A 576,716-nucleotide genomic window follows, 5' to 3' on the forward strand; every position below is an offset into this window, starting at 1 on the left:
ATCTGGAATTTGTAGCGATGGGCGTGTCCGTAAGAAAGGGATCATATCACATTGAAGTGAAGTGACATCTTAGTTTGGCTGGAAGATGGTCTTTCTGCTGCAGATGTTACTGTTGCTTTACCAACTACCCCACGGACGCAACCTTTTTTTCCCTTTCCAACACGCCTATTCCCCTTTCCACCAGCAGCAGGCCTTTTGCCACTCATTTTGGTGGTTAACTAATTGGCAACTCTGTAGTTGCACAAAAAATGATGGATGGAAACCGAGCAGAGCTGAGTGACCAAACTGGTACTAGCCCAAAAGGATTGGCTGGGTTAGATGCAGTATAACAATTTTATTAGATACACAGGCGGTGTAGCTTGCTTCACAGCTGGGCTACTCCAATGACTACGAGACATTGCTACTAGGTCCAATAGGATTTCCTGGGTTAGATGCAGTAAAAAATTAGAATTAGATACACAGGCGGTGAAGCTTCCTTCACAGGTGGGCTACTCCGCTGACTACGAGACACTGCTACTAATCCCAAAAAGATTTCCTGGGTTAGATGCAGTAAAAAATTAGAATTAGATACACAGGCGGTGTAGCTTCCTTCACAGGTGGGCTACTCCGCTGACTACCAGACACTGCTACTAGGCCCAAAAAGATTTCCTGGGTTAGATGCAGTAAAAAATTAGAATTAGATACACAGGCGGTGTAGTTTCCTTCAGAGGTGGGCTACTCCGCTGACTATGAGACACTGCTACTATGCCCAAAAGGATTTACTGGGTTAGATGCAGTAAAAAAATTGTTATTAGATACACAGGTGGTGTAGCTTGCTTCAGATGGGCTACTCCACTGACTGCCAGACACTGCTACAGGCCCAAAAGGATTGGCTGGCTTAGATGCAGTAAAAAATTGGTATTAGATACACAGGTGGTGTAGCTTGCAACACAGATAGGCTACTCCAATGACTAATAGACACTGCTACAGGCTCAAAAGGATTGGCTGAGCTACATTTCGCCAAATGCTGTGATAAACACTTGCACAGCACTGGCACAGACCTGCCTGGCAAAAAGTGCTATGAACTGCTGTAACCTAGCCCTCAAAAGGGTTGCAATTAAAACTAGTCCCTACTCCCTAAACCTATCCCTCTATATAACTGGAAATTCGCTCGCAATTCACGCAGTTATACTGTATAGCGCCCACAGCAGCAGCGGTGCCATCTAACACTCAGCTGCAGCAGTGAGACAATGGTGGCGATGGGGAAAATTGCTGGGTCTTATAGGGCAAGGGCATGTGACATACACAGCCAATGACACATGCCCTTGCTTGTGTGAAAAAAAGCACTTTGCTGCATGTGTTCGCTGCTGATAGGCTGACTGACTGCACCGCCCCACTGTAAATGCGGGAAAGAAAAAAAAATGGAGATCGGCATTATTTCTGCAGAGATCCATCCCCTGTCCCTCCCCCCGCCCACTCTACACTGAAACTGTCTATTAACATTGATTTACAGTATTACTGTGAAAAAATCCAGTTACTCTTTTGGTGCACGAACACTTATCGAACATAACCTCGAACAGTCAAATTTTTTGCAAATCGTTCGTGTTCACTGAACGGCTCGAACACCGCCCAAAACAGCTCGAATTTGAGATTGGCGAACAGTTCAAGTCGAACACCGGTCATCTCTAGTCACTTACAGCATCATGGGAAAGATGTCTTAGGCTATGTGCCCACGATGCAGAAATGCTCAGGATTATTTCCTGAGCGTTTCTGCATCTCCCTGGCAGAAAAAAACGCATGCGGATTGTACATGCATTTTCCTGCCAGGGACCAGCGGGTGTGAAGCGTTCTTCACTTGCATTTCTGCATGCGGGTTGACAAGCACTTTCCAAGCGATTTTAGCATCACTTGGAAAGTGCTTGTCAACTTGGTCACACTATATAAATCCATGCAACCGGCATGGATTTATATACTGTGACCAAAAGAATGTCAAAAAATAAAATAATAAATATATACTTACCCTCCGATGGCCCGCGCTGTCTTGCTTCACCGTCCCGGCTGCCGGCAGTGGTAGATTGAAGGACCTGCCAACGTCAGCGTCGCGTGACCCGTCACATGACTCTGACGTCAGCGCAGGTCCTTCATTCCATCATGAACTGCCAGCATGCGAGGAGGAGCGCACCGCGGGCCGCCAGAAGGTAAGTATATATTTATTTTTTATTTTATTCTTTTTTTTACAGTTTTCTATGGTACCCACGTCCGGAGGAGAGTCTCCTCTTCTCTAGACCTGGGTACCATCCGCACATTAGAACGCATGGAATGCGCATCTACATATACAGTGATGCGTAATCCATGCGTTCTAATGCAAGTTAATGTCGGCGAAAAGGCAGCACTTCCGCAAAATAATTGGTAGTGCTGCGTTTTTTTCCGCAATGATAATCCGCAGCGGAAATTTCCGCAGCATGTGCACAGCACAGGCGGATTATCATTGGGGAACATGGCAGGCCTTCTACCATGCATTTTTTAAGTGTTTCTGCAGCATTTTGGCCGCTGCCGAAACGCTTAAAAAGCGCATCGTGGGCACACAGCCTAAAATAGCATCCTGCATATCACAAAACTAGAGAATACTATTATTGTGCCATGATACCGACACAAACTTATTATGACCTAAAATAAAAATTGCTATAACAAATGTTCTTCTGTCCTATATCATATCAAGTGGCCTCAATACAACCTTACCAAGTGTAAGATATAAAAATCAACATACATCGATGCCTATATAAATCCGAACACATATCCAAATATAACATATGTAAATACATATCATTTACTTTAGAGAGTCCTAAAAAATTAATTCGGATTAGGACATCGATAGACAGGTAACAAGGTGTCCCAAATTTTTAAAAATATATTAAACACAGATGGTATAACTAGGTAGGCTTCTTTTAGTCTTTTCTGCCTTTATCCATAAATTCACTTCTTTTTTTGTGTTTCGTATTTTAACAGATGACTTATAAATATCCCTCACAACGTCACCTGCTGCGAGGCCCCATAGGGCGAGACAAGAGGAAGTCTCTAGAAGGGCAACAACAGAGGTAATATCACATAGGCATGGGGTACAGATACATAAACTATTAAAAACACATATTTACAATAAAATCAAAATACCATATAATCCCCTAAAAACAACACTAGACAAAGGGTTTGAAGCGCAAACTTTCATTCAGAACTCTTGGTGAAATAGTTTTGATGATAAAGATCCATTTACCTTCTCATTTAACCCTTTCGCAACCTTGGGATTTTTCGTTTTGCATTTTCGTTTTTTGCTCCCCTTGTTCCCAGAGCCATAGCGTTTTTATTTTTTGGTCAATATGGCCATGTGAGGGCTTATTTTTTGTGGGATGAGTTGTAGTTTTCAACCCCATTACTAGTTTTACCATATCATGTACAGGAAAACTTCCAAGTGCGGTGAAATTGCAAAAAAAGTGCAAAACTACAGTTGTTTTTTATTTATTTTTTTTACCACGTTCACTGAATGCTAAAAATGACCTGCCATTCTTATTCTCCAGGTCATTACGAGTTTGTAGACACCAAACATGTATAGGTTCTTTTTTATTTAAGTGGTGAAAAAAATATTCCAAAATTTGGTAAAAAAAAAAAAAAATAGCACCATTTTCTAAGACCCGTAGCGTTTCCATTTTTTGGGATCTGGGGCTGGGTGAGGGCTTATTTTTTGCGCGCCAGGCTGCCATATTTATTGATAACATTTTGGGGAAGATTCGATGTTTTGATCGCCCATTATTGCATTATATTGCAATTTTGCGGCGACCAAAAAACGTAATTCTGGCGTTTAGAATTTTTTTCTCGTTACGCCGTTTACCAATTGGATTAATTCTTTTTTTATATTGATAGATTGGGCAATTCTGAACGCGGCGATTCCAAACATGTCTATGTAGGTTTTTTTATTATTATTTTATTTTGAATGGGGCGAAAGGGGGGTGATTTACACTTTTATATTTTTTTAATTTTTTTTATATTTTTAAAAACTTCTTTTTTTGACTTTTTGCATGCTTCTATAGTCTCCATAGGAGACTAAAAGCAGCAACTGTCCGATCGCCTCTGCTACATACAGGGGATCAGCAGATCCTCTGTATGTAGCAGAAATGATCCTGTGTTATGAGCGCCGACCACTAGGTGGCACTCATAGTGACCAGCTCATGACAACCGCAGGCGTCTGCTGCAGACCCTGGGTTGTCATGCCCACCCATCGGTGACCCGCTATCACGTGACGGGGTTGCCGATGGGCGGGGCTTAGGACACGCTTCCTGGAAGCGCTCGTTAAATGCCACGGTCGGAGATTGACAGCGGCATATAACATGTTAACAGCCGCGGGTGGATCGCGATTCCACCCGCGGCTGTTGCGGGTACATGTCAGCGGTAATAATCAGCTAACATGCTCACCGCCGGAGCACTCACTGAACGGGGGGTTACAGCCTGTGCGTACTAAACGTCACAGGCTGTAAAGGGGAGTAGTTCCTTTTTATAATCGCCCCCTCTTACTCCAAGTTGGACCACATCAATACCTCTAGCTTTGAGACATTTTGGATTACTCTTGTGACACATCCTGTAGTGTCTAGGGATGGTTTTCAAGCAATCTATTTCCGTGACAGTAGCTGCATTTTTTATATCTCTGAGATGTTCCAATATCCTGACACGAAGTTGTCTTGTAGTCATGCCCACATAAATCAATGGGCATAAACAGCTCAAGTAGTAAACTACTATACAGTGGTGGCCAAAAATATTGGCACCCCTGCAATTCTGTCAGATAATACTCAGTTTCATCCTGAAAATGATTGCAGTCACAAATTCTTTAGTATTATTATCTTCATTTAATTTGTCTTCAATGAAAAAAACACAAAAAGAATTGTCCTAAAGCCAAATTGGATACAATTCCACACCAAACCTAAAAAAGGGGGTAGACAAAAGTATTGGCACTGTTTGAAAAATCATGTGATGCTTCTCTAATTCTTATAATTAACAGCACCTGTAACTTACCTGTGGCACCTAACAGGTGTTGGCAATAACTAAATCACACTTGCAGCCAGTTAACATGGATTAAAATTGACTCAACCTCTGTCCTGTGTCCTTGTGTGTACCACATTGAGCATGGAGAAAAGAAAGAAGACCAAAGAACTGTCTGAGGACTTGAGAAACCAAATTGTGAGGAAGCATGAGCAATCTCAAGGCTACAAGTCCATCTCCAAAGACCTGAATGTTCCTGTGTCTTCCGTGCGCATTGTCATCAAGAAGTTTAAAGCCCATGGCACTGTGGCTAACCTCCCTAGATGTGGACAGAAAAGAAAAATTGACGAGAGATTTCAATGCAAGATTGTGCAGATGGTGGATAAAGAACCTCGACTAACATCCAAACAAGTTCAAGCTGCCCTGCAGTCCAAGGGTACAACAGTGTCAACCCGTAGTATCTGTCTGCGTCTGAATGAAAAGGGACTGTATGGTAGGATACCGAGGAAGACCCCATTTCTTACCCTGAGACATAAAAAAGCCAGGCTGTAGTTTGCCAAACTTACCCAAGAAAGCCTAAAACGTTTTGGAAGAATGTTCTCTGGTCAGATGAGACAAAAGTAGAGCTTTTTGGCAAAAAGCATCAACATAGAGTGTACAGGAAAAAAAAGAGGCATTCAAAGAAAAGAACACGGTCCCTACAGTCAAACATGGCGGAGGTTCCCTCATGTTTTGGGGTTGCTTTGCTGCCTCTGGCACTGGACTGCTTGACCATGTGCATGGAATTATGAAGTCTGAAGACTACCAACAAATTTTGCAGCATAATGTAGGGCCCAGTGTGAGAAAGCTGGGTCTCCCTCAGAGGTCATGGGTCTTCCAGCAGGACAATGACCCAAAACACACTTCCAAAAGCACTATAAAATTGTTTGAGAGAAAGCACTGGAGACTTCTAAGGTGACCAGCAATGAGTCCAGACCTGAATCCCATAGAACACCTGTGGAGAGATCTCAAAATGGCAGTTTGGAGAAGGCACCCTTCAAATATCAGGGACCTGGAGCAGTTTGCCAAAGAAGAATGGTCTACAATTCCAGCAGAGCATTGTAAAACACTCATTGATGGTTACCGGAAGTGGTTGTTCGCAGTTATTTTGGCTAAAGGTTGTGCAACCAAGTATTAGGCTGAGGGTGCCAATACTTTTGTCTGGCTCATTTTTGGAGTTTTGTGTGAAATGATCAGTGTTTTGATTTTTGCTTCATTCTCTTTTGTGTTTTTTCCTTACAAGCAAATTAAATGAAGATAATAATACCAAAGAATTTGTGATTGCAATCTTTTTCAGGAAGAAACTGAGTATTATCTGACAGAATTGCAGGGGTGCCAATACTTTTGTCCAGCACTGTATCTGTTTTGCAATTAATATGATGCGTGATCGTATATGTTCGAGAACGATCACTGTTCATTAAGATGCTCGTATAGATATGCCTGATTCAGCATTACACCTATAGCTGTAATTTTATTGTTTTGCATTGTTGCACTTTAATCTGGGTTGTGTAATTCCATTAAACAGTTTTAAACATTTCTGGCTCTACACATGCATGTTGCTTTTTATCTATTTATATGTTATGTAATTAATATATTTCATGTATTTTGTGTGAGTGCCTTCTGTTCCACCACATTCCCATTGGTGTTGTTAATAAAGGTATTTTTATTTTAGTCAGATATATTTGGTACTTTTGACCTTATTTCGGTTTTCTTCTCCTATTGATGTCCTAGTTATTCTCCGAAAGGTCAGGGTCATTGTCCGCAGGCATATACAGTACAGATCAAAAGTTTGGACACACCTTATCATTTAAAGATTTTTCTGTATTTTCATAACTTTGAAAATTGTACATTGACACTGAAGGCATCAAAACTATGAATTAACACATGTGGAATTATAGACTTAACAAAAAAGTGTGAAACAACTGAAAATATGTCTTATATTCTCGGTTCTTCAAGCAGCCACCTTTTGCTTTGATGACTGCTTTGCACACTCTTGGCATTCTCTTGATGAGCTTCAAGAGGTAGTCACCAGAAATGGTCTTCCAACAATCTTGAAGGCGTTCCCAGAGATGCTTAGCACTTGTTGGCCCTTTTGCCTTCACTCTGCGGTCCAGATCACCCCAAACCATCTCGATTGGGTTCAGGTCTGGTGACTGTGGAGGCCAGGTCATCTGGCGTAGCCCCCCATCACTCTCCTTCTTGGTCAAATAGCCCTTACACAGCCTGGAGGTGTGTTTGGGGTCATTGTCCTGTTGAAAAATAAATGATGGTCCAACTAAACGCAAACCGGATGGAATAGCATGCCGCTGCAAGATTCTGTGGTAGCCATGCTAGTTCAGTATGCCTTTAATTTTGAATAAATTCCCAACAGTGTCACCAGCAAAGCACCCCTACACCATCACATCTCCTCCTCCATGCTTCATGGTGGGAACCAGGCATGTAGAGTCCATCCGTTCACCTTTTCTGCGTCGCAAAAAGATACGGTGGTTGGAACCAAAGATCTCACATTTGGACTCATCAGACCAAAGCACAGATTTCCACTGGTCCAATGTCCATTACTTGTGTTCTTTAGCCCAAACAAGTCTCTTCTGCTTGTTGCCTGTCCTTAGTAGTGGTTTCCTAGCAGCTATTTTACCATGAAGGCCGGCTGCATAAAGTCTCCTCTTAACAGTTATTGTAGAGATGTGTCTGCTGCTAGAAACCTGTGTGGCATTGACCTGGTTTCTAATCTGAGCTGCTGTTAACCTGCGATTTCTGAGGCTGGTGACTCGGATAAACTTATCCTCAGAAGCAGAGGTGACTCTTGGTCTTCCTTTCCTGGGGCGGTCCTCATGTGAGCCAGTTTCTTTGTAGCGCTTGATGGTTTTTGCAACTGCACTTGGGGACACTTTCAAAGTTTTCTAAATTTTTCGCACTGACTGACCTTCATTTCTTAACCACTTCGCGCCAGAGCCTGTTTTTGCCTTCGTGACCGGGCCAACTTTTTCAATTCTGACCACTGCCAGTTTATGAAGTAATTACTCTGGAACGCTTCAACGTATTCCCCTGATTCTGAGATTGTTTTTTCGTGACATATTGTACTTCATGATAGTGGTAAAATTTCTTCGATATCACTTGCGTTTATTTGTGAAAAAATCGGAAATTTGGCGAAAATTTTGAAAATTTTGCAATTTTCAAACTTTGAATTTTCATGCCCTTAAATCAGAGATATATGTCACACAAAATAGTTAATAAATAACATTTCCCACATGTCTACTTTACATCAGCACAATTTTGGAACCAAAATTTTTTTTTGTTAGGGAGCTATAAGGGTTAAAAGTTGACCAGCGATTTCTCATTTTTCCAACAAAATTTACAAAAACATTTTTTTAGGGACCACATCATATTTGAAGTCACTTTGAGGGGTCTTTATGACAGAAAATACCCAAAAGTGACACCATTCTAAAAACTGCACCCCTCAAGGTGCTCAAAACCACATTCAAGAACTTTATTAACCCTTCAGGTGCTTCACAGGAATTTTTGGAATGTGGAAGAAAAAAATTAACATTTAACTTTTTTCACAAAAATGTTACTTTAGACCCAATTTTTTTTATTTTCACAGGGGTAACATGAAAAAATGGACCCCAAATTTTTTTGTGCAATTTCTCTTGAGCGTGCTGATACCCCATATGTGAGGGAAAACCACTGTTTGGGCGCACGGCAGGGTTCGGAAGGGAAGGAGCGCCATTAGACTTTTTGAATGTAAAATTTGTCTGAATAATTAGCAGACGCTATGTTGCGTTTGGAGAGCTCCTGATGTGCCTAAACAGTGGAAACCCCCCACAAGTGACACCATTTTGGAAACTAGACCCCTTAGGGAACTTATCTAGATGTGTGGTGAGCACCTTGAACCCCAAGGTGCTTCACAGAAGTTTATAATATTGAGCTGTAAAAATAAAATTTTCACATTTTTCCCACAAAACCGTTTTTCATCCCTTAATTTTGCATTATCATAAGGGTAATAGGATAAATTGCACCATGAAGTTTGTTGTGCAATTTCTCCTGAACACGCTGATACCCCATATGTGGAGGCAAATTACTGTTTGGGCGCATGGCAGGGTTTGAAAGGGAAGGAGCGCCATTTGACTTTTTGAATGAAAAATTTGTTTGAATAATTAGCAGACGCCATGTCGCATTTGGGGAGCCCCTAATGTGCCTAAACAGTGGAAACCCTCCACAGTGCCACCATTTTGGAAACTAGACCCCTTAGGGAACTTATCTAGATGTGTGGTGAGCACCTCGCACCCCCAGCTGCTTCACAGAAGTTTATAATATTGAGCCGTAAAAATAAAATTTTCACATTTTTCCCACAAAAAATCTTTTTCATTCTCTAATTTTGTATTATCATAAGGGTAACAGGATAAATTGCACCATGAAGTTTGTTGTGCAATTTCTCCTGAACACGCCGATACCCCATATGTGAGGGAAAACCACTGTTTGGGCGCACGGCAGGGTTTGAAAGGGAAGGAGCGCCATTTGACTTTTTGAATGTAAAATTTGTTTGAATAATTAGCGGACGCCATGTCACATTTGTGGAGCCCCTAATGTGTCTAAACAGCGGAAACCCCCCACAAGTGCCACCATTTTGGAAACTAGACCCCTTAGGGAAATTATCTAGATGTGTGGTGAGCACCTTGCACCCCCAGCTGCTTCACAGAAGTTTATAATATTGAGCCGTGAAAATAAAATTTTCACATTTTTCCCATAAAAAATGTTTTTCATCCCCTAATTTTGCATTATCATAAGGATAACCGGAGAAATTGCACCATGAAATTTGTTGTACAATTTCTCCTAAGTACGCCGATACCCCATATGTGGGGGAAAACCACTGCTTTGGTGTACGGCAGGGTTCGGAAGAGAAAGGAGCGCTATGTTGGCTGGGATAGGCAGCAGACACCATGTCACATTTGAAGAGTCGCTGACATGCCAAAACAGCAGAAACCTCCACAAATGACCCCATTTTGTAAACTACACCTCTCAAGGAATTCATCTAGGGAAGTAGTGAGTATTTTTTAATTTTTAAATTTATACCATTGGGCAGTAAAAAAAGCATAATTATATTTTTACCACAAAAAATGTTTTACCCTCAGATTTTACATTTTCACACAGGGCAATGGGTAAAAATGGTGCCGAAATGTGTCACACAATTTCTTCTAAAAGTGTCAATACCCCATATGTGGCTGTATCGTACCGCTTAGCCATACGGTGAGATCTGGGGGGGACGGAGTGCTATTTGACAATTGGAGAACAAATTATTGTAGAATAGGCATTTGGATTTGGGAGCACAAAATTTTCTGAATTTCTTTTGGGGGGCAAGGGTCATTTTGCTTTTCCAGAGCCTTTCTGCTACCAGTACCTTGGAAGTCCCTTATATTTTTAACAGATGACGGACCTGAGTGGGGACTAGCTTTTTTTGAGGACTGAGTTGAAGCTTTTATTGGGAACATTTTACGTAACATTTATCTGGCGCTCTAGGCTGAGCACTTACATCGGGGTTTCCATCTAAATTTCCAAGTGATGTAATTCAGATGAAACCCCTGCAGGATCCATTCACTGTAATGAGGCAGCAGAGTTACTCTGGACACCGTCTGGCCTCTGTGTAGCAGTGTCCTTTTTTTCAGAAGTGCACAAAACTGTGGCCAACCGCACTTTTATGCACGCCTAAAACAAATGACACCGTGGGATCCCAGGCTAGACGGCGTCCACAGTGGCCTATATCTGTCTCATTACAGGGAATCTTCCGTCATGGGTTCCGGCTGAATCATGTATTTCAGAGATTTACACGGAAACTCTGGTGTAAGTGCTCAGCGCAGAGCACAGGATAAATGTGGGCAGAGCCTTACTGGGATCTTTGGGGACATAATAAACAAATCAGTAGCAGGTGAAGAATTGGTTTTATTTATTTTTTACGCCGTTCCTAGTGTGATATAACTGATTAGATTACTTTATTCTTCGGGTCGGTGTGATTACAGAGATACCAGATTTATATCGGGTTTTTATGACTGACAGCTGTCACACACTAAAAGACGCTTTTTTTGCAAAATCTAGTTTTTGCATCACCATATTTTGAGAGCTATAATTTTTCCATATTTTGGCCGACAGAGTCATGTGATGGCTTGTTTTTTGCGGGACGAGTTGACATTTTTATTGGTACCATTTTTGGGGACGTGACATTTTTTGATCGCTTTCTATTCCGTTTTTTGGGAGGTAAAATTAACAAAAACAAACAATTCAGGAATTGTTTTTTGAGTTTTTTTTTTATGCCGTTCTGCGTGTGGTAAAAGTGATCAGGCAGCGTTATTCTTCGGGTCACTACGTTTACAGCGATACTACACTTACTGTATTTTTTTATGTTTTGGCGCTTTTACACAATAAAACTATTTTATAGAAAAAAAAATTTTTTGCATTGCTTTATTCTGAGCGCTATAACTTTTTTATTTTTCGGCTGATGGAGCTGTATGGCGGCTTTTTTTTTGCGTAACAAGATGACGTTTTCAGTGGTACCATTTTTATTTCTATTTTGTTTTTTGATCGCATTTTTTTCCACTTTTTGTTTGGCAATATGATGAAAAAGCATATTTTTTTGCTCCGTTTTTTATTTATTTTTATTACGGTGTGCACAGAAGGAGTTAATTAGTGTGACAGTTTTATAGCTCGGGTTGTTTCGGACGCGGCGATACCAAATATGTGTACATTTTTTGGTTTTGTAAAAATATACGGATTTATTGGTTTAATATTTTATTTATTTATTTTTATTTATTTTGTGATTTTTTTATTAATAGTTTAAAAACTTTTTTTTTACTTTTTTTCACATTTTTTCTTAGTCCCTGTATGGGACATTAATTTTTATTTTTCTGATCTCTGATCTCATGTAATGTAATAGACATGTATTACATTACATTACATGAGATCTTCCCTGACTGTTTCAGAGTCTCCTGTCTGGCTACAGCTGCAGCTGAGCCAGACAGGACACCATATATGGCAGAGCTGGAGGCGGTCATGTGACCTCCAGCTGCCATAGCAACCCCAGGTCCTGGAAGGACTCGGAGGTCTTCGGAGAGGTAAGTTGACGACCCCCTCTCCTCCTGCTGTCTCCTATATGCCGCAATCACTATAGATTGCAGCATATAGAAGACAGCTAAGGGTTAACATCACTGGGACCTGATCTAATCAGGTCCCGATGATGTACCCTGTCAGAGCTAACGCTCTGCACCGGAATCGCAGCGCTTGCAGGACCCTGGGGGTCCTGAGCGCTGCGAGACCACCCACCGTTTTTAAACGTCGGCGCTGCACAGAGCCCAGCAAGCGCCGACGTTTATCTACAGTGGGCGGTCGGGAACCGGTTAAAGTAATGATGGCCACTAGTTTTTCTTTACTTAGCTGCTTTTTTCTTGCCATAATACAAATTCTAACAGTCTATTCAGTAGTACTATCAGCTGTGTATCCACCAGACTTCTGCACAACACAACTGATGGTCCCAACCTCATTTATAAGGCAAGAAATCCCACTTATTAAACCTGACAGGGCACGCCTGTGAAGTGAAAACCATTTCGGGTGACTACCTCTTGAAGCTCATCAAGAGAATGCCAAGAGTGTGCAAAGCAGTCATCAAGGCCAAAGGTGGCTACTTTGAAGAACCTTGAATATAAGACATATTTTCTGTTTTTTCACACTTTTTTGTTAAGTATATAATTCCACATGTGTTAATTCATAGTTTTGATGCCTTCAGTGTGAATGTACAATTATCATAGTCCTGAAAATACAGAAAAATCTTTAAATGAGAAGGCGTGTTCAAACTTTTGGTCTGTACTGTATATATTGATTTATTGTGATTCATCTACTGTATAGATCTAATTACAAATATTTATATGTTATATGCTGGTCCTTTATATCCATGATTTAAAAAATATACTGAAAAGTGTCGCTGCTGCATGTGCTAATTTTTGGAGCCCTAACACTGGCCCAGGTGGGGGAATACTGTATTTGCGTGGATCTCAGAGGGATCTCTGGGACAGTTGTATGGTTAACAGGCATTTACTTGACAAAAACTTTGCAGAGCAGGTAACGGATCTTATCCCTGTTTGGGACTCCCATAGTCTATGTCACATGCTGCAGGATTTGAAGGAACAAAAGAAGGAAGAGGTGAAGAAGTAAATAGACTTGGCACAGGCAGGTTGATGAGGAAGACAGTCAGAGTGAAAATGATGATGATTGCCATAACAACCAACTTTCGCAGCTGGGTGATGAAAATGAAACAAGATGGCTATGGATCATGCTGGTGGACAATGCATGTCAAGCTGTATGCTGCAATGCTTGTGGGAGGAGAGCTGTATTGTTAACATCAAGCAAAAAGATGAGTATTGGATATCCACATTTTTAGACCTTCACTACAAAGGGAAAATTGGGAACATTTTTACAGCTCCCGAAGCAATAGAAATGGTCTCACAGTTCAGCCCTGAACATATGCAAATTGCTGTTGCTTCTCAATCCGCTCTTGCATGTTGGTTAGTGTTGTTCCAGGCTAAATAATTAGTAGGATTACATCGTTGAGTCCACATGCGTCTCTATTTCGAAATGTTGAATCTTCAAAGAGTTTCAATAGGTCAACACACATCTTTTATTAGCTACCAATGTGAGCTCTTAACCTTTTCACGCCAGAGCCTGTTTTCGCCTTTGTGACCAGGCCAATTTTTTCAATTCTGACCACTGTCACTTTATGAGGTAATAGCTCTGGAACGCTTCAACGGATTCCCCTAATTCTGAGATTTTTTTTTGTGACATCTTGTACTTCATGATAGTGGTAAAATTTCTTTGATATCTCTTGCATTTATTTGTGAAAAAATAGGAAATTTGGTGAAAATTTTGAAAATTGTGCAATTTTCAAACTTTGAATTTACATGCCCTTAAATCAGAGAGATATGTCACACAAAATAGTTAATAAATAACATTTCCCACATGTCTACTTTACATCAGCACAATTTTGGAACCAATATTTTTTTTTGTTAGGAAGTTCTAAGGGTTAAAAGTTGACCAGCAATTTCTCATTTTTCCAACAAAATTTACAAAAACATTTTTTTGGGGACCACATCACATTTGAAGTGACTACTGTTTGGGCACACTGCTGGGTTCAGAAGGGAAGGAGCGCCATTAGACTTTTTGAATGTAAAATTTGTTTGAATAATTAGCAGACGCCATGTCGCATTTGGGGAGCCCTTGATGTGCCTAAACAGTGGAAACCCCCCACAAGTGACACCATTTTGGAAACTAGACCCCTTAGGGAACTTATCTAGATGTGTGGTGAGCACCTTGCACCCCCAGGTGCTTCACAGAAGTTTATAATATTGAGCCATAAAAATTAAATTTTCACATTTTTCCCACAAAAAATGTTTTTTCATCCCCTAATTTTGCATTATCATAAGGGTAACAGGAGAAATTTCACCATGAAATTTGTTGTGCAATTTCTCCTGATTACTCCGATACCCCATATGTGGGGGAAAACCACTGCTTTGGTTTACGGCAGGGTTCGAAAGAGAAAGGAGCGTTATGTTGGCTGGGATAGGTTGCAGACACCATGTCACATTTGAAGAGTCGCTGACATGCCGAAACAGCAGGAACCTCCACAAGTGACCCCATTTTGTAAACTACACCTCTCAAGGAATTCATCTAGGGAAGTAGTGAGTATTTTTTAATTTTTAAATGTATACCACTGGGCAGTGAAGAAAACATAATTATATTTTTACCACAAAAAATGTTTTACCCTCAGATTTTACATTTTCACACAGGGTAATGGGTAAAATGTTGCCGAAATGTGTCACACAATTTCTTCTAAACATGGCCATACCCCATATGTGGCTGTACCGTACCGCTTAGCCATACGGCGAGATCTGGGAGTGACGGAGCGCTATGTGACAATTGCAGAACAAATTATTGTAGAATAGTTTGTGGACTCCATATACACAGCCCCTAAGTGCTAGAAGAGCAGAGTCCCCCCTCAAGTGACCCCATTTTGGAAATTATACCCCATTGGGAATTTACCTACAGGTGTAGTGACGATTTTGACTCCATGGGTCTTTTCCAGAAACAAGCAGCAGTGGATGTTGCTGAGTGAAAATTTCAAACTGCCGCTGAAGTGACCAGTACGCTGTAGTGACCAGTACGTTGTGCCCAGCTTGTGCTTCTGGAGACATGCACCGGTAAATTAGGCAAGCTCTCATTGCTACAGGAATGCCAAACATGTGGACCCTAAATGTAGTTTAGGCACATTGTGGGGCTCTGAAGGGAGGGAGGCATTTGGATTTGGGAGCACAACATTTTCTGAACTTCTTTTGGGGGGCAAGGGCCATTTTGCTTTTGCAGAGCCTTTCTGCTACCAGTAACTTGGAAGTCCCTTATATTTTTAACAGATAATGGACCTGAATGGGGACTAGCTTTTTTGAGAACTGAGTTGAAGCTTTTATTGGGAACATTTTACATAACATTTATCAAGCGCTCTAGGCAGAGCACTTACATTGGGGTTTCCATCTAAATTTCCAAGTGATGTAATTCAGATGAAACCCCTGTGGGATTCATTCACTATAATGAGGCAGCAGAGTTATTCTGGACTCCGTCTGGCCTCTGTTTAGCGGTGTTCTTTTTTTCAGAAGTGCACAAAATTGTGGCCAACCGCACTTTCATGCACGCCTAAAAACAGAAACTCTGGTGTAAGTGCTCAGCGCAGAGCACAGGATAAATGTGAGCAGAGCCTTACTGCGATCTTTTTGAGACATAATAAACAAATCAGCAGCAGGTGAAGAATTGGTTTGATTTATTTTTTACGCTGTTCCTTGTGTGGTATAACTGATTAGATTACTTTATTCTTCGGGTTGGTGCGATTACAGCGATACCAGATTTATATCGGGTTTTTATGACTGACAGCTGTCACACACTATGCATCGCCATATTTTGAGAGCTATAATTTTTCCATATTTTGGCCGACAGAGTCATGTGAGGGCTTGGTTTTTGCGGGACAAGTTGACATTTTTATTGGTACCATTTTTGGGTACGTGATATTTTTTGATCGCTTTTTATTCCGTTTTTTGGGAGGTAAAATGAACAAAAACCAACAAATCAGGAATTGTTTTTTGAGGCTTTTTTTTATGCCATTCTGCTTGTGGTAAAAGTGATAAGGCAGCGTTATTCTTCGGGTCCGTACAGTTTCAGCGATACTACACTTACCGCATATTTTTTTTTTATGTTTTGGCGCTTTTACACAATAAAACAATTTTATAGAAAAAATATTTTTTTTACATCGCTTTATTCTGAGAGCGATAACTTTTTTATTTTTTGGCTGATGGAGCTGTATGGTGGCTTGTTTTTTGCGGAACAAGATGACGTTTTCAACGGTATCATTTTTATTTCCATTTTGCTTTTTGATCGCATTTTATTCCACTTTTTGTTTGGCGATATGATGAAAAAGCATAGTTTTTTGCCCTGGTTTTTTTTTTTTTTTTTTACGGTGTGCACAGAAGTTAATTAGTGTGACAGTTTTACAGATCGGGTTGTTTCGGATGCGGCGATACCAAATATGTGTACTTTTTTTGTTTTTGCATAAATATACAGATTTATTTGTTTAATATTTTATTTATTTATTTTTATTTATTTTGTGATTTTTTTTTAACAGTTTGAAAACATTTTTTAGACTTTTTTTAAAATTTTTACTTAGTCCCTGTATGGGACATTAATTTTTATTTTTCTAATCACTGTTCTCATGCAATGCAATAGACATGTAACTCCTGTCAGTGTCTCCTGCTAGACTTCAGCTGCAGGCTGAGTCTAGCAGGACACCATACATGGCAGACCCGGAGGCGGTCATGTGACCTCCGGCTGCCATGACAACGGCAGGTCCTCTCAGACATCAGGGGGCCATCGGAGAGGTAAGTGGACAACCCCCTCTCCTCTCACTATCTTCTAAATGCTGTGATCACTATAGATAGCGGCATCTAGAAGATAGCAAAGAGTTAACAACATTGGGACCTGATCCAATCAGGTCCCGATGATGTCCCCCGTCAGAGCTGTTGCTCTGCACTGCACCCGCAGTGCTTGCAGGACCCTGGGGGTCCTGATTGCTGCGGCACCACCGACCGTTTATAAACTTCGGCTCTGCACAGAGCCCAGGCAGCGCCGACGTTTATATACAGTGGGCAGTCGGGAAGGGGTTAAAGTAACTCATGCTCCAGTTTGACTTCTGCATGACAGTCAGTCTACGCTTAACTCTGCTGGTACAAATGTAATGCAGGTGCCAGAATGCAACGCACAGAGACCCAAGGCGAGAACAGTCAGAGATGTTTGTAAACAGTTTTATACAACAGGTATACTGAAACAAGGGATTAGCAACAAGGGTAATGAACAGTGGTTTGAAATATCAGAAAAATACAAAATTTCTCAAAGTAAGGCACAGTCTCTTAAAATAAGGCGCAGTCTCTTAAAGTAAGGTGATGCCCTCAAGCATGAGAGACACCACACAAGTTCTTTAACCGTGAATTTGGCCCTAGCGGGGGTCACCGGTTATTCCCGCTGGGCCGTGAGTCTCTTTCCGGATATAAATTAAATCATGTTGTGCTACTTTAGCCCCAACCGTTCCCCTCCCAACCTGAGTACTTAAACCCAATTGTCCCCGGTACCGTGGGTGAGCAGTGGAAGTGACGGCCCTGCTCACGTATGCAGCTCCTCTCTGCTTGGCCGTTGGAGGCAGTCTCTCGAGCCTTGGATAGGGGGGTCCAGGCCTCGTCTGTCGGCGGCCGATGTCGGGTTCCGCAAACTCACTCAGCACTGCGATCAGGTTCCTAGTATCCTCAGCAGGCACAGCACTCGGGTCACAACTGTGAGGGATCCGGAGCTCTTTTACCGGTGCCCGGCTAGAGCACCTCTCAGGCCTCTGGATTTGGCCTGTCACGCGGGGTTTCTCAGGACGCAGGGAGCACGTCTGCTCCTCTCTGCTGCTTGGCGCCAAAGACCCCTCAGGTTTGGCGTGCTGGCCTCTTATCTCTCTGAACTCCTTCCTGGAAGTCACCTGATTGGGTCCAGCGTCTGAATCTGCCCTCTCTGCAACTTCCCTTGTATATTTTGGTTCCGCTTGACTGTCTCTGGCCAGTAGATGGCAGTCTCGCTCCATCCTTGAAACATCATGTTGAAGTTCTTTTACAAGCTTTCTTGCTCGTTCTACACAAACACAACAGATTATATGCCATTCATGGAACATTAGTCACTTTTTCTGATTATAAGGCAGCCAGAATGTTCCGGGCATTTTTACAACAATTCCGAATTGTAGTTCACAGGGACTCAACCATCCACTCTTCTCCTCTATTGATTTTTCCCCCAAGGTTCTAAGGTGTAAAACTGCTTGGCAGCATTTTGCATTCCATGAGCAAAAGTAAAGTTGTTGGTGTGTGGAATCAAAGGTGTAATGTTGCTTGAAAAGGATCCAAAGGAGGTGTAGGAAGGAACAAACACCTGCTGTCTGGCAGTGGGAACTAATGTAGCTCTCAGTTGCGGAGGCTTCACCACCTGCTTCTGATGTGATCGTGCATCTCTGTGGCTGAAAACATTCATCCAGCGGGCAGTGAAACCCATGTATAGGCCCTGACCATAGTTACTTCTTCAGATGACGAAGGCAGCTGTGCCAAGATGCGCGTCGGGGTGTGTGCCATTGAGAAGTGAGCTATTATCCATAGTGGATGTAAGTAGTTGCTGTGCGTTATATACATCAATGTTTTGTCTGTCTGCTTGGCTTCCTTTTGATGCCTTTGATATAGAGGGACATACTGATTTGCCCTTAATATATAACAGTGAGCTATGTGCTCGATATACACTGTGTTCCAAATTATTATGCAAATAATATTTTCTCAGATTTTCCCAAATTACCTATATGAATTGCAGTCATTGTAATTTTCCAGTCAAATAACTATTAGAGTACAATTGAAAGGTTTTTGTACAAACTGCCTATGATAACAGTATATTTTTAAAAAAATAAAAAACTCAAACTGCACTCAAAATGCATGTTCCAAATTATTATGCACAGCAGAGTTTTCAACCTTTTCATTTTAATAAAGAACAAAAAAATGGTCATTTTTGAAATTATAAGCATTAGCAGGCTATTACAAACTGAAATCAAACAGTTTTCAACTCAAAACTTTATTCTAGGTGATGTTACATTTGCACATAGGACCCCTTGTTCGAAAGGAGCTTCTGAACTCTCTCGTCCATTGAATTTGTCAGGTTTTGGATGGTTTCTGATTCAATTGTTTTGCATGAGGACAGAATACCCTCACAGAGCTGTTGCTTAGATGTGAACTGCCTCCCGCCATCATAGACACTCCTTTTGATGATGCTCCAGAGGTTCTCAATGGGGTTGAGGTCAGGGGAGCATGGGTGCCACACCATAAGTTTGTCCCCTTTTATGCCCATAGCAGCCAGAGATGCAGATGTGTTATGTGCAGCATGAGACGGGGCATTATCATGCATGAAAATGATCTTGCTGCGGAATGCACGGTTCTTCTTTTTGAACCATGGCAGGAAGTGCTGTTTGAGAAACTCAACATACATTATGGAGTTCATCTTTACCCCTTCAGGGATCCTAAAAGGGCCGACACCTCATTCTACTTAATGTGCTTCTGATTAGGTGATCACCTGAACCAAATCTTATGTAACGAGGGAAAGTATAAAAAAACACTGCTGTGGTCTTCACAATCCTCTTGCAATAGGACAAGCTGGACAGCAAAACAAGTGCTAGGAATAGCCAAAAAGTAATTTGAATGAAAAAATAACTTTTAACCATGCCAAAGGAGTTGAAAAGAAAAGTCTTGAGTGAGGAAAAGAAGGGCTCAATTCTGGCTTTACTATCAGAGGGATACAGTGAGCGTCATGTTGCCTCCATCCTTAAAATTTCGAAGACGGCAGTCCATTACAACAAGGTCAAGCAGCAGATATTGGGGACAACAAAGCTACAGACCGGCAGAGGGCGAAAGCGACTCTCCACTGACTGGGATGACCGTCATCTTATTCGAATGTCACTCAGCAACTGCAGGATGACATCAAGTGACATACAAAAGGACTGGCAAATGGCAGCTGGGGTGAAGTGCACGACTTCTGCTCATTGCCCAACATTATTGGTGGCCCACCCAGTGCAAGGATGTTGCAGATTTTGTCGCAGCTTGTTCCTCCTGTGCCCGTAACAAGATACCTAGGCACCTTCCAGCTGGTCGTCTTCTTTCTCTCCCCGTGCTTTCTGCTCCTTGGCAACACATTGCTATGGACTTCATCACTGATCTTCTGATGTCTGCTGGTTCTACCGTCATATGAGTGGTCGCTGACCGCTTCTCCAAGATGGCTCACTTCATTCCTTTGCCCGGTCTTCCATCCGCACCTGTGCTGGCTAAGGACTTCATCGGTCACATTTTTCATCTCCACGGCTTACCCCTCCACATTGTCTTGGACAGAGGAGTTCAGTTCACTTCTCGTTTCTGGAGAGCCAGTGAATGTCACTTTGGACTTTTCTTCGGCCTATCATCCTCAATCCAATCACGTCTATTAATCAGATCCTTACCAGTTTTCTTCGGCACTTTGTCAACGCTCACCATAGCGATTGGGTAGAACTTCTGCCTTGGGCTGAGTTTTCTTATTACAACCATGTGAGCGAGTCCTCTGCTACGTCTCCGTTCTTTGTGGTTTACGGTCGATACCCCTGAATTCCGTTTCCCTTCTCTTCTTCAGTGGACAATCCTGCCGCGGAGTCTGTCGTCAGTGACTTTTCAGTGATTTGGGAAGACACTAGATCTGCGCTTCTTCAGTCCTCTGAGCGGATGAAGAAGAATGTTGATCAGAGATGTCTGGATCCGCTTCTATTTCATCTGGGAAACAAGGTCTGGCTTTCCTCCAAATATGTACATCTCAAGATAACATCATACAAGATGGGTCCGCGGTTCATCGGTCCTTTCGAGATTTTGGACCAAATAAATCCAGTGGCGTACAAGCTGAAACTCCCTGCTTCCTTACGGATTCCCAATTCCTTTCATGTATCTCTTCTCAAGCCTGTTGTCCTTAATCCTTTCTCTGACGATCCAGGTACCACTCCAGCTCCAGTCTCCGCTGAGGACGTCTTTGAGGTAAAGAATATTTTGGCCTTCAAGAGGGTAAGAGGAAAGACTTTCTTTCTTATGGATTGGAAGGGGTTTGGTCCCGAGGAGAGGTCTTGGGAGCCCAGGGAGAACATTCATGCTTTCTGGCGGGCCTAAAGAAGAGGGGAAGTAAAGAGGGGGGTACTGTAGCGTCAGCGTCTCTGCCTCCTGCCGGGCAGAGACGCCGAACACCTCACCGCTGCAGTCCCGGTCCGGCATCCTCCGGCTCCCCTCCTGCGCTTGCCCGCGGTGCGCGCACCGCACGCAGTTCCCCGGGCACTGCACTTAGGGCGCGCGCGCGTGCGCTCCCTCCCTCTTAAAGGGGCCACGTGCACCATCCTAAAGAGTCCCCGGCCAATAGCCGGAGGGCTGCCCTCATATAAAGCACCTCCTGCAATATGCCTGTGCAAGATTGTTGTTTGTATACTAACACTATCCTTAGTCCTCAGGTTCCAGTGCCCACCTGCCTGTCTATTACCTGTGCCCGCCAGCCTGTCTATCAGTCGTGCCGGCCAGCCTGTCTATAAGCTGTGCCAATCAGACTGTCTATCAGCCGTGCCCGCCTGCCTATCTATCTGCCGTGCCTGCCTGCTTGTCTACCCATATCACCTGCCTGTCTCCCAGCCGTGCTCATCTGCTGTGCCTGTCAGCCTCGGCCATCAGTCCCGTGGGAGTCGCCTGCTCTCACACAAGGTTGGTCCCAGAGTGGCACCTTGTTCGCATTCCCAGTCCCTCCTTGGTTCACGGAGTCGACTAAGCCGCCGTGTGGCCAGGGTCGGTCCCGGTAGGCACTTAGTTACGCCCCTCTGGTCCCTCCTTGTATCACAGCACAGAGGTTCCACCACCCTTCTCCGTAAAATAGTTTTACTCTACTCCAATTGGATAAGTCTGTGAATTTTTTTAGAACTGTTTATGTTGGAGATATTAATAAGTCATTTCTAAGCAGTGAATTTCTGATTTGTAGTATGCAGCAGCTGTCACTAAACAATGAGCGGAGCTCTGTTCAATGCTTACTTAGGGCGGCCAATGGAGCTAATAAGAGCTGATTGGTAGACGTGCTATGTGAAGAAACCCCAAGCAATCTGATATTGGTGATTATGACGTGCCCCCTGGGCTGTGGGGTACTCGGCAGCCGGGCCTCTGGTTGCTGGGGGATATCACGGTAGCTGGCCCGGTCCGTGACCCGGGGCGGTCAGTAAAAGGGGGAATATGTATAGGGGATTTGTCGTGACGCCACCTGTGGTGTCTGGTGAGGATCACCAGCACTGAAACAGTCCTCTGAGGCAGGTGGTAGGGCTGCTTGTGATTGGGGAAAGGTACTGGTGAAATGAAGGAGCGGAGGCAGTTCAGTGCAGTCATCCGAGTTTACTCACAGTTCCGTACAAGTTCCTCAGGTGTACAGTACTGGTGCAAGCCTCCCGAGTCGCACTGCGTTCACCGGGCAGGGGTTCGGTCCTTCCTCAGGCAGCTCGGGTGTACCTGGCAGAACCCCACTTTCAAATGTACCTTCCTAGACCGACTTCACGCTGGGTCTTTACTCCCTCCTGCCCTGCGCTTCTCACTGTGAATCCTATTCGGGTGCTGCGAGGTCCCCCCTGTCCGTCGGAGTTGCTCAGACCTGCTCGACCTTACTCTTGGATTGAAGTGAGAGGTTGGCTTCTGTTATAGAAGTCAGAAGCCTCCGGTATTTTCCAGCCGAGGCTTGAAGCTGCACGACTGGGCCAAGGGCCGATCCCCTACTTGCGGCCTAGATCCTCCTGACACCTGGCAGGTTCGGGGCGTACGGGTGCCACCTGCACTCGCTGTACCCCCTGGGATCCCTTCTTAAGATCGGAGCCTACTCCCTGCTCCCCTCCTGGGCCTCAGTCCTGGGCCCTTGTAGTGGAGCAGAGTCTCTAGAGAGACTCTGCTCCCTGACTGTACTCCAACTACTAGACTCTCTGTTCTGTCCACCCTAAGATGGCTTCCCTATTTTATATCTTTACTGTATGAGTGCTCCCATGAACTTCTTCCTCCACCCACACCCACTACTGGTTCCCCCTAACTTTGGGTTCCCCCCACCCCAGCCAGGGTTAGGGCTCAGCAGAAAACTACATTGCGTCTTGCCCCTCCTGCTGGCCTGGGGTAGTGTAGTGTTGGATGCAGGTGTTGGGGTTCCGTGCAGCACTCCCTCCTTACCTGAGTGAAGGGAGGCACCACACCTCTGGGTGAGGTGCAGTACCTCTGTGGCGACCGAACCCTCAGGGGCGCCACAATTACTTCTAAAGATAGGTCATCAATAACATTTGCTCAGAATACCCATTTAATTACCTTCTCTGGTTTAAGCAGCTTTGCCCCAGTAGTTGCAAACAAATGCTTTTTTATAATTTATTACTTCAGTTAGTTATAACTTTAGAAATGATGCTTATAGTCAAATAAACTCTTTCATAGCTTTCTTACTTTTATTAGTAGATTGTAAAATTATTCACTTTCAGTGAGAACCACTCGGCAACCAGCGGACATTTTGGTGTATTAAATTTCATGTTTGCTACACAAATTACAAAGGCAATATTTAAAATAGTAGGCAGGTCACTGAAAGCACAGTGACCTGTCAGAGGCCAGAGATAGGCATACATAATGAGAGCACCAGTTACAGCCCCTCCCTAAAGTCCCACCCCAAAGCATGAGCATATCATTATGACAGAATGAAAATAAAGATAATAAAAGAACCACTAGACGGATTTCATCAACAAAGATATCATTTTATTCAGTGTAATGTCGCCCACATGACAGTTTATGTGGTTTACTGAGCACAATCCTGCTGACAGGTGCGCTTTAAATCATCTCTTAATTCCTCTGCTACCGTTTTAATTGTAACTGTAAATGACTTCTTCTAGCAGTGATAACACATACATGATATCTGTTGTCCATAGTAATTTGCAGTTGAAGTATTTTCTATACAAACTTCTAGTTGGTATATGGTAGCACTGGTGAGTTGTCAGCTTGTCATGGCTGGGAACGTCTACTGCTGCAATCTTATTTCTTCTACTACCTTTTTCATTTAAACTGTAAATGACTTAGTGATCACACATACATGTTGTCTGTAGTTGGCAGTTGGAGTATTTTCTGTACAACATTCCGGCTCAACATTATTCATGTAAGTGAAACTTTGTGGGATAACTAGGAAAAAGCTCTAAGGGGTAACTTGTGACTTGTAGGATTGCTGCTTCCAATAGGTGGCGCTATAGAGTACAAGTCCTCTTTTTCTCTGAACAGGCAATTTGCATAGGAAAAAGCTGAAATTTCAGTCATAAATATTTCCAGGAATTACTGTTTTGCCAGTATCAGGTGGTCTGAAAATTAATCTTTTATTCATATGCAAATAAGCTGTGCAAGTAGACAGTTGGGTATATCAATGCCCTTGCAGTCCTCCACTTTACTTCTGGTGTGCCCCCGCTTATTGATTAACAGTGTAGACAAAAACTCTGCTGCGTAATGTCATCTCTGACGTATACAGTCAATTAATAAGTAGAGGGCAGCACAGGCAGAGAGAAGAGAAGAGACTGCAAGTCCATTAATATGCCCAACAATACATTTGCAAAGAAAATTTGCATATGAATTAAGGATGAATTCAGAACAAGGGAGCACTAGATAGCTGAGAAACAATTATTCCAGGAAATGCCTTATCCTTTAATACATCTGCTAGCCTAGAGTAGATGTTACTGACAGTTTCCTTTAGGTCCTAAAAACTGAATGTGTCAACAAATCTATCTATATACAGGGTGGTCCAAAAGTAGGTGGACAGAAAATAATAACATTTATTTTGATTTATATATAAAATTATATTTACTAACACAAGCATAACATTGACAATTAAATTTTATTCTGAACAATGATACAAAAGCCCTTACATTTTATCAACGCAGGTGCTCAAACTGTTTTCCATTACAATTTGCACAGCTTTGAAGTCTGCCTCTTACGCTTCAACAAATTTTTTTGCACAAGTCTCTTTGGGTATTAATTTCTTGAAATGCATCTCTTATGTAATTTTTCAAATCACTGACACTTTTTGTTTTTTGACTTTAAGTTTTGTCCTTGAGTACTCCCCAAAAGAAAAAATCCATTGGGGTCAAGTCTGGTGAACGTGCCGGCCAATCCATTTATTAGGAAATGTTTCATCAAGATACTCGCGGGCTGCTCTTGAATAATGTGGAGGGGCCCCATCTTGTTGGAAATAAAGGTCATTTGAATTAGGCTGTTGCTGTAACTGGGGAACAACTTGATTCATTAGAATTTCGAGATACTTATCTCCTGTGACTGTTCCATCAAAAAATATTGGTCCTAAAACACCAAAACTTGAAATACCACCCCAAACATTGACACCAGGCTCATTTAGTTGTTGCTCTAGTGTTAAATGCATGTTCTCATTATACCAGTACATACAATTGTGTTTGTTAATATGGCCGGATAATTTGAAAGAAGCTTTATCACTCCACATAATGTTATCTAAAATTACTGGATTTTCTTTAATTTCGTTAAGCATAATCTCACTAAATTGCAGCCGCCGGTCTGGATCATCCTCCAATAAACCATGAATTAGACGTGGACGATCAGCTTTCCACCCAATAGATTTCAGGATTCGCATGATAGAAGCTCGTGAATAGAGATGAGCGTTGTTGTACTCGAACTGTTCGCCAATCTCAAATTCGAGCTGGTTTGGGCGGTGTTCGAGCCGTTCGGCGAACACGAACAATTTGAGAAAAATTCGGCTGTTCGAGGTTATGTTCGATAAGTGTTCGTGCACCAAAATCATAACTGGATTTTTTCTCAGTAATGATGAAAATTAATGTTAATACGCAGTTTGAGTGTACAGCGGGGTGGGGGGAGGGGCAGGGGATGGATCTCTGCAGGAACAATGAAGATCTCCATTTTTTTTTTCTCTTTCCCGCATTTACAGTGGGGAGGTGCAATCTGTCAGCCTATCAGCAGCGCACACACGGAGCAAAGTGCTTTTTTTCACACAAGCAAGGCATGTGTCATTGGCAGTGTATGTCACATGTCCTTGCCCTATAAGACCAAGCCGTTTTCCCCGTCGCCACCATTTTCTCACTGCTGCAGCTGCGTGTTAGACGGCACCGCTGTTGCTGTGTGCGCTATACCTTGTTAATTTCAAGCCAATTTTCGCACAAATCTACAGATAGCTTGGGAGTAGGGATTAGTTGTGATTGCAGTCCTTTTAAGGACTAGGTTACAGCATTTCCTATGACTTTTATCAGGCAGGTCTGTGCTCTTAAATAGATAGGTTGTGGGAGTAAAGACTAATTGTAATTGGAGTCCTTTTCAGGACTAGGTTACATCAGTTCCTATCAGTTTTTGCCAGGCAGGTCTGTGCCAGTGCTGTGCAAGTTTTTTTCACAGCATTTGGCTGAATCTAGCAAAGCTAATCCTTTTTGGCCTATTGCAGAGTGTGTTAGTCAGTGGAGTAGCCTATCTGTGTTGCAAGATATACCACCTGTGTATAGAATACCAATTTTTTTACTGCACCTAGTGAAGTAAAATCTTTTGGGCATAGTATCATTCTATTAGTCCATCTATACTGACCTCCATCAGGTTGCAAACTGAATATAATTTTTTTCTGCATCTAGCTCTGAAAAAATATTGGGCTTCTAGCTGTGTGTGGGACTTGTTGTATTAGTCCATCTATACTGACCTCCATCAGGTTGCAAACTGAATATATTTTTTTCTGCATCTACCTCTGAAAAAATATTGGGCTTCTAGCTGTGTGTGGGACTTGTTCTATTAATCCATCTATACAGACCTCCATCAGGTTGCAAACTGAATATATTTTTTCTGCATCTACCTCTGAAAAAATATTGGGCTTCTAGCTGTGTGTGGGACTTGTTGTATTAGTCCATCTATACTGACCTCCATCAGGTTGCAAATTAAAAATAATTTTTATCTGCATCTACAGTACCTCTGAAAAAATATTTGGGCTTCTAGCTGTGTGTGGGACTTGTTCTATTAGTCCATCTATACTGACCTCCATCAGGTTGCAAATTGAATATAATTTTTATCTGCATCTAGCTCTGAAAAAATATTTGGCCTTCTAGCAGTGTGTGGGACTTTCTCTATTAGTCCATCTATACTGACCTCCATCAGGTTGCAAATTGAATATAATTTTTATCTGCATCTAGCTCTGAAAAAATATTTGGCCTTCTAGCAGTGTGTGGGACTTTCTCTATTAGTCCATCTATACTGACCTCCATCAGGTTGCAAATTAAAAATAATTTTTATCTGCATCTACCTCTGAAAAAATATTTGGGCTTCTAGCTGTGTGTGGGACTTGTTCTATTAATCCATCTATACAGACCTCCATCAGGTTGCAAACTGAATATATTTTTTTCTGCATCTACCTCTGAAAAAATATTGGGCTTCTAGCTGTGTGTGGGACTTGTTGTATTAGTCCATCTATACTGACCTCCATCAGGTTGCAAACTGAATATATTTTTTTCTGCATCTACCTCTGAAAAAATATTGGGCTTCTAGCTGTGTGTGGGACTTGTTCTATTAATCCATCTATACAGACCTCCATCAGGTTGCAAACTAAATATATTTTTTTCTGCATCTACCTCTGAAAAAATATTGGGCTTCTAGCTGTGTGTGGGACTTGTTCTATTAATCCATCTATACAGACCTACATCAGGTTGCAAACTGAATATATTTTTTTCTGCATCTACCTCTGACAAAATATTTGGCTTCTAGCGGTGTGTGGGACTTGTTGTATTAGTCCATCTATACTGACCTCCATCAGGTTGCAAACTGAATATATTTTTTTCTGCATCTACCTCTGAAAAAATATTGTGCCTTCTAGCAGTGTGTGGGACTTTCTCTATTAGTCCATCTACACTGACCTCCATCAGGTTGCAAATTCAAAATAATTTTTTGTCTGCATCTAGCTCTGAAAAAATATTGGGCTTCTAGCTGTGTGTGGGACTTGTTGTATTAGTCCATCTATACTGACCTCCATCAGGTTGCAAATTAAAAATAATTTTTATCTGCATCTACAGTACCTCTGAAAAAATATTTGGGCTTCTAGCTGTGTGTGGGACTTGTTCTATTAGTCCATCTATACTGACCTCCATCAGGTTGCAAACTGAATATATTTTTTTCTGCATCTACCTCTGAAAAAATATTGGGCTTCTAGCTGTGTGTGGGACTTGTTCTATTAATCCATCTATACAGACCTCCATCAGGTTGCAAACTGAATATATTTTTTTCTGCATCTACCTCTGAAAAAATATTGGGCTTCTAGCTGTGTGTGGGACTTGTTGTATTAGTCCATCTATACTGACCTCCATCAGGTTGCAAATTAAAAATAATTTTTATCTGCATCTACAGTACCTCTGAAAAAATATTTGGGCTTCTAGCTGTGTGTGGGACTTGTTCTATTAGTCCATCTATACTGACCTCCATCAGGTTGCAAATTGAATATAATTTTTATCTGCATCTAGCTCTAAAAAAATATTTGGCCTTCTAGCAGTGTGTGGGACTTTCTCTATTAGTCCATCTATACTGACCTCCATCAGGTTGCAAATTGAATATAATTTTTATCTGCATCTAGCTCTGAAAAAATATTAGGCCTTCTAGCAGTGTGTGGGACTTTCTCTATTAGTCCATCTATACTGACCTCCATCAGGTTGCAAATTAAAAATAATTTTTATCTGCATCTACCTCTGAAAAAATATTTGGGCTTCTAGCTGTGTGTGGGACTTGTTCTATTAATCCATCTATACAGACCTCCATCAGGTTGCAAACTGAATATATTTTTTTCTGCATCTACCTCTGAAAAAATATTGGGCTTCTAGCTTTGTGTGGGACTTGTTGTATTAGTCCATCTATACTGACCTCCATCAGGTTGCAAACTGAATATATTTTTTTCTGCATCTACCTCTGAAAAAATATTGGGCTTCTAGCTGTGTGTGGGACTTGTTCTATTAATCCATCTATACAGACCTCCATCAGGTTGCAAACTGAATATATTTTTTTCTGCATCTACCTCTGAAAAAATATTGGGCTTCTAGCTGTGTGTGGGACTTGTTCTATTAATCCATCTATACAGACCTCCATCAGGTTGCAAACTGAATATATTTTTTTCTGCATCTACCTCTGAAAAAATATTGGGCTTCTAGCTGTGTGTGGGACTTGTTGTATTAGTCCATCTATACTGACCTCCATCAGGTTGCAAACTGAATATATTTTTTTCTGCATCTACCTCTGAAAAAATATTGGGCCTTCTAGCAGTGTGTGGGACTTTCTCTATTAGTCCATCTACACTGACCTCCATCAGGTTGCAAATTCAAAATAATTTTTTGTCTGCATCTAGCTCTGAAAAAATATTGGGCTTCTAGCTGTGTGTGGGACTTGTTCTATTAATCCATCTATACAGACCTCCATCAGGTTGCAAACTGAATATATTTTTTTCTGCATCTACCTCTGAAAAAATATTGGGCTTCTAGCTGTGTGTGGGACTTGTTCTATTAATCCATCTATACAGACCTCCATCAGGTTGCAAACTGAATATATTTTTTTCTGCATCTACCTCTGAAAAAATATTGGGCTTCTAGCTGTGTGTGGGACTTGTTGTATTAGTCCATCTATACTGACCTCCATCAGGTTGCAAACTGAATATATTTTTTTCTGCATCTACCTCTGAAAAAATATTGGGCCTTCTAGCAGTGTGTGGGACTTTCTCTATTAGTCCATCTACACTGACCTCCATCAGGTTGCAAATTCAAAATAATTTTTTGTCTGCATCTAGCTCTGAAAAAATATTGGGCTTCTAGCTGTGTGTGGGACTTGTTGTATTAGTCCATCTATACTGACCTCCATCAGGTTGCAAATTAAAAATAATTTTTATCTGCATCTACAGTACCTCTGAAAAAATATTTGGGCTTCTAGCTGTGTGTGGGACTTGTTCTATTAGTCCATCTATACTGACCTCCATCAGGTTGCAAATTGAATATAATTTTTATCTGCATCTAGCTCTGAAAAAATATTTGGCCTTCTAGCAGTGTGTGGGACTTTCTCTATTAGTCCATCTATACTGACCTCCATCAGGTTGCAAATTGAATATAATTTTTATCTGCATCTAGCTCTGAAAAAATATTTGGCCTTCTAGCAGTGTGTGGGACTTTCTCTATTAGTCCATCTATACTGACCTCCATCAGGTTGCAAATTAAAAATAATTTTTATCTGCATCTACCTCTGAAAAAATATTTGGGCTTCTAGCAGTGTGTGGGACTCATTGTATTAGGCCATCTATACCAAGCTCCACCAGCTTTGAAATTAATAATAATTTTTAGCTGCATCTAGCCCTGAAAATAATTTTTCCCAATAGTGGTAGCAATAGAAATATGGGGCGCGCGCCTGGCTAACAAAAATATACGCTTCATAACACAAAACACCAGCCTAGCGCACTGCATTAATAAGATGGCATCATCGTCTCTCCCAGTGCTAGGCCTACTACGCAGGCTAGTATTCCTGTGCCTAAAACACAATGTATGGGTCCGCGCTAGCCACTATGCTGAGGGGTATAAAGCTGCTGCTAACGCTTTATAACAATTCAATTGGCAGATTTTCACAGAGCTCTTCCACAACGCCCACCCATCGGGCAACAGTTGCCCACCCTCCCTATGGGATCTAGTGGCAAATAGTTGATGCCATTAATCAGAGCGTCAGTTGCCCCGTCAACGTGGCAAGCATACGGTAAGGCATGGGAAGAGTGGACACGACTAGTAGCAGGCAGACGGGTTGACCAATGTGAACAAGCCAGATCACAAGTCACCATAGAATTTCTCCACCAGCTAATGATGAGGGGCATATCAGGGGCGTCAGCGCAGCGGTGTCTGACCGGAGTAGCATTTCACTTCCAACTACTGAATTGGGGAGATGTGACAAAGATTCATCATCAGACAATGCATAAAAGGGTGGAAAAGGGGTCAGCCAAGTCAGGAATGTAGACGTCCCGTCCCGTGTCACTAAAACTGATTTCTCACATCTTATCCCTAACACCATTAACATGACACTCACAATTTGAAGCAACACTGATGTCTACTGCATTTGTGATCGCCTTCTTCGGGGCGCTATGTATAAGCGAATTAGTCCCTCAATCCAAAATTACCACCAGTGGACGCTTATTACACCAGGAAGTAGTCATAGCCAATAATGCAATACGTGTACGCATACACCAATCGAAAACGGTTCCAGCGGGCAGGGGTACTTGGGTACTTCTACAACCCACAAACGGTACACTGAGTCGGGTAACAATAGTAAAAACATATCTAACCATCAGATCACAAAGTAATTTCTTCGTATCACACATTGATGGAACGCCATTATCAAGATACCTGTTCCAAGCTATATTTAATAAATGCATAACATCGGCAGGGAACCACCCCAAAGATTACGGGACACACTCATTCCGCATAGGTGCGGCCACGGAAGCAGCAAGAGCAGGACTGTCAGAAACGGAAGTTCAGAGGATAGGGAGATGGCGATCCACGTGTTTGGCGAGATACATAAGACCGGACTTGTTATCCTAACGTGGTTTGTTTCTTTTACAGGTGACGCTAAGCCAACAGTGTGAGTGATAGGCCACTCGTATATATATTGGGCACAAAAAAGGGCGAAAGTCCACCCAGGCGGGAGGAAATTAGAGTTTCATAACACATATTTCAACTGGAGAGGTATTAGAGGCCTTCTTTGGCCACAGGTACTAATGGAGGTAATCAAGGTAGGGAGAGAGGCAAGAGGTCCGGTCATCTTAGTTATACAGGCCGGGGGAAACAACCTAGGTCATCACAAGAGCGCATAACTAATGGCAATAATGAAACTAGACACTGAGCGCTTCAGAGAATTTTTCACAAAATTAGCTATAGTATGGTCAGAGATTGTGCCGATAGCGGTATGGCAAGGTGCGCGAGACATCACGGCCATCGAATGGACAAGGCGGGTAATAAATATTCGGATGGCAAAATTTAGAAGAGACAGGGGCGGTGTAGTGATACGACACCGACAACTGGAAGGAGATAAAGCAGGCCTCATACGGCCCGATGGTGTTCACTTAATAGATATTGGACTGGACATATTCCTGTCAGGACTCCAGGACAGAGTGGAACAAGCGTTAAGAGTGATGGGTGGGGGTCAGAGTCCTGCATACGAGTACGCTGGATCCTCCGTGGCCTGGAAATAGAAAGGACATGTTGGAGAGTTACACTTGTTGGCCAACTTGCCGGAGTGGGGACCCAGGGCATGCTGCAACAAGCTGAATTATTTTAGAAATAAAATGCCTTTCTAATGGAATGAGTATAAAGAGTTAATAAAGCTGTGACCGATCCTCACCCATCCAGTTGTAAGAGTTACATTATTGGGTTGTCCATGAAAGGGGGGCGGTAGGGGGGCTGAGCATCTGGGTTTGGTTGGGGGTCCCCACAGTCTGCCTAGGCTAGATTAATTTAAAAATTCTTATTAGATACACATGCGGTGCAGCTTGCTTCGCAGCTGGGCTACTACGCCCAAAGTATTGCCTAGGCTAGATGCAGTTAAAAATTCTACGCTGACTAGCAGACACTGAAGATTTGGAGCAGACCTCTGACTAAACAGCTCTTCAGACTCAACCATCTGTGTTACCCCAAGCCATAGTGTATGTAGTTTCTTACAGTTAAAAGGGGGGGGTGCGACCCAACCCACCTGGAATTGACGATGCCAACGTCACATAAGACACAGCAAGGGGACTCCCAAAATTGTGGCACAGACACCACTTAACCCTGGAACGCATACCTGTGGCCTTGCAGGCCCGCCCAGTTAATTGTTTTCTATTTTCTGCAAGATTGCTTTAGTTAGAATTTTGAAACTCTAGGTATTCTTCATGTATATAGTTGTTTGTCATTTGAGTTTGAGTTATTCCATGTTATTTGCACACGGGCCTAAAGGGCCCCAGGTATGTGAAAGTGTAGATTTTTATGGTCATGCGTTCTAGGGTTAAGTGGCATCAATTGCCCCACTGTTGCTTAAAACGGTTGGTGAGGTGATTTTACCAAATCCCCAAGCTTTTAGTCTCCCAAGGATGACACAGGGGTAGAAATGTCCTTGCGAATCCATGATTTGATCATCTTTATGAACGTGAGTCTGTCTACATTCTCAGTGGACAGCCGGGGGGCTTATCTGTCAGCACACCACCAGCAGCGCTGAACACACTTTCAGAGAGAACGCTGGCTGCTTGGCATGACAAGATCTCCAAGGCGTAAGTGGCGAGCTCCGGCGATTTTTCAAGATTGGAATACCAAAATGAGCAAGGGTCCAGTGACACAGTCATGGCTTCGATGTTCACTTGGAGATTCTCCTGTACCATCCTCTCTAGGCATTGACTATGTGTCAGACTTCTTGTCTCCTGTGGCCTTGCAAAGGATGGTCTAAAAAAGTGGTGAAACGATTCCACAAAATTGCTGTTACCAGCAGATACTGTGTTACTGTTACTGTTTGAGTAATGAAGACTCGACAGTCCCACCGTTGGCAAGTTAGAACTGTGAGATTCACTACGTGCACCACTGGTGTTTTGTGGAAAAGCACAAGTAAGATTCTGCAACAGATACTCCTGCATTCGTCAATACCTTTTTATGGCAGGAATTATTTCGGCAAATATACTTTTGTACCGGGGATCTAAGAGTGTGGCAACCCAGTAGTCGGGATTACTTCGAATTCTGACAATCCGGGGGTCATGTTGCAGGTAGTGCAGCAAGAAGGCACTCATGTGTCTTGCGCATCCAGAAGGACCAAGTCCTTGTTGTGTTGGTAGCGAGGTAAGAATCATGCTTCCTTCCTCTGCCCTCTCCCTCCAACCTTGCACAACAGAAATGTGATCAAGGTCTCCCTCATCTGATGAGTCTTCCATGCCCATTGCCAGTTCGTCTTCCACTTCTTCCTCGGCTCCTGCACCTTCCTCAACAGTTTGGCTGCTACCATGCGCCCTGGTTAATCCCTCTCCCCCACCCTCCCATGCCTGCCGCCTTGGTGCTGCCAACCGTCTGGACCTTGGAGATGTTATCCCTTCCGCATACGACTCCTCCTCTACTTCCTCCACCTCCTCTTGTCCCACCACCTGACTCCGAATTCTGTTTAACATGTGCTCCAGCATGTAAATCACCGTAATAGTCATGCTGATAATGGCATCGTCAGCACTAAACATCTTCGTCGCCATTTCAAGACTGTGCAGAAGGGTGCATAGGACCCTGATCTGAGACAACTCCTCCAGCGTGATTTGCCCCACCTCTGGATCTTGTTGGCCCAGGCTATACGTCAGAACGTATTGCACCAGGGCTTGTCGGTGCTGCCACAGTCGCTGCAACATGTGCAGAGTTGAATTCCACCGTGTCGGCACATCGCATTTCAGCCGGTGAACTGGCAGGCCCAACGACTTCTGTAGAGATGTAAGTCGTTGAACTGCGGGATGCGAACGGCGGAAGTGAGCACACAGCGACCGTGCCCTCTGCAGAAGGCCATCTAGTCTGGGATAGTGGGCTAAAAATTGCTGGACAACCAGGTTCAACACGTGAGCCATACAAGGCACGTGTGTGACATTGCCCCGGCGAAGTGCCGCACCCAGGTTTGCAGCATTGTCGCACATGGCCTTCCCTGGTTGCAGGTCCAGTGGAGACAACCTTTCATGAAACTGGGTCTCCAGAGCTGACCAAAACTCCTCAGCTGTGTGACTCACATTTTCCAGACATTTCAAAGTAAACACTGATGCGTTGAGCCCTGCTGCCAGCATAGTAAGGAGGTGTGCAGGATTCCTTCTGCGCAGTTAGAAAGCAGGTGGCATTACCAGACAGGCTTTGGGTGCAGGTGGAGGACCGAGAGGAGGTTGAGGAGGCAGAAGCAGTGGAGGAAGTTCGAGATAAAGAGGATTAACACACAACTCGTGGGGACGGTAAGACTTGGACAGCAGCCCCTTGTCCTGCTGTCACCATAGTTACCCAGTGCCCAGTCAGCGACATGTAACGCCCCTGTCCATGCCTTCTCGTCCAAGTGTCTGTGGTGAAGTGCACCCTGTCACACACAGAGTTTCTCAAAGAAGCGGTGATGTTGTGTGCGACATGCTAGTGGAGCGCAGGCACACCTTTCTTTGAGAAGTAGTGCCGACTGGGCATCTGGTACTGGGGCACTGTGATGGACATAAGGTCTTGAAAATCCTCTGTGACCTACAGGTGGAAAGGCAGCATTTCTGTAGCCAACAGCTTGCAGATGGTGAAATTCAACCTCTTTGCTTTCTCATGGCTAGGAGGAAATGGTCTTTTACTTTTCCACATCTGAGGGACCGAGGGCTGGCTGTTGTGCTTAGACGGTGTTGAGTAGGGTGTCCCCGGCAACTGCCGGTCTGTGAGGAAGATGCAGGCGGACATGTTAGGTTGCCTTGATCCAAAGGTGGTGCTCTCGATGTCGGAGAGCGCTCAACACTAGCAGGTGTTTCCACTTCCCAATGAACTGACGACCTGCCAATCACACTGGCTGTTGCGGGTAAAGAGGTGGCAGGTCTGCGTCCAAAAACATGTGTGACTGCTGTCCCCCCAGTCACAGAGGATGAAGAGGCTGCGGATGCACAAGATGGGGCAGACGGTGGTTGGCCCAGCCGGCTAGGCCGCATTGTAGCACAGTGAGCTTCCCACTGCAACTTATGCTTCATATCCATGTGACGGTACATGCATGAAGTACTCAAACTATGTATTTTTTGGCCTCTACTTAGCTTTTGCTGACAAATATTACAGATAACACGAGTTGGGTCATCCTTATCGATCTGAATAAATGCCCAGGCTATGCAAGGCTTAGAGCCCATGTGACCTGAAGAGCCACTACGACTTGTGGTCAGAGGCAGAGTTGTGGTTGAGGATGCAGTTGTTGACGTGCTTCCAGTACTCCGTCTCTGTTCAGGAAGGCGCAACCTAACCTCGTCGTCAATAGCATCTGTGATGCCCCGCTGCGCTTGGTATCACAGATCCTACAAGAGTGCATTGATGGAATCCTCCACAAGAGGCCCCCATAAACATTCACACATCTCCACCTTCCACCTCAGACCAGCAGAGGGAGCCTGTTAGGGATATAAATAGGGAAGGTGGAGCTAGGCAGTTCAGTTCCTCTGAAGAGTTCCTGCAGTAGAGAAGCCTAAGAGAGGTCAGTCTGCAGTGGAGCTCAGTCTAGTCTAGAGAACGCAGTTAATAGTTCAGCAGTGGAGCACGAGGCTCCTGCTTGCTAGATTCAGGGAGCCCAGATAGAGCTTAAGGTGTGCCGGTGCCGTAAGATCAGTGAAGCGTGGCAAGCTGCCGTTAGTGTGTATAGCCTAGTGAGGGCCCGAGTAGGCCGAAGGCGAGTGGCGAGTTAGTACATATGGGGCAGAGGAGCTTAACCAGCTCACCCCGAAGCATTTACCGGACACAGGATCCGAGCTTACCGGTATCTCTATGACCCAGTAAGGCATAACCGGAATCCCTGGAGAACTACAAGTCCCAGGATCGCTAAGGTGCTGATATGTAACAGAGCCAGGAGACGCTTAGGCCCCGCATACTGGGAGCGTGAACTCCAAGAGAAGGCCCTACCACAAGGTCAGCCAGCGCAGGACAGAGACAAAGTTAGGCCTAGCTCCAGGCAGGTCAGAAACTTACTACGCAGAGGCAAGAACAGGAGGCCCTACACCCGCTCATTGGGGAGGATCCTGATATGCACCCTTCACCCTACAGTGCTCCGGGATGTGCCTGAATTTCCACCAGTAAAAGGTACTGAAGTGACTACCGTGTCCATTCCCGTTCTTGCTCTGACCCAGCTGGGTCTCGCCTGTCCTGCATTCCCCCTGCATACGCTGCCCTGAGACCTAGCTCCACCTGTGGGGAGCTATACCATCGAGCTGCCTTATCACCGGCCTCAGTGGACTGCTGCAGCGCTGGTGGTTGTCACCAGATACCACAGGTGGCGTCATTAACTCTTATAAAATTAACAATTATCCACCCTTTTAAAGAGAGACCCCAGGGTACGGGCCAGGGAGCCGACCACCGCGACATCCCCAAGGCCAGGCAAATGCCCGGGTACCGAGTCATCCCCATCCCCAGGGCTAGTCACATCCTCCTCCACCTCCTCTGCTGACCTCATCGACTGTCTGACTGTGGGTTGACAGTAAGTGGGATCTCCAACCTCGTCATCATCACCCTGTGTGTTATCACACCCGTCGCCCTCAGAGCCAACCTCTTCCTGCCCTGACCGAAAAGTCAAGTTGTCGCTCCAATCAGGTATTTGAGTCTCATCATCGTCTTCATCATTGTCTCCACCAACAGGAGTTACAGTTTGGGAACAAGGGTCTACATTATGCTCAGAACCTTCTTCATCTGGTCCTGGATCCAACTTATAAAGATTCTGGGCATCGGATCAGATCATTTCCTCATCTGGATTAACAGAAGCTCTGGAGCAGACCTCCGTTTCCCAGGCTATAGTATGAGTAAACAGCTGGGCAGACTCAGCCATCTGTGTTACCCCATACTCAGACGGGCAGCTGGAGACTTGGGAGCTGTGAGGAAGCAAGTGCGATTGGGGTGACACCTCTGAGGACTGGAGTATTTGTGATGTTGAAATTGAGGTGATGAAGAGCCCACTTGAAGGAGCACTTGATATCCGTTGAAGCACCTGCTGTTTTTGTGCCTCATCTAGAATTTGTAGCGATGGGCGTGTCCGTAAGAATGGGATCGTATCACATTGTCCACGAAAAGAAGTCGACATCTTAGTTTGGATGGAAGATGGTCTTTCTTCTGCAGATGTTACTCCCCCCCCCCCACCGTGGGGGGCCTCGACCCACCGGCGGACAGGCACCAGTATTGGGATAGGGGGGCTGGCCGTCAGGGTCCACCGCGGCTCTGGCACAAACCCGGCGACACAGAGGTGGCACAGGCAGGAACGGACTGGCCGTGTCGGCTTCTCACTTTTTGGATTTTAGAAAGGTATAACATGCCTATATCTGTGGATTTAAAGTGTATTCATTCAAATTAGAGAGACAATTTAAATTAAAAAGCTTAGAGCTGCCTCCACCACAGGGGGGCTCGCTCGACCCACCAGCGGACAGGCACCAGTATTGGGAGAGGGGGGCTGGCCGTCAGGGTTCACCGCGGCTCTGGCACAAACCCGGCGACACGGAGGTGGCACGGGCAGGAGCGGACTGAACGTGTCGGCTTCTCACTTTTTGGATTTTAGAAGGGCATGACATGCCTATATCTGTGTCTCCCCCTCCTTTTACTCCTCCACCTCTTTTCTTTTCGCATGACTATATGTACTTGTCACTTTTCCATGTGTTAGTTGTGTCTTCTGAGCAGTTTGTCAGCTTTTGGACACCTTTGAAGGTGTTTTCTATGTGTTTCTATGTGTTTTTGTTTGCCTGCCATTGGTTTTAACGGTGTTCGAAGGTGTTCGACGAACCGAACCGAACTCGAACACTACGGGGGTGGCTCAACACTACTCGTGAAATTCTCAATTCCAAAGAGGCTCTTCTGGTGGACTTTTTTAGACTCTGAACAAATGTTTCAGCAACAAGTTGTTTATTATCTTCTGTACAGACTGTTTTGGGTCGACCAGTTTTTGGAGCATTAAGGATTAAGCCAGTGGCATTGAATTTGTCACGAATGTGGTAAATGGTTTGTCTCTTTGGTGCTTGAGTACCAAATGTTTCAACCCAATTTGCTCTAACGGTTTCAGCATTTTGAGATTTCAAATACTCTGTTAAAATCCATTTTCTTTGATCTGTATTTAAATTATTTGCCATTATGTGTTATCTGAATTATCTGAAAAGAAAACAGATTCGGGGGAGATCTATCTGTGAAAACTAGATCTGTGAAACTGGCTCAGTTGCCCTTAGCAACCAATCAGATTCCACCTTTCATTTTCCAAAGAGTCTGTGAGGAATGAAAAGTGGAATCTGATGGGTTGCTAAGGGCAACTGAGCCAGTTTCACTTTACACCATGTTTGATAAATTTCTCCCTTCATAACCTTATTACACTTTCTGTCCACCTACTTTTGGACCACCCTATATAATATGTACAGCCAATATGTAAGCAGGCACACAGCTGCTCAAAACTGAAATGATTCTAGGTCATACTCTGTTTGATAAAAATGTGACATAAAATGATAAAACAATACAGTCACTCCAGGCCATACACTTGTATGTATCAAGGCTGCGCCATCTAGCCGGCCTCGCCCATTGGACCATTGTGCCATTAGTCGGGGCATGGCCTTGATCAATGCAAATGTATGGAGCAAGGCCATGCCCACTGGACGGGCTCTGGTTGGGAGTATGTATACATTTTAAGCCAGAGATAGAAAAAATATTTTCAGCTCACCCAAGATGAATTCCTGGTGGATTCCATGGGACAAAGCACAAGATCACGTCTCGGCTGGACATAAAGGCACAGGGCTTTAGAAGGAGAAAGATCCAGCGTCAGTAATATAAAATTATAAAGTCTTTATTAGAACCATTAAAACTAAGGTAATTGTTAATACATGTTAATAAAAGATAGTTGGAGTATGAAAGGTACAAGAGGAAGAAACTGGACGCGTTTCGAACACTTAGTGTGTTCTTAGACGGGGATTGCCTGCCAGTCACTGTAATGCAGCAGCCATGTTGGTTGTGGCATTACAGTGATTGGCTGGCTGCATAGCGTTATCGGGTCTATATAAGACCTGGGACCCTATGCTTGTCACAGTCTACCGGTCTAGCAAGCAGAGTAGGGAGAGGTGCTGCTGAATGAGGGAGAGAATTGGCGGTTGTTTTAGTGAGGTATTCCACAGTTTTTCAAATCTACACTAACAGTCCTTCTAAGGACTTATTCTGATGCATGTCAATTGTGGTGATAGCAGGAGTTAATGCACAAAGGGAAATACGGCACTCCTAGTGTGTGTCAGGTGCACGGATAGGGTCCCAATCCTTACAATACAAAAAACGTGGAATCAGGCACTCTTATGATGCTAGATTTCAGTCGGGCTTTGCGACCAAGGTCGCCGCGCATTACACCCATATTTGGAGACAGGACAGATTGGGGAAGGACAGAAGGATTCATTTTTTGCCATAGCAGCTTGATCCCATTTCATATTATTCAACCTAGCCACATATGGGCTGTCTATCCGAATTCTGATCGGCTGGAATCTTTAGAATGCACGTGCCAGTGGCAAGAGTGTGCAAAGCAGTCATCAAAGCAAAAGATGGCTTCTTTGAAGAACCTAGAATATAAGACATATTTTCAGTTGTTTCACACTTTTTTGTTAAGTATATAATTCCACATGTGTTAATTCATAGTTTTGATGTCTTCAGTGTGAATGTACAATTTTCATAGTCATGAAAATATAGAAAAATCTTTAAATGAGAAGGTGTGTCCAAACTTTTGGTCTGTACTGTATGTATATAAAACATTAGTGTATAATCTGAGGAAGGTCTGTATGACCGAAACGTCATTTATTTTATCATACACTATACCTTACTTCTAAATAAAGCTATTCACGTTTTTTGATAGCAGGAGTTAGGCAGGCAGAGTTTGTGGAGAGCGTATACAACAGAATAGGGTCCATTGCACGTTCTTTCAGCAGATGTTCCTCATATCCATAGCCCTAGATATCAGGGCTATTAATCTTGTTGCTCTTAATCCTGATTATTTTGTTGAAAAACAATATTTTACACCATTTTTACTGATCCATTTGCTTGTTAGCAGCATACAGCCCGATTTGGTTGATTTCAATAGCATTCCTGCATTTTGGAAGCAGAGAAACTTGTCCATCATCAGATGTGATCCTATATTACTGCGGTAATAATCCTTACATTTTTGGCAACATGAGAAATATTTTACTCCATTTAAAGTCTGCCAGTTGTGTGTGTTTAAGCCTATTCACACTTGGTCGCTGACCAATATCATATCTATTAGGCCATTGCCTAAAACCGTGGTCATCAGACGTGATCCTATATTACTGCGGTAATAATCCTGACATTTTTGGGAACGTGACAAATATTCTACTCCATTTTAAGTCTGCCAGTTGTGTGTTTAAACCCATTCAAACTTGATCGCTGACCAATACCATATCTATTAGGCCACTGCGTAAAACTGTGGTCATCAGATGTGATCCTATATTACTGCGGTAATAATCCTGACATTTTTGGGAACATGACAAATATTCTACTCCATTTAAAGTCTGCCAGTTGTGTGTTTAAACCTATTCACACTTGATCGCTGAACAATACCATATCTATTAGGCCAGTGCCTAAAACTGTAGTCATCAGACATGATCCTATATTACTGTGGTAATAATCCTGACATTTTTGGTAACATGACAAATATTCTAATCCATTTAAAATGGGCAAGGCACGTGTCAAGGGACGGGAAAGTGGACGTGATGGTGATGGTGTACGCAGGGACCAAGGCCATGTGCAAGCTGAAATTATGCCTGCTGAGGGCACACAGTAAGCATCTACATCATGTCGCCCTACCTTCCTCACTTTCTAGGGGGCCGCGGACCATCACTCTTGAAGCCAGAGCAGTATGTTGGTTGGATAGCAGATAATGCTTCCAGTCAGTTTGAAACCACAACCACCCTGTCTTCCACACGGTCCAGTCTCAGTAGCCGTGAGTCTGGACCACATATTCCTCACCCTGATCCTCCTTCCTCCCACCATGCTGAGTGCTCGGAAACAAGTAATCCCACACTTGGACACTCTGAAGAACTGTTCACTTTTCCATTTATAAATTCAGGACTCTTTCCCAGCCCGCTTGAAGGGAGGCATGAGGAGATCACATGCAGCGATGCCAAATATTTGAGCAGCCGCGGTCACATGAAGGCGACGGTGGGAAAGTGCAGTTACAGTCGCAAGAGGTGGATGATGATGATGAGACATAATTGCCAGCAAGTCAGGAGGAGGCCCAGGGTGCATAAGTGGAAGATGAAGTGGTGGACGTCGAAAGTCACTGACCCAACCTGGCAAGGTGACATGCATAGCGAGGACAGCAGCGCAGAGGAGGAGAGAGACGTAGTACCACAACAGGCAGAAACAAGCAGTGGGGTGGCCACAGACACAAGGCGGGCAACTGTTTCCCTGAAAACCAGTCATACAGACTCTGGCTCTTTTTTAAAGACTGTCCAGTTAACCCCAAAAAGGCCATTTGCAACATTTGCCATGCAAGCAACAGCAGGGGCAGCAAAACTACCAGCGGGACCACCAACAGCATGCTCAGGCACATGACAGCAAAGCACCCGACTAGTTGAGCTGAATGCAAGGGTCCAGAAACAGTGTCTGTGGGTGACACCACTGCCTGCTCCGCTATTGTGCTTGCACGCCAATCCTTGTCCCAGCGCAGCGTTCAGTTGTCCCTGCCCCAGTCCTTTGAATGCAAGCGCAAATATGCAGCCAACCACCCACAGTCCACAATGCTAAACTGCCACATTTCTCAAATGCTTACACTGGAAATGTTTCCTTTTAGCCCCGTGGAGACGGAAGCTTTCTGCAACCTCATGTACTCAGTCCCCAGCTGCCACCATTTCTCCCGGTGTGCCGTCCCCGCCTTACAGAAGCATGTATCCCAGAACATTAGCCGTGCCCTCACCAATGCAGTTACTGGGAATGTCCACCTAACCATGAACACGTGGACAAGTGCTTGTGGACAGGGACGGTACATCTCACTGATGGCACACTGGATAAATATTGTGGAAGCCAGGACCCTGGAATGGAATATGTCCTCCCGACGCCAAGGATTGCGGGTCCTGGGTCAATCAGGGTTTCCCCCACATTCTAAAGCTCCTGCACCTCCTCCTCCTCTTCAGCATCCATCGACAAACTGCACACCTCTGCAGAGTTGTTGAATGCTGTAACAGAGCAGGCAGATCTGTGGTCGTCACAGCTGAGCTACAGCCAAGCATGGCCGTGTGTGACAATTGCCGGAACCTGGTGGCGGCTCAGAGGCTTGGCAACCTCGCACACGTACCATGTCTGGTTCATGTGCTCAAACTAGTGGTTCAGTAGTTTCTCAAAACCTATCCGGATCTTCCTGAGCTGCTTGTGAAAGTACACCGCATGTGTGCCCATTTCAGAAAGTCAGCTACAGCTTCTGCCGCTCTCGCCGTGCGTCAGCAGCGTTTTTTCAGCTTCCAGCTCACTGACTGGTGTGCGATATCGCCATGCATTGGAACTTAACATTGCCTATATTGGGAAGGATTTGTGAGCAGCAGTGGGCAGTTGTTGAGTGCTAGCTTCAACACGCCCGTCGGTATTCAGGTCAGCCTCTGCACCTAAGAGCTGATGAATTGGCATGGATGTCTGACATCTGTGCCATCCTTCAAAACTTTGAGGACTCCACCAAGATGGTGAGCGGCGATGGCACCATAATTAGCGTCACCATCCCTCCCTCTGTCTACTGAAACGCTCGCTGCTCACAATTAAAGAGGAGGCATTGCAGGCGGAGCAGGATGAGATGGAGTAAGGAACTATACAGGGTGATGCTTTACAAAAAAACAACATATGCCTCACCATGCATTTAATCCATCCTGCTGCTCATATTTTCTGGGCTCAGACCCACAATGCCATGACTCTCGGCCAGTATACATAAAGAGAAAGTGGGAAAAGTCTCCAATAAAAAATAATTCACACTTTATTTGTGCAAAATATATATTGCATCTCCACTATCATGGATTTTTATATATTTTAATATTTTGCACAAATAAAATGAGAATTATTTTTTATTGGAGACTTTTCCCACTTTCTCTTTATGTATACAGGGTGATGCTACACAGCCCAGCCTCCTCTCATCTCAATGCGGATTGGGTGATAATGAGGAGGAGGAGGAACAGGAGCTGTTGTTTGGGCAATAGAAATTACTGGTTGGTCACACTTCTAGACCCACGCTACAAGGAGAACTTTCTATCTCTCCTTCCCATGATGGAGAGGTCTAATAAAATGTAGCAGTACAAGAAGGCCCCTGTTGAAGAATTATTTTAAAAATTCCCATCTGAAAACACTGGTGGCAGAGGTCACAGTTTGTTTAACAACCAAGGAAACAGAGAGGGGTCGCTCACTGGTCTATTCGGGTGCTCTGAAGAAAAAAGTAATCTAAATTGCAAAAAGAACTTCGGCACTCCATACATGAATATATAAGAAATATTGTATCTAGACTAATGTCACTTTGAAAAATGAAGTTTTTTTGCGCATAATTTGGCCAATTTATGTGTGCCCATCAACCACGACAAGGTCACCTTCGTATGATGGGTAACTACGCTATGCTACCACTGGATATGCCACTCTTGGGCTCCTGGGACATTGCAGCAGGTACATGTTCACACTATTAGAAGTTTGACAGCCTTTTTTTCTGACCATGCGTCCCTCCTACTAATTCCTTCTATTCCTTCACAGGTGGTTTTAACTAGCTCTACCAGCCCATACATTGTAGGTTTAAAGCCCAAGCAGAGACATATTGTCCATACAGGCTTACAGCCCAAGAGTGGCATATCCAGTGGTAGCGTAGCGTAGTTACCCATCATACGAAGGTGACCTTGTTATGGTTGATGGGCACACATAAATTGGCCAAATTATGCGCAAAAAACCTTCATTTTTCAAAGTGACATTAGTCTAGATACAATATTTCTTATATATTCATGTATGGAGTGCCGAAGTTCTTTTTGCAATTTAACAACCAAGGAATACAGGTGAGGGAGACACAAAAACGATGCAGCAGAGGCAGGGGAACACTGTCAAAGTTCTGGGACAGTTTTCTCAGACCTCCCAGCGCCCAGGCCTTGATGCGCCAGGTACTCTGACAAGAAGGGAAACGCTTTGAAAGATGCTGAAGGAGTACATTGTCGACCGTACCAACGTGTTCCATGATTCCTCTGAGCCTTATAACTATTGGGTATCCAATCTAGACACGTGGCATGAACTGGCTCACTACACCTTGGAGGTCCTGGCTTGCCCTGCCACTAGCATTTTGTCAGAGCATGTTTTTAGTGCCACTGTGGGTATTATAACTGATAGGCGCATCCGCCTGTCCACTGAAAATGCTGACAGGCTGACTTATCAAAATGAGCTAGGGCTGGATTGGGCCAGACTTCTCGACACCACCGGATGATAGCAGCAGAACATAAAGTCAAATCCAGTTGTTTTTTTTGGGGGTCTATTCCCATTCACCTCTTCACACCCAGACATGGGTATTTGCTTCATGATTTTGTCTATTTTAATGTCACCCTCCTCCTTCTCCTCATCCTCCACCACAACCTTTTCGGAAGTGCATTGAGCTGTAGGGTGCATTGCTGGAAAAGGGGAAAAAAAACCTCTTTAAATCTCTTAGTTTGCGAGTGTGAACGAGCTGTGTGTCACCGGAGCGTAAGTGCGAACGAAAGTAAGTGTGTGACTTGTTTTTCAGTGAAGAGGTATTTGGGAATCCTGCAGCAAATACCTGTGTGAATTGTGGTGAGTTGCTGCATTGTGACCTGCTGAGTGCTTTTCTACCTGTTTAGTTTTATTGGGCTTTTTAAAACCTATTTTCTCACTACAGTTTTAAAGTTTCTTTTTAGTACTAAAATCCTGAGGTGTAGCTATACTCACAAGGGGTTAATTAAGGGGGAGGGGTCATAATTAAGGGTTTATAAGGGGCAGCTGGTTGGGCATCCAGTCCTTTGGAAGTGCATTGAGCTGTAGGGTGCATTGCTGGAAAAGGGAAAAAAAAAAAACTCTTTAAATCTCTTAGTTTGCGAGTGTGAACGAGCTGAGTGTGACCGAAGCGTAAGTGCGAACGAAAGTAAGTGTGTGACTTGTTTTTCAGTGACTTTGAATTCAGGGAGTTTGGAAGGGAGGACTTTGGACTTAATTGCTGTCTGTATTTTATTAATTCTTTACTTTTCTTTTTACTTAACATTCTGTCTATTGCAATCCCCATTAGGAAATGAGCTCCATTATTGACAATGCTATCCAGTGTACATCTTGCCACATGTATGCATTCCTTGAACAGCCGGTCGGGGTTGCTTACTGCTGTGCGAGATGTGTGCATGTTGTGCGTTTGGAAGCCCAGGTACTGGATCTAAATGAGTAGCTGGCAACACTGAGATCCATTGACAATATGGAAAGGAGTCTGCTGCTCACTGAGCAGCAGCTCACTGGGGTAGATGTGGGGGAGGGTGGTAGTCGGGAGCTGCAGGACAGTGAGGCCATTAGTTGGGTGACAGTTAGAAGGGGGGGTAGAGGGAAGAGTGCCAGGGAGGCTAGTCCTGATCTGGCACACCCCAATAAGTTTGCAAAGTTGGCAGATGAGGGGAGTGACGGTACAGGGGTAGCACTGCTGCAGCAAGGCTTGTCCTCTGAAAGCCGGAGGAGTGTCAGCTCCAGTAAAGAGGGAAATAGGAGAGCAGGGCAGGCCAGGCAGGTGCTGGTAGTGGGGGACTCAATTATTAGGGGAACAGATAAGGCAATCTGTCACACAGACAGGGATCGTCGAACAGTGTGCTGCCTACCTGGCGCTCGAGTCCGGCATATCGCTGATCGGGTTGACAGATTACTGGGAGGGGCTGGTGAGGACCCAGCGGTCATGGTGCACATTGGCACAAATGACAAATTTAGAGGTAAGTGGAAGGTCCTTAAAGATGATTTCAGGGAATTAGGCTGCAAGCTGAAAGCAAGGACCTCCAAGGTGGTATTCTCTGAAATACTACCGGTACCACGTGCCACGCCAGAGAGGCAACAGGAGATTAGGGAGATAAATAAGTGGCTCAAGTACTGGTGTAGGAAGGAGGGATTTGGGTTCCTGGAGAACTGGGCCGACTTCTCAGTTGGCTACAGACTCTACGCTAGGGACCGGCTGCACCTCAATGGGGAGGGTGCAGCTGTGCTGGGGAAGAAAATGGCTAGAAGGTTGGAGGAGTGTTTAAACTAGGGATTGGGGGGGGGGGTATTCATTTTATAGGTGGGAAGATAGTGCAGATAGTGACCTGGGCACAAATAAAGAAATTGGGGGTGGGGTTAGAACAGTCAATAAAGTAAGAAGGAATAGAGGTACAGAGAGATACATAAAATGCATGTACACTAATAACAGAAGCCTCACCAACAAAATGGAGGAATTAGAATTAATTTTGTTGGAAAATAATTATGACATGGTAGGGATATTTGAGACGTGGCTGGACGAGAGCCATGACTGGGCAGTTAATTTACAGGGCTATAGTCTGTTCAGAAATGACAGTACAAACAAGCGAGGGGGGGGGTGTGTGTTTATATGTAAAATCATCCTTAAAACCCGTCTTGCGGGAGGATATAGGTGAATCTAATGAAAATGTAGAGTCCTTGTGGGTGGAGATAAGGGGAGGGGGAAAAATAATAAATTACTGATAGGGGTTTGTTATAAGTATCCAAAAATAATGGAAGTAGTGGAGAATATCCTCGTAAAGCAAATAGATGAAGCAGTGACTCAAGGAGACGTCATTATTATGGGGGACTTCAACTACCCTGAAATACATTGGGGGACAGAAACATGTAGTTCAAGCAAAGGTAATAGGTTTTTGACAACTATGAGAGACAATTACCTTTCACAACTGGTTCAGGACCCAACAAGAAGGGGTGCACTGCTAGACCTAATATTAACCATTAGGCCAGACCGCATATCAAATATACGAGTTGGGGGTCACTTGGGTAATAGTGATCACAAAATAATACGTTTTCATGTAACTTTTAATAAGATGTGTAGTAGAGGGGTTACAAGGACACTAAACTTCAGGAAGGCAAATTTCCAACGGTTGAGAGATGATCTTAGTGCAATAAACTGGGACTATATCCTGAGACATAAAGCTACACAAATCAAATGGGAGACATTTATTAACATCCTGAATAGGACCTGTGCACAATATATACCCTTTGGGAATAAACATGCTAGAAATAGGAGGAAACCACTATGGCTAAATAGAGCTGTAAGGGGCGCAATAAGTGACAAAAAGAAAGCATTTAGAGAACTAAAGCAAGTAGGTAGTGATGAGGCATTAAATAAATATAGAAAATTAAATAAATTCTGTAAAAACCAAATCAAGGCAGCAAAGATTGAAGCAGATGTAGCACCCTGAGGATTCGGCTGCTACAGGGGTATTGCACCTCAACCCAGAGGTGTGATATTCCACTCCCGGGTAAGGATGGAGTGTGGAACTGAGCTAGTAGGCTGCATGCACTACACACATCCCATTTCCGGGGAACAGACGGATGGTACTCCCACTAGAGAAATGTGCAGGTACGACAGTGTCTGTTCCTGGCTGGAGTGGGAGGGGGGTGGAACATCCCAGTAGTGTAGGGGCAGATAGGGGGAGCAGCCTGGGTAAAGTTAGGAGCTCATTGGGTGCTGGTCACCTGAGCTCACACATAGAGGGAGTATTTAAGGTGGGCACCATCTTAGATCAGGGTCAGTCAGTCAGTCAGTTGTCAGTCTGTGAGACGTCAGTCTGTCAGAGTGTAACCTGAGAAGCAGAGCAGAGGAGAAGAGAGAGAGACCCAGAGGCGCAGAGGGGACCCCAAGAGCCCATAAGAGAGCTAATAGGGTGAAGGGTCGGCAACAGGGTACCGGATCCCAAGCTGGCAGAGGCTACAGCACACCTTAGCCAGGAACCGGAGGTCGTGGGCAGGATCTGCCACGATCACCCACTAAATCCACCCGGAAGGCAGACCAAGAATAGGGTCAGGGAGCCCAGAGGAGGCTTGACCAACAAGAGGCCCGAGGGAGCCGGACTTAGGTGGATCCCTGGTGGGAACGGCCAGAAGAAGGGAGAGACAGAAAGGAGCTCAGGACCACACTCCGGAGTTGCCTGGGAGTTGACCGAGTCCAGGACCTGGTGGACGCAGCACGGCTTGGGTGGTCACTGCTGTACACAGTGACCCGAGCAACACCAGTAAGTAAAACCCTGGAACTGCATTTTATGTCTCTGAGTCTCCTTGCTGCACCTTCACAACCACCATCCTCCACGGCTGACCCCCTGAGGCTATACCCCTCCCGTTGGGGGTTATACTACCTAAGCTGCACTCACATCATCAGCCTCAGTGAACTCTGCTGCAGCGGCGGCCGTATTGACCGCAAATCAACGGGTGGCGTAGTCGACACAAAAGAACATCTAATAACATCTGTAGGACTGCCACACACTGAGTTTGACACCCTGGGCACGGACCGGGTCACAGCCACTCGGAGACTACAACCCCCATCTGATCCGGCTCCGGGTATCCCTAACCTCACTGGCCCAGGGGGCGCGTCAACTTTGGCGTAGTCGGCAGGATAACGTGCCCGCAACAACCGGGTACTGCGTGCCTGAAGAAAAGTTCATCGTTACCTCAAAAAAGAAGTCTCCTGCCGGTTCCGGAGGGTCCCCGTCAACGGACCCCATCACAGGTCGTTTCCCGCCGGTTGTCCGCCATTTGCAGCTTTTTCCCGCCATCCATGGAGTTTCCCGCCACTGGGAGACGATTCCCGCCATTTCCAAAGATTTCCCGCCTTGGAAGAGCGGACGCCATTATGGGCGTGCCAGAGGGTGGTAAGAGGCCACCTCCCATCGTGGGCCAGGTCGAAGAATGGCGCCAAAAGCGGAAACCGCGCCCACCAACAGAGACTGTGATGCTGGAAGTGTCCATCAGCGTAAGAGAACTGCCCCTGGAACTGAAGTTGCCCCGGGACCACCCTCGATGTGGGCGGAGACAGAACAAGAGAACGAAGATGGGTGCAGCCTGGAGCAGTCTGGAGAGAGCGCACCCGGAGACAAGACGCCTGGAAGAGAGTCCAGAGAGAGCCTACCCGGAGATGGAGGGAGAGTCAGGCAGCACCGACCCAGTGGTCAGGAGCCTGTTGCAGGTCGCCACTCCAGAAGGCCTGCTGGAGATCCTAGCACAGCTCCCCCGAGACCGGGAGTGTGCACAGACCACGCTGGAGGGCCTCGCACGGAGGATGGCCCGGGTACAGCGAGAGACGTTGGCGGAGTGGAGCCGAGAGATGGCCCAGCAGACCGAAATCCGTCAGCGGAGCACGCCACCCGAGACGAGGAGACAGACCGCCTCTGAGGATGGCGCAGGAGGAATGAAGGCAGGAGACGGCGCCGAGAAGGGAGCTGAACGAATGGAGGCAGGTAAAGGGGACGTCTCTACCCCGAGCCGGGAAACCGCGTGCCTGCCCCAGCTCCCCGTCGCAGAGCCCGAAATTCCCCCTGCCGTGCCCGTCGCTGCATCGTCACCGCCGCAGACTAGGCCTCAACCGGAAACCGCGGCCGCGACCCCTGTGACGTCACACGCCTCGACCTCGAGCGTGGCCAAGCAGGAAATACCACCGGCCTGGTCGCAAGGCCTAGTACATCCGGGCGCCGCAATACCAACAGCGCCCCCTACCTCCGCGGAGCCACCGGCCTGGCCGCAGGGCCGAGTAACCACGGGCGCCGCCGTTCTTACGGTGCCCTTTTCCTTTAGCGTGCCCCAAGCCTGGTCGCAAGGCCTGGTCGACCCGGGCGCCACTACCATCAACGCGCCCTCAACATCTAGAGTGCCGCACCTGGGTGAAAATCTATTTGCCCAGCATACGTGCCCGGATGGGCAGCCCTTTATATGGCCACCGGAGTTTCACCATCCCCGACTCCGGAAAGAGAGACCCCTAGACGAGCCCCTGATTCCGGCTCCGAAGCCTGTAAAGAGGACCTCGCCCCCGCTGGAGGAGGCACAGTTCGAGTGGGACCCCACCGGAGAAGACCTCATGGGGTTCACTCAGGAGACTCGGGCGGCCGCAGCAGAGCGTGCAGAGTGCTGCCGGCAGCAGCTCGAGGTCTTCGAGAGGGAGCGGAGAGAGAGGCGGGTCCGGGAACAGCAAGCACAGATAAGAAGCGCGGAGCAGAAGAGCCGGACCAGGAGGAAACCCCGTGCAGCACATGGTCCCCCTTCCACCGGGACTGTGATAAAATTCAATATGCAGCACGGATGGGGCTTTATCAGAGACCATCAGACCCCCGGCGACGTCTTTGTAACCCGCAGAGACGTAGAAAGCCATCTGCCGGAGGGACACAGAGGTCGTGACCTGTACGTAGGGGACGAGGTCACCTTCACCCGGCACAAGTGTGCCAAAGGACCCTACGCCCTCCATGTGCATCGCCTGACGGAGGAGGAGCTGCGGTGTGAGGAGGAGCAAGAGGACCCGGACGGGTCTGAAGAATCTAAAGAAAGAGCAGGAGGACGCCGTCGTTGAAGTACGGTAGAGAGAGACTGTACATAGTTACCCGTCAGGGTATAAGAACTGTTCTAGTTAAAATATAGTCCCCGTTGGGACCAGCAAATTGAACTGAAACCCGTGTGTCCCTATTCCCACTGACCGAGGACTGAGAGCGGTCATTCCTTTCCTAATACCTGGCCGAGGACTGAGAGCGGCCATATCCCCTTGTATATAGTTGCGCTTCCTAAAGCGCCCCCTACCGGTTTTATAGGGAACTGTTTTATTCCAAAAGAGACTGTCGCACTTTACCCGGTCACAAGTTGCACAGTGACCGGAGGAACCAGAAACAAGAATGTTATTTATATGAAAAGTTTATGCTGCTGATAATGTTTATATGTTTTATATGTTTATGTTATGAAAAAAATTTGTATGTTTTGGATGTTTATATTTTACAGCCTGAGGACGTGCTGTGGTTTACCAGGGGGGAATGTAGCACCCTGAGGATTCGGCTGCTACAGGGGTATTGCACCTCAACCCAGAGGTGTGATATTCCACTCCCGGGTAAGGATGGAGTGTGGAACTGAGCTAGTAGGCTGCATGCACTACACACATCCCATTTCCGGGGAACAGACCGATGGTACTCCCACTAGAGAAATGTGCAGGTACGACAGTGTCTGTTCCTGGCTGGAGTGGGAGGGGGGTGGAACATCCCAGTAGTGTAGGGGCAGATAGGGGGAGCAGCCTGGGTAAAGTTAGGAGCTCATTGGGTGCTGGTCACCTGAGCTCACACATAGAGGGAGTATTTAAGGTGGGCACCATCTTAGATCAGGGTCAGTCAGTCAGTCAGTTGTCAGTCTGTGAGACGTCAGTCTGTCAGAGTGTAACCTGAGAAGCAGAGCAGAGGAGAAGAGAGAGAGACCCAGAGGCGCAGAGGGGACCCCAAGAGCCCATAAGAGAGCTAATAGGGTGAAGGGTCGGCAACAGGGTACCGGATCCCAAGCTGGCAGAGGCTACAGCACACCTTAGCCAGGAACCGGAGGTCGTGGGCAGGATCTGCCACGATCACCCACTAAATCCACCCGGAAGGCAGACCAAGAATAGGGTCAGGGAGCCCAGAGGAGGCTTGACCAAGAAGAGGCCCGAGGGAGCCGGACTTAGGTGGATCCCTGGTGGGAACGGCCAGAAGAAGGGAGAGACAGAAAGGAGCTCAGGACCACACTCCGGAGTTGCCTGGGAGTTGACCGAGTCCAGGACCTGGTGGACGCAGCACGGCTTGGGTGGTCACTGCTGTACACAGTGACCCGAGCAACACCAGTAAGTAAAACCCTGGAACTGCATTTTATGTCTCTGAGTCTCCTTGCTGCACCTTCACAACCACCATCCTCCACGGCTGACCCCCTGAGGCTATACCCCTCCCGTTGGGGGTTATACTACCTAAGCTGCACTCACATCATCAGCCTCAGTGGACTCTGCTGCAGCGGCGGCCGTATTGACCGCAAATCAACGGGTGGCGTAGTCGACACAAAAGAACATCTAATAACATCTGTAGGACTGCCACACACTGAGTTTGACACCCTGGGCACGGACCGGGTCACAGCCACTCGGAGACTACAACCCCCATCTGATCCGGCTCCGGGTATCCCTAACAGCACTGGCCCAGGGGGCGCGTCACAGAGAGAATCATTGCCATAGAAAGTAAAAATAATCCCAAAATATTCTTTAACTACATAAATAGTAAAAAAACAAAAAATGATAGTGTTGGCCCCCTTTAAAATAGTCTGGGTGAAATGGTGGATGAGGATGAGGAAAAAGCCAATATGCTAAATGATTTTTTTTCAACCATATTTACACAAGAAAATCGCATGACAGAAAACATGATTAGTGATTAGAGATGAGCCTTGTTCGACTCGAACTGTTCGCCAATCTCAAATTCGAGCTGTTTTGGGCGGTGTTCGAGCCGTTAGGCGAACACGAACAATTTGAGAAAAATTCGGCTGTTCGAGGTTATGTTCGATAACTGTTCGTGCACCAAAATCATAACTGGATTTTTTCTCAGTAATGATGAAAATTAATGTTAATACGCAGTTTGAGTGTACAGCGGGGCGGGGGGAAGGGCAGGGGATGGATCTCTGCAGGAATAATGAAGATCTCCATTTTTTTTTCTCTTTCCCGCATTTACAGTGGGGAGGTGCAATCTGTCAGCCTATCAGCAGAGCACACACGGAGCGCAGTGTATGTCACATGTCCTTGCCCTATAAGACCAAGCCATTTTCCCCGTCGCCACCATTTTCTCACTGCTGCAGCTGCGTGTTAGACGGCACCGCTGTTGCTGTGTGCGCTATACCTTGTTAATTTCAAGCCAATTTTCGCACAAATCTACAGATAGCTTGGGAGTAGGGAATAGTTGTGATTGCAGTCCTTTTAAGGACTAGGTTACAGCATTTCCTACGACTTTTATCAGGCAGGTCTATGCTCTTAAATAGATAGGTTGTGGGAGTAAAGAATAATTGTAATTGCAGTCCTTTTCAGGACTAGGTTACATCAGTTCCTATCAGTTATTGCCAGGCAGGTCTGTGCCAGTGCTGTGCAAGTTTTTTTCACAGCATTTGGCTGAATCTAGCAAAGCTAATCCTTTTTGGCCTATTGCAGAATGTGTTAGTCAGTGGAGTAGCCTATCTGTGTTGCAAGATATACCACCTGTGTAAAGAATACCAATTTTTTTACTGCACCTAGTGAAGTAAAATCTTTTGGGCATAGCATCATTCTATTAGTCCATCTATACTGACCTCCATCAGGTTGCAAATTGAATATAATTTTTTTCTGCATCTAGCTCTGAAAAAATATTTGGGCTTCTAGCAGTGTGTGGGACTTGTTCTATTAGTCCATCTATACTGACCTCCATCAGGTTGCAAACTGAATATCATTTTTTTCTGCATCTAGCTCTGAAAAAATATTTGGCCTTCTAGCAGTGTGTGGGACTTGTTCTATTAGTCCATCTATACTGACCTCCATCACGTTGCAAATTCAAAATAATTTTTTGTCTGCATCTAGCTCTGAAAAAATATTTGGCCTTCTAGCAGTGTGTGGGACTTTCTCTATTAGTCCATCTATACTGACCTCCATCAGGTTGCAAATTAAAAATCTTTTTTTGTCTGCATCTAGCTCTGAAAAAATATTTGGCCTTCTAGCAGTGTGTGGGACTTTCTCTATTAGTCCATCTATACTGACCTCCATCAGGTTGCAAACTGAATATATTTTTTTTCTGCATCTACCTTTGAAAAAATATTTGGGCTTCTAGCTGTGTGTGGGACTTGTTCTATTAGTCCATCTATACTGACCTCCATCAGGTTGCAAACTGAATATAATTTTTTTCTGCATCTAGCTCTGAAAAAATATTTGGCCTTCTAGCAGTGTGTGGGACTTTCTCTATTAGTCCATCTATACTGACCTCCATCAGGTTGCAAATTAAAAATAATTTTTATCTGCATCTAGCTCTGAAAAAATATTTGGCCTTCTAGCAGTGTGTGGGACTTTCTCTATTAGTCCATCTATACTGACCTCCATCAGGTTGCAAATTAAAAATAATTTTTATCTGCATCTAGCTCTGAAAAAATATTTGGCCTTCTAGCAGTGTGTGGGACTTTCTCTATTAGTCCATCTATACTGACCTCCATCAGGTTGCAAACTGAATATATTTTTTTTCTGCATCTACCTCTGAAAAAATATTTGGGCTTCTAGCTGTGTGTGGGACTTGTTCTATTAGTCCATCGATACTGACCTCCATCAGGTTGCAAACTGAATATAATTTTTTTCTGCATCTACCTCTGAAAAAATATTTGGGCTTCTAGCTGTGTGTGGGACTTGTTTTTTTAGTCCATCTATACTGACCTCCATCAGGTTGCAAACTGAATAGAATTTTTTTCTGCATCTAGCTCTGAAAAAATATTTGGCCTTCTAGCAGTGTGTGGGACTTGTTCTATTAGTCCACCTATACTGACCTCCATCAGGATGCAAATTCAAAATAATTTTTTGTCTGCATCTAGCTCTGAAAAAATATTTGGCCTTCTAGCAGTGTGTGGGACTTTCTCTATTAGTCCATCTATACTGACCTCCATCAGGTTGCAAACTGAATATAATTTTTTTCTGCATCTACCTCTGAAAAAATATTTGGGCTTCTAGCTGTGTGTGGGACTTGTTCTATTAGTCCATCTATACTGACCTCCATCAGGTTGCAAACTGAATATAATTTTTTTCTGCATCTAGCTCTGAAAAAATATTTAGTCTTCTAGCAGTGTGTGGGACTTTCTCTATTAGTCCATCTATACTGACCTCCATCAGGTTGCAAATTAAAAATAATTTTTTATCTGCATCTAGCTCTGAAAAAATATTTGGGCTTCTAGCAGTGTGTGTGACTTTCTCTATTAGTCCATCTATACTGACCTCCATCAGGTTGCAAATTAAAAATAATTTTTATCTGCATCTAGCTCTGAAAAAATATTTGGCCTTCTAGCAGTGTGTGGGACTTTCTCTATTAGTCCATCTATACTGACCTCCATCAGGTTGCAAATTAAAAATAATTTTTTGTCTGCATCTAGCTCTGAAAAAATATTTGGCCTTCTAGCAGTGTGCGGGACTTGATCTATTAGTCCATCTATACTGACCTCCATCAGGTTGCAAATTGAATATATTTTTTTTCTGCATCTAACCCAGCCAATAGTTTTGGCCTAATACCACAGTTTGGCCACTCAGCTCTGCTCGGTTCCCATCCATTGTTTTTTTGTGCAAACAACTCCAGAGTTGTGAATTAGTTAACCACCAAAATGAGTGGAAAAAGGCCTGCTGCTGGTGGAAAGTGGAATAGGCGTGTTGGGAAGGGGAAAAAAGGTTGTGTCCGTGGGGTAGGTGTTAAAGCAACAGTAACATCTGACATATACAGCAAAAAATGGCAGAATTAAAATATAACTTTTAATGGGATAATTAAAATCTAAAATAGTATCTAGATACACACAAACAAACATAAATAGGGATGTTATTCACCCAGTGGGGTGGACTAGTTCAGAAAATACAACAGGAGATATATGTTCCTTAATTTACTACAATCATGTTTACTCCTTAATAGTAGAGACTATCATATGCAAACAGTGGAAATTCATAAGTAGAAAGAAAAGGAACAATCTCACCGGTCCTGCAGCACGGATTTCTCCACAGAATAGCACAGGGTTAATCCAGCGGTAATCCACCTCTGACCCTATAATGCCCTGTTCTCATATGCTGTCCCTAGGACCCCAAAGCTCCCGCCCTAACAAGGGCAGTCCACAGCTGACCCTAAAGATCTGATCAGCCCTACATAGACCCTACAGAAGTTTCCCAACGCGTTTCCTCACCATCAAGTGATTCATCAGGGGAGTAACAGAAAAATTATTATCAATGGTCTAGGGTATGGTAACCCTCCATGCAGGTATATAGAAAAGGCAGTGGCAAAATGGCCACAGGTTGATTGCCTTAAGTATGTTCAGGTACAATTAATCCAAATAATTCCCATGTGTGTACCTTGAGACACATCTGGTCTCATTGGATAGCACCGTAAATAGCAGCGAACTTTAGCCAATTAAAGCTCGTATATGCAAATGCCCCCTGCAGGAGCTAAACCCACCCACACATACATGCCCCAGCGATCCACAAACGCCCCATAAAGGGCAGACAACGATCCCCTACCCCCCAAGGCAGGATCCCCCCGAGGAGACACATCTAAGACCCCCACAAAGAAAAATCCATTATAAGACCCCCTGAAAACGAGACAATCTAACACTTCCCATGCAGTATGCTCCATTCCCACTCCGTGGAACGCTGTTTGCGCTCCACCGATGTCACTTCCGGTCATGTGATCCACACCGCGGTTATATTTTAATTCTGCCATTTTTTGCTGTATATGTCCGATTCTTGCTGGCGGATTTTTTGTGGCCAGATGGCCTTTTTTTGAGATTTGTATGTATTTGCTGTTTATTGTATAGAATCTGATATTGGTATGGCAGGTTTTCTCTCCATGAATTTTGACACAGAACAGTGGCTAGTGGAGGCTAAGGAGGTCTTTTCAGAACAAGTGTTTACTCAAAAGAAATATACACCCACGTATAAGGCTGCATTCGGAGAGCTGACTAGGGCCTATAAGGATAAAATATCCTCTTGGTGGGAAGTACAGAGTTTGGATAACTATATCAAGGCAGGGATTGTACCAAGGGGACTTAGAATCACTCTTAATCCGGGCAATAGACACAGAAATACAGGGTTTATCTCTAGATGGGAACGGGAGGTGACTGCTAGCTCCCTACGTCTTATGACATTATTGTTGGAGGAGGAGAAACAAACCTTACTGACTCTCGATGATAAATTGAGGGAGCAAATAGAACTCACCAAAAAATTCTCACAGGAGACTGACTTTGGGACAAGGGAGGCTAAACTTCAAGCTGATATTGAAAGGTTCCAGTATCATATTAAAGAAAGGAAACACAAACAATTTCTGAGAGATTCACAGGACTTTAAAGAAAATAAGGCCTACCTTTTTCTGAATAATAAACCTGTATCGGTTGAACGAGAGACAGATATCTCCTCTACTGATACTGAATTCTCAGATACTGATAGTAGGAGTAAATCAGGTAGGGGGCGACAGAGGGTTGGGGGACGTGCTCGTGGTCCGGGCAGGGGGAGACAACAATATGTAGTACAAAATACTCATTTTTTAGATTCAACATACCCCCTGAGGAATCGGATCAATCAGGGAAGACCCTAACCTCTGAATCTGATACAAGAGTTATAAATCTCTCTTCGAGAACATTGAGATCCGTGGAATTAGCAGTACTTAATAAGGGTCTCTCATTTGTGCCCACCTCTGATTTTGATAACTTTGAATATATAAAGGACCTGCATCTCTTTGCGAGGAAATTGAGGTGGCGAAAATTCTTCGCAAGACAGGATAAAAAATCGTGTGAGGAGTTTGATATTCCTCTTGATATCTTGCCTGATGTACGCCTCCTCAGTAACCTAGAAATCCCCGAACCTAATTCTAGGGGACTGGGACCTTTCTCTACCCTTAAGAAGAAGAGTACTAGGATGCCACCTGTACAGAGAGACGTGTCTTAAATTGACACGTTTGTGAATATGGTTACTAGAGAACTGTTGGCACTTGATAGAACAAACACATTCTATAAGTATAACTGTAGTAGAGATGAAATAATGGCTATTAGACATCTTGAACAGGACCACCACATTGTTATCAAACCTTCAGATAAAGGGGGTAATGTGGTGGTCATGGATGTCGAAAAATACTGTAGGATATGTTTGGATTTGTTAAAGGACAGGCAGGGGTATGTGATCCTTTCTGAAAACCCAATGTCGGCCTTTCTGGGTGAATTAACAGAGTTATTGAAAAAAGGCCTGAGAGATAAACTGATTGACAAAAATGAATTTGATTTTATGCTGCCTCAACATCTGGTGATGGCGACATTCTATTGCCTACCTAAAATACACAAAGGAATTAATCCCCTTAGAGGTAGGCCGATAGTATCGGGGGTGGGTGGTCTTTGTCAGAACCTAGGCATATACCTCGATCAGTTGCTACGCCCTTTTGTTCTTGCATTACCATCTTACACCAGAGATACAGCAGACTTGCTTCGTAAGTTGGATGGGGTGACACTGGGACCCGAGGTCATTTTGGCAAGTGTGGATGTAGAGGCACTGTATTCCTCCATACCACATGATATGGGTCTGAAGGCAGTACAGTACTATCTATCCACAAGGAGTATGCAGTGTCGGGCCCATAATGGGTTTCTGCTGAAAGCGCTTGAATTTTGTTTGACTAAAAATTTCTTTACTTTTGACCATAAGTACTTCCACCAGCTCAGGGGCACTGCGATGGGTAGGCCTTGTGCGCCTACCTACGCTAATCTGCTCCTGGGCTGGTGGGAGGAAACAATGGTCTTTGGGGAGGGAGTCTGTTCAGGCGTAGAGAGGATTGAAATGTGGGCACGGTATTTAGATGACGTATTTGTCATATATAGGGGCTCCGTTCAGGAATTTCAGCTCCTCGTTGAGGGGCTTAATAAAAATCCGATTGGCCTGAGATTTACGTGTGAAGCAGACTCTACTTGTCTTCCTTTTCTTGACGTTTTGATTCGCAAGGGTAGAGGTGGTCTTGTGGAAACGAGTACATTTCGAAAACCTACAGCGACCAACTCGTTGCTTCGATGGGAAAGTCATCATCTTGTTCCCCTGAAGAGAGGTATCCCTACAGGCCAATATCTGCGAGTTCGCAGAAATTGTACCACCAATCTTGCTTTTGATGAGCAGGCTGCCGACCTCCACAATAGATTCCATGAAAGGGGTTACCCTAGAGATGTGGTACATCAAGCATACCTCAAGAGTAGGTCCAGAAGAAGGTCCAGCTTGTTGACTTCTAAACCTAAGGGTGATGATGGAGAAGTGGTTAGGTTTATTACAACCTTTAGAAACGGAGCTAGGGAGGCGAAGGAGATCCTTAACAAGTATTGGCCTATCTTGGAAATGGATGGAGATATATCTCCATACCTTGGGGGGTTCCCCCATGTTACATATAAAAAAGGCCGCTCTCTCCAGGACCGTTTGGTACATAGTCACTACTCTGCACCTAGACAGGATAATTGGCTTAACTCTTTGACTAAGGGATGCTATAAATGTGGAAAATGTGTGGTCTGCTCATCGATACAGTGTGGTAAAACATTCCGAGGCAATAACATTGACAGGGAATTTCGGGTGCTGGACTTTATTAACTGCCGTACACAATGGGTGGTTTATAAAGGTACCTGTAAATGCGGCCTTGAGTACGTTGGTAAAACAAAACGTGAATTGAGGCGGAGGATAGGCGAGCATCTGGGGGACATTGAACATCATAGGGAAACACCCATTGTGAGACACGTTAATGAGTTTCATGGAGGGGACAAGAAGGCCATTCTGTTCATGGGGATAGAAAAGGTCCCTAAACCCCATAGGGGAGGTAACTGGGATCGTGTAATCCTACAGAAGGAAACAAGGTGGATTTTCCGACTTAAAACTATGGCCCCTATGGGGCTGAATGAACAACTTACATTCAACTGCTTTATAGATGAGTAAACTCTTGTATTTTTCTCCTGATACTGCTGGCTTCCTTAGCCTTGGACTTTCTTTTACTCTTTGGAACTAGATATTGCATAACCTTCTTTTGAACCTGCTTGGACATCAATGTATAAATACACCTTTTCTTTTTCATATGTGTATGAGATAGAGTGAACAGAGATATGGCTCTGAATCACTATATGCAAATCTACTTATATATTCTCCCTGTGAGTTGAGCTTTTTTGCCCCCCTCCCGTTCCCTTCTTCTTTTCCCCCTCCCCCCCTCCTCTCCATCTCCCCCCCCTTTTCACCACTTATTCGTTTCTAATGTACTGATTATGCCCTCTTATCCTATGCTATCTAAGATCGTTTATAAACCCCTGTACATATCCTCACTCTTTGCATTTTTATCCTCCCACTGGAGGTTGTGTGGCTTTAAGCTTATGAGGTATATATATATATATATATAGGGGGTGTGTCTTATAGATCTTATGTATATGAGGCGTTTCCCCCCCCCCTTTTTTTGTCATTTGCACATTCCCTCTTTAGGGGCATTGTGCAGGCTTTATGACATAGTGGGGATGCTCTTTGTGGTCGGCCATTGTGCTGTTTGCTGAGACCACTGATTTTGGGTCTGTGGGATGGCTATGGGGCGGTGGAGCGCAGGCTTGCGTTCCACGAAACAGGATCGCTGTGGCATGTATGTTTGTGGATCGCTGGGGCATGTATGTGTGGGTGGGTTTAGCTCCTGCAGGGGGCATTTGCATATACGAGCTTTAATTGGCTAAAGTTCGCTGCTATTTACGGTGCTATCCAATGAGACCAGATGTGTCTCAAGGTACACACATGGGAATTATTTGGATTAATTGTACCTGAACATACAGTGCCTAGAAGTAGTATTCAACCCCCTGCAGATTTAGCTGGTTGACACATGCGGAATTAACTTGGCATTGTGACATTTGTACTGTAGATCAGCCTGGAAGTGGGAAATGCACTGCAGCAAATTTTGTTTTTGTTTTTTTTTTTGTTTTTTTTTAAAAACGTTAAAAGTTAATTCAGAGTGTCATTTATTATTCAACCCCTCAAACCACAAGAATTCTGTTTGGTCCCCCAAAAGTATTAAGAAGTAGTTTAGGCACCAAGAATAATGAGCTTCACATGTGTGGATTAAAGATCTCTTTTGCCAGCCTTTTCTGACTATTTAAGACCCTCCCCAAACTTGTGAACAGCACTCAGACATGGTCAACATGGGAAAGACAAAGGAGCATTCCAAGGCCATCAGAGACAAGATCGTGGAGGGTCACAAGGCTGGCAAGGGGTACAAAACCCTTTCCAAGGAGTTGGGCCTACCTGTCTCCACTGTTGGGAGCATCATCCGTAAGTGGAAGGCTTATGGAACTACTGTTAGCCTTCCACGGCCAGGACAGCCTTTGAAAGTGTCCTCCCGTGCCGAGGCCAGGCTTGTCCGAAGAGTCAAGGCTAACCCAAGGACAACAAGGAAGGAGCTCCGGGAAGATCTCATGGCAGTGGGGACATTGGTTTCAGTCAATACCATAAGTAACGTACTCCACCGCAATGGTCTCCGTTCCAGACGAGCCCGTAAGGTACCTTTACTTTCAAAGCGTCATGTCAAGGCTCGTCTACAGTTTGCTCATGATCACTTGGAGGACTCTGAGACAGACTGGTTCAAGGTTCTATGGTCTGATGAGACCAAGATCGAGATCTTTGGTGCCAACCACACACGTGACGTTTGGAGACTGGATGGCACTGCATACGACCCCAAGAATACCATCCCTACAGTCAAGCATGGTGGTGGCAGCATCATGCTGTGGGGCTGTTTCTCTGCCAAGGGGCCTGGCCATCTGGTCCGCATCCATGGGAAGATGGATAGCACGGCCTACCTGGAGATTTTGGCCAAGAACCTCCGCTCCTCCATCAAGGATCTTAAGATGGGTCGTAATTTCATCTTCCAACAAGACAACGACCCAAAGCACACAGCCAAGAAAACCAAGGCCTGGATCAAGAGGGAAAAAGTCAAGGTGTTGGAGTGGCCTAGTCAGTCTCCTGACCTTAACCCAATTGAAAACTTGTGGAAGGAGCTCAAGAATAAAGTCCACATGAGACACCCAAAGAACCTAGATAACTTGGAGAAGATCTGCATGGAGGAGTGGGCCAAGATAACTCCACAGACCTGTGCCGGCCTGATCAGGTCTTATAAAAGACGATTATTAGCTGTAATTGCAAACAAGGGTTATTCCACAAAATATTAACCATAGGGGTTGAATAATAATTGACCCACACTTTTATGTTTAAAATTTAATAAAATTCAACTGAGCAACATAACTTTTTGGTTTGTAAGATTTATGCTTCTGTTCATAAAACCTACTCTCATTTGCAGTTTGAAGGCTCTAACTTATTTGCATCTTATCAAACCAGCTAAATCTGCAGGGGGTTGAATACTACTTGTAGGCACTGTACTTAAGGCAATCAACCTGTGGCCATTTTGCCACTGCCTTTTCTATATACCTGCATGGAGGGTTACCATACCCTAGACCATTGATAATAATTTTTCTGTTACTCCCCTGATGAATCACTTGATGGTGAGGAAACGCGTTGGGAAACTTCTGTAGGGTCTATGTAGGGCTGATCAGATCTTTAGGGTCAGCTGTGGACTGCCCTTGTTAGGGCGGGAGCTTTGGGGTCCTAGGGACAGCATATGAGAACAGGGCATTATAGGGTCAGAGGTGGATTACCGCTGGATTAACCCTGTGCTATTCTGTGGAGAAATCCGTGCTGCAGGACCGGTGAGATTGTTCCTTTTCTTTCTACTTATGAATTTCCACTGTTTGCATATGATAGTCTCTCTCTACTATTAAGGAGTAAACATGATTGTAGTAAATTAAGGAACATATATCTCCTGTTGTATTTTCTGAACTAGTCCACCCCACTGGGTGAATAACATCCCTATTTATGTTTCTTTGTGTGTATCTAGATACTATTTTAGATTTCAATTATCCCATTAAAAGTTATATTTTAATTCTGCCATTTTTTGCTGTATATGTCCGATTCTTGTTGGTGGATTTTTTGTGGCCAGATGGCCTTTTTTTGAGATTTGTATGTATTTGCTGTTTATTGTTCAACAGTAACATCTGCAGAAGAAAGACCATCTTCCAGCCAAACTAAAATGTCTACTTCTTTTAGCGGACAATGTGATAAGATCCCTTTCTTACGGCCACGCCAATCGCTACAAATTCCAGATGAGGCACAAAAACAGTCGGTGCTTCAACGGATATCAAGTGTTCCTTTAAGTGGGTTCTCCTCCACATCAACTTCAACATCACAAATACTCCAGTCCTCAAAGGTGTCACCCCAATCGTACTTGCTTCCTCACAGCTCCCAAATCTCCAGCTGCCCGTCTGAGTATGAGGTAGAACAGATGGTTGAGTCTGCAGAGCTGTTTACTCATACTATAGCCTGGGAATCAGAGGTCGACTCCAGCGCTTCTGTGAATCCAGACGAGGAAATGATCAGCAATGATGCCCAGAATCTTTATGAGTCGGATCCAGGACCAGACGCAGAAGGTTCTGACCATAATGTAGACCCTCATTCCCAAACTGTAACTCCCGTTGGTGAAGACAATGAGGAAGACGATGATGAGACTCAAATACCTGATTGGAGCGACAACTTTAGTTTTTTGTCAGGGCAGGAACAGGTTGGCTCTGAGGACGACGGGTGTGATAACGCACAGGGTGATGATGATGAGGTTGGAGATCCCACTTACTGTCAACCCACAGTCAGCCAAGAGATGAGGTCAGCAGAGGAGGTGGAGGAGGATGCTAGTGACGACGAGGTCAGGTTGCGCCTTCCTGGACAGAGACGTAGTACTGGAAGCACGTCAACAACTGCATCCTCAAACACAACTCTGCCTCTCACCACAAGTCGTGGTGGCTCTTCAGGTCGCATGGGTGCTAAGCCTTGCATAGCCTGGGCATTTTTTCAGATCTATAAAGATGACCCAACTCGTGTTATCTGTAACATTTGTCAGCAAAAGCTAAGTAGAGGCCAAAAAATACATAGTTTGAGTACTTCATGCATGAACCGGCACATGGACATGAAGCATAAGTTGCAGTGGGAAGCTCACTGTGCAACAATGCGGCCTAGTCGGCCGGGCCAACCACCGTCTGCCATATCTTGTGCATCCGCGGCCTCTTCATCCTCTGTGACTAGGGGGACAGCAGTCACACCTGTTTTGGGACGCAGACCTGCCACCTCTTTACCCGCAACAACCAGCGTGATTGGCAGGTCATCATTTTCTTTGGAGGTGGTAACACCAGCTGGTGTTGAGCGCTGTCCGACATCGATAGCACCACCTTTGGATCAAGGCAACCTAACATGTCCGCCTGCATCTTCCTCACAGACCGGGGACACCCTTATCAACCCCGTCTAAGCACAATAGCCAGCCCTCGGTCCCTCAGATGTGGACAAGTAAAAGACCATTTCCTCCTAGCCATGAGAAAGCTAAGAGGTTGATTTTCACCATCTGCAAGCTCTTGGCTACAGAAATGCTGCCTTTCCGCCTGGTGGACACAGAGGATTTTCGAGACCTTATGTCCGTCGCAGTGCCCCAGTACGAGATGCCCAGTCGGCACTACTTCTCAAAGAAAGGTGTGCCTGCGCTCCACCAGCATGTCACACACAACATCACCGCTTCTTTGAGAAACTCTGTGTGTGACAGGGTGCATTTCACCCCAGACACTTGGACGAGTAGGCATGGACAGGAGCGTTACATGTCGCTGACTGGGCACTGGGTAACTATGGTGACAGCAGGACAAGGGGCTGCTGTCCAAGTCTTGCCGTCCCCACGAGTTGTGCGTCAATCCTCTTTATCTCAAAGTTTCTCCACTGCTTCTGCCTCCTCAACCTTCTCTCGGTCCTCCACCTGCACCCAAAGCCTGTCTGGTCATGCCACAAGCTTTCTAACTGCACAGAAGGGATCCTGCACACCTCCTTACTATGCTGGCAGTAGGGCTCAACGTCATCAGGCGGTTTTTACTTTGAAATGTCTGGTAACTGTGAGTCACACAGCTGAGGAGTTGTGGTCAGCTCTGGAGAACCAATTTCATGAATGGTTGTCTCCACTGAACCTGAAACCAGGGAAGGCCGTGTACAACAATGCTGCAAACCTGGGTGCGGCCCTTCGCCGGGGCAATGTCACACACGTGCCTTGTATGGCTCACGTGTTGAACCTGGTTGTCCAGCAATTTTTAGCCCACTATCCCGGACTAGATGGCCTTCTGCAGAGGGCACGGTCGCTGTGTGCTCACTTCCGCCGTTCGCATCCCACAGCTCAGCGACTTACATCTCTACAGAAGTCGTTGGGCCTGCCACTTCACCGGCTAAAATGCGATGTGCCTACCCGGTGGAATTCAACTCTGCACATGTTGCAGCGACTGTTGCAGCACCGACAATCCCTGGTGCAATACGTTCTGACGTATAGCCTGGGCCAACGAGATCCAGAGGTGGGGCAAATCACGCTGGAGGAGTGGTCTCAGATCAGGGACCTATGCACCCTTCTGCACAGTTTTGAAATGGCGACGAAGATGTTTAGTGCTGACGATGCCATTATCAGCATGACTATTCCGGTGATTTACATGCTGGAGCACATGTTAAACAGAATTCGGAGTCATGTGGTGGCACAAGAGGAGGTGGAGGAAGTAGAGGAGGAGGAGTTGTATGCGGAAGGGCTAACATCTGCAAGGTCCAGACGGTCGGCAGCACCAAGGCGGCAGGCATGTGAGGGTGGGGGAGATGGTTTTACCAGGGCGCATGGTAGCAGCCAAACTAGTGAGGAAGGTGCAGGAGCCCAGGAAGAAGTGGAGGACGAACTGATGGAAGACTCATCAGATGAGGGAGACCTTGATCACATTTCTGTTGTGCGAGGTTGGGGGGAGAGGACAGAGGAAGGAAGCATGATTGTTACCTCGCCACCAACACAACAGGGACTTGGTGCTCCTGGATGCGCAACACACATGAGTGCCTTCTAGCTGCACTACCTGCAACATGACCCTTGAATTGTGAGAATTAGAAACAATCCTGACTACTGGGTTTCCACACTGTTAGATCCCCGGTACAAAAGTAAATTTACAGAAATTATTCCTGCCATAGAAAGGGATGCACGCATGCAGGAGTATCAGCAGAGACTGTTGCAGAATCTTACATGTGCTTTTCCACAAAACACCAGTGGTGCACGTAGTGAATCTCATAGTTCCAACTTGCCAACCGAGGGACCATCGAGTGTTCAGCACTCAAACCGTAACAGAACCACAGTATCTGCTGGTAACATCAATTTTGCGGAATCATTTCACCACTTTTTTAGCCCATCCTTTGCAAAGCCACAGGAGACAAGAAGTCTGACACATAGTCAACGCATAGAGACGAAGGTACAGGAGTATCTCCAAGTAAACATTGAAGCCATGACTGTGTCACTGGACCCTTGCTCTTTTTGGGCTTCCAATCTGGATAAATGGCCGGAGCTAGCCACTTACGCCTTGGAGATCTTGTCATGCCCCGCAGCCAGCGTTCTGTCTGAACGTGTGTTCAGCGCTGCTGGTGGTGTGCTGACAGATAAGCGCACGCGGCTCTCCACTGATAATGTAGACAGACTCACGTTCATAAAGATGAACAAATCATGGATCCGAAATGACTTTTCTACCCCTGTGTCATCCTGGGGAGAGTAAAAGCTTGATGATTGGTTAAAATCACCTCACCAACCGTTTTAAGCTTTCAAATTACTAATCATGTTTATCTGTATCTTGGCTGGAAAATAATTTGGGCTTTGTAGCAGTGTGCAGCACTGATTCTATTAGGCCATCTATAATAAGCTCCACCAGATTTAAAATTACTAATCATGTTTATCTGTATCTTGGCTGGAAAATAATTTGGGCTTTGTAGCAGTGTGCAGTACTGATTCTATTAGACCATCTATACTAAGCTCCACCAGATTTAAAATTACTAATCATGTTTATCTGCACCTTGGCTGGAAAATAATTTGGGCTTTGTAGCAGTGTGCAGCACTGATTCTATTATGCCATCTATACTAAGCTCCACCAGATTTAAAATGAATAATAATTTTTAGCTGCATCTAGCCCGGAAAATAATTTTGGGGCTTCGAGATGCGCAAAACACATAACTGCCTTCTTGCTGCACTACCTGCAACATGACCCTCATATTGTCAGAATTCGAAGTAATCCTGACTACTGGGTTGCCACACTCTTAGATCCCCCAAACTTTTCGATCAACCTTTTCATTTTAATAAAGACCAAAAAAATGGTCATTTTTGAAATTATAAGCATTAGCAGGTTATTAGAAACTGAAATCAAACAGTTTTCAACTCAAAACTTTATTCTAGGTGATGTTACATTTTCACATAGGACCCCTTGTTCGAAAGGAGCTTCTGAACTCTCTCGTCCATAGAATTTGTCAGGTTTTGGATGGTTTCTGCTTCAATTGTTTTGCATGAGGACAGAATACCCTCCTAGAGCTGTTGCTTAGATGTGAACTGCCTCCCGCCATCATAGACACTCCTTTTGATGATGCTCCAGAGGTTCTGAATGGGGTAGAGGTCAGGGGAGCATGGGGGTCACACCATAAGTTTTTCCCCTTTTATGCCCATATCAGCCAGAGATGCAGATGTTTTATGTGCAGCATGAGATGGTGCATTATCATGCATAAAAATGATCTTGCTGTGGAATACACGGTTCTTCTTCTTGAACCATGGCAGGAAGTGCTGTTTGAGAAACTCCACATACATTATGGAGTTCATCTTTACCCCTTCAGGGATCCTAAAGGGGCCGACAATCTCTCTCCCCATGATTCCAGCCCAAAACATTACTCCACCTCCTCCTTGTTGGCGCTGTAGCCGTGTTTGCGTGGGGTGTCCATCAACCAGCCATCCTCCACTCCATCCATCTGGACCATCGAGCGTTGCATGGCACTCATCCGTGAACAAAACAGTTTTGAAATCAGTCTGCATGTAATGTTTGGCCCACTGGAGCCGTTTCTGCTTGTGTGAAGTGGATAGAGGAGGTCGACAGGATGGCGTATGCACAGCTGCAAACCTCTGAAGGACCCTGCATCTTGTTGTTCGGGGGACGTTGGAGGCACCAGCAGCTTCAAAAACTTGTCTGCTGCTATGACAAGGCTCTTTTGCCGCTGCTCTTTTAACCTGACGTAATTGCCTGTAGGAAAGAGTCCTCAATTTGCCCTTATCAGCACGCACACGTGTGTACTGTGAATCAGCTACATACTTCTTGATTGCCAAGACACTTCATCCTGATCATCGCACAATGTTGATTGTAGTCATGCCTTGACCTAAACACTCCACAATTTGTTGCTTCTCAGCAGCCGACACATCCTTTTTCTTTCCCATTTTGGCAGAAAATGTAGGCTGCTTAATAATGTGGAACAACCTTCTTAAGTAGTCTTGCCTTTCATTGGACACACCTGCCAAACTAATTAGCACAGGTGTCTGCAATTGCTTACAGTGATATAAAGAGCCCTGACACACATCACCATCAATGAGTTTAACTGACAAACAAATTCTTCCCTTATCACTCCTAAACACTTTTTGCATAATAATTTGGAACACAGTGTACATGTGCTTTTCCACAAAACACCAGTGGTTCACGTAGTGAATCTTACAGTTCTAACTTGCCAACCGTGGTCTGTATGGAGTTGTTCAATAAAGGGCCCAAAATTAAGATAACATAGATGGGAGAGGTCTCTATGAATAGGAATTCCTAAGTATTTGATACCCTGTGAGGGCCAGGCAAAGGGAAAGTTGGACTGGATGGAATACTGTATGGATTTGGGGAGGGAGACATCGAGGGCCTCAGACTTCGCTGCATTGATTTTAAAATTTGACCATGTAACAAAGTGATCTATTTCAGCCATAACAGCATGGATGGATATATGTGATTGAGTGATATATACTAGGACATCATCAGCAAATAGAGAGCACTTGTACTCGGTGCCTCCCACCTCAATCCACCTAATATTGGGGTTATGGCGAATTGATGAGAGCAGGTGCTCTGTCACTACGATGTATAAGAGAGTGGACAGAGGACATCCCTGCCTTATCCCATTGGTGATTGTGAAAGGTGATGAAAATGTTCTGATGCACCCCCTGGGAATTGGGACACCCGGAGCCGGACCCTTTTTGGTGGATGCTGGTGGTTGTAGTCTCTGTGGCGGCGACCCGGTTCCGTGGCTCAGGGCGGTCAAACCAGTGGCGGAACTATTTATGTGGTTTTGATGTTTAAATGTCCGACTACGCCACCCGTGGATTGCGGTCAGAGTGAACCGCCGCTGCAGGGCAGACCGCTGAGGCTGGTGTTGTGGGTGCAGCAGAGCGTAGCATAACTCCCCACGGGAGGAGTATAGCCTCAGGGCAGTGTAGGCGGAGGATGGGGGTGATGGTGCAGGGCAGCAGCAGTAACGACACGGAGTCAGTGATGCAGTCCAGGACCTTTACTCACAGTTCTTATTATCCAAACCACGTCTGCAGGTAATGGCTGCCCACGTCGTACTGTGCTCACCAGGTGAGGGGCTCAGACAACTCCCAGATAACTTTGGAGCGCTTCACAGGACCCCCTTTGTGTGTCCTTTGTCTGGCCTTTCTTACCAACCCTTCTGTCCGGCTGCCTCGGGCCTCCTCTTGGTAAACTTGGCGCCAGTTTCCCTGACCCTATGTGGTGCCTTCCTAGCAGGTGTAGCGAGGGGCTGTGCCACATAAAATGTCACAGCCTCCGGTTTCTAGCTGAGGGTCGTTTCCTGTCTCCACTAGTTTCGGGGACCGGTCTCCCCCTTTGGCCTGACCCCTCCACACAGGTGGATTCGGGCGTGCGGTGGCGACTCGCCCGTCCGCACCCCTGGGATCCCTTCATTCCTCGTTCCTGGAGCCTTCTCCGCTCCTCTTCCTTCCTTCTCCCTCTTCCAGGCCTGGGCCTCTGTTACTAGGCCCGCCTCCGGAGCAGAGCTCATGCAGAGCCCCTGCTCCCTGTCACTTCTGCTCAGACTTCTCTGCACTGAACTAAGATGGTGCCCACCTTTTATACTCCCTTCTCAATGCACCCAGGAACTGCTTCCTCCCTGCTCCTGCACTACAGGGTTCCCCTTCCTCAGTGTTCCCTCCCCCCACTCCAGCCAGGGACAGGGACTGTCGTGCCCATCTCAGGGGCATATTGGTCGCCCTGCCCCACGGCAATGTGGTGTAATGCATGCAGGTGTCGGGTCCTGATCCACACTCCATCCTTACCTAAGAGTGAGATATCACACCTCTGGGTGTGGTGCAATACCTCTGTAGCAACCGAGCCCTCAGGGTGCTACAGTTACATTTATCTTCAGCCTAGGTGACGTATTGCGATACAGGGCCGTGATTTTGGCTATAAAAGGGTCCCCTAGACCCCTACCCCAAGCTTTTTAAGAGAATCATATATGGCGTGCCAGGAGACTCTATGGAATGCTTTCTCAGCATCCAACGAGAGTATCTAATTACAAATTTTTAACTGCATCTAGCCCAGGAAATACTTTGTGCCTAGAAGCAGTGTCTGCTAGTCAGCGGATTATCCCGGCTGTTAAGCAAACTACACCACCTGTAGTTTGGACACTTAATTTTTTCAAAGGAAATGCTTCGGGACCACGGGATACTCAGTGAAGAGCATCAGGAGGCATCCCAAGGCATAGGGGCTGGGACTGGCAGTAGGATGCCTTGCGGTGGACAGCCGAGCTCGATCCTTATAAAAGCTTTTTAACTGCAGCAGCTTTAGTGGACGCTACTGGAGCTGGAATTACGCGGCTGCTGGCATGAGACTTGCCCTCCAATAGATCCTTGTAAATGGATTTAAAGTGTATTCATTCAAATTAGAGAGACAATTTAAATTAAAAAGCTTAGAGCTGCCTCCACCACAGGGGGGCTCGCTCGACCCACCAGCGGACAGGCACCAGTATTGGGAGAGGGGAGCTGGCCGTCAGGGTTCACCGCGGCTCTGGTACAAACCCGGCGACACGGAGGTGGCACGGGCAGGAGCGGACTGGCCGTGTCAGCTTCTCACTTTTTGGATTTTAGAAGGGCATGACATGCCTATATCTGTGTCTCCCCCTCCTTTTACTCCTCCACCTCTTTTCTTTTCGCATGACTATATGTACTTGTCACTTTTCCATGTGTTAGTTGTGTCTTCTGAGCAGTTTGTCAGCTTTTGGACACCTTTGAAGGTGTTTTCTATGTGTTTCTATTTGGTTTTGTTTGCCTGCCATTGGTTTTAACGGTGTTCGAAGGTGTTCGATGAACAGTTCGACGAACAGTTCGGCGAACACACGGGTGTTCGACGAACCGAATCGAACTCGAACACTACGGGGGTGGCTCAACACTATTAGTGATAACAAAAATTCTCCATTAAATGTCACTTGCTTAACCCAGCAGGAAGTATGGCGGCATCTAAAAACCACTAAAGTTGACAAATCCCCGGGCCCGGATGGGATACACCCGTGAGTACTGCAGGAATTAAGTAACGTCTTAGATAGACCATTATTTTTAATCTTTAAAGATTCCATAATAACAGGGTCTGTACCACACGACTGGCGTATAGCAACTGTGGTGCCAATTTTCAAAAAGGGGACAAAAACTGAACTTGGAAATTATAGGCCAGTAAGCTTAACCTCTACTGTAGGTAAAATCCTGGAGGGTTTCCTAAGAGATGCTATAATAGAGTATCTGAAGAAGAATAACCTCATGACTAGTGTTGAGCATTCCGATACTGAAATATCGGGTATCGACCGATATTCGCGGTATCGGAGTTCCGATACTGAGTTCCGATACTTTTAGAATATCGAATACCGGAATCGGAAGTTCCCATAATGCCTGCGCTCTGCAGTGTCTCTGAAGGATGAAAAGCTGGATGGCAGCGCTCAGCTTACTGTACTTGTCATTTAGTGTCATTTAGGTCTGGTCTCCACAGTCACCAGACCTGAACCCAATCGAGATGGTTTGGGGTGAGCTGGACCGCAGAGTGAAGGCAAAAGGGCCAACAAGTGCTAAGCATCTCTGGGAACTCCTTCAAGATTGTTGGAATACCATTTCCGGTGACTACCTTTTGAAGCTCATCAAGAGAATGCCAAGAGTGTGCAAAGCAGTCATCAAAGCAAAAGGTGGCTACTTTGAAGAACCTAGAATATAAGACATATTTTCAGTTGTTTCACACTTTTTTGTTAAGTATATAATTCCACATGTGTTAATTCATCGTTTTGATGCCTTCAGTGTGAATGTACAATTTTCATAGTCATGAAAATACAGAAAAATCTTTAAATGAGAAGGTGTGTCCAAACTCTTGGTCTGTACTGTACATTATGTTCATGTATACAGTATGTTCATGTATAGCCCCCAGGGGTAAATGTTTTCTAGCCCATGCACTTAGTTTTCACACTGACCAATGGGGCATTTTTAGACTTTTACTTCCTGTTGTGTCAGAAAATCCACCAATGTGTCACAATGAACAGACTCTGACTCTACCATTTTTATTGAAACGTCTAATGAGCATTTGCAAACCTCATTGTGAAGGGAGGGGGAGCAGGGTTAGCTAGGGTAGTGCTTATTGTGATTGGTCACCTGTATATAGACATTACCTTTCATTGTTATCCTGCCCCTGAGGATAAGGAGCCTGATGAAAACATTTACTGAAAGGACAGGAAGTATAAATCAAAAAAGCCCTAGTGGCCAGTGTGAAAATTGCAAGATTACTATTTTTTTAAAATAAAGACCATGATATGAAAAAAAATACATATACAACAAAAACCTTATTCAAAAAATAGGTATTTTTCTAGTACTTTACTTTAAGATCAATTTGGTTTTATCAGGTGTTGTAGTTGCATTGACCACTACAAACCACAGACCTCCACATCGTTAAAGCACCATTACAATGATTTTTTTTTATTTTTCACTTTCTTGGGGATTGTGTCTGTAAGTGCCATGGAGGTAGTAACATACTCACCTGTTGTTGTCTTCTGGTCTCAGGTCCATTCCTGTACCATGTGATTGCATTTATGACCTACCAAGTCACATAGTGGTTGCTGTGTGGAGTGGAGGTCACTTTATGAATTCTCTCAATGCAAGGCTGGAGCCTCCTTGTGTGTCTCATACACTTACATTGAGAGAGTAAAAGCTGTTCTACACAGTGATCCTCTGCCGGATCAAGGTGCAAGAGCAGACCGTAGTGCTGGTGACTGGTGACACCAGGAGAAGGCAGCAACCAATGAGTATGTTACTACCTTCATGACACTTATATACATGATATCCAACAAAGGGGCAATAAAATATCACTGGTGTGGTACTTTAAATATACTTGGAAATATTTGAACTAATAAGATGCAGAGAAAACACTCAACACCTAATATTGAATTTTGGAGGTGTTTAAAACAAATATGGAAAAATGTCCCTGCAGATTTATTTAAATGCAACTCTCTAAAAAAAAAAAAAAAAAAATTACATAGTGGACACACAAAATACTGAAAACATTAATAATATATTTGTAGCTGAAACTGAAATGTTAATTATAAATATGAACACAGTAAAACCTTTCAAATAGACATTTTTGAGAAAACTAGAAAAACCCCTTATCCAGACCAGATTTCCTTTGACAGATTTTAAGTAGTGATGAGTGAGCACTAAAATGGGTACTCGTTGCTTGGATCAAGCAAATTGCAATGCTCGAGTGCTCGGTCCGAGTAACGAGCCCAATGTAAGTCTATGGGAGACTCGAGCATTTTTCCGTCACCCCCCTCCCCCCCCCGGAGGTCTGCAGAGGGCCTGAAAATAATCGATGGGAACAGTGCTCAAATGGCATGGGAACAGCATGGGGAAGACCCCTAGAAGCATTTCTGACTCCCAGGTCACTGCTGTCAACAATGTTGTCAGAGGTATTGCGCCACTTTTACGGACTCACAATAAAACATACAAAAACGAAACCAAAATGGATTTTCCTGGGAAATATGTTAAGGAACATCCTTTCCAGGGTAATGACTTGTATATAAGGCAAAATAAATATACAAAAACAAAAATTCTCCTTCACACCTTGGGCTATGTTCACGCGTAGCGTTTTTGATGCGGTTTTGCACTTTTGCATTGCTTTCAACCAAGACAAATGCATTCACCGGGAAATGTTATTTTAACATTTTACAACCTTATCTGGCCATGTGGTGTGTGACATGGGAACAGCATGGGGAAGACCCCTGGAAGCATCTCTGACTCCCAGGGCACTGCCTAAAATCAGATGTAATCCAATATTACTGCGGTAATAATGCAGACATTTTTGTCAACGTGACAAATCTTAAACTCCTTTTAAAATGGGCAAGGTGTGTGTCAAGGGACGGGGAAGTGGATGTTATGGTGATGGTGTTAGTGCACGCAGAGGCCGTGCGCAACATGAAACTGTGCCTGCTTAGGGAGCACAACAAACACCCAAGTCATGTCGAACTACCTTCCTGTCCCAATTTCTAGGGGGTCGCGGAACACCACTATTGAAGCCAGAGCAGTGTGAAAAGGTTGCTGTTTGGATAGCAGATAAAGTTTCCAGTCAGTTTGCCACCACAACCACTCTGTGTTCCACATGGTCCAGTCTCAGTAGATGTGAGTCTGGATCACATTATTATACATTTATTCCATGTCACTTTACATGTGAAAAGGGGTATACATCGCAAAAACAATTACAATAATATTGAACAAAAATGTGACAGCGACTGGTACAGGGGAGGAGAGGACCCTGCCTACGAGGGCTCAGTCTACAAGGCATGGGTGAGGATACAGTAGGTGAGGATAGAGCTGGTCTTGCAGCGGTATGGTGGAGCGAGGGTTACTGCAGGTTGTACGCATGTCGCAAGAGGTGCGTCTCCAGCTTTCTTTTAAAGGTTTCGACAGTAGGCGAGAGTCAGAAATGGTGGGGTAGACAGTTCCAGAGAAGGGGGATGCACGGGAGAAATCTTGTATGCAATTGTGGGAAAAAGAGATAAGAGGGGAGTTGAGAAGGAGATCTTGTGAGGATCGCAGGTTGCCTGCAGGTAAGTACCGGGAGACTAGGTCACAGATGTATGGAGGAGACAGGTTGTGGATAGCTTTGCATTCCAAGGTTAGGGTTTTGAATTGGAGTGTCTTTGTAATGGGGAGCTGGTGAAGCGATTGACAGAGAGGAGAGGCCAGGGAATAGCGAGAAGACAGGTGGATTAGTCGGGCAACAGAGTTTAGGATAGACTGGAGGAATGAGAGAGTGTTAGAAGAGAGGTCACAGAGCATGAAGTTGCAGTCGTCGAGAAGGGAGATGATGAGTGCGTGCACTAGTGTTTTTTTAGATTCGTGATTGAGGAATGTGCGGATTTGGGAGATTTTTTTACTTGGAGTTGGCATCTTCTTCACCCTGATCCTCCTTCCTCCCACCATTCAGAGTGCCATGTGACAACTGATCCCCCACTTGGACACTTCAAAGAGCTGATTTGTTCATTTTTCCATTTATAGATTCTGGGCTGGCCTCTTGCTCAGTCCGCTCGGAAGTGGAAAGAGCTTGGATATGTGGTTTGAAGGAGAGATTAGAGTCCAGGGTTACCCCAAGAGCTGTTCACTTTTCCATCAATAAATTTGGGCCTCTCGACTGGCCAGCTTCGAGCAGGGCAACAGAAAATCACATGTAGCAATTTGAGGAGCTATGGTCACCTGAAGGTGACGGTGGGAAAGTGCAAATACTGTCGCAAGAGGTGGATAATGATGAGACACAATGGACAGAAAGTCAGGAGGAGGACCAGGGTGCAGAAGTGGAAAACAAAGTGGTGGACGATAAAGTCACTAACCCAACCTAGCAAGGGGACATGTAGAGCGAGGACAGCAGCACACAGGGGGAGGGAGGCATAGCACCACAACAGGCAGGAACAAGCAGTGTGATGGCCACAGACACAAGGTGGGAAACTGCTCTCCGGAACACCAACAGTACAACTGTTAGGTCTTCCCAAGTCTGGTTCTTTTTTAAAGACTTTTTAGATAACCCCAAAAAGGCCATTTGCAACATCTGCCAAGCCAGCATCAGCAAGAGCACCAAAACTACCAGACTGACCACAACCAGCATGCTCAGGCACATGACAGCAAAGCACCTGACTAGCTGGGCCAAACACCAAGATCCAGAAACAGTGTCTGCAGGTGACACCACTGCCTCTTCCACTGTTGTGTGTGCACGCCAATCCCCTGTCCATGGCGCATGCGAAGATGCCTTCCGTCCTGCACCTGTCATTGCAGACTTGCAACTATCACCGTCCACGTCCTTATCCCTTTGCAGCATTCAGTTGTCCCTACAACAGTCCTTGGAATGCAAGCGCAAGTATGCAGCCAGCCACCCACCCACAGGCCGCAAAACTAAACTGCCACATTTCTGTATTGCTTGCACTTGAAATGTTGCCTTTTAGGCTCGTGGAGGCGGAACCTTTCTACAACCTCATGGCGGCGGCGCCAGGGTGTCCATACTCGGTCTCAAGCCGCCACTATTCCTCCCGGTATCATTTACGCCTTCCACAAACGCAAGTCCAGAACATTAAACGTGACCTGTCCAGTGCACTTAAGTGGACAAACACGTGGACACGTGAATGTGGCCAGGGACGGTACATCCCACTGACGCATGTCACTGGGCTAATATTGTGCTCGGTCTCCTAGACAACGACCAAATTATTCATGAGGGTTGGATCATTCATCTCCTTAGCTTTGGGTTACTTGGAATGTAAGCGTAAGTATGCAGCCAACCAGCCACCCACCCACAGGCCGCAATATTAAACTACCACATTTCTAGACTGCTTGCTTGCACTTGAAATGTTGCCGTTTAGGCTCGTGAAGGCTGAAGCTTTTCACAACCTCATGCTGGCGGCAGCCGGGTGTCCACAGTCGGTCCCCAGCCGCCATTATTTTGTCTCCGCCTTCCACAAGCGCGAGTCCCAGAAAATTACCCGTGTTCTCCCCAGTGCACTTACTGGGAAGGACCGCCTAACCATAAACACGCGGACAGGTGAATGTGGCCAGGGACGGTACGGAGCTAGTCCACAGTAAAAAAAATAACAGCTATAGAGTGTCCGGGAACCTTCCCACACACTTTTCTTAGCCAGGGCTGCTTCTCGGCAGGGTTGAACGGTCCTCCGGTGGGCCCTGACTTCTCCATCAGGAGAGTTCAGGTGAGAGTGCTGAGGTGAGTTTGTGATGATGATAGAGGCCACCATCTCCTTAGCTTGCTGTTGGTACTTTTATGTGGGAATCAGCTTGGCTCCAACCAGCCTGGAATATTTCCAGTGGTTTGTTATTGGCACCCAGTACCAGTAGCGAAGCCATTCACAATTTCCTTCTCAGAAATTTTATTTGGTAGACTGAGTGGCTGCCCAAATACATTAGTTTCTCACAAAGGAGCTGAAGATACTGAGTGGCGGTAGATGAAAGTTTCTCTAGCATGTTAGATATCAGAGGTAGAACAGAGAGGGCAGCAAAGTAGCTCAGTGGTTAGCACTGAAGCCGTGCAGCGCTGGGGTCCTGGGTTCAAATCCCACCAAGGACAACATCTGCAAGGATTTTGTATGTTCTCCCCGTGCTTGCGTGGGTTTCCCCCTCAGTAAAAAAAGCAGCCATAGAGTGTCCAGAAACCTTCCCACACACTTTTCTTAGCCAGGGCTGCTTCTCGGCAGGGCTTTACGGGCCCACCAGAGAATTCTCGGGTGGGACCTGGCTTCTCCATCAGGAGAGTTCATGATAGCGCAAATTTTGCAGCTGTTATGGGGCTCTTGATCGGGGGAGCAGGGCCGGCTCCAGGTTTTCGTGGACTCTGGGCGAAAAAGTCTCAGTGGGCCCCTTTAACACATACCACAATTCATGATGCACAGATACCGCAGAGAAATATATATATATATAGTACAATGCCAAAGATTTCACTTCTTACATTACATGACCGATATCTATTGTAAATTCCACAATAGCTCAGAAACCGGTGAATCGCGCCACATAGAATACTGGCCCCCATATAACGCTACATACAGGATACTGGCCCCCATATAACGCTCCATGCAGGCTGTGCCCCCACATAAGGCTCCATTCAGGCTGTTCCCCCCATATAATGCCTCATGCAGGCTGTTCTCCCACATAATGCCCCATGCAGGCTGTTCTCCCACATAATGCCCCACGCAGGCTGTTCCCACATTATAATGCCCCATGCAGGCAGTTCCCCCTTATAATGCCCCATGCAGGATGTCACCCCCCCCTTATAATGCCCCATGCAGGATGTCAACCCCTTATAATGTCCCATGCAGGATGTCACCCGCCCTCCCTTATAATGCCCCATGCAGGATGTCACTCCCCCCCATATAATGCCCCATGCAGGATGTAACTCCCCCCCCTTTTAATGCCCCATGCAGGATGTCACACCCCCCTCCTCTATAATGCCCCATGCAGGATGTCACTCCCCCTATATAATGCCCCATGCAGTATGTCACCTCTCCCCCCATATAATTCCCCATGCAGGATATCACTCCCCCCCCTTTTAATGCCCCATGCAGGATGTCACCCCCCTCCCTTATAATGCCCCATGCAGGATGTCACTTTCCCCCTTTTAATACCCCATGCAGGATGTCACTTCCCCCCATATAATGCCCCATGCAGGATTTCACCCCCCCATATAATGCCCCATGCAGGATGTCACCCCCCCATATAATGCCCCATGCAGGATGTCACACCCCCCTCCCTTATAATGCCCCATGCCTCCATACATTAAAAAAAAAAAAATCAAATGCTCACCTCACTTCTCACCTGCTGCCACTGCTCTGGGCTCCAGCGTTTCTGGCGTCTTCCCACTCTGGGCTGTGACGGCTCAGGAGAGAGCACGGTGGAAAGACATCACCGTGCCCTCTGACGCGGAAGAGACCAGAGCTGCAGAGGAGGCACAGGAGGGGTAAGTATTGTGCCAGCTGCCGGGGCCCTGAGCAAGCGGGGGGGCGAGCACTGACACCGCTCTCCTCCACTCACGGGTCCCATAGCGTGGCAGGGTGCCCGAAGGCGAGTGGGCCCCCCGCCTGCTCAGGGCCCCGGAACTTGCCCAGGTGCGCCGGGTGCTGATTCCGGCCCTGGCCCTCGGAATCAAATCCTCTGGTGGGCCCAATGTTTTTCAGTCTGACACTGCTTCTCGGTGAGAGTTGCTTTTCACCACAGCCATATTCTTTAGCTCGGTGAAAGTGCTGACATAGAGGGAAATCGCAGCTACTCCAGCTGTCATTTCTCCGCCACCAAGTTCTGCCCATTGTTACACACGACCATGCCTGGCTGTATGTTCAACAGTGAGAGCCACAGATCAGGCTGCTGTGTTACAGCTTTCAACAACTCTGCATCGGTGGGCGGTTTGTCACCTAAGCATTAAGCATATTATCTTCAGTACTGCCTGTTGCTGCTTAGACAGTGCTGCAGTGCTTCCAGCTTGTGACTGATGTCATTTTGGAGATGGAGGTCGAACTGGAGGAGGAGGTGTAGGAGCTGAACAATGTGATTACATTGAGGTTACATTGGCAAGTCTGTTTTTTATACTAAAGAAAGATCCTACTGTGTTTTTATTTTTTATTTTACGTCTCTTCAAATGTGTATTGGAGTGCGTCCTAATTTTTGGCAGCCCTTAAAATTGTTGCATATGCAATAACAGTATAGGAGACACATTCCTTAATAATAGGAAGGACAATTCAAATAGATTCTATGTTCTAGAATATTAACTATCTTATCTGAAATTAAAGGTGAGGTATCGAAGTATGGATAGCGTATTACACCGATCCAGCCAGGTATGATTGCCTTATATTGCATGCTGCTGGTGCTGCCCAAATTTTTTTTAAATCTATTCTATTCCCTGTTGATAACGCTGTCAGATGCATTTACCAAAGGAACAGGTGCTGCTGCTAGGTAGTATCATCACCAGCATGAGTGTTCATTCTGGTCGCATAAATGTCTTCCACAGTCCATAACTTCTTTTTAATTTAATTGGCCTTATAAACAAGTAATTACCCTGGAAAAAATGTTTCTTAACATTTTTTCCATTTTAGCTTGTTTTTTGTATGTTTTTTATTGTCAGTCCGCAAAAGTGGCATAATACTCTGACAACATTGTTCACAGATATGCTATATGTCAGCAGCCAACTGAGATTAGGTTTGAACCCTCAACTGTAATACTTTAAATGGAGTGTAATATCTTACAAGCTCACAATAATTTCTGGATTATTAGGGCAGTCATATGGGATAACGTCTGATAGCCACGGTTTCAGGCAGTCGCCTAATAGTATGGTATTTGTCAGCGACCAAGTGTCAATTGGTTCAACAAAACACAGGTGGCTGACTTTAAAAGGAGTGGAATACTTGGCATGCACCACAAAATTTCTGTATTATTACTGCAGTCACATGGATCACGTGCGTCTGATCAATGAAAAAAGTTCCTCTGCTTCCACAATACAGTAATATGAATAAAACTAAAAAAATCTGTCTGTATTCTCCGAACAAGCAAATGGAGCTGTAAAATGGTGTACACTGACATGCTGCTACAATCTATAACTGGAGGACAATATTTTCCACGTTCACTACAAATGACTGGATTTGAACCGCAGTTATGTGTGATACGTCTGACAGAGAACCACGGTTTTAAATAGCAGGCCTGTAATTTACTAATACGATTCTTCACAGACACCTAGTGTGAATAACTTGACCGACACACTGCAACAGAATGGAAAAGGAGGCCAATATTTTCCACGTTCAGTTCAAATTTCTGAATTTTTATCGCTGAAATATGGAACAGATTTGGCTTTATTCTGCAGTGAGAACAAGCAAATTTAGCAGAAAAATGGTATACTCTGGATTTCTTTTTAAGCAAATAACCAGGATTAAGATAAAAAAAAATTTGCCCTGGCCCCTTATATCTGGGGCTATGTCTACAAATATCTGTAATTATTACAGCAGCAGCAGACAAGACATTCAATGGACCCTCTTGTGCAGTATCATACACTGCAGTCTGCCACATACACTGCCTGCCTGCCTAGCACTGATTATATGCAGCTGGGTTAGTCCTCAGAAGGACTGTCAGTTCAGATGGATATATATATATATGTTGTGGAATACCTATACTAACAGGACATTCAATGGACCCTCTTGCACTATATGCAATGCAGTCTGCCACATATACTGCCTGCCTGCCTAACTCCTGCTACCACCACTGAATATATGCAGCTGGATTAGTCCTCAGAAGGACTGTTAGTTCAGATGAATATATATATATATATATATATATATATATATATGTTGTGGAATACCTATATTAACTATGAAGAAGCAAATCTCTCCCTAACGCATCAGCACCTCTCCCTACTCTGCCTGATTCCGGGGTAGACTGTGACGAGCATAGTGGCGCCAGGTCTTATATAGACCTGATGACGCTTTGCGGCCCGCCAATCACTGTAATTCCCACAACCAACATGGCTACGGCATTACAGTGCATGGCAGGCAATCCCTGCATGTTCATTGGCTCTCTAAAGAGCGCCAAACATCCAGGGAGGGGACCCGAGTTCCCGCCCGAACAACCCAGAAATGCACCGAGCTTGTTTAGCGTAGTGATGCTTGTTCGAGTACCGAGCATTGGTGAGCACGTTCGCTCATCACTAATTTTAAGTTCTACCATACATTATGCATACTGGTTATGCTCCTTGAAGATTACTGTTCTGAAGATCAATATGATTTTATTAGTTAATAACCACAAGCCCACTGCTATGAAAGTCAATATGGATTTACAAAAAAAGCTGTTGTCCTTGGATTTAATATAGCTGAACCATAAGAAGTAGAAAACACACCCAATTGCTAAAACTGATCGATAAGGATGTTTATAGAAGCATGGAAAATATCCCTGCAGATTTCTTTGAAATGCTACTGGCTTATTACTATTCATCTAAGCTGACAACATAGCGGAAGCTGTGCACAGAGCACAGCGCGCAGGTGACAGGAGATAGCGCACAGGGAACAAAGCAGGGACTAGCCCCACACCTGAAATGAGCACCACTGATGACACTTCGTTTCACGGAGGGGGCAAAGGCTGTGACAGCGACCACTGTCTCTGCCCCCTGCTCTGATGACGCTTCGTTTGAGTATCACAAGATGCACTGGGGGCTCTCAAATAAATCGTCATCAGACAGGAAGTATAAAAAAATAGACAAACTGTTAGACAGTGTAGTTTGAGAACGGTAGTGAATTTTTAAAACAAGTACATTAAAAAATAGCTTAGATTATGTACAATGACAACCATGTATATTTGACTCTGAAATGCTGTGGCGATTCAGAGAACAACATACTTTTATTAGCTGCTGGGAGCCAAGCCACGCTGTGCACTAGTCATGCAGTTGGGTCCCCGGTGGCTTCTCCCCTCGCTCTGACAATGACTGCCCAGTCTCTGCCTATACGCACGTAGTGCATAGTGCACAGCATGGCTCGATCCCTGGCAGCGTTTCAAAGTCAAACATGCATGGCTTTGATCATACCGCCAGTGGCTAATACATGCTGCCCATGGTTTGGGCAGCATGTATCACCTGTCAGATTCTCTTTAAAAGGATTTGGTGTTTGAAATCATTGTCATGTTCTGTTAACTATTGTTACCTCCAAGGAAATATATTCAGTGATCAGCACTTTACATCAAAAGGGCTTTACAGGCAAGGACATTACTGCTTGTAAAATTGGCTCTAAATCAACTATTAGATCATCAATAAATCTAAAAAGATAAGTTAGGTTGCTGTAAAGAAGGCTTTAGGGCACAAAAAGACAGTCCAGCAAGTGCCAGGGCCATCTCCTAAAGAAGATTTAGCTATGGTATAATTTCCACCTAAGTGCAAAGCTTGCATCAGGAATGGCAGTAGTCAGGTGTCACTGCATCGGCGTGCACAATGAGATGAAGGCTAGTGGAGGTTTGACTTGTGTCAAGAAGGGTAGCAAAGAAGTCACTACTCTCCAAGAAAAACATCAAAAACAGACTGACATTTTGCAGGAAATACAGGTATTGGACTACAGAGGACTGGTGTAAAGATATCTTCTCTGATAAAACCCTGTTCAAATTGTTTGTGACCTCTGGAAGAGCTCTATATCATGCCAACAGTAAAGTATCCTGAGAACATTCATTATCCTAGTTGCTTTGCATCCAAGTGACACATATTTTAATTTATGGATATCTATGGTTTGATTTATTTGCCTGTGTGGATTGGATGGGTTGTTACTGACATCTGGTGAGACTTTCATGTCAATAGCACCTTTACAAATATATTTACTTAGAAAATTGGTTACGTTCAATACTTATTTCATCCACTGTATATTATACTGTATTACAAGCTGTGACATCATTCTAATTGTGTCACTTTGTATATTTGTAATCGTCTTGTCACTTTTGTGAAAGAATATAATTTATTCAACCATTAAATTCTGAAATCATTCCTAAAGGAGACATTCTTTGCATATCTACAAATGCCATACAAGTCTAAAAGACTCCTCTGCGCCCCTGACTCATCTGGAGAAAAGTGGACTGTTAGGTTAATTTGAGCAGATGAGGTAGCTGGATTTGATTGGAGAAGTGTCTTGCATTTGCTTAGCGCTCTCCATTCAAGCCCGTTTTTATGATTACCCTAGACTTGAATAGAGGCAGTAGCACAGATCCTTCTTGTCAAAAGGTACGAGAACTTCAACCTTTGAGTCACAGCATACTGTATTTGGGGAAATACCAAATTGTCTATAGTGGGAAAACCACTTAAATTAGAACTATAAGTTCACGTAATTTTTCAAAATCTGTCATATGTGTACATAAGTAATAACATTTTTCTGCATTTTCCCCAGTTTTCCCTTCTGTAAGCTCTATCTCATAATTTGAAATTGACTCAGAGCTAGTGGAAAGAAATTAGCTGCTACTGATATGATGTATCTCATACACAGTACAGAAGGTAGTGAGGTTTTCCTACTCTTTTCCTTTAGTAGCATACAGGTTGTAAGTGACGCGCCCCTGGGCCTGCGGTGTCGCGTAGCGTCTCGCGCACGGGGGCTTACCCGGAACCGGATCAGATGAGGGTTGTAGTCTCCGAGTGGCGGGGACCCGGTCCGTGCCCAGGGGGTCAGACTCAGTGTGTGGCAGTCTTGATAGATGTTATTTGAGTGTCGACTACGCCACCCGTTGATTTGCAGCTATGGAGCTGCCGCTGCAGGGCAGACCGCTGAGGCCGGTGTAGAATTGTGCAGCGTGATAGTATAACCCCCAACGGGAGGGGTATGGCCTCAGGGCAGCCGACGTGGAAGATGGGGGTAGCAGGAACCACTCAGAGACGGTGCGGTGTAATTCAGGGTCTTTACTGGTAACAACGATAGACCCTCCCGGAGTACTTGCTAGCGAACGGGGCCTGGTCAGTCCTTGAGCAGATGGGATCTCCCCTGGCCAGGCGGAGTTGTAGGCCTCCCAAACTGACTGTACTCTTCTGGCTACCTTGCTAGAAGCGGATATAAGTAGCCCACGTCCCTGAGTGTACCGTGTGGTGCTCACCCGTATGGCCGGTGACTCGGGGCCTTCTATTGGCTTCCGCTCCACGATGGCGGTGCTGGTCCCACACGTGTGACCGTGCCTTCGGGTTTCTGGGCCTGAGGACCTGAAATCCCCTGCCGGTCGGCTTCTGCTGCTGGGTAAGAGTTAGTCCCCACAGCCTCGGATGCCGGGTCCGGTAAGAAAGCTTCTCAGTCAGGGCGAGCTCTGCAGCTGCCAGCCCCTGACTCGTAGTAGTATTGCTCCCACTGAGCTCCAGCTGTTTCTTCCTATGACTGTTTCTTGTCTCTACTCTCCTTGACTCCTAACCCTGCTTCAGCCCCGGGTTTATATAGGGGAAGTTCTTCCCCTCCCAAGACTGGGCAGGAGGTGTGGCATGCACAGGATCCCTGACCAAAGGACCTCCCACCTGCTCTCAGACATAACATCTCTATCACTGTGGCAACCAGACCCCTGGGGTGTCACATTCCCCCCTAGTGAAATTTAGTACTCCGGGACTAAACATATTTTAGAAAAACATAACAAGATAAAAACAATAATAATACAATAAGAAAAACATATAAAGATGGTTACGGCATGTCCGTAACCGGGTGCAGTCTTTGAAGAAAAGCAAGGTGTCCATTTCACCAAAACAGGGAGACGTAACCAGGTAGGGGTTTGTCCTACCCCGAGTCCTTAACAGTCTTTAGTCCGTCCTGGGTTGCGCTCCAACTATGTACAAGGATTCCCGGTAAATCCACCAAGGACTCCTACAAATAACTAGAAACACAAAATTATACACAAGCAACAATACATAGGTAAACATAAATAAAACAATTTATACACTTCAAATCCTCCACCGTGCGGGTAACTGGCCTCTAGTGGCCCTAGTGGACCTACGGAGCTGACTGCCTAGCCCTGAACTACAGGGTGTAGGAGCTGTCAAGGGTAAACTGGGCAGCTGTCTACCGGCTCTTTGGCTCACTAGGGATATGGCAGGCTCACTGCAAGCAGAGGGTTGATTCTCCTGGTCTGCGGGTGTGGGGTCTTCTGCCTCCTGGACCGGCTGTTCTTCCAGCTCTACCTGTTGCTCCGTAGGTGCTTGGGATGCTGGTTGGAGGAAGGTGAGTACGGGTACCACAACTGCACCATTGACTTGAGTCCAAGACCGAGGGAAGTCCCCGAGCACAGTACTAACCATATCTTCCCTTTCCTCTACGGGTCGATGGTCTTCTTGTTCCTCTTCAGGGTTCCTCAGTTGTTCGGGACACTTCTTCAGGTGGTCCCGGGATACAATAGCTGTGGTTTCCCCTCCGTCTTTACTGATGGTACAAACCTTCGGGTTCTCTTGGCTTGAGGGCAGTACGGTGTACGGGTCCTTTTCCCACTGGTCGTCCAACTTGTGGAGCCGTCTCTTCCTCTTCAAGACCTGCTCTCCGGGTACCAGGGGAACAGCGGGAGCATACTGGTTGTAAGTTTTCTCTTGTCTTTCCCTAGCCTGACAGAGACTTCGCTCCACGCTCTCCTGTACTCTCCGGTACTGCTGCTGCCTCTCCGTGTCCCAGTCTGTTTCTGGTGAAGTGTCCTCGGGTGTCAGGACTCCCATTTCCAGGTCAACAGGTAACTTACCAGGTCTTGCCCTCATTAGGTAAGCCGGGGTACAGTTGGTGGAACCTACCGGGATGTGGTTGTATAGGTCCACCAGATCGGGCAACTTCTCAGGCCACAGACTGCGTTCTTCCAGGGGCAACGTTTTTAAAAGATCCATTACCACCTGGTTAATTTTCTCACAAAGTCCATTAGTTTGCGGATGGTAGGGTGTCGTCCTTATCTTCCGGCAGCCATACAGATTGCAGAATTCCTGGAAGACCTCCGCTTCAAAGGCAGGTCCCTGGTCCGTCAGCACTTGGTCCGGGTACCCGTGTGGACGGCAAAAGTGCTGCTGGAAGGCTCTAGCTGCTGTTTGAGCCGTTAAGTTCTTGACGGGGACGACAACCAAGAACCGGGAGTAATGATCCACGATGGTTAACGCGTAGACGTAGCCACTTCTGCTTGGGGTCAGTTTTACATGATCCAAGGCTACCAGTTCCAACGGTTGCCGGGTGACGATGGACTGCAGGGGAGTCTTCTGGCTGGCACGGTCCTTCCTTCTCAGGTTGCACGGGCCACAGTCTCTGCACCACTTCTCAATGGTTCCCCTCATGCCTACCCAGTGGAATCGCTCGCGCAGCAGGAACTCCAGCTTCTTCCACCCGAAGTGTCCAGCTCCGTCGTGGTATGCCTCCATCACCATGGCTGCGTCTCTTCGTGGCACCACTACTTGCCAGAGTAGTTCATGCGTCCGGGAGTTAACCATTCTGCGGCACAACTTCCCCTTGTAAAGGAACAGTCGACTCTTCTCTGCCCATAGTTGTTTGGCTTCCTCCGGAGCGTCTGGTTCAAGGCAAGCCTCCGGGCGAGTCAGCATCTCCTTCACCAGTCGGACGGCAGGGTCGCTGTCTTGCGTTTCCGCCCAGTTGTAGTGAGGTAAGGGGTTCAACGTAGCAGCCTGCTTACTCCTTACCCGGTGGGAATACTGGATAGTCCCATGACGGTGGAACGCAGGGAGTTCAACTTCTTCCAGTCCCTCCGGATCTTCTCCTTCGTCCGGCAGGTTGGGCATCCTGGACAGGGCATCCGCGTTGGTATTGGAGCGTCCGGCCCGGTATTTGATTGTGAACTCGTAGTTGGACAGACGGGCCATCCACCTCTGCTCCAGGGCACCGAGTCTTGCCGTGTCCAGGTGTGTCAACGGGTTGTTATCCGTGTACACGGTGAACCGGGAAGAAGCGAGGTAATGCTTAAAGCGCTCGGTGACTGCCCATACTATGGCCAGGAACTCTAGCTTAAATGAGCTGTAATTCTCGGGGTTCCTTTCGGTGGGTCGCAGTTTTCGGCTGGCGTAGGCGATTACTCGTTCCTTCCCCTGCTGGATCTGGGACAGTACGGCTCCTAGCCCGATGTTACTGGCGTCGGTGTAGAGGATAAAGGGCTGGCTATAATCCGGGTATGCCAGGATTTCGTCCCCCGTGAGGGCCATCTTCAGCTGGCGGAAGGACTCTTCTTCCAACTCCTCCCATTTGAAGGGCGGCTTCTGGTTCTTGGCCTTCCGGGACTGGCCTATCAGGAGGTCCTGCATAGGTGCTGCCTTTTTGATGAAACCGGGAATAAACCTTCGGTAGTAGCCTACCAACCCGAGGAACTGCCGCACTTCTTTTACGCTGGAGGGGCTTGGCCATTCCTTAATTGCGGTGATCTTATCAGGGTCGGGAGCCACTCCGTCAGCGCTCACCACGTGTCCCAGGTACTGCACCTTTGGTTTCAGGAGGTGACACTTGGAGGGTTTCACCTTTAGGCCGTAACTCGCCAGAGCTTCGAACACTTCCACCAGGTGTTTCAGGTGGTCCTCATACGTCTTGGAATATACGATGACATCGTCCAGGTACAACAAGACCGTCTCGAAGTTTCTGTGGCCCAGACAACACTCCATTAGTCGTTGGAAGGTTCCTGGTGCGTTGCAGAGTCCGAACGGCATGCAGGTGAACTCGCTAAGTCCCATCGGGGTGGTGAATGCGGTCTTCTCCCGGTCCGCCTCTGCTACAGGAACCTGCCAGTACCCGTTAGTGAGATCCAAGGTAGAGAAGAAGTTAGCAGATCTTAAAGCAGCCAATGACTCCTCTATCCTTGGTAAGGGGTACGCATACTTGTGTGTGATACGGTTGATTTTCCGGTAATCTACACACATCCTCATGGTGTTGTCTTTTTTTCTGACTAAGACTAGTGGAGCTGCCCAGGGGCTACAGCTATCCCTGATCACCCCAGCCTCCTTCATGTCTCTAAGCATCCCCTTGGCGTGTTGGTAGTGGGCAGGGGGTACGGGTCGATACCTCTCTTTTATAGGAGGATGGTCTCCCGTGGGGATGTGGTGTTCTACCCCCTTGACTCGCCCGAAGTCTAACGGGTGTTTACTGAACACTCTCTCGTACTCCTGAACCACCCGATAGACTCCTTGTTTCTGGTGTGAGGGAGTGGAGTCAGTACCCAGATGTAGTTGCTGACACCAGTCCTCCATGTTTTTCTTAGAGCCGTTACCTTCCTCCGGGTGAGATGGAGGCAAGGGTTCCACAGATTGTATAGAATTTTGGTTAATGGTATATAATTTGGCTAGCGTGGCATACCGGGGCAGGTACACTTCCCTCTCCCCGATATTTATTATGCGAATGGGCACCCTCCCATGGCGTACATCAACCACCCCCCGTGCTGTCAAAATGGTGGGCCTACTGTCTGAGTAAACTGGTTCTACCATTGCCTGGTAATCCCTACCTCTCAGACCAATAGCTGCCCGGCACCAAATCATCATTTCACTTTTTGGGGGCATGGCAATAGGAAAAGGGTCACACATTCTTACGCTACCAATCTCACCGCCGGAGAGTTCCACCTGTTGCCGTCGCATCAGTGCCCGGATCTCTTTCTGGAGCACCCGCTGCTCGCCGGAGCTGGCGTTCTTGGCAACCTGCTGTAAAAGGAAAATCACCTCTGCAAGACAATTTTCAATTACATTAGTTCCTAGAGTTATTTTTGGGTGACTCTCATGTTTGTCAATATCTACAATGATCAGTCCCTGTGCTGCCAGTTCGACTCTACCGATTTTGATGGTCACCTCTTTAAATCCGATCTGTGGCACGGGCTGGCCATTGCTGGCGATGATACTCAAGTCGTCGTCAGGGTAGCGGGTAATATCCGAGTCATTCCAGTACTGCTTAAAGAGCACGTACGGGATGGTGGTGACCTGCGACCCGGTGTCCAGTAGGGCACTCATGGGAATGCCATCCAGTACCACCGGCAAGACTGGACGTCCTCCCACATATCTGTCGCGCCAGTTCGATGGGCCTGGTGATCTTTTTCCTGGGGGTTGGCCCTCTACCCCAGGTTGTGCCCGTTTAAAGAACAGTACCTTGCCATATGTCCGGGTTGATTGCAGCGGCGGCAGATGGGTCATCCGTCCTCGCTGTATCGGTCCCTGGGTCTTCCTCTGGCCGGTGGGGTCCTCCTTGGTCGACGCCACGGGATGTCCTCCGGTCCGGATGCCAGCTGGATCTTCCCTGGGGTGGAAACCTGTAAAGACTGCACAGTTCGGGTTAGCGCAGCAACGCTCTTAGCTAGCTCTTGGACCTGATGGTGTAGGTCTGGAGCCGGGTCATTGTCCAAAGCCTGCGCATCAGCTCCCACAGGCCCTGCCGACAAGGGCGCCGCCTCCTGGTGGTAAGTAATAGCTGGGCGCCTGTGGGTCATAACGCCACCCGGTGCCGGTTCTCGGAGCACCCGGATGGCTCTGTCCTTGAACTGTGCAAAGCCCAGATGGGGATCCTGTAAGGCCATCGCCCGCAACTGGGTTCGGTGGGCATTACAATACAGTCCCTCTATAAATTGTTCAGTCAACAGCCTGTCCTCGTTTCCCACTCCATCAGGGTCGGTCTGCTTAATGGCCCTCAGGGCCTCTTGTAGGTTTAGTGCATAGTCCCTTATACTCTCATGCGCTCGCTGCTTGCACCCGTAGAATCTAAGCTTAATCTCGGCTGAGGTGCGGGTATCAAAGGTATCCTTCAGCCGGGTTAGTATCCCTGCGACAGTCTTCCTCCCAGATGGCCAGGATTTTACTTCCCTTTTAGCTGCCCCGGTTAGTTGGGCCACCAGGATGCTCACTTTTTGCTCTTCTGTGAGGGGGTACACCTGGAAGAGGCTATCCAGCTTTTCTCTAAAGTCATGCAGGGTATGTGACTCCCCTGAGTACTGGGGTAGCCAAGCTGCTCCCGGGATATAGGGCATGGTGAAGGGCATAACTGCAGCAGCGGTGGCGCTGGTGGGGGTTGAGGCAGTGAAGCTCTCCTCCGTATCCGACATCTTCCTCCCCCCTAGTGGACCGTGGCCTACCTTGCGATGATCCTGTTCCGTAGGCCGCGGCTCCGCAGTAGATCGTCAGGGTTGAGGACCTTCCGTCGCGCTCCAGTGACGTCGGCGTCTGCTGGGCTCCTTCCAGGACCTTACGCAACGTCCGGACGTGAGGCGGGGCTTCAGTTCTCGCGCGCTTTCGAAGTCCACGCCCCTCTTCTTCCCGCGCGGCGTCCTCAAGATGGCGTCCAATGGCGGGAAAACTCCACGGATGGCGGGAAGAAGGCCGAAGATGGCGCCGGATGGCGGGAAAACTTCGCGGATGGCGGGAAGAAGGCAGAAGATGGCGCCGGATGGCGGGAAACCTCACCACTGGTAAGTTTGAACAGTCTTTGCTTTTCAGGCACGCAGTACCCGGTGGTTGCGGGCACAATCCTGCCGACTACGCCAAAGTTGACGCGCCCCTGGGCCTGCTGTGTCGCGTAGCGTCTCGCGCACGGGGGCTTACCCGGAACCGGATCAGATGAGGGTTGTAGTCTCCGAGTGGCGGGGACCCGGTCCGTGCCCAGGGGGTCAGACTCAGTGTGTGGCAGTCTTGATAGATGTTATTTGAGTGTCGACTACGCCACCCGTTGATTTGCAGCTATGGAGCTGCCGCTGCAGGGCAGACCGCTGAGGCCGGTGTAGAATTGTGCAGCGTGATAGTATAACCCCCAACGGGAGGGGTATGGCCTCAGGGCAGCTGACGTGGAAGATGGGGGTAGCAGGAACCACTCAGAGACGGTGCGGTGTAATTCAGGGTCTTTACTGGTAACAACGATAGACCCTCCCGGAGTACTTGCTAGCGAACGGGGCCTGGTCAGTCCTTGAGCAGATGGGATCTCCCCTGGCCAGGCGGAGTTGTAGGCCTCCCAAACTGACTGTACTCTTCTGGCTACCTTGCTAGAAGCGGATATAAGTAGCCCACGTCCCTGAGTGTACCGTGTGGTGCTCACCCGTATGGCCGGTGACTCGGGGCCTTCTATTGGCTTCCGCTCCACGATGGCGGTGCTGGTCCCACACGTGTGACCGTGCCTTCGGGTTTCTGGGCCTGAGGACCTGAAATCCCCTGCCGGTCGGCTTCTGCTGCTGGGTAAGAGTTAGTCCCCACAGCCTCGGACGCCGGGTCCGGTAAGAAAGCTTCTCAGTCAGGGCGAGCTCTGCAGCTGCCAGCCCCTGACTCGTAGTAGTATTGCTCCCACTGAGCTCCAGCTGTTTCTTCCTATGACTGTTTCTTGTCTCTACTCTCCTTGACTCCTAACCCTGCTTCAGCCCCGGGTTTATATAGGGGAAGTTCTTCCCCTCCCAAGACTGGGCAGGAGGTGTGGCATGCACAGGATCCCTGACCAAAGGACCTCCCACCTGCTCTCAGACATAACATCTCTATCACTGTGGCAACCAGGCCCCTGGGGTGTCACATAAGCAGCAGAGACAGTGAGGAAATTGTACAGCAATACTGAGCTGTGTAGAAGTGAATCCAGCTCTGCAGTGAGGTGTATACTCATTAGAAAGCTCTGCACCATCTGACATCATGCTGTACTGATAACAAACTGTGCTGGCAGTACATTTTGTGCTGAGCAATATGGAATTGAGATGTTTCGACGGATGGAATAGTGAGTCCAGGAAGCAAGGTGTTGGAGTAAAAGTGGCTCATAAATGGAGAAAGAAATATAAAGATCAGAAAATGAAAATATCCAGTTAAAGAGTAAAATTAGACTGGATGGATTCAAGGGTAGCTTATTTCAATGTAGGTGTTAGTAGTTATATATTGACTTACCCCCTTCCCAGATCGCTTACCACCCTCAGGGTCAAATAGCCTTGGCATCAATATTACAGATGTTCATCCATTTATGGCCCTTTAGTGCTCAAGTAGTAATCCTCCAAATAAAATATACACCAAAAGTATATTTATTAGGCATATACAATTGCAATAAAACTCTATTTAATATGTCAGTCTTCATGTCATAAAAGTCCTTGTAAGACATTTTGGGGGTGGAATGGAGGTGGTATGGAGAATAAAGTAATTCCCCTTTCCCAAAAAGTACTGCAAGGCCTTTTTTTCTGTAATTTTATATGTTTAATACATTTACTTTTGAAGTATACTGCATTTAGATGATTACTGGTTTAGTAGCAGGAATCCATAATTGCACAAACTATTTCAACATGGATGCAAGACTATGTGATGGTAATGAGTGATCCAGGAAAAAGTAAGTCAATGTTTGTCTACTCACCCAACAGTGGAATAAGTGACACTTTAAACTACCCAGTTTTTGAAGCACTTTAGTCTTACTCTTTCTCTAAGTACTGGATATTTTCTTTTTCATATCTTTATGCTACTCATCCAAATCAAACACTTGTTAGAATTATACCAGCAATCTCCAGTTTGGATGTTTCTTGAACAGAGAGAGATTGTGTTAGATTGTTTGAAAGTCAATTTGGCTCCTTGGCATAATGATTGATGTCCAGTGACCAAGGATACCCTCCTTACACAAGGTAAGTCGAATGTTTTACTACTTTGAATTATAACTATCATGACTCTGGTATCTCAATATTTTCATTTTCAGTTGTTCATGTTATAAATGGAGAAGGAGGCAGATGTCTCTGATAAGATAAATTACAAATTTTCACATATTCGCCTGTACTATTGAGTTATACAAAGTTTGTTGAAAGTACAGTTCCCATTTAGGTAAATGAAAAAGGTGGTCTTTTATTTCACCTTACTGAATTTAACTCCTTTTTATCACAATAATTATAATAAAATGATTATTAAATATTATTATAAATATCCTAATCAAATAGAAAATGTGACCATATATATAATTTAAAATATTAAAGTATTTAAATAAAATGTAAAGCATTGGTAAATAATTGAGTACACAATGCTATGGCTCAAAAGTTCTCAGGCTCAATGTAAACATTTTCAGTCTGTTTTATATTTTATCTACATACATTTTATTTACAAGCATAATTGTGGAAATTAATATTTGCCTTCTTGAGGTCAAGAATGGACAGTGAGTTCTGATGTGAACAAATGAAGATGTCTTTTTGTTGTTCTTTTGGCAACAGGCTGATCAAAAAATTTGACTTCAATATTTCCATCACTGAAAGCTTCCCTCCTAGTATCTTCACTTGTGGTATTTTCTCTTACTTTTTGTTGGGTTAAGGTGATACCCGAATTTCCAGGTCTCCTTGAAGGAGAAGTTCGGTCTTTCATGAAACAAAAGCAAAAACATATAGCTGACAGGAAGTTTTTCTTAAAGTTTTCATTCATAAAAGCATATACAATAGGATTGCAAATTGAATTAAAAAATCCAATTGTTTGCACCACAGCAAATATTATCTTGATTGTGACATCATCATACTCATTTTCAATGTTGCCTAAAAAATAAAATGAGAAACACATAAAACACATAAAGGTAGAAGAAACAAAAAATAATATACAGTATTGTTGAAACCTGTATTGTGGCAGTTAGTATTTGGACAGGTTACAATTGATCAATAATGGTTTTGTTCTATATTGTATTTGTTTTGTGTTTATCAATTATGTTAATTAGCAATAATGGCAAAGCTGAAAAGATGTAATTACTATGGAAACATTTAAAAGCTATGCTTTATTGCATAGGCAATTACTCATAGGCATAGAAAGATGAAATGTGCTATTTTGTCACATTCATAGTAATGTCTGCATTTACTTAGAATATATGATGAAATGTGTATATATTTATAATTAAAGTCTATAAAAGGAGGCAATATCAGTATGTGGGTTAAAAAAGCCCTCCCATTAACATCTCTATCCTCTCAACATATTGAAGTCATCATATTACATGGCACTGTGTACTGTACAATTGCTCATTTTGCATTTCTACTCAGTTAATTCTTCTCTTTCCTTTAGGTCTATGACATTACCTGATAAAAATCTGACTAGCTGAATCCTTCTAAGCTCTATGTAGAAACAGGAGGTCAAATTTCCCAGCATGAGTCATGAGTCACTGCAAAAGTCCTTGGTAGGGGGAGAAGGGGAGGAGGGAGCAGCTTGGTCAGGACTTGAAGAGGGTAATGATTTATGCAGGGAAAAGAGACTTCCTGTGTCTACATAGAGCAGAGAAAAGAGAAGAATTAGAAGGGTAGAAAGGCAAAATGAGCAATTGTAAGTACATAGTGCTATATTAACTGATGATTGCAATGTAGTAAGAGGATAAAAACTTTTATGGGAGGAGGGCTTCTTTAAAGAAAAGACCTTATCTACATAACCACCAACTTTTTACTATGGATCTAAGAACATACAGACATGTAGTTGTTAATGACCTGCCATTTCTACCCAGCAATGATATCTCCTGTTTTAGGCAGTGACCCTTCTGCTACATTTCACCTCATGTCAACAGAGCATCTCTTTCTCTTCTGGTTTCCTCGTTTGCTGGAGCGTCCCTGCCGTTGTCATACTGATTGACAGCTGGCTCCTTGCTGACAGGGAGCAGGAGGACAGCTGTCAGTCAGGATGACATCGACAGTGACACTCCGTCAACAAAGCAGGGCAGAAAAGAAGAAGCTGCTCTGTCGATGTGATATCTTCGGAAGCAGAATTGCCAACAGGAGCGGCCCGTGATCGCTTTGAGCCGGCAGAGATCAAGCAGGTAGTTAGCAGTTACTTCCCTGTAAGTTTTAAGCCGCATAGCAAAAAGTACCAAAATCTCAGATAACCCCTTCAATACAGGTGAGATTTCTTACATGAATATAGATGGCAAGGGCAGGACACATCAGCTCAGTAGTGTGTCAAAATATTTGATCAGGAAAGCCGGGTGATATAATAAATCCCAGGCTTTAATTTGGTGATAACTGCAAAGGTTTGCTTTTTACCACTTACACTACATTACATTATAAAATACATTGTAATCTCTCCAACTAAAGAGACTCTTGGAACACAAATGATATCATTGTTTTCATGATATCACTATGAAATATATATGAAAATGTATTTTATCCTCTAACAGTTAAAAATTGACTGTTTCACAGAATACCATGTAGGAGCTCGATGCTAACTGTACAACTGATCATCAGGAACCATATACCAACAGAACAGACTTCCTGCTGTAGATAAAAATTATTATATACCACAGGACCATCAGGGACCTAGTACCAGGTACCACCAGGAAGAAACCTCTCATTTTGTCACCGGTTAAAAGCTAAACTACTGTCACTGGTCAGTCATTGGTGAGAGTATCAGAGGTGATTAGGACCTAAAGACTGATTGTAACCTCACAGAGTATGATTACTGCATCAGGGTAAAAATTATATCTAATAAGGAGTGCATCAGAACCATATGGGTACTACGGTATCACACTATTACATTGGGTATTTATTATGTAAAACTGTCAGAATAGATTAAAAAATGTGGTGACTCTTTTCAAAGTGTTTTAGACCAGTTTTATATCATAAACACTTTGATGTATTGGTCCCTTTATGTTTTATGACTTACTTCACAAAAAAAGTTTAAATTAAAAATAATTGTAAAAAGATAAAAAGAAAAGAGATGCGCTGCAAACTACTCATAAAATACCGAGAGAGTGATTCCTACCTGTCTTAGAGAAAATGGTAGTCCAAATGAAGATATAAGCGTGCAGCTCCCAGGGGTCCTTTGAAGAAGTCACAACATCAACTAGAGGTGATGGACAAGTGCCGGAGTCTGTAGAACAAGCCGTGAGTGTTGCAGAAAAAGGGTTCAAACAGCGTATTAACGCCGGAGATAGAGGGCTGCAGAGACTCTGGCTTTCAGGTACATGCAGCCGTTGCACTAGGTGGAAACAGGGATGAAGATCATGGGTGAGAAGAACTGCAGACAGCCTGATAGGTGTGCCGGCCGGTCACACCTGCAGGACCGCTGATAATCAAGGATGTGAGCTCTTAGTATCTGTGTGACGTCACACAGATACTATCTCCGGCATTAATACGCTGTTTGAACCCATTTTCTGCAACACTCACGGCTTGTTCTACAGACTCCGGCACTTGTCCATCACCTCTAGTTGCAGTTGTGACTTCTTCAAAGGACCTCTGGACTGGAAGCTGCACGCGTATATCTTCATTTGGACTACCATTCTCTCTAAGACAGGTAGGAATCACTCTCTTGGTATTTTATGAGTGGTTTGCAGCGCATCTCTATTCTTTTTATCTTTTTATAATTTCATTATTATTTGCACCAGGGCATACGGTGCTTTGAGATTGCGGCTCTTTGCCTATCTGATCTTGCTATAGCAACAGCGCTACTGCAGTTTTTTACATTTTAAAAATAATTGTGTTCAACAAAACTTTATTAATTTTTGTTCCACAAAGCACTTTAGCTTTTTAACTATTTTTGCATTGGAATATCTATTTTAATGCATTAACGTTTCTTAATGTAAAATGCACAGGAAGCTGTTATGGCATACCGCCTGAGGTATGCACTAACAGGGATTAATATGTGATCAGGGGTGGACGGGCCCCGGAGGTGGAGGGGGGGCTGTTTCAGATTGCTCCCATCATACGCAGCAGGCAGGGAGTGATCCCTGCAGCTCCGCTGTCTACAGGAGAAGATGACAGCGGACCTGCAGGGATCCATCCTCTGCTTCCTGCCCAGTGCTTTCTCAGTGACACAGGTGCACGTGACTTCATGACCTCAGCACAACGAGCGCCTGTGTCAGAGAGAAAGTTGCCGGCGACGATGATGCTGCAGGGGTATGGACTGAGAGGTAAGTGTGTTTTTTTTCTTTTTTTTTTTTAACCAAAACTCTGGGGAGAGGACACTGAGGGGTAGTGGGTGAGAGAAATGATGAGGGTGTTGGTGGAGAACAATGATGGGGGTGTTGGAGGAGAGCAATGATGGGGGTGATGGGGGAATAGCAATGATGAGGGTGGTCGGGGAGAACAAAGATGAGGGTAGTGGGGGAGAGCAATGATGGGGGTGGTGTGGAAGAACAATGTTGGTGGTGGGGGAGAACAATGATGGGGTGGTGGGGAAGAGAAATGATGGGTGGTGGTGGGGGAGAGCAATGATGTGGGTGGAGGGGGAGAGCAATGATGAGAGTAGTGGGGGAGAGCAATGAAAAGGGTGGTGTGGGAGAACAGTGATGGAGGTGATGGGGGAGAACAATGATGAGGGTGGTGAAATAGCAATGATGAGGGTGATGGGGGAAAGAAATTATGGGGGTAAGGTGCATATGACACTTTATAATTAGTGATGAGCGAGCACTAAATGCTCGGGTACTCGTTGCTCGGGTCGAGCACATTGGGATACTCGGGTGCTCGACCCGAGCAACGAGCCCAATGTAAGTCTATGGGAGACTCGAGCATTTTTCAGACGGCTCCCACCGGCAGTCCGCAGAGGGCCTAAAAATTGCCCAAATCGATGGGAACAGTGCTCAAATGGCATGGGAACAGCATGGGGAAGAGCCCTGGAAGCATATCTGACTCCCAGATCACTGCTGTCAACAACGTTGTCAGAGTATTATGCCACTTTTACGGACTCACAATAAAACATACAAAAACGAAACCAAAATGGATTTTCCTGGGAAATATGTTAAGGAACATCCTTTCCAGGGTAATGACTTGTATATAAAGCAAAATAAATAACCAAAGACAAAAATACTCCTCCACACCTTGGGCTATGTTCACACGTAGCGTTTTTGATGCGTTTTTGCACTTTTGCATTGTATTCAACCAAAACAAATGCATTCACCAGGAAATGTCATTTTAACATTTTACAACCTTATCTGGCCATGTGGTGTGTGACACATCATCAGACACATGCATACAGTGCTGAAAAGACATGGGAACAGCATGGGGAAGACCTCTGGAAGCATCTCTGACTCCCAGGTCACTGCCTAAAAATGTGCCCATCATAAGTAATCCTTGGCGCATGCGAAGATGTCTCCCGCCATGCACCTGTCATTGCAGACTAGCAACAATCACCGTCCACGTCCTTGTCCCAGTGCAGCGTTCAGCTGTCCCTACCCCATTCCTTGGAATGCAAGCGCAAGTATGCAGCCAGCCACCCACCAACCCACAGGCTGCAATACTATACTGCAAAATTTTTTACAGCTGCTTGCACTTGAAATGTGGCCTTTTAGGCTCGTGGAGGTGGAAGCTTTTCATAACCTCATGCCAGCGACGGGGTTTCCATACTCGGTCCCCAGCCGCCACTGTTTCTCCCGGTGTCGTCTCTGTCTTCCACAAGCACGGGTCCCACAACATTACCCATGCCCTCCCCAGTGCACTTACTGGGAAGGACCGCCTAACTACAAACACGTGGACAGGTGAATGTGGCCAGGGACACTACGGAGCCAGTCCACAGTTTTTTTTGCTGAGTTGTATTTCACCACAGCCATATTCTTTAGCTCGGTGAAAGGACTTGGGAAACCATATCTACCCAGCTGTCATTTCTCCCAGGAAGTCCTCTAAAGCTGTTTTCACTTGAAATGAGGGCTTTTAGGCTCGTGGAGGTGGAAGCTTTTCATAACCTCATGCCAGCGGCGGGGTTTCCATACTCGGTCCCCAGCCGCCACTGTTTCTCCCGGTGTTGTCTCCGCCTTTCACAAGCACGGGTCCCACAACATTACCCATGCCCTCCCCAGTGCACTTACTGGGAAGGAACGCCTAACCACAAACAGGTGGACAGGTGAATGTGGCCAGGGACGGTACGGAGCCAGTCCACAGCTTTTTTTGCTGAGTTGTATTTCACCACAGCCATATTCTTTAGCTCGGTGAAAGGACTTGGGAAACCATATCTACCCAGCTGTCATTTCTCCCAAGAAGTCCTCTAAAGCTGTTTTCACTTGAAATGAGGGCTTTTAGGCTCGTGGAGGTGGAAGCTTTTCATAACCTCATGCCAGCGGCGGGGTTTCCATACTCGGTCCCCAGCCGCCACTGTTTCTCCCGATGTCGTCTCCGCCTTTCACAAGCACGGGTCCCACAACATTACCCATGCCCTCCCCAGTGCACTTACTGGGAAGGAACGCCTAACCACAAACAGGTGGACAGGTGAATGTGGCCAGGGACGGTACGGAGCCAGTCCACAGCTTTTTTTGCTGAGTCGTATTTCACCACAGCCATATTCTTTAGCTCGATGAAAGGACTGGCATAGAGGGAAATCGTATCTGCTCTGGGTGTCATTTCTCCCAGGAGTGTCCTCTAATGCAGCTTTTGCAGAAGCAATGGCAGCCCGTCCAATATCAACTCGCATTTCTCGGTGGTGCTTTGACACACAAACATCTTTCTTTGCGCATTTAATTTCATGACTACAGAGTTGGGCAATGGCCTGATCTGCAAGCCGGTTTGAGAGATAACATGTATAATCACGTCCGATCCACATTAAAAAAACAGCCATAGAGTGTCCGGGAATCTTCCCCCATACTTTTCTTAGCCAGGGTTGCTTCTCAGAAGGGTTGGACGTACCCACCAGAAAACCGGAGACTCCTCCGGTGGGCCCTGGCTTCTCCTTCAGGAGAGTTCATAGTGCCGAGGTGAGGCCATGATGATGATAGAGGCCACCATCTGCTTAGTTTTCTGTTACTTGGAATGCAAGCACGAGTATGCAGCCAGCCACCCACCCACCCACAGGCTGCAATACTGAACTGCCAGATTTCTGGGCAGCTGCTTGCACTTGAAATGGGGCCTTTTAGGCTCATGGAGGCGGAAGATTTTCACAACCTCATGCCTCGTGTCCATACGCTGTCCCCAGCCCCCACTATTTCTCCGGGCGTTGTCTCTGCCTTCTACAAGCGCGGGTCCCAGAACATCACTGCTGGTAATTTTCTGTGGGAATCTGCTTGCCTCCTACCAGCCTGGAATATTTCCAGTAAACTATGGTTCGACGCCATGGTATTATCACTTCCCCCAGTACCAGTAGCGAAGCCTTCCCCAATTTCCTTCTCAGGAATTTTATTTGGTAGACTGAGTGGCTGCACAAATACATTAGTTTCTCACAAAGGAGCTGAAGATAGAGTGCCAGTAGGTGCAAGTTTCCCCAGCCTGTTAGATATCAGAGGGTGAACGGCAGCACATTGGATCAGTGGTTAGCACTGAAGCCTTTCAGCGCTGGGATCCTGGGTTCAAATCCTAGCAAGGACAACATCTGCAAGGATTTTGTACATTCTCCCCGTGTTTGCGTGGGTTTCCACCTCAGTAAAAAAGCAGCCATAGAGTGTCTGGGAACCTTCCCACACACTTTTCTTAGCCAGCACTGCTCCTCGGCAGGGTTGGACGGTCCCACCAGAGAATCCTCTGGTGTGCCCTGGCTTCTACATCAGGAGGGTTCATGATAGCGCTAACTTTGCAGCTGCTATGGGGCTCTTGAGCTGGGGAGAAAGGTGAGCCCTCAGAATCAAATCCACTGGTGGGCCCAATGTTTTTCAATCTGAAACAGCTTCTCAGTGGGAGTTATATTTCACCACAGCCATATTCTTTAGCTCGGTGAAAAGACTAGCATAGAGGGAAACTGTATCTACACCGGCTGTCATTTCTCCGTCACCAGGTTCCGCCCATTGTCACACATGACCAGGCCTGGCTGTATGTTCAGCGGTGAGAGCCACAGATCAAGCTGCTGTGTTACAGCTTTCAACAAATCTGCAGCGCTGGGCAGTTTGTCACCTAAGCATTAAGCATGTTATCTTCAGCACAGCCTGTTGCCGCTTGGCCAAGGCAGTGCTGCAGTGCTTTCAGCTTGTGACTGATGTGGTCATTTCGGAGATGGAGGAGGTGCAGCAGCTGAACAATGTGATTACATTGAGGTTACATTGGCGACTGTTATTTTACTAAAGATAGATCCTTAAGGCAAATGCATTCACCGGGAAATGTCATTTTAACATTTTACAACCTTATCTGGCAATGTGGTATGTGATACATCATCAGACACATCCTGTTTCATTGATGATGGAGGGACTCTGAAAGACACATAGGGCTGACCAAATTTAGGAAAAACCCCACTAAGGATTTAAAGACACATAGAGCAGGGCCACAGTAACAAGTACAACATGTTCCCATTAGAAAGGAGAGGGTCTGCTATACAGTTATAGGGTATGCAGTGAGTCCAACGACTGACCAAATTTAGGATAAACCCCACTAAGAAATTAAAGACACATAGAGCAGGGCCACAGTATTGACAAATTCACATTAGAAAGGAAAGACTCTGCTATACCGTTATAGGGTATGCAGTGAGTCCAACGACTGACCAAATTTAGGAAAAACCCCACTAAGAAATTAAAGACACATAGAGCAGGGCCACAGAAAAGACAAATTCCCATTAGAAAATAGAGAATCTGCTATACAGTTATAGGGTATGCAGTGAGTCCAACGGCTGACCAAATTTAGGAAAAACCCCACTAAGAAATTAAAGACACATAGAGCAGGGCCACAGTAACGACAAATTCCCATTAGAAAAGAGAGAGTCTGCTATACAGTTATAGGGTATGCATTGAGTCCAACGGCTGACCAAATTTAGGAAAAACCCCACTAAGAAATTAAAGTCTCATAGAGTAGGGCCACAGTAATGACAAATTCACATTAGAAAGGAGAGAGTCTGCTATACAGTTAATGGGTATGCAGTAAGTCCAACGGCTGACCATATTTAGGAAAAACCCCACTAAGAAATTAAAGACACTTATAGCAGGGCCACAGTAATGACAAATTCCCGTTAGAAAGGAGAGAGTCTGCTATACAGTTATAGGGTATGCAGTGAGTCTAACGGCTGACCAAATTTAGGAAAAACCCCACTAAGAATATAAAAACACATAGAACAGGGCCACAGAAACAAGTACGACATGTTCCCATTAGTGTTGAGCGAGCACTAAAATGCTCGGGTACTCAAAGCTCGGGCCGAGCTCACCATGATGCTCGGGTGCTCGACCCGAGCAACAAACCCAATGTTAGTCTATGGGAGACCCGAGCATTTTTGCGGCGGCACCCCCGGCAGTCTTTTAAAAGCCTAACAAGTGCCCAAATGACATGGGGACAGCATAGGGATCGCCCCAGGAAGCATTTCTGATCCCCTGGTCACTGCTGTCAACAACGTGGTCAGAGGTATTAAGCTACTTTTAAGGGCTCACAATTAAACGTTCAAAAACAAAATTGAAACTGCTTTCCTGTGAAATATGTTAAGGAAGATCCTTTCCAGGGTAAAGACTTGTGTATAAGGTAAAATAAATAACCCCAAAAAAAAAATACATCTCCACACCTTGGGCTATGTTCACAAGTACCATTTTTTATGCGTTTTTGCACTTTTGTATTGCTTTCAACCGTGACTAATGCATTCACCGGGAAATGTCATTTTAACATTTTACAATCTTATCTGGCCATGTGCTGTGTGACACATGCATACAGTGCTGAAAAGACATGGGAACAGCATAGGGAAGACCCCTGGAAGCATGTCTGACACCCAGGTCACTGCCTAAAAGTGTGCCCATCAGAAGTGATCCTTGCCGCATCAGAAGATGCAGACTTGCAACTATCCCCGTGCAAGTCCTTGTCCCAGGGCAGTGTTCAATTGTACCTCCCCCATTCCTTGCAATGCAAGCGCAAATATGCAGCCAACCACCCACCCACCCGCAGGCTGCAATACCATACTGCTAGCTTGCACTTGAAATGGGGCCTTTTAGTTTGGAGGAGGCCGAAGCTGGCCACTACCTCATGTCTGCCTCGGCAGCGAGGTATCCATACTCAGTCCCCAGCCGCCCGGCGGCCGGGTGTCCACGCTCGGTCCCCAGCCGCCAGGGGGCGGCCGGGTGTCCATAAACGGTCCCCAGCCGCCCCTATTTCTCCTGTTACCTTCCCACACTCTTTTCTTAGCCTGGCCTGCTTTAGGGCAGCATTGGACGAGCCCACCAGAGAACCAGACTCCTCCGGTGGGCCCTGGCTTCTCCATCAGGAGAGTTGAGAGTGCCAAGGTGAGGAGCATGATGATGATAGAAGTTTGCATCTGCTTTGTTTTCTTGGAATGCAAGCGCATTTATGTAGTAGTGGCTAGGCCTGAGGTGGTCAGCGTTTTGGCGCATATCCTACCTCCTCCGAGGATTGCTGGATGTTTTCCTGCTATTATCCCAGTTCTATGACTCCCGTTAAAACAAAGCTTCTGGTGATAAATGATGGATGAGGTGGTGGCAAAGGAGATAGAGCAGGAGGAACAGGGACCATTCACATCAATATCAGGCCAGTCAACCACACATGTCTTGTAGGATATGTTTCTGTACCAAAAGGAGCGGTTCGGCTACACAGTTATAGGGCAAACAGTGAGTGCAATGCCTACCAAAAATTTAGAGGCACTCCAATGCCCCTTGGAAGCGACATGGAGGTCAGAGGGCCTTAACTATACCATTTTTTCCATTTATAGCAACTGGGTCTCCTGTGCACTGTTGGCCTAAACAGTGAAGGGAAGGCCTTCCAAAAATTATGAGGAACTGCAATGCCCCTTGAAACAGACATGGATTACAGCGTACTAAAAACCTTCTACCCATTATTGGGGAGTGGGTCTCCCTTAGTTTTCGCCTATGCATTGAAAAGCAAAAGCTAACTAAAATTAGGAGGAAATGCAATGCCCGTTGGAAGAGTCATGGAGGTAGCAGTAGCTTAACAAGACGGCTTTAATGCCCCTGGGAAGAGACGTGTAGGTCGCAGTAGCTTGACAAGACGGTTTTAATGCCCCTTGGAAGAGACGTGGAGGTCGCAGTAGCTTAACAAGACGGTTTTAATGCCCCTTGGAAAAGTGGTGGAGTTTACAGTAGCTTAACAACATGGTTTTAATGCCCCTTACAACAGCCATACAGTACAGCATCTTAAAAACATTATTCCCATTATTGAGGAGTGGGTCTCCCATAGTCTTTGCTTATGCCTTCCAAGCAAAAGCTGCTAAAAATTAGGACGGAGGAACTTGCAATGCCCCTTACAAGAGCCATGCAGTACAGCATATTACAAACATTATTCCCATTATTGGGGAGTGGGTCTCCCATAGTCTTTGCTTATGCCTTCCAAGCAAAAGCTGCCAAAAATTAGGACGGAGGAACTTGCAATGCCCCTTACAAGAGCCATGCAGTACAGCATATTACAAACATTATTCCCATTATTGGGGAGTGGGTCTCCCATAGTCTTTGCCTATGCCTTCCAAGCAAAAACTGCCAAAAATTAGGACGGAGGAACTTGCAATGCCCCTTACAAGAGCCATGCAGTACAGCATATTACAAACATTATTCCCATTATTGGGGAGTGGGTCTCCCATAGTCTTTGCTTATGCCTTCCAAGCAAAAGCTGCCAAAAATTAGGACGGAGGAACTTGCAATGCCCCTTGCAAGAGCCATGCAGTACAGCATATTACAAACATTACTCCCATTATTGGGGAGTGGGTCTCCCATAGTCTTTGCCTATGCCTTCCAAGCAAAAGATGCCAAAAATTAGGACGGAGGAACTTGCAATGCCCCTTAAAAGAGCCATGCAGTACAGCATATTACAAACATTATTCCCATTATTGGGGAGTGGGTCTCACATAGACTTTGCCTATGCCTTCCAAGCAAAAGCTGACAAAAATTAGGAGGAAATGCAATGCCCGTTCGAAGAGTCTTGGAGGTTAGAGTTAATTAAAAACAACATTTCAATGCCTCTTGGAAGAGCTGTGGAGTTCAGAGTGGTTTAACAAGATGCTTTTAATTCCCCTTGGAAGAGACGTGGAGGTCCCAGTAGCTTAACAAGACGGTTTTAATGCCCCTCGGAAGAGACGTGGAGGTCGCAGTAGCTTAACAAGACGGTTTTAATTCCCCTTGGAAGAGACGTGGAGGTCGCAGTTGCTTGACAAGACGGTTTTAATGCCCCTTGGAAGAGACGTGGAAGTCGCAGTAGCTTAACAAGATGGTTTTAATGCCCCTTGGAAAAGTGGTGGAGTTTACAGTAGCTTAATAAGACGGTTTTAATGCCCCTTGGAAAAGTGGTGGAGGTCGCAGTAGCTTAACAAGACGGTTTTAATGCCCCTTACAAGATCCATGCAGTACAGCATATTACAAACATTATTCCCATTATTGGGGAGTGGGTCTCCCACAGTCTTTGCCTATGCCTTCCAAGCAAAAGCTGCCAAAAATTAGGATGGAGGATCTTGCAATGCCCCTTACAAGAGCCATGCAGTAAAGCTTATTACAAACATTATTCCCATTATTGGGGAGTGGGTCTCCCATAGTCTTTGCCTATGCCTTCCAGGCAAAAGCTGCCAAAAATTAGGACGGAGGAACTTGCAATGCCCCTTACAAGAGCCATGCAGTACAGCATATTACAAACATAATTCCCATTATTGGGGAGTGGGTCTCCCATAGTTTTCGCCTATGCCTTCCAAGCAAAAGCTGTCAAAAATTAGGACGGAGGAACTTGCAATGCCCCTTACAAGAGCCATGCAGTACAGCATATTACAAACATTATTCCCATTATTGGGGAGTGGGTCTCCCATAGTCTTTGCCTATGCCTTCCAAGCAAAAGCTGTCAAAAATTAGGACGGAGGAACATGCAATGCCCCTTAAAAGAGCCATGCAGTACAGCATATTACAAACATTATTCCCATTATTGGGGAGTGGGTCTCACATAGACTTTGCCTATGCCTTCCAAGCAAAAGCTGCCAAAAATTAGGAGGAAATGCAATGCCCGTTCGAAAAGTCTTGGAGGTTAGAGTTAATTAAAAACAACATTTCAATGCCTCTTGGAAGAGCTGTGGAGTTCAGAGTGGTTTAACAAGATGCTTTTAATTCCCCTTGGAAGAGTCGTGGAGGTCCCAGTAGCTTAACAAGACGGTTTCAATGCCCCTCAGAAGAGACGTGGAGGTCGCAAAAGCTTAACAAGACGGTTTTAATGCCCCTTGAAAAAGTGGTGGAGATCACAGTAGCTTAACAATACGGTTTTAATGCCCCTCGGAGGAGACGTGGAGGTCGCAGTAGCTTAACAAGACGGTTTTAATGCCCCTTGGAAAAGTGGTGGAGATCACAGTAGCTTAAAAAGATGGTTTTAATGCCCCTCGGAAGAGTCGTAGAGGTCAAAGTAGCTTAACAAGACGGTTTTAATGCCCCTTGGAAGAGACGTGGAGGTCGCAGTAGCTTGACAAAATGGTTTTAATGCCCCTTGGAAGAGACGTGGAGGTCGTAGTAGCTTAACAAGACGGTTTTAATGCCCCTTGGAAAAGTGGTGGAGTTTACAGTAGCTTAACAAGACGGTTTTAATGCCCCTTGGGAAAGTGGTGGAGGTCGCAGTAGCTTAACAAGACGGTTTTAATGCCCCTTAGAAGAGCCATAGAGTACAGCATCTTAAAAACATTATTCCCATTATTGGGGAGTGGGTCTCCCATAGTCTTTGCTTATGCCTTAAAAGCAAAAGCTGCCAAAAATTAGGACGGAGGAACTTGCAATGCCCCATACAAGAGCCATGCAGTACAGCATATTACAAACATTATTCCCATTTTTGGGGAGTGGGTCTCCTATAGTCTTTGCCTATGCCTTCCAAGCAAAAGCAGCCAAAAATTAGGACGGAAGAAGTTGCAATGCCCCTTACAAGAGCCATGCAGTACAGCATATTACAAACATTATTCCCATTATTGGGGAGTGGGTCTCCCATAATCTTTGCCTATGCCTTCCAAGCAAAAGCTGCCAAAAATTAGGACGGAGGAACTTGCAATGCCCCTTACAAGAGCCATGCAGTACAGCATATTACAAACATTATTCCCATTATTGGGGAGTGGGTCTCCGATAGTCTTTGCCTATGCCTTCCAAGCAAAAGCGGCCAAAAATTTGAAAAAAATTCGGCTGTTCGAGGTTATGTTCGATAACTGTTTGTGCACCAAAATCATAACTGGATTTTTTTCAGTAATGCTGAAAATTAATGTTAATACGCAGTTTGAGTGTACAGCGGGGCGGGGGGAGGGGCAGGGGATGGATCTCTGCAGAAATAATGAAGATCTCCATTTTTGTTCTCTTTCCCGCATTTACAGTGGGGAGGTGCAATCTGTCAGCCTATCAGCAGCGCACACACGGAGCGAACTGCTTTTTTTCACACAAACAAGGGCATGTGTCATTGGCAGTCTATGTCACATGTCGTTGCCCTATAAGGCCCAGCCATTTTCCCCATCGCCACCATTTTCTCACTGCTGCAGCTGCGTGTTAGACAGCACCCCTGTTGCTGTGTGCGCTATACTTTGTTAATTTCAAGCCAATTTTCGCACAAATCTACAGATAGCTTGGGAGTAGGGAATAGTTGTGATTGCAGTCCTGTTGAGGACTAGGTTACATCATTTCCTACGACTTTTATCAGGCAGGTCTGTGCTCTTAAATAAATAGGTTGGGAGTAAAGACTAATTGTAATTGCAGTCCTTTTCAGGGCTAGGTTACATCAGTTCCTATCACTTTTATCAGGCAGGTCTGTGCTCTTAAATAGATAGGTTGGGAGTAAAGACTAATTGTAATTGCAGTCCTTTTGAGGGCTAGGTTACATCAGTTCCTATCACTTTTTGCCAGGCAGGTCTGTTCCAGTGCTGTGCAAGTTTTTTTCAAAGCATTTGGCTAAATCTAGTAAAGCAAATCCTTTTTGTCCTCTTGCAGTGTGTGTTAGTCAGTGGAGAAGCCTATCTGTGTTGCAAGCTACACCACCTGTGTATAGAATACAATTTTTTTTACTGCACCTAGTGAAGTAAAACCTTTTGGGCATAGCATCATTCTATTAATCCATCTATACTAACCTCCACCAGGTTGCAAATTCAATATAATTTTTTTCTGCATCTAGCTCTGAAAAAATATTTCGGCTTGTAGCAGTGTGTGGGACTTGTTCTATTAGTCCATCTATACTAACCTCCACCAGGTTGCAAATTCAATATAATTTTTATCTGCATCTAGCTCTGAAAAAATATTTTGGCTTGTAGCAGTGTGTGGGACTTGTTCTATTAGTCCATCTATACTAACCTCCACCAGGTTGCAAATTCAATATAATTTTTATCTGCATTTAACCCAGCCAATACTTTTGGGCTAATACCACAGTTTGGCCACTCAGCTCTGCTCGGTTCCCATCCATTGTTTTTTGTGCAAACAATTCCAGAGTTGTGAACTAGTTAACCACCAAAATGAGTGGAAAAAGGCCTGCTGCTGGTGGAAAGGGGAATAGGCGTGTTGGGAAGGGAAAAAAAGGTTGTATCCGTGGGGTAGGTGTTAAAGCAACAGTAACATCTGCAGAAGAAAGACCATCTTCCAGCCAAACTAAGATGTCTACTTCTTTTAGCGTACAATGTGATAAGATCCGTTTCTTACGGCCACGCCAATCGCTACAAATTCCAGATGAGGCACAAAAACAGCAGGTGCTTCAATGGATATCAAGTGCTCCTTTAAATGGGCTCTCCTCCACCTCAACTTCAACATCACAAATGCTCCAGTCCTCAGAGGTGTCACCCCAATCGCACTTGCTTCCTCACAGCTCCCAAGTCTCCAGCTGCCCGTCTGAGTATGGAGTAGAACAGATGGTTGAGTCTTCAGAGCTGTTTACTCATACTATAGCCTGGGAATCAGAGGTCGGCTCCAGAGCTTCTGTGAATCCAGACGAGGAAATGATCTGCACTGATGCCCAGAATCTTTATGAGTCAGATCCAGGACCAGACGCATAAGGTTCTGACCATAATGTAGACCCTCGCTCCCAAACTGTAACTCCTGTTGGTGGAGACAATGAGGAAGACGATGATGAGACTCAAATACCTAATTGGAGCGACAACTTTAGTTTTTTGTCAGGGCAGGAAGAGGTTGGCTCTGAGGACAACGGGTGTGATAACACACAGGGTGATGATGACGAGGTTGGAGATCCCACTTACTGTCAACCCACAGTCAGCCAAGAGATGAGGTCAGCAGAGGAGGTGGAGGAGGATGCTAGTGACAACGAGGTCAGGTTGCGCCTTCCTGGACAGAGACGTAGTACTGGAAGCACGTCAACAACTGCATCCTCAAACACAACTCTGCCTCTGACCACAAGTCGTGGTGGCTCTTCAGGTCGCATGGGTGCTAAGCCTTGCATAGCCTGGGCATTTTTTCAGATCGATAAAGATGACCCAACTCGTGTTATCTGTAACATTTGTCAGCAAAAGCTAAGTAGAGGCCAAAAAATACATAGTTTGAGTACTTCATGCATGTACCGTCACATGGATATGAAGCATAAGTTGCAGTGGGAAGCTCACTGTGCTACAATGCGGCCTAGCCGGCCGGGCCAACCACCGTCTGCCACATCTGTGCATCCACGGCTTCTTCATCCTCTGTGACTGAGGGGACAGCAGTCACACCTGTTTTGGGACGCAGACCTGCCACCTCTTTACCCGCAACAGCCAGCGTGATTGGCAGGTCATCATTTTCTTTGAAGGTGGAAACACCAGCTGGTGTTCAGCGCTGTCTGACATCGATAGCACCACCTTTGGATCAAGGCAACCAAACATGTCCGCCTGCATCTTCCTCACAGACAGGCAGTTTGTCGGGGACACCCTTCTCAACCCCGTCTAAGCACAATAGCCAGCCCTCGGTCCCTCAGATGTGGACAAGTAAAAGACCATTTCCTCCTAGCCATGAGAAAGCTAAGAGGTTGAATTTCACAATCTACAAGCTCTTGGCTACAGAAATGCTGCCTTTCTGCCTGGTGGACACAGAGGATTTTCGAGACCTTATGTCCGTCGCAGTGCCCCAGTACCAGATGCCCAGTCGGCACTACTTCTCAAAGAAAGGTGTGCCTGCGCTCCACCAGCATGTCGCACACAACATCACCACTTCTTTGAGAAACTCTGTGTATGACAGGGTGCATTTCACCACAGACACTTGGATAAGTAGGCATGGACAGGGGCGTTACATGTCGCTGACTGGGCACTGGGTAACTATGGTGACAGCAGGACAAGGGGCTGCTGTCCAAGTCTTGCCGTCCCCACGAGTTGTGCGTCAATCCTCTTTATCTCGAAGTTCCTCCACTGCTTCTGCCTCCTCAACCTCCTCTCGGTCCTCCACCTGCACCCAAAGCCTGTCTGATCTTGCCACAAGCTTTCTAACTGCGCAGAAGGGATCCTGCACACCTCCTTACTATGCTGGCAGCAGGGCTCAACGTCATCAAGCGGTTTTTACTTTGAAATGCCTGGGAAATGTGAGTCACACAGCTGAGGAGTTGTGGTCAGCTCTGGAGAACCAGTTTCACGAATGGTTGTCTCCACTGGACCTGAAACCAGGGAAGGCCGTGTGCGACAATGCTGCAAAACTCGGTGCGGCCCTTCGCCGGGGCAATGTCACACATGTGCCTTGTATGGCTCACGTGTTGAACCTGGTTGTCCAGCAATTTTTAGCCCACTATCCCGGACTAGATGGCCTTCTGCAGAGGGCACGGTCGCTGTGTGCTCACTTCCGCCGTTCGCATCCCGCAGCTCAGCGACTTACATCTCTACAGAAGTCGTTGGGCCTGCCACTTCACCGGCTAAAATGCGATGTGCCTACCCGGTGGAATTCAACTCTGCACATGTTGCAGCGACTGTGGCAGCACCGACAAGCCCTGGTGCAATACGTTCTGACGTATAGCCTGGGCCAACGAGATCCAGAGGTGGGGCAAATCACGCTGGAGGAGTGGTCTCAGATCAGGGACCTATGCACCCTTCTGCACAGTTTTGAAATGGCGACGAAGATGTTTAGTGCTGACGATGCCATTATCAGCATGACTATTCCGGTGATTTACATGCTGGAGCACATGTTAAACAGAATTCGGAGTCAGGTGGTGGCACAAGAGGAGGTGGATGAAGTAGAGGAGGAGGAGTTGTATGCGGAAGGGCTAACATCTGCAAGGTCCAGACGGTCGGCAGCACCAAGGCGGCAGGCATGTGAGGGTGGGGGAGATGGTTTTACCAGGGCGCATGGTAGCAGCCAAACTAGTGAGGAAGGTGCAGGAGCCCACGAAGAAGTGGAGGACGAACTAATGGAAGACTCATCAGATGAGGGAGACCTTGATCACATTTATGTTGTGCGAGGTTGGTGGGAGAGGGCAGAGGAAGGAAGCAAGATTGTTACCTCGCCATCAACACAACAGGGACTTGGTGCTCCTGGATGTGCAAGACACATGAGTGCCTTCTTGCTGCACTTCCTGCAACATGACCCCCGAATTGTGAGAATTAGAAATAAACCTGACTAGTGGGTTGCCACACTGTTAGATCCCTGGTACAAAAGTAAATTTGCAGAAATTATTCCTGCCATAGAAAGAGATTCACGCATGCAGCAGTATCAGCAGAGACTATTTCAGAATCTTACATGTGCTTTTCCCCAAAACACTAGTGGTGCACGTAGTGAATCTCACAGTTCCAACTTGCCAACCGTGGGACTGTCGAGTGTTCAGCACTCAAAACGTAACAGAACCACAGTATCTGCTGGTAACATCAATTTTGCGGAATCATTTCACCACTTTTTTAGCCCATCCTTTGCAAGGCCACAGGAGACAAGAAGTCTGACACATAGTCAACGCCTAGAGACCATGGTACAGGAGTATCTCCAAGTAAACATTGAAGCCGTGACTGTGTCACTGGACCCTGGCTCTTTTTGGGCTTCCAATCTGGATAAATGGCCGGAGCTCGCCACTTATGCCTTGGAGATCTTGTCATGCCCCGCAGCCAGCGTTCTGTCTGAACGTGCGTTCAGCGCTGCTGGTGGTGTGCTGACAGATAAGCGCACGCGGCTCTCCAATGATAATGTAGACAGACTCACGTTCATAAAGATGAACAAATCATGGATCCGAAACGACTTTTCTACCCCTGTGTCATCCTGGGGAGAGTAAAAGCTTGATGATTTGTTAAAATCACCTCACCAACCGTTTTAAGCTTTCAAATTACTAATCATGTTTATCTGTATCTTGGCTGGAAAATTATTTGGGCCTTGTAGCAGTGTGCAGTACTGATTCTATTAGGCCATCTATACTAAACTCCACCAGATTTAAAATGACTAATCATGTTTATCTGTATCTTGGCTGGAAAATAATTTGGGCCTTGTAGCAGTGTGCAGTACTGATTCTATTAGGCCATCTATACTAAACTCCACCAGATTTAAAATTACTAATCATGTTTATCTGTATCTTGGCTGGAAAATAATTTGGGCTTTGTAGCAGTTTGCAGTACTGATTCTATTAGGCCATCTATACTAAGCTCCACCAGCTTTCAAATTAATAATAATTTTTAACAGCATCTAATTTTGGGGCTCCTAGATGCGCAAGACACATAAGTGCCTTCTTGCTGCACTACCTGCAACATGACCCTCAGATTGTCAGAATTCGAAATAATCCTGACTACTGGGTTGCCACACTCTTAGATCCCCAACTCTCTTCGATCAACCTTTTCATTTTAATAAAGAACAAAAAAATGGTCATTTTTTAAATTCTAAGCATTAGCAGGTTATTACAAACTGAAATCAAACAGTTTTCAACTCAAAACTTTATTCTAGGTGATGTTACATTTGCACATAGGACCCCTTGTTCGAAAGGAGCTTCTGAACTCTCTCGTCCATTGAATTTGTCAGGTTTTGGATGGTTTCTACTTCAATTGTTTTGCATGAGGACAGAATACCCTCCCAGAGCTGTTGCTTAGATGTGAACTGCCTCCCGCCATCATAGACACTCCTTTTGATGATGCTCCAGAGGTTCTCAATGGGGTTGAGGTCAGGGGAGCATGGGGGTCACACCATAAGTTTGTCCCCTTTTATGCTCATATCAGCCAGAGATGCAGATGTGTTATGTGCAGCATGAGACGGTGCATTATTATGCATGAAAATGATCTTGCTGCGGAATACACGGTTCTTCTTCTTGAACCTTTGCAGGAAGTGCTGTTTGAGAAACTCCACAAACATTATGGAGTTCATCTTTACCCCTTCAGGGATCCTAAAAGGGACGACAATCTCTCTCCCCATGATTCCAGCCCAAAACATTACTCCACCTCCTCCTTGTTGGCGCCGTAGCCGTGTTTGTGTGGGGTGTCCATCAACCAGCCATCCTCCACTCCATCCATCTGGACCATCGAGCGTTGCACGGCACTCATCGGTGAACAAAACAGTTTTGAAGTCAGTCTTCATGTATTGTTTGGCCCACGGGAGCCGTTTCTGCTTGTGTACAGTGGATAGAGGAGGTCGACAGGATGGCTTACGCACAGCTGCAAACCTCTGAAGGACCCTGCATCTTGTTGCTCGGGGGACGTTGGAGGCACCAGCAGCTTCAAAAACTTGTCAGCCGCTATGACAAGGCTTTTCTACCGCTGCCCTTTTAACCTGACGTAATTGCCTGTAGGAAAGAGTCCTCAATTTTCCCTTATCAGCACGCACACGTGTGTACTGTGAATCAGCTACATACTTCTTGATTGCCAAGACACTTCATCCTGATCATTGCACAATCCTCATGCAAAACTATTGAAGCAGAAACCATCCAAAACCTGACAAATTCAATGGACGAGAGAGTTCAGAAGCTCCTTTCGAACAAGGGGTCCTATGTGAAAATGTAACATCACCTAGAATAAAGTTTTGAGTTGAAAACTGTTTGATTTCAGTTTCTAACAACCTGCTAATGCTTATAATTTCAAAAATGACCATTTTTTTGGTCTTTATTAAAATGAAAAGGTTGATCGAAAAGTTTGGGGGATCTAAGAGTGTGGCAACCCAGTAGTCATGATTACTTCGAATTCTGACAATATGAGGGTCATGCTGCAGGTAGTGCAGCAAGAAGGCACTTATGTGTCTTGCGCATCTCGGAGCCCTAAAATTATTTTCCGGGCTAGATGCAGCTAAAAATTATTATTAATTTTAAATCTGGTGAAGCTTTAGTATAGATGGCCTAATAGGATCAGTGCTGCACACTGCTACAAAGCCCAAATTATTTTCCAGTCAAGATACAGATAAACATGATTAATAATTTTAAATCTGGTGAAGCTTATTATAGATGGCCTAATAGAATCAGTGCTGCACACTGCTACAAAGCCCAAATTATTTTCCAGCCAAGATACAGATAAACATGATTAGTAATTTGAAAGCTTAAAACGGCTGGTAGGGTGATTTTAACCAATCATCAAGCTTTTACTCTCCCCAGGATGACACAGGGGTAGAAAAGTCGTTTCGGATCCATGATTTGTTCATCTTTATGAACGTGAGTCTGTCTACATTATCAGTGGAGAGCCGCGTGCGCTTATCTGTCAGCACACCACCAGCAGCGCTGAACACACGTTCAGACAGAACGCTGGCTGCGGGGCATGACAAGATCTCCAAGGCGTAAGTGGCTAGCTCCGGCCATTTATCCAGATTGGAAGCCCAAAAAGAGCAAGGGTCCAGTGACACAGTCATGGCTTCAATGTTTACTTGGAGATACTCCTGTACCATCGTCTCTAGGCGTTGACTATGTGTCAGACTTCTTGTCTCCTGTGGCCTTACAAAGGATGGGCTAAAAAAGTGGTGAAATGATTCCGCAAAATTGATGTTACCAGCAGATACTGTGGTTCTGTTACGGTTTGAGTGCTGAACACTTGACGGTCCCACGGTTGGCAAGTTGGAACTGTGAGATTCACTACGTGCACCACTGGTATTTTGTGGAAAAGCACATGTAAGATTCTGCAACAGTCTCTGCTGATACTCCTGCATGCGTGCATCCCTTTCTATGGCAGGAATAATTTCTGCAAATTTACTTTTGTACCGGGGATCTAACAGTGTGGCAACCCAGTAGTCAGGATTATTTCTAATTCTCACAATTCGAGGGTCATGTTGCAGGTAGTGCAGCAAGAAGGCACTCATGTGTGTTGCACATCCAGGAGCACCAAGTCCCTGTTGTGTTGGTGGCGAGGTAACAATCATGCTTCCTTCCTCTGTCCTCTCCCCCCAACCTCGCACAACAGAAATGTGATCAAGGTCTCCCTCATCTGATGAGTCTTCCATCAGTTCGTCCTCCACTTCTTCCTGGGCTCCTGCACCTTCCTCACTAGTTTGGCTGCTACCATGCGCCCTGGTAAAACCATCTCCCCCACCCTCACATGCCTGCCGCCTTGGTGCTGCCGACCGTCTGGACCTTGCAGATGTTAGCCCTTCCGCATACAACTCCTCCTCCTCTACTTCCTCCACCTCCTCTTGTGCCACCACCTGACTCCGAATTCTGTTTAACATGTGCTCCAGCATGTAAATCACCGGAATAGTCATGCTGATAATGGCATCGTCAGCACTAAACATCTTCGTCGCCATTTCAAAACTGTGCAGAAGGGTGCATAGGTCCCTGATCTGAGACCACTCCTCCAGCGTGATTTGCCCCACCTCTGGATCTCGTTGGCCCAGGCTATACGTCAGAACGTATTGCACCAGGGCTTGTCGGTGCTGCCACAGTCGCTGCAACATGTGCAGAGTTGAATTCCACCGGGTAGGCACATCGCATTTTAGCCGGTGAAGTGGCAGGCCCAACGACTTCTGTAGAGATGTAAGTCGCTGAGCTGCGGGATGCGAACGGTGGAAGTGAGCACACAGCGACCGTGCCCTCTGCAGAAGGCCATCTAGTCTGGGATAGTGGGCTAAACATTGCTGGACAACCAGGTTCAACACGTGAGCCATACAAGGCACGTGTGTGACATTGCCCCGGCGAAGGGCCGCACCCAGGTTTGCAGCATTGTCGCACACGGCCTTCCCTGGTTTCAGGTCCAGTGGAGACAACCATTCATGAAATTGGTTCTCCAGAGCTGACCACAACTCCTCAGCTGTGTGACTCACATTTCCCAGACATTTCAATGTAAAAACCGCCTGATGACGTTGAGCCCTACTGCCAGCATAGTAAGGAGGTGTGCAGGATCCCTTCTGCGCAGTTAGAAAGCTTGTGGCATGACCAGACAGGCTTTGGGTGCAGGTGGAAGACCGAGAGGGGGTTGAGGAGGCAGAAGCAGTGGAGGAACTTTGACATAAAGAGGATTGACGCACAACTCGTGGGGACGGCAAGACTTGGACAGCAGCCCCTTGTCCTGCTGTCACCATAGTTACCCAGTGCCCAGTCAGCGACGTGTAACGCCCCTGTCCATGCCTACTCGTCCAAGTGTCTGTGGTGAAATGCACCCTGTCACACACAGAGTTTCTCAAAGAAGCGGTGATGTTGTGTGCGACATGCTGGTGGAGCGCAGGCACACCTTTCTTTGAGAAGTAGTGCTGACTGGGCATCTGGTACTGGGGCACTGTGACGGACATAAGGTCTCGAAAATCCTCTGTGTCCACCAGGCAGAAAGGCAGCATTTCTGTAGCCAAGAGCTTGCAGATGGTGAAATTCAACCTCTTAGCTTTCTCATGGCTAGGAGGAAATGGTCTTTTACTTGTCCACATCTGAGGGACAGAGGGCTGGCTATTGTGCTTAGACGGGGTTGATAAGGGTGTCCCCGGCAAACTGCCGATCTGTGAGGAAGATGCAGGCGGACATGTTAGGTTGCCTTGATCCAAAGGTGGTGCTATCGATGTCGGACAGCGCTCAACACCAGCTGGTGTTTCCACCTCCAAAGAAAATGATGACCTGCCAATCACGCTGGCTGTTGCGGGTAAAGAGGTGGCAGGTCTGCGCCCCAAAACAGGTGTGACTGCTGTCCCCCCAGTCACAGAGGATGAAGAGGCCGCGGATGCACAAGATATGGCAGACGGTGGTTGGCCCGGCCGGCTAGGCCGCATTGTAGCACACTGAGCTTCCCATTGCAACTTATGCTTCATGTCCATGTGCCGGTTCATGCATGAAGTACTCAAACTATGTATTTTTTGGCCTCTACTTAGCTTTTGCTGACAAATGTTACAGATAACACGAGTTGGGTCATCTTTATCGATCTGAAAAAATGCCCAGGCTATGCAAGGCTTAGCACCCATGCGACCTGAAGAGCCACCACGACTTGTGGTGAGAGGCAGAGTTGTGTTTGAGGATGCAGTTGTTGACGTGCTTCCAGTACTACGTCTCTGTCCAGGAAGGCGCAACCTGACCTCGTCGTCACTAGCATCTTCCTCCACCTCCTCTGCTGACCTCATCTCTTGGCTGACTGTGGGTTGACAGTAAGTGGGATCTCCAACCTCATCATCACCCTGTGCGTTATCACACCCGTCGTCCTCAGAGCCAACCTGTTCCTGCCCTGACAAAAAAATAAAGTTGTCGCTCCAATCAGGTATTTGAGTCTTATCATCGTCTTCCTCATTGTCTCCACCAACAGGAGTTACAGTTTGGGAATGAGGGTCTACATTATGGTCAGAACCTTCTGCGTCTGGTCCTGGATCCGACTCATAAAGATTCTGGGCATCAGTGCAGATCATTTCCTCGTCTGGATTCACAGAAGCGCTGGAGTCGACCTCTGATTCCCAGGCTATAGTATGAGTAATCAGCTCTGCAGACTCAACCATCTGTTCTACCTCATACTCAGACGGCAGCTGGAGATTTGGGAGCTGTGAGGAAGCAAGTGCGATTGGGGTGACACCTTTGAGGACTGGAGTATTTGTGATGTTGAAGTTGATGTGGAGGAGAGCCCACTTAAAGGAGCACTTGATATCCGTTGAAGCACCTGCTGTTTTTGTGCCTCATCTGGAATTTGTAGCGATTGGCGTGGCCGTAAGAAAGGGATCTTATCACATTGTCCGCTAAAAGAAGTAGACATTTTAGTTTGGCTGGAAGATGGTCTTTCTTCTGCAGATGTTACTGTTGCTTTAACACCTATCCCACGGACACAACCTTTTTTCCCCTTCCCAACACGCCTATTCCCCTTTCCACCAGCAGCAGGCCTTTTTCCACTCATTTTGGTGGTTAACTAATTCACAACTCTGGAGTTGTTTGCACAAAAAAACAATGGATGGGAACCGAGCAGAGCTGAGTGGCCAAACTGTGGTATTAGGCCAAAACTATTGGCTGGGTTAGATGCAGAAAAAAATTATATTCAATTTGCAACCTGATGGAGGTCAGTATAGATGGAGTAATAGAACAAGTCCCACACAGAGCTAGAAGCCCAAATATTTTTTCAGAGGTAGATGCAGAAATTTTTTTTATTCAGTTTGCAACCTGATGGAGGTCTGTATAGATGGATTAATAGAACAAGTCCCACACACAGCTACAAGCCCAATATTTTTTCAGAGGTAGATGCAGAAAAAAAATATATTCAGTTTGCAACCTGATGGAGGTCAGTATAGATGGACTAATAGAGAAAGTCCCACACACTGCTAGAAGGCCAAATATTTTTTCAGAGCTAGATGCAGACAAAAAATTATTTTGAATTTGCAACCTGATGGAGGTCAGTATAGGTGGACTAATAGAACAAGTCCCACACACTGCTAGAAGGCCAAATATTTTTTCAGAGCTAGATGCAGAAAAAAATTATATTCAGTTTGCAACCTGATGGAGGTCTGTATAGATGGATTAATAGAACAAGTCCCACACACAGCTAGAAGCCCAAATATTTTTTCAGAGGTAGATGCAGATAAAAATTATTTTTAATTTGCAACCTGATGGAGGTCAGTATAGATGGACTAATAGAGAAAGTCCCACACACTGCTAGAAGGCCAAATATTTTTTCAGAGCTAGATGCAGATAAAAATTATTTTTAATTTGCAACCTGATGGAGGTCAGCATAGATGGACTAATAGAGAAAGTCCCACACACTGCTAGAAGGCCAAATATTTTTTCAGAGCTAGATGCAGATAAAAATTATATTCAATTTGCAACCTGATGGAGGTCAGTATAGATGGACTAATAGAATGATGCTATGCCAAAAAGATTTTACTTCACTAGGTGCAGTAGAAAAATTGGTATTCTATACACAGGTGGTATATCTTGCAACACAGATAGGCTACTCCACTGACTAACACACTCTGCAATAGGCCAAAAAGGATTAGCTTTGCTAGATTCAGCCAAATGCTGTGAAAAAAACTTGCACAGCACTGGCACAGACCTGCCTGGCAAAAACTGATAGGAACTGATGTAACCTAGTCCTGAAAAGGACTCCAATTACAATTAGTCTTTACTCCCACAATCTATCTATTTAAGAGCACAGACCTGCCTGATAAAAGTCGTAGGAAATGCTGTAACCTAGTCCTTAAAAGGACTGCAATCACAACTATTCCCTACTCCCAAGCTATCTGTAGATTTGTGCGAAAATTGGCTTGAAATTAACAAGGTATAGCGCACACAGCAACAGCGGTGCCGTCTAACACGCAGCTGCAGCAGTGAGAAAATGGTGGCGGCGGGGAAAATGCCTTGGTCTTATAGGGCAAGGACATGTGACATACACTGCCAATGACACATGCCCTTGCTTGTGTGAAAAAAAGCACTTCGCTCCGTGTGTGCGCTGCTGATAGGCTGACAGATTGCACCTCCCCACTGTAAATGCGGGAAAGAGAAAAAAAAAATGGAGATCTTCATTGTTCCTGCAGAGATCCATCCCCTGCCCCTCCCCCCACCCCGCTGTACACTCAAACTGCGTATTAACATTAATTTTCAGCATTACTGAGAAAAAATCCAGTTATGATTTTGGTGCACAAACAGTTATCGAACATAACCTCGAACAGCCGAATTTTTCTCAAATTGTTCGTGTTCGCCGAACGGCTCGAACACCGCCCAAAACAGCTCGAATTTGAGATTGGCGAACAGTTCGAGTAGAACATCGCTCATCTCTAATCACCATCAATGAGTTTAACTGACAAACAAAAAAATTTTTACCTTATCACTCCTAAACACTTTTTGCATAATAATTTGGAACACAGTGTACATGTGCTTTTCCACAAAACACCAGTGGTTCACGTAGTGAATCTTACAGTTCTAACTTGGTCTGTAGGGAGTTGTTCAATAAAGGGCCCAAAATTAAGATAACATAGACGGGAGAGGTCTCTATGAATACGAATTCCTAAGTATTTGATACCCTGTGAGTGCCAGGCAAAGGGAAAGTTGGACTGGATGGAATCCTGTATGGATTTGGGGAGGGAGACATCGAGGGCCTCAGACTTCGCTGCATTGATTTTAAAATTTGACCATGTAACAAAGTGATCTATTTCAGCCATAACAGCAGGGATGGATATATGTGATTGAGTGATATATACTAGGACATCTTCAGCAAATGCAGAGCACTTGCAGTCGGTGCCTCCCACCTCAATCCACCTAATATTGGGGTTATGGCGAATTGATGAGAGCAGGTGCTCCGTCACTAGGATGTATAAGAGAGGGGACAGAGGACATCCCTGCCTTGTCCCATTGGTGATTATGAAAGGTGATGAAAATGTTTCATTTTTCTTCAGCCTAGGTGACGTATTGCGATACAGGGCCGTGATTTTGGCTATAAAAGGGTCCCCTAGATCCGGACCCCAAGCTTTTCAAGAGAATAATATATGGCGTGCCAGGAGACTCTATGGAATGCTTCTCAACATCCAACGAGAGTATCTAATTACAAATTTTTAACTGTATCTAGCCCAGGAAATACTTTGTGCCTAGTAGCAGTGTCTGCTAGTCAGCGGATTATCCCAGCTGTTAAGCAAGCTACACCACCTGTAGTTTGGACACTTAATTTTTTCAAAGGAAATACTTCGGGCCCCCGGGACATTCAGTGAAGAGCATCGGGAGGCACCCCAAGGCACAGGGGCTGGGACTGGCGGTAGGACGCCTTGCGGTGGACCGCCAAGCTCGATCCCTATAAAAGCTTTTTAACTGCAGCAGCTTTAGTGGACGCTACTGGAGCAGGAATTCCCGCAGCTGCTGGCATCAGACTTGCCCTCCAATAGATCCTTGAAAAGGATTTAAAGTGTACTCATTCAAATTAGAGAGACAAATTAAATTAAAAAGCTTAGACCTGCCTCCACCGCAGTGGGGCTCGCTCGACCCACCAGCGGACAGGCACCAGTATTGGGAGAGGGGGGCTGGCCGTCAGGCTCCACCGCAGCTCTGGCACAAACCCGGCGACACGGAGGTCGCACGGGCAGGAACGGACTGGCCGCGTCGGCTTCGCACTTTTTTGGTTTTAGAAGGGCATGACATGCCTATATCTGTGTCTCCCCCTCCTTTTACTCCTCCACCTCTTTTCTTTTCGCATGACTATATGTACTTGTCACTTTTCCATGTGTTAGTTGTGTCTTCTGAGCAGTTTGTCAGCTTTTGGACACCTTTGAAGGTGTTTTCTATGTGTTTCTATGTGTTTTTGTTTGCCTGCCATTGGTTTTAACGGTGTTCGAAGGTGTTCGACAAACAGTTCGATGAACAGTTCGGCGAACATACGGGTGTTCGACGAACAGAAACGAACTCGAACACTACGGGGGTGGCTCAACACTACTTGCAATGCTGTTAAAAGAGCCATGCAGTACAGCATATTACAAACATTATTCCCATTATTGGGGAGTGGGTCTCCCATAGTCTTTGCCTATGCCTTCCAAGCAAAAGCTAACAAAAATTAGGAGGAAATGCAATGCCCGTTCGAAGAGTCTTGGAGGTTAGAGTTAATTAAAAACAACATTTCAATGCCCCTTGGAAGAGCTGTGGAGTTCAGCGTGGTTTAACAAGACTCTTTTAATGCCCCTTGGAAGAGACGTGGAGGTTCCAGTAGCTTAACAAGACGGTTTTAATGCCCCTCGGAAGAGACGTGGAGGTCGCAGTAGCTTAACAAGACGGTTTTAATGCCCCTTGAAAAAGTGGTGGAGATCCCAGTAGCTTAGCAAGACGGTTTTAATGCCCCTCGGAAGAGGCGTGGAGGTCGCAGTAGCTTAACAAGATGGTTTTAATGCCCCTTGGAAAAGTGGTGGAGGTCGCAGTAGCTTAACAAGACGGTTTTAATGCCCTTTGGAAAAGTGGTGGAGGTCGCAGTAGTTTAACAAGACGGTTTTAATGCCCCTTACAAAAGCCATACAGTACAGCATCTTAAAAATATTATTCCCATTATTGGGGAGTGGGTCTCCCACAGTCTTTGCTTATGCCTTCCAAGCAAAAGCTGACAAAAATAAGGACGGAGGAACATTCAATAATGGCAACACGGACCATGGTCACCCTCGTGGCATAGTGGTGGTGGAGGCTGAGGATAAGGAGAAGAACATAAAACAGCCAAAATGAGGAAGCGTATACCCATGTGTGGGTGTGAAGCGGTGCATGGGAATACACCTCCAGAAATAGCACAGTGGATTTGACTTTATATTACTCTGCTGTCATTTGGTGGTGATGAGAAGTCAGGCCCAATCCAGCCCTTGTTCATTTTGATAAGGGTCAGCTTGTCAGCATTGTCAGTTGACAGGCGAGTGCGCTTATCAGTTATAATTCCCCCAGCGGCACTAAAAACACGCTCCGAAAACACGCTAGTGGCAGGGCAGGCCAGGACCTCCAAGGCGTACAGAGCGAGTTGATTCCAATTGTCCAGCTTGGATACCCAATAATTAAAAGGCACAGAGGAATCACGGAGGATGCTGGTACGGTCGGCAAGGTACTCCCTTACCATCTTTTGAAACTTTCCACTCCTTGTGAGAGTACCCCGCGCCTCAGGGTCTGTCCGAAGGGAGGGTATGAGAAAACTGTCCCAGAACGTTGACCGTGTTCCCCTGCCTCTGCTGGATTGGAGTTGCGTCTCACTCGCATGTACGCCTTGGTTGGGCAACAAATTGTGACCTCTGCCGCTAGCGTGTTCAGATGGGAATTTTTTTAACAGTTCTGCAGCAAGGGCCTTCTGGTACTACCACATTTTTGTTGAACTCTCCACCTCAGGAATAAGAGAGTGAAAGTTCTCCTTGTATCGGGGGTCTAAAAGTGTCACCATCCAGTTATGACTGTCACCCAACATTTTGACAACGCAAGGGTCAAGGTTAAGGCAGCGTAACATAAAGTCAGCCATGCGTGCCAGACTGGTAATGGGCAAGACTTCCGTGTCCTCACCAAGATGACGACTGACCATGCTCTCCTCCTCCTCCTCCCCCCTGTCCTCAGGCCACCCACGCTGAACCGACGGTATGACAGTTATACAGGTACTACTGTCTACAGTGCATGATACAAGCTCCTGTTCTTCCTCCTCCTCCTCCTCTCCCTCATTGTCCCCCAATGCACGTTGGGATGAGATGAGGCTGGGCTGTGTGTAATCGACCGCTACGGCTTCTTGATCCATCTCATCATACTCTGGCTGCAATGCCTCCTATTTAATTCTCTGCAGAGAGCGTTGCAAAAGACAGACAAGTGGAATGCTAACGCTAATGATGGCATCATCGCCACTCACCATCATGGTGGACTCCTCAAAGTTTGTCAAGATGGTACATATGTCAGACATCCAGGTTCACTACTGAGGTCCTCTGTGTGGAGTCTGACCTGAATATCGACGGCCTTTTTGCAGCTGGTACTCCACAACTGCTCTCTTCTGCTCACAAATCCTTTGCAACATGTGGAGGGTAGAGTTCTAACGTGTGGGGACATCACACACCAGTCGGTGTGACGGAAGCTGCAAATGCTGCTGCAACACAGCAAGGGCGGCGGAGGCTGTAGCCGACTTCCGAAAATGAGCTGACAGGCGGCGTACTTTGACGAGCAGATGTGGCAACTCGCGGTACGATTTAAGAAACCGCTGAACCACGAGGTTAAGCACATGAGCCAGGCATGGTACGTGTGTGATCTCGCCTCGCCTCAGAGCCGCCACCAGGTTACGGCCATTGTCACACACGACCATGCATAGATGTAGGTTCAGCGGTGTCAGCTACAGATCTGCCTGCTCTTTCACAGCTGTCCACAACTCACAAGCAGTGTGAGGTTTCTCACCTAAGCTTATGAGTTTCAGCACAGCCTGTTGCCGCTTGGCGGAGGCAGTACTGCAGTGCTTCCAGCTTGCAACTGATGTGGTGATATCTGAGATGGAGGCTGAACATGAGGAGGAGGATGATGCGCAGAAGCTGTACACTGTGGGGGCAACTCTGACTGACATAGGGCCCGCAATCCTCGGTTTGGGGAGGATGTGTTGCATCCCAAGGTCCGACTGGGTCCCGGCTTCCACTATGTTTACCCAGTGTGCCGTCAGGGAGATGTACCGTCCCTGGCCACAAGCACTTGTCCACGTGTCCGTTGTCATGTGGACTCACCCAGTAACTGCGTTGTTGAGGGCACGGCAGATGTTTTGGGACACGTGCATGTGTAGTGCGGGGATGGCACACCGGGCAAAATAATGTCAGCTGGGGACCGAGTACCGAGGGACGGCCACCGCCATAAGGTTGCGGAAGGATTCCGTCTCCACCAGCCTAAAAGGCAGCATTTCCAATGCAAGCAGTCCTGAAATGTGCAAATTTAGGACTGTGGCCTGTGGGGCGTTAGCTGCGAATTTCCGCTTTCGTTCAAAGGTCTGGGACAATTGAACGCAGCGGTGGGACGTGGACGTGGACGTTGATGCTGTTTCTTGAGAAACTGCCATAACAAGTGAAGACTGAAAGGAGGTGGCATCTTTGCATGCAGTATGGACAGGGGATTGCCTTGCACACACAACAAGGGGGTTCTGTTGCATGCAGAACAGCGGAAGAAGCAGAGGTGACACCCACTGACACTGGTCGTGGACCCTGGGGTTCGCCCCACAAAGTCGGGTGCTTTGCTGCCATGTGCCTGATCATGCTGGTGGTGGTCAGGCTGGTAGTTTTGTCACCCCTGCTGATGCTGGCATGGCAGGTGGTACAAATTGCCTTTTTGGGGTTATCAGCAGTGTCTTTAAAAAAATTCCAGACTCTGGAAGACCTACAGGTTGTACTGGCAACGTCCCTCGTGTTGGTGTTACGGGGAACTGTTGCCTGCCTTCTGTGTGCGGCCACCACACTGCTTCTTCCTGCCTGTTGGGGTACTCTGCCTCCCTCACCCTGTGTGCTGCTGGCCTTGCTCTGCATGTCCTCCTGCCACGCTGGGTCAGTTACTAGATCATCCACCATCTCCTCCTCTTCCACTTGCGCACCACGATCCTCCTCCTCACTTCCTGGCAATTGTGTCTCACCATCGTCCACCTCTTGTGACAAATTGCCAGCGTTGACTTCCTGTGGCCGTGGCTGTTCAAATATTTGTGCATCGCTACATGGGATCTCCTCTTCCACCACTTCAAGCGGAGTAGGCGAGGGGCACAAATCTGGAAATGGACCAGTGAACAGCTCTTCAGAGTGTCCAAGTGTCGGATAAGTTACTGTCTGACGACACTCGGCATGGTGGGAGGAAGGAGCATCAGGGTGAGGAGGAGTATGCGGTCGAGACTCATGGCTACAAAGATTTGACCGTGTGGAAGACTGACCGGAGGAGGTGGTGCCCAGGTAACTGGAAGTATTATCTGCTATCCAATTAATAACGTGTTCACACTGATCAGTTCGCAATACTGGTGTTGTTCTGTGCTTCCCTAGTAATTCGGTCAAGAAGTGGGAGCGAGAAGATGTGGCTGTTGGTTGTGGCACATTTTCACCTTGGCCACGGCCCCGTCCTCTGCACACACCATCACCAGAACGTCCAGTCCTACGTCCCTTGCCACGTGCCTTGCCTATTGTAAAGGAAGTAAAATAGCTTACACTCGCACTATCAATGGAAAAAAGGTAATAAAAAGTAGATTAGAACCGTGGAAGAGGAAAACCACAGTTCTATTTCTCTGGCCTACACCCGACTCTTTTAAACAATCTGAACAATCAGGGAGAAACTATTACTGTTTTTCTTTACGGAAAAATTACCAAAAGTTGAATAATAGAGATTTTTTACCGTGGAATGGCAAAACCACAGTTATTGTTTACTGGGGTATACCAGACAATTTTAAATAGATATATTTGCGGCTGAACAGTGAGCGACACACTCAAACTGGGTTTTTTTTAGGTAAAAATGGCCCAAAAGGGGATAATACAGAGGTTTGTACCGTGGTACTGCAAAACCACACTTCTATTTCTCTGGCCTTCACTAGACTATTTTCAACAGATATATTTGTGTCTGAACAATCAGGAGACACTATCACTGTTTTTCTTTACGGCAAAAAATGCCAAAAGCAGGATAATACAGAGATTTGACCCGTGGAACTGCAAAACCACAGTTCTATTTCTCGGGCCTACACCAGACTATTTTCAACAGATATATTTGTGTCTGAACAATCAGGAGACACTATTACTATTTTTCTTTACGGCAAAAAATGGCAAAAGCAGGATAATACAGAGATTTGACCCGTGGAACTGCAAAACCACACTTCTATTTCTCGGGCCTACACCAGACTATTTTCAACAGATATATTTGTGTCTGAACAATCAGGAGACACTATTACTGTTTTTCTTTATGGCAAAAAATGGCAAAAGCAGGATAATACAGAGATTTGACCCGTGGAACTGCAGAACCACACTTCTATTTCTCGGGCCTACACCAGACTATTTTCAACAGATATATTTGTGTCTGAACAATCAGGGAGACACTATTACAGTTTTTTTTTACGGCAAAAAATGCCAAAAGCAGGATAATAGAGATTTTTTACCGTGGAACGGCAAAACCACAGTTATAATTTACTGGTGTATAACAGACTCTTTTAAACAGATATATTGGTGTCTGAACATTCAGGAGACACTATTACTGTTTTTCTTTACGGAGAAAATACTAAAAGCTGGATAATAGAGATTTTTTACCGTGGGACGGCAAAACCACAGTTATAATTCACTGGTGTATACCAGACTCTTTTAAAAAGATATATTGGTGTCTGATCAATCAGGAGACACTATTACTGTTTTTCTTTACGGATAAAATACCAAAAGCTGGATAATAGAGATTTTTTACCGTGGAATGGCAAAACCACAGTTATAATTTTCTGGTGTATACCAGACTTTTTAAAATATATTTGTGGCTGAACAGTGAGCGACACACTCAAACTGATTTTTTAGGTACAAATGGCCGAAAAGTGGATACTACAGAGGTTTGAACCGTGGAACTGCAAAACCACACTTCTTTTTCTCTGTCCTACACCAGACTATTTTAAACAGATATATTAGTGTCTGAACTGTCACAGACACACTTTTTTCTTTTTTTCTTTTGGGGGGGGGACACCAAAAGGTTAATAAGATGGGTATTTGTACAGTGTGAAGGAGGAAAAAAAAAGAGGATTTAGATGAAAAAAAAGGATTTTTCCTGGCCCCCCAGGACCTGGAGCTAAGTCCAGAAATTTCAGCAACAGGAGCACACAGGACTGTAATGCAGCGTTTGCTGGTATAACCACTGCGTCTCCTATACAGCCTGGCTGCCTGATATTTGGGATGGATATTATTCCTGAGAAGGACTGTTTGTTTGATTTGGCAGCCTTTACAGACCCTACACTAACTATTTTCACAGTATAAATCTCTCCCTAGCTCAGCAGCGCTTTCCCTACACTAGCTAATCTGGAGCGACTGTGTCCAAGATGGCGGCTCCCGGTTTTAAATACTATAAATAATCAATGTAATGCCCACAACCAACATGGCTGTGGCATTACAGTGACTGGCTGGCAATCCCTGCATGTTCATTGGCTCTGTAAAGAGAGCCAAACATGCAGGGCGGAGACCCGAGCTCCCGCCCGAGTAACCCAGAAATCCTCGGTGCTCGCCAAACATCCCGAGTAGCATGATGCTCGGGTGAGTACCGAGCAGTGTCGAGCATGTTCGCTCAACACTAGTTCCCATTAGAAAGCAGAGGGTCTGCTATACTGTTTATAGGGTATGCAGTGAGTCTAACGGCTGACCAAATTTATGAAAAACCCCACTAACAATTTAAAGAGACATAGAACAGGGCCACAGTAATGACAAATTCCCATTAGAAAGGAGAGAGTCTTCCATAGTGTTGACCTATGCAGTGAATGCAAAGGCTGCCAAAAATTTGGAGGCACTTCAATGCCCCTTGGAAAAGACGTGGAGGAGGGCCTCATAAAAAAATGTTCCCATTAGAAAGGAGTGGGCCTCCTATACTTGTAATGGCCATGCACTAAGTGTATGGGCTGACAAACATTTACCCCTGGGGGGTATACATCAACATACTGAGTAAAAAATTTTTTTATGGGCCTCATAAACACCCTTTAAAAAAATTATGTGGGTGTTGCATCATGGACCACGGTCACCTTGGTGATTTGGTGGTGAAGAAGGAGGAGGACAAGAGCAAATAGCCAAAATAAGGAAGCGTATACCCATGTGTGGGTGTGAAAAGGTGCATGGGAATACACCTCCCAAGAAAAGACACTGGATTTGAGTTTATGTTACGCTGCTATAATTCAGTGGTGTTGAGAAGTCTTGCCCAATAGAGCCCTTGTTAATTTTTATAAGAGTCAGCCTGTCAGCATTTTCAGTTGACAGTCGGATGCGCTTATCAGTTATAATTCCACAAGCGGCACTAAAAACCCACTCTGATAAAACGCTGGCGGCAGGGCAGGCCAGGACACTCCTAGGCATAGAGAGCCAGTTCATTCCACGTATCTAGCTTGGATACCCAATAATTATAAGGCACAGCGGAATCACAGAGGACGCTGGTACGGTCGGCAAGGTACTCCCTCAGCATCTTCCCAAACTTTGCACTCCTTGTGAGAGTACCCCGCGCCTCAGGGCCCGTGCAATGGGAGGGTCTGAGAAAACTCTCCCAGAACTTTGACAGTGTTCCCCTGCCTCTGCTGGATTGAAGTTGTGTCTCTCTCGCCTGTACTCCTTGGTTGTCCAACGAAGTGTGCCCTCTGCCACCAGCGTTTTCAGACGGGAGTTTTTTGAATAGTTCCACAACAAGGGCCTTCTGGTACAGCCCCATTTTTGTAGACCTGTCCACCTCAGGAATAAGAGATATAAAGTTCTCCTTGTATCGTGGGTCTAGAAGTGTCACCAGTAATGACTGTCACCCAAAATTTTGAGAACGCGAGGGTCATGGGAAAGAGTTCCATGTCCTCACCAAGAGGATAACTGACCATGCTCTCCTCCTCCTCATCCTCCTCTCTGGCCATCTACGCTGAACAGACGGTATGACAGCTGTGCAGTTAGTACCATCTAGAGTGCATGAAACTAGCTCCTGTCCTTCCTCCTCCTCCTCTTCCTCATTGTCACCCAATCCACGTTGGGATGAGATGAGGCTTGGCTGTGTGTAATCACCCTGCATGGTTCCTTGCTCCATCTCATCGAGCTCCGCCTGCAATGCATCCTCTTTGATTGTGAGCAGAGAGCGTTTCAGAAGACAGAGAAGCAGGATGGTGACGCTAATTATGGGGTCATCGCCGCTCACCATCTTGGTGGAGTCCTCAAAGTTTTGGAGGATGGTACATATGTCTGACATCCATGTCCACTCCTGAGGTCTTATGTGTGGAGTCTGAACTGAATACCGATGGCCTTGTTGATGCTGGTACTCAACAACTGCCCTCTTCTGCTCACAAATCCTTACTAACATCTGCAGTATAGAGTTCCAACGCGTGGGGACATCACACACCAGTCTGTTAGCCGGAAGCTGCAAACGCTGCTGAAGCAAGGCAAGGGAGGCGAAAGCTGTAGCTGACTTTCTAAAATGGGCACACAGGCGGCGTACTTTCACAAGCAGATCCGGCAGCTCCGGGTAGGATTTGAGAAACCGCTGAACCACGAGGTTAAGCACATGGGCCAGGCATGGTACGTGTGTGAGCTCGCCTCGCCTCGCCTCAGAGCCACCACCAGGTTCCGGCCATTGTCACACACAACCATGCCTCGCTGTAGGTTCAGCGGTTTGAGCCACAGATCTGCCTGCTCTTTCAGAGCTGTCCACAGCTCTTCAGCATTGTGCGGTTTGTCACCTAAGCATATTAGCTTCAGCACAGCCTGTTGCCGCTTGGCCGAGGCAGTGCTGCAGTGCTTCCAGCTTGTGACTGATGTGGTCATTTCGGAGATGGAGGCTGAAGAGGAGGAGGAGGCTGAAGAGGATGAGGTGCAGGAGCTGTAGACCGTGGGGGCAACCCTGATTGACCTAGGGCCTGCAATCCTTGGCGTCGGGAGGACGTGTTCCGTCCCAAGGTCCGACCGGGTCCCGGCTTCCACTATGTTAACCCAGTGTGCAGTCAGCGAGATGTACCATCCCTGCCCACAAGCAATTGTCCACGTGTCGGTGGTTAGGTGGACTTTCCCGGTAACTGCGTTGTTGAAAGTACGGCTAATGTTTTGTGATACGTGCTTGTGTAATGCAGGGACTGCACACCAGTGAGAAATAGTGGTGGCTGGGGACCGAGTACCAAGGGACGGCCGCCGCCATCAGGTTGCGGAATGCGTCCATCTCCACGAGCCTAAAAGGCAACATTTCGAGGGCAAGCAGTCGTAAAATGTGAGAATTTAGTAGTGTGGCCTGTGGGGCGTTGGCTGCATATTTGCGCTTGCGTTCCAAGGACTGGGGTATGGACATCTGAACGCTGCGCTGGGACAAGGACATGGACGTGCTTCCTGATGCTGCTACTTGAGAGTGTGCAACGACAGGTGCAGGGCAGGAGGCATCTTCGCATGCACCATTGACAGGGGATTGGCTGCATGCACAACAGTGGAAGAAGCAATGGTGCCACGTGCAGACACTGTTCCTGGACCCTGAGGGTCGGCCCACAAAGTCAGGTGCTTTGCTGCCATGATCATGCTGGTGGTGGTCAGGCTGGTCGTTTTGCCACTTCTTCCTGCCTGTTGGGGTGCTCTGCCTCCCTCCCCCTGTGTGCTGCTGTCCTCGCTCTGCATGTCCTCCTGCCAGGTTGGGTCAATTACTATATCATCCACCTCGTCTTCCACTTCCGCACCCTGGTCCTCCTCCTGACTTTCTGGCAATTGTGTCTCATCATCGTCCACATCTTGTGACACTTTCCCACCGTCGCCTACGTGTGACCGTGGCTGCTCAAATATTTGGGCATCACTACACGCGATCTCCTCTTGCCCCGCTTCAAGTGGACCGGATGAGAGGCCCGAATCTATAAATGGAAAAGTGAACAGCTCTTCAGAGTGTCCAAGTGTGGGATCAGTTGTCTCTGGGCACTCGGCATGGTGGGAGGAAGGAGGATCAGGGTGAGGAATATGCAGTCCAGACTCACGGCTACTGAGACTTGACCATGTGGAAGACAGGGTGGTGGTGGTGGCTAAGTGACTGGAAGCATTATCCGCTATCCAACCAACAACCTTTTTACACTGCTCTGGGCTCAATAGTGGTGTGCTGTGGTCCCCTAGGAATTGGGACAGGAAGGTCAGGCGAGAAGATGTGGGTGTTTGTTGTGGCACACTTTCAGCTTGCCCACGGCCTTGTCCTCGGCCTCTGCATGCGTCATTACTATCAGGTCCAGTTCCCCATGCCTTGCCATGTGCCTTGCCCATTTTAAATGGAGGACAGTATCTTCCACGCTCAGTACAAATGACTGAGTTTTTATATGTGATCCGTGTGATGGAGAAAATAGAGTTTTAAATACCTGGCCTGTAGGTAAGTAGTTTGAACAGCAAACCGCTGTGAATTGTTTCACTGACACACTAAAGGAAATTTTTAATGGAGGCCAGAAATGGCAGTATTTTCTGACAACGTATATGTGATCCGTGTGATGGAGAAAACAGGGTTTTAAATTCCTGGCCTGTAGGTAAGTAGTTTGAACAGCAAACTGCTGTGAATTGTTTCACTGACACACTAAAGGAAATTTTTAATGGAGGCCAGAAATGGCAGTATTTTCTGACAACGTATATGTGATCCGTGTGACGGAGAAAACAGAGTTTTAAATACCTGGCCTGTAGGTAAGTAGTTTGAACAGCAAACTGCTGTGAATTGTTTCACTGACACACTAAAGGAAATTTTTAATGGAGGCCAGAAATGGCAGTATTTTCTGACAACGTATATGTGATCCGTGAGACGGAGAAAACAGAGTTTTAAATAGCTGGATTTCCAACGCTCTAATATGGAAAGGACCTGGCTGTATTCTGCTGTGCCAACAAGCAAATGGCGCAGAAAAAACGGTGTTCTCTGGATTGCTTTTTAAGCAAATAATGAGGATTAAGATCCAAAAAAAAGTATTCCTGGCCCCTGAGACCTGGGCCTTTGTATAGAAATATCTAACAGCAGCAGAAGGCGGAATTGGAATGGAGCCTCTTGTGCTATGTGCACTGCAGTCTGCTATATACCCTGCCTTCCTGCCTATATATGACGCGCCCCCTGGGCCGTGTGTGTAGGGGAATACCCGGAGCTGGGTCTCTGTGTAATGCTAGGAGTTGTAGTCTCCGTGGCGGCGACCCGGTCCTGTGGCTCAGGGTGGTCAAACCAGTGGCGGATCTGTTTCTTTGGTTTTGCAATGTTTAAATGTCCGACTACGCCACCCGTGGATTGGGGTCACTAAGAACCGCCGCTGCGGGCAGACCGCTGAGGCTGATGTTGTGTGCGCAGCAGGGGGTAGTATAACTCCCCACGGGAGGAGTATAGCCTCAGGGCAGTGAGTGCAGATGGTGGGGCTGATGGTGCGCGGGAGCAACAGTAATGACTCAGAGTCCAATGATGCAGTCCAGGGTCTTTACTCACAGTTTTACACTCCAAGCCACTTCTGCAGGAAATGGCTGTCCACGTCGTACTGTGCTCACCAGGTGAGGGGCTCGGCCAACTCCCAGGTACCTTTGCTCTGCCTCCCTCCCCCTGTGTGCTGCTGTCCTCGCTCTGCATGTCCTCCTGCCAGGCTGGGTCCTTTAGAGCAGGGATGTCAAACTCAAAACACACTGAGAGCGAAAATGAAAAACTTGGACAAAGTCACGGGCCAACCAGTATAATGGGCCCCACTAAGTCTTCCATACAATATAATGGGCCCCACATAATACTCCATACAGTATAATGGGTCCCACATAGTGCTCCATACAGTATAATAAGACCCACATAGTCCTCCATACAGTATAATGGGCCCCACATGGTCCTCCATACAGAATAATGGGCCCCACATAATCCTCCATATAGTATAATGGGCCCCACATAGTGCTTCATACAGAGTAATGGGCCCCACATAGTCCTCAATAAAGTATAATGGGCCCCACATAATGCTCCATACCGTATAATAAGACCCATATAGTGCTTCATTCAGAATAATGGCCCCACATAGTCCTCCATACCGTATAATGGGCCCCACACTGTCCTCCATACAGAATAATGGGCCCCACATAGTCCTCCATACAGAATAATGGTCCCCACATAGTCCTCTATACAGTATAATGGCCCCACATACTGTAGTCCTCCATACAGAATAATGGCCCCACGTCGTCCTTCATACCGAATAATGGGCCCCACATAGTCAACCATACAGTATAATGGCCCCACACAGCTTTCTATAAAGTATAATGGGCCCCACAAAGTCCTTCATACAGTATAATGGGCTCACAAAGTCTCCCATACAGAATAATGGCCCCACATAGGGGTGGTAGTTCTGGTGTCGCGGACCAAATATAATCACCAGATTTGGCTCACGGGTCAGAGTTTGACATGTGTGCTTTAGAGTTAGAAATTCTCTATGTAGCTGCTAACTGAGAATTCCTTACTAAGGTATGTGAACAGGTCTTTTTAAGGTGGATTTTGCCTGATTTCTGCCTGAAAAAGCACTTAAAAAATCCTAAAATTAATTAACATACAGTACAGACCTAAAGTTTGGACACACCTTCTCATTTAAAGATTTTTCTGTATTTTCATGACTATGAAAATTGTACATTCACACTGAAGGTGAACAGATGGACTCTACATGCCTTGTTCCCACCGTGAAGCATGGAGGAGGAGGTGTGATGATGTGGGGGTGCTTTGCTGGTGACACTGTTGGGGATCTATTCAAAATTGAAGGCATACTGAACCAGCATGGCTATCACAGAATCTTTCAGCGGCATGCTATTCCATCCGGTTTGCATTTAGTTGGACAATCATTTATTTGTCAACAGGACAATGACCCCAAACACACCTCCAGGCTGTGTAAGGGCTATTTAACCAAGAAGGAGAGTGATGGGGTGCTACGCCAGGTGACCTTGCTTCCACAGTCACCAGACAAGAACCCGAGATGGTTTGGGGTGAGCTGGACCGCAGAGTGAAGGAAAAAGGGCCAACAAATGCTAAGCATCTCTGGGAACTACTTCAAGATTGTTGGAAGACCATTTCCGGTGACTACCTCTTGAAGCTCATCAAGAGAATGCCAAGAGTGTGCAAAGCAGTCATCAAAGCAAAAGGTGGCTACTTTGAAGAACCTAGAATATAAGACATATTTTCAGTTGTTTCACACTTTTTTGTTAAGTATATAATTCCACATGTGCTAATTCATAATTTTGATGCCTTCAGTGTGAATGTACAATTTTCATAGTCATGAAAATACAGAAAAATCTTTAAATAGGAAGGTGTGTCCAAACTTTTGATCTGTACTGTATGTATTGCAATGTTAAAATGACTTGCTATGCATATGTTTTTTATCTTTTTTATCGTTTTGTATCCTTTTTAACTTCTTTTTATCGCTTCAGGGTCGAAAGCCGTAAAACGGAGAGAAAAAAGAAGACGTAACCAAACCATTCTTCAGGGGGCTTACATTTGGAAGCAATGCAGGTGCATCTCACAAAATTAGAATATCATCAAAAAGTTAATTAATTTCAGTTCTTCAATATAAAACGTGAAACTCATATACTGTATTATATGGAGTCATTACAAACAGGGTGATCTATTTCAAGTGTTTATTTCTGTTAATGTTGATGATTATGGCTTACAGCCAATGAAAACAAAAAAGTCATTATCTCAGTAAATTAGAATACTTTATAACAACAGCTTGAAAAATGATTTTAAAATCCAAAATGTTGGCCTACTGAAATGTATGTTCAGTAAATGCACTCAATACTTGGTCGGGGCTCCTTTTGCATCAATTACTGCATCAATGAGGAGTGGAATGGAGGCGATCAGCCTGTGTCACTGCTGAGGTGTTATGGAAGTCCAGGTTGCTTTGATAGCAGCCTTCAGCTCATCTGCATTGTTCGGTCTGGTGTGTCTCGTCTTCCTCTTGACAATACCCCTTAAATTCTCTAAGGGGTTAAGGTCAGGCGAGTTTGCTGGCCAATCAAGCACAGTAATACTGTTGTTTTTAAACCAGGTATTGGTACTTTTGGCAGTGTGGACAGGTGCCAAGTCCTGCTGGAGAAGGAAATTTCCATCTCCAAAAAGCTTGTCGGCAGAGGGAAGCATGAAGTGCTCTAAAATGTCCTGGTAGACAGCTGGGCTGACTTTGGTCTTGATAAAACACAGTTGACCTACACCAGCGGATGACATGGCTCCCAAAACCATCACCGATTGTGGAAACTTCACACTAGACCTCCAGTAGCTTGGATTGTGGCCTCTCCACTCTTCCTCCAAACTCTGGGACCTTGATTTCCAAATGAAAACTAGAACTCTGGGACCTTGTGGAGTGTGTCAATGACTGCCTTCTGGACATCTGTCAAGTCAGAAGTCTTCCCCATGATTGTGGAGCCTACTGAAACAGACTAAGGGACCTTTTAAATACTTAGAAAGATTTTGCAGGTGTTTTTTGTTAATTATTCTAGTTTACTGAGATAATGACTTTTGTGTTTTCATTGGCTGTAAGCCATAATCATCAACATTAACAGAAATAAACACTTGAAATAGATCACTCTGTTTGTAATGACTATATAATATATGAGTTTCACTTTTTGCATTGAAGAACTGAAATAAAATAACTTTTTGATGATATTCTAATTTTGTGAGATGCACCTGTATATACAGTAAAAAAAGACTGCAGTAGCAAAGACAGCACACAGACAACTGAAAAGACACCAAAGAAACAGCTTCAAGAAAAACACCACCAGCGTTTTCCTAAAGCATCTTCTGCTTGAAAAACTTAGTAGGATTGCTGGCATCCAATAGACGCAGTGTACACAACCATTAGGGTGTTTGAATGGGTTTATTAAACAAAACATTCCCTTTAATTAAATTGATTTCAAGAATAAGATTTCCATATATACAGAAGATATAAATCTGTGTTTGATATTGTATTACATTACAAAAGGACTAAGGAATCAAAATTTAATATCTATTAAATAGTAGTCATGGATGTCAAAACACTCTTTATCAACCAGTGACAGAGAACTGTTGATTAGGTAAGAAAATAATGAAATGCGTTAAACCATTATGAAGAGGAGAAAAAAAAGAAATGTGCAAAAACAAAAAATGTACTCGGCTGGATGGGGTTAAAAATTAGTTTTAGGAAGGGAAAACTTTTTCAGGGAGAGGCTTAATAATTATATACATAGCTATTAAATATTAATATATTGAAGTTATTCTTATACTTATGTATATAAATGTATCATTGGGGCATTCACAACATATCTTACAACCAATAAGACCTTTAACTTTTTTGCATGTTGTGATTTATTAAATAAACTTAAATATGATATATCTTGGAAAAGATGAGATCAGACATTTGTTTTAGATTGCAACCTTAAAATGTCCGATCGCATGTATTTTTCATATTACGGAGTAGATCAGTGGTGCTTAGCACTAAAAGAATGGGTAATTATGAATGGTGTGCTCCATGGTTATTTCTGGGCCAGCTATATTTTGGCAGAATGGGGTGAGTCCTGACTCTCCTAGCACAGAATGGAGTAGATGAAATGAAAAAGTGGACATGTATGAATGCTGCTTTATTCAGTGTATTTTTTTGGGAGAAGGCAAATGCTCGACAGTTTCAGCTCCTGGCTACAATGTAGAGAAGCATATCTCTTCCTTCCTGATATGTAGGAGCCCTATAAATAGAACCAGCACCTATTAGATAGTTATGGCACAGGTTCTATCACTTGTACAATACTAAGGAAATCCTGAAAAATGATCTATTGATGGCCGTGAGGACTGGAGTTTTGGAAACTCTGATCTAGAGCAACAATTAAAGGGACTGAGTCATTAGAAAATGATCTTTTGTTTTAATCCCTTCACTACATGTGCTGTATATATACGGCACATGTCGTGTCTCCCCCTTTGATACAGGCTGCGGCACTGAGCCCGCATCTTTCCTGGCACTTTCATGCTCTAAAACGTATATATTGCTGTGTTAATAGTTACAATAAGCAGATACTGTATGTAATATTACACTATTTTCAGAACAAGCTGGTATATTGTGTGCCCATGTGGAGTTATCATTCTATTCATATGTGTTCCAAGCTTTTGCCAGAACATTAAACACTTTTGAATCATATTCCCTGTGGATTATATTTCAATCTACATCCTCAAGACCTTGAATAAAGAAGAGTTTTGTTTAGATGGATATAAATGTAGACACATTGATGAATTTATTTTATGTTTGCTCATTTGGTTTTGCATAATTGTCACAATTGTTTTTTTTTCCTCGCATACAAATCATAACTGTTTGTGGAGTATGTAGTTTGCAATATTGGCAGATTGTGATTCCCACTAAATCATAGTTACTTACTGTATTCAATCATCATGTGCACAACGTGAAATGGCGCCCAGCAGACTGCAAAAAGGACAACCACTGTTATCATCATTATGATCGCTCGCTTCTTCTTCCTAAAGGAATGAAATTGCACTTAATCGAGATCACTGATTACATGTATCTACTATGGAGATTTCATTCTTTATGTACATGTAAGCATTTGTCAAACATTAAGATGAGCTTTTCTGTTATTCCATGCTAGTCATTATAGGAAAAAAATAAAATATGGTTCATCTTTGAAACTGATTTGACTATTACTCAAAGCAGAAAAAAACTGTTTGTATCTATTATGGCACATAAGCTATTATTCAAGAATAATGTAGTGGCTTTTGTGTATGCCTTGTATCTGTCTTATTTGATGTGCCATTTTTGTCTGTTTTTCATCATAATTAATTTTCCCCTCTGATATAGTTCTTTAATGCACATTATTTTTCACATAATGCATTTGGCTTTGCAAATTTGGCCAAGTCTCATCTCATTGCTCTTGATCCTATGTAGTCAGTAATAGATCAGTGACATGTTCCCAGATACATACTGCAGAGTCTCAGTGTATACAATATGAAGCGGTTTTAGCCTGTCTCACCTGATTTCTGCTTAAAACGCCATTCCAGTGTTTTTTTTATTGCATCGCTAGAGTGGTGCTTTAAATATAATTCCCCTGACCCCTGTCATACACTCACCTTCCGCCGCCTTCATCGGTTTCCCCGCCACTCGGTCCATCTCCTGTGAAACGTGACCTGCCGACGCGCTCCAGTGTATGTTGAGCGCGTCGGAGGTCACTTTTCAATACAAGTTTATGAGAGCTTAACTCTATTCTAGGCATCAGAAAGTATCTCATAAACTGACCTAGATATTTTAGACATTTCATTGCCATGGATAGTTTGTAGAACTGAGGCATCTCCAACGCGTTTCTTAATCCAGAGTTCGTAGCCAATTTTACTGTAGAGCAGAAGCATCAGCGTTAGTGGAAGGAGAAACAGGATCAAAAGAATAAAGGTTGTGTAGACTTGCTGGTGGACGTGGCTTTTCCATTTCTCCAGGCAGCATACATACTCTTTCTCATACAAAAAGTCATATTTAATCTGAAATATAACAATATAAACCAAGTTGATTAATCTAAAGAATGAATAAAATGATTTGAGCTTTTTAATTTAACATTGCAAATTTCAATAACAAATACCTTTCTTTCTATAGATTTTCTTTAGTGTGGCACAGTTTATGACCAAAAAGTAAAATCACTGACATTTTACTGTCAATTGGCTTCAGGTTTGCAATGCGATTTTAGCCTTGCGGTTTTTATTTCGTTAATATGTTTCACCTGTTAAAACAGCTGCATAACTAAAACCCACATTGCAAAACCTCTGCAATTCATGGTGAAATATTTACAGTTTTACTGCACAGAACATTACCTTATCTGTGTGTATCCAACTTTAACACTTGGTAATGAGTAAATAATTTTTTTTACATAATTATTGATTAGCCTTTGCAAATGTATTAATTTTTGTAATACATTCCATTACCTTTACCTTATGTTTCTTCCTTCTCTCCAAAAATCATCCTGAGAGTGCTGTTTTGACTGCATAGTTCATACTCTTTTATAAGCTGCTTTGAACTGCAACTCTAGCAATACTCAGTTGCAGCGATCAGCGCACGCGCCGCACCCTGGGAGTCCAATATTCATGTACATGCAAATATTATAGTACCCTCTTTCACAAATTTACTAATGCTTCTATGTAGTTGTAAGAGGGTGGACAAATAAATGGTCCTGTACCCCCCAGAAGATGTCGAGGCAAGATGCTAATGGTTATAGTTGTGTGAAATATGTTTCCTTGGGGTAATAAGTGTTAATTTCCCTGTGGGCTGAAGTACTAACTAATGACCACAAGATGTCGTCCATTTTACGCTTCTGCAGAACTGGATGAAAGGTTTAGTTTGCCCAGCAAGAGTGAAACAAAGACAGTTATGTCAGGGTTACCTTTAGGGATGGCCCATACTGGCAGGGCCGCCATCAGGGCATTACAATACTAGCTATTGAACCCGTAATACACTCGGGTGGTGAGCATTTTTATTGGTATATGGTCTCCCATGCTGGTAAGTGCTGCCCCCCTCCTGGTATTTGTGCTGCCCCCATTCTGTCCCCACCATCCTATCCTGGTATGCATGGCACCCCTCATCCCCATCCTGGTATGCATGGCACCCCTCATCCCAATCCTGGTATGCATGGTACCCCTCACCCCCAATCCTGGTATGCATGGCACCCCTCACCCTCAATCCTGGTATGCATGGCACCCCTCACCCCCAATCCTGTTATGCATGGCACCCCTCAACCCCAATCCTGGAAGGCATGGCACCCCTCTTCACCATTTCTGCTATGCATTGCAACCCTCACCCCCAATCCTGGTATGCATGGCACCCCTCATCCCCAATCCTGGTATGTGTGGTACTCCTCATCCCTATCCTGGTATGCATGGTACCACAATCGTCATCCGTATCCAGGTATGTATGGTATCCTTCATCCTGGTATTCATGGGCCCCTCACCCACATCCTTGTATGCATGGCACCCCTCACCCCCATCCTGGTATGCATTGCACCTCATCCCCAATCCTGGTATGCATGGCCCCTCATCCGAATCCTGGTATGCATGGCACGCCTCATCCTCAATCCCGGTATGCATGGCACCCCTCATCCCCAATCCCGGTATGTATGGTACCCCTCATCCGCAATCCTGATATGCATGGCACCCCTCATCCCCAATCCTGGTATGCATGGCACCCCTCATCCCCAATCCTGGTATGCATGGCTCCCTCATCCCCAATCCTGGTATGCATGGCACCCCTCATCCCCAATCCCGGTATGTATGGCACCCCTCATCCCCAATCCCGGTATGTATGGCACCCCTCATCCCCAATCCCAGTATGCATGGCACCCCTCATCCCTAATCCCGGTATGCATGGCACCACTCATCCCCAATCCTGGTATGCATGGCACCCCTCATCCCCAATCCTGGCATGCATGGCACCCCTCATCCCCAATCCTGGTATGCATGGCTCCCTCATCCCCAATCCTAGTATGCATGGCTCCCTCATCCCCAATCCTGGTATGCATGGCACCCCTCATCCCCAATCCTGGTATGCATGGCACGCCTCATTCCCAATCCTGGTATGCATGGCACCCCTCATCCCCAATCTTGATATACATGGCACCCCTCATCCCCAATCCTGGTATGCATGGTTCCCTCATTCCCAATCTTGGTATGCATGGCTCCCTCATCCCCAATCCTGGTATGCATGGCACCCCTCATCCCCAATCCTGGTATGCATGGCACGCCTCATCCCCAATCCTGGTATGCATGGCTCCCTCACCCCCAATCCTGGCATGCATGGCTCCCTCATCCCTATCCTGGTATGCATGGGCCCCTCATCCTCAATCCTGGTATGCATGGCACCCCTCATACCTATTATGGTATGTATGGTACCCCTCATCCTGGTATGCATGGCATCCCTCATCCCAATTCTGGTATGTATGGCCTCCTCATCCCAGAAACCTGATATTCATGGCACCCAATCCCTCATCCTTATCCTGCTATGCATGGTACCCCTCATCCCTATTCTGATATGCATGATACCCCGCATCCTGGTATGCATGGAACCCCGCATTCCTATCCTGGTATGTATGGTACCCCTCATCCCTATTCTGGTATGCATGGCACCGCTCACCCCCTAATCTTGGTATGCATGGTCCCCTCACCCCCAATCCTGGTATGCATGGTCCCCTCACCCCCCAATCCTGGTATGCAATGTCCCATCACCCCCCAATCCTGATATGCATGGTCCCCTAATCCTCCAATAATGGTATGTGTGGTACCCTTCATCCTGGTATGCATAGTCCCCTCACCCCCCAATCCTGGTATGTGTGGTACCCCTCACCCCCCAATCCTGGTATGCATGGTCCCCTCACCTCGCAATCCTCGTATGCATGGTCCCCTCACCCCACAATCCTGGTATGTGTGGTACCCCTCATCCTGGTATGCATGATTCCCTCATCCCACAATCCTGATATGTGTGGCCCCCTCATCCCTTTCACGCTGTACACACATACAAAAAAAATAAACAGTTATACTCACCTTTCCTCTCTGTGCTCCAGCGCTGCTGCGTCCTGTTCTGCCAGAGGCTGGGGGAGGAGTGTGGCGCTGAAGCACAGCGCTGTCCGGAGCCATTTTTCTGAAGACACACTGAAAATGTGTCTTCAGTAAAATGGCGCCGGATAGCGCTATGAGCATGCGCCGATCCGACGCCTCACTCATGCCCCGGTCTCCAGCGAAGAGAGGCACCGCGGCAACGCTCCTCCCGATCAGGTAAGTATGGTGCCAGAGATCGCGGTATGCGTTCAGTGTCTACACATACCGCGATCTCCGGCGCCATACACACTCCTCTTACCTGTAACGGCTGGATGCCTGCTTCTGTCTGGAGCCAGACTGTGCGTCGAGCATGCGCAGTCTGTCGAGGCTTCAGACAGAGACACGCATCCCCGGTTATATTATAGATGATCACAGTCTTACCAAGGCATTAAATACATCAAATATACTATCTAAGAGTACATACAGTTATATGCTGAATGTCACCACGGTGATTATATAGCAACAAGTCTCCAAATATATGAATAAATTAAATAGATATGAAAATATATTCATAGGTGGTATGCTTAAAAGAGGCCATTCTTTACCATAGCAAAAAAATCAATTACAGAGCATAGCAGCTACCAAAAAGGAAGGATTCATGAAATGTGTGTTGGGGCAGAGGGACTCCTGGCTGACTGAGTGTCTTTATATGCTGAAGACAGCCCCATACAGGTAGAAATATGGCTGTATACTTGTTTCTATTCCTTATTATATGATTCTCTCTTATTAGCATTTGCACTTTACATGACCACTTGCCGCTATTATGCATTGACATTATAATGGTAAGCTGCTACGCTCTGTAATTTATTTTTTTGCTATGGTAAAGAGTGGCATATTTTTAGCATACTACCTAGTAATATATTTTCATATCATTTTGATTTATTCATATATTTGGAGACTCATTGCTATATAGTCACCTTGGTGACATTCAGCATATAATTGTATGTACTCTTAGATAGTCTATTTGATGTATTTAAAGCCTTGGTAAGGCTGTGATAATATTGTATATATCTGTCAGTCGGTCAGGTCAGTTCCCTCACACGAGAGGCATCCATGTTTTAATCTGTATATGTTAGGTGTATTTGAATATATAATCAATAAAAATAACATTCTTTAATCTTTATTTTGAGTAGTCACTCTGCTTTTCTATCCTTTATGATTAAGGCTTGTAGAGGCATTCTTTTGATGTTCAATCTCTAAGAAATAAATATATTTTTGAGTAATTTCATTAAAGGGTTATTCTCAAAATATTGTTTTCAGGAGCATACTGTTCCCTTGCCTCCCAGCTTACTATGATATTATCTTGATATATAGAAATTTTGGCCCAGCAGTATTGTACCGCTCGCCGAACCGTTTCCACTTCGATGCAGCAAGCAGATACAGCTTTGCCCCTGCAACAATAAAGGAACTCAGTAGCACTGAAGAAGCCTGAATAAAATGATCCAGACAGCTACGGGGCAACATTTACAAGCTCTATAACAAAGTATGGCATGTAAGCTCAATGCTTATCAACTAAGAAACTGGCCACTGCTGATAAGACATCAATGGCCAGTAACTAGGCAATGAGCAGAAAATAATAGAACTATAAATGTCTTCATGCTTGAGAATGTACAGTAGATTTATTAACAAATATATTGCAAAGATGCTTCTTTTTAGAATCAGTTCATTCAATTATAACCATTTATCATCATGAGAATAATCCTTTTATAGGGAATCTGTCACCAACTTTTTGCTATGTAATTTGAGAGCAGCATGATATTGTGACAGAGACCTGCTCTCTGAATGCTGAGCCCTGTATAACCCTGCCCACACTACTGATTGGCAGCTTTCTGTATAACCAGTAAATGGACATAAAACTGCTAATCAGTGGGGTGGATTCAGGGTTACAGAGTGAAAGAGGACTACATGACACAAGACAACTATTCCTCTAGTGATAATTTCCTGCTGCTAAAACACTAGTTTTATTGAAACATCAACACACAGCCCAGTAAGTGACATATCGCTGGAATCAGGCTTTAAGCCCCTATATCATTCTGCTTTCAGATAATATAGAATAAAACTGCACACAGATTTCCTTTACCTAAAAAATAATAAAAAGTAATTCACACATACTGTGCCCCCAAAAGTCAAACGTACACAAGATTTTCCATAGGTCCATCCATTACAAACCTCTGAGAATGGGGAAGATGAACTCATGAAAATGTACCCAAATTCTAGCCAAATTTTCGCCAAAGAATTGGGTTTCATGCCAAATTTATTGTGTGGTTTAAATTATTTTTATGCTTCACAATACATTTTTTGAAAGGTATCTAAAAAAGAGAAAAATGATTCAGTAGAGTTGTAGAATATTTCTTGATGTAAAGAAGAGAAGAGAATCTAACATATCTAGGAAGATGTGCCAAATTATTGAAATAGGGAAGGCCGCTGTGAAAAATTTGGCAGCTTCTGCTTGTTTCTTCTAGTTTTATCCTGTTTAAATTTAGTGCAATATTAATAATTCTTCAGAGTGTGGTGAATGTCAGTGTGTGGGCACAAAATAGATGGGAAGGTATAGCATGAATCTTTTGGGATTAACACCTTGGTTTGAATGTTAGTTAATATAATGTGTAACATACCTGGTGGCGTCCTTGCATAGTGGTCCATCTCCCACTGTGCAAGAGCGCGCACTTGATCTCCAATACAGAATGTCTCTCTGGCTTCCCTCCATGCTGTCTGTTTGCCTCTGTGTCTGCTACTTCCTGCTTTTTGTACCTGCTGCAGGCACACCCCTTGTGCGTCCTCAGCCTATTGCTGTCTGTCACCTGGTATTTAAACCAGCTGCTCCAATTAACCCATGCCTGTGCATTGTGTTTCATTCAGTGTGGTCCTTCACTCTGAATGTGCCAGGTCCCCTTCTGTGTTCTCTTGTCTGCCTATCCTGGAGGCTGTATTTCCAGGTCTGTCTGAGCATGCTCATAGCCTGTTCCTCCTGCCTTCTAGGGGCTGCATTCCTAGACCCGCTCCTGTATCTAGTCTGTCCTGTCTAAACACGCTCCTAGCCTGTTCCTCCCGCCTTCTAGGGGCCGATTACCTAGACCCGCTCCTGTATCTTGTCTGTCCTGTCTGAACACGCTCCTGGCCTGTTCCTCCCGCCTTCTAGGGGCTGCATTCCTAGACCCGCTCCTGTATCTTGCTACTGTGTCTGTTCTTGTCTGTATACTCTTCTAGCCTGTTTTCCCGTGTTTCTCTATGTCCGTACCTTTCCTTTTTCTGCAGAGTCTGAACTTGTACCTAACTACTGCTCGTTGTCACTGTACTCCCGTTTGTGAGTTTGTGGTCCACTCGCTACTTCTCTGCAAGTACCCTGTGGGTATCTGGTTCTGCCTTTCCCTTCCTGTCTGTTCCGTGTGAACTGAGCCCTGTCCCCCCTGCTCTGCCTTTGCTCACCGCTCCGGCGGTTCTAGCCTGCTCTGCCTTTGCTCACCGCTCCGGCGGTTCTAGCCTGCTCTGCCTTTGCCCACCGCTCCGGCGGTTCTAGCCTGCTCTGCCTTTGCCCACCGCTCCGGCGGTTCTAGCCTGCTCTGCCTTTGCTCACCGCTCCGGCGGTTCTAGCCTGCTCTGCCTTTGCTCACCGCTCCGGCGGTTCTAGCCTGCTCTGCCTTTGCTCACCGCTCCGGTGGTTCTAGCCTGCTCTGCCTTTGCTCACCGCTCCGGCGGTTCTAGCCTGCTCTGCCTTTGCTCACCGCTCCGGCGGTTCTAGCCTGCTCTGCCTTTGCTCACCGCTCCGGCGGTTCTAGCCTGCTCTGCCTTTGCTCACCGCTTCGGCGGTTCTAGCCTGCTCTGCCTTTGCTCACCAATCCGGCGGTTCTAGCCTGCTCTGCCTTTGCTCACCGCTCCGGCGGTTCTAGCCTGCTCTGCCTTTGCTCACCGCTCCAGCGGTTCTAGCCTGCTCTGCCTTTGCTCACTGCTCCGGTGGTTCTAGCCTGCTTTACCCTTTGCTCACCGCTCCAGGCGGCCTTGTCCTGCTCTGCTCTTGCTCGCCGCTCTGGGCGGTCTTGTCCTGCTCTGCTCTTGCTCGCCGCTCCGGGCGGTCTTGTCCTGCTCTGCTCTTGCTCGCCGCTCCAGGCGGCCTTGTCCTGCTCTGCTCTTGCTCGCCGCTCCGGGCGGCCTTGTCCTGCTCTGCTCTTGCTCGCCGCTCCGGGCGGCCTTGTCCTGCTCTGCTCTCGCTCGCCACTCTGGGCGGCCTCGTCCTGCTCTGCTGCCTGCATACCAGTCGTGCCTGACTATACCCACCAGTCTGTGTGCCAGCCTAACCTGTCTGTTCCTGTATTCCCCTGTGTGGGTCAACAGCCGTGTCCGGGGTCTGTCCTGGAGTAGCACCTGGTCCCTCTGCTCGGTTCCTCCTTGGTGCACTGGCGTCGTATGCCGTCGTGCGACCCTGGTCGGATCGGGTGAATACCTAGTTACGCCCCTCCAGGCATTCACTCTCCGGCACGGTCCAGTGGAATCACACGCACATGCCGCTCAGCCCGGGCGTGTGCATTACATAATGCTATCATTATTATGTTTATGTGAACTAAAAAGATTCTTATGTCACGTGAATCATGAAAATGAATGTTATAGCACTTGTCTCTTGATACTTTATGGTAGTGTCGGACTGGCGTGCCAAGCGCCTACCAGTAACCAATTCCAGTTTCCCACTTTTCAGCTACATGCAAATGTGATATTATCTTCAATCACAAATTTATATAACAATGAACTGGGAAGATTGTTAAATGAATAAGATGCTGCCTCTGTCTGTACATAGTGATTCAAGTATATTGTGCCAAGTACTGCTCATATAAGAGAGTGGTTGCCTACTCCTGCACAGGGGCCACCGGAGGATTTTTCGGTTACAGAAGTTTCTTCCGCCACACTCATTTCCCGTGCTTCCTCAGATGGTCTTGGAGCTGCTGCTGTAAGTTCCTGTACTTCTCCTGAGTCGCTTGTTTCTGCACGGTCTGGTAATTCCACTCATCCTGAGTGTCGATCGGTCTCTTCAGGGGCTGGTGTTCGATCGTCAGATCTGAATTGGACTTCATCTGAACTCCTTGGTACGAACTCTGGAGCCTCAGGACTTAGTTCACTCTCCTGAATATGGTACATCCCTCTCCATGCCGGTCCGAGAAATACAACGGTGTGTTCTTCTCCATCAAAACTTTCAAGGTCACTATCCACCTCCGGAGCTTCAGTCTGTGGTGGTCCCTTAGTCGATCTCAGATGATTTCGGTCTACTTCTGGGAAGTCATGTTGTGGTGGGAGATAATCACAGGGTAGTAGTAAATTCCGATGGACTATTCTGGCTTTCTTGTCTCCAGTTTCCAATCGGATTTCATACACTGGGCTGTCATCAGCTTTCCTCCTTACGACCACATACACCTTGTCTTCCCAGTACGAACAAAGTTTTCCTGGACCGCCTTTCTCACGTACGTTCTTGATTAGCACCCGGCTTCCCGGTGCCAATTCTGCTCCATAACATTTTCGATCATAGTACTCCTTACTCTTGCTCTGTCCTTGCGTAACCAATTTGGACGCTATGTTGTATGCCTCAGCCATCCGTTCCTTCCATTTCCGAACGTACTCCGGATATGTTCTGTAAATCTCTGACACCGGAGTATTGAACATCATGTCGATTGGCAGTCTTGGCGATCGTCCATACAACAGGAAAAAGGGTGAGTAACCCGTTGCATTGCTCTTTGTACAGTTATAGACATGTATCACTTTTGACAGAGAACTCTTCCAGTCATTCTTCTCATCAGTTAATAAAGTGCGCAACACTGACAATAATGTTCGGTTAAAACATTCCACTTGTCCATTACCCTCTGGGTGATAGGGCGTTGTGTGGGATATCTGAATTCTACAGTACTTTCCTAGCTTGGCAAAGAGCTGGTTCTCAAATTCCCTTCATTGGTCGTGGTGTAACCTCGTAAGGAACCTAAACCTTAAAGCAAAATCATTGAAGATCTTCTCTGCCATTGTTCGACCCGATTTATTGGTGGTGGCATATGCTTGAGCAAATTGAGTGAAATGGTCCATCACCACCAAGATGTATTCGTAACGACTAGTGTTGAGCGAGCATGCTCGACACTGCTCGGTACTCGCCCGAGCATCTCACTACTCGGGATGTTCGGTGAGCACCGAGCATTTCCGGGTTACTCGGGCGGGAGCACAGGTCTCAGCCCTGCACGTTTGGCGATCTTTACAGAGCCAATGAACATGCAGGGATTGCCAGCCAGTCACTGTAATGCCGCAGCCATGTTGTTTGTGGGCATGACAGTGATTGGCTGGCCGCACAGAGTCACCTCGAGTATTTAAAACTGGGCGCCGCCATCTTGGACACAGTTACTCCGGATCAGACAGTGTAGGGTCAGTGCTGCAGAGCTAGGGAGAGATTTATACTGCGAAGTAGGGTCTCTAAAGCCTGCCAAATCAAACAAACAGTCCTTCTCAGGACTAATATCAATCCCAGATATCAGGCAGGCAGGCTGTATAGGAGACGCAAGGGTTATACCAACAAACACTGCATCACAGTCCTGTGTGCTCCTGCTGGTCACATTTCTAGACTTAGCCCCAGGTCTCAGGGGCAAGGAAAAATCCTTTTTTTTTTCAACTAAATCCTGTTTTTGTTTTTTTTCCTGTCAGACTGTACAAATACCCATCTTATTAACCTTTTGGTATTCCCCCCCCCCCCCCCCCAAAAAAAAAAAAATTGAGTGTGTCTGTGAATGTTCAGACACAAATATATCTGTTTAAAAGAGTCTGGTGTAGGCCAGAGAACTAGAACTGTGTTTTTCCTCTTCCACTGCTCAAATCTGGGTGTTATCAACCTGCTTGCCTTTTTTCCATAAAAAAAAACAGTTTGAGTGTTTCGATGACTTTTCAGACATAAATATATCTATTTTAACAAGTCTGGTATACACCAGGAAATTATAACTGTGGTTTTGCAGTTCCACAGTTCAAATCTCTGTGTTATCCACTTTTTTGTCTTTTTTGCATAAAAAAAAATCATATTCAGTGTCTCGCTGACTGTTCAGACACCAATATATCTGTTTAAAAGAGTCTGGTGTAGGCCAGAGTACTAGAACTGTGGTTTTCCTCTTTCACGGTTCAAATCTCCTTTTTATTACCCTTTTGCCATTGATAGTGCGAGTGTAAACTATTTTACTTCATTTACAATGGGCAAGGCGCGTGGCAAGGGACGTGGAACTGGACGTTCTGGTGATGGTGCGTTCAGAGGATGGGGACGTGGCCAAGGTGAAAATGTGCCACAACCAACAGCCACATATTCTCGCTCCCAATTCTTGACCGAATTACTAGGGAAGCACACAACAGCACCACTAATGCGAACTGATCAGTGTGAACAGGTTATTAAGTAGCAGATAATACTTCCAGTCACCTGGGCACCACAACCTCCGGTCTGTCTTCCACACAGTCAAGTGTTAGTAGCCGTGAGTCTCGACTGCATACTCCTCCTCACCCTGATGCTCCTTCCTCCCACCATGCCGAGTGTCATCAGACAGCAACTGATCACACACTCTGAAGAGCTGTTCACTGGTCCATTTCCATATTTGGGCCCCTCGCCTGCTCCGCTTGAAGTGGTGGAAGAGTAGATCCCATGTAGCGATGGCCAAATATTTGAACAGCCACGGCAACAGGAAGGCGACGCTGGCAATTTGTCACAAGAGGTGGACGATGAATAGACACAATTGCCACGAATTGAGGAGGAGGACCGTGCTGTGGAAGTGGAAGAGGAGGAGGTGGTGGATGATCTAGTAACTGACCAAATGTGGCAGAAGGACACGCAGAGCGAGGCCAGCAGCACACAGGGGAAGGGAGGCAGAGTACCCCAACAGGCAGGAAGAAGCAGTGTGGTGGCCGCACACAGAAGGCAGGCAACCGTTCCCCGTAACACCAACAAGAGGGACGTTGCCAGTACAACCGGTAGGTCTTCCAGAGTCTGAAATTTTTTTAAAGACTCTGCTGATAACCCCAAAAAGGCCATTTGTACCACCTTCCAGGCCAGCATCAGCAGGGGTGACAAAACTACCAGCCTGACCACCACCAACATGATCAGGTACATGGCAGCAAAGCACCCGACTTTGTGGGGCGAACCCCAGGGTCCACAACCAGTGTCAGCGGGTGTCACCACTGCTTCTTCCGCTGTTGTGCGTGTAAGAGAACCCCCTGTTGTGCGTGCAAGGCTATCCCCTGTCCATAGTGCATGAAAAGATGCCCCCTCCTCTCAGTCTTCACTTGTTAAGGCAGTTTCTCAAGAAACAGCATCAACGTCCACGTCCCACCGCAGCGTTCAATTGTCCATATCCCAGAGCTTTGAATGAAAGCGCAAATTCGCAGCCAACGCCCCACAGGCCACAGTCCTAAATTCGCACATTTCACAACTGCTTGTGTTGGAAATGCTGCCTTTTAGGCTGGTGGAGACGGAATCCTTCCGAATCCTTATGGCGGTGGCCGTCCCTCAGTACTCGGTCTCCAGCCGACACTATTTTGCCCGGTGTGCCATCCCCGCACTACACAAACACGTGTCCCAAAACATCTGCCGTGCCCTCAATAACACAGTTACTGGGAGAGTCCACCTGACAATGGACACGTGGACAAGTGCTTGTGGCCAGGGACAGTACATCTCACTGACGGCACACTGGGTAAACATAGTGGAAGCAGGGACCCAGTCGGACCTTGGGACGGAACACATCCTCCCCACACCGAGGATTGCGGGCCCTATGTCAGTCAGAGTTGCCCCCACAGTGTACAGCTCCTGCGCATCATCCTCCTCCTCCTCCTCCTCATGTTCAGCCTCCATCTCAGATATCACCACATCAGTTACAAGCTGGAAGCACTGCAGTACTGCCTCTGCCAAGCGGCAACAGGCTGTGCTGAAACTCATAAGCTTAGGTGAGAAACCTCACACTGCTTGTGAGTTGTGGACAGCGGTGAAATAGCAGACAGATCTGTGGCTGAGACCGCTGAACCTACATTCAGGCATGGTCGTGTGTGACAATGGCCGTAACCTGGTGGCGGCACTGAGGCAAGGCGAGATCACACACATACCATGCCTGCCTCATGTGCTTAACCTCATGGTTCAGCGGTTTCTTAAATCGTACCCCGAGTTGCCAGATCTGCTCGTCAAAGTACGCCGCCTGTCAGCTCATTTTCGGAAGTCGGCTACATTTTCCGCCGCCCTTGCTGTGCTGCAGCAGCGTTTGCAGCTTCTGACACACCGACTGGTGTGTGATGTCCCCACACGTTGGAACTCTACCCTCCACATGTTGCAAAGGATTTGTGAGCAGAAGAGAGCAGTTGTGGAGTACCAGCTGCAACAAGGCCGTCGATATTCAGGTCAGACTCCACACATAAGACCTCAGGAGTGGACCTGGATGTCTGACATATGTACCATCCTGACAAACTTTGAGGAGTTCACCAAGATGGTGAGTGGCGATGACGGCGTCATAAGCGTCAGCATCCCACTTGTCTGTCTTTTGCAACGCTCTCTGCAGAGAATTAAAGAGGAGGCATTGCAGCCAGAGTATGATGAGATGGATCAAGAAGCCATAGCGGGTGATTACACCCAGCCCAGCCTCACCTCATCCCAACGCGCATTGGGGGACAATGAGGGAGAGGAGGAGGAGGAAGAACAGGAGCTGGTAGCATGCGCTGTAGACGGTAGTACCTGTACAACTGTCATACTGTCGGTTCAGCGTGGGTGGCCTGAGGACAGGGGGGAGGAGGAGGAGAGAATGATCAGTCGTCATCTTGGTGAGGACACGGAAGTCTTGCCCGTTACCAGTCTGGCACGCATGGCTGACTTTATGTTACGCTGCTTTAACCGTGACCCTCGCGTTGTCAAAATGTTAGGTGACAGTCATTACTGGTTGGTGATACTTTTAGATCCCCACTACAAGGAGAACTTTCACTCTCTTATTCCTGAGGTGGAGAGGTCTACAAAAATGGGGCAGTACCAGAAGGCCCTTGCTGCAGAACTGTTCAAAAAATTCCCATCTGAACACGCTAGTGGCAGAGGTCACAGTTCGTTGACCAACCAAGACGTAAAGGCAAGAGAGACGCAACTTCAATCCAGCAGAGGCAGGGGAACACTGTCAACATTCTGGGACAGTTTTCTGAGACCCGCCCAGCTTACAGACCCTGAGTCGCAGGGTACTCTCACAAGGAGTGGAAAGTTCAAAAGATTGTGAGGGAGTACCTTGCCGACCGTACCAGCGTCCTCCGTGATTCCTCTGTGCCTTTTAATTATTGGGTATCAAAGCTGGATACTTGGAATGAACTCGCTCTGTACGCCTTGGAGGTCCTGGCCTGCCCTGCCGCTAGCTGTTATCGGAGTGTGTTTTTAGTGCCGCTGGGGGAATTCTAACTGATAAGCGCACTCGCCTGTCAACTGACAATGCTGACAAGCTGACCCTTATCAAAATGAACAAGGGCTGGATTGGGCCAGACTTCTCATCACCACCAAATGACAGCAGAGTAACATTAAGTCAAATCCACTGTGTTGTTTCGGGAGGTGTATTCCCATGCACCGCTTCACACCCACACATGGGTATACGCTTCCTCATTTCGGCTGTTTTTTGCTCTTCTCCTTATCCTCAGCCTCCACCACCACTATACCACCAGGGTGACCGTGGTCCGTGTTGCCAGCACTGCAAGTTCCTCTGTCCTAATTTTTTGACAGCTTTTGCTTGGAAGGCATAGGTAAAGACTATAGGAGACCCACTCCCCAATAATGGAAATAATGTTTTTAATATGCTGTACTGCATGGCTCATGTAAGGGGCATTAAAATCGTCTTTTTAAGCTACTGTGACCTGCACATCTATTCCACGGGGCATTGATATTGTCTTTTTATTCCACTGTAACCTCCACCACTCGTCGAAGGGGCATTAAAACCGTCTTGTTAAGCTACTGTGACCTCCACCACTCTTCCAAGGGGTATTGATATTGTCTTTTTATTCCACTGTGACCTCCACGTCTCTTCCAAGAGGCATTAAAACCGTCTTGTTAAGCTACTGTGACCTCCACGTCTCTTCCAAGAGGCATTAAAACCGTCTTGTTAAGCTACTGTGACCTCCACGTCTCTTCCACAGGGCATTGATATTGTCCTTTTATTCCACTGCGACCTCCACCACTCTTCCAAGGGGCATTAAAACTGTCTTGTTAAGCTACTGTGACCTCCACGTCTCTTCCACGGGGCATTGATATTGTCTTTTTATTCCACTGTTACCTCCACCACTCTTCCAAGGGGCATTGATTTTGTCTTTTTATTCCACTGCAACCTCCACCACTCTTCTAAGCGGCATTAAAACCGTCTTGTTAAGCTACTGTGACCTCCACGTCTCTTCCACGGGGCATTGATATTGTCTGTTTATTCCACTGCGACCTCCACCACTCTTCCAAGGGGCATTAAAACTGTCTTGTTAAGCTACTGTGACCTCCACGTCACTTCCACGGGGCATTGATATTGTCTTTTTATTCCACTGTAACCTCCACCACTCTTCCAAGGGGCAGTAAAACCGTCTTGTTAAGCTACTGCGACCACCACCACTCTTCCAAGGGGCATTGATATTGTCTTTTTATTCCACTTTGACCTCCACATCTCTTCCAAGGGGCATTAAAACCGTCTTGTTAAGCTACTGTGACCTCCACCACTCTTCCAAGGGGTATTGATATTGTCTTTTTATTCCACTGTGACCTCCACATCTCTTCCAAGGGGCATTAAAACCGTCTTGTTAAGCTACTGTGACCTCCACGTGTCTTCCAAGAGGCATTAAAACCGTCTTGTTAAGCTACTGAAACATCCACGTCTCTTCCAAGGGGCGTTAAAACCGTCTTGTTAAGCTACTGTGACCTCCACGTCTCTTCCAAGGGGCATTAAAACTGTCTTGTTAAGCTATTGTGACCTCCACGTCTCTTCCAAAGCGCATTAAAACCGTCTTGTTCAGCTACTGTGACCTCCACGTCTCTTCCACAGGGCATTGATATTGTCCTTTTATTCCACTGCGACCTCCACCACTCTTCCAAGGGGCATTAAAACTGTCTTGTTAAGCTACTGTGACCTCCACGTCTCTTCCACGGGGCATTGATATTGTCTTTTTATTCCACTGCGACCTCCACCACTCTTCCAAGGGGCATTAAAACTGTCTTGTTAAGCTACTGTGACCTCCACGTCTCTTCCACGGGGCATTGATATTGTCTTTTTATTCCACTGCGACCTCCACCACTCTTCCATGGGGCATTGATATTGTCTTTTTATTCCACTGTAACCTCCACCACTCTTCCAAGGGGCAGTAAAACCGACTTGTTAAGCTACTGCCACCTCCTCCACTCTTCCAAGGGGCATTGATATTGTCTTTTTATTCCACTTTGACCTTCACATCTCTTCCAACGGGCATTAAAACCGTCTTGTTAAGCTACTGTGACCTCCACGTCTCTTCCAAAGGGCATTAAAACCATCTTGTTAAGCTACTGCGACCTCCACCACTCTTCCAAGGGGAATTAAAACCGTCTTGTTAAGCTACTGTGACCGCCACGTCTCTTCTACGGGACATTGATATTGTCTTTTTATTCCACTGCGACCTCCACCACTCTTCCAATGGGCTTTTAAACCGTCTTGTTAAGCTACTGCGACCTCCACCACTCTTCCAAGGGGCATTGATATTGTCTTTCTATTCCACTCTGACCTCCACATCTCTTCCAAGGGGCATTAAAACCGTCTTGTTAAGCTACTGTGACCTCCACGTCTCTTCCAAAGGGCATTAAAACCGTCTTTTTAAGCTACTGCGACCTCCACCACTCTTCCAAGGGGCATTGATATTGTCTTTTTATTCCACTGTGACCTCCACGTCTCTTCCAAGGGGCATTAAAACCGTCTTGTTAAGCTGCTGTGATCTCCACGTCTCCTCCACGGGGCATTGATATTGTCTTTTTGTTCCACTGCGACCTCCACGTCTCTTCCAAGGGGCATTAAAACCGTCTTCTTAAGCTACAGCAACCTCCACCACTCTTCCAAGGGGCATTGATATTGTCTTTTTATTCTACTGCGACCTCCACCACTCTCCCAAGGGTCATTAAAACCTTCTAGTTAATGTACTGCGACCTCCTCCACTCTTCCAATGGGCATTGATATTGTCTTTTTATTCCAGTGTAACCTCCACCACTCTTCCAAGGGGCATTAAAACAGTCTTAATCTACTGTGACCTCCACGTCTCTTCCACAGAGCATTGATATTGTCTTTTCATTCCACTGTAACCTCCACCACTCTTCCAAGGGGCATTTAAACCGTCTTGTTAAGCTACTGCGACTTCCACCACTCTTCCAAGGGGCATTGATATTGTCTTTTTATTCCACTTTGACCTTCACATCTCTTCCAAGGGGCATTTAAACCGTCTTGTTAAGCTACTGCGACCTCCACCACTCTTCCAAGGGGCTTTAAAACCGTCTTGTTAAGCTACTGCGACCTCCACCACTCTTCCAAGGGGCATTGATATTGTCTTTTTATTCCACTGTGACCTCGACGTCTTTTCCAAGGGGCATTAAAACCGTCTTGTTAAGCTACTGTGATCTCCACGTCTCTTCCACGGGGCATTGATATTGTCTTTTTATTCCACTGCGACCTCCATATCTCTTCCAAGGGGCATTAAAACCGTCCTAAGCTACTGTGACCTCCACGACTCTTCCACGGGGCATTGATATTGTCTTTTTATTCCACTGTAACCTCCACCACTCTTACAAGGGGCTTTAAAACCATCTTGTTAAGCTACTGTGACCTCCACCACTCTTCCAAGGGGCATTGATATTGTCTTTTTATTCTACTGCGACCTCCACCACTCTCCCAACGGTCATTAAAACCGTCTTGTTAAGCTACTGCGACCTCCTCCACTTTTCCAATGGGCATTAATATTGTCTTTTTATTCCAGTGTAACCTTCACCACTCTTCCAAGGGGCATTAAAACTGTCTTAAGCTACTGTGACCTCCACGACTCTTCCAAGGGGCATTAAAACTGTCTTAAGCTACTGTGACCTCCACGACTCTTCCACGGGGCATTGATATTGTCTTTTTATTCCACTGCGACCTCCACCACTCTTCCAAGGGGCATTGATATTGTCTTTTTATTCCACTGCGACCTCCACCACTCTTCCAAGAGGCATTGAAATGTTGTTTTTAATTACCTCTAACCTCCACAACTCTTCCAACGGGCATTGCATTTCCTCCTAATTTTAGTCAGCTTTTGCTTTTCAATGCGTAGGCGAACACTAAGGGAGACCCACTCCCCAATAATGGGTAGAAGGTTTTTAATACGCTGTAATCCACGTCTGTTTCAAGGGGCATTACAGTTCCTCATAATTTTTGGAAAGCCTTCCATTCACTGCTTAGGCCAACAGTGTACAGGAGACCCAGTTGCTATAAATGGAAAAAACAGTTTAGTTAAGGCCCTCTGACCTCCATGTCACTTCCAAGGGGCATTGGGGTGCCTCGAAATTTTTGGTAGGCATTGCACTCACTGTATGCCCTATAACTGTGTAGCCGAACCGCTCCTTTTGGTTCAGAAACATATCCTACAAGACATGTGTGGTTGACTGGCCTGATATTGATGTGAATGGTCCCTGTTTCTCCTGCTCTTTCTCCTTTGCCACCACCTCATCCATCATTCATCACCTGAAGCTTTGTTTTAACGGGAGTCATAGAACTGGGATAGTAGCAGGAAAACATCCAGCAATCCTCGGAGGAGTTAGGATATGCGCCAAAACGCTGACCACCTCAGGCCTAGCCGCTACTACATACATGCGCTTGCATTCTAAGGAACAGAAAGCTAAGGAGATGGATGGCCTCATGATCGTGAATAATTTGCTCGTTGTGTAGGAGGCCGACCACTGCTGCTGTCTACCTTCTGAACTTTGTGTTGAAGCCTGATTGACCCAGGACCTGCAATCCTCTATGTCTGGAGGACGTGTTGCATCCCAGTGTCCAACTGTATCCCGGCTTCCACAATATTAACCCAGTGTGGAGGCATCAGTGAGATGGACCATCCCTGGCCACATTCACTTGTCCACGTGTTTGTGGTTAGGCTGTCCTTCAAATAGGGGTGGCTGGGGACCGTTTATGGACACCCGGCCGCCCCCAGGAGGCGGGGGACCGTGTGTGGGCACCCGGCTACGGGGCGGCTGGGGACCGCGTATGGACACCCGGCCGCCCCCTGGCGGCTGGGGACCAAGCGTGGACACCCGGCCACCGGGCAACTGGGGACTGAGTATGGATACCAGGCCGCCGACGCAGCCATGACGTGGTGGCCAGATTCCACTCCACATGCCTAAAAGGCCCAATTTCAAGTTCAAGCAAGCAGTATGGTATTGCATACTGGGGGTGGGTGGGTGGCAGGCTGCATACTTGCGCTTGCATTGCAAGGAATGGGGGAGGTACAATTGAACACTGCCCTGGGACAAGGACTTGCACGGGGATAGTTGCAAGTCTGCATCTTCTGATGCGGCAAGGATCACTTCTGATGAGCTCATTTTTAGGCAGTGACCTGGGTGTCAGAGATGCTTCCAGGGGTCTTCCCCATGCTCTTCCCATGTCTTTTCAGCACTGTATGCATGTGTCACACAGCACATGGCCAGATAAGGTTGTAAAATGTTAAAATGACATTTCCCGGTGAATGCATTTGTCACGGTTGAAAGCAATACAAAAGTGCAAAAACGCATAAAAAATGCTACTTGTGAACATAGCCCAAGGTGTGGAGGAGTATTTTTGTTTTTGGTTATTTATTTTACCTTATGCACAAGTCTTTACCCTGGAAAGGATGTTCCTTAACATATTTCATAGGAAAACCGTTTCAGTTTTGTTTTTGAACGTTTTATTGTGAGCCCGTAAAAGTGGCTTAATACCTCTGACCATGTTGTTGACAGCAGTGACCTGGGGGTCAAAAATGCTTCCTGGGGCGATCCCCATTCTGTCCCCATGTCATTTGAGCACTGTCACTATCGTTTTGGGCACTTTTTAGGCTTTCTACAGACTGCCGGGGGTGCCGCCGCAAAAATGCTTGGTTCTCCCATAGACTAACATTGGGCTCGTTGCTCGGGTCGAGCACTCAAGCATCACAGTGAGCTCGGCCCGAGCTTCGAGCACTCGAGCATTTTAGTGCTCGCTCAACACTAGTAACGACCCTTGCACGTCTCGAAATGTAGAAAGTCTATTGAGACCATCTCAAACGATACGTAGTTTGGATGTTGCCCATAGGTGCCCTGGTTGATGTGTTGGGACGTTTATCTTTCAGACATCCACACTCCCGGGTCACGTACCTCTCAATTTCTCTCTGCATGTACGGCCAGAAGAAATGTTCACGGATCAAATTTGTTGTCCTTTCCACTCCCAGGTGTCCCATATTTTCATGGAGTTCTTTGAAGACCAACCTATGGAATACTCTGGGTAGTACTGTTATGTTCTGCTACCAAAGCTAAGGAAAGAGAGGAGATCTGTCCCTACTATAGGACTCAGCAGAATCCCTACGATGTAACAGGGAACCTGATCCTGCGATCAGACCTGCTAAAGTCCTAATCTAGTCTGTACGGAGACCTATAGATGTGGGGAGGGAATCCCTACAAGTACTAAGGACTGGGAGGAATATGGGACACCTCCTAACAGAAATAGTAGCAGACAGACGAACAAACAAAATAGATAGAACATAGAGGTCCGTAGACCAAGCAAACTAACAGAGTTAGATACAGAGCACAGGCTAGCTAGAAAGTAGATATACAATGAAGTCCAGCAAAGCCAGAAGGGCGGAGCAGGATTAAATAGGCCAACAAGGTCATGTGACCAGCAAAGGAAAAAAAACCTAACAGCAAGGTTCTAACAGTACCCCCCCTTCTAAGAGGATCCTCCGGATCCTCTAGGACCAGGCTTATCAGGAAATCTCCTGTGAAACGCTCTGATAAGTCTGGACGCGGAAACATCATCTGACCTCACCCAAGAATTATCCTCGGGTCCGAAACCTTTCCAGGCCACAAGATACTGCAAACTACCTCTATACCGTCTAGAGTCAAGGATGCGAGAAATTTCATATTCCCCGTCCTCCACCACCGGAGGAACAGAGGCAGAGGCTTCACCATCCGACACAACAACTTTTTTTAACAGAGAGACATGAAAGACCGGATTAATTCTCCAGGAGGTAGGAACCTCCAACCTAACAGCAGATTGGTTGACAACCTGAAGCACCTTAAAGGGCCCTACAAACTTGGGACCCAATTTCTTAGAAGGAATCCTCAACCGCAGATTCCTAGAGGACAACCAAACCATGTCACCAACAGCGAACAAAACCTCCTGTCGTTTCCTATCAAAGTAGTCTTTAGATTTTCTGTTGGCCTCCTGAAGATTACCACGCACATCCGTCCAAACTCTTTCCAAATCACCGGAAAAATTCTCCTCCTCAGGCACGGCAGATCCCAACTTGGAGAACGACCCAAACGACGGATGTCTCCCAGAACAACAAAAAAAAGGCGAACAACCAGCAGAAGAAGATGTATGATTGTTCAGAGCAAATTCGGCAAGTGGCAGAAACTCAGACCACCCCTCTTGATTGTCTGCCACAAAACAACGCAAGAACTGCTCAACATCCTGGTTTTTCCTTTCTGTCTGGCCATTAGATTCAGGATGATATCCGGACGAAAACGACAAATGAATTCCCAACCTGTCACAAAAGGCACGCCAAAAACGAGCCACGAACTGAGGACCCCTATCAGAAACAATGTCAGTAGGAACGCCATGAAGTCTGACAATTTCCTTGACAAAGGCCTTAGCGAGAGTTTTAGCGCAGGGCAGTTTGACGAAGGGAACCAAGTGACACATCTTGCTAAAACGGTCCACGACCACCCAGATGACAGTAAAACCTTCAGAGGGGGGAAGGTCAGTTATAAAGTCCATAGCCAAATGTGTCCAAGGAGCACTGGGGACCTCCAAAGGACAAAGCAACCCCGCAGCAGGAGTATGTGAGGACTTAGATCTAGCACATATAGTACATTGGCTCACCCACTTAATGACTTCCTTCTGCCATCCAGGCCACCAAAAACTGCGACCCACCAGTCTCTTGGTCTCAGAGATTCCGGGATGACCTGCCAACCGAGATTCGTGACACTCAACAAACAAATCTCTCCTAAAGGTCCCAGGCACAAACAACCTCCCATGAGGAGTGTTAGATGGGGCATTCTCCTGAGCTTTAAGAATCTCATCTTCCAAAATGGAGTCTAAAGCAGCTATCACAACACCTTCTTGTAAAATGTTTTCCTCTTTCTCAGCACCGACTATGGGAGAAAAACTGCGAGACAAGGCATCCGCCTTAACATTCTTAGTACCAGGGATGTAAGTAACGGAGAAATTAAACCGCGAGAAAAACAGTGCCCACCTAGCCTGACGGGCATTCAAGATATATCAGATTTTTATGATCCGTAAGAACCTGAACGGGAAATTCCGCACCTTCCAAGAAGTGGCGCCAGTGTTCAAATGCGAGTTTAATAGCCAATAATTCCCGATTACCAATATCGTAATTCAGTTCAGTCTCCGAAATTTTTTTTGAAAAAAAGGCACAGGGATGTAATCCATCCCCGTTATCCTGAGACAATACTGCGCCAACCCCCACAGAGGAAGCATCAACCTCAACCAAAAACGGCCTAGTAACATCAGGCTGCATAAGGATGGGAGCAGAGGTGAACCTCTCCTTGAGATACACAAAAGCTTCAATGGCCTCAGAAGACCACTGAACCGCATCAGCACCTTTCCTGGTGAGATCAGTCAGAGGTTTGACAATACTAGAAAAAATTTTTATGAATTTTCTATAGTAATTGGCGAAACCCAAAAACCTCTGTATCGATTTCAAACCAATAGGCCTAGGCCATTCCTGCACAGCCTGAACCTTAACCGGATCCATCTCAAAACCTTTGCTGGAGATAATGTAGCCCAAAAAACTAATTCTCTGTACAGCGAACTCACATTTCTCCAGCTTAGCAAAAAGCGAATTGTCCATTAATAACTGTAATACCTCACGCACGCTCCGCCAATGAGACTCCAGATCTGGCGAATAAATCAAAATGTCATCCAAATACACAACCACATTTTTACCGATCAAAGGTCTAAGGATGTCATTAATCAGATTCTGAAAAAATGCAGGAGCATTAGTAAGACCAAAAGGCATAACCAGATTCTCAAAATGACCCACAGGAGTGTTAAAAGCAGTCTTCCATTCATCACCCTCCTTCATGCGCAACAGATTGTATGCCCCCTTAAGGTCAATTTTAGAGAACCACTTGGCCCCCAATAACTGGTTAAACAGATCAGGAATCAATGGCAGTGGGTAAGGATTGCGTACCGTAATTTTGTTAATCTCACGAAAATCCAGACAAGGACGTAAACCGCCGTCCTTTTTTTTACAAAAAAAAATCCAACCGCCACAGGAGACTTAGAGGGCCTAATGTGACCGGCGGCCAAACTTGTCTGTATGTATTCCTCCAAAGCCTTCCTCTCAGGAATAGTAAGGTTAAATAAACGACTCTTAGGAAGAGTCGCTCCAGGGACAAATTCAATAGAACAATCATAGTCTCTATGGGGAGGCAAAACCTGCGATTCCTTCTCAGAAAAAACTCTCCAAAACTCCTGAATAGGAACAGGCAATTCTCCCCTATCCAAAGCTGCAATACGCCCGTTACAACACTTGTCATAACATTTATGGCTCCAGGATTTAATTTCACTGGTAGACCAATCCAGTACAGGATTGTGAAATTTTAACCAGGGCAAACCCAATATTACTGGAGAAGGCAAGTTATTCAACACTACCAAATCCAATTTCTCATGGTGAACACCATTAATAGTGAGAGGAAATTCACTGACCTTGAGAGTAATATTCTTCAAAGGGGAACCATCCACAGAAACCACAGCAATGGGGGATGATAAAGGTTCAGGTTTTAAATTGAGTTTTTCCACGAATCCCCCATCAATTACATTCAGTGTAGACCCGCAATCAACAAACACCCGAAATTCCATCAATTTTTCCTGAGCAATCGTGGAAGCAGCTAAAAATATACCCTTGGAATTTAAACAGGCAATACGGGCGTGACTGACCATTTTTTTTTCTTTCTTCATACGAAGCTCACAGCCTTTAATCAAATGACCAGATTTTCCGCAATAGAAACACAAGCCTTCCGAAAAACGACGGTCTTTTTCTTGAGAGCGAGGTGCCACCGATCCAATCTCCATCGGTTCACCACTGTTAATACACACATTATCATAACCAGAAACTGACATAGCAGAGGATTTGCTCTCATTAACCCTAGCACGCAGTCTTCTATCCACCCGTATAGCTAATTGCATAGCCTGTTGCAAATCCTCAGGTGTAGGATAAGCAATTAGCAGGTCTTTAACCCTTTCACTGAGCCCAGCAAGAAATAGACTTTTCAGAGCAGAATCGTTCCACCCTGTTTGAGTGGACCAACGACGAAAATGTGTACAATATTTTTCCACATTACCCGATCCTTGTTTTAAACGTCTCAACTCAGTCTCAGCTGATGCGACACGGTCAGGATCATCATATAATAGTCCCAAAGCAGAAAAAAAACTATCCACTGATCTGAAGCATGAATCACTAGGTTGCAAAGAAAAGGCCCACTCCTGAGGCTCTTTGCGCAAAAGTGACATTATGAACCCTACGCGCTGGGATTCATCCCCAGAGGACTTAGGTTTCAAACGAAAATACAATAAGCAAGCATTTTTAAATGAAAAAAATTCTCGGTGTTCACCAAAAAATAAATCCGGCAAACATACCTTAGGCTCCAAGAAATGTGCTCCAGGACAGTTACTCACGTGCTGACGGAGCTCGGCCACCTCCAGAGAGAGTCCCTGCAGGCGATGAGCCAAATCCTGAACCGACACCATGATGGAACAGAAAAATCTTTCCTTAGAGAATTTGCTGGCTGGACTTACTGTTATGTTCTGCTACCAAAGCTAAGGAAAGAGAGGAGATCTGTCCCTACTATAGGACTCAGCAGAATCCCTACGATGTAACAGGGAACCTGATCCTGCGATCAGACCTGCTAAAGTCCTAATCTAGTCTGTACGGAGACCTATAGATGTGGGGAGGGAATCCCTACAAGTACTAAGGACTGGGAGGAATATGGGACACCTCCTAACAGAAATAGTAGCAGACAGACGAACAAACAAAATAGATAGAACATAGAGGTCCGTAGACCAAGCAAACTAACAGAGTTAGATACAGAGCACAGGCTAGCTAGAAAGTAGATATACAATGAAGTCCAGCAAAGCCAGAAGGGCGGAGCAGGATTAAATAGGCCAACAAGGTCATGTGACCAGCAAAGGAAAAAAAAACTAACAGCAAGGTTCTAACAAGTACCAACAGCAGGTTTTGTCCTCCTTTACGATACAGGATACCATCTTCACTGAAGTAGAGCTTCGTCCATTCTTTAATTTAACAGATACTGCTGGAGACTCATTGTCTCTCTCCCGTTTACTTGGAAACTGATTTTGGTCCACATAAAGTAGTATTCTACCAATTATCTGATCTTCCTGTTGTGCTCTATGGATTTTCCATTTTGGTAGTTGTTGAATAGACTGGGGGTGATCTTGTTCTCTCGCTTTTATGGTGGTTTCAACCATCAACGGACGGCACAATGGTGTGTCTTCCTCCTGATAAGCTTGTACTGCTTGGGTAGTGCTCTCAATTGCTTCCAGACTGACTTCCTCCAAGCATTCTTGCATGAACTCCTCAGGCCCTAGTGGCATTCTTGACAATCCGTTAGCATCCGCATTGCATTTTCCTGGCCTGTACTTGATGCTGAAATTGAAGTCAGCTAGTTCAGCGACCCATCTCTGACTGGCTGCATTGAGTTTGACTGTAGTAAGGACATAGGTCAAAGGGTTGTTGTCAGTGTATACCTCAAACTCTTTGCTGTAGTAGAGATAATCTCTAGATCATTCACAGATAGCCCATTTCAATGCCAGGATCTCCATTTTCCCTAGAAATTGGACTTGTCTTTTGAACAGTTCACACTTCTTTGGGGTCAACTTAACTCCGTGTTGTTGATACCGTTGTAATACGGTCCTCACGTGTTCAACATGCTCCCGGAAGGTTTTGCTGTGTACCACATTGTTATCCAAGTACGGCTGACAGATATCGTCCCTCAATCCTTCTGAACATGTCTCCATGCTCCTCTGGAATTCTGCTGGAGCTGAACTGAGCCCAAACGGTATGCGGATCCACTCATATAACCTCCACGGAGTGATGAATGCTGTCAAGGGTCTACTGGACTCTTCGACAAACCCTTGGTGGTATGCCTTACCCTGATTGAGGACAGAGAACCAGGTGCTTCCTGATAGGCTATCCAGCAAATCTTGGATCATTGGTATCGGTTGTCGATCAGGTACAGACTTTCGGTTTAGTTCCCGGTAATCACAACAGTCTCAACGTACCGTCCTTCTTGCTAACACAGACAATAGGAGAGGAATAAGACGACTTCGACTTTTAGACCCAACCTCTGTTGATGAGATCTTGTAAATATTCTTTCACTTCACGATGCAATGGTTTTGGCACAGACATGTAACTTCTGGTTAGTGGGGTCGTGTCTTTCAAATTGATATTCAAATGCAACGACGGGATACAGCCTATATCAGAGTCATCTTTGGAGAACGTATGACACTCTTCTCTCAGCATTTGTTTTGCTACCGCTAGAACTTCAGCACACAAGTGTTCCAGGGGTACTGGGGGATTCCAGTACCCCGAGGTGGGTTGTGCAATTTCCTCTCCTGGGCAACTCCTGTTCCTTGGTGGGGAGAACTGAATTCACTGTAGACCCCTGGGCTGGTCTCACACTGGCTGGATATACCGTTTTAATGGTTTTGATGTGACCTAACACAGTCTTTGGATCCAGTCGAGCAAACCCACCAGTAGGAATCTTAAGCACAGTCTCACCTTGAACTAGGCCTTCCGGAAGTTCTGAGGGGTCTTTTGGCACGAACAGTCTTTTCTGGACTTTTCTTCCCGGTTCTACCCGGACTCCACACCTCACCCCCACCATTTGGTTTGCAGGGATGATGGTTGGGCACAAGCTTACCTTGACTTCTTTTAGGTCCATTGTATTCTGTGCTTTCTTTACTCTATGAATCACGTTTTCCGCCACGGCATTGGGTATAGCGATTGCATCCACCACCAACGTCCCTGCCTTATGTTTCGTGATGACCTCACTGATTACATTATAGCCCAGGATAGGATCCTCTGCCACATTCTGATCACTGGTCACGAGAAAAGATACCAAAAGCTTGATGGTGTTGCTGTTCTTCGTGGCCCTGAGTTTTAAAGTCACTTCCACCCAGCCTATGAAAGGGATTTCGGTCTGGTTGATGGCTTTGCCGTGGAGTTCCACTGGTCTCAAGAGTTCTTTTAGTGACCGAAGGCAAGTGTGTGGCAGGTAGCACCTTCTCCATTCCTCACTTAAAAGGCTCGCTTGGGCTCCTGTGTCCCACAGTGCATTTACTAGGAGTCCATCTAGCTGGCACAGTATAAAGCACCTTTCACCGATTAGGCTGATGAGGCTATCTTTACTGACCAAGGAATCCTCCTCCCAAGAGTATATCGTTTGACCTCCGCACTGGGCATTAAGTAACTGGTGTCCTGTCTCCCTTGCAGCTGTTGTAGATGAGAACACACTTGGGGATAGTACTGATGCAGCCGTGTTACCTCATGCGCCATTCTGGGGTTTTTTGAGATTTGGATTTGCCTGGGGCCTCCTCCGTGTCGCAGTTACCAGTCGCCAAACACTGGTAACCTCCTATCTTTTAATCCAAATGACTGTGACCATTGGCATTCCTTGGCATAATGTCCTTCCTCACCACATCTTAGACAGTGGACACACACCGTACTCAGATTTGATGAACGGCACGCTTCACAAGCCGGGTATCTTCTGTTTTGGAACCCACTCCTGGGTCTGAGTGATACCGGTTGTGGCCGGAAACGAATCGACTTTTTCACCTCAATCAACTCGTCTCGCAGTTCTCCTATTACTTTCTCCCAGTCAGAGCTGGCGGTCCTCTCTTTTGTTGGTGATTTTAGGTTCTCGCTCGGAGGTGGCACTGGAGGGTCTCTATGATGATTGTCGGACTTGCCACTGGGGGTCTCCAACTTCAGCTGACTCATTTTGGTGATTTTTGGAGCAGAGCATTTCTTTAACTTCTGTTCGCTCTCTGACTCCAAACTAGCGGTCTTATTCACTTTTTCAATTAGGACTTCATCCAAAATACCAGGATCTTCTAGGTACTGTTTCAGCTGCAACTTGATATCTTTGCTGATTAATGCCATTCCCAATGATCTTAAGAACTTCTTCTGGACTCATCCAGCATCAAACTTCTCTTCTGCTTCTACATCTCTGGATGCAAACAACAGTCTATCCTTCAGTTCAATTGCTCTGAACAAGAAACTTTGGGGTGATTCATTATTTTTCAGTGAGAGGTTAATGAGTCGGTGGAACAATTCTGAAGTACTCTCTTTTTTATAGTGCCCTTTAAAATCATCTTCAACTGTTGCAAGGTCAACTGACTTTTCATTTCTAGCATACTATGGAGATTCAGTCCTGGTCTGATCGCTTTCACCACCCCCTCAACGATTTCATCTGGCTGGTAGCCTTTCTGTAAGCCTGCATCGATCTGGTGCAACAAGTTCCTATAAGACAGTTTCTCTTTCTGTTCACACTCTCCAATCTGTCCCAGGATCTTGAATTCTTTTCTTATGGTGATTTGTGGTGTTAGAGAGGACTATCTTCCTGATTTATCTAACCCGAGCAGGTTAAAGGTCCTGTCTGAGTCTATCACCCGTTCAAAGGTTTTGGTCGATTCCTGCAGGGCTGTTGTTAGGGCTTTGAATTGTTCTTTCAATTCCTGTAGTTCAGTCTGTGGACGGAAATTCCCGCTTTTGGTAATTGGTGCCGCCCCTCCATCCTCCAACTTCAACCTGGTGAGAAACTGTGTTAGTTCCTGGAGGAATGTCCCCATGACGTCTTCAGTTTCTTTCTCTCCCAGCTCATCCATTTTTGCTTTAATGGCAGCTAACAGTTGCCTGCAGTTGTGTGCTTTGGAAATCTGTTCTACTGACATCTTTATATGTTCTGCTACTGTTCTAAATTCTTCACAGGTCAACTGAAGAAGCAGCTCACTAATTCTGTCCATTTGTATTTCCACATCCATTGCTGCTAGTGAGTTTTTCTTTATGGCTGGTCTCCTTTAACTGGTGTAGCAGAGCTGAGTTGAGGTGCTGTGCTGCTGTGTTTTTCCAGACACTTTTCCTCTTATCCCTCTACACGCTAATTCCTTCTCAGGATTCCCTGTATGGGCCACCAATGTTACACGCACGCTGCCTAAGTTCAGATAGGAGCGAGACTGGTTACATGAATTTGTTGGAATCCTGGGGGAACCATTACTCAAGGCGACCATAGGCTGAAGCTTTTCTCAGGCACACGATAGATTCAGTCTTCATAAACAGTAGAACAGTAACATTTAATGAGGCACGGCCAGTACAATGCAAATGTCTCTTTGAGCAACAGGCTCCAGTAATAACAGTACAGTCACCTTGGCAGCACACAGTCTATTATCCGGTAGCACAGTACAGCACAGTTTTAATACATACACAACCACAGACTTTTCCTTCACAAGGACTCAATAGTACATAGCATTCGTTATCCTACATGGAGATGGAGGGGGGGAGAGTTTGATGAGGGAGATGATCCCTATGACAGGATATCTTTCCAGTCCTTATCTTCCTGGCTGATAATACTCCACACTGTTAGCTCTGGGAGTCTAACTGACCTTTGTTTAGCTTCCCTCCTGACCTGAATTCTGTACCCTTGACTTCTGTGAGATACAGATCATAAGCCACCTTTCTCTTCGGCTCCGGACACACAGTAAACAACTTCCCCACAATCCCCCTGGGGCTCTGCTAAAACACTCCCCTTCTCCTGTCGTTGTGTTAACCCCTCTAGTTGCTGGATGCTTCTGGAGCACAACACTTCCTGTCTCCTGTGCTTGTGTTACTTCTAATAGATGCTGAATGCTTTTAAAGCAACAGCACTACTTCTGCGTGTCACAGCTGCTGTCTTGGAAGACAAATTTCTTACTTTTTCTTATTACATTTTGCAATTTAAAGTTGCTCTGAATTAATTTTTTTCCACCTGGTTAATTCCTTTAGGTCACAATATTGAAATTAAAGATAATCTGTCACCAATTTTTGCTATGTAATCTGAGAGCAGCAAAATGTAGGAGCTGAGTGCCTGATTACAGGGATGTGTCATTTATTATGCTGTGTGTTGTAATTTCAATACAATCAGTGTTTTAATAGAAGGAGATTATCACTAGAGGACGTCTCATGTGCAGACTAGAGATGGGTCGTTCACAACCGATCCGACACAAAGAGCCGACTCCCTGCTGGGAACGATGGGAACCGGCACCACAGTGAGAGCCACTAAATTCTATGAATGGCTCCAAGTGGGTTTAAAATGATGGTGTTCAACGGCCGAAACCTCCCTTAGCCAAACCAAGTCCTGGCCATCCATCAATTTCACTGGCTGCCAACAAGTAGGCGGGGTTTCAGCCATAGATGGGCAAGTTTTGGCTGTGTTATTTTCAGCTTAAATGTGTGTTCATCTATGGCGAACACATAATTAATAGGGATCCATTTATTTACATCTTCATTAACAAACAGGGATTCTATGCAAACTGGACTGCACAGGCCAGTAAGTGATACACCGCTGGAATCAGAGTCTCTATCTCTACATTATGCTACTATCAGATTCAATAGTAAAAATGTGCTGAAGATTTTCTTTAAGTTAATTGTTAATGCTTCTTAGAATAGGGTTTGCAAATATTCAAAACATCACTGATCTTGCAGCAACATGCAGATAAAATAACATTCTCAGTAAACTGCTTGACATCCTTGTTTTATGCTCATAGACTTCCATCACTCTGTATACTGCGCTCAGAATTAGAGATGAGCGGTGTTCGACTAGAACTGTTCGCCAATCTCAAATTCGAGCTGTTTTGGGCGGTGTTCGAGTTGTTCGACGAACCCGAACGATTTGCAAAAAATTCGGCTGTTCGAGGTTATGTTCGATAACTGTTCGTGCACCAAAAGCTTGTCCTGCATGTCTGGCGCTATTTAGAGCACCAATCATGCAGGGATTGTCTGCCACTCACTGTAATGCCACAGCCATGGTGGTTGTGGCATTACAGTGATTGCCCAAATCGATGGGAAAAGTGCCAACAGTGAAACATGAAAAGCCGGTAATTCAGCAGCGGCATACACCGGTACCCGACAATTTAGAACCGAAAGAATAGAGCTTCACACATAGATTAGATAGATAGAAACATGTCAGTCAAATATATATGAAGTACAGTGACAGTGTTGATTACTGTACTTGTCATTTAGTATAAAGGATTTATCAAAAAAAATAATAGTGTTTTCATGCACCGTCTCTTTAAAAAAGCCGGCCGGAAATTCAGCAGCGGTACCCGACAATTTGGAATAGAAAAAATAGAGAATCACACATAGATTAGATAGATAGAAACATGTCAGTCACATATATATGAAGTACAGTGACAGTGTTGCTTACTGTACTTGTCATTTAGTGTAAAGGATTTATTAAAAAAAATAATAGTGTTTTCATGCACTGTCTCTTTAAAAAAGCCGGCCGGCATTTCAGCATCTGTACCCGACAATTTAGAATAGAAGGAATAGAGAATCATACATAGATTAGATAGATAGAAACATGTCAGTCACATATATATGAAGTACAGTGACAGTGTTGATTACTGTACTTGTCATTTAGTGTTAAAATAAAGGATTTATTTAAAAAAAAATTGGCGTGGGGGTCCCCGTAATTTTAGGCTCTAGCGGAGGTTAAGCAGACGGCTGGGGCAGATGTTTGAAGCCTGGGAAGGGGGTAATATCCACGGAGCTTCCCAGGCTACTAATATCAGCCCCCAGCGGAATACCTAGCCTTTACTAGCTATTAAAATGGGGGACCCCCCCAAAAAAATGACGTGGGGTCCCCCCTATTTTAATAGCTAGCAAAGGCTAGGCAGACAGCTGGGGGCTGATATTAATAGCCCAGGAAGGGTGCCATGAATATTGGCCCCCTCCCAGGCTAGAAACACCAGCCGTCAGCCGCCCCAGAAATGGCGCATCCATAGGATGCGCCAATTCTGGCACTTAGCCTCGCTCTTCCCACTGCCCTGTAGCGGTGGCAGTGGGGTAATAGGGTTGGGGTTGATGTCAGCTTATAATGCCAGCTGACATCAAGCCCAGGTTAGTAATGGAGAGGCGTCTATAAGACACCCCCATTACTAACCCCATAGTCAAAGTTAAAAGAAAACACAAACACCCAGAATAAAGTCCTTTAATTGAAATAAAGACACAATCCTTTATTGTTCTAAATTAAACCATACTTACCGTCACGCCCATTCCAGCTGAAGCCAACGATCTCCTGCAATAAAAGTAAAGTAATAAAGCAACCTCATCCTTACCTTTCCATGGTTCCCACGACAGCTTCAGCTCTGCTACATCGAGATGACAGGCTGGAGCGCAGCAGAACACTGCCATCCAGCCTGTCATCCCGCGGACACTGAGAAGCGCAGGCATGCTTGCGCTCCTCAGTGTCTCGCTGTGACGGCATCCAGATGAGCCGACAATGAACTCGGCTCACCTCATGCACGTCACTGACAGCGTGGGAGAATTCTCCTGCACTCAGCGCTTCAGCGTGAGAATTTTCACACGCTGTCACTGACGTGCATGAGGTGAGCCGAGTTCATTGGACATGAATGAGCTCACCTCATGCACGTCACTGACAGCGTGGGAAAATTCTCACGCTGAAGCGCTGAGTGCAGGAGAATTTTCCCACACTGTCAGTGACGTGCATGAGGTGAGCTCATTCATGTCCATTGAACTCAGCTGACCTCATGTACGTCACTGACAGCGTGGGAGAATTCTCACGCTGAAGCGCTGAGTGCAGGAGAATTCTTCCACGCTGTCAGTGACGTACATGAGGTGAGCTGAGTTCATTGGACATGACCTCGGCTCATCTGGATGCCGTCACAGCCAGACACTGAGGAGCGCAAGCAAGCCTGCGCTTCTCAGTGTCTGCGGGATGACAGGCTGGATGGCAGCGTTCTTCTGCGCTCCAGCCTGTCATCTCGATGTAGCAGAGCTGAAGCTGTCGTGGGAACCATGGAAAGGTAAGGATGAGGTTGCTTTATTATTTTACTTTTATTGCAGGAGATCGTTGGCTTCAGCTGGAATGGGCGTGATTGTAAGTATGGTTTAATTTAGAACAATAAAGAATTGTGTTTATTTCAATTAAAGGACTTTTTTCTGGGTGCTGTGTTTTTTTTAAATACTTTACTAGAAATTCATAGTGATCATGTCTAATATTGGCGTGACCCCATGAATTTCGGGCTTAGGGCCAGCTGATAATGCCAAGCTGGCCCTAACCCCTTTATTACCCAGTGAGCCACCGCACCAGGGCCCTGGATGAGTTGGGTACAGCGCCAGAAGATGGCGCTTCTATGAACGCGCCATTTTCCGGGGTGGCTGCGGACTGCAATTTGCAGCGGGTGGGGCCCAGAAAGCTTGGGCCTCCCTGCGCTGCAGATTCCAGCCCCCAGCTGCCTAGTTGTACCTGGCTGGACACAAAAATAGGGCGAAGCCCCACGTATTTTTTTTTTTAATTATTTCATGAAATTCATGAAATAATTAAGGAAAAAAGGGCTTCCCTATATTGTTGTGTCCGGCCAGGTACAAATAGGCAGCTCGTGGTTGGGCGCAGCCCGTTCCTGCCTGCTGTACCTGGCTGGACACAAATATAGTGCGAAGCCCCACGTCAATTTTTTTTTAAATTATTTCATGAAACTAGATGGTGGCCCGATTCTAACGCATCGGGTATTCTAGAATATGTATGCAGCAGACCCGGCGCAATCAGCAGAGCGGTGTTTAAATTTGGCGCCAAAATCGCTGACTGGTCGCGGCCAGCAACCGCGACCAATCAGCAAAGCGGTGTTGAAATTTGGCGACTATATCACTGATTGGTCACGGCCGGCGGTCGCGACTAATCAGCAGAGCGGGGTTTAAATTTTGCGCCAATAATGCTGATAGGTTGTGGTCGCGACCAATCAGCAAAGCGGTGTTTAAATTTGGCGCCAATAATGGTGATTGGTCACGACCTCGACCATTCAGCAGAGCGGTGTTTAAATTTGGCGTCAAAATCGCTGATTGGTCGCGGAAGGCAACTGTGACCAATCAGCCGAGCAGGGTTTAAATTTGGCGCCAATACTACTGATTGGTCACGGACGGCGACCGCGATCAATCAGCAGAGCGGTGTTTAAATTTGGCGCCAATAATGCTGATTAGTCACGGCCGGCATCCGCGACCAATTAGCAGAGCGGGGTTTAGATTTGGCGCCAATCTCGCTGATTGGTCGCGGCTGGAGTCCGCGACCAATCAGCAGAGCGTTGTTTAAATTTGGCGCCAATCTCACTGATTGGACGCGTCTGGCGTCCGCGACCAATCAGCAGAGCGTTGTTTAAATTTGGCGCCAAGCTCGCTGATTGGTCGCGGCCGCTATTTAAATGTGGCGCCCAAATCGGTGATTGGTCGCGGGCAGCGTCCGCGACCAATCAGCAGAGCGGTGTTTAACTTTAGCGCCAAGATCACTGATTGGTCGCGTGCGGAGAGCGCGACCAATCAGCTAATCGTATTGGTGAGGACCGGGGAGCGCCGCTGCCTGGTCGGATACTTCCGTTGCGAGAAGCCGGTAGATGAGCGACTGCTCGCAGCAGAAGTATCCCGACACGCAGCGCCGCTCCCCGGTCCTCCCTTGACACCCTAGCCGCTGATGTCCCCACAGTATCCGCATGGTGTTACAAAGATCCGGACATTTGTGTTAAAAATCGCTGATTGGTCGCTGGCGCTGCCCGCGACCAATCACCGATTTGGGCGCCAAATTTAAATATCGGCCGCAACCAATCACCAATCTTGGCTCCACATTTAAACACCGCTGTGCTGATTGGTCGCCGACGCTGGGCGCGACCAATCACCGATTTTGGCGCCACATTTAAATAGCGTCCGCGACCAATCAGTACAGCGGTGTTTAAATATGGAGCCAAGATGGGTGATTGGTCGCGGAGGATATTTAAATTTGGCGCCCAAATCGGTGATTGGTCGCGGCTGATATTTAAATTTGGCGCCCAAATCGGTGATTGGTCGCGGGCAGCGCCAGCGACCAATCAGCGATTTTTAACACAAATGTCCGGACCTTTGTAACACCATGCGGATACTGTGGGGACATCAGCGGCTAGGGTGCGAAGGGAGAACCGGGGAGCGGCGCTGCGGGTCGGGATACTTCTGCTGCGAGCGCCCGCTCATGTCCCGGGTTCTCGCAGCGTAAGTATCCGCACAGGCAGCGCCGCTGACATCCATGCGGCTAGGGTGTGAAGGGAGGACTGGGGAGCGGCGCTGACATCCAATTGGTCGCGGCCGCTATTTAAATGTGCCGCACAAATCGCTGATTGATCGCCGTCTTGACTGCGACCAATCACTGATCTTGCCGCCAAAGTTAAACACTACTGTGCTGATTGGTCGCGGACGCTGCCCGCGACCAATCACAGATTTGTGCGACAAATTTAAATATCGGCCGCGACCAATCACCGATCTTGGATCCACATTTAAACAACGCTGTGCTGATTGGTCGCGGCCGATATTTAAATGTGGCGCCCAAATCGGTGATTGGTCGCGGTCTTGGCGTGCGACCAATCACTGATCTTGCCGCCAAAGTTAAACACTACCGTGCTGATTGGTCGCGGACGCTGCCCGCGACCAATCACCGATTTGTGCGCCAAATTTAAATATCAGCCTCATGCACATCACTGACAGCGTGGGAAAATTCTCCTGCACTCAGCGCTTCAGCGTGAGAATTCTCCCACGCTGTCAGTGACGTGCATGAGGTGAGCCGAGTTCATTGTCGGCTCATCTGGATGCCGTCACAGAGAGACACTGAGGAGCGCAAGCATGCCTGCGCTTCTCAGTGTCCGCGGGATGACAGGCTGGATGGCAGCGTTCTGCTGCGGTCCAGCCTGTCATCTCGATGTAGCAGAGCTGGAGACGTCCTGGGAACCATGGAAAGGTAAGGATGAGGTTGCTTTATTATTTTTCTTTTATTGCAGGAGATCGTTGGCTTCAGCTGGAATGGGCGTGGTGGTAAGTATGGTTTAATTTAGAACAATAAAGAATTGTGTGTTTATTTCAATTAAAGGACTTTATTCTGGGTGTTTGTGTTTTTTTTTAACTTTGACTATGGGGTTAGTAATGGGGGTGTCTTATAGACGCCTCTCCATTACTAACCTGGGCTTGATGTCAGCTGGCATTATAAGCTGACATCAACCCCAACCCTATTACCCCACTGCCACCGCTACAGGGCAGTGGGAAGAGCGAGTCTAAGTGCCAGAATTGGCGCATCCTATGGATGCGCCATTTCTGGGGCGGCTGACGTCTGGTGTTTCTAGCCTGGGAGGGGGCCAATATTCATGGCACCCTTCCTGGGCTATTAATATCAGCCCCCAGCTGTCTGCCTAGCCTTTGCTAGCTATTAAAATAGGGGGGACCCCACGTCATTTTTTTGAGGGGGTCCCCCATTTTAATAGCTAGTAAAGGCTAGGTATTCAGCTGGGGGCTCATATTAGTAGCCTGGGAAGCTCCGTGGGTATTACCCCCTTCCCAGGCTTCAAACATCTGCCCCAGCCGTCTGCTTAACCTCCGCTAGAGCCTAAAATTACGGGGACCCCCACGCCAATGTTTTTTTAATAAATCCTTTATTTTAACACTAAATGACAAGTACAGTAATCAACACTGTCACTGTACTTCATATATATGTGACTGACATGTTTCTATCTATCTAATCTATGTGTGATGCTCTATCTTTCTGTTATAAATTGTCGGGTACAGATGCTGAATTGCCGGCCGGCTTTTTTAAAGAGACAGTGCATGAAAACACTATTATTTTTTTTAATAAATCCTTTACACTAAATGACAAGTACAGTAAGCAACACTGTGACTGTACTTCATATATATGTGACTGACATGTTTCTATCTATCTAATCTATGTGTGATTCTTTATTCTTTCTATTCTAAATTGTCGGGTACCGCTGCTGAATTGCCGGCCGGCTTTTTTAAAGAGACGGTGCATGAAAACACTATTATTTTTTTAAATAAATCCTTTACACTAAATGACAAGTACAGTAACCAACACTATCACTGTACTTATTATATATGTGATTGGCATGTTTATATCTATCTATGTGTGAAGCTCTATTCTTTCTGTTATAAATTGTCGGGTACCGCTGCTGAATTGCCGGCCGGCTTTTTTAAAGAGACGGTGCACGAAAACACTATTATTTTTTTAAATAAATCCTTTACACTAAATGACAAGTACAGTAAGCAACACTGTCACTGTACTTCTTATATGTGTGCCTGACATGTTTCTATCTATCTAATCTATGTGTGATGCTCTATTCCTTCTTGTCTAAATTGTCGGGTACCGGTGTATGCCGCTGCTGAATTGCCGGCCGGCTTTTTTAAAGAGAGCGTCTTCTGAGCAGTTTGTCAGCTTTTGGACACCTTTGAAGGTGTTTTCTATGTGTTTCTATGTGTTTTTGTTTGCCTGCCATTGGTTTTAACGGTGTTCGACGGTGTTCTAAGGTGTTCGACGAACAGTTCGACGAACAGTTCCTCGAACATCCCGGTGTTCGACGAACCGAACCGAACCCGAACACTACGGGGGTGGCTCAACACTACTCAGAATACAGTTTTATGAAAGGAATAGAAATGCAAATGTGACAAACTGATTTTTGTACAAGAGTTCGAGCAGGTGTCGCAGCGGCAGAGGACAGCATGGATGAAAATTGCTGGGTGATTGTGGAACAAAATCATTTCACAACTGGACATTGCATTTCGTGGAGTTTTGTTCACTTGTGGTCCATGGCACCATCTGGCCATTCCCTAATAGAATACATTTATTACCAAAAATAGGATATATTGACCCATTTCAAATATAGCTCAAGATAAATCTTGGAGGTACCAGAGATGTACCATATCCTTACTATTATCACCAAGTAAAACAATAAGTAATGTATATCACATTTAAATTTAATCTTTATTATGAAACAAACAAGCACATCAACAGAAAAAATCCCATAAAAAAACTTTAAACCCAGTTAAAAGGCAAAAAACTGGAACAGTGTGGTTACAGATTAGTACAACACGTTAGTGTGGTTTATAAATAAATACCGCACATTAGTGTCCAATATATCACAAAAGAATATGTTATAGCACAGATAGTCCTTATACGTAGTCTCTAAGCAGAAGTGAGACATAAATGTTTACACTTACATGCCTTTTCTCCATCCGGAGCAGAACGGGGCAATTGTTATACAGACTTTCAAGCATAAAACTAGTGCTTACACTAGTCAATCAGACAAGGCTTATTGATAGAAGGAACCCCCTATAAGTCAAAAGCATCTAGTTAAAAATAAGGATCAGTCGATACAAACCAGTACCCCTACGCGTGTTTCGGCGCTGTGCCTCCATTCCAATTTTGGCTTTTAACTGGGTTTTTAAGGCTTTTTATGGGATTTTTTCTGTTGTGTTTGTTTATTTCATAGTAAAGATTAAATTTATATGTGATTTAAATGTGATATACAATACGTATTGTTTTACTTGGTGGTAATAGTAAGGACCTAATAGAATACATGCCTGCAGAAACAACCCTATTCACATGGCAGATTCCTAATAACTGATATTTCTACAACAAATCTGCCACATGCAAACATATAATTGTGAAATATTATATAGAATATTACCTCCAGTTTTTGTACATGCCATAGGGGAAAGCCCACAAGTACTGCTGTTAGCCACACAATACCTGAAAAACAGATATATAAGAAAATCTTACATAGTTTACATGAATGCCCATAGTCTCCAATCTGACTTCTATCGGCAACACCACCATTTTTTATCTTTTTTTACTTAAAAATATGTTGCATTTATAGTGCTATTCCCTGAACAGGCAGCTGATAATCCACTTGTTAGAGCTTAGACAGATAAACAAGACAAAACTAAAAAATTCACTCATCTCCAACTTTTTTGACAAACAAGGCTTTAACCAATAGCCACAAAATAATTTAATAATAGATTAGATAAATATATTAAATTGCTTACCTAGCATTGTAAACGCTCTTCTGTTGGTGTACTGCCATTTCATTTTTAGAGGATGTATAATTCCTTGATGTCTTTCTACGGCAATGCATGTCATTGTAAGAATCTCTGTAACGATGGCTGTAGACTGGACAAATGGGACCATTTTGCATGCAAAGGCACCTGTAAAATTATCAAGAAAGGGCGAATTGAAGTATGCTATCATAGCACAACATCATGAAAGCATTCTGCTCCATAGTTTTCAAATCAAAGTGTAAAGCAAAGTATATATAGCTAAATTAATAAATTGATCCTTTGTTCCGGTGAATATATTGAAGTGATCTTGACCGTGAATAGGCCCAAGCTACAGTTTCTACTATTATGCTAAGGCTACACGGCGGCATGTGTTGCGTGAGAGCAATTCTCAGACAAGTCACGTGACCAAAACATTTGTGTCTGCAACTTGCTTTTTAGTAACTACAGTATATTGGAACAGATAAATATGCAAATCATAGTTTCATGTGACTTATATTGAACTCCATGGCCAGTGTTTAGTGTGCAACTTGCCACCAGCAACAGAAAATGTGAAAGTATTTGTAAATGTGTCGCTGGTGCAAGTCACAATGTGGACATCACAGGAAGTCATCTGGTGCAATGCGACACTGCGATCTCAGGGTACAAACCTGAATTGTGATCTCAGTCAGTCCTAGCCTTAACTAAATGTTCTTGGTGAAATAATACTTCACTTATATATATGTGTGTTAAAGGTATTAGTAATATTGATAGTGTGTGTAAGAATAGTGAAAGTTAATGTTTGGGACTAGCCCCGAGTGGGATGGACTAAGTTGAAGGGAAAGTGACAATTTCCTGTTAGAAAGTCAGATAGGGCCTGAAATACATAGAAAGAGAACCTAAGGTCCATGGCGAGCAGTGCCACATTCTGGGGTGTCCCTAAAGTGAAGGTAGACCGAAATAAAGAAATAGTGAGATGCAGAGCAGAAGTGACTGAGAGACGGAGTGATCAATCAGAGACAGGTCCTGGGAAAGGATGCCTAGCAGTAAGGCCCAGAGTTTAAAACTCCAAGAAGTAATGGGTCTTGACAGGACTGAGTTCATGAGATGAAAAGATTGTCCCGGGTGGGAGTTCCAGAGCGTCAGCATCATAGAAGACACAGGTGCATCTCACTAAATTACAACATCATCAAAAGGTTAATTTATTTCAGTTCTCCAATACAAAAAGTGAAACTTATATATTATATAGAGTCATTACAAACAGAGTGATCTATTTCAAGTGTTTTTTTCTGTTAATGTTGATGTTTATGGCTTACAGCCAATGAAAACACAAAAGTCATTATCTCATTAAATTAGAATAATTAACTAAAAACACCTGCAAAGGCTTCCAACTCATTTAAAAAGGTCCCTTAGTCTGTTTCAGTAGGCTCCACAATCCTGGGGAAGACTGTTGACTTGACAGATGTCCAGAAGGCAGTCATTGACACACTCCACAAGGTCCCAGAGTTCCAATTTTCATTTGGAAATCAAGGTCCCAGAGTCTGGCGGAAGAGTGGAGAGGCACACAATCCAAGCTGCTTGAGGTCTAGTGTGAAGTTTCCACAATCAGTGATGGTTTGGAGAGCTATGTCATCTGCTGGTATAGGTCTACTGTGTTCTATCAAGACCAAAGTCAGCGCAGCGGTCTACCAGGAAATTTTTGAGCACTTCATGCTTCCCTCTGCCGACAAGCTTTTTGGAGATGGAAATTTCATTCTCCAGCAGGACTTGGCACCTGTCCACACTGACAAAAGTACCAATACCTGGTTTAAAAACAACAGTATCACTGAGCTTGATTGGCCAGCAAACTCGCCTGACCTTAACTCCATAGAGAATCTAGGGGGTATTGTCAAGAGGAAGATGAGAGACACCAGACCGAACAATGCAGATGAGCTGAAGGCTGCTATCAAAGCAACCTGGGCTTCCATAACACCTCAGCAGTGCCACAAGCTGATCGCCTCCATGCCACACTGCATTGATGCAATAATTAAAACAAAAAGAGCCCTGACCAAATATTGAGTGCATTTACTGAACATACATTTCAGTAGACCAACATTTCGGATTTTAAAAACATTTTTCAAGCTGTTGTTATAAAGTATTCTAATTTACTGAGATAATGACTTTTGTGTTTTCATTGGCTGTAAGCCATAATCATCAGCATTAACAGAAATAAACACTTGAAATAGATCACTCTGTTATTAATGACTATATATAATATATATGAGTTTCACATTTTGTATTGAAGAGTAATAAGTTGATGTGATTATTATGGGGGACTTCAACTACCCCGATATAGACTGGGAAACCGAAAGCTGTAGATCTCAGAAAGGAAACAGGTTTCTGTCAATTATCAAAGACAATTATTTGTCACAACTTGTGCAGGAACCAACTAGAGGGACGGCCCTTTTAGACTTAATATTAACTAACAGGCCAGACAGAATAACTGAGGTGCAGGTCGGGGGGCACCTGGGAAATAGTGATCACAACATTATACAATTCCACATGTGCTTCAGTAGGGTGCCCAGCAAGGGAGTCACAAAAACACTGAACTTCAGGAGGGCAAAGTTTGATCAGCTAAGAGATGCCCTTCACCTTATAGACTGGGATAGTATCTTTAGTAATAGGAGCACGGATAGAAAATGGGAAATTTTCAAAACAGTCCTACATAGTCACTTATGGGAATAAAAGGGCTAGGAATAGGAGGAAGCCAATGTGGCTAAATAAGGAAGTCAAGAGGGCAATGAAAAACAAAAAAAGGGCTTTCGGTAAACTTAAACAAGAAGGCAGCGAGGAAGCGCTAATATCTTATAGGGATAAAAACAAAATCTGTAAGAAACAAATAAGAATAGCAAAAGAGGAGACAGAGAGACTAATTGCCAAGGAAAGTAAAACGAATCCCAAACTGTTCTTTAACTATATAAACAGTAAAAGGATTAAAACTGATGGAGTTGGCCCATTGAAAAATAACCTGGGTAAAATCATAGAGGGCGATGAAGGTAAAGCAAACCTACTCAATAGCTTCTTCTCCACTGTTTTCACAAAAGAAAACAATTTATCGGAGGAAATGCAGAGTGATAAAGTAAACCCTTAGCTAAATATCACCCACCTAACCCAGGAGGAAGTTCAGAAACGCCTAAATAATATCAAAATAGACAAGTCACCAGGCCCAGATGGCATACACCCCCAGGTACTAAAAGAATTAAGTAATGTGATAGACAGGCCGCTGTATCTTATATTCAAGCACTCTTTATGGACAGGGACTGTCCCACTAGACAGGCGCCAAGCAAATGTGGTACCAATATTCAAAAAGGGGTCTAAAAGTGACCCTGGGAACTATAGACCAGTCAGCTTAACGTCTGTTGTGGGTAAATTGTTTGAAGGATTTCTTAGAGATGCTATTGTAGAATATCTTAATGATAATAACTGTCTAACTCCATATCAACATGGATTCATGAGGGATCGCTCCTGCCAAACAAACCTGATGGCCTTCTACGAGGAGGTGAGCTCACAGCTGGACCGGGGAGAGTCAGTGGATGTTGTATATCTTGACTTCTCCAAAGCGTTTGATACTGTGCCACACAAAAGGTTGGTATATAAAATGAGAATGCTTGGTCTGGGGGATAATGTGTGCAAGTGGGTAAATAGCTGGCTGAGTGATAGAAAGCAGAGGGTGGTTATCAATGGAGTAAGCTCAGGGTGTGTCAGGGTTACTAGCGGGGTGCCTCAAGGGTCTGTCTTGGGCCCTATATTATTTAATATATTTATTAATGATCTAGTGGAAGGGTTGCATAGTAAAATAGCAATATTTGCAGATGATACTAAACTTTGTAAAGTAGTTAATACAGATGAGGATATGGCACAGCTACAGGAGGATTTAGATAAATTGGGGAGTTGGGCCAAAAAATGGCAAATGGGGTTCAATGCCGATAAATGTAAGGTCATGCACATGGGAAAGAAAAACAGCAGTCACCCATACATATTAAATGGGAAACCGTTGGGGAAATCTGACATGGAGAAGGACCTGGGCGTCTTGGTTAATAGCAAATTAAATTGGAGTGGCCAGTGTCAGGTTGCAGCTGCGAAGGCAAATAGAGTCATGGCATGCATCAGAAGAGGAATAGGGGCATATGATGAGAACATTGTTCTTCCTCTGTATAAAGCGCTGGTAAGGCCGCACTTAGAATATTGTGCACAGTTCTGGGCTCCGGTGCTCAGGAAAGACATATTGGAGCTAGAGAGGGTACAAAGGAGGGCGACTAAGGTAATTAAGGGAATGGAGGGACTAGAATACCCAGAGAGGTTGTCAAAATTAGGCCTATTTACATTGGAAAAGAGAAGGCTTAGGGGAGACCTCATAAACATGTATAAATACATCAGGGGGCAGTACAGAGATCTCTCCCAAGACCTGTTTATACCAAGGAAGGTGACAAAGACGAGGGGGCACACTATGCGTCTGGAGGAAAGGAGGTTCCTGCACCAGCAGAGAAGGGGATTCTTTACGGTCAGAGCCGTGAGACTCTGGAACTCTCTGGGAGAGGAAGTGGTGATGTCCAACTCACTTAAAGAGTTCAAGAGAGGCCTGGACGCCTTTCTTGAGAACAATAAAATTACATCTTATGCTTAGTTAATTAATCCAGGGATTTAATCTGACTGCCAGATTGGTGTCGGGAAGTGAATTTTTCCTCATTGATGTAAATTGGCCTATACCGCATGTTTTTTGTTGCCTTCCCCTGGATCAACGCTGCGGAATAGCTGCAGTGCACAAGAAATAGGCTGAACTGGATGGACGCTTGTCTTTTTTCGGCCTTATAAACTATGTAACAATGTAACTATGTAAGTTTATTTTGACTGATGGTCTCCCTCATTGAACTGTCCAACACCTGGTACTTGCAAACCAGCAACATTGGTCATATGCGACCTGCATGGATGTAGCGTCCTCACAGCACAAGTCCACATACCCAGCTAGGACCCCACCTTCATGCAATGTGACAGGGTGCAATAGACGAGTACCTCGCCCACGGCTCATATCCCGCGCCACATTACATGTCTAGTACCTGCTCTATTCCTGCTTTTTGGTGTCCTGTTTGTCTGCCGTCTCCAGAGATTTCCTTCCTTGTTTCCCGTGTGCCTTACTTGTCTGCTGCACTGACACCTGTGGCTTGTGTGCCCCCCGGGACCTGGAGCTTGGAGGTTGTGGCAATGGTGAGGTGGATATGTAGCACCCCGAGGGCTCGGCTGCTACAGGGGTATTGCACCTCAGACCAGAGGTGTGATATTCCACTCCCGGGTAAGGATGGAGTGTGGACCAGGACTCGTTTAGCTGCATGCACCACACACACCCCATTTCCGAGGGACAGCTCAACGGTGCTCCCACAGAAGTGCAGGCACGACAGCTTCTGTTCCTAGCTGGAGTGGGGAAGGGGTGGAATACCCAGTGGTGTAGGAGCAGATAGGGGTGGGTCTCTGGGCATAGATAGGAGCCCATTGGTTGCTAGTCACCTGGGCTCGGGTGTCAGAAGGAGGTATAAAAGGTGGGCACCATCTTAGATCAGAGTTCAGTTCAGTCCAGTTCAGTTCAGTGGAGACAGTCTGAGGAGAAGACAGGAGCTCAGCCAGAGAGGGCTGACAGGGAGCTGTGGCTCAGTCTGGGCCCAGCTCCAGAGGCAGGCCTGGAGTGGAGGCCAGAAACAGCAGAAAGAGAGAGGAGAAGGAACGGAAAGGAAAGGAAGAAAGGAACTGGAACAGAGGAGAAAGGAAGCAAGGAACACAGAGAAAGGCCCAGAGACACGAGGACAGAAGGAACCCCATATGCCCAGAGGAGATACAGGGTGAAGGGTTGGCAGAACAGGGTACCGGAACCCAAATTGGTGGAGGCAACAGATTCCTCAGCCAAAGACCGGAGGTTGTTACCACATCTTGGTGCAACCCCTCACTACATCCACCAGAAAGGCATACCGTATAGGGTCAGGGAAACCGGAGAGAGGTTTCACCAACAGAAGGCCCAAGGAAGCTGGACAAAGGTGGGTCACTGGTGGGGACGGCCAGAGAAAGGAAAGAGAAGGGAGCTCTGAACCACACTCCGGAATTGCCTGGGAGTTGACTGAGTCCCTCACCTGGTGGACGCAGCATGACTCGGGCGGTCCTAACTGCGCACAAGTGACCTGATAAAGAACTGTGAGTAAAGCATTGAAAACTGCAACTGCACGTCTCTGTGGTTCCTCGCCGCACCAGCACCATCAGTACTGGGACACTCACACCATCACCACCATCATCCACATTAGCTGCCCTGAGGCAATACTTCTCCCGTGGGGAGTCATCCCATACTCAGCTGCGCAAACAACATCAGCCTCAGCGGTCTGCAGCGCAGCGGCGGTCCCCACTGACCGCAATCCACGGGTGGCGTAGTCGGACACTTATTACAATACAAATAGACTGCCACTGGTTTGACCACCCTGGGCATGGACCGGGTCACCGCCACATGGAGACTACAACCCCCAGCATCTACAACAGGCCCGGTTCCGGGTTCCCCTACACAGCACAGGCCCAGGGGGCACGTCAACTTTGGCGTAGTCGGCAGGATAATTACCAACCCGCCACAAGCGGGTATTGCGTGCCTGAAGAAAACTGCACATGTACCTTTAAAGGAAGTCTCCTGCCATTTCCAGAAGTTTCCCGCCGTCCGGAGTCGTTTCCCGCCATCCGGAGCTGATTCCCGCCATCAGACGCCATTTTGGACCATTTCCCGCCATCTTCATCAGTTTTTCCTGCCCTGGCAGAGCGGACGCCATTATGTGCGCACCAAAAGACAGCAGGAAGCCGCCTCCCATCGTGGGTCAGGTCCCAGAATGGCGCCAAAGGAGGAGCCCGCCCCCACCAGCAATGAATGCAGCAGTGGGGATGTCCATCAACGTGGGGGGGCTGCCCCTGAAGGTGATTGTCAGCAGATGCCCCCAAGACCAACCCCCATGGGGGCGGATAGAAAAGAAAACTGAGGGGCTGGGTGCGGCCTGGATCAGTCTGGACCTGCTGCACCCGGAGATGGAGTGAGCAGAGAACTCCACCAGCACCCTGGCCCGCAGCCTGCTGCAAGCGGAGCCACCTTGCAGCCTGACAGAATTGCTGGCCCAGCTGCCTAGAGGCCCGGACAGTGCGCGCGCAGCGCTGGAAGATTTGAACAGACGGATGGTCCAGGCGCAGCGGAATGTGTTTGCCGGGTGGAGAGAGGAGATGGCCCGGCAGCATGAAGGCAGCCAGTGGAGGACCCCGCCGGGACCGGGCAGCGCACTTACCGCTGGGCGCGGAGAAGAGGGACCGGCAGCTGCAGACGACGCCGCGGAGGAGGCCACGGAGACCGAGGCAGGTAATGGGGACGCCACCACCCCAAGCCCTGGGAACACCAGCCTGCCCTCACCCTCCGTTGCGGGACCCGAAGCCCCGGGGACCGTCCCTGACACCACGCCTCCACCGCCGCCAGCTAGGCCTCAGGCAGCAAGAACCGTCATCACGCCCCGCCCCGCGCTGTGCCCTCTGAACCCGGGCGCCGTAAAGCAGAAGACGTCACAGGCCGGGACGCAAGGCCCAGCACACCCGGGCACCGCTGCCTCACCAGCGCCCCCTACCTTGGCGGTGCCACCCCCGGGCGCGACCAACAAGCGACCACCGGCCTGGTCGCAAGGCCGAGTGCCAAGAGGGCCCGGACGGGTCTGAAGACTATGAGGAAGGAGCATCAGGAGGACACCGTTACCAGTGAACGGAAAAGTGGAACTGTATATAGTTACCCGTAAGGGTATGAGAACTTGCTGAAACTGTTAAATGATTGAAGTGTGGCCCCCGTTGGGACTAGTGTGGAGTTATTAAAGGGACTGTTACCTGTGTGCCCCTAATCCCTAACCAGGCTGAGGACTGTGAGCAGCCATTCCCCTATCCCCACTGGCCGAGGACAGAGAGCGGCCATCCCTTGTATATAGTTGCGCTTCTTAAAGCGCCCCCTACTGGTTTTATACAAAAACTGCAACGCCTACCTCGGAATTAAATGGACTGTTGCACCTTTACCTGGTTGCAAGTTGCACAGTGGCCAGTGAAGAAGAGAATCTACTAAAATGTTTTACCAGAAAAAGTTTGATATGCTGAATAGTTTTATATGCTGCTAGAAAATGTTATATGACAAAAGAGTTCCAGTAATATTAAAAGTGCAGTATAATGTCTAGTAAAGAGAAAGTGTTTCCCATAAAGGGAAGTTGAATAATGCCGGCCGGTTTCTAATGTGAAAAGTTTTGAAAAAGTATTGCATGTTTTTGAATTGTCTTTGCTCTTTTCCAGCCCGAGGACGTGCTGTGATTTACCAGGGGGGAATGTAGCACCCCGAGGGCTCGGCTGCTACAGGGGTATTGCACCTCAGACCAGAGGTGTGATATTCCACTCCCGGGTAAGGATGGAGTGTGGACCAGGACTCGTTTAGCTACATGCACCACACACACCCCATTTCCGAGGGACAGCTCAACGGTGCTCCCACAGAAGTGCAGGCACGACAGCTTCTGTTCCTGGCTGGAGTGGGGAGGGGGTGGAATACCCAGTGGTGTAGGAGCAGATAGGGGTGGGTCTCTGGGCATAGATAGGAGCCCATTGGTTGCTAGTCACCTGGGCTCGGGTGTCAGAAGGAGGTATAAAAGGTGGCCACCATCTTAGATCAGAGTTCAGTTCAGTCCAGTTCAGTTCAGTGGAGACAGTCTGAGGAGAAGACAGGAGCTCAGCCAGAGAGGGCTGACAGGGAGCTGTGGCTCAGTCTGGGCCCAGCTCCAGAGGCAGGCCTGGAGTGGAGGCCAGAAACAGCAGAAAGAGAGAGGAGAAGGAACGGAAAGGAAAGGAAGAAAGGAACTGGAACAGAGGAGAAAGGAAGCAAGGAACACAGAGAAAGGCCCAGAGACACGAGGACAGAAGGAACCCCATATGCCCAGAGGAGATACAGGGTGAAGGGTTGGCAGAACAGGGTACCGGAACCCAAATTTGTGGAGGCAACAGATTCCTCAGCCAAAGACCGGAGGTTGTTACCACATCTTGGTGCGACCCCTCACTACATCCACCAGAAAGGCATACCGTATAGGGTCAGGGAAACCGGAGAGAGGTTTCGCCAACAGAAGGCCCGAGGAAGCTGGACAAAGGTGGGTCACTGGTGGGGACGGCCAGAGAAAGGAAAGAGAAGGGAGCTCTGAACCACACTCCGGAATTGCCTGGGAGTTGACTGAGTCCCTCACCTGGTGGACGCAGCATGACTCGGGCGGTCCTAACTGCGCACAAGTGACCTGATAAAGAACTGTGAGTAAAGCATTGAAAACTGCAACTGCACGTCTCTGTGGTTCCTCGCCGCACCAGCACCATCAGTACTGGGACACTCACACCATCACCACCATCATCCACATTAGCTGCCCTGAGGCAATACTTCTCCCGTGGGGAGTCATCCCATACTCAGCTGCGCAAACAACATCAGCCTCAGCGGTCTGCAGCGCAGCGGCGGTCCCCACTGACCGCAATCCACGGGTGGCGTAGTCGGACACTTATTACAATACAAATAGACTGCCACTGGTTTGACCACCCTGGGCACAGACCGGGTCACCGCCACACGGAGACTACAACCCCCAGCATCCTACAACAGGCCCGGTTCCGGGTTCCCCTGCACAGCACAGGCCCAGGGGGCGCGTCAGATACCTCAGTTGGTGAGCTGAAACAGAATACCAAGACCATAGATCCCAAAGGCACAGCAACCACAACACCATTGCCCGGGGATACGGACAAATTGCCTGGACTTGTGGTGCAACTGGCTATGAGCCAACGTGAACTTGAACTTAAACTGTGCATAACCTCACAGCCTGCATGAATGCACTACTTTTGACTCCTGCAGTCTCTCCACCTGCTCCTCAAAACCTTACTTTGTTACCAATCTTCCTGAAGCAGAAGGGTTCACTACCATCTGAGTCGCGGTGGACCGATTCTCTAAAATGTCTTGTTTTGTGCCCTTACCATGTCTCCCATCTGCTCCACAGTGGCTTCAAGTGTTTTCTAAAGAAATTTTCCAGTTCCCTGGTTTTCCAACTTGTATAGTTTATGACCATGGTGTGCAATCTGTTTCCAGGACCTGGGGGCGCTTTGTAAAAACTTAAAAATTTCCATGGACTTCTCCTCATCCTATCACCACCAAAGTAATGGGCAGATTGAAAGAATTGATGAGGCTATGGCACAGTATTTGTGCATCATTCTCCAACTCCCACCAAGATAACTTGCCGGATCTGCTTTCTTGAGCCAAATTTACCCATAATAATTATGTTTCAGAGTCTTCTGCGATATCTCCATTTGTTACAGTGTTTGGCCGAAATCCTCATCTCCTTCTGCCTTTTCCAACTAAAAGCCTACTTTCTGCTGTGAACAGCATCTATCAGGACATCCATAACATGTGGACTGAGATACAAGCTAATTTAGCTACACCAATTTCCCATATAGAGTCTTATTAGTATTGTTGTCAAAACTCAAATATAACAATGCAAGAACAAGATCACAGACATGATTGAGGCCCAGGATACAAAAGAGTATATTAAACCTTAAATAATCTTTATTGAAAAAATGTAATAAAAACAGTATAGCAGAAAATCAGAGTGCAACTAAAAAAGGAGAGGTACACCACATAAAATCATCTAGCCAAACGTATATAAGTGGTACATTAGACAGCAAAGTTGATTTTCATCAATTATTCATGTCCTATCACTTGATCATATGAATTTCACATAATTATTTGAATGAAGCACATAGGTACTATACAGGTCATCTTTACACAAATAAATTAGTACAGACCTTGTTAAATAGCACTTGTGCACCCGATTCAGTGAAACACAAATACCTGTAGGTGCAACGACGATAAATCTACAAAGTATGCAATAAACAGCTTCACCACAAGATGGTGGTATGATGCTATGTGCCTGTAGTTCTCAAAGTGTGCCTGAATGGGATGTTAGTTTCAAATAATTGAGTGTAGGGAAAGAAAGAAGATGAATGAAACCTGTTGATACTTACAAGTACATGGAGATGAGATGTGCTCCCTGCCGACCCAACGCACGTTTCGCCCTTTTTCTTCATCAGAGGGTATGTCTACTGGGACTAGGTGGTTGCAAAGCTAATTTAGCTGCAAAGAGCCAAGAGGAGTGCTGGTAGACAGCACTGATCTGTTCCCAACATTGCCCTCGGAAATAAGTTATGGCTCTCCACTAGAAACATTCATTTGAAGACTCATTGCAAAAATATGGCACCCAAGTTCATTGGCCCATTCCAGATTATTGAGCAAATAAACCGGGTCAACTTCTGTCTTAAACTACCTCCTATTCTGAAAATCCTTAATGCCTTTCATGTTTCACTACTACATCACTACTACTTGGTTCTCAACATATTCTCCCCTATGGTCAAGAATGTTCCCACTTATGCTTCTGATCTGAACACGGAATGTAAAATCAACCAAATTCAGGGCTGTAAGGTTTATGGTAATCTCTTCTACTTGATAGACTGGAAGGGATACCATCCTGAGGAGAGATGTTAGGTGCCAAAAGAAGACATACATGCCCCAATCTTGCTCACAAAATTTCACGGCAAGGATCCTATTTTAGCTGTTAAAGTCTCATTTGGGAGGTGGCCTTAGAGGGTCAGCTGAACTCTTTTGTGCATCATGTTGGGCTTTGCTAGTGGCCCGGGTGCTCCCATGTGATCATCTGCCTCAGTCTATATGGGCCACCAAGACACACACTTGTGTCTTGGTATTAAGACTTTTAGTTTCCTGTGTCCTGTCTGCCTGTGGTCTCTAGTGCTTCTCATCCTTGTTTCTCTTGTGCCTTGCCTGACTCCTATGGCCTGTCTGCCCACCTGAACATGGGGCTTGGAAGATCCACCTTAGCAGGTGAGCTGAAACAATAATTGCTACTGCTATTTACATGTGAGATATGTACAGTATAAGGCACTTAAAACACCTATAAAAATACCTCCTACCCACCCCAGATGCCTTAGGCAGGGTTAACATAAATCTATTGCATAAGCCTCAGTTTTTTGAGCCTGATGCAACTCAACCGGGTCACTACCGACAACATGGACCAAAATGTTACATGACAGATTGTGATATACAGTGAAGGAAATAATTATTTTATCCCTTGCTGTTTTTGTAAGTTTGCTCACTGACAAAGACATGAACAGTCTATAATTTTAAGGGTAATTTTAACATTGAGAGATAGAATATCCCCCCCAAAAAATCAAGAAAAATCACATTGTATAAATTAGATAAATTTATTTGCATTTTGCAGTGAGAAATAAGTATTTGATCCACTACAAACCATTATGAGTTCTGGCTCCTACAGAACAGTTAGACGCTCCTAATCAACTCATTACCTGCATTAATGACAGCTGTCTTACATAGTCACCTGTAAAAAAGACTCCTGTCCACAGACTCAATCAGTCAGACTCTAACCTCTACAACATTAGCAAGACCAAAGAGCTTTCTAAGGATGTCAGGGACAAGATCATAGACTGGCACAAAGCTGGAATGGGCTACAAAACCATAAGTAAGACGCTGGGTGAGAAGGAGACAACTGTTGGTGCAATAATAAGAAAATGGAAAAAATACAAAATGACTGTCAATCGACATCGATCTGGGCACCATGCAAAATCTCACCTCGTAGGGTATCCTTGATCATGGGGAAGGTGAGAGATCAGTCTAAAACTACACGGGGGGAACTTGTTAATGATTTCAAGGCAGCTAGGACCACAGTCACCAAGAAAACCATTGGTAACTAGTGTTGAGCGATACCTTCCGATATCAGGAAATATCGTATCGGATTGGATCGGGCCGATACCCAAAAAGTATCGGATATCGCCGATTCCGATACCGGAAACCAATGCAAGTCAATGGGACACAAATATCGGAATGAAAATAAACCCTTTCTTTCCTTGTAGGTTAATTCTACATGAAGTAAAACAACTAAGAATAATGTAGAATGACATGAAAAGCCGGCAATTCATCAGCGGCATACACCGGTACCCGACAATTTACAACAGAAAGAATAGAGCTTCACACATAGATTAGATAGATAGAAACATGTCAGTCACATATATATGAAGTACAGTGACAGTGTTGCTTACTGTACTTGTCATTTAGTGTAAAGGATTTATTAAAAAAAATATTAGTGTTTTCGTGCACCGTCTCTTTAAAAAAGCCGGCCGGCAATTCAGCAGCGGTACCCGACAATTTATAACAGAAAGAATAGAGCTTCACACATAGATTAGATAGATAGAAACATGTCAGCCACATATATAAGAAGTACAGTGACAGTGTTGCTTACTGTACTTGTCATTTAGTGTAAAGGATTTATTTAAAAAAATAATAGTGTTTTCATGCACCGTCTCTTTAAGAAAGCCGGCCGGCAATTCAGCATCTGTACCCGACAATTTATAACAGAAAGAATAGAGAATCACACATAGATTAGATAGATAGAAACATGTCAGTCACATATATATGAAGTACAGTGATAGTGTTGATTACTGTACTTGTCATTTAGTGTTAAAATAAAGTATTTATTTAAAAAAAAATTGGCGTGGGGTTCCCCTTAATTTTAGGCTCTAGCGGAGGTTAAGCAGACAGCTGGGGCAAATGTTTGAAGCCTGGGAAGGGGGTAATACCCACGGAGCTTCCCAGGCTACTAATATCAGCCCCCAGCTGAATACCTAGCCTTTACTAGCTATTAAAATGGGGGAACCCCCCAAAAAAAATAACGTGGGGTCCCCCCTAATTTAATAGCTAGCACAGGCTAGGCAGACAGCTGGGGGCTGATATTAATAGCCCAGGAAGGGTGCCATGAATATTGGCCCCCTCCCAGGCTAGAAACACCAGCCGTCAGCCGCCCCAGAAATGGCGCATCCATAGGATGCGCCAATTCTGGCACTTAGCCTCGCTCTTCCACGCTGCCCTGGTGCGGTGGCAGGGGGTAATAGGGTTGGGGTTGATGTCAGCTTATAATGCCAGCTGACATCAAGCCCAGGTTAGTAATGGAGAGGCGTCTATAAGACACCCCCATTACTAACCCCATAGTCAAAGTTAAAAGAAAACACAAACACCCAGAATAAAGTCCTTTAATTGAAATAAAGACACAATTCTTTATTGTTCTAAATTAAACCATACTTACCATCACGCCCATTCCAGCTGAAGCCAACGATCTCCTGCAATAAAAGAAAAATAATAAAGCAACCTCATCCTTACCTTTCCATGGCTCCCACGACAGCTTCAGCTCTGCTACATCGAGATGACAGGCTGGACCGCAGCAGAAAGCTGCCATCCAGCCTGTCATCCCGCAGACACTGAGAAGAGCAGGCATGCTTGCGCTCCTCAGTGTCTCTCTGTGACGTCATCCAGATGAGCCGAGTTCATGTCCAATGAACTCAGCTCACCTCATGCATGTCACTGACAGCGTGGGAAAATTCTCACGCTGAAGTGCTGAGTGCAGGAGAATTTTCCCACGCTGTCAGTGACGTACATGAGGTGAGCTGAGTTCATTGGACATGACCTCGGCTCATCTGGATGCCGTCACAGCCAGACACTGAGGAGTGGAAGTATGCCTGCGCTTCTCAGTGTCTGCGGGATGACAGGATGGATGGCAGCGTTCTGCTGCGGTGCAGCCTGTCATCTCGATGTAGCAGAGCTGAAGCTGTCGTGGGAGCCATGGAAAGGTAAGGATGAGGTTGCTTTATTATTTTACTTTTATTGCAGGAGATCGTTGGCTTCAGCTGGAATGGGCGTGATGGTAAGTATGGTTTAATTTAGAACAATAAAGAATTGTGTGTTTATTTCAATTAAAGGACTTTTTTCTGGGTGTTGTGTTTTTTTAAATACTTTACTAGAAATTCATGGTGGTCATGTCTAATATTGGCGTGACCCCATGAATTTCGGGCTTAGGGCCAGCTGATAATGCCAAGCTGGCCTTAACCCCTTTATTACCCAGTGAGCCACCGCACCAGGGCCCTGGATGAGTTGGGTACAGCGCCAGAAGATGGCGCTTCTATGAACGCGCCATTTTCTGGGGCGGCTGCGGACTGCAATTTGCAGCGGGGGTGGCCCAGAAAGCTTGGGTCTCCCTGCGCTGCGGATTCCAGCCCCCAGCTGCCTAGTTGTATCTGGCTGGGCACAAAAATAGGGCGAAGCCCCACGCATTTTTTTTTTTAATTATTTCATGAAATTCATGGAATAATTAAGAAAAAAAGGGCTTCCCTATATTGTTGTGTCCAACCAGGTACAAATAGGCAGCTGGTGGTTGGGGGCAGCCCATTCCTGCCTGCTGTACCTGGCTGGACACAAATATAGTGCGAAGCCCCACGTCAATTTTTTTTTAATTATTTCATGAAATAATTTTTTTAAAAAAGGGCTTCCCTATATTGTTGTGTCCGGCCAGGTACAAATAGGCAGCTGGTGGTTGGGGGCAGCCTGTTCCTGCCTGCTGTACCTGGCTGGACACAAATATAGGGCGAAGCCCCACGTCAATTTTTTTTTAAATAAATCCTTTATTTTAACACTAAATGACATTTGAGGAGTTAATAAAGATGCAGTCCCTAAATTATTATTTATTTTTTAATTAATTTTTCCCAAAACTTTTGACGTGGGCTTCGCCATATTTTTGTATGCCAGCCAGGTACAGCATCCAGCTTCTATGAACGCGCCATTTTCCGGGGCGGCTGCGGACTGCAATTTGCAGCGGGTGGGGCCCAGAAAGCTTGGGCCTCCCTGCGCTGCGGATTCCAGCCCCCAGCTGCCTTGTTGTACCTGGCTGGACACAAAAATAGGGCGAAGCCCCACGTATTTTTTTTTTAAATTATTTCATGAAATTCATGGAATAATTAAGAAAAAAAGGGCTTCCCTATATTGTTGTGTCCGGCTAGGTACAAATAGGCAGCTCGTGGTTGGGGGCAGCCCATTCCTGCCTGCTGTACCTGACTGGACACAAATATAGGGCGAAGCCCCACATAATTTTTTTTTAATTATTTTATGAATTTCCTGAAATAATTTAAAAAAAATTGACGTGGGGCTTTGCACTATATTTGGGTCCAGCCAGGTACAGCAGGCAGGAACGGGCTGCCCCCAACCACCAGCTGCCTATTTGTACCTGGTTGGACACAACAATATAGGGAAGCCCTTTTTTTCTTAATTATTCCATGAATTTCATGAAATAATTAAAAAAAAAAAAACGTGGAGCTTCTCCCTATTTTTGTGTCCAGCCAGGTACAACTAGGCAGCTGGGGGATGGAATCTGCAGCGCAGGGAGGCCCAAGCTTTCTGCCCCCCGCTGAAAATTGCAGTCCGCAGCCGCCCCGGAAAATGGCGCGTTCATAGAAGCTGGATGCTGTACCTGGCTGGCATACAAAAATATGGCGAAGCCCACGTCAAAAGTTTTGGGAAAAATTAATTAAAAAATAAATAATAATTTAGGGACTGCATCTTTATTAACTCCTCAAATGTCATTTAGTGTTAAAATAATGGATTTATTTAAAAAAAAAATGGCGTGGGATCCCCCATAATTTTAGTCTGTAGCGGAGGTTAAGCAGACGGCTGGGGCAGATGTTTGAAGCCTGGGAAGGGGGTAAAACCCACGGAGCTTCCCAGGCTACTAATATCAGCCCCCAGCTGAATACCTAGCCTTTACTAGCTATTAAAATGGGGGACCCCCCCCAAAAAAATGACGTGGGGTCCCCCCTATTTTAATAGCTAGCAAAGGCTAGGCAGACAGCTGGGGGCTGATATTAATAGCCCAGGAAGGGTGCCATGAATATTGGCCCCCTCCCAGGCTAGAAACACCAGTCGTCAGCCGCCCCAGAAATGGCGCATCCATAGGATGCGCCAACTCTGGCACTTAGCCTCGCTCTTCCACACTGCCCTGGTGCGGTGGCAGGGGGTAATAGTGGTGGGGTTCATGTCAGCGCCAGCTGCCATGAAGCCCAGGTTAGTAATGATGGGCGTCTATAAGACACCCCCATTACTAACCTACAAAGTGTTAAAAAGAAAAAACACACTACACCCAGAAAAAAATAATTTATTTGAAATAAAACACACAATTTTATTTAATTCTTAGTTTACTAAAAATAATAGTTACCTGTCCACGTTCCTGCGCTGATCTCCCATGCACAGCTGTCACATCTGGCGATGGTGACAGCTGTGCATGGCTGCTGTAAGCTCACGCTGCCGGGAACATGTCCGCTCCCGGCAGCGGGAGCCACTGACTGAGGTCACCGGAGTGAATTCAGGCAGCGCAGCTCCGGAGACCTCCTTTACGGCACTGCTGTACCGTGGGAATTTCTCACGATACAGCAGGGCCGTAAAGGAGCTAACCGGAGCAGCGCTGCCTGAACTCCGGTGAACCCTTACGGCCCCGTCATTCTAGCGGCGGCAGCGGTTCAGAGCGGTCACATTCTATGTGGCTGCTCTGAACTGGAGATCTTCGTGGGACACTCGTGGACTGCTACGGAGGGGTAAGGATAAGGTTGTGGTTTATTATTTTATATTTTATTACAGGAGATCGATGGCTTCGGGGAATTAGGTGTCTAGGTGAGTATAGGTGTAATTTTTTATTTTTTACTTTATTTTAGGTGGCGATCGGCGGGGACAGGTAATGTATAAACTAATTTATTGTAGGTAACCACTGGTGACCAATGACATGTATCTAACATTTATTGGGGACACAGTAGGGCAATTTAAATAGCAGGATCAGTCTGATGGGTACTACTGCTCCCATCGAGCTGATCCTGCTGGCAGGAGTGGACGGGGGACAGACATAGGCCGATGGGAGTAGTAGTGTCACATCGGCCTATGTCTGCCTGCACGCACACACCCGCACAGACACCGCACACACCCGCACACATCGCACAGACACCGCGCACACCCGCACAAACATCGCGCACACACCCCGCACACACACCCCGAACACACACTAATCATGACGGGCTGATGGTCTGGGAGGTGAGGCTGACCTGTGCGGCCGTGGGAAAGTTCATGTGAGTTCATGCAGTCAAGCATGAACTCACATGAACCCTCTGAGGGCAACGCGGCGACTTCAAATGAACAGCTGATCGGCATCAGCTGATACCTCAGCTGTTCATTTGAAATAACCGTCGGGAAAGCGCAGCACAGAACGGGAAAGCCGGCGGTGAAGTCTTTTCACTGCCGGCTTCCCCGCCCGGGTCCTTCACTCCCCGCTCCTTGGAGCTGCGCTCCCCGCCCAGTCCTAACTTACGATCGGGATGGGAGGTGGCGAGGGGAGCGGAGGATCGGGGTGGGAGGCTGCGGGGAAGCAGTATGGGGCTGTGTGATTGTTTAAAAGCCGGCGGCTTTATACCGCCCGCCGGCTTTTAAACAATCAGGAGAATTCTCCCCCGCTGGGATGGCATTCTGATGACAGGCTGGATCGCGCTGCCATCCAACTTGTCATCCTTCACAGACACTGCAGAGCGCAGGCATTATGGGAACTTCCGATTCCGGTATCCGATATTGTAAAAGTATCGGAAATAAGTATCGGAATTCCGATACCGCGAATATCGGCCGATACCCGATATTTCAGTATCGGAATGCTCAACACTATTGGTAACACATTACGCCTTAAAGGTTTAAAATCCTGCAGTGTCCGCAAGGTCCTCCTACTCAAGAAGGCACATGTGAAGGTCCGTCTGAAGTTTGCCAATGAACACCTGGATGATTCTGTGAGTTATTGGGAGAAGGTGCTGTGGTCAGATGAGGCAAAAATTGAGCTCTTTGGCATTAACTCAACTCACCATGTTTGGAGGAAGAGAAATGCTGCCTATGACCCAAAGAACACCGTACCCACTGTCAAGCATGGAGGTGGAAACATTATGTTTTGGGGGTGTTTCTCTGCTAAGGGCACAGGACTACTTCATCGTGCCTGGGTCTTCCAGCAAGACAATGACCCAAAATATACAGCCAAGGCAACAAAGGAGTGGCTCAAAAAGAAGCACATTAAGGTCATGGAGTGGCCTAGCCAGTCTCCAGACCTTAATCCCATAGAAAACTTATGGAGGGAGTTGAAGCTCCGAGTTGCCAAGCGACAGCCTCAAAATCTTAATGATTTACAGATGATCTGCAAAGAGGAGTGGACCAAAATTCCTCCTGACATGTGCGCAACCCTCATCATCAACTACATAAAAAGTCTGACTGCTGTGCTTGCCAACAAGGGTTTTGCCACCAAGTATTGTGTTGTTTGTCAGAGGGATCAAATACTTATTTCTCACTGCAAAATACAAAGAAATTTATCTAATTTATACAATGTGATTTTCTTGATTTTTTGGGGGGATATTCTATCTCTCAATGTTAAAATTAACCTACCCTTAAAATTATAGACTGTTCATGCCTTTGTCAGTGGGCAAACTTACAAAAACAGCAAGGGATCAAATAATTATTTCCTTCACTGTATCTGGACTGGTAGCTGCACTTTTCTTGTGCAACAGCTAATGCACTGCACCGATGAGAATGATCCTATTGCAAACAATGGAATCAGTTGTTTTATCAGTTGTTTTATCATGGAAACCTGACAGTTTTGTTAAATGCCAGACAGAAAGCATGACGCAGAACTGAAGTTATTTGACCTCAACTTTAATGGAAATTTGTCAACATGTCACCAGGTTTTGCTCCCTCATCTGAGCAAAATTCATAAAGTAGGGAAAGAGTCCCTTATTCCAGCAATGTATCACACAGTTTACTGTGTACAGCATTTGTGAGACATTCAGAGTTTTCTCTGCTTTAGACGTAGCAGTGCTCAAAAGCTGACACTGCCCACACCACAGCTTTCTATCTACACTGTGTGTTGACAGTAAGCAGGTAATCAGTGCTGTGGGCATGGTTGGACCAGGATGCACGCAGGCAGCTAGTCAGGCAATTATAATCTTATAATCTTCTGTTGATAAAACACTGACAGTATTGAAACAGCAGCACACAGCCTAATAAGTGACACATCACTAAAATCAGTGTCTTTGCCCCTACTTAATTGTGTTCTTTGATTACATAGCAAAAAGCGGCTGACAGATTCCCTTTAAAACCTTTAAAGTAAGTGTGTGCATGTATGTGTGTGTGACAAACCTTACCACATTCTCCACAAAGTGATAACATTTTAGGCTATATTCCCATATACTGTAGCATCTCCACTGCAGACCTCCCTCAGCAGAGAAGCCAAAGCAATGTCCACAACAGCATTTAATGCTGCGGATATCTTTGCAAAGAAGGAGCTGAGGAGCTGGACATTTCTACCTCTGCATTGCAAAGGGCACAGTTCAAAGCTACATCTAAAGCATAAATTGACATGCTGCAAATCTTAAACCTCTAGCACTTGTCAATTTTCAATGAGGATTCATTATGTATCATAGACATGAGATTTCTTAAAATTTCATGGTCTATGTTGGCACTGTGAAACTCAGAGGACCTTCTTCAAGCTAATACTCTGAAGAAAACTCGCTGTTTTTGCTATGTGTAAACTTACCTTAACTCATTGTTTGCTTTTATTTGCTACAAATATTATTCCATACTTATGACGTACATACAGTAGGCGCATGTCTATGTAACATTGGACGCATGTGTATGGAGTGGGATCAGGAGCTGAGCCCACTACATACATGACAAATGTCATCTGTGTTATTCAGATCATAGCTGTTTAACTAATTAGATAATATTGTCAATCATGAACCGTGAAAGCTTGAAAAAAAAAAACCCTCGAGAAATGTAGCATCTCCTTCAAAACAAGTAATGAAAAGCTATCAAAATGTTTTACGCACCCCAAAATGGTATTAATAAATACTACAGTTCGCAACACAAAAAAAGACTTTACACAGCTTTATCCGCAGAAAAAGAAAAAGGTTCTGGCTCTCAGAATTTTATTTGAAACAGTAAAATAGTTTTTAAAACTATTTGTTTGGTATTGCTATAATCATGCTAACCAGCAGAATCATGTTATCAAGTCATTTTTACTATACGTTGAATTACATAAAAAGAATTACATATTTTTCTCCATTTCACCCCACTTTGAATTTTTTTTCACATTTTTAAGAACATTATATTGTAAAGTGAATAGTGTCGCTCAAAACCACAACTTATCTTGCAAAGAAACAAACACTCATACAACTATGTTTTCAGAAAAAAAAGAGAAATTATGGGATACACGATTGTTCCTATACTTTGCAGAACTTTTATGAATCTAGCATGAAGCTTTTATTCACATAATGGAGATTTCTTTGCATCTGCCCCAAAACCTTTTTTTCTTCGCTAAGCTGGATCCCTTTTCCCTCCATTAATTGCGTGTGGTGATACAAACCAGTAAGGCCATGTTCACACATTGCGTTCTTTCAGCGTTTTTTATGCAAATTTTTACAGTACCAGAAAAGTCTATGAGATTCCAGAAATCTCATGCACACACTTTGGTTTTTGTGTCATCAGTATTTTGTGCTTTGCATGTTTTTTTTGCAGAATAGAGCATGTCACTTCTTTCAGCGTTTTTTCAGCGTTTTTCATCCATTGGAAGTAACGGGTAATGAAAAAATGCTGAAAAAACGCCTAGTGTGAACATAGCTATCAGGTTTTGCTGCATTTTTAATGAAAATAAGCAAGTACAACAGTATGCAAAACACATTTATTTTTGTGATTTTACCATCTTGTCTTGGTCACTGAGATGGTAGTTTGTATTAGGAGAGTTTAATTAAATTAGTGATGTGTACAGTGTAAACATTGGCTGAGCTAGGTGTGAGATTGAACAATACCTGTGGCCCAGGGAGGTGTGAAATTGAACAATGCCTGTGCAACTGAATGGCAGACCATGGTGAGAAAGTAAATAGTGTCATACAAAGTCAATGCACTGCCAGTGCCTTAGGTAAACTATTCCTGAATAATTCACCCCCCTCCCACCCACTGTTACATTTGAAATTCTGGTTAATATGGTTTCACATATGTCTTGCATTGGTGACCAGTGTTCATGCTTCTGTGGTGGAAGCAAAGCTGAACCTTCTTTCCTGCCAAGATCAGGTTTTGCTGCAGAAAACAAAACGCTGAAAAAACGCAATGTGTGAACATAGCCTATTAATTAGGGTTGAGCGAGTATGTTCTGTCCGAGTATGCTCGGGCCGAGGTCCGAGTATTTACAGCCGCTCGGTGATATGGTTAAATCACTCCCGTGTGCATGATTTGCAACTGTTTGACAGCTTTATCACATGTGAGGAATGTGTAAGAAATAGACATTCCTCACATGTAATAAAGCTGTCAAACAGTTGCAAATCATGCACAAGGGAGCAATTCAACCATATCACCGAGCAGCTATAAATACTCGGAGCTCGGCCCGAGCATACTCGGCGAAAGAGTTAATAGAATATACTCGCTCAACACTACTAATAATCCATTTAAGGGGGCTGGCATTGTATTCTCCCTCTGGTTCAAGACTTCGACCTGCTCTTCTGTCTGAATCCATGAAAAATATTATTCAGACATTACCCAGAATTTACCATGTTATTGGATTTATTTTGCTTCATTGTAGTTAATTGCTTATTCTGGGAAAAATTTGAATCCCATTTTGCTGAGATTGAGACAAGAGTCACAGAAAGAGAAGGAAACCTAGCATTGATTCTTATGTCAAAGTCTGGGTACAGATGAGCATCTAAAATAACTTGCGTTGTTATATAGCAATCACTTTTTTACATTAATATTTAAAAAAATAATACATTGCCAAATTCAGCTTTTCCAGGTATTTCCTAACCTGAGGCTTTGCCGCTGCTCGTCTGAACATGAGGAGAATAGTAGTTTTGCAACAGCTGGAGAGCCACAGGTTGGGAAATACAGGATGAAATACCACCACCCACTCTCTGAAGTGAACATCGTCATGACATCTTCTTACATGTTTCTCTAAGGACACTTGCTGGATTCACTGATTCTAGTTGCAGAATTAGCTTGTATAAAATCATAGCACTGACTCTTTGTTCTGTGTGACACTTATAAAAGAGAATAAAACATAAAATCTAGCCTGATTCGCATGCATGTATACTTGCTGCATTCTAATGTGCAAGTCAGAGCCGATTATGGATTTTCTTTGAGTCAAAAAATTTAAATGTCCAAATGTCCAAAAAAAACAAAAACATTCCATATGTCAGGTGAATTGAATAGTGCATCATTGGAAGTTTTCCTGATGACGCACTGTTCAAGTCATCTGACTGCTGCAACCAATCACTGGTCGCAGTGGTCCTGTGACTGGCGATGGCATCACACTTGATGGCAGTTAAATCCAGGAGGTGACAACAGATATTGATTTAGTTATTTTTGGCGAATCCAAGATACCATTCAACACTATATTTAGTCCAGAAAAGGCCTTTAAATTAATCCCTACATAGTTCATATCAGTGACTGACATGAGAGATTGATAATACTTCTGTATTTACAGGTGACTTTTATAGGTTACTCCTACCCGTTAGTATAATAATGCCCCCCAGTTTACAGATATTACCTTCCAGTAATCATCCACTTCACCACTTTTGTGTAAAAATACATATTATTATAAATTACCTATGATAGGTAGCTAGGTAGAGGTTGTGGGCTTGAATTCTGGTAATGGCCACACTTAGGAAAATCAAAGAATGAATTAATATATGAATTGAAGCATGGTCCCTTTCTCACCCCCTCTCCATTGGGCCCCTTTCACATGACCTGATATTTCCAGTACTGGAAAAACAAGTACCGGTGAAGTCTATGGTCCATGGCCTTGTGCCATCTGTGTGACAGTATGACACCATCCGTGTGACATATGTATGTTTGTGTGTCCGTGTCCATGTGTATGTGTGTACCATCCGTGCGCCATCCGTCTGCCATCCATGTGCACCATCAATGTAACAAGTACTGGAATAGAATGAAGAATACAAATGACAGATGTTTAGGTGTTAGATGTGCAAAGACAGAAAAAGCTGATAGATAGATATAATATAGTAGAAAACCTGAACAGCACCTCCCAAGTGTGAACAGGTGCCAGCTGCAATGACTGCATAATATACAAAAAGAAAGCACAGCAGCACTATGTAAGGGCCAAAATATATGAAAATACTGAAAACACTAATTCTAGACTGTATTGTTACTGTTATGATACTGGCGTAGTACTGCTGGAAACCAGTAGCCAAAGGAGCACAAGCAGGAACAGCAAGTGGTAGTAGAAGTTGTTGGAGATAGCAAAAGGAGTTGTAGGAAACAATCTGTAGATAAGTGAGAACAGCCTTGGTAAGAATATTCTGGAGCTGGAGACAGGAACAGTTAGACACAATACTCAAGCAATGAGTGAGAGATTAATGCTGCCTTAAGTAGGACCAAACAGGAAACAAGACGGATGCCACAGTTTCAGGATCTGCCATCTTAGTAAAGGGCAATTGCAGAACACAACAGCAGCCTCCAGTGGTAAGGAGTGGGATTGCAGCACAATTATTAAGGTGAACAATAGCAGCCACTAGTGGTCAAACTGTAGAAGGGCAACAGGAATTCTGACAGTTACGCAATAAGATGTACTTGCAAAAAGTGAAAGTTCTTAGCGCATAAATTAGCTAAGTCATGTATGCCCATCAACCATGGCAAGGTGACCTTTGAGTCCTATCCTACTAAATATGCCTATTTTGAATTATGAATCTACAGTTAAACAGACAAACATGTCTCTCCTGAGCTAGGGCTGACAGCTATAAGGTATAGCCGTGATCCTGCACGGCTATACCTTATAACTGTAATCAGACTGCAGAAAGTGAAAGTCCCTAAGTGAAAAAGTGAAAAAAAGTAAAAAAAAAAAAAGTTTTAAAAATATTAACAAAAAAAATGACATTATATATATATATATATATATATATATATATATATATATATATATATATATTGTACCCATAAATAAATATTATTATGAAGAAATAAATAAACAATAAAAGTACACATATTTGGTATCACCGTGCCCGGAAAGACCTGACCTATAAAACTATCCCACTAGTTAACCCCTTTAGTGAACACGGTAAAAGAAATAAATAAAAAACGAAGCAAAAGATGGTGCTTTATAATAATACCGCGGAACACAAAGTGGAATAAAACGCGATCAAAAAGACAAATGTAATTAAAATAGTACCACTGAAAACGTCATCTTGTACTTCATGAAACAAGCCACCATACAGCTCCATCAGCTGAAAAATAAAAGTTATAGCTCTCAGAATAAAGCGATGCAAAAAAAATTATTTTTTCTATAAAATAGTTTTTATTGTGTAAAAGCTCCAGAACATAAAAATTGATATAAATGTAGTATCGCTGTAAATGTACTGACCCAAAGAATAAAGCTGCCTTATCAATTTTACCACTTGCAGAACGGTATAAATAAAAACCTAAAAAACTATTCCTGAATTGATGGTTTTTGTTTATTTTTCCTCCCAAAAATCTGAATAGAAAGTGAGCAAAAAGATGTGACGTGCCCGAAATTTGTACCAATAAAAACGTCATCTTGTCTCACAAAAAACAAGCCCTTACATGACTCTGTCGGCGGAAATATGGAAAAATTATAGCTCTCAGAATATGGCGATGCAAAAACTAGTCTTTACAAATAAAAAGCGTTTTTTGGTGTGTTGACAGCTGCCAAATACAAAAAACAGATATAAATATGATATTGCTGTAATCGCACCGACCAGAAGAATAAAGTTGTCTAATCGCTTATGCCACACGAGAAATGGCGTAAAAAATAAATAAAACTAATTCTTCATCTCATTTGTTCATTCTGCCTCCCAAAGATCGCAGTATGGCTCGGGTCACATTTATCCTGTGCACTGTGCTGAGCGCTTGCACCAGTGTTTCCGTGTAAATCTTTGAAATACGTGATTCAGACAGAACCGCCGGAGGAAGCTAATCTGTAATGAGGCAGATGGAGGCACTGTGGATGCCGTCTGGCCTGTTATCCCACGGTGTCAGTCTTTTTATTAGGTGTGCATAAAAGTGCCGTCGGCCACAGTTTTGTGAACCTCTGAAAAAAAGGACACCGCTAAACAGAGGCCAGACGGAGTCCAGAGTAACTCTGCTGCCTCAATATAGTAAATGGATCCCTCAGGGGTTTCAACTTAATTACGTCACTCGGAGATTTAAATGGATACCCCGATATCTGTGCTCAGCATAGAGCACAGGATAAATGGGAACATTTTACATAACATTTTGGATCACAATAAAAGCTTCGACACAAATACAAATGCCCACCTCCCTTTTGAGTCCCACAGTGTGCCAAAACCGCAGTTAGCGTCCACATGTTTGGCATTTCTGAAGTGATGAGAGCCAGCCTAATTTACGGGTGCATGTCTCCCGAAGCACGAACTGGGCATAACGTACTGGTCACTACAACGGCAGTTTGCAATTTTCTGTCTGTCTCAGAGTGCAGCAGACAGAGTCTGTATCAGAGTGCAGCAGGCAGAGTTCTGTATCAGGAGTGCAGCAGGCAGAGTCTGTATCAGGAGTGCAGCAGGCAGAGTCTGTATCAGGCATGCAGCAGGCAGAGTCTGTATCAGAGTGCAGCAAGCATATCAGCAGGCATATTCTGTATCAGAGTGCAGAAGGCAGAGTCTGTATCAGGAGTGCAGCAGGCAGAGTCTGTATCAGAGAGCAGCAGGAAGAGTCTGTATCAGAGTGCAGCAGGCGGAGTCTGTATCAAAGTGCAGCAGGCAGAGTCTGTATCAAAGTGCAGCAGGGAGAGTCTGTATCAGGAGTGCAGCAGGTAGAATCTGTATCAGGAGTGCAGCAGGCAGAGTCTGTATCAGGAGTGCAGCATGCATATCAGCAGACATATTCTGTATCAGAGTGCAGCAGGCAGATTCTGTATCAGAATGCAGCAGGCAGAGTCTGTATCAGAGTGCAGCAGGCAGAGTCTGTATCAGCAGTGCAGTAGACAGAGTCTGTATCAGGAGTGCAGCAGGCAGAGTCTGTATCAGGAGTGCAGCAGGCAGAGTCTGTATCTGAATTGCAGCAGGCAGAGTCTGTATCAGGAGTGCAGCAGGCAGAGTCTGTATCAGGAGTGCAGCAGGCAGAGTCTGTATCAGGAGTGCAGCAGGCAGAGTCTGTATCTGGAGTGCAGCAGGCAGAGTCTGTATCAGGAGTGCAGCAGGCAGAGTCTGCATCAGAGTGCAGCAGGCAGAGTCTGTATCTGGAGTGCAGCAGGCAGAGTCTGTATCTGGAGTGCAGCAGGCAGCATCTGTATCAGGAGTGCAGCAGGCAGAGTCTGTATCAGGAGTGCAGCAGGCAGAGTCTGTATCAGGAGTGCAGCAGGCACAGTCTGTGTCAGGAGTGCAGCATGCAGAGTCTGTATCTGGATTGCAGCAGGCAGAGTCTGTATCAGGAGTGCAGCAGGCAGAGTCTGTATCAGGAGTGCAGCAGGCAGAGTCTGTATCAGGAGTGCAGCAGGCAGAGTCTGTATCAAAGTGCAGCAGGCAGAGTCAGTATCAGAGTGCAGCAGGCAGCGTCTATATCAGAGTGCAGCAGGCAGAGTCTGTATCAAGAGTGCAACAGGCAGAGTCTGTATCAGGGTGAAGCAGGCAGAGTCTGTATCAGGCATGCCGCAGGCAGAGTCTGTATCAGAGTGCAGCAAGCATATCAGCAGGCATATTCTGTATCAGAGTGCAGCAGGCAGAGTCTGTATCAGGAGTGCAGCAGGCAGAGTCTGTATCAGAGAGCAGCAGGAAGAGTCTGTATCAGAGTGTAGCAGGCGGAGTCTGTATCAAAGTGCAGCAGGCAGAGTCTGTATCAAAGTGCAGCAGGGAGAGTCTGTATCAGGAGTGCAGCAGGTAGAATCTGTATCAGGAGTGCAGCAGGCAGAGTCTGTATCACAGTGCAGCACGTATATCAGCAGGCATATTCTGTATCAGAGTGCAGCAGGCAGATTCTGTATCAGAATGCAGCAGGCAGAGTCTGTATCAGAGTGCAGCAGGCAGAGTCTGTATCAGCAGTGCAGTAGACAGAGTCTGTATCAGGAGTGCAGCAGGCAGAGTCTGTATCAGGAGTGCAGCAGGCAGAGTCTGTATCTGAATTGCAGCAGGCAGAGTCTGTATCTGAATTGCAGCAGGCAGAGTTCGTATCAGGAGTGCAGCAGGCAGAGTCTGTATCAGGAGTGCAGCAGGCAGAGTCTGTATCAGGAGTGTAGCAGGCAGCGTCTGTATCAGGAGTGCAGCAGGCAGAGTCTGTATCAGGAGTGCAGCAGGCAGAGTCTATATCTGGAGTGCAGCAGGCAGAGTCTGTATCAGGAGTGCAGCAGGCAGAGTCTGTATCAGGAGTGCAGCAGGCAGAGTCTGTATCAAAGTGCAGCAGGCAGAGTCAGTATCAGAGTGCAGCAGGCAGCGTCTATATCAGAGTGCAGCAGGCAGAGTCTGTATCAAGAGTGCAACAGGCAGAGTCTATATCAGGGTGAAGCAGGCAGAGTCTGTATCAGGAGTGCAGCAGGCAGCGTCTGTATCAGGAGTGCAGCAGGCAGAGTCTGTATCAGGAGTGCAGCAAGGACTGGTACGCAACCTTACACAGCTTAGTCTGCAGAACAAAAGGTTCCAATACAGCCAACCGAATAGATGGAGACCCAATCAGGATTCCCCACTTTTAAAAAAATTAGTGGCAGACGCCAGCAAAGTGGCATCAATTTCATTAATGTACAAATAGAGTAAATAAGACCCACACCTCTTCCAGTACAGCCAACCCAGGAGATGGAGACATAACCAGGAGTGTTCACATTTCCCAAAATGAGGTCCCAACTAGTGTTGAGCCACCCCCGTAGTGTTCGAGTTCGGTTCGGTTCGTCGAACACCCGTGTGTTCGCCGAACTGTTCGTCGAACTGTTCGTCGAACACCTTCGAACACCGTTAAAACCAATGGCAGGCAAACAAAAACACATAGAAACACATAGAAAACACCTTCAAAGGTGTCCAAAAGCTGACAAACTGCTCAGAAGACACAACTAACACATGGAAAAGTGACAAGTACATATAGTCATGCGAAAAGAAAAGAGGTGGAGGAGTAAAAGGAGGGGGAGACACAGATATAGGCATGTCATGCCCTTCTAAAATCCAAAAAGTGAGAAGCCGAGACGGCCAGTCCGCTCCTGCCCGTGCCACCTCCGTGTCGCCGGGTTTGTGCCAGAGCCGCGGTGAACCCTGACGGCCAGCCCCCCTCTCCCAATACTGGTGCCTGTCCGCTGGTGGGTCGAGAGAGCCCCCCTGTGGTGGAGGCAGCTCTAAGCTTTTTAATTTAAATTGTCCCTCTAATTTGAATGAATACACTTTAAATCCATTTACAAGGATCTATTGGAGGGCAAGTCTCATGCCAGCAGCCGCGTAATTCCAGCTCCAGTAGCGTCCACTAAAGCTGCTGCAGTTAAAAAGCTTTTATAAGGATCGAGCTCGGCTGTCCACCGCAAGGCATCCTAGTGCCAGTCCCAGCCCCTATGCCTTGGGGTGCCTCCTGATGCTCTTCACTGAGTATCCCGTGGTCCCGAAGCATTTCCTTTGAAAAAATTAAGTGTCCAAACTACAGGTGGTGTAGCTTGCTTAACAGCCGGGATAATCCGCTGACTAGCAGACACTGCTACTAGGCACAAAGTATTTCCTGGGCTAGATGCAGTTAAAAATTTGTAAGTAGATACTCTCGTTGGATGCTGAGAAAGCATTCCATAGAGTCTCCTGGCACGCCATATATGATTCTCTTAAAAAGCTTGGGGTAGGGGTCTAGGGGACCCTTTTATAGCCAAAATCACGGCCCTGTATCACAATACGTCACCTAGGCTGAAGATAAATGGAACTGTAGCACCGAGGGCTCGGTTGCTACAGACGTATTGCACCTCACCCAGAGGTGTGATATCTCACTCTCAGATAAGGATGGAGTGTGGATCAGGACCCGACACCTGCATGCATTACACCACATTGCCGTGGGGCAGGGCGACCAATATGCCCCTGAGATGGGCACGACAGTCCCTGTCCCTGGCTGGAGTGGGGGGAGGGAACACTGAGGAAGGGGAACCCTGCAGTGCAGGAGCAGGGAGGAAGCAGTTCCTGGGTGCATTGAGAAGGGAGTATAAAAGGTGGGCACCATCTTAGTTCAGTGCAGAGAAGTCTGAGCAGAAGTGGCAGGGAGCAGGGGCTCTGCATGAGCTCTGCTCCGGAGGCGGGCCTAGTAACAGAGGCCCAGGCCTGCAAGAGGGAGAAGGAAGGAAGAGGAGCGGAGAAGGCTCCAGGAACGAGGAATGAAGGGATCCCAGGGGTGCGGACGGGCGAGTCGCCACCGCACGCCCGAATCCACCTGCGTGGAGGGGTCAGGCCAAAGGGGGAGACCGGTCCCCGAACTAGTGGAGGCAGGAAACGACCCTCAGCTAGAAACCGGAGGCTCTGACATTTTATGTGGCGCAGCCCCTTGCTCCACCTGCTAGGAAGGCACCACATAGGGTCAGGGAAACTGGCGCCAAGTTTACCAAGAGGAGGCCCGAGGCAGCCGGACAGAAGTGTTGGTAAGAAAGGCCAGACAAAGGACACACAAAGGGGGTCCTGTGAAGCGCTCCAAAGTTATCTGGGAGTTGTCTGAGCCCCTCACCTGGTGAGCACAGTACGACGTGGGCAGCCGTTACCTGCAGACGTGGTCTGGATAATAAGAACTGTGAGTAAAGGCCCTGAACTGCATCACTGACTCCGTGTCGTTACTGCTGCTGCCCTGCACCATCACCCCCATCCTCCGCATACACTGCCCTGAGGCTATACTCCTCCCGTGGGGAGTTATGCTACGCTCTGCTGCACCCACAACACCAGCCTTAGCGGTCTGCCCTGTAGCGGCGGTTCACTCTGACCGCAATCCACGGGTGGCGTAGTCGGACATTTAAACATCAAAACCACATAAATAGTTCCGCCACTGGTTTGACCACCCTGAGCCACGGAACCGGATCGCCGCCACGAAGACTACAACCACCAGCATCCACCAAAAAGGGTCCGGCTCCGGGTGTCCCAAGGCCCAGGGGGTGCGTCAGAACATTTTCATCACCTTTCACAATCACCAATGGGACAAGGCAGGGATGTCCTCTGTCCCCTCTCTTATACATCCTAGTGACGGAGCACCTGCTCTCATCAATTCGCCATAACCCCAATATTAGGTGGATTGAGGTGGGAGGCACCGAGTACAAGTGCTCTCTATTTGCTGATGATGTCCTAGTATATATCACTCAATCACATATATCCATCCCTGCTGTTATGGCTGAAATAGATCACTTTGTTACATGGTAAAATTTTAAAATCAATGCAGCGAAGTCTGAGGCCCTCGATGTCTCCCTCCCTAAATCCATATAGGATTCCATCCAGTCCAACTTTCCCTTTGCCTGGCCCTCACAGGGTATCAAATACTTAGGAATTCCTATTCATAGAGACCTCTCCCATCTATGTTATCTTAATTTTGGGCCCTTTATTGAACAATTCCATACAGACCACGCTTGGCAAGTTAGAACTGTAAGATTCACTACGTGAACCACTGGTGTTTTGTGGAAAAGCACATGTACACCGCGTTCCAAATTATTATGCAAAAAGTGTTTAGGAGTGATAAGGGAAGAATTTGTTTGTTTGTCAGTTAAACTCATTGATGGTGATGTGTGTCAGGGCTCTTTATATCACTGTAAGCAATTGCAGACACCTGTGCTAATTAGTTTGGCAGGTGTGTCCAATGAAAGGCAAGACTACTTAAGAAGGCTCTCTCACATTATTAAGCAGCCTACATTTTCTGCCAAAATGGGAAAGAAAAAGGATGTGTCGGCTGCTGAAAAGCAACAAATTGTGGAGTGTTTAGGTCAAGGCATGACTACAATCAACATTGTGCGATGATCAGGATGAAGTGTCTTGGCAATCAAGAAGTATGTAGCTGATTCACAGTACACACGTGTGCGTGCTGATAAGGGCAAATTGAGGACTCTTTCCTACAGGCAATTACGTCAGGTTGAAAGAGCAGCGGCAAAAAAGCCTTGTCATAGCAGCAGACAAGTTTTTGAAGCTGCTTGTGCCTCCAACGTCCCCCGAACAACAAGATGCAGGGTCCTTCAGAGGTTTGCAGCTGTGCATACGCCATCCTGTCGACCTCCTCTATCCACTTCACACAAGCAGAAACGGCTCCAGTGGGCCAAACATTACATGAAGACTGATTTCAAAACTGTTTTGTTCACGGATGAGTGCCGTGCAGCGCTCGATGGTCCAGATGAATGGAGTGGAGGATGGCTGGTTGATGGACACCCCACGCAAACACGGCTACAGCGCCAACAAGGAGGAGGTGGAGTAATGTTTTGGGCTGGAATCATGGGGAGAGAGATTGTCGGCCCCTTTAGGATCCCTGAAGGCGCTAAAGATGAACTCCATAATGTATGTGGATTTTCTCAAACAGCACTTCCTGCCATGGTTCAAGAAGAAGAACCGTGTATTTCACAGCAAGATCATTTTTCTGCATGATAATGCACCATCTCATGCTGCACATAAAACATCTGCATCTCTGGCTGATATGGGCATAAAAGGGGACAAACTTATGGTGTGACCCCCATGCTCCCCTGACCTCTACCCCATTCAGAACCTTTGGAGCATCATTAAAAGGAGTGTCTATGATGGCGGGAGGCAGTTCACATCTAAGCAACAGCTCTGGGAGGGTATTCTGTCCTCATGCAAAACAATTGAAGCAGAAACCATCCAAAACCTGACAAATTCAATGGACGAGAGAGTTCAGAAGCTCCTTTCGAACAAGGGGTCCTATGTGAAAATGTAACATCACCTAGAATAAAGTTTTGAGTTGAAAACTGTTTGATTTCAGTTTCTAACAACCTGCTAATGCTTATAATTTCAAAAATGACCATTTTTTTGGTCTTTATTAAAATGAAAAGGTTGATCGAAAAGTTTGGGGGATCTAAGAGTGTGGCAACCCAGTAGTCATGATTACTTCGAATTCTGACAATATGAGGGTCATGCTGCAGGTAGTGCAGCAAGAAGGCACTTATGTGTCTTGCGCATCTCGGAGCCCCAAAATTATTTTCCGGGCTAGATGCAGCTAAAAATTATTTTTAATTTTAAATCTGGTGAAGCTTATTATATATGGCCTAATAGGATCAGTGCTGCACACTGCTACAAAGCCCAAATTATTTTCCAGTCAAGATACAGATAAACATGATTAGTAATTTGAAAGCTTAAAACGGTTGGTAGGGTGATTTTAACCAATCATCAAGCTTTTACTCTCCCCAGGATGACACAGGGGTAGAAAAGTCGTTTCGGATCCATGATTTGTTCATCTTTATGAACGTGAGTCTGTCTACATTATCAGTGGAGAGCCGCGTGCGCTTATCTGTCAGCACACCACCAGCAGCGCTGAACACACGTTCAGACAGAACGCTGGCTGCGGGGCATGACAAGATCTCCAAGGCGTAAGTGGCTAGCTCCGGCCATTTATCCAGATTGGAAGCCCAAAAAGAGCAAGGGTCCAGTGACACAGTCGTGGCTTCAATGTTTACTTGGAGATACTCCTGTACCATCGTCTCTAGGCGTTGACTATGTGTCAGACTTCTTGTCTCCTGTGGCCTTGCAAAGGATGGGCTAAAAAAGTGGTGAAATGATTCCGCAAAATTGATGTTACCAGCAGATACTGTGATTCTGTTACGGTTTGAGTGCTGAACACTTGACGGTCCCACGGTTGGCAAGTTGGAACTGTGAGATTCACTACGTGCACCACTGGTATTTTGTGGAAAAGCACATGTAAGATTCTGCAACAGTCTCTGCTGATACTCCTGCATGCGTGCATCCCTTTCTATGGCAGGAATAATTTCTGCAAATTTACTTTTGTACCGGGGATCTAACAGTGTGGCAACCCAGTAGTCAGGATTATTTCTAATTCTCACAATTCGAGGGTCATGTTGCAGGTAGTGCAGCAAGAAGGCACTCATGTGTGTTGCGCATCCAGGAGCACCAAGTCCCTGTTGTGTTGGTGGCGAGGTAACAATCATGCTTCCTTCCTCTGTCCTCTCCCCCCAACCTCGCACAACAGAAATGTGATCAAGGTCTCCCTCATCTGATGAGTCTTCCATCAGTTCGTCCTCCACTTCTTCCTGGGCTCCTGCACCTTTCTCACTAGTTTGGCTGCTACCATGCGCCCTGGTAAAATCATCTCCCCCACCCTCACATGCCTGCCGCCTTGGTGCTGCCGACCGTCTGGACCTTGCAGATGTTAGCCCTTCCGCATACAACTCCTCCTCCTCTACTTCCTCCACCTCCTCTTGTGCCACCACCTGACTCCGAATTCTGTTTAACATGTGCTCCAGCATGTAAATCACCGGAATAGTCATGCTGATAATGGCATCGTCAGCACTAAACATCTTCGTCGCCATTTCAAAACTGTGCAGAAGGGTGCATAGGTCCCTGATCTGAGACCACTCCTCCAGCGTGATTTGCCCCACCTCTGAATCTCGTTGGCCCAGGCTATACGTCAGAACGTATTGCACCAGTTCTTGTCGGTGCTGCCACAGTCGCTACAACATGTGCAGAGTTGAATTCCACCGGGTAGGCACATCGCATTTTAGCCGGTGAAGTGGCAGGCCCAACGACTTCTGTAGAGATGTAAGTCGCTGAGCTGCGGGATGCGAACGGCGGAAGTGAGCACACAGCGACCGTGCCCTCTGCAGAAGGCCATCTAGTCTGGGATAGTGGGCTAAAAATTGCTGGACAACCAGGTTCAACACGTGAGCCATACAAGGCACGTGTGTGACATTGCCCCGGCGAAGGGCCGCACCCAGGTTTGCAGCATTGTCGCACACAGCCTTCCCTGGTTTCAGGTCCAGTGGAGACAACCATTCATGAAATTGGTTCTCCAGAGCTGACCACAACTCCTCAGCTGTGTGACTCACATTTCCCAGACATTTCAATGTAAAAACCGCCTGATGACGTTGAGCCCTACTGCCAGCATAGTAAGGAGGTGTGCAGGATCCCTTCTGCGCAGTTAGAAAGCTTGTGGCATGACCAGACAGGCTTTGGGTGCAGGTGGAAGACCGAGAGGAGGTTGAGGAGGCAGAAGCAGTGGAGGAACTTTGACATAAAGAGGATTGACGCACAACTCGTGGGGACGGCAAGACTTGGACAGCAGCCCCTTGTCCTGCTGTCACCATAGTTACCCAGTGCCCAGTCAGCGACATGTAACGCCCCTGTCCATGCCTACTCGTCCAAGTGTCTGTGGTGAAATGCACCCTGTCACACACAGAGTTTCTCAAAGAAGCGGTGATGTTGTGTGCGACATGCTGGTGGAGCGCAGGCACACCTTTCTTTGAGAAGTAGTGCCGACTGGGCATCTGGTACTGGGGCACTGCGACGGACATAAGGTCTCGAAAATCCTCTGTGTCCACCAGGCGGAAAGGCAGCATTTCTGTAGCCAAGAGCTTGCAGATGGTGAAATTCAACCTCTTAGCTTTCTCATGGCTAGGAGGAAATGGTCTTTTACTTGTCCACATCTGAGGGACCGAGGGCTGGCTATTGTGCTTAGACGGGGTTGATAAGGGTGTCCCCGGCAAACTGCCGGTCTGTGAGGAAGATGCAGGCGGACATGTTAGGTTGCCTTGATCCAAAGGTGGTGCTATCGATGTCGGACAGCGCTCAACACCAGCTGGTGTTACCACCTCCAAAGAAAATGATGACCTGCCAATCACGCTGGCTGTTGCGGGTAAAGAGGTGGCAGGTCTGCGCCCCAAAACAGGTGTGACTGCTGTCCCCCCAGTCACAGAGGATGAAGAGGCCGCGGATGCACAAGATATGGCAGACGGTGGTTGGCCCGGCCGGCTAGGCCGCATTGTAGCACACTGAGCTTCCCACTGCAACTTATGCTTCATGTCCATGTGCCGGTTCATGCATGAAGTACTCAAACTATGTATTTTTTGGCCTCTACTTAGCTTTTGCTGACAAATGTTGCAGATAACACGAGTTGGGTCATCTTTATCGATCTGAAAAAATGCCCAGGCTATGCAAGGCTTAGCACCCATGCGACCTGAAGAGCCACCACGACTTGTGGTGAGAGGCAGAGTTGTGTTTGAGGATGCAGTTGTTGACGTGCTTCCAGTACTACGTCTCTGTCCAGGAAGGCGCAACCTGACCTCGTCATCACTAGCATCTTCCTCCACCTCCTCTGCTGACCTCATCTCTTGGCTGACTGTGGGTTGACAGTAAGTGGGATCTCCGACCTCATCATCATCACCCTGTGCGTTATCACACCCGTCGTCCTCAGAGCCAACCTGTTCCTGCCCTGACAAAAAACTAAAGTTGTCGCTCCAATCAGGTATTTGAGTCTTATCATCGTCTTCCTCATTGTCTCCACCAACAGGAGTTACAGTTTGGGAATGAGGGTCTACATTATGGTCAGAACCTTCTGCGTCTGGTCCTGGATCCGACTCATAAAGATTCTGGGCATCAGTGCAGATCATTTCCTCGTCTGGATTCACAGAAGCGCTGGAGTCGACCTCTGATTCCCAGGCTATAGTATGAGTAAACAGCTCTGCAGACTCAACCATCTGTTCTACCTCATACTCAGATGGGCAGCTGGAGATTTGGGAGCTGTGAGGAAGCAAGTGCGATTTGGGTGACACCTTTGAGGACTGGAGTATTTGTGATGTTGAAGTTGATGTGGAGGAGAGCCCACTTAAAGGAGCACTTGATATCCGTTGAAGCACCTGCTGTTTTTGTGCCTCATCTGGAATTTGTAGCGATTGGTGTGGCCGTAAGAAAGGGATCTTATCACATTGTCCGCTAAAAGAAGTAGACATTTTAGTTTGGCTGGAAGATGGTCTTTCTTCTGCACCTACCCCACGGACACAACCTTTTTTCCCCTTCCCAACACGCCTATTCCCCTTTCCACCAGCAGCAGGCATTTTTCCACTCATTTTGGTGGTTAACTAATTCACAACTCTGGAGTTGTTTGCACAAAAAAACAATGGATGGTAACCGAGCAGAGCTGAGTGGCCAAACTGTGGTATTAGGCCAAAACTATTGGCTGGGTTAGATGCAGAAAAAAATTATTTTTAATTTGCAACCTGATGGAGGTCAGTATAGATGGACTAATAGACCAAGTCCCACACACTGCTAGAAGCCCAAATATTTTTTCAGAGCTAGATGCAGAAAAAAATTATTTTTAATTTGCAACCTGATGGAGGTCAGTATAGATGGACTAATAGAACAAGTCCCACACGCTGCTAGAAGCCCAAATATTTTTTCAGAGATAAATGAAGAAAAAAATTATTTTTAATTTGCAACCTGATGGAGGTCAGTATAGATGGACTAATAGACCAAGTCCCACACACTGCTAGAAGCCCAAATATTTTTTCAGAGCTAGATGCAGAAAAAAAATATTTTTAATTTGCAACCTGATGGAGGTCAGTATAGATGGACTAATAGACCAAGTCCCACACACCGCTAGAAGCCCAAATATTTTTTCAGAGCTAGATGCAGAAATTTTTTTTATTCAATTTGCAACCTGATGGAGGTCAGTATAGATGGACTAATAGACCAAGTCCCCCACACTGCTAGAAGCCCAAATATTTTTTCAGAGCTAGATGCAGAAAAAAATTATTTTTAATTTGCAACCTGATGGAGGTCAGTATAGATGGACTAATAGACCAAGTCCCACACACTGCTAGAAGCCCAAATATTTTTTCAGAGCTAGATGCAGAAAAAAATTATTTTTAATTTGCAACCTGATGGAGGTCAGTATAGATGGACTAATAGACCAAGTCCCACACACTGCTAGAAGCCCAAATATTTTTTCAGAGCTAGATGCAGAAAAAAATTATTTTTAATTTGCAACCTGATGGAGGTCAGTATAGATGGACTAATAGACCAAGTCCCACACACTGCTAGAAGCCCAAATATTTTTTCAGAGCTAGATGCAGAAAAAAATTATTTTTAATTTGCAACCTGATGGAGGTCAGTATAGATGGACTAATAGACCAAGTCCCACACACCGCTAGAAGCCCAAATATTTTTTCAGAGCTAGATGCAGAAAAAAATTATATTCAATTTGCAACCTGCTGGAGGTCAGTATAGAAGGACTAATAGAACAAGTCCCACACACTGCTAGAAGCCCAAATATTTTTTCAGAGCTAAATGAAGAAAAAAATTATTTTTAATTTGCAACCTGATGGAGGTCAGTATAGATGGACTAATAGACCAAGTCCCACACACTGCTAGAAGCCCAAATATTTTTTCAGAGCTAGATGCAGAAAAAAATTATTTTAATTTGCAACCTGATGGAGGTCAGTATAGATGGACTAATAGACCAAGTCCCACACACCGCTAGAAGCCCAAATATTTTTTCAGAGCTAGATGCAGAAAAATTTTTTATTCAATTTGCAACCTGATGGAGGTCAGTATAGATGGACTAATAGACCAAGTTCCACACACTGCTAGAAGCCCAAATATTTTTTCAGAGCTAGATGCAGAAAAAAATTATTTTTAATTTGCAACCTGATGGAGGTCAGTATAGATGGACTAATAGACCAAGTCCCACACACTGCTAGAAGCCCAAATATTTTTTCAGAGCTAGATGCAGAAAAAAATTATTTTTAATTTGCAACCTGATGGAGGTCAGTATAGATGGACTAATAGAACAAGTCCCACACGCTGCTAGAAGCCCAAATATTTTTTCAGAGATAAATGAAGAAAAAAATTATTTTTAATTTGCAACCTGATGGAGGTCAGTATAGATGGACTAATAGACCAAGTCCCACACACTGCTAGAAGCCCAAATATTTTTTCAGAGCTAGATGCAGAAAAAAATTATTTTTAATTTGCAACCTGATGGAGGTCAGTATAGATGGACTAATAGACCAAGTCCCACACACTGCTAGAAGCCCAAATATTTTTTCAGAGCTAGATGCAGAAAAAAATTATTTTTAATTTGCAACCTGATGGAGGTCAGTATAGATGGACTAATAGACCAAGTCCCACACACTGCTAGAAGCCCAAATATTTTTTCAGAGCTAGATGCAGAAAAAAATTATTTTTAATTTGCAACCTGATGGAGGTCAGTATAGATGGACTAATAGACCAAGTCCCACACACCGCTAGAAGCCCAAATATTTTTTCAGAGCTAGATGCAGAAAAAAATTATATTCAATTTGCAACCTGCTGGAGGTCAGTATAGAAGGACTAATAGAACAAGTCCCACACACTGCTAGAAGCCCAAATATTTTTTCAGAGCTAAATGAAGAAAAAAATTATTTTTAATTTGCAACCTGATGGAGGTCAGTATAGATGGACTAATAGACCAAGTCCCACACACTGCTAGAAGCCCAAATATTTTTTCAGAGCTAGATGCAGAAAAAAATTATTTTTAATTTGCAACCTGATGGAGGTCAGTATAGATGGACTAATAGACCAAGTCCCACACACCGCTAGAAGCCCAAATATTTTTTCAGAGCTAGATGCAGAAAAATTTTTTATTCAATTTGCAACCTGATGGAGGTCAGTATAGATGGACTAATAGACCAAGTTCCACACACTGCTAGAAGCCCAAATATTTTTTCAGAGCTAGATGCAGAAAAAAATTATTTTTAATTTGCAACCTGATGGAGGTCAGTATAGATGGACTAATAGACCAAGTCCCACACACTGCTAGAAGCCCAAATATTTTTTCAGAGCTAGATGCAGAAAAAAATTATTTTTAATTTGCAACCTGATGGAGGTCAGTATAGATGGACTAATAGAACAAGTCCCACACGCTGCTAGAAGCCCAAATATTTTTTCAGAGATAAATGAAGAAAAAAATTATTTTTAATTTGCAACCTGATGGAGGTCAGTATAGATGGACTAATAGACCAAGTCCCACACACTGCTAGAAGCCCAAATATTTTTTCAGAGCTAGATGCAGAAAAAAATTATTTTTAATTTGCAACCTGATGGAGGTCAGTATAGATGGACTAATAGACCAAGTCCCACACACCGCTAGAAGCCCAAATATTTTTTCAGAGCTAGATGCAGAAAAAAATTATATTCAATTTGCAACCTGCTGTAGGTCAGTATAGAAGGACTAATAGAACAAGTCCCACACACTGCTAGAAGCCCAAATATTTTTTCAGAGCTAAATGAAGAAAAAAATTATTTTTAATTTGCAACCTGATGGAGGTCAGTATAGATGGACTAATAGACCAAGTCCCACACACTGCTAGAAGCCCAAATATTTTTTCAGAGCTAGATGCAGAAAAAAATTATATTCAGTTTGCAACCTGATGGAGGTCAGTATAGATGGACTAATAGAATGATGCTATGCCCAAAAGATTTTACTTCACTAGGTGCAGTAAAAAAATTGGTATTCTATACACAGGTGGTATATCTTGCAACACAGATAGGCTACTCCACTGACTAACACACTCTGCAATAGGCCAAAAAGGATTAGCTTTGCTAGATTCAGCCAAATGCTGTGAAAAAAACTTGCACAGCACTGGCACAGACCTGCCTGGCAAAAACTGATAGGAACTGATGCAACCTAGTCCTGAAAAGGACTCCAATTACAAATAGTCTTTACTCCCACAGTCTATCTATTTAAGAGCACAGACCTGCTTGATAAAAGTCGTAGGAAATGCTGTAACCTAGTCCTTAAAAGGACTGCAATCACAACTATTCCCTACTCCCAAGCTATCTGTATATTTGTGCGAAAATTGGCTTGAAATTAACAAGGTATAGCGCACACAGCAACAGCGGTGCCGTCTAACACGCAGCTGCAGCAGTGAGAAAATGGTGGCGACGGGGAAAATGGCTGGGTCTTATAGGGCAAGGACATGTGACATACACTGCCAATCACACATGCCCTTGCTTGTGTGAAAAAAAGCACTTCGCTCCGTGTGTGCGCTGCTGATAGGCTGACAGATTGCACCTCCCCACTGCAAATGCGGGAAAGAGAAAAAAAAATGGAGATCTTCATTGTTCCTGCAGAGATCCATCCCCTGCCCCTCCCCCCGCCCCGCTGTACACTCAAACTGCGTATTAACATTAATTTTCATCATTACTGAGAAAAAATCCAGTTATGATTTTGGTGCACGAACAGTTATCGAACATAACCTCGAACAGCCGAATTTTTCTCAAATTGTTCGTGTTCGCCGACCGGCTCGAACACCGCCCAAAACAGCTCGAATTTGAGATTGGCGAACAGTTCGAGTAGAACAACGCTCATCTCTAGTCCCAACACCACCAAAGTGGCATCAATGTCATCAGACTACAAGTTGTTTAACGCAGATCCAAACCTGTCCCACTACAGCCAACCCAATGGATGGAGACACAATCAGAATTCTCCACATTTCCCAAAATTAGGGTCTAAAACCTGCAGCAGCAGCAGCAGCAAGAGCAGGCACAGAAGCCATATCACAGACTGCAATTTCAAGAGATCAATGCAGCACACTCAAAACGACAACATCGCCTACTCTGTACAGTCTGCAATTGGGGTGCAAAAGTCCTTGGAGATCCATCACTTGTTCATCTTGATGAAAGTTAGGCAGTCTACACTTTCAGGGACAGCCGGGTGTGCTTATCGGTCAAGACGCTACCAGCAGCGCTGAAGACACGTTCAAAGAGAACGCTGGCTGCCGGGAATGATAAAACCTCCAAGGAGTGAGAGGCGAGCTCAGGCTATTCATCCATTTTTGAAGACCAAAATGTAAAAGGGTCCAAACCCTCCCTGATGGTATTGATATTGAACTCTAGATACTCCTGCACCATCCTCTCCAGTCATTCACCACGTGTCAGACATGTATTCTGTTGTGCTGGTGCACGAGCTGGTGCAAAAAATGTGTGAAAGGACCCTCAGAAATTGCTTCTGCCACTTACTCAGCTGCTGCTAATGTTTTGGTGTAGATGAACTGATGTGCTGGAGGTTGAAAGACTACAGCTGCGATGCACACTGTGTGCCTCGCTGTTATCTTGGGGAAAACCTCTATTAAGGTTGCTTAAGGCTGAGTGCCCACGTAGCGTTTTTCAAGCGTTCATGCTGCGGAATTTCCGCAGCATAAACGCTTGTGAAACGCTAGGTAATCCGCCCCCCATGGTCCCCAAGGGGATTCCACATGTTCTATGCACATGCTGCGTACAAAAATCCGCAGCATGTCATTTAATTTTGCGGAAGCGCAGCGGAACTCCCACCATTGACTTGCATTGAGACGCATAGAAACCGCGACTGTACATTTTTACAAGCGGCTTCTATGCGTCTCTATGTGCGGATGGTACCCAGTTCTGGAGGAGAGGAGACTCTCATCCAGACCTGGGTACCATTCTACCTGTAAAAAAAGAATAAAATAACAAATAAAGTTTATATTCACCTGTCCGGCGGCTTCTCTCTGAATGCCGGCATCGCTTGAGGACCTGCGGTGACGTCACAGTCATGTGACCGCAGGCCCTTCACCGCTCTGTCTCGCGATATGCCGGCATCCAGGAACCAGACAGGAACGAGCGCTGCAGCCACGCCGGGGCCTCGGGGGTGAGTATAGCTTTATTTGTTTTCATTTTTACGGTTCACACTATATAAATCCATGCTGTTTGCATGGATTTATACAGTGTGACCTAGTTGTCAAGCACTTTCCAAGTGATGCTATCTCCTGGAAAGCGCTTGTCAATCTGCATGCGGAAACGCATGTGAATCCGCATGTGGATCCGCATGTATTCTGCAGGAAAAACGCATGCACAATCTGCATGCGTTTTTTCTGCCAGGGAGATGCAGAAATGCTGCAGAAATTTTCTGCTTCATTTCTGCATCGTGGGCACATAGCCTTAAAGCTTGTTTCAATACTCCAACATAAGCGGGTCCCTTTCCAGGGCGGGAAGCATCTGGCAAAATTGACTCTTATAACGTGGATCTAACAGAGTGGCAACCCAATAATCAGCACTATTTTGAATCCTAACTATACGGTAGATAGTGCAGATAGTGCATCAAAAAGGCACTCATATGTCGGGCTCTTCCAGGAGGTCCAAAGCCAGGCTGTATTGTGGGCTGCATAACACTGATGCTTGTTTCCTCTATCCCCTCCTGCCAACCACGTTCAAACGGGATTATTCTCTTCATCCTCTGACCGCTGCTCGCCCATCACCTCTTCCTCCTCCATTAGTTTCTCGGCTCTTGCACCTTCACTAACAGTTTGCCTCGTATCACCAAACCCCCTTGATCGCTGTAATTCACCATCACTTGGCATCCGCATGTGTGACGACAGTCTGGAAATTTGAGACATTGGTATTGACGCGCCCCCTGGGCCATATTCTTTTAGGGGGAATACCCGGAGCCGGATCAGATGGGAGTTGTAGTCTTCCGAGTGGCTGTGACCCGGTCCGTGCCCAGGGTGTCAAACTGAGTTGTATGTGGCAGTCCTACAGATGTTGCTAAGTTCTTAATGTCGACTACGCCACCCGTTGTGTTGCGGTCACTGTGGCCGCCGCTGCAGCAGGGTCCGCTGAGGCTGATGGTGTAGGTGCAGCTTTGATGATATAACCCCCAACGGGTGGGGTATAGCCTCAGGGGGATCAGGTGCAGAGGATGGGGGTTGTGGTGATGCAGTGTAGACGGCAATCAGAGACAGAGTCGGGTTATGCAGTTTAGGATGTTTACTCACTGCTGATGTTCTGGTCACTCCAGCTTCGAGTGACCTCCCGAGCCGTGCTGCGTCCACCAGGTTCTGGATCCAGCCAACCCCCAAATAAGTCCGGAGCGTGACCCTGAGCTCTCCTTCTGTCCGTTCTCTGGCCGTCCCCACTATTGATCCACCCAGGTCCAGCTCCCTCGGGCCTTCTGTTGGGAGACCCTTGGCCTCGGGTTCCCTGACCCTCCACGTGGTATGCCTTCGTGGTGGATGTGGTGGGTGACCGTGACAAACGCTGCCCACGGTCTCCGGTCTCTGGCTGGGGTGTGTTTTTGCCCCCACCAGCTTGGGTTCCGGTACCCTGTGCCGACTCTTCACCCGGGGATTTAAGTTGGGTTCTTGGAGTCCTTTTCTGCTGTTTCCCCCCTCTGGGTCTCTCTCTCTTCTCCTCTCTCACTCTGGGTCTTTCTTCTCCTCTGCTCGCTGACTTCCTCTCTGCAACTGACCCTGTTCTTTGATGGTGCCCACCTTATATACACCCTCTATGTGTGAGCTCAGGTGACCAGCACCCAATGAGCTCCTATCTTTACCCAGGCTGCTCCCCCTATCTGCCCCTACACTACTTGGGATGTACCACCCCCCTCCCACTCCAGCCAGGAACAGACTCGGTCGTACCTGCACATTTCTAAGTGGGAGTACCGTCGGTCTGCTCCTCGGAAATGGGATGTATGTAGTGCATGCAGCCTACCGAGCTCAGTTCCACACTCCTTCCTTACTCGGGAGTGGAATATCACACCTCTGGGTTGAGGTGCAATACCCCTGTAGCAGCCGAATCCTCAGGGTGCTACATTCCCCCCTGGTAAATCACAGCACGTCCTCGGGCTGTAAGACATAACACCAAAAACATACAAAATTTTTCATAAACATATAAAATATATAAAACATTATATATATAAAACTTTCTCGTCGCCTCTGGCTCCTCCTCCGGTCACTGTGCAACGTGTGACCGGGTACAGTGCGACAGTCTTTCTAGAAAACATGGTTTTCCTATAAAACCGGTAGGGGGCGCTTTAGGAAGCGCAACTATGTACAAGGGTATGGCCGCTCTCAGTCCTCGGCCAGTTAAGGAGGGAAAGGGAATGGCTGCTCACAGTCCTCAGCCTGTGGAATTAAGGGTAAACGGGTAAACAGTTCACTCAGCTGGTCCCAACGGGGACTATATTTGCAGTAACAGTTTCTTTATACCCCGATCGGGTAACTATTTACAGCACCTGCTCCGCTGTACCCAACAACGTCTTCCTCCTGCTCCTTCTTTGGGGATCTCAGCTTCAGACCCGTCCGGATCCTCTTGCTCTTCCTCCTCACATCGCAGCTCCTCCTCTGTCAGGCGATGCACATGGAGGGCGTAAGGTCCTTTGGCACACTTGTGCCGGGTAAAGGTGACCTCGTCCCCGATGTAAAGGTCACGACCTCTGTGCCCCTCCGGCAGATGGGACTCCACGTCTCTGCGCGTGACAAAGACGTCGCCGGGGGTGTTGTTGTCTCTGATGAAGCCCCACCCATGCTGCAGGTTAAACTTTATTACAGTCCCGGTGGTACGGGGACTGTGCGCTGCACGGGGGTCCCTCCTGGTTCGGCTCTTCTGCTCGGCGCTCCTTATTTGGGCCTGTTGTTCCCGGACCCGCCTCTCTCTCCGCTCCCTCGCAAACTCCTCGAGCTGCTGTCGGCAACACTCAGCACGCTCCGCTGCAGCTGCCCTGGTTTCCTGAGTGAACCCCATTAGGTCTTCTCCGGTGGGGTCCCACTCAAATTGGGCCTCTTCAAGCGGGGGCGAGATCCTTATCACGGGCTTCGGAGCCGGAATCAGGGGTGCACACATGGCCCCAACTCTCCTCTGGTGCTCCAGTTCATAATACCTCTGGGGCCAGATGAAAGGCTGCCCGTCCGGCCACGTGTGCTGGGCAAACAAGTCCTCTCCCAGACGCGTCACCCTTGGTTTTACGGGTGCGGGCGCGGTGGTGGTGGCGCCCGGGTTGCCCAGGCCTTGCGGCCAGGCCTGGGGCACCTGGAAGGTGAAGGGCACCGTTAGGACGGCGGCGCCCTGGGCTACCTGGCCTTGCGGCCAGGCCGGAGGCTCCGCGGAGGTAGGGGGCGCTGTTGGTGATGCGACGCCCGGGAATTCTAGGCCCTGCGACCAGGCTGGTGTTACTTCCTGCTTGGTCACGCTCGGGGTCGGTGCGTGTGACGTCACAGGGGTCGCGGCGGCGGCTTCCGGTTGGGGCCTAGTCTGCATCGGTGACATGGCGTTTTCGGGCACAGCAGGGGGACTTTCGGGCTCTGCGACGGGGAGCTGGGGCAGGCAAGCGGTGTCCTGATTTGGGGTATAGACGTCCCCTTTACCTGCCTCCATGCGTTCGGCTCCCTTCTCGGCGCCGTCTCCGGCCTTGGGTCCTCCCGCGCCGTCCTCAGAGGCGGTCTGTCTCCTCATCTTGGCTGGCGTGCTCCGGGTCTTGGTTTGCTGGGCCATCTCTCGGCTCCACTCCGCCAATGTCTCTCGCTGTACCCGGGCCATCCTCCGTGCGAGGCCCTCCAGGGCAGTCTGTGCACACTCCCGGTCTCGGGGGAGCTGTGCAAGGACCTCCACTAGGCCTAGTGGGGTCGTGGTTTCTAGCAGGCTCCTGACCAACGGGTCGGTGCTGCTCTGCTCTTCTTCCAGCAGGCTCCTGGCCAGCGGGCCGGTGCTGCTCTGCTCTCTCGCCATCTCCGGGTGAGCTTCTCTGCTACTCCTTTCCAGGCTTCCTGCCTCCGGGTGCGCTCGCTCCAGACTGCTCCAGGCGGCACCCATCTTCGTTCTTTTCTTTCGTCTCCTCCCACTTCGAGGGCGGTCCCGGGGCCACTGGGTGACTGTCAGCTCCAGGGGCGGTTCTTTCACGCTGACAGACACCTCTAGCATCACAGTCTCTGTTGGTGGGGGCGGTTTCCACTTTTGGCGCCATTTTCGGTCCTGGCCCACGATGGGAGGCGGCCTCTCACCACCCTCTGGCACGCCCATAATGGCGTCCGCTCTTCCAAGGCGGGAAACCTTTGGAAATGGCGGGAATCGCTTCCCAGTGGCGGGAAACTCTGCAGATGGTGGGAAAACGCTGTTAATGGCGGACACCCGGCGGGAATCGACTGGTGATGGGATCCGATGGCGGGGACCCTCCGGAACCGGCAGGAGACTTCTTTTTGAGGTAAACTCGTTCTTTCTTTCAGGCACGCAGTACCCGGTTGTTGTGGGCACGTAATCCTGCCGACTACGCCAAAGTTGACGCGCCCCCTGGGCCATATTCTTTTAGGGGGAATACCCGGAGCCGGATCAGATGGGAGTTGTAGTCTTCCGAGTGGCTGTGACCCGGTCCGTGCCCAGGGTGTCAAACTGAGTTGTATGTGGCAGTCCTACAGATGTTGCTAAGTTCTTAATGTCGACTACGCCACCCGTTGTGTTGCGGTCACTGTGGCCGCCGCTGCAGCAGGGTCTGCTGAGGCTGATGGTGTAGGTGCAGCTTTGATGATATAACCCCCAACGGGTGGGGTATAGCCTCAGGGGGATCAGGTGCAGAGGATGGGGGTTGTGGTGATGCAGTGTAGACGGCAATCAGAGACAGAGTCGGGTTATGCAGTTTAGGATGTTTACTCACTGCTGATGTTCTGGTCACTCCAGCTTCGAGTGACCTCCCGAGCCGTGCTGCGTCCACCAGGTTCTGGATCCAGCCAACCCCCAAATAAGTCCGGAGCGTGACCCTGAGCTCTCCTTCTGTCCGTTCTCTGGCCGTCCCCACTATTGATCCACTCAGGTCCAGCTCCCTCGGGCCTTCTGTTGGGAGACCCTTGGCCTCGGGTTCCCTGACCCTCCACGTGGTATGCCTTCGTGGTGGATGTGGTGGGTGACCGTGACAAACGCTGCCCACGGTCTCCGGTCTCTGGCTGGGGTGTGTTTTTGCCCCCACCAGCTTGGGTTCCGGTACCCTGTGCCGACTCTTCACCCGGGGATTTAAGTTGGGTTCTTGGAGTCCTTTTCTGCTGTTTCCCCCCTCTGGGTCTCTCTCTCTCTTCTCCTCTCTCACTCTGGGTCTTTCTTCTCCTCTGCTCGCTGACTTCCTCTCTGCAACTGACCCTGTTCTTTGATGGTGCCCACCTTATATACACCCTCTATGTGTGAGCTCAGGTGACCAGCACCCAATGAGCTCCTATCTTTACCCAGGCTGCTCCCCCTATCTGCCCCTACACTACTTGGGATGTACCACCCCCCTCCCACTCCAGCCAGGAACAGACTCGGTCGTACCTGCACATTTCTAAGTGGGAGTACCGTCGGTCTGCTCCTCGGAAATGGGATGTATGTAGTGCATGCAGCCTACCGAGCTCAGTTCCACACTCCTTCCTTACTTGGGAGTGGAATATCACACCTCTGGGTTGAGGTGCAATACCCCTGTAGCAGCCGAATCCTCAGGGTGCTACAGTATCCCTTCCGCATCCTCCTCTTCTTCTGGGGCCACCACCTCCTGCCGCAGGTTATTCTAAGTTTGCTCCACCATGTATATGACCGGAATAGTGATGCTGATGAAGGCATCATCAGCGCTAACCAGTTTAGTAGCCATTTCAAAACCGTGCAGAAGGGTGCAGAGGTCCTTAATCTGTTCCCACTCCGCAAACATGATATGCCCCAAGTCCGTACTGTGTTGCCCCAAGCTATATGTCATGACATACTGTGTCAGAGCTTGTTGCTGCTGGCACAGTCGCTGCAACATGTGCAGAGTGGAATTCCATGACGTCGGCACATTGCAGATCAACCTGTTAACTGTCACGGACAAAGACCTTTGTATCGATGCAAGTCGATGACATGAGGGGTGCGAACGGCGGAAGTGAAGCTGCTCATCCAGGCCAGGATAGTGGCTGAGAAATCGCTGTACCACCAGGTTGAGGGTGTGAACAAAGCAAGGCACATGTGTGAGCTTGCCTCGACCTAGGGCCGCTAACAGGTTCGCACTGTTATCGTACATGGCCTTCCCTGGCTCTAGGTTCAGCAGAGACAGCCATTACTCAAACTGAGCCTGGAGAGCTGCCCACAACTCTTCACCTGTATGATTGCGATCTCCAAGACATATTAATTTGAAGACTGCCTGATTACGGTGAGCCTTGACAGCGCAGTACGGAAGTGGTGTGTGGGGATTCCAAGATTTGTGGAGCAGCCCCTTCCCCACCTGCCCCCACAGCCACCAGAGTTAGCCAATGCCCAGTCAGCGAGATGTAACGCCCTTGGCCATGCTTACTTGTCCAGGTGTATGTGGTGAAATGCACCCTGGCACACGTAGATTTAGACAAGGAATGGGTGATGTTGTCTGCGACATGCTGGTGTAGCCCAGGTATAGCTTTCTTAGTGAAGTAATGGCGACTGGGCAACTGGTACTGGGGGACTGCTACAGCCATCAGTTTTCGGAAACAATCTTTATCTACCAGGCGGAAAGGCAGCATTTTCGTGGCCAACAGATTGGAGATGATGGAGTTTAACCTCTTAGCTTTTTCATGTGTAGGATGAAATAATCTTTTACGTGACCACAACTGCAGGACCGAGGGCTGGCTAAGGTGCTGAGAGAGGTCAGAGTATGGTGAACCAGAAAAACTGGTTGACCATGAGTGAGGTGCAGATGTTACGGTTGATTGAGAAACATGCGGTGTGCTCAGTGAAACAAACACAGCAAAGTTGAATTTGATCGCCATTGACGTAGTAGCTGGCTTATAGCACTGTATGACTTTTGGCACAGGAAAAAATATTTTTGGACTGGGCGTAGCAAGAGAAAAAATTTATTTTTTTACTCTGAAACCACCTGAAGTTCAACTCCACTAAAATAGTATATGACACTAAAAAAAACTTTAGTGTACACAGCTTTCAATATCACAATAGCAACAGAAAAAAAACAGATATTGTGCTCTGCAATAAGAAGCTCTGCAGACTGTGCAGAGCACAATTTCAACCCCACTAAATGAAAAGGTGCTCTGCGCTTGCTTGATCACATTAGCAAGTGCAAAAAAAGATTCAAGGTATACTGAGACATGGAGCTCTATACCAGCGGTACACAGCACTATTGTATGGCATGGGCCCTCTCTTTCTGTCAGAATCTCAGTACTTGCACAAGAACACCAAAAATGTGCTGCACCAGCGGTTTCAGAGGTACACAGGCCAGGAATTATCTACACTATCTGACTACCACACAAGCGCCCATCTATCTAGCTAATATCTCTCATTACACAGGAGAACGCTGAGCTGCGTCTGTCTCCAGCAGTGACATGAATATAACGGCGCTGAGGGAACATGGCTGCTTTTTACATTGAGAGGACATGTGATTTTTACAGCCAATTGCAGAAGCCCTGATGTCTGGGCAGTGTAGATGCTTTTTGCGCTATGATTGGCTGGTCGCGCTTTCCTCAGTTAAAGTTACCACTCACAGGAAAAAAAATAAACAGTGCACCGCTGATCTGACCTGTTCTAAGCTCTCCACAGCCCCCACACTCACCTGGCACATGTCACCACTCATCATACACTTGCACTATGCTAACAAAACTGTTCAAAGGACCGCAGTTGCCCTGTTTTCGCGTTCCCGCGCAAATTCATCAAACTTTTCCAATTTCAAGAAAATTTGCTTGCTTTGCGACCATGAATCCGAATGTGCCATATTTGTGCTGAATTTAAAACTTTCGAACATTCGTTGAACAAATTCACAGTACAGCCACATATGGGGTATTTCTACATTCAGCAAAAATTGTGTGACAAATTTTGGTGCCATTTTTACCCATTTCCCAGTGTCACAATGCTCACTGCACCACTAGATGAATTCATTGAGAGGTGTAGTTTATAAAATGAGGTCTCTTATTGGGGTTTTTGATTTTCTAGCACCTTAGGGGCTCTGCCAATGTCACATGGAACCGTCAAACAAGCCCAGCAAAATATTAATTCCAATATGGCGCTTCTTCTCTTCTGAGCTTTGCCTCAAAAGTAGTTTTCGATCACATATGGGGTATCGGCGTACTCAGGAGAAATTGCACAACAAATTTTGGGGTCCATTTTCTCCTGATATCCTTGTGAAAATGAAAATATTGGGGGTTAAAACAACATTTTTGTGGGAAAAATATATATTTTTCATATTTACAGATCCATGTTGTAAAATTCAGTGAAGCACCTGTGGGTTCAAGGAGCTCTCCACACATCTAAATAAATTCCTTTAGGGGTCTAGTTTCCAAGATGGGGTAACTTGTGGGGGGTTTCCACTGTTTAAGTACATCAGGGGGTCTCCAAATGCAATATGACACCCGCAGACCATTCCATCAGAGTCTACATTCCAAAATGTCACTCCTTCCACTCTGAGCCCTGCCGTGTGCCCAAAACAATAGTTTTCCCCAACATATGGGGTTTCTACGTGCTCAGGAGAAATTGCACAACAAATTTTGGGGTTCAATTTCTCCTGCTACTCCTGTGAAAAAAAAATTGGGGGGCTAAAATAACTTTTGTGAAACAATTGGGGGTTCAAAGTGCTCATATTTACAGATCCATGTTGTAAAATTCAGTGAAGCACCTGTGGGTTCAAGGTGCTCACCACACATCTAGATAAGTTCCTTAAGGGATATAATTTCCAAAATGGGGTCACTTGTGGGGGTCTCCACTGTTTAGGCACATCAGGGGCTTTCCAAACGCAACATGGCATCCGCTCTCAATTCCAGTGAGTTTTGCGTTGAAAAAGCCAAATGGTGCTCCTACCCTTCTGAGCCCTGCCGTGCGCCCAAACAATGGTTTTCCCCCACATATGGGGTATCAGCATATTCAGAAGAAATTGCACAACTTTTGGGGTCCAATTTCTCCTGTTAACGTTGTGAAAATAAAAAAAATTGGGTCTTAAGTAAAAATTTTAGGGAAAAAAAGTTAAATGTTCATTAGTGATGAGCGAGCACTAAAATGCTCAGGTACTCGTTGCTCGGGTCGAGCACATTGGAATACTCGGGTGCTCGACCCGAGCAACGAGCCCAATGTAAGTCTATGGGAAACTCGAGCATTTTTCAGGTGGCTCCCCACGGCGGTCTGCAGATGGCCTAAAAATTGCCCAAATCGATGGGAACAGTGCTCAAATGACATGGGAACAGCATGGGGAAGCATCTCTGACTCCCAGCTCACTGCTGTCAACAACGTTGTCAGAGTATTATGCCACTTTTACGGACTCATAATAAAACATACAAAAACAAAACCAAATGGGAAATGTCATTTTAACATTTTACAACCTTATCTGGCCATGTGGTGTGTGACATATCATCAGACTTATGCATACAGTGCTGAAAAGACATGGGAACAGCATGGGGAAGACCTCTGGAAGCATCTTGAATCCCAGGTCACTGCCTAAAAGTGTGCCCATCATAAGTGATCCTTGGCGCATGCGAAAATGCCTCCCGCAATGCACCTGTCATTGCAGACTTGCAACAATCACCGTCCATGTCCTTGTCCCAGTGCAGCGTTCAGTTGTCCCTACCCCATTCCTTGGAATGCAAGTGCAAGTATGCAGCCAGCCACCCACCAACTCACAGGCTGCAATACTATACTGCCAAATTTTTGACAGCTGCTTGCACTTGAAATGTGGCCTTTTAGGCTTGTGGAGGCGCAAGCTGTCCACAATCTTATGGCGGTGGAAAACGGGTATCCATACTCGGTCCCCAGCCGCCACTATTTGTCCCGGTGTCGTCTCCGCCTTCCACAAGCATGGGTCCCACAACATTACCTGTGCCCTCCCCAGTGCACTTACTGGGAAGGACCGCCTAACCACAAACACGTGGACAGGTGAATGTGGCCAGGGACGGTATGGAGCCAGTCCACAGCTTTTTTTGCTGAGTTGTATTTCACCACAGCCATATTCTTTAGCTTGGTGAAAGGACTTGGGAAATCATATCTACCCAGCAGTCATTTCTCCCAGGAAGTCCTCTAAAGCTGCTTTCACTTGAAATGTGGCCTTTTAGGCTCGTGGAGGTGGAAACTTTTCTTAACCTCATGCCGGCGGCGGCCAGTTGTCCATACTCGGTCCCCAGCCGCCACTGTTTCTCCCGGTATCGTCTCCGCCTTCCACAAGCACGGGTCCCACAACATTAACCGTGCCCTGCCCAGTGCACTTACTGGGAAGGACTGCCTAACCACAAACACGTGGACAGGTGAATGTGGCCAGGGATGGTACGGAGCCAGTCCACAGCTTTTTTTGCTGAGAGTTGTATTTCACCACAGCCATATTCTTTAGCTCAGTGAAAGGACTGACATAGAGGGAAACAGTATCTACTCTGGATGTCATTTCTCCCAGGAAGTCCTCTAAAGCAGCTTGTTGCAGAAGCAATGGCAGCTCATCCAACATCAACTCGCACTTCTCGGTGGTGCTTTGACACACAAACATCTTTCTTTGCACATTTAATTTCATGACTACAGAGTTGGGCAATGGCCTGATCTGCAATGTGGTTTGAGAAATAACATGCATAAGCACGTCCGATCCACATTAAAAAAACAGCCATAGAGTGTCGGGGAACCTTCCCCCACACTTTTCTTAGCCAGGGCTGCTTCTTGGCAGGGTCGGATGACCCACCAGAAAACCGGAGACTCCTCCGGTGGGCCCTGGCTTCTCCTTCAGGAGAGTTCATAGTGCCGAGGTGAGGCCATGATGATAATAGAGGCCACCGTCTGCTTATTTTTCTGTTACTTAGAATGCAAGTGCAAGTATGCAGCCAGCCACCCACCCACAGGCTGCAATACTAAACTGCCAGATTTCTGGGCAGCTGCTTGCACTTGAAATGTGGCCTTTTAGGCTCATGGAGGCGGAAGCTTTTCACAACCTCATGCCTCATGTCCATACTTGGTCCCCAGCCACCACTATTTCTCCCAGTGTTGTCTCCGCCTTCTACAAGCGCGGTTCCCTGAACATTACTGCTGCTACTTTTCTGTGGGAATCTGCTTGCCTCCTACCAGCCTGGAATATTTCCAGTAAACAATGGTACGATGCCATGGTATTAGTACTGCCCCCAGTACCAGTAGCGAAGCCTTCCCCAATTTCCTTCTCAGGAATTTTATTTGGTAGACTGAGTGGCTGCCCAAATACATTTTCTCACAAAGGAGCTGAAGATAGAGTGGTAGCAGGTGCAAGTTTCTCCAGCCTGTTAGATATTAGAGGGTGAACAGCAGCACACTGGATCAGTGGTTAGCACTGAAGCCTTGCAGCGCTGGGATCCTGGGTTCAAATCCTAGCAAGGACAACATCTGCAAGGACTTTGTATTTTCTCCCCATGTTTGTGTGGGTTTCAACCTCAGTAAAAAAGCAGCTATAGAGTGTCCGGGAACCTTCCCACACACTTTTCTTAGCCAGGACTGCCTCTCGCCAGGGTTGGACGATCCCACCAGAGAATCCTCTGGTGTGCCCTGGCTTCTATATCAGGAGAGTTCATGATAGCGCTAACTTTGCAGCAGCTATGGGGCTCTTGAGCAGGGGAGAAAGGGGAGCCCTCAGAATCAAATCCTCTGGTGGGCACAATGTTTTTCAATCTGAAACAGCTTCTCAGTGGGAATTGTATTTCACCCCAGCCATATTCTTTAGCTCAGTGAAAGGACTGGCATAGAGGGAAACCGTTTCTACTCCGGCTGTCATTTCTCCGTCACCAGGTTCCACCCATTGTCACACACGACCATGCCTGGCTGTATATTCAGCGGTGAGAGCCACAGATCAAGCTGCTGTCTTACAGCTTTCAACAACTCTGCAGCGCTTGGCGGCTTGTCACCTAAGCATTAAGCATGTTATCTTCAGCACAGCCTGTTGCCGCTTGGCCAAGGCAGTGCTGCAGTGCTTTCAGCTTGTGACTGATGTGGTCATTTCGGAGATGGAGGAGCAGGTGCAGGAGCTGAAAAATGTGATTACATTGAGGTTACATTGACGACTCTGTAATTTATACTAAATAAAGATCCTCCTTTTTTTTTTTTTACTTTATTTTTTAAGGCAAATGCATTCACCGGGAAATGTAATTTTAACATTTTACAACCTTATCTGGCCATGTGGTGTGTGACACATCATTAGACACATCCTGTTTCATTGATGATGGAGGGACTCTGAAAGACACATAGAGCAGGGCCACAGTAACGAGTATGACATGTTCCCATTAGAAAGGAGAGAGTCTGCTATACAGTTATAGGGTATGCAGTGAGTTCAACGGCTGACCAATTTTAGGAAAAAACCAACTAAGAATTTAAAGACACATAGAGCAGGGCCACAGAAACTACAAATTCTCATTAGAAAGGAGAGAGTCTGCTATACAGTTATAGGGGATGCAGTGAGTCCAACGGCTGACCAAATTTAGGAAAAACCCCACCAAGAAATTAAAGACACATAGAGCAGGGCCACAGTAACGACAAATTCCATTTAGAAAGGAGAGAGTCTGCTATACAGTTATAGGGTATGCAGTGAGTCCAACGGCTGACCAATTTTAGGAAAAAACCCACTAAAAAATTAAAGACACATAGATCAGGGCCACAGTAACGACAAATTTTCATTAGAAAGGAGAGAGTCTGCTATACAGTTATAGGGTATGCAGTGAGTCCAACGGCTGACCAAATTTAGGAAAAACCCCACTAAGAAATTAAAGACACATAGAGCAGGGCCACAGTAACGACAAATTCCCATTAGAAAGGAGAGAGTCAGCTATACAGTTATAGGGTATGCAGTGAGTCCAACGGCTGACCAATTTTAGGAAAAAACCCACTAAGAATTTAAAGACACATACAGCAGTGCCACAGTAACGACAAATTCCCATTAGAAAGGAGAGAGTCTGCTATACAGTTATAGGGTATGCAGTGAGTCCAACGGCTGACCAAATTTAGGAAAAACCTCACTAAGAATTTAAAGACACATAGAGCAGGGCCACAGTAATGACAAATTCCCATTAGAAAGGAGAGAGTTTGCTATACAGACATAGGGTATGCAGTGAGTCCAACGGCTGACCAATTTTAGGAAAAACCCCACTAACAATTTAAAGAGACATAGAGCAGGGCCACAGTAACGTCAAATTCCCATTAGAAAGGAGAGAATCTCCCATAGTGTTGGACTATGCAGTGAATGCAAGGGCTGCCAAAAATTTGGAGGCACTTCAATGCCCCTTGGAAGAGACATGGAGGTCAGAGGGCCTCCTGAAAACAATGTTCCCATTATTAGGAAGTGGGTCTCCCATAGTGTTGGCCTATGTAGTGAATGCAAGGGTTGCCAAAAATTTTGAGACACTCCAATGCCCCTTGGTAGACACGTGGAGAAGGCCCTCATAAAAAATATGTTCCCATTAGAAAGGAGCGGGCCTCCTATGCTTGTAATGCCCATGCACTAAGTGTATGGGCTGACAAACATTTACCCCTGGGGGGTATACATGAACATACTGTATAAAATTGTTTTTTTACGGGCATCATAAACACCCTTTAAAAAAATTATGTGGGTGTTGCATCACGGACCACGGTCACTCTGGTAATATGGTGGTGGAGGATGAGGAGAAGGAGGAGGACAAGAGCAAATAGCCCAAATCAGGAAGTGTATACCCATGTCTGGGTGTGAAAAGGTGCATGGGAATACACCTCCCAAGAAAAGACACTGTATTTGAGTTTATGTTACACTGCTATCATTCGGTGGTGTTGAGAAGTCTGGCACAATCCAGCCCTTGCTCATTTTTATAGGAGTCAGCCTGTCAGCATTTTCAGTAGACAGGCGGATGCGCTCATCAGTTATAATTCCACCAGCGGCACTAAAAACCTGCTCTGATAAAACGCTAGCGGCAGGGCAGGCCAGGACTTCCAAGGCATAGAGAGCCAGTTCATTCCACATATCCAGCTTGGATACCCAATAGTTATAAGGCACAGAGGAATCACGGAGGACGTTGGTATGGTTGGCAAGGTACTCCCTCAGCATCTTCCCAAACTTTGCACTCCTTGTGAGAGTACCCCGCGAATCAGGGCCTGTGCAATGGGAGGGGCTGAGAAAACTCTCCCAGAACTTTGACAGTGTTCCCCTGCCTCTGTTGGATTGAAGTTGTGTCTCTCTCGCCTGTACTCCTTGGTTGTTCAACGAAGTGTGCCCTCTGCCGCCAGCGTTTTCAGATGGGAATTTTTTTAATAGTTCCGCAACAAGGTCCTTCTGGTACTGCCCCATTTTTGTAGACCTGTCCGCCTCAGGAATAAGAGATATAAAGTTCTCCTTGTAGCATGGGTCTAGAAGTGTCACCAACCAGTAATGACTGTCACCCAAAATTTTGAGAATGCGAGGGTCATGGGAAAGGCAGCGCAACATAAACTCAGCCATGCGTGCCAGACTACTAACAGGCAAGACTTCCGTGTCCTCACCAAGAGGATGACTGAACATGCTCTCCTCCTATTCCTACTCCTCCTTCTCTCTGTCCTCTGGCCATCCACGCTGAACAGACGGTATGACAGCTGTGCAGGTAGTACCGTCTATAGTGCATGAAACTAGCTCCTGTCCTTCCTCCTCCTCTTCTTCTTCATTGTCACCCAATCCACGTTGGGATGAGATGAGGCTGGGCTGTGTGTAATCACCCTGTATGGTTCATTGCTCCATCTCATCGTGCTCCGCCTGCAATGCATCCTCTTTGATTGTGAGCAGAGAGCGTTTCAGAAGACAGAGAAGCAGGATGATGACGCTAATTATGGCGTTATCGCCGCTCACCATCTTGGTGGAGTCCTCAAAGTTTTGGAGGATGTAGGTAACTAAAGAATGCCAAACATGCAGGGAGGGGACCCGAGCTCCCGCCGAGCAACCCCGGAAATACTCGGCGAGCACCGAGCATCTCGAGCAGTGAGATGCCCGGGCGAGTACCGAGCAGTAGCGAGCATGCTCGCTCATCACTAATGTTCATTTGGTCCTTTTACATTTCATTAATTGCTGTGAAGCACCTGAAGGGTTAATAAACTTCTTGAATGTGTTTTTTTTGCACCTTGAGGGGTGCAGTTTTTAGTTTTTATAATGGTGTCACTTTTTGGGTATTTTCTGTCATATAGACCCCTCAAAGTGACTTCAAATGTGATGTGGTCCCTAAAAAAAATGGTATGGTAAATTTTGTTGGAAAAATTAGAAATCGCTGGTCAAATTTTAACCCTTATAACTAGTGTTGAGCCACCCCCGTAGTGTTCGGGTTCGGTTCGGTTCGTCGAACACCGGGATGTTCGAGGAACTGTTCGTCGAACTGTTCGTCGAACACCTTAGAACACCGTCGAACACCGTTAAAACCAATGGCAGGCAAACAAAAACACATAGAAACACATAGAAAACACCTGCAAAGGTGTCCAAAAGCTGACAAACTGCTCAGAAGACGCTTTCTTTAAAAAAGCCGGCCGGCAAATTCAGCAGCGGCATACACCGGTACCCGACAATTTAGACAAGAAGGAATAGAGCATCACACATAAATTAGATAGATAGAGACATGTCAGTCACACATATAAGAAGCACAGTGACAGTGTTGGTTACTGCACTTGTCATTTAGTGTAAAGGATTTATTAAAAAAAATATTAGTGTTTTCATGCACCGTCTCTTTAAAAAAGCCGGCCGGCAATTCAGCATCTGTACCCGACAATTTAGAACAGAAAGAATAGAGCTTCACACATAGATTAGATAGATAGAAACATGTCAGTCACATATATAATAAGTACAGTGATAGTGTTGCTTACTGTACTTGTCATTTAGTGTAAAGGATTTATTTAAAAAAATAATAGTGTTTTCATGCACTGTCTCTTTAAAAAAGCCGGCCGGCAATTCAATAGCGGTACCCGACAATTTAGAACAGAAAGATAGAGCATCACACATAGATTAGATAGATAGAAACATGTCAGTCACATATATATGAAGTACAGTGATAGTGTTGGTTACTGTACTTGTCATTTAGTATTAAAATAAAGGATTTATTATTAAAAAAATTGGCCTGGGGTTCCCCTTAATTTTAGGCTCTAGCGGAGGTTAAGCAGACGGCTGGGGCAGATGTTTGAAGCCTGGGAAGGGGGTAATACCCACGGAGCTTCCCAGGCTACTAATATCAGCCCCCAGCTGAATACATAGCCTTTACTAGCTATTAAAATGGGGGACCCCCCAAAAAAAATAACGTGGGGTCCCCCCTAATTTAATAGCTAGCAAAGGCTAGGCAGACAGCTGGGGGCTGATATTAATAGCCCAGGAAGGGAGCCATGAATATTGGCCCCCTCCCAGGCTAGAAACACCAGCCGTCAGCCGCCCCAGAAATGGCGCATTCATAGGATGCGCCAATTCTGGCACTTAGCCTCGCACTTCGCCAATCTCAAATTCGAGCTGTTTTGGGCGGTGTTCGAGCCGTTCGGCGAACACGAACAATTTGAGAAAAATTCGGCTGTTCGAGGTTATGTTCGATAACTGTTCGTGCACCAAAATCATAACTGGATTTTTTATCAGTAATGATGAAAATTAATGTTAATACGCAGTTTGAGTGTACAGCGGGGTGGGGGGAGGGGCAGGGGATGGATCTCTGCAGGAACATTGAAGATCTCCATTTTTTTTTCTCTTTCCCGCATTTACAGTGGGGAGGTGCAATCTGTCAGCCTATCAGCAGCGCACACACGGAGCGAAGTGCTTTTTTTCACACAAGCAAGGGCATGTGTCATTGGCAGTGTATGTCACATGTCCTTGCCCTATAAGACCAAGCCATTTTCCCCGTCGCCACCATTTTCTCACTGCTGCAGCTGCGTGTTAGACGGCACCGCTGTTGCTGTGTGCGCTATACCTTGTTAATTTCAAGCCAATTTTCGCACAAATATACAGATAGCTTGGGAGTAGGGAATAGTTGTGATTGCAGTCCTTTTAAGGACTAGGTTACAGCATTTCCTACGACTTTTATCAGGCAGGTCTGTGCTCTTAAATAGATAGGTTGTGGGAGTAAAGACTAATTGTAATTGGAGTCCTTTTCAGGACTAGGTTACATCAGTTCCTATCAGTTTTTGCCAGGCAGGTCTGTGCCAGTGCTGTGCAAGTTTTTTTCACAGCATTTGGCTGAATCTAGCAAAGCTAATCCTTTTTGGCCTATTGCAGAGTGTGTTAGTCAGTGGAGTAGCCTATCTGTGTTGCAAGATATACCACCTGTGTATAGAATACCAATTTTTTTACTGCACCTAGTGAAGTAAAATCTTTTGGGCATAGCATCATTCTATTAGTCCATCTATACTGACCTCCATCAGGTTGCAAACTGAATCTAATTTTTTTCTGCATCTAGCTCTGAAAAAATATTTGGCCTTCTAGCAGTGTGTGGGACTTGTTCTATTAGTCCACCTATACTGACCTCCATCAGGTTGCAAACTGAATATATTTTTTTCTGCATCTACCTCTGAAAAAATATTGGGCTTCTAGCTGTGTGTGGGACTTGTTGTATTAGTCCATCTATACTGACCTCCATCAGGTTGCAAACTGAATATATTTTTTTCTGCATCTACCTCTGAAAAAATATTGGGCTTCTAGCTGTGTGTGGGTCTTGTTCTATTAATCCATCTATACAGACCTCCATCAGGTTGCAAACTGAATATAATTTTTTTCTGCATCTAGCTCTGAAAAAATATTTGGCCTTCTAGTAGTGTGTGGGACTTTCTCTGTTAGTCCATCTATACTGACCTCCATCAGGTTGCAAACTGAATATATTTTTTTCTGCATCTACCTCTGAAAAAATATTGGGCTTCTAGCTCTGTGTGGGTCTTGTTCTATTAATCCATCTATACTGACCTCCATCAGGTTGCAAACTGAATATAATTTTTTTCTGCATCTAGCTCTGAAAAAATATTTGGCCTTCTAGTAGTGTGTCGGACTTTCTCTATTAGTCCATCTATACTGACCTCCATCAGGTTGCAAACTGAATATATTTTTTTCTGCATCTACCTCTGAAAAAATATTGGGCTTCTAGCTGTGTGTGGGACTTGTTGTATTAGTCCATCTATACTGACCTCCATCAGGTTGCAAACTGAATATATTTTTTTCTGCATCTACCTCTGAAAAAATATTGGGCTTCTAGCTGTGTGTGGGTCTTGTTCTATTAATCCATCTATACAGACCTCCATCAGGTTGCAAACTGAATATAATTTTTTTCTGCATCTAGCTCTGAAAAAATATTTGGCCTTCTAGCAGTGTGTGGGACTTGTTCTATTAGTCCACCTATACTGACCTCCATCAGGTTGCAAATTCAAAATGATTTTTTGTATGCATCTAGCTCTGAAAAAATATTTGGCCTTCTAGCAGTGTGTGGGACTTTCTCTGTTAGTCCATCTATACTGACCTCCATCAGGTTGCAAACTGAATCTAATTTTTTTCTGCATCTAGCTCTGAAAAAATATTTGGCCTTCTAGCAGTGTGTCGGACTTTCTCTATTAGTCCATCTATACTGACCTCCATCAGGTTGCAAATTAAAAATAATTTTTATCTGCATCTACAGTACCTCTGAAAAAATATTTGGGCTTCTAGCTGTGTGTGGGACTTGTTGTATTAGTCCATCTATACTGACCTCCATCAGGTTGCAAACTGAATATATTTTTTTCTGCATCTACCTCTGAAAAAATATTGGGCTTCTAGCTGTGTGTGGGTCTTGTTCTATTAATCCATCTATACAGACCTCCATCAGGTTGCAAACTGAATATAATTTTTTTCTGCATCTACCTCTGAAAAAATATTGGGCTTCTAGCTGTGTGTGGGACTTGTTGTATTAGTCCATCTATACTGACCTCCATCAGGTTGCAAACTGAATATATTTTTTTCTGCATCTACCTCTGAAAAAATATTGGGCTTCTAGCTGTGTGTGGGACTTGTTCTATTAATCCATCTATACAGACCTCCATCAGGTTGCAAACTGAATATATTTTTTTCTGCATCTACCTCTGAAAAAATATTGGGCTTCTAGCTGTGTGTGGGACTTGTTGTATTAGTCCATCTATACTGACCTCCATCAGGTTGCAAACTGAATATATTTTTTTCTGCATCTACCTCTGAAAAAATATTGGGCTTCTAGCTGTGTGTGGGACTTGTTGTATTAGTCCATCTATACTGACCTCCATCAGGTTGCAAATTGAATATAATTTTTTTCTGCATCTAACCCAGCCAATAGTTTTGGCCTAATACCACAGTTTGGCCACTCAGCTCTGCTCGGTTACCATCCATTGTTTTTTTGTGCAAACAACTCCAGAGTTGTGAATTAGTTAACCACCAAAATGAGTGGAAAAAGGCCTGCTGCTGGTGGAAAGGGGAATAGGCGTGTTGGGAAGGGGAAAAAAGGTTGTGTCCGTGGGGTAGGTGTTAAAGCAACATTAACATCTGCAGAAGAAAGACCATCTTCCAGCCAAACTAAAATGTCTACTTCTTTTAGCGGACAATGTGATAAGATCCCTTTCTTACGGCCACGCCAATCGCTACAAATTCCAGATGAGGCACAAAAACAGCAGGTGCTTCAACGGATATCAAGTGCTCCTTTAAGTGGGCTCTCCTCCACATCAACTTCAACATCACAAATACTCCAGTCCTCAAAGGTGTTACCCAAATCGCACTTGCTTCCTCACAGCTCCCAAATCTCCAGCTGCCCGTCTGAGTATGAGGTAGAACAGATGGTTGAGTCTGCAGAGCTGTTTACTCATACTATAGCCTGGGAATCAGAGGTCGACTCCAGCGCTTCTGTGAATCCAGACGAGGAAATGATCTGCACTGATACCCAGAATCTTTATGAGTCAGATCCAGGACCAGACGCAGAAGGTTCTGACCATAATGTAGACCCTCATTCCCAAACTGTAACTCCTGTTGGTGGAGACAATGAGGAAGACGATGATAAGACTCAAATACCTGATTGGAGCGACAACTTTAGTTTTTTGTCAGGGCAGGAACAGGTTGGCTCTGAGGACGACGGGTGTGATAACACACAGGGTGATGATGATGAGGTTGGAGATCCCACTTACTGTCAACCACAGTCAGCCAAGAGATGAGGTCAGCAGAGGAGGTGGAGGAAGATGCTAGTGACGACGAGGTCAGGTTGCGCCTTCCTGGACAGAGACGTAGTACTGGAAGCACGTCAACAACTGCATCCTCAAACACAACTCTGCCTCTCACCACAAGTCGTGGTGGCTCTTCAGGTCGCATGGGTGCTAAGCCTTGCATAGCCTGGGCATTTTTTCAGATCGATAAAGATGACCCAACTCGTGTTATCTGTAACATTTGTCAGCAAAAGCTAAGTAGAGGCCAAAAAATACATAGTTTGAGTACTTCATGCATGAACCGGCACATGGACATGAAGCATAAGTTGCAGTGGGAAGCTCAGTGTGCTACAATGCGGCCTAGCCGGCCGGGCCAACCACCGTCTGCCATATCTTGTGCATCCGCGGCCTCTTCATCCTCTGTGACTGGGGGGACAGCAGTCACACCTGTTTTGGGGCGCAGACCTGCCACCTCTTTACCCGCAACAGCCAGCGTGATTGGCAGGTCATCATTTTCTTTGGAGGTGGTAACACCAGCTGGTGTTGAGCGCTGTCCGACATCGATAGCACCACCTTTGGATCAAGGCAACCTAACATGTCCGCCTGCATCTTCCTCACAGACCGGCAGTTTGCCGGGGACACCCTTATCAACCCCGTCTAAGCACAATAGCCAGCCCTCGGTCCCTCAGATGTGGACAAGTAAAAGACCATTTCCTCCTAGCCATGAGAAAGCTAAGAGGTTGAATTTCACCATCTGCAAGCTCTTGGCTACAGAAATTCTGCCTTTCCGCCTGGTGGACACAGAGGATTTTCGAGACCTTATGTCCGTCGCAGTGCCCCAGTACCAGATGCCCAGTCGGCACTACTTCTCAAAGAAAGGTGTGCCTGCGCTCCACCAGCATGTCGCACACAACATCACCGCTTCTTTGAGAAACTCTGTGTGTGACAGGGTGCATTTCACCACAGACACTTGGACGAGTAGGCATGGACAGGGGCGTTACATGTCGCTGACTGGGCACTGGGTAACTATGGTGACAGCAGGACAAGGGGCTGCTGTCCAAGTCTTGCCGTTCCCACGAGTTGTGCGTCAATCCTCTTTATCTAAAAGTTCCTCCACTGCTTCTGCCTCCTCAACCTCCTCTCGGTCTTCCACCTGCACCCAAAGCCTGTCTGGTCATGCCACAAGCTTTCTAACTGCGCAGAAGGGATCCTGCACACCTCCTTACTATGCTGGCAGTAGGGCTCAACGTCATCAGGCGGTTTTTACTTTGAAATGTCTGGGAAATGTGAGTCACACAGCTGAGGAGTTGTGGTCAGCTCTGGAGAACAAATTTCATGAATGGCTGTCTCCACTGGACCTGAAACCAGGGAAGGCCGTGTGCGACAATGCTGCAAACCTGGGTGCGGCCCTTCGCCGGGGCAATGTCACACACGTGCCTTGTATGGCTCACGTGTTGAACCTGGTTGTCCAGCAATTTTTAGCCCACTATCCCAGACTAGATGGCCTTCTGCAGAGGGCACGGTTGCTGTGTGCTCACTTCCGCCGTTCACATCCCGCAGCTCAGCGACTTACATCTCTACAGAAGTCGTTGGGCCTGCCACTTCACCGGCTAAAATGCGATGTGCCTACCCGGTGGAATTCAACTCTGCACATGTTGCAGCGACTGTGGCAGCACCGACAAGCCCTGGTGCAATACGTTCTGACGTACATTCTGGGCCAACGAGATCCAGAGGTGGGGCATATCACGCTGGAGGAGTGGTCTCAGATCAGGGACCTATGCACCCTTCTGCACAGTTTTGAAATGGCGACGAAGATGTTTAGTGCTGATGATGCCATTATCAGCATGACTATTCCGGTGATTTACATGCTGGAGCACATGTTAAACAGAATTCGGAGTCAGTTGGTGGCACAAGAGGAGGTGGAGGAAGTAGAGGAGGAGGAGTTGTATGCGGAAGGGCTAACATCTGCAAGGTCCAGACGGTCGGCAGCACCAAGGCGGCAGGCATGTGAGGGTGGGGGAGATGGTTTTACCAGGGCGCATGGTAGCAGCCAAACTAGTGAGGAAGGTGCAGGAGCCCAGGAAGAAGTGGAGGACGAACTGATGGAAGACTCATCAGATGAGGGAGACCTTGATCACATTTCTGTTGTGCGAGGTTGGGGGGAGAGGACAGAGGAAGGAAGCATGATTGTTACCTCGCCACCAACACAACAGGGATTTGGTGCTCCTGGATGCGCAACACACATGAGTGCCTTCTTGCTGCACTACCTGCAACATGACCCTCGAATTGTGAGAATTAGAAATAATCCTGACTACTGGGTTGCCACACTGTTAGATCCCCGGTACAAAAGTAAATTTGCCGAAATTATTCCTGCCATAGAAAGGGATGCACGCATGCAGGAGTATCAGCAGAGACTGTTGCAGAATCTTACATGTGCTTTTCCACAAAACACCAGTGGTGCACGTAGTGAATCTCACAGTTCCAACTTGCCAACCGTGGGACCGTCAAGTGTTCAGCACTCAAACCGTAACAGAACCACAGTATCTGCTGGTAACATCAATTTTGCGGAATCATTTCACCACTTTTTTAGCCCATCCTTTGCAAGGCCACAGGAGACAAGAAGTCTGACACATAGTCAACGCCTAGAGACGATGGTACAGGAGTATCTCCAAGTAAACATTGAAGCCACGACTGTGTCACTGGACCCTTGCTCTTTTTGGGCTTCCAATCTGGATAAATGGCCGGAGCTAGCCACTTACGCCTTGGAGATCTTGTCATGCCCCGCAGCCAGCGTTCTGTCTGAACGTGTGTTCAGCGCTGCTGGTGGTGTGCTGACAGATAAGCGCACGCGGCTCTCCACTGATAATGTAGACAGACTCACGTTCATAAAGATGAACAAATCATGGATCCGAAACGACTTTTCTACCCCTGTGTCATCCTGGGGAGAGTAAAATCTTGATGATTGGTTAAAATCACCCTACCAACCGTTTTAAGCTTTCAAATTACTAATCATGTTTATCTGTATCTTGACTGGAAAATAATTTGGGCTTTGTAGCAGTGTGCAGCACTGATCCTATTAGGCCATCTATAATAAGCTCCACCAGATTTAAAATTAAAAATAATTTTTAGCTGCATCTAGCCCGGAAAATAATTTTGGGGCTCCGAGATGCGCAAGACACATAAGTGCCTTCTTGCTGCACTACCTGCAGCATGACCCTCATATTGTCAGAATTCGAAGTAATCATGACTACTGGGTTGCCACACTCTTAGATCCCCCAAACTTTTCGATCAACCTTTTCATTTTAATAAAGACCAAAAAAATGGTCATTTTTGAAATTATAAGCATTAGCAGGTTGTTAGAAACTGAAATCAAACCGTTTTCAACTCAAAACTTTATTCTAGGTGATGTTACATTTTCACATAGGACCCCTTGTTCGAAAGGAGCTTCTGAACTCTCTCGTCCATTGAATTTGTCAGGTTTTGGATGGTTTCTGCTTCAATTGTTTTGCATGAGGACAGAATACCCTCCCAGAGCTGTTGCTTATATGTGAACTGCCTCCCGCCATCATAGACACTCCTTTTAATGATGCTCCAAAGGTTCTAAATGGGGTAGAGGTCAGGGGAGCATGGGGGTCACACCATAAGTTTGTCCCCTTTTATGCCCATATCAGCCAGAGATGCAGATGTTTTATGTGCAGCATGAGATGGTGCATTATCATGCAGAAAAATGATCTTGCTGTGAAATACACGGTTCTTCTTCTTGAACCATGGCAGGAAGTGCTGTTTGAGAAAATCCACATACATTATGGAGTTCATCTTTAGCGCCTTCAGGGATCCTAAAGGGGCCGACAATCTCTCTCCCCATGATTCCAGCCCAAAACATTACTCCACCTCCTCCTTGTTGGCGCTGTAGCCGTGTTTGCGTGGGGTGTCCATCAACCAGCCATCCTCTACTCCATCCATCTGGACCATCGAGCGCTGCACGGCACTCATCCGTGAACAAAACAGTTTTGAAATCAGTCTTCATGTAATGTTTGGCCCACTGGAGCCATTTCTGCTTGTGTGAAGTGGATAGAGGAGGTCGACAGGATGGTGTATGCACAGCTGCAAACCTCTGAAGGACCCTGCATCTTGTTGTTCGGGGGACGTTGGAGGCACAAGCAGCTTCAAAAACTTGTCTGCTGCTATGACAAGGCTTTTTTGCCGCTGCTCTTTCAACCTGACGTAATTGCCTGTAGGAAAGAGTCCTCAATTTGCCCTTATCAGCACGCACACGTGTGTACTGTGAATCAGCTACATACTTCTTGATTGCCAAGACACTTCATCCTGATCATCGCACAATGTTGATTGTAGTCATGCCTTGACCTAAACACTCCACAATTTGTTGCTTCTCAGCAGCCGACACATCCTTTTTCTTTCCCATTTTGGCAGAAAATGTAGGCTGCTTAATAATGTGAGAGAGCCTTCTTAAGTAGTCTTGCCTTTCATTGGACACACCTGCCAAACTAATTAGCACAGGTGTCTGCAATTGCTTACAGTGATATAAAGAGCCCTGACACACATCACCATCAATGAGTTTAACTGACAAACAAACAAATTCTTCCCTTATCACTCCTAAACACTTTTTGCATAATAATTTGGAACGCAGTGTACATGTGCTTTTCCACAAAACACCAGTGGTTCACGTAGTGAATCTTACAGTTCTAACTTGCCAACCGTGGTCTGTATGGAATTGTTCAATAAAGGGCCCAAAATTAAGATAACATAGATGGGAGAGGTCTCTGTGAATAGGAATTCCTAAGTATTTGATACCCTGTGAGGGCCAGGCAAAGGGAAAGTTGGACTGGATGGAATCCTATATGGATTTGGGGAGGGAGACATCGAGGGCCTCAGACTTCGCTGCATTGATTTTAAAATTTTACCATGTAACAAAGTGATCTATTTCAGCCATAACAGCAGGGATGGATATATGTGATTGAGTGATATATACTAGGACATCATCAGCAAATAGAGAGCACTTGTACTCGGTGCCTCCCACCTCAATCCACCTAATATTGGGGTTATGGCGAATTGATGAGAGCAGGTGCTCCGTCACTAGGATGTATAAGAGAGGGGACAGAGGACAAATCTGCCTTGTCCCATTGGTGATTGTGAAAGGTGATGAAAATGTTCTGACGCACCCCCTGGGCCTTGGGACACCCGGAGCCGGACCCTTTTTGGTGAATGCTGGTGGTTGTAGTCTTCGTGGCGGCGACCCGGTTCCGTGGCTCAGGGCGGTCAAACCAGTGGCGGAACTATTTATGTGGTTTTGATGTTTAAATGTCCGACTACGCCACCCGTGGATTGCGGTCAGAGTGAACCGCCGCTACAGGGCAGACCGCTGAGGCTGGTGTTGTGGGTGCAGCAGAGCGTAGCATAACTCCCCACGGGAGGAGTATAGCCTCAGGGCAGTGTATGCGAAGGATGGGGGTGATGGTGCAGGGCAGCAGCAGTAACGACACGGAGTCAGTGATGCAGTCCAGGGCCTTTACTCACAGTTCTTATTATCCAGACCACGTCTGCAGGTAACGGCTGCCCACGTCGTACTGTGCTCACCAGGTGAGGGGCTCAGACAACTCCCAGATAACTTTGGAGCACTTCACAGGACCCCCTTTGTGTGTCCTTTGTCTGGCCTTTCTTACCAACACTTCTGTCCGGCTGCCTCGGGCCTCCTCTTGGTAAACTTGGCGCCAGTTTCCCTGACCCTATGTGGTGCCTTCCTAGCGGGTGTAGCGAGGGGCTGCGCCACATAAAATGTCAGAGCCTCCGGTTTCTAGCTGAGGGTCGTTTCCTGCCTCCACTAGTTCGGGGACCGGTCTCCCCCTTTGGCCTGACCCCTCCACGCAGGTGGATTCGGGCGTGCGGTGGCGACTCGCCCGTCCGCACCCCTGGGATCCCTTCATTCCTCGTTCCTGGAGCCTTCTCCGCTCCTCTTCCTTCCTTCTCCCTCTTCCAGGCCTGGGCCTCTGTTACTAGGCCCGCCTCCGGAGCAGAGCTCATGCAGAGCCCCTGCTCCCTGCCACTTCTGCTCAGACTTCTCTGCACTGAACTAAGATGGTGCCCACCTTTTATACTCCCTTCTCAATGCACCCAGGAACTGCTTCCTCCCTGCTCCTGCACTACAGGGTTCCCCTTCCTCAGTGTTCCCTCCCCCCACTCCAGCCACTGACAGGGACTGTCGTGCCCATCTCAGGGGCATATTGGTCGCCCTGCCCCACGGCAATGTGGTGTAATGCATGCAGGTGTCGGGTCCTGATCCACACTCCATCCTTACCTGAGAGTGAGATATCACACCTCTGGGTGAGGTGCAATACGTCTGTAGCAACCGAGCCCTCAGGGTGCTACAGTTCCATTTATCTTCAGCCTAGGTGACGTATTGCGATACAGGGCCGTGATTTTGGCTATAAAAGCGTCCCCTAGACCCCTACCCCAAGCTTTTAAGAGAATCATATATGGCGTGCCAGGAGACTCTATGGAATGCTTTCTCAGCATCCAACGAGAGTATCTAATTACAAATTTTTAACTGCATCTAGCCCAGGAAATACTTTGTGCCTAGTAGCAGTGTCTGCTAGTCAGCGGATTATCCCGGCTGTTAAGCAAGCTACACCACCTGTAGTTTAGACACTTAATTTTTTCAAAGGAAATGCTTCGGGACCATGGGATACTTAGTGAAGAGCATCAGGAGGCACCCCAAGGCATAGGGGCTGGGACTGGCAGTAGGATGCCTTGCGGTGGACAGCCGAGCTCGATCCTTATAAAAGCTTTTTAACTGCAGCAGCTTTAGTGGACGCTACTGGAGCTGGAATTACCGTGGCTGCTGGCATGAGACTTGCCCTCCAATAGATCCTTGTAAATGGATTTAAAGTGTATTCATTCAAATTAGAGAGACAATTTAAATTAAAAAGCTTAGAGCTGCCTCCACCACAGGGGGGCTCGCTCGACCCACCAGCGGACAGGCACCAGTATTGGGAGAGGGGGGCTGGCCGTCAGGGTTCACCGCGGCTCTGGCACAAACCCGGCGACACGGAGGTGGCACGGGCAGGAGCGGACTGGCCGTGTCGGCTTCTCACTTTTTGGATTTTAGAACGGCATGACATGCCTATATCTGTGTCTCCCCCTCCTTTTACTCCTCCACCTCTTTTATTTTCGCATGACTATATGTACTTGTCACTTTTCCATGTGTTAGTTATGTCTTCTGAGCAGTTTGTCAGCTTTTGGACACCTTTGAAGGTGTTTTCTATGTGTTTCTATGTGTTTTTGTTTGCCTGCCATTGGTTTTAACGGTGTTCGAAGGTGTTCGACGAACAGTTCGACGAACAGTTCGGCGAACACACGGGTGTTCGACGAACCGAACCGAACTCGAACACTACGGGGGTGGCTCAACACTAGTAACCACGCCCCGGCACTGACTGACAGGTGGCTCAGTAGTGTATCAGTGCTGTGCCAGCTATCAGTCAGTGCTGGGGTGTGTGTACAGCTGCCGCTTACTATGTACTGAGCGGTGTGACTGAAGCCACGCCTCTATGACTGAAAGCCTGAGTCTGCAGGGGGGATAGTTTATTTCCTACCAGTAGCCACACTTTCAGTGCGGCAGTGTTAGAACCTTGCTCTTAGGTTTTTTCTATTGCTGGTCACATGACCTTGTTGGCCTATTTAGTCTTGCTCCGCCCTTCTGGCTTTGCTGGACTTCATTGTATTACTACTCTTTAGCTAGCCTGTGCTCAGTATCTAACTCTGTTAGTTTGCTTGGTCTTCGGACCTCTGTGTTCTTTATATTTTGTTTGTTTGTCTGTCTGCTACTATTTCTGTTAGGAGGTGTCCATTTTGCTCCCAGTCCCTAGTACTTGTAGGGATTCCTTCCCCACATCTATAGGTCTCCGTACAGACTAGCTGAGGACTTTAGCAGGTCTGATCGCAGGATCAGGTTCCCGGTTACATCGTAGGGATCAAGCTGAGTTCTATCGTAGGGACAGATCTCCTCTCTTTCCTTAGCTCTGGTAGCAGAACATAACAGTAAGTCCAGCCTGCAAATTCTCTAAGGAAAGATTTTTCTGTTCCATCATGGTGTCGGTTCTGGATTTGGCTAAACGCCTGCAGGGACTCTCTCTGGAGGTGGCCGAGCTCCATCAGCACGTGAGTAACTGTCCTGGAGCACATTTCTTGGAGCCTAAGGTACGTTTGCCTGATTTATTTTTTGGTGAACACCAAGAATTTTTTTCATTTAAAAATGCTTGCTTATTGTATTTTCGTTTGAGACCCAGGTCCTCTGGGGATGAATCCCAGCGCATAGGGTTCATAATGTCACTTTTGCGCAAAGAGCCTCAGGAGTGGGCCTTTTCTTTGCAACCTAGTGATACATGCTTTAGATCAGTGGATAGTTTTTTTCTGCTTTGGGGCTATTATATGATGATCCTGACCGTGTCTCATCTGCTGAGACTGAGTTGAGACGTTTGAGACAGGGATCAGGTAATGTGGAAAAATATTGTACTCATTTCCGTCGGTGGTCTACTCAAATAGGGTGGAACGATTCTGCTCTGAAGAGTCTGTTTCTTGCTGGGCTTAGTGAAAGGGTTAAAGACCTACTAATTGCTTATCCCACACCTGAAGATTTGCAACAGGCTATGCAATTAGCTATACGGGTGGATAGGAGACTGCGTGCAAGGGTTAATGAGAGCAAATCCTCTGCTATGTCAGTTTCTGGTCATGAGAATGTGTGTACTGACAGTGGAGAGCCGATGGAGATTGGAGCGATGGCACCTCGCTCTCAAGAAAAGGACCGCAGATTTTCTGAAGGTTTGTGTTTCTATTGCGGAAATTCTGTTGATTTCATTAAAAGCTGTGTGCTTCGTATGAAGAAAGTAAAAAAAAGGGTCAGTCATGCCCGTATTGCCTGTTTAAATTCCAAGGGTGTATTTTTAGCTGCTTCCACTATTGCTCAGGAAAAAATAATGGAATTTCGGGTGTTTGTCGATTGTGGGTATACTCTGAATGTAATTGATGGGGGATTCTTGGAAAAACTCAATTTAAAACCCGAACCTTTGTCATCCCCCATTGCTGTGGTTTCTGTGGATGGCTCCCCTTTGAAGAATGTTACTCTCAAGGTCTGTGAATTTCCTCTCACTATTAATGGTGTTCACCATGAGAAATTGGATTTGGTAGTTTTGAATAACTTGCCTTCTCCGGTGGTGTTGGGATTGCCCTGGTTAAAATTGCACAATCCTGTACTGGATTGGTCTACCAATGAAATTAAATCCTGGAGCCATAAATGTTATGACAAGTGTTGTAACGGGCGTATTGCAGCTGTAGATAGGGGGGAATTGCCTGTTCCTATTCAGGATTTTTGGAGAGTTTTTTCTGAGAAGGAATCGCAGGTTTTGCCTCCCCATAGAGACTATGATTGTACTATTGAATTTGTCCCTGGAGCAACTCTTCCTAAAAGTCGTTTATTTAACCTTACTATTCCTGAGAGAAAGGCTTTGGAGGAATACATACAGACAAGTTTGGCCGCCGGTCACATTAGGCCCTCTAAGTCTCCTGTGGCGGTTGGATTTTTTTTTGTAAAAATAAAGGAGGGCGGTTTACGTCCTTGTCTGGATTTTCGTGAGATTAACAAAATTACTGTACGCAATCCTTACCCACTGCCATTGATTCCTGATCTGTTTAACCAGTTAGTGGGGGCCAAGTGGTTCTCTAAAATTGACCTTCGGGGGGCATACAATCTGTTGCGTATGAAGGAGGGTGACGAATAGAGATGAGCGTTGTTCTACTCGAACTGTTCGCCAATCTCAAATTCGAGCTGTTTTGGGCGGTGTTCGAGCCGTTCGGCGAACACGAACAATTTGAGAAAAATTCGGCTGTTCGAGGTTATGTTCGATAACTGTTCGTGCACCAAAATCATAACTGGATTTTTTCTCAGTAATGATGAAAATTAATGTTAATACGCAGTTTGAGTGTACAGCGGGGTGGGGGGAGGGGCAGGGGATGGATCTGTGCAGGAACAATGAAGATCTCCATTTTTTTTTTCTCTTTCCCGCATTTACAGTGGGGAGGTGCAATCTGTCAGCCTATCAGCAGCGCACACACGGAGCGAAGTGCTTTTTTTCACACAAGCAAGGGCATGTGTCATTGGCAGTGTATGTCACATGTCCTTGCCCTATAAGACCAATCCATTTTCCCCGTCGCCACCATTTTCTCACTGCTGCAGCTGCGTGTTAGACGGCACCGCTGTTGCTGTGTGCGCTATACCTTGTTAATTTCAAGCCAATTTTCGCACAAATCTACAGATAGCTTGGGAGTAGGGAATAGTTGTGATTGCAGTCCTTTTAAGGACTAGGTTACAGCATTTCCTACGACTTTTATCAGGCAGGTCTGTGCTCTTAAATAGATAGATTGTGGGAGTAAAGACTAATTGTAATTGGAGTCCTTTTCAGGACTAGGTTACATCAGTTCCTATCAGTTTTTGCCAGGCAGGTCTGTGCCAGTGCTGTGCAAGTTTTTTTCACAGCATTTGGCTGAATCTAGCAAAGCTAATCCTTTTTGGCCTATTGCAGAGTGTGTTAGTCAGTGGAGTAGCCTATCTGTGTTGCAAGATATACCACCTGTGTATAGAATACCAATTTTTTTACTGCACCTAGTGAAGTAAAATCTTTTGGGCATAGCATCATTCTATTAGTCCATCTATACTGACCTCCATCAGGTTGCAAATTGAATATAATTTTTTCCTGCATCTAGCTCTGAAAAAATATTGAGCTTCTAGCTGTGTGTGGGACTTGTTGTATTAGTCCATCTATACTGACCTCCATCAGGTTGCAAACTGAATATATTTTTTTCTGCATCTACCTCTGAAAAAATATTGGGCTTCTAGCTGTGTGTGGGACTTGTTCTATTAATCCATCTATACAGACCTCCATCAGGTTGCAAACTGAATATATTTTTTCTGCATCTACCTCTGAAAAAATATTGGGCTTCTAGCTGTGTGTGGGACTTGTTGTATTAGTCCATCTATACTGACCTCCATCAGGTTGCAAACTGAATATATTTTTTTCTGCATCTACCTCTGAAAAGATATTGGGCTTCTAGCTGTGTGTGGGACTTGTTCTATTAATCTATCTATACAGACCTCCATCAAGTTGCAAACTGAATATATTTTTTTCTGCATCTACCTCTGAAAAAATATGTGGCCTTCTAGCAGTGTGTGGGACTTTCTCTATTAGTCCATCTATACTGACCTCCATCAGGTTGCAAACTGAATATAATTTTTTTCTGCATCTAGCTCTGAAAAAATATTTGGCCTTCTAGCAGTGTGTGGGACTTTCTCTATTAGTCCATCTATACTGACCTCCATCAGGTTGCAAATTAAAAATAATTTTTATCTGCATCTACCTCTGAAAAAATATTTGGGCTTCTAGCTGTGTGTGGGACTTGTTCTATTACTCCATCTATACTGACCTCCATCAGGTTGCAAACTGAATATATTTTTTTCTGCATCTATCTCTGAAAAAATATTGGGCTTCTAGCTGTGTGTGGGACTTGTTGTATTAGTCCATCTATACTGACCTCCATCAGGTTGCAAATTAAAAATAATTTTTATCTGCATCTACAGTACCTCTGAAAAAATATTTGGGCTTCTAACTGTGTGTGGGACTTGTTCTATTAATCCATATATACTGACCTCCATCAGGTTGCAAATTGAATATAATTTTTATCTGCATCTAGCTCTGAAAAAATATTTGGCCTTCTAGCAGTGTGTGGGACTTTCTCTATTAGTCCATCTATACTGACCTCCATCAGGTTGCAAATTGAATATAATTTTTATCTGCATCTAGCTCTGAAAAAATATTTGGCCTTCTAGCAGTGTGTGGGACTTTCTCTATTAGTCCATCTATACTGACCTCCATCAGGTTGCAAATTAAAAATAATTTTTATCTGCATCTACCTCTGAAAAAATATTTGGGCTTCTAGCTGTGTGTGGGACTTGTTCTATTACTCCATCTATACTGACCTCCATCAGGTTGCAAACTGAATATATTTTTTTCTGCATCTACCTCTGAAAAAATATTGGGCTTCTAGCTGTGTGTGGGACTTGTTGTATTAGTCCATCTATACTGACCTCCATCAGGTTGCAAATTAAAAATAATTTTTATCTGCATCTACAGTACCTCTGAAAAAATATTTGGGCTTCTAGCTGTGTGTGGGACTTGTTCTATTAGTCCATCTATACTGACCTCCATCAGGTTGCAAATTGAATATAATTTTTATCTGCATCTAGCTCTGAAAAAATATTTGGCCTTCTAGCAGTGTGTGGGACTTTCTCTATTAGTCCATCTATACTGACCTCCATCAGGTTGCAAATTAAAAATAATTTTTATCTGCATCTTCAGTACCTCTGAAAAAATATTTGGGCTTCTAGCTGTGTGTGGGACTTGTTCTATTAATCCATATATACTGACCTCCATCAGGTTGCAAATTGAATATAATTTTTATCTGCATCTAGCTCTGAAAAAATATTTGGCCTTCTAGCAGTGTGTGGGACTTTCTCTATTAGTCCATCTATACTGACCTCCATCAGGTTGCAAATTGAATATAATTTTTATCTGCATCTAGCTCTGAAAAAATATTTGGCCTTCTAGCAGTGTGTGGGACTTTCTCTATTAGTCCATCTATACTGACCTCCATCAGGTTGCAAATTAAAAATAATTTTTATCTGCATCTAGCTCTGAAAAAATATTTGGCCTTCTAGCAGTGTGTGGGACTTTCTCTATTAGTCCATCTATACTGACCTCCATCAGGTTGCAAATTAAAAATAATTTTTATCTGCATCTACAGTACCTCTGAAAAAATATTTGGGCTTCTAGCTGTGTGTGGGACTTGTTCTATTAGTCCATCTATACTGACCTCCATCAGGTTGCAAATTGAATATAATTTTTATCTGCATCTAGCTCTGAAAAAATATTTGGCCTTCTAGCAGTGTGTGGGACTTTCTCTATTAGTCCATCTATACTGACCTCCATCAGGTTGCAAATTGAATATAATTTTTATCTGCATCTAGCTCTGAAAAAATATTTGGCCTTCTATCAGTGTGTGGGACTTTCTCTATTAGTCCATCTATACTGACCTCCATCAGGTTGCAAATTAAAAATAATTTTTATCTGCATCTACCTCTGAAAAAATATTTGGGCTTCTAGCTGTGTGTGGGACTTGTTCTATTACTCCATCTATACTGACCTCCATCAGGTTGCAAACTGAATATATTTTTTTCTGCATCTACCTCTGAAAAAATATTGGGCTTCTAGCTGTGTGTGGGACTTGTTGTATTAGTCCATCTATACTGACCTCCATCAGGTTGCAAATTATAAATAATTTTTATCTGCATCTACAGTACCTCTGAAAAAATATTTGGGCTTCTAGCTGTGTGTGGGACTTGTTCTATTAGTCCATCTATACTGACCTCCATCAGGTTGCAAATTGAATATAATTTTTATCTGCATCTAGCTCTGAAAAAATATTTGGCCTTCTAGCAGTGTGTGGGACTTTCTCTATTAGTCCATCTATACTGACCTCCATCAGGTTGCAAATTAAAAATAATTTTTATCTGCATCTAGCTCTGAAAAAATATTTGGCCTTCTAGCAGTGTGTGGGACTTTCTCTATTAGTCCATCTATACTGACCTCCATCAGGTTGCAAACTGAATATATTTTTTTTCTGCATCTACCTCTGAAAAAATATTGGGCTTGTAGCTGTGTGTGGGACTTGTTCTATTAATCCATCTATACAGACCTCCGTCAGGTTGCAAACTGAATAAAAAAATTTTCTGCATCTACCTCTGAAAAAATATTTGGGCTTCTAGCTGTTTGTGGGACTTGTTCTATTAGTCCATCTATACTGACCTCCAACAGGTTGCAAATTGAATATAATTTTTTTCTGCATCTAACCCAGCCAATAGTTTTGGCCTAATACCACAGTTTGGCCACTCAGCTCTGCTCGGTTCCCATCCATAGTTTTTTTGTGCAAACAACTCCAGAGTTGTGAATTAGTTAACCACCAAAATGAGTGGAAAAAGGCCTGCTGCTGGTGGAAAGGGGAATAGGCGTGTTGGGAAGGGGAAAAAAGGTTGTGTCCGTGGGGTAGGTGTTAAAGCAACAGTAACATCTGCAGAAGAAAGACCATCTTCCAGCCAAACTAAAATGTCTACTTCTTTTAGCGGACAATGTGATAAGATCCCTTTCTTACGGCCACGCCAATCGCTACAAATTCCAGATGAGGCACAAAAACAGCAGGTGCTTCAACGGATATCAAGTGCTCCTTAAAGTGGGCTCTCCTCCACATCAACTTCAACATCACAAATACTCCAGTCCTCAAAGGTGTCACCCCAATCGCACTTGCTTCCTCACAGCTCCCAAATCTCCAGCTGCCCATCTGAGTATGAGGTAGAACAGATGGTTGAGTCTGCAGAGCTGTTTACTCATACTATAGCCTGGGAATCAGAGGTCGACTCCAGCGCTTCTGTGAATCCAGACGAGGAAATGATCTGCACTGATGCCCAGAATCTTTATGAGTCGGATCCAGGACCAGACGCAGAAGGTTCTGACCATAATGTAGACCCTCATTCCCAAACTGTAACTCCTGTTGGTGGAGACAATGAGGAAGACGATGATAAGACTCAAATACCTGATTGGAGCGACAACTTTAGTTTTTTGTCAGGGCAGGAACAGGTTGGCTCTGAGGACGACGGGTGTGATAACGCACAGGGTGATGATGATGAGGTTGGAGATCCCACTTACTGTCAACCCACAGTCAGCCAAGAGATGAGGTCAGCAGAGGAGGTGGAGGAAGATGCTAGTGACGACGAGGTCAGGTTGCGCCTTCCTGGACAGAGACGTAGTACTGGAAGCACGTCAACAACTGCATCCTCAAACACAACTCTACCTCTCACCACAAGTCGTGGTGGCTCTTCAGGTCGCATGGGTGCTAAGCCTTGCATAGCCTGGGCATTTTTTCAGATCGATAAAGATGACCCAACTCGTGTTATCTGTAACATTTGTCAGCAAAAGCTAAGTAGAGGCCAAAAAATACATAGTTTGAGTACTTCATGCATGAACCGGCACATGGACATGAAGCATAAGTTGCAGTGGGAAGCTCAGTGTGCTACAATGCGGCCTAGCCGGCCGGGCCAACCACCGTCTGCCATATCTTGTGCATCCGCGGCCTCTTCATCCTCTGTGACTGGGGGGACAGCAGTCACACCTGTTTTGGGGCGCAGACCTGCCACCTCTTTACCCGCAACAGCCAGCGTGATTGGCAGGTCATCATTTTCTTTGGAGGTGGTAACACCAGCTGGTGTTGAGCGCTGTCCGACATCGATAGCACCACCTTTGGATCAAGGCAACCTAACATGTCCGCCTGCATCTTCCTCACAGACCGGCAGTTTGCCGGGGACACCCTTATCAACCCCGTCTAAGCACAATAGTCAGCCCTCGGTCCCTCAGATGTGGACAAGTAAAAGACCATTTCCTCCTAGCCATGAGAAAGCTAAGAGGTTGAATTTCACCATCTGCAAGCTCTTGGCTACAGAAATGCTGCCTTTCCGCCTGGTGGACACAGAGGATTTTCGAGACCTTATGTCCGTCGCAGTGCCCCAGTACCAGATGCCCAGTCGGCACTACTTCTCAAAGAAAGGTGTGCCTGCGCTCCACCAGCATGTCGCACACAACATCACCGCTTCTTTGAGAAACTCTGTGTGTGACAGGGTGCATTTCACCACAGACACTTGGACGAGTAGGCATGGACAGGGGCGTTACATGTCGCTGACTGGGCACTGGGTAACTATGGTGACAGCAGGACAAGGGGCTGCTGTCCAAGTCTTGCCGTCCCCACGAGTTGTGCGTCAATCCTCTTTATCTCAAAGTTCCTCCACTGCTTCTGCCTCCTCAACCTCCTCTCGGTCTTCCACCTGCACCCAAAGCCTGTCTGGTCATGCCACAAGCTTTCTAACTGCGCAGAAGGGATCCTGCACACCTCCTTACTATGCTGGCAGTAGGGCTCAACGTCATCAGGCGTTTTTTACATTGAAATGTCTGGGGAATGTGAGTCACACAGCTGAGGAGTTGTGGTCAGTAGAGATGAGCGTTGTTCTACTCGAACTGTTCGCCAATCTCAAATTCGAGCTGTTTTGGGCGGTGTTCGAGCCGGTCGGCGAACACGAACAATTTGAGAAAAATTCGGCTGTTCGAGGTTATGTTCGATAACTGTTCGTGCACCAAAATCATAACTGGATTTTTTCTCAGTAATGATGAAAATTAATGTTAATACGCAGTTTGAGTGTACAGCGGGGCGGGGGGAGGGGCAGGGGATGGATCTCTGCAGGAACAATGAAGATCTCCATTTTTTTTTCTCTTTCCCGCATTTGCAGTGGGGAGGTGCAATCTGTCAGCCTATCAGCAGCGCACACACGGAGCGAAGTGCTTTTTTTCACACAAGCAAGGGCATGTGTGATTGGCAGTGTATGTCACATGTCCTTGCCCTATAAGACCAAGCCATTTTCCCCGTCGCCACCATTTTCTCACTGCTGCAGCTGCGTGTTAGACGGCACCGCTGTTGCTGTGTGCGCTATACCTTGTTAATTTCAAGCCAATTTTCGCACAAATATACAGATAGCTTGGGAGTAGGGAATAGTTGTGATTGCAGTCCTTTTAAGGACTAGGTTACAGCATTTCGTACGACTTTTATCAGGCAGGTCTGTGCTCTTAAATAGATAGATTGTGGGAGTAAAGACTAATTGTAATTGGAGTCCTTTTCAGGACTAGGTTACATCAGTTCCTATCAGTTTTTGCCAGGCAGGTCTGTGCCAGTGCTGTGCAAGTTTTTTTCACAGCATTTGGCTGAATCTAGCAAAGCTAATCCTTTTTGGCCTATTGCAGAGTGTGTTAGTCAGTGGAGTAGCCTATCTGTGTTGCAAGATATACCACCTGTGTATAGAATACCAATTTTTTTACTGCACCTAGTGAAGTAAAATCTTTTGGGCATAGCATCATTCTATTAGTCCATCTATACTGACCTCCATCAGGTTGCAAACTGAATATAATTTTTTTCTGCATCTAGCTCTGAAAAAATATTTGGGCTTCTAGCGGTGTGTGGGACTTGGTCTATTAGTCCATCTATACTGACCTCCATCAGGTTGCAAATTAAAAATATTTTTTTTCTGCATCTAGCTCTGAAAAAATATTTGGGCTTCTAGCAGTGTGTGGGACTTGGTCTATTAGTCCATCTATACTGACCTCCATCAGTTTGCAAATTAAAAATAATTTTTTTCTTCATTTATCTCTGAAAAAATATTTGGGCTTCTAGCAGCGTGTGGGACTTGTTCTATTAGTCCATCTATACTGACCTCCATCAGGTTGCAAATTAAAAATAATTTTTTTCTGCATCTAGCTCTGAAAAAATATTTGGGCTTCTAGCAGTGTGTGGGACTTGGTCTATTAGTCCATCTATACTGACCTCCATCAGGTTGCAAATTAAAAATAATTTTTTTCTGCATCTAGCTCTGAAAAAATATTTGGGCTTCTAGCAGTGTGTGGGACTTGGTCTATTAGTCCATCTATACTGACCTCCATCAGGTTGCAAATTGAATAAAAAAAATTTCTGCATCTAGCTCTGAAAAAATATTTGGGCTTCTAGCGGTGTGTGGGACTTGGTCTATTAGTCCATCTATACTGACCTCCATCAGGTTGCAAATTAAAAATAATTTTTTTCTGCATCTAGCTCTGAAAAAATATTTGGGCTTCTAGCAGTGTGTGGGACTTGGTCTATTAGTCCATCTATACTGACCTCCATCAGGTTGCAAATTAAAAATAATTTTTTTCTTCATTTAGCTCTGAAAAAATATTTGGGCTTCTAGCAGTGTGTGGGACTTGTTCTATTAGTCCTTCTATACTGACGTCCAGCAGGTTGCAAATTGAATATAATTTTTTTCTGCATCTAGCTCTGAAAAAATATTTGGGCTTCTAGCGGTGTGTGGGACTTGGTCTATTAGTCCATCTATACTGACCTCCATCAGGTTGCAAATTAAAAATAATTTTTTTCTGCATCTAGCTCTGAAAAAATATTTGGGCTTCTAGCAGTGTGTGGGACTTGGTCTATTAGTCCATCTATACTGACCTCCATCAGGTTGCAAATTAAAAATAATTTTTTTCTGCATCTAGCTCTGAAAAAATATTTGGGCTTCTAGCAGTGTGTAGGACTTGGTCTATTAGTCCATCTATACTGACCTCCATCAGGTTGCAAATTGAATAAAAAAATTTTCTGCATCTAGCTCTGAAAAAATATTTGGGCTTCTAGCGGTGTGTGGGACTTGGTCTATTAGTCCATCTATACTGACCTCCATCAGGTTGCAAATTAAAAATAATTTTTTTCTGCATCTAACCCAGCCAATAGTTTTGGCCTAATACCACAGTTTGGCCACTCAGCTCTGCTCGGTTACCATCCATTGTTTTTTTGTGCAAACAACTCCAGAGTTGTGAATTAGTTAACCACCAAAATGAGTGGAAAAAGGCCTGCTGCTGGTGGAAAGGGGAATAGGCGTGTTGGGAAGGGGAAAAAAGGTTGTGTCCGTGGGGTAGGTGCAGAAGAAAGACCATCTTCCAGCCAAACTAAAATGTCTACTTCTTTTAGCGGACAATGTGATAAGATCCCTTTCTTACGGCCACGCCAATCGCTACAAATTCCAGATGAGGCACAAAAACAGCAGGTGCTTCAACGGATATCAAGTGCTCCTTTAAGTGGGCTCTCCTCCACATCAACTTCAACATCACAAATACTCCAGTCCTCAAAGGTGTCACCCAAATCGCACTTGCTTCCTCACAGCTCCCAAATCTCCAGCTGCCCGTCTGAGTATGAGGTAGAACAGATGGTTGAGTCTGCAGAGCTGTTTACTCATACTATAGCCTGGGAATCAGAGGTCGACTCCAGCGCTTCTGTGAATCCAGACGAGGAAATTTTCTGCACTGATGCCCAGAATCTTTATGAGTCGGATCCAGGACCAGACGCAGAAGGTTCTGACCATAATGTAGACCCTCATTCCCAAACTGTAACTCCTGTTGGTGGAGACAATGAGGAAGACGATGATAAGACTCAAATACCTGATTGGAGCGACAACTTTAGTTTTTTGTCAGGGCAGGAACAGGTTGGCTCTGAGGACGACGGGTGTGATAACGCACAGGGTGATGATGATGAGGTCGGAGATCCCACTTACTGTCAACCCACAGTCAGCCAAGAGATGAGGTCAGCAGAGGAGGTGGAGGAAGATGCTAGTGACGACGAGGTCAGGTTGCGCCTTCCTGGACAGAGACGTAGTACTGGAAGCACGTCAACAACTGCATCCTCACGTCCTCAAACACAACTCTGCCTCTCACCACAAGTCGTGGTGGCTCTTCAGGTCGCATGGGTGCTAAGCCTTGCATAGCCTGGGCATTTTTTCAGATCGATAAAGATGACCCAACTCGTGTTATCTGTAACATTTGTCAGCAAAAGCTAAGTAGAGGCCAAAAAATACATAGTTTGAGTACTTCATGCATGAACCGGCACATGGACATGAAGCATAAGTTGCAGTGGGAAGCTCTGTGTGCTACAATGCGGTCTAGCCGGCCGGGCCAACCACCGTCTGCCATATCTTGTGCATCCGCGGCCTCTTCATCCTCTGTGACTGGGGGGACAGCAGTCACACCTGTTTTGGGGCGCAGACCTGCCACCTCTTTACCCGCAACAGCCAGCGTGATTGGCAGGTCATCATTTTCTTTGGAGGTGGTAACACCAGCTGGTCTTGAGCGCGGTCCGACATCGATAGCACCACCTTTGGATCAAGGCAACCTAACATGTCCGCCTGCATCTTCCTCACAGACCGGCAGTTTGCCGGGGACACCCTTATCAACCCCGTCTAAGCACAATAGCCAGCCCTCGGTCCCTCAGATGTGGACAAGTAAAAGACCATTTCCTCCTAGCCATGAGAAAGCTAAGAGGTTGAATTTCACCATCTGCAAGCTCTTGGCTACAGAAATGCTGCCTTTCCACCTGGTGGACACAGAGGATTTTCGAGACCTTATGTCCGTCGCAGTGCCCCAGTACCAGATGCCCAGTCGGCACTACTTCTCAAAGAAAGGTGTGCCTGCGCTCCACCAGCATGTCGCACACAACATCACCGCTTCTTTGAGAAACTCTGTGTGTGACAGGGTGCATTTCACCACAGACACTTGGACGAGTAGGCATGGACAGGGGCGTTACATGTCGCTGACTGGGCACTGGGTAACTATGGTGACAGCAGGACAAGGGGCTGCTGTCCAAGTCTTGCCGTCCCCACGAGTTGTGCGTCAATCCTCTTTATGTCATTTTTCCTCCACTGCTTCTGCCTCCTCAACCTCCTCTCGGTCTTCCACCTGCACCCAAAGCCTGTCTGGTCATGCCACAAGCTTTCTAACTGCGCAGAAGGGATCCTGCACACCTCCTTACTATGCTGGCAGTAGGGCTCAACGTCATCAGGCGGTTTATACATTGAAATGTCTGGGAAATGTGAGTCACACAGCTGAGGAGTTGTGGTCAGCTCTGGAGAACCAATTTCATGAATGGTTGTCTCCACTGGACCTGAAACCAGGGAAGGCCGTGTGCGACAATGCTGCAAACCTGGGTGCGGCCCTTCGCCGGGGCAATGTCACACACGTGCCTTGTATGGCTCACGTGTTGAACCTGGTTGTCCAGCAATTTTTAGCCCACTATCCCAGACTAGATGGCATTCTGCAGAGGGCACGGTCGCTGTGTGCTCACTTCCGCCGTTCGCATCCCGCAGCTCAGCGACTTACATCTCTACAGAAGTCGCTGGGCCTGCCACTTCACCGGCTAAAATGCGATGTGCCTACCCGGTGGAATTCAACTCTGCACATGTTGCAGCGACTGTGGCAGCACCGACAAGCCCTGGTGCAATACGTTCTGACGTATAGCCTGGGCCAACGAGATTCAGAGGTGGGGCAAATCACGCTGGAGGAGTGGTCTCAGATCAGGGACCTATGCACCCTTCTGCACAGTTTTGAAATGGCGACGAAGATGTTTAGTGCTGACGATGCCATTATCAGCATGACTATTCCGGTGATTTACATGCTGGAGCACATGTTAAACAGAATTCGGAGTCAGGTGGTGGCACAAGAGGAGGTGGAGGAAGTAGAGGAGGAGGAGTTGTATGCGGAAGGGCTAACATCTGCAAGGTCCAGACGGTCGGCAGCACCAAGGCGGCAGGCATGTGAGGGTGGGGGAGATGATTTTACCAGGGCGCATGGTAGCAGCCAAACTAGTGAGGAAGGTGCAGGAGCCCAGGAAGAAGTGGAGGACGAACTGATGGAAGACTCATCAGATGAGGGAGACCTTGATCACATTTCTGTTGTGCGAGGTTGGGGGGAGAGGACAGAGGAAGGAAGCATGATTGTTACCTCGCCACCAACACAACAGGGACTTGGTGCTCCTGGATGCGCAACACACATGAGTGCCTTCTTGCTGCACTACCTGCAACATGACCCTCGAATTGTGAGAATTAGAAATAATCCTGACTACTGGGTTGCCACACTGTTAGATCCCCGGTACAAAAGTAAATTTGCAGAAATTATTCCTGCCATAGAAAGGGATGCACGCATGCAGGAGTATCAGCAGAGACTGTTGCAGAATCTTACATGTGCTTTTCCACAAAATACCAGTGGTGCACGTAGTGAATCTCACAGTTCCAACTTGCCAACCGTGGGACCGTCAAGTGTTCAGCACTCAAACCGTAACAGAACCACAGTATCTGCTGGTAACATCAATTTTGCGGAATCATTTCACCACTTTTTTAGCCCATCCTTTGCAAGGCCACAGGAGACAAGAAGTCTGACACATAGTCAACGCCTAGAGACGATGGTACAGGAGTATCTCCAAGTAAACATTGAAGCCACGACTGTGTCACTGGACCCTTGCTCTTTTTGGGCTTCCAATCTGGATAAATGGCCGGAGCTAGCCACTTACGCCTTGGAGATCTTGTCATGCCCCGCAGCCAGCGTTCTGTCTGAACGTGTGTTCAGCGCTGCTGGTGGTGTGCTGACAGACAAGCGCACGCGGCTCTCCACTGATAATGTAGACAGACTCACGTTCATAAAGATGAACAAATCATGGATCCGAAACGACTTTTCTACCCCTGTGTCATCCTGGGGAGAGTAAAAGCTTGATGATTGGTTAAAATCACCCTACCAACCGTTTTAAGCTTTCAAATTACTAATCATGTTTATCTGTATCTTGACTGGAAAATAATTTGGGCTTTGTAGCAGTGTGCAGCACTGATCCTATTAGGCCATCTATAATAAGCTTCACCAGATTTAAAATTAAAAATAATTTTTAGCTGCATCTAGCCCGGAAAATAATTTTGGGGCTCCGAGATGCGCAAGACACATAAGTGCCTTCTTACTGCACTACCTGCAGCATGACCCTCATATTGTCAGAATTCGAAGTAATCATGACTACTGGGTTGCCACACTCTTAGATCCCCCAAACTTTTCGATCAACCTTTTCATTTTAATAAAGACCAAAAAAATGGTCATTTTTGAAATTATAAGCATTAGCAGGTTGTTGGAAACTGAAATCAAACAGTTTTCAACTCAAAACTTTATTCTAGGTGATGTTACATTTTCACATAGGACCCCTTGTTCGAAAGGAGCTTCTGAACTCTCTCGTCCATTGAATTTGTCAGGTTTTGGATGGTTTCTGCTTCAATTGTTTTGCATGAGGACAGAATACCCTCCCAGAGCTGTTGCTTAGATGTGAACTGCCTCCCGCCATCATAGACACTCCTTTTAATGATGCTCCAAAGGTTATGAATGGGGTAGAGGTCAGGGGAGCATGGGGGTCACACCATAAGTTTGTCCCCTTTTATGCCCATATCAGCCAGAGATGCAGATGTTTTATGTGCAGCATGAGATGGTGCATTATCATGCAGAAAAATGATCTTGCTGTGAAATACACGGTTCTTCTTCTTGAACCATGGCAGGAAGTGCTGTTTGAGAAAATCCACATACATTATGGAGTTCATCTTTAGCGCCTTCAGGGATCCTAAAGGGGCCGACAATCTCTCTCCCCATGATTCCAGCCCAAAACATTACTCCACCTCCTCCTTGTTGGCGCTGTAGCCGTGTTTGCGTGGGGTGTCCATCAACCAGCCATCCTCCACTCCATTCATCTGGACCATCGAGCGCTGCACGGCACTCATCCGTGAACAAAACAGTTTTGAAATCAGTCTTCATGTAATGTTTGGCCCACTGGAGCCGTTTCTGCTTGTGTGAAGTGGATAGAGGAGGTCGACAGGATGGCGTATGCACAGCTGCAAACCTCTGAAGGACCCTGCATCTTGTTGTTCGGGGGACGTTGGAGGCACAAGCAGCTTCAAAAACTTGTCTGCTGCTATGACAAGGCTTTTTTGCCGCTGCTCTTTCAACCTGACGTAATTGCCTGTAGGAAAGAGTCCTCAATTTGCCCTTATCAGCACGCACACGTGTGTACTGTGAATCAGCTACATACTTCTTGATTGCCAAGACACTTCATCCTGATCATCGCACAATGTTGATTGTAGTCATGCCTTGACCTAAACACTCCACAATTTGTTGCTTCTCAGCAGCCGACACATCCTTTTTCTTTCCCATTTTGGCAGAAAATGTAGGCTGCTTAATAATGTGAGAGAGCCTTCTTAAGTAGTCTGGCCTTTCATTGGACACACCTGCCAAACTAATTAGCACAGGTGTCTGCAATTGCTTACAGTGATATAAAGAGCCCTGACACACATCACCATCAATGAGTTTAACTGACAAACAAACAAATTCTTCCCTTATCACTCCTAAACACTTTTTGCATAATAATTTGGAACGCGGTGTACATGTGCTTTTCCACAAAACACCAGTGGTTCACGTAGTGAATCTTACAGTTCTAACTTGCCAAGCGTGGTCTGTATGGAATTGTTCAATAAAGGGCCCAAAATTAAGATAACATAGATGGGAGAGGTCTCTATGAATAGGAATTCCTAAGTATTTGATACCCTGTGAGGGCCAGGCAAAGGGAAAGTTGGACTGGATGGAATCCTATATGGATTTAGGGAGGGAGACATCGAGGGCCTCAGACTTCGCTGCATTGATTTTAAAATTTTACCATGTAACAAAGTGATCTATTTCAGCCATAACAGCAGGGATGGATATATGTGATTGAGTGATATATACTAGGACATCATCAGCAAATAGAGAGCACTTGTACTCGGTGCCTCCCACCTCAATCCACCTAATATTGGGGTTATGGCGAATTGATGAGAGCAGGTGCTCCGTCACTAGGATGTATAAGAGAGGGGACAGAGGACATCCCTGCCTTGTCCCATTGGTGATTGTGAAAGGTGATGAAAATGTTCTGAAGCACCCCCTGGGCCTTGGGACACCCGGAGCCGGACCCTTTTTGGTGGATGCTGGTGGTTGTAGTCTTCGTGGCGGCGATCCGGTTCCGTGGCTCAGGGCGGTCAAACCAGTGGCGGAACTATTTATGTGGTTTTGATGTTTAAATGTCCGACTACGCCACCCGTGGATTGCGGTCAGAGTGAACCGCCGCTACAGGGCAGACCGCTAAGGCTGGTGTTGTGGGTGCAGCAGAGCGTAGCATAACTCCCCACGGGAGGAGTATAGCCTCAGGGCAGTGTATGCGGAGGATGGGGGTGATGGTGCAGGGCAGCAGCAGTAACGACACGGAGTCAGTGATGCAGTTCAGGGCCTTTACTCACAGTTCTTATTATCCAGACCACGTCTGCAGGTAACGGCTGCCCACGTCGTACTGTGCTCACCAGGTGAGGGGCTCAGACAACTCCCAGATAACTTTGGAGCGCTTCACAGGACCCCCTTTGTGTGTCCTTTGTCTGGCCTTTCTTACCAACACTTCTGTCCGGCTGCCTCGGGCCTCCTCTTGGTAAACTTGGCGCCAGTTTCCCTGACCCTATGTGGTGCCTTCCTAGCGGGTGGAGCAAGGGGCTGCGCCACATAAAATGTCAGAGCCTCCGGTTTCTAGCTGAGGGTCGTTTCCTGCCTCCACTAGTTCGGGGACCGGTCTCCCCCTTTGGCCTGACCCCTCCACGCAGGTGGATTCGGGCGTGCGGTGGCGACTCGCCCGTCCGCACCCCTGGGATCCCTTCATTCCTCGTTCCTGGAGCCTTTTCCGCTCCTCTTCCTTCCTTCTCCCTCTTGCAGGCCTGGGCCTCTGTTACTAGGCCCGCCTCCGGAGCAGAGCTCATGCAGAGCCCCTGCTCCCTGCCACTTCTGCTCAGACTTCTCTGCACTGAACTAAGATGGTGCCCACCTTTTATACTCCCTTCTCAATGCACCCAGGAACTGCTTCCTCCCTGCTCCTGCACTGCAGGGTTCCCCTTCCTCAGTGTTCCCTCCCCCCACTCCAGCCAGGGACAGGGACTGTCGTGCCCATCTCAGGGGCATATTGGTCGCCCTGCCCCACGGCAATGTGGTGTAATGCATGCAGGTGTCGGGTCCAGATCCACACTCCATCCTTATCTGAGAATGAGATATCACACCTCTGGGTGAGGTGCAATACGTCTGTAGCAACCGAGCCCTCGGTGCTACAGTTCCATTTATCTTCAGCCTAGGTGACGTATTGTGATACAGGGCTGTGATTTTGGCTATAAAAGGGTCCCCTAGACCCCTACCCCAAGCTTTTTAAGAGAATCATATATGGCGTGCCAGGAGACTCTATGGAATGCTTTCTCAGCATCCAACGAGAGTATCTACTTACAAATTTTTAACTGCATCTAGCCCAGGAAATACTTTGTGCCTAGTAGCAGTGTCTGCTAGTCAGCGGATTATCCCGGCTGTTAAGCAAGCTACACCACCTGTAGTTTGGACACTTAATTTTTTCAAAGGAAATGCTTCGGGACCACGGGATACTTAGTGAAGAGCATCAGGAGGCACCCCAAGGCATAGGGGCTGGGACTGGCACTAGGATGCCTTGCGGTGGACAGCCGAGCTCGATCCTTATAAAAGCTTTTTAACTGCAGCAGCTTTAGTGGACGCTACTGGAGCTGGAATTACGCGGCTGCTGGCATGAGACTTGCCCTCCAATAGATCCTTGTAAATGGATTTAAAGTGTATTCATTCAAATTAGAGGGACAATTTAAATTAAAAAGCTTAGAGCTGCCTCCACCACAGGGGGGCTCTCTCGACCCACCAGCGGACAGGCACCAGTATTGGGAGAGGGGGGCTGGCCGTCAGGGTTCACCGCGGCTCTGGCACAAACCCGGCGACACGGAGGTGGCACGGGCAGGAGCGGACTGGCCGTCTCGGATTCTCACTTTTTGGATTTTAGAAGGGCATGACATGCCTATATCTGTGTCTCCCCCTCCTTTTACTCCTCCACCTCTTTTCTTTTCGCATGACTATATGTACTTGTCACTTTTCCATGTGTTAGTTGTGTCTTCTGAGCAGTTTGTCAGCTTTTGGACACCTTTGAAGGTGTTTTCTATGTGTTTCTATGTGTTTTTGTTTGCCTGCCATTGGTTTTAACGGTGTTCGAAGGTGTTCGACGAACAGTTCGACGAACAGTTCGGCGAACACACGGGTGATCGACGAACCGAACCGAACTCGAACACTACGGGGGTGGCTCAACACTAGTGGTCAGCTCTGGAGAACCAATTTCATGAATGGTTGTCTCCACTGGACCTGAAACCAGGGAAGGCCGTGTGCGACAATGCTGCAAACCTGGGTGTGGCCCTTCGCCGGGGCAATGTCACACACGTGCCTTGTATGGCTCACGTGTTGAACCTGGTTGTCCAGCAATTTTTAGCCCACTATCCCAGACTAGATGGCCTTCTGCAGAGGGCATGGTCGCTGTGTGCTCACTTCCGCCGTTCGCATCCCGCAGCTCAGCGACTTACATCTCTACAGAAGTCGTTGGGCCTGCCACTTCACCGGCTAAAATGCGATGTGCCTACCCGGTGGAATTCAACTCTGCACATGTTGCAGCGACTGTGGCAGCACCGACAAGCCCTGGTGCAATACGTTCTGACGTATAGCCTGGGCCAACGAGATCCAGAGGTGGGGCAAATCACGCTGGAGGAGTGGTCTCAGATCAGGGACCTATGCACCCTTCTGCACAGTTTTGAAATGGCGACGAAGATGTTTAGTGCTGACGATGCCATTATCAGCATGACTATTCCAGTGATTTACATGCTGGAGCACATGTTAAACAGAATTCGGAGTCAGGTGGTGGCACAAGAGGAGGTGGAGGAAGTAGAGGAGGAGGAGTTGTATGCGGAAGGGCTAACATCTGCAAGGTCCAGACGGTCGGCAGCACCAAGGCGGCAGGCATGTGAGGGTGGGGGAGATGGTTTTACCAGGGCGCATGGTAGCAGCCAAACTAGTGAGGAAGGTGCAGGAGCCCAGGAAGAAGTGGAGGACGAACTGATGGAAGACTCATCAGATGAGGGAGACCTTGATCACATTTCTGTTGTGCGAGGTTGGGGGGAGAGGACAGAGGAAGGAAGCATGATTGTTACCTCGCCACCAACACAACAGGGACTTGGTGCTCCTGGATGCGCAACACACATGAGTGCCTTCTTGCTGCACTACCTGCAACGTGACCCTCGAATTGTGAGAATTAGAAATAATCCTGACTACTGGGTTGCCACACTGTTAGATCCCCGGTACAAAAGTAAATTTGCAGAAATTATTCCTGCCATAGAAAGGGATGCACGCATGCAGGAGTATCAGCAGAGACTGTTGCAGAATCTTACATGTGCTTTTCCACAAAATACCAGTGGTGCACGTAGTGAATCTCACAGTTCCAACTTGCCAACCGTGGGACCGTCAAGTGTTCAGCACTCAAACCGTAACAGAACCACAGTATCTGCTGGTAACATCAATTTTGCGGAATCATTTCACCACTTTTTTAGCCCATCCTTTGCAAGGCCACAGGAGACAAGAAGTCTGACACATAGTCAACGCCTAGAGACGATGGTACAGGAGTATCTCCAAGTAAACATTGAAGCCATGACTGTGTCACTGGACCCTTGCTCTTTTTGGGCTTCCAATCTGGATAAATGGCCGGAGCTAGCCACTTACGCCTTGGAGATCTTGTCATGCCCCGCAGCCAGCGTTCTGTCTGAACGTGTGTTCAACGCTGCTGGTGGTGTGCTGACAGATAAGCGCACGTGGCTCTCCACTGATAATGTAGACAGACTCACGTTCATAAAGATGAACAAATCATGGATCCGAAACGACTTTTCTACCCCTGTGTCATCCTGGGGAGAGTAAAAGCTTGATGATTGGTTAAAATCACCCTACCAACCGTTTTAAGCTTTCAAATTACTAATCATGTTTATCTGTATCTTGGCTGGAAAATAATTTGGGCTTTGTAGCAGTGTGCAGCACTGATTCTATTAGGCCATCTATAATAAGCTCCACCAGATTTAAAATTACTAATCATGTTTATCTGTATCTTGACTGGAAAATAATTTGGGCTTTGTAGCAGTGTGCAGCACTGATCCTATTAGGCCATCTATACTAAAGCTTCACCAGATTTAAAATTAATAATAATTTTTAGCTGCATCTAGCCCGGAAAATAATTTTGGGGCTCCGAGATGCGCAAGACACATAAGTGCCTTCTTGCTGCACTACCTGCAGCATGACCCCCATATTGTCAGAATTCGAAGTAATCATGACTACTGGGTTGCCACACTCTTAGATCCCCCAAACTTTTCGATCAACCTTTTCATTTTAATAAAGACCAAAAAAATGGTCATTTTTGAAATTATAAGCATTAGCAGGTTGTTGGAAACTGAAATCAAACAGTTTTCAACTCAAAACTTTATTCTAGGTGATGTTACATTTTCACATAGGACCCCTTGTTCGAAAGGAGCTTCTGAACTCTCTCGTCCATTGAATTTGTCAGGTTTTGGATGGTTTCTGCTTCAATTGTTTTGCATGAGTACAGAATACCCTCCCAGAGCTGTTGCTTAGATGTGAACTGCCTCCCGCCATCATAGACACTCCTTTTAATGATGCTCCAAAGGTTCTGAATGGGGTAGAGGTCAGGGGAGCATGGGGGTCACACCATAAGTTTGTCCCCTTTTATGCCCATATCAGCCAGAGATGTAGATGTTTTATGTGCAGCATGAGATGGTGCATTATCATGCAAAAAAATGATCTTGCTGTGAAATACACGGTTCTTCTTCTTGAACCATGGCAGGAAGTGCTGTTTGAGAAAATCCACATACATTATGGAGTTCATCTTTAGCGCCTTCAGGGATCCTAAAGGGGCCGACAATCTCTCTCCCCATGATTCCAGCCCAAAACATTACTCCACCTCCTCCTTGTTGGCGCTGTAGCCGTGTTTGCGTGGGGTGTCCATCAACCAGCCATCCTCCACTCCATCCATCTGGACCATCGAGCGCTGCACGGCACTCATCCGTGAACAAAACAGTTTTGAAATCAGTCTTCATGTAATGTTTGGCCCACTGGAGCCGTTTCTGCTTGTGTGAAGTGGATAGAGGAGGTCGACAGGATGGCGTATGCACAGCTGCAAACCTCTGAAGGACCCTGCATCTTGTTGTTCGGGGGACGTTGGAGGCACAAGCAGCTTCAAAAACTTGTCTGCTGCTATGACAAGGCTTTTTTGCCGCTGCTCTTTCAACCTGACGTAATTGCCTGTAGGAAAGAGTCCTCAATTTGCCCTTATCAGCACGCACACGTGTGTACTGTGAATCAGCTACATACTTCTTGATTGCCAAGACACTTCATCCTGATCATCGCACAAAGTTGATTGTAGTCATGCCTTGACCTAAACACTCCACAATTTGTTGCTTCTCAGCAGCCGACATATCCTTTTTCTTTCCCATTTTGGCAGAAAATGTAGGCTGCTTAATAATGTGAGACAGCCTTCTTAAGTAGTCTTGCCTTTCATTGGACACACCTGCCAAACTAATTAGCACAGGTGTCTGCAATTGCTTACAGTGATATAAAGAGCCCTGACACACATCACCATCAATGAGTTTAACTGACAAACAAACAAATTCTTCCCTTATCACTCCTAAACACTTTTTGCATAATAATTTGGAACGCGGTGTACATGTGCTTTTCCACAAAACACCAGTGGTTCACGTAGTGAATCTTACAGTTCTAACTTGCCAAGCGTGGTCTGTATGGAATTGTTCAATAAAGGGCCCAAAATTAAGATAACATAGATGGGAGAGGTCTCTATGAATAGGAATTCCTAAGTATTTGATACCCTGTGAGGGCCAGGCAAAGGGAAAGTTGGACTGGATGGAATCCTATATGGATTTAGGGAGGGAGACATCGAGGGCCTCAGACTTCGCTGCATTGATTTTAAAATTTTACCATGTAACAAAGTGATCTATTTCAGCCATAACAGCAGGGATGGATATATGTGATTGAGTGATATATACTAGGACATCATCAGCAAATAGAGAGCACTTGTACTCGGTGCCTCCCACCTCAATCCACCTAATATTGGGGTTATGGCGAATTGATGAGAGCAGGTGCTCCGTCACTAGGATGTATAAGAGAGGGGACAGAGGACATCCCTGCCTTGTCCCATTGGTGATTGTGAAAGGTGATGAAAATGTTCTGAAGCACCCCCTGGGCCTTGGGACACCCGGAGCCGGACCCTTTTTGGTGGATGCTGGTGGTTGTAGTCTTCGTGGCGGCGATCCGGTTCCGTGGCTCAGGGCGGTCAAACCAGTGGCGGAACTATTTATGTGGTTTTGATGTTTAAATGTCCGACTACGCCACCCGTGGATTGCGGTCAGAGTGAACCGCCGCTACAGGGCAGACCGCTAAGGCTGGTGTTGTGGGTGCAGCAGAGCGTAGCATAACTCCCCACGGGAGGAGTATAGCCTCAGGGCAGTGTATGCGGAGGATGGGGGTGATGGTGCAGGGCAGCAGCAGTAACGACACGGAGTCAGTGATGCAGTTCAGGGCCTTTACTCACAGTTCTTATTATCCAGACCACGTCTGCAGGTAACGGCTGCCCACGTCGTACTGTGCTCACCAGGTGAGGGGCTCAGACAACTCCCAGATAACTTTGGAGCACTTCACAGGACCCCCTTTGTGTGTCCTTTGTCTGGCCTTTCTTACCAACACTTCTGTCCGGCTGCCTCGGGCCTCCTCTTGGTAAACTTGGCGCCAGTTTCCCTGACCCTATGTGGTGCCTTCCTAGCGGGTGGAGCAAGGGGCTGCGCCACATAAAATGTCAGAGCCTCCGGTTTCTAGCTGAGGGTCGTTTCCTGCCTCCACTAGTTCGGGGACCGGTCTCCCCCTTTGGCCTGACCCCTCCACGCAGGTGGATTCGGGCGTGCGGTGGCGACTCGCCCGTCCGCACCCCTGGGATCCCTTCATTCCTCGTTCCTGGAGCCTTTTCCGCTCCTCTTCCTTCCTTCTCCCTCTTGCAGGCCTGGGCCTCTGTTACTAGGCCCGCCTCCGGAGCAGAGCTCATGCAGAGCCCCTGCTCCCTGCCACTTCTGCTCAGACTTCTCTGCACTGAACTAAGATGGTGCCCACCTTTTATACTCCCTTCTCAATGCACCCAGGAACTGCTTCCTCCCTGCTCCTGCACTGCAGGGTTCCCCTTCCTCAGTGTTCCCTCCCCCCACTCCAGCCAGGGACAGGGACTGTCGTGCCCATCTCAGGGGCATATTGGTCGCCCTGCCCCACGGCAATGTGGTGTAATGCATGCAGGTGTCGGGTCCAGATCCACACTCCATCCTTATCTGAGAATGAGATATCACACCTCTGGGTGAGGTGCAATACGTCTGTAGCAACCGAGCCCTCGGTGCTACAGTTCCATTTATCTTCAGCCTAGGTGACGTATTGTGATACAGGGCTGTGATTTTGGCTATAAAAGGGTCCCCTAGACCCCTACCCCAAGCTTTTTAAGAGAATCATATATGGCGTGCCAGGAGACTCTATGGAATGCTTTCTCAGCATCCAACGAGAGTATCTACTTACAAATTTTTAACTGCATCTAGCCCAGGAAATACTTTGTGCCTAGTAGCAGTGTCTGCTAGTCAGCGGATTATCCCGGCTGTTAAGCAAGCTACACCACCTGTAGTTTGGACACTTAATTTTTTCAAAGGAAATGCTTCGGGACCACGGGATACTTAGTGAAGAGCATCAGGAGGCACCCCAAGGCATAGGGGCTGGGACTGGCACTAGGATGCCTTGCGGTGGACAGCCGAGCTCGATCCTTATAAAAGCTTTTTAACTGCAGCAGCTTTAGTGGACGCTACTGGAGCTGGAATTACGCGGCTGCTGGCATGAGACTTGCCCTCCAATAGATCCTTGTAAATGGATTTAAAGTGTATTCATTCAAATTAGAGGGACAATTTAAATTAAAAAGCTTAGAGCTGCCTCCACCACAGGGGGGCTCTCTCGACCCACCAGCGGACAGGCACCAGTATTGGGAGAGGGGGGCTGGCCGTCAGGGTTCACCGCGGCTCTGGCACAAACCCGGCGACACGGAGGTGGCACGGGCAGGAGCGGACTGGCCGTCTCGGATTCTCACTTTTTGGATTTTAGAAGGGCATGACATGCCTATATCTGTGTCTCCCCCTCCTTTTACTCCTCCACCTCTTTTCTTTTCGCATGACTATATGTACTTGTCACTTTTCCATGTGTTAGTTGTGTCTTCTGAGCAGTTTGTCAGCTTTTGGACACCTTTGAAGGTGTTTTCTATGTGTTTCTATGTGTTTTTGTTTGCCTGCCATTGGTTTTAACGGTGTTCGAAGGTGTTCGACGAACAGTTCGACGAACAGTTCGGCGAACACACGGGTGATCGACGAACCGAACCGAACTCGAACACTACGGGGGTGGCTCAACACTAGTGGTCAGCTCTGGAGAACCAATTTCATGAATGGTTGTCTCCACTGGACCTGAAACCAGGGAAGGCCGTGTGCGACAATGCTGCAAACCTGGGTGTGGCCCTTCGCCGGGGCAATGTCACACACGTGCCTTGTATGGCTCACGTGTTGAACCTGGTTGTCCAGCAATTTTTAGCCCACTATCCCAGACTAGATGGCCTTCTGCAGAGGGCATGGTCGCTGTGTGCTCACTTCCGCCGTTCGCATCCCGCAGCTCAGCGACTTACATCTCTACAGAAGTCGTTGGGCCTGCCACTTCACCGGCTAAAATGCGATGTGCCTACCCGGTGGAATTCAACTCTGCACATGTTGCAGCGACTGTGGCAGCACCGACAAGCCCTGGTGCAATACGTTCTGACGTATAGCCTGGGCCAACGAGATCCAGAGGTGGGGCAAATCACGCTGGAGGAGTGGTCTCAGATCAGGGACCTATGCACCCTTCTGCACAGTTTTGAAATGGCGACGAAGATGTTTAGTGCTGACGATGCCATTATCAGCATGACTATTCCAGTGATTTACATGCTGGAGCACATGTTAAACAGAATTCGGAGTCAGGTGGTGGCACAAGAGGAGGTGGAGGAAGTAGAGGAGGAGGAGTTGTATGCGGAAGGGCTAACATCTGCAAGGTCCAGACGGTCGGCAGCACCAAGGCGGCAGGCATGTGAGGGTGGGGGAGATGGTTTTACCAGGGCGCATGGTAGCAGCCAAACTAGTGAGGAAGGTGCAGGAGCCCAGGAAGAAGTGGAGGACGAACTGATGGAAGACTCATCAGATGAGGGAGACCTTGATCACATTTCTGTTGTGCGAGGTTGGGGGGAGAGGACAGAGGAAGGAAGCATGATTGTTACCTCGCCACCAACACAACAGGGACTTGGTGCTCCTGGATGCGCAACACACATGAGTGCCTTCTTGCTGCACTACCTGCAACGTGACCCTCGAATTGTGAGAATTAGAAATAATCCTGACTACTGGGTTGCCACACTGTTAGATCCCCGGTACAAAAGTAAATTTGCAGAAATTATTCCTGCCATAGAAAGGGATGCACGCATGCAGGAGTATCAGCAGAGACTGTTGCAGAATCTTACATGTGCTTTTCCACAAAATACCAGTGGTGCACGTAGTGAATCTCACAGTTCCAACTTGCCAACCGTGGGACCGTCAAGTGTTCAGCACTCAAACCGTAACAGAACCACAGTATCTGCTGGTAACATCAATTTTGCGGAATCATTTCACCACTTTTTTAGCCCATCCTTTGCAAGGCCACAGGAGACAAGAAGTCTGACACATAGTCAACGCCTAGAGACGATGGTACAGGAGTATCTCCAAGTAAACATTGAAGCCATGACTGTGTCACTGGACCCTTGCTCTTTTTGGGCTTCCAATCTGGATAAATGGCCGGAGCTAGCCACTTACGCCTTGGAGATCTTGTCATGCCCCGCAGCCAGCGTTCTGTCTGAACGTGTGTTCAACGCTGCTGGTGGTGTGCTGACAGATAAGCGCACGTGGCTCTCCACTGATAATGTAGACAGACTCACGTTCATAAAGATGAACAAATCATGGATCCGAAACGACTTTTCTACCCCTGTGTCATCCTGGGGAGAGTAAAAGCTTGATGATTGGTTAAAATCACCCTACCAACCGTTTTAAGCTTTCAAATTACTAATCATGTTTATCTGTATCTTGGCTGGAAAATAATTTGGGCTTTGTAGCAGTGTGCAGCACTGATTCTATTAGGCCATCTATAATAAGCTCCACCAGATTTAAAATTACTAATCATGTTTATCTGTATCTTGACTGGAAAATAATTTGGGCTTTGTAGCAGTGTGCAGCACTGATCCTATTAGGCCATCTATACTAAAGCTTCACCAGATTTAAAATTAATAATAATTTTTAGCTGCATCTAGCCCGGAAAATAATTTTGGGGCTCCGAGATGCGCAAGACACATAAGTGCCTTCTTGCTGCACTACCTGCAGCATGACCCCCATATTGTCAGAATTCGAAGTAATCATGACTACTGGGTTGCCACACTCTTAGATCCCCCAAACTTTTCGATCAACCTTTTCATTTTAATAAAGACCAAAAAAATGGTCATTTTTGAAATTATAAGCATTAGCAGGTTGTTGGAAACTGAAATCAAACAGTTTTCAACTCAAAACTTTATTCTAGGTGATGTTACATTTTCACATAGGACCCCTTGTTCGAAAGGAGCTTCTGAACTCTCTCGTCCATTGAATTTGTCAGGTTTTGGATGGTTTCTGCTTCAATTGTTTTGCATGAGTACAGAATACCCTCCCAGAGCTGTTGCTTAGATGTGAACTGCCTCCCGCCATCATAGACACTCCTTTTAATGATGCTCCAAAGGTTCTGAATGGGGTAGAGGTCAGGGGAGCATGGGGGTCACACCATAAGTTTGTCCCCTTTTATGCCCATATCAGCCAGAGATGTAGATGTTTTATGTGCAGCATGAGATGGTGCATTATCATGCAAAAAAATGATCTTGCTGTGAAATACACGGTTCTTCTTCTTGAACCATGGCAGGAAGTGCTGTTTGAGAAAATCCACATACATTATGGAGTTCATCTTTAGCGCCTTCAGGGATCCTAAAGGGGCCGACAATCTCTCTCCCCATGATTCCAGCCCAAAACATTACTCCACCTCCTCCTTGTTGGCGCTGTAGCCGTGTTTGCGTGGGGTGTCCATCAACCAGCCATCCTCCACTCCATCCATCTGGACCATCGAGCGCTGCACGGCACTCATCCGTGAACAAAACAGTTTTGAAATCAGTCTTCATGTAATGTTTGGCCCACTGGAGCCGTTTCTGCTTGTGTGAAGTGGATAGAGGAGGTCGACAGGATGGCGTATGCACAGCTGCAAACCTCTGAAGGACCCTGCATCTTGTTGTTCGGGGGACGTTGGAGGCACAAGCAGCTTCAAAAACTTGTCTGCTGCTATGACAAGGCTTTTTTGCCGCTGCTCTTTCAACCTGACGTAATTGCCTGTAGGAAAGAGTCCTCAATTTGCCCTTATCAGCACGCACACGTGTGTACTGTGAATCAGCTACATACTTCTTGATTGCCAAGACACTTCATCCTGATCATCGCACAAAGTTGATTGTAGTCATGCCTTGACCTAAACACTCCACAATTTGTTGCTTCTCAGCAGCCGACATATCCTTTTTCTTTCCCATTTTGGCAGAAAATGTAGGCTGCTTAATAATGTGAGACAGCCTTCTTAAGTAGTCTTGCCTTTCATTGGACACACCTGCCAAACTAATTAGCACAGGTGTCTGCAATTGCTTACAGTGATATAAAGAGCCCTGACACACATCACCATCAATGAGTTTAACTGACAAACAAACAAATTCTTCCCTTATCACTCCTAAACACTTTTTGCATAATAATTTGGAACACAGTGTACATGTGCTTTTCCACAAAACACCAGTGGTTCACGTAGTGAATCTTACAGTTCTAACTTGCCAACCGTGGTCTGTATGGAGTTGTTCAATAAAGGGCCCAAAATTAAGATAACATAGATGGGAGAGGTCTCTATGAATAGGAATTCCTAAGTATTTGATACCCTGTGAGGGCCAGGCAAAGGGAAAGTTGGACTGGATGGAATCCTATATGGATTTGGGGAGGGAGACATCGAGGGCCTCAGACTTCGCTGCATTGATTTTAAAATTTTACCATGTAACAAAGTGATCTATTTCAGCCATAACAGCATGGATGGATATATGTGATTGAGTGATATATACTAGGACATCATCAGCAAATAGAGAGCACTTGTACTCGGTGCCTCCCACCTCAATCCACCTAATATTGGGGTTATGGCGAATTGATGAGAGCAGGTGCTCCGTCACTAGGATGTATAAGAGAGGGGACAGAGAACATCCCTGCCTTGTCCCATTGGTGATTGTGAAAGGTGATGAAAATGTTCTGACGCGCCCCCTGGGCCTTGGGACACCTGGAGCCGGACCCTTTTTGGTGGATGCTGGTGGTTGTAGTCTCCATGGCGGCGACCCGGTTCCGTGGCTCAGGGCGGTCAAACCAGTGGCGGAACTATTTATGTGGTTTTGATGTTTAAATGTCCGACTACGCCACCCGTGGATTGCGGTCAGAGTGAACCGCCGCTCCAGGGCAGACCGCTGAGGCTGGTGTTGTGGGTGCAGCAGAGCGTAGCATAACTCCCCACGGGAGGAGTATAGCCTCAGGGCAGTGTATGCGGAGGATGGGGGTGATGGTGCAGGGCAGCAGCAGTAATGACACGGAGTCAGTGATGCAGTCCAGGGCCTTTACTCACAGTTCTTATTATCCAGACCACGTCTGCAGGTAACGGCTGCCCACGTCGTACTGTGCTCACCAGGTGAGGTGCTCAGACAACTCCCAGATAACTTTGGAGCGCTTCACAGGACCCCCTTTGTGTGTCCTTTGTCTGGCCTTTCTTACCAACCCTTCTGTCCGGCAGCCTCGGGCCTCCTCTTGGTAAACTTGGCGCCAGTTTCCCTGACCCTATGTGGTGCCTTCCTAGCGGGTGTAGCGAGGGGCTGCGCCAAATAAAATGTCACAGCCTCCTGTTTCTAGCTGAGGGTCGTTTCCTGCCTCCACTAGTTTCGGGGACCGGTCTCCCCCTTTGGCCTGACCCCTCCACGCAGGTGGATTCGGGCGTGCGGTGGCAACTCGCCCGTCCGCACCCCTGGGATCCCTTCGTTCCTCGTTCCTGGAGCCTTCTCCGCTCCTCTTCCTTCCTTCTCCCTCTTCCAGGCCTGGGCCTCTGTTACTAGGCCCGCCTCCGGAGCAGAGCTCATGCAGAGCCCCTGCTCCCTGCCACTTCTGCTCAGACTTCTCTGCACTGAACTAAGATGGTGCCCACCTTTTATACTCCCTTCTCAATGCACCCAGGAACTGCTTCCTCCCTGCTCCTGCACTACAGGGTTCCCCTTCCTCAGTGTTCCCTCCCCCCACTCCAGCCAGGGACAGGGACTGTCGTGCCCATCTCAGGGGCATATTGGTCGCCCTGCCCCACGGCAATGTGGTGTAATGCATGCAGGTGTCGGGTCCAGATCCACACTACATCCTTACCTGAGAGTGAGATATCACACCTCTGGGTGAGGTGCAATACCTCTGTAGCAACCGAGCCCTCAGGGTGCTACAGTTCCATTTATCTTCAGCCTAGGTGACGTATTGCGATACAGGGCCGTGATTTTGGCTATAAAAGGGTCCCCTAGACCCCTACCCCAAGCTTTTTAAGAGAATCATATATGGCGTGCCAGGAGACTCTATGGAATGCTTTCTCAGCATCCAACGAGAGTATCTAATTACAAATTTTTAACTGCATCTAGCCCAGGAAATACTTTGTGCCTAGTAGCAGTGTCTGCTAGTCAGCGGATTATCCCGGCTGTTAAGCAAGCTACACCACCTGTAGTTTGGACACTTAATTTTTTCAAAGGAAATGCTTCGGGACCACGGGATGCTCAGTGAAGAGCATCAGGAGGCACCCCAAGGCATAGGGGCTGGGACTGGCAGTAGGATGCCTTGCGGTGGACAGCCGAGCTCGATCCTTATAAAAGCTTTTTAACTGCAGCAGCTTTAGTGGACGCTACTGGAGCTGGAATTACCGCGGCTGCTGGCATGAGACTTGCCCTCCAATAGATCCTTGTAAATGGATTTAAAGTGTATTTATTCAAATTAGAGAGACAATTTAAATTAAAAAGCTTAGAGCTGCCTCCACCACAGGGGGGCTCGCTCGACCCACCAGCGGACAGGCACCAGTATTGGGAGAGGGGGGCTGGCCATCAGGGTTCACCGCGGCTCTGGCACAAACCCGGCGACGCGGAGGTGGCACGGGCAGGAGCGGACTGAACGTGTCGGCTTCTCACTTTTTGGATTTTAGAAGGGCATGACATGCCTATATCTGTGTCTCCCCCTCCTTTTACTCCTCCACCTCTTTTCTTTTCGCATGACTCTATGTACTTGTCACTTTTCCATGTGTTAGTTGTGTCTTCTGAGCAGTTTGTCAGCTTTTGGACACCTTTGAAGGTGTTTTCTATGTGTTTCTATGTGTTTTTGTTTGCCTGCCATTGGTTTTAATGGTGTTCGAAGGTGTTCGACGAACAGTTCGGTGAACACACGGGTGTTCGACGAACTGAACCGAACTCGAACACTAAGGGGGTGGCTCAACACAAGTGACGAATGGAAGACTGCTTTTAACACTCCTGTGGGTCATTTTGAGAATCTGGTTATGCCTTTTGGTCTTACTAATGCTCCTGCATTTTTTCAGAATCTTATTAATGACATCCTTAGACCTTTGATTGGCCAAAATGTGGTTGTGTATTTGGATGACATTTTGATTTATTCGCCGGATCTGGAGTCTCATTGGCGGAGCGTACGTGAAGTATTACAGTTATTAATTGACAATTCGCTTTTTGCTAAGCTGGAGAAATGTGAGTTCGCTGTACAGAGAATTAGTTTTTTGGGCTACATTATCTCCAGCGAAGGTTTTGAGATGGACCCGGTGAAAGTTCAAGCGGTACAGGAATGGCCTAGGCCTATTGGTTTGAAATCGATACAGAGGTTTTTGGGTTTCGCCAATTATTATAGAAAATTCATTAAAAAATTTTCTATTATTGTCAAACCTCTGACCGATCTCACCAGGAAAGGTGCTGATGCGGTTCAGTGGACTTATGAGGCCATTGAAGCTTTTGTGTATCTCAAGGAGAGGTTCACCTCTGCTCCCATCCTTATGCAGCCTGATGTGACTAAGCCATTTTTGGTTGAGGTTGATGCTTCCTCTATGGGGGTTGGCGCAGTATTGTCTCAGGATAACGCTGATGGAGTACATCCCTGTGCCTTTTTTTCAAAAAAATTTTCGGAGACTGAACTGAATTACGATATTGGTAATCGGGAATTATTGGCTATTAAACTCGCATTTGAACACTGGCGCCACCTCTTGGAAGGTGCTGAATTTCCCGTACAGGTTTTTACGGATCATAAAAATCTGATATATCTTGATGCTGCCAAGCGCCTGAATGCCCGTCAGGCTAGGTGGGCACTGTTTTTCTCGCGGTTTAATTTTTCCGTTACTTACATCCCAGGTACTAAGAATGTTAAGGCGGATGTCTTGTCTCGCAGTTTTTCTCCCATAGTCGGTGCTGAGAAAGAGGAGAACATTTTACAAGAAGGTGTTGTGATTGCTGCTTTGGACTCCGTTTTGGAAGACGAGATTCTTAAAGCACAGGAGAATGCCCCATCTAACACTCCCCATGGGAGGTTGTTTGTGCCTGGTACCTTTAGGAGAGATTTGTTTGTTGAGTGTCACGAATCTCGGTTGGCAGGTCATCCCGGAATCTCTGAGACCAAGAGACTGGTGGGTCGCAGTTTTTGGTGGCCTGGATGGCAGAAGGAAGTCATTAAGTGGGTGCGTCAATGTACTATATGTGCTAGATCTAAGTCCTCACATACTCCTTCTGCAGGGTTACTTTGCCCTCTGGAGGTTCCCAGTGCTCCTTGGACACATTTGGCTATGGACTTTATAACTGACCTTCCCCCCTCTGAGGGTTTTACTGTCATCTGGGTGGTCGTGGACCGTTTTAGCAAGATGTGTCACTTGGTTCACTTCGTCAAACTGCCCTGCGCTAAGACTCTTGCTAAGGCCTTTGTCAAGGAAATTGTCAGACTTCATGGCGTTCCTACTGACATTGTTTCTGATAGGGGACCTCAGTTCGTGGCTCGTTTTTGGCGCGCCTTTTGTGACAGGTTGGGAGTTCATTTGTCGTTCTCATCCGGATATCATCCTGAATCTAATGGCCAGACAGAAAGGAAAAACCAGGATGTTGAGCAGTTCTTGCGTTGTTTTGTGGCAGACAATCAAGAGGGGTGGTCTGAGTTTCTGCCACTTGCTCTATTTGCTCTGAACAATCATACATCTTCTTCTGCTGGTTGTTCGCCTTTTTTTTGTTGTTCTGGGAGACATCCGTCGTTTGGGTCGTTCTCCAAGTTGGTATCTGCCGTGCCTGAGGAGGAGAATTTTTCTGGCGATTTGGAGAAAGTTTGGACGGATGTGCATGGTAATCTTCAGGAGGCTAACAGAAAATCTAAAGACTACTTTGATAGGAAACGACAGGAGGTTTTGTTCGCTGTTGGTGACATGGTTTGGTTGTCCTCTAGGAATCTGCGGTTGAGGATTCCTTCTAAGAAATTGGGTCCCAAGTTTGTAGGGCCCTTTAAGGTGCTTCAGGTTGTCAACCAATCTGCTGTTAGGTTGGAGGTTCCTACCTCCTGGAGAATTAATCCGGTGTTTCATGTCTCTCTGTTGAAAAAAGCTGTTGTGTCGGATTGTGACGCCTCTGCCTCTGTTCCTCCGGTGGTGGAGGACGGGGAATATGAAATTTCTCGCATCCTTAATTCTAGACGGTATAGAGGTAGTTTGCAGTATCTCGTGGCCTGGAAAGGTTTTGGACCCGAGGATAAGTCATGGGTGAGGTCAGATGATGTTTCCGCGTCCAGACTTATCAGAGCGTTTCACAGGAGATTTCCTGATAAGCCTGGTCCTAGGGGATCCGGAGGATCCTCTTAGAAGGGGGGGTACTGTTAGAACCTTGCTCTTAGGTTTTTTCTATTGCTGGTCACATGACCTTGTTGGCCTATTTAGTCTTGCTCCGCCCTTCTGGCTTTGCTGGACTTCATTGTATTACTACTCTTTAGCTAGCCTGTGCTCAGTATCTAACTCTGTTAGTTTGCTTGGTCTTCGGACCTCTGTGTTCTTTATATTTTGTTTGTTTGTCTGTCTGCTACTATTTCTGTTAGGAGGTGTCCATTTTGCTCCCAGTCCCTAGTACGTGTAGGGATTCCTTCCCCACATCTATAGGTCTCCGTACAGACTAGCTGAGGACTTTAGCAGGTCTGATCGCAGGATCAGGTTCCCTGTTACATCGTAGGGATCAAGCTGAGTTCTATCGTAGGGACAGATCTCCTCTCTTTCCTTAGCTCTGGTAGCAGAACATAACAGGCAGCTGCACAGCTTTAGAATGCTACTAATGTGTAGATTATCAGTGAATATGAATAGCGGTACCAGAGAGCCAATAACAGGGCAAAAATATAAAAAGGACTGGTTTATTAATACACACAACGCGTTTCGGTGGACACAGCCACCTTCATCAGGTGTGACAAGCAGCAAACAATTGATCCTTATATACATTTGACTAGGTATGCAATTACTTAAAAGGGGCGGGGCCAGATACAGAGTAATACCTCTATATTAACCCCTTGAGTTCATATATGCTCAATAGAGTAAAAAGGACTGTTATAAATGAATGCCTAATGAAGCATATAGGGTTCTTATAAAAAGGATTCGCTTTCCATCCTCGTTTAATCCGGTGAGAAACCCACCGTACCTGCCATCGTACCTGCCACTGAACCAGGTATATGCCCATACACCTATCTCTTTTGAATAAAACCAACCCTTTAACTAGGTCTATTAATTTGATCTTTCATCTCCCCCTATATGTCTTTTGCCCCAGAACGTACGTCTTTAACTGAGCCACGCTAGGCATTCGCAAACTACAAGTGACCATCTGTTTATCCTTTTATCCAGTGATTATTTTAACTTATAATAAAATAAAATTTACTACTTTTTAATTTGTCCATCTCGAGTTTTATCCACTATACCAGCGCAAATTATTATTCTTTTATTAAGTATTGAAAATTGCAGCCTGAAACCTAGTGCAACTTAAAGTAACTACTAACATAGGTAAAAGTTATTGTTTTTAATGTCATAGTGTGTAAGGATGGATGGCCTTCAATATTAATTCAGTATCTAATTCCAGCTAAAAAGTGAAATGAAGGGGCCATGTTCTCCTCACAAGTTTTGTTTCTCTTCAGTTGTTTGCACAAGCCCAGGGGATCATACAAACCAGTGGCTATGACTGGTTCTTCAGCTTCAATGAAACTCCAATCAATGGCACTGATCTGACGTATCAACTTATGCCATACAGACTTCCATTCAAGGCTAGCATTTGGATGAACCTTCTATATATGATTATGCAAATATCCTCTTCAGAGAGAATGAAGAATAGTACTCTAGTGCCAACTATCGGGGGTAGCAATCCTAATAGTTAATATCAACCCATAACAAGCCTTGGCCACTTGACTGAGGATAAAAAGCCAAACAAGACACGTCATTGTCAGACTTGTATTTCGGGGTGTTTGCCCCTTTTCAGTGCAAAGCAGGAGGTCTGATTTGACTATGTGTGAGATATTGTTTCTCCTCGTGAAGAATGCCAAGACGGCATAAGTAGATTTATAGGCCATGCAATGCTCCTCTGAGAACTTAGATATGCAGATATTCAGAGAGGAAGAGGATAAAACTAGAACTAATTTGATGTGTTGGCTGGGAACCATAAGTAGAGACCTGACTAGTCCGACACGGCCCTCGGTTGGCTTCTCACTTCACCACTCCAGGTGATTGACGGGTCTTTTCAGATGTACACACATGGAAAAGACCTGTCAATTAAGTAGAAAGGTAAAGGTAGAAGCTGGCTAGTCTCGTCTCTCCCTATGGTCCCAGGCCAAATCTTCCAGCTATGTTTTCTCTGAAGCACTGGAACATGTGAGATAAAACAAACCTCGCTGCTATCACGCATGCTAGTCCCCTGAATATTATTTGATTTTACTATTCCTTTATGTAATCATGTTGCTGCAAGCAAGTAGCCAATTTGTCTATTCATCACTGCTATCCCACGGTTAATCATTTGCACCCTACAACTTCCTGATTCAATATGTCTCTGCTATTAAAGGGAATCTGTCACCAGGATTTTACTACCTAATCTGAGAGCAGCATAATGTAGGGGCAGAGACCCTGATTCCAGCCATGTATCACTTCCTGGTCTGCCTAGTTTAGAATTTATAAACTCATTGTTTTCTCAGCAGGTGATTATCAGTATAGGGTTAGTATCTCTTCTGCCATGTAGTTCAAACATGCCCTCAAAACTGACTGTACATTGTCATTGTGCATGGGCAGAAAGCTTCACAAACAGTATGGCAAATGGACCAAATTTTACTTCATCATATATAGACTTATGCCAAAATGCAGTCGTTCCTTTCCACTGCTAAAAGTCCAAACTATATAATAAATGGCATGAGGAAGCAGGGAGTCAGAGATGCTGTCTTACAATCCAAGGTCTGCACCTGCATCAAATGCTTGAGGAAGGGGGCATGACCCCGAAATGTCACCGCAGTAGCAGACCACGGATCGCCAGAAAGCCTGCTGTAGCCTGGAGCAATTGGACTGGTTGCATCGAAGTCTGTGTCCTTTATTTACTATGGTGATTATGATGAATATTGATTCCCTGAATCTGAATATTGATTCTATGAACATATTCTAAGGTTAATGTAAAACATTGAAATACAAACATAAAGCAAACTATTGCAACAGATTGGATGTGGTTTATGCCATTTATTATAAAAAGCTGATAATCAGTGATGTGGGCAGGAAAACACAGAGCTCAGCATTCAGAGAACTGGTAGATAGGATTACATAATTCAGTTTTTATTCAAAATTTTAGCAACTAGTAAATTACCGTATATAATTGAGTATAAGCCGACCCGAATATAAGCCGAGGCACCTAATTTTACCAGAAAAGACCTGGGAAAATTTATCGACTCGAGTATAAGCCTAGGGTGGGAGATGCAGCAGCTACTTGTAAATTTCCTCATCCTGGTAAGCATTGCCCACTCGTCACCAATCCTGGTATGCATGGCCACCTCATCCCCAATCCTGGTATGCATGGCCACCTCATCCCCAATCCTGGTATGCATGGCCCCCTCATCCCCAATCCTGGTATGCATGGCCCCTTCATCCCCAATCCTGGTGTGCATCGCCACCTTATCCCCAATCCTGATATGCATGGTCTCCTCATCCCCAATCCTGGTGTGCATCGCCACCTTATCCCCAATCGTGATATGCATGGCTCCCTCATGCCCAATCCTGGTATGCATGGCTCCCTCACCCCGATCCTGGTAGGTATGGCTCCCTCATCCCCTCTTCTGGTATGCATGGCCCCCCTATCCTGGTATGCATGGCCCCCCATCACTGCACACATGAAAAAAATAAACACTTCTACTCACCTTCCTTCCCTCTGCTTCAGGGCTGAGTCCTGTTCTGCCAGCAGCTGAGCCGCGGCTGCTGCTGCTGCTCAGCGATTCTGTGTGCCTGCTACTAAAAAGAATGAATATATACTCCTCTTTACGCCCATGGGAGTGAAGAGGAGTGAATATTCAAACTCTCTAATAGCAGACACACAGGATCGCCAAGCCGCTGCAGAAAGCCGGCGGCTGCAACTTATACTGCGCGCGCTATTAAAAAAATGAATATTCACTCCTCTCCACTCCCATGGGTGTGGAAAAGAGTAAATATTCACTTTCATTAGCAGCAGGCACACGTGGTAGCTGCAGGAGCCGGCTACTGCCTGTGCACCACTTCTTTGCTGCCGCAACCCCCCCACCACCTTTCACAGCCGGAATGTAAGTATATACTCGAGTATAAGCCGAGGGAGGCTTTATCAGCATAAAAAATGTGCTGAAAAAGTCGGCTTATACACGAATATATACAGTAAGTGATAAATTGCTGGAGTTGGGGATCACTGCCCCTACATCATGCTGCTCTCAGATGGGGTAGCAAAAACGTAGTGACCATCTGTCTGCTGCAAGTTCCTGATTTCATACGTCTCTGCCATTAACAATCTGTCTGCTGAAAATCACTGATTACATATGTCTCTTGCCTGCTGCAAGTTCTGGATTGTCTTCGGAATGTGTGACTAACCGGCCTATAAGACCATTCGGCAACAAGGCTGCCTAGCCCCCTTATCTAATAAATGAAACACACACACACCGCGTGACGTTGGAAATAAAGACCACAGCAGCCTCAGTTTATTTAATAAAATATCAAAACATAACATTAAACCAATAATATAATTGACCACCATAAAGGAGGGGGGGATTGAGGGTTCCCATACCATTCTTAACTGCAACGAACAGTTCCACCACACCTGCCCCCAGCCGCACCGCACAGCACCGGCTCAGGGGCCCCAGCTGAATTTTGCCCGGAACCAAATGCCCCGCTGGGACCCAGCCCAGTAGGGACCCACTTACAATTTCTGTAAGCCCTTAAACCCAATGGGAGTCACCCATCCCTGCACTGGGGTTCCCAGCCCTTCAGTGCAACCACCTTCCTTCAAGACCCCCCTCACTTTATGCCAAATGCTGTGACAAATTATACATTTAAATAACGAACCATAAAAATAAAGGGCGGGTGTGCAGGCTGTTCCGGATACAAAGGCCACCACAGAGAATGACCATCCCCAGGGGTCAGGCACTTCTCCTGAAAACCAACCCCCCACCAATCAGGTAAGCCCTATATTTCTGGTTCTTCCCACAACTCCTCCCTTGAACTTTCCTCCTTGTGCTCATTCCCAGCACATTAACCCACACCTACCCAAAACTCAGGCCTAGCAAACCTCCTGAGTCATGAGGCCCTCCCTTAAGCCCCGTTGGGGGTAGCAGTCTGGGCCCTGCTTGACTTCGGAATGTGTGACTAACCAGCCTATAAGACCATTCGGCAGCAAGGCTGCCTAGCCCCCTTATCTAATAAATGAAACACACACATTGCGTGACGTTGGAAATAAAGGCCACAGCAGCCCCAGTTTATTTAATAAAATATCAAAACATAACATTAAACCAATAATATAACTGACCACCATAAAGGAGGGGGGGATTGAGGGTTCCCATACCATTCTTAACTGCAACGAACAGCTCCACCACACCAGCCCCCAGCCGCACCGCACCGGCTCGGGGGCCCAGCTGAATGTTGCCCGTAACCAAATGCCCCGCTGGGACCCAGCCCAGTAGGGACCCACTTACAATTTCTGTAAGCCCTTAAACCCGATGGGAGTCACCCACCCTGCACTGGGGTTGCCAGCCCTTCAGTGCAACCACCTTCCTTCAAGACCCCCCTCACTTTATGCCAAATGCTGTGACAAATTATACATTTAAATAACAAACCATAAAAATAAAGGGGGGCTCCATGCGGGCTGTTCCGGATACAAAGGCCACCACAGAGAATGACCATCCCCTGGGGTCAGGCCCTTAAGTACCTTGTCCTGAAAACCAACCCCCCACCAATCAGGTAAGCCCTATATTCCTGGTTCTTCCCACAACTCCTCCCTTGAACTTCCCTCCTCGGGCTCATTCCCAGTACGTTAACCCACACCTACCCAAAACTCAGGACTAGCAAACCTCCTGAGACATGAGGCCCTCACTTAAGCCCCACTGGGGTTAGCAATCTGGGCCCTGCTTGACTTCAGAATGTGTGACTAACCGGCCTATAAGACCATTCGGCAGTGATAAAGTGCTGGAGTTGGGGGTCATTGCCCCTACATCATGCTGCTCTCAGATGCGGTAGCAAAAACGTAGTGACCATCTGTCTGCTTCAAGTTCCTGATTTCATACGTCTCTGCCATTAACAATCTGTCTGCTGAAAATCACTGATTACATATGTCTCTTGCCTGCTGCAAGTTCTGGATTGTCTTGACTTCGGAATGTGCGACTAACCGGCCTATAAGACCATTAGGCAGCAAGGCTGCCGAGCCCCCTTATATAATAGATGAAACACACACACACTGCGTGACATTGGAAATAAAGGCCACAGCAGCCCCAGTTTATTTAATAAAATATGAAAACATAACATTAAACCAATAATATAATTGACCACTATAAAGGAGGGGGGGGATTGAAGGTTCCCAGACCATTCTTAACTGCAACGAACAGCTGCACCACACAAGCCCCCAGTCGCACCGCACCGGCTCGGGGGCCCCAGCTGAATGTTGCCGTAACCAAATGATCACTGGGACCCAGCCCAGTAGGGACCCACTTACTATTTCTGTAAGCCCTTAAACTCGATGGGAGTCACCCATCCCTGCACTGGGGTTCCCAGGTCTTTAGTGCAACCACCTCCCTTCAAGACCCCCCTCACTTTATGCCACCAAAAGCAGGCATGACCCCTTATGCATGAGAGTCCTGCCACACCAAAATAGCCTTTTCAACATCTTCCATCAAATCCAAAGCCCAAATATCCGTTCCAATTGCATTCAAATGCACCCCATCCGATCTCAAAAATTCCCTCGATGGGGACTCCAATTCCCAATGCCTAATCACTAGTGTTGAGCGAACATGCTCGACACTTCTCGGTACTCGCCCGAGCATCACGCTATTCGGGATGTTCGGCGAGCACCGAGCATTTCCGGGTTACTCGGGCGGGAGCTCGGGTCTCCGCCCTGCATGTTTGGCGCTCTTTACAGAGCCAATGAACATGCAGGGATTGCCAGCCAGTCACTGTAATGCCGCAGCCATGTTGTTTGTGGGCATTACAGTGATTGGCTGGCCGCACAGCGTCACCTCGAGTATTTAAAACCGGGCGCCGCCATCTTGGACACAGTCGCTCCGGATCAGACAGTGTAGGGACAGCGCTGCTGATTTAGGGAGAGATATATCCTGCAAAATAGTTAGTGTAGGGTCTGTAAAGGCTGCCAGATCAAACAAACAGTCCTTCTCAGGACTAATATCCATCCCAGGTATAGCAGGCAGGCAGGCTGTATAGGAGACGCAGTGGTTATACCAGCAAACGCTGCATTACAGTCCTGTGTGCTGCTCCTGTTGCTGAAATTGCTGGACTTAGCTCCAGGTCCCGGGGGCCAGGAAAAATCCTTTTTTTTTATCTAAATCCTCTTTTTTTTCCCTCCTTCACAATGTACAAATACCCATCTTATTAACCTTTGGTGCCCCCCCCCCAAAAAAAAAAGTGTGCCTCTGATTTTTCAGACACAAATATATCTGTTGAAAATAGTCTGGTGTAGGCCAGAGAAATAGAAGTGTGGTTTTGCAGTTCTATGGGCCATTTGTATCTAAAAAAAACAGTTTGAGTGTGTTGCTCACTGTTCAGCCGCAAATATATATATATTTTAAAAAGCCTGGTATACACCAGTAAATTATTACTGTGGTTTTGATGTTCCACGGTAAAACATCTCTATTATCCTGTTTTTGGCATTTTTTGCTGTATAAAAATAATAAGTGTCTCCCTGATTTTTCAGACACAAATATATCTGTTGAAAATAGTCTGGTGTAGGCCAGAGAGACAGAAGTGTGCTTTTGCTGTTCCACGGTAAAAAATCTCTATTATCCTGCTTTTTCCATTTTTTGCTGTAAAAAAAAAAAAAAATAGCGTCTCCCTGATTTTTCAGACACAAATATATCTGTTGAAAATAGTCTGGTGTAGGCCCGAGATATACAAGTGTGGTTTTGTAGTTCCACGGTGCAAACCTCTGTATTATCCACTTTTGGGCCATTTGTATCTAAAAAAACAGTTTGAGTGTGTCGCTCACTGTTCAGCCGCAAATATATATATATTTTAAAAAGCCTGGTATACACCAGTAAATTATTGCTGTGGTTTTGATGTTCCACGGTAAAACATCTCTATTATCCTGTTTTTGGCATTTTTTGCTGTATAAAAATAATAATAGTGTCTCCCTGATTTTTCAGACACAAATATATCTGTTGAAAATAGTCTGGTGTAGGCCAGAGAGACAGAAGTGTGCTTTTGCTGTTCCACGGTAAAAAATCTCTATTATCCTGCTTTTTGCATTTTTTGCTGTAAAAAAAAAAAAAATAGTGTCTCCCTGATTTTTCAGACACAAATATATCTGTTGAAAATAGTCTGGTGTAGGCCCGAGAAATACAAGTGTGGTTTTGCAGTTCCACGGTACAAACCTCTGTATTATCCACTTTTGGGCCATTTGTATCTAAAAAAAACAGTTTGAGTGTGTCGCTCACTGTTCAGCCGTAAATATATATATATTTTAAAAAGCCTGGTATACACCAGTAAATTATTACTGTGGTTTTGATGTTCCACGGTAAAACATCTCTATTATCCTGTTTTTGGCATTTTTTGCTGTATAAAAATAATAATAGTGTCTCCCTGATTTTTCAGACACAAATATATCTGTTGAAAATAGTCTGGTGTAGGCCAGAGAGACAGAAGTGTGCTTTTGCTGTTCCACGGTAAAAAATCTCTATTATCCTGCTTTGTGCATTTTTTGCTGTAAAAAAAAAAAAAATAGTGTCTCCCTGATTTTTCAGACACAAATATATCTGTTGAAAATAGTCTGGTGTAGGCCCGAGAAATACAAGTGTGGTTTTGCAGTTCCACGGTACAAACCTCTGTATTATCCACTTTTGGGCCATTTGTATCTAAAAAAAACAGTTTGAGCGTGTCGCTCACTGTTCAGCCGCAAATCTACTGTATATATATTTTAAAAAGCCTGGTATACACCAGTAAATTATTACTGTGGTTTTGATGTTCCACGGTAAAACATCTCTATTATCCTGTTTTTGGCATTTTTTGCTGTATAAAAATAATAATAGTGTCTCCCTGATTTTTCAGACACAAATATATCAGTTGAAAATAGTCTGGTGTAGGCCAGAGAGACAGAAGTGTGCTTTTGCTGTTCCACGGTAAAAAATCTCTATTATCCTGCTTTTTGCATTTCTTGCTGTAAAAAAAAAAAATAGTGTCTCCCTGATTTTTCAGACACAAATATATCTGTTGAAAATAGTCTGGTGTAGGCCCGAGAAATACAAGTGTGGTTTTGCAGTTCCACGGTCCAAACCTCTGTATTATCCACTTTTGGGCCATTTGTATCTAAAAAAAACAGTTTGAGTGTGTCGCTCACTGTTCAGCCGCAAATATATATATATTTAAAAAGCCTGGTATACACCAGTAAATTATAACTGTGGTTTTGCTGTTCCACGGTAAAAAATCTCTATTATTCAGGTTTTGGTAGTTTTTTCCGTAAAGAGAAACAGTAGTGTCTCCTGACTGTTGTGACACAAAAATATATCTGTTGAAAATAGTCTTGTGTAGGCCCGACATCCCAGTGTGGTTTCGCAGTTCCATTGGTCAAATTCCTGTACTATCCAGTTTTGGGCCTTTGGTATCTAAAAAAAAAGCAGTTTGAGTGTGTCGCTCACTGTTCAGCCGCAAATATCTCTATTTAAAAAAGTGTGGTATACCCCAGTAAACAATAACTGTGGTTTTCCTCTTCCACGGTTATAATCTACTCTTTTTTACCCTTTTTCAATTGATAGTGCAAGTGTAAGCTATTTTACTTCATTTACAATGGGCAAGGCGCGTGGCAAGGGACGTGGAAGTGGACGTTCTGGTGATGGTTCGTGCAGAGGACGGAGCCGTGGCCAAGGTGAAAATGTGCCACAACCAACAGCCACATCTTCTCGCTCCTACTTCTTGACCGAATTACTAGGGAAGCACAGAACAACACCAGTATTGAGAACTGATCAGTGTGAACAGGTTATTAATTGGATAGCAGACAATACTTCCAGTTACCTGGGCACCACCACCTCCGGTCTGTCTTCCACACGGTCAACTCTTAGTAGCCGTGAGTCTCGACCGCATACTCCTCCTCACCCTGATGCTCCTTCCTCCCACCATGCCGAGTGTCGTCAGACAGCAAGTGATCCCACACTTGGACACTCTGAAGAGCTGTTCACTGGTCCATTTCCATATTTGGGCCCCTCGTCTGATACGCTTGAAGTGGTGGAAGAGGAGATCCCATGTTGCGATGCCCAAATATTTGAACAGCCACGGCCACAGGAAGTCGACGTTGGCAATCTGTCACAAGAGGTGGACGATGACGAGACACAATTGCCAGGAAGTGAGGAGGAGGAGGATCGTGGTGCGCAAGTGGAAGAGGAGGAGGTGGTGGATGATCTAGTAACTGACCCAACGTGGAAGGAGGACATGCAGAGTGAGGCCAGCAGCACACAGGGGGAGGGAGGCAGAGTACCCCAACAGGCAGGAAGAAGCAGTGTGGTGGCCGCAGACAGAAGGCAGGCAACCGTTCCCCGTAACACCAACACGAGGGACGTTGCCAGTACAAGCGGTAGGTCTTCCAGAGTCTGGAATTTTTTTAAAGACTCTGCTGATAACCCCAAAAAGGTCATATGTTCCACCTGCCATGCCAGCATCAGCAGGGGTGACAAAACTACCAGCCTGACCATCACCAGCATGATCAGGCACATGGCAGCAAAGCACCCGACTTTGTGGGGCGAAACCCAGGGTCCACGACCAGTGTCAGCGGGTGTCACCACTGCTTCTTCCACTGTTGTGCGTGCAATAGAACCCCCTGTTGTGTGTGCAAGGCAATCCCCTGTCCATACTGCATGTAAAGATTAGTGTTGAGCCACCGCCGTAGTGTTCGAGTTCGGTTCGGTTCGTCGAACACCCGTGTGTTCGCCGAACTGTTCGTCGAACTGTTCGTCGAACACCTTCGAACACCGTTAAAACCAATGGCAGGCAAACAAAAACACATAGAAACACATAGAAAACACCTTCAAAGGTGTCCAAAAGCTGACAAACTGCTCAGAAGACACAACTAACACATGGAAAAGTGACAAGTACATATAGTCATGCGAAAATAAAAGAGGTGGAGGAGTAAAAGGAGGGGGAGACACAGATATAGGCATGTCATGCCCTTCTAAAATCCAAAAAGTGAGAAGCCGACACGGCCAGTCCGCTCCTGCCCGTGCCACCTCCGTGTCGCCGGGTTTGTGCCAGAGCCGCGGTGAACCCTGATGGCCAGCCCCCCTCTCCCAATACTGGTGCCTGTCCGCTGGTGGGTCGAGCGAGCCCCCCTGTGGTGGAGGCAGCTCTAAGCTTTTTAATTTAAATTGTCTCTCTAATTTGAATGAATACACTTTAAATCCATTTACAAGGATCTATTGGAGGGCAAGTCTCATGCCAGCAGCCGCGTAATTCCAGCTCCAGTAGCGTCCACTAAAGCTGCTGCAGTTAAAAAGCTTTTATAAGGATCGAGCTCGGCTGTCCACCGCAAGGCATCCTACTGCCAGTCCCAGCCCCTATGCCTTGGGGTGCCTCCTGATGCTCTTCACTGAGTATCCCATGGTCCCGAAGCATTTCCTTTGAAAAAATTAAGTGTCTAAACTACAGATGGTGTAGCTTGCTTAACAGCCGGGATAATCCGCTGACTAGCAGACACTGCTACTAGGCACAAAGTATTTCCTGGGCTAGATGCAGTTAAAAATTTGTAATTAGATACTCTCGTTGGATGCTGAGAAAGCATTCCATAGAGTCTCCTGGCACGCCATATATGATTCTCTTAAAAAGCTTGGGGTAGGGGTCTAGGGGACCCTTTTATACCCAAAATCACGGCCCTGTATCGCAATACGTCACCTAGGCTGAAGATAAATGGAACTGTAGCACCCTGAGGGCTCGGTTGCTACAGACGTATTGCACCTCACCCAGAGGTGTGATATCTCACTCTCAGGTAAGGATGGAGTGTGGATCAGGACCCGACACCTGCATGCATTACACCACATTGCCGTGGGGCAGGGCGACCAATATGCCCCTGAGATGGGCACGACAGTCCCTGTCCCTGGCTGGAGTGGGGGGAGGGAACACTGAGGAAGGGGAACCCTGTAGTGCAGGAGCAGGGAGGAAACAGTTCCTGGGTGCATTGAGAAGGGAGTATAAAAGGTGGGCACCATCTTAGTTCAGTGCAGAGAAGTCTGAGCAGAAGTGGCAGGGAGCAGGGGCTCTGCATGAGCTCTGCTCCGGAGGCGGGCCTAGTAACAGAGGCCCAGGCCTGGAAGAGGGAGAAGGAAGGAAGAGGAGCGGAGAAGGCTCCAGGAACGAGGAATGAAGGGATCCCAGGGGTGCGGACGGGCGAGTCGCCACCGCACGCCCGAATCCACCTGCGTGGAGGGGTCAGGCCAAAGGGGGAGACCGGTCCCCGAACTAGTGGAGGCAGGAAACGACCCTCAGCTAGAAACCGGAGGCTCTTACATTTTATGTGGCGCAGCCCCTCGCTACACCCGCTAGGAAGGCACCACATAGGGTCAGGGAAACTGGCGCCAAGTTTACCAAGAGGAGGCCCGAGGCAGCCGGACACAAGTGTTGGTAAGAAAGGCCAGACAAAGGACACACAAAGGGGGTCCTGTGAAGTGCTCCAAAGTTATCTGGGAGTTGTCTGAGCCCCTCCCCTGGTGAGCACAGTACGACGTGGGCAGCCGTTACCTGCAGACGTGATCTGGATAATAAGAACTGTGAGTAAAGGCCCTGGACTGCATCACTGACTCCGTGTCGTTACTGCTGCTGCCCTGCACCATCACCCCCATCCTCCGCATACACTGCCCTGAGGCTATACTCCTCCCGTGGGGAGTTATGCTACGCTCTGCTGCACCCACAACACCAGCCTCAGCGGTCTGCCCTGTAGCGGCGGTTCACTCTGACCGCAATCCACGGGTGGCGTAGTCGGACATTTAAACATCAAAACCACATAAATAGTTCCGCCACTGGTTTGACCGCCCTGAGCCACGGAACCGGGTCGCCGCCACGAAGACTACAACCACCAGCATCCACCAAAAAGGGTCCGGCTCCGGGTGTCCCAAGGCCCAGGGGGTGCGTCAGAACATTTTCATCACCTTTCACAATCACCAATGGGACAAGGCAGGGATGTCCTCTGTCCCCTCTCTTATACATCCTAGTGACGGAGCACCTGCTCTCATCAATTCGCCATAACCCCAATATTAGGTGGATTGAGGTGGGAGGCACCGAGTACAAGTGCTCTCTATTTGCTGATGATGTCCTAGTATATATCACTCAATCACATATATCCATCCATGCTGTTATGGCTGAAATAGATCACTTTGTTACATGGTAAAATTTTAAAATCAATGCAGCGAAGTCTGAGGCCCTCGATGTCTCCCTCCCCAAATCCATATAGGATTCCATCCAGTCCAACTTTCCCTTTGCCTGGCCCTCACAGGGTATCAAATACTTAGGAATTCCTATTCATAGAGACCTCTCCCATCTATGTTATCTTAATTTTGGGCCCTTTATTGAACAATTCCATACAGACCACGGTTGGCAAGTTAGAACTGTAAGATTCACTACGTGAACCGCTGGTGTTTTGTGGAAAAGCACATGTACACCGCGTTCCAAATTATTATGCAAAAAGTGTTTAGGAGTGATAAGGGAAGAATTTGTTTGTTTGTCAGTTAAACTCATTGATGGTGATGTGTGTCAGGGCTCTTTATATCACTGTAAGCAATTGCAGACACCTGTACTAATTAGTTTGGCAAGTGTGTCCAATGAAAGGCAAGACTACTTAAGAAGGCTCTCTCACATTATTAAGCAGCCTACATTTTCTGCCAAAATGGGAAAGAAAAAGGATGTGTCGGCTGCTGAGAAGCAACAAATTGTGGAGTGTTTAGGTCAAGGCATGACTACAATCAACATTGTGCGATGATCAGGATGAAGTGTCTTGGCAATCAAGAAGTATGTAGCTGATTCACAGTACACACGTGTGCGTGCTGATAAGGGCAAATTGAGGACTCTTTCCTACAGGCAATTACGTCAGGTTGAAAGAGCAGCGGCAAAAAAGCCTTGTCATAGCAGCAGACAAGTTTTTGAAGCTGCTTGTGCCTCCAACGTCCCCCGAACAACAAGATGCAGGGTCCTTCAGAGGTTTGCAGCTGTGCATACGCCATCCTGTCGACCTCCTCTATCCACTTCACACAAGCAGAAATGGCTCCAGTGGGCCAAACATTACATGAAGACTGATTTCAAAACTGTTTTGTTCACGGATGAGTGCCGTGCAGCGTTCGATGGTCCAGATGGATGGAGTGGAGGATGGCTGGTTGATGGACACCCCACACAAACACGGCTACAGCGCCAACAAGGAGGATGTGGAGTAATGTTTTGGGCTGGAATCATGGGGAGAGAGATTGTCGGCCCCTTTAGGATCCCTGAAGGCGCTAAAGATGAACTCCATAATGTATGTGGATTTTCTCAAACAGCACTTCCTGCCATGGTTCAAGAAGAAGAACCGTGTATTTCACAGCAAGATCATTTTTCTGCATGATAATGCACCATCTCATGCTGCACATAAAACATCTGCATCTCTGGCTGATATGGGCATAAAAGGGGACAAACTTATGGTGTGACCCCCATGCTCCCCTGACCTCTACCCCATTCAGAACCTTTGGAGCATCATTAAAAGGAGTGTCTATGATGGCGGGAGGCAGTTCACATCTAAGCAACAGCTCTGGGAGGGTATTCTGTCCTCATGCAAAACAATTGAAGCAGAAACCATCCAAAACCTGACAAATTCAATGAACGAGAGAGTTCAGAAGCTCCTTTCGAACAAGGGGTCCTATGTGAAAATGTAACATCACCTAGAATAAAGTTTTGAGTTGAAAACTGTTTGATTTCAGTTTCTAACAACCTGCTAATGCTTATAATTTCAAAAATGACCATTTTTTTGGTCTTTATTAAAATGAAAAGGTTGATCGAAAAGTTTGGGGGATCTAAGAGTGTGGCAACCCAGTAGTCATGATTACTTCGAATTCTGACAATATGAGGGTCATGCTGCAGGTAGTGCAGCAAGAAGGCACTTATGTGTCTTGCGCATCTCGGAGCCCCAAAATTATTTTCCGGGCTAGATGCAGCTAAAAATTATTTTTAATTTTAAATCTGGTGGAGCTTATTATAGATGGCCTAATAGGATCAGTGCTGCACACTGCTACAAAGCCCAAATTATTTTCCAGTCAAGATACAGATAAACATGATTAGTAATTTGAAAGCTTAAAACGGTTGGTAGGGTGATTTTAACCAATCATCAAGCTTTTACTCTCCCCAGGATGACACAGGGGTAGAAAAGTCGTTTCGGATCCATGATTTGTTCATCTTTATGAACGTGAGTCTGTCTACATTATCAGTGGAGAGCCGCGTGCGCTTATCTGTCAGCACACCACCAGCAGCGCTGAACACACGTTCAGACAGAACGCTGGCTGCGGGGCATGACAAGATCTCCAAGGCGTAAGTGGCTAGCTCCGGCCATTTATCCAGATTGGAAGCCCAAAAAGAGCAAGGGTCCAGTGACACAGTCGTGGCTTCAATGTTTACTTGGAGATACTCCTGTACCATCGTCTCTAGGCGTTGACTATGTGTCAGACTTCTTGTCTCCTGTGGCCTTGCAAAGGATGGGCTAAAAAAGTGGTGAAATGATTCCGCAAAATTGATGTTACCAGCAGATACTGTGGTTCTGTTACGGTTTGAGTGCTGAACACTTGACGGTCCCACGGTTGGCAAGTTGGAACTGTGAGATTCACTACGTGCACCACTGGTATTTTGTGGAAAAGCACATGTAAGATTCTGCAACAGTCTCTGCTGATACTCCTGCATGCGTGCATCCCTTTCTATGGCAGGAATAATTTCTGCAAATTTACTTTTGTACCGGGGATCTAACAGTGTGGCAACCCAGTAGTCAGGATTATTTCTAGTTCTCACAATTCGAGGGTCATGTTGCAGGTAGTGCAGCAAGAAGGCACTCATGTGTGTTGCGCATCCAGGAGCACCAAGTCCCTGTTGTGTTGGTGGCGAGGTAACAATCATGCTTCCTTCCTCTGTCCTCTCCCCCCAACCTCGCACAACAGAAATGTGATCAAGGTCTCCCTCATCTGATGAGTCTTCCATCAGTTCGTCCTCCACTTCTTCCTGGGCTCCTGCACCTTCCTCACTAGTTTAGCTGCTACCATGCGCCCTGGTAAAACCATCTCCCCCACCCTCACATGCCTGCCGCCTTGGTGCTGCCGACCTTCTGGACCTTGCAGATGTTAGCCCTTCCGCATACAACTCCTCCTCCTCTACTTCCTCCACCTCCTCTTGTGCCACCACCTGACTCCGAATTCTGTTTAACATGTGCTCCAGCATGTAAATCACCGGAATAGTCATGCTGATAATGGCATCGTCAGCACTAAACATCTTCGTCGCCATTTCAAAACTGTGCAGAAGGGTGCATAGGTCCCTGATCTGAGACCACTCCTCCAGCGTGATTTGCCCCACCTCTGAATCTCGTTGGCCCAGGCTATACGTCAGAACGAATTGCACCAGGGCTTGTCGGTGCTGCCACAGTCGCTGCAACATGTGCAGAGTTGAATTCCACTGGGTAGGCACATCGCATTTTAGCCGGTGAAGTGGCAGGCCCAATGACTTCTGTAGAGATGTAAGTCGCTGAGCTGCGGGATGCGAACGGCGGAAGTGAGCACACAGCGACCGTGCCCTCTGCAGAAGGCCATCTAGTCTGGGATAGTGGGCTAAAAATTGCTGGACAACCAGGTTCAACACGTGAGCCATACAAGGCACGTGTGTGACATTGCCCCGGCGAAGGGCCGCACCCAGGTTTGCAGCATTGTCGCACACGGCCTTCCCTGGTTTCAGGTCCAGTGGAGACAACCATTCATGAAATTGGTTCTCCAGAGCTGACCACAACTCCTCAGCTGTGTGACTCACATTTCCCAGACATTTCAATGTAAAAACCGCCTGATGACGTTGAGCCCTACTGCCAGCATAGTAAGGAGGTGTGCAGGTTCCCTTCTGCGCAGTTAGAAAGCTTGTGGCATGACTAGACAGGCTTTGGGTGCAGGTGGAAGACCGAGAGGAGGTTGAGGAGGCAGAAGCAGTGGAGGAACTTTGACATAAAGAGGATTGACGCACAACTCGTGGGGACGGCAAGACTTGGACAGCAGCCCCTTGTCCTGCTGTCACCATAGTTACCCAGTGCCCAGTCAGCGACATGTAACGCCCCTGTCCATGCCTACTCGTCCAAGTGTCTGTGGTGAAATGCACCCTGTCACACACAGAGTTTCTCAAAGAAGCGGTGATGTTGTGTGCGACATGCTGGTGGAGTGGAGGCACACCTTTCTTTGAGAAGTAGTGCCGACTGGGCATCTGGTACTGGGGCACTGCAACGGACATAAGGTCTCGAAAATCCTCTGTGTCCACCAGGCGGAAAGGCAGCATTTCTGTAGCCAAGAGCTTGCAGATGGTGAAATTCAACCTCTTAGCTTTCTCATGGCTAGGAGGAAATGGTCTTTTACTTGTCCACATCTGAGGGACCGAGGGCTGGCTATTGTGCTTAGACGGGGTTGATAAGGGTGTCCCCAGCAAACTGCCGGTCTGTGAGGAAGATGCAGGCGGACATGTTAGGTTGCCTTCATCCAAAGGTGGTGCTATCGATGTCGGACAGCGCTCAACACCAGCTGGTGTTACCACCTCCAAAGAAAATGATGACCTGCCAATCACGCTGGCTGTTGCGGGTAAAGAGGTGGCAGGTCTGCGCCCCAAAACAGGTGTGACTGCTGTCCCCCCAGTCACAGAGGATGAAGAGGCTGCGGATGCACAAGATATGGCAGACGGTGGTTGGCCCGGCCGGCTAGGCCGCATTGTAGCACACTGAGCTTCCCACTGCAACTTATGCTTCATGTCCATGTGCCGGTTCATGCATGAAGTACTCCAACTATGTATTTTTTGGCCTCTACTTAGCTTTTGCTGACAAATGTTACAGATAACACGAGTTGGGTCATCTTTATCGATCTGAAAAAATGCCCAGGCTATGCAAGGCTTAGCACCCATGCGACCTGAAGAGCCACCACGACTTGTGGTGAGAGGCAGAGTTGTGTTTGAGGATGCAGTTTTTGACGTGCTTCCAGTACTACGTCTCTGTCCAGGAAGGCGCAACCTGACCTCGTCGTCACTAGCATCTTCCTCCACCTCCTCTGCTGACCTCATCTCTTGGCTGACTGTGGGTTGACAGTAAGTGGGATCTCCGACCTCATCATCATCACCCTGTGCGTTATCACACCCGTCGTCCTCAGAGCCAACCTGTTCCTGCCCTGACAAAAAACTAAAGTTGTCGCTCCAATCAGGTATTTGAGTCTTATCATCGTCTTCCTCATTGTCTCCACCAACAGGAGTTACAGTTTGGGAATGAGGGTCTACATTATGGTCAGAACCTTCTGCGTCTGGTCCTGGATCCGACTCATAAAGATTCTGGGCATCAGTGCAGATCATTTCCTCGTCTGGATTCACAGAAGCGCTGGAGTCGACCTCTGATTCCCAGGCTATAGTATGAGTAAACAGCTCTGCAGACTCAACCATCTGTTCTACCTCATACTCAGACGGGCAGCTGGAGATTTGGGAGCTGTGAGGAAGCAAGTGCGATTTGGGTGACACCTTTGAGGACTGGAGTATTTGTGATGTTGAAGTTGATGTGGAGGAGAGCCCACTTAAAGGAGCACTTGATATCCGTTGAAGCACCTGCTGTTTTTGTGCCTCATCTGGAATTTGTAGCGATTCGCGTGGCCGTAAGAAAGGGATCTTATCACATTGTCCGCTAAAAGAAGTAGACATTTTAGTTTGGCTGGAAGATGGTCTTTCTTCTGCAGATGTTACTGTTGCTTTAACACCTACCCCACGGATACAAGTTTTTTTCCCCTTCCCAACACGCCTATTCCCCTTTCCACCAGCAGCAGGCTTTTTTCCACTCATTTTGGTGGTTAACTAATTCACAACTCTGGAGTTGTTTGCACAAAAAAACAATGGATGGTAACCGAGCAGAGCTGAGTGGCCAAACTGTGGTATTAGGCCAAAACTATTGGCTGGGTTAGATGCAGAAAAAAATTATTTTGAATTTGCAACCTGATGGAGGTCAGTATAGATGGACTAATAGAGAAAGTCCGACACACTACTAGAAGGCCAAATATTTTTTCAGAGGTAGATGCAGAAAAAAATATATTCAGTTTGCAACCTGATGGAGGTCAGTATAGATGGATTAATAGAACAAGACCCACACACAGCTAGAAGCCCAATATTTTTTCAGAGGTAGATGCAGAAAAAACTATATTCAGTTTGCAACCTGATGGAGGTCAGTATAGATGGACTAATAGAACAAGTCCCACACACTGCTAGAAGCCCAAATATTTTTTCAGAGGTACTGTAGATGCAGATAAAAATTAGTTTTAATTTGAAACCTGATGGAGGTCAGTATAGATGGACTAATAGAGAAAGTCCGACACACTACTAGAAGGCCAAATATTTTTTCAGAGGTAGATGCAGAAAAAAATATATTCAGTTTGCAACCTGATGGAAGTCAGTATAGATGGACTAATACAACAAGTCCCGCACACAGCTAGAAGCCCAAATATTTTTTCAGAGGTACTGTAGATGCAGATAAAAATTATTTTTAATTTGCAACCTGATGGAGGTCAGTATAGATGGACTAATAGAGAAAGTCCGACACACTACTAGAAGGCCAAATATTTTTTCAGAGGTAGATGCAGAAAAAAATATATTCAGTTTGCAACCTGATGGAGGTCAGTATAGATGGACTAATACAACAAGTCCCACACACAGCTAGAAGCCCAAATATTTTTTCAGAGGTACTGTAGATGCAGATAAAAATTAGTTTTAATTTGCAACCTGATGGAGGTCAGTATAGATGGACTAATAGAGAAAGTCCGACACACTACTAGAAGGCCAAATATTTTTTCAGAGCTAGATGCAGAAAAAAATTATATTCAGTTTGCAACCTGATGGAGGTCAGTATAGATGGATTAATAGAACAAGACCCACACACAGCTAGAAGCCCAATATTTTTTCAGAGGTAGATGCAGAAAAAAATATATTCAGTTTGCAACCTGATGGAGGTCAGTATAGATGGACTAATAGAACAAGTCCCACACACTGCTAGAAGCCCAAATATTTTTTCAGAGGTACTGTAGATGCAGATAAAATTTAGTTTTAATTTGCAACCTGATGGAGGTCAGTATAGATGGACTAATAGAGAAAGTCCGACACACTACTAGAAGGCCAAATATTTTTTCAGAGCTAGATGCAGAAAAAAATTATATTCAGTTTGCAACTTGATGGAGGTCAGTATAGATGGACTAATAGAGAAATTCCGACACACTACTAGAAGGCCAAATATTTTTTCAGAGGTAGATGCAGAAAAAAATATATTCAGTTTGCAACCTGATGGAGGTCAGTATAGATGGATTAATAGAACAAGACCCACACACAGCTAGAAGCCCAATATTTTTTCAGAGGTAGATGCAGAAAAAAATATATTCAGTTTGCAACCTGATGGAGGTCAGTATAGATGGACTAATAGAACAAGTCCCACACACTGCTAGAAGCCCAAATATTTTTTCAGAGGTACTGTAGATGCAGATAAAAATTAGTTTTAATTTGCAACCTGATGGAGGTCAGTATAGATGGACTAATAGAGAAAGTCCGACACACTACTAGAAGGCCAAATATTTTTTCAGAGGTAGATGCAGAAAAAAATATATTCAGTTTGCAACCTGATGGAGGTCAGTATAGATGGATTAATAGAACAAGACCCACACACAGCTAGAAGCCCAATATTTTTTCAGAGGTAGATGCAGAAAAAAATATATTCAGTTTGCAACCTGATGGAGGTCAGTATAGATGGACTAATAGAACAAGTCCCACACACTGCTAGAAGCCCAAATATTTTTTCAGAGGTACTGTAGATGCAGATAAAAATTAGTTTTAATTTGCAACCTGATGGAGGTCAGTATAGATGGACTAATAGAATGATGCTATGCCCAAAATATTTTACTTCACTAGGTGCAGTAAAAAAATTGGTATTCTATACACAGGTGGTATATCTTGCAACACAGATAGGCTACTCCACTGACTAACACACTCTGCAATAGGCCAAAAAGGATTAGCTTTGCTAGATTCAGCCAAATGCTGTGAAAAAAACTTGCACAGCACTGGCACAGACCTGCCTGGCAAAAACTGATAGGAACTCATGTAACCTAGTCCTGAAAAGGACTGCAATTACAATTAGTCTTTACTCCCACAACCGATCTATTTAAGAGCACAGACCTCCCTGATAAAAGTCGTAGGAAATGCTGTAACCTAGTCCTTAAAAGGACTGCAATCACAACTATTCCCTACTCCCAAGCTATCTGTATATTTGTGCGAAAATTGGCTTGAAATTAACAAGGTATAGCGCACACAGCAACAGCGGTGCCGTCTAACACGCAGCTGCAGCAGTGAGAAAATGGTGGCGACGGGGAAAATGGCTTGGTCTTATAGGGCAAGGACATGTGACATACACTGCCAATGACACATGCCCTTGCTTGTGTGAAAAAAAGCACTTCGCTCCGTGTGTGCGCTGCTGATAGGCTGACAGATTGCACCTCCCCACTGTAAATGCGGGAAAGAGGAAAAAAAATGGAGATCTTCATTGTTCCTGCAGAGATCCATCCCCTGCCCCTCCCCCCACCCCGCTGTACACTCAAACTGCGTATTAACATTAATTTTCATCATTACTGAGAAAAAATCCAGTTATGATTTTGGTGCACGAACAGTTATCGAACATAACCTCGAACAGCCGAATTTTTCTCAAATTGTTCGTGTTCGCCGAACGGTTCGAACACCGCCCAAAACAGCTCGAATTTGAGATTGGCGAACAGTTCGAGTAGAACAACGCTCATCTCTAGTAAAGATGCCCCCTCCTCTCAGTCTTCACTTGTTATGGCAGTTTCTCAAGAAACAGCATCAACGTCCACGTCCACGTCCCACCGCAGCGTTCAATTGTCCATATCCCAGACCTTTGAACGAAAGCGGAAATTCGCAGCTAACGCCCCACAGGCCACAGTCCTAAATTCGCACATTTCACGACTGCTTGCATTGGAAATGCTGCCTTTTAGGCTGGTGGAGACGGAATCCTTCCGCAATCTTATGGCGGTGGCCGTCCCTCGGTACTCGGTCCCCAGCCGACACTATTTTGCCCGGTGTGCCATCCCCGCACTACACAAGCACGTGTCCCAAAGCATCTGCCGTGCCCTCAACAATGCAGTTACTGGGAGAGTCCACCTGACAACGGACACGTGGACAAGTGCTTGTGGCCAGGGACGGTACATCTCTCTGACGGCACACTGGGTAAACATAGTGGAAGCCGGGACCCAGTCGGACCTTGGGACGGAACACATCCTCCCCACACCGAGGATTGCGGGCCCTATGTCAGTCAGAGTTGCCCCCACAGTGTACAGCTCCTGCGCATCCTCCTCCTCCTGCTCATGTTCAGCCTCCATCTCAGATATCACCACATCAGTTACAAGCTGGAAGCATTGCAGTACTGCCTCCGCCAAGCGGCAACAGGCTGTGCTGAAACTCATAAGCTTAGGTGATAAACCTCACACTGCTTGTGAGTTGTGGACAGCTGTGAAAGAGCAGGCAGATCTGTGGCTGAGACCGCTGAACCTACATCCCGGCATGGTCGTGTGTGACAATGGCCGTAACCTGGTGGCGGCTCTGAGGCGAGGTGAGATCACACACGTATCATGCCTGGCTCATGTGCTTAACCTCGTGGTTCAGCGGTTTCTTAAATCGTACCCCGAGTTGCCAGATCTGCTCGTGAAAGTACGCCGCCTGTCAGATCATTTTCGCAAGTCGGCTACAGCTTCCGCCGCCCTTGCTGTGTTGCAGCAGCGTTTGCAGCTTCCGGCACACCGACTGGTGTGTGATGTCCCCACACGTTGGAACTCTACCCTCCACATGTTGCAAAGGATTTGTGAGCAGAAGAGACCAGTTGTGGAGTACCAGCTGCAACAAGGCCGTCGATATTCAGGTCAGACTCCACACATAAGACCTCAGGAGTGGACCTGGATGTCTGACATATGTACCATCCTGACAAACTTTGAGGAGGCCACCAAGATGGTGAGTGGCGATGACGCCATCATTAGTGTCAGCATCCCACTTGTCTGTCTTTTGCAACGCTCTCTGCAGAGAATTAAAGAGGAGGCACTGCAGCCAGAGTATGACGAGATGGATCAAGAAGCCGTAGCGGGCGATTACACACAGCCCAGCCTCATCTCATCCCAACGTGCATTGGGGGACAATGAGGGAGAGGAGGAGGAGGAGGAGGAAGAACAGGAGCTGCTATCATGCGTTGTAGACGGTAGTACCTGTACAAGTGTCATACCGTCGGTTCAGCGTGGGTGGCCTGAGGACAGGGGGGAGGAGGAAGAGGAGGAGGAGGAGAGCATGGTCAGTCGTCATCTTGGTGAGGACACGGAAATCTTGCCCGTTACCAGTCTGGCACGCATGGCTGACTTTATGTTACGCTGCCTTAACCGTGACCCTCGCGTTGTCAAAATGTTGGGTGACAGTCATTACTGGTTGATGACACTTGTAGACCCCCGCTAAAAGGAGAACTTTCACTCTCTTATTCCTGAGGTGGAGAGGTCTACAAAAATGGGGCAATACCAGAAGGCCCTTGCTGCAGAACTCTTAAACAAATTCCCATCTGAACACGCTAGCGGCAGAGGTCACAGTTCGTTGCCCAACCAAGGCGTACAGGCGAGAGAGATGCAACTCCAATCCAGCAGAGGCAGGGGAACACTGTCAACGTTCTGGGACAGTTTTCTGACACCCGCCCAGCTTACAGGCCCTGAGGCGCGGGGTACTCTCACAAGGAGTGGAAAGTTTCAAAAGATGGTGAGGGAGTACCTTGCCGATCGTACTAGCTTCCTCCGTGATTCCTCTGTGCCTTTTAATTATTGGGTATCCAAGCTGGACACTTGGAATGAACTCGCTCTGTACGCCTTGGAGGTCCTGGCCTGCCCTGCCGGTAGCGTGTTATCGGAGCGTGTTTTTAGTGCCGCTGGGGGAATTATAACTGAAAAGCGCACTCGCCTGTCAACTGACAATGCTGACAAGCTGACCCTTATCAAAATGAACAAGGGCTGGATTGGGCCAGTCTTCTCATCACCACCAAATGACAGCAGAGTAACATAAAGTCAAATCCACTGTGTTATTTCGGGAGGTGTATTCACATGCACCGCTTCACACCCACACATGGGTATACGCTTCCTCGTTTCGGCTGTTTAATCTTCTTCTCCTTATCCTCAGCCTCCACCACCACTATACCACCAGGGTGCCAGCATTGCAAGTTCCTCCGTCCAAATTTTCGGCAGCTTTTGCTGGGAAAGCATAAGCAAATACCATGGGACACCCACTCCCCTATAATGGGACTTATGTTTGTAATATTCTGTACTGCATGGCTCTTGTAAGGGGCATTGCAAGTTGCTCCGTCCTAATTTTTGGCAGCTTTTGCTGGGAAAGCATAAGCAAATACTATGGGAGACCCACTCCCCAATAATGGGACTTATGTTTGTAATATGCTGTACTGCATGGCTCTTGTAAGGGGCATTGCAAGTTGCTCCATCCTAATTTTTGGCAGCTTTTGCTGGGAAAGCATAAGCAAATACTATGGGAGACCCACTCCCCAATAATGGAACTTATGTTTGTAATATGCTGTACTGCATGGCTCTTGTAAGGGGCATTGCAAGTTGCTCCGTCCTAATTTTTGGCAGCTTTTGCCGGGAAAGCATAAGCAAATACTATGGGAGACCCACTCCCCAATAATGGGACTTATGTTTGTAATATGCTGTACTGCATGGCTCTTGTAAGGGGCATTGCAAGTTGCTCCATCCTAATTTTTGGCAGCTTTTGCTGGGAAAGCATAAGCAAATACTATGGGAGACCCACTCCCCAATAATGGGACTTATGTTTGTAATATGCTGTACTGCATGTGACGCGCCCCCTGGGCCGTGTGTACACGTGTGTGGGATACCCGGTGCCGGGTCTCTGGGGTCTGTAGTCTCCGTGGCGGTGACTCGGTCCCGTGGCTCAGGCTGGTCAAACCAGTGGCAATCTTTCTTAGGTTTTGAGGTTAATTGTCCGACTGCGCCACCCGTGGATTGCGGTCAGGGAGTACCACCGCTGCGAGGCAGACCGCTGAGGCTGGTGTTGTGTGCGCAGCATAAAAAGGGATAACTCCCCTCGGGAGGAGTATAGCCTCAGGGCAGTGAGTGTGGATGATGGGGTGATGGTGCACGAGCGCAGCAGGAATGACTCAGAGTCTTTGCAGTGTAGTTTAGGGTCTTTACTGATGATTATAAGGTAGACCCTCCCGGGAGTACTGGCTAGCATAAGAGGCCTGGTCAGTCTGTGAGCAAGCAGGAGTTCCCCTGGCCAGGTGGAGTTGTAGGCCTCCCCGTCTGTCTGCACTCTTCCTGGCTACCTTGCTGTAAGCTGGTAGAAGTAGCCCACGTCCCTGAGTGTACCGTGTAGTGCTCACCCGTATGGCTGGTGACTTGGGGCCTTCTGTTGGCCTCCGCTCCACAACGGCGGTGCTGGTCCCTTGCTTGTGACTGAGCCTCCGGGCTTCTATGGCCAGAGGACCTGAAATCCCCTGCCGGCTGGTTTCTGCTGCTGGATATATAAGTCCTCACAGCTTCGGACTCCTGTGTCTGGTTCCTATTGTCTTCTGCCAGGGCGAGCTCTGCTCAGCTTCCAGCCCCTCGTCTTTAGCTCCTAGCTCCTACAGAGCTCCTTGCTGTTACTTTCCCTTGCTCTCACTCTGACTCTGACTGTTCTCTGACTCACTCAACCCCACCCCAGATCCAGTTTATAAGGGCAGAATTCTCCCCTCCCAGGACTGGGGCAGGAGGATGTTGCATGTTTAAGGGATCCTGACCAGGAAACCTCCCACTTGCTCTCCGACGTAATCTCTATTAGTGTGGTGACCAGACACCTGGGGTGCCACACATGGCTCTTGTAAGGGGCATTGCAGTACCTCATAATTTTTGGAAAGCATTCCATTCACTGCTTAGGCCAACAGTGCACAGGAGACCCAGTTGCTATAAATGGAAAAAAAGGTTTAGTTAACGCCCTCTGACCTCCATGTCATTTCCAAGGGGCATTGGAGTGCCTCGAAATTTTTGGTAGGCATTGCACTCACTGTATGCCCTATAACTGTGTAGCCGAACCGCTCCTTTTGTTACAGAAACATATCCTACAAGACATATCTGGTTGACTGGCCTAATATTGATGTGAATGGTCCCTGTTCCTCCTGCTCTTTCTCCTTTGCCACTACCTCATCCATCATTTATCACCTGAAGCTTTGTTTTAACGGGAGTCATAGAACTTGGATAGTAGCAGGAAAACATCCAGCAATCCTCGGAGGAGGTAGGAGATGCGCCAAAACGCTGACCTCCTCAGGCCTAGCCGCTACTACATACATGCGCTTGCATTACAACAAAACAAAGCAGATGCTAACTTCTATCATCCTCATCATGCTCCTCACCTTGGCACTCTCAACTCCCCTGATGGAGAAGCCAGGGCCCACCGGAGGAGTCTGATAGTCCGGTGGGCTCGGCCAATGCTGCCCTAAAGCAGGCCAGGCTAAGAAAAGTGTGGGAAAGGTTACCGGTACAAATAGGGGTGGCTGGGGTCCGAGTATGGACACCCGGCCACCCCCTGGAGGCTGGGGAGCAAGCGGGGACACCCGGCCACCAGGCGGCTGGGGACTGAGTATGGATACCAGGCCGCCGACACAGCCATGGCGTGGTGGCCAGATTCCGCCTCCACATGCCTAAAAGGCCCAATTTAAAGTGCAAGCAAGCAAGCAGTATGGTATTGCAGCCTGGGGGTAGGTGGGTGGCAGGCTGCATACTTGCGCTTGCATTGCAAGGAATGGGAGAGGTACAATTGAACACTGCCCTGGGACAAGGACTTGAATGGGGATAGTTGCAAGTCTGCAACGACAGGTGCAAGGTGGGAGGCATCTTCGCATATACCATGAACAGGGGTTTGGCATGCACACACTACAGCGGAATAGGCTCTCCTTCCCACTAAATGCACTGGGGAGGGCACAGGTAATGTTTTGGTATGCGCGCTTAATCTTATGTATAAGGCACACCAGGACAAATAGGGGCGGCTGGGGACTGAGTATGGATACCTCGCTGCCGAAGCAGCCATGAGGTAGTGGCCAGCTTCGGCCTCCTCTAAACTAAAAGGCCCCATTTCAAGTGCAAGCTAGCAGTATGAATTGCAGTCTGGGGGTATGTGGGTGGCAGGCTGCACACTTACACTTGCATTAAAAGAAAACATAGCAGATGCTAACTTCTGTCATCATCATCATGCTCCTCACCTTGGCACTCTCAACTCCACCGATGGAGAAGTCAGGGCCCACCGGAGGAGTCTTGTTCTCTGGTGGGCTCGTCCAATGCTGCCTAAAGCAGGCCGGGCTAAGAAAGGTGTGTGGGGGGATGTTCCAAGGAGAAATGGGGGTGGCTGGGGACCGTTTATGGACACCTGACTGCCCCCAGGCGGCTGGGGACCGTGTGGACACTCGGCCGCGGGGCGGCTGGGGACTGAGTATGGACACCCGGCCGCCGGGCGGCTGGGGACTGAGTATGGATTCCAGGCCGCCAACACAGCCATGACGTGGTGGCCAGATTCCGCCTCCACATGCCTAAAAGGCCCAATTTCAAGTTCAAGCAAGCAAGCAGTATGGCATTGCAGCCTGGGGGTGGGTGGGTGGCAGGCTGCATACTTGAGCTTGTATTGCAAGGAATGGGGGAGGTACAATTGAACACTGCCCTGGGACTAGAACTTGCATGGGGATAGTTGCAAGTCTGCATCTTCTGATGCGGCAAGGATCACTTATGATGTGCACACTTTTAGACAGTGACCTGGGAGTCAGAGATGCTTCCAGGGGTCTTCCCCATGCTGTTCCCATGTCTTTTCAGCACTTTATGCATGTGTCACACAGCACATGGCCAGATAAGGTTGTAAAATGTTAAAATGACATTTCCCGGTGAATGCATTTGTCATAGTTGAAAGCAATACAAAAGTGCAAAAACGCATAAAAAATGCTACTTGTGAACATAGCCAAAGGTGAGGAGGAGTATTTTTGTTTTTGGTCATTTATTTTAACTTATACACAAGTCTTTTCCCTGGAAAGGATGTTCCTTAACATATTTCACAGGAAAAAAGTTTCACTTTCGTTTTATTGTGAGCCTGTAAAAGTGGCTTAATACCTCTGACCACGTTGTTGACAGCAGTGAACTGGGGGTCAGAAATGCTTCCTGGGGCGATCCCCATACTGTTCCCATGTCATTTGAGCACTGCCACTATCGTTTTGGGCACTTGTTAGGCTTTTAAAAGACTGCCGGGGGTGCCACCGCAAAAATGCTCGAGTCTCCCATAGACTAACATTGGGCTCGTTGCTCGGGTCGAGCACCCGAGTATCACGGCGAGCTCGGCCCAGGCTTCGAGCACCCGAGCATTTTAGTGCTCGCTCAACACTACTAATCACTACCCCACCGTTCCGAGCCACAAAGTGGGCTGCCTCTTTGTTTACCTTACTGTGAGCTTTATTAATCTTTTCTACAGATCTCGCATGCCTCTATATTATCCATGCTACAATATCCGACCACACCAGGATTAAGCCCGGATAAGTGGACCATAGCCTTAAACAGTCAAATTTTATATCACGCACCAACTCCCGTGAGGATCTAGAGCCAAGATCGTTGCCCCCTGCATGTAAAACTAAAATATCAGGGGGTCTGTCTAATGTTACATGGAAATGAAATTCTGGCATTACCCTGTCCCACGTCAAACCCTTGATACCTATCCATCGCACCGACGTGGTCTTTCTAAAGATGTCTAACTGCCGTCCATTCGGTCTTGCATCTGCCCGCGCGGCACCCCAATGCACGAACGAGTGACCTAAAACCCATATAAAAAGCAGGGGTCATGAAAAACAAGAAAATAGAATAACAACAAATCGGTTCCAATCAATTAGCCCCAAAACCGCTCACACTATACTTGGTCTAATATAGGACCTGTATCTACCAGATTCCCAACGGCCAATTTTTTGCACTGCCTTCACGCCTAAACCCCAGCGAGCCTCCTCTGTTGCTGTCCAAATTCTAAAGGAATGGGAGCTGAACTCCTTACTGTTTAAACCGCATCGCGATAAACAGCGCCTTAATATGATAAATCGATAATGCTGACCCGTCCTGATGAATCAAAAATGATCCCAGTGAAACACCCCTTAACGTCAAAAATGCAGAGACCCATTTTACCGGGCATTCAAACAAATCACTAACGCCCCACAAATTCACAACACAGCCTCTCCCTGCCGTATCAGTCTTAGATCACTTCAAATAGCAACGCACAACATCACTGGAACAAACCACATCCTTCACCGATAACCCACCATGACACTTGACACTTTTCCTTACTAATTCACTTACGCGAAACGCACCAAAAAATGCCAGCACAAAAGCTGCACCTAACAGACGGCATTCATAATCGGACCTACACACTTCCTTCAAACGTCTCAACAATCGGCCCAACACCTGAAAAGATACTGGGCGCCACCAATCCTTCGCCACCAAATGCTTCCTAAAAGCTTTCAATGCTTGACGTACTAAAAAGTCCTTTGTATAGTATCTCCAACCCAACAACTTAAAAATAAAAGCTAAACCAGCAATTTTCCCTGAAATTACTGAAAACGACACGCCTTCCTCAAATGACTTACCAATCGAATATAACAACAGATACGGGCGATCTGCCTCCAATACTTGTCCACCAACCGAATGCTCTAATTCCGTCCAAAGGTTCCCCGCTGCCACATATCTGGACCACATACCCGGAGCCACAGAATTTCTCACCAGCCTTAAGGCGGTATGGAAACAAGATTCCACAACCACCTGGGCCAATCGGTTCGCAGCAGCTCCGCGTCCACCGCAAACTCCTGAAACCGATCCCACTGGAAGCGAGACAATGCATCAGCTATTGAATTCCACACTCCCGGCACATGATCAGCACAAAACCATATATTAAAATCCAAACAAAATGGCACAACAGAGACAACACCAGAAGCGAGTCGGCCGTCAAACTATTAATGCATTGCACGACACTCAAATTATCACAGAAGAATCACACTTTCTTATTCCCAAGATCCGCTCCCCACTCCTCTAAAGCCACAACAATAGGGAACATTTCCAGTAGTGCCAAGTTCCTTACTAAACTTGACTCCCTCCACTCATTCACCCACACACCATCTTTTATCAAAATAGGCCCCAAAGGCCACAAGAACCAGATGCATCCGTAAAAAGAGTCAAATCAACATTAGAAACCGCTTGATCTAGCCAAAGAGATCTACCATTATTTTATTGCAAAAAAAGAGCCCAGACCACCAAATTTGCCTCATACTCCGAGTGCGGATGCGGCAACTACTCCCTGAAAGAGTAGAAGCCTCTGGTTTCTAGTTGAATGTTGTAATTCTCACTAGTTAGGGGCCGGTCCCCTTCTGCGGCTCAATCCCTCCACCGCCTGGTCGGGCGTACGGGTGGCCTCCAGCACTGTCCGTACCCTTGGGATCCCTTCTTCACTCCTGGAGTCTTCCCTCTGCTCCTGTTCCTTCCTCCTCTCCTTCTCCTGGGCCTCTCTCACTCAGGCCCGTGCTTCCCTGAGCAGAGCTCCTGCACAGCTCCTGCTCTCAACTCTTCCTCTGACTCAATCTCCTCAGACCGTTCTCTAGAATGTTCCACCCTCTCTTTTATATCACTTCTTACTGAGCTCCCCTGAACTATTTCCTCCACCCACACCCACTACATGGTTCCCCCTACTTTGGTTCCCCCCACTCCAGCCAGGGACAGGGCTCAGCAGAGGAGCAGCGCATCTTGCCCCTCCTGCCGGTCTGGAGTAGTGTAATGTTGGATGCAGGTGTTAGGGTCCCAGGCAGCACTTTATCCTTACCTGAGAGTGAGATACCACACCTCTGGGTGAGATGCAGTACCTCTGTGGCGACTGAACCCGCAGGGGTGCCACACATGCAAACCATAAGTGGACTTACCAAGCTGACTGCGAAGGTTACTCTAAACAGCCGTTGCATGATCTCCATGGCGATCGCTGTCATAGCTGTCGCTGTCCTCCACCCGCTTATCCTCTTCATCCGAAATGCAGTCTGGCTTGGGGACACTGCCAGCATTAGCCAGTGAAGTCTACCTGCTGCATGACCTGGATCCTTGGTTTTAGCCACCACGACGTCTGGCAGGGGAAGAGACTTTGACTGCACAGCTGCAGCCAGCATCCATGGATCCAATCTGCCCCTTTCTGGTCCTGCTGTGTTCCATCCTGGCACTCTCCGAGACAACCCTCTTCTTCACCCTCCTGACAGCCCTGCCTGATCTGGCACGCAGCGTCCTCCTCGTTGTCTGGGGGGACTGAACCACCCACTGCCGATATCCTGCTGTAAGGGCCTGCGGGAGTGCGCAGGCTGCACTTCCGGGTTTGTGGTGGGTCTACGTGACCCGGCGCGGCCCGATGACGCGGCCGGGACACGTGACGCGGCGCGATCACGTGACATGGAGTGGCCACATGGTGCAGCGTGGGCATGCGACGCTGCGCTGTCATGCGATGCCGCGCGGCCGCATAACGTGGCCACGCTCCCATCCTGCAGACCCAGTGGAGGGGCCAGAAACATCACTCGCCTCCCCTCTTGAACCAGGCCGGTGGCATGGATTCCTCCCAGAGCGGCAGACAGCGGCTTTGGGCTGGTGCAGCGCCGACGGCCCTTGAGGGTCCTGGGGGTCACCTCTGGACTCAGTCTCTCCAGAGGCTGCAGTCCCCTGGCCGTCCCCCCCAACAGTCCATTGCTCCAGCTGGCCCTGGAACCATTCTTACCCTCTTTTCTGGGCCAATGTCCGGATCTCTGCCATCAAAGCCTTCATCCATCCAGATCCGAAGTGACGATGTTCCGAGTACAAAGGTCATCACAGAGAACGACCATCCCCTGGGGTCAGGACCTTAAGTACCTTCTCCTGAAAACCAATCCTCCACCAATCAGGTAAGCCCTATATTCCTGGTTCTTCCCACAACTCCTCCCTTGAACTTCCTTCCTTGTGCTCATTCCCAGAACGTTAACCCACACCTACCCAAAACTCAGGCCTAGCAAACCTCCTGAGTCATGAGGCCCTCCCTTAAGCCCCATAGCAGTCCGGGCCCTGCTATACAGTACAGACCAAAAGTTTGGACACACCTTCTCATTTAAAGATTTTTATGTATTTTCTTGACTATGAAAATTGTACATTCACATTGAAGGCATCAAAACTATGAATTAACACATGTGGAATTATATACGTAACAAAAAAGTGTGAAACAACTGAAAATATGTCTTATATTCTAGGTTCTTCAAAGTAGCCACCTTTTGCTTTGATGACAGCTTAGCACACTCTTGGCATTCTCTTGATGAGCTTCAAGAGGTAGTCACCGGAAATGGTCTTCCAACAATCTTGAAGGAGTTCCCAGAGATGCTTAGCACTTGTTGGCCCTTTTGCCTTCACTCTGCGGTCCAGCTCACCCCATACCATCTCGATTGGGTTCAGGTCTGGTGACTGTGGCGGCCAGGTCATCTGGTGTAGCACCCCATCACTCTCCTTCTTGGTCAAATAGCCCTTACTCAGTCTGGAGGTGTGTTTGGGGTCATTGTCCTGTTGAAAAATAAATGATGGTCCAACTAAACGCAAACTGGATGGAATAGCATGCCGCTGCAAGATGCTGTGGTAGCCATGCTGGTTCAGTATGCCTTCAATGTTGAATAAATCCCCAACAGTGTCACCAGCAAAGCACCCCCACACCATCACACCTCCTCCTCCATGCTTCACGGTGGGAACCAGGCATGTAGAGTCCATCCGTTCACCTTTTCTGCGTCGCACTAAGACACGGTGATTGGAACCAAAGATCTCAAATTTGGACTCATCAGACCAAAGCACAGATTTCCACTGGTCTAATGTCCATTCCTTGTGTTCTTTAGCCCAAACAAGTCTCTTCTGTTTGTTGCCTGTCCTTAGCAGTGGTTTCCTAGAAGCTATTTTACCATGAAGGCCTGCTGCACAAAGTCTCTTCTTAACAGTTGTTGTAGAGATGTGTCTGCTGCTAGAACTCTGTGTGGCATTGACCTGGTCTCTAATCTGAGCTGCTGTTAACCTGCGATTTCTGATGCTGGTGACTCGGATAAACTTATCCTCAGAAGCAGAGGTGACTCTTGGTCTTCCTTTCCTGGGGCGGTCCTCATGTGAGCCAGTTTCTTTGTAGCGCTTGATGGTTTTTGCAACTGCACTTTGGGGACACTTTCAAAGTTTGCCCAATTTTTCAGACTGACTGACCTTCATTTCTTAAAGTATTGATGGCCATTCGTTTTTCTTTACTTAACTGCTTTTTTCTTGCCATAATACAAATTCTAACAGTCTATTCGGTAGGACTATCAGCTGTGTATCCACCTGACTTCTGCACAACACAACTGATGGTCCCAACCCCATTTATAAGGCAAGAAATCCGATTTATTAAACCTGTCAGGGCACACCTGTGAAGTGAAAACCATTTCCGGTGACTACCTCTTGAAGCTCATCAAGAGAATGCCAAGAGTGTGCAAAGCAGTCATCAAAGAAAAAGGTGGCTACTTTGAAGAACCTAGAATATAAGACATATTTTCAGTTGTTTCACACTTTTTTGTTAAGTATATAATTCCACATGTGTTAATTCATAGTTTTCATGCCTTCAGTGTGAATGTACATTTTTCATAGTCATGAAAATACAGAAAAATCTTTAAATGAGAAGGTGTGTCCAAACTTTTGGTCTGTACTGTACATCAACTGTTATTGTGTGCTTCCACATACCTCAATGTGCTTCATCTCTTTTTTTTTTGCTCCAGTGTTTTTCTGCCCCCCTGCCCTCTGATGGTGCATGCTGCAATGTTTTTCTACATGGACTGTTTGTGGTGAAAATCATTCATGTGTATTGAGCCATTAGCCACTATGCATCTATGTGCAGTCTATTGTGGACTGGGACTGCATAGTGACACAAAATACTGTTTGCATTTTACTAGATGGTTGGTTGTACAGCAGGACTGAGGGCAGTGATGTACCGCTAATAGCAGAGCACCATGCGGCCGCTATGGAACCTGGTGCCAGGCAGGGCTATGTGGGGTCCATTATACTATTTGGAGGGCTATGCGGGGGCCTTTTATACTGTTTAAAGAGTTATTTCGGGGCCATTGGAGGGCTGTATGGTGGCTAATTATACGTTTGGAGAACTAAGTGGAGGCCATTATACAGTTTGCAGGGCTATGTGGAGGCCATTATACTGTTTTGAGATCTATGTGGGGGCCATTGGAAGGCTGTGTGGGGCCATTTATACTGTTTGGAGGGCTATGTGGAGGCCATTATACAGTTTTCAAGATTATGTGGGGGCCATTATACTATTTGGAAGACTATGTGGAGAGCCATTATACTATTTTCAGGGCTATGTGGGGCCATTATACAGTTTGGATTGCTATGTGGTGGCCATTGGAGGGCTGCATAGGGTTCATTTTTACTGTTTGGAGGGCTATGTAGGGGGCCATTATACAGTTTAGGGGGGTTTGTAGGGGGCCATTATACTGTTTGGAGGGCTATGAGGGGGGATGTTATACTATTTGTAGGGTTAGGTGGGGGCCATTATACTGTTATGGAGTGCTATGTGGGGGAGCAATATAATGTTTGGAGGACTATGTAGGAGCCATTATACTGTTTTGAGGACTGTGTGGAAGCCAATATACCCTTTATAGGGCTATGTGGGGGCCATTATGCTGTTTGGAGGACTATGTGGTGTTCTTTATACTGTTTGGAGGGCTGTGTGTGGGCCAATTATACTATTTGGAGGGCTATGTCAGGGCCATTATACTGTTTGGAGGACTATGGGTCATATTACTGTTTAGAGGGCTGTTTGGGGGCCAGTTACACTGTTTTGAGAGCTTTGTGTTGGCCATTATAGTGTTTGGATAGCAATGCATAGATCATTATACTGTTTGGAGGGCTGTTTGGGGCTATTATACTGTTTGGAGGGCTATGTGTGGGCCAGTATATGGTTTGGAGGGCTATGGCTAGTGGGGGCTATTATATTCTGTGACACAATGATACAATGTGGAGGGTTGTGGTGGGGTCATCATACTGTGTGGAGGGTTGTGGGGGCCATTATATTAAAACAAAGGCTATTTTACTGTATGGAGGGCTATTATACTGTATGGAGGGCTGTGTCGGGGCCATCATACTATGTTGTAGTCACTGTTGAGATATTATACTTTGCAAGGTGGGGCTAATGTAGGGTCATCCATCTGTGTGTGTGGATGGTTCTGTGGAGAAATTCTCTGTGGGTTATCATATAGTGTTTGGGGGCACTTTTGTTGACATCATACTGTATGGGGGCCCATGAAAAAGATATATTAATGCGTGGGAACACTATAGGCTTCAATAGGAAGAAAATTACTTTGTAAGGGCTGCAAGGTTGTGAGATATACCCTTCTGTAACCTCACCAAATATTTTTTTTTGTAGGGGGGGGGGGGGCCCAAAAAGGACTTCTGCTAAGGGACCCCATGATTTCTATGTACTTCCCTGATGGAGGGGTAAGAGATAAGGAGCAGGATTTGGTTAAAACATTTTAAATGCATAAATATTGAAACTGCATTTCTGTGTATATTGTATGTATTTGAAATTATATTTAGCATTTCAATTTAAAAGAAACCTGTCATTAGATTAATGCTTCTCAAACTAGAGGCAACATAAATCTAATCTTCGCTGTGCAATTGCAGCCAGGTATGTTTTATTTTAAAAACTGTATTGTGTCAGAAAAAACATAGACCTTCTTAACTTCATTTGCCAACAAAACCAGTCTATATTCAAATAATAGTAGTCATAATAATGATAATAGTAGTATATAGTATACATAAAGTACTTGTTTGCATAAGTATTTGCGATATAGCTCTATACTGTAATACAGTATCTACTAAAACCTCAGCACTGACAAAGACAAGAGTGATTAGTCTTGCTGTGAGTAATTTTCACATTTTATTTTGATCTGGCAGCAAAAGAATAATCAGATAAGGTCCACCTATTTGACCAACAAGTGGTCTTTATCAAGGACTTACCGACACCCTGAAGCATTGTACACCCAGCTATATCCTATACAGATGTCCTTGATAAAAACAACCTGTTGGTCAAAACATTGGACCTTATCTGATTTTACCATTGATGAAAGATCATTTGTTGGGAGCATGGACACTTTTCAATGGAATACACATGAAACAACAAAAAAGAAAGCTGAAATGGGCATATTAATTGTTATTAAAATGTAGGTTATAATTTTTTGCAGCATTGGAGGTGCAACAATCCGACATGTTGCCTATATCATTAATATGCTCCAAAATGTGTTTTTTTTTTCAAAGATCTGTACAGCCCACATATAAACATATTGCATTCCGAACTAATGACATACAGTATACTACATGTTCAAAGTTGCAATTAATGTCACTTTATAAATTGAAAAGCTGGAACCATTTGAATTAGAGAATGTTTGGTGGGAACCGTATACTTGCACATTTTGCATAGTGCGTGTCCATATCTATAAAAGCCTTATTTCTGGACCAAAAAATGATGTGTACCCCTGTTCTAGAATTTGGTGGAGTTTGGAATATTCAAATAGAATGGGCAAATAATTCAAAATGATTTATGTTTGATCTGTAAGAATACTAGATCGTAACACTGTTTTTAACTAACACGTTATTGGGCTCTATTGATCACCCATTCAGGGTAGCTGCATTTACTGAGTCTTTTATGTAATATATCAGCGTGTGATGAAAAATCCTCTGGTTTACTGCAGTTACGTTTAATCTGAGTCAATTCCCTAACTGGCATGCCTTTAATCACATGGGAAGGGTGTGCACTATTGGCTTTAAGAGTAGTGTTGCCTGCTGTTTTTTGCTAAATGGTGTTGTTCTGATTGATTGCCATGCTGTCCCTTCTAACGATATGTCTAAGAAGGTGATGTTGGTTTAATGACTAAAAATATAAATTTTAAATTAAATAAATTGTTGTTGATGTAATCAATGAAAAGTAGTATGGCAGCTACAGTACAGACCAAAAGTTTGGACACACCTTCTCATTTAAAGATTTTTCTGTATTTTCATGACTATGAAAATTGTACATTCACACTGAAGGCATCAAAACTATGAATTAACACATGTGGAATTATATACTTAACAAAAAAGTGTGAAACAACTGAAAATATGTATTATATTCTAGACTCTTCAAAGTAGCCACCTTTTGCTTTGATGACTACTTTGCACACTCTTGGCATTCTCTTGATGAGCTTCAAGAGGTAGTCACCGGAAATGGTTTTCACTTCACAGGTGTGCCCTGTCAGGTTTAGTAAGTGGGATTTCTTGCCTTATAAATGGGGTTGGGACCATCAGTTGTGCTGTGCAGAAGTCTGGTGGATACACAGCTGATAGTGCTACTGAATAGACTGTTAGAATTTGTATTATGGCAAGAAAAAAGCAGCTAAGTAAAGAAAAACGAGTGGCCATCATTACTTTAAGAAATGAAGGTCAGTCAGTCCAAAAAATTGGTCTGTACTGTATATCGTGTCACCATATAAGTAGTAGTTCATCAATATAATTGCATGTGTGTATTTGCAAGGATATTGACATGCTGCCCAGGTTTCTCTCTTGAAGAGGCAAGTTTTATTGTTGAAATGTGTTATGTGGTGCAATTTTGAAATGTCATGTCAAATGTAATTAGTGTTAATGATATGTAATGTGAATTGTGATCTGCGTTATATATGAGTAATTTGACTGTAGGAACAGTTAGTATAAATGTTGAGATTAGCCCATAGGGAGAGGGCCTATGTAAGAAGACAGTGGGGAACTTACGAATAGAAGGACAGATAGGGCCTGGAGTGTGTAGTGAGTGGACCACAAGGTCCAAGGTGTACAGTGCGGCATTCGAGGGTCACCCTTTAAGAGAGGAGACCAGAGAAAATGTATAGCAAGATCCTGAGGATAAGTGACCATAGAGACAGAGTGGCTTTCATGAGACAGGTCCTAGGAGAGAATGCCTAACCACGATACCCCGAGCTTACAACACTAAAAGGCAATGGGCCTAAACAGAACTGAGTATGTGGGACTAGTGATGAGCGAGCATGCTCGTCACTACTTGTTACTCGCTCGAGCATCACAGTACTCAAGATACTCGTTACTCGGCGAGTATTTTCTGAATGTTCGGGCGGGAGCTCGGGTCCCCTCTCTGCATGTTTGGCGCTTATTAGACATTCAATTAACATGCAGGGATTGCCTGACAGTCACTGTAATGCCGTAGCCATGTTGGTTGTGGCATTACAGTGATTGGCTGTCTGCATAGCGTCATCGGGTCTATATAAGACCCGGGACACTATGCTCGTCACAGTCTACCCCATGAAACAGGCAGAGTAGGGAGAGGTGCTGCTGAGTGAGCAAGAGAATTGGCACTTATTTTAGGCAGGGATTCCACACCACTATTATTTATTTAATCTATACTAACAGTCCTTGTAACGGCTCATTCTGATGAATATTAATAATATTTCATAATATTAAAACAGCAGTAGTTAGGCAGAGTTTGTGGCGAGCTAGTAAAGTACAGAATAGATTCTATTGCACGTTCTTTCTGTCGCTGGAACTCATATCAATAGCCCTAGATATCAGGGCTAACAATATTCTTTTTGCTCTTAATCCTGCTAATTTTGGTGAAAAGCAATATAATGCATCAATTATACTGCTCCATTTTCTTGTTAATCGCATACTGCCAGATTTGGTTGATTTGAATAGCATTGCTGTATATTGCAAGCAGAGAAACTTGTCCATTATCTCAGGTGGTCAAATATTACTGTGGTAATAATCGTGGCATTTTTTGGAAGTTGCCAAATGCACCGCTCCCGGCACATTAACCTCCGCAATGCTGCGATGGCAGTCGATCGCAGCATTGCGGTGGCAAGGGGAGGTGATCGCCGATACTCACCTCCTCTTCCGGCCTCCAGCGCTGTCTGCCGTGGCTTCCAGGATGTTGCCATGACGACCCGATGTTGTCATGACAACATCCGGGTCACCAGACAGCAGGAAGATTTTTCTTCTCCCTGTCCAGCGCTGACAGCCTGCACGGCACAGGGATGGTGCTGCATTCCTGTGCCATGCAGGCGATCAGAGAAAAAAAGTGAAAGTCCCATAGTGGGACAAAGTAAAAATGTGTAAAAAGTGTCATAAAGTGAAGAAAAAAAAAAAAAAATTGTAAAAATATAAAAAAAAAGTAAAAAAAATAATCCACCAAAAATAAAAATATAATGTACCCATCAATAAATATTATTATAAAAAAAACAAAAACAATAAAAGTACACATATTTGGTATCAACGCGTCCGGAACAACCTGACCTATAAAACTGTCCCACTTGTTATCCCCTTCCGTGAACACGGTAAGAAAAAAAAAAAAAAAAAACGAAGCAAAAAACAATTCTTTATCACCATACCGGCAAACAAAAAATAGAATAACACGCGATTAAAAAGACGAATATAAATAAAAATGGTACCACTGAAATCGTCATCTTGTCCCGCAAAAAACAAGCTGCCATACAGCTCTGTCATCCGAAAAATAAAAAAGTTATAGCTCTCAGAATTAGGCGATGCTAAAAAATAATTTTTTCTATAAAATTGCTTTTATTATGTAAAAGTGCAAAACATAGAAAAACGATATAAATGTGGTACCACTGTAAACGTACTGACCCAAAGAATAAGCTGCCTTATCAATTTTACCACACGCGGAACGGCATAAGAAAAAAACAAAAAAAACAATTCCTGAATTGTTGGTTTTTGTTTATTCTGCCTCCCAAAAATCGGAATAGAAAGCGATCAAAAAATGTCACGTGCCTGAAAATGGCACCAATAACAACGTCAACTCATCCCGCAAAAAACAAGCCATCACATGACTCTGTCTGCCAAAATCTGGAAAAATTATAGCTCTCATAATATGGCGAAGCAAAAACTAGATTTTACAAAAAATGCGTCTTTTAGTGTGTGACAGCTATCAATCATAAAAACCCCATATGATTCTGGTATCGCTGTAGTCGCACCGACCCGAAGAATAAGGTCGTCTAATCACTTATACCGCACGAGGAACGGCGTAAAAAATAAACTCTCGGGTTAGGTTTGTGCTAGGGTTAGGGTTGGGCTAGGGTTAAGGCTAGGTTTGGGGTTAGGGTTGTGATGGGGTTGTTTTTTTTTTCAAAAGTAAGAAAAAAAGATGACGATATGGCGACTAGTGTTGAGCGCAAGTGCTCGCTACTTGAGTTTGCATTGGGTGCTCTGGTATGCATTGAGTATTGTGGGTATTTGAGTGATATGCTCGAGTCTCCGCCCCATATGCTTCGCGGCCAAATAAACTTTGTGGGGATTGCCTGCCATGCATGAGCGATCCCCGCATGTTTTTTTTGGGTGTCTAATAACCGTGAAACATGCGGGGCAGGGACTCGAGCATGTCACTGTCAATTTGAGCCGATTTTCCATTCATTTTGTTAGCGGACACCATGTTGCATTTGGAGAGCCCCTGTGTGCCTAAACATTGGAGCTCCCCCACAAGTGACCCCATTTTGAAAACTAGACCCCCCAAGGCACCTATCTAGATGCATAGTGAGCACTTGGAACCCCCAGGTGCTTCACAAATTAATTCGTAAAAATGAAAAAGTGTTTTTTTTTCCACTTTTTCATTTTTACGAATCAATTTGTGAAGCACCTGGGGGTTCCAAGTGCTCACTATGCATCTAGATAGGTGCCTTGGGGGGTCTAGTTTCCAAAATGGGGTCACTTGTGGGGGAGCTCCAATGTTTAGGTACACAGGGGCTCTCCAAACGCAACATGGTGTCCGCTAACAATTTGAGCCGATTTTCCATTCAATTTAAATTGCTAATTATTCAAGCAAATTTTACAATCAAAAAGTCAAATGGCGCTCCTTCCCTTCCGAGCCCTGCCATGCGCCCAAACAGTGGTTTTTCCCCACATATGGAGTATATGCGTGCCCAGGGGAAATTGCACAACAAATTTTGGGGTCCATTTTTTCTTGTTACCGATGTGAAAATAAAAAAAATTGGGTCTAAAGTAACATTTTTGTGAAAAAAGTTAAATGTTCATTTTTTTCTTCCACATTCCAAAAATTCCTGTGAAGCACCTGAAGGGTTAATAAAGTTCTTGAATGTGGTTTTGAGCAGCTTGAGGGGTGAAGTTTTTAGAATGGTGTCACTTTTGGTTATTTTCTGTCATAAAGACTTCTCAAAGTGACTTCAAATGTGATGTGGTCCCTAAAAAAATGGTTTTGTAAATTTTGTTGGAAAAATGAGAAATCGCTGGTCAACTTTTAACCCTTATAGCTGACTAACAAAAAAAAATTTTGGTTCCAAAATTGTGCTGATGTAAAGTAGACATGTGGGAAATGTTATCTATTAAGTATTTTGTGTGACATATCTCTCTGATTTAAGGGCATAAAAATTCAAATTTTGAAAATTGCTAAATTTTCATAATTTTCACCAAATTTCCGTTTTTTTCACAAATAAACGCAAGTGATATCAAAGAAATTTTACCACAATCATGAAGTACAATATGTCACGAAAAAACATTCTCAGAATCAGGGGGATCCGTCAAAGCGTTCCAGAGTAATTATCTCATAAAGTGACAGTGGTCAGAATTGTAAAAATTGGAGGGGTCATTAACGTGCAAACCACCCTCGGGGGTAAAGGGGTTAAAGTGTGCGAGTTGCAAATTATATCCACACTTGGCCACTGTCCAATAGCATTGCTATACCGCCACTGCATAAAAACATGGTCATCACAGGTGATCAAATATTGCTGTGGTAATAATTCTGACATTTTTTGGAACCTGACAAATATTATACTCCAATTAAAGTGTGCCAGTTGTGCGTTCAAAACATATCCACATTTGGCCACTGTTCAATAGCATCAATATACAGCCACTGCATAAATACTTGGTCATCACAGGTGATCAAATATGGCGCCATACTGAAGCACAGAAGTGCAATACCCCTGTGAATATCACCATGGTCTCTAATACAGCACAAACACCTTGTCTTTGGTCATTTGTGTCCCTATCTGTATACATGTATGCTGAACTCCAGACTGTACTGAAGAAGGCCAATTGTAGGTCAAAACTTTTTTTTTCTATACACACAGAGGCAACTGTTTGAATAAATGTATTCACCGTCTGCATATATTTGGAGTGCCAAATTTTTTCTTATATTATTCTGGAGTGGAATCCTATTCGGGCACCTATCCTTGAGTGCCGCATATCCTATATTTATACAATATAAATTTAAATCATAAAGATTTTTAACTAATAATTATAGTATGTACCATGGGTGACCACAAGAGGGTATAAATAGGCTGTGCTCAAGGTAAATGCACAACCAAAATGATAGAAGATAATATGTAAGGCAAATATATGCACACTAGACCAAGGTGCTAGATACACCATACATTTCCATATGCTCTGTGTGCATGCTAATATATTAATAGAATAGAAGGTAAGTATATAGAAAGGCAGATATATACACACACTAGACCAAGGTGCTATAATACACCATGCACCTCCATAAGCTCCATGTGTATGACAGTATATTCATATATCAATAGTATGTAAAAGTTCCAAATACCTGTATTGACAGAATTCTCTGGGAGAATAAGGGTAAGTAGTCAGTGTCATCTCACCTTGACGTGCGTTTTGACGCCAGCTTCTTCTGAGGACAGAGATATCGGTTAATTTTGAGAACTTTTGCTAACTGGTTACAGGCGTTCGCGATTTTGGCCAGTGTGATTGGGGAAAAAGAGTCGGAACATTTCTCTGCTCTCTTTTGTTATATGGACACAATCGGGGAAGTCTACAGGGTATAGCAGCCTGGCCTGGCTGTGTCATGATTAGAGATGAGAGGTGTTCGACTAGAACTGTTCGCCAATCTCAAATTCGAGCTGTTTTGGGCAGTGTTCGAGTTGTTCGACGAACCCGAACGATTTGCAAAAAATTCGGCTGTTCGAGGTTATGTTCGATAACTGTTCGTGCACCAAAAGCTTGTCCTGCATGTCTGGCGCTATTTAGAGCACCAATCATGCAGGGATTGTCTGCCACTCACTGTAATGCCACAGCCTTGGTGGTTGTGGCATTACAGTGATTGCCCAAATCGATGGGAACAGTGCTCACAGTGAAACATGAAAAGCCGGCAATTCAGCAGCGGCATACACCGGTACCCGACAATTTAGAACCGATAGAATAGAGCTTCATACATAGATTAGATAGATAGAAACATGTCAGCCACATATATATGAAGTACAGTGACAGTGTTGCTTACTGTACTTGTCATTTAGTGTAAAGGATTTATTAAAAAAAATAATAGTGTTTTCATGCACTGTCTCTTTAAAAAAGCCGGCCGGCATTTCAGCATCTGTACCCGACAATTTAGAATAGAAGGAATAGAGCATCACACATAGATTAGATAGATAGAAACATGTCAGTCACATATATAAGAAGTACAGTGATAGTGTTGATTACTGTACTTGTCATTTAGTATTAAAATAAAGGATTTATTTAAAAAAAAATTGGCGTGGGGTTCCCCGTAATTTTAGGCTCTAGCGGGGGTTAAGCAGACGGCTGGGGCAGATGTTTGAAGCCTGGGAAGGGGGTAATACCCACGGAGCTTCCCAGGCTACTAATATCAGCCCCCAGCGGAATACCTAGCCTTTACTAGCTATTAAAATGGGGGACCCCCCCCCAAAAAAATGACGTGGGGTCCCCCCTATTTTAATAGCTAGCAAAGGCTAGGCAGACAGCTGGGGGCTGATATTAATAGCCCAGGAAGGGTGTCATGAATATTGGCCCCCTCCCAGGCTAGAAACACCAGCCGTCAGCCGCCCCAGAAATGGCGCATCCATAGGATGCGCCAATTCTGGCACTTAGCCTCGCTCTTCCCACTGCCCTGTAGCGGTGGCAGTGGGGTAATAGGGCTGGGGTTGATGTCAGCTTATAATGCCAGCTGACATTAAGCCCAGGTTAGTAATGGAGAGGCGTCTATAAGACACCCCCGTTACTAACCCCATAGTCAAAGTTAAAAGAAAACACAAACACCCAGAATAAAGTCCTTTAATTGAAATAAAGACACAATCCTTTATTGTTCTAAATTAAACCATACTTACCGTCACGCCCATTCCAGCTGAAGCCAACGATCTCCTGCAATAAAAGTAAAATAATAAAGCAACCTCATCCTTACCTTTCCATGGTTCCCACGACAGCTTCAGCTCTGCTACATCGAGATGACAGGCTGGACCGCAGCAGAACGCTGCCATCCAGCCTGTCATCCCGCAGACACTGAGAAGCGCAGGCATGCTTGCGCTCCTCAGTGTCTCGCTGTGACGGCATCCAGATGAGCCGACAATGAACTCGGCTCACCTCATGCACGTCACTGACAGCGTGGGAGAATTCTCCTGCACTCAGCGCTTCAGCGTGAGAATTTTCCCACGCTGTCAGTGATGTGCATGAGGTGAGCCGAGTTCATTGGACATGAATGAGCTCACCTCATGCACGTCACTGACAGCGTGGGAAAATTCTCACGCTGAAGCGCTGAGTGCAGGAGAATTTTCCCACGCTGTCAGTGACGTGCATGAGGTGAGCTCATTCATGTCCATTGAACTCAGCTGACCTCATGTACAGTACAGACCAAAAGTTTGGACACACCTTCTCATTTAAAATTTTTTCTGTATTTTCATGACTTTGAAAATTGTACATTCACACTGAAGGCATCAAAACTATGAATTAACACATGTGGAATTATATACTTAACAAAAAAGTGTGAAACAACTGAAAATATGTCTTATATTCTAGGTTCTTCAAAGTAGCCACCATTTGCTTTGATGACTGCTTTGCACACTCTTGGCATTCTCTTGATGAGCTTCAAGAGGTAGTCACGGGAAATGGTTTTCACTTCACAGGTGTGCCCTGTCAGGTTTAATAAGTGGGATTTCTTGCTTTATAAAGGGGGCTGGGACCATCTGTTGTGGTGTGCAGAAGTCTGGTGGATACACAGCTGATAGTCCTACTGAATAGACTGTTAGAATTTGTATTATGGCAAGAAAAAAGCAGCTAAGTAAAGAAAAACGAGTGGCCATCATTACTTTAAGAAATGAAGGTCAATCAGTCCGAAAAATTGTGCAAACTTTGAATGTGTCCCCAAGTGCAGTAGCAAAAACCATCAAGCGCTACAAAGAAACTGGCTCACATGAGGACCGCCCCAGGAAAGGAAGACCAAGAGTCACCTCTGCTTCTGAGGATAAGTTTATCCGAGTCACCAGCCTCAGAAATTGTAGGTTAACAGCAGCTCAGATTAGAGAACAGGTCAATACCACACAGAGTTCTAGCAGCAGACACATCTCTACAACAACTGTTAAGAGGAGACTTTGTGCAGCAGGCCTTCATGGTAAAATAGCTGCTAGGAAACCACTGCTAAGGACAGGCAACAAGCAGAAGAGACTTGTTTGGGCTAAAGAACACAAGGAATGGACATTAGACCAGTGGAAATCTGCGCTTTGGTCTGTGAGTCCAAATTTGAGATCTTTGGTTCCAACCACCGTGTCTTTGTGCGACGCAGAAAAGGTGAACGGATGGACTCTACATGCCTGGTTCCCACCGTGAAGCATGGAGGAGGAGGTGTGATGGTGTGGGGGTGCTTTGCTGGTGACACTGTTGGCGATTTATTCAAAACTGAAGGCATACTGAACCAGCATGGCTACCACATCATCTTGCAGCGGCATGCTATTCCATCCGGTTTGCGTTTATTTGGACCATCATTTATTTTTCAACAGGACAATGACCCCAAACACACCTCCAGGCTGCGTAAGGGCTATTTGACCAAGAAGGAGAGTGATGGGGTGCTACGCCAGATGACCTGGCTTCCACAGTCACCAGACCTGAACCCAATTGAGATGGTTTGGGGTGAGCTGGACCGCAGAGTGAAGCCAAAAGGGCCAACAAGTGCTAAGCATCTCTGGGAACTCCTTCAAGATTGTTGGAAAACCATTTCCGGTGACTACCTCTTGAAGCTCATCAAGAGAATGCCAAGAGTGTGCGAAGCAGTCATCAAAGCAAAAGGTGGCTACTTTGAAGAACCTAGAATATAAGACATATTTTCAGTTGTTTCACACTTTTTTTGTTAAGTATATAATTCCACATGTGTTAATTCATAGTTTTGATGCCTTCAATGTGAATGTACAATTTTCATAGTCATGAAAATACAGAAAAATCTTTAAATGAGGTGTGTCCAAACTTTTGGTCTGTACTGTACGTCACTGACAGCGTGGGAGAATTCTCACGCTGAAGCGCTGAGTGCAGGAGAATTCTTCCACGCTGTCAGTGACGTACATGAGGTGAGCTGAGTTCATTGGACATGACCTCGGCTCATCTGGATGCCGTCACAGCCAGACACTGAGGAGCGAAAGGAAGCCTGCGCTTCTCAGTGTCTGAGGGATGACAGGCTGGATGGCAGCGTTCTCCTGCGGTCCAGCCTGTCATCTCGATGTAGTAGAGCTGAAGCTGTCGTGGGAACCATGGAAAGGTAAGGATGAGGTTGCTTTATTATTTTACTTTTATTGCAGGAGATCATTGGCTTCAGCTGGAATGGGCGTGACGGTAAGTATGGTCTAATTTAGAACATTAAAGAATTGTGTGTTTATTTCAATTAAAGGACTTTTTTCTGGGTGTTGTGTTTTTTTTAAATACTTTACTAGAAATTCATAGTGGTCATGTCTAATATTGGCGTGACCCCATGAATTTCGGGCTTAGGGCCAGCTGATAATGCCAAGCTGGTCCTAACCCCTTTTTTACCCAGTGAGCCACCGCACCAGGGCCCTGGATGAGTTGGGTACAGCGCCAGAAGATGGCGCTTCTATGAACGCGCCATTTTCCGGGGTGGCTGTGGACTGCAATTTGCAGCGGGTGGGGCCCAGAAAGCTTGGGCCTCCCTGCGCTGCAGATTCCAGCCCCCAGCTGCCTAGTTGTACCTGGCTGGACACAAAAATAGGGCGAAGCCCCACGTATTTTTTTTTTTAATTATTTCATGAAATTCATGAAATAATTAAGGAAAAAAGGGCTTCCCTATATTGTTGTGTCCGGCCAGGTACAAATAGGCAGCTGGTGGTTGGGCGCAGCCCGTTCCTGCCTGCTGTACCTGGCTGGACACAAATATAGTGCGAAGCCCACGTCAATTTTTTTTAAAATTATTTCATGAAACTAGATGGTGGCCCGATTCTAACGCATCGGGTATTCTAGAATATGTATGCGGCAGACCCGGCGCAATCAGCAGAGCGGTGTTTAAATTTGGCGCCAAAATCGCTGACTGGTCGCGGCCAGCAACCGCAACCAATCAGCAAAGCGGTGTTGAAATTTGGCGACTATATCACTGATTGGTCACGGCCGGCGGTCGCGACTAATCAGCAGAGCGGGGTTTAAATTTTGCGCCAATAATGCTGATAGGTTGTGGTCGCGACCAATCAGCAAAGCGGTGTTTAAATTTGGCGCCAATAATGGTGATTGGTCACGACCTCGACCATTCAGCAGAGTGGTGTTTAAATTTGGCGGCAACAATGTTGATTAGTCGCGGCCGGCGGTCGCGACCAATCAGCAGAGCGGGGTTTAAATTTGGCGCCAATAATGCTGATTGGTCGCAATCGCCGGCCGCGACCAATCAGCAGAGCGGTGTTTAAATTTGGCGTCAAAATCGCTGATTGGTCGCGGAAGGCAACTGTGACCAATCAGCCGAGCAGGGTTTAAATTTGGCGCCAATACTACTGATTGGTCGCGGACGGCGACCGCGATCAATCAGCAGAGCGGTGTTTAAATTTGGCGCCAATAATGCTGATTAGTCGCGGCCGGCATCCGCGACCAATTAGCAGAGTGGGGTTTAAATTTGGCGCCAATCTCGCTGATTGGTCGCGGCTGGAGTCCGCGACCAATCAGCAGAGCGTTGTTTAAATTTGGCGCCAATCTCACTGATTGGACGCGTCTGGCGTCCGCGACCAATCAGCAGAGCGTTGTTTAAATTTGGCGCCAAGCTCGCTGATTGGTCACGGCCGCTATTTAAATGTGGCGCCCAAATCGGTGATTGGTCGCGGGCAGCGTCCGCGACCAATCAGCAGAGCGGTGTTTAACTTTAGCGCCAAGATCACTGATTGGTGGCGTGCGGAGAGCGCGACCAATCAGCTAATCGTATTGGTGAGGACCGGGGAGCGCCGCTGCCTGGTCGGATACTTCCGTTGCGAGAAGCCGGGAGATGAGCGACTGCTCGCAGCAGAAGTATCCCGACCCGCAGCGCCGCTCCCCGGTCCTCCCTTCACACCCTAGCCGCTGATGTCCCCACAGTATCCGCATGGTGTTACAAAGATCCGGACATTTGTGTTAAAAATCGCTGATTGGTCGCGGGCGCTGCCCGCGACCAATCACCGATTTGGGCGCCAAATTTAAATATCGGCCGCAACCAATCACCAATCTTGGCTCCACATTTAAACACCGCTGTGCTGATTGGTCGCCGACGCTGGGCGCGACCAATCACCGATTTTGGCGCCACATTTAAATAGCGTCCGCGACCAATCAGTACAGTGGTGTTTAAATGTGGAGCCAAGATGGGTGATTGGTCGCGGAGGATATTTAAATTTGGCGCCCGCGACCAATCACCGATTTGTGCGCCAAATTTAAATATCAGCCTCATGCACGTCACTGACAGCGTGGGAAAATTCTCCTGCACTCAGCGCTTCAGCGTGAGAATTCTCCCACGCTGTCAGTGACGTACATGAGGTGAGCTGAGTTCATTGGACATGACCTCACCTCATGCACGTCACTGACAGCGTGGGAAAATTCTCACGCTAAAGCGCTGTGTGCAGGAGAATTCTCCCACGCTGTCAGTGACGTGCATGAGATGCGCCGAGTTCATTGGACATGAACTCGGCTCATCTTTATGCCGTCACAGCCAGACACTGAGGAGCGCAAGCAAGCCTGCGCTTCTCAGTGTCCGCGGGATGACAGGCTGGATGGCAGCGTTCTGCTGCGGTCCAGCCTGTCATCTCGATGTAGCAGAGCTGAAGCTGTCGTGGGAACCATGGAAAGGTAAGGATGATGTTGCTTTATTATTTTTCTTTTATTGCAGGAGATCGTTGGCTTCAGCTGGAATGGGCGTGGCGGTAAGTAGAGTTTAATTTAGAACAATAAAGAATTGTGTGTTTATTTCAATTAAAGGACTTTATTCTGGGTGTTGTGGGTTTTTTTTAACTTTGACTATGGGGTTAGTAATGGGGGTGTCTTATAGACGCCTCTCCATTACTAACCTGGGCTTGATGTCAGCTGGCATTATAAGCTGACATCAACCCCAGCCCTATTACCCCACTGCCACCACTACAGGGCAGTGGGAAGAGCGAGGCTAAGTGCCAGAATTGGCGCATCCTATGGATGCGCCATTTCTGGGGCGGCTGACGGCTGGTGTTTCTAGCCTGGGAGGGGGCCAATATTCATGGTACCCTTCCTGGGCTATTAATATCAGCCCCCAGCTGTCTGCCTAGCCTTTGCTAGCTATTAAAATAGGGGGGACCCCACGTCATTTTTTTGGGGGGGTCCCCCATTTTAATAGCTAGTAAAGGCTAGGTATTCAGCTGGGGGCTCATATTAGTAGCCTGGGAAGCTCCGTGGGTATTACCCCCTTCCCAGGCTTCAAACATCTGCCCCAGCCGTCTGCTTAACCTCCGCTAGAGCCTAAAATTACGGGGAACCCCACGCCAATTTTTTTTTTAATAAATACTTTATTTTAACACTAAATGACAAGTACAGTAATCAACACTGTCACTGTACTTCTTATATATGTGACTGACATGTTTCTATCTATCTAATCTATGTGTGATTCTCTATTCTTTCTGTTCTAAATTGTCGGGTACAGATGCTGAATTGCCGGCCGGCTTTTTTAAAGAGACGGTGCATGAAAACACTATTATTTTTTTAAATAAATCCTTTACACTAAATGACAAGTACAGTAAGCAACACTGTCACTGTGCTTCTTATATGTGTGACTGACATGTTTCTATCTATCTAATCTATGTGTGATGCTCTATTCCTTCTTGTCTAAATTGTCGGGTACCGGTGTATGCCGCTGCTGAATTGCCGGCCGGCTTTTTTAAAGAGAGCGTCTTCTGAGCAGTTTGTCAGCTTTAGGACACCTTTGAAGGTGTTTTCTATGTGTTTCTATGTGTTTTTGTTTGCCTGCCATTGGTTTTAACGGTGTTCGACGGTGTTCTAAGGTGTTCGACGAACAGTTCGACGAACAGTTCCTCGAACATCCCGGTGTTCGATGAACCGAACCGAACCCGAACACTACGGGGGTGGCTCAACACTAGTCATGATGAACAATTTAGGCAGCGGAAGGCTATGAGACCACGTATGCGGTGAGACCACAAGCACAAATCCTTGTGGATGTGGCTGATGATAGCTTCAGCATCTCAGCCCTTTCGGGTGGTGTCGGGGGCTCCAGATCTCCAAGCGGGTTCTTGGGCACCTCACAAGAAAGGGTTTTGTTGGCAATTTAATGAAGGACAGTGTAAATTCGGTGCCTCGTGCAAGTTCAATCATGAGTGTTCTGGCTGCGGAGGAAGTCACAGCTTGTACAGGGGTTTCAAACGATCAAAGGGTAAGACAGGTGAAAGTGCTGGAAAAAGGGGGGACTCCAGTGAAAGTTGCAGTGATGGTTCCCTTTTTAAATAGATAACCGGACGTGGAAAGGGCATAGTTGATTTGTTTAGGTTTTCTGAGGGTTTCAGGATCTCTTTTGATCATGGAGCTCTGTTTTTCAGGTCTGGTAATTTAAAATCGGTAAAGGAACATCCGGGAGTATTAAAGGAAAAATTAACTAAGGAGGTTGAATTGGGTCATATGGAGGGTCCGTTTACGGACTCCCCATTGCCTAACTATAGGGCGTTGGATTTGGTGAGAAAAGCGTGGGTGGGGACCTTGATGGCAAAATCCGACATTGAGGCAGCATTTTGTTTGCATACTGTGCACCCTTACAGCTTTCATTTGTTGGGGTGCATGTGGAATGGTGAGTTTTACTTAGATCATTGTTTGCCCATGGGTTGCTCTATCTCATGTGCTTATTTTGAGGCCTTTAGTTCATTTGTTGAGTGGGTAGTGCAATGTGTCAGGTATTCCCTCATTAATTCATTATTTAGATGATTTTTTTGTGTTGGTCCTGCAGGGCTAGAGGTTTGTTTAAGGTTATCATTTACATTAAAGAAGGTTGCGTTGGCATTTAACATCTCATTGGTGCCATATTAAACAGAGGGCATGGCCATGGTCATGCGTTTCCTTGGCATAGAGATTGACTCCATGGCATTGGAATGCAGGCTCCCAGAGGATAAATTGAGTGATTTACGCTCATCAGTGGTGGCATTGAAACAAGCTAAGAAAGTCCTTTTGAGAGTCGTGCAGTAATTGTTAGGGAAGCTTAATTTTGCTTGCCGCATTATGCCAATAGGCCGAGTGTTTTCCAGGCGCTTGACAGTTGCTATGGCAGGTAAAACTTCACCGAATCATTTTGTTCGAATCAACTGGGAAATCAAAGCCGATTTAGGTGTTTGGGATTCTTTTTTGGAGAAGTACAATGGGCATACATTTGTTTGGAAAAGGGGGTGTCTAATAGTTGTTTGAAGCTGTACATAGATGCTGCAGGTTCTGTTGGTTTTGGCGCAATCTTTCAGGGGCATTGGTGTGGCCAGAGGCATGGCAGGTTTAGTTCAGAATTTAGCGTTGCTGGAAATTTTTTCAATTGTTATGGCAATGGTGCTGTGAGGGTCAGAATTTGCAGGAAAAAAGTTGTGCTTTCATTGTGACAATTTGTCCGTTGTTAATGCAATAGATATGCTCTCTGCTAAGTCACCCCCAGTTGTAGCATATTTAAATCATCTGGTGTTACGATGTTTGGAGTGGAATGCATATGTGATGACAAAACATGTTCCGGTGTGTCAAATAATGTGGCTGATGCATTGTCCTGTTTTAAGTTCGTCAGGTTTCAGAGTCTGGTTCCATGGGCGGACAAAAGGGGTGCGGAATGTCCCAGCTGGCTGTTGAGCCTGGTGTGATTTTCATTTCAGTTAGGTAATCGGTGACTGATGCTACTTGGTGCTGATATAAAAAATGTTGGGCTTAATGGGAGGAATTTTGTAAGGAGGCGAAATTTGGTTCGGGTTATGAGGACAGGCTGTTTCAAAATATCAGTACATAGCAGTGTTCAAAGAATCCTTGTTGCAGTTGGGTGAGAGGTCTACAGAATATGGGTCGCATTCCTTTCATATTGGGGCGACAACTGAGGCTTCACAATGGGGATTGGGTGACAAGATGGTTCGCCGTATTGGAAGGTGGGAATCATCGCATTTTAGTTCATATGTTTTCCCTGACTTGATGGTGTATTGGAGGGCTGGTAGATTTTTGTTTTAGTATGGTATTAATTGGTGTTTTTTTATTGTTTTGATTTTACCTTAGGTGCATGCTTAGTGTGGATCCTGGGGCACTCTTATGTGTTCTGGGGGGTGCTGTGGGCAGATGTTCATCCAGAAGGCGACAACTCGGGCAGGATAGATCGACGGTGTTGGTCAGGTTTATCGGTATCCACGGTACGACTTGGGGGAGGATCTTATTGGAAGTGTCCTATTATAGCAGAGTGGACCATTCACCAGATATTCTAGTGTTACATATGGATGGAAATTACATCGGCGCACGATCATCTCGGGAATTAATTCGGGATATAAAGTTTGACGTTTTAAGGTTGTGGTCAGCATATCCCGGGATCATCATTGTTTGGTCTGACATTGTGGCACGATTCACATGGAGGTATGCAAGGTCAGTGGGCAGAATTAACAGGACCCAGATAAAAGTGAATAAGGTTGTGGTGCGTTTTGTTGCCAGTAATGGAAGTTTTGTAGTGAGACACAAGGATTTGGAAACGCCTATGCATTTGATTCTGTGATAGGCCAAAGTAACTTGCGGATGTAGGTCCTGCAAAGATAGGGGTATTAATTGTTATTAATACCTCCTTGTCTGGGCTGGTGCCAGAGAAACATTTGGTAGGTTGTTGGTTATGCCTCTGAGTCAGTCCTATCAGCTGGTTAATGTTATTTAATGTTATATAATGTTCCATTGTTTATAATGTTTGGGGTGCTTGGGTTATGGGCACCCCAAAATTGTGTGTAATGTTTAATAAAAGGCTGCTGTAGCCATTTTACCCAAGTCGCAGGCAGTCATGTGTTTATTTCAAAGATAGTAGTTATAATGGTAAGAGTAGATGGTGATATTCTGAAAGACCAATAATCGCTCTTTAATTTGTCGTGACATTACAACATGACGGAATTAAATGCTCTTTACCTTGGAGTGTCAAAATGAGCAACATAAAGTGTTGACTGATCATTGAAATATTCTATTATCAGGTGAGGTAGGATGAGGGTCATCTATTAAAGCTCTGTGAATTTGTCAGTATGGACAACTTGAGGAATCAACAATGTAATCCCCCTCATGTTTATATTGAAAAAAAAAAAAGAATTAGCAAGGAATGTCCTAAGTATCGCAAATTCTACATGTTTACTGTAACCGTTGTTGGAAACCTTCAAGGACAAAGTCACATGCAGCAGGATGTGGAGTAGGGATTGGAAGAGGAACTGCAGTAGTAGAATGTGAAGGGGGGCAATAAGTTACCCCAGGTAAGGGGTGGAGCTGACAGAAAGTGTAAAATTGATGATGGCAAAGAGGAAGACAATGCTGACTATGACAACCAACCATCACCACTAGGCGCAGAAAGTGAATCAAATAGCTTGTGTATAAAAAATAGTAGTCATCTGTAGTGTTGAGAAAGCACTAAAATGCTCGGGTGCTCGAAGCTCGGGCCGAGCTCACCGTGATACTCGGGTGCTCGACCCAAGCAACGAGCCCAATGCTAGTCTATGGGAGACCCGAGCATTTTTGCGGCGGCACCCCCGGCAGTCTGTAGAAAGCCTAAAAAGTGCCCAAAACAGTGACAGTGTTCAAATGACATGGGGACAGCATGGGGATCGCCCCAGGAAGCATTTCTGACCCCCAGGTCACTGCTGTCAACAACGTGGTCAGAGGTATTAAGCCACTTTTACAGGCTCACAATAAAACGTTCAAAACGAAACTGAAACGGTTTACCTGTGAAATATGTTAAGGAACATCCTTTCCAGGGTAAAGACTTGTGTATAAGGTAAAATAAATAACCCAAAACAAAAATACTACTCCACACCTTGGGCTATGTTCACAAGTAGCATTTTTTATGCGTTTTAGCACTTTTGTATTGCTTTCAACCGTGACAAATGCATTCACCGGGAAATGTCATTTTAACATTTTACAACCTTATCTGGCCATGTGCTGTGTGACACATGCATACAGTGCTGAAAAGACATGGGAACAGCATGGGGAAGACCCCTGGAAGCATCTCTGACACCCAGGTCACTGCCTAAAAGTGTGCCCATCAGAAGTGATCCTTGACGCATCAGAAGATGCAGACTTGCAACTATCCCTGTGCAAGTCCTTGTCCCAGGGCAGTGTTCAATTGTACCTCCCCCATTCCTTGCAATGCAAGCGCAAGTATGCAGCCTGCCAACCACCCACCTCCAGGCAGCAATACAATCCTGCTTGCTTGCACTTGAAATTGGGCCTATTAGGCATGTAGAGGCGGAATCTGGCCACCACATCACGGCTGCGTCGGCGGCCTGGTATCCATACTCACTCCCCAGCCGCCCGGCTGCCGGGTGTCCACGCTTGGTCCCCAGCTGCCAGGGGAGGGCCGGGTGTCCATACTCGGTCCCCAGCCGCCCAGTGGCCGGGTGCCCACGCTTGGTCCCCAGCCGCCAGGGGAGGGCCGGGTGTCCATAAGCGGTCCCCAGCCGCCCCTATTTGAAGGACAGCCTAACCACAAACACATGGACAAGTGAATGTGGCCAAGGATGGTCCATCTCACTGACGCCTTCACACTGGGTTAATATTGTGGAAGCTGGGACACAGTTGGACACTGGGATGCAACACGTCCTCCAGATATAGAGGATTGCGGGTCCTGGGTCAATCAGGCTTCAACACAAAGTTCATAAGGTAGACGTGGAGGTCACAGTAGCTTAACAAGATGGTTTTAATGCCCCTTGGAACAGTGGTGGAGGTCACAGTGGAAAAAAAAGACAATATCAATGCCCCTTGGAAGAGTGGTGGAGGTCGCAGTAGCTTAACAAGAACGATTTTAATGACCCTTGGAAGAGACGTGGAGGTCACAGTAGCTTAATAAGACGGTTTTAATGCCCCTTGGAAGAGTGGTGGAGGTCACAGTGGAAAAAAAGACAATATCAATGCCCCTTGGAAGAGTGGTGGAGGTCGCAGTAGGTTAGCAAGAAGGGGGCAGTACAGAGATCTCTCCCATGACCTGTTTATACCAAGGATGGTGACAAAGACGAGGGGGCACACTATGCGTCTGGAGGAAAGGAGGTTCCTGCACCAGCATAGAAGGGGATTCTTTACGGTCAGAGCCGTGAGACTCTGGAACTCTCTGGGAGAGGAAGTGGTGATGTCCAACTCACTTAATGAGTTCAAGAGAGGCCTGGACGCCTTTCTTGAGAACAATAAAATTACATCTTATGCTTAGTGATAGTTAATTAATCCAGGGATTTAATGTGACTGCCAGATTGGTGTCGGGAAGTGAATTTTTCCTCAATGATGTAAATTGGCCTACACCGCATGGTTATTTTTTGCCTTCCCCTGGATCAACGCTGCGGAATAGCTGCAGTGCACAAGAAATAGGCTGAACTGGATGGACGCTTGTCTTTTTTCGACCTTATAAACTATGTTACTATGTTACTATGTTCTAATGCCCCTTGGAAGAGACGTGGAGGTCACAGTAGCATAACAAGACAGTTTTAATGCCCCTTGGAAGAGACTTGGAGGTCACAGTAGCTTAACATGACGGTTTTAATGCCCCTTGGGAGAGTGGTGGAGGTCACAGTGGAATAAAAAGACAATATCAATGCCCCTTGGAAGAGTGGTGGAGATCGCAGTAGCTTAACAAGACGGTTTTAATGCCCCTTGGAAGAGACATGGAGGTCACAGTAGCTTAACAAGATGGTTTTAATGCCCCTTGGAACAGTGGTGGAGGTCGCAGTGGAATAAAAAGACAATATCATTGCCCCTTGGAAGAGACGTGGAGGTCACAGTAGCTTAACAAGACGGTTTTAATGCCTCTTGGAAGAGACGTGGAGGTTACAGTAGCTTAACAAGACGGTTATAATGCCTCTTGGAAGAGACGTGGAGGTCACAGTAGCTTAACAAGACGGTTTTAATGCCCCTTGGAAGAGTGGTTGAGGTCAAAGTGGAATAAAAAGACAATATCAATGCACCTTGGAAGAGTGGTGAGGTCTCAGTAGCTTAACAAGATTGTTTTAATGCCCCTTGGAAGTGACATGGAGGTCACAGTAGCATAACAAGACAGTTTTAATGCCCCTTGGAAGAGTGGTGGAGGTCGCAGTGGAATAAAAAGACAATATCAATGCCCCGTGGAAGAGACGTAGAGGTCACAGAAGCTGAACAAGACGGTTTTAATGCCCCTTGGAAGAGAAGTGTAGGTCACAGTAGCTTAACAAGACGGTTTTAATGCCCCTTAGAAGAGTGGTGGAGGTGACAGTGGAATTAAAAGACAATATAAATGCCCCTTGGAAGAGTGGTGGAGGTCACAGTAGCTTAACAAGATGGTTTTAATGCCCCTTTGAAGAGACGTGGAGGTCACAGTAGCTTAACAAGACGGTTTTAATGCCCCTTGGTGAAATGGTGGAGGTCACAGTGGAATAAAAAGACAATATCAATGCCACTTGGGAGAGTGGTGGAGATCGCATTAGCTTAACAATACAGTTTTAATGCCCCTTGGAAGAGACGTGGAGGTAACAATAGCTTAAAAAGACGGTTTTAATGCCCCTTGGAAGAGTGGTGGAGGTCGCAGTAGCTTAACAAGACGGTTTTAACGCTCCTTGGAAGAGTGGTGGAGGTCACAGTCACTTAACAAGACGGTTTTAATGCCCTTTGGAACAGACGTGGAGGTCACAGTAGCTGAACAAGACGGTTTTAATGCCCCTTGGAAGAGACGTGTAGGTCTAAGTAGCTTAAGAAGACGGTTTTAATGCCCCTTGGAAGAGTGGTGGAGGTCGCAGTAGCTTAACAAGACGGTTGTAATGCCCCTTAGAAGAGACGTGGAGGTCACAGTAGCTTAACAAGACATTTTTAATGCCCCTTGGAAGAGTGGTGAAGGTCACAGTGGAATAAGAAGACAGTATCAATGCCCCTTGGAAGAGTGATGGAGGTCGCAGTAGCTTAACAAGACGGTTTTAATGCCCCTTGGAAGAGACGTGGAGGTCACAGTAGCTTAACAAGACGGTTTTAATGCCCCTTGGAAGAGTGGTGTAGGTCGCAGTAGCTTAGCAAGACAGTTTTAATGCCCTTTGGAAGAGTGGTGGAGGTTGCAGTATCTTAACAAGACGGTTTTAATGCCCCTTGGAAGAGACGGGGAGGTCGCTGTAGCTTAACAAGACGGTTTTAATGCCCCTTGGAAGAGTGGTGGAGGTCGCAGTAGCTTAACAAGATGGTTTTAACGCTCCTTGGAAGAGTGGTGGAGGTCGCAGTCGCTTAACAGGATGGTTTTAATGCCCCTTGGAAGTGACGTGGAGGTCACAGTAGCTTAACAAGACAGTTTTAATGCCCCTTGGAAGAGTGGTGGAGGTCACAGCAGCTTAACAAGACGGTTTTAATGCCCCTTGGAAGAGTGGTGGAGGTCACAGTAGCTTAACAAGACATTTTTAATGCCCCTTGGAAGAGTGGTGAAGGTCACAGTGGAATAAAAGACAATATCAATGCCCCTTGGAAGAGAGGTGGAGGTCGCAGTAGCTTAACAAGACGGTTTTAATGCACCTTGGAAGAGACGTGGAGGTCACAGTAGCTTAACAAGACGGTTTTAATGCCCCTTGGAAGAGTGGTGTAGGTCGCAGTAGCTTAGCAAGACAGTTTTAATGCCCCTTGGAAGAGTGGTGGAGGTTGCAGTAGGTTAACAAGACGGTTTTAATGCCCCTTGGAAGAGACGTGGAGGTCACAGTAGCTTAACAAGACGGTTTTAATGCCCCTTGGAAGAGTGGTGGAGGTCACTGTAGCTTAACAAGATGGTTTCAATGCCCCTTGGAAGAGTGGTGGAGGTTGCAGTAGCTTAACAAGACAGTTTTAATGCCCCTTGGAAGAGACGTGGAGTTCACAGTAGCTTAACAAGACGGTTTTAATGCCCCTTGGAAGAGTGGTGGAGGTCTCAGTAGCTTAAAAAGACGGTTTTAATGCCCCTTGGAAGAGTGGTGGAGGTCGCAGTAGCTTAAGAAGAAGTTTTTAATGCCCCTTAGAAGAGACAGGAAGGTCACAGTAGCTTAACAAGACAGTTTTAATGCCCCTTGGAAGAATGGTGAAGGTCACAATGGAATTAAAAAACAATATCAATGCCCCTTGGAAGAGTGGTGGAGGTCACAGTAGCTTAACAAGACGGTTTTAATGCCCCTTGGAAGAGACGTGGAGGTCACAGTAGCTTAACAAGACTTTTTAATGCCCCTTGGAAGAGTGGTGGAGGTAGCAGTAGCTAAACAAGATGGGTTTTAACGCTCCTTGTAAGATTGGTGGAGGTCGCAGTAGCTTAACGAGATGGTTTTAATGCCTCTTGGAAGAGACGTGGAGGTCAAAGTAGCTTAACAAGACAGTTTTAATGCCCCTTGGAAGAGAGGTGGAGGTCGCAGTAGCTTAACAAGACGGTTTTAATGCCTCTTGGAAGAGTGGTGGAGGTCGCATTAGCTTAACAAGACGGTTTTAATGCCTCTTGAAGAGACGAGGATGTCACAGTAGCTTAACAAGACCGTTTTAATGCCCCTTTGAAGAGTGGTGGAGGTCACAGTGGAATAAAAAGACAATATCAATGCTTCTTGGAAGAGAGGTGGAGGTCGCAGTAGCTTAACAAGACGGTTTTCATGCCCCTTGGAAGAGACGTGGAGGTCACAGTAGCTTAACAAGACGGTTTTAATGCCCCTTGGAAGAGTGGTGGAGGTTGCAGTAGCTTAACAAGATGGTTTTAATGCCCCTTGGAAGAGTGGTGGAGGTCGCAGTAGCTTAACAAGACGGTTGTAATGCCCCTTGGAAGAGTGATGGAGGTCGCAGTGGAATAAAAAGACAATATCAATGCCCCTTGGAAGAGTGGTGGAGGTCGCAGTAGCTTAACAAGATGGTTTTAATGCCCCTTGGAAGAGACGTGGAGGTCACAGTAGCTTAACAAGACGGTTTTAATGCCCCTTGGAAGAGTGGTGGAGGTTGCAGTAGCTTAACAAGATGGTTTTAATGCCCCTTGGAAGAGTGGTGGAGGTCGCAGTAGCTTAACAAGACAGTTTTAATGCCCCTTGGAAGAGTGGTGGAGGTCACAGTAGCTTAACAAGACGGCTTTAATGCCCCTTGGAAGAGACGTGGAGGTCACAGTACCTTAACAAGATGGTTTTAATCCCCTTGAAAGAGTGGTGGAGGTCGAAGTGGAATAAAAAGACCATATCAATGCCCCTTGGAAGAGTGGTTGAGGTCGCAGTAGCTTAACAAGACGGTTTTAATGCCCCTTGGAAGAGTGGTGGAAGTCGCAGTAGCTTAACAAGACGATTTTAATGCCCTTTGGAAGAGTCGTGGAGGTCGTAGTGGATTAAAAAGACATTAACAATGCCCCGTGGAAGAAACGTGGAGGTCACAGTAGCTTAACAAGATGATTTTAATGCCCCTTACAAGAGCGATGCAGTACAGCATATTAAAAAATGTTTTCCATTATTGGGAGTGGATCTCCCATAGTCTTTGCCTATTCCTTCCTTCCAAGTAAAAGCTGCCAAAAATTAGGACGGATGAACTTGCAATGCTGGCAACACGGACCACAGTCACCCTGGTGGTATAGTGGCGGTGGAGGCTGAGGATAAGGAGAAGAGCAAAAAACAGCTGAAATGAGGAAGCATATACCCATGTGTGGGTGTGAAGCGGTGCATGGGAATACACCTCCCGAAACAACACAGTGGATTTGACTTTATGTTACTCTGCTGTCATTTGGTGGTGATAAGAAGTCTGGCCCAATCTAGCCCTTGTTCATTTTGATAATGGTCAGCTTGTCAGCATTGTCAGTTGACAGGCGAGTGCGCTTATCAGTTATAATTCCCCCAGCGGCACTAAAAACACGCTCCGATAACACGCTAGTGGCAGGGCAGGCTAGGACCTTCAAGGCATACAGAGCGAGTTCATTCTAAGTGTTCAGCTTGGATATCCAATAATTAAAAGGCACAAAGGAATCACGGAGGACGCTGGTACGGTCAGCAAGGTACTCCCTCACCATCTTTTGAAACTTTCCACTCCTTGTGAGAGTACCCCGCGGCTCAGGGCATGTAAGCTGGGCGGGTCTCAGAAAATTGTCCCAGAACATTGACAGTGTTCCCCTGCTTCTGCTGGATTGGAGTTGCGTTTCTCTTGCCTGTACGCCTTGGTTGGGCAACGAACTGTGACCTCTGCCGCTAGCATGTTCAGATGGGAATTTTTTGAACAGTTCTGCAGCAAGGGCCTTCTGGTACTGCCTCATTTTTGTAGACCTCTCCACCTCAGGAATAAGAGAGTAAAAGTTCTCCTTGTAGCGGGGGTCTAAAAGTGTCACCAACCAGTAATGACTGTCACCCAACATTTTGACAAGGAGAGGGTCACGGTTAAGGCAGCGTAACAAGAAGTCAGCCATGCGTGCCAGACTGGTAACAGGCAAGACTTCCGTGTCCTCACCAAGATGACGACTGACCATGCTCTCCTCCTCTTGCTCCTTCTCCCCCACTATCATCAGGCCACCCACGCTGAACCGACGGTATGACAGTTGTACAGGTACTACCGTCTACAGCGCATGATACCAGCTCCTGTTCTTCCTGCTCCTCCTCCTCTACCTCATTGTCCCCCAATGCACATTGGGATAAGATGAGGCTGGACTGATTCATCTCATCTTACTCTGGTTGCAATGCCTCCTCTTTAATTCTCTGCAGAGAGCGTTGCAAAAGACAGACAAGTGGGATGCTGATGCTAATGATGGCGTCATTGCCTCTCACCATCTAGGTGGACTCCTCAAAGTTTGTCAGGATGGTACATATGTCAGACATCCAGGTCCACTCCTGAGGTCTTATGTGTGGAGTCTGACCTGAATATCAACGGCCTTGTTGCAGCTGGTACTCCACAACTGCCGTCTTCTACTCACAAATCCTTTGCAACATGTGGAGGGTATAGTTCCAACGTGTGGGGCCATCACACACCAGTCGGTGTGCCGGAAGCTGCAAACGCTGCTGCAACACAGCAAGGGCGGTGGAAGCTGTAGCCGACTTCTGAAAATGAGCTGACAGGCGGCGAACTATGACGAGCAGATCTGGCAACTCGGGGTACGATTTAAGAAACCGCTGAACCACGAGGTTAAGCACATGAGCCAGGCATGGTACGTGTGTGATCTCGCCTCGCCTCAGAGCCGCCACCAGGTTACAGCCATTGTCACACACCACCATGCCTGGATGTAGGTTCAGCGGTCTCAGCCACAGATCTGCCTGCTCTTTCACAGTTGTCCACAGCTCACAAGCAGTGTGAGGTTTATCACCTAAGCTTATGAGTTTCAGCACAGCCTGTTGCCACTTGGCTGAGGCAGTACTGCAGTGCTTCCACCTTGTAACTGTTGTGGTGATATCTGAGATGGAGGCTGAACATGAGGAGGAGGAGGAGGATGCACAGGAGCTGTACACTGTGGGGCAACTCTGACTGACATAGGGCCCGCAATCCTCGGTGTGGGGAGGATGTGTTCCGTCCCAAGGTCCGACTGGGTCCCGGCTTCCACCATGTTTACCCAGTGTTCCGTCAGGGAGATGTACCGTCCCTGGCCACAAGCACTTGTCCACGTGTCCGTTGTCAGGTGGACTCTTCCAGTAACTGCGTTGTTGAGGGCACGGCAGATGTTTTGGGACACGTGCTTGTGTAGTGCGGGGATGGCACACCGGGCAAAATAGTGTCGGCTGGGGACCGAGTACCGAGGGACGGCCACTGCCATAAGGTTGCGGAAGGATTCCATCTCCACCAGCCTAAAAGGCAGCATTTCCAACGCAAGCACGCAAGCAGTCGTGAAATGTGCGAATTTAGGACTGTGGCCTGTGGGGCGTTGGCTGCGAATTTGCTCTTTTGTTCAAAGCTCTGGGATATGGACAATTGAACGCTGCGGTGGGACGTGGACGTTGATGCTGTTTCTTGAGAAACTGCCATAACAAGTGAAGACTGAGAGGAGGGGGCATCTTTGCATGCAATATGGACAGGGGTTAGCTTTGCACGCACAACAGGGGGTTCTCTTACATGCACAACAGCGGAAGAAGCAGTGGTGACACCCGCTGACACTGTTCGTGGACCCTGGGGTTCGGCCCACAAAGTAGGGTGCTTTGCTGCCATGTGCCTGATCATGCTGGTGGTGGTCAGGCTGATAGTTTTGTCACCCCTGCTGATGCTGGCCTGGCAGGTGGTACAAATGACCTTTTTGGGGTTATCAGCAGAGTCTTTAAAAAAATTCCAGAATCTGGAAGACCTACCGGTTGTACTGGCAGCGTCACTCGTGTTGGTGTTACGGGGAACAGTTGCCCGCCTTCTGTCTGCGGCCACCACACTGCTTCTTCTTGCCTGTTGGGGTACTCTGTCTCCCTCCCCCTGTGTGCTGCTGGTCTCGCTCTGCGTGTTCTCCTGCCACGTTGGGTCAGTTACTAGATCATCCACCACCTCCTCCTCTTCCACTTCCGCACCACAGGCCTCCTCCTCACTTCGTGGCAATTGTGTCTCGTCATCGTCCACATCTTGTGACAAATTGCCAGCGTCGCCTTCCTGTGTCCGTAGCTGTTCAAATATTTGGGCATCGCTACATGGGATCTCCTCTTTCACCACTTCAAGCGGAGCAGGCCAGGGGTACAAATATGGAAATGTACCAGTGAACAGCTCTTCAGAGTGTCCAACTGTGGGATCAGTTGCTGTCTGACGACACTCGGCATGGTGGGAGGAAGGAGCATCAGGGTGAGGAGGAGTATGCAGTCGAGACTCACGGCTACTAACACTTGACCGTGAGGAAGACAGACCGGAGGTGGTGCTGCCCAGGTGACTGGAAGTATTATCTGCTATCCAATTAATAACCTTTTCACACTGATCAATTTGCAATAGTGGTGCTGTTGTGTGCTTCCCTAGTAATTCGGTCAAGAACTGGGAACGAGAAGATGTGGCTGTTGGTTGTGGCACATTTTCACCTTGGCAACGGCCCCATCCTCTTGCACGCACTATCACCAGAACATCCAGTTCCACGTCCCTTGCCACGCGCCTTGCCCATTGTAAATGAAGTAAAATAGCTTACACTCGCACTATCAATGGCAAAAGGGTACTAGAAAGGAGATTTGAACAGTGGAAGAGGAAAACCACAGTTCTAGTTCTCTTTTAAACAGATATATTGGTGTCTGAACAGTCAGCGAGACACTGAAAATGTTTTTTTTTGTGCAAAAAAGACCAAAAAAGTGGATAATACAGAGATTTGAACCGTGGAACTGCAAAACTACAGTTATATTTTCCTGGTGTATACCAGACTTGTTAAAATAGATATATTTGTGTCTGAACAGTCAGCGACACACTCAAACTGTTTTTTTAATGGAAAAAAAGCAAGCAGGTTGATCACACCCAGATTTAAACCGTGGAAGAGGAAAACCACAGTTCTAGTTATCTGGCCTACACCAGACTCTTTTAAACAGATATATTGGTGTCTGAACAGTCAGCGAGACACTCAATTTTTTTGGGGGGAGGTGGGAAATACCAAAAGGTTAATAAGAGAGGTATTAGTACAGTCTGACTGAGGAAAAACAAAACAAAACAGGATTTATATGAAAAAAAAAGGATTTTTCCTTGCCCCTGAGACCAAGGGATAAGTCTAGCAATTTGACCAGCAGGAGCACACAGGACTGTAATGCAGCGTTTGTTGGTATGACCACTGCGTCTCCTATACAGCCTGCCTGCCTGCCTGATATCTGGGATGGATATTAGTCCTGAGAAGGACTGTTTGTTTGATTTGGCAGGCTTTAGAGATCCTACACTACCTATTTCGCAGTATATATCTCTCCCTAGCTCTGCAGCACTGACCCTACACTGTCTGATCCGGAGTGACTGTGTCCAAGATGGCGGCGTCCGGTTTTAAATACTCAAGGTGACGTTGTGCAGCCAGCCAATCACTGTAATGCCCACAAACAACATGGCTGCGGCATTACAGTGACTGGCTGGCAATCCTTGCATGTTCATTGGCTCTGTAAAGAGAACCAAACGTGCAGGGCGGAGACCCAAGCTGCCGTCCGAGTAACCTGGAAATGCTCGGTGCTCGCCGAACATCCCGAGTAGTGAGATGCTCGGGCGAGTACCGAGCAGTGTCGAGCATGCTCGCTCAACACTAGTCATCTGCACTTAAAAATTTATCTTTTTTTTTTTACATTTTATAAAGCTTAGACGGTCCTGTCATTGCAGTGTGTTATTAATGAAAAGGCTGTTGGTTACTACGAGTCACCGTCTGTTTACCTATAACCATATATTATAAGGTCACTTTGACATTACTAAGGCTGTGTTGGTGTTAAAAATCTTAAGTGAATCTGACAGCTGACACATGCTGTCCAATCCACAGGCAGCATGTATCAGGCGCTGGCTGTATGATTTCAGCAAGGCATGCTTGAGTCTGAAACACTGCATCATTTCAGAGAAAAACATACTTTAAAAGTTATCTGGGACTGAGCTGCACTGTAGACAAGTCAAATAGGCGGGTCCCCAGAGGCTTCTCCACACCCAATGTCCTTAATTGACAGGTCTCTGCCTATACACGCATGTAGGTACACACCTGTCAATCCAGAGCAGCGGGTGGGTAGAAGCCAATGGGGAGCAACCTATCTGACTAGTTTCCAGCAGCTCTTAGAGCATGTTTTTCTCTGAAACACCGCAGTGTTTCAAAGTCAAATATATCTGGATGAAATCAAACAGTCAGTCCCTGATACATTCTGTCTGTGGATCGTGCCGCATGTATTACCATTCAGGTTCACTTTAAAGGGGGTTTAAAACAGTCTTAGGAGAACTCAGAGTGTTCTAAACATCTTTTAATAGCAATTAGTGGATTTTCAGCACTTGCAATTTAATGAAAATAGAAATTTTGAAAAAAAATTGGCAAAGCCTGTGAATTCAATTTTCAAAAGACTCACTCATATCTACAGTAATGTTGTTCATATATACCCACAGTGCAGTTGTATTTGTTTGTATGGCATGGTGTACAGTATGTGTATATATGTAAGTAGCCTTTCTTTCCAACTTTGAAAGACAAGAAACAGGTACACTCACTCTGGCACGCACAGAAGTGCTGACAAGTTTTTTGGTTCAGCAAACCACACCCCTAACCTACCTCAGTCCTTTTTGTGTGCCAACAAAGTTATAGTACCTCTTGTGAAACCACTCACCACAATACACCTACCATGATCCCAGTGCCATCTCACAAAGTATAATGTCTCTAAGATGAGGCCATCACATTGCCCCACACATACTCTGTATTGCTCTCCACAATTTATGATCTCCCCACAGTGCTCCTCCAACACATTATGTTGTCCCCTCAGTTCTCCTTTTTCAATATCAGGTCTCCCTCATGTATTATAGTGCCCCTAAAGTGCCCTTCATACATTATGATACCCTAACAGTATCATGCCTCATAAGTGTCATTCATAAATTATGATGCCTTCACAGTGCCCCTCATAAATTATACTACCACTCACACAGTATGACACCTTCACATTGCCACCTCTCCCCCAATGGGCTAAAAAAGTCATTTAGCTCTTTCTTAATGATAGCCCTTTTCTTTTGTGGTAGCCATTTTTTGGCTACCACAACCTTCTGCAGTGACATATCATCCCATGTAGTTAGCACTTTGTGGGATGATCATTTGTGTTGCAACAGGATAATGGCCATTCTAGAAAGCCATTCTAGGTGACTACCTGACAAAGCTGTTTAAGTGATTGTCAAGATTGTGTAAAGCTGTCATCAAAATAAAATGGGCTTATTTGAGAAAGGTTTAACAAATATTCTGTTTTATTTCACATGAGTTTTGTTACTCTTTTCTACCACATGTGTTCCTTCCTTTGTGACGAGTCCACCTCTCGGTCTTTCACAGGGACAAACCTCCCCGGTCACAAATATTTGATCTTCTGCACCTGGTACAGAAGTGGCTGCAGCCAGTGACTTGTTCCCCAGACCAAATAGTCGAGAGAGTGGTCATGGATTGGTTTATCCACTCTCTGCCGAAGCCGATTCACTCTGGGTTGCCCAGGGAAATCCCCAAAACACAAATGAACTGATGTGCCTAGTGGAGAGGTACTGGGAGGTTGAGGGCTCCCTGGGTGGTCAAGCAGGGGTAAATTCACACTGGGGGGCGTCCTGGATTATGCTCACGGTACCCCAGGGTGGTACCCTTAAGAAATTCCTCCGCAAAGTGTATCTCTCGGGAGCTGTTCCATATCTTCTCTCAAACAGGTCTGCCGAAGGAGATACTGACGAATCCCCTTAATGTCGAATGTCATGAGGGAATTGTACAAGACACTGCAGATTTCACAACTCAGAACCTCAGTGTACCCTTCCCAGATGGACGGACTGGTGGAGTGGTTTAATAAAACCTTGAAAGCTATGTTGAGGAAAGAAGTGGAGAAGGATGACCGAGACTGGGGCTGTCTGCTTCCTTATCTGTTATTCTCCATTAGGGAAGTTCCCTAAGCTTCCATAGGCTTCTCCTTGTTTGAACTACTCTATGGATGACATCCTAGAGGACTCCTGGATGTGGCGAAAGAGTCCTGGGAGCTGAGACCACACCCTATAGAAGCGTGGTGGACCATATCACCCAGATGCAACAGAAGATTGCCAACGTGATGCCAATGTAAAAGAGCACCTCCTCAAGGCACAGGAGGCACAGTCCAGGGTGTTTAATAGGTGAACCAGGGTGAAACAGTTCAATCCAGGGGATCGAGCACTTGTTCTGGTGTCCACGGTGAAGAGCAAGTTCCTGGCCAAGTGGCAGAGCCCCTATGAGAAATTAGTAGAGAAAGTTGTTGAAGTCAAATATAAAATCCACCAACCAGGGAAGAGGAAGCCTTTCCAGGTTTACCATGTTCTCCTGATTAAACCGTGGCAGGAGAGAGAACCCGTGGAATCTCCTTGTCTGGTAGCCAAGTCCAAAGTCAACGCGGAAGATGTTTAGGTGGTAGAGACTTTGTCCTGCTCACAGAAACAGCAATGTTGGGAGCTGTTGCAGTGTAATAAAAACCTGTTTTCTGAATTGCCAGGCCTCACTCAGGTCATAGAGCATGAGGTACTCACAGAGCCTCATGTTCACATCAATATAAAACCATATCAGATTCCAGAGGCCCGGAGAGAGGTGAACTCAAAAGAGGTGAAGCGGATGCTGAACCTAGCAATCACTGAAGAATCCAAGAGTGACTGGTCCAGTCCCATAGTGTTGGTGCCAAAACCAGATGGGGAGTTGTGGTTCTGTAATGACTACAGGAAGCTCAATGAGGTCTCGAAGTTCGACATCTACCCAATACCTAGGGTAGATGAGCTTATTGAAAGGATAGGTACAGCTCGGTACATCACCAGCCTGGACCTCATGAAAGGATACTGGCAAATTCCCCTATCCAAAGAGGCCAAGGAGAAGACGGCCTTCTCGACGCCAGACAGATGTTATCAGTATGTTATCAGTATGTCAGGATACCGTTTGGATTGCAGGGAGCTCCGGACACTTTCCAGAAAGCCATGGACCGGATTTTAGCACCCCACAAAAAGTATGCAGTGGCCTACCGAGATAACATCATCATATTTAGCCAGAACTGGAAAAGTCATCTTGGCAAAGTTCAGGCCGTACTTGATGCCCTAAGGAAGGAGGGGGTTACCATCAACCCAAAGAAATGTGCTATGGGGATGGAGGAAGTCAAGTATCTGGAGTACGTGGTAGGTAGAGGTAAAATATAACCACAAATAAATAAGGTAGGCTCCAGCACACATAGTGCTGAGAGGTATTTTAATGGGCCCAGATTATGGGTCCAGGTTTTATGAGCAGCTGAAAGAGCTGGGTGGAATCAGCTGCTCATTTACCTCCCCTCCAGGTCTAGAAAGGTTTGATTTAACTCTGTGTGTTTTGCAAGCTGAGGAGGCCTTGCATGTGCTGCTTAGACACTGCTGAAGTCAGAGAAAAACACTTACATTTAAATAGCTGAGGCCATACTTTATATGTACTGGTTATTCTCAATTTTTATTCGGTTATACCTGGAAGAGACTGTTTTACTCTTTGATCCTGACCGGTTTATGGACATTTAATAAACCGCCCATTTGAATTGACGAACTGCATCCCTATGTGTGAACCAGCGTCTTCCACAAATCCGATCCCTCACAGTACATAGTATATATATACATACGGGTACATGTACATGTACACTATCGCTATATATAGTGGGTACGGAAAGTATTCAGACCCCTTTAAATTTTTCACTCTTTTTTTAAATTCTAAAAAGTTCATTTTTTTTTCTTATTAAAGTACACTCTGCACCCCATCTTGACTGAAAAAAAACGAAATGTAGAAATGTTTGCAAATTTATTAACCACTTCGCACCAGAGCCTGCTTTTGCCTTCGTGACCAGGCCAATTTTTTCAATTCTGACCACTGTCATTTTATGAAGTAATTACTCTGGAACGCTTCAATGGATTCCCCTGATTCTGAGATTGTTTTTTCATGACATATTGTACTTCATGACAGTGGTAAAATTTCTTCGATATCACTTGCGTTTATTTGTGAAAAAAACGGAAATTTGGCGAAAATTTTGAAAATTTTGCAATTTTCAAACTTTGAATTTTCATGCCCTTAAATCAGAGATATATGTCACACAAAATAGTTAATAAATAGCATTTCCCACATGTCTACTTTACATCAGCACAATTTTGGAACCAAAATTTTTTTTGTTAGGAAGCTATAAGGGTTAAAAGTTGACCAGCGATTTCTCATTTTTCCAACAAAATTTACAAAAACATTTTTTTAGGGACCACACCTTATTTGAAGTGACTTTGAGGGGCCTTTATGACAGAAAATACCCAAAAGTGACACCATTCTAAAAACTGCACCCCTCAAGGTGCTCCAAACCACATTCAAGAAGTTTATTAACCCTTCAGGTGTTTCACGGGAATTTTTGGAATGTGGAAGAAAACAATGAACATTTAACTTTTTTTCACAAAAATGTTACTTTAGACCCAATTTTTTTATTTTCACAAGGGTAACAGGAAAAAATGGAATACACAATTTGTAGTGCAATTTCTCATGAGCGCGCTGATGAGGGAAAACCACTGTTTGGGCGCACTGCAGGGTTTGGAAGGGAAGGAGCGCCATTAGACTTTTTGAATGTAAAATTTGTTTGAATAATTAGCGGATGCCATGTTGCGTTTGGAGAGCTCCTGATGTGCCTAAACAGTAGAAACCCCCCACAATTGACACGATTTTGGAAATTAGACCCCTTAGGGAACTTATCTAGATGTGTGGTGAGCACCTTGAGCCCCCAGGTGCTTCACAGAAGTTTATAATATTGAGCTGTAAAAATAAAATGTTCACATTTTTCCCACAAAAACGTTTTTCATCCCTTAATTTTGCATTATCATAACGGTAATAGGATAAATTGTACCATGAAATTTGTTATGCAATTTCTCCTGAACATGCCGACACCCCATATGTGGAGGAAAACCACTGTTTGGGCGCACAGCAGGGTTTGGAAGGGAAGGAGCGCCATTTGACTTTTTGAATGTAAAATTTGCTTGACTAATTAGTGGACGCCATGTTGCATTTGGGGAGCCCCTGATTTGCCTAGACAGTAGAAACCCCCCACAAGTGACACAATTTTGGAAACTAGACCCCTTAGGGAACTTATCTAGATGTGTGGTGAGCACCTTGTACCCCTAGATGCTTCACAGAAGTTTATAATATTGAGCCGTAAAAATAAAATGTTCACATTTTTCCCACCAAAAATGTTTTTCATCCACTAATTTCGCATTATCATAATGATAACAGGAGAAATTGCACCATGAAATTTACTGTGCAATTTCTCCTGAGTAGAGATGAGCGTTGTTCGACTCGAACTGTTCGCCAATCTCAAATTCGAGCTGTTTTGGGCGGTGTTCGAGCCGTTCGGCGAACACGAACGATTTGAGAAAAATTCGGCTGTTCGAGGTTATGTTCGATAACTGTTCGTGCACCAAAATTATAACTGGATTTTTTCTCAGTAATGATGAAAATTAATGTTAATACGCAGTTTGAGTGTACAGCGGGGAGGGGGGAGGGGCAGGGGATGGATCTCTGCAGGAATAATGAAGATCTCCATTTTTTTTTCTCTTTCCCGCATTTACAGTGGGGAGGTGCAATCTGTCAGCCTATCAGCAGCGCACACACGGAGCGAAGTGCTTTTTTTCACACAAGCAAGGGCATGTGTCATTGGCAGTGTATGTCACATGTCCTTGCCCTATAAGACCAAGCCATTTTCCCCGTCGCCACCATTTTCTCACTGCTGCAGCTGCGTGTTAGACGGCACCGCTGTTGCTGTGTGCGCTATACCTTGTTAATTTCAAGCCAATTTTCGCACAAATCTACAGATAGCTTGGGAGTAGGGAATAGTTGTGATTGCAGTCCTTTTAAGGGCTAGGTTACAGCATTTCCTGCGACTTTTATCAGGCAGGTCTGTGCTCTTAAATAGATAGATTGTGGGAGTAAAGACTAATTGTAATTGCAGTCCTTTTCAGTACTAGGTTACATCAGTTCCTATCAGTTTTTGCCAGGCAGGTCTGTGCCAGTGCTGTGCAAGTTTTTTTCACAGCATTTGGCTGAATCTAGCAAAGCTAATCCTTTTTGGCCTATTGCAGAGTGTGTTAGTCAGTGGAGTAGCCTATCTGTGTTGCAAGATATACCACCTGAGTATAGAATGCCAATTTTTTTACTGCACCTAGTGAAGTAAAATCTTTTGGGCATAGCATCATTCTATTAGTCCATCAATACTGACCTCCATCAGGTTGCAAATTGAATATAATTTTTTTCTGCATCTAGCTCTGAAAAAATATTTGGGCTTCTAGCAGTGTGTGGGACTTGTTCTATTAGTCCATCTATACTGGCCTCCATCAGGTTGCAAACTGAATATAATTTTTTTCTGCATCTAGCTCTGAAAAAATATTTGGCCTTCTAGCAGTGTGTGGGACTTGTTCTATTAGTCCATCTATACTGACCTCCATCACGCTGCAAATTCAAAATAATTTTTTGTCTGCATCTAGCTCTGAAAAAATATTTGGCCTTCTAGCAGTGTGTGGGACTTTCTCTATTAGTCCATCTATACTGACCTCCATCAGGTTGCAAATTAAAAATAATTTTTATCTGCATCTACCTCTGAAAAAATATTTGGGCTTCTAGCTGTGTGTGGGACTTGTTCTATTAGTCCATCTATACTGACCTCCATCAGGTTGCAAACTGAATATAATTTTTTTCTGCATCTAGCTCTGAAAAAATATTTGGCCTTCTAGCAGAGTGTGGGACTTTCTCTATTAGTCCATCTATACTGACCTCCATCAGGTTGCAAATTAAAAATAATTTATATCTGCATCTAGCTCTGAAAAAATATTTGGCCTTCTAGCAGTGTGTGGGACTTTCTCTCTTAGTCCATCTATACTGACCTCCATCAGGTTGCAAATAAAAATATTTTTTTGTCTGCATCTAGCTCTGAAAAAATATTTGGCCTTCTAGCAGTGTGTGGGACTTTCTCTATTAGTCCATCTATACTGACCTACATCAGGTTGCAAACTGAATATATTTTTTTTCTGCATCTACCTCTGAAAAAATATTGGGCTTCTAGCTGTGTGTGGGACTTTCTCTATTAGTCCATCTATACTGACCCCCATCAGGGTGCAAATTAAAAATAATTTTTAACTGCATCTAGCTCTGAAAAAATATTTGGCCTTCTAGCTGTGTGTGGGACTTGTTCTATTAGTCCATCTATACTGACCTCCATCAGGTTGCAAACTGAATATAATTTTTTTCTGCATCTAGCTCTGAAAAAATATTTGGCCTTCTAGCAGTGTGTGGGACTTTCTCTATTAGTCCATCTATACTGACCTCCATCAGGTTGCAAATTAAAAATAATTTATATCTGCATCTAGCTCTGAAAAAATATTTGGCCTTCTAGCAGTGTGTGGGACTTTCTCTATTAGTCCATCTATACTGACCTCCATCAGGTTGCCAATTAAAAATAATTTTTTGTCTGCATCTAGCTCTGAAAAAATATTTGGCCTTCCAGCTGTGTGTGGGACTTTCTCTATTAGTCCATCTATACTGACCTACATCAGGTTGCAAATTAAAAATAATTTTTTGTCTGCATCTAGCTCTGAGAAAATATTTGGCCTTCTAGCAGTGTGTGGGACTTTCTCTATTAGTCCATCTATACTGACCTACATCAGGTTGCAAACTGAATATATTTTTTTTCTGCATCTACCTCTGAAAAAATATTGGCCTTCTAGCTGTGTGTGGGACTTGTTCTATTAATCCATCTATACAGACCTCCATCAGGTTGCAAACTGAATATAATTTTTTTCTGCATCTACCTCTGAAAAAATATTGGGCTTCTAGCTGTGTGTGGGACTTGTTCTATTAATCCATCTATACAGAGCTCCATCAGGTTGCAAACTGAATATAATTTTTTTCTGCATCTACCTCTAAAAAAATATTTGGGCTTCTAGCTGTGTGTGGGACTTGTTCTATTAATCCATCTATACAGACCTCCATCAGGTTGCAAACTGAATATAATTTTTTTCTGCATCTACCTCTGAAAAAATATTTGAGCTTCTAGCTGTGTGTGGGACTTGTTCTATTAGTCCATCTATACTGACCTCCATCAGGCTGCAAACTGAATATAATTTTTTTCTGCATCTAGCTCTGAAGAAATATTTGGCCTTCTAGCAGTGTGTGAGACTTTCTCTATTAGTCCATCTATACTGACCTCCATCAGGTTGCAAATTAAAAATAATTTTTATCTGCATCTAGCTCTGAAAAAATATTTGGCCTTCTAGCTGTGTGTGGGACTTGTTCTATTAGTCCATCTATACTGACCTCCATCAGGTTGCAAACTGAATATAATTTTTTTCTGCATCTAGCTCTGAAAAAATATTTGGCCTTCTAGCAGTGTGTGGGACTTTCTCTATTAGTCCATCTATACTGACCTCCATCAGGTTGCAAATTAAAAATAATTTTTTGTCTGCATCTAGCTCTGAAAAAATATTTGGCCTTCTAGCAGTGTGTGGGACTTTCTCTATTAGTCCATCTATACTGACCTCCATCAGGTTGCAAACTGAATATATTTTTTTTCTGCATCTACCTCTGAAAAAATATTTGGGCTTCTAGCTGTGTGTAGGACTTTTTCTATTAGTCCATCTATACTGACCTCCATCAGGTTGCAAACTGAATACAATTTTTTTCTGCATCTACCTCTGAAAAAATATTTGGGCTTCTAGCTGTGTGTGGGACTTGTTCTATTAGTCCATCTATACTGACCTCCATCAGGTTGCAAATTGAATATAATTTTTTTCCGCATCTAACCCAGCCAATAGTTTTGGCCTAATACCACAGTTTGGCCACTTAGCTCTGCTCGGTTCCCTCCATTGTTTTTTTGTGCAAACAACTCCAGAGTTGTGAATTAGTTAACCACCAAAATGAGTGGAAAAAGGCCTGCTGCTGGTGGAAAGGGGAATAGGCGTGTTGGGAAGGGGAAAAAAGGTTGTGTCCGTGGGGTAGGTGTTAAAGCAACAGCAACATCTGCAGAAGAAAGACCATCTTCCAGCCAAACTAAAATGTCTACTTCTTTTAGCGGACAATGTGATAAGATCCCTTTCTTACGGCCACGCCAATCGCTACAAATTCCAGATGAGCCACAAAAACAGCAGGTGCTTCAACGGATATCAAGTGCTCCTTTAAATGGGCTCTCCTCCACATCAACTTCAACATCACAAATACTCCAGTCCTCAAAGGTGTCACCCCAATTGCACTTGCTTCCTCACAGCTCCCAAATCTCCAGTTGCCCGTCTGAGTATGAGGTAGAACAGATGGTTGAGTCTGCAGAGCTGTTTACTCATACTATAGCCTGGGAATCAGAGGTCGACTCCAGCGCTTCTGTGAATCCAGACGAGGAAATGATCTGCACTGATGCCCAGAATCTTTATGAGTCGGATCCAGGACCAGACACAGAAGGTTCTGACCATAATGTAGACCCTCATTCCCAAACTGTAACTCCTGTTGGTGGAGACAATGAGAAAGACGATGATGAGACTCAAATACCTGATTGGAGCGACAACTTTAGTTTTTTGTCAGGGCAGGAACAGGTTGGCTCTGAGGACGACGGGTGTGATAACGCACAGGGTGATGATGATGAGGTTGGAGATCCCACTTACTGTCAACCCACAGTCAGCCAAGAGATGAGGTCAGCAGAGGAGGTGGAAGAAGATGCTAGTGACGACGAGGTCAGGTTGCGCCTTCCTGGACAGAGACGTAGTACTGGAAGCACATCAACAACTGCATCCTCAAACACAACTCTGCCCCTCACAACAAGTCGTGGTGGCTCTTCAGGTCGCATGGGTGCTAAGCCTTGCATAGCCTGGGCCTAGCTGGCCGGGCCAACCACCGTCTACCACATCTTGTGCATCCGCGGCCTCTTCATCCTCTGTGACTGGGGGGACAGCAGTCACACCTGTTTTGGGACGCAGACCTGCCACCTCTTTATCCGCAACAGCCAGCGTGTTTGGCAGGTCATCATTTTCTTTGGAGGTGGAAACACCAGCTGGTGTTCAGCGCTGTCCGACATCGATAGCACCACCTTTGGATTAAGGCAACCTAACATGTCCGCCTGCATCTTCCTCACAGACCGGCAGTTTGCCGGGGACACCCTTATCAACCCCGTCTAAGCACAAAAGCCAGCCCTCGCTACCTCAGATGTGGACAAGTAAAAGACCATTTCCTCCTAGCCATGAGAAAGCTAAGAGGTTGAATTTCACCATCTGCAAGCTCTTGGCTACAGAAATGCTGCCTTTCCGCCTGGTGGACACAGAGGATTTTCGAGACCTTATGTCTGTCGCAGTGCCCCAGTACCAGATGCCCAGTCGGCACTCCTTCTCAAAGAAAGGTGTGCCTGCGCTCCACCAGCATGTCGCAGACAACATCACCGCTTCTTTGAGAAACTCTGTGTGTGACAGGGTGCATTTCACCAAAGACACTTGGATGAGTAGGCATGGACAGGGGCGTTACATGTCGCTGACTGGGCACAGGGTAACTATGGTGACAGCAGGACAAGGTGCTGCTGTCCAAGTCTTGCCGTCCCCATGAGTTGTGCGTCAATCCTCTTTATCTCAAAGTTCCTCCACTGCTTCTGCCTCCTCAACCTCCTCTCGGTCCTCCACCTGCACCCAAAGCCTGTCTGGTCATGCCACGAGCTTTCTAACTGCGCAGAAGGGATCCTGCACACCTCCTTACTATGCTGGCAGCAGGGCTTAACATCATCAGGCGGTTTTTACTTTGAAATGTCTGGGAAATGTGAGTCACACAGCTGAGGAGTTGTGGTCAGCTTTGGAGAACCAGTTTCATGAATGGCTGTCTCCACTGGACTTGAAACCAGGGAAGGCCGTGTGCGACAATGCTGCCAACCTGGGTGCGGCACTTCGCCGGGGCAATGTCACACACGTGCCTTGTATGGCTCACGTGTTGAACCTGGTTGTCCAGCAATTTTTAGCCCACTATCCCGGACTAGATGGCCTTCTGCAGAGGGCACGGTCGCTGGGTGCTCACTTCCGCCGTTCGCATCCCGCAGCTCAGCGACTTACATCTCTACAGAAGTCGTTGGGCCTGCCACTTCACCGGCTAAAATGCGATGTGCCTACCCGGTGGAATTCAACTCTGCACATGTTGCAGCGACTGTGGCAGCACCGACAAGCCCTGGTGCAATACGTTGTGACGTATAGCCTGGGCCGAGATCCAGAGGTGGGGCAAATCACGCTGGAGGAGTGGTCTCAGATCTGGGACCTATGCACCCTTCTGCACAGTTTTGAAATGGCGACGAAGATGTTTATTGCTGACGATGCCATTATCAGCATGACTATTCCGGTGATTTACATGCTGGAGCACATGTTAAACAGAATTCGGAGTCAGGTGGTGGGACAAGAGGAGGTGGAGGATGTAGAGGAGGAGGAGTTGTATGCGGAAGGGCTAACATCTGCAAGGTCCAGAAGGTCAACAGCACCAAGGTGGCAGGCATGTGAGGGTGGGGGAGATGGTTTTACCAGGGCGCATGGTAGCAGCCAAACTAGTGAGGAAGGTGCAGGAGCCCAGGAAGAAGTGGAGGACGAACTGATGGAAGACTCATCAGATGAGGGAGACCTTGATCACATTTCTGTTGTGCGAGGTTGCGGGGAGAGGACAGAGGAAGGAAGCATGATTGTTACCTCGCCACCAACACAACAGGGACTTGGTGCTCCTGGATGCGCAACACACATGAGTGCCTTCTTGCTGCACTACCTGCAACATGACCCTCGAATTGTGAGAATTACAAATAATCCTGACTACTGGGTTGCCACACTTTTAGATCCCCGTAAGTAAATTTGCAGAAATTATTCCTGCCATAGAAAGGGATGCACGCATGCAGGAGTATCAGCAGAGACTGTTGCAGAATCTTATATGTGCTTTTCCACAAAACACCAGTGGTGCACGTAGTTAATCTCACAGTTCCAACTTGCCAACCGTGGGACCGTCAAGTGTTCAGCACTCAAACCGTAACAGAGCCACAGTATCTGCTGGTAACATCAATTTTGCGGAATCATTTCACCACTTTTTTAGCCCATCCTTTGCAAGGCCACAGGAGACAAGAAGTCTGACACATAGTCAACGCCTAGAGACGATGGTACAGGAGTATCTCCAAGTAAACATTGAAGCCATGACTGTGTCACTGGACCCTTGCTCTTTTTGGGCTTCCAATCTGGATAAATGGCCGGAGCTAGCCACTTACGCCTTGGAGATCTTGTCATGCCCCGCAGCCAGCGTTCTGTCTGAACGTGTATTCAGTGCTGCTGGTGGTGTGCTGACAGATAAGCGCACGCGGCTCTCCACTGATAATGTAGACAGACTCACGTTCATAAAGATGAACAAATCATGGATCCGAAACGACTTTTTGACCCCTGTGTCATCCTGGGGAGAGTAAAAGCTTGATGATTTGTTAAAATCACCTCACCAACCATTTTAAGCTTTCAAATTACTAATCATGTTTATCTGTATCTTGGCTGGAAAATAATTTGGGCTTTGTAGCAGTGTGCAGCACTGATTCTATTAGGCCATCTATAATAAACTCCACCAGATTTAAAATTACTAATCATGTTTATCTGTATCTTGGCTGGAAAATAATTTGGGCTTTGTAGCAGTTTGCGGTACTGATTCTATTAGGCCATCTATACTAAACTCCACCAGATTTAAAATTACTAATCATATTTATCTGTATCTTGGCTGGAAAATAATTTGGGCTTTGTAGCAGTTTGCGGTACTGATTCTATTAGGCCATCTATACTAAGCTCCACCAGCTTTCAAATTAATAATAATTTTTAGCTGCATCTAGCCCGGAAAATAATTTTGGGGCTCCTAGATGCGCAAGACACTTGAGTGCCTTCTTGCTGCACTACCTGCAACATGACCCTCAGATTTTCAGAATTCGAAGTAATCCTGACTACTGGGTTGCCACACTCTTAGATCCCCCACTCTCTTCGATCAACCTTTTCATTTTAATAAGGAACAAAAAAATGGTCATTTTTGAAATTATAAGCATTAGAAGGTTATTAGAAACTGAAATCAAACAGTTTTCAACTCAAAACTTTATTCTAGGTGATGTTACATTTGCACATAGTAGGACCCCTTGTTCGAAAGGAGCTTCTGAACTCTCTCGTCCATTGAATTTGTCAGGTTTTGGATGGTTTCTGCTTCCATTGTTTTGCATGAGGACAGAATACCCTCCCTGAGCTATTGCTTAGATGTGAACTGCCTCCCGCCATCATAGACACTCCTTTTGATGATGCTCCAGACGTTCTGAATGGGGTTGAGATCAGGGGAGCATGGGGGTCACGCCATAAGTTTGTCCCCTTTTATGCCCATATCAGCCAGAGATGCAGATGTGTTATGTGCAGCATGAGACGGTGCATTATCATGCATGAAAATGATCTTGCTGCGGAATACACGGTTCTTCTTCTTGAACCATGGCAGGAAGTGCTGTTTGAGAAACTCCACATACATTATGGAGTTCATCTTTACCCCTTCAGGGATCCTAAAGGGGCCGACAATCTCTCTCCCCTTGATTCCATCCCAAAACATTACTCCACCTCCTCCTTGTTGGCGCCGTAGACGTGTTTGCGTGGGGTGTCTATCAACCAGCCATCCTCCACTCCATCCATCTGGACCATCGAGCGTTGCATGGCACTCATCGGTGAACAAAACAGTTTTGAAGTTAGTCTTCATGTATTGTTTGGCCCACTGGAGCCATTTCTGCTTGTGTGCAGTGGATAGAGGAGGTCGACAGGATGGCTTACGCACAGCTGCAAACCTCTGAAGGACTCTGCATCTTGTTGTTCGGGGGACGTTGGAGGCACCAGCAGCTTCAAAAACTTGTCTGCTGCTATGACAAGGCTTTTTTTGCCGCTGCTCTTTTATCCTGACGTAATTGCCTGTAGGAAAGAGTCCTCAATTTTCCCTTATCAGCACGCACACGTGTGTACTGTGAATCAGCTACATACTTCTTGATTGTGCGATGATCAGGATGAAGTGTCTTGGCAATGTTGATTGTAGTCATGCCTTGACCTAAACACTCCACAATTTGTTGCTTCTCAGCAGCCGACACATCCTTTTTCTTTCCCATTTTGGCAGAAAATGTAGGCTGCTTAATAATGTGGGACAGCTTTCTTAAGTAGTCTTGCCTTTCATTGGACACATCTGCCTAACTAATTAGCACAGGTGTCTGCAATTGCTTACAGTGATATAAAGAGCCCTGACACACATCACCATCAATGAGTTTAACTGACAAACAAAAAAATTCTTCCCTTATAAATCCTAAACACTTTTTGCATAATAATTTGGAACACAGTGTACATGTGCTTTTCAACAAAAAAACAGTGGATCACGTAGTGAATCTTACAGTTCTAACTTGCCAACCGTGGTCTGTATGGAGTTGTTCAATAAAGGGCCCAAAATTAAGATAACATAGACGGGAGAGGTCTCTATGAATAGGAATTCATAAGTACTTGATACCCTGTGAGGGCCAGGCAAAGGGAAAGTTGGACTGGATGGAATCCTGTATGGATTTGAGGAGGGAGACATCGAGGGCCTCAGACTTCGCTGCATTGATTTTAAAATTTGACCATGTAACAAAGTGATCTATTTCAGCCATAACAGCAGGGATGGATATATGTGATTGAGTGATATGTACTAGGACATCATCAGCAAATGCAGAGCACTTGTACTCGGTGCCTCCCACCTCAATCCACCTAATATTGGGGTTATGGCGAATTGATGAGAGCAGGTGCTCCGTCACTAGGATGTATAAGAGAGGGGACAGAGGACATCTCTGCCTTGTCCCATTGGTGATTATGAAAGGTGATGAAAATGTTCCATTTATCTTCAGCCTAGGTGACGTATTTCAATACAGGGCCGTGATTTTGCCTATAAAAGGGTCCCCTAGACCCCTACCCCAAGCTTTTTAAGGGAATAATATATGGCGTGCCAGGAGACTCTATGGAGTGCTTTCTCAGCATCCAACGAGAGTATCTAATTACAAATTTTTAACTGCATCTAGCCCAGAAAATACTTTGTGCCTAGTAGCAGTGTCTGCTAGTCAGCGGATTATCCCAGCTGTAGTTTAGACACTTAATTTTTTCAAAGGAAATGGTTCGGGCCCCTGGGACACTCAGTGAAGAGCATCGGGGAGGCACCCCAAGGCATAGGGGCTGGGACTGGCGGTAGGACGCCTTGCGGTGGTCCGCCGAGCTAGATCCTTATAAAAGCTTTTTAACTGCAGCAGCTTTAGTGGACGCTACTGGAGCTGGAATTACGCGGCTGCTGGCATGAGACTTGCCCTCCAATAGATCCTTGTAAAAGGATTTAAAGTGTATTCATTCAAATTAGAGAGACAATTTAAATTAAAAAGCTTAGACCTGCCTCCACCGCAGGGGGGCTCGCTCGACCCACCAGGGGACAGGCACCAGTATTGGGAGAGGGGGGGCTGGCCGTCAGGGTCCACCGCAGCTCTGGCACAAACCCGGCGACACGGAGGTCGCACGGGCAGGAACGGACTGGCCGTGTCGGCTTCGCACTTTTTTGGTTTTAGAAGGGCATGACATGCCTATATCTGTGTCTCCCCCTCCTTTTACTCCTCCACCTCTTTTCTTTTCGCATGACTATATGTACTTGTCACTTTTCCATGTGTTAGTTGTGTCTTCTGAGCAGTTTGTCAGCTTTTGGACACCTTAGAAGGTGTTTTCTATGTGTTTCTATGTGTTTTTGTTTGCCTGCCATTGGTTTTAACGGTGTTCGAAGGTGTTCGACGAACAGTTCGACGAACAGTTCGGCGAACATACGGGTGTTCGACGAACCGAACTCGAACACTACGGGGGTAGCTCAACACTAGTTGGGAGATTGCCGGCATGTTTGTATTGGCGATAATTGGGAACAAGCTTTCCTATTATCATGTATAAGGGCCTTCATACTATTGAAGGCAAATAAGGGTCAAACAGATCTATGTCATTTAGATTAAAAGGATCTATAATTTTAAGTAACCATTTTTTACAGACATCATCCATAAGTAGCAGTCCCCCACAGAGCCAGTCCTTTACACCTGTTTAGGGTTGTGGCAAGGACCCATCTGATATGAGACAAGATGAGCATCACATATCAGGTAGCAGTTTACCCGAGGGAAGGACACCAGAAGCAGTGCTGTCATCAGTGACCGGGATGAAGAACAACTCTCCTGGAGCTCTGGTTAAAGATCAACGAGCCTGGTTATAGTAATAAATTACTATCAGGCAACCACAGTATTTATAAAATTATGAATACTTCATTGATTATTAAATAAAAAAATAATTTAACAAAACAACATATACACTAAAAAAGAACCTCACACTGTGAGGGACGTACAAGTTAACCTAATTGAAAATGTACTGGTATCAATATAATCAGAGTACTTTCTGGATGCACACCTTATAATATTGACAGCAGACTGTCTAATAGAGTTTGATGATATACAGATATATATGAAAGTGTGCTGATATAAATATAGTCAGAGTACTTCTGGATAAAAATCCTACAATAACTTGACAACAAACTGTCTAATGGAGTTTAATAATATACATATGTAGGTTATCTTGATCTATAGGCTGGCAGGTGGAGGCCCGGGTACAAAGCAATTCCTCTTTTTAAGGTCATATAGGTATAGCTTAAACCATACCAGGTGCATAGTGCATAATATAAAGGCTTGTGCCTAAAAAGGGCATAGCAAGCAAAAAATAGATAAATGATATTATCAATACCTTGGATAGAGCTGCAGCCACTCACAGACTTAGGGAATCTGGCGTCCCTCCACCCAACGCACGTTTCGTATATTACTTCTTCAGGGGGCGAGTCTCCATTTATTTAAACATAACCTGAAATCTTTTTTTCAGAGGGTGGGGGGAACTAAAATAATGTGGCTTCATAAAAATGCTAATTCTTAAATTAATACTTTATTGGAGTATCCTTTGTATCTAAGACAGCATTCAGTCTTTTTGGGTAGGAGTCTATCAGCATGGTACATCTAGAATTGGCAATCTTTGCCATCTCTTCATTGTACTAATGCTCCATATCTGTCAGATTGTGAATGCATCTCCTGTGTACAGCCCTGATTAAGTAGCTAATATAGTCCATAATTTGACAATATGTTATATTACTTGTTATATGTCAACTTTATAAAACCATATTTGGTTTCAGATAAATGAAACCAAGGCTAAAAATGCAGATATTGTTCTGTAAGACTATAAACATAAAAATTGGCAAAAAAACATTGGGCCACTAATGTAACAAATTTATTGAATTAGTAGAAGAGGCGTAGGTAGGGGTTGAGTTGGAGGGAGGGGGGACATCTGAGTGGTCTCCTAACTGGTAATCCATATTACAACTACGGTGGTGGACCTTAATCGTGGGTATAGGGAATCCTCAGCAGATGACCATGATGTTACTGAAAATAAGTCTAAACATAAAGACCAACACTGATATTACAGCCATATGGTGACAATAAAATGGTAGAAACAAGTCCTGCAAAACATACAAGTAACTACAGTACAGTTATATATAGTAAATTACAGATGAAGTTCTTTCTGATGGAGTCGTTCATTTTTCCCATCTTTTCCATCTGGCCCAGACTGACATTACGACTTATTCCATCCACAACTCGTTTGCTGAGATTTCAACAAAGACACAATTGACTTCTCACATTTACAGCACCGTCCCCATCTATTCCTGACCTGCACAAACTCCTCATCCTACTGACACCCCAATACTAAGCCGCTGCTACTGTATGTGTTCCTATTACAATATCTGCTGTTTGTTGCAAAAAACAGTGCTCTTCTTTCTGCCCCACATAGTAAGGCTATGTACCCACGATGCAGAAATGCCCTGGATTTTTCCTGAGCGTTTCTGCATCTCCCTGGCAGAAAAAAGGCATGCGGATTTTACATGCATTTTTCCTGCCAGGGACAAGCAGATGTGAGGCGTTTTTAGCATGCAATTTCGCATGCGGGTTGTCAAGCGCTTTCCAAGCGATTTTAGCATCACTTGGAAAGTGCTTGACAACTTTGTCACACTATATAAATCCATGCAACCGGCATGGATTTTATATAGTGTGATCAAATTAGTTAAAAAAAAGAATACAAATGGTAAAAAATAAAAAAAAAATCATTATACTCACCGTCCGATGGCCCCCGGTCTCCTTATCCGATGCGTCCGGTCTCCCCGGTGTCTCGCGGTGGTGTAAAAGGACCTTTCATGATATCATTTAGTCATGTGACAGGTCACACGACCACCGACATCAGAGGTCGCGTGACCCGTCACATGACTAAATGATGTCATGGCAGGTCTTTTAGACCATCGCGAGATGCCGGGGAGCCAGGACGCATCAGTAAAGAGACCGGGGGTCATCAGAAGGTGAGTATAATGTATTTTTCTATTTTAAATTCTTTTTTTTTTTTACAGGTACTATAGTACCCAGGTCTGGATGAAAGTCTCCTCTTCTCCAGACCCGGGTACTATCCACTCATTGAATAGCTTAATATCCACATGTGTACATGTAGTCATGCGGGTATTAAGTGATTCAATGCAAGTTATTGGCGGCGAAAACGCCGCGATTACACAAAATAATTGGTAGTGCTGCGGATTTTTCCGCAATGATAATCCGCAGCGGAAATTTCCGCAGCATGTACAAAGTACATGTGGATTATCATTGGGGAACATGGCAGACCTTCTGCCAAGCATTTTCGAAGCGTTTCTGCGGCAGAATTGCCGCTGCAGAAACGCTTAAAAAACACATAGTGGGCACACAGCCTAAAGCCCACCACTGTGCCCCTTACATAGTAATATTGCCTTCATTGTGCTCTCTAGATTAAAATTGCCCCCTAGAAATTATAATTTCTAAATTTATAATTTCATTAATAATTATTTTTACTAATGCCCTGTGCAAATGCTCTAGGAAATAGTGACCACATGAGTACCCCTATAACAGTAATGCTTTTTAAGTGCACACTTAACATTTCATAATGTCCACTGTAACATTCAATAATGTCCACTATGTCCCCCAATGTCCAGCACCTCTAAATACTGTATGATGGATCCACAGCTCCCTTATACAGAGTATGATGTCCCCACAGCTTCCTTTACACAGTATTGTAGGCCCACAGTTCCCTTAATCAGAGTATGAAGCCCCCATTGCTCCCCCAATATACAGTATAATGACCCCCACAGTAGCCCTCACACCATATAGTGGCCCCCACAGCAGATCCCACACTGTACAGTCATGAGCAAAAGGGAAACAATGTTTTGAATTTTTGACTTTCATGCTCTATATCTCACCATCCACTATTGCTTTGATCCACTATTGCTTTGATCTACCATCATTTCATAATCTTCTTGGCTATCTTATATATAAATTTGACTTACAACTATTTAGCATGTGATTAGTTATGCAGATTCTTGTCATGTCACTGCATTGTTACTGTTTTGCTCCTGGTGGTGGAAAAATCTTTTTCTTCCTGTATACTACAAAATACAACCTGTTTTCACATCCCCTAATAGATCAGTGTGTTATTAGGTTGATTCCCAGTTCAAAACATTGTTACCCTTTTGGTTGTCACTGTATAATGGCCACCACAAAGGCCCCAGCATTTGCTCCCACACTGGCCCCAAAGTAATCCACACACTGAATGATTGCCTCCATAGTAGGCCTCAAACTGTATAATGGCCCTCACATTAGCTGTAGAATGGCCCTCAAACTTTATGAAGACCCACACAGATATCCCTACAATGTAGAAAATCCCCAATACTGTATGAGGACCCCCACAGTAGTCCACACACTGAATGATTGACCCCACAGTAGGCCCAAAACTGTATAATGGTCTTCACAGTAGCTTCCAAACTGTATAATGGTCCCCACAAAAGCCTCCAAACTGCATAATGGTCCCCACATTAGCTTATATACTGTATAATGGCCCCCATTTTATCTGCTATGCTGTACAATGGCCCCCACACTTTATAAGTTCCCCATAGTAGTCTCTATAATGTATGCGGGCCCCCAACACTGTGTCAGGGTACCCCACAGTAACCCCCACATTGTATGAGAGTCCCTTATTGTTTATGATGCCTCCACAAGTTTTAATTAAAATAAATATCATATATTCACCTAATCGAGGATCCTAGCAAGTCAACCGGCAAAGGCCCGGATGGATCTATGTGCTGTGCTGTCATTACGCTGGCACACACACAGGACATCAGTATCAGCACGATGATGTGAGAGAAAAGAATCCTTTTTGTTTGTCTGTGGTTTCCATTTTGAGTATATGGTATCCATTTTGTCCTATGTATCCTATGTAATGGTCATCAGGTAACACTGATTGGAGGTAAAGTTTCACATTTCTATTCACGCCCCTAAGGTTACTATTAGTTCATAGGTCAGAGGGAACTTTTCCTTTGTATGTGACCCTATTTAAAGTGCCTACATGTGTTAATAAATCAGAAGTCTTATCTAGTACACCACACATGGTTGTGCTGTATTAATTTCTTCGAGATCTCAAAAACATATTTTAATATTTGGAGTTCGGAAGGCATAGAAGAGAGTGTATTTTGCAGAATTTGGTGCCAAAAAGTCCCAGAACTAGACGCGCATTATACCATCTGGATCTAGAGTGAGGAGAACTCTGCAGGAAAAGTTAATTCAAAAGCTGCAGCATAAGGTAAGAAGTTTATTCTTACAGTTGTATTTCACTTTTACTGTGAACTTGGTCTACCTCCAATCCGGGTGAGCTATTTTTGCAATTAATAGTCTAGTTCAAGAATTGGGAAGAGATACATATGTCTTTTTGAACTGTGTGCATGTGATCTGATCAGTGAGTAAGTGTGATTTAGTGATACTTGTAATTAGAGGATTGTTGGTGTTGCCGTATCTTGTTTAGCTGTTGATATAGATCAACTCAACAGGAAGGGTATCTTGTAGTCCATTTACTGGTTTTATTGTAGGATCTGTGGCTGAGTACCTGACTACTTAACATTGTAGGATCTGTGGCGGTGTTGTCTGCCTATTGTATCCGTGGCTGTGTGCCTATTGTTGATTAAAGCACTGATTTTGAAGCAAGTATGGGAAACTTGTCGAGTAAATGGAGAAAAAAGGATACATCAAACGGAAAGACAGCAAAAACAATAGTTAAAGAACGTGAAAGAAAAGATGCTGTAAAAGAATGCTGAAAAAGGCTGGAATGCCCCCTGAAGGAAGTCTGGATGTGATTAAGTGGAAACTATTCATCAAAGAGCATCGTGGTTGATTGTTGGACAATGGGCTAACAAAAAAAGCTGAACAGTGGAGGAATGTGGTTGAAGAAGTAATAAGTGGGAGTTGCAAAGAAACCATTATAGGAAACAGAATTTTGCTTGAATGTTTTAATAATGGACTGGATGGACATAATAAGACAGAATCATTAGTACTTCCTCCCAATAATGGACCAGGACGGTGATGGTGGACATGTACAGAATTTAGGATGAAAAAATAACTGTTCAAATTGTAGATCCAAAATTACTCCACCAAGAGCTCCTATTTAGCCTGTTATAACAAAGACCCATGTGGTAGCTGGAGCCAATAATACACCTCCTTCCCCAGAGCTAATTACATGGGAGGGGGAGGGGGGAAGAGAGCAATGGAGGGGGTGTGACTGATAGAGGGTTCTCCCAGATACCAACGACCAGTACTACCCATACACAAGGCATGGTCCTACCTTACAAGGTGACTACAAAAGAATACAAGCCTCGGAGCCCAAGTGAACAGTTAGCTATGATGAAACAACTCTAACTTTGATGAGAAGTCTGTTCCTTTCTACAGACAAATTCAACAGATACATACAACTATACATGGCAGGATTTAGAATCGTTAGTAGACGCAAAAGCAGGAGATGTGATTGCACATATTATAAAGCAAGAGTCAGGACCATCCAAAGATGGATATGACAGATATGAAATAGAATATTTACAGACATTAGATTCAGGGAAAGAATATTGTAAGATGTTGCAGCATTGGGCATTGACAAAACAAAGAGAACATTGACAAAACAGAGAGAATCTTTAAATGACATAACTCAGGAAAAAGAGGAGACTGCTGAAAAATATTTTGCCTGTTTACAGGGGACTTGGACAGATATGGGATATTTTCCAGAGGACACTCTTAATATACATACCTCTTTGTCTTCCAGACCATTGCCCTTCCCCCCATAACCTCCCTTTCCAACATCACTGAAGGAGACTCTTTTCCAAATCACACCTCACCACTTGTGCACTCGACCCCATCTCATCCCTCCTCCTCCCCAACCTCACCCCCACACTCATCCGATCCATAACCCATCTCTTCAACCTATCACTAACTTCTGGTACCTTCAAACATGCCACAATCACACTCATCCTCAAAAAGCCATCCCTCGACCCAACCGCCTTGTCCAGCTACCGCCCCATATCGCTGCTCCCATTTGCCTCCAAACTCTTTGAGCAACACGTCCATGCTGAACTTTCCTCTCACTTCTCATCTAACTCTCTCTTCGACAACTGACAATCTGGCTTCCGCCCCCACCATTCCACTGAATATGCCCTTACCAAAATTACTAATGACTTACAGCCAAAGCTAACAGACAATTCTCTGTACTCCTTCTTGACCTCCGTCTTAGGACCCCTATTCTTCTCAATCTATACCCTTGGCCTGGGACAGCTCATAAAATCCCATGGCTTCCAGTACAATCTGTACGCTGATGACACCCAGATCTACCTCTCTGGCCCTGATGTCACCTCTCTGCTGTCCAGAATCCCAGCATGTCTATCAGCCATATACTCCTTTTTCTCCTCTCACTTCCTCAAGCTCAATGTGGACAAAACTGACCTCATCATCTTTCCCCCATCTCGCATCCCTTCCCCACCTGATCTTTCCATCACAATAAATGACATCACACTTTCCCCTCTACCGGAAATCCGCTGCCTTGGAATAACCCTTGACTCTGCCCTGTCCTTCAAACCCCACATACAAGCTCTCGCCACCTCCTGTTACCTCCAGCTCAAAAATATTTTCAGAATCCGTCCTTTCCTCAACCCTCAATCTACTAAATTGCTTGTGATAGTCGTGACCCAATCTTTGCATCCAACACCACACTTCTCCACCAGAGGGGGCTAGTATGCACTAGATGCTGCTCCCCTGGTTACAGGGAGACTGGGGAACCAAGAGTGAGGGGAACCAGTTAGTGGGTGAGGGTGGAGGACTTACAAGTAAGTTACACTTTAAATTTGATATTTAATAAAAAGCCATGTTTGGTTTTGGTTCTTTGATCGTTCTCTGACTGACAGTGGTAGTCAAGTCTGGCACTGTGACCTCCCTCCCTGAGCGCAGATCCTGTGTGGGCCTGCATCGGATGGAGACACAGCCCTCGTGCCCCGGCCTTGGGACGAGGGGTAGGTTGTAGACAAGGAATGTCTCGACCCGGTCAAGGACCAGGACCAAGAAGGCCCGGAGCTTAAGAGTGTGGCTCCACAGCAAATGGATCCCAGGCAGGATGCAGACAGAGCGGTGTACGCCACCTGTCCTCGCCATGCTGATATATTCAGAGGGAGTCCGGCTGCAAGAGAGGTACCGGCCCCCGACACCCGACCTTGCTACTCCATGTCCTGGTTGGGAAAGCCCAGTAGGCCCAGAGGATCCCACCGGGTATCGGACGGAGCGGAGCTGCCACCCGTGCCCTTGTTCTGAGAGGAGTTCAGAGGGAGACCCGGCCTATTTGCACACACACGGACAGGAAAGGATTCGGTCTGTAGTTCAGGAACACTCTGGTGTAAGGTCCCGACTGAATGCTGGACTTACTCGGAGGTTGTCGGACCCCCGTCTCTGGTGACCGCAGGACTCCGCGGGGAGCAGGGAGTCGCCTTCCTTCTGCCATCTCTAAAGTGAGTAAAGCCTTGGAAGTTCACCCCTATGGCCTCCGGACTGTTTATTCTGCGCCACACCGCGCGACGTGGCATCCGTTCTCCTCTACTACTACCCCCTCCATCCTATCCCTCTGCCCTGAGGCCCTGCTCCACCTGTGGGGAGTAGTAATAACTTTGGCCGCCATAACACCATGCCTCAGCGGACTGCAGCGGCGCTGGTGGCCTTCACCAGGTGCCACAGGTGGCGTAGTCGTAAATCAGCCACTCAACCCGGATGAGCCCACACCATCTCCTTTTTAATGTGACGGCCCTGAGCACGGGTCGGGTACGGGCCACGGCTGCATCCCATCTCTACATCACAGGACCTGACTCCGAGTCCCCCATCTCCCAGGGTAAACTAAAGGGCTTTTTCGAGTAAGAGGCGTCACAACCTGGCGAAGTACCCATTGCTACCGGGTACTGTGTGCCTTACACCTTGAACTGCTGTTTTACACTTAAAATGGCGCTCGCCCAAGAAGAACAGGCACCATAATGCTGTGAAAAGACTGTCTTTGAACGCCTCCCATCATGGGCTGGGCTCCCGCTTGGCGCCAAAAATGTGGACTGCCCCTTCCTTCAGAGACTGTCCGCGGGGTAATGCCCGTCAAACCGGATGGGCTGAACGAAGGCGAGCCTGTCAGCATGCCGCCCAGGAACCGCCCCGAAAGAGGAGGCAAAAGAAAAGCAACAAGGTGCGGCCATGGCAGTCGGAGCTTGGCATTCGTCAGAGGCAGACATGGACGCTTCTGGAGAGCAAACCAACGCACCTTCTGAACCCAGTTCAGGCCCTTCACCCGGCAGAGAGTGAGGCAGCAGTATCCTCACATCGGGAGATTTTGAATTTCTCCGGCAGGAAGCTCCAGGTCTCTTGCGGAGACAGAGAGAGGCGGGAAGAGATGCTGCTGCGTATCCGGGACCACCACCAAGGAGTTGAGGTCCCAGGACAAGGAGACGCGGTGACAGAGGTCGAGGGCGGCCCAGCGGCGGGTGAGTGTGCAACCCCTGCCCCAGCTGCAGAGCCTACCGTGACAATCCTGGACCTTTTGACGGAGTATTTAATACCCCACGCGGCCACCTGGGAGCAGGTTTTGGCTCCGGAGCTGCAAGCGGCAGCTATGAGTGAGGACCTGTGATGCCGCCCTAACCCTGAAACGGAAGCGCCTGAAACTGCGGAGGAATCCACCGGCTCCAACCCGGACTGGTCAGCGCCTGCAGAGGACCCGCAGCAACCTGTGTTGACCCCACTACCCGCACCAGCAGTAACCTGGCCCGAGGCTGAGGAGTGGGCCTGGGACAACCAGGGGGGTGACCTGATGGGCTTCCCCTGGGAGACCCGGGCTGAAGCACGGAGGAGGAGCCATTGGTGCAGCGACCAGATCTTCCAGCTCGCTCGGGAGCAACGTCAACCGGAGCTCCGCTGTGAACGTCTAGAGGTACGGGCCAAAGCTGCCAAATCTCGGGCTCGTCAGGGGGAGGCCACCTGTCCCAGTCCCCGAGTGGAAGGGCAAGTCGTCCGCTTCCACCATGAGGCGGGGTGGGGGTTCATTAGAAGTCCCCAGTACCAGGACGATGTGTTTGTCTGCCGGCGGGACGTAGAGCAGAGTCTGAAGAAGGGACACCCTGGTCGGAACCTCTTCCCGGGTGATACAGTGACCTTTTCTTGCCACCAGGGGGTGCGAGGGTGGTACGCCCTGGATGTACACAAAGTGTCTGGGAGTGACGCCACACCGCGCTCAGCCTCAGGGGACCGGTTAGCCTCCGTCGGGTGGAACGAGCCTTTTCCCAGGAGAGAGCCCGAGGTCTAAAGCAGCCCCCGGCTGTTACAGTTTTCGTTTATAAGTTTATGTGTTGACATTTCTATTTTTGCTTACTTTATACCCAGGTTTCTAGAGACATGTGTCCCTGTGGACTGGCAGCAGACAGACTCTTTCTTTTGTAAATAGTTTGCATCTTTTTAGGTGCTCCATATTGGTTTTATACAAAACCGCGGATATTTCTACCTCAAGACCTCAGAAGGAAAACCTGTCAGGGTGGGTCTCTGGGAGGTCCAACTCGGGATCTTCATGCCCTGCAGCCACCCCAGGGCCCACGTTGAGGGTATAGGTGTCACGCTGTCTCTGTATACTGGAGGTAGGGAGCCTAAGCTGACCCTAAGCTGGGGCCCTGACTAATCCCTCAACCTGGAGGTACTGTTAAAGGTACAGAGGTCCAGGCCGCCAGCGTAACCCCTACCTCCTGAGGATCCCTGCACCTAAGTAATCTAGTCCTGAGAAGGACCCCGATCACAACAAAAGAGGACAAGTAATAATATGCCCACACACAGTACTTAGACGAACGAGACAGTACAAGGGAAAAACCAAAACCACCTTGCATACAAAAACTACACAACTACAACAGAGGGAACTCCAACGGGAAAGGAGATAAATGATAAAGCGAGGAAGGGAAAAAACACTCCAAATACACTTATCTCAGAAACTCCAAATACAACGATCCGCTCTGTAAGTCTGTGTGAAATGCTTTCACCGACACTTCCCAAACAGACCAGCAGGCATATGAAGGAGTCTCATTACAGCAACATTGATTGCAGCTGGGCGAGGCTGGACCTAGTCTAGCACAGAGAGAGAGAGAATTAACTCCCTCACTGCCGAAAACACCAAGCACCAAAAAGTCAGCTGCGAGAAGTCAGGCTGTGTAATCGTGACGATCTTCGTGGCGACACACCCGTGACAGTACCCCCCCTTCTACGAGGGGCCTCCGGACCCTCAGGGCCAGGTTTATCCGGGTGAGTCGTGTGGAAGGCCCGAACTAATCGGTCTGCGTTAATATCCGACGCAGGAACCCACATCCTCTCCTCAGGACCATACCCTTTCCAATGAACCAGGTACTGAAGGGACCGGCGATTAAAACGTGAATCGATGACCCTTGATACCTGGAACTCCAAGTTACCATTGACCACCACTGGAGGGGGAGGTAAAGGTGACGGTACCACCGGCGCCACATACCTCTTAAGCAACGATCTGTGGAACACGTTGTGAATTTTAAACGTAGGGGGGAGGTCAAGACGGAATGCCACCGGATTAATAATAGAACTGATTCTGTACGGCCCGATGAACCTGGGACCCAGTTTCCAGGAGGGAACCTTAAGTTTAATATTCCTGGTAGACAACCATACCCGATCGTTCACACTTAGGTCCGGACCAGACACTCTCCTCCTATCAGCCATACGTTTGTATCGGTTCCCCATAGTATTCAGATTCTTCAGCACCCCTCTCCATACTGAAGCGAGTGAGGAGGAAAATCGTTCCTCCTCAGGAACCCCCGAAGAGCCCCCCCTACTGAAAGTACAAAACTGGGGGTGAAAACCATATGCCCCAAAAAACGGGGACTTACCAGTGGACTCGCTCCGCCTATTATTAAGAGCAAACTCTGCCAGAGGTAAGAAAGAAGCCCAGTCCTCCTGGTTCTCTGACACAAAACACCGGAGATATGTCTCCAAGCTCTGGTTCATACGTTCCGTCTGACCATTGGTCTGAGGGTGAAAAGCCGATGAAAATGACAAATGCATCCCCCGCCGTGCACAAAACGCCTTCCAGAACTTGGACACAAACTGAGACCCCCGATCAGACACCACATCGGAGGGTACCCCGTGAAGCCTCACAATCTCCCCAATGAACACCTGCGCAAGAGTTTTAGCATTAGGGAGAGCCGGAAGAGCGATAAAATGTGCCATCTTGCTGAACCTGTCCACTACAACGAGTATGACCGTTTTACCCGAAGACGGAGGGAGGTCCGTAATAAAGTCCATAGACAGATGAGTCCAAGGACGCTCCGGGATCTTCAAAGGTAAGAGGGCCCCAGACGGACGGGTATGTGAGGTCTTAGAGCGCGCACAAACCCCACAGGACGCGACAAAAGTTACCACCTCCTTATGTAAGTTAGGCCACCAAAACCGACGCGAGAGGAGATCCACAGTTGCTTTACTCCCCGGGTGTCCTGCCAAAACTGAGTTATGGTGTGCCTCGATCACCTTTTGTCGCAACTGATCTGGAACAAACAGTCTCCCCGGAGGTCCAACAGGGGCGTCCGCCTGAGCCTCCAATACCTCCTCCTCCAGCTCAGAGCATACTGCCGAAACCACCACCCCCTCCTGAAGGATAGGAATCGGGTCGTCCGTATTCCCGGCCCCAGGGAAACTATGAGATAAGGCATCCGCCTTTACATTTTTTGACCCAGGACGATATGTAACGACAAAATTAAACCTGGTAAAAAACAATGACCACCTAGCTTGTCTGGGATTCAGACGTTTCGCGGACTCCAGATATAGCAGGTTCTTGTGATCGGTGATGACGGTGACCGGATGGACTGCCCCCTCCAAAAAATGGCGCCACTCCTCAAAAGCTAACTTAATGGCCAAGAGTTCCCTATTGCCGACATCGTAATTCCTCTCAGCGGACGACAATTTTTTAGAGAAAAAGGCGCACGGATGCCACTTACCAGGGGACGAACCTTGTGACAATACTGCTCCCACCCCTACCTCGGAAGCGTCTACCTCTACAATGAATGGCTGTGACGCATCAGGTTGAATGAGTATGGGTGCCGAGGCAAAACATTTTTTCAAGGAGGAGAATGCTTGACAAGCCTTGTCAGACCACCTAGAAAAATCCGTCCCCTTTTTAGTCATGTCTGTGAGAGGCTTAACCATGGACGAGAAATTACGAATGAACTTCCGGTAATAATTAGCAAACCCCAGGAAACGTTGTAGTGCCTTAAGATTCTCTGGCCGATCCCACTCAAGAACTGCCCGCACTTTCCCAGGGTCCATACGAAAACCGGACGCTGAAACCAGGAAGCCTAAAAACTGGAGTTCCTGTACGGCGAACACACACTTTTCCCATTTGGCATACAGTTTATTATCCCGCAAGATCTGTAACACCTGCCTAACGTGCTCCTGATGAGACACCAGATCCGGCGAGTAAATTAAGATATCATCCAGATATATGACAACAAACTGTCCCACCAGGCGGCGAAAAATGTCATTAACAAAGTGTTGGAACACCGCCGGGGCATTAGTCAGACCGAATGGCATGACAAGGTTCTCATAATGCCCCTCCGGAGTGTTAAACGCCGTCTTCCACTCATCCCCCTCCTTCATCCTAATCAGATTGTACGCCCCCCTGAGATCCAACTTAGAGAACCATTTGGCGCCCACGATCTGATTAAAGAGATCGGGAATAAGTGGGAGTGGATACGGATCTCGGACCGTAATCTGATTAAGTTCACGGAAATCCAGGCAAGGGCGTAGGCCTCCATCTTTCTTCTTAACAAAGAAGAACCCCGCAGCCACCGGTGAAGATGAAGGTCTAATATGCCCCTTAGCCAGACTTTCTGAAATATAATCCTTCATGGCCTGCCTCTCAGGACCAGAAAGGTTATACAACCTAGCTTTAGGTAACTTGGCCTCAGGGAGCAGTTTTACAGAACAGTCATACTCGCGATGAGGAGGTAGTTCCTGACACCCTTTCTCCGAGAATACATCCTCAAAGTCCGCCAGAAATGGAGGTAAGACCCAAGGAGTAACCGCACCGATGACCGTGTTCATGCAGTTTATATTACAGAATTTACTCCATTGGCTTATCTCTCTGGTTTGCCAATTAATAACCGGGTTTGCTTAGTTAACCAAGGAAGGCCCAACACTATAGGAGCGGGAAGACCCTCCAACACGTAGCAAGACAACAGTTCTTTATGTATCGCCCCCACTCGAAGTTTTACGTCATGCACAGCTTGCAAAAAACTTCCCTGACCGAGAGGCCTGGCATCGATCGAGAATATGGGGATGGGTTTAGCCAACTCACTCAATCGCATACCTTGAACCCGGGCAAACCGAGCATCAACCAGATTAGCCCCGGCCCCACTATCCAGAAGAACAGATATCCTCTCAGTTCTCGTACCCACCACCACCTCCGCCGGTACGAGAAACTGAGACGAACCTAGGGACGAAATACCTACTCCCAGATTGCCGTCCACCACACAACCTGGTATCAACAGTTTTCCGACGACTCTTCACTCTGCAAGGGACGGGATGGACACCCCCCAATAAAATGTCCCTTTCTCCCGCAGAAGAAACACCTTCCTGTCTTATGGCGCACCACCGGTCCCCTCCCCCGAAAAGATGTCCCTCCTAATTGCATAGGCTCCTCTGGACTGACCAGGGGAACCACCATATGAGGGGACCTTGTAGGAGGTGGAGTCATCACAGGGGGTCGAGTTATCCCGCACCTCTCCCGAAGCCGTCTGTCAACGCGAATAGCCAGGGCCATAGCGGCTTCCAGTGACGCGGGAGAGTCATACTGTGCCAACACATCCTGTAATTTGTCGGATAAACCTTGACAAAACTGGCTCCTAAGAGCCGGGTCATTCCACTGGGTGTCCGTGGCCCACCTACGGAACTCCGAACAGAATTCCTCCGCCGGACGATCTCCCTGCTGGATCCCACGTAACTTAGACTCAGCAAGGGAGATCCGATCTGGGTCATCATATACGAGTCCCAGAGCAGCGAAAAACCTATCCACTGACTGGAGAGCCGGGGAGCCCGGGGGAAGAGAGAACGCCCAAGATTGTGGGTCCCCTTGTAGGAGCGAGATGACAATTCCCACCCTTTGTTCTTCACTCCCCGATGACCGAGGCCGCAGCCGAAAGTACAATTTGCATGCCTCCCGGAAAACAAAAAACTTGTCCCGCCCCCCAGTGAACCTGTCAGGGAGAGCTACTTTAGGTTCTGGTCCGGCTTGCTCCAGAGGATGCAAAACCTTGGACCTAACGTCCGCCAGCTCCATGGACAAACTCTGCAACTGCCGAGCTAGACCGGCTACTGGATCCATGGTAGCTGGAGAAAAACTAAGTGGGTCGGTGAAAATGTCACGCTGTCTCTGTATACTGGAGGTAGGGAGCCTAAGCTGACCCTAAGCTGGGGCCCTGACTAATCCCTCAACCTGGAGGTACTGTTAAAGGTACAGAGGTCCAGGCCGCCAGCGTAACCCCTACCTCCTGAGGATCCCTGCACCTAAGTAATCTAGTCCTGAGAAGGACCCCGATCACAACAAAAGAGGACAAGTAATAATATGCCCACACACAGTACTTAGACGAACGAGACAGTACAAGGGAAAAACCAAAACCACCTTGCATACAAAAACTACACAACTACAACAGAGGGAACTCCAACGGGAAAGGAGATAAATGATAAAGCGAGGAAGGGAAAAAACACTCCAAATACACTTATCTCAGAAACTCCAAATACAACGATCCGCTCTGTAAGTCTGTGTGAAATGCTTTCACCGACACTTCCCAAACAGACCAGCAGGCATATGAAGGAGTCTCATTACAGCAACATTGATTGCAGCTGGGCGAGGCTGGACCTAGTCTAGCACAGAGAGAGAGAGAATTAACTCCCTCACTGCCGAAAACACCAAGCACCAAAAAGTCAGCTGCGAGAAGTCAGGCTGTGTAATCGTGACGATCTTCGTGGCGACACACCCGTGACAATAGGGCAGGTCCCTCGCACTTCAGAACTGACTCTGCGTCTTTGCACCTTAACCCATCTGTTTGCACAAATGTCTCTGAAAAAATGCTAGCACTTTTATAATTTTATACTTTTGCAATTTTGTACTGTATAACCTGTTATGCAATGTTTAAGAAGATGTGCCTCCCATAAAGGGAAGATAGTTCATGTTTATATCAAAAAGAAAATTTCCTGGGTGTTACTTCTATTGCAGCCCGCGGACGTGCTGTGTTTTACCAGGGGGAATTGTGGCGCCCCTGAGGGTTTGACCGCCACAGGGATGCTGCACTTCTCTAATGGAGTGTAGTGTTCCTCCTCTGAGGTAAGAACAGTGTGATAGTCGTGACCCAACCTTTGCATCCAACACCACACTTCTCCACCAGAGGGGGCTAGTATGCACTAGGTGCTGCTCCCCTGGTTACAGGGAGACTGGGGAACCAAGAGTGAGGGGAACCAGTTAGTGGGTGAGGGTGGAGGACTTACAAGTTAGTTAAACTTTAAATTTGATATTTAATAAAAAGCCATGTTTGGTTTTGGTTCTTTGATCATTCTCTGACTGACAGTGGTAGTCAAGTCTGGCACTGTGACCTCCCTCCCTGAGCGCAGATCCTGTGTGGGCCTGCATCGGATGGAGACACAGCCCTAGTGCCCCGGCCTTGGGACGAGGGGTAGGTTGTAGACAAGGAATGTCTCGACCCGGTCAAGGACCAGGACCAAGAAGGCCCGGAGCTAAAGAGTGTGGCTCTACAGCAAATGGATCCCAGGCAGGATGCAGACAGAGCGGTGTACGCCACCTGTCCTCGCCATGCTGATATATTCAGAGGGAGTTCGGCTGCAAGAGGGGTACCGGCCCCCGACACCCGACCTTGCTGCTCCATGTCCTGGTCGGGAAATCCCGGTAGGCCCAGAGGATCCCACCAGGTATGGGACAGAGCGGAGCTGCCACCCGTGCCCTTGTTCTGAGAGGAGTTCAGAGGGAGACCCGGCCTATTTGCACACACACGGACAGGAAAGGATTCGGTCTCTAGTTCAGGAACACTGTGGTGTAGGGTCCCGACTGAATGCTGGACTTACTCGAAGGTTGTCAGACCCCCGTCTCTGGTGACCGCAGCACTCCGCGGGGAGAGGGAGTCGCCTTCCTTCTGCCATCTCTAAAGTGAGTAAAGCCTTGGAAGTTCACCCCTATGGCCTCCGGACTGTTTATTCTGCACCACACGCGCGACGCGGCATCCGTTCTCCTCTACTACTACCCCCTCCATCCTGTCCCTCTGCCCTGAGGCCCTGCTCTGCCTGTGGGGAGTAGTAATAACTTTGGCCGCCATAACACCATGCCTCAGCGGACTGCAGCGGCGCTGGTGGCCTTCACCAGGTGCCACAGGTGGCGTAGTCATAAATCAGCCACTCAACCCGGATGAGCCCACACCATCTCCTTTTTAATGTGACGGCCCTGAGCACTGGTCGGGTCCGGGCCACGGATGCATCCCATCTCTACATCACAGGACCCGACTCCGAGTCCCCCATCTCCCAGGGTAAACTAAAGGGCTTTTTCGAGTAAGAGGCGTCACACATGCCCTCATCAACGCCCGCCTTTACTACTGCAACATCCTCCTCTGTGGCCTACCTGCTAACACTCTCGCACCCCTCCAGCCCATCCGCAACTCTGCTGCGCTACTAGTTCATCTCTCGCCTCGCTACTCCTCAGCTACCCCCCTTTGCAAATCCCTTCACTGGCTCCCAATTGCCCAGCGTATCCAGTTCAAACTACTAACACTGACCTACAAAGCCATCCATAATGTTTCTCCTCCGTACATCTCTGAACTAATCTCCCGATATATTCCCTTACGTAACCTCCGGTCCTCCTTCTCTCCTCCACACTTATTCGTTCCTCACCCAATCGCCTCCAAGATTTCTCCCAAATATCCCCCATCCTCTGGAATTCTGTGCCTCAACACATCAGATTATCCGCCACATTTGGATCCTTCAGATGGAACCTGAAAACCCATCTCTTCAAACAAGCTTACAGCCTGCCATGACCTTGCTTGTTGCCACCTCAACAACAAAGTAGCTACTGCAATCCCCCCAACCTACTGTCTCCTCCCCATTCCTATAGAATGTAAGCCTGCAAAGGCAGGGTCCTATTCCCTCTATACCAGTCTATCATTGTTAGTTTTGTTTACTGTAAGTGATATCTGTATTTGGCATGTAATCTCTTCCTATGTACCGCACCATGGAATCAATGGCGCTATATAACTAAATAATAATAATAATATACATACAGTGGTGTGAAAAAGTGTTTGCCCCCTTCCTGATTTCTTATTCTTTTCCATGTTTGTCACATTTAAATGTTTCAGATCACAAAACTATTTTAAATATTAAACAAAGATAACACAAGTAAACACAAAATGCTGTTTTTAAATGAAGGTCTTTATTATTAAGGGAAAACTAAATCCAAACCTGCAGGGCCCGGTATGAAAAAGCGATTGCCCCCTCCTCTCCTTAAAACATAATTAACTGTGGTTTATCGCATCTTTGGGAAACTGAGTTCAATTTCAACACAGGCATGATTACTGCAATAAAACAGGTTACATTGCCTCAAACATTACATGACTTAGAACATTCCTGGGTCTGGTGTCATATTGCAGGTAGTGATGAGCGAGCATGCTTGCTACTGCTCGGTGCTCGCCCGAGCATCTCACTGCTCGAGATGCTCGGCGCTCGCCGAGTATTTCCGGGGTTGCTCAGCGGGAGCTTGGGTCCCCTCCCTGCATGTTTGACGCTCTTTAGAGCACTAATCAACATGCAGGGATTGTCTGCCACACACTGTAATGCCGCAGCCATGTTGGTTGTGGCATTACAGTGATTGGCTGGCCGCATAGCGTCATCAGGTCTATATCAGACCTGGCGCCGCCGTGCTCGTCACAGTCTACTCCCCAATCAGGCAGTGTAGGAAGAGGTGCTGCTGAGCTAGGGAGAGATTTGGTTGTTTATCAGTTAGTGTAAGTATTCTACAAGATTCTCTACATATCCATCTCAACTAACAGTCCTTCTGAGGACTAATCCAGCTGCAGAGATATCAGTGCTAGACAGGCAGGCTGCAGTGCACATAGCAAGAGGGTCCATTCCAGTTATGTCTGCTGGTGCTTTTACAGATATTTGTAGAAATAGCCCCAGGTATCAGGGGCGGTCAAATTATTATTTTTTTTATCTTAATCCTGATTATTTGCTGAAAAAGCAATCCAGAGAACACCATTTTTCTGTGCCATTTGCTTGTTGGCACTGCAGAATACAGCCAGGTCCTTTCCATAATACAGCGCTAAAAATCCAGCTATTTAAAATTGTGGTTTATCCGTCACACGGATCACATATAATTGCGCTGAAAATATTGCCATTTCTGGCCTCCATTGAAATTTTGTTGCAGTGTGTCAGTGAACTTATTGACAAGAGGTCGGCACTGTAAAAAATAGTTACCTACAGGCCAGCTATTTAAAACTGTGGTTTGTCCGTCACACGGATCACATATAATTGCGCTGAAAATTCTGCCATTTCTGGCCTCCATTAAAATTTTATTTCAGTATGTCCGCATAGTTATTGACACCAGTTTGCTGTTAAAAATAGTTACCTACAGGCCAGCTATTTAAAACTGTGGTTTATCCATCACACGGATCACATATAATTGCACTGAAAATATTGCCATTTCTGGCCTCCATTGAAATTTTGTTGCAGTGTGCCAGCGAACTTACTGACACGAGGTCGGCATTGTTAAAAATAGTTACCTACAGGCCAGCTATTTAAAACTGTGGCATGTCCATCACACGGATCACATATAATTGCGCTGAAAATATTGCCATTTCTGGCCTCCATTGAAATTTTGCGGCAGTGTGTCAGTGAACTTATTGACATGAGGTCGGCACTGTTAAAAATAGTTACCTACAGGCCAGCTATTTAAAACTGTGGTTTGTCCGTCGCACGGATCACATATAATTGCGCTGAAAATTCTGCCATTTCTGGCCTCCATGAAAATTTTGTTTCAGTATGTCCTCAAAGTTATTGACACCAGTTTGCTGTTAAAAATAGTTACCTACAGGCCAGCTATTTAAAACTGTGGTTTATCCATCAGACGATCACATATAGTTGCGCTGAAAATATTGCCATTTCTGGCCTCCATTGAAATTTTGTTGCAGTGTGCCAGTGAACTTACTGACACGAGGTCGGCCTTGTTAAACATAGTTACCTACAGGCCAGCTATTTAAAACTGTGGCATGTCCATCACACGGATCACATATAATTGCGCTGAAAATTCTGCCACTTCTGGCCTCCATTAAAATTTATTTATATATCTCCATTTAGTCAACCTGGGCCAGCAGGCAGAATGGGTGATTTCTCAACACACATACTTACCCTCTATGTTATCCTGCGGTGTGCGCTCATGCTGCTTGCACCACGTCCCGTCTCCATGAAGACGTGTCTCTCTGGCTTTGCCTCTCACCGCCTGCACTATGACGTGTGGTGTGGGTGAGTGGAGTTGACGTCAAACACCGACTCGTGAAGTCCTGGCTCCAGATGTGGGTGACATGAGTGCTGATTACAGCCGCCACTGATTGATGAGTTCCACCATGAATAATCAATGCATATATCCTCACATCACCCCTAGGAGGAAGCTGTACGCAAAACATGCATCAGGTGTGCTTCTTTGGCTGCCATGCAGGTTTTTTACCTCCTTATTTTTCTTATACCAACTCTGGTCTATATCTACAATCCTTTTTCAGCTATACAGCGTTCATCAATTCATATACAGGGCATTTAACTCTTCCTTTCCATCTGTGCTTATATTGCCTCTTTTTTATTATTGAGCAATTATCTTTATAAATTTTATATCAACTTTGGTCTTCTCATATTGTTCTCAGCAAAGACCTTTAAAGGATCAGATGTTAATTTATGATGTGCTGGTTCGTGAAAACACAGGTCTCAATTCATCATAGTGTTTTCATCAGAAATCTGGCATAAAACAATTTGATGTCACAAAATTTCCAGCTTGTGCAAAAGTCTTGCGTTATTTGTCATTTTCACACCAGTTTTGCCCAGCTCTGCTGAGAGGTGCGGAGCTTGGGCAGGATGGGGACACGAGGAAAGCGTAATGCCACAGCTCATCTCATTCGTAGAAGAGATAATGGCGAGCACACCGGCCTGCTAGATGTAGGTGCTCAGTGGTAGATAAATTGTATCATAAATATTACAATACCATGGCACTCAATTCAGTTAACGTGAAACTTATTTGGAAATAGTGCAGAAATAATATATCTGTATAGTAGAGAGGCCAACATTTCGGTCCATGGACCTTGTTCATGGCCTAAAATAATATACACAAAAAAAAAAAAGTAACATAATGTGCTTTTGCATAGTGAATATTACTAGTGTTGAGCGAGCATGCTCGACACTGCTCGGTACTCGCCTGAGCATCTCACTACTTGGGATGTTGGGCGAGCATTGAGCATTTTCGGGTTACTCGGGCGGGAGCTCGGGTATCCGCCCTACATATTTGGCGCTCTTTACAGAGCCAATGAACATGCAGGGATTGCCAACCAGTCACTGTAATGCCGCAGCCATGTTGGTTTTTTGGCATTACAGTGATTGGCTGGCTGCACAGCGTCACCTCGAGTATTTAAAAATCGGGCGCCGCCATCTTGGACACAGTCGCTCTGGATCAGACAGTGTAGGGAGAGTGCTGCTGAGCTAGGGAGAGATTTATAAGCCTGCAAAATCAAACAAACAGTCCTTCTGAGGACTAATATCCATCCCAGATATCAGGCAGGCAGACAGGCTGTATAGGAGATGCAGTGGTTATGCCAACAAACACAGCATTACAGTCCTGTGTGCTGCTGCTGCTCAAATTGCTAGACTTAGCCCCAGCTCTCAGAGGCCAGGAAAAATCCATTTTCTTTCATCTAAATCCTCTTTTTTTTTTTTCCTCAGACTGTACAAATACCCGTCACAGGAAAACAGTTTCAGTTTCGTTTTTGAATGTTTTATTGTGAGCCCGTAAAAGCGGCTTAATACCTCTGACCACGTTGTTGACAGCAGTGACCTGGGGGTCAGAAATGCTTCCTAGGGCGATCCCCATTCTGTCCACATTTCATTTGAGCACTGTCACTATCGTTTTGGGCACTTTTTAGGCTTTCTACAGACTGCCGGGGGTGCCGCCGCAAAAATGCTCGGGTCTCCCATAGACTAACATTGGGCTCATTGCTCGGGTCGTGCACCCGAGTATCACGGTGAGCTCGGCCCCAACTTCGAGCACCCGAGCATTTTAGTGCTCGCTCAACACTAAATATTACAAAAACATACATACAGTATCATGATTGTTGAAACAGAAAACATGATTGAATGAAACATAATACATAAAAGAACCATGATTGAAAGAAATCATGCACATAAGTGCATGCATAAAGCCACAAATAAGGTGAAGATGAGAGAAATATATATATTGTGACAAAGTCACTGGTAAAGTGCTGGAGGGGAGATATGTTTCCCTGAGGCTGTTAGCCTTAGTGAACTAAATTCATTAAGTTTCCTCCAGTTTGTTATTTGTTGAGAGGTGTTAAGTCCATTTGTAAAAGGGAGTGTTTTTTGTGAATGACCATTGTGAAGAGTGGGAGGTCATTCACCACGTCCGCCAGGGGACACCAATACATCCTAGTGGTGCTGGACTATGCGACATGGTACCCGAAGGCAGTACCACTGAGAAACTCCTCTGCCCAGAGAATAGCGCGAGAACTGGTCCATATCTTCTCCCGGACTGGCCTGCCAAAGGAGATCCTGACAGACCCGGGAACTCCGTTCATGTCGAAGGTGATGAAGGAGTTGTGTAAGGCTCTCCAGATTACACAACTCAGGATGTCAGTGTACCATCCGCAGACGGACAGCCTGGTGGAGAGGTTCAATAAGACCCTAAAGTCCATGCTTAAAAAAGTCGTGGAGAAGGATGGCCGAGACTTGGATTGCCTACTCCCCTAGCTGCTATTCTCCATTAGAGAAGTCCCACATGCCTCTATAGGGTTCTCACCCTTCGAGTTACTATACGGACGGCACCCTCGGGGACTTTCGGACATTGCGAAAGAGATCTGGGAAGCTGAGACAACATCCCACCGGAGTGTCATCTAGCATGTGACCCAAATGCTAGACCGGATCGCGAAGGTGATGCAAATTGTAAGGGAAAGCCTCCTACAAGGACAAGAGGCCAAGGCAAGGGTCTACATTAGATCGGCGAGACTGAGACAGTTCAGCCCTGGAGATCGGGTGTTGGTGTTGATCCCAACAGTGGAAAGTAAATTCCTGGCTAAGTGGCAAGGGCCATAAGTGGTGGTTGAAAAATTGAGTGACGTCAACTACAAGGTCCACCAACCAGGAAGAAGAAAGCTGTATCAGGTATACCACATTAACCTGCTGAAACCTTGGCGAGACAGGGAGCTGATGGAAGCTACGTGCCGGAGACACTATCACCGGCCCAGAAGCAACAGTGCCGAGAGCTGCTTCAGCAGAACCGGGACCTGTTTTCAGAGCTGCCAGGTTGTATGCAGGTGGTCGAACATGAAATCCTGACAGAGTCGCATGTGAGGGTGAATCAAAGGCCGTATCGGATCCCTGAAGCCCGCTGCGAGGTGATCTCCAAAGAGGTGAGGAGAATGCTGAGCCTGGGCATCATTGAGGAGTCAAAGAGAGGTTGGTCCAGCCCCAATGTCCTGGTGCCAAAGTCGGACGGAGAATGGCGGTTCTGTAATGACTACAGGAAGCTGAATGAGGTGTCAAAGTTCGATGCGTATCCGATGCCCCACGTCAATGAACCATTTGTTAGAGGGAGTGTTTTTTGTGAATGACCATTGTGAAGGATGGGAGGTCATTCACCATATCTCCACCTCAGGGTGTGGTCTGGGTGAGTTTAAATTCTCGGCAAGCTGAGGCATTCAGAGTTCAATGTCTGGAGAAGTAAGCTCCAGAAGGGAGCTTTTGTTTGTTCCTGAACCATGTGGAGTTACTGAACTCTCAGCAGGCGAATCCCTGCTACTGCAAGGATTGTGTTCTTTGTATAACCATTTTTGCTTCGTTTTCATGTTTTGCCCAGCGGGCTGTGTTTATTTTCATGGACTAAATGTTGGTTTATGCCACATTACAATAAACCAACCAAAGATTTAAAGAGACAGCATACCTGTGTCTACCTCCGTGTGCAGCCGAGTGAGCGATCTACCACAATATAGAAAAACTTAATAATAGCTATGTGATGAGTTACAACATAAAAAATAAGATGAAAAAAATAAAAAAAAATAGGGAGAAATTAAAAAAGATCTTTTTTTTTTAATAAAAATTATAGAATAATACAAAGCTGTGTAAATTAAATGAAAAATCAATAAAATTAATTGAAAATGAGTATGAGAAAATTTCCAAAGGTCAGGATTGCACATCAAAAGAAATAGACTAATTATGGCAAGCAGACCTGTACTAGTATCCATAAAAACCGATGTGTTACAGAGGTACCATAGGGGTGAGGGAGCATTAAGTAAGAAAGACACAGATGCATATTGGGGATGGGGGATGGAGAAACTAATCAAGACAAGCAGACAAGTACAAATTTAAACATCCATAAAAAAAAGTATGTGCTCCAGAGATACCACATGGGTGAGGGAGCATGAGATAAAAAAGACACAGACGCTTACCAGGGAAAAGAAAAAGATTGATGCGTACTGCTGAAAGGTGCAATGTAAACTAACAAATGGAAGTTTAAATAGACTGCGCTGACGCAACATGGGGGGGTGGCAGACAACACCGGATGTGAGGCAGAGGAGAAGTCATTCTCAATTCATTTTTTTATTTATTTTCCATTTCATTTATATATCTTTTTATTATTTTGTAATTTTTATATTTTTTATAAATAGTTTTTTTGTGTTTCTTTTTCAGCTTTTTTTTACCCCACCTCCCCTTTTTTAATCTTTCTTTCTGTTGTAATTCATCAAGTGGCCATTAAAAAGTTTTTCTATATGTTTATTTCTGTTATCTTCACCTTATTTGTGGCTTTATGCATGCACTTATATGCATATATACATGTATATATATATATATATATATATATATATATGTATATATATATATATATATATATATATATATATGTGAATTATTTTTATGCTTATTTCAATCATGGTTCTTCTATATATTATCATGTTTTCTGTTTTTTCAATCAAAAACAGAACTGTATCTATGCTTTAGTAATCTTCACTATGCACATTGTGTGACTTGTATTTTTTATGTGCATATTATTTTAGGCCATGATCAAGGTCCATGGACCGAAACATTGGCCTCTCTACTGTATAGATATATTATTGCTGCACTAGTTTCAAATAAATTTCACATGAACTGAATTGAGTGCCGTGGTATTCTACTATTTATGCTGCAATTCCTTTAACACTGAGTACCTACATCTACCAGGCCGGTGTGCCTCCCATTATCTCTTCTACTGATGCCTTCGGTGCCGGAGCACCCGAATCCATGTCTTCAACTACCAAGACTTTCTCCTATGATGATTTATCCATAAGCCGCATTCTCTCCCAGGTTTCCGCACCCAGCGAATTTCTACATGTCTCCAATAATTGAGACCCGTGAATGGGAACGTATATATCCCACAAACTGATATCTTATGAACTTCATTCATCAACTTTGGTGGAATATCACAGACTCCAACAGATTCCTAGAGGTCTTTGAGTCAGCCTTTGTCCTACATGAAGTGTTCCAGAGGTACCTTAGAGGTGAGGGAACATGAAGTAAGAAAGACACAGACACATACCAGGGGGGAGAAACTAATCAAGACAAGCAGATATATACAAATATAAACATCCATAAAAACATATGTGTTTCAGAGATACCATAGGGGTGAGGGAGCATGAGATAAAAAAGACACAGACACTTACCAGAGAGAAGAAACAGATTGATGCGTGCTGCTTAAAGACGCAATGTAAACTAACAAATGCCGGTTTAAATAAGCCACGCGGACCGGAAATGATGCAACAAGGAGGGAAGGGCCGACAGCAACACATGTGAGGCAGAGGAGAGGAGAAACAGGACTGAAGTGTGTCAAGAAGACCAGATGTATGTAACACGAAGTGGAGGCACAGATAGGACGGCAGTGGAGCAGAAGAATGAAAATAAGAATAAAATTTGTAAAACACAGACATGTAAAGGCAGATGAATGACAAATAAATAAGGGAGTCATAAAGCGATACAGAGAGAGAAAATATGACAATGAGGAAAAAATGAATTGTATACAAAATGGAAATAAAAATGAAAAAATTAAAATATAAAAAATGAAAATTATATAAATAAATAAACTTTATCGTAGGACTGGATAGGGGTAGATCACAAAGGGTGATTTGACACAGGGCCAGGTATACGCCAACAAGAGTGTCTATATTAAGAAAAACACCTTATATACTGTATAACCAAATAGCTTCAAAAGCTATATTAGATAAATGGCAAAAAAGGAGGGGGGAGGGGGAAAAAGGAGAGGGAAAAAAATCCACCATATGATATAATAAAGAAATAATACGGTATGGCAGATTTCAACAAGTGCAGTCAAATTCCCTATTCAGAAAAGTAAAAAGTTGTAAAAAGAGTTTGGAGTTTCTGAATCCAGAATGATTCACGCAATTTAAATCGGGCTATCATATTGCCTCCACACCGTGATAGCAAAATCTGTTCCAAAACCTGCAATCGTAATGTACTAATATTATGGTTATGGGAAATAAAGTGTTGAGGAATAGGTAATTCACATAATTTGTGTCTCATGGTAGAACTGTGCTTGTATATGCTGTATTGTATCCGGTGGGTGGTTTTACCCATGTAAACGAGACCGCAAAAACATTTTATTGCATATACTGAGGGGAAAAAAAAGTATTTATTCATCCACCAATTGTGCAAGTTCTCCCACTTAAAAAGATGAGGGAGGCCTTTAATTGTCAACATAGGTAGACCTCAACTACGAGAGACAAAATGAGAAAACAAATCCTGAAAATCACATTGTCTGATTTGGAAAGAATTTTTTTTCAAATTTTGGTGGAAAATAAGTATTTGGTCAATTACAAAAGTTCATCTCAATACTTTGTTATATATCCAATGACAGAGGTCAAACGTTTTCTGTAAGTCTTCATAAGGTTGGCACACACTGTTGCTGGTATGTTGGCCCATTCCTCCATGCAGATCTCCTCTAGAGCAGTGATGTTTTTGGGCTGTCGCTGGGCAACACAGACTTTCAAAGGTTTTCTATAGGGTTTAGATCTGGAGACTGGCTAGGCCACTCCAGGACCTTGAAATGCTTCTTACGAAGCCACTCCTTCATTGCCCTGGTGGTGTGCTTGGAATCACTGTCATGCTGAAAGACCCAGCCGCCACGTTTCATCTTCAAAGCCCTTGCTGATGGAAGGAGGTTTGCACTCAAAATCTCACACAATACATGGCCCCATTCATTCTTTCATGAACACAGATCAGTTGTCCTGGTCCCTTGGCAGAGAAACAGTCCCAAAGTATGATGTTGCCACTCCCATGCTTCACAGTAGGTATGGTGTTCTTTGGATGCAACTCAGCATTCTTTCTCCTCCAAACACGCCGAGTTGTGTTTCTACCAAACAGTTCTACTTTGGTTTCATCTGACCATATGACATTCTCCCAATACTCTCCTGGATCATCCAAATGCTCTCTAGCAAACTTCAGATGGGCCCGTACATGTAATGGCTTAAGCAGGGGGACACGTGGGCACTGCAGGATCTGTGTCCTTGGCAGTGTATTACTGATGGTAGCCTGTGTAACGTTGGTCCCAGCTCTCTGCAGGTCATTCACTAGGCTCCCCCGTGTGGTTCTGGGATTTTTGCTCACCGTTCTTGAGATCATTTTTACTCCACGGGGTGAGATCTTGTGTGGAGCCCCAGATCGAGGGAGATTATCAGTGATCTTGTATGTCTTCCATTTTCTAATTATTGCTCCCACAGTTGATTTTTTCACACCAAGCTGCTTGCCTATTGCAGATTCAGTCTTCCCAGTGCAGGGCTACAAGTTTGTTTCTGGTGTCCTTCGACAGCTCTTTGGTCTTTACCATAGTGGAGTTTGGAGTGTGACTGTTTGAGGTTGCAGACAGGTGTCTTTTATACTGATATCAAGTTCAAACAGGTGCCAGTGCTACAGGTAATGAGTGGAGGACAGAGGAGCCTCTTAAAGAAGAAGTCACAGGTCTCTGAGAGACAGAAATCTTGCTTGCTTGTAATTGACCAAATACTTATTTTCCACCAAAATTTGAAAAAAATTATTTTCAGATCAGATAATGTGATTTTCAGGATTTGTTTTCTCATTTTGTTTCTTATAGTTGAGGCCTACCTATGACGTCAATTACAGGCCTCTCTCATCTTTTTAAGTGGGAGAAATTGCACAATTGGTGGCTGACTTTTTTTCCCCACTGTACAACAAATGATGAATCACATGTAGAAAATTGTTTAGCATGGAAAATCCAATCTGTAAGTGGGTGTACAATATGGTCATCCTTCAATACATTTGAACATTGACTACAACTAAGACAAGAGTATGTGCCATGTCTGATAGACGAAAGAGTAAGTTGTCGTGATGTGGTTTGTAGTGGTCCAATATCAGCTTTTACAAGTTTATCGCATAAATTTTTACCATGTTTGTAACAGATTTATGTAGGAAATTTAAATTCAGTGACTTGTGGGTAAGGTAAAGATAGAATCTATCAATGTTTTCTGATAACAGCATGGATGTTAGGCATAAAAGGGTGATACATATTAATAAATGGTAGGTGTGGGGAATAACTTGTAAGCCAAGTGGGAGGAAACCCTAAGGTTTTACTGTAATACAGATGGAGGGTAACCACGATTATGGAAGTATGTACTCATTTCCTTCATCCATATTTGTTTAATGAAAGTGTCACTAACAATCTGATCAACTCTACAGAATTGAGATATTGATAAAGATGATTTTACCAATATGGGATGATTGCTGTTGTACATTAGTAAAGTGTTATGATCGTTAGTTTTTTTTTATATAAATCAATGGATAAACTACCAGTAGAATCTTTTTTAACTAAAACATTAAGAACTTTATCGATATGAGTAATGAATCATATGTCCGGGTCACTGGATTTGATAGATTAGAAAAAGGCATTAAATGACTGTAATTCCACATTACAAATACAGAATACGTCATCGATATAACGCAGCCATATTGTAGCATGTTCAAACAGAGGATGGCTATACACATATTTGTCCTCAAAATTAGATATAAAGCAGTTAGCTGTCCCTTTCAATTGTAAGTAAAAATTATTGTAAAAAAAAAAATAGTTCTCATGCAAAATGAAATACAGTAGATCAATACAAAAGGAATGTTGATTAGGTGAAAATGTAGTGGTTTGTAATAATTTGGTGACAGCAGTGAGGTCCTCATTGTGATGGATAGATATGTAGACTATTAACATCTAACGTTATTAACAAGCTATCTCATGGTATGTTTTTTTAAGATCTAATGCTACTCAGGAAATGAGACGTTTCCAGAACAAACAACCTACTGTTCTTAATCAATGGTGCAAGATGTTTTCAATTTAAATTGCTAATGGAGAAAATATTGAATCTGTACACACAGCAAGAGGACCCCTGGAGAAAACTAGACGGTCAGATGGAATGGAAAAATTCATAACTTGTTGTTTTGATACAGAAAAATAAGTCTTAAATCTTAGGGAGCGATAGAATAATTGTAGCTCTCTCTCAAGAGAAAATGTTGTCCCGTGGGACAAAATAAAATCCCTCTTGTAGCAGATTGTACTGTTCAAGAGAGAGTGCTTGGAATGAGATGTTAAATACTAAGTCCATCCCCGTCCCTTGGGTCTGGTCTTTTCCTGGATGTAGGGATATCCATGTAGTCTGCCCTCTTGCAGGGATTCAATTGGTCTAAATAGTTCAAGAGGTCGACACAGTTGATAAAAACAAGGGTGACGGTAGGTGGATTGATAATCTCTTCCGGAGCTGGAAGAAAACTTGTCTTGAAAATGTGGACGGTATTGGTAGTTCGAGGAATTGTAAGACTATTGCCATCTGTATACGCGATTAAGTTGGTAATCTTCTGTATCACGTCAAAATGTATTTCTTTTCAAAGTTTCAAGAAATTTGTGATGTTCCTCCAAAATTTTGGAGGTCTAATTTTTCAATTCAGAAAGATCAGATGCAGTTAATGTGGCTGTAAGTTCTTGTTCCATTGCAGCAATTTGTACCTTGGTAACGCTGGTAGCTTGTAGAAATTCAATGTTGAGCAGTATAAGGTCAAGAGAGAATTTATTGATAATGCTTTCAAACCTGTTGCAGAATTCAACGTTGTTAGTAAATAGTGTAGGACAAAGGCTGACTCAAAGACCTCTAGGAATCCATTGAAGTCTGTGATATTCTACCAAAGTTGATGAATGGAGTTCATAAGATATCAGTTTGTGGGGTATACGTTCCCAATCATAGGTCTTAAGAAGAGATGAGAGAACATGTTCAGAAAAAGTTCGGTAATTTCATATTGGACATGAACATTGCACATTTGGATTCGCGATCGGACCTCCGAGCGTTTTTACTCAAAATCGACAAAATTCGGCCAAAGTTCGGTAAATGATCGCGTTTCCACTAGTGTATTTTTAAGGACCTTGGCTAGGATAGTGGTGCTGTATGATGAGCGGGGGGGGACGTGTTTGATGTGGGGAGAGGACAGAGGAGCGGCGGACTGTCATTCTTAATTTTTTATTTATTTTTTCTTAACTTAATGTGTGGAGATTCCGGCAGCCAATCAAGGCACAGGAACCATCCATAACGTTCAGACACAAGGGCTTGTGTCATTCGCTGCCAAAGTCACATGTCCCTCTCCATATAAAGAGCGGATATGTTGTTTTGGCACCATTTTGTCAGAGTAAAAGCGCAGAGAGGCTGCTCCTGCTGCTGCTACTGGATAGGGAGAGAGTGAGTGAGATAGTTAGCTAGGCAGTTGCTTGTAAGTCAGATAGTTTATATAGATAGGATCCTGTGTGGCTGTGAAATCAAACATCCAGCAGATCAATCATATTTTTTATTAGTGTGGTCCAGACAGAGACACCAGGCCACATTTCAGCATAGTACACTGTTGTGCTGATATTGTGCTCCCTGCAGGAGTACACCTTTAAAACTCTATTTTTTTTGGTACTTCCGTGCTACATAAAGCAGACCACATCTGAGTTTGTAATTGTTTAGTGCTGAGATTCTGCTGTATCCAAGGCTCCACAATAGAAAATCTATTTTTTTCTGGTACTACCGTGCTACATAAAGCAGGCCACATCAGAACTTGTAATTGTTTTGCGCTGAGATTCTGTGCCACAACATTAGAAAATCTAATTTATTGTTGCTAATAGTGTGCTCCAGCCACACTATCTGAGCAAATAAATACTGATTGGTAATTTAGTGACAGGTGACTGACAGATCTAGGCATAGGTTTGTTAAACAGCTGGTTAAAAGAGGGAAAGGGTACATCCAACATGAGTGGGAAAAAGCAATGTTGTGGTGGAAGGGGGAATAGGCTTGGTGTTCAAGGTATACGTGGTGTAGATGGTAATGTTAGTCAGCGCTCTAGTGAACAAACACCGTCACGTCCCATCCAAAGACAACTGACAACTTCTGTTACTGGATGGGCTACTCCGCTCCCTTTCTTTGGCAGCCGCACAGAGGTATCCCTTGTAGATGAGGGCCAGAAAGAGCATGTGTTCCAGTGGATGGAAAGCACTGCATCAGGTAGCCTCTCCTCCTCTTCATCCACCTCAACATCACACACAGTTCAGTCCTCAGAGGTGGACACAGTTCAGTCCTCAGAGCTGGCACCCCAATTACCCTTGTTTCGTCACAACTCTCCACTGCTCAACTGACTGTAGGGAACAAAAGATGAGTCTGCAGAGTAGTTGTCTAAGGGGTAACGTTTCTCCTTGTGGAGAGTGACATACCGACTCTGGCATGTCAAGGTAAGGAGGCTTATTTGCAATGCAATGCTCCTCTGGGAAATTTAATATGCAAAGTGCCTCTTCAGAGAAAAAGAGGACTTGAACTCTATAGCACCACCTATTGGAAGCAGCAATCCTACAAGTCACAATCAACCCTTTAATGAGTCGTGCAATATAACTTAGGATAAAAGCCAAATCAAATTCTCAATTTGCAGACACGGTGTTTCGGGCTGTTGGCCCTCGTCAGTGCCAAGTATGAGAACTGATTTGGCTAGATGAAAGGCTCTGGACTGAGGTCTATGGGGTAACGTTTCTCCTTGTGGAGAGTGACATACCAGCTCTGGCATGTCAAGCAGTTCACACATTCTATGCCATGGGCATCAGAAGTCTGCTTTAAAGATTCACAGACTCAAGATGAGGAAAGCATCTGCACCGATGCCCAATATTTTTTCTGTTGGATCCGAGGCAGGACGAAGTAGTATCTGAGCAGAATCCTGACCCTAATCACCAGACGTTAACCCCCGGGAGAGGTGATCATGATTAGACTCAGATAACTGAGGAGCATGCAGACTGTACTGTGCTGTCAGAGCAGGAAGAGGGGGAGGGTGACTCTAAGGGCGAGGAGGATGATGATGAGGTAGTAGATACCACTTGGTGTGAACCCAGAGGCACGCAGCTGAGTAGCTCAGCAGAGAAGGTGGAAGATGAGGAGGTTATGTTGTGGCCTCCCACAGACATGGAGTGATGCAACCACGACGAGCACTGCATCCTCAGCCATAACTGTGACTGTGGCCAGCAGCGGTTGCGGGTCTGCAGTTCGCAGAGCTGGCAAGGGTTGCCTAGCCTTGGCCTTTTTTGAGACCACAAAGGGTGACCCAACTCACGTTATCTGACAACTTTGCAAAAAATGACTCAGTAGAGGGAAAAATTGCAATAATTTGACTACTACATGCATGAACTGGCACAAGCACGATCAACATGCGTTAGTCTGGGAATTTCACTAACATGCAACCAGACAAACTGTTAGTGAAGGAGCAGGAGCCAAGGAACAAAGGGAGGAGGAAGAGGTGATGGATGAGCAACAGTCAGGAGATGAAGAGGATAATGATCCCCTCTCTGTTATCCATGGTTGGCGGGAGGGGATGGAGGAAGCAAGCATCAGTGCTACCCAGGCACCAACACACCATGGGCTTGAACCTCATGGAAGAGCCCGACACATGAGCGCCTTCTTGCTGCACTATCTGCAACATGATCCCCATATTGTTAGGATTCAAAATAGTGCTGACTAGTGGGTTGCCACTCTGTTAGATCCACGGTACAAGAGTAAATTTTGTCAGATGCTTCCTAGAAAAGGACTTGGGCATGCTGGAGTATCGAAACACACTTTTAGACAATCTTAAGATTGGTTTTCCTCAAGACAGCAGTGAGGCACACAGTGTGCATCACAGTTCTAGACTTCCGACCCCAGGAATGTCAATTCGTCAGTGCAAAAACATTAGCAGCAGCAGTGTAAGTGGCAGAGGCAATTTCTGTGAGTCGTTTCACACATTTTTTAGACCAGTCCGTTTACCAGCACAACATAGTACAAGTCTGAAACGTAGTGAACGACTGGAGAGGATGGTGCAGGAGTATCTCGAGCTCAATATCAATACCATCAGGGAGGGTTTGGACCCTTTTACATTTTGGTCTGCATAAATGGAAGAGTGGCCAAAGCTCGCCTGTCACGCTTTGGAGATTCTATCATGCCCGGCAGCCAGCGTTCTCTCAGAACATGTCTACAGCGTTGCTGGTAGTGTCCTGATGGATAAGCGCATTTGGCTGTCCCCTGAAAGTGTAGACCACCTAACTTTCATCAAGATGAACAAGTCATGGATCTCCAAGGACTTTTGCACCACAGTCGCAGACTGTGCAGACTAGGCGATGTTGTAGTTTTAGCGTGCTGAACTGATCTCGCGTTATTGCAGTCTGTGACATCTTTGTCATGGCTTCTGTGCCTGCAGTTGCTGCCGCTGATGTTACCAATAATTTTTTGAAATGTGGAAACTCCAGGTTGGGTCTCTATCTGGTGTGTTTCCTGTAGTGGAAGGGGTGTCGTGTCGCTCTCCATTATACTATTTCTACTCTGGTCAAATTGATGCGACTTTACTGGTGTGTGGCAATAATTTTTTGAAATGTGGAGACTCCAAGTTGGGTCTCCTTCATGTGTGTTGCCTGTAGCAGTAGGGCTCCCAGACCGGCAGGCCAGCACTTACTTTCAATCAACTACCTGTGTTACTATCCTTACATTTTCTAGCAATAATAGTCTACAAAACTTATATTTGTGCCACCTGAGTGTGGCTGAGCAGAAAAGCTGCTTCAACTGTTGCATGAGGTATCAAGGCCTTCAGCACAGCAGGCCTACACCGATCCCTTACCCACCTCGTTTTAATTTGAAATGACATTCAAAGCTGTAAATGCTGGCCCAGACCCTGATACCTCATGCATGGCCCGTGGCTGACTGTTGCTGTGCCATTATAAAATTTCGACTGTGGGTCAATTGATGCCACTTTTCCTGGTATCTGCCCCTAATTTGAGCTGTTTTGGCAGCTTTTGGGCCCCTTTGAAGGTGTTGTCCATGCATTTGGTTTTGCCTTCCATTGAATGCAATGGGGTTCGGATATGTTCGATGAACTGTTCAATGAACTGTTCGACGAACAGAGGGAAATTTGTCGATCAGAACCAAATCAAACCTTGAAAGGTTCGCTCATATCTAGTCTTAAGTTCATTATTGAAGATGTGTAGAAATTCGCTGGGTGTGGAAACCTGGGAGCGAATGCGGCTTATGGAGAAATCATCCTGGGAGAAAGTCTTTGTAGTTGAAGGCATGGAATCGGGTGCTCCAGCACAGAAGGTATCAGTAGAAAAGATAATGGGAGGCACACCGGGTAGATGTAGATGTAGGTACTCAGTGGTAGAGAAATTGTAGCATAAATAGTAGAATACCACGGCACTCAAATCAGTTAATGCCAAATGTATTTGAAACTATAATATATCTGTATAGTAGAAAGGCCAATGTTTCGGTCCGTGGACTTTGTTACTTTTATTTTTTTATGTGTGTATTATTTTAGGCTGTGAACAATGTTCTTTTGCATAGAGGTTACAAAAACATAGATACAGTATCATGATTGCAAAAACAGAAAACATGATTGAATGAAACATAATATATAGAAGAACCATGATTGAAATAAATATAAAAAGAATTCATATATATACAGTATATCACAAAAGTGAGTACACCCCCATATTTTATTATATCTTTTCATGGGACAACACTGAAGATATGACACTTTGATACAATGTAAAGTAGTCGGTGCACAGCTTGCATAACAGTATAAATTTGGTGTGCACTCTAAATAACTCAACACATACCCATTAATGTCTAAACCGCTGGCAAAAAAGGTGAGTACACCTATAAGTGAAAATGGCCAAATGATGCCGAAAGTGTCAATATTTTGTGTGGCCACCACTATTTTCAAGCACTGCCTTAACTCTCTTGGGCAAGGAGTTCACTAGAGCTTCAAGGGTTCCAACTGGAATCCTCTTCCACTCATCCATGACGACATCATGAAGCTGATGGAAGTTAGAGACCTTGTGCTCCTCCACCTTCCATTTGAGGATGCTTCACAAACTGGCCGGTTTGAATGCGAAGGTGCTGGACTGGCCAAGCATGTCCAGCACCTTCGCATTCAAACCTTCAGTTTCTTTAGCAAGGCAGTGGTTGTCTTGAAGGTGTGTTTGTGATCGTTATCATATTTGGATACTGCCCTGCTGCCCAGTTATGTGGATTTTTTTAAGATTCAACCTCTCACAGTTCAAGTGTACCAACGACAAAAATTTACAGACCTCTCCATTCTTTGTAGGTGGGAAAACTTGGAAAATCAGTAGTGTATCAAGTACTTATTTTCCCCACTGTACATACATGTACTGTATATATATGAATTCTTGTTATGTTTATTTCAATCATTGTTCTTCTATATATTGTTTCATTTAATCATGTTTTCTGTTTTTGCAATCATAATACTACAACCCCTGGCAAAAATTATGGAATCACCGGGCTCGGTGGATGTTCATTCAGTTGTTTAATGTTGTTAAAAAAAAGCAGATCACAGACATGGCACAAAACTAAAGTCATTTCAAATGGCAACTTTATGGCTTTAAGAAACACTAAAAGAAATCAAGAAAAAAAATGTGGTACTCAGTAAGGGTAATTTTTTTCAGACCAAGCAGATGGAAAACATTATGGAATCACTCAATTCTGAGGAAAAAATTATGGAATCATGAAAAAGAAACACACAAAAGAACACTCCAATACATCACTAGTATTTTGTTGCACCACCTCTGGCTTTAATAACAGCTTGCAGTCTCTGAGGCATGGACTTAATGAGTGACAAACAGTACTCTTCATCAATCTGGCTCCAACTTTCTCTGATTGCTGTTGCCAGATCAGCTTTGCAGGTTGGAGCCTTGTCATGGACCATTTTCTTCAACTTCCACCAAAGATTTTCAATTGGATTGAGATCCGGACTATTTGCAGGCCATGACATTGACCTTATGTGTCTTCTTTCAAGGAATGTTTTCACAGTTTTTGCTCTATGGCAGGATGCATTATCATCTTGAAAAATGATGTCATCATCCCCAAACATCCTTTCAATTGATGGGATAAGAAAACTGTCCAAAATATCAATGTAAACTTGGGCATTTATTGAAGATGTAATGACAGCCATCTCCCCAGTGCCTTTACCTGACATGCAGCCCCATATCATCAATGACTGTGGAAATTTGTATGTTCTCTTCATGCAGTCATCTTTATAAATCTCATTGGAACGGCACCAAACAAAAGTTCCAGCATCATCACCTTGCCCAATGCAGATTCGCGATTCATCACTGAATATGACTTTCATCCAGTCATCCACAGTCCATGATTGCATTTCCTTAGCCCATTGTAACCTTTTTTTTTCTGTTTAGGTGTTAATGATGGCTTTTGTTTAGCTTTTCTGTATGTAAATCCCATTTCCTTTAGGCGGTTTCTTACAGTTTGGTCACAGACATTGACTCCAGTTTCCTCCCATTCGTTTTGTTGTGCATTTCCTGTTTTGGAGACATATTGCTTTAAGTTTCTGGTCTTGAAGCTTTGATGTCTTCCTTGGTTTACCAGTATGTTTGCCTTTAACAACCTTCCCATGTTGTTTGTATTGGTCCAGATTTTAGACACAGCTGACTGTGAACAACCAACATCTTTTGCAACATTGAGTGATGATTTACCTTCTTTTAAGAGTTTGATAATCCTCTCCTTAGTTTCAATTGACATCTCTCGTGTTGGAGCCATGATTCATGTCAGTCCACTTGGTGCAACAGCTCTTCAAGGTGTGATCACTCCTTTTTAGATGCAGACTAACGAGCAGATCTAATTTGTTGCAGGTGTTAGTTTTGGAAATGAAAATTTACAGGGTGATTCAATGATTTTTTCCTCAGAATTGAGGGATTCAATAATTTTTTCCCTCAGCTTGGTCTGAAAAAAATTACCCTTACTGAGTACCACATTTTTTTTCTTGATTTCTTTTAGTGTTTCTTAAAGCTATTAAGTTGCCATTTGAAATGACTTTAGCTTTGTGCCATGTCTGTGATCTGCTTTTTTTCAACAACATTAAACAACTGAATGAACATCCTCCGATCCCGGTGATTCCATAATTTTTGCCAGGGATTGTATATATTTTTTATGTGTATTTTAGGCTGTGAACAAGGTCCACGGACCAAAATGTTGGCCTGTCTACCATACTGATATATTATTGCTGCACTAGTTTCAAATAAATTTCAAATCAACTGAATTGAGTGCCTTGGTATTCTACTATTTAACACCTTTATGACCTTGTCAGTAATAGTACGTAGCTGCGCCCTGGGACTTATAGACCAGCTACATACTATTACGTGCGCTGTGATCACGCCTGCACACAAGCATGACCAAAGTAATGTCTCCCTGTGTGCAGCGCTGACAGGCTGCATGACATAGGGAGCTGCTGCTCTCTATGCCATGCAGCCAATCAGGCTGCAAAAAGTCAAAGTCCCACAGTGGGACAATGTGTAAGAGTAAAAAAGTAGAAAAGTGAAAAAAAAAAAAAAATTGTAAAAATATAAAAAAAAAAATGAGAAAAATAATCCCCAGAAAATAAAAATATATTGAACCTATAATATTTATTTATTATGAAAAAAAAAAGAAACCAATAAAAGTACACATATTTGGTATCGTCGCGTCCAGAACGACCTGACCAATAAAACTATAAAACTGTTCCACTAGTTAACCCCTTCACGGTTTAAAAAATAAATAAAAAATGAAGCAAAAAACAATGCTTTATCATCATACCGCCAAACAAAAAATGGAATAAAACGCAATCAAAAAGACGAATGTAAATAAAAATGGTACCGCTGAAAATGTCATCTTGTCCCGCAAAAAACAAGCCACCACACAGCTCCATCATCCGAAAAATAAAAAAGTTATATCTCTCAGAATAAAGCGATACAAAAAAATTATTTTTTCTAGAAAATAGTTTTTATTGGGTAAAAGCGCCAAAACATAAAAAACTATATAAATGTGGTACCGCTGTGAACGTACTGACCCGACCAATAAAGCTGCATTATCAATTTTATCACATGCGGAACGGCATAAAAACAATTCCTGAATTGCTGTTTTTTGTTTATTCTGCCTCCCAAATATTGGAATAGAAAGCAATCAAAAAATGTCACATGCCCGAAAATGGTACCAATAAAAACGTCAACTTGTCCCGCAAAAAACAAGCCGTCACATGACTGTCGGCCAAAATATGGAAAAATTATAGCTCTCAAAATATGGCGATGCAAAAACTAGTCTTTGGAAAAAAAGTGTCATTTAGTGTGTGACAGCTATCAATCATAAAAACCCGATATGAATCTGGTATTGCTGTAATCACACAGACCCGAAGAATAAAGTCATCTAATCACTTATACCACACGAGGAACGGTGTAAAAAAATAAACTCTAGGGTTAGGGTTGGGTTAGGGTTAGTGTTGTATTAGGGTTGGGGTTAGGGTTGTATTAGGGTTGGGCTTAGGGTTTATTAGGGTTGGGCTTAGGGTTGGGCTAGGGCTAGGGTTGGGCTAGGGTTAGGGTTGGGCTAGGGTTAGGGTTGGGGTAGGGTTGGGTTAGGGTTGGGGCTAGGGTTAGGGTTAGGGTTGGGGCTAGGGTTAGGGTTAGGGTTGGGGCTAGGGTTAGGGTTACGATTGGGGTGGTATTAGGGTTGGGGTTAGGGTTGGGATTTTTTCAAAAGTAAAGAAAAAAAAATGATGACAATATGGCGACCAGTGTTGAGCGCAAGTGCTCTCTATTTGAGTTTGCATCAGTTGCTCAGGTATTCACTGAGTATCGCGGGTGTTCGAGTGACATGCTCGAGTTTCTGCCCCATATGCTTCGCGGCCAAAAAAAACATTGCTGGGATCGCCTGCCATGCACGAGTGATCCCCGCATGTTTTTTTTTTGGTGTCTAACAACCATGAAACTTGCGGGGCAGGGACTCGAGCATGTCACTCGAGCACCCGTGATACATGGTGCATACCCAAGTACCCGATGCAAACTCAAGTAGCAAGCACTTGCGCTCAAGACTAATGACAACTTATTCAATATGATGACCTAATGTTATCAAATTCTGTCGTACCTCTAGGTTCAAAATGTACACTATAACCCTTCATAAAATCCTTGAGGGGTCTAGTTTCCAAAATGGAGTCAATTGGGGTTTCCACTGGTTAGGCACATCAGGGGCTCCCGAAATGCGACATTGCGTCCGCTCTTGATTCCAGCCAATTTTATATTCAAAAAGACACACAGTGCTCCTTCCCTTCTGAACCCTGACATGCGCCCAAACAGTGTATTTTCCCCACATATGGGGTATTGGCGTACTCAGGAGAAATTGCACAACAGTTTTTAGGTTCCATTTTCTCCTCTTACCCTTGTGAAACTAAAAAATTTGGGGCTAAAAGATCATTTTTTGGTAAAAAGTTAGTTTTTTTTATTTTCACGGCTTCATGTCCTAAACTTCTGTGAAGCACCTGGGGGTTAATGGTGCTCACCACACATCTAGATAAGATCCCTGAGGGGTCTAGTTTCCAAAATGGTGTCACTTGTGGGGGTATTGCACTGTTTAGGCACATCAGGGGCACATCTGCTAATTATTCAAGCAAATTTTACATTCAAAAAGTCAAATGGCGCTCCTTCCCTTCCAAACCCTGCCGTATGCCCAAGCAGTGGTTTTCCCCCACATATGGGGTATCGGCTTACTCAGGAGAGATTGCACAACACTTTGCATTGTGCAATTTCTCCTGTTACCCTTATGAAAATGCAAAACTGGGGGCTGAAAACATTTTTGTGGGAAAAATTTGAAAATTGTATTTTCACAGCTCCATGTTATAAACTTCTGTGAAGCACCTGGGGGTTCAAGGTGCTCACCACACATCTAGATAAGTTCCCTGAGGGGCCTAGTTTCCAAAATGGTATCACTTATGGGGGGTTTCCACTGGTTAGGCACATCAGGGGCTCTATAACGCAACATGGCATCTGCTAATTATTCAAGCAAATTTTACATTCACAAAGTCAAATGGTGCTCCTTCCCTTCCAAACCCTGCCGTGCGCCCAAGCAGTGGTTTTCCCCCACATATGGGGTATCGGCTTACTCAGGAGAGATTGCACAAGTTGCATTGTGCAATTTCTCCTGTTACCCTCATCAAAATGCAAAACTGGGGGCTGAAAACATTTTTGTGGGAAAAATGTGAAAATTTTATTTTCACGACTCCATGTTATAAACTTCTGTGAAGCACCTGGGGGTTCAAGGTGCTCACCACACAGCTAGATAAGTTCCCTGAGGGGCCTAGTTTCCAAAATGGTATCACTTATGGGGAGTTTCCACTGGTTAGGCACATCAGGGGCTTTCTAACGCAACATGGCGTCCGCTAATTATTCAAGCAAATTTTACATTCAAAAAGTCAAATGGCGCTCCTTCCCTTCTGAGCCCTTTCGTGCGCCCAAACAGTGGTTTTTCCCCACGTATGGGGTATCTGCGTGCTCAGGGGAAATTGCACAACAAATTTTGGGGTCCATTTTTTCCTGTTACCCCTGCAAAAATAAAAAAATTGGGGTCTAAAGTAACATTTTTGTGAAAAAAGTGAAATGTTAATTTTTTTCTTCCCCATTCCAAAAATTCCTGTGAAGCACGTGAAGGGTTAATAAACTTCTTGAGTGTGGTTTTGAGCACCTTGAGGGGTGAAGTTTTTAGAATGGTGTCAATTTTGGGTATTTCCTGTCATAAAGGCCCCTCAAAGTCACTTCAAATATGATGTGGGCCCTAAAGAAATGGTTTTGTAAATTTTGTTGGAAAAATGAGAAATCGCTGATCAACTTTTAACCCTTATAGCGCACTAATAAAAAAAAATGTTGGTTCCAAAATTGTGCTGAAGTAAAGTAGACATGTGAGAAATATTATTTATTAACTCTTTTGTGTAACATATCTCTTTGATTTAACGGAATAAAAATTAAAATTTTGAAAATTGTGAAATTTTCAACATTTTTGCCAAATTTCCAATTTTTTCACAAATAAACGCTATTGATAAAAGAAATTTTACCACTATTATGAAGTACAATATGTCACGAAAAAACATTGTCAGAATCAAGGGGATCTGTTGAAGCGTTTCAGAGTAATTACCTCATAAATTGACAGTGGTCAGAATTGTAAAAATTGGCCTGGTCATTAACGTGCAAACCACCCTGGGGATTAAAGGGGTTAAGCTTGTCTCATTTATGATGAGCTGTAGCTCTGCTTACTCAAGAAATCTTACTTCAGTCCCCAACTGAAGCAAGATTAGTTGTAAGGTGCACAGAGGTGCACAACACTTGTCAGACACTTCTGATTCACTAAGAGGCATGCTGCTCTTAATGAATCAGGAACATCTGGCTCCAACACCATCAAGACCCGTGTTGTTCTCACCAATCTTGATGACTCTGGGCCAAAGTATTCAAAGATTGTTGGATACTGGAGTTTAATCCATTGATTCCCATGTTTGAAGTCAGGCAATAAAATTTCCTTCCGTTATGAGACAATTGGTTTTTCTTTAGATCAACACTGTAGGATTAGGCTATGTTCACGTGCCAGTACTCATCCGTTAGCAATCCGTTGGCAAAAAAGTTGGACAGACACAACTTTTTTGTCCATTTTTAACAAACTGATTTCAGCTGGATCCATTTTTTTAACATTGATATTTATAGAGAACTGATCCGATAAATAGCCATCCATTTTCTTCCATGTTAAAATAATCAACTTTTTGTTTACAGGATCAGTTTCAAGTGGAAGAAAACAGATGGCTATTTAATGGATCCATTCTCCATAGACTCCAATGTTAAGAAAACGGATCCAGCAGAAATCAGTTTTTTAAAAACGGACAAAAAAGTTGTGTCCATTTTGTTGTGAAAATATAATGGTGCTTTTCTTGAAATATGTTTAGAATCTTGCTCTTTGTCTCACTCAAAGTGTCTCATCCGCATTTTCATTCCTCTTTTCAGTGCCTCAGCCACAGGAAAGGAAATAGGAAGGGCAGACAACAGTGTCAAGAGCCTTTTTTTGTTTTAAAATTTGTTCAGACCATTGACTGTAATAACAGCTATATTGGCACTGCTTCCCATTTTTTCCCCAAGAGGTGTTAGTGACAAAGTAGGAGGAGCACTTCCTTTCAGGTGTAGCAGTAGCTTACTGGGACCTGGCCACAAACGTGCTGTCACTGCAGAGGAGAAATGTTCTTCTTTCAGTTTGACATGTGCAACTGCATGCCAGTGTGTGGGATGCGATTCTTTGTGAGCAGTATCAGAATAAAAGGTGCACTTTACATGCAACACTGTACTCAATGTGCATCAGCAAAACCTCAGAAGACCAATACATTGAAGAAAAAATGGTGCAAACTAGCATGGGACCACAATACTCAAGTGACTGTGTTGACTGAACTTTTAGTCTGTGGATGTTTGATAAAAAGCTGTCATTTATCTTGTCAATTGACATTTCTTGTATACATTCCCTTAATGCTCTGGCCATTTACCACTGTCTCTTATCTTAATGGTCGCACTCCCATCTGAATCTTAATTCACTTATCTTCCAAGTAGTTGTGTTGGCATTCTCTTTTTCTGCTCATCATGACTTGTCTTGTTTGGTTGACATACAAAGTACAGAGTCGGTTGACATATAAAGTACGTACTTTACTTTAACTGTGATTTCCCTGACAGTTGCTGTTCTGAGACCATGCACCAAACAAGTCTCTCAGCAACTGTTCGCCGACATCTCATATGGATCATGTACACCATTGAAGAAAGCCTGGGATAGAGGTTCATGAGGAATCTATCTTTGCATTCCTGTGATTATGGTATGTAATTACATACAGAGGTTTTCCATTAAATTTCAACTGAAACAAATGCTGTCATTTTAAAGAGAGGAATATCCCTGTTCAGAGTCTGATGAAGAGAGTAGAGCAACACAATGACTATGTTGTGTGCATGAGCCCATACAGGAACAGATGCTGTACCATTACACCATATCCTGGTTCTACTATGCCGATGTTGTTCAGTACTGCTGCACTGTTTTTAGTGGCAATGCAAGCAATGGAGTAGATGGCGATGAGGGCATTACTGGGTGGCTCCAGAGTCATTAAGCAAGATTCAGTACATTATTCTATGCTGGATCACTTTCTTTCTATCCAGCTTTATATGTTGTGATGCAATCCAGATTAGGTGTGTGTGTGTATGTGTGTGTGTGTGTGTGTGTGTGTGTGTGTGTGTTTATATGTGTTTGTGGCTGTGCTTCTACAGACAAGCTGCTCAGCTGAAATTATTTGTTCAATGCTGAGACCTGTAGCTCAACACCACACCCTATTTAAACTTCCAGCAGTCAACTTAATTTCTCTATAGTTGGTGTGCTTTTGTGGTAGTTTGTTCATGATCCTGCCTATGACCCTTACTTTGTCTTATATACTATCCTATGTTCATGGATCCTGAAAATAGAATAGTATAGTTTGCTAGTTTGACTTTATTTTGACTTTTTGGTACCTGACTCCAGCTATTTTCTTGATTACAGTTTTTTCGACAGATTTAGTCCCTGCCTTATCTCTCCTATTACTAACATAGTTAGTTTGGTTACACTTATCTCAGGCTCACTGAATGTATTTAGGAAGTGATAATAGTCAGAATAGAAGTAGAGCAGATGGCAGGCATTTTTGAACTATAGCTAAATAAAAAACGTTTCAATATGCATGACCCCATATACTACTTCAGAGATAGGCCTGGCAGAGACAGTAGAAGTAAAGTCAAACAATAATAGAGCAAAAATTTAAGGTAGATTTTTGGATACACATACTCTAATCATACATAATATGATCCAAAAAAGCAGAATGTTATAAACAATTAAAATAAAATGCATATTGTAGGGATTTGTACTCACTGAGCCGTGTTGGAGGTAGGCACAGGTTCACACAGTGATGCAGTCCACGGGTTCAAACAAACTGGTGGTTTATTTATTGTCCATACACCAGTGAGGAAACAAAAGTGATAGCTTTTTCCTGGCACAAAAAGGAATAACAGAACAAAGCTCAAAATAACAAGTCCATGCAGCACGGCCTCAGCCGTTTAAACAAAGTGCCTTCCTCTGCCTCCAGCAGAGTCTGAGCATCACATGCAAGGTCTGCTCACCTTGCCCAACACACACAGACAGACTGAGACAGGCACAGCTGTCTTAAATCAGCCATCCAAGACCTGGACTGGAGGTAAGTGAGTAGCTGTTCCCCCCCAGCTCTTTCAGCTGCTCGTAAAACCCGGCGCTGTAATCCGAGCCCATTAAATTCCTCTCAGCACTATGTATGCTGGAGCCTGCTATTCCGGGTCCTACATCACCGAAGCCTGGCATTTCGGGGACACATACCTCTGGTCCACGACCTGTCCGGCAGCCACCTTACATACCCCCTCCTCTGCCCAAAGCCGGGGGGCTTGGCACCTTCTATCACCATACAATAAACCCTTGACAAGGCATCAGCATTCCCATGTTGTTTCCCAGGCCTATGCTCTACCCGGAAACTAAAATCTTGTAGAGCCAGGAACCACCTAGTCACTCTGGCAGTGTTCTCCTTCTTTTCTCTCATCCACTTCAGTGGTGCATGGTCTGACACTAACCTGAACCTTCTACCTAACAGGTAATACCTCAGAGTGTCTAATGCCCACTTAATGGCCAAACATTCTTTTTCTACAATGGAGTAGTTTTTCTCACAAGTGGAGAGCTTCCGACTGAGGTATATTACAGGGTGTTCTTCTCCGTTAATCTCCTGGGACAAGACTGCTCCCAGCCCAACAACCGATGCATCTGTCTGGGCCACAAACTCTTTGGAAAAGTTGGGCACCAACAAGACTGGCTGTTTACAGAGGACCAGTTTCAATTACCCGCTTCTGCTTCCGGGGACCACTTGGCCATAGCCGACTTCGTCCCTTTCAGAAGATCCGTCAGCGGGGCTGCTATCAGGGCAAAGTTAGGGACAAATCTTCGATAGTAGCCCACGATGCCTAGAAACGCCCTGACCTGCATCTTCGAGAGGGGCTGTCGCCAGTTCAAGATCGCCTCGACCTTATTTATTTGTGGTTTTATTTCCCCTCTACCAACCACGTACCCTAGGTACTTGGCTTCCTCCATCCCCATGGCACATTTCTTTGGGTTGATGGTAAAGCCTGCCTTCCTTAGGGCATCAAGTATAGCTTGACCTTTGTCCAGATGACTTTCCCAGTCCTGGCTGAATATGACGATGTCATCTAGGTAGGCCACTGCATACTTTTTGTGGGGTGCTAAGATCCAGTCCATGGCTCTCTGGAAGGTGGCCGGAGCTCCCTGCAACCCAAACGGCATCCTGACATACTGATAACATCCGTCTGGCATCGAGAAGGCTTCTCCTTGGCCTCTTTGGACAGAGGAATTTGCCAATATCCTTTGGTGAGGTCCAGGGTGGAGATGTACTGAGCGGGTCCTAGCCTCTCGATAAGATCATCTACCCTAGGCATTGGGTAGGCGTTGAACTTTGAGACCTCGTTCAGCTTCCTATAGTCGTTGCAAGACCACCATTCACCATCTAGTTTCGGCACTAAGACTATAGGACTGGACCATCCACTTTTGGACTCTCCAATGACTCCCAAGTTAAGCATCCGCCTCACTTCTTTTGAGATCAACTCTCTGCGGGCCTCTGGGATCTGGTATGGTTTTAGATTGACGTGAACATGAGGCTCTGTGAGTACCTCATGCTCTATGACCTGAGTGAGTCCTGGCAACTCCGAAAACAGGTCTTTATTTCTCTGTAGCAACTCTTTGCACTGTTGCTTTTGGGCTCGTGACAGTAACTCTACCACCTTGACCTCTTTCACATCGACGTCAGCCTCAGCCACTAAACAGGGAGCTTCCACGGGCTCTCTATCTTGCCATGGCTTAATCAAGTTAACATGGTAAATTTGGTAGGGCTTCCCTTCCCCGGTTGATGGATTTTATAGTTGACTTCCCCCACTTTCTCTACCACCTCATAGGGGCCCTGCCACTTGGCCATGAACTTGCTCTCCACTGTGGCCACTAGCACAAGCACTCGATCTCCTGGGTTGAACGGTCTCACCCTGGCCGACCTATTATACACCCTGGACTGTGCCTCTTGTGCCTTGAGGAGGTGTTCCCTCACAATGGGCATCACGTGAGCAATCCTCCCTTGCATCTGGGCAATGTGCTCCACCACGCTCCTATAGGGAGTGGTCTTAGCTTCCCAGGACTCTTTTGCCACATCCAGGAGTCCTCGAAGGTGTCATCCATAGAGTAGTTCAAACGGGGAGAAACCTGTGGAAGCTTGGGGAACTTCCCTGATGGCGAACAACAGAAAAGGAAGAAGACAGTCCCAGTTTTGGCCATCCTTTTCCACTGCTTTCCTCAACATTGCTTTCAAGGTTTTGTTAAACCTCTCGACCAGTCCGTCCATCTGGGGATGGTACACAGAGGTTCTCAGTTGTGCAATCTGCAATGTCTTGCACAATTCCCTCATGACCTTCGACATAAACGTAGTTCCTTGGTGTTTTAGGATCTCCTTAGGGAACCCCGTTCTTGAAAACATGTGGACTCACTCCCGGGCTATTCACCTGGCGGAGGAGTGTAGTAGTGGAACGGCCTCTGGATACCGTGTAGCATAATCTAATACCACCAGGATATACTGATGCCCTCGGGCGGACTTGACCAGGGGCCCCACTAGATCCATTGCTATGCGTTCGAATGGAACCTCGATGACGGGTAGGGGCACTAGGGAGGTTATCTTGCATGTGGGGCAGGAACGACAATAACTCTTTATTTCTCTATAGCAACCTGGCCAGTAGAATCTCTGGAGGATCCGTTCCTGAGTCTTGTCTACACCTAGTTGACCACCCAACACATGAGAATGAGCCATGTCTAGCACCCTGCGTCTATAGGGCCTTGGCACCAGCAACTGTTCTATTACCTCACCCCTTGGCTTGGTTACTCTGTATAGCAAATTCCCATTCACAGCAAAATGAGGGAACCGAGTGTCAGCCCCCGGTTCCTGAGGCACCCCATTTAACACAGTAACATTTTCAAAGGCCCCTTTCAGAGTTAAATCCCTGAGTTGGGTAGTTCCAAAGTTTCCCTAGGACACCTCCAACTCAGGGATATTGGCCTCAGGGGATGTTGCCTCATCCTCATCACCCACAAACACACACATGGGAAACTCATCTACCATGTTCTGCGGGTAAGTTTCCTTAGGGGCGATCTGGCTGTCGTCCGAGCAACCAGGTGTCCCCGCTTTCCCCCACATTTCCCAGAATAATGCAAAGTCACGTCCAATTATTATAGGATGCAATAGGTCCTTAACGACTGCCACTTCATGAGATGTGGTGCCACAGTCCGTGTTTACAGCCTCCTGGGCCACAGGATAGTTCTTAGCGTCCCCATGGATACACCAGACACCCACCACCTTCCCAAGAACCAGTCAATGAGGGAGTGTGGCCCTTATCAGGGTCACCAAACTTCCTGAGTCCAATAGTCCAGAGACTTGTACCCCATTTACTGATACTGAGCATGCCTGATGGCCCTCGCCATGTTGAGGAACCGAGTTGCAGGCGGTGTAGGAAAAATAGAAGCAACGCCGGCCCATGTGGCAGTCCATTGGCTCAGAGTTTATGGGACACCGGGGGGCAATATGGCCAGGGGTATGACATCTCCAACACACTATATTATGGGGTGGGACCTTGGGCAGCAACTCAGACCCCTCCTGAACTCTAGGACGACCCCCAGATGTGGCTCTAGCTCCTTTCTTTTGGGTGTCCGCCCCCTTTTGGGAACACCAGTATTGAGAGGCTATGACCCCTTGTTTTCCCAACGTACTCTCAACCGCCTGGTATGTTTCCACCAACCCCACCAAGTCATCAGCATTATGGGGATCTCCCTGGGCAACCCAGGATTGCACCGACTTCGGAAGAGAGTGTATAAACCTGTCTATAACGACCTTCTCCACCATCTGTGCTGGGGAGGAAGATTCAGGTTGCAACCACGTTTGGACCAGGTGTAGGAGGTCAAACATCTGGGACCGGGGAGGTTTGTCACTGCAATAGGCCCAGTGGTGCACCCGTTGCGCCCTGACAGTCAGAGTCACTCCCAAGCGTGCCAAAATCTCAGTTTTCAACTTAGCGTACTCTTTCGGGTCCTGCAAGGCCAAGTCATAATAGGCCTTCTGCAGCTCGCCTGTCAAATATGGCACCAGTACCTCCGCCCATTGCTCTGGAGGCAATTTCTCCCTCTCTGCCACTCTCACAAAGACCGTCAGGAACGCCTCAACGTCATCACCCGGGGTCACCTTTTGTAATGCTCATCTTACCGTCTTCCCTGACGTGTGAGTCATCACCTGGATTTGATGATGTGGCGGTTGTCCTGCCACGGATGTGCTCTGCCAGGATTTCCATTTGTCTTTGCTGCTGTTGGATCTGCTGTATCAGAAGTTTATTTGTTTCTTGCTCCTGCTCCCATTGCTGCTGTAGCATGCTCTGCTGGCTCTGCTGCTTACTCTGCTGGCTCTGCAGGTACTGCTGCTAGAACTGCGCCTGCTGGGCCTGCTGTTGCTGCTGGTGCTGCCCGTGTTGCGCCAGTCATGCCTGCAACAGATGTTTAAGCAGGTCCTCCATTTTGTATGGCGACACTTGCTGGCTTATGGCCGACTTCACCCAGGACATATATATCTTGTTGTAGCAGTCACACTGCCGCTTGGGATCTGTGCCCGTGCTTCTAGCACAAATTGTAGGGATTTGTACTCACTGAGCCGCATTGGAGGTAGGCACAGGTTCACACAGTGATGCAGTCCACGGGTTCAAACAAACTGGTTATTTATTTAGTGTCCATACACCAGTAAGGAAACAAAAGTAACAGCCTTTTCCTGGCACAAAAAGGAATAACAGAACAAAGCTCAAAATAACAAGTCCACGCAGCACGGCCTCAGCCGTTTAAACAAAGTGCCTTCCTCTGCCTCCAGCAGAGTCTGAGCAGCACATGCAAGGTCTGCTCACCTTGTCCAACACACACAGACAGACTGAGACAGGCGCAGCTGTCTTAAATCAGCTTTCCAAGACCTGGACTGGAGGTAAGTGAGCAGCTGCCCCCCCTCCCCCCGCTCTTTCAGCTGCTCGTAAAACCCGGCCCTGTAATCCGGGCCCATTAAATTCCTCTCAGTACTATGTGTGCTGGAGCCTGCTTCTCCGGGTCCTACATCACCGAAGCCTGGGGACACAGACCTCCCGTCCACGACCTGTCAAGCAGCCACCTTACAATATACAAACAACATCCAGTGATCCTAAAGTCCTTGTTCTTGAGAGAGATTTTAGTTTAAACTAATTATTCAATTCTTGATATATATGAGATTTTAAGATAAGTTATCTTTGGAGTAGCTCACAAATCTGTTGTCTCTTTACAGTTTCCTTACTTCCTGGTTTCTGGCGGGTCGGTCTCTCCTTCTTGAGTGACAGTTCTGGTGAGCAGCAGCGCTGTAATATTAGTAGAACTATAAAGCACAAGTTCTGCTGTAACACTATCGCACTATTTTCATATAGAGATAACAGGTCATTTGAACAAGCACACAGCTTGGGATATTGAAAGCCATGATGCTATGTGCTGTGGATTGTGATTATATAGGATTGATAAGAGCACCTTGGTCAAGAGCTGAGTGGGAGGAGAGGGAGTTGAGCAGCTAACTGCTGTATACAAATCAATGGGCTGGAAAGAGGTAACTGGTTTATTAGGAATTAACCCCTCTCCTGAAATACCATATAACTAGTGCACATTCTTGGTCACGGTTTGCGTGGGCACTAGTGGTCAAGCTCCATTGAAACTAACTGAACACTACGAGAGTTAAAAGCTTTCATTGCAAAAGAATGACAGAAGATAGAGAAAGAGAGTCAATTGCAAACTTGCTTATTTTCATACTAATTAAATCAATGTAATAACTTAAAAATATCTATTTTATGACTTCTGATTATTTTTGTTATCAGACTTCTGAAATTTGACAAATCAAATAATAAGTGTAAAGTAGCATAATAATTATGTATTAAAAGTCTGGCTACTGTGAATCCCACACATTTTAAATCCATGCATATGTGGAAACATATGCAAAAGCATTACATCCACACATTTCTGATATGTAGATTTTCCTTCTGGATTTGTTGGTGGAAAATCCAAAATTTGTGGATGGATAATTTAGCAAGTCTCATCCACATAGTATGGAAAAATATCAGCACCGAAATGAAGTTCAAAGTCAATATCCACAACAAAACCATTTTGTTGCATATTTTATTGCATATTACCTGTGGTTCTGGAGCAAAATCCACAAGTCCTGAAAAATAATCTAAAAAAGATGCTATACTCTCCTTCTCTGGAGCTTTTATTGCTTCCTAGCTAGTTTTCCCATCAGTCTCTACACAACACAACCTGTTCTGATAACATCTTGTTCAATGTGACCGCTGCAGTCAATTATTGTTACCATGGGATGACACATCATTGGGTTGTGCAAAATTAAGTGATGGAGGAAGGCAAGAGATGCATAGTGTGTTGATTTTTTTTGCATTGTTTAGCTGATTTCCATAAGCAAAATGTGCAGTCAAATCCAAGATTAATTCAGCTGCATAGTTCCCTCCAGATTGTTACTGAATTACTGCAGAATTTTTTTTGTAGTGATTCAAGTACTGGTAAACTGCTCTAACAGTGATTAAGCTTTGTAATATAATTATATCCGTCTAAAATGGAAAGGAACTTAACTTTGTGTTATATTAAAATTGTCAGTCTGGCGTATAAATCAAATTAATAATTGTGAGTCCTCAGTGATTGACACCTAGCTAACCTGACAAGTGATAACACATGGAAATCTTTCAAGACTGCTTAGTTCTCTTTTTCAGTCTATGACAGGATCAGATTGCATCCTGATGATTTAGATAGCTTTCCTGTAAGCTTTTCTTTCGGAAATGCTTTCCTGATAATGGGTTTCGATCTGGTTCTTAGCACTATATATTTTGAACATAACCAGAGCCAAAGTATCGTCATGAAAAAATCTGCATGTCTCCAATATCAAAACACAGACAGGAGTTACAGGTTTAGTAATTTTAAATTGACACACATGACACAAAACAGTTAGATGCAGAAAAATTTGATTGACACCTAATTTGACAAGATCAATGGATTGTGCTGCGTTAAGTGGCAAATTACAGATTTCTGCATCATGACATAGCTAACAAAATTTTATGCTCAGTTAAAAAAAATACATCTGGCTACATCTGGTATGGTGTCCAATTATGTATGTATTTCTTTTATCTAAAAGTCATGAAAGTGATGCATATGAGCTTTTATCAGATCTGGCTTTGGTAAGAGAAGAATCGTAAGTACTTCATTTAATTACTGATATTGCAGTACAGGCTACTTTTGACACAACTGGCAAAAAAAAATGCTTTTCTTGGAGATCAAAAAGATTTTGCAGCAGCACAATCCTATACACAATCCTCTATAGACTATACGTTATAATAGATATCGCAATTGCACCTATGGACACATTCTTTTTTTGATAAATTTCTTGCAATATTGCTTAAAAATCATTTTTGCAATTGGGTTTCATTAAAATTTTTGCATTATTTGCCTTGTATAGCCTCTGTGTGGCTCTAGTGCTGGCTGTAGAATGGGTTAAAGGGAATCTGTCAGGTAATTTTTGCTTACCCTACTAATAATATCCTGAAATAGGGCTTAGGCAGCCCTTTCAGGATATGTAACTTTTATTGATGTACATTACCCCGTTGTGTTGCTGTAAGTCCCTGAAAATTTATAGTCACGCTGGCTAGTCAAACATATGTTAATGCCAAATGAATGTTCAACCCTTCCTCCGCCCATAATCCCAGCCACCCTTCTGCGCCGGTGTCAGTGATTCAGTCAGACTGCCAAATGCCCGAGGATCACATCGCAATCTTTGGACTGGTCGACTGCTCTCCTGACCTGAGAGTGACAGCTGCATAGAAATACAGGCTGTCACGCTCAGGTGAGGAGATTAGACGGCCACTCCGAGGATTGCGATGCCATCCTCGGGAGAATAATATGGCAGTCTGACTGCACCCTATCAGAGAGGCCGGTGCAGAGGTGTGAGCAGGATTATGGGCGGGGTAGGGGTGAATATTCATTTAGCATTTACTTACGCTTAGCTAGCTGGCACGCATGTAAATGCAGAATAAATAGATTATTTACCCTTTCCCCCATCCATATTTCGCCCACCCCTCTGGACCAGCATCACTAATTCAGTCAGACTACCATATTCCTTGCCTGAAGATCGCATTGCAATCCTCAGACTGGTCGTCTACTCTCTTGACCTGAGCGGGACAACATGTATTTTTATGCAGTGGTCACGCTCAGGTCAAGAGAGCAGACGACCAGTCCGAGAATTGCAATGCGATCCTCGGGCATACAGCAGGCTGACTGAATAGCTGACACTGGCACAGATGGTGGATGGGATTATGAGTGGGTAAAGGGTGAATTTCTAGTTGGCATTAACATGTTTGACTTGCCGGCATGCGACTATACATTTTTAGGGGCTTAGAGCAACGCAACCGTGTAACGCTCATCAATAAAGGTTACATATCCTGAAAGGGCTGCCCAAGCCCTATTTCAGGATACTATTAGTAGAGTACGCAAAAATGTCCTCCCTTTAACTAACAATATGTCAGTTGGCCATTATGATGATCTGACATGGAGTCTGCAATGTTTTTATTTGTCTCAGCTGAATTTTGGCCACACACACCACATCATAGTTGAATGTGCAGGGGCACAAAGATTTAGTAAAAGCCAAAAGGTGCAACATTTTTAAAGAATCCCAATTGCAAAAAAATCATTTTCAGCCCCAAATACATGCCTTTAAGTAAAGAAAATAAATTGCCTTTTAAAAAGATGACAACCCTTGTGCTTTCTCAGTCATTGGTGAACCTTTTTGAGGAAAGGAAACTTCATCTCAGCAAGTGTATGCTTTGCTTTTACTGATAAGAGGTTTTTTTCTTAACTTATTATTCTGAATTTATCTATGTAGAACACACACCTCTACAAATCCATTCCAGATTGGATGGCTGGGCTCGTGCAACAAAACAACCTTTTCTGCCTGATGCCAGCAGCACATCCATAGAGTTCTTTGGTCTCTGCACACTTATCAGCAATATAGCAGATCTTTTTGTTGGCACTTAGAGGATTTTCTCTGCCAAACGACTTGCTATCAGAGGGCATCTTGTGACTACAAGTAGCAGCATGCTTTACCCCTTGTAACTGTGTGTAAATGACAGGTACCCACCTCCCAGCCAGTTGGATGAGATGTTCTGTAGCATGGTAAACGGGATACAGAAAAATGCAATCAGCAAGTCGCTTACAGCCAAAGAGCAGATGAAAATGTTGGTGACTGTCCTCATGGCTTTGCTTCTGGTCACCACATAGAGAACCAGGGAGTTTCCGAAGAGTGCCAGCAGAAATATCAGCACACACATGCTGACAAACACCGCCTTGGTGCGCACAGGGAGCTCCGGGATGTAGAAGAGTGGCTGCAGCTGGTAAAGTTCAATGAACTGCTGCCGGGTGACGTTATTCTCCTGCAGCAGCCTGGTAATCAGCTCAGGGGTGATATTGAGGGGCTGCATCCAGGCAGATCAGGAGAAGCTGATCGCCTCCACCTTACACAGCCTGTCCAGCCTGACACTTCAGAAGATCACCCTGGAACAGAGAATATGCAATCCATCTTCTGCTCAGATCCATATTCAATTCTGAAGAGTCCAGGGCTTGTAGCCCACCAGCCATAAATAGCAGCCTATATCAGGTCCAGGTTCACCAGGAGGTTCCAAGAAGGAGATCAGGTGAAAAGTCATAGAGCAGGAACTTTAGTTGTGATGTAGCACTGACACTATAGAGACATCTCCATAGAACTTTTGCATCTGCTGAACCACCAGACAGAGCTCAGGTTCATCTGATATCACCTCCTATGTGCAGAGCTGCTGCTCTTCAGCACTGAGCCCAGCACTGTCCCTGGTGCTGAAGGACAGCTCCTCTTCATGTGTAGGCGTCCAATCGCAGCTGAGTAGGAGGTTGGATGCCATTCATTCAGGGCTGGAGGCTGCAGGAACCCAGCTGAAGTTTAGGCAATTTGTTACACTCCCTTGGCTGTGCCACACATTATGTGTTCAGACTGTATTGCCATCACACAGGGCTGCAGCTGACACAGTGTCTGATTCTAGGGAAACCCTCTATACAGCTAGTCAATTACATCTCTAACTAGAAAGAGCCGACACACTGGGTAAATTACTACATAGGAGGCCATGAAGTAGTGCTAAATACAAGTGAGATCTGTGCCCGGACAGTAAAAATAAGACAATGTACCCTGCAGACATTATCATATACTACTTCAACATGTACTTTACTTGTAGCAGAGCTGAATGCATTATGCAGGTAAGTGAGGATGCATTGTTACTGTAGTCTGAAAATGTGCTGGGTTATTCATGTTGTCTTGTACCTGGGATAGCCTGTTCTTAAATGAATTAGCAGCCTTATAAAATAAAAATAACAGATACTCACTTCCCGTACCTTTCCAATATTATCTTGGTAATCGCATGACATTGTTACCACTGAGGGATGTGTGTATATGTTATTTTCATTTTACAATGGAGACTACTTCATTTAAAAGGAATATGTCAGCAGGTTTTTGCTATGTAATCTGAAGACAGCAAAATTCAAGGATGTGTCACTTGTCAAAGTGCCTGCTGTTGTTTACTAACTGTAAAGGATTTGTCACTAAGAGATTAACATTGCCAGACTAGTCCAACAACTAAGCACCTCACTGTCTATAGACATTGCATATGCAGAGCCTGGTGTGGGCGGGGCTAGGTTTCTCAGCTCTGCTTCATTCTATAACTAAAAGCTCTGATTGTGTTAGAACGGCTGCACCCAGTAAATTAAGTGATACATCGATGGAGTCACAGTCTCTTTCCCTACATCATACTGCTCTCAGATAAGGTATCAAACAGATTCCCTTTAACCCCTTCCCGACCCGTGTCACAGCGTCTGTGACATGGAAACCAGTGCGTTCCTGACCCATGTCACAGCGTCTGTGACATGGCGGGATCGCGCCCCTGCAGCGCGTGCGAGCGGGGTCACTCAGGTGTCACAGTTGCTGATGCAACTGGACAACCTGTAGTTGACCCCACGGTGGGTGGATTAACCCCCCCCCCCCGTGCCTAGGACCCCTCCAATTGGCAGTTTCACTTTCACTTTAGCGAAACTGCCAATCGGAATGAATTAAATATTTCACCAATGGAAATTGGTGAAATATTTACGATCTGGGCATGGCCTGATGCATATAGCATCAGCCATTGGATGGGAGGAGTGTCACCTCTGTCCCCCCCCAGATCTGATTGGGGCTAATGTCCATGTGACGCTAGCCCTCCAATCAGATGTGGAGGGGGTTGTTTTTGCAATGGCTGACCAAGCTCCCCAGCTTCATCCCATCCGTGGAAGCTGAGGAGCTTGGTCATCCGCCGATCTGCCGCCGCCACCGATCCACCGCCACCCCCCATTGCCGCCGCCATCACCGATCCACCGCTGGTAATATTTCCCCCCTTGTCCGACTCCAGCCCCCACTTAGCCCCTGACCCCCCCTCCAACTCCTCTCCAACCCCCTCCACCCCAGTCCAATTTCATACCGCTCCCTCTGCTCCATCTCCCATGTCTTCATCCACCGGCTGGTGCTCTCCTTCTGCCAGCCGGTGTAAGGTGATCACAGGCAGCAGCAGGCTCACTGTAAATCCCCTGCGCCTGTGATCAGCCACCATCCCTCCCAGTGATCATCCCCCCGTCCCAGTGATCACCCCCCATCCGCAGTGATCATCCCCCCCCAACCCAGTGATCACCCCCCCTGCTGATGCCGGCCTCTTACCCCCCTTGCTGCTGCTGGCTCCTCCTCCCCTTTCTGCCCCCTTCTGCCCCAGTGATCACCCCCCCTGCTGCTGCTACTGCCGGCTTCCTGCCCCCCTTTCTGCCCCCTCCTACGCCTGAACGCCCCCTCCTGTGCCCCGTGTGCCTGAGCCTGCCCCATGTGCCTGAGCACGCCCCCTCCCGTGCCCCCTCTGCCTGAGTGTGCCCCCTCCTGCGCCCCGTGTGCCTGAGCGCACCCCGTGTGCCTGAGCGCGCCCCGTGTGCCTGACCTTCCCCTACACCTGTCCGTCCCCTACACCTGACCGTCCCCTACACCTGACCGTCCCCTACACATGACTGCAGAAGGTTACACCAAGCACTCACACATACGCACACACGTACACTCACACAATAATAAACTTTTGATTTTTTTACACACGCACACAGCACACAAAATGTCCAGCCCGTCCCGCTCATCCCAGGGCGTACACAGCTGAGGAGGCATATTCCATTATTGCCTCCGAAGCTGATAGTGAGGGAGAGGACCCCACGTTCCTCTATTCCTCCCATTCTTCCTCCTCCAGTGACACCGACTCGGCACCAAGACGACGTCGCAGGTCAAGACATCGTCCGGAGGCCGTAGAAGAAAGACCCACAGCCATCTGTGAGTAACCCTCAACCTGGTGCTAGTCACGCCCAACCTAGCACCAGGGCCCCCGTGTGGACCCCCGTCCCTGAAAATTACACTCCACGGATTCCTGATTTCCTTCCCCAATCAGTTCGAGACAGCAAACCTCAGGGAAATAGACTTTTTCAAAGTCTATTTCTCTAAGGCCATTGTCAGTCTCATGGTGGAGCAGACCAATATCTACGCCCAACAGTTTTTGGCTGCAAACCCAAATTCAATGTTTTCTACTTGGAGTCCCATTGAAATGTTGAAATATTGGGGACTGGTACTTCACATGGGGATTGTGAAGAAACCAGAAATCTGCCAATACTGGAGTACCGATATTTTATATCAAACTCCAGTGTTCGGCATGGTGATGACCCGCAAAAGATTTGAGGTTATTCACAAATTTTTACATTTCAGGGATAACGCGGACAGCCTTCCCCGTGATGACCCGAATTTTGACAGACTGTTCAAAATTCGTCTGGTCATCGAACACTTCAGCAACAAGTTTGCTGAAGTGTACGTTCCCCAAAGGGAAATTTCTGTGGATGAATCCCTCATCCACTTCAAAGGGAGGCTTCAATTCCAAAAATTGTGCCCAGTAAGATGGCCAGGTACGGAATAAAACTCTACAAGCTGTGCGAGAGTGCCTCAGGGTACACTCACAGCTTTAGAGTGTACGAAGGAAAGGATTTGAGGATCCAGCCCCCAGAATGTCCACCTGCTCTGAAGGTGAAAATAGTGTGGGATTTGATCCGCCCACTGCTTGATAAAGGTTACCATCTATACGTTGATAACTTTTACACAAGCATTCCACTATTTCAGTCCCTCTCTGCCAGAACTACCACCGCTTGCGGTACTGTGCGCAGAACCCAGAGGGGTCTCCCTTTGATGCTAATTGAGCAGCCTCTCCCAAAGGGTGAGAGCCGAACCCAATGTAGCGGCAACATGGTTGTGGTGAAGTTCAAAGACAAAAGGGACATCTTTTTCTTGACCACAATCCATGGCCCCGGCACCACGGCCACCACCGTTAGAGGTACCCCAGCACTGGTCCACAAACCGGACTGTGCCCTGGGGTACAACAAGCACATTGGGGGAGCTGATCTTTCTGATCAAGTCCTCCAGCCCTACAGTGCCATGCGGAAGGCGAAGGTTTGGTACAAAAATCTGGATTTTTAGAGGTGGAGAAGAAGCGGGCCCCAGCACCCCGGGAACTCGAGTCTCCCGTGTGGTACCAGGGCAACATTTTCCCAGTGAGGTCACAGTAAGAAAAAGGTGCCGGGTCTGCCATAAAAGGCGGATAAGAAAGGTCACCCGTTTCCAATGTGAAATGTGTCCTGACAAACCGGGACTGTGTTTGAATGAATGTTTCAAAATTCATCACATGTCCTCGGAATAAACACATCCTGACCTTTCCTACAGAACTCATGCACACTAGCATGACATACACAACATCACACACACACACACAACAACTTCACGTACACTACAACACACACACCAACCTATGTCAGGTTGGTGTGTGTGTTATAGTGTATGTGAGGTTGTTTGTGCGTGTGTGTGTGTGTTGTATACACTACACTATACCACACCGCACACCAAACTGACATACACTGCACAATTTGTGAAGCACCTGGTGGTGCTCACTATGCATCTAGATAAGATCCCTGGGGGGTCTAGTTTCCAAAATGGGGTCACTTGTGGGGGAGCTCCAATGTTTAGACACACAGGGGCTCTCCAAACGCGACATGGTTCCAATTTGTTAGCGGAAACCATGTCGTGTTTGGAGAGCCCCTGTGTGCCTAAACATTGGAGCTCCCCCACAAGTGACCCCATTTTGGAAACTAGACCCCCCAGGGAACTTATATAGATGCATGGTGAGCATTTTGAACCACAAGGTGCTTCACAAGTTAATACGTTAAAATGAAAAAATACATTTTTTGCGGATTAATTTTTTCATTTTACGGATTAATTTGTGAAGCACCTGGGGGTTCAAAATGCTCACCACCCATCTAGATAAGTTTCCTGGTGGGTCTAGTTTCCAAAATGGGGTCACTTGTGGGGGAGCTCCAATGTTTAGACACACAGGAGCTCTCCAAACGCAACATGGTTCCAATTTGTTAGCGGACACCATGTCGTGTTTGGAGAGCCCCTGTGTGCCTAAACTTTGGAGCTCCCCCACAAGTGACCCCATTTTGGAAACTAGACCCCCCAAGAAACTTATCTGGATGCATAGTGAGCACTTGTAACCCCCAGGTGCTTCACAAATTGATTCGTAAACATGAAAAAGTATTTTTTTTCCACAAAAATTTAATGGAAAATCGTCTCAAATTGTTAGCTGACACCATGTTGCGTTTGGAGAGCCCCTGTGTGCCTAAATATTGGAGCTCCCCCACAAGTGACCACATTTTGGAAACTAGACCCCCCAGGGAACTTATCTAGATGGGTGGTGAGCATTTTGAACCCCCAGGTGCTTCACAAATTAATCTGTAAAAATGAAAATGAAAAAATAAATTTTTTGTGGAAATTTTTTTTTTCACTTTTACAAATCAATTTGTGAAGCTCCTGGGGGTTCAAAATGCTCACCACCCATCTAAATAAGTTCCCTGGGGGGTCTAGTTTCCAAAATGGGGTCACTTGTGGGGGCGCTCCATTGTTTAGGCACATAGGGGCTCTCCAAATGCAACATGGTGTCCGCTAACAATTTGAGATGATTTTCCATTCAATTTGTTAGCGGACACCATGTTGCGTTTGGAGAGCCCCTGTGTGCCTAAACATTGGAGCTCCCCCACAAGTGACCCCATTTTTTTTTCACAGATCACTGCGGACTGTTATACAGTGGGGCAAAAAAGTATTTAGTCACCCACCAATTGTGCAAGTTCTCCCACTTAAAAAGATGAGAGAGGCCTGTAATTGACATCATAGGTAGACCTCAACTATTAGAGACAAAATGAGAAAACAAATCCTGAAAATCACATTGTCTGATTTGGAAAGAAATTGTTTTCAAATTTTGGTGGAAAATAAGTATTTGGTCAATTACAAACAAGCAAGATTTCTGGCTCTCACAGACCTGTAACTTCTTCTTTAAGAGGCTCGTCTGTCCTCCACTCATTACCTGTAGTACTGGTACCTGTTTGAACTTGTTAGCAGTATAAAAGACACCTGTCCGCAACCTCAAACAGTCAAACTCCAAACTCCACTATGGTGAAGACCAAAGAGCTGTCGAAGGACACCAGAAACAAAATTGTAGCTCTGCACCAGGCTGGGAAGACTGAATCTGCAATAGGCGAGCAGCTTGTTGTGAAGAAATCAACTGTAGGAGCAATAATTAGAAAATAGAACACATACAAGACCAATGATAATCTCCCTCGATCTGGGGCTCCACACAAGATATCACCCTGTGGGGTGAAATTGATCTCAAGAACGGTGAGCAAAAATCCCAGAACCACACGAGGGGACCTAGTGAATGACCTGCAGAGAGCTGGGACCAACGTTACTCAGGCTACCATCAGTAACACACTATGCCGCCAGGGACTCAGATCCTGCAGTGCCAGACGTGTCCCCCTGCTTAAGCCATTACATGTCCAGGCCCGTCTGAAGTTTGATAGAGAGCATTTGGATGATCCAGAAGAGTATTAGGAGAATGTCATATGGTCAGATGAAACCAAAGTAGAACTGTTTGGTAGAAACACAATTCGGCGTGTTTGGAGGAGAAAGAATGCTGAATTGCATCCAAAGAACACCATACCTAATGTGAGGCATGGGGGTGGCAACATCATGCTTTGGGGCTGTTTCTCTGCCAAGGGACCAGGATGACTGATCCGTGTACAGTATATGAAAGAATGAATGGGGCCATGTATCGTGAGATTTTGAGTGCAAATCTCCTTCCATCAGCAAGTGCATTGTGTAGCATCAGCGTCTCTGCCCCCTGCCAGGCAGAGACCCCGTCCATCTCACCTCCCCGCGCGGCGTCCTCCCGCGCTCCTCTTCCTCCTGCTGCCGGCGCGCGCAGCTTCCCGGGCACTGCGCTCCCTCTCTCTTAAAGGGGCCGCATGCGTCGCCCTAAGGAGTCCCCGGCCAATAGCCGGAGGGCCTCCCATATATAAGGCACCTCCTCCAAAATGGAGGTGCCCGAGCAATAGTTGTTGCGCAAGTATTCTTACCTCTGCTTCAGCCCTCAGGTCCAGTTGCCAGCCTGACTACTGTTCCAGTCCGCCAGCCTGATTACTCTCCAGCCCGACAGTCTGCCTTCCTTCCGTTCATCCCGCCAGTCTGTCTATGGGCAAGCCCGCCTGCTTACCAGGAAGCACCTGCCAGTTACCTGCCTGCTACCTGCCGTGCCGGCTAGTCTGGTCACCTGGGAGCACTCGCCTGTTACCTGCCTGTTACCTGCTAGCCTACCTGGAGGCTCTGCCGTCACTTGCCGTGACCACCTGCCTGTTAACCAAGAGACTTCAGCCTGCTTGGCCGTCACTTGCCGTGACCACCTGATAGCCTACCTGGAGGCTCCTGCCATCACTTGCCATGACCACCCATCTGCTAACCTAGAGACTTCAACCCGCTCTGCCGTCACGTGCCGTGACCACCTGTCAGTTAACCCAGAGACTTTTGCCTGCTTGCTGTGCCCATCCGCTATACCGGTCAGTCCCAGTCATCTAACCCATGGGAGCCACCTGCTCTCTTACAAGGTCGTCCCCAGAGTAGCACCTGGTCCCTCTGCTCGGTCCCTCCCTGGTCACGGAGTCGTTAGCCGCCGTACGACCAGGGTCGGTCTGAGTTGATACTTAGTTACGCCCCTCTGGGTCCCTCCTTGCACTGCGGCACATAGGTTCCACCACCCGGATCCGTAATAGTTTGCTCGGGCCATGGAACCCGGTGGCACCCAAGCTCCCTCGCTCTCTGACCTATACCAGGAGGTGTCCCGTCAGAGATCCCAACAGGAAACCATGCTGAACTACCTGCGAGGTGTCAACTCCCGCCTGGACACTCTGAATGTTCCACTTGCGTCCGCCACGAGTCATACGACCCCCGCTTCGGCAGCGCCGCTGCCCACCAATACCATGGCATCCAGCACTGGACCCCGGCTTTCTGCACCTCCTCGTTTCGGAGGCGACCCCGCTTTAGCTCGGGGTTTCATCACTCAGTGCACCCTGCACTTTGAACTCTTGGCACATCAGTTCATCTCCGACCGGGCCAAAGTGGCATTCATCATGTCCCATCTTACTAGGGAAGCACTGGCATGGCTAAACCCTCTGTGGGAGAGAGGGGATCCCCTGGTGTCCGACCTGTCATCTTTCCTCGCTGCTTTCCGGAAAGTCTTCGATGAACCAGGGCGAAAAGCCTCTTCAGCCTCCTCTCTGCTACGTCTCCACCAAGGGAGTCTTACCGTGGGCCAATATGCCATACGGTTCCGTACCCTCGCTTCTGAGCTTGCCTGGGATAACGAGGTTCTAGTGTCCGTCTTCTGGAAGGGTCTTTCCGGTCGGATTAAGGATGAGTTAGCCGGTTGGGACATTCCTACCACCCTGGATGACCTGGTGTCACTCGCTACCCGGATTGATATCTGGTTCCAAGAACGCACCAAAGAGACCACCCGGGAGAGAAAGTTCCCCCGCCTTGCTCCTACTTTCCAGAGACCTGCCTCTCAACCAGTCACTCCCCGGGCGCACTCGCCCGAACCTCTGCAGATCGACCAGACCAAGATGGTCAAATCTCGCCAAGAGTCACGTCGAGACGAGGGGAGCTGTTTCTATTGTGGCAGTAAAGAGCACCTGATCCGTTCCTGCCCGGAGAGGCCGGGAAACTTCAGTGTCTAGGACCGCTCGGAGAGGTCGTCCTAGGCAAAAGTAAGCCCTCTCTGTCCCTGACTTTGTCTGTCTCTATCTCCTGGGGAGAGAACCGTCTCTTTGAAATTGCTCATCTGGATTCTGGAGCTGCTGGAAACCTCATTTCCCAATCCCTGGTAGACAGATACCGAATTCCCACCAAACCTCTGGCTGAACCATTGTCCGTTGCCTCCGTGGATGGAAGACTCCTTCCGGTGACCATCCTGCTCATCACTGAGCCCTTAACCCTGCAGGTGGGAATGCTGCACTCGGAGAAAATCTCCTTCCATGTGCTGTCCGGACTCTCTCACTCCCTATTGCTAGGTCTACCCTGGCTCCAGATACATGAACCCGTGCTGAACTGGCAAACAGGTGAAGTACTCCGGTGGGGGCAGGACTGCCATAGGACCTGCCTGGTTCCGGTTCGCCCGACTCGTCCACCACCTACTCCAGCTAATTTACCCCATCTACCGGCTCCTTACTGGTCCTACGCGGTAGTCTTCGGTAGAGATGAGCGTTGTTCGACTCGAACTGTTCGCCAATCTCAAATTCAAGCTGTTTTGGGCGGTGTTCGAGCCGTTCGGCGAACACGAACGATTTGAAAAAAATTCGGCTGTTCAAGGTTATGTTCGATAACTGTTCGTGCACCAAAATCATAACTGGATTTTTTCTCAGTAATGATTAAAATTAATGTTAATACGCAGTTTGAGTGTACAGCGGGGCGGGGGGAGGGGCAGGGGATGGATCTCTGCAGGAATAATGAAGATCTCCATTTTTTTTTTTCTTTCCCGCATTTACTGTGGGGAGGTGCAATCTGTCAGCCTATCAGCAGTGCACACACGGAGCGAAGTGCTTTTTTTCACACAAGCAAGGGCATGTGTCATTGGCAGTGTATGTCACATGTCCTTGCCCTATAAGACCCAGTCATTTTCCCCGTCGCCACCATTTTCTCACTGCTGCAGCTGCGTGTTAGACGGCACCGCTGTTGCTGTGTGCGCTATACCTTGTTAATTTCAAGCCAATTTTGCCACAAATCTACAGATAGCTTGGGAGTAGGGAATAGTTGTGATTGCAGTCCTTTTAAGGACTGGGTAACAGCATTTCCTACGACTTTTATCAGGCAGGTCTGTGCTCTTAAATAAATAGGTTGTGGGAGTAAAGACTAATTGTAATTGCAGTCCTTTTCAGGACTAAGTTACATCAGTTCCTATCAGTTTTTGCCAGTGCTGTGCAAGTTTTTTTCACAGCGTTTGGCTAAATTTAGCAAAGCTAATCCTTTATGGCCTATTGCAGAGTGTGTTAGTCAGTGGAGTAGCCTATCTGTGTTGCAAGCTACACCACCTGTGTATAGAATACCAATTTTTTTACTGCATCTAGTGAAGTAAAACCTTTTGGGCATAGCATCATTCTATTAGTCCATCTATACTGACCTCCATAAGGTTGCAAATTGAATATAATTTTTTTCTGCATCTAGCTTTGAAAAAATATTTGGCCTTCTAGCTGTGTGTGGGACTTGTTCTATTAGTCCATCTATACTGACCTCCATCAGGTTGCAAACTGAATATAATTTTTTTCTGCATCTACCTCTGAAAAAATATTTGGGCTTCTAGCTGTGTGTGGGACTTGTTCTATTAGTCCATCTATACTGACCTCCATCACGTTGCAAATTGAATATAATTTTTTTCTGCATCTAGCTCTGAAAAAATATTTGGGCTTCTAGCAGTGTGTGGGACTTGTTCTATTAGTCCATCTATACTGACCTCCATCAGGTTGCAAACTGAATATAATTTTTTTCTGCATCTACCTCTGAAAAAATATTTGGGCTTCTAGCAGTGTGTGGGACTTGTTCTATTAGTCCATCTATACTGACCTCCATCAGGTTGCAGATGTGGACAAGTAAAAGACCATTTCCTCCTAGCCATGAGAAAGCTAAGAGGTTGAATTTCACCATCTGCAAGCTCTTGGCTACAGAAATGCTTCCTTTCCGCCTGGTGGACACAGAGGATTTTCGAGACCTTATGTCCGTCACAGTGCCCCAGTACCAGATGCCCAGTCGGCACTACTTCTCAAAGAAAGGTGTGCCTGCGGTCCACCAGCATGTCGCACACAACATCACCGTTTCTTTGAGAAACTCTGTGTGTGACAGGGTGCATTTCACCCCAGACACTTGGACGAGTAGGCATGGACAGGGGCGTTACATGTCGCTGACTGGGCACTGGGTAACTATTGTGACAGCAGGACAAGGGGCTGCTGTCCAAGTCTTGCCGTCCCCACGAGTTGTGCGTCAATCCTCTTTATGTCAAAGTTCCTCCACTGCTTCTGCCTCCTCAACCTCCTCTCGGTCCTCCACCTGCACCCAAAGCCTGTCTGGTCATGCCACAAGCTTTCTAACTGCGCAAAAGGGATCCTGCACACCTCCTTACTATGCTGGCAGTAGGGCTCAACGTCATCAGGCGGTTTTTACTTTGAAATGTCTGGGAAATGTGAGTCACACAGCTGAGGAGTTGTGGTCAGCTCTGGAGAACCAATTTCATGAATGGTTGTCTCCACTGGACATGAAACCAGGGAAGGCCGTGTGCGACAATGCTGCAAACCTGGGTGCGGCCCTTCGCCGGGGCAATGTCACACACGTGCCTTGTATGGCTCACATGTTGAACCTGGTTGTCCAGCAATTTTTAGCTCACTATCCCGGACTAGATGGCCTTCTGCAGAGGGCACGGTCGCTGTGTGCTCACGTCCGCTGTTCGCATCCCGCAGCTCAGCGACTTACATCTCTACAGAAGTCGTTGGGCCTGCCACTTCACTGGCTAAAATGCGATGTGCCTACCCGGTGGAATTCAACTCTGCACATGTTGCAGCGACTGTGGCAGCACCGACAAGCCCTGGTGCAATACGTTCTGACGTATAGCCTGGGCCAACGGTGTCCAGAGGTGGGGCAAATCACGCTGGAGGAGTGGTCTCAGATTAGGGACCTATGCACCCTTCTGCACAGTTTTGAAATGGCGACGAAGATGTTTAGTACTGACGATGCCATTATCAACATGACTATTCCAGTGATTTACATGCTGGAGCGCATGTTAAACAGAATTCGGAGTCAGGTGGTGGCACAAGAGGAGGTGGAGGAAGTAGAGGAGGAGGAGTTGTATGCGGAAGGGCTAACATCTGCAAGGTCCAGACGGTCGGCAGCACCAAGGCGGCAGGCATGTGAGGGTGGGGGAGATGGTTTTACCAGGGTGCATGGTAGCAGCCAAACGTAAATGTGCAGAAATAATTCCTGCCATAGAAAGGGATGCACGCATGCAGGAGTATCAGCAGAGACTGTTGCAGAATCTTACATGTGCTTTTCCACAAAACACCAGTGGTGCACGTAGTGAATCTCACAGTTCCAACTTGCCAACCGTGGGACCGTCAAGTGTTCAGCACTCAAACCGTAACAGAAACACAGTATCTGCTGGTAACATCAATTTTGCGGAATCATTTCACCACTTTTTTAGCTCATCCTTTGCAAGGCCACAGTAGACAAGAAGTCTGACACATAGTCAACGCCTAGAGACGATGGTACAGGAGTATCTCCAAGTAAACATTGAAGCCATGACTGTGTCACTGGACCATTGCTCTTTTTGGGCTTCCAATCTGGATAAATGGCCGGAGCTCGCTACTTACGCCTTGGAGATCTTGTCATGCCCCGCAGCTAGCGTTCTGTCTGAACGTGTGTTCAGCGCTGCTGGTGGTGTGCTGACAGATAAGCGCACGCGGCTCTCCACTGATAATGTAGACAGACTCACGTTCATAAAGATGAACAAATCATGGATCCGAAACGACTTTTCTACCCCTGTGTCATCCTGGGGAGAGTAAATGCTTGATGATTGGTTAAAATCACCTCACCAACCGTTTTAAGCTTTCAAATTACTAATCGTGTTTATCTGTATCTTGGCTGGAAAATTATTTGGGCTTTGTAGCAGTGTGCAGTAACGATTCTATTAGGCCATCTATACTAAGCTCCACCAGATTTAAAATTACTTATCATGTTTATCTGTATCTTGGCTGGAAAATTATTTGGGCTTTGTAGCAGTGTGCAGTAATGATTCTATTAGGCCATCTATACTAAGCTCCACCAGATTTAAAATTACTAATCATGTTTATCTGTATCTTGGTTGGAAAATAATTTGGGCTTTGTAGCAGTGTGCAGTACTAATTCTATTAGGCCATCTATACTAAGCTCCACCAGATTTAAAATTAATAATAATTTTTAGCTGCATCTAGCCCGGAAAATAATTTTAGGGCTCCGAGATGCGCAAGACACATAAGTGCCTTCTTGCTGCACTACCTGCAACATGACCCTCAGATTGTCAGAATTCGAAGTAATCCTGACTACTGGGTTGCCACACTCTTAGATCCCCCACACTCTTCGATCAACCTTTTCATTTTAATAAAGACCAAAAAAATGGTCATTTTTGAAATTATAAGCATTAGCAGGTTATTAGAAACAGAAATCAAACAGTTTTCAACTCAAAACTTTATTCTAGGTGATGTTACATTTGCACATAGGACCCCTTGTTCGAAAGGAGCTTCTGAACTCTCTCGTCCATTGAATTTGTCAGGTTTTGGATGGTTTCTGCTTCAATTGTTTTGCATGAGGACAGAATACCCTCCCAGAGCTGTTGCTTAGATGTGAACTGCCTCCCGCCATCATAGACACTCCTTTTGATGATGCTCCAGAGGTTCTGAATGGGGTAGAGGTCAGGGGAGCATGGGGGTCACACCATAAGTTTGTCCCCTTTTATGCCCATATCAGCCAGAGATGCAGATGTGTTATGTGCAGCATGAGACGGTGCATTATCATGCATGAAAATGATCTTGCTGTGGAATACACGGTTCTTCTTCTTGAACCATGGCAGGAAGTGCTGTTTGAGAAACTCCACATACATTATGGAGTTCATCTTTACCCCTTCAGGGATCCTAAAGGGGCTGACAATCTCTCTCCCCATTATTCCAGCCCAAAACATTACTCCACCTCCTCCTTGTTGGCGCTGTAGCCGTGTTTGCGTGGGGTGTCCATCAACCAGCCATCCTCCACTCCATCCATCTGGACCATCGAGCGTTGCACGGCACTTATCCGTGAACAAAACAGTTTTGAAATCAGTCTTCATGTAATGTTTGGCCCACTGGAGCCGTTTCTGCTTGTGTGCAGTGGATAGAGGAGGTCGACAGGATGGCGCACGCACAGCTGCAAACCTCTGAAGGACCCTGCATTTTGTTTTTCGGGGGACGTTGGAGGCACCAGCAGCTTCAAAAACTTGTCTGCTGCTATGACAATGCTTTTTTGCCGCTGCTCTTTTAACCTGACGTAATTGCCTGTAGGAAAGAGTCCTCAATTTGCCCTTATCAGCACGCACATGTGTGTACTGTGAATCAGCTACATGCTTCTTGATTGCCAATACACTTCATCCTGATCATCGCACAATGTTGATTGTAGTCATGCCTTGACCTAAACACTCCACAATTTGTTGCTTCTCAGCAGCCGACACATCCTTTTTCTTTCCCATTTTGGCAGAAAATGTAGGCTGCTTAATAATGTGGGACAGCCTTCTTAAGTAGTCTTGCCGTTCATTGGACACACCTGCCAAACTAATTAGCACAGGTGTCTGCAATTGCTTACAGTGATATAAAGAGCCCTGACACACATCACTATCAATGAGTTTAACTGACAAACAAACAAATTCTTCCCTTATCACTCCTAAACACTTTTTGCATAATAATTTGGAACACAGTGTACATGTGCTTTTCCACAAAACACCAGTGGTTCACGTAGTGAATCTTACAGTTCTAACTTGCCAACCGTGGTCTGTATGGAGTTGTTCAATAAAGGGCCCAAAATTAAGATAACATAGACGGGAGAGGTCTCTATGAATAGGAATTCCTAAGAATTTGATACCCTGTGAGGGCCAGGCAAAGGGAAAGTTGGACTGGATGGAATCCTGTATGGATTTGGGGAGGGAGACATCGAGGGCCTCAGACTTCGCTGTATTGATTTTAAAATTTGACCATGTAACAAAGTGATCTATTTCAGCCATAACAGCCTGCTGATGGATATATGTGATTGACATCATCAGCAAATGCAGAGCACTTGTACTCGGTGCCTCCCACCTCAATCCACCTAATATTGGGGTTATGGCGAATTGATGAGAGCAGGTGCTCCGTCACTAGGATGTATAAGAGAGGGGACAGAGGACATCCCTGCCTTGTCCCATTGGTGATTATGAAAAGTGATGAAAATGTTCTGACACGCCCCCTGGGCCTTGGGACATCCGGAGCCGGACCCTTTTTGGTGAATGCTGGTGGTTGTAGTCTCCGTGGCGGCGACCCGGTTCCGTGGCTCAGGGCAGTCAAAGCAGTGGTGGAACTATTTATGTGGTTTTGATGTTTAAATGTCCGACTACGCCACCCGTGGATTGCGGACAGAGTGAACCGCCGCTGCAGGGCAGACCGCTGAGGCTGGTGTTGTGGGTGCAGCAGAGCGTAGCATAACTCCCCACGGGAGGAGTATAGCCTCAGGGCAGTGTATGCGGAGGATGGGGGTGATGGTGCAGGGCAGCAACAGTAACGACACGGAGTCAGTGATGCAGTCCAGGGCCTTTACTCACAGTTCTTATTATCCAGACCAGTTCTGCAGGTAACGGCTGCCCACGTTGTGCTGTGCTCACCAGGTGAGGGGCTCAGACAACTCCCAGATAACTTTGGAGCGCTTCACAGGACCCCCTTTGTGTGTCCTTTGTCTGGCCTTCCTTACCAACCCCTCTGTCCGGCTGCCTCGGGCCTCCTCTTGGTAAACTTGGCGCCAGTTTCCCTGACCCTATGTGCTGCCCTCCTAGCGGGTGTAGCGAGGGGCTGCGCCACATAAAATGTCACAGCCTCCGGTTTCTAGCTGAGGGTCGTTTCCCGCCTCCACTAGTTTCGGGGACCGGTCTATCCCTTTGGCCTGACCCCTCCACGCAGGTGGATTCGGGCGTGCGGTGGCGACTCGCCAGTCCACACCCCTGGGAACCCTTCGTTCCTCGTTCCTGGAGCCTTCTCCGCTCCTCTTCCTTCCTTCTCCCTCTTCCAGGCCTGGGCCTCTGTTAGTAGGCCCGCCTCTGGAGCAGAGCTCATGCAGAGCCCCTGCTCCCTGTCACTTCTGCTCAGACTTCTCTGCACTGAACTAAGATGGTGCCCACCATTTATACTCCCTTCTCAATGCACCCAGGAACTGCTTCCTCCCTGCTCCTGCACTACAGGGTTCCCCTTCCTCAGTGTTCCCTCCCCCCACTCCAGCCAGGGACAGGGACTGTCGTGCCCATCTCAGGGGCATATTGGTCGCCCTGCTCCATGGAAATGTGGTGTAATGCATGCAGGTGTCGGGGTCCTGATCCACACTCCATCCTTACCTGAGAGTGAGATATCACACCTCTGGGTGAGGTGCAATACCTCTGCAGCAACCGAGCCCTCGGGGTGCTACAGTTCCATTTATCTTCAGCCTAGGTGACGCATTGCGATACAGGGCCGTGATTTTGGCTATAAAAGGGTCCCCTAGACCCCTACCCCAAGCTTTTTAAGAGAATAATACATGGTGTGCCAGGAGACTCTATGGAATGCTTTCTCAGCATCCAACGAGAGTATCTAATTACAAATTTTTAACTGCATCTAGCCCAGGAAATACTTTGCGCCTAGTAGCAGTGTCTGCTAGTCAGCGGATTATCCCGGCTGTTAAGCAAGCTACACCATCTGTAGTTTGGACACTTAATTTTTTCAAAGGAAATGCTTCGGGACCACGGGATACTCAGTGAAGAGCATCAGGAGGCACCCCAAGGCATAGGGGCTGGGACTGGCGGTAGGACACCTTGCGGTGGACAGCCGAGCTTGATCCTTATAAAAGCTTTTTGACTGCAGCAGCTTTAGTGGACGCTACTGGAGCTGGAATTACGCGGCTGCTGGCATGAGACTTGCTCTTCAATAGATCCTTGTAAAAGGATTTAAAGTGTATTCATTCAAATTAGAGAGACAATTTAAATTAAAAAGCTTAGAGCTGCCTCCACCACAGGGGGGCTCGCTCGACCCACCAGCGGACAGGCACCAGTATTGGGAGAGGGGGGCTGGCCGTCAGGGTCCACCGCGGCTCTGGCACAAACGGAGGTGGCACGGGCAGGAACGGACTGGCCGTGTCGGCTTCTCACTTTTTGGATTTTAGAAGGGCATGACATGCCTATATCTGTGTCTCCCCCTCCTTTTAATCCTCCACCTCTTTTCTTTTCGCATGACTATATGTACTTTTCACTTTTCCATGTGTTAGTTATGTCTTCTGAGCAGTTTGTCAGCTTTTGGACACCTTTGAAGGTGTTTTCTATGTGTTTCTATGTGTTTTTGTTTGCCTGCCATTGGTTTTAACGGTGTTCGAAGGTGTTCGACGAACAGTTCGACGAACAGTTCGGCGAACCCAAGGGTGTTCGACGAACCGAACCGAACTCGAACACTACGGGGGTGGCTCAACACTAGTCTCTGGTAAAAAGGAAGCAGAGACACTGCCACCTCATAGGCCATATGATTGCCCGATCGACCTGGTACCTGGCGCCACTCCACGCAGTGGGCGTATTTACCCGTTGTCGGCGGCCAAAACCCGGGCCATGTCTGAGTGCATAGAGGAGAATCTGGCCAGGGGATTCATCTGGAAATCTACCTCCCCGGCTGGAGCCGGATTCTTCTTTGTCAAGAAGAAGGATGGCTCGCTACGCCCTGTATTGATTATAGAGGACTCAATCAGATCACGTTGAAAAACAAATATCTCCTGCTGCTCATCTCCGAGTTGTTTGATCGTCTTAAGGGCGCCAGGATCTTCTCCAAGCTGGATCTACGTGGAGCGTATAACCTGGTCCGAATCTGTCAAGGAGACGAGTGGAAGACGGCATTCAATACCCGGGACGGTCAGTATGAATACCGTGTGATGCCCTTCGGTCTCTGCAATGCTCCCATTGTTTTCCAAGAATTGGTCAACGACATCTTCCGTGATCTTCATTACTCCTGCGTGGTGATATACCTGGACGATATCTTGGTCTTCTCTCCGGATCTTCCTACACACCGGAGGGATGTTCGTCAGGTCCTGCTTAGGCTCAGGCAGAACCACCTCTATGCAAAATACAAGAAGTGCCTCTTCGAGCAGACCTCTCTTCCATTCCTGGGCTACGTTATCTCCCAGACAGGCTTACGAATGGATCCCGAGAAGCTCTCTGCTGTCCTAAAGTGGCCTCGTCCGGAGGGGTTGAAGGCGATTAAGGGATTCCTGGGCTTCGCCAACTACTATCGTCTCTTCATTCCCCACTTCTCTTCCCGGACTGCTCCCATATCTGCGCTCACCCGTAAGGGAGCAAATCCTAAGGTATGGCCGTCCGAAGCTGAGGAGGCCTTCCTCTCCTTAAAGCAAGCCTTCTCCTCTGCCCCAGTACTGCACCATCCAGACTGCAACAAACAATTCTACCTGGAGGTTGATGCTTCCTCCTCAGGAGCCGGACCGGTGCTCACCCAAAAGTCTTCTTCCGGGAGAATGGTAACCTGCGGCTTCTTCTCCAAACTCTTCTCCTCGTCTGAGCGCAACTACTCCATTGGAGACCGAGAATTGTTAGCCGTTAAATTGGCGCTGGAGGAGTGGCGCTACCTGCTTGAAGGGGCTCTATACTAGAGATGAGCGTTGCTCTACTCGAACTGTTCGCCAATCTCAAATTCGAGCTGTTTTGGGCGGTGTTCGAGCCGGTCGGCGAACACGAACAATTTGAGAAAAATTCGGCTGTTCGAGGTTATGTTCGATAACTGTTCGTGCACCAAAATCATAACTGGATTTTTTCTCAGTAATGATGAAAATTAATGTTAATACGCAGTTTGAGTGTACAGCGGGGCGGGGGGAGGGGCAGGGGATGGATCTCTGCAGGAACAATGAAGATCTCCATTTTTTTTTCTCTTTCCCGCATTTGCAGTGGGGAGGTGCAATCTGTCAGCCTATCAGCAGCGCACACACGGAGCGAAGTGCTTTTTTTCACACAAGCAAGGGCATGTGTGATTGGCAGTGTATGTCACATGTCCTTGCCCTATAAGACCAAGCCATTTTCCCCGTCGCCACCATTTTCTCACTGCTGCAGCTGCGTGTTAGACGGCACCGCTGTTGCTGTGTGCACTATACCTTGTTAATTTCAAGCCAATTTTCGCACAAATATACAGATAGCTTGGGAGTAGGGAATAGTTGTGATTGCAGTCCTTTTAAGGACTAGGTTACAGCATTTCCTACGACTTTTATCAGGCAGGTCTGTGCTCTTAAATAGATAGATTGTGGGAGTAAAGACTAATTGTAATTGGAGTCCTTTTCAGGACTAGGTTACATCAGTTCCTATCAGTTTTTGCCAGGCAGGTCTGTGCCAGTGCTGTGCAAGTTTTTTTTCACAGCATTTGGCTGAATCTAGCAAAGCTAATCCTTTTTGGCCTATTGCAGAGTGTGTTAGTCAGTGGAGTAGCCTATCTGTGTTGCAAGATATACCACCTGTGTATAGAATACCAATTTTTTTACTGCACCTAGTGAAGTAAAATCTTTTGGGCATAGCATCATTCTATTAGTCCATCTATACTGACCTCCATCAGGTTGCAAACTGAATATAATTTTTTTCTGCATCTAGCTCTGAAAAAATATTTGGGCTTCTAGCGGTGTGTGGGACTTGGTCTATTAGTCCATCTATACTGACCTCCATCAGGTTGCAAATTAAAAATAATTTTTTTCTGCATCTAGCTCTGAAAAAATGTTTGGGCTTCTAGCAGTGTGTGGGACTTGGTCTATTAGTCCATCTATACTGACCTCCATCAGGTTGCAAATTAAAAATAATTTTTTTCTTCATTTATCTCTGAAAAAATATTTGGGCTTCTAGCAGCGTGTGGGACTTGTTATATTAGTCCATCTATACTGACCTCCATCAGGTTGCAAATTAAAAATAATTTTTTTCTGCATGTAGCTCTGAAAAAATATTTGGGCTTCTAGCAGTGTGTGGGACTTGGTCTATTAGTCCATCTATACTGACCTCCATCAGGTTGCAAATTAAAAATATTTTTTTTCTGCATCTAGCTCTGAAAAAATATTTGGGCTTCTAGCAGTGTGTGGGACTTGGTCTATTAGTCCATCTATACTGACCTCCATCAGGTTGCAAATTGAATAAAAAAATTTTCTGCATCTAGCTCTGAAAAAATATTTGGGCTTCTAGCAGTGTGTGGGACTTGGTCTATTAGTCCATCTATACTGACCTCCATCAGGTTGCAAATTGAATAAAAAAATTTTCTGCATCTAGCTCTGAAAAAATATTTGGGCTTCTAGCGGTGTGTGGGACTTGTTCTATTAGTCCATCTATACTGACCTCCATCAGGTTGCAAATTAAAAATAATTTTTTTCTGCATCTAGCTCTGAAAAAATATTTGGGCTTCTAGCAGTGTGTGGGACTTGGTCTATTAGTCCATCTATACTGACCTCCATCAGGTTGCAAATTAAAAATAATTTTTTTCTTCATTTATCTCTGAAAAAATATTTGGGCTTCTAGCAGCGTGTGGGACTTGTTCTATTAGTCCATCTATACTGACCTCCATCAGGTTGCAAATTAAAAATAATTTTTTTCTGCATCTAGCTCTGAAAAAATATTTGGGCTTCTAGCAGTGTGTGGGACTTGGTCTATTAGTCCATCTATACTGACCTCCATCAGGTTGCAAATTAAAAATAATTTTTTTCTGCATCTAGCTCTGAAAAAATATTTGGGCTTCTAGCAGTGTGTGGGACTTGGTCTATTAGTCCATCTATACTGACCTCCATCAGGTTGCAAATTAAAAATAATTTTTTTCTGCATCTAGCTCTGAAAAAATATTTGGGCTTCTAGCAGTGTGTGGGACTTGGTCTATTAGTCCATCTATACTGACCTCCATCAGGTTGCAAATTAAAAATAATTTTTTTCTTCATTTATCTCTGAAAAAATATTTGGGCTTCTAGCAGCGTGAGGGACTTGTTCTATTAGTCCATCTATACTGACCTCCATCAGGTTGCAAATTAAAAATAATTTTTTTCTGCATCTAGCCCAGCCAATAGTTTTGGCCTAATACCACAGTTTGGCCACTCAGCTCTGCTCGGTTACCATCCATTGTTTTTTTGTGCAAACAACTCCAGAGTTGTGAATTAGTTAACCACCAAAATGAGTGGAAAAAGGCCTGCTGCTGGTGGAAAGGGGAATAGGCGTGTTGGGAAGGGGAAAAAAGGTTGTGTCCGTGGGGTAGGTGCAGAAGAAAGACCATCTTCCAGCCAAACTAAAATGTCTACTTCTTTTAGCGGACAATGTGATAAGATCCCTTTCTTACGGCCACGCCAATCGCTACAAATTCCAGATGAGGCACAAAAACAGCAGGTGCTTCAACGGATATCAAGTGCTCCTTTAAGTGGGCTCTCCTCCACATCAACTTCAACATCACAAATACTCCAGTCCTCAAAGGTGTCACCCAAATCGCACTTGCTTCCTCACAGCTCCCAAATCTCCAGCTGCCCGTCTGAGTATGAGGTAGAATCATAGAATCATAGAATCATAGAATGGTAGAGTTGGAAGGGACCTCCTGGGTCATCTGGTCCAACCCCCTGCTCAAAGCAGGATTCACTAAATCATCTCAGACAGATGTCTGTCCAGCCTCTGTTTGAAGACGTCCATTGAAGGGGAACTCACCACCTCTCGTGGCAGCCTGTTCCACTCATTAATCACCCTAACTGTCAAAAAGTTTTTTCTAATATCTAATCTGTGTCTCCTCCCATTTAGTTTCATCCCGTTGCTTCTAGTCTTTCCCTGTGCAAATGAGAATAAAGATGATCCTTCTACAATGTGACAGCCCTTGACATATTTGTAGACAGCTATTAAGTCTCCTCTCAGTCTTCTTTTTTGCAAGCTAAACATTCCCAAATCCTGCAACCGTTCCTCATAGGACATGGTTTGCAGACCAGTCACCATTCTGGTCGCTCTTCTCTGAACTTGTTCCAGTTTGTCTATGTCTTTTTTAAAATGTGGTGCCCAAAACTGTACACAGTATTCCAGATGAGGTCTGACCAAAGAGGAGTAAAGACCGATAATGACTTCACGTGATCTAGACTGTATGCTTCTGTTAATACATCCCAGAATTGTATTTGCCTTTTTTGCTGCTGCATCACACTGTTGACTCATGTTCAGTCTATGATCTATTAGTATACCTAAGTCATTTTCACATGTACTGTTGCTTAGCTCTATTCCTCCCATTCTGTATATGCTTTTTTCATTTTTATTGCCCAGATGTAGTACTTTGCATTTTTCCCTGTTAAAAACCATTCTGTTGGTTGCTGCCCACTGCTCCAGTTTATTTAGGTCTTTTTGAATCCTCTCTCTCTCTTCTCTAGTATTAGCTATCCCTCCTAGCTTTGTGTCATCAGCAAATTTAATCAGTTTACCCTCAATTCCTTCATCTAAATCATTGATGAAGATGTTGAACAATACAGGTCCCAGGACAGAGCCCTGTGGTATCCCACTTGAGACATTCATCCAGCTGGATGTGAAGCCATTTACAACCACCCTTTGAGTCCGATCACTAAGCCAGTTATGAATCCACCTAACAGTTGCCTGGTCCATTGCATACTTGGTCATTTTTTCAATAAGGATGGTGTGAGATACTTTGTCAAATGCTTTGCTGAAGTCAAGATATACTATATCTACAGCATTTCCCTGATCCACCCAGTCAGTGATTCTGTCATAGAAGGAAATTAAGTTAGTCTGACATGACTTGTTAGTTACAAACCCATGCTGACTCTGGTTAATCACTTCATTCTTATCCAGGTACTTACATACATGATGTTTAATAATTTGTTCAAAGATCTTTCCTGGTATAGAAGTCAGACTCACCGGCCTATAGTTCCCTGGGTCCACCTTCTTCCCCTTTTTGAAGATAGGAACAACATTTGCTCTTCTCCAGTCTTCTGGGACTTCTCCTGTTCTCCAAGAATTTTCAAAGATTATAGAGAGTGGTTCTAAAATTTCTTCTACGATCTCCTTCAGTACTCTGGGGTGTAATTCATCTGGACCTGGAGACTTGAACTCATTTATGTTAGCTAAATATTCCCTCACAATCTTTCTGTTTACAGATAACTTGGATTCTTCTATTCCTTTAAAAGGACAGTGAAAATCAGTTGATGTTACATTTTCTTTCTGAGAGAAAACAGATGCAAAATAGGAATTAAAAAGTTCGGCCTTCTCAACATCCTCTCTTACCATTTCTCCATTTTCATCCTGTAAAAATCATATAGCATCTTTGACTTTTCTTTTACTTTTGACATACCCCCAAAATCCTTTTTTATTGCTTTTGACATCTCTTGCAAGCCTTAATTCATTGTCAGCTTTAGCTAACCTGATACGTGCCCTGCAGGATCTGCAGACTGCATTATAATCTTCTTTAGATATGCCTCCCTCTTTCCATTTAATAAACATTTCTTTCTTTCTTTTTAGCATGTGTTTAAGTTCTGTGTTCATCCATCCTGGTTTCCTTAAATGCTTCCCATTCTTCCTACTTTTCGGGATTGTTAACGATTGTGCTTTGAGAATCTCATTTTTAAAAATTTCCCATCCTTCCTGGACATTTTTGTCCTTAAGGACATCCAGCCATTGGATCCCTCCTATTCTCTTTCTGAGTCTCTTAAAATCTGCCTTTCTAAAATCTAACCTTGAAGTTTGAGTCTTCACATGTCTTCCTCCTCTAGTTATCCAAAATTCTATAATAGCATGATCGCTGCCTCCTAGGGTCCCAGCCACCTTTACCTCCTCAACCATTTCCTCCCTGTTTATAAGGATTAGATCCAAAGTAGCAGATCCCCTTGTTTTCTCCCCTACCTTTTGGAAGATAAAGTTGTCAGCAAGAGAGGATAAGAATTTGCTTGACCTGTTAGTTTTACTTGAGAGAGATTCCCAACAAATGTCTGGATAGTTGAAATCTCCCATGACCACTACGTCATATTTTTTGGAGAACTTGGTCATTTGATACATAAAGAGTTCATCCATATCTTCAGCTTGCCCAGGTGGCCTGTAGTAAATGCCTACAATGGTGTCCTTTCCGTTGTTCTCTCCTTGTATTCTTACCCAAACAGTTTCCACAGAACTCCCAGTCTCTGAAGCTTCAATCTCTGTGCAGATATACGCTTTTCTAACATACAATGCGACACCTCCTCCTCGTTTATCAATTCTGTTTCTTGCAAATAAGTTGTATCCTTTTAGCCTTTTATTCCAATCATGTGTATCGTCCCACCAAGTTTCAGTGATTCCAATGACATCATATTTCTTTTCCTGCATTAGTAGTTCCAATTCTCCTTGTTTGTTGCCCATGCTTTGTGCATTTGTATAAAAACATTTTAGTTTGTGATTGGTTTCTCTTCCTCCCATATTTTTATTTAGATTTTTTTGTCTTTGTTCTTTCTTTCCACTTCCAGTAGCAGAGATCTCAATAGTATTTGTCAGCTGTATGGCTTTTTCTGGCCTTTTGCTTCCCTTCCCACATTGTTCTAGTTTAAAGCTCTCCTGATGAGTGTAGCAAGGCGACTTCCAAATACATGTTTTCCAGTCTTCGTAAGGTGCACCCCATCTCTAGCAAGTAGTCCATCGTATAGGTAATTCATCCCGTGATCCAGAAATCCAAATCCTTGTTGACGGCACCATCGACGTAGCCAGTTGTTCACCTGTAGAATCTTATTCCACCTCATTGTTCCATGGTCATCCACTTGGAGGATGGATGAGAAGACCACCTGCGCTCCCAATTCTTTCACTTTCTTGCCTAAGTCTTCAAAGTCACTGCAGATGGTTTCCAGGTCCTTTCTTGCGGTGTCATTTGTCCCCACATGTATTAGCAGGAATGGGTAGTGATCTGTAGGTCTGAAGAGTCTTGATATCCTGTCAGACACATCTTTAATTTTTGCTCCAGGAAGACAGCACATTTCTCTTGAGGTTATGTCTGGTCTGCAGATAGCGGCCTCTGTTCCTCTTAACAGGGAATCCCCCATGACCACCACTAGAACAGATGGTTGAGTCTGCAGAGCTGTTTACTCATACTATAGCCTGGGAATCAGAGGTCGACTCCAGCGCTTCTGTGAATCCAGACGAGGAAATGATCTGCACTGATGCCCAGAATCTTTATGAGTCGGATCCAGGACCAGACGCAGAAGGTTCTGACCATAATGTAGACCCTCATTCCCAAACTGTAACTCCTGTTGGTGGAGACAATGAGGAAGACGATGATAAGACTCAAATACCTGATTGGAGCGACAACTTTAGTTTTTTGTCAGGGCAGGAACAGGTTGGCTCTGAGGACGACGGGTGTGATAACGCACAGGGTGATGATGATGAGGTCGGAGATCCCACTTACTGTCAACCCACAGTCAGCCAAGAGATGAGGTCAGCAGAGGAGGTGGAGGAAGATGCTAGTGACGACGAGGTCAGGTTGCGCCTTCCTGGACAGAGACGTAGTACTGATGGAAGCACGTCAACAACTGCATCCTCAAACACAACTCTGCCTCTCACCACAAGTCGTGGTGGCTCTTCAGGTCGCATGGGTGCTAAGCCTTGCATAGCCTGGGCATTTTTTCAGATCGATAAAGATGACCCAACTCGTGTTATCTGTAACATTTGTCAGCAAAAGCTAAGTAGAGGCCAAAAAATACATAGTTTGAGTACTTCATGCATGAACCGGCACATGGACATGAAGCATAAGTTGCAGTGGGAAGCTCAGTGTGCTACAATGCGGCCTAGCCGGCCGGGCCAATCACCGTCTGCCATATCTTGTGCATCCGCGGCCTCTTCATCCTCTGTGACTGGGGGGACAGCAGTCACACCTGTTTTGGGGCGCAGACCTGCCACCTCTTTACCCGCAACAGCCAGCGTGATTGGCAGGTCATCATTTTCTTTGGAGGTGGTAACACCAGCTGGTGTTGAGCGCTGTCCGACATCGATAGCACCACCTTTGGATCAAGGCAACCTAACATGTCCGCCTGCATCTTCCTCACAGACCGGCAGTTTGCCGGGGACACCCTTATCAACCCCGTCTAAGCACAATAGCCAGCCCTCGGTCCCTCAGATGTGGACAAGTAAAAGACCATTTCCTCCTAGCCATGAGAAAGCTAAGAGGTTGAATTTCACCATCTGCAAGCTCTTGGCTACAGAAATGCTGCCTTTCCGCCTGGTGGACACAGAGTATTTTCGAGACCTTATGTCCGTCGCAGTGCCCCAGTACCAGATGCCCAGTCGGCACTACTTCTCAAAGAAAGGTGTGCCTGCGCTCCACCAGCATGTCGCACACAACATCACCGCTTCTTTGAGAAACTCTGTGTGTGACAGGGTGCATTTCACCACAGACACTTGGACGAGTAGGCATGGACAGGGGCGTTACATGTCGCTGACTGGGCACTGGGTAACTATGGTGACAGCAGGACAAGGGGCTGCTGTCCAAGTCTTGCCGTCCCCACGAGTTGTGCGTCAATCCTCTTTATGTCAAAGTTCCTCCACTGCTTCTGCCTCCTCAACCTCCTCTCGGTCTTCCACCTGCACCCAAAGCCTGTCTGGTCATGCCACAAGCTTTCTAACTGCGCAGAAGGGATCCTGCACACCTCCTTACTATGCTGGCAGTAGGGCTCAACGTCATCAGGCGGTTTTTACATTGAAATGTCTGGGAAATGTGAGTCACACAGCTGAGGAGTTGTGGTCAGCTCTGGAGAACCAATTTCATGAATGGTTGTCTCCACTGGACCTGAAACCAGGGAAGGCCGTGTGCGACAATGCTGCAAACCTGGGTGCGGCCCTTCGCCGGGGCAATGTCACACACGTGCCTTGTATGGCTCACGTGTTGAACCTGGTTGTCCAGCAATTTTTAGCCCACTATCCCAGACTAGATGGCCTTCTGCAGAGGGCACGGTCGCTGTGTGCTCACTTCCGCCGTTCGCATCCCGCAGCTCAGCGACTTACATCTCTACAGAAGTCGTTGGGCCTGCCACTTCACCGGCTAAAATGCGATGTGCCTACCCGGTGGAATTCAACTCTGCACATGTTGCAGCAACTGTGGCAGCACCGACAAGCCCTGGTGCAATACGTTCTGACGTATAGCCTGGGCCAACGAGATTCAGAGGTGGGGCAAATCACGCTGGAGGAGTGGTCTCAGATCAGGAACCTATGCACCCTTCTGCACAGTTTTGAAATGGCGACGAAGATGTTTAGTGCTGACGATGCCATTATCAGCATGACTATTCCGGTGATTTACATGCTGGAGCACATGTTAAACAGAATTCGGAGTCAGGTGGTGGCACAAGAGGAGGTGGAGGAAGTAGAGGAGGAGGAGTTGTATGCGGAAGGGCTAACATCTGCAAGGTCCAGACGGTCGGCAGCACCAAGGCGGCAGGCATGTGAGGGTGGGGGAGATGGTTTTACCAGGGCGCATGGTAGCAGCCAAACTAGTGAGGAAGGTGCAGGAGCCCAGGAAGAAGTGGAGGACGAACTGATGGAAGACTCATCAGATGAGGGAGACCTTGATCACATTTCTGTTGTGCGAGGTTGGGGGGAGAGGACAGAGGAAGGAAGCATGATTGTTACCTCACCACCAACACAACAGGGACTTGGTGCTCCTGGATGCGCAACACACATGAGTGCCTTCTTGCTGCACTACCTGCAACATGACCCTCGAATTGTGAGAATTAGAAATAATCCTGACTACTGGGTTGCCACACTGTTAGATCCCCGGTACAAAAGTAAATTTGCAGAAATTATTCCTGCCATAGAAAGGGATGCACGCATGCAGGAGTATCAGCAGAGACTGTTGCAGAATCTTACATGTGCTTTTCCACAAAATACCAGTGGTGCACGTAGTGAATCTCACAGTTCCAACTTGCCAACCGTGGGACCGTCAAGTGTTCAGCACTCAAACCGTAACAGAACCACAGTATCTGCTGGTAACATCAATTTTGCGGAATCATTTCACCACTTTTTTAGCCCATCCTTTGCAAGGCCACAGGAGACAAGAAGTCTGACACATAGTCAACGCCTAGAGACGATGGTACAGGAGTATCTCCAAGTAAACATTGAAGCCACGACTGTGTCACTGGACCCTTGCTCTTTTTGGGCTTCCAATCTGGATAAATGGCCGGAGCTAGCCACTTACGCCTTGGAGATCTTGTCATGCCCCGCAGCCAGCGTTCTGTCTGAACGTGTGTTCAGCGCTGCTGGTGGTGTGCTGACAGATAAGCGCACGCGGCTCTCCACTGATAATGTAGACAGACTCACGTTCATAAAGATGAACAAATCATGGATCCGAAACGACTTTTCTACCCCTGTGTCATCCTGGGGAGAGTAAAAGCTTGATGATTGGTTAAAATCACCCTACCAACCGTTTTAAGCTTTCAAATTACTAATCATGTTTATCTGTATCTTGACTGGAAAATAATTTGGGCTTTGTAGCAGTGTGCAGCACTGATCCTATTAGGCCATCTATAATAAGCTTCACCAGATTTAAAATTAAAAATAATTTTTAGCTGCATCTAGCCCGGAAAATAATTTTGGGGCTCCGAGATGCGCAAGACACATAAGTGCCTTCTTGCTGCACTACCTGCAGCATGACCCTCATATTGTCAGAATTCGAAGTAATCATGACTACTGGGTTGCCACACTCTTAGACCCCCCAAACTTTTCGATCAACCTTTTCATTTTAATAAAGACCAAAAAAATGGTCATTTTTGAAATTATAAGCATTAGCAGGTTGTTAGAAACTGAAATCAAACAGTTTTCAACTCAAAACTTTATTCTAGGTGATGTTACATTTTCACATAGGACCCCTTGTTCGAAAGGAGCTTCTGAACTCTCTCGTCCATTGAATTTGTCAGGTTTTGGATGGTTTCTGCTTCAATTGTTTTGCATGAGGACAGAATACCCTCCCAGAGCTGTTGCTTAGATGTGAACTGCCTCCCGCCATCATAGACACTCCTTTTAATGATGCTCCAAAGGTTCTGAATGGGGTAGAGGTCAGGGGAGCATGGGGGTCACACCATAAGTTTGTCCCCTTTTATGCCCATATCAGCCAGAGATGCAGATGTTTTATGTGCAGCATGAGATGGTGCATTATCATGCAGAAAAATGATCTTGCTGTGAAATACACGGTTCTTCTTCTTGAACCATGGCAGGAAGTGCTGTTTGAGAAAATCCACATACATTATGGAGTTCATCTTTAGCGCCTTCAGGGATCCTAAAGGGGCCGACAATCTCTCTCCCCATGATTCCAGCCCAAAACATTACTCCACCTCCTCCTTGTTGGCGCTGTAGCCGTGTTTGCGTGGGGTGTCCATCAACCAGCCATCCTCCACTCCATTCATCTGGACCATCGAGCGCTGCACGGCACTCATCCGTGAACAAAACAGTTTTGAAATCAGTCTTCATGTAATGTTTGGCCCACTGGAGCCGTTTCTGCTTGTGTGAAGTGGATAGAGGAGGTCGACAGGATGGCATATGCACAGCTGCAAACCTCTGAAGGACCCTGCATCTTGTTGTTCGGGGGACGTTGGAGGCACAAGCAGCTTCAAAAACTTGTCTGCTGCTATGACAAGGCTTTTTTGCCGCTGCTGTTTCAACCTGACGTAATTGCCTGTAGGAAAGAGTCCTCAATTTGCCCTTATCAGCACGCACACGTGTGTACTGTGAATCAGCTACATACTTCTTGATTGCCAAGACACTTCATCCTGATCATCGCACAATGTTGATTGTAGTCATGCCTTGACCTAAACACTCCACAATTTGTTGCTTCTCAGCAGCCGACACATCCTTTTTCTTTCCCATTTTGGCAGAAAATGTAGGCTGCTTAATAATGTGAGAGAGCCTTCTTAAGTAGTCTTGCCTTTCATTGGACACACCTGCCAAACTAATTAGCACAGGTGTCTGCAATTGCTTACAGTGATATAAAGAGCCCTGACACACATCACCATCAATGAGTTTAACTGACAAACAAACAAATTCTTCCCTTATCACTCCTAAACACTTTTTGCATAATAATTTGGAACGCGGTGTACATGTGCTTTTCCACAAAACACCAGTGGTTCACGTAGTGAATCTTACAGTTCTAACTTGCCAACCGTGGTCTGTATGGAATTGTTCAATAAAGGGCCCAAAATTAAGATAACATAGATGGGAGAGGTCTCTATGAATAGGAATCCCTAAGTATTTGATACCCTGTGAGGGCCAGGCAAAGGGAAAGTTGGACTGGATGGAATCCTATATGGATTTAGGGAGGGAGACATCGAGGGCCTCAGACTTCGCTGCATTGATTTTAAAATTTTACCATGTAACAAAGTGATCTATTTCAGCCATAACAGCAGGGATGGATATATGTGATTGAGTGATATATACTAGGACATCATCAGCAAATAGAGAGCACTTGTACTCGGTGCCTCCCACCTCAATCCACCTAATATTGGGGTTATGGCGAATTGATGAGAGCAGGTGCTCCGTCACTAGGATGTATAAGAGAGGGGACAGAGGACATCCCTGCCTTGTCCCATTGGTGATTGTGAAAGGTGATGAAAATGTTCTGACGCACCCCCTGGGCCTTGGGACACCCGGAGCCGGACCCTTTTTGGTGGATGCTGGTGGTTGTATTCTTCGTGGCGGCGATCCGGTTCCGTGGCTCAGGGCGGTCAAACCAGTGGCGGAACTATTTATGTGGTTTTGATGTTTAAATGTCCGACTACGCCACCCGTGGATTGCGGTCAGAGTGAACCGCCGCTACAGGGCAGACCGCTAAGGCTGGTGTTGTGGGTGCAGCAGAGCGTAGCATAACTCCCCACGGGAGGAGTATAGCCTCAGGGCAGTGTATGCGGAGGATGGGGGTGATGGTGCAGGGCAGCAGCAGTAACGACACTGAGTCAGTGATGCAGTTCAGGGCCTTTACTCACAGTTCTTATTATCCAGACCACGTCTGCAGGTAACGGCTGCCCACGTCGTACTGTGCTCACCAGGTGAGGGGCTCAGACAACTCCCAGTTAACTTTGGAGCGCTTCACAGGACCCCCTTTGTGTGTCCTTTGTCTGGCCTTTCTTACCAACACTTCTGTCCGGCTGCCTCAGGCCTCCTCTTGGTAAACTTGGCGCCAGTTTCCCTGACCCTATGTGGTGCCTTCCTAGCGGGTGGAGCAAGGGGCTGCGCCACATAAAATGTCAGAGCCTCCGGTTTCTAGCTGAGGGTCGTTTCCTGCCTCCACTAGTTCGGGGACCGGTCTCCCCCTTTGGCCTGACCCCTCCACGCAGGTGGATTCGGGCGTGCGGTGGCGACTCGCCCGTCCGCACCCCTGGGATCCCTTCATTCCTCGTTCCTGGAGCCTTCTCCGCTCCTCTTCCTTCCTTCTCCCTCTTGCAGGCCTGGGCCTCTGTTACTAGGCCCGCCTCCAGCCAGGGACAGGGACTGTCGTGCCCATCTCAGGGGCATATTGGTCGCCCTGCCCCACGGCAATGTGGTGTAATGCATGCAGGTGTCGGGTCCTGATCCACACTCCATCCTTATCTGAGAGTGAGATATCACACCTCTGGGTGAGGTGCAATACGTCTGTAGCAACCGAGCCCTCGGTGCTACAGTTCCATTTATCTTCAGCCTAGGTGACGTATTGTGATACAGGGCCGTGATTTTGGCTATAAAAGGGTCCCCTAGACCCCTACCCCAAGCTTTTTAAGAGAATCATATATGGCGTGCCAGGAGACTCTATGGAATGCTTTCTCAGCATCCAACGAGAGTATCTACTTACAAATTTTTAACTGCATCTAGCCCAGGAAATACTTTGTGCCTAGTAGCAGTGTCTGCTAGTCAGCGGATTATCCCAGCTGTTAAGCAATCTACACCACCTGTAGTTTGGACACTTAATTTTTTCAAAGGAAATGCTTCGGGACCACGGGATACTTAGTGAAGAGCATCAGGAGGCACCCCAAGGCATAGGGGCTGGGACTGGCACTAGGATGCCTTGCGGTGGACAGCCGAGCTCGATCCTTATAAAAGCTTTTTAACTGCAGCAGCTTTAGTGGACGCTACTGGAGCTGGAATTACGCGGCTGCTGGCATGAGACTTGCCCTCCAATAGATCCTTGTAAATGGATTTAAAGTGTATTCATTCAAATTAGAGGGACAATTTAAATTAAAAAGCTTAGAGCTGCCTCCACCACAGGGGGGCTCTCTCGACCCACCAGCGGACAGGCACCAGTATTGGGAGAGGGGGGATGGCCGTCAGGGTTCACCGCGGCTCTGGCACAAACCCGGCGACACGGAGGTGGCACGGGCAGGAGCGGACTGGCCGTCTCGGCTTCTCACTTTTTGGATTTTAGAAGGGCATGACATGCCTATATCTGTGTCTCCCCCTCCTTTTACTCCTCCACCTCTTTTCTTTTCGCATGACTATATGTACTTGTCACTTTTCCATGTGTTAGTTGTGTCTTCTGAGCAGTTTGTCAGCTTTTGGACACCTTTGAAGGTGTTTTCTATGTGTTTCTATGTGTTTTTGTTTGCCTGCCATTGGTTTTAACGGTGTTCGAAGGTGTTCGACGAACAGTTCGACGAACAGTTCGGCGAACACACGGGTGTTCGACGAACCGAACCGAACTCGAACACTACGGGGGTGGCTCAACACTACTCTATACCCGGTGATCATCTATACGGATCACAAAAATCTGGCATATCTCCAAAATGCCCAAAGACTCAATCCGCGTCAGGCCCGGTGGTCTTTGTTCTTCGCCCGCTTTGACTTCGTCCTACATTTCCGCCCGGCGGACAAGAATGTCACAGCCGACGCCTTGTCCCGATCCTTCCTGTCCTCCGATCAAGAGGAGGAGCCTATGCACATCATCGACCCCTCCAAGGTGATGAAGGTGGCCCCCTTTTATCTGACTCGTCTTCCTCCCGGTAAGTCGTTTGTAGCTGTACCAGATCGTGAGAAGGTTCTTCGCTGGGGTCTTTCATCTAAACTAGCTGGCCATGCTGGCCAAAAGAAGACGTTCCTGCTCATCACCCGGCATTACTGGTGGCCTACCCTGCGCAAGGATGTGGTAGACTTCGTCTCAGCATGTTCGTCCTGTGCCCGCAACAAAGTTCCCAGACATCTACCAGCCGGTCATCTCCAGCCTCTTCCCGTACCTGATGCCCCATGGCAACACATTGCTATGGACTTTATCACAGACCTCCCTGTCTCTGCCGGTTGTACAGTCATTTGGGTGGTCGCCGACCGCATCTCTAAAATGGCCCACTTCATCCCTCTGCCTGGTCTCCCGTCTGCATCAGAGCTAGCTAAGGACTTCTTCCTTCACATCTTCCATCTCCATGGCCTACCCCTCCACATCGTGTCGGATCGAGGGGTTCAGTTCACCTCACGTTTCTGGAGAGCTACGTGTAAGCTGCTGGATGTCACCCTGGATTTCTCCTCCGCTTACCATCCACAGTCCAATGGTCAAGTGGAGTGGATCAACCAGATCCTTACCAGCTACCTCCGGCACTTTGTTAACGCTCACCATTCTGATTGGGTGGATCTTCTGCCATGGGCCGAATTCTCCTACAACAACCATGAGAGCGAATCGTCTTCCAAGTCTCCGTTCTTTATAGTCTATGGTCAACGTACCCGGATTCCGTTTCCCGTCTCCGCTTCAAAGGACAACCCTGCCGCGGAGTCTCTGGTCAGCAAATTTTCCACCATTTGGGAGAATACTAGGTCCGCACTTCTTCAGTCCTCCAAGCGGATGAAGAGACATGCTGACAAGAGACGTCTGGATCCACCTCAATTCCGTCCGGGAGACAAGGTTTGGCTCTCCTCCAAACACGTTCGGCTCAAAATACCTTCCTACAAGTTGGGCCCTCGGTTCATCGGTCCTTTTGAAGTCCTTAAACAGATCAATCCTGTGGCCTACAAGCTAAAACTCCCAGCCACCTTACGGATTCCCAACTACTTCTACGTATCTCTCCTCAAAACAGTTGTCTTTAATTCTTTTTCCAACAATCCAGGTTCCTCCCCTGCTCCGGTTTCCGCTGAGGATATTTTTGAGGTAGAGAATATTCTGGCCACCAAAAGGGTAAGAGGACCTTGAAATGCTTCTTGTTTGCGGGGTGGTGCACTCAGGACCGCCATCAGGGCGTTACTGACCTTACTGGCATACGGGGCCTGGTGAGCAGAGGGGCCGTGGCAGCCGCGGGGGGGTGTGGCACCCCAGGGGTCCGTTTGCCACAGTGGCATTGCCTCCCTCACAAGGAGTGATGCCATGCCTGGAAGCAAGCAGGGGTCCCCTAATCAGGTTTACCAGCATACAACACTTTCCAGGCTCCAGACCAGAAAGGGGAGCTCCTCCCCTTAGCAACTGGAATCTGGAGGCGGGGTTAGTTAGAGTGAGTGGAGAGGAGTTGAATACAGGACAGCGACGAGGAAGGACCTGGGGAAGGGAGCTGTGCACAAGCTCAGCCCAGAGGAGAGAAGCGCAGAAGAAGTCCGAGGTTGTGGGGCACTGAAGGCCCAGCAGCAGAAATCGGAGGGCAGGAGACTACAGGTCTCCTGGCCCCACCAGACACCCGGTGACACAGCAGCACCATAGGGCCCAGCACCGCCACATGGGAACGACACTTATGGAAGGCCCGAGCTGCCTGCCATACGGGTGAGAAAAAGACGTTTTACTCAAGGACGAGGGCCGCAGTATAGCTACAAGCAGCAGGGCCAAAGAGATTAGCGCAGAGGGAAGGCCTACAACTTCACCTGGCGAGGTGGAATCCCAACTTGCTTCCAGGACGCCCGGACCTCTACTACCAGCTAGTACCCGTGCCCCGGTCTACTTAACAAAGCGCAAGTAAAGATAAGAGGAAACCGCCATTAGGCTGTGGACTGGTCATTATCTGCGCCATCACCTGCACTACACCGCACCAACAACATTTACCTCATAGCATCACTCTATCCTGCCCTGGAGCTAAGCTCTGCCTGTGGAGAGCTGAACCAACTCTGCTGCGTCACCATCAGCTCCAGAGGATCTGCACCGCAGCGGCGGCCCCATATAGCCGCATACCACAGGTGGCATCACGAACATTATCTCTAAAAACTTCATTCTCCTTTTACCTTTTCCTTTAATTGACCGCCCTTGGTCACGGACCGGGTCACTGCCACCGTCACATCCCCCAGCATCGACCGGCCCGGCTACAGAGTACCCCACGGCCCAGGGGGCGCATCAAACTTGGCGTCACGAACAATATTCAACCCCGGTATAACTGGGTACTGTGTGCCATTGACTTTGCTGAACTGTATCATGTGTGTCATTTGCCATCAGCCGAGGGGAAGCAGGAGGCTCCGATCCGGAACCGCCGGGTAAGAGATCCCTCTCGCCTGCAGTGCAGCATACTGGTACGTCAGGAGAAACCTAGGACCTGGCTGAGGTTCACTAGGGGGGAGAAAGATGCCCAACCTGGGAGAGGATTCAGCCGCGGGCACGGCCGCTGCCACTGTAATGCCGTTATCAATGCCATATAAACCAGGGGTGGCGTGGTTGCCCCAGTACTCAGGGTAGTCGCACACCCTGAGCGAATTTGGGGAGAGACTGTGCAGTTTGTTTCAAGTGTACCCCCTGTCTAAGGAGTCAGTATCCTCATAGGCCAGCTAATCGGTGCAGCCCAGGGACAAAAGCACTGTTAAGGAAATACTGGCCCTGTTGAAGGATACCTTTGACACCCGCACAGCAGCAGAGATTAAAATGAAGTTCTACGGGTGCAAACAAAGGGTGCAGGAAAGTGTACGGGACTATGCTTTAAACCTGCAGGAGGCACAGCGGGCCATTAAACAGGTAGACCCTGACAGTGTGCGAGACAAGGACAGATTGCTAACTGAGCAGTTTATTGAGGGGCTCCTGTCTAACACTCACTAGACACAGCTGCATATTATGGCTCTGCAAAACCCTGATCTGGACTTTGTGCAATTTAAAAACCGAGCCATCCTGGTGCTGCGAGAATCAACCCCGAGTGGCACTGCACCCCTGCGGTGCCCAGCTATCGCATACCACCAGGAGGTGGCGTCCTGTTCCCGGCACCTGTGGAGGCTGATGAGCAGACCCTAGATAATGACCCCTCGGCAGACCTACGCCTTCAGGTCCAGGAGCTGACCAAAAGTGTGGCTACGCTAACCAAAACTGTGCAGGCCATGCAAATGTCTCCAGATGACGTCCCGTGGCGGCAGCAGAGAAGAATTCCACCGACCAGAGGGACGAACAGCGATCGCTACGACCAAGACGGACAACCTATCTGCCGCCGCTATCAAAAGGCGGGGCACTTCGTAAGATTCTGCGATTTAAAACGAGCAACCTCTGGGGCAGAGGGCAATCCCCCAGGAGTAAGACGACCAGGCCCACAAAGCTGGCGAGACAAGTACATGGGAGGACGACCGGTCCTACCTGTCATGCTTGATGGCATCCCAATGAACGCATTGCTGGACACTGGTTCCCAGGTGAGAACGATGCCATATATCCTTTATAAACGATACTGGACTGATTCAGACATTACCCGCAGTCCAGATGAACATATTAACATCTTTGCCAGCAATGGTCAGCCCTTGCCTCAGATGGGGTATAAAGAGGTGACCATAAAGTTTGGCCGAGTAGAATTGCTATCACAAGGAATGATTATTGTTGATATTGATCGCCGAGAAAGTCATCCTATGATAAGTATAGGCATCAATGTGATAGAGAATTGTCTTGGGGAAATTATTGTTTTGTTGCAACAGGTCGCAAAGACTGCCAGTTTCAGTCAGCAGCGAGTTCTGCAGAAGGAGATCAGAGCCCTGATGCAAAGACAACAGGTAGAGCTGTCTGGTGCAGAAGTCGGCAGAGTCAGAATGAGTGATCCATTCCCCATTGCAATGTCCCCTAGGAGTGAAATGTTAATATGGTGTCGGGCAGCAATAGGTCTCAGGGTTCAAGATTATCAGGCCCTGGTAGAACCCGCGTACTCTTATAGTAGGCCCACCATCTTGACAGCCAGGGGGGTAGTCGATGTCCGCAAGGGGAAAGTACCAATACGCATCCTGAATTGTGGGGAAAAAGAGGTCCATTTACCCCGGTATGTCACCCTTGCTAAGCTGTTCACTGTCAGTAACAATGCAATAAAGACAGTGGAACCCTTGCCTCCGTCCAAACAGGTGGAGGATAATGGCTCCAAGGGGCAGATGGAGGATTGGTGTCAGAAGCTACAAGTAGGCACAGACTCCACCCCTTTGCACCAAAAGCATGGGGTGTACCGGGTGGTCCAAGAATATGAGCGAGTCTTTAGCAAACACCCACTAGACTTTGGGCAGGTAAAAGGGGTCCAGAGATCATCCGCCCATTAAAGAGAGGTACCAGACTGTACCCCCAGCTCACTACCAATGTGCAAAGGGAATGTTATGGGAGATGAAGCAGGCTGGGGTGATCAGAGATAGTTGTAGCCCCTGGGCAACTCCATTAGTCCTCGTTAAAAAGCAAGATGGTACAATGAGGATGTGCGTTGATTATAGGCAGATTAACCGCATTACACATAAGGACGCCTACCCTTTACCCAGAATTGAGGAATCATTAGCTGCACTAAGATCCGCTAATTATTTCTCCACTTTGGATCTCACCAGTGGGTATTGGCAGGTTCCCGTGGCAGAGGCGGACAGAGAAAAGACCACGTTTACAACACCAATGGGCTTCTGCGAGTTCAACTGCATGCCATTCGGGCTCTGCAACGCCCCAGGAACCTTCCAGCGGTTAATGGAGTGTTGCCTGGGACACAAAAACTTTGAAACCGTCCTGCTGTACCTAGACGATGTAATCGTCTACTCAAAGACATATGAAGACCACCTGGAGCACCTGGCCGAGGTGTTCAAAGCCCTATCTGGTTATGGCCTGAAAGTAAAGCAGTCCAAGTGTCACCTGTTGAAGCCCAAGGTGCAGTACCTAGGTCATGTGGTAAGCGCCGAAGGTGTAGCACCAGACCCTGAAAAAGTCACCGTAATCAAGGACTGGCCAAGACCCTCCACTATCAAGGGAGTTCGGCAGTTTCTCAGGCTGGTAGGCTACTACAGGAGATTCATCAAGGGTTTCACCAAGATAGCGGCACCCATTCAGGACCTCCTAGTGGGCCAGTCCAAGAAGGCCAAGAACCCGAATCCTCCATTCAAGTGGAGTAAAACAGAAGAAGAATCCTTCACTCTACTAAAAGTGGCTCTTACGGGAGACAAAGTCCTGGCCTACCCCGACTATGGCCAACCCTTTGTACTCTACGGATGCCAGCAACGTGGGATTGGGAGCAGTGCTGTCCCAGGTACAGCAGGGCAGAGAGAGAGTGATTGCCTTTGCCAGCAGGAAGCTCCGTCCTACAGAAAGGAACCCTGACAACTATAGTTCCTATAAGTTGGAGTTTTTAGCCATAGTCTGGGCTGTAACAGAGCACTTCAAACACTACCTCGCCTCCTCCAGATTTACAGTCTTCACGGATAACAACCCGCTGACTCACCTGGAGACTGCGAAGCTTGGTGCCCTAGAACAACGATGGATGGCTCGACTGACCAACTACAAGTTTACCATCAAGTATCGGGCGGGGCATAAGAACACTAATGCTGATGCGCTGTCCAGGATGCTCGACTTGCCATATAGGGGAGAAGACCCAGAAGAGCTGGAGGAGATAGAGCTACCTGCTTTCCATCGTCAAGGGGTGATTCAGTGCTCCCACTGTGTGAGGAACAAGCGCTCCTCCAACAGGGAGGCCACGTTTAACCCATTGCTCCACCATGGATGGGCAGAGATGCAGGATAGCGACCCAGCTGTCCAACTAGTAAAGGAGTTGCTGATACAAGCTGACTCGCACCCTGATCCAGATGCTCCACAAGAGACCCCACAGTTGTGGAAGGAGAAGGGCAAGCTGTTCATCTACGAGGGAAAGCTGTGTCGGAGAAGCATCAACTCCCGGACACACTAACTGGTCTGGCAGGTGGTAGTCCCGAGGTGGAAAGCGCCAATGGTCTTAGAAGCGTACCAAGATGGAGCAGAACACTTTGGGTGGAAGAAGTTGGAGGCCCTGCTACGTGAGCGATTCTACTGGGCTGGCATGAGGAAAGCGGTCGAGAGATGGTGTCGAGAATGTGGTCTATGCAACCTGAGACGGTGTAACATCCCTGGCGACGTGCTGGCATGGCTTACAACCTCCCACCATGCAAGATCGCCATCTAACCTATCAATCCAGGCTGCACACTTTGCTCCAGTACCTCCTGTGTCTCTTGTCTGATTGCTTAGGGGGGCGGCACGGCTACTGCCTGATTCTTATAGTTACTGTGTGCGCACTCCTAATGCCTCCCCAGCCTATTGCTGTGAGTCACTGGATACTTAAACCCCCTTCACCCAGTAGGGGGTGCCTGAGCAACACTTTCATTCAGTGTGTTCTGTGCAACTGAGTTGCCAGGTCCTGTCCTGTATCTTGTCTGTTTCCGCCCCTGCGGGTTTTGCTCTGCTCTGCTTGTCTACCGCATCTGCGGGTTTTGCTCTGCTCTGTTTGTCTATCGCACCTGCGGGTTTTGCTCTGCTCTGCTTGTCTACCGCACCTGCGGGTTTTGTTCTGCTCTGCTTGTCTACCGCACCTGTGGGTTTTGCTCTGCTCTGCTTGTCTACTGCACCTGCGGGTGTTGCTCTGCATTGCTTTTCTACCGCACCTGCGGGTTTTGCTCTGCTCTGCTTGTCTACCGCACCTGCGGGTTTTGCTTTGCTCTGCTTGTCTACCGCACCTGCGGTTTTGTTCTGCTCTGCTTGTGTACCGCATCTGCGGGTTTTGCTCTGCTCTGCTTGTCTACCATACCTGCGGCTCCGTTCCTGTGTCCCAGTCTGTACTGGTCCCTATCCTGCCTGTGTTCCTACCTGCCAGTACCCGCCTGTCTGCATGCCAGCTGTGCCTGCCAGTGCCCACCTGTCTGCATGCCAGCCATGCCTGCCTGTGTCCACCTGTCTGTATACCAGTCGTGCCTGCCAAAACCCACCTGTCTGCATACCAGCCATGCCTGCCAGTACCCACCTGTCTGTATGCCAGCCTAACCTGCCTGTTCCTGCATTCCCCGGTGTGGGTCAATGGCTGTGACGGGGTCTGACCTGGAGAAGCACCTGGTCCCTCTGCTCGATTCCTCCCTCATTCGCAGAGTCAACTGAGCCGCTGTGTGACCTTGGTCAGACCGAGTTGATACTTAGTTACGTCCCTCCAGGCTCTCCTCGGTTCATGGTCCAGTGGGATCATTAATCATGCTCACGCCAGTCATTCCAGGCGTGTGCGTAACAGTTTGCTCAGGCCATGGTCCCCGTTGAGCCCCAACGCCCTTCGCTCTCGGTGACATTTGAATTCTTGTCTGGCGAATACGTGCACCAAGGAAAAATTTTTTCTCAAGCTGAGGTCCAGGCGATTTACGCACCAGCCCAAATGGAGCTATCAGCACTCGTTCCTGCGGATCCACCACTGTACTATGGGGATCCAAAACAAAGCTGTGCGTTTGTGGAGCAATGTATGCTGCATTTCAAATTCTATGCTCACTATTTTCCCATTGATTGGGTTAAAGTAGCATTCATGATGTCCTACTTAGCGGGTGATGCCTTGAATTGGATCACCCCCCTATGGGAAGCATGGGATCCTATCGTCTCTGACCTGCAGGCCTTCCTGATGGCCTTTTTAATGGTCTTCGATGATCCTAATCCTGAGGCTTCTGCTAAAGCTTCCCTTCCCAATATCCTGGAGCTGTCCCGATGGGTGATGCGTGTAGGTAGCCCACCGGCTCTCCAGCTTGAAGAGACTGCTGCACACACAGAATTCACACAGGATGACAATGCTCCACAGAATACTTCTCTTTCCAACCTCAAGAGGCAGTCCAGACGTGCAAGGTGTAGAGGTAAACAGTCACCCCAGGTTCTGTCCTTCCAAAGACCTCCTGTTCCCCAGCCTGCTGAGGCAGCTACCTGCACAGAATCCATGAAGGATGACCATGTTCGTCAGGCAAAGCAGAGGCCGGAACTCAGTCACAATATCGGATTGTGGTCCCATTGCGGTTGTTTGGAATACCCTGACGGTCTCTGTCCAGCGAAGATTGGAGAATCCCAAGACATTAGGCCTGTAGGAGAGGCTGCCCTTGGCGTTAGTGTTTCCTCTCCACAGATGACCATGACGGTCTCCGTGGCAAGTGAAGGCCTCGGATTAACCAGAAGTTTCGGGCATAAAGCCTTGAAGAGTCGGTGTCTGATTCCCATCCGACAACTCCAGAATCCGGTTTGGGCATTGTCAGCGGAAGGACGAGCCCTACTTAGAAACAGTCAAAATATGTCTGTACAAATTAAGCTCCAGATTGGAGCATTACACATGAAGAAGTTCACATTCCAGGTGCTGTCTGGTTTACCCACAGGTCGTCCAGAGCCGAGAGATCTAGTGCCCGCTCAGGTCTGGAGATCTTGCATGGTGTTTCCTGGGGGACTGCTGAGGTACAAGGGGTGTCCAGTCCCCATATCTTCAGGACAGTCAGCAGTGTCTTCTTCTTCTTCACCAGATCTGCTAGTCGCTGACTTGCTGTGTGCTGAAGTCTCCGAAGGAAGAGAAGCGGAGGCATTGTCCCCAGTTTCGCTGATTGTACCAATGATCTGGCTTTAGGCACCGCCCCGCCTCGCAGACGTGTCATCTCAGTAACTAGACTGAAGTTGGTCCCTAAACAAGGATCCTCCATCTCTAACAAATCTGACAATAAGTCCATCAAGGCGGTGGCTACCTCCAAGTCTCTGCACCCCTCCAACCAGGCGGAGGACCTCCAGTTGCCTCCTGAATACTCCGGGGTGCTACCTGATAACAAATGGAAAGAGACTTTTCTGCACCCTGAACCTATTACTTTGCCCACTTCATCCAGTAAGCTTGGCAAAGTGTACATCAAGGCGGTGGTTACCCCCGAGTCTCTGAACCCCTCCAACCCGGTGGAGGATCTCCAGTTGTCCCGTGAATCCTTTGGGGTGCTACCCAATATTAACAAATGGAGAGAGACTTTCCTGTGTCCTGTTCCTGGTACTTCACTCACTTCATCTGTTGCTGAGGATGGCTCGATGCGAGGAAGCATCCTAGTCACGAAGATGGTGAGACCAGTTTCGTTCCCTCTAGTGCACAGAAGAGGTAATCTTCTTGAAGAGAAGGATAGGCCTCCAAATTCTCTGCAGAAAATCCTTGCAGGCTTGAAGAAGAGGGGGCGTAAAGGGGGTGGGTACTGTAACATCCCTGGTGGCGTGCTGGCATGGCTTACCACCTCCCACCATGCAAAACCACCATCTTACCTATCAATCCAGGCTGCACACTTTGCTCCAGTACCTCCTGTGTCTCTTGTCTGATTGCTTAGGGCGGCGGCGCGGCTACTGCCTGATTCTTATAGTTACTGTTTGCGCACTCCTAATGCCTCCCCAGCCTATTGCTGTGAGTCACTGGATGCTTAAACCCCCTCCACCCAGTATGGGGTGCCTGAGCAACACTTTCATTCAGTGTGTTCTGTGCAACTGAGTTGCCAGGTCCTGTCCTGTATCTTGTCTGTTTCTGCCCCTGGGGGCTGTATACCCAGGCCTGTTACTTGTATCTGTGACTTCTAGTCTGTCTCCGCCACCCTGGGGGCTGAGTTCCCAGGCTCGTTCCTGTATCTTATTCCTGGTTCAGTTCCTGTCTGTACTGTGTCCTAGCCCGTTACCTGTTTCTCTCTATGTCCGAACCTTCCCTTTTCCTGCCGTGTCTGAACCTGCACCTAACTCCAACTCGTTGTCTCTGAACTTTTGTTTGTGAGTTTTGTGCACACTCGCTACTTCATTGTAAGTACCTTGTGTGTATCTGGTTCTGCTTGTTCACCGCACCTGCGGTTTCGCTCTGCTCTGCTTGTTCACCGCACCTGCGGTTTCGCTCTGCTCTGCTTGTTTACCGCACCTGCGGTTTTGCTCCGCTCTGCTTGTTCATCGAACCTGCGGTTTTGCTCCGCTCTGCTTGTTCATCGAACCTGCGGTTTTGCTCCGCTCTCCTTGTCCACCGCACTGGCGGTTTTGCTCTGCTTGTTCACCGCACCGGCGGTTTTGCTCTGTATGCTTGTTCACCGCACCTGCGGTTTCGTTCTGCTCAGCTTATTCGCCGCACCTGCGGTTTCGTTCTGCTTAGCTTGTTCACCGCACCTGCGGGTTTTGCTGTGCTCTGCTTGTCCACCGCACCTGCAGGTTTTGCTCTGCTCTGCTTGTCTACCGCACCTGCGGGTTTTGCTCTGCTCTGCGTGTTCACCGCACCTGCGGTTTCGCTCTGCTCTGTTTGTTCACGGCACCTGTGGTTTTGCTTTGCTCTGCTTGTCCACTGCACCTGCGGTTTTGCTCCGCTCTGCTTGTCCACTGCACCTGCGGTTTCGCTCTGCTTGTTCACCGCACCGGCAGTTTCGCTCTGCTCTGCTTGTTCACCGAACCTGCTGTTTCGCTCTGTTCAGCTTGTTCACCGCACTTGCGGTTTCACTCTGCTCAGCTTGTCTACCGCACCTGCGGGCTTTGCTCTGCTCTGCTTGTCTACCGCACCTGCGGTTTCGCTCTGCTCTGCTTGTTCACCGCACCTGCGGTTTTGCTCCGCTCTGCTTGTCCACCGCACCGGCGGATTCGCTCTGCTCCGCTCTGCTTGTTCACCGCACCAGCGGTTTCGCTCTGCTCTGCTTGTTCACCGCACCTGCGGTTTCGCTCTGCTCAGCTTGTTCACTGCACCTGCGATTTTGCACTGCTCAGCTTGCTCACCGCACCTGCGGTTTCGCTCTGCTCTGCTTGTTTACCGCACCTGCAGGTTTTGCTCTGCTCTGCTTGTCTACTGCACCTGCAGGTTTTACTCTGCTCTGCTTGTCAACCACATCGGAGGGTTTTGGTCTGCTTTGCTTGTCTACCGCATCTGCGGGTTTTGCTCTGCTCTGCTTGTCTACCGCATCTGCGGATTTTGCTCTGCTCTGCTTGTCTACCGCATCTGCGGGTTTTGCTCTGCTCTGCTTGTCTACCGCACCTTCGGGTTTTGCTTTGCTCCGCTTGTCTACCGCATCTGCGGGTTTTGCTCTGCTCTGCTTGTCTACCGCACCTGCGGGTTTTGCTCTGCTCTGCTTGTTTACCGCACCTGCGGGTTTTGCTCTGTCCTGCTTGTCTACCGCATCTGCGGGTTCTGCTCTGCTTGTCTACTGCATCTGCGGGTTTTGCTCTGCTCTGCTTGTCTACCGCATCTGCGGGTTTTGCTCTGCTCTGCTTGTCTACCGCACCTCCGGCTCCGTTTCTGTGTCCCAGTCTGTACTGGTCCCTATCCTGCCTGTGTTCCTACCTGCCAGTACCCGCCTGTCTGTATGCCAGCCGTGCCTGCCAGTGCCCACCTGTCTGTATACCAGCCGTGCTTGCCAAAACCAACCTGTCTGCATACCAGCCGTGCCTGTCAATACCCACCTGTCTGTATGCCAGCCTAACCTGCCTGTTCCTGCATTCCCCGGTGTGAGTCAACAGCTGTGACCGGGGTCTGACCTGGAGTAGCACCTGGTCCCACTGCTCGGTTCCTCCCTGGTTCACGGAGTCGACTGAGCCGCCGTGTGACCTTGGTCGGACCGAGTTGATACTTAGTTACGCCCTTCCAGGCACTCCTTGGTTCATGGTCCAGTGGGATCACTAATCATGCTAATGCCAGTCAGTCCGGAAGTGTGCGTAACAGACGGAAAGACAGTGATAGCCAGAGGGCTCCCCTGCAGCCCATAATCACCAAACAACCACTTGAACTGGTAGCCTTGGACCACGTGAAGCTAGCCCCAAGTCGGTCAGGCTATGTCTACCCTCTCACCATAGTAGACCGCTACTCCCGGTTCTTGGTAGTAGTGCCAGTGAAGGATTAGACGGCTACGACTGCAGCCAAAGCGTTTCAACAACACTTTTGTCGCCCGCACGGTTACCCTGAACGAGTGCTTACTGACCAAGGCCCAGCCTTTGAAGCAGAAGTGCTTCCGGAATTCTGTAACTTGTACGGCTGCAAGAAAATTAGGACGTCGCGGTATCATCCCCAGACCAACGGGTTGTGCAAGAAAATGAACCAGGTGGTAATAGACCTGTTGAAGACATTGCCCCTTGAAGAACATAGCTTTTGTCCAGAGAAGTTACGGGATTTGGTAGACCTTTATAACCACATCCTGGTGAACTCCACCAACTATATACCCGCTTACCTGATGAGAGCAAGACCTGGCAAGTTACCCATTGACTTAGACATGGGAGTTTTAACACCTGAGACGACATCACCAGATGCAGACTGGGATATGGAGCGGCAGCAACAATACCGCAAGGTGCAAGAATGTGTGGAGAGAAGTTTGTCCCAGGCGAGACAGAAGCAGGAGAAAACTTATAATCTGCATGCACCTGCAGTTCCCTTGTGACCTGGAGAACAGGTACTCAAAAGGAAAAGACAAGTTCACAAATTAGATGACCAGTGGGAGGTTGAGCCATACACCGTCTTACATTCAAATTTCGAACAACACCAAAGTATGCCTCATCAGTAAAGATGGAGGAGAGACTTCAGCGGCAGTCTCAAGAGACCACTTGAAGATATGCCCTGATCAGTTGAGACACAAAGAGGAAGACCAAAACAGCCCCCAGCACACAGAAAAGGTAGAAGAAACGGTTCAGACCATGCTTGGAGAATTTCCCCATCTTGGACGCAGATGAACCAATCAACCGTGGTACCTGTCCTGACCTTTCCCCAAGTAGCCTCACCGGAAGCCGCAGAGACTCTAGAACAGCAGAGTGATCAGTCGGCCCCAGCAACAGATGCAACAACTGCAGTGGAACAAGTGAATTTACCCCCTGATAGCGGTGAATCTGTCATACCCATGGTCAGTCAAAGAAGTCTTAGAAGACTACCAAGCCTACCGGTGTTACCTCAGACTAACCGTAGTGTAGTCCACACTGAGCCCACCACACCAGCGGTAGACACTACAGACCCGGGTAGGTTATTGGCAACCACAGTACTGCGTAGATCAACCCGTAGTACCATAGGTCAGCTCCCTGCCCGTTATAGGGACTGAAGTGTAGCAAAATAACAATATATGTTATATAGTTGCAACCGTTAAGTAATCCTGAGTATATACAGTATAGTTATTAAATTTATGGACAAATGGACCACAGAACTAGGTGTGGTCAGGACAATGTTGAATAAAGTTAAGTGTTGGCCTTGAAAATAAACCGCAGGCGTGGCCGAAAACCAGGTCCACCGACAGAGTGCCCTGAAGCCACACCCAGGGATGATACACGAAGTGGGTTGAGGCGGTTCCCACCAACCAACCTTCAGAAGCCCAGAAAAAGACAATTCCCGAATAGTGGCGTAAAGACTAAGCGCCGCAGTGACTGATACCAATTTTTGTTGGGTTTTCGTGATTTTTGCTTTTTGAGACTTTGTAAATTGTTGGTAATGAGAATTGTTATTGTTGTTAATTGTTAATTCTAAAAGGTGTCCTCAGTCCGGGAGTACTGAATTTAACTAGGGGGGAATGTGGCACCCCAGGGGTCCAGTTGCCACAGTGGCATTGCCTCCCTCACAAGGGGTGATGCCATGCCTGGAAGCAAGGAGGGGTCCCCTAATCAGGTATACCAGCATACAACACTTTCCTGGCTCCAGACCAGAAAGGGGAGCTCCTCCCCTTAGCCACTGGAATCTGGAGGCGGGGTTAGTTAGAGTGAGTGGAGAGAAGTTGAATACAGGACAGCGACGAGGAAGGACCTGGGGAAGGGAGCTGTGCACAAGCTCACCCCAGAGGAGAGAAGCGCAGAAGAACCAGACACCGGAGTCCGAGGTTGTGGGGCACTGAAGGCCCAGCAGCAGAAACCGGAGGGCAGGAGACTGCAGGTCCCCTGACCCCACCAGACGCCCGGCGACACAGCAGCACCATAGGGCCCAGCACCGCCATGTGGGAGCGACACTTACGGAAGGCCCGATCTGCCTGCCATATGGGTGAGGAAAAGACGTTTTACTCAGGGACGAGAGACGCAGCATAGCTACAAGCAGCAGGGCCAAAGAGATTAGCGCAGAGGGAAGGCCTACAACTTCACCTGGCGAGGTGGATTCCCAACTTGCTTCCAGGCTGCCCGGACCTCTACTACCAGCTAGTACCTGTGCCCCGGACTGCTTAACAAAGCGCAAGTAAAGATAAGAGGAAACCGCCATTAGGCTGTGGACTGGTCATTATCTGCGCCATCACCTGCACTACACCGCACCAACAACATCTACCTCATAACATCACTATATCCTGCCCTGGAGCTAAGCTCTGCCTGTGGAGAGCTGAACCAACTCTGCTTCGTCACCATCAGCTCCAGAGGATCTGCACCGCAGCGACGGTCCCATATAGCCGCATACCACAGGTGGCGTCATGAACATTATCTCTAAAAACTTCATTCTCCTTTTACCTTTTCCTTCAATTGACCGCCCCGAGACATGGGGTGCTGAGCTGAGACATGGGGTGCAGAGCTGAGACCTGGAGGGCAGAGCTGAGACATGGGGTTGCAGAGCTGAGACATGGGGGTGCAGAGCTGAGACATGGGGGTGCAGAGCTGAGACATGGAGGGCAGAGCTGAGACATGGAGGACAGAGCTGAGACGTGGGGAGCAGAGCTGAGACGTGGAGGTCAGAGCTGAGACATGGAGGGCAGAGCTGAGACAAGGAGGGCAGAGCTGAGACGTGGAGGGCAGAGCTGAGACGTGGAGGGCAGAGCTGAGACATGGAGGGCACAGCTGAGACATGGGGAGAGAGCTGACACATGGAGGGGAGAGAGCTGACACATGGAGGGGAGAGCTGAGACAAGGGGGAGAGAGTGGAGACATGACATGAGGGCAGGATGAAGTCACATGGGGACCAGAATGGAAAACATATGGGAGCAGTATGTGGGACATTATTAATGTAGGGGCTAATTATGGATATTACTACTGCTATGATGTATTTTATTTTTGAGGATACTGTTTTCAGTGAGGGGGGTCCTGTTACTGTGCAGGGCGACACTTTGTCATTTTTGTTTCATCTAGTGTAGTGTAGAAATTGGGGGTAAAGTGGGGAATGTTCTCTTGAAACTGCTCTAGATAACTGTGTGTTATTTTCTGCAGAGACGAGTCCTGACTGGAAGAAGTGATGGCGGTCTGTGTTGGATGAACAGGAAAAGCTAAGATGAAGGACTTCATCTAGAGATGTGACTGGTGAGTCAGTGTGTTACATATATACTGATACTACACACTACATACTATACACAGGGATCCTGTGTATAATGTCACTGGTGATCACTGTATTACCTGTACACTGACACTGTACACAGAGCTCCTGCGTATAATGTCACTGGTGATCATTGTATTACCTGTACATTGACACTATATACAGAGCTCCTGTGTATAATGTCACTGGTGATCACTGTATTACCTGTACAATTACACTATACACTGTACACTATGTGCAGAGCTCCTGTGTATAATGGCATTTATGGTTATATTAGTATTGTGGTTTTTTTTTATTAATGATCAGTATTGTAGTAGTCAGTCACTATGTCATGGTAATATGTGGTCCGGCCATGGTGTGGCGGTATTTGTTCCTTGTATGTGGTATTATTTGGTCACTATGTGGTAGTAATATGTGGTATGGTCATGATGGAACTGTATTTGTCCCTTGTATGTGGTATTATTCAGTCACTATGTGGTGGTAATATGTGGTCTAGTCATAGTGTGGCGGTATTTGTTCCTTGCATGTGACATTATTCAGTCACTATGTGGTGGTAATATATGGTCTGATTATGGTGTGGCAGTATTCCTTGTATGTGGTATTATTCGGTTACTATGTGCTGGTAATATATGGTCTAGTAATGGTGTCACAGTATTTGTCCGTTGTACGTGGTATTATTGTTCATTTTTTAAAAATATATGTGACACATTCCCTTAAAGAAAAATATACTTAAAGGGTATTATAAGAAATGTTTAATAAATTAGAGTAGAGAAGGGTCTGGCAGAAGAGTCTACCTTGTCCTGGTAGCAGCTTAAGAAATCTTTTGGCTAAAACAAAAGCTGATGGCTATGTGTGTGTGATCTGGTGTTCAATGGGAACTGTTAGTGTGTGATTGGTGAGGATGTGGTGCAGAAGTGGAGGTTTTCTATGAGTGGGTGGTGGGACTGTGGAAGGTTTGAGGGATGGAGGCAGAGCTGGGATGGAGCCTGGGCGGAGTCTCAGGGGGGCCCGAAACTTTTGCCAGTATGGGGCCCTGAAATTCCTAGTGGCAGCCCTGGGTGTACTGCTGAATATTAACAGTTTGGACCAACAGCATGTTTGCACCACTGGTCTGAACTGAGCACTCTCCCATGCGGCTAGCAGAGGCAGCTTTGCCTGTGCAGAATTTGCTAAAGAATTTGCTAAGGAACTGCAGCTGGCCGGATCCAGTGATCTGACAAGCTCCAGAGTAGTGCTTGCAGTTTCTAAGCATCTTCCCCTAGGTAACAGGCCACTCTGAGACTGCAGAGTGGCCGGTATAGGAGGCATGGAACTTGTTCACAATAGGATTTTTCATAAGGTGTATATTGCAAAATTAATTGTTTTTACAAGAAGTTTGCAAGTTTATTTATTGATGAAGATGAAACAAACCTTTTAGTAGGCATAAAATTACTTTGTGGTTCAGTGCAAAATGAGCTGGTTTAACACTATGGGGTGAATTCATCGCAAACTGCATTTTCTCCACCCTTTTAGTGAAAAATTTGCTGCAGTGAGATGTGCTTAATTTATTAGGAGGCCAAGTGTCTCAAAAAATTAATTACTCTTGCAGTCAATATATCAGAAATCAAATCTAATTTGAGCAATAATCTATGCCAATTTCTAGTGTAATGAGTAGTGTTGAGCGATACCTTCCGATATCAGGAAATATCGTATCGGATTGGATCGGGCCGATACCCAAAAAGTATCGGATATCGCCGATTCCGATACCGGAAACCAATGCAAGTCAATGGGACACAAATATCGGAATGAAAATAAACCCTTTCTTTCCTTGTAGGTTAATTCTACATGAAGTAAAACAACTAAGAATAATGTAGAATGACATGAAAAGCCAGCAATTCATCAGCGGCATACACCGGTACCCGACAATTTACAACAGAAAGAATAGAGCATCACACATAGATTAGATAGATAGAAACATGTCAGTCACATATATATGAAGTACAGTGACAGTGCTGCTTACTGTACTTGTCATTTAGTGTAAAGGATTTATTAAAAAAAATATTAGTGTTTTCGTGCACCGTCTCTTTAAAAAAGCCGGCCGGCAATTCAGCAGCGGTACCCGACAATTTATAACAGACAGAATATAGCTTCACACATAGATTAGATAGATAGAAACATGTCAGCCACATATATAAGAAGTACAGTGACAGTGTTGCTTACTGTACTTGTCATTTAGTGTAAAGGATTTATTTAAAAAAATAATAGTGTTTTCATGCACCGTCTCTTTAAGAAAGCCGGCCGGCAATTCAGCATCTGTACCCGACAATTTAGAATAGAAAGAATAGAGAATCACACATAGATTAGATAGATAGAAACATGTCAGTCACATATATATGAAGTACAGTGATAGTGTTGATTACTGTACTTGTCATTTAGTGTTAAAATAAAGGATTTATTTAAAAAAAAATTGGCGTGGGGTTCCCCTTAATTTTAGGCTCTAGCGGAGGTTAAGCAGACAGCTGGGGCAAATGTTTGAAGCCTGGGAAGGGGGTAATACCCACGGAGCTTCCCAGGCTACTAATATCAGCCCCCAGCTGAATACCTAGCCTTTACTAGCTATTAAAATGGGGGAACCCCCCAAAAAAAATAACGTGGGGTCCCCCCTAATTTAATAGCTAGCACAGGCTAGGCAGACAGCTGGGGGCTGATATTAATAGCCCAGGAAGGGTGCCATGAATATTGGCCCCCTCCCAGGCTAGAAACACCAGCCGTCAGCCGCCCCAGAAATGGCGCATCCATAGGATGCGCCAATTCTGGCACTTAGCCTCGCTCTTCCACGCTGCCCTGGTGCGGTGGCAGGGGGTAATAGGGCTGGGGTTGATGTCAGCTTATAATGCCAGCTGACATCAAGCCCAGGTTACTAATGGAGAGGCGTCTATAAGACACCCCCATTACTAACCCCATAGTCAAAGTTAAAAGAAAACACAACACCCAGAATAAAGTCCTTTAATTGAAATAAAGACACAATCCTTTATTGTTCTAAATTAAACCATACTTACCATCACGCCCATTCCAGCTGAAGCCAACGATCTCCTGCAATAAAAGTAAAATAATAAAGCAACCTCATCCTTACCTTTCCATGGTTCCCACGACAGCTTCAGCTCTGCTACATCGAGATGACAGGCTGGACCGCAGCAGAACGCTGCCATCCAGCCTGTCATCCCGCAGACACTGAGAAGCGCAGGCATGCTTGTGTGACACCCCAGGGGTCTGGTTGTCACAGTGATAGAGATATTACGTCTGAGAGCAGGTGGGAGGTCCTTTGGTCAGGGATCCTGTGCATGCCACACCTCCTGCCCAGCCTTGGGAGGGGAAGAACTTCCCCTGTATAAACCCGGGGCTGAGGCAGGGTGAGTGAGTCCAGGAAGAGGAGAGACAAGAGCAGCATAGGAAGCAGCAGAGTCACAAGGAGTCAGGGGCTGGCAGCTGCAGCGCTCGCCCTGACTAAGAAGATTCTTTACCGGACCCGGAGTCCGAGGCTGTGGGGACTAACTTCTACCCAGCAGCAGAATCCGTCAGGCAGGGGATTTCAGGTCCCCTGGCCCAGAAGCCCGAAGGCCCGGTCACACGCGTGGGACCAGCACCGCCATCGTGGAGCGGAAGCCATTAGAAGGCCCCGAGTCACCGGCCATACGGGTGAGCACCACACGGTACACTCAGGGACGTGGGCTACTTACATCAGCTTCTAGCAAGGTAGCCAGAAGAGTACAGTCAGTTTGGGAGGCCTACAACTACGCCTGGCCAGGGGAGATCCCATCTGCTCAAGGACTGACCAGGCCCCGTTCGCTAGCAAGTACTCCGGGAGGGTCTATCGTTGTTACCAGTAAAGACCCTGAACGCTACCATACCGTCTCTGAGTGGTTCCTGCTACCCCCATCATCCACGTCGGCTGCCCTGAGGCCATACCCCTCCCGTTGGGGGTTATACTATCACGCTGCACCATCCTTCCACCGGCCTCAGCGGTCTGCCCTGCAGCAGCAGCCCCTGGCTGCATTCAACGGGTGGCGTAGTCATCAACCATTTTCTACCGCTAACAGACTGCCGTCCAGTTTGACTCCCTGGGCACGGACCGGGTCACCGCCACGAGACTACAACCCTAAACAGATCCGGCTCCGGGTAAGCTCCCGCGTGCGCAACGCAGCGCGACACAGGCCCAGGGGCGCGTCAACTTTGGCGTAGTCGGCAGGATCACGTGCCCGCAACCACCGGGTACTGCGTGCCTGAAAAGCAAAGACTGTACAAACTTACCAGTGGTGAAGATTCCCGCCATCGGTGAAGATTCCCGCCATCCGGCGCCATCTTCAGCCTTCTTCCTGCCATCCGTGGAGTTTTCCCGCCATTGGACGCCATCTTGAGGACGCCGCGCGGGAAGAAGAGGGGCGTGGACTCCGAAAGCGCGCGAGAACTGAAGCCCCGCCTCACGTCCGGACGTTGCGTAAGGTCCTGGAAGGAGCCCAGCAGACGCCGACGTCACAGGAGCGCGACGGAAGGTCCTCAACCCTGACGATCCACTGCAGAGCCGCGGCCTACGGAACAGGATCATCGCAAGGTAGGCCACGGTCCACTAGGGGGGAGGAAGATGTCGGATACGGAGGAGAGCTCCACTGCCTCAACCCCCGCCAGCGCTACCGCTGTTGCAGTTATGCCCTTCACCATGCCCTATATCCCGGGAGCAGCTTGGCTACCCCAGTACTCAGGGGAGTCACATACCCTGCATGACTTTAGAGAAAAGCTGGATAGCCTCTTCCAGGTGTACCCCCTCACAGAAGAGCAAAAAGTGAGCATCCTGGTGGCCCAACTAACTGGGGCAGCCAAAAGGGAAGTAAAATCCTGGCCACCTGGGAGGAAGACTGTCGCAGGGATACTAACCCGGCTGAAGGACACCTTTGATACCCGCACCTCAGCCGAGATTAAACTTAGATTCTACGGGTGCAAGCAGCGAGCGCATGAGAGTATAAGGGACTATGCACTCAACCTACAAGAGGCCCTGAGGGCCATTAAGCAGACCGACCCTAATGGAGTGGGAAACGAGGACAGGCTGTTGACCGAACAATTTATAGAGGGTTTATATTGCAATGCCCACCGCACCCAGTTGCGGGCAATGGCCTTACAGGACCCTCATCTAGAATTTGCACAGTTCAAGGACAGAGCCATCCGGGTGCTCCGAGAACCGGCACCAGGTGGCGTTGTGACCCACAGACGCCCCACTACCACTTACTACCAGGAGGCGGCGCCCTTGTCAGCAGGGCCTGTGGGAGCTGATGCGCAGGCTTTGGACAATGACCCGGCTCCAGACCTACACCATCAGGTCCAAGAGCTAGCTAAAAGCGTTGCTGCGCTAACCCGAACTGTGCAGTCTTTACAGGTTTCCACTCCAGGGAAGATCCAGCTGGCATCCGGACCGGAGGACATCCCGTGGCGTCGACCAAGGAGGACCCCACCGGCCAGAGGAAGACCCAGTGACCGATACAGCGAGGACGGACGACCCATCTGCCGCCGCTGCAATCAACCCGGACATATGGAAAGGTACTGTTCTTTAAACGGGCACAACCTGGGGTAGAGGGCCAACCCCCAGGAAAAAGATCACCAGGCCCATCGAACTGGCGCGACAGATATGTGGGAGGACGTCCAGTCTTGCCTGTGGTACTGGATGGCATTCCCATGAGTGCCCTACTGGACACCGGGTCACAGGTCACCACCATCCCGTACGTGCTCTTCAAGCAGTACTGGAATGACTCGGATATTACCCGCTACCCTGACGACGACTTGAGTATCATCGCCAGCAATGGTCAGCCCGTGCCACAGATCGGATTTAAAGAGGTGACCATCAAAATTGGTAGAGTCGAACTGGCCGCACAGGGACTGATCATTGTAGATATTGACAAACATGAGAGTCACCCAAAAATAACTCTGGGAACTAATGTAATTGAAAATTGTCTTGCAGAGGTGATTTTCCTTTTACAGCAGGTTGCCAAGAATGCCAGCTCCGGCGAGCAGCGGGTGCTCCAGAAAGAGATCCGGGCACTGATGCAACGGCAACAAGTGGAACTCTCCGGCGGTGAGATTGGTAGCGTAAGAATGTGTGACCCTTTTCCTATTGCCATGCCCCCAAAAAGTGAAATGATGATTTGGTGCCGGGCAGCTATTGGTCTGAGAGGTAGAGATTACCAGGCAATGGTAGAACCAGTTTACTCAGACAGTAGGCCCACCATTTTGACAGCACGGGGGGTGGTCAATGTACGCCATGGGAGGGTGCCCGTTCGCATAATAAATATCGGGGAGAGGGAAGTGTACCTGCCCCGGTATGCCACGCTAGCCAAATTATATACCACTAATCAAAATTCTATACAATCTGTGGAACCCTTGCCTCCATCTCACCCGGAGGAAGGTAACGGCTCTAAGAAAGACATGGAGGACTGGTGTCAGCAACTACATCTGGGTACTGACTCCACTCCCTCACACCAGAAACAAGGAGTCTATCGGGTGGTTCAAGAGTATGAGAGAGTGTTTAGTAAACACCCGTTAGACTTCGGGCGAGTCAAGGGGGTAGAACACCGCATCCCCACGGGAGATCATCCTCCCATAAAAGAGAGGTATCGACCCGTACCCCCTGCACATTACCAACACGCCAAGGGGATGCTTAGAGACATGAAGGAGGCTGGGGTAATCCGGGATAGCTGTAGCCCCTGGGCAGCCCCACTAGTTTTAGTCAAAAAGAAAGACAACACCATGAGGATGTGTGTAGATTACCGGAAAATCAACCGTATCACACACAAGGATGCGTACCCCTTACCAAGGATAGAGGAGTCATTGGCTGCTTTAAGATCTGCTAACTTCTTCTCTACCTTGGATCTCACTAGCGGGTACTGGCAGGTTCCTGTAGCAGAGGCGGACCGGGAGAAGACCGCATTCACCACCCCGATGGGACTTAGCGAGTTCACCTGCATGCCGTTCGGACTCTGCAACGCCCCAGGAACCTTCCAACGATTAATGGAGTGCTGTCTGGGCCACAGAAACTTCGAGACGGTCCTGTTGTACCTGGACGATGTCATCGTATACTCCAAAACTTATGAGGACCACCTGAAACACCTGGCGGAGGTGTTCGAAGCTCTGGCGAGTTACGGCCTAAAGGTGAAACCCTCCAAGTGTCACCTCCTGAAACCAAAGGTGCAATACCTGGGACACGTGGTGAGCGCTGACGGAGTGGCTCCCGACCCCGATAAGATCACCGCAATCAAAGGATGGCCAAGCCCTTCCAGCGTAAAAGAAGTGCGGCAGTTCCTAGGGTTGGTAGGCTACTACCGAAGGTTTATTCCCGGTTTCACCAAAAAGGCGGCGCCTATGCAGGACCTCCTGATAGGCCAGTCCCGGAAGGCCAAGAACCAGAAGCCGCCCTTCAAATGGGAAGAGCTAGAGGAAGAGTCCTTCCGCCAGCTGAAGATGGCCCTCACGGGGGATGAAATCTTGGCGTATCCGGACTATAGCCAGCCCTTCATCCTCTACACTGACGCCAGTAACGTCGGGCTAGGAGCCGTACTGTCCCAGATTCAGCAGGGGAAAGAGCGAGTAATCGCCTATGCCAGCCGAAAACTGCGACCCACCGAAAGGAATCCCGAGAATTATAGCTCATTTAAGCTAGAGTTCCTGGCCGTGGTATGGGCAGTCACCGAGCGCTTTAAGCATTACCTCGCTTCTTCCCGGTTCACCGTATACACGGATAACAACCCGCTGACACACCTGGACACGGCAAGACTCGGTGCCCTGGAGCAGAGGTGGATGGCCCGTCTGTCCAACTACGAGTTCACAATTAAATACCGGGCAGGGCGCTCCAATACCAACGCGGACGCCCTGTCCAGGATGCCCAACCTGCCGGACGGAGGAGAAGATCCGGAGGGACTGGAAGAAGTTGAACTCCCTGCGTTCCACCGTCATGGGACTATCCAGTATTCCCACCGGGTAAGGAGTAAGCAGGCTGCTACGTTGAACCCCTTACCTCACTACAACTGGGCGGAAACGCAAGACAGCGACCCTGCCGTCCGACTGGTGAAGGAGATGCTGACTCGCCCGGAGGCTAGCCTGGAATCAGACGCTCCAGAGGAAGCCAAACAACTATGGGCAGAGAAGAGTCGACTGTTCCTTTACAAGGGGAAGTTGTGCCGCAGAATGGTTAACTCCAGGACGCATGAACTACTCTGGCAAGTAGTGGTGCCACGAAGAGACGCAGCCATGGTGATGGAGGCATACCACGACGGAGCTGGACACTTCGGGTGGAAAAAGCTGGAGTTCCTGCTGCGCGAGCGGTTCCACTGGGTAGGCATGAGGGGAACCATCGAGAAGTGGTGCAGAGACTGTGGCCCGTGCAATCTGAGAAGGAAGGACCGGGCCAGCCAGAAGACTCCCCTGCAGTCCATCGTCACCCGGCAACCGTTGGAACTGGTAGCCTTGGATCATGTAAAACTGACCCCCAGCAGAAGTGGCTACGTCTACGCGTTAACCATCGTGGATCATTACTCCCGGTTTCTGGTTGTCGTCCCCGTCAAGGACTTAACGGCTCGAACAGCAGCTAGAGCCTTCCAGCAGCACTTTTGCCGTCCACACGGGTACCCGGACCAAGTGCTGACGGACCAGGGACCTGCCTTTGAAGCGGAGGTCTTCCAGGAATTCTGCAATCTGTATGGCTGCCGGAAGATAAGGACGACACCCTACCATCCGCAAACTAATGGACTTTGTGAGAAAATGAACCAGGTGGTAATGGATCTTCTAAAAACGTTGCCCCTGGAAGAACGCAGTCTGTGGCCTGAGAAGTTGCCCGATCTGGTGGACCTATACAACCACATCCCGGTAGGTTCCACCAACTGTACCCCGGCTTACCTAATGAGGGCAAGACCTGGTAAGTTACCTGTTGACCTGGAAATGGGAGTCCTGACGCCCGAGGACACTTCACCAGAAACAGACTGGGACACAGAGAGGCAGCAGCAGTACCGGAAAGTACAGGAGAGCGTGGAGCGAAGTCTCTGTCAGGCTAGGGAAAGACAAGAGAAGACTTACAACCAGTATGCTCCCGCTGTTCCCCTGGTACCCGGAGAGCAGGTCTTGAAGAGGAAGAGACGGCTCCACAAGTTGGACGACCAGTGGGAGAAGGACCCGTACACCGTACTGCCCTCAAGCCACGAGAACCCGAAGGTCTGTACCATCAGTAAAGACGGAGGGGAAACCACAGCCATTGTATCCCGGGACCACCTGAAGAAGTGCCCCGAACAACTGAGGAACCCTGAGGAGGAACAGGAAGACCATCGACCCGTGGAAGAAAGGGAAGATATGGTTAGTACCGTGCTCGGGGACTTCCCTCGGTCTTGGACTCAAGTCAATGGTGCAGTTGTGGTACCCGTACTCACCTTCCTCCAACCATCATCCCAAGAACCTACGGAGCAACGGGTAGAGCTGGAAGAGCAGCCGGTCCAGGAGGCAGAAGACTCCACCCAAGCGGAACAGGAGAATCCACCCTCTGCTTATAGTGAGCCTGCCGTACCCCTAGTGAGACAAAGAGCCGGTAGACAGCTGCCCAGTTTACCCTTGACAGCTCCTACACCCTGTAGTTCAGGGCCAGACAGTCAGCTCCGTAGGTCCACTAGGGCCACTAGAGGCCAGTTACCCGCACGTTGGAGGATCTAAATGTTTAAGTTGTTTTACAATGTTTACCTGTTTATTGTTGCTTGTGTGTAATTTTGTGTTTCTAGTTGTTTTTAGGAGTCTTCGGTGGATTTACCGGGAATCCTTTGTATATAGTTGGAGCGTAACCCAGGATGGACTAGAGACTGTTAAGGACTCGGGGTAGGACAGACCCCTACCTGGTTACGTCTCCCTGTGTTGGTGAAATGGACACCTTTGCTTTTCTTCAAAGACTGCACCCGGTTGCGGACATCCGTGACCATCTTATTGTGTTTCCTTATTGTATTTTATTGTTCTTTGATATACCTTGTTATATTTTTCTAAAAAGTGTTTAGTCCCGGAGTACTAAATTTCACTAGGGGGGAGTGTGACACCCCAGGGGTCTGGTTGTCACAGTGATAGAGATATTACGTCTGAGAGCAGGTGGGAGGTCCTTTGGTCAGGGATCCTGTGCATGCCACACCTCCTGCCCAGCCTTGGGAGGGGAAGAACTTCCCCTGTATAAACCCGGGGCTGAGGCAGGGTGAGTGAGTCCAGGAAGAGGAGAGACAAGAGCAGCATAGGAAGCAGCAGAGTCACAAGGAGTCAGGGGCTGGCAGCTGCAGCGCTCGCCCTGACTAAGAAGATTCTTTACCGGACCCGGAGTCCGAGGCTGTGGGGACTAACTTCTACCCAGCAGCAGAATCCGTCAGGCAGGGGATTTCAGGTCCCCTGGCCCAGAAGCCCGAAGGCCCGGTCACACGCGTGGGACCAGCACCGCCATCGTGGAGCGGAAGCCATTAGAAGGCCCCGAGTCACCGGCCATACGGGTGAGCACCACACGGTACACTCAGGGACGTGGGCTACTTACATCAGCTTCTAGCAAGGTAGCCAGAAGAGTACAGTCAGTTTGGGAGGCCTACAACTACGCCTGGCCAGGGGAGATCCCATCTGCTCAAGGACTGACCAGGCCCCGTTCGCTAGCAAGTACTCCGGGAGGGTCTATCGTTGTTACCAGTAAAGACCCTGAACGCTACCATACCGTCTCTGAGTGGTTCCTGCTACCCCCATCATCCACGTCGGCTGCCCTGAGGCCATACCCCTCCCGTTGGGGGTTATACTATCACGCTGCACCATCCTTCCACCGGCCTCAGCGGTCTGCCCTGCAGCAGCAGCCCCTGGCTGCATTCAACGGGTGGCGTAGTCATCAACCATTTTCTACCGCTAACAGACTGCCGTCCAGTTTGACTCCCTGGGCACGGACCGGGTCACCGCCACGAGACTACAACCCTAAACAGATCCGGCTCCGGGTAAGCTCCCGCGTGCGCAACGCAGCGCGACACAGGCCCAGGGGCGCGTCACTTGCGCTCTGCAGTGTCTGGCTGTGACGGCATAAAGATGAGACGAGTTCATGTCCAATGAACTCAGCTCACCTCATGCACGTCACTGACAGCGTGGGAAAATTCTCATGCTGAAGTGCTGAGTGCAGGAGAATTTTCCCACGCTGTCAGTGACGTACATGAGGTGAGCTGAGTTCATTGGACATGACCTCGGCTCATCTGGATGCCGTCACAGCCAGACACTGAGGAGTGGAAGTATGCCTGCGCTTCTCAGTGTCTGCGGGATGACAGGATGGATGGCAGCGTTCTGCTGCGGTCCAGCCTGTCATCTCAATGTAGCAGAGCTGAAGCTGTCGTGGGAGCCATGGAAAGGTAAGGATGATGTTGCTTTATTATTTTACTTTTATTGCAGGAGATCGTTGGCTTCAGCTGGAATGGGCGTGATGGTAAGTATGGTTTAATTTAGAACAATAAAGAATTGTGTCTTTATTTCAATTAAAGGACTTTTTTCTGGGTGCTGTGTTTTTTTAAATACTTTACTAGAAATTCATGGTGGTCATGTCTAATATTGGCGTGACCCCATGAATTTCGGGCTTAGGGCCAGCTGATAATGCCAAGCTGGCCTTAACCCCTTTATTACCCAGTGAGCCACCGCACCAGGGCCCTGGATGAGTTGGGTACAGCGCCAGAAGATGGCGCTTCTATGAACGCGCCATTTTCTGGGGCGGCTGCGGACTGTAATTTGCAGCGGGGGTGGCCCAGAAAGCTTGGGTCTCCCTGCGCTGCGGATTCCAGCCCCCAGCTGCCTAGTTGTATCTGGCTGGGCACAAAAATAGGGCGAAGCCCCACGCATTTTTTTTTTAAATTATTTCATGAAATTCATGGAATAATTAAGAAAAAAAGGGCTTCCCTATATTGTTGTGTCCAACCAGGTACAAATAGGCAGCTGGTGGTTGGGGGCAGCCCATTCCTGCCTGCTGTACCTGGCTGGACACAAATATAGTGCGAAGCCCCACGTCAATTTTTTTTTAATTATTTCATGAAATAATTTTTTTAAAAAAGGGCTTCCCTATATTGTTGTGTCCGGCCAGGTACAAATAGGCAGCTGGTGGTTGGGGGCAGCCTGTTCCTGCCTGCTGTACCTGGCTGGACACAAATATAGGGCGAAGCCCCACGTCAATTTTTTTTAAAATAAATCCTTTATTTTAACACTAAATGACATTTGAGGAGTTAATAAAGATGCAGTCCCTAAATTATTATTTATTTTTTAATTAATTTTTCCCAAAACTTTTGACGTGGGCTTCGCCATATTTTTGTATGCCAGCCAGGTACAGCATCCAGCTTCTATGAACGCGCCATTTTCCGGGGTGGCTGCGGACTGCAATTTTCAGCGGGGGGGGGTGGGGGCAGAAAGCTTGGGCCTCCCTGCGCTGCAGATTCCATCCCCCAGCTGCCTAGTTGTACCTGGCTGGACACAAAAATAGGGAGAAGCTTCAAGTATTTTTTTTTTTAATTATTTCATGAAATTCATGAAATAATTAAGAAAAAAAGGGCTTCCCTATATTGTTGTGTCCAACCAGGTACAAATAGGCAGCTGGTGGTTGGGGGCAGCCCGTTCCTGCCTGCTGTACCTGGCTGGACACAAATATAGTGCGAAGCCCCACGTCAATTTTTTTTAAATCATTTCAGGAAATTCATGAAATAATTAAAAAAAATTGATGTGGGGCTTCGCCCTATATTTGTGTCCAGTCAGGTACAGCAGGCAGGAACGGGCTGCCCCCAACCACCAGCTGCCTATTTGTACCTAGCCGGACACAACAATATAGGGAAGCCCTTTTTTTCTTAATTATTCCATGAATTTCATGAATTTAAAAAAAAAAACGTGGAGCTTCGCCCTATTTTTGTGTCCAGCCAGGTACAACTAGGCAGCTGGGGGCTGGAATCTGCAGCGCAGGGAGGCCCAAGCTTTCTGGGCCCCACCCGCTGCAAATTGCAGTCCGCAGCCGCCCCGGAAAATGGCACGTTCATAGAAGCGCCATCTTCTGGCGCTGTACCCAACTCATCCAGGGCCCTGGTGCGGTGGCTCACTGGGTAATAAAGGGGTTAAGGCCAGCTTGGCATTATCAGCTGGCCCTAAGCCCGAAATTCATGGGGTCACGCCAATATTAGACATGACCACCATGAATTTCTAGTAAAGTATTTAAAAAAAACACAAACACCCAGAAAAAAGTCCTTTAATTGAAATAAACACACAATTCTTTATTGTTCTAAATTAAACCATACTTACCATCACGCCCATTCCAGCTGAAGCCAACGATCTCCTGCAATAAAAGAAAAATAATAAACCAACCTCATCCTTACCTTTCCATGGCTCCCACGACGGCTCCAGCTCTGCTACATCGAGATGACAGGCTGGACCGCAGCAGAACGCTGCCATCCAGCCTGTCATCCCGCAGACACTGAGAAGCGCAGGCATACTTCCACTCCTCAGTGTCTGGCTGTGACGGCATCCAGATGAGCCGACAATGAACTCGGCTCACCTCATGTACGTCACTGACAGCGTGGGAGAATTCTCCTGCACTCAGCGCTTCAGCGTGAGAATTTTCCCACGCTGTCAGTGACGTGCATGAGGTGAGGTCATGTCCAATGAACTCGGCGCACCTCATGCACGTCACTGACAGCGTGGGAAAATTCTCACGCTGAAGCGCTGAGTGCAGGAGAATTTTCCCACGCTGTCAGTGACGTGCATGAGGTGAGCTGAGTTCATTGGACATGACCTCCGCTCATCTGGATGCCGTCACAGCGAGACACTGAGGAGCGCAAGCATTCCTGCGCTTCTCAGTGTCTGCGGGATGACAGGCTGGATGGCAGCGTTCTGCTGCGGTCCAGCCTGTCATCTCGATGTAGCAGAGCTGAAGCTGTCCTGGGAACCATGGAAAGGTAAGGATGAGGTTGCTTTATTATTTTACTTTTATTGCAGGAGATCGTTGGCTTCAGCTGGAATGGGCGTGACTGTAAGTATGGTTTAATTTAGAACAATAAAGAATTGTGTCTTTATTTCAATTAAAGGACTTTTTTCTGGGTGTTTGTGTTTTTTTTAAATACTTTACTAGAAATTCATGGTGGTCATGTCTAATATTGGCGTGACCCCATGAATTTCGGGCTTAGGGCCAGCTGATAATGCCAAGCTGGCCTTAACCCCTTTATTACCCAGTGAGCCACCGCACCAGGGCCCTGGATGAGTTGGGTACAGCGCCAGAAGATGGCGCTTCTATGAACGCGCCATTTTCCGGGGCGGCTGCGGACTGCAATTTGCAGCGGGTGGGGCCCGGAAAGCTTGGGCCTCCCTGCGCTGCGGATTCCAGCCCCCAGCTGCCTTGTTGTACCCGGCTGGACACAAAAATAGGGCGAAGCCCCACGTATTTTTTTTTTTTAATTATTTCATGAAATTCATGGAATAATTAAGAAAAAAAGGGCTTCCCTATATTGTTGTGTCCGGCTAGGTACAAATAGGCAGCTGGTGGTTGGGGGCAGCCCGTTCCTGCCTGCTGTACCTGACTGGACACAAATATAGGGCGAAGCCCCACATAATTTTTTTTTAATTATTTCATGAATTTCCTGAAATAATTTAAAAAAAATTGACGTGGGGCTTTGCACTATATTTGGGTCCAGCCAGGTACAGCAGGCAGGAACGGGCTGCCCCCAACCACCAGCTGCCTATTTATACCTGGTTGGACACAACAATATAGGGAAGCCCTTTTTTTCTTAATTATTCCATGAATTTCATGAAATAATTAAAAAAAAAAAAACGTGGAGCTTCTCCCTATTTTTGTGTCCAGCCAGGTACAACTAGGCAGCTGGGGGATGGAATCTGCAGCGCAGGGAGGCCCAAGCTTTCTGCCCCCCGCTGAAAATTGCAGTCCGCAGCCGCCCCGGAAAATGGCGCGTTCATAGAAGCTGGATGCTGTACCTGGCTGGCATACAAAAATATGGCGAAGCCCACGTCAAAAGTTTTGGGAAAAATTAATTAAAAAATAAATAATAATTTAGGGACTGCATCTTTATTAACTCCTCAAATGTCATTTAGTGTTAAAATAATGGATTTATTTAAAAAAAAAATGGCGTGGTATCCCCCATAATTTTAGTCTCTAGCGGAGGTTAAGCAGACGGCTGGGGCAGATGTTTGAAGCCTGGGAAGGGGGTAAAACCCACGGAGCTTCCCAGGCTACTAATATCAGCCCCCAGCTGAATACCTAGCCTTTACTAGCTATTAAAATGGGGGACCCCCCCAAAAAAAATGACGTGGGGTCCCCCCTATTTTAATAGCTAGCAAAGGCTAGGCAGACAGCTGGGGGCTGATATTAATAGCCCAGGAAGGGTGCCATGAATATTGGCCCCCTCCCAGGCTAGAAACACCAGTCGTCAGCCGCCCCAGAAATGGCGCATCCATAGGATGCGCCAACTCTGGCACTTAGCCTCGCTCTTCCACGCTGCCCTGGTGCGGTGGCAGGGGGTAATAGTGGTGGGGTTCATGTCAGCGCCAGCTGCCATGAAGCCCAGGTTAGTAATGATGGGCGTCTATAAGACACCCCCATTACTAACCTACAAAGTGTTAAAAAGAAAAAACACACACTACACCCAGAAAAAAATAATTTATTTGAAATAAAACACACAATTTTATTTAATTCTTAGTTTACTAAAAATAATAGTTACCTGTCCACGTTCCTGCGCTGATCTCCCATGCACAGCTGTCACATCTGGAGATGGTGACAGCTGTGCATGGCTGCTGTAAGCTCACGCTGCCGGGAACACGTCCGCTCCCGGCAGCGGGAGCCACTGACTGAGGTCACCGGAGTGCATTCAGTCAGCGCAGCTCCGGAGACCTCCTTTACGGCACTGCTGTACCGTGGGAATTTCTCACTATACAGCAGGGCCGTAAAGCAGCTAACCGGAGCAGCGCTGCCTGAACTCCGGTGAACCCGCTTATGCTGTCATTCTAGCGGCGGCAGCGGTTCAGAGCGGTCACATTCTATGTGGCTGCTCTGAACTGGAGATCTTCGTGGGACACTCGTGGACTACTACGGAGGGGTAAGGATAAGGTTGTGGTTTATTATTTTATATTTTATTACAGGAGATCGATGGCTTCGGGGAATTAGGTGTCTTGGTGAGTATAGGTGTAGTTTTTTATTTTTTACTTTATTTTAGGTGGCGATCGGCGGGGACAGGTAATGTATGAACTAATTTCTTTTAGGTAACCACTGGCCACCAATGACGTGTATTTAACATTTATTGGGGACACAGTAGGGCAATTTAAATAGCAGGATCAGTCTGATGGGAACTACTGCTCCCATTGAGCTGATCCTGCTGGCAGGAGTGGACGGGGGACAGACATAGGCCGATGGGAGTAGTAGTGTCACATCGGCCTATGTCTGCCTGCACGCACACACCCGCACACATCGCACAGACACCCCGCACACACACCCCGCACACATCGCACAGACACCGCGCACACCCGCACAAACATCGCGCACACACCCCGCACACACACTAATCATGACGGGTCTGGGAGGTGAGGCTGACCTGTGCGGCCGTGGGAAAGTTCATGTGAGTTCATGCAGTCAAGCATGAACTCACATGAACCCTCTGAGGGCACCGCGGCGACTTCAAATGAACAGCTGATCGGCATCACCTGATACCTCAGCTGTTCATTTGAAATAACCGGCGGGAAAGCACAGAACGGGAAAGCCGGCGGTGAAGTCTTTTCACTGCCGGCTTCCCCGCCCGGGTCCTTCACTCCCCGCTCCTTGGAGCTGCGCTCCCCGCCCGGTCCTAACTTACGATCGGGATGGGAGGTGGCGAGGGGAGCGGAGGATCGGGGTGGGAGGCTGCGGGGAAGCAGTATGGGGCTGTGTGATTGTTTAAAAGCCGGCGGCTTTATACCGCCCGCCGGCTTTTAAACAATCAGGAGAATTCTCCCCCGCTGGGATGGCATTCTGATGACAGGCTGGATCGCGCTGCCATCCAACTTGTCATCCTTCACAGACACTACAGAGCGCAGGCATTATGGGAACTTCCGATTCCGGTATCCGATATTGTAAAAGTATCGGAATTAAGTATCGGAATTCCGATACCGCGAATATCGGCCGATACCCGATATTACAGTATCGGAATGCTCAACACTAGTAATGAGCATTGTTAAAAAATAATCATAAATTATTGTGCAAATATGGCTGCTTCATAATTTATGATTTTATTTAAATGAGAATGATACATTTCCCCCACCCTTACCAATATTTTATTTTTTTTGCCTATAACAACAATTTATTTGTTAGTGACAGGTGAGATTTCTCTTGTTTACATGTTTTTATACTAGCACCACAAAGAATGCAAACATAGAACTGTTTCTCATCCCCTTTCCTGGCTGGCAGTAACAGCTGGGACTCCTACATGTAGCTGCCTTTCTTATAATTTGTGCCATAATAAGACTAATTTCAATATGTGTTCATAAATGGGACACAAGAGGAAGGTGCGTAGAATATTGTGATCCCCAATGGGACAGTTATGACCATATCTGTAAATTGCTGTGGAATATGATGGTGCTATATAAGTAAACATAATAAATATATAAATAAAAATGGAAATCTAGTTTTGATTTAGAAGGGGAAATAAAGCATTAGGTGTAACAGAAATATTACATATGTAGTAGTATTATTTATCCACATGTCAGTGTACTTAGGTTTCTTTTAGTTTGCATTTTCATTCATAAAGAGTATGGAATAAATAGGAAGACCATCCAGGCCATAAGCCATTAAACAGAGATAACGCAGATTATACACAGCCTATATACTGTACAAATAACTGGGAAACATCAGTGTAATATATTATCTTGTCTCCTCTGGATGTTTCTTTTATTCATTGTGAATGCTGATGTCTTGCCTCCATGTTTGTGACCTTTAATAATCTAATTTACTATATGCTATTTGTTTGCCAGTCTCCTTCATCAACCATGGTTGTGCACTAAAAATGGCAGAAACAATTGATGTTTTATATGGATTGTCATGTGCTGGTGTTACTGTAAGTAAACTTTTAAATAATTTTTCTTTCTAACATATGTGCAGTGCTCAGGGGAACCCAGTACACCGGGTGTGGGTTGGATTCCTGACACCGGTAGTGGCTGTGGCCGGTATCCTGATGCAGTGATGGGCACATGGCTGTGGATGTGCGGAGGTGACGCAGTTACAGTTCCCTCATGGCTGGATGGTCGGTGGCGTACCCCATGATGGTAATTATAGGGAGGGGACAGGAGAGAAAGCAGACATGGTGTTGTAGTAAAACAGCAGCAGATGTAAAACCACAAGTGGTGTTACACTCTTTCAGACAAGTTCCAAAAATGGCAGTTACGGCGGCAGAAACAGGCAAACTGGGAGTAAATGGGAATGCATTAGCGTTACTATTCCAGGACAGTCCGCAGGAGCTGCTGGTTAACCTGGGAGACTGAACTAAATGCCTAATATTGTCTGAACATCTTCTACTCTATGCAGCAGGGTTCCCCAGCTCCAGTCCTCAGGGCCACCAACAGGCCATGTTTTCAGGATTTCCTTAGTATTGATCAGGTGATAATTCCATCACCTGCACAGACAATAATTCCATCACTTGTGTAATAGTAAGGAAATCCTGAAAACATGACCTGTTAGTGGGTCTTGAGTACTGGAGTTGGGGAACCCTACTATACAGGGCTGCTACACCTCCAGATTAGTGTTGAGCGAACATGCTCGACACTGCTCGGTACTCGCCCGAGCATCACGCTACTCGGGATGTTCGGCGAGCACCGAGCATTTCCGGGTTACTCGGGCGGGAGCTCGGGTCTCCGCCCTGCATGTTTGGCGCTCTTTACAGAGCCAATGAACATGCAGGGATTGCCAGCCAGTCACTGTAATGCCGCAGCCATGTTGTTTGTGGGCATTACAGTGATTGGCTGGCCGCACAGCATCACCTCGAGTATTTAAAACCGGGCGCCGCCATCTTGGACACAGTCGCTTCGGATCAGACAGTGTAGGGACAGCGCTGCTGATTTAGGGAGAGATATATCCTGCAAAATAGTTAGTGTAGGGTCTGTAAAGGCTGCCAGATCAAACAAACAGTCCTTCTCAGGACTAATATCCATCCCAGGTATATCAGGCAGGCAGGCTGTATAGGAGACGCAGTGGTTACACCAGCAAACGCTGCATTACAGTCCTGTGTGCTGCTCCTGTAGCTGAAATTGCTGGACTTAGCTCCAGGTCCCGGGGGCCAGGAAAAATCCTTTTTTTTTATCTCAGTCCTCTTTTTTTTTTCCTCCTTCACAATGTACAAATACCCATCTTATTAACCTTTTGGTGCCCCCCCCCCCCCCCAAAAAAAAGTGTGCCTCTGATTTTTCAGACACAAATATATCTGTTGAAAATAGTCTGGTGTAGGCCAGAGAAATAGAAGTGTGGTTTTGCAGTTCTATGGGCCATTTGTATCTAAAAAAAACTGTTTGAGTGTGTCGCTCACTGTTCAGCCGCAAATATATATATATTTTAAAATGCCTGGTATACACCAGTAAATTATTACTGTGGTTTTGATGTTCCACAGTAAAACATCTCTATTATCCTGTTTTTGGCATTTTTTGCTGTATAAAAATAATAAGTGTCTCCCTGATTTTTCAGACACAAATATATCTGTTGAAAATAGTCTGGTGTACCCCAGAGAGACAGAAGTGTGCTTTTGCTGTTCCACGGTAAAAAATCTCTATTATCCTGCTTTTTGCATTTTTTGCTGTAAAAAAAAAAAAAAATAGTGTCTCCCTGATTTTTCAGACACAAATATATCTGTTGAAAATAGTCTGGTGTAGGCCCGAGAAATACAAGTGTGGTTTTGCAGTTCCACGGTACAAACCTCTGTATTATCCACTTTTGGGCCATTTGTATCTAAAAAAAACAGTTTGAATGTGTCGCTCACTGTTCAGCCGCAAATATATATATATTTTAAAATGCCTGGTATACACCAGTAAAATTATTACTGTGGTTTTGATGTTCCACGGTAAAACATCTCTATTATCCTGTTTTTGGCATTTTTTGCTGTATAAAAATAATAAGTGTCTCTCTGATTTTTCAGACACAAATAGATCTGTTGAAAATAGTCTGGTGTAGGCCAGAGAGACAGAAGTGTGCTTTTGCTGTTCCACGGTAAAAAATCTCTATTATCCTGATTTTTGCATTTTTTGCTGTAAAAAAAAAAAAATAGTGTCTCCCTGATTTTCACACACAAATATATCTGTTGAAAATAGTCTGGTGTAGGCCCGAGAAATACAAGTGTGGTTTTGCAGTTCCACGGTACAAACCTCTGTATTATCCACTTTTGGGCCATTTGTATCTAAAAAAAACAGTTTGAATGTGTCGCTCACTGTTCAGCCGCAAATATATATATATTTTAAAAAGCCTGGTATGCACCAGTAAATTATTACTGTGGTTTTGATGTTCCACGGTAAAACATCTCTATTATCCTGTTTTTGGCATTTTTTGCTGTATAAAAATAATAATAGTGTCTCCCTGATTTTTCAGACACAAATATATCTGTTGAAAATAGTCTGGTGTAGGCCAGAGAGACAGAAGTGTGCTTTTGCTGTTCCACTGTAAAAAATCTCTATTATCCTGCTTTTTGCATTTTTTGCTGTAAAAAAAAAAAAATAGTGTCTCCCTGATTTTTCAGACACAAATATATCTGTTGAAAATAGTCTGATGTAGGCCCGAGAAATACAAGTGTGGTTTTGCAGTTCCACGGTACAAACCTCTGTATTATCCACTTTTGGGCCATTTGTATCTAAAAAAAACAGTTTGAGTGTGTCGCTCACTGTTCAGCCGCAAATATATATATATTTTAAAAAGCCTTGTATACACCAGTAAATTATAACTTTGGTTTTGCTGTTCCATGGTCAAACATCTCTATTATTCAGGTTTTGGTAGTTTTTTCCGTAAAGAAAAACAGTAGTGTCTCCTGACTGTTGTGACACAAAAATATATCTGTTGAAAATAGTCTTGTGTAGGCCCAACATCCCAGTGTGGTTTCGTAGTTCCACGGGTCAAATCGCTGTACTATCCAGTTTTGGGCATTTGGTATCTAAAAAAAAGCAGTTTGAGTGTGTCGCTCACTGTTCAGCCGCAAATAGCTCTATTTAAAAAAGTGTGGTATACCCCAGTAAACAATAACTGTGGTTTTCCTCTTCCACGGTTCTAATCTACTCTTTATTACCCTTTTTCCATTGATAGTGCAAGTGTAAGCTATTTTACTTCATTTACAATGGGCAAGGCGCGTGGCAAGGGACGTGGAAGTGGACATTCTGGTGATGGTTCGTGCAGAGGACGGGGCCGCAGCCAAGGTGAAAATGTGCCACAGCCAACAGCCATATCTTCTCGCTCCCACTTCTTGACCGAATTACTAGGGAAGCACAGAACAACACCAGTATTGAGAACTGATCAGTGTGAACAGGTTATTAATTGGATAGCAGACAATACTTCCAGTTACCTGGGCACCACCACCTCCGGTCTGTCTTCCACACGGTCAACTCTTAGTAGCCGTGAGTCTCGACCGCATACTCCTCCTCACCCTGATGCTCCTTCCTCCCACCATGCCGAGTGTCGTCAGACAGCAAGTGATCCCACACTTGGACACTCTGAAGAGCTGTTCACTGGTCCATTTCCATATTTGGGCCCCTCGCCTGATACGCTTGAAGTGGTGGAAGAGGAGATCCCATGTTGCGATGCCCAAATATTTGAACAGCCACGGCCACAGGAAGTCGACGTTAGCAATCTGTCACAAGAGGTGGACGATGACGAGACACAATTGCCAGGAAGTGAGGAGGAGGATCGTGGTGCGCAAGTGGAAGAGGAGGAGGTGGTGGATGATCTAGTAACTGACCCAACGTGGAAGGAGGACATGCAGAGTGAGGCCAGCAGCACACAGGGGGAGGGAGGCAGAGTACCCCAACAGGCAGGAAGAAGCAGTGTGGTGGCCGCAGACAGAAGGCAGGCAACCGTTCCCCGTAACACCAACACGAGGGACGTTGCCATTTCAAGCGGTAGGTCTTCCAGAGTCTGGAATTTTTTTAAAGACTCTGCTGATAACCCCAAAAAGGCCATATGTTCCACCTGCCATGCCAGCATCAGCAGGGGTGACAAAACTACCAGCCTGACCACCACCAGCATGATCAGGCACATGGCAGCAAAGCACCCGACTTTGTGGGGCGAAACCCAGGGTCCACGACCAGTGTCAGCGGGTGTCACCACTGCTTCTTCCACTGTTGTGCGTGCAATAGAACCCCCTGTTGTGTGTGCAAGGCAATCCCCTGTCCATACTGCATGTAAAGATGCCCCCTCCTCTCAGTCTTCACTTGTTATGGCAGTTTCTCAAGAAACAGCATCAACGTCCACATCCACGTCCCACCGCAGCGTTCAATTGTCCATATCCCAGACCTTTGAATGAAAGCGGAAATTCGCAGCTAACGCCCCACAGGCCACAGTCCTAAATTCTCACATTTCACGAATGCTTGCATTGGAAATGCTGCCTTTTAGGCTGGTGGAGACGGAATCCTTCCGCTATCTTATGGTGGTGGCCGTCCCTCGGTACTCGGTCCCCAGCCGACACTATTTTGCCCGGTGTGCCATCCCCGCACTACACAAGCACGTGTCCCAAAGCATCTGCCGTGCCCTCAACAACGCAGTTACTGGGAGAGTCCACCTGACAATGGACACGTGGACAAGTGCTTGTGGCCAGGGACGGCACATCTCTCTGACGGCACACTGGGTAAACATAGTGGAAGCCGGGACCCAGTCGGACCTTGGGACGGAACACATCCTCCCCACACCGAGGATTGCGGGCCCTATGTCAGTCAGAGTTGCCCCCACAGTGTACAGCTCCTGCGCATCCTCCTCCTCCTCCTCCTCATGTTTAGCCTCCATCTCAGATATCACCACATCAGTTACAAGCTGGAAGCATTGGAGTACTGCCTCCGCCAAGCGGCAACAGGCTGTGCTGAAACTCATAAGCTTAGGTGATAAATCTCACACTGCTTGTGACAGCTGTGAAAGAGCAGGCAGATCTGTGGCTGAGACCGCTGAACCTACATCCCGGCATGGTCGTGTGTGACAATGGCCGTAACCTGGTGGCGGCTCTGAGGTGAGGTGAGATCACACACGTACCATGCCTGGCTCATGTGCTTAACCTCATGGTTCAGAGGTTTCTTAAATCGTACCCCGAGTTGCCAGATCTGCTCGTGAAAGTGCGCCGCCTGTCAGCTCATTTTCGCAAGCCGGCTACAGCTTCCGCCGCCCTTGCTGTGTTGCAGCAGCGTTTGCAGCTTCCGGCACACCGACTGGTGTGTGATGTCCCCACACATTGGAACTCTACCCTCCACATGTTGCAAAGGATTTGTGAGCAGAAGAGAGCAGTTGTGGAGTACCAGCTGCAACAAGGCCATCGATATTCAGGTCAGACTCCACACATAAGACCTCAGGAGTGGACCTGGATGTCTGACATATGCACCATCCTGACAAACTTTGAGGAGGCCACCAAGATGGTGAGTGGCGATGACGCCATCATTAGTGTCAGCATCCCACTTGTCTGTCTTTTGCAAAGCTCTCTGCAGAGAATTAAAGAGGAGGCATTGCAGCCAGAGTATGATGAGATGGATCAAGAAGCCGTAGCGGGCGATTACACACAGCCCAGCCTCAGCTCATCCCAATGTGCATTGGGGGACAATGAGGGAGAGGAGGAGGAGAAGGAGGAGGAGGAAGAACAGGAGCTGCTATCATGCGTTATAGACGGTAGTACCTGTACAAGTGTCATACCGTCGGTTCAGCGTGGGTGGCCTGAGGACAGGGGGGAGAAGGAAGAGGAGGAGGAGAGCATGGTCAGTCGTCATCTTGGTGAGGACACGGAAATCTTGCCCGTTACCAGTCTGGCACGCATGGCTGACTTTATGTTACGCTGCCTTAACCGTGACCCTCGCGTTGTCAAAATGTTGGGTGACAGTCATTACTGGTTGGTGACACTTGTAGACCCCCGCTACAAGGAGAACTTTCACTCTCTTATTCCTGAGGTGGAGAGGTCTACAAAAATGGGGCAATACCAGAAGGCCCTTGCTGCAGAATTCTTAAAAAAATTCCCATCTGAACACGCTAGTGGCAGAGGCCACAGTTCGTTGCCCAACCAAGGCGTACAGGCGAGAGAGATGCAACTCCAATCCAGCAGAGGCAGGGGAACACTGTCAATGTTCTGGGACAGTTTTCTGACACCCGCCCAGCTTACAGGCCCTGAGGCGCGGGGTACTCTCACAAGGAGTGGAAAGTTTCAAAAGATGGTGAGGGAGTACCTTGCCGATCGTACCAGCGTCCTCCGTGATTCCTCTGTGCCTTTTAATTATTGGGTATCCAAGATGGATACTTGGAATGAACTCGCTCTGTACGCCTTGGAGGTCCTGGCCTGCCCTGCCGCTAGCGTGTTATCGGAGCGTGTTTTTAGTGCCGCTGGGGGAATTATAACTGATAAGCGCACTCGCCTGTCAACTGACAATGCTGACAAGCTCACCCTTATCAAAATGAACAAGGGCTGGATTAGGCCAGACTTCTCATCACCACCAAATGACAGCAGAGTAACATAAAGTCAAATCCACTGTGTTATTTCGGGAGGTGTATTCACATGCACCGCTTCACACCCACACATGGGTATACGCTTCCTCGTTTCGGCTGTTTAATCTTCTTCTCCTTATCCTCAGCCTCCACCACCACTATACCACCAGGTTGCCAGCATTGCAAGTTCCTCCGTCCTAATTTTTGGCAGCTTTTGCTGGGAAAGCATAAGCAAATACCATGGGACACCCACTCCCCAATAATGGGACTTATGTTTGTAATATGCTGTACTGCATGGCTCTTGTAAGGGGCATTGCAAGTTGCTCCGTCCTAATTTTTGGCAGCTTTTGCTGGGAAAGCATAAGCAAATACTATGGGAGACCCACTCCCCAATAATGGGACTTATGTTTGTAATATGCTGTACTGCATGGCTCTTGTAAGGGGCATTGCAAGTTGCTCCGTCCTAATTTTTGGCAGCTTTTGCTGGGAAAGCATAAGCAAATACTATGGGAGACCCACTCCCCAATAATGGGACTTATGTTTGTAATATGCTGTACTGCATGTGACGCGCCCCCTGGGCCGTGTGTACACGTGTGTGGGATACCCGGTGCCGGGTCTCTGGGGTCTGTAGTCTCCGTGGCGGTGACCCGGTCCCGTGGCTCAGGCTGGTCAAACCAGTGGCAATCTTTCTTAGGTTTTGAGGTTAATTGTCCGACTGCACCACCCGTGGATTGCGGTCAGGGAGTACCACCGCTGCGAGGCAGACCGCTGAGGCTGGTGTTGTGTGCGCAGCATAAAATGGGATAACTCCCCTCGGGAGGAGTATAGCCTCAGGGCAGTGAGTGTGGATGATGGGGGTGATGGTGCATGAGCGCAGCAGGAATGACTCAGAGTCTTTGCAGTGCAGTTCAGGGTCTTTACTGATGATTATAAGGTAGACCCTCCCGGGAGTACTGGCTAGCATAAGAGGCCTGGTCAGTCTGTGAACAAGCAGGAGTTCCCCTGGCCAGGTGGAGTTGTAGGCCTCCCCGTCTGTCTGCACTCTTCCTGGCTACCTTGCTGTAAGCGGGTAGAAGTAGCCCACGTCCCTGAGTGTACCGTGTAGTGCTCACGCGTATGGCTGGTGACTTGGGGCCTTCTGTTAGCCTCCGCTTCACGATGGCGGTGCTGGTCCCTTGCTTGTGACTGAGCCTCCGGGCTTCTATGGCCAGAGGACCTGAAATCCCCTGCCGGCTGGTTTTTGCTGCTGGATATATAAGTCCTCACAGCTTCGGACTCCTGTGTCCGGTTCCTATTGTCTTCTGCCAGGGCGAGCTCTGCTCAGCTTCCAGCCCCTCGTCTTTAGCTCCTAGCTCCTACAGAGCTCCTTGCTGTTACTTTCCCTTGCTCTCACTCTGACTCTGACTGTTCTCTGTTCTCTGACTCACTCAACCCCACCCCAGATCCAGTTTATAAGGGCAGAATTCTCCCCTCCCAGGACTGGGGCAGGAGGATGTTGCATGTTTAAGGGATCCTGACCAGGAAACCTCCCACTTGCTCTCCGACGTAATCTCTATTACTGTGGTGACCAGACCCCTGGGGTGCCACACATGGCTCTTGTAAGGGGCATTGCAGTACCTCATAATTTTTGGAAAGCATTCCATTCACTGCTTAGGCCAACAGTGCACAGGAGACCCAGTTGCTATAAATGGAAAAAAAGGTTTAGTTAACGCCCTCTGACCTCCATGTCATTTCCAAGGGGCATTGGAGTGCCTCGAAATTTTTGGTAGGCATTGCACTCACTGTATGCCCTATAACTGTGTAGCCGAACCGCTCCTTTTGTTACAGAAACATATCCTACAAGACATATCTGGTTGACTGGCCTGATATTGATGTGAATGGTCCCTGTTCCTCCTGCTCTTTCTCCTTTGCCACTACCTCATCCATCATTTATCACCTGAAGCTTTGTTTTAACGGGAGTCATAGAACTTGGATAGTAGCAGGAAAACATCCAGCAATCCTCGGAGGAGGTAGGATATGCGCCAAAACGCTGACCTCCTCAGGCCTAGCCGCTACTACATACATGCGCTTGCATTACAACAAAACAAAGCAGATGCTAACTTCTATCATCCTCATCATGCTCCTCACCTTGGCACTCTCAACTCCCCTGATGGAGAAGCCAGGGCCCACCGGAGGAGTCTGATAGTCTGATGGGCTCGGCCAATGCTGCCCTAAAGCAGGCCAGGCTAAGAAAAGTGTGGGAAAGGTTACCGGTACAAATAGGGGTGGCTGGGGACCGAGTATGGACACCCGGCCACCCCCTGGAGGCTGGGGAGCAAGCGGGGACACCCGGCCACCAGGCGGCTGGGGACTGAGTATGGATACCAGGCCGCCGACACAGCCATGGCGTGGTGGCCAGATTCCGCCTCCACATGCCTAAAAGGCCCAATTTAAAGTGCAAGCAAGCAAGCAGTATGGTATTGCAGCCTGGGGGTGGGTGGGTGGGAGGCTTCATACTTGCGCTTGCATTGCAAGGAATGGGAGAGGTACAATTGAACACTGCCCTGGGGCAAGGACTTGAATGGGGATAGTTGCAAGTCTGCAACGACAGGTGCAAGGTGGGAGGCATCTTCGCATGTACCATGAACCGGGGTTTGGCATGCACACACTACAGCGGAATAGGCTCTCCTTCCCACTAAATGCACTGGGGAGGGCACAGGTAATGTTTTGGTATACGCACTTAATCTTATGTATAAAGCACACCAGGACAAATAGGGGCGGCTGGGGACTGAGTATGGATACCTCGCTGCCGAAGCAGCCATGAGGTAGTGGCCAGCTTCGGCCTCCTCTAAGCTAAAAGGCCCCATTTCAAATGCAAGCTAGCAGTATGAATTGCAGTCTGGGGGTGGGTGTGTGGCAGGCTGCACACTTACACTTGCATTAAAAAAAAACATAGCAGATACTAACTTCTGTCATCATCATCATGCTCCTCACCTTGGCACTCTCAACTCCACCGATGGAGAAGTCAGGGCCCACCGGAGGAGTCTGGTTCTCTGGTGGGCTCGTCCAATGCTGCCTAAAGCAGGCCGGGCTAAGAAAAGTGTGTGGGGGGATGTTCCAAGGAGAAATGGGGGCGGCTGGGGACCGTTTATGGTCACCCGACTGCCCCCAGGCGGCTGGGGACCATGTGGACACTCGGCCGCGGGGCGGCTGGGGACTGAGTATGGACACCCGGCCACCGGGCGGCTGGGGACTGAGTATGGATTCCAGGCCGCCAACACAGCCATGACGTGGTGGCCAGATTCCGCCTCCACATGCCTAAAAGGCCCAATTTCAAGTTCAAGCAAGCAAGCAGTATGGTATTGCAGCCTGGGGGTGGGTGGGTGGCAGGCTGCATACTTGCGCTTGTATTGCAAGGAATGGGGGAGGTACAATTGAACACTGCCCTGGGACTAGAACTTGCATGGGGATAGTTGCAAGTCTGCATCTTCTGATGCGGCAAGGATCACTTATTATGGGCACACTTTTAGACAGTGACCTGGGAGTCAGAGATCCTTCCAGGGGTCTTCCCCATGCTGTTCCCATGTCTTTTCAGCACTTTATGCATGTGTCACACAGCACATGGCCAGATAAGGTTGTAAAATGTTAAAATGACATTTCCCGGTGAATGCATTTGTCATAGTTGAAAGCAATACAAAAGTGCAAAAACGCATAAAAAATGCTACTTGTGAACATAGCTGAAGGTGTGGAGGAGTATTTTTGTTTTTGGTCATTTATTTTAACTTATACACAAGTCTTTTCCCTGGAAAGGATGTTCCTTAACATATTTCACAGGAAAAAAGTTTCACTTTCGTTTTATTGTGAGCCTGTAAAAGTGGCTTAATACCTCTGACCACGTTGTTGACAGCAGTGACCTGGGGGTCAGAAATGCTTCCTGGGGCGATCCCCATGCTGTCCCCATGTCATTTGAGCACTGTCACTATCGTTTTGGGCACTTGTTAGGCTTTTAAAAGACTGCCGGGGGGGCCACCGCAAAAATGCTCGAGTCTCCCATAGACTAACATTGGGCTCGTTGCTTGGGTCGAGCACCCGAGTATCACGGCGAGCTCGGCTCGAGCTTCGAGCACCCGAGCATTTTAGTGCTCGCTCAACACTACTCCAGATCTTTGTACCTTCTATTATTCATTACTTGTAGGTGGATGATCAGTCTCTTCATCTGCTTCCTGGCCATCATTGGCTTCACCACAAGAGCCTCCCTGAATCCAATATTTCTATGGTGAGGGGATCCTTAATATTAAGGGGTGAAAGAGGCATACTGCACTACATTTTCTTCAGATAGTTCCGCGGTGTCGGCCTATTGGAACTAAATCTAATAGAGCTAAATCTCCTGACATCTCTTCTGTGGCTGCTCTTCTGCTACTACTCTAACTAGCAACAATGATTTCAGTATTTTATAAACCACACTCCACCCTCCCTCCTGGAGATTAAAGTGTAACTGTCGTTTTAATTTTGATCTAATAAATCAATGGTAAATGTGAAAATAAGTAACTTTGTAATATATTTTATCAGAGAAATCTTTCTCTGCCAGAATTGATCAGTCATTATCAAAATTATCAATTATGAGGTAAAATCTGTATTTAGTGAGGACAGACTTTCCCATTACTGACATAGGAGATGAAAAACATCACAGGAAAAGATAAAAAGATAAAACCTTACCAACATCAGGTCAGATTACCAGTGCACTAGCAGGGTGCAGCAGACCCCCAGGATAAAGGCGGGGGCAGCACATGTGCAAAATACTGATGAAAACAGCCACCCACAGACCTACCAATTCATGGGGGGGGTGGCTGTGTAGTATTATAAATGCACACAGATGAAGCTTGCATAGGACGCCAGTCACACAGATACATGTGATCTACAGTGTCTAGCTTACAGCCTATTGATGAAACCCATACTATTAGATCAGGCGGTCTTGTCCAGCACTATATAAGCGCACCCCACAGGACAGACACCTCAATTCATGCAGCCAACATTAAAGGGCCTGGCTGCATCCTGCATAAAAATGTGCAAAAAAGATGAAAAATAGTGTATAAAATAAATACACCACATGAGGTATTGGTCGATATTTTGGCCAAAATACGCAAGTTCGCAACCCACGTCAAAGGTCCTCACACTTGCGAGTCCTAACACTAAAATTAAAAATAGTGAACCTGGGACACAGTTTCAAAAAACATCACAGTAAAATATAAAGCATTACTAAAACCAGGTCAGATTACCAATGCACAAGCAGGATGCAGCAGGTCCCCAGGATAAAGGTGGGGGCATCACATGTGCAAAATACTGATGCAAATAGCCACTTGCTTAAAGCTGTCAGCTTTATATTGGCTTGTTAACAAAAATAGAGAGGTCCCTACGTCGTATTTTTTAATTACTTAAATTAATAATTTAAAAAAACAGCATGGAGTCCCCTTCAGTTTTGACAACCAACCAAACTAAACAGACAGCTGGGGGGCTGGTATTCTCAGACTGGGAAGTGGTCATGGATATTGGCCCCACCCAAGTCTAATTATAGCAGCCCGCAGCCGCCCCAGAAGAGGTGCATCTATTAGATACACCAATTCTTCGCTTTGCCTGGCTCTTCCCACTTGCCCTGGTGCGGAAGAAAGTGGGGTAATAGGTTTGGGGTTGATGTCAGCTGTTTTATGGCCGCTGACATCAAGCCCAGGGGTTAGTGATGGAGAGTTATCTATAAGACGCCACCATTACTGACTCCATAGTCAGATTGCAATAAAGACACAGAAAGAATAAAGTATTTTAATTGAAAGAAAGACACAGACTACTTTATTTGAAATAAAACTCCCCACCATTTATCCATTTATTTTTAAAAATAAAAAAATACCATATTCCTCACCTGCCCGATGAGAAGAAATCCATATCTGTCCCATGATGATCCGGATGGTTTGAAGAGCACTCACATCAGTGATGCAATCACTCTCCATACCAGCCAGAACACATGGAGACTGGAGCATGAGAATGCTCCTGCAGTGTGTAGCAATGGTGTGAGAAAGGTCACCAGAATTCATAGCTGATGAACCTCGTTCACCTCACATATGGCACTGCTCGCTGTGCGAGAATGTTGTCACGCAGTGAGTGGTGCCGTAAGTGAGGTAACCGGGGTTCATCAGCTATGAACTAAAGTGACCTTTCTAACGTCAGCGCTACACATTGCAGGAGTGTGATGTCTCAGTGTGTTTCGGCTGGCATGAAGAGCGGTCGCATCACTGATGTGACTGCACTCCAAACCATCCGGATCATCGTGGGACAGATATGGATTATTTTCTCGTCGGACAGATGAGGAATATGGTGGTTTGTTATTTATTATTTTACTGTAATAAATATGTAAAGGAGGGTGAGAGGTTTTATTTAAAATAAAGGAGTCTTTGTGTTTCTTTCAATTAAAGGACTTTCTTCTGGCTCAGTATTTTTTACAATATGACTATGGGGTTAGTAATGCTGGCATCTTAAACATGTTAATATTCTGGGAACGGGCCAATAGCCGTAAATTTTCCCAGTCTATTAATATCAGCTCACAGCGGTTTACTTAGACTTTACTGGCTATTATAGGGGATACCCACCAAAAAATGACGTGGGTTCCCCCCTATATTCACTAACAAGCAAAGGCTAAACAGACAGCTGCGGGCTGATATTAATAGCCTAGGAAAGGGCCATGGAGATTGGCGCCCTCCCAGATTAAAATGACCAGCTCTAAGCCTCCCCAGAAATGGCACATCCATTAGATGCATCAATTCTGGCGCTTAGCCTCGCTTTTCCTACTTGCCCTGGTGCGGTGGAAAGTGGGGTAAAATTTGTGGGGTTGATGTCAGTTTTGTAATGTCAGCTGATATAAAGCCCACAGATTAGTAATGGAGTGACATCTATAAGATGCCCCCATTACTAACCCCATAGTCAGATTGTAATAAAGACACAGCAAGAATAAAGTTCTTTAATTGAAAGAAAGACACAGACTCCTTTATTTGAAATAAAATTTGCCTTTGTGTAGCCTTTGTAGAAGGGTGCCCATAGCAATCCATCTGAAAAAGTCTTTGTGGATACATACCCTTACATTAGTTCTGTAGACACAAAATACATGCATCCCAACATAAAAAAATATGTCCAGTATCATCTTTTAAAACAGTTACCTCTGCTACTTTTATAAGGAAGGCAGTGGTAAACTGGTTAATGACTGGTCACTACACATGGACCAGTGTGCTTGCTCCCCAGACTCAAACTTGCCAGCCAGTTACTGTAAGTAATAGATCTATCTTCAGAATAAAAAGAACATAGAGTCCTGGAAGTGATGATGTGTCTCCTGCCACCCTCTACCCCACACATACTGAACATATATAGACTCTGTAACGATCCCATTGCACGCTGTGCCCTATGGACGTAGTAAGTGACAACTCAGCCATCATATGGATTGCAGGGGCATGCCAGGATGTTAGTATTGTGATCAACAGCTGGGACATCCTATAATATGCAGAAGTGTGCAGGGCTGTCAGTTTTGTGCATGGGATTTCCTTGCAGCTCATTTTGGCTGGGCCTACTGAAAATCCTCCAGGTGTCGCCCTTTCAGGGTGATTGCTTGGCCATTTAGCTGGCTGACTACGCTGGGACTATTGCCAGTCGTAGCTTTCATATCAGTGGTGTGAGTGCTCTGTGCTCAGAACTCTGATATTCTGATCTTTTTTGCAAGACTTTGGATTTACCTTTTGACTACCCATTTGTATTAACCCATTTGCCTTGTTGCACTCTTGACCTTGGAGTTCTGACCCTGGACAATGACCTGACTATGCCTTTGTCTCTTCCCTCTGTTTATGATGTACACTCCTGGCTCTTGACCTCAGACTCCTCGACTTCCCCAACTCATGGCTTGTCCGTGAGAAGTTACTCAGCAGCATAGAATCCTTATCTCAACATCATTGAATCTGTTAGGAGTGCATGAAGAGACAGAAGGATTTGTTCAAGTCTACATCCACTGACTAGTGGTTAGTTCTCGATTTTTGGAACAACTGCTGAGTTCTTTCAAAAACTGTGTGCAAGTGTACCTAGAAGAATGTATGCTGTTTTGAAGGCAAAGGGTGGTCACACCAGGTATTGTTTTAATTTTGATAATTTTGTCGTTCATTTTGCATTTTGCTAATTGATAAACTATTGACACTTCTATTTTTTAAGCATTTTTACATTGCAGTATTTTTCCACACCTGCCTAAAACTTTTGCACAACAGTGTTTGCGTATTAACCGCTTCCCGACCGCCCACTGTACATTAACGTCGGCGCTGCCTGGGCTCTGTGCAGCGCCGACGTTTATGAACGGTCGGTGGTCCCGCAGCCCTCAGGAACCCCAGGGTCCTGCAAGCGCTTCGGGTGCGGTGCAGAGTGACAGCTCTGACAGGGGACATCATCGGGACCTGATTGGATCAGGTTCCAATGATGTTAACCCTTTGCTATCTTATATATGCCGCAATCTATAGTGATCTCGACATTTAGAAGATAGTGAGAGGAGAGGGGGTCGTCCACTTACCTCTCCGATGGCCCCCTGATGTCTCACAGGACCTGCCGTTGTCATGGCAGCCAGAGGTCACATGACCGCCTCTGGATCTGCCATGTATGATGCCCTGCTAGACTCAGCCTGCAGCTGAAGTCTAGCAGGAGACACTGACTGTGAAACTGTCAGCAAAGTTCTCATGCAATGCAATACATGTCTATTGCATTGCATGAGAACAGTGATTACAAAAACAAAAATGAATGTCCCATACAGGACTAAGTAAAAATGTAAAAAAAAGTCTAAAAAATGTTTTCAAACTGTTAAAAAAATCACAAAATAAATAAAAATAAATAAATAAAATATTAAACCAATAAATCCGTATATTTATGCAAAAACAAAAAAAGTACACATATTTGGTATTGCCGCATCCGAAACAACCCGATCTATAAAACTGTCACACTAATTAACTCCTTCTATGTACACCGTAATAAAAATAAATAAAAAACGGAGCAAAAAACTATGCTTTTTCATCATATCGCCAAACAAAAAGTGGAAAAAAATGCAATCAAAATGCAAAATGGAAATAAAAATGGTACCGCTGAAAACGTCATCTTGTTCCGCAAAAAAAAAGTTGCCATACAGCTCCATCAGCCGAAAAATAAAAAAGTTATAGCTCTCAGAATAGAGCAATGCAAAAAATATTTTTTCTATAAAATTGTTTTATTGTGTAAAAGCGCCAAACATAAAAAAAATACAGTAAGTGTAGTATCGCTGTAAACGTACTGACCCGAAGAATAATGCTGCCTTATCACTTTTACCACACGCATAAAAAAAACTCAAAAAACAATTCCTGAATTGTTGTTTTTTGTTAATTTTACCTCCCAAAAAACCAAATGGAAAGCGATCAAAAAATATCACGCACCCAAAAATGGTACCAATAAAAATGTCAACTCGTCCCGCAAAAAACAAGCCATCAAATGACTCTGTCGGCCGAAATATGGAAAAATTATAGCTCTCAAAATATGGCGATGCAAAAACTAGATATTGCAAAAAAGCGTCTTTTAGTATGTGACAGCTGTCAGTCATAAAAACCCGATATAAATCTGATATCTCTGTAATCGCACCGACCAGAAGAATAAAGTAATCTCAAAACTTGGCCACAGTTTTGTGCACTTCTGAAAAAAAGGACACCGCTAAACAGAGGCCAGATGGAGTCCAGAGTAACTCTGCTGCCTCATTACAGTGAATGGATCCCGCAGGGGTTTCATCTGAATTACATCACTTTGAAATTTAGATGGAAACCCCGATGTAAGTGCTCAGCCTAGAGCGCCGGATAAATGTTACGCAAAATGTTCCCAATAAAAGCTTCAACTCAGTCCTCAAAAAAAGCTAGTCCCCACTCAGGTCCATTATCTGTTAAAAATATTCCAAGTTACTGGTAGTAGAAAGGCTCTGGAAAAGCGAAATGGCCCTTGCCCCCCAAAAGAAATTCAGAAAATTTTGTGCTACCAAATCCAAATGCCTATTCTACAATAATTTGTTCTCCAATTGTCAAATAGCGCTCCGTCCCTCCCAGATCTCGCCGTATGGCTAAGCGGTACGATACAGCCACATATGGGGTATTGCCACTTTTAGAAGAAATTGTGTGACATATTTCGGCACCATTTTTACCCATTGCCCTGTGTGAAAATGTAAAATCTGAGGGTAAAACATTTTTTGTGGTAAAAATATAATTATGTTTTCTTCAGTGCCCAATGGTATAAATTTAGATTAATTCCTTGAGAGGTGTAGTTTACAAAATGGGGTCACTTATGGGGTTTTCTGCTGTTTCGGCATGTCAGTGACTCTTCAAATGTGACATGGTGTCTGCAACCTATCCCAGCCAACATAGTGCTCCTTTCTTTTCCGAACCCTGCCGTACACCAAGGCAGTGGTTTCCTCCACATATGGGGTATCGGCGTACTCAGGAGAAATTGCACAACAAATTTCATGGTGCAATTTCTCCTGTTATCCTTATGATAATGCAAAATTAGGGGATGAAAAACATTTTTTGTGGGAAAAATGTGAAAATTTTATTTTTATGGCTCAACATTATAAACTTCTATGAAGCACCTGGGGGTGCAAGGTGCTCACCACACATCTAGATAAGTTCCCTAAGGGGTCTAGTTTCCGAATTGGTGTCACTTGTGGGGGGTTTCCACTGTTTAGGCACATTAGGGGCTCCCCAAATGCGACATGGCGTCCGCTAATTATTCAAACAAATTTTACATTCAAAAAGTCAAATGGCGCTCCTTCCCTTCCGAACCCTGCAGTGTACCCAAATAGTGGTTTTCCCCCACATATGAGGTATTGACACACTCAGGAGAAATTGCACAGCAAATTTCATGCTGCAATTTCTCCTGTTACCCTTATGATAATGCAAAATTAGGGGATGAAAAACATTTTTTGTGGGAAAAATGTGAAAACTTTATTTTTACGGCTCAATATTATAAACTTCTGTGAAGCACCTGGGGGTGCAAGGTGCTCATCACACATCTAGATAAGTTCCCTAAGGGGTCTAGTTTCCAAAATGGTGTCACTTGTGGGGGGGTTCTACTGTTTAGGCACATCAGGGGCTCCCCAAATGCAACATGGCGTCCGCTAATTATTCAAGCAAATTTTACATTGAAAAAGTCAAATGGCGTTCCTTCCCTTCTGAGCCCTGCCGTGCGCCCAAGCAGTGGTTTTCCTCCACATTTGGGGTATTAGCGTGTTTAGGAGAAATTGCACAACAAATGTCATGGTGCAATTTCTCCTATTACCCTTATGATAATGCATAATTAAGGATGAAAAACGTTTTTGTGGGAAAAATGTGAAAATTTTATTTTTACAGCTCAATATTATAAACTTCTGTGAAGCACCTTGGGGTTCAAGGTGCTCACCACACATCTAGATAAGTTCCCTAAGGGGTCTAGTTTCCAAAATGGTGTCACTTGTGGGGGGTTTCCACTGTTTAGGCACATCAGGAGCTCTCCAAACGCAACATGGCGTCCGCTAATTATTCAAACAAATTTTACATTCATAAAGTCTAATGGCTCTCCTTCCCTTCCGAACCCTGCAGTGCACCCAAACAGTGGTTTTCCCTCACATATGGGGTATCAGCGCGCTCATGAGAAATTGCACTACAAATTGTGTGGTCCATTTTTTCCTGTTACCCTTGTGAAAATAGAAAAATTGGGTCTAAAGTAACATTTTTGTGAAAAAAAGTTAAATGTTCATTGTTTTCTTCCACATTCCAAAAATTCCCGTGAAACACCTGAAGGGTTAATACACTTCTTGAATGTGGTTTTGAGCACTTTGAGGGGTTCAGTTTTTAGAATGGTGTCACTTTTGGGTATTTTCTGTCATAAAGGCCCCTCAAAGTCACTTCAAATAAGATGTGGTCCCTAAAAACATGTTTTTGTATATTTTGTTGGAAAAATGAGAACTCGCTGGTCAAATTTTAACCCTTATAGCTTCCTAACTAAAAAAAATTGGTTCCAAAATTGTGCTGATGTAAAGTAGACATGTGGGAAATGTTATTTATTAACTATTTTATGTGACATATCTCTCTGATTTAAGGGTATGAAAATTCAAAATTTGAAAATTGCAAAATTTTCAACATTTTTGCCAAATTTCTGATTTTTTCACAAATAAACGCAAGTGATATCGAAGAAATTTGACCACTATCATGAAGTACAATATGTCACGAAAAAACAATCTCAGAATCAGGGGAATCCATTGAAGCGTTCCAGAGTAATTACTTCATAAAGTGACAGTGGTCAGAATTGAAAAAATTGGCCTGGTCACGAAGGCAAAACAGGCTCTGGCGCGAAGTGGTTAAGTTGTTAGATGCTACAATAGAGTTTTCTCTTCCCTTTAATAGACAGTTTTTCTTACTTTTGTTAAAAGAGCTGGTAAAACACCCATGAATAATACAAGGGCAATTTTTTATTTTACTTCTGGATCTGTATTGCACTACGATGACTTTTCAAAACAGAGATGAGGAGCTCATTTTGAGAGCATTGCATTTGGCACCAGCCTAAATGGTATGAGAAATAAATTACTAAATGCAATAGTACTGTACCCATACTCTGAGTCACTCTTGATTCCTACACCTTTTTATTTCCAAATTTGAACGTAAAGAGTACCATCATTGCCTCAAGCAGCTTTGAGGTGAAAATATTATTTTCTGTAAAGTTGGAGCATGTTAATAAAATACTGTTCTAAAAAAGAAATTTGCATAGATTTCATTCAAAAGTCATATTTACCCTAAATCATAAACCTTTTTTTGATAGACTTAATTTTATCTAATGGAGTTATCATCGTTTATATATGTTATTTATTGTTGGTTATGTATTAAAATAAATGGAGGGTTTTACTGTGATGTTTTATAATTTCTTTTCAGTTGATGACAATTGTTTTCAGAGACACCATTTTGTATTTCAGAGTGGCAAATTTTGTAAAATATTTATAAAATATTTTAATTAAATGCTGAACAGCAGAATGGACTATTTTGAAGCTATATAAGCATAAGGAATTTAAAGGGAATCTGGTATTAGATTTTTGCTATCACATTTAGAAGCAGCAAGATATAGGGGCTCTGATTCCAATAATGTATCACTTACTGGGATGCTTGCTGCAGTTTTGAAAACATCACTGTTTTATCTGCTGCTCATCTACCAGTTCTCTGACTGTTGAGCTCTGTATAACTCACCCACACCACTGATTGGCAGCTTTTTGTATAGACTGTCTATAAGAAAAATGTGCTAATTAGTGGTGGGGGTGTAGTAATACAGAGCTCATCAATATGGAGCACTACATGTCAGCAGGTTTACTAGTCTTCTAAAGATAATCCCTTGCTGATAAAACACTGATTTTATCAAAACTTCAGCAAGCAGACCAGTAAGTGATACATCACTGGAATCAGGGTCTCTGTCTCTACATTAAGCTGCTCTCAGATTAGATGGCAAAACCATGTAGACAGATTTTCTTTATATCAGTTATAAAAGTACCAATTTGCTTTAATTATTATTTTTTTAACTATACATTCTACAGTGAAGACATTTTATATGCTATCTCATTAATTTTCTATAGCATATTTGTTAGAAGCAGAAATCCACCCAGCAACTGTGTCTTTTAGATGCCTTTTTGAAGCTTAAATGACAGCAACAAACATTTGTATTGTGCTTTTCTAATAATAGACTCAGCGCAGATGTTGCAGCTGTAATACATTGATGTTTGTAGCACATTTTCACATGTTCAATACAGATACAATTTGATTTACTAAAGATAATGTGTGCATATTAAAGATAAGCGATACTCGTGAGATTCAAATTCGCCAAATTTTTACAGTGAAAACATTGGCCAAATGTTTACTGGGAAATTCGATTTGCAGCTAATTTATTGTCTGTGAATCGAATGCCCCTTATTATGTTCTGAAATCTAGAGAGACCTCAGGGCATAATAAATATCAAATGTAGAAATAGTAAATAAAAATTATTACTCACCTGACTGCTCACCTTCGCTGCTCGCTGTCCCCTGTATGGTCTTCGGCACATCTTTTTACCGTCACTGCTTGCTGAAATCCCAGCAAATGTTTTTTTTTAACTCTAATGATAGTGTAGCAACTCACTCTGGAAAATGGGTAACACACTAAAAACTGTAATTGATCCTGTCGGTTCCTGTACAGACTAGAGCTCCTGGACCCGCAGTTCCTAGCTGCATGAGCAGAAATAGCCCTAACCACAGACAAGATAATGGAAACTTGGACCTATACTGCCTGAAAGGCCGTTGAGTGCTTCACGCTCCTCCTAAAGAACCAGAGGGCAGAGCAGAGCATGAATTACCTACAGAAGGGAATGTGTGCTGAAATAGAGAGAGATCCCAGAGTGAGTAAAACAAACCACTAAATACAAAATAAAGGATTAAGTACGTAGCGAATATGTTGCCTACTTCCTAAAAAACAGAAGATAGGTGCAGGATAAAGAACATAAACAGCAGAGAGATAAACCCTAGCTGGTCTTTCTGACTGGCTTAAAACAGCAGTAAGGCTGGACTTTTAAATGAGACTATCACCAGTATGAAATACCAGCAGGGGGAAATTATATAAGGCCGCACCCAAAAGGTGATAGGGCAGACAAATGAGTAAATGAAAACACCCGTTACCCTAAAAAGACTGAAATAAAAATAACAGAAACTAAACACCCAGAAAAAGTGTATCTGACTCAAGGGTTCAAACCCAAACGCAGTACATTAACCTTTTGCCGACTCTCTGTGTTTCAGCCGAATGGCGTCCAGCCAGCCGAATTGCTAAATTTGCGTAGAGAATACAGATTTTAATTTGAGTAAAATTCAATAACACAGGAATAAATTCTCCCAACTCTAGTGCAAATATATATAGAAACCATTTCACCTGCTTTGGTGCAAATTAAAGTAACAGTAGTCTTGTGACTTGATAGTGTCCTTGTCACTACTGGTAGCATAGGTTGAAACTGCAGCCCATTTAAGTTGCACAGATCCAGCTCATCCAGGAAGGCACACCCATAAATGCAAGAAAGTTTGTTGTGTCTAACAGCACAGTCTCAAGAGCATGGTGTAAATACCAAGACATGGATCCTTATATGAGTAAAGTCAGACAAGTCTATAGAAGAGCATCAAACAAGCAGCATGAATGGAATCTGATCCTTTTTGAAGGTAAGAACAGAGGAGCACTGTCATTTCCTTATGAAAAATACCTTCCGTGGTCTTCTGTGGGACCTCTAATTACATGCCAGCACCATGTAGCTCAATTGGCCATTGGCACTCTTTAGAACACCAGAATTGTCAGGCCTAAGCACATATGACAGATGTTAAAAAGTGTAGAGAACATCATGTTGCTTGCAAAATCATCCATTATCACCATTATCTTGGTGCGTCATTGCTGATTTAGGTATGCATATTATTGAAGGGTCATACAAACTTCCATGTGATAGTCAACAATAACCTGTTAAGTACCAGGATGAAATCCTCAGAGCCAACTTCAGAACTTCTGCTGGTGCCGTGGGCCCTTGGTTCCTTCTGATGTAGGTCAATGCCCAGCCTCATGTGGCCAGAGTGGGTTAGAAGTGCCTGCATGACAAAGACATTGATGTCATTGTCTGGTCCTCACAATCCTCAGACCTGAATCCAACTGAGAACTTCTGGGACATTATGTAATATCATTGCATCCAATGCTACCAAATAGCACCACAGACTCCAGTGTAGGTAAAATGAATATATATGTATAGTTGTAAGTCATGAATGAGCTTTGAAACAAAGCCTCCTCCCTCTGTAGAACCACACATTCCCCATTTTTTAAGGCGTTAAACAGACAATATTATATTTTTTTCTGATCTTAACCATTAATATGGGTGTTGCTTCCATAATACAGCTGGCGCCCTCAAGTGATGGTGCAGGCACATCTCCAGGACTCACACCATTAATGTGCCTTAAGATAATGAAAAATGTAGGTTTCCTAAATTAGGCTGAGATAGGAGAACTGCACAATGTGTCAAAAACTAAATATCAACTGTTTTGGTTAGTTTATGCCTTAGTACCAATGAACAACAGTAGCTCAGATTTTTTAACTAAGCTTTAAAGATCAATTTAGAAAAGATCTAAGTAAATAAAATCTTTTTTTTTATGACTTTCCTAAGAAACATTTCACTAACTGATTAAAGGGCTCTGGTTCTATTAAAAGAAGACTTCAAGTAAATTGGACATGTAAAATGTGTAAATGTATTTTCTACAGCTATTTAATAGTGATTTAAATTGGAAATCTGTGGGGAAAAATGCATTGATGAACATGCTCATTATTTGTTCCAATGAAAACAAGGAATTACACAATTCACAATGGCATTTACTAGCAATTTAGGCTTTTTATAATATTCTGGCTATGTTTATTAGAAACAGAGGAGAATGCATAGTCGACATTATTTTATTTTAGAAACTGTTGTAAAGCACATCTGATAAGCATAATTCTTTTAGAATGCAAGATAAGTGCAAGATTTGAGCCTCTTCATATGACTGCAAGAAAAATTCTTGGTGTGATCATGAACTAACCACTTAGAATGGATGGCAGGGAGCTGGAGAATAGTTTTCTACATGTTAAAGCAAACCAAAAGAAGATATAGAGGATAAGGTACCTAAAACTAATTACAAACCAAGTAGATGAAAAACCCCTATAAAATATACTTTATTGGATATACAGTACATTAAAATCAGCACTCAAGTAAAATAAAGAAAAGGATAAAAATCAGAATTAGAGCTTTAATATGGAGTATACTGGAGTACTTGTATACACCTGATTAAAGCACTATTTCTGCTTTTTACCCTTTCTTTATTTTACTTTTGAGTGCTGATTGTAATGTACTGTATATCCAATATAGTATATTTTATAGAGGTTTTTGCTCTACTTGGTTGGTAATATATTTCTATAAGTTCCCTCCTCTGGGATTGATTTAAGCCACATTTAAAAAGGTCATATAGCATGTCTGCCAGCTTTTTGCCTCATTTGAGAAAGGTGTAACTACAGATAATGTGCTTCTCATGCTCCATTATTTGGTATTTTAAGGATACATTTAAATGTGAACCATAGCCCCCAATAGTTTAATGATTGTATGCTCCAATCTACACGGTGGGCCATTTATATGAATACACCTAAATTAAATGGGAATGGTTGGTGATATCAACTTCCTGTTTGTGGCACATTAGTATATGGGAGGGGCAAAACTTTTCCAGATGGGTGGTGACTATGGCGGCCATTTTGAAGTCAGACATTTTGGATCCAACGTTATTTTTTTCAATGGGAAGAGGGTCATGTGACACATCAAACTTATTAAAACAATAGTGTGCTTGGTTTTAACGTAGCTTTATTCTTTCATGAGTTTTTTACAAGTTTATGACCACTTATAAAATGTGTTCAAAGTAATGCCCATTGTGTTGGATTGTCAATGCAGCCCTCTTCTCCCACTTTTGACACACTGATAGCAACACTGCAGAAGAAATGCTAGCACAGGCTTGGAAAGTGCTTGACAACTAGATCACACTATATAAATCCATGCAAACGGCATGGATTTATACAGTGTGAACCGTAAAAATTAAAACAAATAAAGCTATACTCACCCCCGAGGCCCCGGCGTGTGCTGCAGCGCTCGTTCCCGTCTGGTTCCCGGCTGCCGGCATATCGCGAGACAGAGCGGTGAAGGGCCTGCGGTCACATGACTGTGACGTCACCGCAGGTCCTCAAGCGATGCCGGCATTCAGAGAAAAGCCGCCGGACAGGTGAGTATAAACTTTATTTGTTATTTTATTCTTTTTTTACAGGTACAATGGTACCCAGGTCTGGATGAGAGTCTCCTCTCCTCCAGAACTGGGTACCATCCGCACATAGAGACGCATAGAAGTGTACAGTCGCGGTTTCTATGCGTCTCAATGCAAGTCAATGGCGGGAGTTCCGCTGCGCTTCCGCAAAATTAAATGACATGCTGCGGATTTTTGTACGCAGCATAAACGCTGCGGAAAAATCCGCAGCATGTGCATAGAAAATGCGGAATCCCCTTGGGGACCATGGGGTGCGGATTACCTAGCGTTTCACAAGCGTTTATGCTGCGGAAATTCCGCAGCATAAACGCTTGAAAAACGCTACGTGGGCACCCAGCCTAAGACTGTTATATGTCTAATTTCACTGTCGCTGCCAGGAGCTAAATTTCGCAGTCGCAGAGGGTGTGACTGCGACCAGGCCCATGCTAGAGGGGGGCACACCGACACCAACATCACTATCAGTTATTCCTGGACACACACAAGGAGCCATTGGCTCCTTGTAGCGCAATAGCTATGCAGTCCACCGGCTATAGAAAGGCGACTAGCTGGCATCGGTGTGTCCATTGCAGGTGATGCATGACATTACTGCCATGTCATACCTTTACTGATGTGCCAACTGTGGAGGAGTAGAGGACACTGCTCACCATGGGAGTGAAGACAGGTAAAAGAAAAATTGTTATAATAATACTAATAATATTGATGTTTTTAAATGTGTTATAAGGGGGATTTTATTACAGGATGGGAGCCTGGATAGGGAACATTATTACAAAAAGGAGACAGGATGAGGTACATTATTACAAGAAGGGGTCAGGTTGGGAGACATTATTACAGGATAGGAGCCAGGATGGGGGACATTATTACAGGATAGGAGTCAGGATGGGGGACATTATTACAGGATAGGAGCCAGAATGGGAGACATTATTACAAAAAGGAGGCAGCATGAGGTACATTATTACAAGAAGGGGTCAGGTTAGGGGACATTATTACAGAATAGGAGCCAGGATGGGGGACATTATGACAGCATGAGGGCCAGGAGATTGGACATTATTAGAGGATGGAGGCCAGGACGAGGGACATTATTACAAGATGAGGGATTTTATTACAGAATAAGAGCTAGGATGGAGAACATTATTACTGGATAGGGGCCAAGATGGAAAACATTATTTATTGTTATAAGAAAGGGGCCTTGAAGTAGCACATTATTACAAGAACCTGGACATCTAACCAACATGCTGGTATAGGTCAAATTGTTTTCAGAACCCATAGAACTCTAGTTACGTCATTGATTGCTGCTGTTGATTTTTGGACATGTATTAATGAATTCTTGGTCGATCTTTTTAGAAAGCAGGATATTGTGTTAAAAACCCCAAAGAAAAGTAAAAATACATTTAATTGTATAGCTGTCTGCCTTTTAATCTATTGACTTTTTGCACACTTATTTTATAGTCAAATTCGAAATGCGTACATGCCATAACAATAATGCGGCCTGTTCCGCTGTTGTTTTTTATGCATGCCATGTACACTACCTTTCAAAAGTCTGGGGTCATTTAGAAATGTCATTATTTTTGAAAGAAAAGCACATTTTTTTTCAATGACGCTAACATTAAATTAATCAGAAATACACTCTATACATTGTTAATGTGATAAATGACTATTCTAGCTGCAAACATCTTGTTTTTATTGCAATATCTACATAGGTGTATAGAGCCCCATTTCCAACAGCCACCACTCCAGTGTTTTAATGGTACATTGTGTTTGCTAACTGTATAAGATGGCTAATAGATGTTTATAAAACCCTTGCACAAGTATGTTAGCCCAGCTGAAAACGGTTTGGCTGATTTGAGAAGCTATAAAATTGACCTTACTTTGAGCTAGTTGAGAATATAGAGCATTACATTTGTTTGTTCTATAAATCTCTCAAAATGGCCAGAAAAAGAGAACTTTCATGTGAAACTCAACAGTCTATTCTTGTTCTTAGAAATGAAGGCTATTCCATGTGAGAAACTGCCAAGAAACCGAAGATTTCCTACAATAGTGTGTACTACTCCCTTCAGAGGAGAGCACAAAAAGGCTCTAACCAGAGTAGAAAGAGAAGTGGGAGGCCCCGCTGCACAACTGAGCAACAAGACAAGTACATTAGAGTCTCTAGTTTGAGAAATCGACGACTCACAGCTCCTCAACTGGCAGCTTCATTAAATAGTACACCAAAACGCCAGTGTCAACGTCTACAGTGAAGAGGCGACACCGGGATACTGGCCTTCAGGGCAAAGTGGCAAAGAAAAGCCATATCTGAGACTGGCTAATAAAAGGAAAAGATTAATATGGGCAAAAGAACCCAGACTTTGGACAGAGGAAGATTGGAAAAAGTTTTATGGACTGACGAATCAAAGTTTGAGGTGTTTGGATCACACAGAAGAACATTTGTGAGATGCAGAACAACTGAAAAGATGCTGGAAGAGTGCCTGACGCCATCTGTCAAGCATGGTGGAGGTAATGTGATGGTCTGGGGTTGCTTTGGTGCTGGTAAAGTGGGAGATTTGTACAAGGTAAATGGGATTTTGAATAAGGAAGGCTATCATTCCATTTTGCAACGCCATGCCATACCCTGTGGACAGCGCTTGATTGGACCCAATTTCATCCTATTACAGGACAATGACCCAAAGCACACCTCCAAATTATGCATGAATTATTTAGGGAAGAAGCAGGCAGCTGGTATTCTATCTGTAATGGAGTGGCCAGCGCAGTCACCAGATCTCAACCCCATTGAGCTGTTGTGGGAGCAGCTTGACCGTATGGTACGCAAAAAGTGCCCATCAAGCCAATCCAACTTGTGGGAGGGGCTTCAGGAAGCATGGGGTGAAATTTCTCAAGATTACCTAAGCAAATTAACAGCTAGAATGCCAAAGGTCTGCAATGCTGTAATTGCTGAAAAGGGAGCATTCTTTGACGAAAGCAAAGTTTGAAGGAGAAAATTATCCTTTCAAATAAAAATCATTATTTCTAACCTTGTCAATGTCTGGACTATATTTTCTATTCATTTTGCAACTCATTTGATAAATAAAAGTATACAGATATTTAACTGTAATTGTCTACCTCACAAAGTGTTCATGTTTCTTGGTTGGTCCATTTTTGGAAGTGAGGAATTGTATTAAAAAATACAAAAGAGAAGTAAGAAAATACAAACTGTATGTGACACAAGCTACTGATTTTTTTGCACTCCATTTTTATTAATCAAATTTGTCATACATGTAACCACAATTTCTTTGTCAGACTTTTTTGGGAAAGGATAATAATGTTAAAAAAAATACAAAAGAGAAGTAAAAAAAAAATACAGATATTTAACTGAGTAATTGTCTGCCTCACAAAGTGTGCATGTTTCTTGGTTGGTTCATTTTTGGAAGTGGGGAATTGTGTTAAAAAATACAAAAGAGAAGAAAGAAAATATAAACTGTATGTGACACAAACTACTGATTTTTCACACTTTTTTATTATTCAAATTTGTCATACATACATGTCACCTCAATACTTTGGCATGTTGGCATTACTGTTCTTTGGGCTTACCATGTACCTAGTATTTCTAGCTTATTTCTTATTTGGAATTGAGAAATTGTGGTTAAAAAAGTGGGAAAAGTTAATTCTAGTCTTGTAAAAAATGTATGGTAAAAGAAAAAGTGGTAATTTCAATAGACTAGGTGATACAAATGAAAAAAAAAAACAAGCTGCGACATCTTACAATAAGAATGTGGGAGTCACAAGCATCAGCAGCAACACCACCACTCACACCAGTCATCCGGATATTAGTACTACCAAATGGAGAGGACACTTTTAGGGATGAGTGAGCGTGCTTGGTGATACTTGGATATTTCTCAAGTATCTGGGTGTTCAGATGGGCTCATTACTTGGCAAGCATTAGACGGTGCTCGATTTCAAACTTGAATCCCTGACCCCTGTTTGGCACCTGTTACACAGCCAATAAACTTGCGGGGATGGCCTGCGAGTCACTGTAATGCCATAGTCATCTTGGTAGTGGCATTACTGTGATTGGCTAACTGTATGACATCAGGGATTATAAAAGGACAGGCGCTGCCAGGCTTGGCGCACTAACGCCATTGCAGAGTTCTGTGACAGTTGTTATTGGAGGGAGTGAGTGCTTGTCCAGGCGTGTGTGTGTGTGTAAGGTGCCCCAGTTAGGTAGTCGCGGGCAAGTTGCAGCCCCTGCTCGCTTTGACACCCTACAGACAATTTGTGTCCTCCCTCTGATGTGTGGCTGGGTATGTGACATTCTTCACTTACTACAAACTATCCGATCCCGGTTGTCTCCAGGCATTTCTCTTCTGGGACCAGAGCAGCAATAAATTTAGAGGACACAAAGTTCTTAACCATAACTGGGATTTTACTTGGGGAGAGGAGTATATACAGTATTTAAAGTCAGGTATATTGGATAATGCCCAACAGGTTTTCATCTTCCATACAGGTGCTAGAAACATCTTCAGCCCTGGTGCCCTCTTTGGGGGAAGCATCTCTCTAACTCTATTCTCTAGCTGAAGAGAAGTTTTCTCACCAGCGACAGTGTATCCAGATCCTATATCTCCCTCACGGCTTAGTCCTATCTTCCTCTGCTACCTGCAGACTAGACGTGCCCCAGGTCCTCAATACCTCCATTGAGTTTCTCCGGCCGACTAGTGGGACTCCAGCGTGAGGAGATATTTACACTGATCCACTGTCTGAGAGTAGGGAGCCCCCATCTACCCTAGCAGCCAATTTCCCTGGCTGTCCGCCCGTAAGGCTTCCTGTCACAACTCTGACAGGACTCCAACTGAAACTTTCTGGAAAATTTTCCAGATGTTAGCTAGGATGCCCCGCCCCCTGTGGCAGTTAATTCCTCACTGTCATTCTGGTAGCAGACTCTCACTAACAGCTGTGCCCGACAGTGGCATCTTGTGTCCAATTAAAAGTACTACAGCCCCACAAGGAAATATGTCAAACTAAACCCCAGATATACTCCACGCCTGACCGAGACACTGCGTTCCCCCCTACTCTACTGACTGTACCACTGAAACTAACCACTTAACTTGACCTAACAGCAGTTCAGAGAGACCTATCTATGAGAACATGTTATTCTAACTACTTTAGTACCAAAGGAAGGTTACACCCTTCTTCACTATTACATGTGCACAGTTTAACGAATCAGAGTCTTGTAGCGTTGATACTGGTGCTGAAGCTGAACGATCATACTAAGAGTCCTTCTAAAGGCTAATCTTGTGTTTTTCTGTTTGCATCAGATACATTCTGCATTTAGTCTAGGGAGGGGGAGAGAGTTGCAAGAGCAGGGCGAGTGGCTGAATTCAGTGTCTAGGCAGGGATTAGGGCTTTGCAGTCCATTGCTAAATATATAGCTGCGGCAGTTGACCACATTCTTTTTTTTGTGTGAAAAAATGTACTATATTGTGATACATGGAGTATTATTTGCTTTGTGGTACATTTTGGCGTTATATAACACTCCAAAATAGTGTTGAAACATTTTTTCTGGATTGAATTACTCACTCATAGAGTATTACGTGCTCTGTGGTACATTTCTATGGCATATAACACTCCAAAAAGCATTAAAAATGTTTCTGTATTCACTTACTCATCTATACAGTATTCCGTGCTCTGGGGTACATTTTTGTGGCATATAACACTCCCAAAAAGCGTTGAAACATTTTACTGGATTCACTTACTCATTCATAGAGTATTACATGCTCTGGGGTACATTGGTACATTTCTGTGGCATATAACACTCCAAAAAAGCATTGAAACAATTTTCTATATTGAATTACTCATCCATAGAGTATTCTGTGCTCTGGAGTACATTTATGTGGCATATAACACTCCCAAAAAGTATTGAAACATTTTTCTGGATTCAATTCCTCATCCATAGGGTATTAAGTGCTGTGTTGTACAGTTCGGTGTCATATAACACTCTAAAAAAGAGTTAAATATTTTTTCTTGATTCAATTTTCTTGATTCAGGATGCTATACAGTTACAAAACAAAGCCAAAACCTGACAACTTGGACAACCACTCCATTCCAGACACAGAAGCATCTAACTGTGTCATCATTCTCTCAAATTATACACCCAACAGTATGACCATGCTTTCTAGGGGACTCTCATTTTGTCCTACTAAGCCCTAGATAAAACAGAACTCTGCAGTGATATGGAAAACTATTTCAGGAGACTGTGCCTGAGGGAATATTTCAATGCTACAGAAGATTCAGAACCCACCCGAACTGAAGGAAAAGGGATCTTGACAACCAAGAAGAGTTCAGATTGGACACCTCCACCTGGACGCAACACTCATTTGGATACATATATAGACTCCTTCCGACATGTGATATAATTCACCATCCTAGACACAAACAGGAGACAAGCATCCAATATCAGTGCATAGGAGAGAAAACCCATACAATCTTTGAAAACCAACAAAGAAATCATCGTTAAACCTGCTGACAAGGGTGGTGCAATTGTGGCGCCCTGCTGCGCATTGGTGCCACAGAACCCAGAAGGGTGCATGGATGGACTTCTCCACAAGAGGCCCTCACACATTCACACACCTCCACCCTACCACCTCAGACCAGCAGAGGGAGCCCGTTAGGGATATATATAGAGAGGGTGTAGCCAGGAAGCTCAGTCTTAGTTTGAGTTTAGTGAGTGTTCAGAGACAGAGAGGAACATAGCTCAGAGGTGAGCAGAGAGCGTGCCAATGCTCAGAGAGTGGTGAAGACGCAGCACGCCAGCTGCCGAGTAGTGAGGGCCCCGAGTGTGGTCGACGGTGAGGAGAAAAGGAGAGTGGAGCTAAGGGGGCAGAGGAGCATAATAAGCTCACCCCGTTATACAAACCGGACACCGAGTCCGAGCCTACAGGGGGATAACCGGAATCTCAGGAGGACTACAAGTCCCTGGCAAACCTGAAGCTAAACACCTACAGGACCAGGAACCACGAAGGCCCCAACGTCCAGGGAAAGTGGTTACCAACCAGAGGTCCTACTTCTGAGCAACAGGTGAAGTAAAAGCAGGACACATAGTCTAGGCTCAGTTGCAGGCTGGCCAGGAACATACACAGAGACAGACACGGATCAAGAGGCCCCATACCCGCTCACTGGGGTGAAGTCCAAAAGTGCGCCCTTCACCTGGAGTACCCAGGACCGTACCTAACAACAGCAACAGTAAAGGTAATGAAGCAAATCCCCTGTCTCTGTCCGTTACTTCTGCTGCGCCATCGCTCCCCCTGCACCACAACGCCCAGCGCAACCTTCATCGTTTTCACTGCCCTGAGGTCTGCTCCACCTGTGGGGAGCCGTTCCATCTCAAGCTGCCCTATCATCTGCCTCAGAGGACTGTCACAGCGCTGGTGATCCTCACCAGACACCATAGGTGGCGTCACGACAAATCCCCTATAAATATCCCCTTTTTGCACTGACCGCCCTGGATCACGGACCGGGCCAGCCACCGTGATCTCCCCCCAAAAGCAGCCATAAGGCCCGGCTGCCGAGCACCCCACGGCCCTGGGGGCGAGTCAGATCTTGGCGTCACGAACAGGATTCCGTGCCCGCTGCCACCGGGTACTGTGCGCCTTTATTGAACTGAACTGTGTGTTAAACTGCGGTGAGGACCGCCGCCTTTATCGCGCTGCAGCGCGACAAGAAGAGGGGCGTAACCGCGGGAACCTGGGAGGCGTAATTGCTAAAGGGCGCGAAGCCCAGGACACGCCCCACCCCTGACGTCGAATCAGGAAGCGTCAGGTCCTGGAAGGAGCCAGAGGACGCTCTGCCGTCAGACACGAGAGACGCAAGGTCCTGGAAGAAGACCGTCACCCGCGGAGCTGCAGCCTACCTGTTCAAGAAGGTAGGCTCTGGTTCACTAGGGGGGCACAACAATGGCCGACGACCAGCAAGCCGCCAGAGCACCGGTTAAGGCTCCTGATGCCCAACTTGCGCCCGGCGCTGCACAGGCCGGAGTGGCCGCTCCACCAGCAGTGGTTCCCCCAGTATAATGGTAAGCCAGACACACTCTCCGGGTTCAAGAGGAAAATATGCGGCATACTGGATATGTATGCTATGACTGGCAAGCAGAGAGCCGCTGTAGTGTTAGGACAATTGACTGGTGCCGCTGAGCGAGAAGTTGAAACCTGGCCAGCCGCAGACCAAGAATCAGTGTCCATCATCTTTAAAAGATTGCAAATAGTGTTAGAAAACCGCACTGAGACAGATCTCTGGATGAGGTTCTACCAATGTGTCCAGAAACCTGAGGACAGTATCCAGGACTATGCCTGGCGTTTACTGGAGGCCATGCGGGCCCTGAAACAGGTTAGTCCAGCCAGCATCCATGAGGAAAATAAAATGCTGACGGAACAGTTCATCCGGGGGTTGAAGTCCCAGGAGGAGAGCAGAACTGTACGGTGGTGGGCCTTAGACCATCCAGATGCCACCTTTGACACCCTTAAGGACATGGCTATAAAGGGCCAGCAGCCCCTGGAAACCACAGACACGGCTATCCAGCGTTACCAGGGTGGGGCCACCCCAGTGCCCGCAGCACCCACTGCTCCTCCATTGACGGCTGAAACAAGGATGCAAACAGTGCCCCCTAGAGAGCTGGACAGCTTACGCTCTGAAGTGCGGCAGTTAAGTAAAACCCCGGCCACTGTCATGAGCACCCTGCAGCTACAGACGGAGCCTGAGCCGAAAGGAAGGATCCTGCTAGCCGATAGCCCTGAGGATGTCCCCTGGATGAGAAAAAGAAGGAGGACAACGCCACCCCATAGGAGGACAACGCCACCCCGGAGGAGGACAACACCACCGCGTGGGAGGACCAACGGCGCCCTCCAGAAGACTTCATCTGCTACCGCTGCCATAAAGCAGGCCACACCACGCGGACCTGCCCTTTAAACGAGGAAATCCTGTGGCTGAGGGCCGACACCCAGGAGTAGATGAACCAGGCCCATCAAACTGGTATCGCCGGTTCGTGGGAGGAAGCCCTTTCCTGTCCATTGTGCTGGATGGCTTCGTGACACCAGCCCTGCTGGACACTGGATCTCAGGTAATCATCATGCCAGATGTCCTCTACAAAAGGTTCTGGTCCATAGACGAACTTCATCCACCAGCTCCAAACCTTTCTGTGTATGCCTCCAATGGCCTTCCCCTTAACCTAGTCGGGGTTAAGGATGTGGCAATAAAGGTGGGAAGAGTGGAACTGAAGGACCAGGGACTAATTGTAGTAGAGACTAATCCTGATGATACAGACTTGTATATGGTACTTGGTACAAATATTGATAGTATCTGTTTGGGAGAAGTGTTGTTCTTGCTCCAACAGATGGCTGACACCGCCAGACCAGGGCAGAGGAGGGTGCTCCAGAAAGAGATCCAAGCCCTTATGTACCAGCAACAGGTAAAGCTAACAGGTGGTGAAATAGGTAATGTACGGGTGACAGACCTGATACCCATTGTGATCCCCCCAATGAGTGAAATGCTGATTTGGTGTAGAGCAGCAATAGGTCTCAAAGAACGGAGCTACCAGGCGGTAGTAGAGCCCCTTATCTCGGAGCATAGACCTACACTCTTGACTGCCAGAGGGGTAGTGGATGTACGCAATGGGAGGGTGCCCGTACGCCTCCTAAACTATGGGGAGGATGAGGTTAGATTACCACGCTACGCCACTGTTGCCAAACTGTACACAGTAGATAACAACTCCATACACACGGCGGAGTCCTTAACCTCACCAGACGAAGTGGAGGATAATGACCCGGGAACCCAGGTGGAGGATTGGTGTCAACAGCTCCATGTTGGGACAGACACCACTCCTGCCCATTAGAAGCAGGGTCTACACCGGGTGGTTCTGGAATACGAGCAGGTATTCAATAAACACCCACTTGACTTTGGGAGGATTAAAGGGGTGCAACACCATATACCCACAGGTGACCATCCACCCATCCAAGAACGTTACAGGCCCATACCACCAGCACACTACCAGAAGGCGAAGGAGATGTTGCATGACATGAAGAAGGCAGGGGTAGTAAGGGATAGCTGTAGTCTCTGATGATACAGACCTGTATATGGTACTTGGCACAAATATTGTTAGTAACTGTTTGGGAGAAGTGTTGTTCTTGCTCCAACAGATGACTGACACCGCCAGACCAGGGCAGAGGAGGGTGCTCCAGAAAGAGATCCAAGCCCTTATGTACCAGCAACAGGTAAAGCTAACAGGTGGTGAAATCGGTAATGTACGGGTGACAGACCCAATACCCATTGTGATCCCCCCAATGAGTGAAATGTTGATTTGGTGTAGAGCACCAATAGGTCTCAAAGGATGGAGCTACCAGGCCGTAGTAGAGCCCCTTATCTTGGAGCATAGACCTACACTCTTGACTGCCAGAGGGGTAGTGGATGTACGCAATGGGAGGCTGCCCGTACGCCTCCTAAACTATGGGGAGGACGAGGTTAGATTACCACGCTACGCCACTGTTGCCAAACTGTACACAGTAGATAACAACTCCATACACACGGCGGAGTCCTTAACCTCACCAGACGAAGTGGAGGATAATGACCCGGGAACCCAGGTGGAGGATTGGTGTCAACAGCTCCATGTTGGGACAGACACCACTCCTGCCCATTAGAAGCAGGGTCTACACCGGGTGGTTCAGGAATACGAGCAGGTATTCAATAAACACCCACTTGACTTTGGGAGGATTAAAGGGGTACAACACCATATACCCACAGGTGACCATCCACCCATCTAAGAACGTTACAGGCCCATACCACCAGCACACTACCAGAAGGCGAAGGAGATGTTGCACGACATGAAGAAGGCAGGGGTAGTAAGGGATAGCTGTAGTCTCTGGGCAGCTCCCCCGGTCCTAGTCAGGAAAAAGGACGGAAGCATGAGAATGTGTGAAGATTGCAGACAGGTAAATCACATAGCACACAAGGATGCATACCCTTTGCCCCGTATAGAGGAATCCCTGGCTGCATTAAAGTCTGCAAATTACTTCTCCACCCTTGACCTCACTAGTGGGTACTGGCAAGTAGCTGTTGCTGAGGAGGATCGGGAGAAGACGGCCTTTTCTACCCCGATGGGACTCTGCGAGTTCAACAGTATGCCGTTTGGACTCTGCAACGCCCCCGGAACGTTCCAGAGATTGATGGAGTGCTGCCTTGGACACCGCAACTTCGAGACTGTGCTGCTATACCTGGATGACGTGATAGTGTACTCCAAAACGTACGAGGACCATTTGAAGCACCTGGCAGAAGTATTTGAGTCACTGTCCCAGTATGGGATGAAGCTGAAGCCCTCCAAGTGCCACCTGCTCAAGCGAAAGGTACAGTACCTGGGGCACATCGTCAGTCCAGAAGGAGTAGCACCGGACCCGGAGGTCACTGCCATCCAGAAATGGCCGGAGCCGAAGAGCCTCAAGGAGGTACGTCAGTTCCTGGGACTAGTCGGGTATTACCGGAGGTTTGTGAAGGACTATACCAAGAAGGCGGCGCCTTTGCAAGATCTCCTTGTAGGACAGTCCGGGAGAGGCAGAAACCCCCCGTTCGAGTGGGGTAAGGAGCAAGCTGAATCCTTTGAGGTGATGAAGGAGATCCTGACCAGCGGAGAGATCCTAGCCTACCCTGACTACAGCCAACCGTTCCTGCTGTACACTGATGCCAGCAACGAAGGATTAGGAGCTGTGTTAAGTCAGAAGCAGAATAGCCGAGAGAAGGTGATCGCCTATGCAAGCAGGAAGCTCCGCCTGACCGAGAGGAACCCAGAGAACTATAGCAGCTTCAAGTTGGAGTTCCTGGCCCTGATCTGGGCCATCACCGAGCGGTTTAAGCACTACCTAGCCTCCAGTAAGTTCACTGCCTACACTGATAATAACCCCTTGACTCATCTGGAAACAGCCAAGTTAGGAGTAGAGATGAGCGTTGTTCTACTCGAACTGTTCGCCAATCTCAAATTCGAGCTGTTTTGGGCGGTGTTCGAGCCGTTCGGCGAACACGAACAATTTGAGAAAAATTCGGCTGTTCGAGGTTATGTTCGATAACTGTTCGTGCACCAAAATCATAACTGGATTTTTTCTCAGTAATGATGAAAATTAATGTTAATACGCAGTTTGAGTGTACAGCGGGGTGGGGGGAGGGGCAGGGGATGGATCTCTGCAGGAACAATGAAGATCTCCATTTTTTTTTCTCTTTCCCGCATTTACAGTGGGGAGGTGCAATCTGTCAGCCTATCAGCAGCGCACACACGGAGCGAAGTGCTTTTTTTCACACAAGCAAGGGCATGTGTCATTGGCAGTGTATGTCACATGTCCTTGCCCTATAAGACCAAGCCATTTTCCCCGTCGCCACCATTTTCTCACTGCTGCAGCTGCGTGTTAGACGGCACCGCTGTTGCTGTGTGCGCTATACCTTGTTAATTTCAAGCCAATTTTCGCACAAATATATAGATAGCTTGGGAGTAGGGAATAGTTGTGATTGCAGTCCTTTAAGGACTAGGTTACAGCATTTCCTACGACTTTTATCAGGCAGGTCTGTGCTCTTAAATAGATAGGTTGTGGGAGTAAAGACTAATTGTAATTGGAGTCCTTTTCAGGACTAGGTTACATCAGTTCCTATCAGTTTTTGCCAGGCAGGTCTGTGCCAGTGCTGTGCAAGTTTTTTTCACAGCATTTGGCTGAATCTAGCAAAGCTAATCCTTTTTGGCCTATTGCAGAGTGTGTTAGTCAGTGGAGTAGCCTATCTGTGTTGCAAGATATACCACCTGTGTATAGAATACCAATTTTTTTACTGCACCTAGTGAAGTAAAATCTTTTGGGCATAGCATCATTCTATTAGTCCATCTATACTGACCTCCATCAGGTTGCAAACTGAATCTAATTTTTTTCTGCATCTAGCTCTGAAAAAATATTTGGCCTTCTAGCAGTGTGTCGGACTTTCTCTATTAGTCCATCTATACTGACCTCCATCAGGTTGCAAATTCAAAATAATTTTTATCTGCATCTACAGTACCTCTGAAAAAATATTTGGGCTTCTAGCTGTGTGTGGGACTTGTTGTATTAGTCCATCTATACTGACCTCCATCAGGTTGCAAACTGAATATATTTTTTTCTGCATCTACCTCTGAAAAAATATTGGGCTTCTAGCTGTGTGTGGGACTTGTTGTATTAGTCCATCTATACTGACCTCCATCAGGTTGCAAACTGAATATATTTTTTTCTGCATCTACCTCTGAAAAAATATTGGGCTTCTAGCTGTGTGTGGGACTTGTTGTATTAGTCCATCTATACTGACCTCCATCAGGTTGCAAACTGAATATAATTTTTTTCTGCATCTAGCTCTGAAAAAATATTTGGCCTTCTAGTAGTGTGTCGGACTTTCTCTATTAGTCCATCTATACTGACCTCCATCAGGTTGCAAATTAAAAATAATTTTTATCTGCATCTACAGTACCTCTGAAAAAATATTTGGCCTTCTAGCAGTGTGTCGGACTTTCTCTATTAGTCCATCTATACTGACCTCCATCAGGTTGCAAATTCAAAATAATTTTTATCTGCATCTACAGTACCTCTGAAAAAATATTTGGGCTTCTAGCTGTGTGTGGGACTTGTTGTATTAGTCCATCTATACTGACCTCCATCAGGTTGCAAACTGAATATATTTTTTTCTGCATCTACCTCTGAAAAATATTGGGCTTCTAGCTGTGTGTGGGACTTGTTGTATTAGTCCATCTATACTGACCTCCATCAGGTTGCAAACTGAATATAATTTTTTTCTGCATCTAGCTCTGAAAAAATATTTGGCCTTCTAGTAGTGTGTCGGACTTTCTCTATTAGTCCATCTATACTGACCTCCATCAGGTTGCAAATTAAAAATAATTTTTATCTGCATCTACAGTACCTCTGAAAAAATATTTGGCCTTCTAGCAGTGTGTCGGACTTTCTCTATTAGTCCATCTATACTGACCTCCATCAGGTTGCAAATTCAAAATAATTTTTATCTGCATCTACAGTACCTCTGAAAAAATATTTGGGCTTCTAGCTGTGTGTGGGACTTGTTGTATTAGTCCATCTATACTGACCTCCATCAGGTTGCAAACTGAATATATTTTTTTCTGCATCTACCTCTGAAAAAATATTGGGCTTCTAGCTGTGTGTGGGACTTGTTGTATTAGTCCATCTATACTGACCTCCATCAGGTTGCAAACTGAATATAATTTTTTTCTGCATCTAGCTCTTAAAAAATATTTGGCCTTCTAGTAGTGTGTCGGACTTTCTCTATTAGTCCATCTATACTGACCTCCATCAGGTTGCAAATTAAAAATAATTTTTATCTGCATCTACAGTACCTCTGAAAAAATATTTGGCCTTCTAGCAGTGTGTCGGACTTTCTCTATTAGTCCATCTATACTGACCTCCATCAGGTTGCAAATTCAAAATAATTTTTATCTGCATCTACAGTACCTCTGAAAAAATATTTGGGCTTCTAGCTGTGTGTGGGACTTGTTGTATTAGTCCATCTATACTGACCTCCATCAGGTTGCAAACTGAATATAATTTTTTTCTGCATCTAGCTCTGGAAAAATATTTGGCCTTCTAGTAGTGTGTCGGACTTTCTCTATTAGTCCATCTATACTGACCTCCATCAGGTTGCAAATTAAAAATAATTTTTATCTGCATCTACAGTACCTCTGAAAAAATATTTGGCCTTCTAGCAGTGTGTCGGACTTTCTCTATTAGTCCATCTATACTGACCTCCATCAGGTTGCAAATTCAAAATAATTTTTATCTGCATCTACAGTACCTCTGAAAAAATATTTGGGCTTCTAGCTGTGTGTGGGACTTGTTGTATTAGTCCATCTATACTGACCTCCATCAGGTTGCAAACTGAATATAATTTTTTTCTGCATCTAGCTCTGAAAAAATATTTGGCCTTCTAGTAGTGTGTCGGACTTTCTCTATTAGTCCATCTATACTGACCTCCATCAGGTTGCAAATTAAAAATAATTTTTATCTGCATCTACAGTACCTCTGAAAAAAATATTTGGCCTTCTAGCAGTGTGTCGGACTTTCTCTATTAGTCCATCTATACTGACCTCCATCAGGTTGCAAATTCAAAATAATTTTTATCTGCATCTACAGTACCTCTGAAAAAATATTTGGCCTTCTAGCAGTGTGTCGGACTTTCTCTATTAGTCCATCTATACTGACCTCCATCAGGTTGCAAATTCAAAATAATTTTTATCTGCATCTACAGTACCTCTGAAAAAATATTGGGCTTCTAGCTGTTTGTGGGACTTGTTGTATTAGTCCATCTATACTGACCTCCATCAGGTTGCAAACTGAATATATTTTTTTCTGCATCTACCTCTGAAAAAATATTGGGCTTCTAGCTGTGTGTGGGTCTTGTTCTATTAATCCATCTATACAGACCTCCATCAGGTTGCAAACTGAATCTAATTTTTATCTGCATCTAGCTCTGAAAAAATATTTGGCCTTCTAGCAGTGTGTCGGACTTTCTCTATTAGTCCATCTATACTGACCTCCATCAGGTTGCAAATTAAAAATAATTTTTATCTGCATCTACAGTACCTCTGAAAAAATATTTGGGCTTCTAGCTGTGTGTGGGACTTGTTGTATTAGTCCATCTATACTGACCTCCATCAGGTTGCAAACTGAATATATTTTTTTCTGCATCTACCTCTGAAAAAATATTGGGCTTCTAGCTGTGTGTGGGTCTTGTTCTATTAATCCATCTATACAGACCTCCATCATGTTGCAAACTGAATCTAATTTTTATCTGCATCTAGCTCTGAAAAAATATTTGGCCTTCTAGCAGTGTGTCGGACTTTCTCTATTAGTCCATCTATACTGACCTCCATCAGGTTGCAAATTAAAAATAATTTTTATCTGCATCTACAGTACCTCTGAAAAAATATTTGGGCTTCTAGCTGTGTGTAGGACTTGTTGTATTAGTCCATCTATACTGACCTCCATCAGGTTGCAAACTGAATATATTTTTTTCTGCATCTACCTCTGAAAAAATATTGGGCTTCTAGCTGTGTGTGGGACTTGTTGTATTAGTCCATCTATACTGACCTCCATCATTTTGCAAATTGAATATAATTTTTTTCTGCATCTAACCCAGCCAATAGTTTTGGCCTAATACCACAGTTTGGCCACTCAGCTCTGCTCGGTTACCATCCATTGTTTTTTTGTGCAAACAACTCCAGAGTTGTGAATTAGTTAACCACCAAAATGAGTGGAAAAAGGCCTGCTGCTGGTGGAAAGGGGAATAGGCGTGTTGGGAAGGGGAAAAAAGGTTGTGTCCGTGGGGTAGGTGTTAAAGCAACAGTAACATCTGCAGAAGAAAGACCATCTTCCAGCCAAACTAAAATGTCTACTTCTTTTAGCGGACAATGTGATAAGATCCCTTTCTTACGGCCACGCCAATCGCTACAAATTCCAGATGAGGCACAAAAACAGCAGGTGCTTCAACGGATATCAAGTGCTCCTTTAAGTGGGCTCTCCTCCACATCAACTTCAACATCACAAATACTCCAGTCCTCAAAGGTGTCACCCAAATCGCACTTGCTTCCTCACAGCTCCCAAATCTCCAGCTGCCCGTCTGAGTATGAGGTAGAACAGATGGTTGAGTCTGCAGAGCTGTTTACTCATACTATAGCCTGGGAATCAGAGGTCGACTCCAGCGCTTCTGTGAATCCAGACGAGGAAATGATCTGCACTGATGCCCAGAATCTTTATGAGTCGGATCCAGGACCAGACGCAGAAGGTTCTGACCATAATGTAGACCCTCATTCCCAAACTGTAACTCCTGTTGGTGGAGACAATGAGGAAGACGATGATAAGACTCAAATACCTGATTGGAGCGACAACTTTAGTTTTTTGTCAGGGCAGGAACAGGTTGGCTCTGAGGACGACGGGTGTGATAACACACAGGGTGATGATGATGAGGTTGGAGATCCCACTTACTGTCAACCCACAGTCAGCCAAGAGATGAGGTCAGCAGAGGAGGTGGAGGAAGATACTAGTGACGACGAGGTCAGGTTGCGCCTTCCTGGACAGAGACGTAGTACTGGAAGCACGTCAACAACTGCATCCTCAAACACAACTCTGCCTCTCACCACAAGTCGTGGTGGCTCTTCAGGTCGCATGGGTGCTAAGCCTTGCATAGCCTGGGCATTTTTTCAGATCGATAAAGATGACCCAACTCGTGTTATCTGTAACATTTGTCAGCAAAAGCTAAGTAGAGGCCAAAAAATACATAGTTTGAGTACTTCATGCATGAACCGGCACATGGACATGAAGCATAAGTTGCAGTGGGAAGCTCAGTGTGCTATAATGCGGCCTAGCCGGCCGGGCCAACCACCGTCTGCCATATCTTGTGCATCCGCGGCCTCTTCATCCTCTGTGACAGGGGGGACAGCAGTCACACCTGTTTTGGGGCGCAGACCTGCCACCTCTTTACCCGCAACAGCCAGCGTGATTGGCAGGTCATCATTTTCTTTGGAGGTGGTAACACCAGCTGGTGTTGAGCGCTGTCCGACATCGATAGCACCACCTTTGGATCAAGGCAACCTAACATGTCCGCCTGCATCTTCCTCACAGACCGGCAGTTTGCCGGGGACACCCTTATCAACCCCGTCTAAGCACAATAGCCAGCCCTCGGTCCCTCAGATGTGGACAAGTAAAAGACCATTTCCTCCTAGCCATGAGAAAGCTAAGAGGTTGAATTTCACCATCTGCAAGCTCTTGGCTACAGAAATGCTGCCTTTCCGCCTGGTGGACACAGAGGATTTTCGAGACCTTATGTCCGTCGCAGTGCCCCAGAACCAGATGCCCAGTCGGCAATACTTCTCAAAGAAAGGTGTGCCTGCGCTCCACCAGCATGTCGCACACAACATCACCGCTTCTTTGAGAAACTCTGTGTGTGACAGGGTACATTTCACCACAGACACTTGGACGAGTAGGCATGGACAGGGGCGTTACATGTCGCTGACTGGGCACTGGGTAACTATGGTGACAGCAGGACAAGGGGCTGCTGTCCAAGTCTTGTCGTCCCCACGAGTTGTGCGTCAATCCTCTTTATGTCAAAGTTCCTCCACTGCTTCTGCCTCCTCAACCTCCTCTCGGTCTTCCACCTGCACCCAAAGCCTGTCTGGTCATGCCACAAGCTTTCTAACTGCGCAGAAGGGATCCTGCACACCTCCTTACTATGCTGGCAGTAGGGCTCAACGTCATCAGGCGGTTTTTACTTTGAAATATCTGGGAAATGTGAGTCACACAGCTGAGGAGTTGTGGTCAGCTCTGGAGAACCAATTTCATGAATGGTTGTCTCCACTGGACCTGAAAACAAGGAAGGCCGTGTGCGACAATGCTGCAAACCTGGGTGCGGCCCTTCGCCGGGGCAATGTCACACACGTGCCTTGTATGGCTCACGTGTTGAACCTGGTTGTCCAGCAATTTTTAGCCCACTATCCTAGACTAGATGGCCTTCTGCAGAGGGCACGGTCGCTGTGTGCTCACTTCCGCCGTTCGCATCCCGCAGCTCAGCGACTTGCATCTCTACAGAAGTCGTTGGGCCTGCCACTTCACCGGCTAAAATGCGATGTGCCTACCCGGTGGAATTCAACTCTGCACATGTTGCAGCGACTGTGGCAGCACCGACAAGCCCTGGTGCAATACGTTCTGACGTATAGCCTGGGCCAACGAGATTCAGAGGTGGGGCAAATCACGCTGGAGGAGTGGTCTCAGATCAGGGACCTATGCACCCTTCTGCACAGTTTTGAAATGGCGACGAAGATGTTTAGTGCTGACGATGCCATTATCAGCATGACTATTCCGGTGATTTACATGCTGGAGCACATGTTAAACAGAATTCGGAGTCAGGTGGTGGGACAAGAGGAGGTGGAGGAAGTAGAGGAGGAGGAGTTGTATGCGGAAGGGCTAACATCTGCAAGGTCCAGACGGTCGGCAGCACCAAGGCGGCAGGCATGTGAGGGTGGGGGAGATGGTTTTACCAGGGCGCATGGTAGCAGCCAAACTAGTGAGGAAGGTGCAGGAGCCCAGGAAGAAGTGGAGGACGAACTGATGGAAGACTCATCAGATGAGGGAGACCTTGATCACATTTCTGTTGTGCGAGGTTGGGGGGAGAGGACAGAGGAAGGAAGCATGATTGTTACCTCGCCACCAACACAACAGGGACTTGGTGCTCCTGGATGCGCAACACACATGAGTGCCTTCTTGCTGCACTACCTGCAACATGACCCTCGAATTGTGAGAATTAGAAATAATCCTGACTACTGGGTTGCCACACTGTTAGATCCCCGGTACAAAAGTAAATTTGCAGAAATTATTCCTGCCATAGAAAGGGATGCACGCATGCAGGAGTATCAGCAGAGACTGTTGCAGAATCTTACATGTGCTTTTCCACAAAATACCAGTGGTGCACGTAGTGAATCTCACAGTTCCAACTTGCCAACCGTGGGACCGTCAAGTGTTCAGCACTCAAACCGTAACAGAACCACAGTATCTGCTGGTAACATCAATTTTGCGGAATCATTTCACCACTTTTTTAGCCCATCCTTTGCAAGGCCACAGGAGACAAGAAGTCTGACACATAGTCAACGCCTAGAGACGATGGTACAGGAGTATCTCCAAGTAAACATTGAAGCCACGACTGTGTCACTGGACCCTTGCTCTTTTTGGGCTTCCAATCTGGATAAATGGCCTGAGCTAGTCACTTACGCCTTGGAGATCTTGTCATGCCCCGCAGCCAGCGTTCTGTCTGAACGTGTGTTCAGCGCTGCTGGTGGTGTGCTGACAGATAAGCGCACGCGGCTCTCCATTGATAATGTAGACAGACTCACGTTCATAAAGATGAACAAATCATGGATCCGAAACGACTTTTCTACCCCTGTGTCATCCTGGGGAGAGTAAAAGCTTGATGATTGGTTAAAATCACCCTACCAACCGTTTTAAGCTTTCAAATTACTAATCATGTTTATCTGTATCTTGACTGGAAAATAATTTGGGCTTTGTAGCAGTGTGCAGCACTGATCCTATTAGGCCATCTATAATAAGCTCCACCAGATTTAAAATTAAAAATAATTTTTAGCTGCATCTAGCCCGGAAAATAATTTTGGGGCTCCGAGATGCGCAAGACACATAAGTGCCTTCTTGCTGCACTACCTGCAGCATGACCCTCATATTGTCAGAATTCGAAGTAATCATGACTACTGGGTTGCCACACTCTTAGATCCCCCAAACTTTTCGATCAACCTTTTCATTTTAATAAAGACCAAAAAAATGGTCATTTTTGAAATTATAAGCATTAGCAGGTTGTTAGAAACTGAAATCAAACAGTTTTCAACTCAAAACTTTATTGTAAGTGATGTTACATTTTCACATAGGACCCCTTGTTCGAAAGGAGCTTCTGAACTCTCTCGTCCATTGAATTTGTCAGGTTTTGGATGGTTTCTGCTTCAATTGTTTTGCATGAGGACAGAATACCCTCCCAGAGCTGTTGCTTAGATGTGAACTGCCTCCCGCCATCATAGACACTCCTTTTAATGATGCTCCAAAGGTTCTGAATGGGGTAGAGGTCAGGGGAGCATGGGGGTCACACCATAAGTTTGTCCCCTTTTATGCCCATATCAGTCAGAGATGCAGATGTTTTATGTGCAGCATGAGATGGTGCATTATCATGCAGAAAAATGATCTTGCTGTGAAATACACGGTTCTTCTTCTTGAACCATGGCAGGAAGTGCTGTTTGAGAAAATCCACATACATTATGGAGTTCATCTTTAGCGCCTTCAGGGATCCTAAAGGGGCCGACAATCTCTCTCCCCATGATTCCAGCCCAAAATATTACTCCACCTCCTCCTTGTTGGCGCTGTAGCCGTGCTTGCGTGGGGTGTCCATCAACCAGCCATCCTCCACTTCATCCATCTGGACCATCGAGCGCTGCACGGCACTCATCCGTGAACAAAACAGTTTTGAAATCAGTCTTCATGTAATGTTTGGCCCACTGGAGCCATTTCTGCTTGTGTGAAGTGGATAGAGGAGGTCGACAGGATGGCGTATGCACAGCTGCAAACCTCTGAAGGACCCTGCATCTTGTTGTTCGGGGGACGTTGGAGGCACCAGCAGCTTCAAAAACTTGTCTGCTGCTATGACAAGGCTTTCTTGCCGCTGCTCTTTTAACCTGACGTAATTGCCTGTAGGAAAGAGTCCTCAATTTGCCCTTATCAGCACGCACACGTGTGTACTGTGAATCAGCTACATACTTCTTGATTGCCAAGACACTTCATCCTGATCATCGCACAATGTTGATTGTAGTCATGCCTTGACCTAAACACTCCACAATTTGTTGCTTCTCAGCAGCCGACACATTCTTTTTCTTTCCCATTTTGGCAGAAAATGTAGGCTGCTTAATAATGTGAGAGAGCCTTCTTAAGTAGTCTTGCCTTTCATTGGACACACCTGCCAAACTAATTAGCACAGGTGTCTGCAATTGCTTACAGTGATATAAAGAGCCCTGACACACATCACCATCAATGAGTTTAACTGACAAACAAACAAATTCTTCCCTTATCACTCCTAAACACTTTTTGCATAATAATTTGGAACGCAGTGTACATGTGCTTTTCCACAAAACACCAGTGGTTCACGTAGTGAATCTTACAGTTCTAACTTGCCAACCGTGGTCTGTATGGAATTGTTCAATAAAGGGCCCAAAATTAAGATAACATAGATGGGAGAGGTCTCTATGAATAGGAATTCCTAAGTATTTGATACCCTGTGAGGGCCAGGCAAAGGGAAAGTTGGACTGGATGGAATCCTATATGGATTTGGGGAGGGAGACATCGAGGGCCTCAGACTTCGCTGCATTGATTTTAAAATTTTACCATATAACAAAGTGATCTATTTCAGCCATAACAGCAGGGATGGATATATGTGATTGAGTGATATATACTAGGACATCATCAGCAAATAGAGAGCACTTGTACTCGGTGCCTCCCACCTCAATCCACCTAATATTGGGGTTATGGCGAATTGATGAGAGCAGGTGCTCCGTCACTAGGATGTATAAGAGAGGGGACAGAGGACATCCCTGCCTTGTCCCATTGGTGATTGTGAAAGGTGATGAAAATGTTCTGACGCACCCCCTGGGCCTTGGGACACCCGGAGCCGGACCCTTTTTGGTGGATGCTGGTGGTTGTAGTCTTCGTGGCGGCGACCCGGTTCCGTGGCTCAGGGCGGTCAAACCAGTGGCGGAACTATTTATGTGGTTTTGATGTTTAAATGTCCGACTACGCCACCCGTGGATTGCGGTCAGAGTGAACCGCCGCTACAGGGCAGACCGCTGAGGCTGGTGTTGTGGGTGCAGCAGAGCGTAGCATAACTCCCCACGGGAGGAGTATAGCCTCAGGGCAGTGTATGCGGAGGATGGGGGTGATGGTGCAGGGCAGCAGCAGTAACGACACAGAGTCAGTGATGCAGTCCAGGGCCTTTACTCACAGTTCTTATTATCCAGACCACGTCTGCAGGTAACGGCTGCCCACGTCGTACTGTGCTCACCAGGTGAGGGGCTCAGACAACTCCCAGATAACTTTGGAGCACTTCACAGGACCCCCTTTGTGTGTCCTTTGTCTGGCCTTTCTTACCAACACTTCTGTCCGGCTGCCTCGGGCCTCCTCTTGGTAAACTTGGCGCCAGTTTCCCTGACCCTATGTGGTGCCTTCCTAGCGGGTGTAGCGAGGGGCTGCGCCACATAAAATGTCAGAGCCTCCGGTTTCTAGCTGAGGGTCGTTTCCTGCCTCCACTAGTTCGGGGACCGGTCTCCCCCTTTGGCCTGACCCCTCCACGCAGGTGGATTCGGGCGTGCGGTGGCGACTCGCCCGTCCGCACCCCTGGGATCCCTTCATTCCTCGTTCCTGGAGCCTTCTCTGCTCCTCTTCCTTCCTTCTCCCTCTTCCAGGCCTGGGCCTCTGTTACTAGGCCCGCCTCTGGAGCAGAGCTCATGCAGAGCCCCTGCTCCCTGCCACTTCTGCTCAGACTTCTCTGCACTGAACTAAGATGGTGCCCACCTTTTATACTCCCTTCTCAATGCACCCAGGAACTGCTTCCTCCCTGCACTACAGGGTTCCCCTTCCTCAGTGTTCCCTCCCCCCACTCCAGCCAGGGACAGGGACTGTCGTGCTCATCTCAGGGGCATATTGGTCGCCCTGCCCCACGGCAATGTGGTGTAATGCATGCAGGTGTCGGGTCCTGATCCACACTCCATCCTTACCTGAGAGTGAGATATCACACCTCTGGGTGAGGTGCAATACGTCTGTAGCAACCGAGCCCTCAGGGTGCTACAGTTCCATTTATCTTCAGCCTAGGTGACGTATTGCGATACAGGGCCGTGATTTTGGCTATAAAAGGGTCCCCTAGACCCCTACCCCAAGCTTTTTAAGAGAATCATATATGGCGTGCCAGGAGACTCTATGGAATGCTTTCTCAGCATCCAACGAGAGTATCTAATTACAAATTTTTAACTGCATCTAGCCCAGGAAATACTTTGTGCCTAGTAGCAGTGTCTGCTAGTCAGCGGATTATCCCGGCTGTTAAGCAAGCTACACCACCTGTAGTTTAGACACTTAATTTTTTCAAAGGAAATGCTTCGGGACCATGGGATACTTAGTGAAGAGCATCAGGAGGCACCCCAAGGCATAGGGGCTGGGACTGGCAGTAGGATGCCTTGCGGTGGACAGCCGAGCTCGATCCTTATAAAAGCTTTTTAACTGCAGCAGCTTTAGTGGACGCTACTGGAGCTGGAATTACCGCGGCTGCTGGCATGAGACTTGCCCTCCAATAGATCCTTGTAAATGGATTTAAAGTGTATTCATTCAAATTAGAGAGACAATTTAAATTAAAAAGCTTAGAGCTGCCTCCACCACAGGGGGGCTCGCTCGACCCACCAGCGGACAGGCACCAGTATTGGGAGAGGGGGGCTGGCCGTCAGGGTTCACCGCGGCTCTGGCACAAACCCGGCGACACGGAGGTGGCATGGGCAGGAGCGGACTGGCCGTGTCGGCTTCTCACTTTTTGGATTTTAGAAGGGCATGACATGCCTATATCTGTGTCTCCCCCTCCTTTTACTCCTCCACCTCTTTTATTTTCGCATGACTATATGTACTTGTCACTTTTCCATGTGTTAGTTATGTCTTCTGAACAGTTTGTCAGCTTTTGGACACCTTTGAAGGTGTTTTCTATGTGTTTCTATGTGTTTTTGTTTGCCTGCCATTGGTTTTAACGGTGTTCGAAGGTGTTCGACGAACAGTTCGACGAACAGTTCGGCGAACACACGGGTGTTCGACGAACCGAACCGAACTCGAACACTACGGGGGTGGCTCAACACTAGTCCCTATCTGCGACTTGTCTGGAACTTCTCTCTGGCTGGACTGGACTCTCTAACCCCGCCCCAGATCCAGTTTATAAAGGGCAGGTTGCTCCCCTCCCTGGACTGAGGCAGGAGGTGCTGCATGCTAATTGTCCCCAACCAGGGAACCTCCCACCTGCTCTCAGACATGACATTGCTGCCACTGTGGCGACCAGACCTGGGGTGCCACACTTATACTCCTCTTACGGCTCACCTCTTTGGGAGTTGAGTAAAATGATTTTTTCTATTTTATATCTTATGTTTATCAATCTCTGGAGAGACCCCAAAGAATATTAAAAAAAATTAAATTTGCAAAGAATATTAAGGAAAATTTAATTTGCGAAGAATAACTTCTCCATCAATTGAGTTTCCAAAGGAAGAAATAAACAAGTAGCAAACAAACTTGAATTTTCCCTGATCCACTCATCTCTAGGTGCTTGGCATTATGGGGAAGCCACAGGACCTGTGAGCCCTCTTTGACTGATGTGATCTTCATCAATGTGTAAAATGATATTCTTCTTTTTTGGGGTGATCTGCATGGATAGAATCGCACATTGTTTGAAACCACTGGGTCCTGCAAATGTCATCAACTTCGACTCAAAGTCAATTGGCATCTAATCGATTTGCTTATCTCTACTTAATTTTTCATCTTTATAGCACATTGCAAATCTCAGCAGCAACTCAATATCATCTCAGTACACCACTGAGATATGCTACATAAATTTCTATTCATTCTTAGTTTTATCAATTTATTAAAAGCTTTTACAGAATATTTTATGTTGTCAGCAAGTATTTTAGAAAGCCTTTTAACATATGCATATTGGCATAATGTTCTCCAGATAAACTTTCTGTCTAATTTGACGAGTGAATCACAGATAATGCATTTTGTTGCTTGGCATGCTACTTGTACAGGAGCAGAGAGTACTCAGAAGCATATGGTAAAATCGTGTTTGCATGGGTCCCTCCGGGTTCTCCAGTTTCCTCCCACACTCCAAACACATGATAGGGAAATTAGATTGTGAGACCCAATGAGGACAGTAATGATCATAATTAGTGATGAGTGAACGTGCTCGCCACTGCTCGGTACTCACCCGAGTATCACGGTGCTCAACAAGCTCGGTGCTCGGCGAGTATTTCCTGGTTGTTCGGGCGGGAACTCGGGTCCCCTCCCTGCATGTTTGGCGCTCTTTAGAGAGCCAATGAACATGCAGGGATTTCCTGCCACGCACTGCAATGCCGTAGCCATGTTGGTTGTGGGTATTAAAGTGATTGGCTGGCCGCACAGCATCATCAGGTCTATATAAGACCTGGCGCCGCCATGCTCGTCACAGTCTACCCCGGAAACAGGCAGAGTAGGGAGAGGTGCTGCTGAGTTAGGGAGAGATTTGCTTGTTTAGAGTTAGTATAGGTATTCCACAACATATATATATATATATATATATCCATCTAAACTAACAGTCCTTCTGAGGACTAATCCAGCTGCATATAATCAGTGTTAGGCAGGAGTTAGGCAGGCAGGCAGTGTATGTGGCTGACTGCAGAGTATATAGGGCAAGATGGTCTATTGAATGTCCTGTCTGCTGCTGCTGTAATAATTACAAATATTTGGAGACATAGCCCCAGATATCAGGGGCCAGGGCAAATTTTTATTTGATCTTAATCCTGGTTATTTGCTTAAAAAGCAATCCAGAATACACAATTTTTCTGCTCCATTTGCTTGTTAGCACTGCAGAATACAGCCAGATCTGTTCCATATTTCAACGATAAAAATCAGTTCACATTGATTGGTTTTTTGTCTTGTTTGCATTCTGTGCAAATTAGGGGTGTGGCATCCCCCTTGTTGAGCTGGTTAGTATATATGTATCTTACCACGGCCTAGGTGGTCTGATATTGGGACCCGGTTCTATTTGTCTACCCTTTTATATGCATTACTTCAACTTTGATATACAGTAAGGTTTTTAATATAGACAGTGTAGGACCGTCCCAATTTAGGGTCACCTTGTCGCTGGTGGGACGGCTTGTATACTTTTTTTGATCAAAAATAGTTCACTAAGTACCCTATATTTCATATGCAACTTTGCTTTACATTTATATATAATGATGGTAGGGTATGAGATATATTTTTTGTCTTTTGTAGGTTTTATACCCTATAACTGAATAGTAGACCCTCTCCTTTCTATTGGGAAAATGTCGTTACTGTGGCCCAGCTCTATGTGTCTTTAAATTGTTAGTGGGGTTTTTCCTTAATTTTGACAGCCGTTGAACTCCCTGCATACCCTATAACTGGATAGTAGACTCTCTCCTTTCTAATGGGAACATGTCGTTACTGTGGCCCAGTTCTATGTGTCTTTAAATTGTTAATGGAGTTTTTCCCAAATTTTGACAGCCGTTGGACTCACTGCAGACCCTATAACTGGATAGCAGATCCTTTCCTTTATAATGGGAACATGTCGTTTCTGTGGCCCAGCTTTATGTGTCTTTAAATTGTTAGTGGGGTTTGTCCTAAACTTTCGCAGCCGTTGGACTCACTGCATACCCTATAACTGGAGAGCAGACCCTCTCCTTTCTAATGGGAACATGTCATTACTGTGGCCCAGTTTTATGTGTCTTTAAATTGTTAGTGCGGTTTTTCCCAAATTTTGGCAGCCCTTGCAGTCCCAGCATGGGCATTACCACTATAGGAGACCCACTCCTTTATAATGGGAACTTTTTTTTACTGAGACACTCCTCTATGTCTCTTAAAAGGGGTATTGGGTTGCGTCCAAATTTTTGACAACCCTTGCAGTCACTGCATACGCAATAACAGTATAGGAGACCCATTCTTTAATTAAGGGAACAACAAAGCATAGCCGACTGCTGGCCCTTTAAGAATAGTAAGGCTGTAAAAATAGTGTTTGTATTTCCCAGGAAAGTCCATTTTGGTTTTGTTTTTGTATGTATTATTATGAGTCCGTAAAAGTGGCATAATACCTCTGACAACGTTGTTGACAGCAGTGACCTGGGAGTAAGAAATGCTTGCAGTGATCTTCCCCATGCTGTTCCCATGTCATTTGAGCACTGTTCCCATTGATTTGAGTAATTTTTAGGCCTTCTGCAGACCACCGGTGGGAGCCGCCGGAAAAATGCTTGAGTTTTCCTTAGACTTACATTGGGCTCGTAACCCGGACTGAGCATTCGAGCATTCCAATTTGCTCGACCCGAGCAACGAGTACCCGAGCATTTTAGTGCTCACTCGTCACTAATGATAATGTCTATAAAGTGCTGTGGAATATGATGGTGCTATGTAAGCAAGTCTAATCAATAAATAATATTACATTTAGATTAGTTTGATAATATCCTTAGAGGTGGTGCTAGTCAGAAGCACACAAGAGAGGGGAAGGGATCTGCTGCACTGAGAAACCAATGCTGCTGAGAAATGTAGTTTTAGTAGATAAGAATAGGATTGCTTATTCTTCTAGGTGAATCTGGATGCACCAATGGGCACAGCGAGATGAAAACAGACACAAGGGTACAAGAAAGAAACTTTATCTGGGGCTTAGTCTGTATAATAACAAAAAGTATGCATTTACTGTGCTTTCTGTAAACAAAAATGGGATTCTGTAAATAACCCTTTAAAAATGTCAGTGACCACTATATATCTGGATATTTATAGACTAATGGTAACTGAAAGTAGAAAGTTAACCGCAGCACTCTATCAGGACTTCCAGGTACCAGGTCATCATACCCACACAGATGCAGCGTCCCGATCTCCAAGGAGCTCACTTTTGCATTGCTTTCAACCAAGACAAATGCATTCACTGATAAATGTAATTTTAACATTTTACAACCTTATCTGGCCATGTGGTGTGTGACACATTATCAGACACATCCTGTTCTATTTATGATGGAGGGACTCTGAAAGTCACAAAGCCTATTTTTATAGGGCCATCAGGCGGCCCTTACTATTCTTAAAGGGCCAGCAGTCGGCCCTCGCTATTGCTGGAGAGCCATCAGCCGGCTATGCTTTGTTGTTCCCATTATTAACGAGTGGGTCTCCTATACTGTTATTGCTTATGCAGTAACTGCAAGGGTTGCCAAAAATTTGGAGGCACTCCAAAGCCCCTTGCAAGAGACATAGAGGTCAGAAAGCCTCCTAAAAACAATGTTCCCATTATTAGGAAATGGGTCTCCAATAGTGTTTGTCTATGCAGTGAAGCAACAGAGGCCAAAAATTTGGAGGAACTCCAATGCCCCTTCCAAGTGACGTAGAGATCGGAGAGCCTCCTAAAAACAATGTTCCCATTATTAGGAAGTGAGTCTCCCATAGTCTTTGCCTATGCAGTGAATGCAAAAGCTGCCAAAAATTTGGAGGCACTCCAATGCCCCTTGGAATAGACATAGAGGTCGGAGAGCCTCCTAAAAACAATGTTCCCTTTATTAGGAAGGGGGTCTCCCATAGTGTTTGCCTATACAGTGAAGCAACGGCTGCCAAAACTTTGGAGGCACTCCAATGCCCCTTGGAAGAGACGTATAGTGCCTCATGAAAAAATGTTCCCATTATTAGGAAGTGGGTCTCCCATAGTGTTTGCCTATGCAGTGAATGCAAAAGCTGCCCAAAATTTGGAGGAACTCCAATGCCCCTTGCAAGACACGTAGAGGAGATGATATGGTACATATGCTGGTGAATGATATGGTAATGGAGGATGAGGAGAAGGAGGAGGACAAGAGCAAATAGACAAAATCAGTGTAGGTGTGAAGAGGTGCATGGGAATACACCTCCCAAAGAAGACACTGGATTTGAGTTTATGTTACGCTGCTTTCATTCTGTGGTGTTGAGAAGTCTTGCCCAATCCAGCCCTTGTTCATTTTTATAAGAGTTAGCCTGTCAGCATTTTCAGTTGACAGGCGGATGCACTTATCAGTTATAATTCCACCAGCGGCATTAAAATCCCGCTCTGACAAAATGCTAGCCGCAGGGCAGGCCCGGACCTCCACGGCAAAGAGAGCCAGTTCATGCCACGTGTCAAGCTTGCATACCCAATAATTATAAAGCACAGAGGAATCACGGAGGACGTTGGTCCGGTCGGCAAGGTACTCCCTCACCATCTTCCCAAACTTTGCACTCCTTGTGAGAGTACCCCGCACCTCAGGGCCTGTAAGATGGGAGGGTCTGAGAAAACTGTCCCAGAACTTTGACAGTGTTTTCCTGCCTCTGCTGGATTGGAGTTGTGTCTCTCTAACAGGCAAGACGTATGTGTCATCAGCAAAGGGACGACTGACCATGCTCTCCTCCTCCTCCTCCCTGCTCTCAGGCCATCCACGCTGAACAGACGGTATGACAGTTGTGCAGGTAGTACCGTCTATAGCGCTTGAAATTAGCTCCTCCTCCTATTCCTCATTGTCATCCAGTCCACATTGGGATGAACTGAGGCTGGGCTGTGTGTAATCACCCTGTATTGTTCCTTGCTCCATCTCATAGTGCTCCACCTGCAATGCATCCTCTTTGATTGTGAGCAGAGAGCATTTCAGAAGACAGAGAAGCGGGATGGTGATGCTAATTATGGTGTCATCGCCGCTCACCATCTTGGTGGAGTCCTCAAACTTTTGGAGGATGGTACATATGTCTGACATCCATGTCCACTCCTGAGGTCTTATGTATGGAGTCAGAACTGAATACCGACGGCCTTGTTGATGCTGGTAGTCAACAACTGCCCTCTTCTGCTCACAAATCCTTCCCAACATCTGCAATGTAGAGTTCCATCACACACCAGTTGGTGACCTGGTAGCTACAAACGCTGCTGAAACACGCTAAGGGCGGCAAAAGCTGTAGCTGATTTTCTAAAATGGGAACACAGGCGGCGTACTTTGACAAGCAGATCCAGCAGCTCTGGGTAGGTTTTGAGAAACTGCTGAACTACGAGGTTAAACACATGAGCCTGGCATGGTACGTGTGTAAGCTCGCCTCAGAGCCGCCATCAGGTTCCGGCCATTGTAACACACGACCATGCCTGGCTGTAGGTTCAGCTGTGTGAGCCACAGATCTGCCTGCTCTTTGAGAGCTGTCCACAACTCTTCAGCGTTGTGTGGTTTGTCACCTAAGTATATTAGCTTCAGCACAGCATGTTGCCGCTTGGCCGAGGCTGTGCTGCAGTGCTTCCAGCTTGCGATTGATATGATCATTTCGGAGATGGATGCTGAAGAGGAGGAGGAGGTGCAGAAGCTGTAGAATGTGGGGGCAACCCTGATTGACCCAGGCCCCCTCAATCCTCGGCGTCGGGAGGATATTTTCCATCCCAAGGTCCGACTGGGTCCCAGCTTCCACTATGTTAACCCAGTGTGCCGTCAGTGAGATGTACCTTCCCAGTACACCGGTAGCAACACTGGTGGCTGGGGACCGAGTACCGAGGGATGGCCGCCGCCATCAGGTTGCAAAAAGCTTCCATCTCCACGAGCCTAAAAGGCAACATTTTGAGTGTAAGCAGTCGTGAAATCAGTGAATTTAGTAGTGTGGCCTGTGGGGCGCTGGCTGCGTATTTGCGCTTGCATTCCAAGGACTGGAGAAGGGACAACTGAACGCTGCGCTGGGATATGGACGTGGACGTGCTTGCTGATGGTGCTTTTTGAGAGTGTGCATCGACAGGTGCAGGGCAGGAGGTATCTTCGCATGCGCCATGGACAAAGGATTGGCTTGCACGCCCAACAGCAGAAGAAGCAGTGGTGCCACCTGCAGACACTGTTCCAGGACCCTGGGGTTCGGCCCACTTAGTTGGGTGCTTTGCTACCATGTGCTTGATAATGCTGGTGGTGGTCAGGTTGGTAGTTTTGCTACCCCTGCTGATATTGGCCTGGCAGGTGGTGCAAATGGCATTTTTGGGGTTATTGACAGAGTCTTTAAAAAACAACCAGACTCGGGAAGACCTAACAGTTGTACTGGCAACTTCCGTCGTGTTGATGTTATGGTGAATGGTTGCGCACCTTCTGTCTGCGGCCACCACACTGTTTCTTCCTGCCTGTTGTGGTGCTATGCCTCCCTCCCCCCTGTGTGCTGCTGTCCTCGCTCTGTATGCCCCCCTGCCAGGTTGGTCAGTTACTATATCATCCACCACCATTTTCGCACCCTGGTCCTCCTCCTGACTTTCTGGCAATTGTGTGTCATCATCGTCCACCTCTTGTGACAGTTTTCCCAACTATTTTTAACAGCAAACTGGTGTCAATAACTTCGCTAACACACTGCAACAAAATTTCAATGGAGGCCAGAAATGGCTGAATTTTCAGTGCACTTGTATGTGATAAGTGTGACGGACAAACCACAGTTTTAAATAGCTGGCCTGTAGGTAACTATTTTTAACAGCGAACTCATGTCAATAACTTCGCTTACACACTGCAACAAAATTTCAATGGAGGCCAGAAATGGCAGAATTTTCAGCGCACTTATATGTGATCCGTGTGACGGACAAACCACAGTTTTAAATAGCTGGCCTGTAGGTAACTATTTTTACCAGTGAACTGGTGTCAATAACTTCGCTAACACACTGCAACAAAATTTCAATGGAGGCTAGAAATGGCAGAATTTTCAGCGCACTTATATGTGATCCATGTGACTTACAAACCACAGTTTTAAATAGATGGATTTTTAGCGCTGTAATATGGAAAGAATCTGGCTGTATCCTGCAGTACCAACAAGCAAATGGAGCAGAAAAACTGTGTTTTCTGAATTGCTTTTTAAGCAAATAATCAAGATTAAAATAAAAAAAGATATATCCCTGGGCCCTGATACCTGGGGCTATTTCTAGAAATATCTGTAAAAGCACCAACAGCAGACAGAACTGGAATTGACCCTCTTGCTATATACACTGCAGTATGCTTTATACCCTGCCTGCCTTGCCCTGATATCTATGCAGCTGGATTAGTCCTCAGAAGGACTGTTAATTGAGATGGATATGTGTATAATATATGGTGGTATACCTACACTAACTAAGAAACAAGCAAATCTCTCCCTAGCTCAGCAGCACCTCTCCCTACACTGACTGATTCCGGAGTAGACTGTGACGAGTATGGCGGCGCCAGGTCTGATATAGACATGATGACACTGTGCGGCCAGCCAATCACTGTAATGCCACAACCATCATGGCTGCGGCATTACAGTGTGTGGCAGACAATCCCTGCATGTTCATTGGCTCTCTAAAGAGCGCCAAACATGCAGGAAGGTGACCCGAGCTCCCGCCGAGCAACCCCGGAAATACTCAAGCACAGAGATGCTCGGGCGAGCACCAAGGAGTAGCAAGCATGCTCGCTCATCACTAATGGCCAGTGAAGAAGCGATGGGCAGCACCAGTCCATGACTCAGACAATATGGCCCATGAAAAAGAAATGGTTTATAATAATTTTAGCTGCTTGTGAGAATTTTTTTTGGCAGTAGTAAAAAGTTTGTTAAAATATTTTCTTTGCCTGCAGCAAAAGGACGGTATGGTCATCCTCACTTTCATTAAAAATTATGAACAATGGCTTATTTCAGTAGCCATTCCTGTAACAACAACATAAAAATGGTTGGCGTGTCAGTAAACTTTTGGTTGAAAAAAAAAAAAAAGATTTTTTGCACACTGCACAAAGACAATGTGGACTGTGAAACAGCATTAGCTTTTTATATAGCTAGTGACAAATTAAACATTTTGTTTTCTGTTTTTGATAGCAGAAACACATTTTTTAAGGAGCATTTCCCTGTGCAGTCTATAACTTAATGCCTGCAGCTGCAGGAGAGTTTGATTACCCTCATTTTTACAAAAAAAATGATGAAGCAATGGTTTATTTCAGTTACCTGTGACAACACTAAAACAATTTTGGCTAGTAGTATGCTTTTGGCAGTAAAAAATTGGAAAATGTCTTGCCCACTGCACAAAGATAGTGGAAATATCACTACTAGTGTTGAGCCACCCCCGTAGTGTTCGGGTTCGGTTCGGTTCGTCGAACACCGGGATGTTCGAGGAACTGTTCGTCGAACTGTTCGTCGAACACCTTAGAACACCGTCGAACACCATTAAAACCAATGGCAGGCAAACAAAAACACATAGAAACACATAGAAAACACCTTCAAAGGTGTCCAAAAGCTGACAAACTGCTCAGAAGACGCTCTCTTTAAAAAAGCCGGCCGGCAATTCAGCAGCGGCATACACCGGTACCCGACAATTTAGACAAGAAGGAATAGAGCATCACACATAGATTAGATAGATAGAAACATGTCAGTCACATATATATGAAGTACAGTGACAGTGTTGATTACTGTACTTGTCATTTAGTGTAAAGGATTTATTTAAAAAAATAATAGTGTTTTCATGCACTGTCTCTTTAAAAAAGCCGGCCGGCAATTCAGCAGCGGTACCCGACAATTTATAACAGAAAGAATAGAGCTTCACACATAGATAGATATAAACATGCCAATCACATATATAATAAGTACAGTGATAGTGTTGGTTACTGTACTTGTCATTTAGTGTAAAGGATTTATTTAAAAAAATAATAGTGTTTTCATGTACCGTCTCTTTAAAAAAGCCGGCCGGCAATTCAGTACCCGACAATTTAGAATAGAAAGAATAAAGAATCACACATAGTTTAGATAGATAGAAACATGTCAGTCACATATATATGAAGTACAGTCATGGCCAAAAGTTTTGAGAATGACACCAAAATTATATTTTCACATGATCTGCTCTCCTCTGGTTTTTATTAGTGTTTGTCTGATGTTTATATCACATACAGAAATATAATTGCAATCATATTATGAGTACCAATAGGTTATATTGACAGTTAGAATGAGTTAATGCAGCAAGTCAATATTTGCAGTGTTGCCCCTTCTTCTTCAAGACCTCTGTAATTCTCCCTGGCATGCTCTCAATCAACTTTTGGACCAAATCCTGACTGATAGCAGTCCATTCTTGCATAATCAATGCTTGCATTTTGCCAGAATTTGTTGGCTTTTGTTTGTCCACCCGTCTCTTGATGATTGACCACAAGTTCTCAATGGGATTAAGATCTGGGGAGTTTCCAGGCCATGGACTCAAAATCTCTATGTTTTGTTCCATGAGCCATTTTGTTATCACCTTTGCTTTATGGCAAGGTGCTCCATCATGCTGGAAAAGGCATTTTTGGGCGCCAAACTGCTCTTGGACGGTTGGGAGAAGTTGCTCTTGGAGGACATTCAGGTACCATTCTTTATTCATGGCTGTGTTTTTAGGCAAGACTGTGAGTGAGCCGATTCCCTTGGCTGAGAAGCAACCCCACACATGAATGGTTTCAGGATGCTTTACAGTTGGCATGAGACAAGACTGGTGGTAGCGCTCACCTCTTCTTCTCCGAATAAGCTGTTTTCCAGATGTCCCAAACAATCGAAAAGGGGAATCATCAGAGAAAATGACTTTGCCCCAGTCCTCAGCAGTCCACTCCCTGTACCTTTTGCAGAATATCAGTCGGTCCCTGATGTTTTTTCTGGAGAGAAGTGGCTTCTTTGCTGCCCTCCTTGAAACCAGCCCTTGCTCAAAGAGTCTCCGCCTCACAGTGCGTGCAGAAGCACTCACAACAGCCTGCTGCCATTCCTGAGCAAGCTCGGCACTGCTGGTAGTCCGATCCCGCAGCTGAAACAGTTTTAAGATACGGTCCTGGCGCTTGCTGGTCTTTCTTGGACGCCCTGGAGCCTTTTTGACAACAATGGAAGCTCTCTCCTTGAAGTTCTTGATGATGCGATAGATTGTTGACTGAGGTGCAATCTTTGTAGCTGCGATACTCTTCCCTGTAAGGCCATTTTTGTGCAGTGCAATGATGGCTGCACGTGTTTCTTTAGAGATAACCATGGTTAACTGAAGAGAAACAATGATACCAAGAACCAGCCTCCTTTTAAAGTGTCCAGTGATGTCATTCTTACTTAATCATGACTGATTGATCGCCAGCCCTGTCCTCATCAACACCCACACCTGTGTTAACGGATCAATCACTAAAACGATGTTAGCTGCTCCTTTTAAGGCAGGACTGCAATGATGTTGAAATATGTTTTGGGGGTTAAAGTTCATTTTCTGGGCAAATATTGACTTTGCAAGTACAGTAATTTCTGTTAAGCTGATCACTCTTTGACATTCAGGAGTATATGCAAATTGCCATTACAAAAAATGAAGCAGTAAACTTTGGAAAAATTACTATTTGTCTCATTCTCAATACTTTTGGCCATGACTGTACAGTGACAGTGTTGCTTACTGTACTTGTCATTTATTGTAAAGGATTTATTAAAAAAAATAATAGTGTTTTCATGCACTGTCTCTTTAAAAAAGCCGGCCGGCAATTCAGTATCTGTACCCGATAATTTAGAATAGAAGGAATAGAGAATCACACATAGATTAGATAGATAGAAACGTGTGAGTCACATATATATGAAGTACAGTGACAGTGTTGCTTACTGTACTTGTCATTTAGTGTAAAGGATTTATTAAAAAAAATAATAGTGTTTTCATGCACCGTCTCTTTAAAAAAGCCGGCCGGCAATTCAGCATCTGTACCCGACAATTTAGAACAGAAAGATAGAGCATCACACATAGATTAGATAGATAGAAACATGTCAGTCACATATATAAGAAGTACAGTGACAGTGTTGATTACTGTACTTGTCATTTAGTGTTAAAATAAAGGATTTATTAAAAAAAAATTGGCGTGGGGTCCCCGTAATTTTAGGCTCTAGCGGAGGTTAAGAAGATGGCTGGGGCAGATGTTTGAAGCCTGGGAAGGGGGTAATACCCACGAAGCTTCCCAGGCTACTAATATCAGCCCCCAGCTGAATAACTAGCCTTTACTAGCTATTAAAATGGGGGACCCCCCCAAAAAAATGACATGGGGTCCCCCCTATTTTAATAGCTAGCAAAGGCTAGGCAGACAGCTGGGGGCTGATGTTAATAGCCCAGGAAGGGTACCATGAATATTGGCCCCCTCCCAGGCTAGAAACACCAGCCGTCAGCCGCCCCAGAAATGGCGCATCCATAGGATGCGCCAATTCTGGCACTTAGCCTCGCTCTTCCCACTGCCCTGTAGCGGTGGCAGTGGGGTAATAGGGCTGGGGTTGATGTCAGCTTATAATGCCAGCTGACATCAAGCCCAGGTTAGTAATGGAGAGGCGTCTATAAGACACCCCCATTACTAACCCCATAGTCAAAGTTAAAAAAAAACACAAACACCCAGAATAAAGTCCTTTAATTGAAATAAACACACAATTCTTTATTGTTCTAAATTAAACCATACTTACCATCACGCCCATTCCAGCTGAAGCCAACGATCTCCTGCAATAAAAGAAAAATAATAAACCAACATCATCCTTACCTTTCCATGGTTACCACGACAGCTTCAGCTCTGCTACATCGAGATGACAGGCTGGACCGCAGCAGAACGCTGCCATCCAGCCTGTCATCCCGCGGACACTGAGAAGCGCAGGCATGCTTGCGCTCCTCAGTGTCTCTCTGTGACGGCATAAAGATGAGCCGAGTTCATGTCCAATGAACTCGGCGCATCTCATGCACGTCACTGACAGCGTGGGAGAATTCTCCTGCACTCAGCGCTTCAGCGTGAGAATTTTCCCACGCTGTCAGTGACGTGCATAAGGTGAGGTCATGTCCAATGAACTCAGCTCACCTCATGTACGTCACTGACAGCGTGGGAGAATTCTCACTCTGAAGCGCTGAGTGCAGGAGAATTTTCCCACGCTGTCAGTGACGTGCATGAGGCTGATATTTAAATTTGGCGCACAAATCGGTGATTGGTCGCGGGCAGCGTCCGCGACCAATCAGCACGGTAGTGTTTAACTTTGGCGGCAAGATCAGTGATTGGTCGCGCGCCAAGACCGCGACCAATCACCGATTTGGGCGCCACATTTAAATATCGGCCGCGACCAATCAGCACAGCGTTGTTTAAATGTGGATCCAAGATCGGTGATTGGTCGCGGCCGATATTTAAATTTGGCGCACAAATCTGTGATTGGTCGCGGGCAGCGTCCGCGACCTATCAGCACAGTAGTGTTTAACTTTGGCGGCAAGATCAGTGATTGGTCGCGGTCAAGACGGCGACCAATCACCGATTTGTGCGGCACATTTAAATAGCGGCTGCGACCAATTGGATGTCAGCGCCGCTCCCCGGTCCTCCCTTCACACCCTAGCCGCATGGATGTCAGCGGCGCTGCCTGTGCGGATACTTCCGCTGCGAGAACCCGGGACATGAGCGGGCGCTCGCAGCAGAAGTATCCCGACCCGCAGCGCCGCTCCCCGGTCCTCCCTTGACACCCTAGCCGCTGATGTCCCCACAGTATCCGCATGGTGTTACAAAGGTCCGGACATTTGTGTTAAAAATCGCTGATTGGTCGCTGGCGCTGCCCGCGACCAATCACCGATTTGGGCGCCAAATTTAAATATCCTCCGCGACCAATCACCCATCTTGGCTCCACATTTAAACACCGCTGTACTGATTGGTCGCGGACGCTATTTAAATGTGGCGCCAAAATCGGTGATTGGTCGCGCCCAGCGTCGGCGACCAATCAGCACAGCGGTGTTTAAATGTGGAGCCAAGATTGGTGATTGGTTGCGGCCGATATTTAAATTTGGCGCCCAAATCGGTGATTGGTCGCGGGCAGCGCCAGCGACCAATCAGCGATTTTTAACACAAATATCCGGATCTTTGTAACACCATGCGGATACTGTGGGGACATCAGCGGCTAGGGTGTCAAGGGAGGACCGGGGAGCGGCGCTGCGGGTCGGGATACTTCTGCTGCGAGCAGTCGCTCATCTCCCGGCTTCTCGCAACGGAAGTATCCGACCAGGCAGCGGCGCTCCCCGGTCCTCACCAATATGATTAGCTGATTGGTCGCGCTCTCCGCACGCGACCAATCAGTGATCTTGGCGCTAAAGTTAAACACCGCTCTGCTGATTGGTCGCGGACGCTGCCCGCGACCAATCACCGATTTGGGCACCACATTTAAATAGCGGCCGCGACCACTCAGCGAGCTTGGCGCCAAATTTAAACAACGCTCTGCTGATTGGTCACGGACGCCAGACGCGTCCAATCAGCGAGATTGGCGCCAAATTTAAACCCCGCTCTGCTAATTGGTCGCGGATGCCGGCCGCGACTAATCAGCATTATTGACGCCAAATTTAAACACCGCTCAGCTGATTGGTCGCGGCCGGCGATTGCGACCAATCAGCATTATTGGCGCCAAATTTAAACCCCGCTCTGCTGATTGGTCGCGACCGCCGGCGCGACTTATCAACATTGTTGCCGCCAAATTTAAACACCGCTCTGCTGAATGGTCGAGGTCGTGACCAATCACCATTATTGGCGCCAAATTTAAACACCGCTTTGCTGATTGGTCGCGACCACAACCTATCAGCATTATTGGCGCAAAATTTAAATCCCGCTCTGCTTATTAGTCGCGACCGCCGGCCGTGACCAATCAGTGATATAGTCGCCAAATTTCAACACCGCTTTGCTGATTGGTCGCGGTTGCTGGCCGCGACCAGTCAGCGATTTTGGCGCCAAATTTAAACACCGCTCTGCTGATTGCGCCGGGTCTGCCGCATACATATTCTAGAATACCCGATGCGTTAGAATCGGGCCACCATCTAGTTTCATGAAATAATTAAAAAAAAAATTGACGTGGGGCTTCGCACTATATTTGTGTCCAGCCAGGTACAGCAGGCAGGAACGAGCTGCCCCCAACCACCAGCTGCCTATTTGTACCTGGCCGGACACAACAATATAGGGAAGTCCTTTTTTCTTAATTATTTCATGAATTTCATGAAATAATAAAAAAAAAAAATACGTGGGGCTTCGCCCTATTTTTGTGTCCAGCCAGGTACAACTAGGCAGCTGGGGGCTGGAATCTGCAGCGCAGGGAGGCCCAAGCTTTCTGGGCCCCACCGCTGCAAATTGCAGTCCGCAGCCACCCCGGAAAATGGCGCGTTCATAGAAGCGCCATCTTCTGGCGCTGTACCCAACTCATCCAGGGCCCTGGTGCGGTGGCTCACTGGGTAATAAAGGGGTTAGGGCCAGCTTGGCATTATCAGCTGGCCCTAAGCCCAAAATTCATGGGGTCACGCCAATATTAGACCACTATGAATTTCTAGTAAAGTATTTAAAAAAAACACAACACCCAGAAAAAAGTCCTTTAATTGAAATAAACACACAATTCTTTATTGTTCTAAATTAAACCATACTTACCACCACGCCCATTCCAGCTGAAGCCAACGATCTCCTGCAATAAAAGAAAAATAATAAACCAACAGGGAAAATTCTCACGCTGAAGCACTGAGTGCAGGAGAATTCTCCCACGCTGTCAGTGACGTGCATGAGGTGAGCTGAGTTCATTGGACATGACCTCGGCTCATCTTTATGCCGTCACAGCGAGACACTGAGGAGCGCAAGCATGCCTGCACTTCTCAGTGTCTGCGGGATGACAGGCTGGATGGCAGCGTTCTGCTGCGGTCCAGCCTGTCATCTCGATGTAGCAGAGCTGAAGCTGTCGTGGGAACCATGGAAAGGTAAGGATGATGTTGGTTTATTATTTTTCTTTTATTGCAGGAGATCGTTGGCTTCAGCTGGAATGGGCGTGGTGGTAAGTATGGTTTAATTTAGAACAATAAAGAATTGTGTCTTTATTTCAATTAAAGGATTTTATTCTGGGTGTTTGTGTTTTTTTGGAACTTTGACTATGGGGTTTGTAATGGGGGTGTCTTATAGACGCCTCTCCATTACTAACCTGGGCTTGATGTCAGCTGGCATTATAAGCTGACATCATCCCCAGCCCTATTACCCCACTGCCACCGCTACAGGGCAGTGGGAAGAGCGAGGCTAAGTGCCAGAATTGGCACATCCTATGGATGCGCCATTTCTGGGGCGGCTGACGGCTGGTGTTTCTAGCCTGGGAGGGGGCCAATATTCATGGTACCCTTCCTGGGCTATTAATATCAGCCCCCAGCTGTCTGCCTAGCCTTTGCTAGCTATTAAAATAGGGGTGACCCCACGTCATTTTTTTGGGGGGTCCCCCATTTTAATAGCTAGTAAAGGCTAGGTATTCAGCTGGGGGCTGATATTAGTAGCCTGGGAAGCTTCGTGGGTATTACCCCCTTCCCAGGCTTCAAACATCTGCCCCAGCCGTCTGCTTAACCTCCGCTAGAGCCTAAAATTACCGGGACCCCCACGCCAATTTTTTTTTAAATAAATCCTTTATTTTAACACTAAATGACAAGTACAGTAATCAACACTATCACTGTACTTCTTATATATGTGACTGACATGTTTCTATCTATCTAATCTATGTGTGATGCTCTAATCCTTCTATTCTAAATTGTCGGGTACAGATGCTGAAATGCCGGCCGGCTTTTTTAAAGAGACAGTGCATGAAAACACTATTATTTTTTTTAATAAATCCTTTACACTAAATGACAAGTACAGTAAGCAACACTGTCACTGTACTTCATATATATGTGACTGACATGTTTCTATCTATCTAATCTATGTGTGATTCTCTATTCTTTCTATTCTAAATTGTCGGGTACCGCTGCTTAAATGCCGGCCGGCTTTTTTAAAGAGACAGTGCATGAAAACACTATTATTTTTTTTAATAAATCCTTTACACTAAATGACAAGTACAGTAAGCAACACTGTCACTGTACTTCATATATATGTGACTGACATGTTTCTATCTATCTAATCTATGTGTGATTCTCTATTCTTTCTATTCCAAATTGTCGGGTACCGCTGCTGAATTGCCGGCCGGCTTTTTTAAAGAGACAGTGCATGAAAACACTATTATTTTTTTTAATAAATCCTTTACACTAAATGACAAGTACAGTAAGCAACACTGTCACTGTACTTCATATATATGTGGCTGACATGTTTCTATCTATCTAATCTATGTGTGAAGCTCTATTCTTTCGGTTCTAAATTGTCGGGTACCGGTGTATGCCGCTGATGAATTGCTGGCTTTTCATGTTTCACTGTTGGCACTGTTCCCGTCGATTTGGGCAATCACTGTAATGCCACAACCACCATGGCTGTGGCATTACAGTGAGTGGCGGACAATCCCTGCATGATTGGTGCTCTAAATAGCACCAGACATGCAGGACACGCTTTTGGTGCACGAACAGTTATCGAACATAACCTCGAACAGCCGAATTTTTTGCAAATCGTTCGGGTTCGTCGAACAACTCGAACACCGCCCAAAACAGCTCGAATTTGAGATTGGAACAGTTCTAGTCGACCACCGCTCATCTCTAATCACTACATTGTGTTCCAAATTATTATGCAAATAATATTTTCTCAGATTTTCCCAAATTACCTATATGAATTGCAGTCATTGTAATTTTCCAGTCAAATAACTATTAGAGTACAATTGAAAGGTTTTTGTACAAACTGCCTATGATAACAGTATATTTTTAAAAAAATAAAAAACTCAAACTGCACTCAAAATGCATGTTCCAAATTATTATGCACAGCAGAGTTTTCAACCTTTTCATTTTAATAAAGAACAAAAAAATGGTCATTTTTGAAATTATAAGCATTAGCAGGTTATTACAAACTGAAATCAAACAGTTTTCAACTCAAAACTTTATTCTAGGTGATGTTACATTTGCACATAGGACCCCTTGTTCGAAAGGAGCTTCTGAACTCTCTCGTCCATTGAATTTGTCAGGTTTTGGATGGTTTCTGCTTTAATTGTTTCGCATGAGGACAAAATACCCTCCCAGAGCTGTTGCTTAGATGTGAACTGCGCAGGCATTCTTGCGCTCTGCAGTGTCTGGCTGTGACGGCATCCAGATGAGCCGAGGTCATGTCCAATGAACTCGGCGCACCTCATGCACGTCACTGACAGCGTGGGAGAATTCTCCTGCACTCAGCACTTCAGCGTGAGAATTCTCCCACGCTGTCAGTGACGTACATGACGTCAGCTGAGTTCATTGGACATGAATGAGCTCACCTCATGCACGTCACTGACAGCGTGGGAGAATTCTCACGCTGTAGCGCTGAGTGCAGGAGAATTTTCCCACGCTGTCAGTGACATGCATGAGGTGAGCTGAGATCATTGGACATGAATGAAAAAAAAATTGATGTGGGGCTTCGCCCTATATTTGTGTCCAGTCAGGTACAGCAGGCAGGAACGGGCTGCTCCCAACCACCAGCTGCCTATTTGTACCTAGCCGGACACAACAATATAGGGAAGCCCTTTTTTCTTAATTATTCCATGAATTTCATGAATCTAAAAAAAAAATGCGTGGAGCTACGCCCTATTTTTGTGTCCAGCCAGGTAAAACTAGGCAGCTGGGGGCTGGAATCTGCAGCGCAGGGAGGCCCAAGCTTTCTGGGCCCCACCCGCTGCAAATTGCAGTCCGCAGCCGCCCCGGAAAATGGCGCGTTCATAGAAGCGCCATCTTCTGGCGCTGTACCCAACTCATCCAGGGCCCTGGTGCGGTGGCTCACTGGGTAATAAAGGGGTTAAGGCCAGCTTGGCATTATCAGCTGGCCCTAAGCCTGAAATTCATGGGGTCACGCCAATATTAGACATGACCACCATGAATTTCTAGTAAAGTATTTAAAAAAAACACAACACCCAGAAAAAAGTCCTTTAATTGAAATAAACACACAATTCTTTATTGTTCTAAATTAAACCATACTTACCATCACGCCCATTCCAGCTGAAGCCAACGATCTCCTGCAATAAAAGAAAAATAATAAAGCAACATCATCCTTACCTTTCCATGGCTCCCACGACAGCTTCAGCTCTGCTACATCGAGATGACAGGCTGGACCGCAGCAGAACGCTGCCATCCAGCCTGTCATCCCGCAGACACTGAGAAGCGCAGGCTTGCTTGCGCTACTCAGTGTCTGGCTGTGACGGCATCCAGATGAGCCGAGGTCATGTCCAATGAACTCGGCGCACCTCATGCACGTCACAGACAGCGTGGGAAAATTCTCACGCTGAAGCGCTGAGTGCAGGAGAATTTTCCCACGCTGTCAGTGACGTACATGAGGTGAGCCGAGTTCATTGTCGGCTCATCTGGATGCCGTCACAGTCAGACACTGAGGAGCGCAAGCATGCCTGCGCTTCTCAGTGTCCGCGGGATGACAGGCTGGATGGCAGCGTTCTGCTGCGGTCCAGCCTGTCATCTCGATGTAGCAGAGCTGGAGCTGTCCTGGGAACCATGGAAAGGTAAGGATGAGGTTGCTTTATTATTTTTCTTTTATTGCAGGAGATCGTTGGCTTCAGCTGGAATGGGCGTGATGGTAAGTATGGTTTAATTTAGAACAATAAAGAATTGTGTCTTTATTTCAATTAAAGGACTTTATTCTGGGTGTTTGTGTTTTTTTTTTAACTTTGACTATGGGGTTAGTAATGGGTGTGTCTTATAGACGCCTCTCCATTACTAACCTGGGCTTGATGTCAGCTGGCATTATAAGCTGACATCAACCCCAACCCTATTACCCCCTGCCACCGCACCAGGGCAGCGTGGAAGAGCGAGGCTAAGTGCCAGAATTGGCGCATCCTATGGATGCGCCATTTCTGGGGCGGCTGACGGCTGGTGTTTCTAGCCTGGGAGGGGGCCAATATTCATGGCTCCCTTCCTGGGCTATTAATATCAGCCCCCAGCTGTCTGCCTAGCCTTTGCTAGCCATTAAATTAGGGGGGACCCCACGTCATTTTTTTGGGGGGGGTCCTCCATTTTAATAGCTAGTAAAGGCTAGGTATTCAGCTGGGGGCTGATATTAGTAGCCTGGGAAGCTCCGTGGGTATTACCCCCTTCCCAGGCTTCAAACATCTGCCCCAGCCGTCTGCTTAACCTCCGCTAGAGACTAAAATTACGGGGAATCCCACGCCAATTTTTTTTAATAATAAATCCTTTATTTTAATACTAAATGACAAGTACAGTGACCAACACTATCACTGTACTTATTATATATGTGACTGACATGTTTCTATCTATCTAATCTATGTGTGAAGCTCTATTCTGTCTGTTATAAATTGTCGGGTACAGATGCTGAATTGCCGGCCGGCTTTCTTAAAGAGACGGTGCATGAAAACACTATTATTTTTTTTGATAAATCCTTTACACTAAATGACAATTACAGTAAGCAACACTGTCACTGTACTTCATATATATGTGACTAACATGTTTCTATCTATCTAATCTATGTGTGAAGCTCTATTCCTTCTATTCTAAATTGTCGGGTACAGATGCTGAATTGCCGGCCGGCTTTTTTAAAGAGACGGTGCATGAAAACACTATTATTTTTTTTAATAAATCCTTTGCAGTAAATGACAAGTACAGTAAGCAACACTGTCACTGTACTTCATATATATGTGACTGACATGTTTCTATCTATCTAATCTATGTGTGAAGCTCTATTCTGTCTGTTATAAATTGTCGGGTACCGCTGCTGAATTGCCGGCCGGCTTTTTTAAAGAGACGGTGCACGAAAACACTATTATATTTTTTAATAAATCCTTTACACTAAATGACAAGTACAGTAAGCAACACTGTCACTGTACTTCATATATATGTGACTGACATGTTTCTATCTATCTAATCTATGTGTGATGCTCTATTCCTTCATGTCTAAATTGTCGGGTACCGGTGTATGCCGCTGCTGAATTGCCGGCCGGCTTTTTTAAAGAAAGCGTCTTCTGAGCAGTTTGTCAGCTTTTGGACACCTTTGAAGGTGTTTTCTATGTGTTCCTATGTGTTTTTGTTTGCCTGCCATTGGTTTTAACGGTGTTCGACGGTGTTCTAAGGTGTTCGACGAACAGTTCGACGAACAGTTCCTCGAACATCCCGGTGTTCGACGAACCGAACCCGAACACTACGGGGGTGGCTCAACACTACTAATGACCAGGTGAATTTTTAAGATTCTGACCACTGTCACTTTATGAGGTAATAACTCTGGAACGCTTCAACGGATCCCATTGATTCTGAGATTCCTTTTTCGTTACATATTGTACTTCATGATAGTGGTAACATTCCTTCGATATTCCTTCGATATGACTTATTTGTGAAAAAATGGGAAATTTGGCAAAAATTTTGAAAATTTCACAATTTTCATGCTCTTAAATCAGAGAGATATGTCACACAAAATAGTTAATAAATAACATTTCCCACATGTCTACTTTACATCAGCACAATTTTGGAACCAAATTTTTTTTTTGTTAGGATTTTTTAAGCGTTAAAAGTTGACCAGCGATTTCTCATTTTTCCAACAAAATTTAGAAAACCATTTTTTTTAGGGACCACATCATATTTGAAGTGACTTTGAGGGGCATTTATGACAGAAAATTCGAAAAAGTGACACCATTCTAAAAACTGCACCCCTTAAGGTGCTCAAAACCAAATTCAAGAAGTTTATTAACTTCAGCACCCTTCTGGTGCTTCACAGGAATTTTTGGAATGTGGAAGAAAAAAATGAACATTTAACTTTTTTCACAAAAATGTTACTTTAGACCCAAATTTTTTTGTTTTCGCAGAAGAAAAGATGGACCCCAAAATTTGTTGTGCAATTTCTCCTTTCACATTTTTCCCACAAAAATTTTTTCAGCCCCCAACTTTGCATTTTCATAAGGGTAACAGGAGAAATTGCACCATGCAATTTGTTGTGCAATTTCTACTGAGTAAGCAAATACCTCATATGTGGGAGAAAACCACTGTTTGGGCACACAACACTCGCCTGAGCATCTCAGTACTCGAGATGCTCGGAGCTCGCCGAGTACTTTTGAGATGCTTGGGCGGGAGCTCGGGTCCCCGTCCTGCATGTTTGGCGCTATTTAGAGCACCAATCATTCACAAGGATTGTCTGTCACTCTCTGTAATGTCACAGCCATGGTGGTTGTGGCATTACAGTGATTGCCCAAATCGATGGGAACAGTGCTCACAGTGAAACATGAAAAGCTGGCAATTCAGCAGCGGCATACACCGGTACCCGACAATTTAGAACAGAAAGAATAGAGCATCACATATAGAGTAGATAGAAAAAAACATGTCAGTCACGTATATAATAAGTAAAGTGACAGTGTTGGTTACTGTACTTGTTATTTAGTGTTAAAATAAAGGATTTATTAAAAAAAAAAATTGGCGTGGGGTTCCTCGTAATTTTAGTCTCTAGCGGAGGTTAAGCAGACGGCTGGGGCAGATGTTTGAAGCCTGGGAAAGGGGGTAATACCCACAGAGCTTCCCAGGCTACTAATGTCAGTCCCCAGCTGAATACCTAGCCTTTACTAGCTATTAAAATGGGGGACCCAAAAAAAATGACGTGGGGTCCCCCCTATTTTAATAGCTAGCAAAGGCTAGGCAGACAGCTGGGGGCTGATACTAATAGCCCAGGAAGGGTACCATCAATATTGGCCCCCTCCCAGGCTAGAAACACCAGCCGTCAGCCGCCCCAGAAATGGCGCATCCATAGTGAAAGTTAAAAAAAAACTCAAACACCCAGAATAAAGTCCTTTAATTGAAATAAAGACACAATTCTTTAATGTTCTAAATTAAACTCTACTTACCGTCACACCCATTCCAGCTGAAGCCAATGATCTCCTGCAATAAAAGTAAAATAATAAACCAACCTAATCCTTACCTTTCCATGGTTCTCAGGATGGCTTCAGCTCTGCTACATTGACATGACAGGCTGGATCGCAGCAGAACGCTGCCATCCAGCTTGCCATGCCGCAGACACTGAGAAGCTCCTGTGTCTGGCTGTGATGGCATCCAGATGAGCCGAGTTCATGTCCAATGAACTCAGCTCACCTCATGCACGTCACTGACAGTGTGAGAGAATTCTCCTGCGCATGCGGTGCCGGCAAATGACATCACCGCTTGAGCAGGAGAATTCTCCCACGCTGGGACGGCATTGAGATAGCAGGCTGTATGGTAGCAGAACGCTGCCATCCAGAATGCCATCCTTCAGAGACACTGCGGAGTGCAGGCAATGTTTTGTTTTACACTATTTGCTTGCTTCTATAGTCTCCATCAACAGATCACCTCTATGTAGCAGAAATGCTCCTGTGCTATGAGCGCCGACCACTAGATGGCGCTCATAGGGATCTTTACATGACAACAACTGGGGTCTGCTGCAGACCCAGGGTTGTCATGCCCACCCATCACTGACCCGCGATCACGTGATGGGGTCACCGATGGACGGGCTAAGTGACGCGCTTCTGGCGTTGCATTGTTAAATGCCGCTGTCAGAGATTGACAGTGGCATTTAACTGGTTAACAAGCCGTGGGTGGATCGCGATTCCATCCGCAGCTGTTGTGGGATCATGTCAGCTGTAATAATCAGCTGACATGTGCCCGGTTCAGTGCTGGCTCAGCGCCGGAGCCCTCACTAAACCGGAGGTGATGGCCTGGGGCGTACTAATATGCCCCAAGGCCAGTAAGGGGTTAAAGTTTTAGAAAGTCTGTCAATCTTCATCTCACTAGCCACAATGGTTTGTGAGCCTCCCACAACTTTAAAACTGAAGATACAGAGTCTTTTTCAAGAAAGAATATGTGAATAAATTATTTGTGTCTCCTTTTGAATTAGGGTTTGGACACTTTCTTTTGTTAGTACAGCTTTCTTCAAAAAACTCACAAACTCTTCTATTCATAGAATGGTTACTAATGGAGGAGTGTAAGACTTGACCAGTCCATCAGCCTCCTCCAATTGTAAAACACCTCACATAAAAGAACTTCTTTTCTTTTGGAGGAGGCAGATGGAAAGGTCTGGTTCCATGCTCTTCCATCAAGCTGCACTAACAGCCAGTTTCCAACTTCTATAATTAACAATGACAAAAATGATTGATAGTGGGGAACAATAGGTGATCCACTGTTAAAGATTGGTGATCCATCCAGAATATTAAGCCAAAATTTGATTATGGAAACAAGGTATCTAGCTCCAAGAAAATTAAAAGAATGAAAGCTTTATAAATTCATAAAAAAAATTGTTAAAAGTTCATCGAGGAATGAAAAACATGGTAGATGCAAGTGCAAATTATTTCATGTAACTATGGCATCCAGCAAGGTGCTCGGCCCCACTTAATCCGCTCCGCCTATAGAAATAAGGCAAGTCACAGGAGGCTCGTCTACATACTCCAAAAATGCTCTCTTAAGTCAGAGCCGCATTTTCCATTCAGAATCACAAGCCTCAGAATCAAGAGCCCCTTATGTTTAGATTGGCTAATAAGGAGGAGGAGAAGCCTGCTTAATTAAAGATGGTGATTTAGCCGCTGAACACGGCCAGCAACCATCCTGACACGTTATTATCAATGTGTATGATGAAATTGAATGCACTTAGATCACTTTATTGACTGCTAGCCCCTGATGACTCAAAGCAGATTATTGATGAAACGCTTAGGGCTTATTCTTGTGGGCTTATTTACAAGGATACTAATGAATCTTGGCATGATTAGTGTCCACTAGGATTAGTGGTCACTGAGAGAGAGTCCATTGTGACCATCAAAGCTCACTGATTGTGTCTATTGTAACTAATAAGATCAGTGACTATTCCTATGACTATGTAGGGTGCCAAGGCTTGATGATATCACTAGGCACCCATATCAATAAGTGGCTACTATTAATATTTGATTTATTTTATGTCTAAGTAGTGATATTAATTAGTGATGAGCGAGCACTAAAATGCTTGGGTACTCATTGCTCGGGTCGAGCAAATTGGAATACTCGGGTGCTCGACCCGAGCAACGAGCCCAATGTAAGTCTATGGGAAACTCGAGCATTTTTCAGGCGGCTCCCCCCGGCGGTCTTCAGAAGGCCTAAAAATTGCCCAAATCGATGGGAACAGTGCTCAAATGACATGGGAACAGCATGGGGAAGACCCCTAGAAGCATCTCTGACTCCCAGATCACTGCTGTCAACAACGTGGTCAGAGTATTATGCCACTTTTATGGACTCACAATAAAACATACAAAAACGAAACTAAAATGGATTTTCCTGGGAAATATGTTAAGGGACATCCTGTTAGGAGACAACTTTATTTAATGGAACGCAACCGACCCGGGGGTTCGCAATGCAGCCTAATGGACTGCTGCCGAACACTTTCCGGGTGGAAAGGAAAGCGACAATTAAACAGGTCCGTGTTAACAGCTCACCGGACCGGGTAAAGCGGTACGCTCTATCTCCGTTAACTGCACGGAGGGAGAGCGACCGGCGACGCACCTAACACAATCTTAGCCCTTCGTGTTAATGCACACGGAAGGGTAAGACGGTTCGCACAATCTCCAAGAACCGCAGGGAGACGTGCGACCATGGGAGCAGCAGTAGCCCTGTCTTTGATACAGGTGCTACGCTATGGGGAATGGCGCTAAAGCGGTTCACACAATCTCCAAGAACCGCAGGGAGACGTGTAACCGGACTAGGAGCAGTAGCCCTGTCTTCGATACAGGAGCTACGCTATAGGAGAAGGCGCTGGTATGTGGGTGTGATACCCGACATGGTATTCATGCACTCAGCCGGCGTGCTACCGGACTGAGCAGACCCGCTCTATATGGCTCAAGCTACCTGCCTGCATAAAGCTATGGCTCTTAGAGGAACCCAAGAGTTACAGCGTGCACACCACAAACAACCAGCTCAAAAGATCTGAGCGCGCCGCCATGTTTGTGAGTGGGCCTTTTAAAGACTAAGCCCTGCCCAGCGACGCGCCATTGGTGACGTTACCCGTGGACCAATCAGGCGGCGCCAGGTCACCGAGTCAAGTGGGTGCCAACCCACCAATCATGATCCACCAGGTCACGGACATGCTCAGTGTGGCGAATCCTGGACTTATACTCCACAAGCCCTGTCTCCGTCTGCAGCCTTTGTTTAACACTGCTAGGCACAAATGCCTGGGAGACAATCTGCACGGCTCGTGGAACAGCTAGGCATTGGGGTTGACAACCATGCTGAGCAGCATCAGCCCTGGCTGGCCTGGAATGGGAAACCACAGAAGGTCTTGGACCCGTTTTGAATCCAGCCACAGACCGACGCCTAACACATCCTTTCCAGGGTTATGACTTGTATGTAATGCAAAATAAATAACCAAAAACAAAAATACTCCTCCACAACTTGGGCTATGTTCACACGTAGCATTTTTGATGTATTTTTGCACTTTTGCATTGCTTTCAACCAAGACAAAGGCATTCACCAGGAATGGGATCCTGGGTTCAAATCCCATCAAGGACAACATCTGCAAGGACTTTGTATGTTCTCCCCGTGTTTGCGTGTGTTTCCTCCTCAGTAAAAATAGAGTCTCCGGGAACTTTCCCACACACTTTTCTTAGCAAGGACTGCTTCTCGGCAGGGTTGAATGGTCCCCTTGGCTTCTACCTCAGGAGATTTCATGATAGCGCTAACTTTGCAGCTGCTATGGGGCTCTTGAGCGTGTGAGAAAGGTTATCCCTCAGAATCAAATCCTCTGGTGGGCACAATGTTTTTCAATTTGAAACAGCTTCTTAGTGGGAGTTGTATTTCACCACAGCTATATTCTTTCGATGAAAGGACTGGTTTAGAGGTAAAACGTATCTACCCCGGCTGTCATTTCTCTGTCACCAGGTTCCGCACATTGTCACACACGACAATGCCTGGCAGTATGTTCAGCGGTGAGAGCCACAGATCAGGCTGCTGTATTACAGCTTTCAACAACTCTGCAGCGCTGGGCGGTTTGTCAATTAAGCATTAAGCATGTTATCTTCAGCACAGCCTCTTGCCGCTTGGCCAAGGCAGTGCTGAAGTGCTGTCAGCTTGTGACTGATGTGGTCATTTCGGAGATGGAGTAGGAGGTGCATGAGCTGAACAATGTAATTACATTGAGGTTAAATTGGTGACACGGTTTTTTATATTAAAGAAAGATCCTATTGTTTTGTTTTTTTAACGTTATATTTTAAGACAAATGCATTCACCGGGAAATGTCATTTTAACATTTTACAACCTTATCTGGCAATGTGGTGTGTGACACATCATCAGACACATTGTAATGCACACGCCCGGGCTGAGCGGCGTGTGCGTGTGATTCCACTGGACCGTGCCGGAGAGTGAATGCCTGGAGGGGCGTAACTAGGTATTCACCCGATCCGACCAGGGTCGCACGACGGCATACAACGCCAGTGCACCAAGGAGGAACCGAGCAGAGGGACCAGGTGCTACTCCAGGACAGACCCCGGACACGGCTGTTGACACACACAGGGGAATACAGGAACAGACTGGTTAGGCTGGCACAACTGGTATGCAGGCAGGCGGGTATGCAGGCAGGTACAGGCAAGCATGGCTAGAGTGCAGACAGGAAGGCACTAGCAGGTAGGAACACAGGCGGGATAGGACCCAGTACACACTGGGACTCTGGAACAGAACCACAGATGTGGCGGACAAACACAGCAGAGTGAGGCCGCCCAGAGAGGTGAGCGAGAGCAGGGCAGGACGAGACCGCCCGGAGCGGTGAGCAAGAGCAGGGCAGGACGAGACCGCCCGGAGCGGTGAGCAAGAGCAGGGCAGGACGAGACCGCCCGGAGCGGTGAGCAAGAGCAGGGCAGGACGAGACCGCCCGGAGCGGTGAGCAAGAGCAGAGCAGGACGGGACCGCCCGGAGCGGTGAGCAAGAGCAGAGCAGGACGAGACCGCCCGGAGCGGTGAGCAAGAGCAGAGCAGGACGAGACCGCCTGGAGCGGTGAGCAAGAGCAGAGCAGGACGAGACCGCCTGGAGCGGTGAGCAAGAGCAGAGCAGGACGAGACCGCCTGGAGCGGTGAGCAAGAGCAGAGCAGGACGAGACCGCCTGGAGCGGTGAGCAAGAGCAGAGCAGGACGAGGCCGCCTGGAGCGGTGAGCAAGAGCAGAGCAGGACGAGGCCGCCTGGAGCGGTGAGCAAGAGCAGAGCAGGACGAGGCCGCCTGGAGCGGTGAGCAAGAGCAGAGCAGGACGAGGCCGCCTGGAGCGGTGAGCAAGAGCAGAGCAGGACGAGGCCGCCTGGAGCGGTGAGGAAGAGCAGAGCAGGACGAGGCCGCCTGGAGCGGTGAGCAAGAGTAGAGCAAGACTGCCGGAGCAGTGAGCAAAAGGGTCAGAGCGGAGCAAGGCTGCCGGAGCAGTGAGCAAAAAGGTCAGAGCGGAGCAAGGCTGCCGGAGCAGCGAGCAAAAGGGTCAGAGCGGAGAAAGGCTGCCGGAGCAGCGAGCAAAAGGGTCAGAGCGGAGCAAGGCTGCCAGAGCAGTGAGCAAGACAGAGCAGGCTAGAACCGCCGGAGCGGTGAGCAAGGCAGAGCAGGGGGGACAGGGCTCTGTTCACACAGAACAGACAGGAAGGGAAAGGCAGAGCCAGATACCCACAGGGTACTTGCAGAGAAGTAGCGAGTGGACCACAAACTCACAAACGGGAGTACAGAGACAACAAGCAGGAGTTAGGTACGAGTTCAGACTCTGCAGAAAAAGGAAAGGAACGGACATAGAGAAAAAACAGGTAAAAGATAGGAGAGAGTTCAGACTGGAACTGAGTATACGGAGGAGACCGACACTGCAGCGGAATACAGGAGCGGGTCTGGGAATATGTCCCCCAGAGAGGCGGGACGAACAGGCAAGGAGCGTGTTCAGACAGGACAGACAAAATACAGGAGCGGGTCTAGGTTATCGGCCCCTAGAAGGCGGGAGGAACAGGCTAGGAGCGTCTTCAGACAGGCCTGGAAATACAGCCTCCAGGATAGGCAGACAAGAGAACACAGAACGGGACCTGGCACCTTCAGAGTGAAAGCACACACTGAATGAAACACAATGCTCAGGCAGGGATTGATTGGGGCAGCTGGGTTAAATACCAGGTGACAGACAGCAATAGGCTGAGGACGCACAAGGGGTGTGACCCACAGCAGGTACAAAAAGCAGGAAGTGATCGGGCGCCGCCTTTAAGCAGCAGAAACAGACACAAACAGACAGCATGGAGGGAAGCCAGAGAGACATTCTGGACTGGAGATCAAGTGCGCGCTCTTGCACAGTGGGAGATGGACCACTATGCAAGGACGCCGCCAGGTATGTTACACACATCCTGTTTTATTTATGATGGACGGACTCTGAAAGTCATGAAGCCTATTTTTATAGGGCCATCAGCAGGCACTTACTATTCTTAAAAGGCCAGCAGTCGGCTTTCGCTATTGTTAGAGAGCCATCAGCCAGCTATGCTTTGTTGTTCTTATTATTAACAAGTGGGTCTCCTATACTGTTATTAAATATCCAGTGACGGCAAGGGCTGCCAAAAATTTGGACGCAACCCAATACCCCTTTGAAGAGACATAGAGGAGGGTCTCAGTAAAAAAAATGTTCCCATTATAAAGGAGCGGGTCTCCTATAGTGGTAATGCCCATGCTGTGACTGCAAGGGCTGCCAAAATTTGGGAAAAACCCCACTAAGAATTTAAAGACACATAGAACAGGGCCACAGTAACAAGTACGACATGTGCCCATTAGAAAGGAGAGAGTCTGCTATACAGTTATAGGATATGCAGTGATTCCAACGGCTGACCAATTTTAGGAAAAACCCCACTAAGAATTTAAAGACACACAGAGCAGGGCCACAGTAACACGTACGACATGTTCCTATTAGAAAGGAGAGGGTCTGCTATACAGTTATAGGGTATGCTGTGAGTCCAATGGCTGACCAAATTTAGGAAAAACCCTACTAAGAAATTAAAGACACATAGAGCAGGGCCACGGTAGCGACAAATTCCCATTAGAAAGGAGAGAGTCTGCTATACTGTTATAGGGTATGCAGTGAGTCCAATGGCTGACCAATTTTAGGAAAAACTCCACTAAGAATTTAAAGACACACAGAGCAGGGCCACAGTAACAAGGTACGACATGTTCCCATTAGAAAGGAGAGGGTCTGCTATACAGTTATAGGGTATGCAGTGAGTCCAACGGCTGACCAATTTTAGGAAAAACCCCACTAAGAATTAAAAGACACACAGAACAGGGCCACAGTAACAAGTACGACATTTTCCCATTAGAGAGGAAAGGGTCTGCTATACAGTTATAGGGTATGCAGTGAGTCCAACAGCTTACGAATTTTAGGAAAAACCCCACTAAGAATTTAAAGACACATGCAGCAGGGCCACAGTAACAAGGTACGACATGTTTCCATTAGAAAGGAGAGGGTCTGCTATACAGTTACAGGGTATGCAGTGAGTCCAAGGGCTGACCAAATTTAGGAAAAACCCCACTAAGAAATTAAAGACACATAGAGCAGAGCCACAGTAACGACAAATTCCCATTAGAAAGGAGAGAGTCTGCTATACAGTTATAGGGTATGCAGTGAGTCCAACAGCTGACCAATTTTAGGAAAAACCCCACTAAGAATTGAAAGACAAACGGAGCAGGGCCACAGTAACAAGGTACGACATGTTCCCATTAGAAAGGAGAGAGTCTGCTATACAGTTATAGGGTATGCAGTGAGTCCAACGGCTGACCAATTTTAGAAAAAACACACTAAGAATTTAAAGACACATAGAGCAGGGCCACAGTAAGGACAAATTCCCATTAGAAAGGAGAGAGTCTCCCATAGTGTTGGCCTATGCAGTGAATGAAAAGGCTGCCAAAAATTTGGAGGCACTTCAATGACCCTTGGAAGAGACGTGGAGGAGGGCCTCATAAAAAAATGTTCCCATTACAAAGGAGCGGGCCTCCTATACTTGTAATGCCCATGCACTAAGTGTATGGGCTGACAAATATTTACCCCTGGGGGGTATACATGAACATACTGTATAAAAAAAATTTTTTACGGGCATCATAAACACTCTTTAAAAAAATTATGTTGGTGTTACATCACGGACCACGGTCACCCTGGTGATATGGTGGAGGATCAGGAGAAGGAGGAGGACAAGAGCAAATAGCCAAAATCAGGAAGCGTATACCCATGTGTGGGTGTGAAAAGGTGCATGAGAATACACCTCCCAAGAAAAGACACTGGATTTGAGTTTATGTTACGCTGCTATCATTTGGTGGTGTTGAGAAGTCTGGCCCAATCCAGCCCTTGTTCATTTTTATAAGAGTCAGCCTGTCAGCGTTTTCAGTTGACAGGCGGATGCGCTTATCAGTTATAATTCCACCAGCGGCACTAAAAACCTGCTCTGATAAAACGCTGGCGGCAGGGCAGGCCAGGACCTCCAAGGCATAGAGAGCCAGTTCATTCCACGTATCCAGCTTGGATACCCAATAATTATAAGGCACAGAGGAATCACGGAGGACATTGGTACAGTCGGCAAGGTACTCCCTCAGCATCTTCCCAAACTTTGCACCCCTTGTGAGAGTACCCCGCGCCTCACGGCCAGTGCGATGGGAGGGTCTGAGAAAACTCTCCCAGAACTTTGACAGTGTTCCCCTGCCTCTGCAGGATTGAAGTTGTGTCTCTCTCGCCTGTACTCCTTGGTTGTCCAACGAAGTGTGCCCACTGCTGCCAGCGTTTTCAGATGGGAATTTTTATAATAGTTCCACAACAAGTGCCTTCTGGTACAGCCCCATTTTTGCACACCTGTCCGCCTCAGGAATAAGAGATATAAAGTTCTCCTTGTAGCGTGGGTCTAGAAGTATCACCAACCAGTAATGACTGTCACCCAAAATTTTGAGAACGCGAGGGTCATGAGAAAGGCAGCGTAACATAAACTCAGCCATGCGTGCCAGACTACTAACAGGCAAGACTTCCGTGTCCATGCTCTCCTCCTCCTCCTCTCTGTCCTCTGGCCATCCACGCAGAACAGATGGTATGACAGCTATACTATAGTGCATGAAATTAGCTCCTGTCCTTCCTCCTCCTCCTCCTCTTCCTCATTCTCACCCAATCCACATTGGGATGAGATGAGGTTTGGCTGTGTGTAATCACCCTGTATGGTTCCTTGCTCCATCTCATCGTGCTCCGCCTGCAATGCATCTTCTTTGATTGGGACCAGAGAGCGTTTTAGAAGACAGAGAAATGGGATGGTGATGCTAATTATGGGGTCATCGCCGCTCACCATCTTGGTGGAGTCCTCAAAGTTTTGGAGGATGGTACATATGTCTGACATCCATGTCATCTCTGAAGTCTTATGTGTGGAGTCTGAACTGAATACTGACGGCCTTGTTGATGCTGGTACTCAACAACTGCCTTCTTCTGATCACAAATCCTTCCCAACATCTGCAGTGTAGAGTTCCAATGCGTTGGGACATCACACACCAGTCTGTGAGCCGGAAGCTGCAAATGCTGCTGAAACACTGCAAGGGCGGCGGAAGCTGTAGCTGACTTTCTAAAATGGGCACACAGGCGACGTACTTTAACAAGCAGATCCGGCAGCTCCGGGTAGGATTTGAGAAACCACTGAACCACGAGGTTAAGCACATGGGCCAGGCATGGTACGTGTGTGAGCTCGCCTCGCTTCAGAGCCGCCACCAGGTTCTTGCCATTGTCACACATGACCATGCCTGGCTGTAGGTTCAGCGGTGTGAGCCACAGATCTGCCTGCTCTTTCTGAGCTGTCCACAACTCTTCAGCATTGTGCGGTTTTTCACCTAAGCATATTAGCTTCAGCACAGCCTGTTGCCGATGAAGTGTTGCAGTGCTTCCAGCTTGTGACTGATGTGGTCATTTCGGAGATGGAGGCTGAGGAGGATGAGGTGCAGGAGCTGTAGACCGTGGGGGCAACCCCGATTGACTTGGGCTGCAATCCTTGGCGTCGGGAGGACATGTTCTGTCCCAAGCTCCGATAGGGTCCCCTCTTCCACTATGTTAACCCAGTGTGCTGTCTGCGAGATGTACGTCTCTACCCACAAACACTTGTCCACGTATCCATGGTTAGGTGGACTTTACCGGTAACTGCGTTGTTAAGAGCACAGCTAATGTTTTCGGACACGTGCTTGTGTAATGCGGGGACGGCACACCGGGAGAAATAGTGGCGGCTGGGGACCGAGTAACGATGGATGGCTGCCGCCATCAGGCTGCGGAATGCTTCCGTCTCCACGAGCCTAAAAGGCAACATTTAGAGCGCAAGCAGTCGTGAAATGTGAGAATTTAGTAGTGTGGCCTGTGGGGCGTTGGCTGCATATTTGCGTTTGCGTTCCAAGGAATGGGGTATGGACAAGTGAACGCTGTGCTGGGACAAGGACATGGACGTGCTTCCTGATTATGCTACTTGAGAGTGTGCAACGACAGGTGCAGGGCAGGAGGCGTCTTCGCATGCACCATGGACAGGGGATTGGCTTGCATGCACAACAGCGGAAGAAGCAATGGTGACACCAGCAGACACTGTTCCTGGACCCTGGGGTTCGGCCCACAAAGTCGGGTGCTTTGCTGCCATGTGCCTGTTCATGCTGCTGGTGGTCAGGCTGGTCGTTTTGCCACCCTTCTGATGCTGGCCTGGCAAGTAGTGCAAATGGCCTTATTGGGGTTATCTTTAAAAAACAACCAGACTCGGGAAGACCTAACAGTTGTACTGGCAACTTCCTTCGTGTTGGTGTTACTGGGAACCGTTGCCTGCCATCTGTCTGCAGCCACCACACTGCTTCTTCTTGCCTGTTGGGGTGCTCTGCCTCCCTCCCCCTGTGTGCTGCCATCCTCGCTCTGCATGTCCTCCTGCCAGGTTGGGTCAGTTACTATATTATCCACCACCTCGTCTTACACTTCCGCACCCTGTTCCTCCTCCAGACTTTCTGGCAATTGTGTCTCATCATCGTGCACCTCTTGTGACACTTTCCCACCGTCGCCTTCGTGTGACTGTGGCTGCTCAAATATTTGGGCATCGCTACACGCGATTTCCTCTTGCCCCGCTTCAAGTGGACCAGGCGAGTGGCCCGAATCTATAAATGGAAAAGTGAACAGCTCTTCAGGGTGTCCAAGTGTGGGATCAGTTGTCTCTGGGTACTCGGCATGGTGGGAAGAAGGAGGATCAGGGTGAGGAATATGCGGTCCAGACTCACGGCTACTGAGACTTGACCGTGTGAAAGACAGGGTGATGGTGGTCTTGGCGGCTAAGTGACTGGAAGCATTATCCGCTATCCAACCAACAACCTTTTAACACTGCTTTGGGTTCAATAGTGGTGTGCTGCAGTCCCCTAGAAATTGGAACAGGAAGGTCAGGCGAGAAGATGTGGGTGTTTGTTGTGGCACAATTTCGGCTTGCCCACGGCCTTGTCCTCGGCCTCTGCATGCACCATTACCATCACGTCCAGTTCCCCGTCCCTTGCCATGTGCCTTGCCCATTTTAAATCGAGGACAGTATCTTCCACGCTCACTACAAATGACGGAGTTTGGAGCGAACTTATATGTGATCCGTGTGACGGAGAAAACAGAGTTTTAAATACCTGGCCTGTAGGTAAGTAGTTTGACCAGCAAACTGCTGTGAATTGCTTCACTGACACACTGAAAGAAATTTTTAATGGAGGCCAGAAATGGCAGTATTTCCTGACAACGTATATGTGATCCGTGTGACGGACAAATCAGAGTTTTAAATACCTGGCCTGTAGGTAAGTAGTTTGAACAACAAACTGCTGTGAATTGCTTCACTGACACACTAAAGGAAATTTTTAATGGGGGCCGGAAATGGCAGTATTTTCTGACAACGTATATGTGATCCGTTTAATGGAGAAAACAAAGTTTTAAATAGCTGGATTTCTAGCGCTCTAATATAGAAAGGACCTGGCTGTATTCTGCAGTGCCAACAAGCAAATGGCGGAGAAAAAATGGTGTTCTCTGGATTGCTTTTTAAGCAAATAATGAGGATTAAGATCCAAAGAAATGTATTCCTGGCCCATGAGACCTGGGCCTTTGTATAGAAATATCTAACAGCAGCAGAAGGCAGAATTGGAATGGAGCCTCTCGTGCTATATGCACTGCAGTCTTCAATATACACTGCCTGCCTATACACCCTGCCTGCCTGATATCTCTGCAGATGGATTAGTCCTCAGAAGGACTGTTTGTTAAGATGTATATGTGTAATGTACGGTTTTTCTCCCTACACTACCTAATACACAATCAAATCTCTCCCTGACGCAGAAGCAGCTCTCCCTCCACTGTCTGATCTGGAGTGACTGTGACGAGCATGGCTGAGCCAGGTCTGATATAGACCTGATGACGCTGTGCGGCCAGCCAATCACTGTAATGCCCACAACCAACATTGCTACGGCATTACAGTGCATGGCAGGCAATCCCTGCATGTTCATTGGCTCTCTAAAGAGAGCCAAACATGCAGGGAGGGGACCCGAGATCCCACCCGAGCGACCCGGAAATACTCGGCAAGCGCCGAGCAGTAGCGAGCATGCTCGCTCATCACTAATATTAATCCATCAATAGACAAGTTTACAATTAGCAATAAATTGAATTGCTGTGAAGGATCAGCAGCACCAATAAGGGCTGACTATCAATATAGTCACTTGGCCTTCTGCTTGCCCAAGCTGGCGATGTAGAAGTGTTTAAACCACTTTGTAGTAAAGTTAAAGGGAACCTGACAGCTGAAATATACTGCCATATCTACTGGCAGCATATATCAGATGCTAGCTGTATGATTTCAGCCATATATGTTTAACTTTGCCCTGAAGTGACAGGTGTCTCCCAAAGTGTGTGTATAATGCAGCAGGCAAAGAGATGCCATCAGGGACCAGCTTGTCCTGCAAGTCTCCCATGCGACTCGGTCCCCAGCTGTTAAAATATAAACTATAGTTTTCGCCAAAACACCACAGCTTAGAGTTAAACGTATATGGCTGAAATCAAACAGCCAGTGTCTAATACATGCTGCCAGTGGATCATGTATCAGGTGTGAGGTTCCCTTTAATCCCTTCCTGACATGATGTACAATTGACGTACCCTGATTTTGATCTTTCCCAGCATATGATGGCTAAATTATTCAGCCATCATGTACCTCTAACAGCCGTGGGTGGAGTGGAGCTCTGCTCATAGCTGTTAACATGTTAACTGCCGTTGTCAGTCTGTGACAGTGGCTTTTAACAAGTACCAACAGGAGCGGCACGTCATTCCATGCGCCCATCAGCGTACCTGTGATCTCGGGGCACAGATGAATTTCCATGACAGCCGAAGACCTCTGTGCTTTATGTGATGTTTCTTCTGTGAAGGCCAGCAATGAAAAAAATAGAAATTACGAGTTTGCAAATGTCCAATCTATCAAAACATAAAAAAAATGAATCCGATTGGTAAATGGCACAATAATCAAAACGCCAGATTTACGTTTTTTTTGGCCACCACAATAAAATACAATAAGAAGTAATCGAAACATTGTATCTACCCCAAAATTGTATTAGCAAACATGTTAGTTGTTATACACACGCCCGGGCTAGCGGCGTGTGCGTGTGATTGGTAGTGATTCCACTGGACCGTGCCGGAGAGTGAATGCCTGGAGGGGCGTGACTAAGTATTCACCCGATCCGACCAGGGTCGCACGACGGCATACGACGCCAGTGCACCAAGGAGGAACCGAGCAGAGGGACCAGGTGCTACTCCAGGACAGACCCCGGACACGGCTGTTGACCCACACAGGGGAATACAGGAACAGGCTGGTAGGCTGGCACACAGACTGGTGGGTATAGGCAGGCGGGTATGCAGGCAGGGGGGTAAAGGCAAGCACAGCTAGAGTGCAGACAGGGAGGCACTAGCAGGTAGGAACACAGGCGGGATAGGACCCAGTACACACCGGGACTCAGGAACAATACAGGCAGAGGGTTACAGGCAAGCACAGCTAGAGTGCAGACAAGGCTGAGCAGGGCAGGACAGGACTGCCGGAGCAGCGGGCAGAAGCAGGGCAGGACAGGACTGCCGGAGCAGCGGGCAGAAGCAGGGCAGGACAGGACTGCCAGAGCAGCGGGCAGAAGCAGGGCAGGACAGGACTCTGTTCACACGGAACAGACAGGAAGGGAAAGACAGAGCCAGACACCCACAGGGTACTTGCAGTGAAGTAGCGAGTGGACCACAAACTCACAAACGGGAGTACAGAGACAACAGGCAGGAGTTAGGTACGAGTTCAGACTCTGCAGAAAAAGGAAGGGAACGGACATAGAGGCAAAACAGGTAAAGGATAGGAGAGAGTTCAGACTGGAACTGAGTGTACGGAGGAGACCGACACTGCAGCGGGATACAGGAGCAGGTCTGGGAATACTGCCCCCAGAGAGGCAGGACGAACAGGCAAGGAGCGTGTTCAGACAGGACAGACAAGATACAGGAGCGGGTCCAGGTAATCGGCCCCTAGAAGGCGGGAGGAACAGGCTAGGAGCGTGTTCAGACAGGACAGACAAGATACACAGAAAGGACTCAGTTCAGACACGGGAACTAATACCGCAAAGCAGGAGACATACAGGACTCAGTTCAGACACGGGAGCTGATACCGCAAAGCAGGAGACATACAGGACACAGTTCAGACACGGGAGCTGATACCGCAAAGCAGGAGACATACAGGACTCAGTTCAGACACGGGAACTGATACAAAAGCAGGAGACATACAGGACTCAGTTCAGACACGGGAACTGATACAAAAGCAGGAGACATACAGGACTCAGTTCAGACACGGGAACAAATACCGAAAAGCAGGAGACATACAGGACTTAGTTCAGACACGGGAACTAATACCGCAAAGCAGGAGACATACAGGACTAAGTTCAGACAGGCCTGGAAATACAGCCTCCAGGAAAGGCAGACAAGGAAACAAATACGGGACCTGGCACCTTCAGAGTGCAAGCACACACTGAAGGAAAACACTATGCTCAGGCAGGGATAGAAGGGAGCTGCTGAGCTATATAGCAAGTGTCAGACAGCAATAGGCTGAGGACGCACAAGGGGTGTGACCCACAGCAGGTACAAAAAGCAGGAAGTGATCGGGCGCCGCCCTTAAGCAGCAGAGACAGACACAAACAGACAGCATGGAGGGAAGCCAGAGAGACACTCTGGACAGGAGATCAAGTGCGCTCTCTTGCACAGTGGGAGATGGACCACCATGCAAGGACGCCGCCAGGTATGTTACAGTACCTCCCCCCTTACGCCCCCTCTTCTTCAGGCCTGCCAGAATCTTCCGCAGGGAATTCGAGGACCAGTCGTTCACTGGGTTGGAGGGGGACAGAGACTTGAGGGTAATCTCTGCTTCGAGGTACATCTTGTCAAGCTCACAGGAAAAAATAGACGGGTTATCAGGTACATAATGAGGAAAAGTCACTGTCTCTTTGTTATCTGGTGGTACCCCGGAGGATTCAGGAAACAACTGGAGGTCCTCCGCCGGGTCAGAAGAGTGCAGAGGCTCAGAGAAAACAACTGCTTCAGAGTATACTAGGTCGGACTCACTGGAGGAAGCAGGCGAGGTATCGGGTACCGAGTATAGGAAAGTCTCTGTCCATTCACCACCAGGTGGCACCCCGAAGGGTTCTGAACACAACTGGAGGTCCTCCGCCTGGTCGGAGGGGTGTAGAGACTCGGGAGTAACCTCTGCTTCGGAGTACACTAGGTTGGACTCACTGGACGAAGCAAGCGAGGTATCAGGTACAGGATATAGGAAAGTCTCTGTCCATTCACCACCAGGTGGCACCCCGAAGGATTCTGAACACAACTGGAGGTCCTCCGCCTGGTCGGAGGGGTGTAGAGACTCAGGAGTAACCTCTGCTTCGGAGTACACTAGGTTGGACTCACTGGACGAAGCGAGCGAGGTATCAGGTACAGAGTATAGGAAAGTCTCTGTCCATTCACCACCAGGTGGCACCCCGAAGGATTCTGAACACAACTGGAGGTCCTCCGCCTGGTCGGAGGGGTGTAGAGACTCAGGAGTAACCTCTGCTTCGGAGTACACTAGGTTGGACTCACTGGACGAAGCGAGCGAGGTATCAGGTACAGAGTATAGGAGAGTCTCTGTCCTTTCGCTACCAGGTAGCACCCCGAAGGGTTCAGGAGACAACTGGAGATCCTCCGCCTGGTCGGAGGGGTGTAGAGACTCGGAGGTAACTACCACTTTGGGGTACCCATTGTCAGGCTCACAGGACGAAGTGGACAAAGTATTGAGTACCGGGTGTAGAGAAGTCTCTCTCCATTTGTCATCGAGTGGTATCCCGGAGGATTCAGGAGGCAACAGGGGATCCTCCGCCAGGTAGTAGAGGTGCACAGACTCAGAGGTAACCACAGCTTTGGAGCATCCTTGGACATGCACACCGGTTAAAGAGAGAGAAGCATCTGATGCCGGGTGCAGGAAGTTCTCCTGTGTGGAGTCTGGATGGGCAGAAGTCTCTTCGGGCAGGAGAACTGGTGCACTACCCACGCACACTACCCATTGGGGTTTCTCCGGGATACAGGGAGATGAAGCTTCAGTAGGGACTTCAAGGTTGGGGTCAGGAGGTCTCAGGGAGGACAGGCCCTGGCGTGACGGTTTGCCTCTAAGTCTAGCACGTCTGGACTGCCTCTTGAGGTTGAGAGAAGTATTCCGGAAAGCGTAGTCACCCTGAGAGGATTCTGGGTGGGCAGTAGTCTCATTGGGCTGGAGGACTATTGCGCTACCCACACACATTACCCATTGGGGCTGCTCCGGGATATTGGGAAGTGAAGCTTCAGCAGGAGCCTCCGGGTTAGGATCATCGAAGACCATTAGAAAGGCCACCAGGAAGGCCATTAGGTCCCGGAGGATCGGATCCTGTGTTTCATATAGGGGGTTGATCCATTCCAAGGCATCACCCGCCAGGTAAGACATCATAAAGGCCACTTTAGCCCAATCGGAAGGAAAATAAAGAGGGTAGGCCTTAAAGTGTAGCATGCATTGCTCCACAAATGCACGACACTGTCTTGGATCCCCATAATAACGTGGCGGATCCGCAGGAACGAGAGCTGATAGATCCATCTGGACGGTGCGTAATTCGCCTGGAACTCAGCTAAGGGAAAAAAAATTTATTTATTTATTTTAATGCATATATTCGCTGGAAAACTTCTCAGAGGGCGAAGGCCGTGGGGCTCAACGGGAACCATGGCCTGAGCATGCTGTTATACACACGCCCGGGCTAGCGGCGTGTGCGTGTGATTGGTAGTGATTCCACTGGACCGTGCCGGAGAGTGAATGCCTGGAGGGGCGTGACTAAGTATTCACCCGATCCGACCAGGGTCGCACGACGGCATACGACGCCAGTGCACCAAGGAGGAACCGAGCAGAGGGACCAGGTGCTACTCCAGGACAGACCCCGGACACGGCTGTTGACCCACACAGGGGAATACAGGAACAGGCTGGTAGGCTGGCACACAGACTGGTGGGTATAGGCAGGCGGGTATGCAGGCAGGGGGGTAAAGGCAAGCACAGCTAGAGTGCAGACAGGGAGGCACTAGCAGGTAGGAACACAGGCGGGATAGGACCCAGTACACACCGGGACTCAGGAACAATACAGGCAGAGGGTTACAGGCAAGCACAGCTAGAGTGCAGACAAGGCTGAGCAGGGCAGGACAGGACTGCCGGAGCAGCGGGCAGAAGCAGGGCAGGACAGGACTGCCGGAGCAGCGGGCAGAAGCAGGGCAGGACAGGACTGCCAGAGCAGCGGGCAGAAGCAGGGCAGGACAGGACTCTGTTCACACGGAACAGACAGGAAGGGAAAGACAGAGCCAGACACCCACAGGGTACTTGCAGTGAAGTAGCGAGTGGACCACAAACTCACAAACGGGAGTACAGAGACAACAGGCAGGAGTTAGGTACGAGTTCAGACTCTGCAGAAAAAGGAAGGGAACGGACATAGAGGCAAAACAGGTAAAGGATAGGAGAGAGTTCAGACTGGAACTGAGTGTACGGAGGAGACCGACACTGCAGCGGGATACAGGAGCAGGTCTGGGAATACTGCCCCCAGAGAGGCAGGACGAACAGGCAAGGAGCGTGTTCAGACAGGACAGACAAGATACAGGAGCGGGTCCAGGTAATCGGCCCCTAGAAGGCGGGAGGAACAGGCTAGGAGCGTGTTCAGACAGGACAGACAAGATACACAGAAAGGACTCAGTTCAGACACGGGAACTAATACCGCAAAGCAGGAGACATACAGGACTCAGTTCAGACACGGGAGCTGATACCGCAAAGCAGGAGACATACAGGACACAGTTCAGACACGGGAGCTGATACCGCAAAGCAGGAGACATACAGGACTCAGTTCAGACACGGGAACTGATACAAAAGCAGGAGACATACAGGACTCAGTTCAGACACGGGAACTGATACAAAAGCAGGAGACATACAGGACTCAGTTCAGACACGGGAACAAATACCGAAAAGCAGGAGACATACAGGACTTAGTTCAGACACGGGAACTAATACCGCAAAGCAGGAGACATACAGGACTAAGTTCAGACAGGCCTGGAAATACAGCCTCCAGGAAAGGCAGACAAGGAAACAAAGACGGGACCTGGCACCTTCAGAGTGCAAGCACACACTGAAGGAAAACACTATGCTCAGGCAGGGATAGAAGGGAGCTGCTGAGCTATATAGCAAGTGTCAGACAGCAATAGGCTGAGGACGCACAAGGGGTGTGACCCACAGCAGGTACAAAAAGCAGGAAGTGATCGGGCGCCGCCCTTAAGCAGCAGAGACAGACACAAACAGACAGCATGGAGGGAAGCCAGAGAGACACTCTGGACAGGAGATCAAGTGCGCTCTCTTGCACAGTGGGAGATGGACCACCATGCAAGGACGCCGCCAGGTATGTTACATTAGTTCAGTGCGCAAAAAATGAGCCCTCACACAGCCTCATATCTCGAAAAGTGAAACCATTGCGGGTCTCGGAAACTGGCCACACAAGCAACATTTTTGTTTGTTTTTTTGCAAATTTTCAATTTTTATTTACACCACTTAAATAAAAAAATAACTATACATGTTTGGTATCTGCATACTCGTAGTTACCTGGAGAATCATATTGCCAAGCCAGTTTTACCATATAGTTAGTATGGTAAATTGAAAAGCGAAAAAAAAAAAATTGTGGAATTGCACTTTCGAAAGTAAATAAAATTAGTATATCTGAAAACGTCATCTTGTCCCGCAAAAAATAAGCTGCCATACAGCGCCATCAGTGGAAAAATAAAAAAGTTATAGCTCTCAGAATACATCAATGCAAAAATATTTTTTAAAAAAAAGTTTATACTGTGTAAAACAGCCAAAACATAAAAAAACAATATAAATGAGTTATCGCTGTAATCGTACTGACCCGAAGAATAAAGTTGCCTTATGAATTTTACCACGTGGGGAACGGCATAAAAAAAATCAGTTCCTGATTTGCTGGTTTCTGTTCATTCTGCCTCCCAAAAATGGGAATAGAAAGAGATCAAAACACCTGATCGAAAACGCAACCAATAAAAACATCAACCCGACCAGCAAAAAACAAGCCCTCACATGACTTCGTTGGCTGAAACATGGAAAATTATAGCTCTTAAAATATGGCGATGCAATAAAAAGTGTCTTTTAGTGTTTGATAACAGTCAAACATAAAAAAAATATAAATCTGGTATAGCTGTAATCGCACCAACCAAAGAATAAAGTCGTCTAATCACGCATGAGGAACGTCTTAAAAAATAATTACAACCAATTCTTTACCTGCTGTTGATTTTTTCATTCTACCTCCCAATGATCACAGTAAGGCTCGGCTCACATTTATCCTGCGCTCTACACTGAGCAATTACATCGTCGTTTCCGTGTAAATCTCTGAAATACGTGATTCAGACAGAACCCCCGGCAGAAGATTCCCTATAATGAGGCAGATGGGGACACTGGACCCCGTCTGGCCTATGATCTGGCGGTGTCCGTCTTTATAGGCATTTATAAAAGCGCGGTTGCAAAAACAAGCGCGGTTGCGCGGTTGCAAAAAAATTGGTTGCAAAAACACCAATTTTTATAAAACAATAAGCTTAAGATTAATAGGGGTGCCAAACTTTTTCATATAACTGTATATGTTGTTATCAAATTCAAAGTAATTGTGGGTGAGGATGAATTCTGTAAGTATGACCACAGAATCAGCAACAATTCCTGTATTTTCCATGAAGATTTTTCAGGCATTTAATCCATCCTGGTGTGGGATATTAGAGTACAAAGATTCCACATCCATGGTGGCCAGGATGGTTCCTTCTGGTAGAGGACCTATTGCTGCTAGTTTATTCAGTAGATCGCCTACAATCCAAATCTGGAAGCGCTAAGGAGAGCTGCACGGAAACTACAACCTTACTACAAAAAGATGCCCGATTGCAATCCATATTTCCAGACCCCCCACTTCTGTGGTTCAGGCAGCCCCCAAATCTAAGAAGCATCATTGTTAGAAGCTCCCTGTCATCTCCTCCAGCTACAGGTACCTTTCCTTGAAAACATAAAAAAATATAAAACCTGTCCGTTTATAATGACCACAGACAAGATATAGATCCCTAATTCACATCAGGACTATAAGATCCCAGGTACTTTCAGCTGTATCACATCTAATGTAGTGTACTTAATTATATGTACCAAATGTCCAGCTGGGGGTCTTTATGTAGGGGAGACAGAGCAAAAACTTAGGACAAGGATGAATCATCATCGCCACACAATTAAAGAAAAAAGAATAGATCTACCTGTAGCCAAGCATTTTTGTTCTGATCACAGCATAAAAGACATGAAATTACTGGTATTAAAAGGTAACTTCAAATCTCAAAGAGAAAGAAGAATCTCAGAATATAAACTGATGATGACCTTTAACACTTTCAGAGCAGGAATGAATGTGTCGCATGAATTTATGTCATTCTACATTAACTAAGGAATGTGCCCCTCAGACTTGTGAGGCCATCACAACACTGGACCTAGTCACAGGACAATAAAACCTTCACACTCTTTATCTATTAACTGCTAAAATATTTATAGCCAGAATTGTTTATCTCTTCCGTAATAACTCTGCTTTTCATCACCTGTCTTATCCATTGCATTTTTTATGTGTCTTATTGTGTATAAATATGTGACTCTTCAGATTTTGTGGTATATTAGCCTGATGAAGAGACCAAGGTAGTCTCGAAAACTTGCAATTTTTTACCATCTTTTCAGTTAGCCATTAAAAGGTATCAACCACTGAGGACTCTCAAATCTAAATATTATTGATATTTTATGGATTTATCTTTCATGATTTTTTAATCTTGCACCATCTTTTATACTCACCAACAAACAAATATTTTCATGTTTGTGAAGCTGGACGTCTCCTTCTCTTCCATAATACATGTCCCTCTCCCGGTCTTTAAATGTTGGGAAATATGTTGCACAGCTTCTGGACACCCACAGTTGCGGTAGAAATTTCATAGAACAGATTACATGGGATAACAAGCTTTTACTTCTCAGAACATGAGGTAAAGGAAAAAAATG

The 576,716-nt window shown here is 46.2% G+C and overlaps 1 protein-coding gene across 1 annotated transcript; it reads right to left on the reverse strand.

Annotated features, from left to right (window-relative positions):
* Positions 1-92,374: 92,374 nt before the first annotated feature.
* QRFPR (pyroglutamylated RFamide peptide receptor) lies at positions 92,375-417,803 on the reverse strand. Its single transcript, XM_073655578.1, has 6 exons — positions 416,986-417,803; positions 178,009-178,167; positions 177,651-177,712; positions 139,340-139,575; positions 138,470-138,567; positions 92,375-94,521 (listed from the first exon to the last, which is right to left on the reverse strand). The coding sequence occupies exons 1-6, from the start codon at positions 417,323-417,325 to the stop codon at positions 94,142-94,144; spliced, it is 1,275 nt and encodes a 424-aa protein (XP_073511679.1). The 5' UTR covers positions 417,326-417,803; the 3' UTR covers positions 92,375-94,141.
* Positions 417,804-576,716: the final 158,913 nt, after the last annotated feature.

The sequence above is a fragment of the Phyllobates terribilis genome, unplaced genomic scaffold (genome assembly GCF_046119375.1).
Source record: "Phyllobates terribilis strain yellow unplaced genomic scaffold, ASM4611937v1 Scaffold_1__5_contigs__length_1240528914, whole genome shotgun sequence".
Taxonomy (NCBI): Eukaryota; Metazoa; Chordata; class Amphibia; order Anura; family Dendrobatidae; genus Phyllobates; species Phyllobates terribilis.

Excerpts from the sequence above, each read along its gene's own strand:
- QRFPR (XM_073655578.1), bottom strand. The coding sequence starts at position 417,325 with ATGCAGCCCCTCAATATCACCCCTGAGCTGATTACCAGGCTGCTGCAG. Across the intron at positions 178,168-416,985 it reads CTCATCCAACTGGCTGGGAG|GTGCCTTTGCATGCAAAATG; the intron begins GTGGGTACCTGT and ends ATAATTTTACAG. Across the intron at positions 138,568-139,339 it reads GAAATGTCTAAAATATCTAG|GAAGAAGAAGCGAGCGATCA; the intron begins GTCAGTTTATGA and ends TCATTCCTTTAG.